Source organism: Pongo abelii, chromosome 12 (assembly GCF_028885655.2).
Source record: "Pongo abelii isolate AG06213 chromosome 12, NHGRI_mPonAbe1-v2.0_pri, whole genome shotgun sequence".
In the NCBI taxonomy this organism is placed as follows: domain Eukaryota; kingdom Metazoa; phylum Chordata; class Mammalia; order Primates; family Hominidae; genus Pongo; species Pongo abelii.
In genome coordinates this window covers 107,073,728-107,612,463 of record NC_071997.2, presented here as the reverse complement: position 1 = coordinate 107,612,463, position 538,736 = coordinate 107,073,728, and the positions used below count along the sequence as shown (strand labels likewise).

General features: G+C 45.5%; 3 protein-coding genes and 1 long non-coding RNA gene across 44 annotated transcripts; 2 read left to right on the top strand and 2 right to left on the bottom strand.

Annotated features, from left to right (window-relative positions):
• Positions 1–23,219: 23,219 nt before the first annotated feature.
• LOC129056774 (uncharacterized) lies at positions 23,220–36,699 on the top strand. Its single transcript, XM_054546857.1, has 3 exons — positions 23,220–23,281; positions 31,805–32,056; positions 36,471–36,699. Exons 1-3 carry the CDS (start codon positions 23,220–23,222, stop codon positions 36,487–36,489), a joined length of 333 nt encoding a protein of 110 aa, XP_054402832.1. The 3' UTR covers positions 36,490–36,699.
• Positions 36,700–58,844: 22,145 nt separating this feature from the next.
• Positions 58,845–168,669, bottom strand: DNMT3A (DNA methyltransferase 3 alpha). Of its 9 annotated transcripts, none has more exons than XM_024242369.3 (23): positions 168,509–168,669; positions 140,070–140,318; positions 126,372–126,476; positions 108,479–108,749; positions 101,543–101,586; positions 100,981–101,127; positions 74,009–74,224; positions 73,566–73,724; positions 73,025–73,132; positions 72,591–72,747; positions 72,131–72,280; positions 71,991–72,035; positions 71,223–71,302; positions 70,504–70,616; positions 70,118–70,301; positions 69,861–69,945; positions 67,493–67,638; positions 66,571–66,661; positions 66,233–66,381; positions 65,061–65,146; positions 62,811–62,880; positions 61,577–61,695; positions 58,845–60,293 (listed from the first exon to the last, which is right to left on the bottom strand). In XM_024242369.3, the coding sequence occupies exons 2-23, from the start codon at positions 140,130–140,132 to the stop codon at positions 60,152–60,154; spliced, it is 2,730 nt and encodes a 909-aa protein (XP_024098137.1). In that variant the 5' UTR covers positions 140,133–140,318; positions 168,509–168,669; the 3' UTR covers positions 58,845–60,151. The 9 variants fall into 9 exon arrangements, 8 of the variants coding, with proteins under 8 accessions (XP_024098137.1, XP_024098136.1, XP_054404258.1 ...); XM_024242368.3 differs by lacking the exon at positions 168,509–168,669 and adding an exon at positions 167,905–168,029; XR_010136322.1 differs by lacking the exons at positions 58,845–60,293; positions 61,577–61,695; positions 168,509–168,669 and adding exons at positions 65,246–65,444; positions 167,905–168,022 and having other exon boundaries at positions 62,805–62,880.
• A 22,610-nt stretch (positions 168,670–191,279) lies between these two features.
• On the top strand, positions 191,280–215,385 carry LOC129057733 (uncharacterized). Of its 2 annotated transcripts, XR_008522472.1 has the most exons (8): positions 191,280–191,446; positions 195,384–195,684; positions 197,193–197,368; positions 203,340–203,631; positions 207,964–208,085; positions 210,935–211,185; positions 213,183–213,688; positions 214,115–215,385. It is a non-coding gene; the product is annotated as an uncharacterized LOC129057733 (long non-coding RNA). The 2 variants fall into 2 exon arrangements; XR_010136321.1 differs by lacking the exons at positions 207,964–208,085; positions 210,935–211,185; positions 213,183–213,688; positions 214,115–215,385 and having other exon boundaries at positions 203,340–203,829.
• On the bottom strand, positions 203,431–501,774 carry DTNB (dystrobrevin beta). Of its 32 annotated transcripts, none has more exons than XM_024242395.2 (21): positions 501,585–501,774; positions 480,829–480,896; positions 467,188–467,268; positions 458,306–458,519; positions 434,069–434,154; positions 423,048–423,202; positions 407,732–407,837; positions 403,844–404,010; positions 361,232–361,356; positions 312,060–312,137; positions 283,817–283,906; positions 279,939–280,026; positions 261,161–261,246; positions 260,142–260,255; positions 254,801–254,897; positions 246,811–246,831; positions 214,727–214,886; positions 213,814–213,903; positions 210,374–210,427; positions 205,353–205,384; positions 203,431–203,611 (listed from the first exon to the last, which is right to left on the bottom strand). In XM_024242395.2, the coding sequence occupies exons 2-20, from the start codon at positions 480,893–480,895 to the stop codon at positions 205,380–205,382; spliced, it is 1,884 nt and encodes a 627-aa protein (XP_024098163.1). In that variant the 5' UTR covers position 480,896; positions 501,585–501,774; the 3' UTR covers positions 203,431–203,611; positions 205,353–205,379. The 32 variants fall into 32 exon arrangements, 27 of the variants coding, with proteins under 27 accessions (XP_024098163.1, XP_054404235.1, XP_054404233.1 ...); XM_054548260.2 differs by having other exon boundaries at positions 501,518–501,772; XM_054548258.1 differs by lacking the exon at positions 501,585–501,774 and adding an exon at positions 501,187–501,322.
• Positions 501,775–538,736: the final 36,962 nt, after the last annotated feature.

Below are 538,736 nucleotides of genomic sequence, written 5' to 3'. Positions count from 1 at the left end.
TCCTCCCACTTCAGTCTCTTTAGTAACTGGGACTATAGATGCATGCCACTGTGCCCAGCTCCTTTATTCTTTTTTTACATATGTATTTATGGCTATATTTTCTTTCTAAGTACAGCTTTATATGCATCCCACAACTTTTGATATGTCATATTTCGATTACCATTTGTTCAAAATATCTTTTTATTTTCATTGAGATGTCTTCTTTGACCTATAGGTTATTCAAACATATTCTGCTTAACTTCTAACCCTTCCAATTCATATTACCAACTTAGAAAAAAAAGAAAAAACTTCTAAACCTTGGGGATTTTCCAGTCATGTTTTTAAACTAATTTTTTGCTTAATTCCCTTGTAATCAGAGAACATGATCTGTTTGATTTCAGACCTTCGAAATTTTTTGAGGCATGCTTAACAGATAAACACAGGGCTCATTTTGATTAGGGCTTTGTGTGCACTCCAAAAGAAATGTCTCACTGCACTGTATTCTGCGACTCTGTATATTCTCAAATATTCTATATCCTTTCTCTACCTATATCCTTGCTATTTGTCATCTTATTCTGTTAGTTACTGAGAAAAGTATGCTTTTTAAATCTCCTATTTTTGTGGATTTCTCCATTTGGTCCAGGCATAAAAACAGCACAACTCAGCCGGGCACAGTGGCTCCCACCTATAATCCCAGCACTTTGGGAGGCCAAGGCAGGCGGATCATCTGAGGTCAGGAGTTCCAGACCACTCTGGCCAACATGGTGAAATCCCGTCTCTACTAAAAATACAAAGATTACCAGGCATGGTGGCGCATGTCTGTAGTCCTAGCTACTCAGGAAGCTGAGGCAGGAGAATTGCTTGAACCTGGAAGGCAGAGATTACAGTGAGCTGAGATCGTGCCACTGCACTCCAGCCTGGGCGACAAGAGCGAGACTCCATTTCAAAAAACAAAACAAAACAAAACAAAATTCTATGAACTGAATGGTGAATGTGGGTGGAGGGTAATGTAGGATCAAGGATAAAGATGGCAGAAAGGGCCAGGTGCGGTGGCTCACGCCTGTAATCCCAGCACTTTGGGAGGCCAAGGCAGGCAGATCGCAAGGTCAGGAGTTCGAGACCAGCTTGACCAACATGGTGAAACCTCATCTCTACTAAAAATACAAAAATTAGCCAGACGTGGTGGCTTGCACCTGTAATCCCAGCGATTTGGGAGGCTGAGGAAGGAGAATCGCTTGAGCCTGGGAGGCAGAGGTTGCAGTGAGACAAGATTGCGCCATTGCACTCCAGCCTGGGCAACAGAGCAAGCCTCTGTCTCAAAAAAAAAAAAGAAAGAAGAAAGAAAGAAAGAAATTGAGAGAAATAAAGAAAAGAAGAGAGAAAGAAAGAAAGAAAGAGAAAGAAAGAAGAAAGAAAGGAAGAGAGAAAAGAGAAAAAACAAAATTCTGAAATCTGGCCTGGCACATGTGACCACGTGACCAGTTCCTTCAGGAGGCAGTTCCACTGCCCGGAATGATTCTCCGTAGCTCTTGGTTCCATCCTCTGGGCTCTTGATTCCATCCTCTGGGCTCTTAGTTCCATCCTTTGGGCTCTTGGTCTAGTCTCTGTGTTAGCTTTCCTTTTCCATAATAGCCAAGATTTGCACCTGAATAATTTTCTTGCTTGCTTCCTGCCTATGGTATTTCAGGGATTCAAAAGCTTCTTTTTGTTTGTATACTCCAGCTTGACCACTACCTGTCATATGGATTAAAGGAGGTAATTCATGTAAAGCTCTTAGAGCAGGGCCTGGCCCCTAGTTAGTCCTGTACAACTGCTAGCCCTTAACCTTAATATTATGGGAGTGCTGTTGAGAAGGGAGGAGGAAGAGAAAGGAAGGAAGGAAGGGAGGGAGGAAGGGAAGGAGGAAGGGAGGGAGGAAGGAGGAGGGAGGGAGTGAAGGAAAGAAGGCAAGGTTGGAAGGAGGGAGAAAGAAAGGGAGGAAGGAGCAAGGAAGGGAGGGAAGGAAGACATAAAAGAAGGGAGGAGGGAAGGAATGAAGGAAAGAAGGAAGGAAGATAAGAAGGAAGGAGGGAGGGAAGGAAGAAAAGAGGGAAATAATAAATGAAAGAAGAAAGGAGGGAAGGAGGTAAGACAGGAGCAGACACAGGGTCTTTTGGACAGGGTAGCTGATGGGTTCGTTGGGAGACCCTGCTTGTGAGGACTCCTGGGGCCGGGGTGATGCACCTGCACCTGGCTGCGGGCATGCCAGGTGGCTGTAGACGTAGGGCTGGGGCTGCTCTCATCATCCCAGCTTTTCACCTTTGAGGTTTTAATTGGAAAAGAGATGTCACCAGGGTGTGAGTGCGTTACAAGGGCAGGTGCAGGGGAGGTTGGTGACTGAGAGGACAGCAACAAGGACAGAGTGGCAGAGAGCCCAACATGGGGCAGGAGGTGAGGAGGTACAAGGAGAGTGGCCTTGCTGTCAGCCTCCAGGCATTGGGACTGGCAATGGGGGACATTACACTGGGAGAAGAGAAGACTTAGGGATGAAGCTGTCTCATGTCTGTGGGGGACTTTGCTGGAAGAAGCTCCAATGCATGCCTTAAGGGTCTGAACGAGGAGCCCCAGCTCCACCCTGGCACGCCCTTCTTCATTCTCTCTCCATAGTCTCCGTGGACAAGCTGGGGGCAGCTGCCATCCCTGCCTCATGGAATAACAATTGTCCCTTCTCGGAACTCCTTAGGCTCAGCCAGGGCCTCTTCTTTCCCGCTGTTGTTTGGTCCAGAGGGATCCGTGGGCTGCTCAGCTGGTGCTGGTTGCTACAAGGGCACAGCTCCCATAATCAGTGCCTGGTAGAGAGCTGGTGCTTGAAAAATATTTGTAGAGCAAGGGTAGGAGGGGGTGAATGAGGAAGGGAGACCCTCTCCCTCTTAACCCTTGTTTGCAGAAACTCATGATTCTCCAAAACCCTCTTTGTCAGAGGCGTTTGAACCAGAGCAACTCCATCTTGAATAGGGGCTGGGTAAAATGAGGCTGAGACCTACTGGGCTGCATTCCCAGACGGTTAGGCATTCTAAGTCACAGGATGAGATAGGAGGTTGGCACAAGATACAGGTTATAAAGAACTTGCTGATAAAACAGGTTGCAGTAAAGAAGCCAGCCAAAACCCACCAAAACAAAGATGGCCACTGAGAGTGACCTTTGGTCCTCACTGCTACACTCCCACCAGTGCCATAACAGTTTACAGATGCCATGGCAATGTCAGGAAGTTACCCTATATGGTCTAAAGGGGGAAACATAAATAATCCACCCCTTGTTTAGCATACCATCAAGAAATAACAATAAAAATAGTTAACCAGGCCAGGTGTGGTGGCTCAAGCCTGGAATCCCAGCACTTTGGGAGGTCGTGGCAGGTGGATCACGAGGTCAGGAGTTCAAGACCAGCCTGGCCAAGATGGTGAAACTCTGTCTCTACTAAAAATACAAAAATTAGCCGGGCATGGTGGCAGATGCCTGTAATCCCAGCTACTCGGGAGGCTGAGGCAGAGAATTGCTTGAGCCTGGGAGGCGGAGGTTGCAGTGAGCCGAGATCACACCACTGCACTCCAGCCTGGGCGACAGAGTGAGACTCTCAAAAAAAAAAAAAGTTAACCAGCAGTCCTCCAGGCTGCTCTGCCTATGGAGTAGCCATTCTTTCATTCCCTTACTTTCCTAATAAATAAACTTGCTTTCACTTTACTCTATGGACTTGCCCAGAACTTTTTTTTTGCGTGAAATCCAAGGACCCTCTCTTGAGGTCCAGTAACATCTCCATACTCCCTCTGTAAGACACATGAACCTGAAACAGGGAAGTGTCTCCTCTTCATTGTGTCTGAATGAGAAGTAGCCCAGTATCTTCCCCTTTATGTGCGCATTCAAGACCCATGAGCACTTTCAAGAAATCCTAACTACTGCTAAAATTGCACTGGGGCTCAGAAATGATACCCCAAAATATGGAACTAAAGAAGCAGCTTCAGTTCCTTTGAAAAACCTTCAAAATCTCACCCTGACCTTCCCCTCACTGTCTCTCTGATTTTTTCCAAAACACCAGAAGGTACTCTCTTTGGCATTTCCATATCTGACTAAGGAAACTTCTTTCCAAAAGAAATACAATTGCCTGAAGCCTCCCTTCATAGGAATCTCATCAAATAACCAGGAAAGAAAGATTAACCACCTGAGAAGAGACTGGCAGTCATCACCACCTCCAGACAGAATTTCATCCATTTTTCTGAGGGCAACTCCAAGAGATAGCCTGGGGGGGTTACCTGCATAAGAAGACAGCCTGCGTTCGCAGTGACTTTCTGCTTCTCAACTTCACATCACCTACCCAAAGAACAGAGAGGAACTTTGTCCCAGGCCATTGTTCCTCGAGCACATTCACTTTCCCAGAAAATCATTTACTCCTACGCCCCTCATTTTCCCTTCCCCTATCAAGAAATATATGCAGGCATCTGGACCTCATTGAGTTACTGGGTAATCATTCTCCCACCATTCTGCTGTGCTATACACATGAAATTAATTTGTATGTCTTGTTCCCCTATTAATCTGTCTGTTAGCAGTTCATTTTCAACAAAACTTCAGAGGGCAGAATAAAGGGAGGAAATTTTCTCTTGGCACCCACAATTGTCAATAGAAACCGTAATTAAGAATCCCTCTGAGGGGAGCCTGATGGGGTTTGCAGGGCAGACAGGGAGCTGCCTCCAGAAAAGGGCCTGAAGCCTGAAGCACAGCAGAGGAGAGGGTTACCGGTGCCCCAGATGGCCCGACAATTCAGGTGGATCCCACTGCCCCGCTTCACCCCTGCAACATGCCCTCCCCAGTCTCAGCCTTTCCATTGAGCTTCTCTCATTCAGCGCTGCAGCTGGGCCACTTCACCAGCCTTCGGTTTGACCTCAAGGGCAAAGAGGAATCAATTTGTGCAGAGAACTGGAATGAAAGAGATTTCAACTGACCTTTGAATGGGGTTTTAATTTGCTTTATTCCAGCCAAAGGGGCCTCGTGAAGAGACCCTTGAGACTGCTTTTATCCACTAATGCGCGCATTAGTGCAGCAGCCTGGGCCAAGGTCTGCGTGGTCTGGGTGCCGCAGAGCACAATGGGGAGGGCCAGAGTCCATGCGCCTCCCTAGAGCAGGTTTTCAGCACCCTCAGGGCCCAAAGCAGAGTCAAGAGTGGAGGAAGGGCCTAGATAATTTGGTGGAACCCCATTTCCACAAATATATATATCTACACATATATACACACACATACAAAAATTAGCCAGGCATGGTAGCACATGCCTGTAGTCCCAGCTCCTTGGGAGGCTGAGGTGGGAGGATCCCTTGAACCCGGGAGGTGGAGGCTGCAGTGAGCCATGATCATGTCACTGCACTTCAGCCTGGGCAACAGAGCCAAACCCTGCCTAAAAAAAAAAAAAAAAAATAGAGTGGAGGAAGAAGCAGTGGGATGGGGTGAGGTGACCTGGGTTCTAGCCCCAGCTCTGTGGCCAGCAGACTCAGGGACCTGGGCCAGTCACTCCCCCCCACCCCCACCCCACCTCCAGGCTTCAGCCTCCTCATTTGAACAATGGGGGCGGGGAGGGAGGATGTGGTCCGTTTCAGGCCTGTCATTCTATGATTTTAGGCTCAGATCTAGAGTCAAGCTCTGTGATTAAAAAACAAACAAACAAACAATAGTCTTACAGAACGTGGCCCCTAATGGGCACAGCAGAGTCCTCTGGGCCGAGGAGGTAAGCTCTGTCCTTTTGTCTCTCGGGCTTTCTCGTGTCCTGTTTCTCTCTGAGAATCTGCTCCAGTCTGCACACATAGGCGGGCCAGTTCTCTGCTCTATTCACTCTGAATCTCAGAGGAAAGCAATGAGGCCACTAATTACCAGCACTCCTGCTGCAGGCAGCCACCCATGGGATCCAAGTGTCCTGTGGAAAGCCAGCCTGGTCAAAGAGCCCTCTGTAGCCGCTCCTCACACAGGGCAGGTTCCATGGGACACCCCAGTAGAGAGCCTGTAAGTGTGTGTGCACAGCCCTGCATCAGCAATGGCAGGTTCTCTCTTAACCTGAGCTTATTACACCTGGGTATATTGGCATGTGGAGCCACATGTATTCTTTTAGAACCACTCCCTCATCCCAAGCCCTTTTCTCACAATGAAGGCTTGCGCCTCTGCAATCCAAGTAGACTTCCTGGAAGTGGTGTCTTTGCTGAAGATGTTGCGGACATAACAGACACATCAGGCTCTGCTAGATGACGTCCCTGCTGCCGCTCTTTCCAGACAGAGCTCAGGTGCCAGCGGCCACCATTCGGACTCAGTGGTGGTCATAATGGTCCTTTTGTGGGGGACAGGCCTTTGTTAGGGGCTCGAGCATGACTGCTACTTTTCCAGAAGAATGCAGAGTTCTCCAGCCAGCAGTCGAGGTAGGGAGAGTGACGTGGTGGCCAGGAAGGATGCCACTAATGCACATCCATTAGTGAGTGCATCACAGGGCGGCATTCAGAAGCTTCCAAGCGGTCCTCCTTCCTCCAAACCCAACAATGGCTGCGTGGAGGGGGCTTGAAGTGGCCTTTTTACAGGCACTCAGCTCAGTCTCCCTCTCCAGCCCCCGTTAGGTACCCATCTTCCATTTCCATGCCTGCTGCTCAAAGGAACGGAACAGCCAGGACAGCGAATCCAAGCAGCCCACCTGCGGCCCGGAGAGCCCTCACTGTGCCTTCAGTCCCATTGCCCCAGGAGAGGGACACCAGGCTGGGCAGAGCCGGTGCACAGTGACCTGCTATGCAGCAGCTCAAAGAGCCCATGACTCTGCATCTGTCTGTGCGTGTGCACGCACGTGTATGTGTGTGTGCGTGTGTGTGTGTGATGGGAAGGGTGCAAGGACCCCTGAAATGGGTTTGAAAGGTAGTTTGGTTTGGTTTTTAACACACTGTCCAAAACCTTTATATCCAGTTGAAAATGATTCCTTTCCCAGCATCCCCCTAGGCAGCTGTTCTCGGTGCCATTGAGGGGCTGGGGCTGGAGCCTTTGGCAGACCCCTTGGGGGAAATGCTTCTAGACCAGGTCTAATCTGCCTGAGAAGGCCAGTCTCTGACTTCAACATCTCATTTCAAAAAATATGTATTGGCTGGGAATGGTGGCTCACACCTATAATCCCAAAACTTTGGGATGCCAAGGTGGGTGGATCGCTTGAGGTCAGGAGTTTGAGACCAGCCTGTCCAACATGGCAAAACTTCATCTCTACTAAAAATACAAAAAATTAGCAGAGTGTGGTGGTGTGTGCCTGTAATCCCAGCTGCTCAGGAGGCTGAGGCAGGAGAATCTCTTGAACCCAGGAGGCGGAAGTTGCAGTGAGCCAAGATTGTGCCCCTGCACTCCAGCCTGGGTGACAGAGTGAGTGAGACTCTGTCTCAAAAAATAAAAACATGTATAAATTATGTTCTTTTAATTTATCCTTTATATTATAGCTCAACCTTTAGGTTGAAGTTATTTTTCTATGTATTATGAACACAAGAAGGTTATATTATCAATGAATTTCATTTCAAGATAATAAATAAGATCTCACTAATTATTTATTTACTCTTGAAAGGGTATTTGGCTGCTGATGGGAATGTAAAATAATGCCACTTTGTCAAAGAGTTTGGCAGTTCCTCAAAATGTTAAACATAGAGTTACCACATGACTCAGAAATTCCTTTCATAGGTATATACTCACACATTTTTTTCACACATTTTGATAAAATTTGTATGCTCACAGATGCATTATTCATAAGCGCCAAAAAGTGGTAGCAACCCAAATGTCTACCTACTGATGAATGGATAAGTAAAAAGTGATATATCCATAAAATGGAATATTATTTGAGAACAAAAAAAAAATGAAATGCTGGTGGGGTATGGTGGCTCACATCTGTAATCCCAGCACCTTGGGAGGCTGAGGTGGGTGGATGACCTGAGGTCGGGAATTTGAGACCAGCCGGACCAACATGGAGAAACCCCATCTCTACTAAAAATACAAAATTAGCTGGGCTTGGTGGCGCATGCCTGTAATCCCAGCTACTTGGGAGGCTGAGGCAGGAGATCGCTTGAACCCGGGAGGCAGAGGTTGCAGTGAGCCAAGATCATGCCATTGCACTCCAGCCTGGGCAACAAGAACAAAACTCCATCTCAAAAGAAAGAAAAAGAAATGAAATACTGATATGTACTACAACATGGATGCATATTTAAAACACGATGCTAATTGGAAGAAGTCAGACACTAAAGGTAACATATTCTATGATTCCACTTATATGAAATACCCAGAATAGGCAAATCCATAGAGCCAGGAAGCAGATTAGTGGTTGCTAGGGGTTGGGAGTGTCAATGGGAAATGAAGAGTGGCTGCAAATGGATACAGGTTTCTTTTTTTGTTTGTTTCAATAGTTTTTGCTTTGTTTGTTTGTTTGTTTGTTCGTTTGTTTTTTGAGATGGAGTCTCACTTTGTCGCCCAGGTTGGAGTGCAGTGGCATGATCTCGGCTCACTGTAATCTATGCCTCCCAGGTTCAAGCAATTCTCCAGCTTCAGCCTCCCAAGCAGCTGTGATTACAGGCATGTGCCACCAAACCAGCAATATTTTGTATTTTTAGTAGAGACGGGGTTTCACCACGTTGCCAGGCTGGTCTCGAACTCCTGACCGCAAGTGATCCTCCCGCCTAAGCCTCCCAAAATGCTGGGATTATAGTCATGAGCCACTGCCCCCAACCTATTTTAATAGTTTTTGAAGTACATATGGTTTTGGTTACATGGATGAGTTCTTTAGTGGTGAAATCTGAGTTTTTAGTGTACCCGTCACTTAAGCAGTGCACACGGGTACACGGTTTCTTTCTTGTAGTGATGACAATGTTCGAAAATTGATGATAGTTACACAGCTTGGTAAATATACTAAAAGCCATTTTATTGTATACTTTATATAGGTCAATTGTATGGGTATGAATTAAATCTCAAAACTGTTATTATTATTATTATTATTTTTGAGATGAAGTTTTGCTCTTGTCATCCCAGGCTGGAGTGCAATGGCGTGATCTCGGCTCACTGCAACCTCCGCCTCCCGGGATTCAAGCAATTCTCCTACCTCGGCCTCCTGAGTAGCTGGGATTACAGGCATGTGCCACCACGCTTGGCTGATTTTTGTATTATTAGTAGAGACGGGGATTTCACCATGTTGCCCAGGCTGGTTTCGAACTCCTGACCTCAGGTGATCTGCCCGCCTCAGCCTCCCAAAGTGCTGGGATCACAGGCATGAGCCACTGCGCCTGGCCTCAAAACTGTTATTTTAAAAGGGATGATTTTGAAGGAAAATGGATAAACAAATTGTGGTATATTCATAGGCTGGAATACTACTCAGCAATAGAAGGAAGCTACTGATACGTGCGACACCATGAATGAATCTCAAACCATCATGTTGCATAAAAGAATCCAGACACAAAAGACAACATATCTTGTGATTCCATTTTCATGAAGTGTGAGAACAGGCAAAAGGAAGCTATTCAAACGGGAAGTGACTAGAAAAGGTCCCAGGTACTTTCTGGGGTGATGGAAATGTTCTGTATCTTGCTTGGTGGATCGACTCTCGCTGAACTGTGAACTTAGTTCACACAATGCACACTGTGCGTTATAATGTGTGTTATTACACACTGATTACCAAGCAAGATACTATAATTGCCAAATGGGTTCATCTTGCCTGTTTCCTAGAAAAAGCAATGCACGGAGAATAGCACGTTTTTGCAACAGATAAATAATTTAATAATCACAGGAAGGAAGCAGAAGGAAAAGAGTTTGTTATTACTCACACCAGCCTCCCCCAAAATTTGGAGACTAGGGTTTTTTTGTTTTTGTTTTGAGACAGAGTTTTGCTCTTCTTGCCCAGGCTGGAGTGCAATGGTGCAATCTCGGCTGATTGCAACCTCTACCTCCTGGGTTCAAGCGATTCTCCTGCCTCAGCCTCCCAAGTAGCTGGGACTACAGGCGCCTGCCACCATGCCTGGCAAATTTTTTGTATTTAGTAGAGATGGGGTTTCACCATGTGGGTCAGGTTGGTCTCGAACTCATGACCTCAGGTGATCTGCTCACCTCGGCCTCCCAAAGTGCTGGGATTACAGGTGTGAGCCACCACACCCAGCCGTGGAGACTAGGGTTTTTAAGGATAATTTTGTGGGCAGGCAGCTAGGGAATGAGGAATGTAGATTGGTTGGGTCTGCATTCCCAGACCCAAGCAATAAACTCATAAGGGATTGAAGCTGTGGGCGGGATCGCAAAAGTAGTTGAGCCAGTTTACCAGTCTGTGTGGTATCAACTGTTTCATCAGAATGCAGGATCTGAAAATATCTTGAACACCAATCTTAGGTTTTACAACAGTGGTGTTATCTACAGGAGCATTTGGGGAGGTTAGGAATCTTGTGGCCTCTGGCTGCATGACCCCTGAGCCATCATTTTTAATCTTGTGACTAATTTGTTAGTTTTCCAAAGGCAGTTTCAGTCCCCAAGCAATGAGGGGGTACTTTTGGGAAGGGCTATTATCATCCTTGCTTTAAGGTTAAAATACAAATTAAATTCTTCCCAGAGTTAGCTTGGCTTATATCCAGGAATGAACAAGGACAGCTTGGAGGTTAGATGAAAGATAGAGTCAGTTAGGTCAGATTTCTTTTACTGTCATAATTTTCCTATGTCAGATTTTTCTCACTGTCATAATTTTTGCACGGTTTCATTACCCCTAAGGGGCCACCACTCTGTGGGCCAGTAGCTCTGTATCCAAACATAAATGCACCATTTTGGGGACTTTCAGTGTGGGCTATGCGAATCTGAGGGGACTGGCCTGGGTGAGACTGGGGAGACCTCTGACCTGAGAATGAAACTGGTCTCAGTAAGTGGAAGATGCATTATGTTAAGATTCTCTCCCAATCATTCAAGTATCCATTCAACAAATATTTACAGGACAGGTGCGATGGCTCACACCTGTAATCCCAGCACTTTGGAAGGCCAAGGCGGGCAGATCACCTGAGGTCAGGAGTTCGAGACCAGCCTGGCCAACATGGTGAAACTTCGTCTCTACTAAAAATACAAAACATTAGCCAGGTGTGGTGGTGCACACCTATAATCCCAGATGCTTGGGAGGCTGAGCTACAAGAATCACTTCAACCTGAAAGGTGGAGGTTGCAGTGAGCCGAGATTGTGCCAGTGCACTCCAGCCTGGGCAACAGAGTGATACTCGGTCTCCAAAAAAAAAAAAAACTTACAAATCTTCGACTATGTGCCAGGCACAGACTAGGAGGCAGCATTCAGCAGAGAACAAGACACAGGCCCTGTCCTCCTGGGGCTTCCATTCTGGCAAGGGGAGAGAGGGAATAAGCACAGGTGAACATCTGCTAAGTCTGATGGTGATCCACATTTTGGAGACCCATAAAGCATTGGTAGGGATGAGTGGAGCGTGGGGTGGTTAGGGAAGGCCTCTGTGATAAGGTGACACCAGAACAGAGACCTGGATGGAGGAAGTGAGGAAGAAAATCATTCCAATTCTGGAGCAAAGGCACTCCAGGCAGGAGAGACAGCAAGCACAAAGCTCGGAGGTGGTTGCAACTTTTGCATGTTTGGGCAACATCAAGCGTGTGGCTGCTGGGCCCAAGGGTGCCAGAGATGGAGCAGCAGGGGTGCAGAGCTCTGTGGTGCCTCTGAAGGGCCTGGACTTTTACTCTGAGCAAGATAAGAACAGGCCCTGTCCTCTTGTGGCTTCTATTCAGGCAAGAGGAGAGAGGGAATAAACACAATGCTTGTGCTGTGCTGGACAGAGGAGTGACCCAATCTGATCATCTTCTCAGGGTCATGTGGCTGTGGAGTTGAGGACAGACTGAGGGAGGGAACACAGCTGGGAGACCACTGCAGACACCCAGGGAGCAGGTGATGGTGACACGGACCAGGGTGGATGCAGAGGAGGAAGGAGTGGCTAGAGTCAGACACACTGTGAAGGTACAGCCAGCAGAATTTGTTAAGGGATTGGATGACAAGTGTGAAAGAAAGTCTAGAATGAATCCACGTTTTGGACCTGAGTAACTGGAAAGACAAGTTTCCATTTACTGCTGTGAGAAAGACTGAGAGAAGAGCACGTGTGGGAGCAAGATTAGGAGCTCTGTTTTGGACGTGTTGATTTAAGTTAGACAACCAGTGAAGCTCAAGTAGGTAGTGAGATTTCTAAGTCCGGAGTGCAGGAAAGAAAGAGTCTCAAACTGGAGATGTGAGTGTGGAAATCATCAGTGTATAGATAATATCGGAAGCCAAAAGATGGGAATTCAATGAGGTCTTAAGAAAAATTCCCAAAGGATTTTTTTTTCTTTTTCTTTGTGTGTGTGGTTTTTTTGTTTTAGACAGAGTTTCAGTCTTGTTGCCCAGGCTGGAGTGCAATGGTGCTATCTTGGCTCACCGCAACCTCCGCCTCCCAGATTCAAGCTATTCTCCTGCCTCAGCCTTCTGAGTAGCTGGGATTACAGACATGTGCATCACACCCAGCTAATTTTTGTATTTTTAGTACAGACAGGGTTTCACCATGTTGGCCAGGCTGGTCTCGAATTCCTGACCTCAGGTGATCTACCTGCCTTGGCCTCCCAGAGTACTGGGATTATAGGCGTGAGCCACTGCGCCCGGCCTCAAAGGATTTTTTTAATTGACAAGTTGATTCTAAGATTCATCCAGAATAATACATTTTTTTAAGCCAAAAAAACTCTGAAAAAGTGACATCTGACGTCGCACTAGATTCCTTGCCTTGAGGAGTTGGGCTTGATGTTCTGTCTCTGGCTTTGCAGTAATGGTCAAAAGAGAAGCCTGGAGTTTCCAGGATCCAGCCGACACCCTCCCACTGGGGCAAGCTGGTTCAGGGCTCACACACCTATTAATACATAGATCCCTGCTCTCACTTGCATCTTGTTCTTCTCAGATTCCTTATTTTCTTGCCAATTTGGCAATGCATTTCCTTTTTTTTTTTTTTTTTGAGATGGAGTCTTGCTCTGTCCCCAGGCTGGAGTGCAGTGATGTGATCTCGGCTCACTGCAACCTCTGCCTCCCGGGTTCAAGCGATTCTCCTGCCTCAGCCTCCTGAGTTACTGGGACTACAGGCACGCACCACCACACCCAGCTAATTTTTTGTATTTTTAGTAGAGATGGGGTTTCACCATGTTGGCCAGGATAGTCTCAATCTCCTGACCCTGTGATCTGCCCGGCTCGGCCTCCCAAAGTGCTGGGATTACAGGTGTGAGCCACCGTGCCCAGCCAAAGCTTTTATACTTCTGGACTCTATGTAAAAACTACTCGCTTATGGCTGGGCATGATGGCTCACGCCTGTAATCCCAGCACTTTGGGAGGCTGAGGTGGGTGGATCATGAGGTCAGGAGATCAAGACCATCCTGGCCAACATGGTGAAACCCCGTCTCTACTAAAAATACAAAAAATTACCCAGGTGTGGTGGTGCGTGCCTGTAGTCCCAGCTACTCGGGAGGCTGAGGCAGGAGAATCGCTTGAACCTGGGAGGCAGAGGTTGCAGTGAGCCAAGATCGAACTACTACACTCCAGCCTGGGTGAGAGAGTGAGATTCTGTCTCAAAATTAGAAAAAACAAACAAACAAACAAAAAAACAAAAAACAAAACCTACTCATTTACAGTATATTTTGGAGACATCACTGATTCCAACAGCACAGGTCTTTTTCAGCCGGGGCAGATCCTTGTCTATAAAAGCAAAACAATCTGGTCACATGTGCTATTCTGGAACAATCTTTTTTATTTTTTTTCCCATCAAAGCACACTGTGGATCCTCTACATTCTTCCTTCAGTGCCATGTCAATTGGGTGCTTACATCTGAGGGGGATTCTGTGTGCAGGGAAGAATCTCATTTTGGTTTTGATCAATATTCAGTAAATTACAATCTAGGTTTCTTCAAGCCTTTATAGACATAAGTTTAAAATCTTAAATTTACCTGTAACTCAAGTTATCATTCATTTTTACTTAACCTTGAATGAAGACTCAACTAGCATATAAATATAGTAAATGAAGTCTCTCAGACATGAACTCAATTTGTGCTTGATTCCATTTTCTTAGACACTTTAAGCTACATTTACAAATGTAGCACATATGATTCTCTTAAACACTCCACACATGAAGCCTCAGCTAGCAAGCAAAATCCTTCTAAACCCTTAAGCAACTCTGAAAAATTAATAAATCAATCATATTAAATTCAACTTCCTTAAGGGTTAGAAACATCTTTTAAAAACAAAAACATAGGATACATGAAGAAACACACTTGTATAAATAGAACTTTTAAAGAGTATCAATATCATATGTTCCAGTTATCTGGAATTCCTGGCCTCCAGAGATCTTCCCTTCTCAGTCTCCCAAAGCACTGGGATTCCAGCCACGTTCCAATTGTCTACAGCTGCTTAACAAACCATCCCAAACTTTTTTTTTTTTTTTTTTTGAGATGAGTCTTGCTCTGTCGCCCAGGCTGGAGTGCAGTGGCACAATCTCAGCTCACTGCAACCTCCACCTCCTGGGTTCAAGTGATTCTCCTGTCTCAGCCTCCTGAGTAGCAGGGATTACAGGCACATGCCACCATGCCCAGCTAATTTTTGTATTTTTAGTAGAGACGGGGTTTCACCATGTTGGTCAGGCTGGCTCATCCCAAACTTAACGGCATCAAACAATAACCAAGGTATGCTGCTCGTGAATTTTCTGGAGATCAGGAATTTAGACAGAACACAGCAGGGATGGTGTGTATTTGCTCCACAACATCTTGGGCCTTGGCTGAGAGTTCTTGAATGACTGGAAATAATTCAAATATCTGAGAATTGGGGCTGGGCACAGTGGCTCATACCTATAATCCCAGCACTTTGGGAGGCTGAGGCGGGAGGATCACTTGAAGCCAGGAGTTTGAGACCAGCCTGGGCAACATGGTGAAACCTCATCTTTACGGAAAATACAAAAATTAGCTGGGTATGGTGGTGTGTGCCTATAATCCCAGCTACTTGGGAGGCTGAGGCAGGAGAATCACTTGAACCAAGGAGACAGAGATTGCAGTGAACCGAGACCGTGCCACTGCCCTCCAGCCTGGGCAACAGAGAGAGACTCAGTTTCAAAAAAGAAAAGCAAAGCAAAGAAAAACACTTTAAATGAATAATAAATAAACAAAAAGCTCCCTCCCTTACATTCTGCCACAGTATCTGAAACTCCCATATCCCAAAACAACCCTTTAGATTAAGGCCTTGTCCTAAAGAGCGCAGGAGCAGGCTTTGAGGGGACCGTGCACATGCAGCCGAATGTCCCATCTGTTCATGCTTTTGACTTTGCCACGAAGGCCATTCTCCACCAAAGGTACCTCTGTGAACATGTGCCACCACATGAGAAGCTTGTGCGGTCACTTACAGGCAACAGGCATGATAGAAAGATCAAAGGTCTTGGTGGAGAAGGGCGTGTCTCCTTAAGAATCCTGAACAGTGGGGCCTCTGCAATTACTGGTCCTTGAAACGCTTTTATCTGTGACCTTGAAGAGAGGCTGCCAAGTGATGTTAGCTTTCAAGGTTGCAGGTGACACTAAGCCCTGCAGGAGAGAGAGATTCCACGTTGCCACGGACAGACGGCCAAGTGGGGAGGCTGGTGCGGCAGGGGGAAAGTCTGAAAGGAACACCGAGGCAAAGCGCAAGACCACGTGTTTCCCACAAACCAGGCTCTCTGCTAAGCCCCAGCTAGAAAGAATCAGAAAGATAGTCTGTTCCCTAACGGGTCGGGTGGTTAATCTGCCCAGGGAGACCAGAGCACAATAAGGGTATCAGAACAAAGAGCAGAGCCAGGCACACCCAGCCTCAGGAGCCCTGGCCGTTGCATTCCACATAAGACAAAATGGGAAAACAAGCCCACCACTAGATAATCATTTCCCACCGCTCAGATCCACACTGGTCGTTAATTGTGCTCATATGCAGGGTTCGGCAAGATGCAAAGAAACTGACGCTCCCGTTCATGGCTCAGGGAATGTAAATTGAAACTATTTACTGGAGAGCAATCTGGATTTATGTATCCATATTTTCTTTCTTTTCTTTTCTTTTTCTTTCTTTCTTTCTTTCTTTCTTCCTTTCTTTCTTCCTTTCTTTCTTTTTCTTTCTTCCTTCCTTCCCTCCCTCCCTCCTTCTTTCTTTCTTTTTCTTTCTTTCTTTCTTTCTTTCTTCCTTCCTTCCTTTCTTTCTCTTTCTTTCTTTCTTTTCTTTCTTTCTTTCTTCTTCCTTTTCCTTCCTTCCCTCCCTTCCTTCCTTCCTTTCTTTTCTTTTTTTTTTTTTCAGATGGAGTCTTACTCTGTTGCCCAGGATGGAGTAGAGTGGCATATCGGCTCACTGCAGCCTCTGCCTCCTGGGTTCAAACGATTTTCCTGCCTGAGCCTCCCGAGTAGCTGCGACTACAGGCACCCACCACCAAGCCTGGCTAATTTTTGTATTTTTAGTAGAGGCAGGGTTTCATCATGTTGACCAGGCTGGTCTCAAACTCCTGACCTCAAGTGATCTGCCTGCCTCAACATCCCAAAGTGCTCGGATTACAGGCGTGAGGCACTACACCCAGCCATGTATCCATATTTTCAATGGCCCAGTACCACACGTATCCCAGTTTTAGAACCTAATCTTAAGAAAATAAAGATATATGTAGAAGGGTTTTTGTATTTATAAAAGAAAAATTGGGCTAGGTGCAATGGCTTATGCCTATAACCCCAACACTTTGGGAGGCTAAGGTGAGAGGATCACTTGAGGCCAGGAGTTTGAGACCAGCCTGGGCAGCACAGGGAGACCCCGTCTCTACAAAAAATAAAAATAAAAAAATTAGGCAGGCGTGGTAGCACACACCTGCGGTCCCAGGTACTTGGGAGGCTGAGGTGGGAGGATCGCTTGAGCCCCAGATTCAAAGCCACAGTGCACCATGATCATTCCACTGCACTCCAACCTGGGTGACAGAGCAAGACCTCATCTCTAAAAACAATAATAATAATAATAATAGTAATAATAATAACTAATTAAAAAGAAAAAATGGAAACAAAATATCTACCACCTGGGGATTGGTTTAATAAATCATGATACTTACACTTGCCTGCCTATAAGCCCTAGGAAAGCAGGCAGCGAGTCTGTTTCACCAGCGCTATACACCTAACACATAAGACAGTGTCCAGCACACAGTGGGTATTTGTTCAAAGAAAGAAGGCAGGACCAAGTGAACACAGAGGAAAGCAATGTTCCGTAACATTTTAAAGGAACGACACTGAGCTCTAGTACTAATGTGGAAAGTTACCTACAGTATATTGTTGAATAGAAAATATAGGTCACAACAGAGCATGATGCATTTATACATGCATTTGTTTAAGCCTGGAAGAATTTACATGAAAATCAAACTCAAAGGGTTTGGAAAGGATACTTTGGAGGTATTAACAGTGCTTATTGCCAGGTGAGTTAGATTGTGGGGTCTTTTCTATTTATTCTTTTTGTCTACGTTTTCTGACCATTCTGTGATAAGCACATTTTGATCTTATAAGAAAAACAAGGCTGGGCACGGTGGCTCACACCTGTAATCCCAGCACTTTGGGAGGCCGAGGCGGGCAGATCACTTGAGCCCAGGAGTTCAAAACCAGCCTGGGCAATATGGTGAAACCCCGTCTCTACTAAAAATACAAAAATTAGCTGGGCATGGTGGTGTGCGCCTATAGTCCCAGCTACTTGGGAGGTTGAGGTGGGAAGATCTCCTGAGCCCTGGGAGGTCGAGGCTGCAGTGAGTTGTGATCACACCACTGCACTCCAGCCTGGGTGACTAAGCGAGTCCCTGTTTCAAGAAGTAAAAGGAGAAAAAAGAAAAACAAAGCTATGTGAATTTGTAAAAACAATAATGTGGATGTAACTTCCTGACCCACAGAATCCTTGAGCATAATACAATGATTATTCTGAAGCTGCTAAATTTATGGGTATTATCAGTAACAGTCACCAAAACAATGGTATCTGACAGAGTATTCAGCCTTTATAGCTCCTTGTTTCTAAATGCTGGATACTTTTCCACTCTAGAGCTATGCTACAATTTGTGCAACCAACAATTCACCTATGCTCATACATGTACGTTTCCGGATTTTATTCTTCACTGATTCAATAAATGTGTGTTAAGGATCCGCTATGTGCCAGGCAGGAGAGAAGGGCCAGGTGCTGGGAATCTCCGGTAAACAAAGCAGGCTTTGTTCTAAAACCCTATGTTCCAATGAAAGAGACAGACACTTAAGAAAGTAAACAACCAAATAACTATATAATTACAAATTGTGATAAGTACCATGGAGGGAAACAAAACTCCTAAGAATCTCTAATATGTTGCCACATTGGAAAATTATCAGGATTATGATAATAATAATAAGCATTGCAGGGAATGAAACAGGCAATTAGAAGCTCTAGGGAGAGAAAAATGCTGTATGAGGAAGGAAATATAATCAGAATACAAATTTATCTTTGCAGTGAACAATATTTACATAGTCCTAATGATTTAACTAAATGCAAAATCGCAGTTTTGGGATAATGGAAAGGAAGTGGTAAGATCAGAGAAAGACAGTAGATGTTTAAAATGGATAAATCAAAAACAGAAACAGTAACATGTTATTTAGAGAAACTGAGTTAAATACCCGGAGAAACAATGAAAAGTGGTTACTTCTGAGGACAAGGACTGGAGGTTGGGAAATAACTGAATGGTGAAACTGATGTTTCTCATTCATTCATTCAACACGTATTTACTGATCTCCTTTGGTGCCAGGTCCTGTTCTAAGCACTAGGGACACAGAAGTAAATAAAACAGCCAAAAAATGGAGTTTATATTCTAGAAGGGGAAATGAAAAATAAAATAAGTAAAATCCATACTGTGCTACATAGTGGTTGGGATGAAGCAAGAGAGAAGGTTGGGATGAAGGGGAGGGGTTTAGATAGATGGGCCAGAGATGGCATCACTGAGTAAGTGTCATTTGAGTGAAGACACGAAAGAGGCAAAGAAGAGAGCTACGTGGATGTCTGGGAGAAGAGCATTCAGATACAAGGAGCAGCAAGCGCAAAGGCCTCTAGGTAGGAGTGGTCCTGCTGGGTTGGAGGAACAGTGAGGAGGCCTAGCTACACTGCAGTGGGCCAAGGGAGAGAGGCAGGAGATGAGGTTAGGGAAGTGACTGGCAGTCAGATCAGGGTAGGCCCTGTGGCCCATGCATCTTCTGGGAATAGTTGACTCTTTTCCCTGTATTTGCATTATACATGCATACATATCTATAAATATGTGTGTGTGTGTATACACACACACACACACATACATATAGATTACATATATATATAGATTACTTTGACTTAAATTTTAAAATATTATTTTTTTATTTTATTTTTATTTTTTATTTTTTTGAGACAGAGTCTCGCTCTGTCGCCCAGGCTGGAGTGCAGTGGCCTGATCTCGGCTCACTGTACCCTCCACCTTCCAGGTTGAAGCGATTCTCCTGTCTCAGCCTCCCGAGTAGCTGGGATTACAGGCATGCGCTACCACACCTAGCTAATTTTTTTGTATTTTTAGTAGAGGCGGGGTTTCGCCACGTTGGCCAGTCTGTTTTCGAACTCCTGGCCTCAGGTGATCCGCCCACCTCGGCCTCCCAAAGTGCTGGGATTACAGGTGTGAGGCACTGCAATCGACATTAAAAATGTATTTTAAAGAAATAACTCTGCCATGGAGTAGATTAGCAGGAACGAGTCTGAAAGTGGAGACCCCCAGCAGAAGACTATGATGCAGTTCAAGTGAGTAATGCTGGCGGCTTGGATAGGGTGTTGGCAGTGGAGATGGAAAAATTAACAGGTTTGAGATTTATTTGGGAGGTAGGATTGAGAGGTCTTATTGACAGCTGGAGGGGTCAGAAATGTTGTTGGTTTGAAGAATGGCCCCCAAGTGTCTGGCTTGAACAGCGTGTGCCATTTACCAATACGAAGGAAAGAAAGTGTTCAGACATTGACATGTGAAGTGTGACAATCCCCTGGGACCCCTCAGGGAAAACTTCAAGAGGCCTGGCTGGAACCTCATACAACGCTGATAGGAATGCAAATGGTGCAGCTGCAGTGAAACAGTCTGGCGGCTCCTCCGAAGTGAACCATATGGGCCAGCAACTGCATTCCTGGGTGTGTACGCAGGAGAATCCAAAGCATGTTCACAAGAAAACTGGTGTATGCAGGCCAGGCGCAGTGGCTCACACCTGTAATCCCAGCACTTTGGGAGGCTGAGGCAAGCAGATCATTTGAGGTCAGGGGTTCGAGATCAGCCTGGCCAACATGGTGAAACGCTGTCTCTACTAAAAACACAAAAATTAGCTGGGTGTGGGGGCACAGGCCTCTAATCCCAGCTACTCAGGAGGCTGAGGTAGGAGAATCGCTTGAACCCGGGAGACAGATGGTTGCAGTGAGCCGAGATCACACCACTGTACCCCAGCCTGGGAGACAGAGCGAGACTCTGTCTCAAACCTATATATATATGTGTGTGTGTGTGTGTGTGTGTGTATATATATATGTATGTGTATATATGTGTATATATGTGTGTATATATGTGTATATATGTGTATATATGTATATGTGTATATATATATGAATGAATAAATAAACTGATGCATGAATGTTCATAGCAACATTATTCATAATAGCCCAAAAGTGGAAACAGCCCAGTGTTCATCCACTGATGAATGAATGGATGGACAAAACATGGTATCCAACGAAATTGTTTTTAAACATAAAGAATGAAGTACTGATACATCCTACAACATGAATGCACTTCAAAAGCGTTATGCTAAATGAAATAACATGCACAAAGGGCTACATATTGTATGATTCCACTTATAGAAAATGTCCAGAATAGGCAGATCTATAGAGGCAGAAAACAGAGTCCTGATTGCCAGGGGCTGGGAATGGGGAATGGGGAGCGACCGCTCATGGGTTTCTTTTTTGGGTGGTGAAAATGTTCTGGAATTATCTAGTGGTGATGGTTGCACAGCCTTGGGAACATACAAAAAACCACCAAATTATGCACATTATTTATTTGTTTATTTTTGAGATGGAGTCTCACTCTGTTGCCCAGGCTGGAGTGCAGTGGTGTGATCTTGGCTCACTGCAATCTCCACCTCCCAGGTTCAAGTGATTCTCCTGCCTCAGCCTCCCCAGTAGCTGGGACTACAGGCACCCACCACTGTGCCCGGCTAATTTTTGCATTTTTAGTAGAGACAGGGTTTCACCATGTTGGCCAGGCTGGTTTCGAACTCCTGACTTCAGCTGATCCACCCGCCTTGGCCTCCCAAAGTGCTGGGATTACAGGCGTGAGCCACCATGCCCAGCCCTAAATTATGCACTTTAAAATGATGAATTTTATGGTAAAGTGGATAAGGCAGTTGGCTGTGAGAAGCTGGACCATTGACAGGTCAGGCCTGGAGACCTGACCATGGGAGAGTCAGCGTGGAGGTGGCTTAAAACCAAGGGAGTGGAGAGTTGCACCAAGACAGCAGCATAAGGTGAGAACTGGGAAAGCATAGTGCCCAGGGAGACACTCACATTTGGAGTGTGGTGACAGAGGAGGAGCCAGGAAGAGACGAGAAATCAGGAGAGTGTGGAGGGCTGGGCGTGGGGGCTCATGCCTGTAATCCCAGCACTTTGGGAGGCTGAGGCGGTGGATCACCTGAGGTCAGGAGTTCGAGACCAGCCTGACCAACACTGTGAAACCCCATCTCTACTAAAAAAACAAAAAGTAGCTGGGTGTGGTGACACGCGCCTGTAATCCCAGCTATTCGAGAGGCTGAGGCAGGAGAATCACTTCAACCCAGGAGGCGGAGGTTGCAGTGAGCCGAGACTGTGCCACTGTACTACAGCCTGGGCAACAGAGTGAGACTCTATCTCAAAAAAAAAAAAAAAAAGAGTGTGCAGCCACAGGCTGCAGGAGTTTCTACAGGCAAGGCTGTTCCAAAACATGTTGCACTGAACAGTGATCCTTGTGCATGAACCTTCATGCATTGCTAATAGGATCAATCCTAGAGGTGGAACTCCTGGGTCAAAGGGCATGGGCACTTTGGATAGATCCTGCAAAGTTTCACTCATCTACATTGCAACTGTTCTGGACTGTGAGTGAGAGGGCCAAGATGCCTGCCATGTGGAGAGAGGACTAGAGCCAGCTCAGCGTCCTCGGAAAACAAGGCAAGGTGTGGATGCCAGGCATGACCTGGCAGAGCTGATCAGCTGATGGGCACAGCATGTGGCCAGAGTAACTGGGAGACTTCAGCAGAACCCGAGAAGACAGGGGATTCGTACTGTGGGAACAGAGCAGACTCCTCCGTGGGCCTGGGAAATGTTTGCTGAATTAACAAAGCAGCAAGAGAAACACAATTGCAGGGAAAGAGTCTTCATTCCAGAATCCCAGGCGGCCATGATGCTGCTGTGTGACCTCAGATGAGTCACCTCGCCAACCTTCAGATAGCTCGTCTGTCAAACTGAAGGTCCAGACAAGCATTTCTGGCCAGGATCCTTTCCACTTTAGAACTCCATGGTTCCTGCTTGAAAATAGGAATGAAACTTCCTTTTAACACCAACTACCAAAATCAGGACAGTTTCTTTTTTGAAGTTTTGTTCCTATGGTGGTTTCTCCATTCTCTGCAAGGGGCCAAGAGGTCATGATTTTAAGCAAGCGTTGACCAAAACAGCTCAGTTCAATTTAGCAAGCGTTTACAGAGTGTCCCAGGTGAAAGCCGCCACCATCACCATCACCTCTTGCTGATTAGAACAGCTTCCTAGCCGGTTTCCCAGCCACTACTTTGCACCACTGCAGTTTATTCTCAACACAGCAAGCCACAGCCAGGCATGGTGGCTCATACCTGTAGTCCCAGCACTTTGGGAGTTCAAGGTGGGCAGATCACTTGAGGCCAGAAGTTCGAGAACAGCCTGGCCAACATGGCAAAACCCTGTCTCTACTAAAAATACAAAAATTAGTCATGTGTGGTGGTGGGCACCTGTAGTCCCAGCTACTCAGGAGGCTGAGGCATGAGAATCACTTGAATCTGGGAGGCAGAGGTTGCAGTGAGCCGAGATCATGCCACTGCACTCCAGCCTGGGCAACAGAATGAGGCTCTGTCTCAAAACCACAAAAACAAAAAAACACAGCAAATCACCCCAAGCAAAAGGCAAAGTCTACAATGGCCTACAAGGATCTGCGGGATCTTGCACCTCAGCAGGGTCTGCATTCTACCGTGCGCGCGTGGGCACACACACACACACACACACACACACTCCCACCCTCCTGCCTCTGGGCCTTTGCACATCCTGACCCCTTGCTCCCTTGCCTCATTAAGGTCTCTGTTCAAAAGAAACCTCATCAGAGATTTCCCAGACTTCCTTATACAAAATAGCACCCCCAGCTCATCACTCTCAATGTGCCTATCCTGCTTGGTTTTCTTCATAGCATTTATCACCAGCTTTACGTTATATATTTATGTGTTTATGGCCTGTTCCCCACCACTACCACACTGTGAGCTTCCTGAGAATAGAAACTGTTGCCTCCGCTAGTCCTGGAGCAGCACCCGTAGAGAACAAGCATTCCAGACATCTTTGGGGAGAATGAATGAACCCTCACACAAGCCCCAGCCATAGGAGTCAGTACCAGGTGCCTGCTGAGTGGATACAGCAATGAATAAATCTAGGTTCCTAAGTTAAGCTCTTGGCTTTTTTGCAGGGTTTGGCATCTCTCCAAACCTGAGCTTTCCTGTGTGAATCTGAGGGTTAGCAAGCCTGGGACATGCTCCAGGAGGGTAGGAACTGCTTCCTATTCACTGCTGATCCCAGAGAGAGCACTCAGAAGGGCTCAGTACTTCAGAACGAAAGTGTGGGCCCAGTGAGACAGACTATTCTTCACACAAGAGCAAGAGAGAGAGGCTTCTGCCTCAGTCTAGGAAGCCGAGATTCGGTGAGGGAGAAATGGGGATTGAGTCTTGTCACCGTGAAGGTCCCCAGGTGGGAGGCTCTGTGACCTGTACCTAAAGCCCTGCATTAAGACTTTAGAAGACTTGGTCTGGTGGTTACAATCCCTGACAGTAGGTCAGCCCTGCCCTCTGGTGGCCATCTGGTGCAGTACCATCACGGGAAACAAGGGAATTTTTTTTTCATTTTACAAGTTCCTTAATTCCCTTAAAGACATCCTGGGAGACACATAATACAAGAATACAAAGTAATCCTGTTACCTTGATACCCTTGCTGCCACGGGAGCTTTCCCTCTTATGCCTATTTTAAACCTAGTTCACTGATTCAATGAAGTGTTTACCGAGCATGTACTGTCTCAGGCAATGGCTGTGAACAAAACAATTAAAAATCACTGGTTTGCGGGGCGTGGTGGCTCACGCCTGTAATCCCAGCACTTTGGGAGGCTGAGGCGGGAGGATCACCTGAGGTCTGGAGTTTGAGACCAGCCTGGCCAACATGGCGAAACCCCGTCTCTTCTAAAAATACAAAAATTAGCCGGATGTGGTGGCACGCACCTGTAATCCCAGCTACTTGGGAGGCTGAGGCAGGAGAATCATTTGAACCTGGGAGGCAGAGGTTGCAGTGAGCCGAGATCGTGCCATTGCACTCCAGCCTGGGCAACAAGAGCGAAACTCCATCTCAAAAAAAAAAAAAAAACAAAAAAGAAGAAGAAGAAGAAGCTTTCAGTTTGCTTGTAATCCCAGCACTTTGGGAGGCCGAGGCGGGTGGATCACCTGAGGTCAGGAGTTCGAGACCAGCCTGACCAATCTGGTGAAACCCCATCTCTACTAAAAATACAAAAATTTGCCACTGCACTCCAGCCTGGGCAACACAGCAAGACTCCATCTCAAAAAAACAAAAAACAAAACAAAACAAAAAACAATGAAGCTTTCAGCTTTCAGTCTCTTTATTGGCAGGAGTGAGGGAAGCTGGCTGAGAGGTCTGCCAGCCAGATGAGTTTTCACTGTCCCCAAGTCCAGGATGCCAGGAAGCCCCCACGCCAGAAAACAGGGCATGTGACTTCCATTCCCAATACTGTGAATTTACTCAACAGCTGGGGAGACAGTGAAGAAGACAGGCAGGCCAGGTGCAGTGGGGCATATCTGTAATCCCCAGCCCTTTGGGAGTGCCGAGGCAGGAGGATTACTTGAGACTAGCCTGGGCAACATAGTGAGACTCCCATCTCTACAAAAATGTTTTAAAAAATTAGTCAGGCATGTTGGCGCATGCCTGCTACCAGCTACTCAGGAGGCTGGGGCAGGAGATTGCTTGCGCCCAGGAGGTCAAGGCTGCAGGGAACCATGATTGTGCCACTGCACTGCAGTCTGGGCTACAAAGCGAGACCCTGTCAAAGAAGAAAAAAGAAAGAAGAAGGAAGAAAGAGGAAAGAAGAAGAAGAGGAGGAAGAAGGAGAGGAAGAGAAAGAAGGAAGGAGACAGGCAGAGTCCTGTGCCCTCTTGGAGTACAGGCTGTGGAGCGGCAGCATGGAACACATGACCACAGGAATGAGTCTCCTCACATTGTTGTACAGGAGCATTCACAGGAGCCCCAGCTCAATCCCGGATCCACTTCCCTGAGGAAGTCTTCTTTATGCTAAGAACTCAGGGGTACAGAGGAGCCATCTGGCCCAGCAGTGAGAGAGCACCGTGTGAGCACCTGGAGCACACAGAACAGAGGAGGAAGGAGAGAAGGAGAGCGGGCCAGACCTCACAGGACTTTGTCAGCCGGTTAGGAAGTGTGGGAGATCCTTGCAGGAACAGGAAGCCACTGAAGGGGCAGAGTGCTTTTGAGCGCGAGCGACTGGCCTTTTAGAAAAGTCCCCTCTAACGACACTACCAGTTAGAAAATACACTAACTGGAAGAAAAGAGTCCATTCATAAGAGCAACACAAAGAACAAACTGTTTAGAAGTTGATTTGTCAAGGAGTATGTAAAACATCTCTAAAGAAAAGTTGTAAACTTTACTGGGGGACATAAAAGAAGACTTGAATAAATGGAAAGACACATTTTGTTTTAAACAAAAGTCAGTATTGTGGAAATGTTAAGCCTCCTTAAATTTACCTATATATTTGCCAGATACATAAAACCCAAATCTTAGGGCCCGTGCTGTCTCCTTTCCCAATTCCCAGGACTTTCCCTCTGCAGCACTTAAGACAATATGATTAAATGACTTTTATAATGATGTGTTTCATGCTGCCTTCCCACTAGACCCATAAAATAACACAAAAATTCATCTGGAAAATATATTAAGTGCAGATAGCCAGTAAATCTCTAAAAAGTAACCCTACCGCATAGTAAAAATACATTAGAAACCTGGAAGAAATAAAGCAATTTGGTACACGTACAAGAACAGGCAGTAAGATCAACAGAACACAACAGAGACACTGAAAGAGACCCAAGTATATGTGGAAATTTAGAATATGATAAAGGCAAAACAACACCAGTTGAGAAAATGGATTATTTGGTAAATAGTATTGGGGAAATGGCTGGCCACCTAGAAAACAATTAAATGTGGATCCACACCTTTCTCCTTGACATCAAAATAAATTGCAAGTAGACCAAAAACGTAAATGTACAAGTGGAATCATCAGCGCATGAGAACAAAACATGACTCTATTCTTAATTTGAGTCTAAATAATGTAAAACTCCTTATGACAAAAATACATAAAGATTAGTTGGGGGAAACATTTGCAACAATATGAGAGTCCATGTGCCAATTTCCTCAACTACAAAGAATGCTTAGAAATCAATAAACCAGGCCGGGCGCGGTGGCTTATGCCTGTAATCCCAGCTACTTAGGAGGCTGAGGCAGGAAAATCGCTTGAACCTGCGAGGCAGAGGTTGCAGCGAGCTGAGATCCCACCATTGCACTCCAGCCCGGGCAACAAGACAGGGACTCCGTCTAAAAAAAAAAAAAAAAAAGAAGAAATCAATAAACCGCCCAAGCGTGGTGGCTCACGCCTCTAATCCCAGAACTTAGGGAGGCCAAGGCAGGAGGATCACTTGAGGTCAGGAGTTGGAGACCAGCCTGGCCAATATGGCAAAACCCCATCTCTACTAAGAATACAAAAATTAGCCAGGCATGGTGGCGGGCGCCTGTAACCCCAGCTACTCAGAAGGCTGAGGCAGGAGAATTACTTGAACTCAGGAGGTGGAGATTACACTGAACCGAGATCATCGCGCCACTGCACTCCAGCCTGGGTGACAGAGCAAAACTCCATCTAAGAAAAGAAAAGAAAAGAAATCAATAAACCACAGACAAAGAACCCAGTAGAAAGAAGAAGCAAGAGAACACACAGCAAAAAAAGATTCACGCGTATAAGCGATATGTTAAATGCTCCACTTCACTCATAATTTTTGTTTGTTTGTTTGTTGGTTTGTTTTTGGAGTTTCACTCTGTCACCCAGGCTGGAGTGCAGTGGCCCAATCTCGGCTCACTGCAACCTCCACCTCCCGGGTTCAAGCGATTCTCCTGCCTCAGCCTCCTGAGTAGCTGGGACTACAGGCACCCACCACCATGCCTGGCTAATTTTTTTTTTTTGTATTTTTAGTAGAGACAGTGTTTCATCATGTTGGCCAGGCTGGTCTCGAACTCCTGATCTCAAGTGATTCACCCGCCTTGGCCTCCCAAAGTGCTGGGATTATAGGCATGAGCCACTGCACCTGGCCTCATAATTTTTAAAAGACAAATGAAGGTAAGATACCATTTTCACCTATTGGATGGGGAAGCGTTTTTAAGAGTGAGGAGAAAGATTGGATTATTTATGGAAATGGAAATCAGTAGAGCCACTGTGAAAGGCAATTTGCACTAGCTATCAACATTTTAAGTGCGCATCCCCGGAAGCCAGCAATTCCACATCTAAGGATTGATGTCACTGCAGCATTATCTGTAAGAGCAAAACACTGGGAAATAAGGACGGCAGTCCTCAGGCGTGTTGACACGAACAGAGCCCCAGCAGGCACTTTCAAGGGAAAAATACACGGTGCCGAAGTCTCATCATTTGATTTTTAAGGTTACATATATACATACCTATATAAAGATATACACGCAATTACATATACACACATGTAGAAAATCATTTATATACTTTGAAAAAAATTGGAAAGGTTACAGAAGAAACAAGTTGCTCTGAGAAGCAGGCCTGGAGGCTGGAGATGAGGGAAAAGGGGAGTCTGTCTTTGACTTTCACCTAAAATCCTCCTTTAGTATTTGAGTTATTGCCACAAGAACGTATTGCTTTTGAGGCCAGGTGCGTAGCTCACACCTGTATTCCCAGAACTTTGGGAGGCTGAGGCGGGTGGATCATGAGGTTAGAAGTTCAAGACCAACGTGGCCAACATGGCGAAACCCTGTCTCTACTAAAAATACAAAAATTAGCCAGGTGTGGTGATGCGCACCTGTAATACCAGCTACTCGGGAAGCTGAGGCAGGAGAATCGCTTGAACCTGGGAGTTGGAGGTTGCAGTGAGATGAGATTGCACCACTGCACTCCAGCCTGGGCGGCAGAGTGAGACTCTGCTTCAAAAAAAGAAGGTATTGCTTTCGAGGTTTTTTATTTTATATATATTTTTAATCATTGTTTGTTTGTTTGCTTTTTGAGACAGGGTCTTACTCTTTTGCGCAGGCTGGAGTACCATGGTGCGATTATAGCTCACTGCAGCCTGCACCTCCCAGTCTCAAGCGATTCTCCCACCTCAGCCTCCTGGGTAACTGGGACTACAGGCCCGTGCCACCACACCTGGCTAATTGGTTTTTGTTTGTTTGTTTGTTTGTTTGTTTTTCAGTAAAGATAAGGTCTCGCGATGTTGCCCAGGCTGGTCTCAGGCTCCTGAGCTCAAGGGATCCTCCTGCCTTGGCCTCCCAAAGTGCTGGGATTACAGACCTGAGCCACCGCACCCCACCTACTTTTTGTAATAGTATCAAAAGTCTCCGCCGCTGCCGCTGCTGCTGCTTTCAGATCACACAGACTGCAGTGGCCTGAACTGACCACAGGGGCCTAAGTGAGTTGTGGAGAGATCTGTGGCCATTCAGGTACGAAATAATGCGGCTGGAATGGTGGCACTCTCAGCTGAAAAGAAACAAATGGATTCCAGATTTACTTAAAAGGCAAAACTGACAGGAGGGATAGCGAGAACAGAACTATTCTCTGTTTCCACTGCCACTCTCCCATCCCACCTTTCTGCCCCATGACAAATGACATCCCACAAGACCTCAGTCTCAGAATCAAGGCTCCCATGGGGCTAACGCAGGGCAAAGCACAGAGCCAGAGTCTGGGGAAGCCTCAGAGATGACAGCGGGGTTTGGGCCAATTCTGCCCACCAACCGCCACTACCCACCCTCCTGGGCACAGGGCTAGCACAGTCAGGAGCCTGCGTGGCACTTGCTGAATAAGGACTTGAATGGTGCCTTCTAACTCCTTGGTTCATGTGACATTGGGAAGATCTACAGGTGGGGCCCCTTCCCATCAGGCTCACCACCCGCTGTGCACACCTTCACTCTCCCCCTGTCCTGGTCCCTCTCCAGTGGGGAGCACCAACAGATTCTCCTGGCTGGGCAGACAGGCCCAGAAGGAAGGCTGCTCGGACCCCCGCCTGTACCCTGAGCCCTGGTCCCCAGCCTCCTGGGCTGGCCCTGAACCTCCACATCCTGCCCTGCCATTCGCATCTCCTGTTACAGGACACGATCCTCCCCCAGCCCACCCCACGGCCCTTCCCACTGGGTACCCCCTTTTTAAGATGCTGCCTCCCTCTAGCCCGCAGCACCTGCAGGCCCCAAGCCCAATGAGCAGGAACCACAAATCTGTCCCAGAATCACCAGGAAAATCGGTGTGGCTTCTCAGAGGAGGCAGCATCTGAGTTAGGCCTTGAAACATGGAGAGGAATGAGCCTCTGCCAGATAAAAGAGGAAAGAGAATGTGGCTTTGCACGGGTATTCCAGACCCAGCAAGGGTGGGACTGAAGGCTTGATGTGGCTGCATTAGAGGCGGCCAGACTAAATGCTCTATCTAGGGCGTTACAGCCAGAAGAGTGGCCTCATACCTCGCTGGCCCCCGTGTTCCTTCCTCAGCTGCTGCTCACACAGGTGTGTAGTGGTCAAGTACACGTGGTCTGCTTCTCCACCTCAAAGAATTCCTCAAAGAAGGGCTATGGCCTTCAACTCTTCAACATATATATTTATATATGTATATATACGCAATTGCGGTGGCCACACAACTGTAAACATCAGTCAAAATGCATTGAGTTAATACTTAAAATTGGGGAATGACACTGTTTGTGAATTGTGCCTCAGTAAAGCTGACAAAAAAAAGCATGCTTTAGAGTCTCTGGGTGTCCAGGTTCACCAGGCACTTTCATGTAGATTATCTCCAGCAGCCCAAACAACAGCCCCATTTCACAGATGGAGAAACTGAGGCCAGTGACTTGCCCACATCCCATAGTGGCAGACCTGGGCCCCTCCTTCAGAGCTTGTTGCTCACAGGATATGGGCCTGAGGGATTTTTTTTTTTTTGAGACAGAGTCTCGCTCTGTTGCCCAGGCTGGAGTGCAGTGGCACGATCTTGGTTCACTGCAACCTCCACCTTCCAGGTTCAAGCTATTCTTGTGCCTCAGCCTCCCAAGTAGGTGGGATTACAGGTGTGTGCCACCACGCCTGGCTAATTTTTTGATTAGCCAGGGTTTTGCCATGTTGGGCAGGCTGGTCTTGAACTCCTGGCCTCAAGTGAGGCCTCTCAAAGTGCTGGAAGTACAGGCGTGAGCCACTGTGCCCAGCCCGTGAGGGACTTTTGAGAGGACAGGAGCCAGCCATGGCTGGAATAATCCAATGTACACAGCCTACCTGGTGCGGCTGTTGCTGTCTTGCCCTTGGGGAGTTCAGCCCCTGTAAGAGAGGTTCAGTGGTTCAGTTCTGCTCAGGGAGTTCCTCAGGCCAGTTTGGGAGACACTGGGTGACACTCACATTCCTGCACCCCCTAGTCCTGGCCCCAGTTCACACAGACCACCTGCTGTCATTGGGTAGGTATTAGGGTTCTGAGTCAGATGTCCTCCAAAGAAGGGGTTCTACCGCAAATTGGGTTGCCAGATTTAGCAAATAAAAATACAGGCCAGGCCAGGAGTGGTGGCTCATGTCTGGAATCCCAGCACTTTGGGAGACCAAGGCAGGAGAATCACTTGGGACCAGGAGTTCGAGACCAGCTTGGGCAACATAGCGAGACGCTCCCCCCCCTCCCCGCATCTCTACAAAAAATACAAACATTAGCTGAGTGTAGTGGTGTGCATCTATTCTGGAGGCTGAGGCAGGAAGATCCCTTGAGTCCAGGAGTTGGAGGCTGCAGTGAACTATGATTGTGCCACTGCACTCCAGCCTGGGCAACAAAGCAAGGCCTTGTCTCAAAAAACAAACAAACAAAAAAAACCAGGACAAAACGTTGGAGACATTCTGATACTAAATAGGACATCCTAAACAGGATAGATTTATACTAAAAATGTATCTGTTGCTTATCTGAAATTTGAATTTAACTGGACGTCCTGCATTTAACCTGGCAATCCAAACTGAAAAAAAAAAACCACCTAAAATTAAAATTAAATTAATAAAATTTAAATTTAATTAAATTAATAAAATTTAAAACAAAACTAAAATGAAAGAAAAAGTAAAATAAAAATTTTTTTAAATGAGTTAAATGAAACAAGAGAATAAAATCCCAAAAGAGGTGAACACTGCACAGGCGCGCGGCCCAGCAAGATGGCGAGGCCGCGCCTTCCCCACCCAGGCGTGGGGTCCTCGGGCTTCTGCGCGGCGCTCGCCCGGGACTGGGACGCAGAGCCGCGGACGGCTTTGGGGACGGCGGGGCTCCGGACTTCTCCGGCGGCGCCTCACGGGCGGCGATCGCCCGGGAGCCTTGGGGCTCGGCACCCAAGGCCTCCCCACCGGGCTCCGAGGGACGCAGCGGTCTCGCCACCGCTTTAGGCCGAATCCGGTGCCTTCTGGAAATGGCCTCCCGCAGCTCCAGAGCGCCTGCAGGGTGAGCAGAGGCTACTCTGTTTTCAAGAAAGCCGCGCGCCCTCATGGCCCCGCAGGGCCGCTCACGGCCTCTGCTGCTCTGGGGAGAAGGTCGCCGGCGCCACCGAGTCCCAGGAGGTCCCCGGACGCCCGCCCGGGCCCGTGGGAGGGTGACGCCCGTCACAGCTCCTCCAGCTGCACTCTGCTGCCTCTGTCATTCTGCCACTCAAATCTCTGGCCTGACACTATGCAGGCAGAAACAAGTGGGGGGCCCTAGGTTTTCCCCCACAAATCTGAATGCTGAAAGGCGCGCCAGAGAACTTTTGCTCACTTGGGGAAAAGCCGATCTGTACCTTAGAAAGGGCAATAATACAGATATAATAATATTAAATTAATAATACCTAATACAGTCATAAAGGTCCAGAACCTTATGCCCAGGCACCCCACTCCCTGGGAATGTATCCTAATGAAATAATTCAAAAGAATAACCGTGCCCTAGGCATAATCATGTTCATTGTGGCATTATTAGTGCGAGCTAAAAATTGAAAACAACCTCCCCACCTAGCAAGGGAGAATGGTTAAGGGGACGGTTTTACACCCACTAGATGGAATGCCCTGTAGCCAGTAAGTGATTATTGCAAGGTCTGTAGAAACACGGGGAAATGTTTATAATGTAATCTTAATGAAAAAATGGTTTAACATGAAATGGTAAATTCTCATGGATCTCAACTCCTTCAGAATTGCTTTTTCTTTTAATTGAAAATGTTATATAGATACTTGCAGATTAACATGCAGTTATAAGAAAATATAGGCCGGGCGTGGTGGCTCACGCCTGTAATCCCAGCACTTTGGGAGGCCGAGGCGGGCAGATCATGAGGTCAAGAGATTGAGACCATCCTGGCCAACATGGTGAAACTCCGTCTTTACTAAAAATACAAAAATTAGCCGGGCATGGTGGCATGTGCCTGTAGTCCCAGCTACTCAAGAGGCTGAGGCAGGAGAATCGCTTGAACCCGGGAGGCAGAAGTTACAGTGAGCCAAGATCGGGCCACGGCACTCCAGCCTGGTGACAGAGCGAGACTCCGTCTCAAAAAAAAAAAAAAAAAGAAATGATACAGAGATCCCACCTCTACCCAGTTTTCCCCAGTGGTAACATCTTGCAGAACTATAGTACAATATCACAACCAGCATATTGACGGGGATGTAACCTGCTGATCTAATGCAGATTTCCCAAATGTTACTTATACTTGTGTGTCTTGTTCTATACAGTGTTATTACAATTGTAAATTACAATTTTACTAGAGCTGGGTTTTTTTCTTTTTTTTTTTTTTCCTTTGAGACAGAGTTTCTCTCGTGTTGCCCAGGCTGGAGTGCAATGGTGCGATCTCGGCTCACTGCAACCCCCACCTCCCGGGTTCAAGCAATTCTCCTGCTTCAGCCTCCTAAGTAGCTGGGATTATAGGCGTGTGCCACCACACCTGGCTAATTTTGTATTTTTAGTAGAGACAGGGTTTCACCATGTTGGCCAGGCTGGCCTCAAACTCCTGACCTCAGATGATCTACCCGCCTCGGCCTCCCAAAGTGTTGGGATTACAGGTGTGAGCCACCACTCCCGGCCTAGAGCTGTTTTTTAAAGCACGTGTGTGCATATATAGAAATGTGTTATATAAACGGTGGTATTTGAAAGATTTTCTTTTCTTTTTTTTTTTTTTTTTTTTTTGAGACACAGTCTCGCTCTGTCGCCCAGGCTGGAGTGCAGTGGCACAATCTCAGCTTACTGCAAGCTCCGCCTCCTGGGTTCATGCCATTCTCCTGCCTCAGCCTCCCAAGTAGCTGGGACTACAGGCACCCGCCACCACGCCCGGCTAATTTTTTTTAATTTTTTTAGTAGCAATAGGGTTGCACCGTGTTAGCCAGGATGGTCTCGATCTCCTGACCTCATGATCCACCTGCCTCGGCCTCCTAAAGTGCTGGGATTACAGGTGTGAGCCACTGCGCCCAGCCCAGAGATTTTAGTTTAAATGTTTATCTTTAATGCTGCTATGTCATCTTATCAATTAAAAGAGGGGAAGGCCAGGTGCGGTGGCTCAGGCCTGTAATCCCAACACTTTGGGAGGCTGAGACAGGAATTTGAGACCAGCCTGACCAACATGGTGAAACCCCATCTCTACTAAAAATATACAAAAATTCTCTGGGCATGCTGGCGCGTGCCTGTAATCCCAGCTACTCAGGAGGCTGAAGCAGGATAATCGCTTGAACCCGGGAGGCAGAGGTTGCAGTGAGCCAAGATCGCGCCATTGCACTCCAGCGTGAGCAACAGAGTGGGACTCCGTCTCAAAAAATAAATAAATAAATAAATAAATAAATAGAAAGAGGGGATAAGCTGAGCTAGAAGAGGCAGGTGGAAGAAAGGAGGGAATGGCGGGCCAGGATGGCAGAAGGCAGAGATGCCGCCTAGCCTTGCCAGGACTAGCCATACCGTCTTGAGCAAATCAACGAACATTCTTTGAACTGCAGTTTCTCAACAGTCAAGTGGGGATAATTTCCCCTGCCGTATCTACCTAGCAAGGTTATTATGAGGTCCTTTTTGCTAAACTCAGGTAACATCCTCCAGGCCCTCCCTGAGCACAGTCAACTGACAAACACTGAAAAAGGGAATCCTCCGGGGGGTCCCTTGATCTTTTGTGGTCTCACCACTCACAGACCAGCTACTATCAAAAAGGGAAGTCTCTCCACCAGGCAGGCAGGAGACGTCACAAGGGGCTTCCCAAACATTTCCCGCTGCAAGAGGCCTGGTCTTTGGAAGTGGACGGACCATCAGGCTCAGAAACAGGTTCCCTGGGGCAACTGGAGGAAAATGCAACCAGACAGGAAAGGAGCAAATAACGCAGTGCCCCGGGGTTCCCTTGGCTCTCCCAGAGAAAAACAGTCAGCCTGACTTGGGTTTCCCTCCAGTGGACCGGCTGAGGTCACTCCACAGACATCCTGGGCTCCTCCCAGGCCTCTTCTCCTTCCAGATACGCCCTGGGCTGCTTGTGTGAAAGGGTTCCAGTTCCCATATTGTCCTCTCCCCCAGGGAGAAAAGCTGAAGGCATGATTCTGAGGGTGTTCAACTCAAGATGCTTTCTATTTTAACTCGAGCTCATGAGATGCCTTGTTTTCCAGAGCTCCAGGACCACCATCCACCAGCTGCACTGCTGACCTTCGCTGTGGTTGGCCTTGCTGTCCTCTCAGCCTAAGATGCCCTTGGCCCGCTCTGTCCTGTGAACTCTCACCCCATCCTTTAAGGCAGGGAATGGTACACTTTTTCTGTAAAGGCCTAGATAGTAAATATATTAAGCTTTGTGTATAGTCTCTGTCACAGCTATCCATAGAATGAGCATGGCTGTATTCCCACTACATTTTATTTATGGACATTTTAGTCTTTTTCTTTTTTTTGAGATGGGGGTCTCACTATGTTGCCCAGGCTGGTCTCAAACTCCTGGGTTCAAACGATCCTCCAGCCTTGGCCTCCTACATAGCTGGACTATATGTACACACCACCATATCCAGCGTGGACACTTATAACCGGGTCCAGTTGTATCTCCCTAAGATATAGATTGAAGTCCTGTAGCTGTGAATGTGACTTTATTTGGAAATAGGGTCTTTGCAGATGTAATCAGGTTAAGATGAGGTCACTGAGGTGGGCCGTAATCCAATAGAACTGGTGTCTACATAAGAGGGAAATGGGCCGAGCATAGTGGCTCACTTCTGTAGTCCCAGCTATTGGGAGGCTGATGGGGGAGGAGCCTGGGAGATGGAGGCTGCAGTGAGCCGTGATTGCACCACTGCACATCAGCCTGGGCAACAGAGCGGGAACTTGTCTCCAAAAAAAAAAAAAAAAAAAAATAGGCTGGGGCGCGGTGGCTCACGCCTGTAATCCCAGCACTTTGGGAGGCCGAGGCGGGTGGATCACGAGGTCAGGAGATCGAGACCATCCTGGCTAACATGGTGAAACCCCGTCTCCACTAAAAAAAAAATACAAAAAATTAGCCGGGCTTGGTGGTGGGCGCCTGTAGTACCAGCTACTCGGGAGGCTGAGGCAGGAGAATGGCGTGAATCCGGGAGGTGGAGGTTGCAGTGAGCTGAGATCGCACCACTGCACTCCAGCCTGGGCGACAGAGCAAGACTCCGTCTCTAAATAAATAAATAAATAAAATAAATAACAGCAGGAAATGTGGATACACATAAAAAGGAGAATGCCATAGAAGGACACAGACACAGAGGGAAAGTGGCCATGACCTTGATTTTGTACTTCTAAGCCTCCGGAACTGTGGGACAATAAGTTTCTGTGTTTTAAGCCACCTGGTTTCTGGTACTTTGTTATAGCAGCCCTAGGAAACTAACACCAAAATTTCTATTTCAAAGTGTTCACACATCTTCTTCTTCTTCTCCAGATATTATCAGCCAAGCTAGAACACAAGGCAGCCCACCAACCCAGCACAGATTTGAACAGGCAGCTGAGGAGAGAGCCTGGGATGCCAGCTCTGAAGTGTTCACCGCTAGAAGTGTTCCCTTGTCAAAGAAAGAAGCCATCCCTTGTCAGTAGATGGTCAGGAGTTCAAGACCAGCCTGGGCAACATGGTGAAACCCCGTCTTTACAAAAAAATACAAAAATTAGCCAGGCGTGGTGGCCTGTGCCTGTGGTCCCAGCTGCTTGGGAGGCTGAGGTGGGAGGATCACTTGAGCCTGGGAGGTCGAGGCTGCAGTGCCACAGTGCGCTTCTACCATTACTTGTCGCAGCTCATTGAACCCAAGTGACCCTGACCGAAGCCAGGCAACCACAGTCTCTGTCCCAGAAACTTGGTGCCAAGTCAGAGACAGAGTCAGTCGGTGCCAGTATAAGGATTGGAAGGTTATGAAGGCTAGGACATGAGACCTTTGGGGTCAGCCGTGAGGGTGCCAGCTGGAAATCAGTGACGGAGGGCAAGGGAAGGAACCCGATCCACAGAAGGGCAAAAGCACAGCATACACAGTCCCTGACGGAAGGATGGACAGAGAGAGCAGCCACCTGGGAAACCCTGCTTATGCTGATGCCCATCCTGCCTCCTACAACTGAATTCCATGAAATGCTGTGATGGTTATTCTAAGTCCCCCTTGACTTCAGCAGCTTTAGTGGGCTTCTGGGCCTTGCAGCCAAACCAGCTGCCAGGGATCCAGCCCAAAGTAAGTCCTCAAAGTATCCTGCCCATCTGCCCTTTATGGCTGGGATTCCTTACTTCTGCCCAGGAAAGGCATCTTGGGGTGACATCTGGGAAGCAAGGATCACTCAGAAAAGAGGGAGGGAGCTGGGGCTTGGATTCCAACAATTTCACTGTGGCAGCATGTAGGGTCCAGCCCTATGGGGCCTTGTGGGTTTTCTCTTCGTGTGCGGAGATGAGAGATTGTAGAAAAATAAGACACAAGACTAAGAGAGAGTATGAAAGACAGCTGGGCCCAGGGTGCCACTACCACCAATGTGCAGAGTCCGGTAGTGGCCCCGTATGTCTGGATGCACTGCTATTTATTGTATACAAGGCAAGGGGGCAGGGTAAGGAGAGTGAGTCATCTCAAATGATTGATAAGGTCAAGCAAGTCACGTGTCCACCAGACCAGAGGCCCTTCCCTTTGTGGTAGCTGAAGCAGAGAGGGAGGACATCATGTGTCAGCATTTTTTCTATGCGCTTATCAGAGATCAAAGACTTTAATACTTTCACTATTTCTGCTACTGCTATCTTCTAAGGACTTAAGAGGGGAATCAGGTGTATAGGCAGAACATGAAAGTGAACAAGGAGTGTGACCACTGAAACACAGCACCACAGGGAGACGTTTAAGCCTCTGGATGTCTATGGGTAGGACTGGCTGATGTCCAACCTCCCACAAGAGGCTGGTGGAGCAGGTGTTCTCTAACGCCTCCAAGGAAAGGGAAACCCCCTTTTACGGTCCGCTAAGTAACAGGTGCCCTCCCAGGCACACAAGCCCACAAGCGGCCCTTATCCGGGCGTGACAGAGGGCTCGCACTCTTTTTGAGACGAAGTCTTACTCTGTCACCCAGGCTGGAGTGCAGTGGTGTGATCTCGGCTCACTGCAAGCTCCGCCTCCCGGGTTCACGCCATTCTCCTGCCTCAGCCGCCCGAGTAGCTGGGACTACAGGTGCCCGCCACCATGCCTGGCTAATTTTTTGTATTTTTAGTAGAGACGGGGTTTCACCGTGTTAGCCAGGATGGTCTCGATCTCCTGACCTCGTGATCCGCCACCTTGGCCTCCCAAAGTGTTGGGATTACAGGCGTGAGCCACCGTGCCCAGCCTGACAGAGGGCTCACACTCTTATCTTCTGGTCACTTCTCACAATGTTCCTTCAGCTCCTGACTCTGTACTGGCTGGTTATTCCTCAGTTATAATAGTAAAGCAGAGATTAATACTAAAACTAATGATTGATAATATCCATATATAATCATCTCTATAACCTATTTCTAGTATAACTTTTCTTATTCTATTTTCTTTATTATACTGGAACAGTTTGTGCCTTCAATCTCTTGCTTTGGCACCTGGGTGGCTTTCTACCCACAGCAGCAAGGGTCATTGTTAGTAATAGGTCTTAATACTGTACCATAAGGTTGCATCTTGTTTATTTTTTTGAGACAGAGTCTCACTCTGTCTCCCAGGCTGGGGTGCGGTGGCGTGATCTTGGCTCGCTGCAGCCTCAACCTCCCAAGCTCAAGCGATCCTCCCACCTCAGCCTCCCAAGTAGCTTGGGACCACAGGCGTGAGCCACAACACTCAGCTAATTTTTGTATTTTTTGTAGAGACGGGGTTTCACCACGTAGCCTAGGCTGATCTCAAACTCCTGAGCTCAGTTGAGCCACTTGCCTCAGCCTCCCAGAGTGCTGGGATTACAGGTGTGAGCCACCGCACCTGGCTACATCTCATTTATTGAGTACTCGTTTATATCCTCTAGTGAACACCTAATATACATATCTTAATCCTCACAACAGCCTAGGAAGGAGGCTACTAATTGTGTCAACTTTATTTGCTGAATCTTTAAAAAGGTTGAGTTGATTATCACAGCTGGTAGAGGGCTAGGATTTGAACTCGATTTGTCTGCGTTTTCTGCTTTGCCACACTGCACTCCTGCCATAATTAGGATCCATCTTCCTAGGGTCGATGCCTCCAGCTGCTGCGGCCTAAAAAATGTGAGTTAATTGGTTACAGAGTAGGGATACCACGTTTGTACTCTAATTTTTTCAAGAGCTGAGTGGTCTCAAAGTGGTCTGAGGACAGCCAGCCAGTAGCACTTTCTGTTGCCCTCTGTTGTTCCAAGTTCATCTCCCTAACTAGACGGCGTGCTCTTTGATGGAGGGCCTCTGCTATCTTGATTTTTTTTTTTTTTAGACGGAGTCTCACTCTGTTGCCAGGCTGGAGTGCAGTGACACAATCTCAGCTCACTGCAACCTCTGCCTCCCGGGTTCAAGCGATTCTCCTGCCTCAGCCTCCCAAGTAGCTGGGACTACAGGTGCGCATCACCATGCGCAGCTAATTTTTGTATTTTTAGTAGAGACGGGGTTTCACCATGTTGGCCAGGATGGTCTTGATCTCTTGACCTCATGATCCACCCACCTCAGCCTCCCAAAATGCTGGGATTATAGGATTGAGCCACCGTGCCTGGCTGATTTTTTTTACTTTATCCTGAAAACCATGTGTAATGGCCTCTGGTTGCTATTCTTTTAGTGCTGACCAGCCCCTTTCCATCCCATTTCCTTCTGGAAACAGGCTGCCCTCAGTCCTTCAGCCATAGCCCTCCAGCCTGGGCAATCAGAGTACCCAATAATGAGATGGTGCCAGACTGAGCAGGACCAGTCAGAATTCTTCTCTGGAGTTGATAGAAGGCTCTGGGAAGAATTCCACTGAGGCTGTAAGCTAGGAGCATGTAAATTCAGGGATGTCAGGGGGCAACTTTCCCCCACCTGGAGTCAGACTGTTTACAGAGGAGGCCAAGCAGAGCCAAATAAAAACAAGACAGACTTGAAGAGAGCACGAGAGAGCAAGAGCAAGAGAGGAGAGAGAGACAGTGCGAGAAGAGAGGAGAGAGAATCAAGTATTAGTTCCAGTTCCTAAGGTCTGTTCAATTCTGCGAACAATCCAGGCACCCTTCTGGACTCTCTCAGAGTCCATTTCCTTTCTGTTAAGCACTTGGTTCCGTAACATGTCACCATGACAAACACAGTATGATTCGACTGCTGGGGTTCAAGGGGTGGAGGACGAGCTGATCAGAAAGTTTCTGTCATGGTGACAGCAGCCCAATTTCATGCTGGAAATGAAGGCAGCTCCTGCTACTCCATCCAGCATTTGAGGGGCCCCTCTCTCTGCCCTTTGGATGTAGATAGCCCACTCTACGCAGCCAGACATTTGCATATGGCCTTCAGCTATACAGAAATCCAGATGGCAGTTCTTGGGACCCTTTTCCTCTCATCAACCCCACCTCAAGCATCTTCCGCCTCGCAGCTCTTAACCCTCCCTATCTATTCCAAGCTCTGCCAAGCCCCCTTTTATCAGCCAGACAGGATTCTGTGTTCCGCCTGACACACCTCCTGACCCTATAACCCACGCCACCGCCCTCCCTCTCCTCCTCCAACTGGGCCTTCCTCCTACCCAGGCCATCTGCACGTTTCTGGACGTTCTCACTTCGAAATTGCTCCTTTATTGGCTTCTTTCCCAGGCTCGTCCACAGACCTAGAGCGTCCTCTGCATGGGATCCCCAGGGCCTGAGAGGCCCTTCCAGAGGGGCTGACTAGAGAGGCTTGGCTGAGTCCAGGGGGTGCTGCTTTTGTGGGGCAGGCTGCCTCCCCACCCCGAGTGACTCCATTTCGAGAAGCACCGTGGCATGGCTGGGGGTCCAGTGGGCCCAGCCCAGCTCCATAGTGAGGAGTGCGTAAGGCCTCCTGAAGGTGGAGATGCCAGCCAGCCACATCTACAGAAGCCTCAGCTCACAAAGAACGGCACATCTTGATCCATTTTTATTTACAAAACAAACCCTAAATGTGTTTGTGTGTGTATGCATATGTGTATATATACACACAGACTTACATATGTATGTTTACATACATCTACATTTACATGTATATATACATCTACATTGTATATACATTTACCTTCTATATAAATATATTACATTTATAGACATATACATTTATATGTATATACACATATATATTTACGCATGTATCTATAATATAATGTATGCTATATATAAGAAATCAAGAAGTAGGCCGGGCGCGGTGGCTCACGCCTGTAATCCCAGCACTTTGGGAGGCCAAGGCAGGCAGATCACCTCAGGTCAGGAGTAGTTTGAGACCAGTCTGACCAACATGGTGAAACTCCCATCTCTACTAAAAATACAAAAAGTTAGCCAGGTGTGGTAGCGTGCGCCTGTAATCCCAGCTACTCAGGAGGCTGAGGCAGGAGAACTGCTTGAACCTGCAAGGTGGAGGTTGCAGTGAGCCAAGATCGTGCCACTACATTCCAGCCTGGGCGACAGAGGGAGACTCCATCCCCCCCCCCAAAAAAAAACAAAATTGAGAAGTAAATATTCCAAAATGTCAGCAGTGGTGGGATTTTAAAAATAAACTTTTAAAATAAAAACTTCATTGAGCTATACTTTGCATACAATAATCTGTACCTATATTAGTTGTTTTGATAACATACTCATGTAACCACCAGGTGGTTCAGTATTTTTATTTTCTTCTTTATGCCTTTAATTTCTAATCTTTTAAATTCAGTGGACAAGTGTGATGAGTAATTAGGTAAGAACATGTACAGAGGGAGACAGAGAGAAATCATTTCTAAGTCTCTGGCCTCGCAGTCAGAATCTAGGGGAGGCCAGTCCCTGAGAGGACAGATTGGCCACTGGAGTAGGCTCTCAGCTACCAGCGGCTTCTTTTTTTTTTTTTAGACAGAGCCTTACTCTGTCGCCTAGGCTGGAGTGCAGTGGTGCGACCTCGGCTCACTGCAACCTCTGCCTCCCAGGTTCAAGCGATTCTCCTGTCTCAGCCTCCTGAGTAAATGGGATTACAGTTGTGCGCCACTATGTCCTGCTAATTTTTTGTATTTTTAGCAGAGACAGGGTTTCACCATGTTGGCCAGGCTGGTCTCGAACTCCTGACCTCAAGTGACCCACGTGCCCTGGCCTCCAAAAGTGTTTGGATTACACTGCGCCCGGCCCCACCAGGGCCTTCTATAAGCACTGCCTTATGTGCCTTCCCACAGCGACTCTTTGAGAAGTTGGTTAAGGCAGAATGTTCACCCACTGCAGGTGAATAAACCACAGCTCAGGGAGGTCAAGTGACTGGCCCATTAAGGGGGAATCACAGAGCCAGTTAAGTGCAAGTTAGCCCGGGGCTCTCTTCATTCGCCATCCTTCATGGGTGCAAGGAGCCCAAATGAACTTCATCCAGGTCCGCAGGTGTCCCTGGCTCCTCAGAACTGCAGGGAATGAGGCCAACCCCCCGTCTGGACGCAGCAGCCTCACAGCCCTGTCCGCAAGGACAGCAGCCCACCCTGCTTCCCACCCAGGCTGGCCACGGATTTGATTCAGGAGGTGAACGGTGGAATCTGGCTCAGAGCAGGAGGCCTGCTTCTTCTGGGGACCTATTAACGCCTTGAGCACACTCAAAAAGGGTGACCCACCGCCCGCCCTCCTCCCCAGCACAGCCAAAAATGACCTTGATCTTTGCCAAGCCTACCCAAGAAGAGAAGGAAATGCCCCTCCTCGGCAGCAAGGCAAGGTGTGCAATCCCTCCTATTCTCATATCCGCTTCTCCACCTCCAGCGAGGGATCCTACCATAGCCCCTTGAGGGTGCAAACCCAGGGGAGGCTCCTCCAGGCCCCTCTGACTCAGTGAAGCTAGAGATGCAGGGCTGAGAACTTACATGGAGAAAAATGCACAAATAATAGGCCCTTGCAGCTTCAGTCTACCCTGGGAGAAGGCTGTGGGCCAGGATGACCCTGTATACATCCCAACCCAGCACCACCACCAACACCAGCATATACAGCATTGATTATGCTCCTACTACAGTAGTTCAACAACAACAAAAACTTTCTAGCGCCAAAGGTTACCGGAGGTTGCCACCTAAACCTTCTGGGACCCCTCATCACTAGACTCCTGCCCCTGGCGACCACCCGAGTCCCATCCCCATCAACACACGCGACTTCATCCAAAAGTTCTTCCTCTGAGAACTCCGAGAGACACCCAAGGGACTCCAGGTAAAGGTGAGCCCTTCCATCAGTCGCCCTCTGGCTCGGCGCGGAGGGGAGCGCTCAGCCTTTCTGGGACAAATTTACTAATATGGGACCCGAGCCCCTCGATCCGAAATACGCCCGAGGCATTTATCCTAAAAAACGACAAGGTCCGGGCGCCCAGCAGAACGGCCCGGCTCGACCGCGCGCAGCTTGCAGGCAAGGGTGTGTGCAGGTCACCGCGCCATCCCCGGCAAGCAGAGCCGCGGAGGGCGCCACGTCGGTGCGCTGGCCCCGCCCGGGCAGGGCGGGACCTTCCTGTGCCCCCGGAAGCCCCCGCGGGCAGCTGGGGAGGAAACCGCGGCCACGCGCCCGGGGGACCCGGCTCGGGAAGGGCGGTGCGTGCGCATGCGTTGGGGCGGGATGCCGGCCCAACGCGCCGCCAGCCCGGAGTGCCCGGCGCCCGTGGAAAGGCCCCTGCGCTGGTTCAGGACCCGCACCCAGCTACGCTGCGGAGCCCCAGCTCGCCACACCCTCCCACCCACCGCTCCCGGCTGCTTTTCTCCTAAGTCCGCGGGGCGGGGTCGTTTTTGTTTTTTACAAAAATACATGTAAAGGTATTTCGATGAGTGAAGGAACACGCTATAATGCTCACTCTATGCAGCATCGGTGATAACTGCGCCGGCCGGCGCGGTGGCTCGCGCCTGTAATCCCAGCACTTTTGGAGGACGAGGCGGAAGGATGGCTTGAGCCCGGGAGTTCAAGACCAGCCTGACCAACATGGAGCCCTCCATCTCTTAAAATAAATTTTTATATTTATTTATTTTTATTTTGTATTTTTTTGAGACGGAGTTTCAATCTTGTTGCCCAGGCTGCAGTGCAATGGCGCGATCTCGGCTCACCACAACCTCCGCCTCCCAGGTTCAAGCGATTCTCCTGCCTCAGCCTCCTGAGTAGCTGGGATTACAGGCATGCGGCACAATGCCCAGCTAATTTTGTATTTTTAGTAGAGACGGGGTTTCTCCATGTTGGTCAGGCTCGTCTCGAACTCCCGACCTCAGGTAATCCGCCGGCCTCGGCCTCCCAAAAGTGATGGGATTACAGGCGTGAGCCACCGCGCCCGGCCTATTTAAAAAAATTTTTTTAATTACCTGGGCGTGGTGACGCGCATCTGTGGTCCCAGCTACTAAGGAGGCTTAGGCGGGAGGATCGCCTGAGCCTGGGAGGTGGAGACTGCAATGAGCCGAGATCGCGCCACTGCACTCCAGCCTGGGCGACAGAGAAAGACCGTTTCTAAATAAGTAAATAAATAATAAATAGAAAAAAAAAAGATAATTGCACCTTCCAAGGAAAAGGTAATACTGGAACTGTCCAGGATAAGGAAATTGATTAAATAAATCATGGAATATTTCTGGGCGAAGTAGTATGCAGTCATTAAAAAACGGTGTTTTCGGCCGGGCATGGTGGCTCACGCCTGTAATCCTAGCACTTTGGGAGGCCAAGGTGAGTGGATCACTTGAGGTCAGGAGTTCGAGACCAGCCTGGCTAACATGGTGAAACTCTGTCTCTACTAAAAATACAAAAATTAATTGGGCATGGTGGCCAACGCCTGTAATCCCAGCTACTCAGGAGGCTGAGGTAGGAGAATCGCTTGAACCTGGGAGGCGGAGGTTGCAGTGAGCCAAGATCGAGCCATTGCACTCCAGCCTGGGCGACAAGAGTGAAATTCCTACTCAAAAAAAAAAAAAAAAAAAACAAGAACAACAACAACAAAACCAAACAAAAAAACAAATGCTGCTTCCCTTCTTGCCCTTGGACGCTGTGGACGTAACCTAGGTGTTTCGGCAGCTGAGTTGGGACTAACTCAAGAGGTCCCAGACATTGTCAAAAACTCCCTAAACCATGGTCTGCCCAGTAAAAGAGGCTTCTAAGACAGTGAGAGCCTCTGTTCTGGAGATCTCGGCAGGTGCGATTACTGATTCACTCAACAAACAGATAGTGAGCTTCTAGGGGTACAATGGAGGACAACATAGTCAGTTTCTGCCCTCTTGGATTTCCGTTCTAGTGAGGGAGACACAATAAATAAGTAAACAAAATGATTAGCAGTTGTGATAAGAGCCACAAAAGACACAAAGAGCTGCAACAGAAAACTGAAGTGAAGGGGTTCAAATGTGAGGCAGGGATGGGCCTCTCGGGAACTTGGACCAGCACAAGGGTCTGGGGCACCATAGCTGAGGTTACCCCAAAGCCCAACCTTCCTGTGCCACTGCCTGGTTCTCCTGGAAGCCCCTAGACCGGGCACCAGAGCAATGCAGTGGACCTGCTGGGCCAAGCCCCTGGGTGGTCAAAGCCTCCAGAGAAAACAGGTGGCCCTTCTCTCCTTTACTCTGTCCCATGCCCTTCCCCATTCTCTACTTTGTCAAATCCTCAGCACAACCTGTGAGGCAGACAGGGCCCAATTCTTTCCCGTCTAAGCAGAGCGTAGGACTGGTGAAGAGACTCACTTGAGGTCACATAGCCAGTGGGGAAAGTGACTTGGCCCTGGCCTCCAGCTCCTGCCTGTGCTTCCCCTCCCCTCTGCAGAGCCAGCCCCCTGGGGTGGTAGGTGGAGAAGGACCCAGGGCTAAGGCAGGGGAAGGCTGAGGGGCCGCATATCCAAACCCTCAAGGAGAGAGTGAGGAGCTACCACTCCCTGGGGGACCAGCCGAGGCCTGTGAGAGGTGGAGTGGGAGCAGGTAAACTGCAGTGGACAGACAGGGTTTGAAATGTGGGTGTTACCACTGTGCACCTGTGACCATGAGTAGAGTATGTATCCATCTGTAAAATGAGACAATAGTACCAGGCACAAGGGTTGTGAAGTTAATACAGAACCATTTCTGGTACATACTGAGCACTCAACGCACAGTAGTTGTAACAATGATTATAATTACCACATACAATTATGTATGAGACCTGGTCTGGGCCCTGGGGATGCTGGAGAAACAAAGAAGAGTCTGCCCTTGCAGAACTTTTATCTTAGTGGAGAAGACAGACAACAAATAGTAAGCAAAATCATAAGTAAGGATGTCAGAGACTGACAGCTCTGAAGATAGTACATAAAAAATAAAAAGGAGTGGGCATAAGGCTACTTGAGGGCTGGGCACGGTGGCTCAGGCCTGTAATGCTAGCACTTTGGGAGGCCAAGGCAGGAGGATTGCTTGAGCCCAAGAGTTCAAGACCAGCCTGGGCAACATAAGAAGACCTCTACCCCTGTCTCTACAAAAAAAATTTTTTTAATTAGCCAGGAGGTCGAGGCTGCAGTGAGCTCTGATTACACCACTGCAATCCAGCCTGAGTGACAGAGCAAGACTGTCTCAGGAGAAAAAAAAAAAAAAAAAAAAAAAAGACTACTTGAGCTAGAGCAGTCAAGGAGGATTTCTCTGAGCTGAGACCTGAATGATGGGAAGCAGGCGGAGGAGGGAGATGAGAGCTTTCCAGGCAGAGCCTGGAGCACGTGCAAAGGACCTGTGATGGTGGAGAGCTTGACACGGTCATGGAGAAGAAGGCCAGGCCGCTGAAGTGTTGCTTGAGGAAGGTGGGGCTTTGCAGGCCAGGGTAGGAGAGTTTATTCTCACTGCCACAGCAACAAGATGGGTTTTTTTAAAAAAAGGGTTTTTTTGTTTTTGTTTTGTTTTGCTACAGGGTCTTGCTCTGTAGGCCAGGCTGGAGTGCATCGGCACAATTTTGGCTCACTGCAGCCTTGACTTCCCAGGCTCAGATGATTCTCCCACCTCAGCCTCCCGAGTAGCTGGGATTACAGGCATGTGCCACCATGCCCAGCTAATTTTTGTATTTTTTGTAGAGACGCGGTTTCGACAAGTTGCCCAGGCTGGTCTCGAACTCCTGACCTCAAGAAATTCACCTGCCTTGGCCTCCCAAAGTGCTGGGATTACAGGCGTGAGCCACCTTGTCCAGCCTAAAAAAGGGTTTGATTTTATCCATTTATGCCTAGCGTTCCAATAATGGAACGCTAGGCATGTGGGAGTTATTTATATCCTACTGCTCAAGATCATCACCAAGGTCTGATGGCAAAAATTCAAAAAATTGCAACCGCAGGCATGAATGGGTTAATGAGATTATTCTGTGTGTCGAAAGGGCTGGAAGGGACAGGAACAGAAGCAGAGAGACCTATTGTGGTATGAAGGGGACAGAGACCAGCTAGAGGACAGATGATGGGGACTTGGGCTATACAGCTGCAGCAGGGACAAGGTGAAAATGGCCGAGTTGGGGATACATTGAAAGGTGAGTGCTGTCAGAATAAGCTGGTGGTGGCTGGGTGCGGTGGCTAACGCCTGTAATCCCAGCACTTTGGGAGGCCGAGGCTGGCGGATTACTTGAGGTCAGGAGTTTGAGACCAGCCTGGGAAACATGGAGAAATCCCCGTCTCTACTAAAAATACAAATATTAGCCAGGTACGGTGGTACACTCTTGTAATCCCAGCTACTTGGGAGGCTGAGGCACGAGAATCGCTTGAACCTGGGAGGTGGAGGTTGCAGTGAGCTGAGATCATGCCACTGCACTCTAGTCTGGGTGATAGAGCAAGACTCAGTCTCAACAGAAAAAAAAAAGAAGAACAAGCTGGTAGACTGGCTGTGGTATGTGACAGAAAGAGGATCAAGCCAGAGTTTGACACCAGTTAAGCACCAGTTACTTTAAGATCAGAAGATTGGGAGCAGGTTGGGAGGAGACCAAAGATTCTGTTTTTGGCAGGTCACATCTGAGATGCCTGTTGAACACCCAGGCGGAGAGGCCCAGCTGAAATTTGGTTATAGGAACCTGGGCCTCCAGAAGTCAGGGAGTGGAAACAGATCTCGGAGGCCTGGGCCCTCCACTTTCTAGAGGAGAGGAAAGGGAAAAGTAGGAAGCCTAGGGAAAAAGGGGTTTCAGGGAGGCGGGAAGTCTCCTGGGTCGCAGTTCCTGAGGGCTCATGTGAGAGTGGAGGGTCCCAGGCCCCTGGGATGGATGGAGGAGAGGCCCGAGGTGAGGACAGCACAGTCGTCAAATACAGAGGGGGCTTTCAATCTGTGCTGTCAAGTGGAGCAGAGAAATAGAGCGGGGCTTCAGAGGGTGGTAAAGGGCAGTGTGTGTGTGTGTGTGTGTGTATGTGTGTGTATGTGTGTATGTGCATAAAACAGATGGGTGCCATGAGGCGTGTTTGTGTGCTCTGGGAGAAACAGCAAAACTGATGATGCCAGACAGAGCCACGTCTGAGAAGTATGGTGGGATTCAGAGCTACACGGGGAGGCTGCAGAGAGGCTGGAGAGACAGGCAGGGAGGGGTGGGTTATGGGGGGAAGGACAAGGGAGATAACAAAGTTCTCACACTTGGCCAAGCAGGACTGAGGTGACCAATAAGCGTTGCCTATCGCTGTCACCTCAGCTGATGCAGGGCTGGGCAAGGGATGGCCATTCAGTGGGGTGTGGGGGGAATATTTTATCCACCTCTGTGTTTAGGTGCAGTGGGGCCTTGTGATTCCATCAGGACCAAAGCTTCCCTGGAGGCTCCAAATTCCTTCTCATGATCTGAGAAACACCCTGACTTTGGCTAAAGCCCTTGGTTCTGAGGGCAGGGCCCCTTGCAGTCTATCGCCTCCCAGCACATGGCAACTAACTCCCCACACCCACTGCTGGGGGTGGAGCCACCAGAGGCCACATGCAGGGAGAGAGAAGACAAAACCCAAGTTGCCAAGGAGAAGACCCAGGCCCGAGGTCACACAGGATGCAAATCGGGGGTTCCAAATACCATGGACTTTCTTTTTTTTTGAGATGGAGTCTCACTCTGTTGCCCAGGCTGGAGTGCAGTGTCTCCATCTTGGCTCACTGCAACCTCCACCTCCTGGGTTCAAGCAATTCTCCCACCTCAGCCTCCCAAGTAGCTGGGTCTATAGGCATGTGCCACCATGCCTGGTTAATTTTGGTTTTTTGTTGTTAAGATGGAGTCTCACTCTGTTGCCCAGGCTGGAGTGCAGTGGCACTATCTCTGCTCACTGCAACCTCCACCTCCCGGGCTCAAGCAATTCTCCTGCCTCAGCCTCCCAGGTAGCTGGGATTACAAGCGCCTGCCACCACGCCCGGATAAGTTTTGTATTTTTAGTAGAGATGGGGCTTCACTGTGTTGGCCAGGCTGGTCTCGAACCCCTGACCTCAGGTGATCCACCCGCCTCGGCCTCCCAAACTACTGGGATCACAGGCGTGAGCCACCGCGCCCAGCCTTGATAGACTTTCTTCTAACCAGGACACAGTTCAGGGCAGCTGGGGCTTAGGGATGAAAAATTAGGCGCTGGCCGGCTTGATCCCTGAGGTTTGAATCTATCTCTCAACATTTCTGTGTCAGTTGTCCATCCCTTGGAGGCCTAGGCCTCCACTCATAATCCCCAAAGCAACAGATACTTTACTCCTACAACTGCACCGCCTCATAGGGTCCCAGGTGAAACGAGGAAACTGCTGCTGAGGGACTAAACCCTTTTAAAGTGTATTAGAGGCCAGGCGCAGTGGCTCACGCCTGTAATCCCAGCACTTTGGGAGGCCGAGGCCGGCGGATCACCTGAAGTCAGGAGTTCGAGATCAGCCTGACCAACATGAGAAACCCCATCTCTACTAAATTAGCCGGGCGTGGTGGTGCATGCCTGTAATCCCAGCTACTTGGGAGGCTGAGGCAGGAGAATCGCTTCAACCTGGGAGGCAGAGGTTGTGGTGAGCCGAGATCGCACTATTGCACTCCAGCTTGGACAACAAGAACAAAACTCTGTCTCAAAAAAAAAGAAAAAAGAAAATGTGTATTAGAGCCAAGGAGAAAGGGAGCTTTGGGAGTAACTCTAGAAGACAGTCCCAGGGGTCCCCTGTCCCCCTTGGATGTGATTTTGTGCCCCCACCTACAACTAAACTTGTTGTTAGCCTCATAGCAGCCCTGTGCCCACACCTACACCCCTCAGAATTACATCCACTCCCCATGCTGGCAGCTCTGGCTCTACTATATGCACACTACTATATGCACACTTGGCCTCCTCACCAGCCAGCTCCCAGGCAGCCTCTTGTCTCCCTCTCTCCCCCATTCCACTCGAGACCCACTGTGCTGACCCCGCAAGCCTGGGCCTGGTGCGCAGCATCTCCACCACACCCAGGCAGACACAGGGTTGGAGCTACCCATTGAGGCAGTCTCAGGGGCTGCGGACCTGTCACTTCACAACTACCTTGACTCAGCCCAGCCCTGACCCTTCTCCTGTCTCTCCTTACCCCTCTGCCATCAAATGACGTCTTGCTTAAACCCAGGACTGTCACAGGATCATTATTATTATTATTATTTATTTTTTTGAGACAGTTTTTCTCTGTGGTCCAGGCTGGAGTGCAGTGGCGCCATCTTGGTTCACTGCAAACTCCCCCTCCCAGGTTCAAGTGATTCTCTGCCTCAGCCTCCCAAATAGCTGGGATTACAGGCACACACCACCACGCCCAGCTAATTTTTTGTAATTTTAGTAGAGATGGGGTTTTGCCATGTTGCCCAGGCTGGTCTCAAACTCCTGAGCTCAGGCAATCTGCTTGCCTCGGCCTCCCAAAGTGCTGGGATTACAGGTGTGAGCCACTGCACTTGGCCTGTCACAGGATGGTATTTATTAACCAAATGGCTCCAGTAGCTCCCTCTGTCCCGTAAGTTCTTGCCAGACCTCCCACTCCCAGCTCTGATGACACTGGGACAATCAGGCATGGCTTCCAGAGCTAAAGGGCAACAATGCCCATGTCTCCCAGCCCTCCCATCTCTCCTTGGAGCTAAGTCTTGAAGATTCAGTCCGAGTTCCATCTCCTACCAGGATTCCTCCAGATAAGCTAATTTTCAAAATTCAGTGGCCAGATGAAGTTGCTTATACCTCTTGCTTCTTGCTAATTTCTAGACTCTCAAAAAAAAAAAAAAAAAAAAAAAAAAAAAACTTGGGTCTCGACTTCCCCACTGAGATGAACACATTTCTGAATTGGTCAAACTAAGAACCAGGTTTGCTTCTTTCTGAACTGAGAGCCTGAGAGCTGAAGAACCAGGCAAGTGTGTGAGGAGCCAACCAAAATGTGCAGCTACTTTGCTCCAATAAGTTTTCTTTCTGGGAATCCATTTTAAGGAAAAAATACAAAATATGGACAGAAAAAAGCCAAAACATAAAGATGGTTTACAGAAGCTCTATTTGTGGCTAAAATAAAAAAATAGAAACAAATATCCAACAAGAAAGTGCCACGAAGCCATTAAAAAAAAAAAAATCCGGCTGGGCGCAGTGGCTCGCACCTGTAATCCCAGCACTTTGGGAGGCCGAGGCAGGTGGATCACGAGGTCAGGAGATCGAGACCATCCTGGCTAACACGGTGAAACCCCATCTCTACTAAAAATACAAAAAAAAATTAGCTGGGCGTGGTGGCAGGCGCCTGTAGTCCCAGCTACTCGGGAGGCTGAGGCAGGAGAATGGCGTGAACCCGGGAGGTGGAGCTTGCAGTGAGCTGAGATTGTGCCACTGCACTCCAGCCTGGGCAACAGAGCGAGACTCTGTCTCAAGGAAAAAAAAAAAAATCCACTACTAAAGAACTCATCCATGTAACCAAACCACCTGTACCCCAAAAACTATTGAAATAAAAATAATTCTACATCAACACTGAAAAATACTAAGAAAAAGTACGATACAAGTTAAATGTATAGTTACAACTTTGTGAAAAAAGAAAGACGTGCCCATGAGGAAAAAGCCTGTTAGTTTAGTAGGGTTGTCCCCTTTTCCTCAAACGTTCCCTTTATACTTTCTTTCAATACTGCCAGTGAAGTGGTACAGTCCTAAACCTCCCTGAAACCTAATGTAAGAGAGAAACCTTGAGTAACCCTTCCTCTTTTTTTTATTTTTATTTTTTATTTTGAGACAGAGTCTCACTCTGTCACGCAGGCTGCAGTGCAGTGGCACAATCTCAGCTCACTGCAATCTCCACCTCCCGGGTTCAAGCAATTCTCCTGCCTCAGCCTCCGGAGTAGCTGGGATTACAGGTGCCCACGATCATGCCTGGATAAGTTTTGTATTTTTAGTAGAGAGAGGGTTTCACCATGTTGGCCAGGCTGGTCTCGAACTCCTGACCTCAAGTGATTCACCTGCCTAGGCCTCCTGGTGTGTTGGCATTACAGGCGTGAGCCACCATGCCCAGCCAAGTAACCCTTCTTTAAGAGAAGCAAGCACTGGCTAGACCTACTAGGCACTTAGAAGATGAAACTGAAACACAGATGCTTGAGGTCTTAGAGTTGAGATATAGTATGAGTCATCCCAGTTCTTGCATTTATTCAGATGGTCACATTTATTTATTTATTTATTTGATACAGTCTCACTCTGTTGCCCAGGCTGGAGTGCACTGGTGCAATGAGAGCTCATTGCAACCTCCACCTCCCAGGTTCAAGCGAATCTCCTACCTCAACTTCCCAAGCAGCTGGGATTACAAGCGTGCACCACCACACCTGGCTAATCTTTGTATTTTTAGTAGAGATGCGGTTTCAGCATGTTGGCCAGGCTGATCTTGAACCCCCAACCTCAGATGATCCATCCACCTCAGCCTCCCAAAGTGCTGGGAATACAGGCATGAGCCACTGCGCCCAGCCACATGGTCACTTTAGATAGGTGGGGACAGAGAACTAGTGATTATTGAGTCATGCAGACAAAGGGAACACTGGGTGAAGGGCTCTGCAGACCATGAGGCACTGTCCACTTTCAAGACAGCTCTGGGGAGGGCCATACAGTGAGAGGAACTGACTTGGGGTCTGAAGGAAAACTGGGGGTATCCCCGAGTGGCTGTCACTGCACTCAAGGTGGCCCTTGCATTGTTGGCTGGAGCAGGGAAAGGGACCTCCCTCCCCTTATGCTGAGCTGACACTGGCTTCCCCCACACCATTCCACCTGCCTGTGGAACACCTGGAAAGACCCTGGCCCTTTGGGCTTGCCCTGTCAGTGTTTACAAACATTGTCCTACCAATTCCTGCTTTTTCTAGGACAAATGCCCCGATTTATTCTGAGGCCCCTTGACATTCCCGAACATCTACCACTCTGGATGCTCACTTGTTGCCAAAACCCTGTTTAGAGTTTGAGTACCCAGGTTCAAAAATCCTCCTCCCGCCGTGTCTGACCAAGGCATTGGCGTAAAGCGCGCTCCTCTCCCTGCTCTGGTGTTAAAACTTCCGTTGCTCAGCCCGGAGCTGAATTTGCTTTCCCAGCAACCCTGTCTCACCATAACTTATTTTTCAGCTTCCAGTCAACCAAACTCTTTCCTGCACCCAGGGGACAGCTCCCATTTACTAATTTGATGCTTACACAGGTGACGTTTTTTAGGGAGGCCCTGCATCTCCTGGGCCCGACGCTAGCACCTCCCCGCTTAGGTACTTGAGCCCCCTGGAGGAGGCTGTGAACAGTCACGGCAGGGAAAGGAGACGCAAGACAAAAGGACATTATTACGGTGCTTTTCTGTTTTTCTTTTTGCACAAAAACAGTCCATTTATTCAAGTGTTCTCCAGCACAAGTACATTAGAAAGGAGCTTTATTATATTCTTCTGGGCACAAAAAAAAAATGTGATGAAGGCGGAACTGACAGACTTTCTACATCTGTTGTACGCATTGACCTCTTTAATTATTTCATAAACAGCTATGTCACGAGCATCACTTACACAGAGATACAACAGGACACCAGGCGGGTGGGGCAGGGACCCCTCGGGCCCCCACTCGCCCTTCCCTGAATGTCCTAGAACCAGACTGTGAAATGTACATTATTATTGTCAATAAATAGAGAAGCAACCCTAAAAAAAAAAAAAAAAAAAAAAAAAAATACAGTGGTGAAAGGATGCTGGAACCAGGAAAAAAAAAATAAAGGAAAAAAGAAGAACTTAAGAGAAAGGAAAGAGGGCTGGGGAGGGAAGAGTCTGGGAAGTCCTGCATTTAGCTGCGTGGAATGTGGAGTAAAAGTGCTCTGCCACCGGGGTCAAAGCGAAATCGTCTGTAACAGTAAAAGTTATTACCAAATCAGCTACGGAGTTTATTCTTCAGTATGAATACATGATTTCCCACAAATAAGTAAGCACCCGCTACTTCAATGCCTCAGCTAAAACACATGAAATCGCTCATTTAGTTTTCAAGTACAAAGTTAAAATGCCTTTTTAATAATAATATATCAGAGTAAAATAATAGTCTCTTTTAAACTCCACTACAAGAAAACAAAACAAACAGTCATTGTCCAGACAGCAGACTTAATTTAACAATATATATTTTTAATAAAATGTTTTAGCACCTTGTTGAGTCACCTCCTCCCTCTGCGTATTCTAAGGAATTTCAGCATTTTTGTTGTCTGTTGAATTCTAGGGCTGTGCAACCAAATCGGTCTGTGAAGTGAAATGGGACTAGGGGACGCTTTAGACCGCTGCTCATATTCTCAGGCACAAGGTTGGAGGCCGCTAGGCTGGGGCTGAGGGAGCCGCCCTCCTCACCCCTCAGTGGAGCTGAGCCAGGGAGCTTTCCAGTTACGGGAGTTTCGGGAGTCCCAGGCCCTCTGGTGGGGGAAGTGAGTAAGTCCCCACCAGCAAAGGGATCTGTGTCCTTGTCCTCCCTGCTCCTTGCTTGTTTCTCCCTCCCCCAAAACTCTGCTGCCTCGGGTCAGAGACAGGTCACCCACCAAAGGCCCACCTTAGCTGGGTCTCGGAAACACAGAGGCAAGGTTCCCCAACTTGATCCTCAAAGACCCTGGCCTGCCTTTACCAAAACGTAAAGATTCCAGAGCTCACACTACAACAGCAGAGTCTATCCTCTCACCCCTTCCCTCTCCTCCCGGTCCTCCTGACCCCAGCACAGGGCCTGGTGAGGAGGCGGCTGACACTTTCCTTAATCCCGGCTCAGCAGGGCATGGCCAGAAGGGCCATCCTAGCTCCAGACCATTCCTCCACTACACCTTTTCCACCCCCGGGACTGGGAGCGGGGAGGTTTCAGCTGTTCCCTGGCAAACAGGCAGGACTCCCAGAGGACAACTCCAGGGTCGCTCTCTAGTCTCCAGCACTGGGAGCAGGCAGCATGGAGAATGCGCAATGACAAACAGATTACTCACCTCCCGGGACCAAAACAGGGGCCTGGCTAGAAACTCGGTTCCCACCAGAATCTTGGCTCTGCCGTGCTCCCGACCAAAGGAAGCAAGCAGCCCTCTTCAGGGCACAGTGCCAGGCAGCAACCCCTCCCTGCCCTGGCCCTGGCCCTAACCCACAGCTTGAGGGGGCTCCTAAAAGCAACAGCTCTGAAAGACACTTGGGGCCACTGCAACTCTGCACCAAGCAGAGTAGCAACAGGAATTCAAAACTGCCTCCCAAATGTACTCTATTTATATAAGCAAAACTATGAAATGAATGACTGCAGTTTTCCTATAAGAACATCTCCCAGATGGCTCTGCTGAAATATTCCTTCTGCTGGAGACGGTGGGTGTTCCCATCTAGGCTTCCCCAGAGTCGCCATGGCCTGGTGGCCAATTATCGGGAAGCAAGCGGAGCTGGGCCCTGTGAGACCCCTTTGGTGTCAGCCTTCCTTCCTGCTGGGGTGCCTGTCCCAATCCACACTCCTGCAACGCGCCAAAAATCACACAGGCACCTCTACCAGCCAATCACACCCAGGCCCGTTTCAAAAGCTAACAGGTCCCAGATGCTCTCTTGGAAAGTTTGCTTTCCAATAGGATGTTCAATAGCAAGAAGTCTCTGGGGCCTAGAGAGAAAAGGACAGCAACAGATTCATGTCATCATCTGTGGACTACAGACCCCTGCTAGTGCCCGCCTGCGGCCCCCCAGTCTGCCGGTGCACCGGCCTGTCGCTCCCGTGGGGCGGGGGGTTAGTACCAGCTGCCTGCTGGAAACTAGCTTCCTGCTTAGGCAGGAGGCCAAGGACTGTGTCCCCAGCACGAGCACCTGGCTACCTCCCCCAGGCAAGAGCCACGGATCTCTTTGGCATCATGCTCCACCTGGCACCTGCGGGGGCAGCTGTCATCCTCAGCCCCCAGAACCCTTGTTTCTAAGGGGGAAATGGGCCTACTCTTCGGAAAGAAAATTCCACAGGGAATATGCCTGGCAATTTTCCCTAGGCCTTCTTGGTTCCCCCACTCCACTGCCTCTAACCTCTGCCTTATCTACAGCCTGCTGAAGTTCAGCGCCCCTTGGAAGGTGACCCAATACCTGTCCCCAGAGGCCCCAGCGTCGAGGTGGATTAAGCATATCTCAGTTTGGCCAAGTTGGCACAATCCCGAAGCCCCATACTCTCCCAAGTTCTATTGTGAGACCAAGCCCACAGGCTGGGCCGGAAGAAAAGCTGGTGATTGTTAACTCTCGTCCCTGCAAGCGGGGGGGCATGACCCCTGGGGCATCTGGTCCATTCTAGGGCCTGGTCAAGTGGCTAGACCTGGAGGAACAAGTGCTCTCAAGCTGTCAGCCATAAGGGCTCCTCTGTGCCCAGCACTCCCTCCTGGAGCAAGCCAGCCCACAGGAATCCCCCAGGCTTGCCATGCCCTTGGCTACCAAGTCTCTTCCCAAGTCCCCACACCAACCGCTTGGTTGGAGCACCAGGCCCAGTTCCGGTGGAGCTTGGGCCGCTGGGAAAGGCTAACTGTCACTAAGCAGTGGCTTGGGAGAGCCTGAGCGTTAGAAGACTCTGTCCTGACCCTGGGAGCCGGGAAGACCTTAGCATTGGCCAGCGGGGGAGGGAGCACCTTGGACTGCCTGAGGCAGCCCCTCCTCCCCCAGCCCTCCTGGAGTGGCGCTGGTGGACTCCAGCCGAAGGACAGAGCCCCGCGGGAGCAAGGAGGAGCTGGGTGAGCACCACAGTTAGCACAGGGACTCCACTGAGGGGGCAGAGGCTCCCTTCCTCGCTGCTCCAGCCCCACAGCGGCCCAGTCACCACCTGTCAGAGGTGACAGGAAGCAACTGGGCGTGATCTTAAACACCAATCTGTCGAGGAGACAGTAGATTGGGGTCCAGGACCAAGCACCCCAAAAAGGGGTGAGACCGGCCACCAGCTGTGTGAATTTACTCCTGAGTAATGAGCAGGGGGTCCAAGCCTTGGTTTGGTTTTGTCACTAATTACTAATTTGGTTTATTCAATAGGTGAGGTTCACTGTCCCATTTTTTTTTCCCCAATGGAAGCCCCCTGGCCAAGACAGACCTGGATGTCAATTTGATTTCAGTTGGGGGAGAATAGGTAGGGGGAGTTGAGGGCTGACTTGACTGGTGCCTAGAGTTGCAGGTCAGTATCACAGGTTGCTAACAGAAGAATCTTTTGACATCACCAGGGGCAAAAGAGATAGAACACTACCTGCTAGAGGAGAGCACCTGCTAAAAGAAACCTCCTCCTTTTCCTGCCTCAGCACCTAGCAACTTCTGGGATTGACAGTCTACCTGCAATCAGGGCAACAGAGGTAAATAGCTGCACGGGCTGACTCCACAAAGTCCTGAACCCTGGGAGAAGAGTGCTGGGAGCCCCCTGGTGTGTGTGTGTGAGAGTGCATTCATTATGCATCAGTACAGAAATATGCTCCTGTGTATGCGTGTGAGATTGACTGATTGGTGTGGGGTTTATGTCTGCAGTGGGGACCGAGGCTCAGCACACTGAGCCTGCTTCCCCCACTCCCCACCCCATAATATTTCTTAAACATGACCCTATCTATGTATTTATAGAGCGCCTATCACCGTAGGCCCCATCTTTCTAGGGACGTGGACTTGGGGCCATGTGCTTGCCGACACACCTCCCAGCTCTACCAGTCCCAGGAGGTGCCATCCCCCCTCCCATTATAAAATATATATCTCTATATGCCACATATCTACACCCCATCTACCCAGGCAAGCACCTGCCCGTCGGGCCCTCACCCTGGAGCCAACAATGCCATCCCTTCCTACTACTGACGCCAGGCCGCCTGCCTTGTAGGAAGTGGAACAAAGTGTCGAGCACTTGGGGCTCCAGGTGCTGCTGACTCGAGGTAAGAGCACAGCTATCATCAGACCAAGTACTAGAAAAGAAATACACACCACTCCAATCACACACACAAGGAGAGAGACAGCCGGTCCTCCCTCCAGCCCTGACACACCCGACTCAAGAGGAGGGGAAGTAGAAGAGAAGAGTGACAAGCCCAGAAGGCAGACCTTGGGGACTCCCTGGCCGCCCAGCTGTCACCATGCCCAGTGGCCCACCTGGCCCGAGGGGTGGGAGCCAGGGCACCAGAGCCACCGCTAACTCAGAAGCACCCTGCTCCCGCACCTTGGTTTGAAACCTAAAGGGAAGGGTGTTGGGTTTTTGTTTTCTTAAAGAAAATCTTAAAACAAACATAATTATAACCAGAACCATAAGAATAATTATAATAAAAGGTGTCATCAGCCTCCCAGTATAAAACTGCAGCCTTTGGAGATGACCAAAAACATCACATTCCAGGGGCCGGCAGCCGCCTTGCGCACAGAGGGGTGGATGGTGGGGGCCTCATAAAAGAACACACAAAAGGCGACTTAGACAGGAAAGCACCAGTACGTTTTGTATGTTTTTTTATTTGCTCCAGGTGGGGTTTTGACTGTCACTTTCCCACACTCTGGATTAGTTCTGATCCCACCACAAGGAGCCCTCGAATTGGCTAAAGTGAGAAACTGGGCCTGAAGACTCCGTGCCCTCTGCCATCTTGCCGAGGGAGTCTCCTTTTAGAAAACAATCAAAGGGTTATTGCATGAGTCTGGATGAATCCCACTCTCAGCTGTCCACGGGCCCGACCACCTCATCTAGCCCCCTTTTTGGCAGGGAGAACCTGGCTCCCAAGTTCTCCTCCTTCACTTCGTTACAAACCAAGGGGAAGAGCCCACCGTGAGAACGCGCCATCTGCGAGCTGTCTCCCTTTCTCCATCCTTGGTGAAACCCTTTGCGCAGAAGGCAACGTGGAAGCTGATGTTTTTACTCATCTCGCTGTTTGAAAGCACCATTATGAAGTCGGGTTGTACAGTAGTTAACAGTACCTTTTATATATATATCTCATATCTATCATATATATATAAACTGTAAACAAGAGGTAACAGCGGCTTCTAGAAACTGATTTTCTTCAAGGTTTCCTGTGTGGTAGGCACCTGAAATACTGTAGAAAAATGTCTTGTGTGGTGTTCTCGTCTCCCTGCTGCTAACTGGGTTCTGTTTTGCGTGACCAGGAATGGTGCTGGCACGACAGCTCAGTGGCTGGGAGGGAATGCTGCCGCCTGAGTGTCTCTCTCTTTCCGTCCCCTGCTTGTGCTCCTATCTGATCAGGCTAGAGACAACAAAAAAAAGATATATAGTAAAAAAAAAAACCAAAAAAAAAAAAAAAAAAAAACCAAAACAAAAAAAAAACCCAATATATAGATTTCTATAGAATTTCCTTTTTTCCTCTCTCCCACCTTTCCTCTGCAAGGTATTGTTATTATTTTTTGTTACTGATTTTTGCTGCAATAACCTTCTTGTTTCAGTCACAGCAAGAAACAAAACCCAAACAAACAGAAAACCCCTCTGAAAAGAGTAGAAAATAAAAGGTCTGACCGAAAAAAAAAGGGGAGGGGGAGGAAGGGGAGGGAGCTTGGTTTTGTTTTTAAATAGGACTGAAGAATAACATTGAAAAATCAGGAGATGATGTCCAACCCTTTTCGCAAGGCAAAGCCCTCCGGTATTTCCGCCTCTGTGGTTTTTGTTTTAAATTCCTTTTTCTCTTCTGGGTGCTGATACTTCTCTCCATCCTCACGTTCTTGGTGTTTTATTATGTTTTGTGTTTTTTGTTTGTTTGTTTAACTTTGTGTCGCTACCTCAGTTTGCCCCCATGTCCCTTACACACACGCAAAATACTCCTTCAGCGGAGCGAAGAGGTGGCGGATGACTGGCACGCTCCATGACCGGCCCAGCAGTCTCTGCCTCGCCAAGCGGCTCATGTTGGAGACGTCAGTATAGTGGACTGGGAAACCAAATACCCTGGGGGAGAAAAGGCAGAGAGGGCAGGGTGAGCGCTGGCCCGACCAGGCTGCCCGGAAGCCGTCTAACCACACAGCAGGACCCGGAGGACCAGCAGCCACCCGAAGTGCAGGGACAGGGGCACTCGCACCCACCAACTCCCCTGATGCCTGCTTAGTTCTGCCGAATCTTCTGTCCTTTATAAACAACCCAGCACTCAGATTACCAACCATGTGCCAGGCACTGTGCTGGTTTCTGTGGCCTTAAAGGTAGTAAGGTCATCACTGCCTAGTTTCACAACCCAGCAGAAATAAGAGTAATTTTGAACAATCCCTCAGAAATACCTCCAGGACACACTCTCTAGTTCTCCTCTCCTGCAGGGTTAGCTCGGCAACGTACACCTCGAGTCTGCATGTAATGAACACACAGCCCTAGCATCCTCCCCACCAAGAGCAGGGAAGGCGAAAAAGGAGCCAAACTCCTGCCTGACTTCAGAAGCTGAAGGATTTCCTGTTTGCTCTGGTTGTTTGTGTAAATGGTCTCTTTGTCTGGCTAAATCCTAGTTATACTCAGAGAACAAGAAGGTCATCCAGCCCCGAAAGTCCCGTTTGCATCAAATCAGGGTGTTGAGGCTGTGAGGTCTGCCTGGCCCTATGCTGGCTTGGTTTACAAAAGACCTATAAAATTGGCACAAGTTAAGGAAGGTCCTGTCACTGCAGCGGTTCCCTGGGGATCAGCAGGGTCTCTGGGAGACAAGGCAGCAGGGGATTTCCTAGACTCCTCTTTTTTTTTTTTCCTTTGAGATGGAGTCTCTCTGTTGCCCAGGCTGGAGCACAGTGGCACAATCTCGGCTCACTGCAACCTCCACCTCCCAGGTTCAAGTGATTCTCCTGTCTCAGCCTCCCGAGTAGCTGGGACTACAGGCACCCGCCACCACACCCGGCTAATTTTTGTATTTTTAGTAGAGACGGGGTTTCGCCACGTTGGCCAGGCTGGTCTCGAACTCCTGACCTCAGGTGACCCACCCGCTTCGGCCTCCCAAAGTGCTGGGATTATAGGCATGAGCCACCGCTCCTGGACCCTAGACTCCTCTTACTTGGGACCAGCCTTAAAATACACAGGAGCCTAGGCGGCCTGTCAGGAGTCCACCCCAGAGTCTGCCATGTTGGGAAATGCTTGATAAAACCCACTGTTCCCAGGACGTTTGTGGAAAACAAGCCAGGTGGGAAAGGCAGAGGACCCCCCAGCAAGCACAGCAATCAGAACAGCCACACCGCAGCCGGATGCCAGCACAACCCGGGTACCTTTCCATTTCAGTGCACCATAAGATGTCCTCTTTCTCATTCATGAAGACAGGAAAATGCTGGTCTTTGCCCTGCTTTATGGAGTTTGACCTCGTAGTAATGGTCCTCACTTTGCTGAACTAGATGAAGAGGAGAAAAGAGGAATAAGCACGAATTCATTCACCAGCCAACACTGGTCATGCGTCTACCAAGTATGCCAGGTACTCGCCAAACCCTGACAGGGCCTGGTCCACCCAGGGGGCTGGGTATGGCTCTGAGTGAGCAGAGTTCGCAGGGCAGGAGCCTCCACAGACCCCACAGCCCCACTTTTCTTCCTACTTGGAGGTCACCTGGCCAATCTTAGATCCATCTAGCCACAGACTTTTTTTTTTTTTTTGAGATGGAGTCTCGCTCTGTCACCTAGGCTGGACTGCAGTGGTGCGATCTCAGCTCACTGTAACCTCCACCTCCCGGGTTCAAGCGATTCTCATGCCTCAGACTCCCGAGTAGCTGGGACTATAGGCGCCCGCCACCATGCCCGGCTAGTTTTTGTATTTTTACTCAGACAGGGTTTCATCGTGTCGGCCAGGCTGGTCTCAAACTCCTGACCTCAGGTGATCCGCCTGCCTCGGCCTCCCAAAGTATTGGGATTACAGGCGTGAGCCACTGCACCCGGCCTAGCCACAGACTTTAGAAGTAGAAGCTGTAGCCACTATACTTTCCAAGTCTTCCAAAGAATTAGTTCTTTCAGAGATGGAGTAACTTGTAGGCTAAAGGATGCCAAGTTACTGAGGGACTCAAAGATGCCCTCAGAGCTGCCAGTGGTTCTGAATGCTGGAACCTGCTGACACAGAACCCAGTGCCCCAGGAAGTCACTCAGCGAGATTCCAGCTCCAGAGAGAAATGGAGCTTCCACATCACAGGAGGCTGCTTTGCTTTGAAGGCTTTTGTAATAGGTTTTGGCCAAAAAATTTAAAAATGAAAAAAAAGCCACAGCACAACCAGGTCTTGGTAAAGACTCCTCAGTGTTTACCAGGGGGTGGTGGGCGACACTCACCAGGGAGGAAGGGCTGAAGGCCAGCAGCCCTGGGCCCTCCTCTGGCTGCCCTGCTGCATGACCCTGCACCGTCTCCTAAATTGCATTCTCCACACTAGCTGGAGAAGCAGGCGGGACAAGGCCCTGGCCACCGCTCCACCTCATCCTGCCCTTCCTTCTCCCTGCCCCCCAGCAGAGGTTCTAGATGCTGGAGCTGACCTTGGCTATCCTGCCATGCTCCAGACACTCCTGCAGCTCCAGCTTATCATTCACAGTGGATGCCAACGGCCTAGGAGGCAGAAGAGAGACTGTAACAACAGAAACCTGGATAACAGCGGGAAGGGCCCCAGCTGCACGACTCCCCTCCCTCCCCCAGCAGCCACTTATTCACAGGGTAAGAGCCCCCTTCCCCAAATTACGCACACATGTCATAACCCTCTTCAAACTCCCTGCAAACACACGAACACACACTGCAGCCATGCAAAGACACAAATCCACCAAGCATTAATCCTTAAAGGTAAATTCAAAAGTGGTCTCAAATGAACAGGCAGATAACACCTAGCAGAAAAAGAAAAAAAAGCACAGCTATCTTTACATCAGTTAGTCTAAAATACACTGAGCTTTAAGCGTCCCACTGCAAAGCAAGCTTTGGGGGTGACAATGTTCTGTATCTTGATTTGTGGTAATTGTTACATGGGTGTGTCCACTGGATGAAATTAATCAAACTGCAAGCCTTAAATGTACTGTTTTAAAAGACTAAATTCTGGGCCAGGTGCAGTGGCTCATGCCTGTAATCCCAGCCCTTTGGAAGGCCGAGGCAGGCGGGTCACCTGAGGTCAGGAGTCTGAGTCTGTCCTGATCAACACGGTGAAACTCCGCCTCTACTAATAATATAAAAATTAGCCAGGCGTGGTGGCAGGTGCCTGTAATCCCAGCTACTCGGGAGGCTGAGGCAGGAGAATCGCTTGAACCTGGGAGGCGGAGGCTGCAGTGAGCCAGGATAGCGCCACTGCACTCCAGCCTGGGCGACAGAGCAAGACTCTGTCTCCAAAAAAAAAAAAAAAAAAAGACTTAAATTCTTCAGTTCCCTGAAGACCAAAAATTCTGTGACATTAAATATGTCACTTCTCAGGGTGCAGGCCACATAACTGACTGGCTGTCCCCTTCAACGGTGACCTTTTCTGACATGTAAGGATATTTAAGGAAGGCTTCCCTGAGCACTGGCTCCAGGATCTCAGTGTGGGAACCACGGGGCCTGCAGTCAAATCAGGTGCTCGACAGATGTCTCCGACTCTTTATGCGTGCACTGCCCACTCGGCCCTGCATGCAGGACCTCTGCTCCTCCTAGAAGCTCAGAGTTCAGTATTTTAGAGTTGAAAGAAGCAGGCGAGAAATCCCACGGGACCAAGGTCTGTCAGGAGACACTGAGTGGTTCCATGAAAATAATGGACCTCATCAGCCCATCCATTTCCCAATACACACATGTATCTTGGGAACTCTTGGGGGACAGTTTCAGGCCAGCTGCCCCAATGCCCCATCTCCTTCCCCTCAACAAGCCCTCGATAGCAACTCTACCAAACACGTATGAGATGGGGAAGGTCCTACAACCTCATGGGAATAGCAAGGAGGGAGACTATTTGACCAAGGCCAGATGAAATGATGTCTCCTAGTTATACCAAGTATACCAAGCAGCACACCATGGAGGTTTAACACCCATGACTCAGAACACTCTGGAAAACGCTTCCCTCCACAATGGACAGGGACTAAGCGGCTCTCAGCGTGCTTTTGAATTGCCAACTCTGGACAATTTATTTTGCCTAAAAAGCCTTTTTATAATGCCAGTTTTATACCTGATGAAATGAATTTTCTTCATTCCTAGATATTAAAATCTTTATCTGTGTAACCTAACTGAAGAAAATCTCTCCAAAAAAGGACCTGAAGCCAACAAAGTGTGTGATTAGTGAAATTAAGTTAAGCAGAACCCTGAACTTGCATGCAGCCGCCGCAAGATTCCCTCTCCTGGAACAGGCTGTGGCCACGACTCCCCTTCCCAGCCCCAAAGCCATGCCCCATGGCTTTGCCTCAGGGCTCGGGACACATCATCAATGTCAGAAAACCAACTACCTAACTTGGCAGCACATGACTCTTCTTTGGTATAAAGAGAGTACTTTTAAAGGTCCTGCTTTAAGACCACTAGTTGTTGGTTTCAGAGGAGTATTTTCTATACCCTGACTCCTCTTCCTCCTCAAGGACTGATTTTAAGACCACTAGTTGTTGGTTTCAGACAAGTATTTTCTATACCCTGACTCCTCTTCCTCCTCGAGGAAAAGGAAATAAGGAACACGGCAGAGCAGCTAGTCATTCAGCAGAGGCCGGCCAGAGAGGGCCTGGCTCAGACGCTTCCCCACCGTGGGCCATCCCACTGCAGTCCCAGCCCACAGCCCCCCAGGCCCAGGAGCTTTCACCAACCTGTTCATACCGGGAAGGTTACCCCAGAAGTAGCGGGCCCTGTGTGCAGCTGACACTTCTTTGGCATCAATCATCACAGGGTTGGACTACAAAACAGGAGACGGTTTGAAGATAAGCCAAGGAGGAGCATGAAACAGCGCCGGCATGCTGCTGGGGTCGAGCCTTAAAGCCTCAAAGCCTCTTACTTCTCTCTCAGGAGCCACACACTGGGCTAGCCTGCAGCCTCCAGGAGAAGCTGGAATTACACCTAGCCACATTCCACAAGCTGTCACTGGAACGTTCTAGATCAGCATTGTCCAAATGAACTTCTGCGATGGTGGGATGTCCTCTACACTGTTCAATTCAGTGGCCACTAGCCCACTAGTACAGGTGGCTATTTTGTACCTAAAATGAGGCCAATGTGATTGAGGAGCTGAATGGTTAATGTTAATGTAAACAGCCGCATGTGGCTGGTGGCTACCATATTGCACAGTGCTGCTCTAGACTACCCAGAGGCTGGGAGAGCCCAGGCTCCAGCGAGTATGGGTGTGTTTACCATGAGCCCTGATGAGAACTCAAATAGACACCTGCTCACACTTACAGTCAGAACACCAGCTCACAGTGTGACCCACCCCAAGACTCAGGAGCACGGGTGGGCTCGAGCTCCCAGAAGGGCCACTCCAAGCACACCTCTGGCAGCAGAAGCCCTCTGCACGCAGCTCAGACTTGGCTCAGGGTTAAACGGGGACTCACATGATAAGGAATGAAAACTGAGCTAAGTTCTGTTTTCTTCTCAGGTGCCTGTCATGGTACCAGGGAGTGAGGATAGGCCCTTCTTGCTCAGGGAAAACTGATTTTGTCCTCTCAAAGGTCCCGGTGTGTAACAAACACCACACAGAATGCCCAACCCCAGGAGTCTGGCACCCCACCCGATTGAGTGACAGGTCCTTCAACCCCGGAGGTCCACACCCACAATGCCACCTCTTAAAGCGAGACCACTGGTTCTTTCCGAGGTAGGCCTCTAACCCTGCTTCCTCCCTTTCTATCCAGGAAGCCTGGGGCTTCCCAAACAGGCCCCTTGCAAAGCAGAAGTCACCAGTCCCCAGCTCCACAATGCAGATGAGACAGGATGAAGCAGCAGTCCAAGGTAGAAGCCATTAGTGAGCTGGCCAAACCAAGGTTGCTGGCTATACCTCGAGAAATCGCGAGATGTCCCTCTTGTCACTAACGCCCATGGCCACCACATTCTCAAAGAGCCAGAAGAAGGGGCGATCATCTCCCTCCTTGGGCCGCGCATCATGCAGGAGGCGGTAGAACTCAAAGAAGAGCCGGCCAGTGCCCTCTGAGAGGTCGGAAGAGAAAGCCATCAGCTGGGGCTGTCTGCATAGGACAGTGGTGTGGCTCGGGCACGGGGAGGGCACGGGAAGACAGGGTCATCGGGAATAGCTGTCCCAGGGCAGAAATATCCAAGGAGGAAGCCTACGTGCGGAAGCACCAGCTGAGAAGGTGGAGGGGACAGGATGGTACCTACCGTAGAGGCCCTTGCGAGCAGGGTTGACGATGGAGAGGTCATTGCAGGGACTGCCCCCAATCACCAGATCGAATGGGCCCCACTCCTGGATCTGGGAGGATAAAGGCAACGTGATGGGCCTGCTGTCCAGGGACAGAGGCAGACAGGAAGAAAGAGAAATTATCTGTGAACTTGGCAAAGAAGTCCTTTGACACGAAAGACAGGAGACCCAGCTGCTCTGCAGGCTCACGACCCTAGCTGCAACCATGGACAAGTCCTAAACAAGAAGGGGACCAAGTTGGATCATTTCTCAGGCCAGTGGGGAAACTAGTATCACCCAGGCAGGCAACACAGCCGCCCAATGGGAAGGTGACCCAAGTGGATGGCTGAGTCTGAAGGCACCTGGCATGCTGAGTGTCTTAGGCAGGGTGTCTGGGCCATGTGAATGTCCTCCAATTGCCCTTCAGAACTCCAGAAGGCCTGTAGTCATGCTTAAGGAAAGACCCTGCCCGAGCCTCCCAGATATGGAAGCTGATAAAGCTATTTGCCAAAAATACTGGGAGGACAGGAATCTCTCTCTCATCCAAAGAGCTCTACTAGAAACGGCCCAGAAACCAGCCCAGGGAGTAGCCAGAGCTCAAGTAGGCACTATGTTGCCCAAGCTAGCCTTAAACCCCTGGCCTCAAGGGATTCTCCTACCTTGGCCTCCCAAAGTGCTGGCATTATAGGCATGAGCCACCATGCCTAGCCCAAATTCCCATTTCAATTTGCCCTTTACCCTCTCAAGACAGAGGACAAATGGAAGATAAGGAGAAAAAGAGGCTGGGGCAAAGGGTGAAGAGAAAGAGGGCAAATGAACAAAATGAAAGGAGGCAAGGGCTGCCTCCAGGTGCTGAGTGTGCAGGGAGGCGAAGACGGGCTGCGCCCCACAGCATGGACATACATGCTTCTGTGTGACGCTGCGGACGTCCCCGACGTACATGATCTTCCCCTGGTGCCGCACCATGCCCACCGTGATGGAGTCCTCACACACCTCCGAGGCAATGTAGCGGTCCACCTGAATGCCCAAGTCCTTCAGCACCAGGAGCCCTGCACCAGCCAGCAGACAGCACCGTTACTTGGAGCCATCTCCCTGGCACCCTGGTCTTGGCAGGTGAGCCTGCTGGCCAACAGGACCCATGGGGTCAGCTGTAGGCCCAAGTCCTATCTTTTCCCTGAAGATGCCTTAAATCCTTTCTGGATCCAACTGGAGTATCCATAGTAAGGACATCGAGGCTCTGTCTCATGCCTCGTTTGGCCTATCTGGAAGGCAGTCAAAGCTGCAGAAAACTGACCAGAGAGTTCATGGTTCCAGGATCCAGGAAGAATCGCAGCTGACTTTTTGGGGGCCTTTTCTTTGTCGTCGTCCGTCTACAGCTTGGTCCTTCCATACCCTCTTATCACCTCCTGCTACAATTCTACCCCACCCTTTGACTCAACCTGAATGTTCCCTGCTCCACAAAGGTTTCATAAATGCCCTGCCCCACCCAGTAGCCCCCTGGAATCACCGCCCCCTCTGCTGTGAGTCCCCAGCTCTGTGCATCCCTTGCCTCCCCATCAGAGCAGTTTCCATTCCTCACTCAGCCCTCTCGTGGATTGCAAAGGCTCTTCCAGACAGAGGAGGCCTCCTTCATTGTGCTTCCCCCGAGCTAACCACACTGATTTCCTTACCACGATCCCTCCCCCTCCAGAAATGCTAGCCGAACTGAGGCAAGGAAACAATCAGAGCAGATCCCGAGAGGGTCTCGGGAGAAACAGGGTACGACACTGTTTCTGCTGCTCCCAACATGTCCCCCAGCCAAGGAGCTTTTACAGCCTCCTGGGGTGTGACATGATTTAAGAAGGCCTCAAGGTTCCAGTCTGGGATACAAAAAGCTGTAAATGAACTTCTCTAGGTTTACAGAAGAGCAGCATGGAGCTGAGAACAGAAGACAAACATCTGGCCGGGGAAGCCATCCCCTCCGCCTCACCCTCTAACCAGGGTCCCTGGGTTGAGACTGCCTATCTCCCTCTGACCAAAGATATGAATTCTAAGAAGAGCTATTCCTTTCTTAAAAGCCGGGAAGCCCTTGGCTGGGGGCGGGCAGGGCAGAGGGGTGGATGTGTCTTCACAATCTCCTAGGATGCTTTCTGCAGTGTCCAGAGTCACATGAAGCAAACAATGCCTGCAGGGTGACCCAGCATCTCCTAAAGGTTTTCCTAAGGAGGGAATGGTTCAAGTATATAAAGATATTCTATCAGGATGCTTGTCACAGCACTACTTATAATAATAAAAAAAAATAGTAAATGACCTAATAGGGGTTCATTAAATTACGGCACTTTGACTCAATGGAACCTTATGCAACACTTACAAATAAAGAATGTAGCTTTGGCCAGGTGCGGTGGCTCATGCCTGTAATCCCATCACTTTGGGAGGCCAAGGTGGGCGGATCACAAGGTCAAGAGATCGAGACCAGCCTGGCCAACATGGTGAAACCCCGTCTCTACTAAAAATACAAAAATTAGCTGGGCGTGGTGGTGGGTGCCTGTAGTCCCAGCTACTCGGGAGGCTGAGGCAGGAGAACTGCTTGAACCCGGGAGGCAGAGGTTGCAGTGGGCCAAGATGGCACCACTGCACTCCAGCGTGGGCCAAGATGGCACCACTGCACTCCAGCGTGGGCAACAGACTCCATCTCAAAAAAAAAAAAAAAGGTAGCTTTATATCGCTTAACATGAAAAAGCAATCATAATATAATAAATGCAAGGCAAGTTACAAAACCGTGTGCATTCACTACCCACTTAATTTATCTATCTATGGATGTATGGTTATATAAACACAAATGCACAGAAAAAAGCCTGAAAAGGATATATGCCAAAATATTAATAAAAGGATAATGGGTGATTTAAATAAGTCTTCTTTAGACTACCTTGTGTATAATCAAAACACAACAGAAGTGTGTATGTTTCTGTCTTGCTGAGTCTGTCCTTTGAGGCTCTGTGAAATCTCTGTGAATCTGACTAATGATCACTCGACCTCTGCGGCTGAATCTTCTTCACTAAGGAAGTGCCCAGCAGACAGGCTGCTTTACCACCTATTTTACTTTTTTATTTTTGGTCAAATCTAAGTCCACGGACTGCATACATTTTCACTTCACACACAAGCTTCCCCTTTGGGATAATATTTTAACAGCTATGAAGTTAACCATCATTTCGTTTTGCCAGAGTTGCCCACACACCTGGCTCCCCCATCCTGGGACAAGGCGGCCAGCACCTCTTGGGCCTGCACCCCTCACCTGTAGCAATTCCATCAAAGAGAGACAGCACCCGGATGGGCTTCCTCTTCTCAGCTGGGACAGGTGGGTAAACCTTTGGAGGGTCCTAAGCAGTGAGCACAACAGGTCAGATGCAGGCACAGCGGTGTCCCAAGCTCCCACCCAGCGCTGGCCCTCCAGCCAGGCTCCTAGACCCACACACCCTGCACACAGCTCAGGCCCCACAACCAAGGCTCAGCCAAGGGAGCTCGAGACCGCGCCCCAGGCCCAGCACTCACAAATTCCTGGTCGTGGTTATTAGCGAAGAACATCTGGAGCCGGGAGGGCCAGTCCTCTCGCCGCCGCAGCAGCCCGTAGGTACCCTTGTGCCCACACATGTAGCAGTTCCAGGGGTCTTCCTTAATGGCTGCCTGGGCAGCCCCCGGCCCCACCAAGAGGTCCACACACTCCACGCAAAAGCACCTGGAAGGAAACCCAGTGAGCAGAGGGGACTCTCAGCCCTGGTCCAGGGAGGCCAAGGTGTGCTACCTGGAATAGAAAGACCGGGTCTGGAGCATGGCTAGCGGGTGGCGGGTCTGTGGGGAAGGGAGAGGAGGGGAGGCGGGTGGGCGGCGGGAGCCTGGGGCCCAGCTAAGGAGGCCACTGGAGGCCACAACAGCCTCACCTGCAGCAGTTGTTGTTTCCGCACATGAGCACCTCACGGCCCCCGCAGCAGATGGTGCAGTAGGACTGGTAGCCGTCGTCGTCGTACTGGTACGCACACTCCAGAAAGCAGTTCTAGACAGCAGCGGGAAGGGTCAGAAACCACCAGGACGGGTCCCAGGACAGCCAGGACGAAGGGAGGCTCCGCACCCAGCCTCACAGAGCCTGACTCAGCCCTGAAGACATGACCCCATCCACCGCCTTAGCCAGGGTCAGGCCCCAGCTGCAGATCTGGGAAGGGGAAACCTTGTCTGCCCGTGCACCGCCGTGGACAGAACCAAAGAGCAGCCTGAGAGCAAAGCCAGGGAGGGGACTGCACCATCACCTTGGGCCTTCCTGCAGCCCTGGGTTTTTCTCCTGGGCTCCCGAGGGCACGGCAACCCTGCTACACTCTGCCTGAGCCCGTCCCCGCTGCTCTGCTCCCATCCCCACATCTGGAGACTAAAATGGGGCTTGAGAGAGGTAAAGAATCTTTCAGAGGAGAAAAACGAGAGCAAGTCAAAAGCTTGTAAACCCAAGGGCCCATGTCATCAGAACTCTGCTTCCAGAGGAAGCTCTGAAGTCTACGTCGCACGCACACCGGGTGTCACCCCGTATGTGCCCAGAAGCGGTGGACACAGTCAGCCAGACGGCCGAAGGGCCGGCCTCAACGGCACCTCTCCTGGGTGGGTGTGCTCCTACCTTGCAGTTTTGGCACATTCCTCCAACGAAGAGGGGGTGTTCCAGGGTGACATTGAGGCTCCCACAGGAGATGCAGATGTCTGGAAAGCAGAGCGAGGGGATGGGGTGAGTACCACAGAAGGGCCTCTCCCTCCCCGGGCCGGAGCCCAGCACCAGACCAGCCACAAAAAAGGGGTGTGCCAGAGTGGCAGCCAGAAAAGAGTCCAGGGTGCCCCACGGAAAAGGGAGGCACTGTTACCCCAGTCTCAGAACGCCATCATCTCAGAGCACCAATGCCACCATCCACAAACAGGGATGGAGTGACAGGAGGACAGAAACCTGCTCATGAGAAGCAGCCCTGGTTCCAGGTTACTCGGGAGGGATTCCCGGGGTAATCCTCAAGTCCTGACCCCTGCCCCAATCCTCCCAGGCCGAGGGTCCTGAGCCAGATCCACCAGCACCAGGCTAAGGGAGACAGCCCCAGGATGAGAGAGGTGAGCAAAGGTGAAAGGTTGAAAAGGGACCTGTAGGTGGGTTCAGTCACACCCAAGAGGGGCTGCCCTTCTGTGGTCACTGGGGAGTCCCACACCCTGAAGACCAGCCCACACCATTGACAGGAGAGCAGAACCATGGCACCAGAAAGACAGACAGTGCAAGAAGCACAGTGGAGGTGGTGTGACACACAGGACGTGGCCCCTGGTCCCATGTCATTCAAACCTTCCTAAGTGCCTCTGCTACTCTGCCCCATGCCACACTAGGAGTGCCAGAGTTCCCAGGCAACAAACTCACCCTCAATGTTCCGGCACTTCTGCCGCACCTCGTACACTAGCCGCTCTGCAAGGGGAGGAGAGCCGGTGTCAGAGGAGGCCGCGCCTGCTCCTCAGATGCAGGCCTCCTGGTGCCACCCTCTCCAGAAGCAGGCCAACTACCTCTTGTGCGCTCATCAATAATCTCCTTGACCTTGGGCTTCTCCGCTGTGCTCTTCCGGGGCTTTTTGGCTGGTGGAGGTGGTGCGTAGGCAGCTGCTTCAGGTTCCACCCACATGTCCGTGTACACTTCTTTGTAGGGATTCTTCTCTTCTGGAGCAGGAAAGCAGGTGCCAAAGTCAGTTACAGGCTGACAGGAAACCCCAGCCCCCTCCCCGACCCTCCTTACAGTGGGGTGTGGCCTGGTCTCCAACTTGTTCCCACCTCCCAACTCTATGGTTCTGGACAGCCAACACAGAGCAGGTCATTCAAGTCCTGACCCCAGGGCAAGAGAGACCCCAGCCATTCCCACTGGGCCCCTCTGTGGAGGCCTTGGCAGCCCTCCCTAAGCATGGCTTTCCCAGCCCTGGTGTGGATCTGCCTGGCGGGCAGGGGTCCCAGAAGGCTGGGTGCCCTCATTTACCTTCTGGTGGTTCCAGGCCCTTAGGGCCAGAGGGCTGGAAGCCCCCCAGGGCCCATTCAATCATAGGCTTGTTCTGCACCTCCACGGCCTTGGCAGTGTCACTCTCATCGCTGTCGTGGCACACGGGGAACAGCTTCCCTGCGCGGCTGCTGGCCACCTGGAGGGTGACACGCCAGGGTTGGGGTTGTCAGGACAGGCTGGAAGGCAGATGGGTCAGGCTCAAGGCCAGACTCTGAGTAGTTAGGGTGGCACAGGCAAGACGGGGAGGAACCGCTGAGGAGGAGGGGGATGTGCATACAAAGGGCGAGCGAGGTGGAGAGAAAGGAGTCGCTGCCTCCTGGGCCTCCGTTCTGCTCAAGCCCGACCTGCACTCCAACTTCCAGGCCTCCTAGTGCTCTAGGCTCCTCCTTCGAGCTCCCAGCAGGGATACTCACCTGCAGGACCTCGTAGATGGCTTTGCGGTACATGGGCTGCTTGTTGTACGTGGCCTGGTGGAACGCACTGCAAAACGAGCTCAGCGGCATCAGCTTCTCAACACACACCTGGGGGGACAAGCCAGGCCTTGTTTGCCGCAGCTTACACTTGCAAGCACCCACCCCGTGCCTCGCAACTGGCAGGGGCTGGGAGCCTTGAGAGTCAGTCTCAGCCCTGGAGGGGACCAGATGCAGTGATAAATAATTACCCGATGCAAAGAGGAGTCCAGACCAAGAGTAGGGAAGTACCTGAGTGCAGGTGGAAAGGAATTCTAGTGAATAGGTTCCTGGAAGGCTAAAACTGGGCCAGCATCCGAGCTCTCTGAGCCACAGGTGCAACCTAATTAACCCTACGGCTTCTTCCACCCACCACAGGCAGAGTTAGGGGTGAGCAGAACCCACTTCCCTCACCCCAATTTCAGACTGCCCCCAGCCAAAACCACAGGCCCTGGGATCAAGAACCTTCCCCCACCCCAGGCTACTGCCAAACCCCACAACTCACCACTGAGAATTTGCCGTCTCCGAACCACATGACCCAGCGGGTGCCTTCAGCTGCTCGGCTCCGGCCCGTCATCCACCAAGACACAATGCGGCCTGGCCACCAGGAGAAGCCCCGCAGTTTCCCCCACACCAGCTCCCCAATGCCAAAGCCCCGGCCGTCCTGGAGCCCCAAGGAGCAGAAATCATTACACAGTGGTCACGAGGCCCTGCCACCCTGATCCCCCCATGGCAACCCCAGCCCTGGGCATCTGGGGGGCAGGACAGCCAGGAGGGAGCTCCATCTGAATGAGGCAAGACAGAGCAAAATCGGGGAGACGAAGAGGCCCGGGGTCAGGTGGAGAGAGCGAGCGGCCCGTGGGAGATGGAGAGAGAGCAGGACGGGAGGAGCTGGCAGTGGAAGGCCCCCGGAAAGAGCTGGCCACGGCTGGTGAAGAAGCCGCTCACCTCGTACTCTGGCTCGTCATCGCCTGCTTTGGTGGCATTCTTGTCCCCGGCATCGGACCCCACGGGCTCAGGCGTGGTAGCCACAGTGGGGGATGCGGGGTCAGTGGGCTGCTGCACAGCAGGAGGGCTGGCCTCCTCCACCTTCTGAGACTCCCCGGGCCCCTGGTTTTCTTCCACAGCATTCATTCCTGCAATGACCTTGGCTTTCTTCTCAGCCTGGGGAAACAAAAAACAAAAAGTCACCTTGACCTCTCCAGGAATTAGCAAGGCCACCTGACACTCAAGGGGACCATGTTTGTCAAAACCCGGGACAGTGACAGAAGGTCAAGGGCTGGAGAGAGCCAACCAGCTGCCTTGCCGTGAAAAATGGAAAGACTTGAAGTAGAGAGGTGAACTCAAGTCACACAATTCCAGCCTTCTTTTCTGCCTTTTAGGAAACCTTCCTCCCAGATCTAATCTTCCTCAATCTCATCAGCATATCAATTGCCTACCCTATGATACGGAAATGTTAATTTTTTTTTTTTTTTTTTTTTTTGAGACAGTCACTCTTTCACCCAGGCTGGAGTGCAGTGGCGCAATCTCGGCTCACTGCAACCTCTGCCTCCCGGGTTCAAGCGATTCTCCTGTCTCAGCCTCCCGAGTAGCTGGGATTACAGGCATGTACCACCACACCCGGCTAATTTTCGTATTTTTAGTAGAGATGGGGTTTCACCATATTGACCAGGCTGGTCTCTAACTCCTGACCTCAAGTAATCCGCCCACCTCGGACTCCCAAAGTGCTGGGATTACAGGCATGAGCCACTGTGTCTAGCCTATGGAAATGTTTTTTTTTTTTTTAATTTTATTATTATACTTTAAGTTTTAGGGTACATGTGCACAACGTGCAGGTTTGTTACATATGTATACATGTGCCATGTTGGTGTGCTGCACCCATTAACTCGTCATTTAGCATTATACCGTATATCTCCTAATGCTATCCCTCCCCCCTCCCCTTACCTATGGAAATGTTAATTCTATCCAAATATTAATCAGGCACTATTGTTTAGACACAGATATTGGTTCCACCCTCTCCTATCTTCTTAATCAAGACTAGGATCTTCAGCCAGGCATGTGCCTGTAATCACTTGAGCCCAGGAGTTCAAGACCAGCCTGGGCAACATAGCAAGACCCTGTCACCAAAAATTTAAAAAGCAAGGGGGACCCTCTCTTCTTCTCCACAATTTCCCTGGGCAATCAATCCTTCCTATTCCTGGTTTCCAGGCCACAATTCTAGTTTTGTGATGTCTGCTGATGATGAAATCACTGCTCTGGGTTTAAAGAGCCCATCTCCCCCCAGCACATGCTCAAACACCATAGGAAGCTCCCCAAGAGCCTGTCTGTTCCCATGCTCAGATGCCATGCTGGAGTTCTTATGGATCACACCCAGTGTGTATTGTTACCAGATTCGACCCCTTCTATGTGCACCCTTCAGATCCATAAATACATGTATTCATTCAGTTATTTACTGAGCAGGCACTATAGACCAGGCGTGCTCTCTGCCATCCCACCAACAAATTAATAAGCCAAACCCCAGTTATTCTCCCATTGCACAGCCTCCATCCTTTCACCGTATCACACTCGTCTTTCAGGCTACGATCCACGCGCCCATTCCTTCTCACAACCCGCTCCAGGATCCCTACAAAGGAGAATGAAATCCTTGATACTTAGCTCTGAGAACCATTAGCCTTTTACTGAATCTAGGAAACACGGCCCTCTGACTTCAAGGCTCTGCACCCATTTCCACCATACCAGATTTAGAGGGGAGAAAACCCCATTTTCTACATGCCTTTCAAAAGAGCTCCCCCATGGGCCTAGAGCTGCGAATGCAAACCCATCCTCAAGGGTAAAGAGGATGAGCAAGCAACCTGGAGTATGAAGAAGAGGTCTAATCTGAAGTTGCAGCCTCTACATTCCCTTTCGGAGCCTCACAACCAGCAGCTGACTTTGGAGCAGTCCTTTCTAGAAGGAGTTGCTCCAACATAAAAAGGCACTTGAACGGAAGGATTTCTGGAAAGCTTTTCTGACCTGTTTAAAAATCTGGTGTATATATGGACCAATGATTCCCAGGACTCTCCCAAAGCCTGTCAGTGGACCCCCCAGATCCAAGGGTCCCAGGTTAAGAACCTTTGTTTGAAGCTCAGTGGTCCAATGTATTGTCTTATAGATTCATTTAATTTCACTGAGTCTTCAAGTCTTTGCCTCCAAGCCACAGACCAATCTGTTTCTTATGGCGATTCCGAAAACACTGAAGATGTTAAGTCCTAGTTCTTCCTCTGACTCAACAAATTCTAAAACAGGATAATGCATCCTTTGCCCCCAACCCCCAAACAGCTGGGAAAATGAGCTCATGGATGGTGGAATGAGCTCACGGATTGGACTGCGGGGGTGGAAGAATGTGGAGTAATTGCTCATCGCTCCCTAGTCCCACTCTCACCTGGCCAGAACTCTGCCCTCCCCTTCCTACTATCAATTAGCCATCGCCTCTTCCCCTACGAGAAGGTGCACTGAAGTGTGGACCCCGCTATGGGGGAGGGTGCCTCCCTTCCTGGGATCCTCAGCTGCGTCAGTTACCCTCGCAGAGGAGCCCACACCTCGCCGCTGCTCCTCGCCCACCACGCCTTCTCAAGCTTCAGGCATGGGTGGCTGACCTAGGGTGACGCCTTGGATGATCCAAAGACCTTGTTTCCAGGCGTGGCGAGGCCCCTGAGCCAGTACAAGGTGTGCATGTAGCAGTGGGCGGGAAGGGGAAAGGACCCGCTATCAGTTCCTGGCAGCGGCGGCAGCAGGTGGGCTGGGCTCCTCCCCTGGCTCCCCAGGTCTAGGAGTCGTGCCTGACACCACCCTCAGCACTCCCCCACGGCCCCTTTGTCTCTCTTCTCAGCCCCTTCACAGCGAGTTCCTGAACATTCTTCTTCCCCCACAACTTCCCCCAGCTTGTCAGATGCCGCGCTGCGAGCTGTTCAGCATCCCCAGCCCACTTGGTGCAGAACACGCACCCGGCCCGGTAAGGGCTGGCGGAGGAGGAAGGGGCCTCCATCAGGACTGGGGCAGTGGGGTGGGGGAAGGAAGAAGGGGGTGGGTTAGCAGCGGGAGGCCTGACGAAAGGGGAAGGGGCAGCCGGAGCTGGGTGGGGGAGGGGCCTCACTAGAATAGGCCTGTCTGGGGCGTAGGGAAAGCACCCCTTTCCCCCTGCACTCCTGCCTTCCTCCCCAGGCAAACAATAAGAGAAACAGGGGTGAACTCGAGGCTCTCGCATTTGGGCTGCGGGCTGCTCACCCCCGGGGGGCGGAGAAACCAGGCGGCATTCAAGAGACACCACACCATTCCCTACTCCCTGCTGGCTCACGGAAGCCCCTGGGCCTGGAGTCCGTCCAGCCTGGGAAAGCCACCGGGAACTCCGGTGACTACTGCCTCCTGTCCAGTCCCATCTCCTCAGTCAGTTGTCCCGCCTCCACCTCCCCCTGCGACTGCAGCGCTTCCCATTCCAAAGGTCAGAGGTCTGAGCGCCACCGCCCCCAAGCCCATGCGGCCTTGGGCTACCCCGGTGTCACAGGCCGGCCCCCTGTCAGGGTCGCACCGTGCCCTCCCGCCCCCCACCACTTCTTTCTGGCGGCCTGCCCGGAGGCTTCCAGGAACTCGCAGGAGAGGAAGCTGTCCCTCTTAAGAGGCCGCAAGCTGGCAGAGCCCTGAGGACCGCGTGGTCCCCCAGCCAGAAACGTAGGTCACCAGGGAAGTGCCAGGCACCCATCTGCCAGCTCAGCTGAAGCTGCCTCCAACCCAACTCCTGGGCCACCAGCTCCGCGTGCCCCAGCCTGCAGTTACCACTGCCCGGGCTCCCGGCCGGCTGCTCTTCCTGTCCCCCGAGGGCGCCAGGTGCCACTGGAGCCCTCGAGGAGTGGGGCCTTGGGGCTCGTGGGCAGGAAGGCGGCGGGCCAGCACTAAGTCAGCATCTCCAGAACTCGGGCCAGGCCGGGACGCCGCGGCTGCTGCGGGCCGGGGAGGCATACTTCACTCTTTTCAAACCCGGAGGGCTGCGAAGATCCTCCCACCGGCTCTGCCGCCTCCCCGCCCCCGGTCTCCCCGGGGCTCCGTCCAGGAACCTACCCATAAGGCCAGGTGCAGCCCCTCTGCAGTCGCGCTCAGGTGTGAGCCGCGGCCCTGAAGCTCTGGAAGTAGCTGCCCGTCTGGGGGGAGGGGAAGGGGGCGATGGGGCTGGGGGCGGAGGGGGCCACTGGGAGGGGAGGGGGGCGGCGGGGGGGAGGGAGGGAACATTTTCTTTGTCTAGGACTCCAGGTCACGTGGGCCCCGCTGGAGGGCCTGGTTGGCTGCGAGCGGCCCGGGGAGGGGGCCGGCGCTCCGACGCTGGCGCTGGGCCAGCCCCTCTCCTCCGGTCCGAGGGGCGCGGGGCCGGGGGGCGAGGCCGTTCCCCGCCCGTTCCCAGGGCCCGCCCAGGCCGGGCTGCAGGGAGCGCCCCGCCTCCGGGAAGACCGCCCGGGCCCCTCCCCCAGCTCTGGAAGAGATTAGCGCGGGGCCGGGGGGCCGGGACGGGAGGGAAGGGGTTGCTCCCGAGCTGCCTGCCCGGAGGGAGCCGGGGGTCCGGGCGAAAGCAAGCCGGAGCTTTCGGACGGCCTGGGAGAGCCAGGAGAAAGTTGTGAAAAGTGAGTTTCTCTGAAGCACAACCAAAAAAAAAAAGAAAAAGCTTACAGATAGGAGGCCCAGGAAGCTGTAGGAAAACTCAGCACACAGACGGAGAGTGACAGCAGGCGCGCGCAGACATTGGGAGCGCTCCAGATCGGGGATTGTTTGGGGGGTCTCCCGCCTCCATATTACAGGTGAATAGAGAAGCCGGGGGGCCTCAAAAAGCGCGGCGTGAGGAGGTCAGGCTTCGAGTCCCAGGGCCCCTACGTCACTCTGGGCCTTCCCTGGATTTCTCATTTTCCTGTTTGCAAGGATGGTCGCGGCGAGGGCGCTCCTTCAGAAAGCTCAGCAATTCCTTCATTCCCAGGCTCAAACATCTGCAGATCGAGAAGACCTGACTCCTCTCCTGGGGCCTCCAGGTGCGGCCTCCAGGTGCAGCCTCCGCCATTTCAATCTTCCTCCTCCTGAACAAAGGCACCTACCCCCAAGGCAGACGCAGTCCCCACCCACAGCCCTCCATTACGTTGGCTGTAGGATCAGATAAAGAAATAGACCCTGTTGGCTCTGCCCTCGAGGGGTTGAAGATTCCACTAGACTTGGGGAAATATGAAAGGATCACTGTAAAACAAACATATGTAAAGGTAACTATGCCACAAATACCAAGTAGAAAAAAATGGGCGGCATGGATGACAAAAGAGGTTACAGGTCAGTTCCATGTGAGCTGACTGGGCCTGGAGGCTGGATTGGAGATGGGTAGGATGAGCAAGAGCTGCCAGGCTGGGGAGGGGGGAGACCCTCGCCCACCTCCAACCTCCCAGTACACGACAGGGCAAGGTAATGGCAAGCCTTCAGGTGCGTCCTTGGGTATATTCTGTAGCAAGGAAGAATAACCGCAGGTTTTCTGACAAGATGAATGAGTATTTTGGAAGGATCAGCCTGGTTTCCGTTGGCAAGATGAATTAGAAGGAAGAACCGAGGAAAGGGAGGAAAATGCACCCCACAGCAGAGGGCTATTTGGGCAGCGGCACTTGTTAGAAGATCTGGACTTGGCCGAGCGCGGTGGCTCACGCCTATAATCCCAGCACTTTGGGAGGCTGAGGCAGGTGGATCATGAGGTCAGGAGTTTGAGACCGGCCTGACCAACATGGTGAAACCTTGTCTCTACTAAAAATACAAAAATTAGCCGGGCGTGGTGGCGTGCAGCTGTAATCCCAGCTACTTGGGAGGCTGAGGCAGGAGAATCGCTTCAACCTAGGAGGCGGAGGTTGCAGTGAGCCGAGATCCTGCCGCTGCACTCCAGCCTGGGCAACAGAGCGAGACTCCGTCTCAAAAAAAAAAAAAAGATCTGGACTTCAGTTCTGTTTCCACCACCATGACCTTAAACAAGTCACTTAACCCCCAAGAAATCTGTTTTCTCATCTGCAAAACAGGAGTGATGACATCAGCCCTCTTGGGCCATGGAATGCCAGCATCTCCTAATGACAATGAGACAATTCCCTAGGTGCCTGGCTCCCAGCCACAGTCACCTGGGACATACAGGTGCTGGTATAATGAAGTCACGAGATGTGCAGTGAGGGAGCCCCCCCTTCCCCCGAGGGCCATCAGAGCAAGCAAACCCTGAAGAGCAAGGACCCCAAACCAGAGAGCCTTCTACCTAGAAGACTTGGGTACAGACTCCCCTCAACCCTGAGACCCAGAATCCATACAGCTAGGAAAAGAAGCTATTCGAAAAAAAAGCAAACAAACAAAAACACAGGCCCTCTTCTGTTCCAACCCATCTTTCAACCCAACTAAGGTATTTGCCTGGTACACATTTCCAGGGGCTCCCCAAGCAGAAGTGAGAAGCCCAGAATTTGTCCCTCTTGCCTGCTCCCAGCCTTTAGGGAATGCAGTATGACTTGCTTTGCTGCTTTTCTCACTGATACTTCTTCTGCATCCATGCCGGTCAACAGGCCTGAGAACTTACTTCAGGCCTCCTCTCAAAAGAAGTTTCTGATTCTGGCTTGGTGGCCTTTTTCAGACACTGTCTCATGTACGATACCCGCTCTTCCATTATAACGTGGCTAAACACCTTAGACTCCACATTCTGTGGCCTTGGGACATCAGACTGCAATGATGCCGTGCATGCAGCAAGGACTCAGAGTGTCAGAACTGGCCAGAACTGTTCACTTTCTCTTGGCCACATATTAAGTAGCTGTTCCCTCTGGCCGTCAAACTTCCTTATTCTCATCCTTTAACATTAAAGTCAAATCTTACCTCTTCCATGCAACTTCCCAACAAGCAAAAGGAAGCCTAGGCTCAAAGGTGTCCCCTTAACAACCCAGAGCATCTTTCTTCCCTCTCCTGTAACTATGCAGACAGGAAACACTGCCTTTTCTAGACTGAGTCACTTAAACAGAGATGTGTCTTCTTTGTGATCAATGTACAGTCAGACCCCAAAGCAGAAGAGACCCCAAGATCTACAGCAGGGGTGATTTTAGTAAAAGGAAAAATCCCCTTACTAAAATGGGGCAATCTTCAAGGATCCTCAGGTCACACATGCTCTTGAGCTTCCAAAGTAAACCTCCCTGGTAGTTTACCAGATAAGTCTTTTGTTTGAGTTAAAGATAGCCAAACTCAAATAGCAGCACCATGTAAAATAAGCCATGTTCTTGGATTTGTTATAAAAGTATGTTAAAAGGAGGAACTCCTGGATGAAAAGAAAATATGCTGGATGTCAAGAGCCTAAAAGAGGTGCTGGAAAGGAAGTATCCAGTGTGGTCCAACGGAGAGAATGACCTGAGAATGAGAGCACAGTTCCTGTTTGGTGGGCAGACAACAGTGATCCCACAGGTCTCCTAAACCTGATAAAAATACCTCTGAAGGACACCTCTCTGCCCTGATCCCATATTCATCAAGCAAACTTCCAATTTTAATTACATTTTCCAATGACTCTGATACCAGTAAGTTGCCAGAAAATAGCAGGACAAGGATTATGATCTGTGTGGTGAGGACATGTCCTGTTATCAATTGGTAAATCTAACATTCTGGGGTGCATCACTCTCCTGGGTCTTTGAAGAGTCATGATCATAAGTATGTTAATGTGACTTTCCAGCCTCAAAGAACTGAGAGGAGACACTAGCCCATCATGATACCTCTCCAAAGAGCAGCAACGCCTGGAGCTCATGCCTGACGTTTTACTCAAAGTTCAGTGCTCTGTTGCATGCTCTGTCATAAAATCCAGTTCCGGCAGGATGAGGGTAGATGATGTTGCTGTCATCCCACAGGACATTTACCATGTGAGTCTCTCTACTCTGAATCAGAGAAGCCATGGCCCCTATAAAGCCATCTGCAAAGCAACACATATGAAGTCACTGCACACGTATTTCCACCCCACACGAATTCCCACCAACCCCAAGACCAGGGAGACCTTATCCAGACAAAAAGAGAGGTCAGGATGGATGTCTGTTCTGAACCCGTCCTCCTCCCACCTACAGCTCAAAAGCCTCAATGCCAATCAGTCAACACTCTGCGTGACATTCTAGGCCCCCACGAATCTGGAGGCCTCCGTGTGATATCATGAAGCCTACGCTTTGCCCGCCCACTTGCTATTCCTCATGCTGTTCCTTCTTCCTGGAAGGTTCCTCCCCTTCAACTTTCACCACCTAAACCCTGCATATCCTTCTACACCAGTCTGCCAGTGACCTCCACCATGAAAGTTCCTCTAGCCCTTGCACTGTCCAGGATGGCAGTTACTGGCTGCATGTGTCTATTTGAATTAAATACAAATTAAAATTTAGTTCCTCAGTCACACTGGCCACATTCCAAGTGTCCAAGAGGCACATGTGGCTGGGGGCTACTGAATTCGATGGCACTGATTTTAAAACATTGCCATCATCCCAGAAAGTTCTTTTGACAGTGCTGCCCTGGCCCCTAACCCTTATCCTCCCCTTCTGTCCCTTATCTTCCCCTTCTGTCCCTTATCTTCTACCCCATCCCCGCCACCCTCCCCTAGTACTTTGTAAGCCTCTGTTAGGACCTGCTAGTCTTTGCCTTGTGCGAAGGTGATTGTGTACTCATCTTTCTCCTTTACAAGATTAAATATTCCTAGAGGGCAGGGACTGGACCTCATTCACCTTCGTATGGAAGCAGTGTGGGCTAGAGCATCTTGCCCATAGTAGAGGATTAAAAATGAACTGAATGCAATGTCATCTCAGGAACCTTATCCCAAATCCACTGCCCAAGTTCCAAGTTGGGGAACGGATCCACTTCATAGCAGGAATTCTAATCGTTGCTACGAGGTCCCAGTCTAGGGCTCCCAAAAGAGGCTGGGAATCTTTGTTTTCCTATTCCCTTGCAATCCATATGGAGGTTGCAAGCAAATGACCAGGACTGGGCTGCTGGCAGTGAAGCTAAAAATAGCCATGAAGCCAACAGCGTGGAGTTAGCAGGACTTGTTGCTAAGGAGACCAGTCACAGAGAGAGCAACTAAGCAGGGGGAAGGTGTCAGATGTGCACCCGGAGAGCAGAGGAGTCCAAAGGCTCGCACCTAGCGGTGTTCTGCCTTCTGGCAGCTCCTGGCTGATGCTCTAAGTGGGGCAAATATTCCCCCTGTCCCTCAGTAACCCATCTCCATGGAAACCACCAGGACTGGGGTGAAGTACCAGCCCCTGGAAGGGAGGCCTCTGCTTGGAGCTTGTTGTTATGGCAACATCCCCCCTTCCTGTCATTCTCTCTCTCCTGGCTTCTCTGGAGGGAGAGAGGTGGGGGTCTGGTCTTGGCTTAGCCGGCATGACCAGGAAACACCCGCTTCCTGACAAGACTAGCCTGTAAGGGGCTCTCCAGAAGCTCCTGGAAGCCTGGAGAGGCCAGTCAATCCTTAGCACAGGCAGAGCTTCCTTTCTTTTCATGAGGGCCTTGCTAATCATCTCGCCAGGAGAACCCCAGACTCACTTTGGTTTAATTCCATCTGGATCACCCAAGGAGGGCTTTAAAAATACAGATTCTTGGGCTCTACCTACATAGATCAGCGGGCTTAAGGTGAGGCCCAGGAATCTATTAAAACCTCCCTGGGTAATTCTAATACTAGCCAGGTGTGGAAACACGGAGACCCCCCCCTGGCTGTCTCTGTTACAAATGAGAACACTGAGGCCTAGAGAGGCCCGAGCCCACCTGAAAGGTCAGAGCAATTCACTGGAGAGAAGTGGTCTGGAGAGAGGAGGGGAAGCAGGAGGAGATGGAGGTCAGCTCCCTCAGGGCATGCGTCCCAGGTGAGCCCTCCTCTGGGCCTTTCCCGCCTGCTCCCTGATCAAGCACAACCTGTTGCTGTCTGATGCTGGACTGTGATTTCAAACCAAAGCCCCTGACAAGCTGCCCCCTGTGGTAGAATGCGGAAGGTAGGGGGCTAGGAGTCTGGTTCTCAGAGTAGCCCAGGCAGATGATTTGGGCTGAAAGAGAAATCCATCCTCCTGAAGAAAAGCAAAAGGATCACCATGGCAACTGCAGTGTGCTGCCTGGTTGGGCTCTATGCCATCACCCCAAACCTGGGCCCTGCAGCAGAACCTCCTCCCTGAGTCTGGGGAGAGAAGCGGCATTTGGGCAAATGCTGTCGGGCAGGGGCACCCGCCTAACCCCTGCACTGACCAGTCTAGTTTTAGAACCTGTAAGGGAATTGTGCTTTATCCTGGGAGACTGCCTGAAGCTCACCTAAACACGGGATCAGGTCGGTCAGTCCTTAGCACCTGCAATAGGTAGGCTGGGGGGAAGGGAAGCAAAGAGGTACAAGAGCTAGTAGACGCGATGGGGCTCTAGGCTTCTGTTACTCACAGCCTAATTGTGTACCCAAGACCCACCACACATGAAACCACAGCCCTCATTCAAGACAGCATGCAATTAGATGGTAAATTATGTGGTAGGGATGCTTTCTACATGTGCCGAAGGAACTCAGAGGCAGCTGGGATCGGTGAAGGCAGGAAGGCTCAAGGGAAGATGAAAGAGCGGAAACTAGGAATGGGCACAACCTCCCAGGTTTTTCAGACAGGAATGGCCAGATCTAGGGGGCATCTGTAACTGCATGAGCCTCCTGGCAGATGAAGGGCAGGAATGAAAAGCACAAGCACAGCCTTAGGGTATCTGTTAAGGAGGGGGAGTGGTAACGGGCTTTTTGCACTGACACTGTAGATGAATTCTTCTAAATCAAGAGAGGAAGATGCAGGATGGGGGAGCCCAACTGCTGGAAAGGAAAGCCCAACTTCCCTCTTGCCGATACCCTCACCTCCCCTTCTCTCCCCACCTCTATCCCAGAGCCCCTGGCTCCCTCGTTCTCTCCCAGCCAACCCTACACTTCCCTAATGGTGTATGCTGGGAAGTCCCAGCCCACTAGATGCGCCATCAGGCTCTGGAGCTTTGGTGGCTGCCTTCCCTTTCCCTATAGTTCCGGGTCTGCCCCATAAGGGGAAGGCTTCTCCACAAACCCAACTCTTCCTTCCTGCTCACTTTCACCCCCTATCCTGGAACTGCTGGGTCTGCACAGCTCTACCAGTGACTGAGTCTGGGGCCAGGGAGCAGAGATGCCAGGGCAGGGGTGGGAGGGTGGCAGTACCCCACTGACACCGGATCTCAGGTGCCCCTTACCAGGAAATTCAACTGGGAGGGGATGCCAGGTCTTTCACTGAGCAGGGCGCTGAGCAGGGTGTTTTACAGCTGATGACGAGACCTTAAGTAACCCCTAGCTTCTTTGGGCCTTGGTTTCCTAACTAGCCTAATGGAATCACATGTATCTGCTAAATATTACAGATAAAATCAAAGGAAGCCAGGAGGGACTCACATTTGAGAGGTGAGGGACTTCATGACAAGTTTGCTTTAGGGAGGTGTCGATGCTGTCACTTTGCTTTAGAAACTGGACCCTGGAGAGAAGTGTTAAGTTTATACTAAGGGGGGTGTGGGCCAAAAGAAACCTGGTAAACCTTAACAGCCAGGCCTGTTTTCCCCACCCTTCCCCCACCCCTTCTCCAGGCTCCAGGGGTCAAAGGGAGGGGTCTAAAGGAGCCGCATTCAGATTCAGGCATGCAGACCCTCTCAAGTTTCAGGGTCCAAAGAGAAGACTCCAGAGGAGCCCAGCAGACAGGCATTGCGGTAACTATTGCTGAAAACAGCGGGACCCCTGCCATCTCCATCCGAAAGGAAACATTTAAATTCCTGTACCAAGTCCTTTCCGGTCTTTCCCCCCCAACCCTGTTTGGAAACTGTTCCCTAGGTCTGCCAGCCTTACAGTCCCTACTTCTTCCTTTGCTTGTTATCACAATCAGACTGGCAACCCAGGCCATATCAATCACCCGGAGAGCTCGGGAAACCACCCTTGCTGGGCACATCACTAAATTCCCAACGTGATTAACCCTGGCCCAGGTAGTCATGTTTAAACAAAATGTGCAGAGAGACCCCCGCCGCCAATGCAGGCGATACAATAAATGCATCTACCGATACATCTGTGTGGGAATCTCATCTGTGCCAGAATTGGTTTACTTCTAATCATCTGAAGCTTGGTGGTTTTCAAGCTGTAGTAAGCCCCAGAATCATCTGGGGGCTGGCTAGAAAATCAAACCTACAAGTACTGTCCCAGAGCTTCTGCTCCAGGAGTGTGCCTTTTTAATGCACTGCCCAGGTGGTTCCGGTGAGGTAACACACAATCCCACCCTTTGAGAAACATTGAAGTCTAAGAGCATCTTTGGTATATATAAGCAAGCTCACTCAGTTTTTGTTTTTTTGCCCCACAAAGCTGCCTTTCCAACAGCATCTAGCATCAAATATACAGGAGGCTGAGCTGTTATTCCTGTTTTTGTTCAATCCATCTGAGTTGCAAGTGAAAATAATATTTATACTGCCCACCATTCATGGACTAAAGAGAAACGGGGAAGAGCTGTGGCATCTGTAGAGTTGCTACTGAAGAATGGCAAGTCAGAAAAATGGTAACATTCACACGCACACTTGCACACACACACACTCACCATGCAGTTGGCCTGGGAGGGAGTGCGGACTGAGAGGTGAAGGATGCGGGGTGGCCGCAGGGAGTTGATGGAAGTCAGAAAGGGCTCCACACAGGGCATGGTGGCACGTGCCTGTAATCCCAGCTACTTGGGAAGCTGAGGTGGAAGGATCACTTGAGCCCAAGAGTCCGAGGCTGCAGTGAGCTACAATAAGAGCGTGCCACTGCACTCCAGCCTGGGCAACAGAGCAAGACTCTGTCTCAAAAATTAACGTAGGTCCGGCATGATGGCTCACGCCTGTAATTCCAGCACTTTGGGAGGCCGAGGTGGGCAGATCACTTGAGGTCAGGAGTTCGAGACCAGCCTGGCCAACATGGTGAAAACCCGTCTCTACTAAAAATACAAAAATTAGCCAGAGGTGGCCGGGTGTGGTGGCTCATGCCTGTAATCCCAGCACTTTGGGAGGCCAAGGCGGGTGGATCACCTGAGCTCAGGAGTTTGAGACTAGCCTGGCCAACATGGTGAAACCCCGTCTCTACTAAAATTACAAAAATTAGCCAGGCATGGTGGCATGTGCCTATGGTCCCAGCTACTCAGAAGGCTGAGGCAGGAGAATCACTTGAACCCAGGAGGCGGAGGTTGCAGTGAGCCAAGATCATGCCACTGCACTCCAGCCTGGGCGACAGAGTGAGACTCTGTCTCAAAAAAAAAAAAAAAAAAAAAGCCAGAGGTGGGGGCGGACACCTATAATCCCAACTACTTGGGAGGCTGAGGTGGGAGGACTGCTTGAACCCGGGAGGCGGAGGTTGAAGTGAGCCGAGATCACACCTCTGCACTCCAGCCTGGGTGACAGAGTGAGACTCCGTCTCAAAAAAAAAAAAAAAAAAAAACAAAAAAAAAAAAAACCCTTAAATAAATAAAATAAATAGAAATGTATATATTGTAAAAGTAAAGGGCTGCACAGATAGGTGAAAGGGGGGTTCAGTAGTCCTCTAATTGGTTCAGGAAATCCTCCTGGACGCTGACCCCCGGCCACCTGCTCCCAGAAGTCCCGTGTCCTTGTCCCTGCCCCTCCCTATCCTGGTCTTCTCCTAGCAGGTCTGCTTTCTGTGCTTTCTCTCCCTGCCCTCCTGCCTGTGCGTCCCCTCCATGACGACCACCCTCGAATCTGACTAAACCTGTCCCCTGGGGTCGGGCGCGGTGGCTCGCACCTGTAATCCCAGCACTTTGGGAGGCCGAGGTGGGCAGATCATGAGGTCAGGAGATCGAGACCATCCTGGCCAACATAGTGAAACTCCATCTCTACTAAAAATACAAAAATTAGCTGGGCGTGGCAGCACGTGCCTGTAATCCCAGCTACTCGGGAGGCTGAGGCAGGAGAATCACTTGAACCAAGGAGTCACGGGTTACAGTGAGCTGAGATTGTGCCACTGCACTCCAGCCTGGTGACAGAGCAAGACTCCGTCTCAAAAAAAAAACAACCTGTCCCCATTGACACCAATCTGCTGGCTTCTCAAAAGCAGCTTATCTAAACCCTAGCTCAAAAATCCACCCCCTCCTAAGAGAAAATATCTTAATGACCTTGGGGTAGACAGAGAATTATTGGAGATAACACACACGAACACTAACCAATACAGGAAAAAAATGGGTAAGTTGGACTTTATTAAAAACTTCTGCTCATCAGAATACATAAGAAAATGAAAAGTTCACCGTATCATCCTGCCTCAAACCTGCTCTTCCTCCAAGATTCTCTACCTCAGATAATGAACCCTGTCCCCAGCCCAGCTCCCAATACCAGGCAAATTTTTCCCTCCCCTCCAACCAGGACCAGTTCTAGCAATTCCTTCAAGTTTGCCTCTCATTACCTCAACCCTCAGTCAAGGCCAAATGTAATGTTTTCCTACCTGGTCCTGCTTCTAAACTTCCTCTCTCTGGGGAATACTTACTGTCCTGCCAGGTTATCTTCCTAAACTACGTGTCCAATTCTCTTCCACCCCTGCTCTCCACTGGACAACGAAGCCTAAATTTCTCACTATGCAGGAAGACCACTGAGGATGTGACCATCTTGCTTTCTAGTTCTATCTCTTCTTGCCCATCCTCTCTAACCCCTGCACCCTAGTTACCAGATCTCTTACTATTCCCTAAACAACCCAGAAGTCATGCCTCCTCCTCTTTGCCCTCAGTAGTTCCTTTTCCTGAAATGCCTTCCTCCTCTTTTACACTTTTTTATTTATTTGTTTATTATTTATTGAGACAGTATCTCACTCTGCCACCCAGGCTGGAGTCCAGTGGCATGATCATGGCTCACTGCAGCCTCGACCTCAGCCTCCTGAGTAGCTGGGACCATTGGTGCACAACACCATGCTCAGCTAATTCAATATTTTTTTGTAGAGAGGGGGTCTGGCCATGTTGCCCAGGCTGCTCTTGAACTCCTGGGCTCAAGCGATCCTCCTACTTTGGTCTCCCAAAGTGCTGGGATTACACTGTACCCAGCTCTTTTGCACTTACTGAAATTCTCAAAGGATGCCTACCTCCTCCAGGAAGCTTTCCTGGAGTCCTCCAGAAGCTGCTCTCATGCTCCTTTACACTTCATGTTGGGCTCTTATTATACAGGAGCACAGAGCAAGCCCCACGCTCTGACTGCCACTGAGGCTTGTTGGGAACATTCCTGCCTTCTCCACTTGACAATGTGTGCCTCTTGGACAGGGACTGTATCCAATTGGTCTCCCCCTACCCCACCACTAGCATAGTATCATGTTTATTTACCAAGTACTGAATTACTAAGCAATCAGTAGTAAGTACTGAGGTCCATTAACTCCTTTAACTAGTGTACTGGCCTCTTAATAAAGTGACAGAGGGCTCTGGCAGACCACCCCATACTTGAACATCCCATGGCCTCCCTGACAAGCAGTCTGGTTTTTAAAGCAGAGAGAACATTGGCTATTATATTTTCTGCTTTGTCAGTCCCATAGACAGTGCTACGGGAAAGTTAAAGTTGGCCTAAATATGGGAGAAACCTTGAGGCACTCTAGACTCTAAACTCCTAGAGGATTTCTTTGACCACCTCCCTTAGGACCCCACTCCATGCCCTTCCCCCACTGTCCCTGCCAAGCAGTCCTGTTCAGGTCAATGGCGGTACACTGCCTCTCCCTAGGCACCGCCTTCCCTGAGGTCCTTAGGCAGGGCTAGGGAGTTGCTTGCATAGTCCTTCCCTTAGTATTTCTAAAACAACCCTGCCCTGGCTACAGCACAATTCATTCATTTATCTACCAACCTCTCACAGGGGAGGGTAGGATTCTGACTTGCCTTTAAATTTGCTTCCTTAGTGTCTAGAAAATGTTGGAACATAGTAGACACCCAGACACACAAGGTGGTATCTTAAAGACTGAGCACACAGTATCTGCTCAGTAAAGGCTGGACAACCCTTTGGTTGTTGTTGTTGTTGTTGTTGTTGTTGTTTTTTTTTGAGACAAGGTCTCGCTCTGTCACCCAGGCTGGAGTGCAGTGGCGCAATCTTGACTCACTGCAACCTCCACCACCCTGGCTCAAACGATTCTTGTGCCTCAGCCTTCCAAGTAGCTGGGATTACAGGCATGTGCCACCACGCCCAGCTAATTTTTGTATTTTCAGTAGAGACAGGGTTTTACCATGTTAGCCAGACTGGTCTCGAATTCCTGGCCTCAAGAGATCCACCCGCCTTGGCCTCCCACAGTGTTGGGATTACAGGCATGAGCCACTGTGCTGGGCCAAAGATTTTTTTTTAAAAAGAATTTTTTTTTTTTTTCTGAGACGGAGTCTGGCTCTGTCGCCCAGGCTGGAGTGCAGTGGCGCGATCTCGGCTCACTGCAAGCTCTGCCTCCTGGGTTCACGCCATTCTCCTGCCTCAGCCTCCCAAGTAGCTGGGACTACAGGTGCCTGCCACCACGCCCAGCTAATTTTTTGTATTTTTAGTAGAGACGGGGTTTCACCATGTTAGCCAGTATGGTCTCGATCTGCTGACCTCGTGATCCGCCTGCCTTCGCCTCCCAAAGTGCTGGGATTACAGGCATGAGCCACCGCATCCGGCCAAAAAGAGTTTTTATAAGGATGCTTCATGTATGTGCCTTTAGAAGAGACATATATGCGAGGTCTGAGAATTCACTCAAATATTTAATTTAGAATTTATGTACAAGGTAATCTAGGTAATAAAGAGAGTGCAGATCATGATTCTAGTCTCACCCCCCAACCTGCCATGATGGAATTTTAGAATCTCTGGGGTCATCTCATCTATTTCTGTCACATTATAAACCAGGAAACTAAAATGCCGAAAGCAGAAAGACCTCCTCACATCCATAGCTAAGGAGGGGCAGAAGCTGAGACGAGAAACCAGGCCTCCCAAATCTCATTCCAACATTTTCTTAATCCAGTTTCACAACATCATCCATATGGTCATGAAAAAACAGCAATTCAAGGGCAAGGGTTCAGGACCACATGAGTAGAGCAGGGAGGGGTGGTTGGGGAGGCTGAAAGGGACCTGAGCCTCCTGGCAAAGAGGCATGGGGAGCAGCCCCAACAACTGCAGGCTGGGGGCGGGAAGAGCATGCGGCAGGCTGGAAAGCTGGGCCAGCTCTCTCCCTCTCTTCTAAATGCATTCTTCAATTTCATGACAATTTCCAAGCCAGGAAACCAGGAAAACTGGGAGTGTAGGTGAGTCATTTGGGTACACAACAGAAGCAACATGAGATTTGGAGTCTAGTTTTGCCCATTGGGCCACTCCATCAGGATACCCATGTGGCCGCAACCTACTTACCTAGATAAATCTTAATTTTCTAATAGCAAAATAGAGGTTAAAAAAATACTTCTGGCTGGGGGCGGTGGCTCATGCCTGTAATCCCAGCACTTTGGAGACTGAGGCAGGTGGATCACCTGAGGTCAGGAGTTCAAGACCAGCCTGGCCAACATGGTGAAACCCCATCTCTACTAAAAATACAAAAAATTAGCCGGGTGTGGTGGCAGGTGCCTGTAATCCTAGCTACTTGGGAGGCTGAGGCAGGAGAATTGCTTGAACCCAAGAGGCAGAGGTTGCAGTGAGCTGAGATCATGCCACTGCACTTCAGACTGGGTGACAGAGTGAGACTCCATCTCAAAAAAAAAAAAAAAAAAAAGACAAAAAAAGACATTAAATGCAGATAATATGTTTCAGGATTGTGGTGAAAGCTAATGCTCCTGGCATAGTGCCTGATGTAAAGTAGGTGCTCAGTGAAGTTCAACACCCTTTCCCTGGTTCAGGCTTTGCTGTGGCCAGGAGTTGGCCCTGGGCCAGCTACTAGTCGCCTACCCCACCCTGCCTCTTTTTTTCTCACCACTAAAAAGTAGGGGTTGTTCTAAGAGCTGTTCTCTCTGTGCCCCAGAAGTGAAGACTCCGGTGCGCAACCAACCCATCTACTTAAAGGACAATGGGGAGTCTGTCTGTGGCAACTTTAGTAGCATATGGTAAAGGCCAGCCCTCGAAGTCACTACTGGTTACAGGCTGTCATGGGAGCCTCTAGAACTTGTTCAGCCTTTGGGTAAAGTATACTTGCTGTGCCTAATCCAAACATCATCATCTCCTTCAAGGGTGATGTTATTTTTGAGGCCACCCTGCAAAAAGTCAGGTATGGCAAATAAGTGAGGAATGTCTTCCAGTCCAAATACCCTTTAAAACTGCTTCCCATACAGTTGGCTAATACTTTGGTTTGAGCCTTTACTGGTCTACTTTGCACTTCCATTTCTCCTGAACTAGACTAAAGCCCAGGAGACCACACCTTATTCATCTCCTCCTTCCCATAGCCCCTAGCACAAGGCCCCTTTACTTAGTAGGTGCTGAGTGACTGCTTATTAAATGGAATATGGCACAGCAGGGGGGACCTTCTGGACATTCATGGCCTGCTCTCCTCAGGGCGGACAGGAAGCACAGTCTGTTGAGACTGCAGGGTTGTAAAGTCAGAGGAGGCAACATTTGCTAAGCTCACAGAAGCAGCAGCACAAATGGCCAATAAACATAGGAAAAGATGTTCAACCTTATTATCTGGGAAATGCCAATTAAAAGTATAGCAAGATACTATTTTCCCACCCATTTGACTAGCAAAATATTGATGTTGGCAAAGATCTTCTCATACCCTGTTCACAGAAGCATAAATTGGCAGTGCCCTTTTTAGAGGGCAGTTTGGCAGATGTCATAAAATGTAAAATGCACATCCCCTTCAACTAGGCCTTTTTCTTTCTAGGTATCTATCTTAGAGAAACAGATGCACAAAGAGGTATGACTAAGGATGTTCACCGCTGCAATGCTAAACAGTAAAATATCATAAACAACATGAATGGCCACCAATAACAGAATGGCTAAATAAAACCATGGGAATCCACATGGTGGAATATAATAGTAATTACGTGGCTAGATTGCACAGACTTATTGGAAGTCAAAAACCAAGCTGTAAAATGAAACTACAGTGTGGTTCCATTTGTGTAAAAAGGAAAGGAAAAAAAGAACCCCCGAAGCAAAATTATATATTTACACGCGTACACACGGATAGAAAAAAATCATGACATTACACCAAACTGATAGCATCAAGTATTTCTGGTGAAGGAATTAAATTTTCAGGCCAGATGTGGTGACTCATGCCTGTAATCCCAGCACTTTGGGAGGCTGAGGCAGAAGGACTGCTTGAGCCCAGGAGTTCAAGACCAGCCTGGTCAACATAAGGAGACCCCCATCTCTACAAAAAATTTAAAAATTAGCCAAGTGTGGTGGCACATGCCTGTGGTCCCAGCTACTCAGGAGGCTTAGGTGGGAGGATCACCTGAGCCAAGAAGTTGACGCTACAGTGAGCCATGATCATGTCATTGCACTCCAGCCTGGCCAATGGAGCAGGACCCTGTCTCAAAATAAAATTTTGGGGTGGCAAGTTTGGGCAGACTTTTTCACAAGAATGTATTTGTGTAATGCTTATGTAATTTAAAATACTTTCTAAAAAATTATAAAGTTCCTATTATATGCTAGCTCTGTGCTAGGAGCTTTAAATGTTGTGTGTTATCCATACAACTCTGAGATGAGAATTGTTCATTCATTCAGCACACTTTCACCCTGCACCTCCCACATGCCAGCCCTCGGGGCAGGGGGTGCCCAGAATGCCTGTATTGAACAAGCTTAAATGCAGAAATGGGTAGAGGCAGAAAACAAGCTGGCGAGTGCTACTGTCATGGAGATGCAGAGTACAGCCAAGTCTACCAACAGAGGAGGAACCTCAGCTGGGGTACAGGGTAAGTGATGCCTAAGGTCCCACACCCAGTAAGTGGGACCTTACTTAAGGCAGTATTTGAACTTGCCTCCAAAGGTCGCAGTAAACAGCAGCCGACCCTTAAGGTACATGAAGGCTCTGCTATCTGCTGGGCAGCCCTGGGCGGACGGAGTGGGTTGTATCTGAGTGTCGCGAGGGAAGGGAGGAGAGACTATAACATTCCAGCCACAGATGTTTCATTATCACTATTCAATATTATTAAGCATCTAATAAGTATAAGGATGCATGAGTCAAGGGTCCCTACCTTCAGGTTGGAAGCAGGAAAGAGACCAGATCCTAGAACAGTAGTACATGGTACCCACTACCTAGACGGTATTTAGAATCCGGCTGGGGTGAAGAGATTAATGAGTGAGTCACGCCATCGATGTACTGTAACTGAGTCCTAAAACCACCAGCAGCGACACAAACTGGAGTGAGCGGCTTCCCAGGTGAGGTGAGCGGCTTCCCTGGCGAGATGACCGCCCAGCTACTAACCCTGGGTCTCTGTGCTCATCTGCCTTGCAGAGCTACAGAGAGGGCTAATGAAGCGAGAGGCCCTTCCTAACCCTCAAGCCCTCCATCAGAGTGCATTTTGCTCTGAGAATTAGAAGGAAGAGGAGCTAAGGGATTGCCTTCCTTTGGGAGGAGGAACTGCCCCACCCCTGCCCTCCCCACAGCCCTGGCCAGCTCTGCCAGGCCAAGGAAGGTTCTCCTCAGCTCAGAAGCCTGGTGAGAATGGCAGGAACACAGGATGGAGGAGACTCTGGCCCCCCTTTACCCATGGAGCCTGTCCATACCAGTCCCCATGCCATCCTCCAGGTATACCTATCAGCACCCCTGGAAAAACCACCTCGAAATCAAGTGTGTGGGCCCTTGTCATGGTGGAAATCCAAGATCTCATGCTCCTAGAGAAGTGGTCCCACATTCACCTACCTCCCAACTGCTTAGCCAACCGGCAGGTATTCACTGGGCCTGTTCTCCCTGCCCATTGCATTAGGCCAGACAGAGGAAGACGTAATCAACACATAAGAAACAGTGAAAAATACCCTGATGAAATATGATTGAGTGCTAAGTAATATTAACAGTAAGGACAGTCTGAGTGCAGTGGCTCATGCCTGTAATTCCAGTACTTTGGGAGGCCAAAGCAGGCGGATCACTTGGGGTCAGGAGTTCGAGGCTAGCCAGGTCAACACAGTGAAACCCCATCTCTACTTAAAATATAAAAATTAGCTGGGTGTGGTGGTGCGTGCCTGTAATTCCAGCTACTGGGAAAGCTGAGGCGAGGCACGAGAATCGCTTGAACCCGGGAGGCGGAGGTTACAGTGAGCCAAGAGACTGCACCACTGCACCCCAGCCTGGGAGACAGAGTGAAACTGTCTCAAAAAAACAAACAAACCCCAGTAAGGGTTACAGGGATTCGGGGAAGGGAAGAGGTCATTGTGGACTGGAGAAATCTTAGAAACCTTCCTGGAGGAGGCAGCAGCTCTTGGCCTCAGCCCTGAAGAATGGACTGGGGAAATCACAGCAGGAACGATGACAGGAAGGAAGGAAGGAGCATGGCAAGGTCCCCTCCTAGGGGACACCCTTCTATTAGAGGACTGTAGTGAAAGTGGGGTGGGTTGATTGTGGAGGTCGAAGGGTTGAAGACTTGAGAAATAGCCAGAGGGTATCTGACATGATGGGGGAGACAATGGGGAGCCATTGGAGGTTCTATGGCAGGGTGTGATCATGATTAAAACAGAGCTTAGTCCTTACAGGACTAGTAAGCAGGTGAAGGAACAGCAACAGGAGATGGAACAGACAGAAGACAACAACTTCCTTCCCAGCTCCAGCAGGAATTCTCACTTCAGCCTCAGGGACTGCGGAAATGTCTCATTTTCCCCATTCACTTATTTTCCATTTCTTTCATTTTGTGGCATTCTGAGTCGTCTTAAATCTTGGGGGAGGGAAAGCCTGGAGGGGGTAATCTGGGGTAGGCTCACTCAGTAACTGTGGTCTGACAAGGGTGGGCAAGGAGAAGGAAGTTAAGCTGGGGAGTGCGTTCCGAGGGAAGAAGCCCCCCAGGTAGGGCACACAGCATAGGGGAAGGGCTGGTGCAGCCTGGGGTCTGGTGGCAGCTCCTCCTTCTGGCCCCGCCCCACCTTCCAGCCACATTTCCTAGCTGCTTTCTGCCCACACTGGCCGTGCACCACCACAACAAACTTCCATTCCTGAAAAGCCCAAGTGTCTTGTGCCTCGGGAGGTATGTGCCTGCTGTATTCCTCCCTCTGAAATGCCTTCCTCACCCCTCCCCTAAATTCCAGTTCAACCGTCAAAAGCCAGAAGCCACCTCCTGCTGATGCGTAGATGACCCCAGGCAGCATTCGTCTATGCCCCGTTCAGGGCAGCTCTTTCTGCAGGTGCTATGAGCCCTCATCCTATCATGGGAAAACTAGGAATCCTCTATGCCTCTGGTAGTCCCAGTATCTTACGTGTCACTCAGCTGTGGAGGCTTCTGGAAATCGGCTCAGTAAAGGTGCCCTGAACGAAAGGTTGCAGGCGTTGCATCCTGAGATTAGGAAGTGCTGGCTGGCCCTTCAAGTGATATTGCCTGGGGAACAGCTGGAGCTGGGTCCTGAAGGCTGGGTGGTTTGTCAGGAGGGGAGGTGCCTTTTTTGGGAGGAGGAGGGTACTTGGATCTAGGAGGGTGGGTAAGGGGTTAGTGGATCAACACTGGCAGAGGGTGGGGGGTGGAGATCTGGGGATGCCATTAACAGAGGTTGCCGCTTGAGATCAGCTGAAGGAGGTGGGGAGGAACCTGCAGGGGCCTTGGGAAGGCCCAGGGAGGCAATTTCAGAAGGGCTCAAATGTCAGAGAGCAAAATGAGACTGAGAAAAGAGGAGAAATGTCTGTGCTGTTGTTACACCACTTAGAAAACATTACAAAAAATTAGCCAGGTGTGGTGGTGCACACCTGTAATCCCAGCTACTCAGGAGGCTGAGGCAGGAGAATTGCTTGAACCTGGGAGATGGAGGTTGCAGTGAGCTGAGATCATGTCATTGCACTCCAGCTTGGGCAACAAGTGCGAAACTCCGTCTCAAAAAAACAAAAAACAAAAAACAAAAACAGGCCTGATAGGCCAGGTGCAGTGATTCACGCCTGTAATCCCAGCACTTCAGGAGGCCAAGGCGGGCAGATCACCTGAGGTCAGGAGTTCAAGACCAGCCTGACCAACATGGTGAAACCCCCGTCTCTACTAAAAATACAAGAAGTTAGCCGGGTGTGTTGGCTGGTGCCTGTAATCCCAGCTACTCGGGAGGTTGAGGCAGGAGAATCGCTTCAACCCAGGAGGCGGAGGCTGCAATGAGCCGAGATCCAGCCATTGCACTCCAGCCTGGACAACAAGAGCGAAACTCCATCTCAAAAACAAACAAACAAACAAAGAAAACAGGCCTGATAGCAACAGCTACTACTCTTGAGTCTGAGGGTGACTTGGGAATCTTGAAAGCTACCTGTGTTTTCCCCATTCTTGATACCTGCATCTAGCCCTTCCCTAACCCCAGGCATAGCCTAGGAGGAGACTGTGTGACAGTCAGGGGCTGGGCCCCACATTGGAATAGGAAATGTAAATTCTAATTTCATTCTAGTCCTGTTCCCAATTCTTCATTGTGAGCTTGTGGCCAGTCATAAAACTCGGTAGCCCCAAGTCCCCTAGCCTGAAAATGAGATCAGTAGTTCTAAAACTTGCACTGGAATTCATGGAATTCTTTAATTACAGCATAGGAATAAGGAATAATGTTATTAGCAGAAAATATATTTTGTTTGGAGATCTCCACATCGCAAGTCAAGTGTACTGAAGTCTTTTAAATTAAATCAACATTTTGGTTTTTCTGTTAATGCCCACTGTTACTTTCATTGGTTGGGAGTGGGGATGCAAATGCCAAGGGTTGAAGACTTACTAGAAAATCTTTTGATAATTGCTGGAGCCAGGTGATGGCAATGGGAGGTCGTTACACTACTCTCTGCCTCTGCATATGTTAGAAAATGTTCATGAGTTTTACAAAGTCTGTTTTGTTTTTTTGAGATGGAGTCTCATTCTGTCACCCAGGCTGGAGTGCAGTGGCACAATCTCGGCTCACTGCAACCTCCGCCTCCCGGGTTCCAGTGATTCTCCTGCCTCAGCCTCCCAAGTAGCTGGGATTACAGGTGCCCGCCACTATGCCCAGCTAATTTTTGTATTTGTAGTAGAGATGGGGTTTCAACATGTTGGCCAGGCTGGTCTCAAACTCCTGACCTCAGGTGATCCACCCGCCTCGGCCTCCTGAAGTGCTGGGGTTACAGGTGTGAGCCACTGCGTCCAGCCCAAAAAAGTATTTTTAAATTTTAGTAGAGACCTAAAATTGAGAAAATGTATCTATGATCTAATTTTTCCTGGGAGTTGAGGAAAGAATCCTTTTTTCACTGTAACTGAGGGCAGGCCTCCATATTGCTTCTTCAAGGGAGCAGAGTTTGAGAATCACGGAATTTCTGAAAGTTCTTCCAGGTCCTAAAAGTCATAGTCTAAGCTTCTTGCCCCAGGGCTAAATGAGAACAGAAACACTTCGCTCACCGAACCAGGAGCTAAAAAGCAAAGCCCCTGTTTCCGGGTTGCAGGGAACCCAGGAGTGCAGCAACTGACTTGGAGAGAAGAGCCCCATTCCTGAATTTCCACCCCAAACACAACATTCCACACACAGGGGTAAGTGCGTCTCCTCCCAGACCTCAGACAGGCTGCCCTTTCTCCGGGCTCTTCCGGGAAAGTAATTTCTGCCTTCCTGGATCCCAGAGGAAAAGAAAACAATCAAGCAGCCAGAACCCCCACCCTGTTCTGCACTTTCTCTTTTTTTTTTTTTTTTCGAGACGGAATTTCGCTCTGTTGCCCAGGCTGGAGTACAGTGGCGCAATCTCGCCTCACCGCAACCTCCACCTGCCGGGTTCAGCAATTCTCCTGCCTCAGCCTCTTGAGTAGCCCGGACTATAGGCACACACCACCACACCTGGCTAATTTTTTGTATATATATATATATATATATATATATATATATATATATATTTTTTTTTTTTTTTTTTTTTTGAGACAGAGTTTTGCTCTTCTTGTCCAGGCTGGAGTGCAGTGGTGTGATCTCAGCTCACTGCAACCTCCACCTCCCGGGTTCAAGTGATTCTCCTGCCTCAGTCTCCTGAGTAGCTGGGATTACAGGCGCCTGCCACCACGCCCGGCTAATTTTTTGTCTTTTTAGTAGAGACGGGGTTTTGCCATGTTGGGCAGACTGGTCTCGAACTCCTGACCTTAGGTGATCCACCCGCCTCAGCCTCCCAAAGTGCTGGGATTACAGGCATGAGCCACCACGCCTGGCTAATTTTTTGTATTTTTGGTAGAGACAGGGTTTCACCAAGCTAGCCAAGCTGGTCTCAAACTCCTGACCTCCTTTCAGCTTCCCAAAGTGCTGAGATTACAGGTGTGAGCCACCGCGCCTCGCCTCTGTTCTGCACTTTCTCTAGAGAAAGCTCTCACACAAAGGTGAACAGACGAACAGGGCCGCCTTCCCCTGGAGGCCTGGGGTAAAGACAAAATGAGAGCTGAGTTCACGTGAAGTGCCCCACGTGGTGGCAGTTTCCTCTCTTTTCCTGTGCAGCTAGGTCACCACCCACTTCTCTTTGTACCCGGTCCTCTACTAATCAAACATACAAGACAGCTCAAAAATTGCGCGTGGCGAGTTGATTTCCCTCCTCAGTCTTTCAGCCTCCATTTTCTCACCTCTCTGCATGGCTGAAGCCCTCCACGGGCTGTTCCCACCTCCCCGACCCCCACAGAAGCTTCTCTAAAAAGTCACCAGCTCCTTTCCAGGTTGTCCAACGCCATGGGCATGTCTCAGTGAATTCAGCTTTCCCTAGGGCTGGGCAGCCACCCTCTGGGAAAACCCCGTGCTTCCCCAGACACTGCTCTGTCCTGCTTTCTCCCTCAGTCCCCACTGCCTGCCACTCCTCCTCTCCATGTGGCCCAGAAATGTCGGGGTTTTCATGGACATGTTCTGAGACTTCGTCTCTCCTCCCTCTCCCCTTGCTGAGCCCTTAAGTTCCCATGGATTTAAATGCCAGGGTTCTGCTCTCAACGCCCACCTCTGTCGCCCGTACTTCCCTACAGCCCAGACTCCAGGCACCTGGCATCTCACACGGAGCCCTCAATTCCCACCTGTCCCAAACTCATCCTCCCCTGGGTCTTCCCATCTGAGCAAATGGCACAACCATCACCAGGTGTTCAGGCCAGACCCCTGGGAATCCTCCTTGAGTCCACCAGTTCCCCTCCCCTCCGGTCCATCAGCAAGCCCTAGCTATTCTAGCTCCAAAATACACCCCAAAGCTCTTCTCTGTCTCCACTGCTGCCTCTCAAATCCACATCACATCCTTCCTGTGCACAGAAACCTTCTATGGCTGCCTGGTATTGTCAGAAGTAAGCCAGCTTTTGGGCAGACCTGCAGGGCGCCCTGATGTGTGGAGCCCCGCCTGCCTCTCCGGCTGCATCTGGCCCTTTCTCCTTTGCCATTTCACCCTGGCATACAGTTTGCCAAACAAGTCAAGGCCTTGCTGGTGCTGTTTCCTCTGCCTAGAACACTCTCCCTGACCCCACTCCTCACAGAGCCGGCTCTTCAGTTCCTTCAGACCTTAACTGAAATGCCACCTCCTCCAAGAAGCCTGTCTTGACCATTCCAACTAAAGCAGGACTCTGCTAACTTCTATTTCAGCCCCTTGTTTCTTTATGTTCTGCCTGTCTCCCCCATCGGAATGTCAACTCCATGAGGTCAGGAACCGTATACGCCCAGGGTCTAGTACACAGCCAGGTATACGGTAAGTGTTCAATAAGCATCTGCTGAAGGAACAGATGAACCAGTCATCACTGCCTAGAGATTAAGCGGCTCCCAGTAAGTTCTAAGGGTTAGCCTGAAGGGGAAACTGAGGCCCATCACTTCTGGTTTTCCAGTTCTGCAGGACAGGCTGGGGCCCAGGCCAGAAGGCGCCTCACCTCCCTTTTCCAGCGTGCCAGCCACTCGTCCCGCTTGCGCTTGCTGATGTAGTAGGGGTCCCCCGCCTGGAAGGTGTGCCTCGGCATGGGCCGCTGACGGAGGCTGGACTCCCAGCCCAAGCCACCCCGCAGCCGGCCCCGGGAGCCCTAGGACAGAGAGACAGACATCAGGGCATTAGGGTGGGCACTGACGGACCCACCAAGGAGGCACTCGCCTCAAACACAATGTCGACACTGGCTCCTGGCCAGAGAGGGCGCTCCTGGGAGTGCTGGGCAGGCCCCGTGTGGGCTGGAGGAGCGAGGGGCATGTGTGGTGGTGGTGGGGGGGGCGCACCTGGACACAGCCACAGGCCACGAAGGCAGGCGTCTGGCCTCTGGAGGGGGATGAGCCGGCTGCCTTGTTGGGGGACTTCCAACCTCCACACCCACTTCCTCTCCTTCCCACAGAGGGATGTGTAAAGAAGGAGGAGGGACCCATCCTCCGCCCCCTCACACACACTCGCCACCCGTGTCCTTCTTCTAGAATCAGGATCCACAGAGCCCCTGGGGGTGGAACACTTGCCTCCATTTTCATGGATTCGATGCTGGTCTCCTTCTGTTCTTTGCCTGTGGAGAGGGAAGAACAAAGGGACCAGTTCGTTGGTCGGCAGAATTACTGGAGTGGCTCACAGGCCCCACCTTGTGCCTGGGGTCCCTGTCACAGGGGATGGGGGTCCTCTGGCCGTTTAGCTGTTCATGTGTTAAATATGATGGCCCACCACATGCCAGGCACAGTGCTGACCCTGAGGACCCAGCAGGGCCTAGGGCAGAGAAAGAACTCGGGCAGGGGCAGGCCTTGAGGCCCAGGCAAGAGGGAACACGAGGAAATTCAGAGCTGGGTTTCTGGCCTGTCAACTCTGTCTCAGTTACACAGAAGGGGACTAAAAATACCCCCATTCTGCTGCTCCCAGGCAAGAGACCTCCTTCCCCAGAGGAGGATCAGGAAGGCAGAGGGGGTGCGGAAGGCAGAGGGGGTGCAGGAAGGCCTGGGCCAGAGGGCCAGCCTGAGCAGCCTCCCTGGCCCTGCAAGGGAGTGTTTGCAAAGAGGCCTTCTGGGCATAAGGGCATGTACTGGGGGGCGGTGGGTACCGGGCCAACTGGAACAAGACCCCGGTGAAGCAACTTCCTCTCTACGAGACTCAGTTTCCTCATCTGGAAAATAAGGATGCTGGATGCGATTTCCAAGGTCCGCCTGCAGGTCCAAATATTATGATTCTATTACTAATCTCATTCTCCGGCCCTCCACTCCCTGCCCCACACTCAGGCCCCTGAGCTCAGCCTTTAATCCAGAAGACTTGAGTTTGGATTCCAGTGTGACCTCTGTAACCTCTCCTGCCTGTTTTCCCACTGAATCAAGGTAGATAAATGTTCTAAAATCATTAGGTTATGGTATTAAGTGCCTACTGTGGGGCCTGGCATACTGTAGGTGCTCAGTACATGTTGGTGTGGTTCTCCTTCCCTATGGATTCATTTCCTCTACTGGGCCCTGATTCCAGGTCCAGGCAGGGAAGTCTCAACTTCCCTATTAAGACCTTGCCCTCTCCCTGTGCTTGTCCAGGCCCCCAGCATGAGGGGAGCTGCGCTCCTCCCAGGCATCCCCCTGCACTCCCCACCGGGTCCTCACCACCCTTTCCAGGCACCCCTTCCAGGCCCAGCGCCCCGGAGGCTCTGGGGCTGGCTGATTCTGCCTCCCGTAGCTTCTTGCTGGAGGTGGGGAAGTGAGCCCTCCTTCCACCTTGGGTCCCTGAGCTTCTTTGTCGGGAGCCGACAGCGTATCGGGTCTGGGCCCACTGCAGGAAGGTCACTAAGGCTGGCTCATGGTAGCTTGGGGTGGGGGGAGACAAAGAGCCTGAAACGGAAAAAACAGCCCCGACTTCATCTCCTGGCTGTGAAGCGGAAGCCAGCCACAGTGTTCACGCCGCGGGTCCTCAGCCCGGGAGGCCACTCCCTTCCCTCGTGACAGGGGGGTCCTGGGCTGGTTTTGGGCTGGCCCGGGCGCCCAGGACAGCGCTGTCCTCGGTGGTTCTGTCCCGGGTGACAGCGACTCCTGCTAGCTAGGCCCGGGAGCACCGGGGGAGGGAGGCAGGAGGGCCGCCGTGGGTGCGGGCCTGGCGCCGGGCTCAGCCCGCGGGGGCCGCGTGGGCGGGGACGGGGCGTCTGTCGCGGGCACCTGTGCGCGTGGGCGGGCGCGCACTCGCCAGCGCTTTGTTCGTGACCGGCCTTTTAAGGGCTGTCTCACCCATCTTGTCTGGCTCTGCCTCCCTGTTTCCTTTCCGTCCTCTCTCCCACCACAGCCAGCTCCCCACCTTTTTCGCGGGGGCCCCCTCCAGCCTGTCCGGGGCCTCCCCGCTCCCAGGCCAGGGCTTCCCCCTCCTCTCAGACCTCGTCGCTCTGCCCGGCGAGGCCCCGGGCTCCCAGCAGGGGGCGCCTGCCCGCGATCAGGTGGCGGCCTGGGGGCGGCCTGGCGGTCCCGGCGGACCCTGACGGCGGGGCTCCGGGGCTCGCGGTGGCGCTGGGAACCACTGTGACAGCCCTGCGGCTAGGGCGGGGAGTGGAGGACCCCTGGGCTGACTCTCGGACCTGGACTTGGGCCTCCCGACTGCATTTTCTCCCCAGTCGGCTTTAGAACCTCAAACGTTTCCTACTTGGGACCCTCCATGGCATTTAATTACTGTTACGGATAATTATTTATTCATTAGAATATTAGAAAATCAGGGTTGAAAGGCTTTGCAGAGATCATTGAGTACTTGTTCAGCACTTAAATTTTGCAGAAAGCTGAGACCTGGGGGGGTGGAGTGACTTAAGGCCAGAGCTGAGATGAGCTTTTCAGGGGTCCGGATGCCCCGGCAAGCTCCCTCTCCGCTACACCACTACTGTTATTTCTCGATGTGACCGCCTTCCTAATTTCCCAGCCCCCCAGGCTCCCCAAAACAGAACGATTTTTCCTTATGCAGTTTCCAACTGGCTTCTTTCTGGAATTTTCTCCCTGACAGACTCTGCGCATGCCCACTTAAGTGATCACACACACACACACGCACGCACGCACGCACGCATGCATGCACGCTTTCCAGCCTGGCCGGGCCGCCTCGGAATGCGGCACTTGTCATGAGTCAGGGAGGGTCAGCTGCTCTCTCAGTACTGCCTATGCAGCCCAACTACTCCTGGCCCAGGCCCAGGGTCACCGCCAGGGCCAGGTGGTTGTGTCCTTCCAGTGTGGCCCTGACGGGCCCGAACATGACCCTAGTGCATCTCAGGACCTGGGGGCAGGGGAGGCCAGGGTGCTTCTAACACTCGTCTCTTATTCTGAGCTATACTCAGCCAGAGGCCACCCAAGTTCTCTTTAAAATGAACTCAAATCTCCACGACCAGGCTGTAGCCAGGTTTACCTCAGAGGGCAGTCACTGGCCTGAAAAGGGGCCCTATGCTCAGAGTAGAGAGGGGTTTTCTGCTGACCCTAATCCGGTCTCTCACCAGTTGCATAATCTTGGGTAAGTAATTTAACCTTTCTGAAGCTTCAGTCTCCCCATCTGAAAAATGGGGATAATAAGAGTCTTCCAGGCTGGGTGCAGTGGCTCATGCCTGTAATCCCAGCACTTTGGAAGGCCAAGGTGGGCGGATCACCTGAGATCAGGAGTCCGAGACCAGCCTGGCCAACATGGCGAAACCCTGTCTCTACTAAAATTACAAAAATTAACCGGGCATGGTGGTGGGCGCCTGTAATCCCAGCTACTCGGGAGGCTGAGGCAGGAGAATCGTTTGAACCTGGGAGGTGGAGGTTGCAGTAAGCCAAGATCGTGCCACTGCACTCCAGCCTGGGCGACAGAGTGAATGAGACGCTGTCTCAAAAAAAAAAAGTCTTCCTCCCATGATCACACATGGGGCATAATACACAGCAGAGCTTCTGAAACTTTCATATACATGGGAAGCATGAGGCCCTCTTTAAAATGCAGATTCTGATCCAGCAGGTCTTCAGTGGAGGCTGGAATTCTGCATTTCTAAATTCCTGGGTGCTGCCAACGCTGCTGGTCTATGGAACACTGTGAGTAGCGAGGAGAGAGAATGCCCAATACAGTCAATACTCAGTAAGGGAAAGCTACATCGCCACTGCCACCTGAATCATCATCATTATGGCATTAATGCTGGTGGGGGCAGAAGCAGACCCAAGACAAGCACAGGCCTGTCGGGTGTTGGCTCCTGTCCCTATCACTCATCTCATCATCTCCCGTCTTCCTGATTCTTTCTCCTGGCTGTACTTTCAGCACATGCTCAGGCTACAAGAAACGCTGCCTTAAAAAGTCTGTTTTTGCTGTACAGGAGCTAATGAAAGGGGTTCCAGGAGAGCATCCCCTGAAAAGAGATCTGGAATAAGGGGAACTGAAAGGAGACCACGGCCGAGCCACATCCTCTCCGGGACCTTAGTCTCCTTCCTTATCTGAATCAACCAGCTGAGCATGTGTTCTATGTCAGCTGACTGCTGGAACCGTGACCAAGCCTCCACACCCTGATTAAGCCACTGCCCATTGCACATTGGCAGAACCTAGGCCACTGCCCACCCCGCAAGGTAACATCTCACCAATTTCAGCTTCCAGGCAGTGCAGTGGCCTTCAGGGATCATACCAGCTCTGATCCCTGCCAGAATCTATACTTCCTGGATAGCTGGGGCCACACAGGAGTGTACCAAGGCCAAAGTTTGGCTTTTTTTTTTTTGGTTTTTTCGAGATGGAGTCTCACTCTATTGCCCAGGCTGGAGTGCAGTGGCGCAATCTTGGCTTACTGCAACCTCCATCTCCTGGGTTTAAGTGATTCTCCTGTCTCAGACTCCCGAGTAGCTGGAACTACAGGCATGCGCCACTAAGCTCAGCTAATTTTTTTTTGTATTTTTAGTAGAGACAAGGTTTCACTGTGTTGGCCTGGCTGGTCTCGAACTCCTGATCTCAAGTCATCTGCCCGCCTGGGCCTCCCAAAGTGCTAGGATTACGAGTATGAGCCACTGCACCCAGCCTCAAGGCCAAATTTTGGAGGTCAAGGAGACTTAAAGAGTTTTTGCCCACCATACTCAGCACTAAGATTCTAAGGAAGATCCACCTGTCTGAAAGTCCCAGACCCAGGAATCATCCTTGACAGCATCTCTCCCTCACCTCTCATGTTCCTGGCATTTGTCCCCTCCCTTCATCTCTGCTGCCATCCTGCTCATCAGCCCCTCCGATGCCATCCTGCTTCCCAGCTCCTCCATTCCATCCCAGGATCCAGATGACATAGTGAGCTTTTCAAATTGCAAAGCTGATTACATCACACACACTGCCCACCCCCCGCCTCCCCACCCCCTGCCTCCCTGCATCCCGCCCCCCCACCCCCACCCCAGCAGCCACCTTGAAGGCCTGGCCTGTCTGCCCCAGCACTTTCCACACCCTTCTTTGCTCTCTGCACTCTAGCCTTGTGACATCTATCAGTTCCCTGGGTGCCCTGCTCCCTCCCACCTGGGAGCCTTCTTCCCTGTTCTCACTCTCTCCCTCTACCCCTCACCCAGTGGACTCCCTCGCCCTTCAGCTCGGGCTGGACAGCCCAGGCCAACTCAGGTTCTTCGTTGCAGTTCCCCTGGACATGTCTCACTTCCCTTAGAGCGCTTATCTCCATGTGTAATCTCATCTTTTTAAGCGTGGATTTCTCATTAATGTCTGTCTCTCCAGCTGACTGTGAGGTCCTTGAGGGCAAGAACCAGGTTTTTGTTCATAACAGTTTCCCCAGTCCCTGGTATGGATCCTAACACACCCTGAATGGGTGTTTTAAGAAACACCTGTTGATTGATCGATGCAGGAGCCCTTGAGAACAGCTAGAAATGGAAGTAGGGAAATCCCAAAGTGAAAACAAACCCTCAAGGCCAGAGAACAGCTTTGGGGCTATGGCTCCATGCTGCAGGGCAGGAAGGAATGCCATGACCCTGGGTAGCAGCTCGGCAGGAGTCATGGTGGGGTCCTGGGAAGCGAAGTCAACTGCAGTCAGCCCATGGGAAGCACCACATTTGGAAGGGCAGGGCTGATGGGTTCTCTCACACACCTGGCATTGTTAATGGGAAGGATGGTGTCTTCTCCCTTTCCTCATCTGTTTCACTCCTCTCAGGCCCTTCCCACTCCCGGGACGTATCAGAATATGTGCAAGAGGCCCAGACAGTTCAGGACCCGTCTCCGCACCAAGCCCCATTCCAGGACGGCAGAAAATAGTAGAAAGGCACAAGACCAGGATTGAATGAGCCCTGGATCTGCCGCTTAAGGTTTGGGCTCCATGAACAAGTCACATCATTGCTTTAAGCCTCAATATTTTTCTTCTGAAAATGAGGATAATCATATATCTTGAATGAGATTGTTAGAGGAGTAAATAAAACAACTAATACAGATTCCCTCTGTAGTGTTCTGCACATAGTGGGAGCATCGTGCATATTTGTTGAATAAAAAATGAATAAAAGCTTCTTAGTAAGTTTGGAAATTTGTATTCTGGAAATGTTCTCTATCCTGCATGAACATTAGGTTGGATCCATGCAAAATAAGTTATGCCAATTAATCAATTTACTCATTCCATCATACACGCTTGGAAGGAAGACTTTTTGAAATTAAAATGCACATATGCAAAACAACCTGGCAGGGCCCTGGGAGGATCAAATGTGATAATGTATGAGAAAGCGCTTTGTAAACTGTGAAGCCCTGTACAAATGCTAGTTGTCCTCATTACTAACATGTTTACAGCTCGGTTGGCCCTGAAATTGCTGGCTTAACCTGAAAGAGAAAAGTGGGCAACTTTCCAGGCTTCCAGGGTTAGGCCAAAAAGTCCCCAGATGAAGAGGCCTGGGCTGGGCAGTACGCAGAATACAATCACCCAGCCCTCTCCCCATGCCACTGTCACAACCAAATTTCCAGTCAAGGCAGCCCAACTAGGGTGGGCTCAGGACCAATGCACTCAGGGAGGCAAACAGGGTATCTGCTGCCCTTGAGTGCCCAGGCCAGAGGCTACAAATACAGCAATCCCCAGGAGCTGCAGGGCACGTGGGAGAGTAAGCAGGTCAGGTAGAGCTGCAGAAAACTAAGGCCCATAACCAGCCACAGAAGGCGATGGAGGGACCGCCATTATCTCAGTCTAGCAATCGTTGGCGTTATGAAAGCCTGCTGTTGCCAGATCTAGCTTTTTTTTTTTTTTCATGAGAAGCCAAAACTCCAGATTTTTATGTGAAATTTTTTGATTTTTAAATACTGGCAACTAATTTTTTAAATGTTTAAAACACTCTATGGGCCAAATAAAACATATGTGCAGGCTGCATCCAGCCAGTAGCCTCCAGGCCATAGCCTTGGCAAGCAGACCTTTAGCCACAACCCAGACCATCCTTCCTGGGACCTGCTGGAGACCCAAGTCCCTGACTCTCAGGGTATGCTGGTGGGCCCAGAAGAGGCTGCCCCTGGTGCTGAGGACTCACCCGCTTCTGCAGGGGCTCCTCGGCCCTCCTTGGGGGTGCAGCAGCCATTTTCCACTGCTCTTGAGGCTTCGGGCAGGGTCTCAGCTGCACCCTCTCCCTCTGCTGGGGCCCCGCCCTTCTGCCCCCCAGCAGGGCTCCCCTCCTCTGGCTGGGGCTCACTCCGCTTCTCCAAGTCCCCATTGGGTAATAGCTCTGAGGAGCCTGAGTCCTGGGCCATGGATGGGGACTTGGAGATCACCGCAGGGTCCTTTGGCGTGTCACTGCTTTCCACCTGCAAATGTAAGAAAGATACACAAGAGGAGGGTTAGATCAGTGGGCTTAGCCTGTTTTGGATCATTGACTGCTCTGAAATTCTAGAGAAGGTTATGCACTTTCTGTCCAGAAACTGTGTTCATATAAACCTTCATGCAAACAGATACATTCACAATTTTGCTTCCAACATCAAAGGATTCCTGGGCTTGACCCCTTGAAATCACGAGTCTGTGGACTCCAGCTTAAGAAACAGGAAAAGAATCCAAGCAGGTTTGCCAGCCTGGTTGCACTTCTCAAGGGATCTGCTCCCCCACCCCACCACCACTCACTGAGGTTACATAGGACGTCCAAGCCTTCTCTGCAGCCCCTGTTAAAAAAGAAATGCTCCGGCCAGGCGTGGTGACTCACACCTGTAATCCCAGCACTTTGGGAGGCTGAGGCAGGAGGATCACCTGAGGTCAGGAGTTTAAGACCAGCCTGACCAACATGGAGAAACCCTATCTGTACTAAAAATACAAAGTTAGTTGGGGATGGTGGTGCATGCCTGTAATCCCAGGTACTCGGGAGGCTGAGGCAGAAGAACCGCTTGAACCTGGGAGGCAGAGGTTGCAGTGAGCCGAGATCACGCCATTGCATTCCAGCCTTGCGACAGAGCAAGACTTTGTCTCAAAAAAAAAAAAAAAATGCTCCTTGTGCTACCCATAATCCAATAAGAACCCCCCCTCCCTCAGAAGATTCCAGTGCCACCAGATCAAGTCTGGGACTCAGGCTGGTCTGACTTTTGTGGTCAGTGCCCTCCCAGCTTTCCTCTTGGTCTCTTGAGGCATGAGAGTCTAAGGAGGACCCCCAAAAAAGCATTCTGTGGGCTCATAGCCTAGCATAGCCTTCTCCCCTGGCCTGGGCCACCCCAGATTCTTTCAGGCACTCAGACCCAGAAGAGCCAAGGCTCTGGCAAACAGTTTTCAGGCTCTGCAACAACTCTTCCTGAGCACCGGGGTCTCTCATTCTCCCTTCAAGGGAAATCATTTCTTTATCCCCTAGAGTCTAAGAACTGAACTTGCTAAGGTTCCAGGTAATAAAAATCAAATAAAGAATAATCCTGGCTGTCTGTGTGTGTCACTGCGCAGTGGACAAATCTCCTCACTTACTACCTTCTCAGAGTTTCTCAGCCTCCCTGGGAAGCAGGTGAGGAACCTGAGGCTCTCTGGAATTTTGTGATTTGCTCCAGGTCACAGGCTTTGCAAGGACAAAGCAAGAGCAGGAGAGCCGGGTGCCTGCTGTGTGCTCTGCTGTGTATATATATTCAGTCCTCAGCCATCCAGAGGCAAGTGGGCCAGGACACCTCAAGAAGAATGGAGGTGTCCAGCGTGGGACAGGAACAGGCAGGGGTCCCCACGGCTCGGCACTCTGCCACACCCACAGGCACCAGGCTGCACTCAGCAACTCTGCCTATTTGGCTCCGTATGCAGAACACCTACCCAGTAGAAAGGCAGGGACAGCATCAGCTCAGCAAGCCTCAGATAAGGAAGGCACTGCTCTCAGCACCTCAGTTTCCCCACCTGTCAGGTGGAGATGACTGGTCTAGACCAATGGAGATTTTGTCTTTCTTGTCTTTTTTTTTCTACTTATAAAAGTCAGACATATATATCATAAAAAAATCAAACTATAGCCAGGTGTGGTGGCTCACGCCTATAATCCTAGCACTTTGGGAGGCTGAGGCGGGCTCCCTCACATATCACCTGAGGTCAGGAGTTTGAGACCAGCCTGGCCAACATGGCAAAACCCTGTCTCTACTAAAAATTAGCTGGGCGTGGTGGCACATGCCTGTAATGTCAGCTATTTGGGAGGCTAAGGCAGGAGAATCACTTGAACCCAGGAGGCAGAGGTTGCAATGAGTTGAAACTGCGCCACTGCACTCCAGCCTGGGCAACAGAGCGAGAGTCCATCTCAAAAAAAAAAAAAAATCAAACTATACAAAAAAAAATGAATAATGCTAAAAGGTTAAAGCTCCTATTTCAGCTCCCTACCCCCAAAATCTCTCCCCTAAGGTACCCATTATTAACAGTTCAGTGAGCATCCTTTCCAGACTTTTTCCTATGCATCGACAATCATGTGTAAGTTACATGTTTATACATATGTATTCATATACACATTCAGATCCAGAAATGTTTTTTTCCAAAAGGGTATCATACTAGTCGTAATGTTCTGCAACTTGCTTTTTCACTTAACAAGCAGAGTGGGCATCCCTCCATCCCAGTGCAGATGGATCTGGATGCTCCAAAATGTATGCATGCCGTTCCCCGATGGTGGGCATTTGGGCTGATTTGCTTTTCGCTGCAGTGAACACCCTTGCACTTACAGCTCTGTACAGCTGCGTGTTTCCATGGGACGGAGTTCCAGAAGTGGTCAGGCCAAGTGAAAGGGCCTGTCCAGCTAAATGTGCAGAGATACTGCCAAATTCCCTCCAGAGTTTCCCACCACTCAAGTGCACAGCCTGAGATAGCACTGGGTCCCCAGCCCCTCCCCTGCAAAGCCCTGTTTCCAAGGCTGCTTTTGCTCTAATGGTCTAGGACTTGAACTCTGAACCCACTGTTATTTGGCCAGGAACCCCCAGAGGTGGCAATTAGGGACAAGAGCCTTGGGAAAACAAAAACAAAAACAAAACCAGAGTCTTCTCAGGTATGCTTTCCTCCCTGGACGGGGACCTGGGCACAGGGAGCAGCCGGAGAGGGAGCAGAAGGAACTGCAGGGCCTGCCAAGCTCCTTTCCTGCTGCGCAGGGCAGCTGGGCAGGCCTGCTTCCAGGAGGGAAGCACCCACAGAAAGCTGCATGTGTGTACTCCTCAGCAGTTGGAGGCAGGGGGCTGCAACGAGAGGAAGAGGAGGTGACTGGTAAAAGCGAGAAGTCCTCCGCTGCACTTGGGGGCTTGGGCTGATGCCAGCAGAGCCAGGAAGGCCAAATCCAGGAAGGAAAGTGGAACGGCAGACCCCTGCCTATCGCCCCTGCCTCCATCCTGTGTGTCAGGACCCTCCCCAGAACTCAGAACACCTCTCCTCCCTCCCTGCTTAAGCAAAGAGGGCATTTCCAGCCTAGAATGGTCCTCCCTGGTGTAAACCCTGTCTGTCACCCTTCAAGGCTCAGTCATGAGCCTCAGCAGCCTGAAGAGTGGAGTGTACCTCTGCACTGCAGCCACCTTCTGGGGTCCAGCTGTTCCAGGTACCCCAAAGCCCCCAACATGGCACTACCACGGAGGTGTGCGTGGGGTCCTGCCTGGCCAACTTGAGCTCAGAGCCAGACTTATTCATGGCTGCGTCTTCCTTTCTTCTCATCATTTGCTGCCCTGCAGACACCTCAGATTGGGGCAGGCTCTGAGCCCCGCAAAGCTGCTGGAGGCAACTCCACTGTCACTCACTTCCTGCCTGGGACCACATGGCCTCCTCTCATGCTGGGACTCACTTCCTGTTGACTGCTGGCTCCGTAGCATAGAGACCTATGAGGGCCGGCTCTGAGGCCCAACACAGTCCCAGGCTCCCGACCAACCCAGTCATTCATGCACATGAATAAGCCCTGCCCTGGCCTTGCCCACAGACCCCAGTCTGCGACAGCACCAGATGCGCCATTCTCCCAGAGATGCCCCCAAAGCCAGGTGGGAGCCGGGCATGCTGGGCAGATGATGGGCGAGTGGGGCACGTTGCACATTTCCAGCCCTGGGTTAGCTCACCCGCTGAAATCCCCACTCCCGCATCTGGTCCACACCGTCCTCTGCCCAACCATCCCCTCCTGCTCACCTGCTCTCTCAGGTTCTGGATGAAACGATTCAGCCAAAGTTCTGGGATTGGGGTGGGGGCAATGACTTCTGCCATGCTCAACCCTTGATTCAGCCTACCAATCAAGAACTCCCTCAAGCTAAGTGTGGCCCCTCAATGGGGCTCTCTGGGGCTCAGGGTAACCAGCAGGACAAAACCATCCAGAGGAAGGAACAAGGTCCCAGTCAAATGGCCTGAAGCAACTGTCCAAGTCTCTGGGGAAGAGCTGGGTGCTCACTGAAGGAGCCATCCCTGGTGAGAAGGGCAGAAACCTCAGCCTGGAAGCCCAGGAGGGAGGGGTACCCCAGCCAGGCCTGGCCTCTTCTGCCCCCAACTCCATGTCCTCCTCCCAGCCACTCTCCTCCCCTCCTTCCCCCTGTCTCCACAGCTTGTTGACCTCTGGAGGGCAGAGACTTTGCTCGATCCGGCTAGACTTAGCAGGGAGTGGGGCACCTGACAGGTGCTCAGACAGTATTCACAATTGATTTGTAAATGGCAAAGACAAGGCTAAAAGTGAGAACCTCCTGCACTCAAGCTAGAGGGAGTTTCAGCTTTGCTGCCATGTCTGTTAAACAATCTGCTTTTGTTTGCTTTTATTTTGACAGTCGTCTTGAAAGAGACACAGCACACCCCCGAGACACTCATGTTGCCCATTATCTGGGAGAGGGCTGGGTTGGGGGTGCCGACCATCCTAGAAGGCACCACCAGCAGGTGCAGCTGCAGGTGACAATTTCAGAATGGGAAAAGCCGCAGTAAGTACCCATCACTTCTCCTCCTGTGGGGGGCCAGATGGGGGCCACAGGAGGGTCATGAATCTAGTATCATTCTAGATTTCAGTACAGCTTGGTCCTATCACCTACTGTCCACCTACCCCCACCCGGTATGTCTCACTTTGGGTCTTCAAATCCTGCCCACCACTTCCTGGGGTCCCTCCGAGTTTGCCAACCTTCGCTTTCCTTCTGGGCAGAACCCCCACCCTGCCTCCGGCTTTTCCTCAGTCGTCTCCTGTGAGCAGCTTTTTGAGGCAGGTTAAGACCGTAGTTCTCAACTGGGGCGATTTTGCTACCTCCCCACCAGGACATTTTGGCATGTGTGTGACGACGTTTTTGGCTGCCACATGGTTAGGGTGAGGTGCTGGCATCTAGTGAGTAGAGGCTAGGGAAGCTGCTAAACATCCCACCAGACAGAGGACAGCCCCCCAACAGAGATTTAGTCCAGACAAAATGGCAATAATGTCTTTGAAAAACCCTGGGCTGAGGGTAGGGGCAAGGACAGGGACTGTCTTTATCTAAGGAACGCTTTTTTTTTTTGAGATGGAGTTTCGCTCTTGTTGCCCAGGCTGGAGCGCAGTGGCGCAATCTCGGCTCACTACAACCTCCGCCTCCTGGGTTCAAGCGATTCTCCTGCCTCAGCCTCCCAAGTAGCTGGGATTACAGGTGTCCGCTATTACACTTGGCTAACTTTTTGTATTTTTGGTAAAGATGGGGTTTCACCATGTTGTCCAGGCTGGATTCAAACTCCTGACCTCAGGTGATCCACCCACCTCAGCCTCCCAAAGTGCTGAGATTACAGGCATGAGCCACCATGCCTGGCTTAAGAAACACTTTTTTTGGCCAGGCGTGATGGCTCACGCCTGTAATCCCAGCACTTTGGGAGGCTGAGGCAGGTGGATCACGAGGTCAGCAGATTGAGACCATCCTGGCTAACATGGTGAAACCCCGTCTCTACTACAAATACAAAAAATTCGCCAGGCATGGTGGCAGGCACCTGTAGTCCCAGCTGCTGGGGAGGCTGAGGCAGGAGAATGGTGTGAACCCGGGAAGCAGAACTTGCGGTGAGCCAAGATTGCACCACTGCACTCCAGCCTGGGCGACAGAGGGAGACTCCTTCTCAAAAAAAAAAAAAAAAAAGAAAAAGAAGCTTTTTTTTTTTTTTTTTTTTTTTGAGATGGAGTCTCGCTCTGTCATCCAGGCTGGAGTGCAGTGGCGTTATCTCGGCTCACTGCCACCATGCCTGGCTAACTTTTGTATTTTTAGTAGAGACGGGATTTCACCATCTTGGCCAGGCTGGTCTTGAACTTCTGACTTCGTGATCCACCCACCTTAGCCTCCCAAAGTGCTGGGATTACAGGCGTGAGCCACTGTGCCCGGCCTAGAAACACTTTTTTAAACTTTTAAAAAACTGGGGTAAAACATACATAACATTTACCATTTTAACCATTTTCAAGCGTACTTTAAGTACACTCTCATGGTTATACAACCTTTACCCCCATTCATCTCCCGAACTTTTCCACGATCCCAAACAGAAACTCTGTCTCCATTCAACACTAACTTCCCAGTCGCTTCTCCCCTAGTCACCACTCTTCTACTTTCTGTCTTCTAAGGAGCATTTTAAAGTCTGTGTGTGGAAGGATCTGGACCCCTCAGCCCCCTGTAGTTGGCAGGTGTGGACAGCTGCTGGCCCAGCCTTGCCCTGAAGGGTGGGGGTGAACCCATCGCAGCTGTCACTCCTGTCCCAGCCAATTCAAGCCACGTTTGTTTACAAATCGCTTTCTCACCCAATCTCCTTACACCTCATACCTCTGAATCTAATTATCTGTTTACTGTAGCCTCCCTCCTCAGCTGTGAGCCTTGCCTTATTTAACTGTCTTTTTTTTTGAGACAGAGTCTCGCTCTGTTGCCCAGGCGAGTACAGTGGCGCGATCTCAGCTCACTGCAACCTCCACCTCCCGGATTCAAGCGACTCTCCTGCCTCAGCCTCCCGAGTAGCTGGGATTACAGGTGCCTGCCACCACGCCTGGCTAATTTTTGTATTTTTAGAGATGGGGTTTCTCCCATGTTGGCCAGGCTGGTCTCAAACTCCTGATCCCAGGTGATCCATCCGCCTCAGCCTCCCAAAGTGCTGGGATTACAGGCGTGAGCCACTGCACCCGGCCAATCTTATTTAACTTTGTAGGCCTCTCCACCTATGGCTCTCTAGCATCCCACACAGGACTGGGCATACGTATGCTTATAAAATTAATAAATGTAATTTTCACAGGGATCCTAGGGGAGCTGGAGTGATACTCGCTTTTCTGAGGCCCGCCTTGGGTCACATGCCTCTGAGCAGTAAAGCTTCCAGAATGGCCCAGGTACAGGCGAGGCATTTGAAGGCCGACTCCCGCTCTGGGTTGAGTCTCAGAAAAGCGCAAGCTCACAAACACCCCCAGGGTTCGGAGAAGGCAGAGGCGGCAGTGCAGTGCCCAAGAAAGGCCGGGCAGAGGCTGCTGGCCCTCCCCTGAGCAGCGCTCAACTCAAGCAAAAGCCAGAGGCAAGGCAAGGAGGAGCCCTCTGCTGTGGCCTGCCCAGCCGGAACCAATTCCCCAGCCCTGCCGCCGCCTCCTCTTCCCCCTTTGCCCAAAGTCTGGGCCAGACCCAGACCTCCTGGCCCTCCTTCACTCCAGGCAAAGCCTTGCGTCCCAGGGTGGGGCAATGTCTGAAACTCCCAATATGGTGAGGTGATTTTTTTTTCTTTTTTTTAAGAGACAGGATATCACTTTGTCACTCAGGTTGGAGTGCGGTGGCACGATCACGGCTCACTGTGGCCCTGAATTCCTGGGCTCAAGCAATCTTCCCACCTCAGTTTTACCAGGGACTACAGGTGCCTGCCACCACACCTCACTTTTTATTTTTACAGAAGTAATTAAAAAATTTTTTTTTTCGAGACAAGGTCTCACTCTGCTGCCCAGGCTGGAGTGCAGGGGTGTGACCATAGCTCTCTGCAGCCTCAAATTCAACAATTTTCCTATCTCAGCCTCCCAAGGAGCTGGGACCACTGGCGTGTGCCACCACATCCAGCTAATTTTATGGAAGTGATTTTTTTTTTTTTTTTTTTTTTGAGACGCAATCTCACTCTGTTCTCCAAGCTGGAGTGCAATGGTGTGATCTCGTTTCATTACAACCTCCGCCTCCCGGGTTCAAGCCATTCTCCTGCCTCAGACCCAACTAGTAGCTGGGATTACAGGCGTGTGCCACCACATCCGGCTAATTTTTGTATTTTTAGTAGAGATGGGGTTTCGCCATGTTGGCCATGCTGGTCTCGAACTCCCGACCTCAGGTAATCCACCCACCTTGGCCTCCCAAAGTACTGAGATTACAGGCGTGAGCCACCACGCCCGGCCAGAAGTGATTTTTAAGTGTTGCTTTACTATAGTTATTTACACAGAAAAACTAAAACCCAGGAGGAGGAGAGGTGAGGGTCATGGCACAGGGGAGATGAGGCCCTGGCACCTGGGGCAAGGAGCCCTGTCCCCAGGCTGCAGCCCACATGCAGTGCTCACCGGGGAAGGGGGGTCCTGTGGGGGTGGGGGGTGGGTAGATACCATTCTCCCTCCTCCCCTGCCTCTTCCTTTCCCATCGGGAGCTCCTCTTGCCTTCTCCCCCAGAGTCCAGCAGATGCAGGGGCGACCTCACCTTGGTCACCCAGAGGGCCGGGCCTGCCATGGTGCTTTTAAGGCCTCCGTGAGATCCATTCCATGCCACCCAGGAACTCTGGCATCAGGCCAGCCACGGACTCTTCACCGTCACATGCACAGACTTGAGAAGGAGGCACCGCCACGCCTGCAGACACCCACTGCCAGCCACAGGACAGAGGGGTGCAAGGAAGCTGCGCGATGCCAACACAAACACGCCAGTGAGCCCCTCCACTCGCACTGCAACTCCTCGCTCCTTCCAGTTCCTCGGCTCTGCAAGCCCATCACCCCTCAACCAGCCTGAATTTTTCCAGGTTGACTCTAGTTTCAGGAAACAGCTGCATGTCCACATAAGCAGGGCAGCTCTGCCCCCGAAGCATTGGCACGGGGCCACGACTGCCCGCCCCCGCCCTTCCTGCAGCCCCCTTCCCCGTGGCAGCCCTCACCAGAGATCTGATAGCAGCTGGAAGTGGCCTGTGGCAGGGAGAGCCAGACAGGCCTGCCCCATGCCCACTCCAGGAGGGGCCAGGGGTCCCCAGATGCCCCCTTGCTCAGCATTCCTGGGGTGGATGGAGCAAGCTCCAACGCTATGGAGCTAGGACCCTGACTCCTCCAATTTCCCTTTTCCCTGTGGGGTGGCTAAAAGCGCAGCCAGTGGGGTCAGGGATGGAGTGACACTCGCTTTTCTGAGGCCCGCCTTGGGTCACACGCCTCTGAGCAGTAAAGCTTCCAGAATGGCCCAGGTACAGGCGAGTCATTTGAAGGCTGACTCCTGCTCTGGATTGAGTCTCAGAAAAGCGCAAGCTCACAAACGCCCCCAGGGTTCAGAGAAGGCAGAGGCGGCAGTGCAGTGCCCAAGAAAGGCCGGGCAGAGGCCACAGAGGGCCGACTCTGGAAACTCTGGTTCCAGCCTGGGCACCCCCTCCAGGTCCTACCATTCCCCTTACCACATCTGCTGGGAGCTGCCTGTCTCCCTCCTCCCCAGAGATCTCTCCACCCATGTGTCTGAGGAGAGAACTCTGGGCTCAGCAAAGCCTTAGAGGTCACTCAGTCCGTGGCCTGGCTAGGCCGTCACAAGCCACGGCAAATGGATGTCAGAATGACCATGCGCGGTGAGTGGTCGGCCCACTCAGGGTTCTGTTTCCAGCGGGGACACTGGTCCACCTGGAAAAGGGCCTGGCTGTGCTCTTTGAAGTCAACCTCAAAGGATTTCAGAGTGAGCTGGAGGCTCCCTTTAAAAAGCCATTATGCTGGCCGGGTTCAGTGGCTCACGCCTGTAATCCCAGAACTTTGGGAGGCCGAGGCGGGCGGATCATCTGAGGTTGGGAGTTCGAGACCAGCCTGGCCAACATGGTGAAACCCCATCTCTACTAAAAAAAAAAAAAAATGGCCTTTGAGCCCCCTGTGCTCAGGCCTGCTCTCACATTCTGGAGTGTACTTTCATTTTCAATAAATCCCTTCGACCCTTAACAAAAAAAAAAAATTAGCCAGGCATGGTGGTGCACGCCTGTAATCCCAGCTACTCAGAAAACTGAGACAGGAGAATTGCTTGAACCCGGCAGGCAAAGGTTGCAGTGAGCCAAGATTGCGCCACTGCACTCTGGCCTGGGCAACAATAACAAAAACAACAAAAAAGCCATTACATATGAGAGATCCCATACGTTAAGTAAATCTCTTTTGAAGTTGCTTCTGTTTTCAATTTCTGCCATCCCTAGGGTGACAGGTTTGGTAAGAAGGGAACCCACCATGGAAAATGGTGCTGTCTTTTCTGTGCTTCATTTACCTTTCTGAAATTTCTAATGGGTGTCCTCCCTCTGCCCCCCAGCTGTGCTGTGCTCAGCCCGCTGCACCCGACATGATTTCATAGCCTTAATCACGTCCTCTGCCCTTGTCTCTGAAGACTGGGGAGTCCTAATCTCTTTAGTCTGTCCTCTCTTGGCCTCTCTTGGCAGCCTTGCCTTCCCCTTGATCAATTTAGTGCCCTTCTCTGGAGCTTTTCCAACTCACTTATGTCTTTCTTGAGGTAGGAGAACCAAAATGTACAAAATTCTCTAGGTGGGGATGATGAAAGAAAACCCATGTCAACAGCTCTCCTCCGATGCGTGTGCTGGCGCGTACCTGCAACAGGAGGAACGATGCAGGTGCAGCCTGGGCCCTACAAAAGCTCATGGGGCCCCAGGAAGGCCACCAAGGCCAGGACCTGTGGGAATGAATGACTCGCTGAAGGTGGCCCTGGGATGTGGAGAGATGAAAATAAACAGAGGGATTATTTTTGGAAAAAAAAAAAAAAAAAAGGAGATTCTGAGATTCTACTTAAATGCTCCCCAAATAAGACCAGCTATGTAAGGTGGCCTTGACAGGGGCCGCTTCCCCATCTGCTCCCTTCCAGAAGCCTCGTCTCTGACAACAACGCTGATGCTGTCCCTGTTGTGCCATTGCTAGGGCCTCCTTTCACCCCTTCCTCTCCAGCGTTCCCAGGGCCAGCAGCATAGGCTTGGCCAATTCTGCCCCGCCACTGCCACCCCCCACAGGCCCTGGGACTTCGCTGGCGCCCCCGCCCCCTCCCCTCTCCCAGCATGTGCTCATGCTCAGGGATGAACGCCATGCTCATGGGTGCCAGAGCCAATTTCTCAAACACGACTCCCATCACGTCATATCCGCCTCCTCACAACCTTCCAGATAACACATTTTTCAGAGAGGATAAAGAGTAAAAGCCCCTGAGGCTGCCTGCAAACTACCTTTCCAATCAAGATTGAGAATATTTTTCTTCTTTCTTTGAGACAGGGTTTTGCTCTGTCACCCAGCTGGAGTGCAGTGACACAATTATGGCTCACTGCAGCCTCAACCTCCCGGGGTCAAGAGATCCTCCTGCCTTAGCCTCCCAGGTAGCTGCGACCACAGGTGTACCACCATACCCAGCTACTATTTATTATATATGTATACAAAATTTATTCTTTTGAGACAGAGTCTCCCTCTGTAGCCCAGGCTGGAGTGCAGTGGCACAATCTCGGCTCACTGCAACCTCTGCCTGCCCAGGTTCAAGCGATTCTCATGCCTCAGCCTCCCGGGTAGCTGGGACCACAGGTATGTGCCACCATGTTCGGCTTTTTTGTATTTTTAGTAAAGACGGGTTTTGCCAAGTTGGCCAGGCTGGTCTCGAATTCCTGGCCTCAAGTGATCCACCCGCCTCGGCCTCTCAAAGTGGTGGGATTACAGGCGTGAGCCATTGCACCCAGCCCCGTATACATTTTTCAATGAATCCCTAGTCCCCTCAGCCAGGCCTGTGCCTGTGTGCTCACGGCCCCTGCCTTTGGGCCTCCCCACACTCGCCCCGCCCTGCATGCCTTCCTTCCTTCACACCCAGCTCAGCTGGGGTCGGGGGTGCCTCTCACTTTCCCCTTGACTTCTCCAAATGTCACCTCCCTTCTAAGGCCCAGGTCAAGCCCCACCTCCTCCATCTTCCCTGGCTTCCCCAGCATCCTTAGGAGTCCCACTGCACTTAAGTCCCCACCACGGGCTAGGCCCTTCCATGTGGCACTCCAGTAGCGGGCGTTGATTTCACCGCTCAGGTTGGGGAGTGGGTGGGTGGAGCTGCAAGGTTCATAACCATAGGCTCTACCTCACAAGCAGTGTGTTGGCCTGTCTTCCTCACACCTTCCAAAACGTGAGGAGACAGAGTGGGTAGCAGCGTGTACTGATGCAGGCTCGCAGGAATAAAAGCCACCTCCAGGGGTGGGCCAAGGGCTGCAGCCCAGGAGTGGGAGACACGATGTCAGGAAGTTGTGTGCATAAAAGCTAGGGGCACCATGTCACACAGCCGAGGTCCGGAGGGTTAGCCCAGGAGCGGCTCTGATCTGAAAACAAGCAGGGCTGCTGAGCTCTGTCTTAACTTGGAGAAGAATCAAAGGTCCTATTAGGCTGGAAAGCTAGCCAGTGCTGCAAACCTCCAACAGCTGCCATAAGCTGTACCTCGCTGACTTTTGCCTGCAGCAGAATGATTCCCTGACTTCCCCATTTAGGTTACCCCAAGTCATCTGCTCTGAAGTGGGGCAGTTTGCCCTCTTGGACTGGCTCACTCCTGCGGTGTTGGAGGGTCAGCCCTAACACCAGCTTGGGCTCAGTTGAGCTCAGCACCAGTGCCCGGCCCCCTCATCCTCCTCCCTCCCATTCTGGGTTATTCTTAGCAGGAGGTGACCTCAGAGTGCTCCCTCTGAGCAAAAATAACCCTGGAGGAAGTTGGTGGGTATAAATCGTCAATGAATAAATACACATCGCTAGTAAATAGGGGATGGAGCACCACAGGGCCACTCACCCCCCAGGGCCTGGTGGGCAAAGGCAGAAACTCGCCCTTCAGGGCTCCAACCGGAACCACCCACGAAGGACAAAGGCCTCTGCAGGACTGTCTGGGCTGGCGACCAGGCAGGAACCAGCCTCAGACACCCACACTTGTCACCCTGCAACATCCTTAGAAGCTGCCCCTTCCTCTCCACCTCACACCCACACACGGGCTCAGCTCCACGCACCGGCCCCCGCCTCCCTATCATGGGCACCGGCCAGCCCGCAGGCCCTGGCCCAGGTGCCAGCTCCCTTCCTAAGCCCCGCCCTGCCCTGCAGCTGACTTCCTGTTTCCTGTTGCCGGCTCTGACTGCAGCATCCTGGCTCTCTGGCCAGTGCTGCAGACAACTAGGCCGTTGCTGGTTTTAAGCAGGCCCACCTCTTTGCCCTCAGCCCCTTGCAGCCTTCGGCACTTACACACAGGCTCCCTGGTATTTGTGTCAATAACTCTCTTCAGTTACATTTTCTTTGTATGCTTTTTGGACCAGTTCCACACACTTTTTCCAGCAGCCCTGAATTCACATATTAACTGAAAGAGAACCCCTGGGTAGGTACCCAGTAGCCAAACTGCATGGCTGCAGTGATAAGGAGGAAAGAGCACCACAGGCTTTGCAGCTGGGAGGTGTGAAGTCCAAGTCCTGATCATCTTCTCTGAACCTCAGTCTCTTCTTCTGAATGTGGGGATAATGAAAGTGGTCCCCAACTACCTCACACAGGTTTGTCAGCATCAAATAAGGTAACCCCTGTAAAAGGCCTTTGTAGGCAGTAACATGCTGCATAACCATGAGCCTTTACTGCTGGTCTCTGTCCTCAGTGAGGCAGGCAAACTCAGTGTGGCACAGCTCAGTGACTATGCAATGGCGGTGCATTTTCAAACTGTCAGGGATGAAAGCTCAAGCTTTGGTTTCAGATTTTTAAATTCTCAATGCACCAAGAAATGATACGGTTGTAAAATATAAAATCACAGCACGTGGATGTGGCAACATTGTCACACACACATAAAAGCTTCTGAACAGTTATACTCAGTTCTGTACCGACAGGTAACAACCAATGTTTCTCAAAGTGAGGTCTGCAGACCACTGCAGTCCCATGTGTGTGATTGGTGGGCTTGGAACTTGTCTTTATCAGTTCATTTTTATTAACTTTAGAGACAGTTCGAGAAGGGAGAGGCCAGTGTGGGTCACAGTGGCTGAACTGGGCTTCATTTTCAGGCTAGGTTCTGCCGGGCTGTGGTGCTGGGGCAGGCGGAGAGAAGGCAGGCTGTGGAACTGTGTAAGGGGCGGGCAGGACGAATGGCTGGCTGGTGTGTTTGGGGAGCAGTGAGAAGGTGAGGTTTCTGTGGCCAAAGGGGTGGCATCAGGCATAGCAGGGGAACGAGTGGTCAGATGGTGAGGGGCTGGAATTCAGATCTTGTCCCCTAAAAAATGGAGTCCCGGAGGGTTCCTGAAGAAGGACGTGCCAATGCTACATTTACTATGATTATGTGTGGCCTCCTCTCTCCAGCACACTTGACTGAAATAGAAGGCATCTTCCCCTGGTGGCTTCCCGCACATGGTCAGTGCTCAGGAAGTGGAAAGTGTTTGTCGTGAAGGGAGCACACTGGCCTGGGCATGCGGGGGGGCAGGTGGAGTCTGGTTTGGGTGAGGGCAATGCCAGGGGGCAGAAGGCACCCAGGGACAGATGCCTGTTGAAGGCCCAGACAGATAGTCCTTGGGGGCAAAAGGAGGAGAGAGCCCAGGATTTCTTGGGCTTGGGGGTGGGACCTGGTGAGGGCACTAGTGGGTATATCTGGACCCTCCCTGTCCAGCACCGGCTGTGGAAGCTCACAGCCTCCAGCCAGGGTTTCATCTCTTACTTCCCAGTCCCCATCCCCCGTCACACCTGTCAGGACCTGAGCCAAGCTCCTTCCCCAGGCTTAGCTGGATGACACACTCAGCTGCTTTAAAGCTCCCTGGCAAATCTATTCCCAGGGCCACAGCTGCAACAGGTCCTCAGAAGCCATCTCTCCTGTGCTCCTGCATGGGAGGGGAAGAGGCCAGGACCAGCACCTGCAACCACAAGGGCTGAGCCTTGGCTGCAGCAGGAATCCCCCAACATGGGCTCCCAGGAAGGGCCATGCTGGCTGCTGTCCTCGGGGTCAGTCTCTCTCGGTTCCTCCAATGTGCAAGGAGTCGCTTTCCCAACAGCTGACTTCTCAATCAGCTTCACCTTTCCCATGCTCCTCCTCACCCTGGGCCTCTCCTGAGAGGCCAGGCGACGGCAGGTGTAACCTAGGACTTGGGCTAGAACACATCCAGACCACGAGGGGCACGGGATGCGCCCCGCCTCCCAGGGCTGCTGAGAGGCCGATGCTGGGCCCCCACCCCACAGGCCTGCACCCCAGCCTGGTGGACACTGGGCTCTGCAGTGGAACAGATTTTTTACACAGCCAGCTCTGCACTTTTTTTTTTTTTTTTTTTTTTAACGGAGTCTCGCTCTGTTGCCCAGGCTGGAGTGCAGTGGCACAATCTTGGCTCACTGCAACCTTCCCCTTTCGGGTTCAAGCGATTCTCTTGCCTCAGCCTCCAGAGTAACTGGGATTACAGGCACCTGCCATCATGCCCGGCTAATTTTTGTATTTTTGTAGAGACAAGGTTTCACCATGTTGGCCAGGCTGGTCTCAAACTCCTGACCTCAGGTGATCCGCCCGCCTCGGCCTCCTAAATTGCTGGGATTACAGGCATGAGCCACTGCGCCTGGCCCAGCCTGCACATTTGGACTCTGTTTTGCTGTTTGACAAGTGCCCCAGGAGATGGACAGGGCAGGTTTTACTGGCAGCCATATTTTCCCAATGAGGAAGCAGCCCAGAGAGGTTTAGTGACTTGCTCAAGGACACATGCTGGGAAGCATTAAATCAAGGTGCTGCTCTTCTGTCAAACTACGGTTGCCGTGGCCTCCTGAAGAGGAAAGGTTTGGCCAGGCAGGGGCAGGCCCGACCTTTGCTGAGGCTCCTTGGTGCTTGCACCATTTCATTCTCACAGGGGCAAGGAGGAATGCATCCTTTTCTCCTCTATTTTTAGAAGGAGAACCTGAGGTTCAGGCAGCAGCAGTTCAAGGTTACACAGGTGGTCAGTGGTGGAGCCAGAATTTGAACTCAGGTCTCTTGGACCCCAAAGACAGTGTTTTCCCTTCTGCACTGGAGCGTGCTTCAGGCCAGGGGATGTAGGACCGCCAGCCCCTCTCCCCTCACTCGGCCGTGCCCCTCTTCTCTGTCATTGTCTAGGTGATGTCCCCACACTCCTGCCCCTGACTTCCTTGTACCTTTTCACCCTAGTGCTTCACTCCACCTCTCAGCGATGTGGCTACCCTCTGATTCCAGAGACTCACAAAGATGAGTCAAAGGGTTGATGGGTCTTTATTTGCTACAGGTGGTGGCTCTTGTCCTCAGAAACTGGACGGGGACAAGGGGAGTTTGCTTAGCAGATTGCACGTTGCCAAGCCTCAGGAGAGAGGCAGGGCACACTGCAAATGTGGAGTCACCAGTGTGCTCTGACTCCAGCCTGGCTCTCTTCCCACACCTTCTCCATTAAGGTGCCCTGTGGGTAGAGGAGGGTGCAGGGGCCCTGGGAATCTGGAGTCTGCTGCCAGCCAGAAAGTCCTCTCTGAAGCCCCGTGTTATCTTTCAACGTCACGTGAATTTTTCATTCCAGGCCATTACATATCCACGTTTGCTTTAATATTAAAAGGTTTAAAATTACTTACCAGTAAAATGACTTCACTCCGGCCCCACCCCCCCCATCAAATCTTCAGGCAGAATTGGCAGGGGTGCATCTCAGTACACAGCAGGTTCCCACACCTCCCACCTCCAGGAACTCACCCCCCGCCTCTACTGTCCCATTTCACTTCAGTCACCTTCAACCCAGCTCTCTACCCCAAGGGAGCAAGTCCTGGGCTCCATGCCTGCTGAGAACATTTCTTTGAAGGGCTGAGTAACAAATCCAGAGCCTCTGACTCCCCCTTACCTTCTTGCTCCAAGTTTACCATTCTCAGCTGGAAGGGGGTAAAAGAAAGGAACCAGCTGTCTCTGGTGCTGGGAAATAATGACTGCTCCACATCTGAGTTTAAGACATAAGCCAGTTAGGCTCCTACAGCCCAGGGGTCTTGTTCTCCAGAGCTGCCCCCAGGCCTCAGCAGCACTGGTTCCCAGAAGCCTGGCACTGGGGCTGGCCCTGCAGCCTACATGCCTGCAGGACTTCCTTCCCCAGGGCCCTGGTTCTCCTGCTCCCTCACAGAGACTCCTCAGCCTGCATCTCCCCCTTCCCATTTGATCAGACTCCCAGGCCTCAGTTCCCCTCCAGATGGGGGCTGAGACCCAGGGTGAGAGTGTGGTAGGGAGGGGCCTGCATAGACAGTCCAGGGAGATCTTAGTCCAGCCTGGGATTCTGGCAGGCCCTCTTGCTTCCCTTCCAGAGGGAGGCCAGGAGTCAGGGGCCTGGTCCAAGCCTTAGGCCCAAGACCAAACAGCCAAGTCCCCTGGCTTCTCAGGGCCTCCAGTTCTCTATGCAGAAAACAGGGAAATGTGGCCAGGCGTGGTGGCTCACGCCTGTAATCCCAGCACTTTGGGAGGCCAAGGTGGGCGGATCACTTGAGGTCAGGAGTTCGACACCAGCCTGGCCAACATGGCGAAATCCCGCCTCTACTAAAAATATAAAAATTAGCCGGGAATGGTGGCGCGTGCCTGTAATCACAGCTACTTGGGAGGCTGAGGCGGGAGAACTGTTTGAATCCAGGAGGTGGAGGTTGCAGTGAGCTGAGATCACGCCACTGCACTCCAGCCTGGGCAACAGAGTGAGACTCCGTTTCAGTAAAAAAGTAAATAAATAAATAAGAAAACAGGGAAATGTGAGGGTGGGATGTGAAGAATGGGGTATCTGCAGCTGGAGGGGTACACCCCATCACCTGGTCTTAAATGTCTCCAGGTCCCTGCAGGACACACATCACTGCCATCGACAGCCCAGGCACGTATGTGTTGTGTGTGTGCACAGGAGGGTACATAGGATGCGACACTCACCGGGGGGTGCTTGCGCTTCCTCCCAGGCCGCCCCACCTTCCGTGCCGTGGTGCTGGGCTCTTGGCGCTCCTCCTTGCCACGCGGCTCCTCCTGCTCCTCTCCGTCCTGCAGGCACAGACACAGCCTGTGAGGCCAGAGGTGGATCCAAGCAGTGTAGCATTCCAGGCCTGTCTGGGGCTGGCCCTGGCCTCCCTTCCAGCCCCAGCCTCCTCCTGTCCCACGAGCCACACTTCCAGGGCTGTGTAATATGCCCCCACCAACTCCCCTCCTGCCTGGTGAGGCTTGAGTCACCCCTCAGAGCCCCACTTAAAATATATCCTTGGCCAGGCACCGTGGCTCACGCCTATAATCCCAGCACTTTGAGAAGCCAAGGCAGGAGGATCCCTTGAGCCAGGAGTTTGAGACCAGCCTGGGCAACATAGTGAGACTCCATCTCTACAAAAAAAACCCACACCCATATATATATCTAAATAACATATTATTTAGATATATAAATTATATATTATTTAGATACATAAATAATATATATTTATGTATCTAAATAATATATAATTTATACATATATAAAAATAATACATCCTTGGGGGAACTTCAGGGCAGACGCTGCTGCCCCAGCAGAAGGCATCTCTCTCTCTTTATGACCACATTTTCCGAACCATAAAATCATAACACAAGCTCTGATAAAGGATTTGAGTTAAAAGTTTATTTATACGAGAAAGCTTTCACAGATACACAATTACATTTGTGATCTACTTAATGAATCACCTTTATTGAAAATAAAATCGCTGGGCGTGGTGGCTCACACCTATAATCCTAGCACTTTGGGAGGCTGAGGCAGGTGGATCATGAGGTCAGGAGATTGAGACCATCCTGGCTAACACGATGAAACCCCGTCTCTACTAAAAATACAAAAAATTAGCCGGGCATGGTGGCTGGCGCCTGTAGTCCCAGCTACTAGGGAAGCTGAGGCAGGAGAATTGTTTGAACCTGAGAGGCAGAGGTTGCAATGAGCCAAGATCATGCCACTGCCCTCTAGCCTGGGAGACAGAGCGAGACTCTGTCTCAAAAAAAAAAGAAAAGAAAAAAAAGAAAATAAAGTGAAAAGAAATATTAAATTTAGCAATATCCATTTGAAGTCCAGGCAACACTCGAAATGGACAACTATGGAAAGTGGAGAACTTCTAAAGCTGTGAACACCCCTGCCATGTGGAGCTGGCACCGCGCATGCCTGTCAGCCTGCAGGAGGATCTCAGGGACCAAATCTCAGCTCCTCTCCATCTCTTGCATTCACCGAGTTTGGAACAGAAGTTTGTTTTACTCCCCACCCCTCACATAACACCTGTGCACGGCTGGGCCCTGACATGCTTGTCTCCTGGGGCACAGAGACATAAACCTAGAAAGTCCTGCCTCACTACTCCAGCCTGGCCACAAACCACCCACAAGTCCCTTCTGACTCAGCCGGGCTCTGGCATGACTAATCCCCAGCAGAAATGATGCTGGGGAAGCGGGGAGAAAGACGCCCTGACCCTGCAGACGGACCACAGGCTGCTCTTCATACCCTGCACGATGTCAGGAGCCAAAGATGGCTTTTGGGCCCTCCCCAAGGAGGGGCCAACCCAGGGCAGTGCTGGCAGCACAGAGGGAGAAGACGGTCCACAGCTCTCCTGGAGACCTGAGTAAGATGGCCCTCAACATCCTACTCAACTTTCATTTTTTGTGATTGCAAAATACCTTGTGGTTTGCCACATTAATTTTTAGGTGACAGTGGGACACACAAATGGAAACCTACTGTGCCAGCTGTAGATATAAGACCAGCGGGAAGAGCATCCCTGGCCCCTCCATCCATCCTCCAGCTGAGGCATGTCTGCGGGGCAGACCATCACGGCTCAAGTTCTGGGAGGCCTCCAAAGACATGCACATGGAGGGTGAACAGAGGTGCCCGGTCTTAGCATAGATGGTGGCCACAGTCAAGCTGGAGAGAGGCAGAGCTCACACAGGAGATAGAGAGAGAATGCTCGGAGGTGCAGAAGAGGACCCTGGTGTGTTGTGGGAGCAAGGAAGGGGAGGGCTGCCAACGCCGGAGACCAAAGCTGTCTGAGAAAGATACTGAGGATGAGGAGCCTTGGCTAGGGGTCAGAACGGCTGACCTTCAAGAGCACTGTCACTAAGCTGTGCAGAGTGACACGGCAGTGAGGGCTGGAGAAGGGCCAAAGACGGCAACTTAAGGAGCTCAGCAGAGCAACTGGAAAGGATGCCAGGGGACTGGGGAGCCCCGTGCCATCGTGGAGGGAGAGGCCAGCCCCGAGGCCAGAGATCCTTCAGGGGCTCTTTTCAGGAAAGCACAGCAGAGGGGCGGTGAGGGCAGAAATGCTGTAGGAGGAGGAGCGAACTCGCAGGAGCCTTCATGAGGGCTCAGGGTGCCCAAGGGCACACGCCCCATGGGAGGGGAGGCCTGCTGCTTCTGAACCATCTTCTGAAGACCCCAGACCCCCCAGTGTAAGAAAGAATCACACAGAGAGGACGCATTGCCAGTGCAGCTTAGTATTTGTGAAGGTTCTGATTGGATCTACACAACTGTTAAGAATTTCAGGCTGAGGTGGGGCTTCTAATCCGATTCTACCGGTGCCAAATGGGCACCGTCTTGATCAGCACTTGTAAAATCATTAGGGGTCATGTGAGGTCATGGAAAGAGCAAAGTGGGCATGAGCCCAGCTTGTCCATTTCCTAGTTACAGGAGCAGCCTCTCGGAGCCTCAGTTTCCTCATCCATAAAATGGGGGTAGGGAGGTGTCCATCCTGTCTGCTTCTCAGGTTTTGAGAAGACAGCTTCACAAAGGGTCTGCCCCTTTGTCTGTGTCTGTTTTGTTTACTGCTGAATCCCCAGCGCCTAGGGCAGATGCTGGAAAAACTCCTACTGCCCATAAATTCTGTTCTTTAAACTATTTCTTTAACAAGCTGCATTTGTGACAGTGGGAGTCATTTGACTTTCTTTTATTCTGAACTAATCAGAGATGTGAAAGCCAACCAGAGCTTCTGATCAGTGAAAGGGAACCACAGTTACCACACAGCAATGACCTAAAAATAAAGACGCTTGACATTTCACGATGGGCACCAGCTTCCATTGGGCATGCGGAGAAAGCCTTTGGGGGCCCCGACAGGCCACCCCTCTGCCATATGCAGTCCTGCTGGCATCTCTCACCTACACCACGTGTGCCGGGCCTGTAGGTGTTCGGCACATTTTTTTCCCTGTTGGATTCAATTCCGTGCAACCCAGCCCAGGAGGAAGGGGTGGACCCCCCGGTGCCAGGCCACCTCTCCAGGTCCTGACAGGTCCAGAGAGGGCGGGGAGTGCCAGGCAGGGGTTCTGTGTGTACCCCACACCTGGTGCAAGGAGCTTTACGGCTGGCCCAGCATTCAGGCCCCGCATGCCTCTGGGTCGTGCTTGGAGTCTCCACGAGAACCAGGTCTGAACAACTCCTCGCCCTTCCCCTTGACATTTGGCCCTAAGCGCAGCGTTGTGAAAAGCACGTTCTCTTCTGCCAACTCTTCTGCGATGGAGTCAGGGCAAAGCGGGAAGCGATGCTTCTGCTCTGGGCCTGCCTGAGGTTCCCCCTGCGGAGGGAGGGGGCTAACACGCCGAGAAGGGTGAGCAGATGGCTCGGGCTGTGCCCCTCAACGGCTCCAAGGAAGCGTAGCAAGTGGTTCATTCTCGCATCTGTCACGGGGTCTGTTTTATTCCATATCTTTGCTGATGGGTTGAGCAAAGGAATGTAAAATATGCTTATCAAATCTGCAAGTAGCCCTGAATTAGGAGGCATTGCTAATACTCTGAAAGAAAAGAATCTGATCCGTGGTGAGGTGGGACAGCTGAAAAACAGGAACATAGTTTGCGGGAACAGATTTGAGCCCAGGTTGGTCTCCTCATCTGTCAAGCCAGGGGACTGAATTCGTCCACACTTCCAGTGCAGAGGGAGCGGGTGGAAATTCCAGATTCGTCCACACTTCCAGTGCAGGGGGAGCGGGTGGAAATTCCAGACACGTAGGCTTTGGAGAGGGCAGAGCCGGGCTGGGAGTTTCGCTCTGCTCTTTGCTTAGGAATAACCTCAAGCTCTTTAACCTCCCTGAGTCTTGCTTTCCTCATCTATAAAATGGGATGATATCTACTTCACAGTGATGTTATAAGAATTAAATGAGGTGATGTAGCAAAAGCTGACACGTGATAGTCACTCAAGAACTGCTACCTTCCCCCGCTCCACACATCCTGATTCGTACTTCACTCCCACTCCATCCTCCCCATCCCCCTTCCTGCCTTGTGCAAATCCCAGCGCGCCGCCCACCATATGCAGTGATCCCTCACTATCACACAGAGCCCAACATCTGGCGGGCGCTCCTGCTGCAAGATATGTGGCAATACTGGGGCTCTGGGAGCTTTCCAAAATGCAAAGCTGATTATGCCACTCTGCAGAGCTTAAGCCCTTGCCACGGGGGTTCCCGGGGACCAGGAGGATCCAGCCAAGCTCCTCAGCTCATGTGCAGGACGGTCCCCAGGATTTGGCTGGATCGCCTCGGTCTCTTCTCCACACTGTGGTCCCAACAGACAGCACCAAGTGCGAAAGCAAATTGCTTCCGGCCTCATCCCCTAGGCATAGACTGTTCTCCTGACCGCACCACCTTCCCGTCAGGTTTATCCACAAACTGTTACTCGCTTTTCCAGCCTTGTATCCTGAATTCCCTGACCCTAGGCCCCCTCCTCCCATCCCCTGCCTAGACTGAGCTGAAAGACCCTTCCTCTCCTATATTTCCCCTACCCAGCATGGCAACGGTCAGCTCCTTGAGGGAAGTGTGGGTGTCTGATTCATGCTGGCATCCAGAATGCCTAGACTGATGCATTTAGTCCAAGGCAGGCACTTGATGAATGACTGTCACAGAGTAGGTGCCTGACATGAGTCCACAGACGCAAACAGAGGCACACGTACAAATCTACAAACCCGTACAAATACAACTGTGTACGAGGTTCCAGTGCCTCTCGGATCTTTACGATTCCACATTAGGAAACAAGAGGACTAAAACGTCCCTTCTAGACTTAAACATAATTGTCACTTTGCATTTATGTCATTCTTTGCAGCTTTCAAAGCACCTTCACATTTGGTGGCCTGTGAGATTAGGTGGTTCCTCTCTCTAAACTTCTGAGGCTACGATCTGACCTACATTTCAACACTGCTCACTGGATGGATTATTTTAAGCCATATACAACGTCTCATTCTGATGCGCTGGGCTATGACGATAATAATCTCTCACATTTGCACTGTACATGGTAATTAACAAAGCATCTTCACATGTGTTATTTCATTGTATTCTTACACTTTACAGAAAGCAGAGCTGGTATTATTTTTTTCTATTACACAGATGAAACACCTGAAGCTCAGAGAGATTATCTGACTTGCAGGGATCAGAGAGCCAGGAAAGGAAGCCTTTAGAACCAAAATTTACATCTTTTGTTTACCAGTCCATCGGTCTTTCTACTACAACATGCCGCTATACCCTACCATGTCAACAGACACACACACAGTGACACCATAAAGATACAGGCAATCCAAGGTCAAGGCACACTGGCATTCACAGGCACAGACACTCTGGGCTGGCTGTGCCCAGACACAGGACCCCTCCCCACAAGAGATTTATGTCTCTTGAGGCCCTCGCCTAGAGACAGCCAGCCTGATATACGTGTGTTCCCTTCAGTACTTAAACCGGATGCTACTGACCCAGCATCCACTGAGCAGATGTCTCAAGTTGGTGCTTGAGTCGAGGGGATGAACTTGCCGGATCTAGCCAGCTACTTGCCCAGGCCCCCTGGGACAAGAAGCATGCCCAGCCTTTGCCAGCTGGCTGGCTGGCCTCCCAGGGACTGTCTGTGGTCGTGGAATTCAGTGAAATGAATTGGCTTCTGCAAGAGGCAGAGCCCTGTCCCGGGACCAGGCTCTGCAGAGCTACAGCCACATGCTTGCGTACCCCAATGCTGCACAGACACACACATATGTTTGCACACACACCCGTGCCCAGGCCAACCTGCAGAGGCCGATCCCAGCGTGAGGGGCCAGGCAGTGGGCTGGGAATCACTGTAGATGCGCATGGGCCCAGAGCCCTCCAAAGCCCCCTACTTTTTCTGATGTCAGTCACCTTCCAAGGCTCATCAGCCCTTTATTTCAATTATTCAGCAACATCCAACAAATAACCATTGACTGCTTAGGTGGTGTCACAATTACTGAGGAAAGCCTTCCATCCTCCTGAAAGGCCACTCTCCTGGAGGGGAGGGGCCATGTCTCATTGGCGCCTCTGAGTCCCCCACAGCTCCTGGGTACTTGCACACAGAGGTGTTCCAGAAATGCTAAATAGCTGACAACGGTGGTGCCCGTCTGGTTCCCAGGCCCTCCTGCCAGGGCTGCAGCCCCTTGTCCACAGCCTGTCCACCTGGCTGGGGCCTCACTGTCTTCTGGAGGTGCAGGGTGGGCCAGACCTCACACACACAAGCAGCACACCTCAGCCCTGTCCACCTCTGAGGTCTCTATGTCATAAGGCCAGACACAGGGGTGCACTCAAAAAATCTATTGAGCGCCTACTGTGTACTGGATACAAAGATAAACAAATAGGAAACTCGGTTTAGAGGGAGACAACAACATGTAAACAAGTACCTGATGCCATGCTGAGCCCAGAGTGGAGTCTGCTACTGCTCTGCCTGTGGCCACTTCCATGGCACCAAGCCCACACATGTCTGCTCCTTCAGTAGCACACTCGGCTCTGCCAGCCCTTGCTTAATAGAGGGGAAGATCCAGATAAAACTACTTTGTAGCCATGTGGCCTCTCTAAGCCCCAGTTCCATGGGGATGAGGAACCTCTGATCATCATCCTGCTCTGGGCGCCTCCTAACTAATCGTGATGACGGAGTGAGTCAATTACCGTGCAGAGAACACTCCTTTACATGCCCTTCCACGCAGCACAAACATTACGTGGGATGATTACAAGGAATATCCCTAATGCCCTGTGGCTCTCTGCAGAGGCAGCTGCAGGGCATGACTGGGACTCCTGTGCCAAGCCCAGGTACCAGAGAGGAAATGCTCATTTCCCAATTATCCTGGGACACTGCTCCACCGCTCAGCTCTACTCTTCTTTTTTTTTTTTTCCCAGCCAGGGTTTCGCCATGTTGGCCTTGAACTCCTGACCTCAGGTGACCTGCCCACCTCAGCCTCCCAAAGGGCTAGGATCACAGGCATGAGCCACCGCACACCGCAGCTTTTTTTTTTTTTTTTTTTTTGAGATGGAGTTTTGCTCTTGTCACCCAGGCTGGAGTGCAATGGCGAGATCTTGGCTCACTGCAACCTCCACCTCCCAGGTTCAAGTAATTCTCCCACCTCAGCCTCCCAAGTAGCTGTGATTACAGGCACACACCACCACGCTGGGCTAATTTTTGTATTTTTAGTAGAGACGAGGTTTTGCCACGTTGGCCAGGCTGGTCTCGAACTCCTGACCTCAAGTGATCCATCCGCCTCGGCCTCCCACAGTGCTGGGATTCAGGCGTGAGCCACTGTGCCCGGCCCATTCTTCTATTCTGCACAGCTGAGCCTGGCCTTTCCTGCCCTGGCCCTGGGCGACTCACCTTCTCGGCAGGGCTGGGCTCCATCCCTAACCCGGCCATTAAGAGCAGGAGGGACCCAAGCGACTATGGCCTCTCACCTAGGCCCCTGAAGGGATCTACAGCCCCTGCCATCAGGAGTTAGGTCTCATCACCATTTGCCTTGTTTTACTTTGTTCAAAGGATAAAGGGAACTCAGGCCTTTAGCGACGGATGACCCAAAGAGAGACAACATTCCCTTCACGTGCTAGGCTCTCAGTGGACTCTAAGCCCACACTCTGTCCCCACCCATGGTTTCCTACTCTTCTCCCGCGCCCCTGCAATTCATGGGACGGCAGTGGGTCTAAACCACAAAGGTGTAGGTAGGTAGGCAGGTAGGTGGGTGGGTGAATGGGTAGGTAGATATCCAAAATAAATTATAAAGCTAACTTAACATATGCTATGTCCTGGTGTTAACCACTTGCACACACCATCTCGTCTGAACCTCTCAAGCCAACTAGGAGCTGTTTTCCTGCTCACAGCCATGTTGCCAAGTCACGTGACAGAGTCCAGATTCAACACAGGCCCTTCTGCAGGGGCCAAACAATCCCCACCCAAGACTCTACTGACCAAGGTTAACTAAATTTGACATGTAATAATGTCCAATTTAAGAGAATTTTAGAGAACCTGAAGCCCAAAATGTAGGTCCTGCTCAGCTCAGGGATGGGCACCGTTTACATCACAAACATGCTAAGCACACCCAACCCTCTCCTAACTCCCCCAAGATCAGAGTGAGCGCATTATTGCTCGCTGGGTCTCTGAAGAGGTGAGGGTGCAGCGGCTTTTTCTATAGCTATTTAAACATACTAAGAAGGATGCTCTTTGAAATGACCTTACCGCAACCACTGTCAAGCAAAGAGCCAGCCCTAAGTGACCATGTGGGGGCATCTGAGTGCAAGAAAGGCAGAACATGCCCAGGAGCAGGCGACAGACCACGGGCAGCAAGAATGACTGCCACTGGAACTGGCAGGGACCCCACCCAAGGATGGAGGCCCTTGCACTTGCAGACCAGAGTGGAGAGAGCCCACGAGAAATCAGTGGCTGCCAGGCCTCTGGGCTGGACTTTGATGGGGAGGGGAAAGGAGGAACCACAGCTCCAATGCTGCCCACAGACGCATACACACACACACACACACGTGAAAACACATAAGTGCTGTGTTTCCCCAGGACAAAGATGCACCCCAGGTGCAGCTTCTACTACAGGCAGGAGAAGGCTTGATCAGAGGAGCTGCCCAGCAGGCCCCACCCACCCCTGGGGGGCACGCATGGCTGACCCACCTCGATGTCTTCCTACCCCTCTACTAGGCCCTCCAAGTACAGTCACTCAGTTCATCCAACAGCCTTGAAGAGCCCTGCTACATGCTAACTACCTGGAAAGGTACCTATGTCTGAAGAAAGGGAGGCAGGAAGAGAAGAGGAGCGGTATGTCCAGGGAGGGAGAGGCAGGGAAGGAAGGAGGGCAGGAGGCAGGAAGAAATGGCAAGAAGCTGCGTGTCTGCAGCAGTGCCTCCATCTGGTGTGTGTGCCTGTACACGCAGGTGGTGTGTGCAGTTCTTGCTGGAGATGAAGTGCCCCCAACTTCTCCCCAAGGGCAAGAGCGCTATTATGCAGTGAAAGGCTTTCTCCTGCAGCAAAAGTCCAGGGGAGGACTACGAATTCTCATCGCATTACCGCCGGGCGGCACTGTTCACCCCATCACCCTTCACGCAGGAGGCAGCCTAAGGAGCACAGAAGCCAGCCTCATTCCAGCCTTAGCACTACCACTTAACAAGCTGTGTGACTCTAGGCAAGTGACTTGACCTCTCTGAGCTTCAGTTTAGCCCTTAATAAGATAGAATGATGAAAATAATAGTGTCTACCTTATGCGGCAATTATAAGAATTAAATAAGATAGGCCGGGCGCAGTGGCTCACGCCTGTAATCCCAGCACTTTGGGAGGCCGAGGCAGGTGGATCATGAGGTCAGGAGATCAAGACCATCCTGGCTAACACGGTGAAACCCCGTCTCTACTAAAAAAAAAAAAAAAATACAAAAAATTAGCTGGGTATGGTGGGCACCTGTAGTCCCAGCTACTCAGGAGGCTGAGGCAGGAGAGTGGCGTGAACTTGGGAGGCGGAGCTTGCAGTGAGCCGAGATCACACCACTGCACTCCAGACTGGGCAACAGAGCAAGACTCTGTCTCAAAAAAAAAAAAGAATGGAATAAGATAATACGTGCACATAGCGCCCGGCAGTCAGTGTTCAATGCATCTTAGCCATTGTGTTTCTGAGGCCAGAGGAAAGGGGGCGGCACTGAGACCAGGAGCCTGGCCTGGGGCTGTGGACTCCCCTCTGATTCATATTTGGGGATCTGAGGTGGCCCTTGGACTGTTCTTGGTCCCCTGTCCTGCTCCCTCTGCCCCCCACCCCCCGCCCTCTGCTCCATACTCCCCTCTAAGCTCTCAGCCTCCCCACTGCTTGCCTCCCCACCCACCCTCCACGAGGCCAGCCCCCTCCCTCTGCTGCGGCAACATTTACCAGCTGACTCGCCCTGACCACAGCCCCAGAGCTCGGCCTGCCTCCTCCCCATCTCCCCAAGCAGCCCCGTTCTGCCCACCATATGGATGGCGGGTAGGACAGGCGGCAGGTGCCAGGGGGACACACACAGGCCACTCTGTACACTCCCAGCCACAGCATGGCTGCCTCAGCCCAGCACCCACAGCTCTGCACTCCGCCTCCCCGATCCTGGGCTCTGGGATTATTCTCCTGTGGGAGGGTCTTGGCTACTCTCATTTTTCTTTCCGTTCTATCCGTAAAATATTTCCCGAGCACCCACTCTGTGCTATTCCAGATCCTGGGGATTCACATGGAAGAAAAGGGCCACGACCCTGCGCTCCAGGCTAGCAGTGGGCAGAAGTTATCTACACCAATAGTTCTCAACATCTGTGCGCAACAGTATCCCCTGGAGGGATGGTTAAAGGTGCCCGGCTGGGTCCCATTCCCCGAGTTCTGGCTCAGCAGGTCTGGAGTGGGGCCTGAGCTTCGCCTTCCCAGGTGATGCTGAAGTTGCTTGTTTGGGGATCCCACTTCGAGAACCACTGGTCCCCTGCAAACTATAATACAAGGCCGACTACAGCCTGGGCTTTGAGGCTTTGACCAGGGAGGAGAAGAGATTAGGGAAAGGGCCCACACGGCAGAGGGAGCAGCATAAACAAAGACCTGGAGACTCCAGGAAGTATGGGAGTGGGGCTGGAGTGAAAGGTGCATGGAGGTGTGGCTGTGGGCGGCGGCGGGCAGAGGCTAGAGAGACACATGGGGCCAGGCAGTGGAAGGGCCATTGTTTGGCCACACCCCTTCCATCTGGCTTGCCAAACAGTTCCTTTGTGCACAGTGCCCCTGGCACCTGTGCCAGGCTCCCTGGGCTGCAGACCAAGCCTGTGTCTTCCTCTCTGCAGCTACCAGCACCCCTGCCGCAGGCCTGGCTTTCATGGGCTGCTGTGGTGGCTGTCAGTGTCTCTCCCCACCCTCCCTGGGCGGCTCCCTGGAGGTGCTGGAGCCAGCCCAGAGGTGCCGGGGAAGTGTGCCAGGTGAGCCAACATGCGTGGTGTAGGTGTGGGCGGCTGGGGAGGAGGCCTGGCTATGGCCTGGCCCTTGTCTATCCAGATCGCTGCCATCTTTTGGCATGACCCCCTGCCTGCTGGTGTGTGAGTGTGCACACTCTATCAGCACCGGGATCTAGGGCTGGGTGTGTGTTTGTTGCCGCTTGAGCCAGAGCAGTTACTATGGGTAGATAATAATAGCAATCGTAATCCCTCATAATTGGACCAGACTTTGCTGTCTGCAGGTCACTTCTATGCCCATGACCTCATCTGACTTCCACAACCACCCTGTAAAACAGGCAAGGCTGGAGTCACTATCCCCATTTTCCAGCTGAGCAAACACAAGCCCAGATGGCCTGAAGTCACATCTCCAGTAAGTGGCATACTCAGGACTAGGACCTAGGATTTCTGACTCCTGGTCCAGCGTTGCTTCTCAATCCTGAACTATTATAACGCAGATCCTGACCTGCTCCCGTCCATCAGTGACGGCCTGGGGCTCTGCAGCTCAGAGCAGCAGCAGCGGCATGGGAATACAGTCCAGTAACAGGAGGAGTTTGTTCCAGCTGTCCCCACCCTCCCCACCTGTGGGGAGCAGCTGACCAGTGACTGCCAGTGCATCGATGGGGAGCTGCGTCAGCAACTGTCAGGACATCGGACCCGGAGTGGGGCGAGGCTCAGGGTCACCTTATCCGACAGAGAAAGCAAGCCAGGCCCAAGAAGGGGAGGGAGTCAGCCATGGCCACAGTTGCCACTCCAGAGCACAGGCGGCTGCAGGTGTCCCCAACTCTACGGCCAAAGGGCCTGGGTCTTCATGCTGCTTGAGTCCTGAGCAGGAGCAGCCTAGGGGCCCGCAGGTATCCAGGACTATCAATTATTTTCCCATGGATTCAGAAGGGAGGAGCCTGATCGGTCTCCCTGGGCGTCCTGCCCAGTGGGCCGCAGCGCATGCTGGCTTTCTGGCCTGCTCTGCATGACTGGGTGCACACACCCCCACGGTGCTCTACAGGGTGCTGGGCTGGGAAGGCAGGTCCCCGGGCGTCATGTGCACTCCTGGGATGTGTACATGTGTCCCTAGCAGGACCTATGCAGGTAGGGCTGTGGGAAGGGCTCGGACCTGGGAGACAGGAGAACAGGCTGTCATCTGGACCTGCCACTGCTCAGCGGGGCTCAGCTTCCTCATCTGTAAGCTGGGGCCATCTGTCCCTGCCCCATTTGTCTCAAGAGTTGTCCCCAAGGACCAAATAGAACCATTGATGGAAAACTAGGAAACAGAAACACACTCTGAAGAACGAGTAAACCCAGGAAGGAGCTGAGCACGCGAGAGGGAGGTCTCAGAGCTGACACCCTTCAGGTAGGGTGCTGGCTGCCTTTAGCCCCAGAGTACCCAGGGCCCCCACAGCTGGTGCCAGGTGTCCACCTTTGTTCCAAAAGAACCAACTGCTGCCCCCATGAGCATGCCGGGCTACTCCCAGACACCACCAAGCAGCACAACCCTCAGCGCTACTCAGGGGAAGGGGAGCAGGTAGGGGGAGCTGTGGACAGAGGCACAGCAGACAGACATGCCAGGAAGGCCTGTGGCCATCATAAGATCCCCTGGAGGGTGGCAGTGAGTTCACCATTCCACTGACAGAGGGCAACACAGTCCAGTGCTGGGGGTTAAGGGGTAGCTTTTCCTATCATGGGGACACAGCTTGGTAAGGTCCCAAGGCAGCCTGTGGGGACCCAGCAGGGACTCCCATCAGTCTGATGTAATCTCCTCTGACTGATTTAGGCACAACCTGGAGTTCAGCAGAAGGATGGAGAGGCCACCCCCAACTAGATTCTGAAAACACGGAGGTCACCAGCTCCGTGGCCAAAAGCCATACCAAAGATCACCCAGCAACATTCACTTGGGAGTCTGGGGTGGGGGGCGGGGACAGGAAATCAACATCTCCAAAGTGTGCTGGCGCCACACTGAGCCTAGCCTGTGCCTCCGTCTGTGTGGGAGGGTGGGCCCCTGCGGCCTCGTGTCTACTGTGCCCCAGCGCAGAACTTGTCTTTGGTCCCCTAGAAGCTGCTGAACACCTTAAGGAAACAGAGGCAGCTGAGAGAAAAAGTGATTCACGTGAAGGCCCACGGCTAGTAAGAGGCGGGTCAGAGAAGGAATCCAGGTTCTGGGACTCTCTGTGAGGCCGAACCCTCACAATGGCACAGACCTGGGCTTTGAGCCACTGTGCGAACGCCATGGGGGTTAAAAGCCTGGGTCCTGGAACCAAATGCCTGCTCCATCACCAGAATTGAACCTCTGCAAGCCTCTGTTTCCTCATCACCCAAACAGGGATGTGATGGTCCCACACCCTGTCGTGAGCACTGAGTGATGTGGTCACGCGCTTAGTATGACAAGCCGGCTGTCATCACATAGGGACAGGGCTCTCCCTCTCCCAGGCCAGAGGGTCCCCAGCAGAGCCCGCTGCTCACCTTTCGGTCCTCCTCCCGCTCCGCAGCAGAGCTGCTGGTGTCCCCGGGGCCGCTGGAGGGCATGGCGGGCAGCTGGGCGCCGGGAGGCAGGCTGGGGCTGCGCGGGGCTGGGGGGCTGCTGGGCTTTGGGGAAGGAATTATCGTGGTCTTTGGAGGCGAGAGTTAAAACTTAAACATAGATCCCGGTGTTGAGCCCTCTGGTGAACGGTGCCTCTGTCAGCCTGTGGGTGGGGGCTTCGATGGCTCCACCTGTGGGGGAGAGAAGAGGATCAGTGGGGTGGAGCACCCCACCCTCCCTGGGTCAGGCCCTCAGCCCAAGGTCACACCTGGCCTGTGAGGCCTGGGGTCTTGCTCCTCCTCCTGGCCTCACCAGCACCCCAGAGAGCAGGGAAACCGAGGCAGGCTCCTCTCAGGGCCACCTCCTACCCCAGCAGCCTCTGAGAGCCTTGGAGTGGCAGCAGTCTCCCCTCCGTGTCGCTGCGGCCAATGGGTGCCACTTCTGGGACCTCCAGCTGCCTCCACCTCCTCCCTTCTCTTCATTCACAGCTTCTCTCTCCTTTGAAAGCTTCCCGCATCCTCCCTCCCACCCCAACCAGCCCCTGGGAAATCCCAGCCTCCCCCAGAGGCCCCTAGCCCGGCTACATTTTCCTTCTAATCTGTCCTCACCCCCACCCCCACACCTCCCGCCACGTGGAGGAAGTGAGTGCAGTCACAGGATGTAGTGAAATGAATGTCACCTCACTTCAGGACCAGCGCCTGGGCCCGGAGAAAGCTGAGGTCTGAGCTCAGGCTGCAGGCCTGGTTGGCTCTGGCCTAGGAAGGAGAGGCCACGGCCACGGCCACGGCCACACTGAGGCAGGAGTGAGTCTGCTCTCTCCCCCACCCCATGAAGCAGCCTCATTTGCCTGCAGAGTTGGTGGGCTTGAGGGGTCCTCTGAACCCACACGGCTGAGTTTTAGGGGCTTTTCTTCCCTCTGCTCCAGGTGTAGGCCTCAAGCCAGAGAAATAACAAAGCCTGCAGCTCAGGCCACAGCTGGGGTGGGGGTGTTGCTGCCTCAGCCCCCTCACTCAGAGACACACAAGAGCTCCCCTGCTCCCCACCCCCGGAGGAGGCGGCCGCCAAGCCCCTGCCTCGAGTGTGCCAGGGCCCAGGAGGGGATTGGCAGGCGAGGGAGAGCGGGAGGCAGGCTGGATCTGGGCCCACCCACACCCTTCCCCTTCCAGTTCCTGGTTCTGCTTCCCCAGCTCCCCCTCCCTCCTGGGCTTCTCCTCCCATCCCCCTCCAGCCAGGGCTCCCTGGAAAACCAGGACCGGGAGAAAGCGCAGGCTTGGCTCTCCCACAGGCCCAGCCCCTTTCTCCAGGGGTGCATCGTTGCCTGGGAGTGGGTGCCCCAGCCCTGGCTCTGCCCCAGGGGGTAGTGGGAGGAAGGAGCTGGCAGGAGGAGCTTCTTAGGGCCAGGACAGGAAGAGTTCCATCAGGTCAACCCAGAAAGGCTGGAAGTGGACCTGCCCCACAGCTGAGCCCTGAGGCAGCCCAGGTGCACTGCGTCCATTCCCCATACCCCCAAGCACAGCGCAGTGCTGGGCTCAAGGAAGGTTTGCTGCACAGGTCCCAAGAGGGTGGACGGCAGCGGAGAGCAGCTCCATGGGCCACATGTCACTCAGGGCCTGGCTGGTGCTCTGCATCTGGGCAGCTGCTGTGCTGTGCCCAGTTTACAGGTGACGCTAAGATCAACAAGGCCAGGACCCGTCAGAGGCATGAACCCAGATCTCTCTGACACTAAAGCTCTGAGGGGTTGGGGTCACGTCCCCCAACACACACCACAGAAGCAACTCTGAAGATCCCAACAGAGAACTGGTCCAACCCAGAAGCACTCGGCTCCCAGCCCTTAGCAGCCAGTGATTCCCTGTCAAGCCCCACTCCCCACTTGTTACCACAGACATCTCCAGCCACCCCAAAACCAAAACCTTCAAAAGGGTCAGGGCAGAGTCTGATAGGAAAGAACGTTGAGCCCGAAGTCTGTAGGGGTGGGATCTACTCCTGACGGAGGCTTCCCCGGCCCTCAGTTTCCCCACCAATGAAATGGGAGAGCAGGACCCCTTCTATTAATAGCTCTGACCGGCCAAGGAAGCTGTTGCGGCCCCACAGGCACAGTGGACACGCAAGGGGCTGACAAGGACAGGGCACCCCAAATGGAGTTGGGGGAGACCCAGGCATAAAGGAAGCGGGGCGGGAGGGTTGTCTTGATGCTGCCCTAGGCTTAGGGACACCCAGAGGGCATCTGTGCCGCCACGGGTGCGGCGAGGTTCAGAGAAGCTCTGGAGAGGAAGGAAGCTGGAGGGAAAAGCAGAACTTCACAGGGCATTGGCCCCAAGGGCAGACACCCCAGACAGGAAAGGAAAGGAAGATTCTCTTCCTCCTCCCCTTCCTCCACCCAAGACTCTGACATCTGAGCTGCGGAAACTGTCCTCACAGAAAACGCAGCTGACCTGGGTCAACCCTTTCGTGTTGCTCAATGGACCAGCCCTGTCAGCAGCAGTCCCTCAAAATCATGTCCATCACCTAAAATCCTCCAGTATGTGTCTGGGCAGGCCATGTACTACACAACTCTAGGGGTCCCCAGTTGGTGGCCAAGGTCCCAGACCTTGACATAGCATTGCCCACCTACCCGTAGAGGCTTCATTCTTCCTTCAGGCAGCCCAGTTATGGGGAGTGGGCTCTCCTGGGCCCACAGTCCCAACACAGCAGTGGGTGTCCACCACACCGGTCCTTCCACCGCACAGCCCTGGCTGCTTCCAATACCAGAGCGTTCTCCTCACCTGGGCCAAGGACTGCACTGCAACCACCACCGCCACTAAAAAACCCTTGCCAAGAACCCTACCACCATGCAAAGCAGCTTTTATTTCCTCCTTTTAGAGTCCACAGTGACCATGAATAATGTTTGTAACAGCCACTTAAAAAATTTCAAGGAATCCCACCATGAAAACAACTTCGTATCACAGCTGATATGATCACCATCTCCACTGCTTCAACTATAAAACTGTTGTGGAAAAAGAATTGAAAGCTTTGAATATGCATACCAAGCCTCACTACCTTCTAAATTCAATGCAGTAGAAACATTTTTTGTTAGTTTGTTTAGAGCAGTTTCTTGCTCTGTCACCCAGGCTGGATGCAGTGGCAGTATCATAGCTCAATGCAGACTCAAACTCCTGGGCTCAAGTGCAAGTTTTCCTCCCGCCTCAGCCTCCCGAGTAGCTGGGACTACAGCCGTGTACCACCACACCTGGCTTTTTTTTTTTTTTTTTTTTTTGTAGAAACAGGGTCTCCCTATGTTGCCCAGGCTGGTCTTGAACACATGGCTTCAAAGGATCCTCCCACCTCAGCCTCCCAAAGTGTTGGGATTCCAAGCATGAGCCACCACACCTGGCCAAAAGATTTTTTAAGACATAAAATCACAAGATTAGGCTGAACAAGAGAAGGAATACCACCAACAAAATTGTGGAATCTGGAAAGCAGACTTGTGACAGCCAAATTTCAGACAGGCGTGTGAACGCTGATATATAACACAGTCTTCAACAGATGCTTATATGATAGCACCAGGTACTCTGGCACTAGGGCTGAAGAGGATGCGTGTGTGAGAAACGAGAGGCTGAGCGAGAGTAGTGCATTCCTAGACCTTCCTCTACAAGTTTGAAGGTTTATCTGTAGTCACTGGAGGGCATAAAATAGGGGGTCTTTGCACAGAGTCACTTGGCACAGATGAAAACAAAGATGATATATCAAACCAAGGAGAGGAAGGTTATTTATTTATTTATTTTTTGAGACAGAGTTTCACTCCTGTTGCCCAGGCTGGAGTGCAATGCGGCGATCTCAGCTCACCGCAACCTCTGCCTCCAGGGTTCAAGTGATTCTCCTGCCTCAGCCTCCCGAGTAGCTGGGATTACAGGTGTGCACCACCAAGCCCGGCTAATTTTGTACTTTTAGTAGAGATGGGGTTTCTCCATGTTGGTCAGGCTGGTCTCGAACTCCCAATCTCAGGTGATCTGCCCACCTCAGCCTCCCAAAGTGCTGGGATTACAGGCGTGAGCCACCGCACCGGCCAGGAAGGTTATTTGAAATGCTGATGTCCAGTCTCTCAGGCTATTCCCCCACTGGGCTCTAAGAATACTGGCAGCCAGATAACTCTTTCCTTTTCTGGAGAATCGAATGAGCCTAAGAGGAAAGGTTTAAGGATGCCAATACCAACATCAGTAACAAAATGGGGTCAAAATGGCTTATTCAGGTCAGCCTATGTAGACCTGAAAACCAATAAGCCCGTCATTCTCAGAGCTTCCGATCAGTTGGGTTTGTTTGTTTGTTTGTTTTTGTTTTCCGAGACGGAGTCTTTCTCTGTTGCCCAGGCTGGAGTGAAGTGGCATGATCTCCACTCACTGCAACCTCCGCCTCCTGGGTTCAAGCGATTCTCATTTCTCAGCCTCCTGAGTAGCTGGGACCACAGGCGCCCGTCATCACTCTCGGCTAATTTTTGTATTTTTAGTAGAGACAGGTTTCGCCATGTTGGCCAGGCTGGTCTTGAATTCCTGACTTCAAGTGATCCACCCACCTTGGCCTCCCAAAGTGCTGGAATTACAGGCGTGAGCCACCGTGCCCAGCCAAAATTCTTAAAGAATAAACCAAATCTTAAATAATCTTCCAATTAGAATTATTTTCAGCCAAATTATAATTTAAGTGTGAGAGTAAAATAAAGACATTTTCTTTTCTTTCTTTCTTTTTTTTTTTTTTTTTTTTTGAGATGGAGTCTCACTCTGTCGCCCAGGCTGGAGTGCAGTGGTGCAATCTCGGCTCACTGCAAGCTCTGCCTCAGAGGTTCATGCCATTCTCCTGCCTCAGCCTCCCAAGTAGCTGGGACTACAGGCACCCACCACCATGCCTGGCTAATTTTTTTCTATTTTTAGTAGAGACAGGGTTTCACCGTGTTAGCCAGGATGGTCTCAATCTCCTGACCTCGTGATCTGCCTGCCTTGGCCTCCCAAAGTGCTGGGATTATAGGTGTGAGCCACAATGCCGGGCCCTTTTCTTTTCTTTTCTTTTGAGACGGAGTCTCGCTCTGTTGCCCAGGCTGGAGTACAGTGGTGGGATCTCGGCTCACTGCAACCTCCGCCTCCCGGGTTCATGCCATTCCCCTGCCTCAGCCTCCCAAGTAGCTGGGACTACAGGCGCCCACCACCACATCCGGCTAATTTTTTGTATTTCTAGTAGAGACGGGGTTTCACCATGTTAGCCAGGATGGTCTCGAGCTCCTGACCTCGTGATCCGCCCGCCTCAGCCTCCCAAAGTGCTGGGATTACAGGTGTGAGCCACCGCGCCCAGGGTCTTTTTTTTATTCCTTAAATAGAGATGGGGTCTCACTATGTTGCCCAGGCTGATCTTGAACTCCTGGGCTCAAGTGATCCTCCCACCTCAGCATCCCAAAGTGCTGGGATTACAGGCGTGAGCCACCATGCTGGGCCCTAGTAAAGACATCTTCAGACATAGGAGGCCTCACGCTCCTTTCCCAGGAAGGACAGGAAGATGTCCTCTAATACGCATAAGATCCAGCGCAGGAGAGATGGGACGGGAGGCTCCAGGATGAAGGGGAAAAGAGGCCACACGCCAGTCACCTGGCATGAGCCAGAGGAGGGCCAGCCTTCCCACAGAGACTGGGGCACGAGTGCCATCATCACCATGCCCTCTGCTGTCGAACTGTCTTTTTACCTGACAAAACTACACAGGTATCGCTTGTGGCCATACTCTGCTATCTAAACCCAGGAACTGAATAGATATTTTCTTTTTTTTTTTGAGATGGACCCTTGCTCTCTAGCCCAGGCTGGAGCGCAGTGGCACAATCTCGGCTCACCACAACCTCTGCCTCGTGGGTTCAAGCAATTCTCTTGCCTCAGCCTCACGAGTAGCTGGGATTACAGGCGCCACCGCCATGCCTGGCTAATTTTTGCATTTTTAGTAGAGACGGGATTTTGCCATGTTGGCCAGGCTGGTCTCAAACTCCTAACCTCAGGTGATCCACTCGCCTTGGCCTCCCAAAGTCCTGGGATTAGAGGCATGAGCCACTGTGCCCAGCCATGAATGGATTTTGATATGGACAGATGTGTGTCCTGGAAGATATGCTCTAATGAGGGGAGTGAGCCAAGCAAGAGGAGGACACGAAAGCCAGAAAACAGAGATTCCAACCGGAAAGTAATGGGAATTCCAAAGATGACCACAAAAGGAAGTCACAGAACATCAGCTACAATGTGCCTAGAAAGCAACTAGCCCAGAGTGAAAGAGGACAGATAACTTAAAAAATGGAACTGAAACATCTTTTACCTGCTGTGACTGCCCGTGTGGAAAGCAATACTGATGGCTATTGGAAAGTGTGGTAGGCCCACCACAAAGAAGTGATAAATGCTGGAGGTGATGGATATACCAACTACCCTGTTTTGATCATTACACAATGTATGCATGTATTGAAACATCACATTGTACCCCATAGATATGCATAATTATTATGTGTCAGTTAAAAAGAAAAAAAGAAAAAGAAGACCTAAGGTAACAGTATTGTTATGGAAAAATAAAATTATATTAGAAGTTGTGGTAGGAATTAGCAACAGGTACAAAAAAATAAGGCAGACGAGAAACAAGGTAATTATTAACTTCAGGGAAAAAAAATGAAAAGAAACTATTATAGTGCACCACAAGGCTCAGCTGCGAATAATAGTTTTATCGAAATAATAAAATAAACACTGTATGTAGGTTTAACAAATATATGTGTGTGTATATATATATGTATATATGCATGTATGTACACACAAATTACTTTTGTATGTACCACAAAATTAATGCCTTAAAACAACACATTATCGGCCGGGCACAGTGGCTCACACCTGTAATCCCAGCACTTTGGGAGGCCGAGGAGGGTGGATCACCTGAGGTCGGAAGTTCAAGACCAGCCTGACCAACATGGAGAAACTCCATTTCTACTAAAAATACAAAAATTAGCCAGGCATGATGGCGCATTCCTGTAATCCCAGCTACTCGGGAAGGTTGAGGCAGGAGAATCACTTGAACCTGGGAGGTGGAGGTTGCGGTGAGCGGAAATCATGCCATTGTACTCCACCCTGGGCAACAAGAGCAAAACTCCGTCTTAAAAACACACACACACACACACACACACACACATTATCTTGCAATTCTGCAAGTCAGTAGTAAAAAAAAAAAAAAAAAAAGAAAAAAAGATTCTCCTTACTAGGCTAAACTCAAGATGTTGGCAGGGCTGCATTCTTTTCTGGAAACTCTGGAAACTCTAAGGAGAATCCATTTCCTTGACATTTTCAACATCTAGAGGCTGCCCTCATTCCTTGCCACATGGTCCCCTCCAACTCCAAAGCCAGCGATGGCCAGTCTTTTTCCCATCACAGTACTCTCTGCCTCATCAACATCTCCTGCTCTGACTACTCTTCTGCTTCCATCTTTCACTTCTAATGACCCCTCTGATTACATTGGGCCCACCCAGATAATCCAGGATAATCCCCTCATCTCTAGGTCATTAATTTAATCACACCTGCAAAGTCCCTTTTGCCATGTAAGGTGACATATTCACAGGTCCAGGGGATTAGGACCTGTCCATCTTAGGGGGGCCATTATTCTGGCTACCAAATGCACAAAACATTTTTGAGGCTGGACATGATGGCTCATGCCTGTAATCCCAGCACTCTTGAGAGGCCAAGACAGGAGTATCACTTGGGACCAGTCTGATGACACAGGGAGATCCTGTCTCTATAAAAATTTACAAAATTAGCAGGGTGTGGTGGCACGTGCCTGTAGTCCCAGCTACTCCAGAGGCTGATGTGGGAGGATCGCTTGAGCCCAGGAGGTCGAGGCTGCAGGGAGCTGTGATTGTGCCACCACACTCCAGCCTGGGCAAAGATCGAGATCCTGTCTCAAAACAACCAACAACAAACAATTTTTTGAAAAAATATAAGAAGAGTACTGTCAATATTTAAGGAGGATAGCTGAAGAGTAGAAAGGTTGGACATGTAAGAGGATCTACTAAATAGGAAATCAATGGAAAATGTCTAAATAGATGAATCAAAAATATGCACTTTACTCAGAAATATGAGATGAAAATTGCTGGAAGAAACAGCCAAGAGAATCGAAAGCAGTTGCCTCTGAGAAGAGGATAAGGGTAGGAGTAGGCAAGGAATCACTGCATTTTGTTAGGAGGTTTTAGTACTATTCGACTTCTTAAATTATATGCATGTACTACTGTGAGTAAATAAAAATGAATTTTTAAACAGAGAGAGTGGGGATGGGAGAAAGGGCTTACATCCCAACTGCAGCCATCGGTTGCGTTTGGCCTCCATTTCCTCCTCTATAAATAAGAGTGTAGCTGAGGCCTTTCCACCTCTGTTGTTCTATGAAATCATCACGTCCCACAGAATAACCATCATCAGCTCCTCACACCCACACAGAGTTCCATCACCAGCTACAACACCGGTACCTCCCTCTCCACCCCCCACCCTCATGAAATGTTTAATCCTCCAAACACATCATTCCCACTGCGTCCAGCCCATGGGCAGCACAAGTCAGTGCTGCCTGCATCCGTAACCACAACCCCCGCTCACTCAGCCCCTTCTCAGACCAAAGAGCTACATCTCCACCATCTCCTGAAGCGTCAGGACTGCTCCCCTGCACCACACTGTCCCCACTGCCGTCCCCACCTCGTCACCAACCCCAGCCACATCAGCAACCCCTAGATGACCATTCAAGCCTCCTCTCCATCTTCAGATTGAGAGACTGCTGGCCCCCCTGCCACCCCACAGTCTCTCCTCAACAAGGGCTTGCACATAATTATCCTCTTCCAAAACCAAAACTGTCACGGCCCACAAACCTAAATCCTCACTCCACCAAACACGATCCCAATATTCTCACCCCAAGGGCCCCTTCTTCTCCGTCTCAAGTTCTCTGTCTGAATGGCTGAAAAATATCTGACCATTTCTGTAGCAGGTCCTTCTCCCTCCCTCTGCTTGCATTCTCCTTTTCCTCTAGTGGACTCTGGTTGTTCTGCTCTACCTAGATGCCTTCCCCTCCTTCCCGGTGGGAAACGCTTGTCAAAGGGTTTTGGTTGTGCCTGTGCTGACCTCAACCCTCACCCCAGGCAAGGGGTGAGCATGTGCCCAGGCAGAGCCAATCAGAGGCCTCCCTGGAACCTTTTAATCGATGCGAAGGAAGGATGCTAACATGGTCGATGTGAGTCAGGGGCTGCCAGCTGCTGTCTTCCCGCCATGTGGGTGAGCCTGCCTGAGAACGAAGAACTCAGAGATAAAGACAGAGGGATAAAGCATTGCAGTCACTGTCTGGACCCCTGGTCTTGCTGTTCCTGGAGGCAGGGACATCTCTGAACTTCCGGGGACTGTGAGCTTTCACTGCTTTGGTATGAGTCTACGACTTGTGGCTGACACCCTCCTGACTTAAGGGCTAATCTCAGTCCCCTCCAGGGCTCCCTGGGAGGCCAACTGTGGGGCTTCCAACACTGGCCTTATTTCTTACCAGCTGTGTGGCCTGAGGCGAAAACTGTGCCTCAGTTTTCTCAGCTGTAGAGTGGGGGAAAGAATTCTCCACCTCACAGCGCTGCTGTGAAAATTAAAATGGAATGTCCTAAAAATGCTTCCAAGAGCGCCTGGCACAGAGAAAGTACTCAATAAATCTTAACGATGATTACTCTCAGATTCAACCAGCCCGCAGATTTCTCTCCTTTCTTGAAATCCCTGGAGTTCCTCTAAGTGGCCTTCGCTCAGGCAGGAGCTTGTACTTAAGCTCCTCTGACATGCCAGGCCCCGTGAGCAGAGCTTTACAATGTCAACATCTCATTAATCCTCACACCTCACCCCAACCCTTTGAAGTGGGTACTATTTTTATCCCCATTTTCCAGATGAGAATAATGAGGTATGGAGAGATTAATAAAACTGCCCAAGGTCACACAGTGGGTAACGGGTGCAGCCAGACACAGTCCAGGTCCATCCCACTCAGAAGCTCACAGCTCTCCACTCCCTCTCTCACAGTCAGCATGTGACTGCTGCAGATCTACATTAACTTTGGGCACGGACTGGCCAGAAAGCAAAGTTTCCAGTCAGTCTCTCTCTCCTGGTCAGGCTTGTCTGCAGTGGGAGTGGGGAAGGAGGGCACTGGAGCCTTCTAATCACAGTATTCAATGCCCTGCCAATGCAGCGGTCATTCACTCATTCATTCATGCAGCTATTTCCTTAGCACCTACCATGTGCCAGGCACTGTGCTAAGGAACATGCACTGTCAATCCTCAAAACGATCCTATGAAGCAGGTCCTATTGTTATCCCCATTTTATAGAAGACATGGAGGCTTAAAGAGGCTTAGTACCTCTCTAGGGTAGCACAGCTAGAAAGCCCCAGGGCAGGATTATGAATCCAGGTCCGTGTAACTCAGAACCCTTTGCAAAAGTGGCAGTTCTTGGTTATGAATGAGCACGCTAAACACAGATCTCAGAGCCAGCGCCATGATCAATGTTTGTGCCTCTGGGGTGACCCTGGCCCACAGATAACAGTCCCATGGCTAAATTTCCTATTTGAGCTTAGGAGGAGGTGCAAATGAGTCCTGTGGGTGACAGAAAGCAGCAGAGTATCTTATGCCCCACCCCCACCCCCTGCCCAATCAATGTCTATCTGTCGACTCTTCCCCCTCCTGTCACAACCTCTCTTGGTCATAAGACTGGGGATGGATAAGGAGGAGGGAGAGGGAGGGGGGTCTTGGTGCCATTTTCCAGTGAGATGGCCATCACCATTCCATCGCCCTGACTTTCAGAAACATTACTTGCACCCAAACCACCAGCTGTCCCTAGAATACCAAAAGCCACTGGTGACAGGCCAGCAGTCCTGCCCTCTGCAAAGCCCATTTATCTGGCTCTAGAGTCACAGTAAGACGGCTTGTGGCTCTCACACCACTCTCGAGGCCATGGCACCACCAGCACTGGCACCACCAGCACTGGCAACACCAGCAGGAGCACTTATGATCACACCAAACCTGCTGCCACTACGGCGGCCACATGGGAGTCTGAGTCAGACTCCTTTGCTCACACTAATGGTTGCCATGACACAGCCCCAAAAGTGAGCGGGGGGGGGGGGGGAGATTTATGCCTAAAATAGATGCTGTTAAGGAGCTGAAGTTGTTCTCAGGAGCCAAAATGAGCCAACACAGACTTCCGTAAGGCAGCACCGATTTCCAAGTGCTGCAAGCCAGGAGAAGCCCTGTCTAGGGGTCACACGTGCTGTGGGTCAGATGGGCTTCCCACGGCCTGGGAGTCAGGGGCACAGGGTGGCCAGGCTGAGAGTCCATGTGAGAATCAGACACATGGTCCTGGACGGGGTCCGGCAGCGACCAGCATGGGTCTGATTTTATCATCCCCAGCGGAAGCGGCCCACGGTCATCTACACGTTTCTCTACTTTTCCAACCTTCTCTACAGAATGGTCCACAGCTGCCAGCTCCAGAGCCTCTATCACTTAGCCCCCTACGCGTGGCCCTGTTCCCCCACCCCACAACTCTGAAACCCTCTGGGGATGCTGACTGTCTTCATCCTCGGGGGAGAGTGCTCCCACCAGGGACATATCATAATGCTTTCCCTGGGAGAGAAGACACCTATACCCGCTTGGCTTTCTCGAACTCCTTATGCTACTGAACTGACAGTGGAAAAAAGGAGTTATGCCACTGTCTGGAGTGATTGATCCTAGTTACCAAGGAGAAAACTGGATTGCTGATCAGCCACAGAGCCAAGCAAGACTATGTCTGGAACCCAGCGAATTCTCTCAGGCACCTCTTAAGAACTTCCACGCCCAAAGGAAGGCTGAATGTAAAGTTATGGTAACAACAAAACAAAAGCGGGATAACTAAGGATTCAGGTCCTTTGTGAATGAGGGTTTGGGCTACTCCACCAACTAAAAGAAGCATGACCAGCTAAGGCTCTGGCTGAGTGTGGAGGAAACACAGAATGGGATAAGAAGACAAGGAAGCCAGGTAGCAAGTGTAGCCTTTTGAACAAATGCAGAAACCAGGCCTCTAGTGGTTTTGCACATTTTCTATTAACTTGGGGTGTGTGTGTGTGTGTGTGTGTGTGTGTGTGTGTTTGCAATATGGTAACCATTTTCTTCTTTCTTTCTCCTTCCCATTGTTTTCTACACAAGTTGTTGACAGCTTTATAATGTAGTCCTTAGGTAACAGAATATTCGGTGGGACTGTGACTGACTTTGAGAAGTTATTGTAGCCAGGGATTGGTAGCATGATGGTTGGGGCTCTCTGGGCAAAAGGGTGAGAATTTCATAAGAAGGATAACTGTCTTGATAGGTAGACATCCAGTTGTTTGTTTTTGTATGGGAGTTCAGATGTTGTAGAAAGGTGCAAATGGAAGCTGTGTAGACAAAGGGGTAAACTGTGCCAGTTATCAATTTATTCGCCCATCATTGCCTGTGCTGTGAAGATGGAGCTGGGCCCTTTAACTACTCTTCCTTTGTCAGCTGGCACAACTGTGGAGGGCACTGAAGAGGCATCGAAGGAGGAGGTGGGTTTCCTTTCTAGACCCAGTGTGCTCTTGTTGGGTTCCTGCATTGTATACAACTTCTCTAGCAGCCAGATCTTGCTGCATGGGCGCTTTCCAGCATCAGGGTCTTGCCACATATGAAGCTTCCCAGCACCCAGCTCCTGTGCTGCTGCAGCTTCTCCAGCATGCAGTTTTCCAGTGCCCAGCTCCTGCAGGAGTGCCAGGCTTTTGCAATGCAGACAGCTTCTCCAGCACCTGGCTCCAGCAACACATGTCAGTCAGGAGTACCCAATGGCCAGGAGCTTCTCCCAGCACTCCCCTGGGAAAACGTAGCAGCGGTGTGCTTCCAGCAAGATACCTCCCACAAACAACTTTCCTTGGGACCCAAAAAGATGGATTTCCAGTAAATTCCAGAGGGTAGATTTCCAGCAAGTTCTGCCAACATGGCATTACAGAGACGTTGCCATCCAGGGAGCCATGGCCACACCCTCTCCATCAAGGTGTGGATCTCAACCCTGCGGGGCCTCTTCCTTAGGCACTCTGTGGCAACCCTAGAGGTAGGGGCTGTTCTCATATCTATTATTTTTGTATTCTTTGGAGTTATTTTTACTTCTTACTAGCCAATTCCTCATTATTCCAATCCAATTAGAGTTAATAATTCATTATGTGAAACTTTCCTTGTTCCAATCACCATGTGGTTTCTGTCTTCTGAATGGACCCTGACTGATAAAGTCACCCGCGGCCCCAAAGGGCCTTTTTCCATCCTCATGGCCCTTGAGCTCAATTCAACATCCTGGCCAGCTAATCACTCCCTGCTTCAAGCACTCACTCAACAGCCATTTCTTGAGTGCCATTGTGGAGCCGGGCCCTGGAGTGAAAGGAGACCCCTGCTTCTGGAGCTCACCAGCAACTGCCTTCTGTGCGTTCTCTCCCAGCCATGACTCCATCTGGCTCCTTGCTTCTGGGTCTCCAGCCTCAGATTCTGCAGCTCTGTCTCTGGGGCTGGCGGGAGTCTTGATCCCACTTCTGCATGGTGGGCGCTCCTCACAGGTCATGTTCTACCTTCAGCTCTTCTCTAAATGCTCTTCCTCTCAGACACCTGGGCATAAGTTAACATAGGCCTCCTACTGCAAGGGGCTCCAGCTCTATTTATTTTCATCCCAACTGGATGACTTGCAGTCACCTAAAATCCTACTCTTCCAGAACATGCTTCTTTCAGAGCCGGCTCTATTTTCTGGTTTTTCCCTCTATGTGGAAGAAACACTCCCCTCCCTTCAGCTGCCTAAGCCCCAAACCCTGGAGAAAACTCAGGTCCCACCTTTCCCCTGGGTCCTCACATCCAGCAGGTACCTGGTCCTTGGGCTTCTCTCGTCCCCCTATTCCCTCCAGGCCCTTTGTACCTCTTGTGTCTGTGGCACAATAACCTAGTAGATGCCCTGTAGCGGGTCCACCTGCCTCTGGCATCTCTACCTCCCACCTCACCCTCTCAGCAAAGATTGCCCACACATGGCCCCCTCTATGAAAACCTATGACACCTGATGAAAATTTTAAAAAATTGATTGTGAATGTACTAAACCCATCGAACTGTACACTTATATGGGTGAATCGTATGGAATGTGAATTATATCTTAAAGCTATTATTTTAAAAAAATCCTATGATGCCAAAGATTTGCACACATGGTAAAATATACGCTCTGGCCTGGTCTCACCAGGGCTGGCTACAATGCAGCCTCCGCCCACTGCTCTGGCCATGCCCCCACCTCTCCCAGCTGCATCATTCCAGGCCCGGCTGCTGTCCCGGAATGACACCCCTGGCTCCCACCCTCTCCCACAGGGCCCACTCAGCTCCTCTCTCCCAGTCCTTCAACCCAACATCTCTCCTCCCCCACACACTGTCCCCTTCTCCTCGACCACCCACCCAGGGGTCATTGAGTGTTCCATGCGTATATAGATGTGTCTGATTTCTCAAAGAGACGAGGTCAGAGTTCATGTGATGCATCTTGCTACCCGTCCCCCCCGCCCACAGCTTGTCCCCCGCAACCCCGTTCCGGGTGACCCTGGAGGCAGAGAGGACTGTGTGAAGTCACTCCCAGGCAGCTGCAACATCCCCAGCACAGTGCTGCGGTGCCTAGAGCGACCCCCCACAATCCCCATTCTAGGGGTCGCTTGGCAGAGCCCCCAAGGCACTGCGTCAGTGGAAAGGCTGTTTGCAGGAGCTCCGAGGGTAGAACATACACCTGCCGTGGGTCTGCAGGCTCACCTGCCCCAGATCCCCAAGGTGAAGGGGGTGGTGAGGGCCTAGGCTATTCAGTGAACCACAGGAATCAGGGGGGCTGAGTCCTTGTCTGGCCTGTGACCACCCTCTCCCGACACTGCCCATGGCCACGCTCCCCCAACCCCACTTCCTAGACCAGCTCCCTCTTGGGTCAAACCAGGAGGTCCCCCAAAGGGTCTTCAGGGCTTGGGAGCAGCTGTTGGAGCTCATCCCCCACCGCCCCCCCCCACCCACCCACTTCAGCAGGAAGGGAGCTCACTGCTCTCAGATTTCCCACAGGGCCGCCTTTCTCCTCATCGTCTGTCCCAACAAAAACAAACCATTTGTGGAGGGGGCCAAGGGAGGGAGAAGAGCCCAGGGTTCCAAGCAGCACATCTCAGAACCATGGGCCCTGCCTCCAGCAGTCCCCGCCTCAAACCCTGGCTCTGTCACTCAGAGATTCGGGCCTCAGTTTCCCAAGTTGTAAAGCGGGGTGAGAAAAAGTCCCTATTTCATAAGTCTGTTTTAAGATAGGAGGGAATCTGAGTCGAGTGTTTAACATAGGGCCTGGCACGTGGCAGGCACTCAATAAATGCTCATTTAAAAATTATTATGTGCTTGATCAGAAAGAAAGGCAAGCCATATGTTCTTAGGAAACCTAGACTCTGGCTTCAGACCACACCTCGGAGTGGCTTGTGCTCACTCCTAGGAACGGCTGCTGTGCCAGGGTCCCCCTCCCAGCTAATTCCCCTAAGTCTCCAGCCCAGGTCCCTTGCCACTGGAATGGGGAATGTATTTACCAGAGAATTTCGACCTGCCACTGTGGCCTCAGGAGTCTCTCACAGTCAGGCAGACCACACACACACACACACACACACACACACACGGACAGACACACAGATACAAACACACAGACATAGATGCACACACAGAGATACACCTAGACAAATGCAGAGATGACCCAGGCGCACAGGTGCACACATGCGCACAGCCCCCCTCATGCTGCACACGCCGGGGCACCTGGAGCCGGAGGATCCTGGGCGGGCCTTCTGACACAGGAACACGTGTTGCACATTTCACCTACTGTATGGGCCAAAGAGGCATTTAGAAACCAGCTTGGGAACCTCATAACCATTCATAACATTGTTCTGAGCGAAAACACAAAACATTGCCCTATAAACAAACATTTGCAATAGAATTCCTCCAAAAGCTTGGAAATGCCTGTACTAGAAAACTAACAGAGCAAGAAGAGAAAAACCACATAAACTTGGTTTGCCTCTGCAAAATTAATACCAATTACAAAAACATTTATGTGAACTGCTTACCATTTACACCTAATTACCATGCAGCACAATTATGCATATCATTAAGGGTATGCCAGATTAATTATGCTGTACATTTCATTTGATTACACCGCCACACCCTGAGTTCATGTATGCCCCACTTCCAGGGGGCCAGTCCTGCAGCATGGCTGCTTGCACAGGTCTGCACAAACCAGAGAAACGTGGGTTTCCACACTCAGATGGACCGCAGCCCCCACCCCACTCCCAGCCAGAGACAGCCCGACTCCCGCTCGGCCTTCTTGGCAACATCAACAAGAGCCCCGCTGTGAAGCCATCTTCCCACCAGATCCTCCAGAATGCAGAGATGCTTCAAAGATTTCCCCAGGGGTGTGGCTGCATGTCACAAGGCCACCATACAGCCCAAGGGCCATCATGTATGGCCCTCACAGAGGAAGCAGCCCTCTCTGCCATCTCCTGAGGTCTGGCTCTGAAAGCAGGGCAGCCTAGCCCATGTCCAGGCCAAGTCCTTCCCAAGCTCATCTCCCAGACCCACCAGGGCTCTGTGCCCCTATCCCCTGGCACACTGAGCCAGCTACAAGGCAAGGTCCCAGCTGTGGTCCCACTGGGTCCTGCAACATCCCCCCTGTCCCCCATGCCCTCTGCTCTCCTGGACAGCTCTACACAGACCCTCCCTCCCCTTATTAAAAACAAAACAGGAACTGACCCCCAATAACTCCCATTTAGCTCAGTAGATGCTCTTCAAATACACTGGGTGAACCAGTTTTGCAGGGAATAATTGGGAACAAGAGAGTCAATAGAACATAATGAATGGAGCTTCCCAGGAAGGGGGAACTCAAAACTGATGGAGGGGACAGGAGGAAACAGGCTTCTTGGGAGGCAAAGAACCAGAGGAAGTGCAGAAGCGAGGGAGGGAAGGAAAAAATATCCAGGTTTAGTCCAAGAAGCAATGCTCAAAACAAACAACACCAGCCTGTGAAGTTATGTCCATTTTACAGATGGTAAAACTGAGCCTAAGAAAAGTTGAGTGATCTTCCAATGACACGCAGCAAGGAGGTGGCAGAGGTGAGGTGAAACCACCATCTGTCCAGTCCCCAGCCTGGTGGCCCCAGCACGATGCCACACTGCTCCTGGCCTCTATCTAAATTCAATGATGCTGACATGGCTCACGTCATTTTTCGAGAAATTCTTTGGAAATAGCCTTCCACATTATCCTTCACATAACACACATAAGCCTCCTTTCTATTTTAGAGGAACAGTTCTTGCTTCTTTTCTGTTTGCTTTCCAAAAATGCTGTCCCCAGCTTGTCTCTCCTATCTCTCTCCGCAGACCTGCCTCTGAATGGAGAGTGACAGGAAGGCTGGACAGCTTGACATCAACTTCCAGCCCACCCAAAGATTCTCCGACGGTGATGAGACTCGCCGCAGGTCCTGGGTGGAGGGCCAGGGTCTAGGCCTTGCAGCTCATCTTTTGGGGAAATCACTGTGAAGTAGAGGCGCTAACTCATCAGCATTCCCAATGAATGCATGGGTGCGAGCACCTTCCTCAAAATCTTCCTTCAAAAATCTGCAGGGGTCCTACCAGTCACAGACCGAAATGCACCTGCCTTTCTCATCCATCGCACAAGGCACCCCGCCTCCAGGCCTTATGACTCAGGCTCCAGCCTCCTTCTGCAAGCCTGGCCTGGCTCAGGCTCCCCCTGGGGAAATCCCACCCGCCCTCAAGCCCCAGCTACAACCCAGTTCCATGTGGGAGGCACCTCCTGCTCTCTCCGACTCCCCCCAACCCATGCCCCCTCCATGAAGGGCATCCCCACCCACACAGCTGGCTGAGCTAGAAACCAGACGGCCACCCCAACTCCCCTCATTCCTTTTATCCTGACTGTTCCTACTGACTGCACTTCCTAGATGTCACACCGCGCACACCCTGTTCAGGCCCACATTGCTGCCCTGGACTTCTGTGCCAGCCTTCCACCTGGGCTCCCTGCCCCTAAACCCTATTGCCTGAGCTCTCCTCCTGGATGCCCTAGAATGATCCTTCTCAAAAATAAATCCCAAGCCCAATGTCCGTTCATAACATCCCACCTTCCATGGTCCCCCGGCCCAGGCCCCTGGCTTCGTATCCCATCATTCCCTACACTGCAGCCACATGGGGCCAAAAAGTGCCGTTGTCCACCTAGCTAACTGCTCCCTCCACTTCAAGACTCAGCTCAAGCGTCACCTCCTTTAGAAAGCCCTTCCAGATCTTCTCTCCCCCTGAATCCGACTTCCTTCTCTGAGCCCTGCTAATGCCTGGACATGGTGTGCCAGGGGTCCTTCCGCCCTGCCAGACCCTACCTAAGCTGCAGGGTCCTTGAGATGAGTGTGACACCTTTCATCTATGCAGCCTGTGTCTGGCACACAGTAGGTCTCTTAGATGAATGGATGAACATCATTTGTGGATCTGAGGCAGGGACCTCCGGAGAGAAAACTCAAGTGCTGCCAGGCCTGCCAACTCAGGGGCCAGTATCTCGCCATGCCGTGCCCTGGCTCCCTCTGATTCCAGCCTGCTGGCAGGGTGTTGACAGAAGAAAACGCAGAGGCGACTGACTGCCCAGCCCCACTGGGCTTCCCAGCTGAGCTTCCAGTACCAGGCAGGGCCCTCAGGCCACCACCAGTTGGGCTGGGAACCACCAGCCTGTGCGTGGATGGCAACAAGCACCACATTGTTGCTGGTAATAAAACCATTAGGAGCTCTTGCTGCGTGCCAGCTGCCAGGCCGGGCTGTGGTCTAGACCCTCCCATGCCTCCAGGCCGTGGGGCAGAGCCAGAACCCAGCAGAGGCCACTCTCTGCTTAGCTCCAAATAGACCAGTGGGCAGGGAGGGAAAGAGGGCCCAGGTCTTGAGCAGGCTATTGCGTCCCTACATGGACAGGGGACTCTGAAGAGATCAAAAAAGGTACAGGCAAATCCTGGCTTCACAGGAAGAAGTGGAGGTGCAGAAAGGCTAAGAGAAAAAGGGACAACTTATTGGCAGCTGGAAAAAGGGACCTGGGTCAGATAACCGAAGCTAAGGAGGACAGAGACATCTTTCTCTGTCCCTGCCACTCCCCCGTGGCCCCTGACTCCCAGCCCAGAGTCCACCATGGGCTTGGGGGTCATTCTCAACTTGATTATCTCTTCCCCTCACCGTGAGGGGCCATGGGGAGGACAGGCAACACTTGCAGGTCTTTTTTTTTTTTTTTTTTCTTTTGAGACGCAGTCTCACTCTGTCACCCAGGCTGGAGTGCAGCGGCACGATCTCGGCTCACTGCAACCTCCACCTCCCGGGTTGAAGTGATTCTCCTGCCTCAGCCTCCGGAGTAGCTGTGATTACAGGTGTGCACCATCACACCTGGCTAATTTTTGTATTTTTAGTAGAGAGGCGGTTTCACCATGTTGGCCAGGCTGGTCTTGAACTCCTCACCTCAGGTGATCCGCCCGCCTCGGCCTCCCAAAGCGCTGGGATTACAGGCATGAGCCACTGCACCTGGCCACTTGCAGGGTCTTACAGAGTAGCAGGGCTTTGTGGGGGTCATCCTAACCAGGCAGCCCTGGAACGACCCCCATGTAAAGAAAAGCAGCTCATGCCTCCTGAGCACCTTCTCTGTGCCAGGCATAGTGCTAGCTGTTTCATAAAATATTGCATGTCATTCAGGCAACCCCTTAAGATGAGGCTGCTATTCTTATCCCCGATTTACAGATGAAAAACCTGCAGCTCCAGGTGGGTTGGGGCCAGCAGCAACTGAGCACGAATGGGGCTGAGACAGTCCTCCAGGTTGGCCTGACTCCTGAACACCTTTCTTGCCCTGCACATCTGTCCCCTACCAGCCTTGGATTAATTGGCTGGTTTGTAGAGGGGCCAGTTCTGTGCTCACCTCCAAGTCATAGGTCCTTTTATGTCTGTTCCTGCCTTATTCCAGGGGCAGGGCCAAAAAAGTGCACAGACCCTTCTCATGTCCTATTGAACAGGGGCAGCCTTGGGGGAAGGGAAGCCCCAAGAGGCACCCATGGGTGGGGTGGGGGAGGGGAAGGTGGAAGAGGGTGGTAAGTGCTGTTGCTAAGCAACCAGCCCTGAGCTTCCTGGGGTAGCAAGATGACTGCAGACAGAGGAATTTGTATTTGCCCCCACCTTACCTCTCCACCCCATCGTCTGGGTCATCACCACCTGCTCAGGGACCCCTAGATCAGAGTTGAACCCACATGCCAAGCAAGTTCCTAGACACCCCTTCTACCCCTTCGTGGGGCCTCCTGAAGCCCCACTTTGTCTCCCTTGGGTGTGGCCTCCCAAGAGGCTCTCACTATGCCAGGGCTGGGTCACCTGAGCTCCATACCCGGGCTGGGCCCCAGTTATACCTCCAGTTCCCCAGGAACCATTTGGGCCACAACAGCCCATCAGACTGATGCTTTTGGGGGAAGATCGTCAGTGATTTGTCTCCACCTTGGGTCAGAAATGAGTTTCAAGTCGCCATCCTATAAAGCTAACTTTGTCCCCTGTCCCTGGCGTGGGCCAGGGTGCATGCAGTCAGCCGCCTATTTTCTGCTCTCCCCTAATCCCTACCAGCCTAGGCCTTTGCTCAGAGGCCTTAATATCTGCGATATTTCTCCCTGCAACCTTTCCGGAAAAGACATGTACCTGAGTAAGCTTACCCCTTGCTGTCAGTCTCTAAATCAGTTTCTTATCCATTATAAAAAAGAGTCCATCCCTCAGCCTTAGGTGACTTAATTCTTTTTTCTACATTCCCATCCACAGGCTTTTAAAAAGTGTAGTTTTATTTTTGTTGTTGTCATTAAGAAAGTAACTCAAGTTCATTTACATTTTTTCAAAGAAAACGAAAGTGTATAAAGTTAAAAAGCAAAAACTTGTTGACAGGTTTGTGTCTATCTTTCCAGAACAACTTTTCCATGCATGTGCAAACCTAAACATGTGTATATTTGTATAGATTTTAAAGAATTTCACAAAACTGAGATTACGCTATGAACATTTTTTTTTTTAACCACAACACTACTGCATGGGGATCTAACACATCAGAACAGACACGCTTACCACCTTGTTTCAAAGGCTTTTAGGGAATCTAAGTGGATTCCCCTTTCCCCATGCATTTATTTATCACTTCGGGAACCTATACAAGTAATCGTGCAGGCCTTCCAGAAGCCTCTTTCCAAACAGGTTCTGCTCACTGGGGTGCTGGGGGATCCCACTGGCTTGGCAGGGGCAGGGGCGAACTTGCCTGTGTCTCCCGGGGTCCTCCAGGGAGTGGCGGGGGAGGGACACTCCGAAGGCCTCCTGCCCCCAGGCCATGGCCGTTCCCAAGTATTCCCCAGGACACAGCCCACACTCAACAGCTTAGTGAGCCGGAAATCTAACCCACACCCCATAATCTCCTCTCTAAGCATCTTTTTACCTTTTCAAGGAAGGATCACTGGAACCCATGACCTAGCTGATCTATCAGATCCCGAACATCTGCACCGAGCCCCCCTCCCCTTTCATTATAGTAAGAAGAGCATTAGACTAGGAGTCAGGAGACCCAAGTTCCAGCTCTCCGGTTACTGGCTGTAAGAGATGGTCCTCCGTCCCCTCTGTGCACTCAGACGGGGCAGCTAATAACTGGCTCAGAATTAAAAATGACCTTGACATTTGAAACAGACGCAGAGGGGAAAGATCAATAGGGATGGTGGTGAGCAGGGCCGCGACCACAGGAAAGAGAAAATAGGAACCTGGTCATATATCTAAATAAGGCTGGGCAGCCTTTAAGGGTCAGAGAGGACCACAGCAGGACAGGAGGAGGCAACACAGAGCTACTGCTGAAAAAAAAAAATACACTCCATACTGGAATTTAGCTAGGAAAGCCCCAGGCGTCTGCGCCTCCCTTACCCCCACCCCCACTGCCCACCAAGCACCCTTGCTGTCCTCCAGACAGGTTGGTGGCCTATGATGTGATCAGCAAGGGAGATTTGGCCCAGAAGGCCCTGCCCACCAGCTGTTCTTGCAGGGGGCTGCCAGGCACCTGCACTCATGCCTGGGGGCCTGGGCCGTCTGCAGGGCACCTCCCTTCTGGGTTGGTGGCTGGGTTCTGCCCAGTGTGTGTGTGTTGGGGGACAGGGTCAGGCTGCAGAGACAGGAACCTGACGTCTTCACCCCCATTTCCCTGGCACTGGCAGCCCCTTGCCGGAATGTTCTGGATGCTGGGGCGCCTCAGCCTGGTGGAGTGGGCAAGGGGGGACACGGAGACCTCTGGGAGGCCAGAAAAGGGACCCTTCTCCTCCTGCCACATCCTCACCATGACTGCTATCACTCGCTCGCAGACCAGACCTGACCCTGGCCTCCCCCTTAATCGTCACAACCCCCTGGGGTCAGTGTAATTTAAACCCTGTTCTGTTGCTCTCCAAGTCTGAGCTCTTAAGCTCTGGTCTATGGAATAGAAAGAATCAGGATCCGACACCAAATGAGCTCATTTGGCCCCTTCCCCTCCCTCCCTGCTGTCCTCTCTCCACCCCCACCCCTACTGGCTGCCACGCTGAGGCAGTTCAGAGCGATCCTCCGTGGGCCACAGAGGAGTTCCGGAGTGCAGGGATCTCCTCCCCAAACCAAGGCAGGGCCTCAGCCTGGCCTCCAGCACAACCCAGGCTCCAGTCCACCTCCCGGGCACTACAGCCACCCACAATGATGCCCTGCCCCTGAAGCCCCACTTCTGTGCTCTGAGGCGCTTCTGAGATGCCACTTCCTTCAAGAAGCCTTCCCTGATGGCCTTAGTTGGTTGTGACCTCACTCTCCTTTGAGCATTTTATTTCTCCCTCTCCAGTAACCCCGGTCCCACTCTGCAGTTCTTCGTTAACTGGGCATATCCTAAACACACCGTGTCCCCTCAAAGCCAGCACAGGGCATGGCTTACAGGAAATGCTCAGCACATCTCTGGAAAATGGAAGCAAATACGGTGGGAAAGTGCTGCTGCACTCAAGACAGGATGAGAATAACGAGCTGAAACTACAGCGGGAGGGATTTCAGGTGGAAGCAAAACAACCTGTTGACATGCGATTTGTTCAACTCAACAGATTGCTAAGTGGCGCTGAGGAGCCTCCCACCTCCCAGGATTTTTAATCAGAATCGGCACTTTCCTCATCTGACCAAGATTCTGCAAAAGACACAGGAAGGTGGACGAGGCTTCTTAGAGCACTTCCTGCAGTGCTAGTCCACGTGAGCCGCCCAAATGATGAAAACAGACACAGCTAACAGGAGGGCTCCTGCTCCGCTAAGGCTGTAACGCACATCATCTCACTCCATCCTCACAACCACCTGTAAGCAGAATCCATGCACACTCCCATGTTACAGGTGAGGAAACTGAGGCCCAGGGAATCAAGTTGTCGCCCAAGTTCCTGCCGCTGGGAGGTGTCAGAGTGCAGCTCCCTGTGACTCGAGGGCCTCATGCTGCCTTGACACTGGCTCATGTGGAAGCAAGTCCTACCCATCCACAGGCGGCGGCACACCGTGTACACACACATCATGCACAGACACACGTGCACTGAACCTCGTCTTGCCCACACATTTAGCCAAGTGGAGGCAGGCTCGGACACAGACATAAATCTCAGGCTGACACTTCATGGATCTCAGATTTGGTCATGTTCTCAGGGAAAAATCGTCAGAGAGAAATGACTGAAAATGAGCCCTCAAAATTAAAGTGGAAAGGGATCTGGCACCTTTAGTAGACCATTAAAGCCCTGCTCAGGAACAGCAAAGCCCCTGCAGAAACCCAGCCTCAGGCCAGGTGGGCTTCTGACGGGCTCTCTGCTCATATACTAATATTCAAACAAAAGTAGAAGCTATTCCCGAGGGCTGCAGCATGGGGAATAGCGTTGGGGTAGACGCTCTGGCCCTACCTGCTGGAGGCCAGAGACACACTCAACTCCCAGTGGGGCATGGGGTGGGGAGGATACAAGCACCAAGTCCAGGACCCCAGGCCAGCAAGTTGGAGGCAGCAGGAAGTACCCAGGGAGAGGCATGTGACTGGCACGTGAATGGCCCTCCAGGCCTCAGGCTCTGGGTAGCATGGACAACCCTGGGAAGAACTGGGCACCACCTCCCACAAACAGTCCCATAGCCAGCACTAAGAGCTCTCAGAGCTTAAACTCCTCTTTCAGCCTGCAATTCTAAGGTTTGGGTTCTAATGCTGACATTTCAGGCCCAAAGATGGGGAGAGGGTGGTCTGTTTTAACTCACCCTTTGGAGTCCTCTTTCTACCTGGATCCCAAAAAGAGAAGCCTTGGGGGAGTCTGGCTCTTGCTGGGAAAGAACTTGGGTCTTTCAGGGAGGTGTGACCCTGAGGAGCTGGCCTGTAAGTAGGCAGTGGCCGCTGGGCAGTGGCGCACAGCAGCAGGGAGAAGGGAGCCCAGCACTAACCTGCCTCGCTGCCTCGGGGAGAGGACAGGAGGGCAGTGTACTCCCCTCGCTCAGCAGACACCCTCGGAGGCCTCACCGCTTGTCCAATGGGGACCCAGGGAGGCAAGGCCCCTGTTCCCTGGAGATCACAAACTGAGAGGGGGGACGGACACATGCAGCAGCCCAGGTAAGAGATGTAGTGTGGGGCGTCTTCCCCCGAGTGCAGGCCTGGCTCCACTTCTTCCTGCCGGTGACCCTGGACGAGGATTTTACCGTTTGTCCTGTCTTCCTAGCTTTTTGAGAACCACTGGCAGAGGTGGGTGTGAAAGCGATAGTAAAACATCCATAAGGGACTGAGGAGCTTACTGTGAATTGGACTTGAAAAGGAAACCTCAGAAATTATCCACACACAGGGATTTATACACAAACCTACAGGATACACACGTGCCGAGGCTTAAAGGAGGCTGTACTTTTTACACCCTCTGCAGAGTCGGACGTGATCAACCCGTCTCTTTCAGGGACCCTCCTCACACCGCCTCTCCTTCCCAAGGCCCAACTCGCTGGGGACCCTGATCTCTCTCATATGTCCTTCTCCTTGGAAAACTTCCCCTATTACTGCCATGTGCCGAAAAACAGACCACCCTGTCCCCATTTCTGGGCCTGAAATTCCACCACTAGAATCAGAGCCACAGAATATCAAAGCTGGAATGGACCTTCCGGCTCTAGTCCAACCCCCACCCCACAGAGGAATCCTGTCCGCAGACACCCTGACAGATGGCCGCTGGCGTCCTCTCCTAGGCTTCTCCAGGAAGGACTCAGAGGGCAGCCCTGTGGACCAGTCCACTCCTCGAGTCTAGAAGGAATTCACCTTTCTTAGGGTCAGTCTCCTATGGAAGGCACTGGTGCCTGGGTGGGGTAACGAGGGAAGTTTGGTCGGCCTGAATCCGCAGCTGCTTATCTGGGGAGGAGCTGCACAGAGGAGGGGGACCCACCAGGGAGGCAGGCAGGTGCCAGAGCTGCTGCACAGGCCAGCCTGGTCCCTCGCCGGAGCCAGCACATGTGCACACACAGACTCCCACCTTGACATTGCCACCTGTCACAGCCTAAGCAGGGCCTCGGTGGAACCTGGAAGCAGAGGGGGACCATTGGGTCCCAGAAACCCAGCAGGAATTCCCCACAACCCAACTCTCCAAAGGCAGGCAGCTCAGAAAACTACCTGGAGATGGCCCCTGCCAGCCAACCAAAGAAGGTCCCCGGGATGCCTGGCCCCCCAAATCCCACAGGCCAGTCCTAACACCCAGGAAACAGCAAGGCGAATAGCTCCCCTGGCTGCAGCTGTCACATCTGCCCGCGAGGGAGGAGGCGACACTGGAGCAGCACCTGATCCCAGGATCCCTTCGTAGCCGCCCGCCCAGGAGGCGGTTCAGCCGCTGGCAGCCTAGGGTGAAACATGAAGACTGAGCAGGCCCCCAGGGATGCTGATGGCAGTCTCTGGGCACGGCAGTGAGGGGCAAGTTGGGTCACAGGGCGGACAGCGCTTCTCCCCAAGGCTTCTGTCCCCGCTGGTTTGGAGGGGGGGTAGCTGTGCGGCCCTGGGGCCCGGCCCTGCCCACCCTCCCGCCTGCCGCAGGCCAGAGCTGCCCTGCTGGGTGCCAGACGCCATGTTGGGTCAAGGTGCAGCCACAGGGGGCTCCCCTCAGGAACCGGGGGAGGCAGCCCCTGGGAACCAGAGGGCACCGCTCCCCACCCAGGGCGCCAACACCTCCTCAACTGGCCGTGCAGCGGAGAGAGGGTGCCAGGACGGAGGGGATGAGGAGAGGGGGAGAAATGGCAGAGGGGCGCTGGGGCGGGAGAGGGTGCCCCCAAGAAGGGAGGCTCCAGGAAAGCAAAACGCAGTTTGGCAGCCCCAGGGCCGCGGGCCCCAGCGATGAGGGGCTGGGGGAGGCCAGGGGCGGGCCCTGGACCCGCGCCAGCCCGGTCCGCGCCGAAGGGGAGGGAAGGCAGGGCGGCCTGGGGGAGGGGAACTGGGGTGAGGGCGGGACACGGACAGCCGCCGCCTGCGGCTCCGAAGCTCGGGGTCTCCCGGGGTGCGGGGACGTGGGGCCGAAGACCCCGCTCCGCAGCCGCGGCGAGGCCTCGTCCTTCACTGCAGATGCGAAGCTTTCAAGGACACGTCTGCACCGGCCCGGCGGGGTGCGTGTGCGTGAGTGTGTCCGCGTGCGTGGGAGTGTGCGCGGGGGTGCTGGAGGGGCGACCCCGGGCGTACCCCCCTCGCGCCGCTCCCGGTCCCGGCCCCGCTACTTCCACCCCCGCGTTTTCCGGCCCCCGCGGCCCGGGCCCGGGATCCTCGCCCGCCCCCGCCCCGCCCCCACATTGCGGCGCCGCCACCGCGGCCGCCCCGGCACCCACGGCCCGCGGTGGGGACAGAGAGGAGCCGGGCACGACCATCCCTCTCCGTGCCGCCGGCACTCCGCGGGAAGGTGTGCCCCCCAGGCGGGCGCTCTCCCCGGCCCCGCCGCCCCTCCCGGACCCTCTGGCGCCCCGCACCCCCAGCCACAGGTGGCCGGAGGAGGATCGCGGCGCGGCGCTCCCCGGCCCGGCCCCGCCATCAACCCCTTGGCCCGCCCCCGGGGGCCTCCCGGGTCCCCCGCCCCGCGAGGCCGAGGAGGGCCGGGCGCCGGGGGGAGGGGCGGGGGGCCGGGTCGTGCCAGGCTGCCATTTTCTGCCGCCGCCGCGGAGCCTGCGCGGGGCCCGGCCCCCGCCCCCTCCCCCGCTCCCCCGGGCCGCCGCGGGGGCCGATCCTTCTGGGTCGGGGTCCGCGCCCTCCGGCGCCCTGGCCGCGGGCTCCAGGCGGGGCCGCGGGGCGGGGGCAGAGCCCGGAAGGCGGGGGCGGCCCGGCCGGGGCCCCTGCGGCAGCGCCGAGCCGGGCACCGCGGCGGAGGCCGGCGGTGGAGGGGCCCCCCGCGGCATTGTATAGACTTGAACTTGAGCCCGGAGCCGGGCGGGGGCGGGGAGGGGGGTCCGCGCCGGGAGCGGGCGGGACGGGAGGGGGCGCCTGCCGAGCCCGCGGGGACATAAACAAACCCTCGAATCCCCCGCGCCGCCCCGGCCAGCCCGGCCCGCCGTCCCCGCCTGCAGTCCCGGCCCCACGGGCGCCCGGCGCCGAGTTGCAGGGGTCCGGGAGCGTGCCCCGAGCCAGGCACTGCCCGCCGCGGCGCCCCCCGCCCGGCTCCCCGGCTCCCCGCCGCCTCCGGGCCGGCCTTCCGGGCCGCCAGCAGCGGCGCTCATTACCGTATGGCCGGTGGGGTCGGGCCGGCCCGGCTGCGCGCCCTGGTGCCGCGGCGCCGCGTCCCGGCTCGTCCTCTGCTCTCGCCGCCGCCGCCGCCCGCGCGCCCTCCCTCCCTCCCGGCCCGCCTGCCTGCCTCGCTCGCTCGCTCCCTCCCTCCGCTCGCTGTCGCGCTCCCTCTCTCCGCCTCCTCCGCCGGGTCCCCCCCTCCCACCCCTTCTCTCCGCCTTCCTCCTTCCCTCCCTCCGGCCGCCCGCGGGCCCAGGCCTCCGCCCGCCGCTCGCCCCCCGCGGCCGCGCTGGCCCCGGCCCCGGCGCTGCGGAGCCGGCCCGGGAGGCAGCGCCGACTGGGGGGCCCCGGGGCGCCTCGGCGGGAGCGGCCTGGGCGCGCGGCCGGTCCTAGCGCCCTCGGCGCGACTTCCCGGCCTCTGCGGCCCCGCCGGGGTCCCCGCACGCCGCTTGGCGGAGGTTTGGACCCCGCACCGCCCCGACCGGGGGCCGGGCCCCGGGCGCCCCGCCTCGGCCGCGCTCCCGGCCACTCAGAGCCCCTCGAGTCGTAGCCGAGCTCCGGGCCTCGCCGCAGCCCTCCCCACGCTGGGCGCCCCGCTACCTGGCGCTGCTTCTGCGCTGGGTCCCCGCATCCAGCACTGGCCGCAGGGACAGCGGCCCCTCCTCTCCCCGGGCCGGTGTCAAGTGCCTCCCCCCGCAGCCCGCGGAGCCCCCGGCGGCCTTCGCCCTGCAGTTCTCCCGACCTCCGCCAGAGCCCACTGCGCTCTGCCTGCCTCAGCACTGGGGCTGGGGACAGCAGCGCCGGCCCATCCGCGCCGCAACCCCCAGCCAGGTGCCGCCGCGGAGTAGAGGCCACTCTGCTCAACAGGGCCAAGGTCGGAGCGCCAGACTCCTTCTGGCTGACCCGCAGGCTCCAGAGCCTCTCTGAGATGAGCTGCCTTGAAGGGAGTGAGTTCCCCGTACCTTGAGGTGTCCAAGTAGAGTTGGGTGCCCTCAGTTGGGCACTGGAAGACTGAAAGATTTCATGAGGTGGGAGGTTGAATGAAATGACATTGAAGGTCTCTTCCAGCTGGAAGATTCTGTGCGTGCCTACACACCGCCCTCACCCCTTCACCGTGGGGGCTGTTCTCCTTCCCCATGGAGCGCTCAGGGCTCCAGGTTCCTGACTTGGGACATCTCTGTCTAATCCCACTAGCACAGCCACTGTGTGCTCATCTCACTCCTCCAGCAGCAGCTCTAGGACTTGGGGCTGGGCACCCCCCCCCCGCCTCCAGCCTCCTTGCGCGCCCCAGCACCCCACCAGCCACGCGCAGCTCTGCACCCTGAATTCTACTCAGCACTTCAGCTATATCACAGTGCCCTGAGCTCCCTGACTGGCACAGGACATGGCGTGCTCCCTTCCCAGGGACCCGCCATCCTACTTGTGGGCAGGGATTGCTGGAGTTGGTGGTGGGACTCACTTCACAGTGAAGCGGATCCTACTTTTCCCTTCTCCCCATGCAGCTCAGCACCCCCCGCCCCCCCCCCCCAACGCCACCCTTTTAGCGTCACAGAACCGAGCTGCCAAGTTCTCTGGGACCGGGAGCTGACCTTTCATACAGACGGGAAGGTTTTCCTTCGGGAGGTCCTCCAATGCTTCCAGGTCCCTCTGTCTCCCCAACCCCCACCCTGAGCCTCAATATCTGAGACCATCTTCTAGGCCATAGTTCTGGCCGTTTTCAGTGTCACCCTCACTCAAGTGGCCACCCCGTCCTACTGATGATAGGCCCTGCTGTCCGTGGTCCCCACCGGCCCAGAGACTCCCAGTGCTCTGTGAGGACAGGGGCCGCGTCTGTCATCCCCGTAGCCCAGCACTTGGTGCTAGGAGATTCTCAGTAAACCTTGGTGGAATTAACATGTGACCCTCCTGGGCTGTTCGCTTTCTACATCAGGAGGGGCATCCGTGAACACTCTAAATGGTGCACCCAGCTTGGCAAAGGAGAAGACCGTTTATAGAAGGGTGACTGAGTTACCTCTGCCTTCATCAAGGGCTTACATAACACTGCCCCAAACAGCAGCGACTGTTTACTGAGTGTCTACTATGTGCCAGGCACCAGACATGGCATTTTCTCTAGTCTTCACTAGCCCTGTGATATGGCTTGTACTCTCCTCCCGCTACAGATGAAGAAACTGAGGCTTAGTCTTAGTCAAAGCCATACAGTTGGGAAGTGGCAGAGACAGGATTCAAAGCTGGGTTCATCCAGCTCTGAAATCACCCCACACCACTTTTTTTTTTTCTTTTATTGAGACACAGTCTTGCTCTGTTGCCCAGACTGGAGTGCAGTGGAGTGATCATGGCTCACTGTAGCCTCGACATTCTGGGCTCAACCAATCCTCCTGCCTCAGCCTTCTGAGTATCTGGGACTACAGATGCACACCACCATGCCTGGCTAATTTATTATTATTATTTGTAGAGATAGGGGTCTCTCTATGTTGCTCAGGCTGGTCTTGAACTCCTGGGCTCAGGTGATGCTCCCACCTCAGGCTCCCAAGGTGTTGGGATGACAGGCATGAGCCATCGTGCCCAGTCCACACCACACTTTTGAAACATAGTTGCTCTTAAGAAGCTGAAATTCAGTGAGTGCGGCAGCTCACGCCTGTAACCCCAGCACTTTGGGAGGCCGAGGCGGGAGGATCACTTGAGGTCAGGAGTTCAAGACCAGCCTGGCTAACATGGTGAAACCCCGTCTCTACTTAAAATACAAAATTAGCTGGGTGTCATGGCACATTCTTGTAAACCCAGTTACTCGGGAGGCTGAGGCAGGAGAATCGCTTGAACCTGGGTGGCGGAGGTTGCAGTGAGCTGATATCGTGCTACTGCACTCCAGCCTGGGTAACGCAGTGAGACTTTGTCTCAAAAAAAAAAAAAGAAGCTGAAATTCTCAGGGCCATGATGAGCAAATATAAATTTCTATTCAATAGCGCTATTTATGATGACATTATTAGGAGCCACCAAAGTCACTTAGTATGGTAAAGTATGTAACGTTGGATGTATGGGTTGCTGGGGTCAAGAGGCCTAAGGTGACTGTGTTAGGGGGTTTATGTCTGTTAAGAAACAACCATTTGACTACAGGGTCGGTTCCAGACCCTGACCTTAATGTCTTTGGTCCCAAGAGGAGGCATATCTGTGCTAGCTAACCCTCGTCACTGCACCTCATACTGGGTTAACTCAGGTTGGTTTAGCCTTTCGGCTTCTACCCCCTCACTTGTGTCTGCCGCACTGTGGCCTCATCAGAATCCTGGCTGATCCTAGATTATCTGGGGTATGGGGCAGTATCAGGACAGGCTAGGTTGTCCTGCAGTAACAAACAACTCCAAATCTCAGTGACTCAAAACCACAAAGTTTCTATGGAAAACAGTATGGTAGTACCTCAAAAAAAATTAAACATAGAATTACTATATGGTAATTCTATGTGGAACTGCGCCAGCAGTTCCACTTACAGTGTACAGTCAAAATAATTGAAAGCAGAAATTTTTTTGTTTGTTTTTTGTTGTGTTGTTTTGTTTTGTTTTGCTTTTGAGATGGAGTTTCCCTCTTATTGTCCAGGCTAGAGTGCAGTGGCGTGATTTCGGCTCACTGCAACCTCTGCCTCCTGAATTCAAGTGATTCTCCTGTGTCAGCCTCCCAAATAGCTGGGATTACAGGTGCCCACCACCATGCCTGGCTAATTTTTAAATTTTTAGTGGAGACGGGGTTTCACCATGGTGGCCAGGCTGGTCTTGAACTCCTGACCTCAGGTGATCCACCTGCCTCAGCCTCCCAAAGTGCTGGGATTACAGGCGTGAGCCACCGTGCCCGGCCAAAAGCAGAGATTTGAGTAGATATTTGTACACCAGTGTTTATAGCAACATTATTCACAGTAGCCAAAAGTGGAGGCAACCTGATGTTCATCAGCTGATGAATGAATAAGCAAAATGCAGTCTATCCACACAATAGAAGATGATCCAGCCTTAAAAAGGAGGGAGTCCTGACACCTGTTACAATATGCATGAACCTTGAGGATACTATGCTAAATGAAATGAGGCAGACACAAATGCATAAATCCTGTAGGATTCCACTCATATGAGGGCCCTGGAGTAGTCAGACTCATGGAGACAGAAGTGGAATGGTGGGTGCCAGGGGCTGCGGGGAGGGAGAATGGGGACTTGGTATTTAACGGGGATAGAGTTTCAGTTTGGGAAGATGAAAAAGTTCTGGAGATGGATGGCAGTGGTGGTTGTACTTATGCCACTGAACTATACACTTAAAAATGATTAGGCCGGGCGCAGTGGCTCATGCCTGTAATCCTAACACTTTGGGAGGCCAAGGCAGATGGATCATGAGGTCAGGAAATCGAGACCATCCTGGCTAACACGGTGAAACCCCGTCTCTACTAAAAATACAAAAAATAAGCTGGGCATGGTGGCGGGCGCCTGTAGTCCCAGCTACTTGGGAGGCTGAGGCAGGAGAATGGCGTGAACCCGGGAGGCGGAGCTTGCAGTGAGCCAAGATCGCACCACTGCACTCCAGCCTGGGCGACAGAGCAAGACTCTGTCTCAAAAAAAAAAAAAAAAAAGATTAAAAGGTCTGGGTGTGATGGCTCACACCTTTAATTCCAGCACTTTGGGAGGCTGAGGCGGGTGGATCACCTGAGGTCAGGAGTTGGAGACCAGCCTGGCCAACATGGTGAAACCCCGTCTCTACTAAAAATACAAAAATTAGCCAGGTGTGATGGCAGGCCCCTGTAATCCTAGCTACTCAGGAGGCTGAGCCAGGAGAATGGCTTGAACCCAGGAGGCAAAGGTTTTAGTGAGCCAAGATCATGCCACTGCATGGCAGCCTGGGCAACAAGAGTGAAACTCCATTTCAAACAAACAACAACAAAAAAAAGGCTGGGCGCGGTGGCTCACACCTGTTAATCCCAGCACTTTGGGAGGCCAAGGCAGGTGGATCACGAAGTCAAGAGATCGAGACGATCCTGACCAACATGGTGAAACCCCGTCTCTACTAAAAATACAAAAATTAACTGGGCGTGGTGGTGGGCGCCTGTAGTCCCAGCTACTTGGGAGGCTGAGGCAGGAGAATCACTTGAACCCGGGAGGTGGAGCTTGCAGTGAGCCGAGATCGCGCCACTGCACTCCAGCCTGGGCAACAGAGTGAGACTCCGTCTCAAAAAAAAAAAAGGTTAAAATGATAAATTTCATGTTATGTCTATTTTACCACAATAAAAAAATAGAGTATAGTCCAACTGTACATTACATTTCTTCAGTAGATTAACAACGAACCGCCAAAGTTCCTTCTCTTGCCCATGTCACATGTCTATCGCAGGTTTGCAGAGGGGTAGAGGTAGGGGGCTCTGCTCGTTGAATACTCAGGGACCCTGGTCGACAAAAAAGCCACTATCTTAAGGAGAGTACCAGAGGGTGTCCCATTGACAAAAGGCACTTGTCACTCTAGGCAGTCACACAGCTCCATTCACTTACAAGGACCAGGAAGTAAATGCTACCATGGGCCTCAAAGTGGCGAGAACTAGATAGAGTTAGCACCAGTGACTACCACAGGGGCCCTCCCAGCCCCCTCACAGGTCACATGTTCCTCTAACATCCTCTACCCAGGGTCTCCGCAGAAGGCTTAGCTCCTACACTCCTGACTCAAAAGAGAAAAGTGGCAGTAGGTCTACCCTTGCCCCCAAACATCCTGACAGAGACGTGTCTTCTCCATCCATGCTCTTCTCAAACCATCCCGTCTGCCTTTGGCACAGTGGGTGACTTTCCATCCTCCTTCCTGACTTCCAGACCTGGCTAACCTACCAGCTGCTCAGCGACTTCCACCCCCACAGTGACTCACCCCTGCAGTCATCTTAATATCCCCTCCATGTGACACCTACGAGGAGAACTATGTCCTGGACCTCATCACCGTAGGTTCTTCATCTGTAACACATGGGGATCCTTCCACCCGCCTTCCAGGTAGGGCTGTCACATTAGTCAAGATTCTCTCTGTTACAGTAACAGAATGCCAGCCTGAATTAGTCTGAACAGAGGGATTCTGTTGTTTAGAATTGAGACAATTGGGAAGCCCAGAGTTGGGGATTTAGGACTAGGAAAACCTAGTTCAAATGCCAGCTCCAGAGTGCACTCTCTCCCTGCTCTCTCTCTTTCTTCCCCTGTTTCCATCGCTCACGACTGCTTCCCACTATTTTGGCATCTTTCCCTCCTACTTTAAACAAACTCCACACAGCCTTGGAAGATGGCGACCAGCAGCCTCAGGCTCACATGCTCCCAGCTTAGAATCCCAGTGGAAGAATATCATTTTCTTTTCCTTCAAGAAAGGAAGGAGGACTTCAGGAAGTCCCCTAATGCCTCCACGGCATAAAGCTCTGGGTCTTTTATCAACCCCTCACTCCCAACCCTGATCCTCAAGGTCTGAGACACACAATTGCCCTGGTTTTTGTTTCTGTTTTTGTTTTTCTTCAATGTCACCCTCTCTCAAGGGGCCATCCCTAGCAGAAAAGTTCCAGGGACTACTTCAGTTGTTCTGGCGTTGGTCACAAGTCCAACCTGAACCAGGTTCTGTGGCCAGTGGGATAGCACAGATTACATGCCCACTCCTGTAAGTGGGTTCAAGAGGTGGCACTGGGATGAACAGATCCTGCCAGCACCCTGTGAAGCAGGGTAAAGCTGTTCACCAAAGCAAGGGTGCTGGGCAAACACACCACACGCCACCCAATGGCCACGCAGCATCCATGCGTACCTTTCCCCACCATGGATGCACTTTCTTTCTTTTTCTTTTTTTTTTTGGGGGGCGGGGGGAAGGAGTCTCACTCTGTCGCCAGGCTGGAGTGCAGTGGCATGATCTCGGCTCACTGCAACCTCTGCCTCCCAGGTTCAGGCGATTCTCCTGCCTCAGCCTCCTGAGTAGCTGGGACTACAGACGTGAGCCACCACGCCCAGTTAATTTTTGTATTTTTAGTAGAGACGGGGTTTCACCATGTTGGCCAGGCTGGTCTTGATCTTTTGACCTTGTGATCTGCCCGCCTTGGCTTCCCAAAGTGCTGGGATTACAGGCGTGAGCCCCGGCGCCCTGCCCGTGGGTGAACTTTCACAAGTGCTCCTGCACTTGACAGAGCTGGTGACTGCACAGCACTGTGAATGCACTAAATGCCGTGGAATTGTACACTTTAAAGTGGTTAATTTAATGTTATATGAATTTCATCTCAATAGAAAATATATTGTTAAAAATGCTCCTGCTCATGTAAAGAACCCACCCCATCCACAACTAAAAATGCATTTACTCTCTTTCTGCAAAAAAGATAATCCAAGTCGTGGCCAGCTCTAAGACCAAGATCTCTGAGTAATGTGCATGCCTGTCCATGGGGTCTCAGAGTGGCTTCTCCTTATCCTGTACCCTGTGGTTGAATTGTAAACTCAACCACCCCAAAGCACCATACATACAATGGTGGAGAGAAAATAGATGATCCACAATGAAGACTGGCTTTAGAAGAAGCTAGAAGGAAAAGAGTTTGCAGGGGCTACCCGTCTGTGGCCTACCTGACACCCAGCCAGGGCTCACATCTTGGCAGTGGAGCCAGGTCCTGGCCTGACTCCCTGGGAGAATCTCCCTGGTTCATTGTGGTCCGTGGCTGCTCCTGAGGGCTGAGGGGAAGAAGTCCTTTTTGGGGAGGACAAGCTTCCTCTTGGCCTGATCACATTTTCCTGGGGATTCCTTCAGAGTTTGGGCAATCCCTGGGTTCGGGGAATGCAATGTCACTTCCTTACAACCTCAGGCAGCTGCCAGCCAGCTCACTTCCTGGGAATGCTGTGATCAAGCAGCCAGCCCCCCAAAGACCCAAAGCTGCTGAGCAGATCACTGTGCATGCACCCCGCAGACATTGCGAACATCAAAACAGAGTGGATACTAAAGTGCTTTGTAAACCCATAAAATGCCGTTATCCTCATTCACTGAGAAAATCCTAGATACGAGTTCACTCTGTATGGTTTTATATGTGCCCGTTCACTGTATTTTATTCAACTATGTTTACTCTCTTATCGGATTTCTCACGGCAACTTCCACTAATGTCCCTCAACTTCTAGATGCTAACTTAACCCCTTCCCCCAGGAGACACCTCAGAAATATATACACTCACTTGTTCTGTCACCTGAGAGCACCTAGACAATAAAACCTCAATAGCCATAAATAAAACTAGTGTCCAGAACTTGGTTTCTAAATACCAGTCTTTACTGGAAGGCACTCGACCTGCCTGGAGAAATAGCAGATTCCAGAATTGGGTCGAGCAAGGGACAAGCAGACTTGTCCCTTGTCCCAAAAGGGGCTGCCACTGGTGGAATATGGGACAATTTGAGCACCAAAATAAATAATGATATTCATATAGTTTGGCTATTTTTCCCCTCCCAATCTCATGTTGAGCTCTGATCCCCAGTGTTGGAGGCACGGCCTAGTGGGAGGTGCTTGGGTCATGGGGACAGATCCCTCATGAACAGCTTGATGCCCCCCTCAAGGTAATGAGTGAGTTCCTACTCTGTTACTTCCCTTGAGAGCTGATTATTAAAGAGAGCCTGGCACTTCCTCGTCTCTGTTTTCCTTCCTGTCTCATCATGTGACATGCCTGCTTTTCTTCCCCTTCCGCCACGAATGGAAGTTTCCTGAGGGCCTCACCAGAAGCAGATGCCAGTGCCATTCTTCTTCTTCTTTCTTCTTCCTTCTTCTTCTTCTTCCTTCTTCTTCCTTCTTCTTGCTTCTTCTTCTTCTTCCTTCTTCTTCCGTCTTCTTCTTCTTCCTTCTTCTTCTTCTTCTTTTTTTAATGGAGTCTCTCTGTGTTGCCCAGGCTGGAGTGCAGTAGTGCGATCTCAGCTCACTGCAACCTCCACCTCCTGGGTTCAAGCGATTCTCCCACCTCAGCCTCCTGAGTAGCCGGGATTATAGACATGTGCCATTATGCCTGGCTAATTTTTGTATTTTTAGTAGAGATAGGGTTTCACCATGTTGCCTAGGCTGGTCTTGAACTCCTGGCCTCCGGTGATCCACCCACCTTGGCCTCCCAAAGTGCTGGGATTACAGGCATGAGACACCACGCCTAGCTGCATGCTTCTTGTACAGCCTGCAGAACCGTGAGCAAAATCAGCTTCTTTATAAATTACTCAGTCTCGGGTATTCTTTTCTAGCAATGCAAATGGACTAAGACAGATATTAATAGATTATAACCCATAGTCCACACTGACAGAAATAACTAGAGAATGAATAAATAGCAAGTTTATTGAGGAATGGGATGTTTACATGGTCTCAAAGTACTTCCCCACAAAATACTTATTAATTACAAAGCGACAAAGAGTAACTTTACAATGGAAAAGGCTGGAACACATCACTTTAATCAAGTGATTGAAAGAAAAGTTAATGTTGTCAGTAATTGGGCAAATCCAAATGGTGCACCACCTACCAAGATGCAGTCAGAAGGACACGGCATCATTTCTGTGATGTTCCTGCCAAAGGTGCATGCCTGAATCTGACCTTGAGGAGACACCAGACGAACCCAAAATGACAGCTGTTTTACAAATTAACTGGCTTGCATTTTTCGAAAGTGTCAAGATCATGAAAGTCAAAGAAAGATTGAGGAACCGTTACGTATTGATGGAAACTAAAGACACAGGAAAACTAAATGTGCAATTCTGAACTGGATTTTATTTGCTATAAAGGACATTATTGGAACAACCGGAGAAAACTGAATGGGGTCTGAGGATGTATCACTGTTTCTTTCCTGATTTTGATGTCTCTATCCTGTGGTTCTGAAAACCAACATCCTGAGGCTGGGCGCAGTGGCTCATGCCTGTAATCCCAGCACTTTGGGAGTCCGAGACGGGTGGATCACCTGAGTTCAGGAGTTTGAGACCAGGCTGGCCACCATGGTGAAACCCCATCTCTACTAAAAATATAAAAATTAGCTGTGCATGGTGGTGCATTTCTGTAATCCCAGGTACTCCGGAGGCTGAGGCAGGAGAATCGCTTGAACCTGGTAGGCGGATATTGCAGTGAGCCAAGATCACGCCACTGCACTCCAGTCTGGGCAACAGAGTGAGACCCTGTCTCAAAAACAAAAAAAAAACAACAAAAAAAAGGAAAACAACATCCTTATCTGTTAGAAATATATACTAAAATCTGGGCACGGTGGCTCACGCCTGTAATCCCAGCACTTTGGGAGGCCAAGGCAGGTGGATCACAAGGTCAGGAGATCAAGACCATCCTGGTCAACATGGTGAAACCCCTCTCTATTAAAATACAAAAAATTATTCAGGCATGGTGGCAGGCACCTGTAGTCTCAGCTACTCAGGAGGCTGAGGCAGGGGAATCACTTGATCCCAGGAGGCAGAGGTTGCAGTGATCCAAGATTGCACCACTGCACTCTAGCCTGGCAACAGAGTGAGACTCCGTCTCAAAAAAAAAAAAAAAAAAAGAAAGAAATATATACTAAAGTTGTCAGGGAGGGGGCAACGGGGTATCCTGTTGGCAATTTATTCACAAATGGTTCCCCCTCAAAATAAGTACTTTGTACCATATTGGCAAATTTTCTGTAAGTTTGAGATTGTTTCAAAATTAAAAATTACCCCCAGGAAGATAGCATTTTGCCTTCCCACCAGAAATATATGTGACAGAGCCTTGTTCATTGAGGTCGTCGTCAAACTCTTTGATTTTTGCCCATGTAATAGGTGAGCATTGGGTTCTTGCTGTATGTTTTGTTTTGCATTTCTCTGATTATGAGGGGGTTGAGCATCTTTCCATGCGTCTAAGGACCATTAGCATGTTGACTGTTAATCTATCAGGCTGTGGTCTTTCTCCTCTTCATTTTTATGACCTCTTTATACATTTTATGACCACTTTATACATATACACCCCTAACTCTGCACCCTCCCTTCATCTCTCTAAGTTCTCCCCCATTTCTGCTGCTCCTCCAGAGGGAAGAGGGAAGGAGCTGCCATCTCTGGAACCCAATCTCACTTCATCTGCACCGAGCATGGTCTCAGGGAGCATAGCGAGACATCTCACCATCCACCCAGCTTTCCGTGGGGTGCGTTAGTTTCAAGATGAAAGATGAGAAACCTGTGGTCATGTACTTTCAGATACAAACGTTTTAGTGAGTATAAAGCAGTGGTGGTTTTTTTTCATTCATATTCTTTTATTAGGTAATTTACCCCCTAATTTATAAGTTGAGTTCCATATAACTCAATAAAGGGGGTGTCATTTTTAAAGTTAAACATTTTCTGGAGATAATTTTAGATTCTCATGCAGTTGTGAGAAACACTAAAGAGAGATTCCATGTACCCTTACTCAGTTTCCCCTGACGATACCATCTCACAGTGAAGCGGGCTGTCACAACCAAGATACTGACAGTGACGTGAACATTTCCATTACCACTGGATTCCTCATGCCACCCTCCAGCTGGCCACCCCTTAACCCTGAACAATGACTAATCTATTCTCTTTTTCTATAATTTTATCATTTCAATAGTGTTACAGAAATGAACTCATTTGGCCGGGCGCAGTGGCTCATGCTTGTAATCCCAGCACTTTGGGAGGCTGAGGTGGGCGGATCATGAGGTCAGGAAATCGAGACCATCCTGGCTAACACGGTGAAACCCCGTCTCTACTAAAAATACAAAAAAAAAAAAAAAAAAGTAGCCAGGTGTGGTGGCGGGTGCCTGTAGTCCCAGCTACTTGGGAGGCTGAGGCAGGAGAATGGCGTGAACCCGGTAGGCGGAGCTTGCAGTGAGCCGAGATCATGCCACTGCACTCCAGCCTGGGTGACAGAGTGAGACTCTGTCTCAGAAAAAAAAAAAAAAAGAACTCATTCAAGGCCGGGCACAGTGCCTCATGCCTGGAATCCCTGTGCTTTGGGAGACCGAGGCAGGTGGATCATTTGAGGTGAGGAGTTCGAGACCAGCCTGGCCAACATGGTGAAGCCCCATCTCTACTAAAAACTAAAAACATTAGCCAGGTGTGGTGGCAGGCGCCTGTAACCCCAGCTACTCAGGAGGCTGAGGCAGGAGAATCGCTTGAACCTGGGAGGCGGTGGTTGCAGTGAGCCAAGATCGTGCCATTGCACTCTAGCATGGGAAACAGAGCGAGACTCCATCTCAAAAAAAAAAAAAAAAAGAAAGAAAGAAATGAACTCATTCAGCATATAGCCTCTTGAAACTGGCTCTTTTCACCAAGCATAACCCTCTGGAGATTCATCTAGATTGTTGCATGTGTCTCTAGTTCACCCCTCTGTATTGCTGGGTAACAGTTCATGGTATGGTTATGCCAGCATGTAAACACTCACCTGTTGAAGGACATCTGCAGGATTTCTAGTTTCCAACTACAGCTTAGAAAACTGAGGCCAGAGAGTGAAGCAACTGCACAGGCATAATACGGCACAGCTGGCATTTCAGCTCCAGTCCATTTGCCAGAGTCACACGGGATGACAGGTGAGAAACAGACCAGGCAGGTTCAATGGGATAGATGGAGACGTGGCGTCACTGATAAGCTGATGTCTTGAAAGTCGTGTGTAAGAAGCTGAGTCTGAATTGGAGGAAGGCCAGGAGATTTGCACCCAGCTCTGGCGATGGGTTTGGGGAAGCTATAAGCCACCTTTCAAAGGGAACACCTGGTCGGACGCAGTGGCTCATGCCTGTAATCCCAGTACTTTGGGAGGCCAAGGTGGGTGGATCACCTAAAGTCAGGAGTTCGAGACCAGCCTGGCCAACATGGTGAAACCCTGTCTCTACTAAAAAAAAAAAAAAAAAAAAATTAGCCGGGCATGGTGGCAGGCGCCTGCAGTCCCAGCTACTCGGGAGGCTGAGACAGGAGAATCGCTTGAACCTGGGAGGCAGAGGTTGCAGTGAGCCAAGATTGCACCACTGCACTCAAGCCTGGGTGACAGAGCAAGACTTTATCTCAAAACAAACAAACAAACAAAAAACCACGAAGGGAACATCTATTGCTGACTGAAAACAGATGAGGAGGGACGTAGCAAACAGTTTGCATTGTTCTAGGAGCATCCAGATCAAACGTATATTCAGGGGCCAGAGGAGAAGTGTAACTGAATTTAGAGGAGCGGGTGGAGTGGAGAATAACTTGAGGAACAGTGCCATTGGTGTGACACTGTTTACACCGAAGCCATGAAGGGATGGGCTCTCCCGGGAGTGTGGAGACCAGAGGTTCCGGGGTAGGCTACAACCTGGGGCTGGAAGAGATGACAACACAGGAGAGAGAAGGGGGCTCAGGGAGGCAAGGGGAGCCAGATGAATGAATGAAGGCCAAAGACAAAGGAACTTAGTATTTCCGAGGCAAGAGGTCAGGGAGGAAGGAGTGCATTTGTTATCTACAGCGTGTAACAAGTTAGCCCATATCTTAGCGGCTGAAACAACACGTATTGTCTCTCTGTTTCCATGGGTCAGGAATCTGTGAGTGGCTTGCTGGGGTCCTCAGGCTCAGGCTGTCTCACAGACTGCAATCAAGGTGTCCGGCTGCTGTCATCTCAAGGCTTGATGAGGAAGGATCCACTTCCAGCCTCACTTACATGCTTGTTGTTGACAGAATCTAGTTCCTCACAGATTGGTGGACTGAGGAGTTCAATTCAATGCTGGCTATTGGCCAGAGGCTGCCCTCAGCTCCTTGCCACGTGGGCCTCTCCACAGGACGGCTCCCAAGATGGCAGCTGGCCTCACCAGAGATGAAGGAGGAGAGAGTGAGAGAGAGTGTGTGGCAAGCGAAGAGACGAACTTTCATAGCCAAATCTTGGAGGCATTTGCGCTGTTCTCTCCGTTAATAGCCAGTCACTAGAACCAGCTCACACTCAAGTGGAGGGGATTACAAGGATCCAGATACCAGGAAGCCATTTTAGAAGCTGCCCACCACAGGAGCAAAGGCAAGGGGGCTGGACTCAACCTAAGACTACCCCAGGCAGCCCAGAGCAGACTGTCCGAGAGTGTGAGGGCAGAATCCCAGCCCAAATCCCAGCTGTCCCAGCACCACAGGGAGACATGGACACACTCAGGGCCTCCTGCTGGTTCCCAGAAGAGCCTGGCTCAGTCATTTGCCTGAGTTCACTCCCACCGCCCCCAGCCGGGAATAAAACAATAATACGCAGCGGCAAAATGCCCCTCCAGCAGCGCATGTACACAGCCTGGCTCACCTTCCCCATCTCACCAGCCAGCACTGCCATCGAGACACAGAAACCTCTTCAAGACGTGGGAGGAGGGGAAGCAATTCCACAGACATTTCTGGGCCCCCCTCAGCTGCCCCCGCCAGCAGCCAGCAGCCCCCTGGACCCATCTGGGAAAGGAGACTCCCCTTTCCCTGAGGGCCTCCCTTCTGAGCCTGGCCAGCACCCTGGGCCTGTTCTCCTGTCCCCCTGCAGCTGCAGGGCCATAGGTCCCCTTGTGGGAGGGACAGAAAGAGAGGCACCGGGAAGGTGGGCACCAGGGCCTTCCCACCAGGAGCCGACACTCCCCAGGGAACATTTCCGGGGCATGCTCAGGAGGCAGGAAGTGGGATGCAGGGGAAATCCTCAAAGGCTGAGGCTGCGGCTGGACAGAGACTTGAGGGAGGAACACAGGAGGATGGCAGGTACAAATCTCAACCCACGGCAGGTAAAAGACATGCAACTTTTTAGAAGTCCCCTGATGTCAGTTTTTAGAAGTCCCCTGATATTTGTCTCTGCCCAAATCTCATGTTGAACTGTAATCCTTTGTATGGGAGGTGCTTGGATCATGGGGGTGGATTTCTTGTGAATGGTTTAACACCATCCCCTTGGTGCTGTTCATGTGATAGTGAGTTCTTGTGAGATTTGGTCATTTAAAAGTGACACATAGCATCTCTCCCAAAGTGTGGGAGCACACTCTCACTCTCTTGTTCCTGCTTTTGCTACGTGCCTGCTCTTCCTTTGCCTTCCATCATGATTGGAAACTTCCTGAGGCCTCCCCAGAAGCCGAGCAGATGCCATCATCATGCTTCCTGTAAAGCCTGCAGAACCATGAGCCCATCAAAACTCTTTTCTTTAGAAATTACCCAGTCTCAAGTTTTTTGTTTTTGAGATGGAGTTTCACTCTGTCGCCCAGGCTGGAGTGCAATGGCGCGATCTCGGCTCACTGCAACCTCTGCCTCCTGGCTTCAAGCAATCCTTCTGCCTCAGCCCCCTGAGTAGCTGGGATTACAGGTGCCTGCCATCACACCTGGCTAATTTTTGTATTTTTAGTAGAGACGGGGTTTCACCATGTTGACCAGGCTGGTCTCGAACTCCTGACCTCAAGTGATCTGCCTGCCTCAGCTTCCCAAAGTGCTGGGATTACAGGCATGAGCCACCGTGCCTGGCCAAGTATTTCTTTCTTTCTTTCTTCCTTTCTTTCTTTCTTTTTTTTTTTTTAGACAGAGTCTCACTCTGTTGCCCAGGCCGGAGTGCAGTGGCGTGATCTCTGCTCACTGCAAGCTCTACCCCCCAGGTTCATGCCATTATCCTGCCTCAGCCTCCCGAGTAGCTGGAACTACAGGCGCCTGCCACCATGCCTGGCTAATTTTTCTGTATTTTTAGTAGAGACGGGGTTTCACAGGGTTCGCCAGGATGGTCTCTAACTCCTGACCTGGTGATCTGCCCGCCTTGGCCTCCCAAAGCGCTGGGATTACAGGCGTGAGCCACTGCACCCGGCCCTGGCCAAGTATTTCTTTATAGCAATGTCAGAATAACCTAATATATCCCCTTTGGGATGAGGGGCATATGGTACACAGAATAGTGGCACCTGAAAGATGTCCATGTCCAAATTGCTGGAACTTGTGAATATGTCAGGTCACATGGCAAGGGGAATTAAGGTTGCAGATGGAATTAAGGTTGCTAATAGCTGACCTAGAGTTGGGGGGATTATTCTGGATTATCATGGTGTGTCCAATGTCATCACAAGCATCCTTAGAAGTGGGAGAGGGAGGGCCAGGCGCAGTGGCTCATGGCTGTAATCCCAGCACTTTGGAGGCCGAGGCAAGTGGATCACATGAGGTCAGGAGTTTGAGACCAGCTTGGTCAACATGGCAAAACCCCGTCTCTACTAAAAATACAAAAATTAGCCAAGTATGGTGGTGCATACCTGTAATCCCAGCTACTTGGGAGGCTGGGGCATGAGAATCACTTGAACCAGGGAGGTGGAGGTTGCAGTGAGCCAAGATCACACCACTGCACTCCAGCCTGGGCAACAGAGCAAGTCTCCATCTCAGAAAAAAAAAGAAAAAAAAAAAAGTGGGAGAGGGAGATGAAAGAGTCAGTGTCAGGGCAATGCAACATGAGAAGGCCTCAATGCATTGTGTCTGGCTTTGAAGATGGAGGAGGGAGCCACAAGCCAAGGAATGTGGGTGCTTCTAGAAGCTAGCAAAGGCAAGGACATTGGTCCTCCCCTGGAGCTTTCAGAGAGGGCCACAGCCTTGTTGCAACTCCCTTTTCCTGTTCTTCCTCCTCTGTTCCAAGCTGGGGCCTGAGCCAGGGAGCTGGGCTAAGAGCTGGAAGACCTGGATTCCAACCCTGGCTCTGCCTCTAATTTGCTCTTGGATCCTGAGAAGTCATGTTTCTTCACTTGACCTTGGTTTTCTGACACATGGGCTTGTAACAGGCTCCTGCCTCTCTCCTGGGGTGGCTAGGCCCAGGCTACATGTAGGGATGCTCAAAAGCAGGGCAATAGTCCTGAGGCCCATGCCAGGGCCCTGGCCCCTGGCTCCAGGTCTAACGCCCATTTGCATTTTCATTCCTTTTTTCTAACCCAACAAAGGATCAGGGCTGGGATCATAAAAGTGACTCCCAGAGAGTAAACCTCCTCTTAGACAAAGGACGGCATGGAGGGCAGAGGCATTAAGTCAGTTCCCTAAGTCCACTCAGCCAGCTGGGGCCGAGCACTAAACTTCCGGCTTCCAGTGAGGGCATTTTCCCCACCCCAGAGGGTGTCCTTCAGGGGAACGTCTGTCCCAGAGTGGCACTGGGTAAAGGGCAGGGGCTTCGCATTGGGAGTTGTGGATTCTCCTGCCAGGTTGCCCACTCGCCAGATGTTGTGCTCTTGAGTGTGTTAATACTGGGAGTGATAATCATGCCTGGCTTGCAGGGTTGTTGGGAGAATTAAATGAGAAGGTGCTGAGTGCCTGGTGCTGAGCCCGCACATAGCGAGTACTCCACAGCCTTGGTACTGAGCCTACACATAATGAGTACTTCACAGCCTTAGCTGACACGACCCTTGTGAACTGCCTGCCTTCCCTGCTTCTCTCCATTCCTTGTTTCACAGAAGAGAGGGGAAATTTCCCTTTCAGACAGAGCTCTTATGAGATCCTAATCACAAACCCGGAGGCAGACAGGCCAGCCCTTGTTTTTTTTTTTTTTTTTTTTTTTTAGATGGAGTCTCATGCTGTTGCCCAGGCTGGAGTGCAATAGTGCAATCTCAGCTCACTAAAACGTCCACCTCCTGGGTTCAAGCGATTCTCATGCCTCAGCCTCCCGAGTAGCTGGGATTACAGGCACGCTCCATCATGCCCGGCTGATCTTTTGTATTTTTAGTAGAGATGGGGTTTCATCATGTTGATGAGGCTGGTCTGGAACTCCTGACCTCATGATCCGCCGGCCTCGGCCTCCCAAAGTGCTGGGATTATAGGCGTGAGCAACTGCACCCGGCCCCAGCCCTTGTTTTGTCCATTTTAAGGATGAGGCTGCTGAGGTCCCGAGGGGGTTTCTGAGCAAGTCAGGGGCAGAGCCAGGGCCAGACCTGGACTCTCATCTCACCCTCTGTCCACACAGAATTTCCCAGGGGGCCCGGGGCTCTCTTGTGCTAGAGACTGGCTGAGGCCAAGGGCTTTCACCCAGCCCACCTGCTGCCAGGCTGGGTGCTGGCTCACAGCTGTCCCTGAGCAGATCTAACCCAGCCCTCCCCTTGCTATCCCCTCCCTCTCACTGGGTCCCAAGCACCCAGCATCCAGGGGCATTTGGAAAACCTGCCTGTCCCCAGACATCTTGAAATCTCTTGAGTGGAGACCTTTCCTTGCCACACTTAATGAATTTCAGGAGCCGAATGTGGGCCCTGGGAGGTGGGGGGCCATGAACAGTGGGGAGAGGAGTAGACAGGGACAAAGAAGTTCAGGACAGGAGGGTGCAAGAACCTGGGCTGTGGGGGCTGATTTTCCTGAGCAGAACTGGGGCTAGCATGTTCGTGGGGACAAGGGAACAACGGGGGAGATGGAGGCCGAGTGTTTTGCTATGCCAGGGCAGGAAAGGCTGACCTTCCACACTGCTCAGGGGCCCAGCAGTGCCCTCCGCACAGACCCTGGAGATATGGGCTTGGGGCTTTTGCCCAGAGAGTGGCAGGAAGGGCCCATCTTAGGTCCTAGGGTGTCTGCTGGTTCTGCCAGGTCTAACTCTGGTGCCCAAGAAGCAAGTCCTCTGAGGGCCCCAAGACCACCCATAGTGGCCCTAGAAAAGGTGGCTCCCCCATCCCCCTTGAGCCTTAACTTGGCAGATTTCCTGGATTCCATGATTGACACAGACTCTCCTTTCCCAGCAGCCAGCCCTGAGCAGGGCCCGTTGACTAGCCCTGTCCATTCCCCTCCTTGACCAGGCAAACCATCTTGAAGTTGCTAGAGCACGATTCTTCCTCATCCACTGGGAGAGGCCAGGGTCTGTCCTTCTCTCAGACCACCTCCCCACCCCCAGCCCCACTTCTCTTCTCAGGTGATTTTGGTGGCATACCTCTTCCTTTCTGTCCTAAGCCCATCAACCCCCCTCCCACCATTTTTTTTTTTTTTTTTTTGGCCACAGAAAAGAAAGAAAAAGGAAAAGAGCCTAAAGGCATATTCTCCTTTGTGTAAAATTAATATATGCTATTCAAGGGTATGTAAATGTAATTTTGAAGCCAGGTTTCTTGGGCCTTCGTAAGGAGGCCGCTGTCATGGTCAAAAATCTAAATAGCATATGGCATATAGTAGGTGGTCAATAAAAGAAAACTCATCCTGCCCTCCTCTCTCCCCCCATCTTTCCTTTCTCAAGGGTCCCAAGGGCACCTGGGCTTCCCAAAGCAGAGAGGCCTGTTGGGGGCAGATGCTCACCTGCCCTCCTGCCACCCGTGCCTGTTTTGGCTTCTCCCAGAGCAAACCTCTCCTGCAGGGGAAGGCAGGTGGCACCTGAGGGACTGTCCTGAGGGCTACTGAGGGACTCAAGGAAAAAACCCACTTTGAGCCAAGCAAGTCTTCCATGTCTCACTCAGAGGGGATCCTTCCCAGGCCTTCTTTTTTTTTTTTTTTTTGAGACGGAGTCTCAGAGTCTTGCTGTGTCACCCAGGCTGGAGTGCAGTGGTGTGATCTCAGCTTACTGTAACCTCCACCTCCCAGGTTCAAGCGATTCTCCTGCCTCAGTCTCCCGAGTATCTGAGATTACAGACTGCACCATCACACCCAGCTAATTTTTTTTTTTTTTTTTTTTTTTTTTGAGACAGAGTCTCACTCTGTTGCCTAGGCTGGAGTGCAGTGGCATGATCTTGGCTTACTGCAACCTCTGCCTCCCGGGTTCAAGCGATTCTCCTGCCTCAGCCTGCCAAGTAGCTGGGACTACAGGCACGCACCACCACACCCAGGTGATTTTTGTATTTTTAGTAGAGACGGGGTCTCATCATGTTGGCCAGGCTGGTCTCAAACTCCTTATCTCAGGTGATCCGCCCGCCTCGGCCCCCAAAGTGCTGGAGTTACAGATGGGAGCCACCGCGTCCAGCCAGGCCGCCTTTTAAATTAGGAGCCAGGAGCATGGCCTGAAAAAATGATTGTTTTAGTGCCCCGACCCCACGAGGGAGTGCGGGACTGAGACCCCCATCAGGCCACTGAGCAGGGGAGCCAGGACAGCTTGGCGGTCACACCCCGGAGGTCTGGGTGCAGCGCGGGAAGGCTGGGTCCCTTCTAGGATCTCTGGGCCACTAGTCCGGCTGTGGGGACAGTGCCTGAAGCCCCTGCCCCACTGACTGGGGATCCAGAAAAAGGCTGCCACCTCCCCAACACAGGCATCTACTTTGCTTAATGGAGGTTGAGCCCAAAGAGATGCTATTGAGCACCTAACACCACTATTGTCACTTTCCTGGCCACTTTTCCACATCAAACTCATTCTTTTGGTCAAGTGGGAATAGAAATCAGGGAAAGTTGTGGGGAAAGTCATTTTAAGTAAACAGATTCAAAAGCGCTCGACAGCCCCTCGGCGGCTCCGCTCCGAATAACCCCGCCGCGGTCGGCAGGTTTCGGAGCGGAGTCCGGATCTCCATCGGCTGCAAAAACCAGCGGAGTGGGCGGCTCCGCCAGGCCGAGGACCCAGTGCAGGCGCCGCATTTCGCTCTTCAACCTCCAGGTGGCGCTAGCGGGGGCGGAGCGCGTATTTGTATTAGGAGGCGGAGCTTCAGAAATGCTGACTGTTGATTGGCTGGGCTCAGTCTCGCTTTCTTTTCGCCTTCCTGGCAGGGCTAGGGAGGGCACCCAGTCCCGGTGCCTGAGCGGCGCAAGAGGAAACGTGTGTGTGGGAGGGGGACAGAGGGGACGGGGTTGGCTCACTTGACACAGAAAGAACATTTGGGGCATGGCTCCTGGGTGTGTTCACTCCTCAAGGACAATCCCGATTTCCTGGTTTTTGTTTCTTTTTAAATAAAGGCAATTTGTTAAGTGTATAATTAACTGTGTTTTCCATTTGTCATCCCTTTATAAGACACTTCATAAATTTACACACCAGGAAAAATCCTTAGTGGGACCTGTTGATAATAAAGACGTCGTTTATTTACAAAAGAACGAAGGTGAGGACCTTCTAGACCTCCCTTTTTCATTTTCTTGGTCTCTGAATGTTGTGTGTGTGTTACCAATATAACTATCTGTGGCTGTATTTTATTTGCACATCTAACAACTGATTGTTAAGCTTCCGCTATCTGGCAGGCATTGGGTGGGGTTTCTCTGAGTCAAGAGTGAGGAAAAAAAGAGGGGGAGCTCGTGGACAGGTAGCACAGGCGGCAGACAGGATCCAGGCTGTGCACAGGGAACACTTAAGAACTCTGCCATGGGCACCGAAGAAGAAGCGGAGCCACAGGGAGAGGAAAGGGCAATTTAGAGGAAGTGGGGCCCGAGGGCAGCGGAGCAGAGCCGCTAGCTCAAAAAGCGCAGTGCTGAAGTTACACTGATGTCATTGCAGAAGCCCAGAGGAGCTAAGGAGAGGTGAGATGTTGGGGGATTCCCTAGGGCCGCTGGAGTGGGCCCCTGGCCTTTTGTCCGGTTGGTGGGGAGGAAAGCATTGGAGAGTGTAACTTCCAGAATATTTCCTTCTTGCTCCGGTTAGAAAGCCATCTCTGGGGCCAGGTGCGGTGGCTCACGACTGTAATTTTAGCATTTTGGGAGGCTGAGGCAGATGGATCACGAGGTCAGGAGTTCAAGACCAGCCTGGCCAACATGCTGAAACCCCGTCTCTACTCAAAATATAAAAATTAGCCGGGCATGGTGGCAGGCGCCTATAATCCCAGCTACTCGGGAGGCTGAGGCAGGAGAATGGCTTGAATCTGGGAGGCAGAGGTTGTGGTGAGCCGATCACACTACTGTACTCCAGCCTGGGCAACAGAGTGAGACTCTGTCGCAAAAAAAAAAAAAAAAAAAAAAAAAAATATTTGCTAAGTGAATAAGGGAAGCAGATGCTTCTTAATTGGTCGAGTAAGCTCCCTCTAGGAGCCTGTACAGAGCCCAGTATCTCTGGCAAAGGACAAATTGTTCGGAGAGGGCTCTCTTTAGTGTAGGGGAAAGTAGCCCCTTTGCCCCGGGAGAAAATTGTGACAAGACCTTGGTGTTTCAAGGGCTTGAAAAAACTGCCCACCCACTAAGGGGGGCAAGCAAGTCGCAAGTGTGTGTATACCTGGTGGTGAGAGTGAGGTCTGCGAGGTGGTCCTCCCCATCCTGTCCTGGTCTTACCTGCCATTCCAAGACCAGCCTCCACCCCAGAAGCAGATTTTCCCATGACTTGAGGGCGACAGTCTGGGCAGAGATTTGGCTCAGGGCCCTGGACTCCACCCCTCGACCTCTTTAAGTGGCCCTTTACGTGTCTGGGCAGGGGAGACAAATCAGTGCCCCAAGCCTGAGCACCCGTGCCAGGCCTGGGGAGATCCTCAGCCACCTGGCACCGGGTGTGGGGCTTGGGCCCTGGCAGCACCAGGTTCCCTCGTCCCCATCACTGTAGCCTCTCGCCTGTGAGTCCAGGTAGGGTCTGGCCAGTGTGGCTCAGTGTGGCTTGACCCACAGTGCCCAGTGGATGGTGCAGACACTAGTGTCAGAGGAAGAAAGGAAAGCAACCATTATTACTCATTTGCTATGTGTGCAGCCCTCCTCCAGGTGTCTTACAGGTTTTAATATAATCTGTAGAACAACTAAATAGGTTGGAATTATCTTCATTTTATAGATGCAGAGAATAAGGCAGTGACCTGAGGTCACTCTAGAAAGGAGCAGCGTCAGGATTCAAATGAAGGTGTGCCTGCCCTCCAGAACCCATGCTTTTCCATTGAACCCTATGGCTGTCCAGGAAGGCATGGTCCCCAGGGATCCCAGGAACCCTCAGGGACCTCCCTGAGAAGCAGGGCCCCAGACAGGCCTCCAAGAAACAGGGAGGATGAGACAACTCCAGAGAAGAAGGCAGAGCCCTCGCTGGTGAGGACCCTTGGGAGCAAAGACGGGGACAGAAGGAGGAGACTTAGCAAGGGGCCAGCAGGGTGCAGACTCGCAGGAGGAGGAAAGGGAGAAGATTCAAAGGGCAAATTGAGGCAGGAGGTGACAGATGTAGACCAGGTCTAGGGAGATCATGGAGGAAGCCCGGGGCAGCTGGAGCACCCCAGCAGGACTGGATGACTTAGGGACCAAGGTTGGAGCAGAGGGCAGGAGTCACACATGTAAATGCTCCCAGGAGCTGGGCAGGTCACATCAATGGGCAGGTGAGCTGAGGGTGGAGCACAGACAGAGCTGAGCAGGAGACAAGCAGGACGTGGGAGTTGGAGCAGGGTTGGGAGCCCTCAGACAATGACCAGAGGCTGGGACACAGGCGCCCAGTCTTTCCCAGGCAGCTAGGTGGGCAGCGGGCACACCAGACAATCATGGGTCCTGGACCCACACCTCAGCTCCCATCTTAGTGACTGTGCAAGCTTTCCCATCCTCGTTAGCCTCTCCAAGTTTTCTCTACAGATGGACACCCTCGGCATCGCCTTAAAACACATATTCATTAACCACACTAAAAAGCAGTCTTTTCCCCATTCCAGGGCCAGTCTGCACAATCATTAGGTTCTAACATAAGCTTCATTTCCAAGCCAGCACACCCTCCGGGTCACAATACATTAGTCATTTGCCATTCAGAATTGGCCCCCATTGTGTGCCGGCACTGTCTTTTAGCTCCTTCTCCCATGTTTCAGGCTGGTGGGAACTGGCACCCACCGTGTGCCCAGCACCCTGTCTTCTAGCTCCTGCTCCCATGTTTCAGGTTGGTGAGAAGTTTCCAAGTTTCAAGTGTCTGGGGGAAAGTTTATACCTCATTTGGGTGTTCCCGAGTGGGAATACCCTCAGCGGTAACTGGCACAGAGTGAGCTGTTGCTTCCTGTGGGCCATGGTGATTGGACTGTCTCCCACCTAGCCAGGAAGTGCCTCCAGGCAGGAGCCGACTCTTCTAGAGGCCTGAGACAGGCCCGCTCCTTTTCATAAGAACTTGTCCAGGATGCTTTAGCTTTGGGCTGGGGTGGGGTGGGTGGTGCGTCATTCAGGAAGACAGGTGGATTTTTTTAAAGCAATAAAATAGTACTATTATTTGTAAACTTTGTTCAGACACTATCCTAGCATTTCATGCGTGTTGGTTAACAGGCAGAAATTTAATTACCTGCATTCTCTCTCTATATATTTAGTAAATCATTTGCGTGTTAGGTATTTGTCCACAAGCACTCATTTTGGTTACCAGGGATCTTGGAGAACATAGTATTCGCACATTTTGAGAGACCCAAAGGTGTATATCACTATCTCTGACTTCAGGGACCTTACAGTTGGTTCAGGAAGACAAGAGCACGTTAAAAAGCTCAGAGGAACCAGGTGTAGAGGCTCAACTGTAATCTCAGCACTTTGGGAGGCCAAGGTGGGCCCGAGTTTGAGACAAGCCCCTTGCTTGAGCTCAGCCTGGGCAATATGGCAAAACCCTGTCTCTACTTAAAAAGAAAAAAAAAAAAGGCTGGGTGCGGTCGCTAAGGCCTGTAATCCTAGCACTTTGGGAGGCTGAGGCAGGTAGATCACAAGGTCAGGAGTTCAAGACCAGCCTGGCCAATATGGTGAAACCCCATCTCTACTAAAAATACAAAAATTAGCTGGGCATGGTGACGCACACCTGTAGTCTCAGCTACTTGGGAGGCTGAGGCAGAAGAATCGCTAAAACCCAGGAGGCAGAGGTTGCAGTGAGCCAAGATCATGCCACTGCACTCCAGCCTGGGCTGGATCTCAAAAAAATCCAGCTGTTAGAGTCCTGATTTTGGACTCCATCTCGAAAAAAAAAAAAAAAGAAAAAAAAGCTAGTCAGGCATGGTGGCATTTGCTTACAGTCCCAGCTATTAATACTTGGGAGGCTGAGATGGGAAGATTGCTTGAGTCCAGGAAGTCAAGGCTGCAGTGAGCCATGATCATGCCACTGCACTTGAGCCTGGGTGACAGAGCAAGATGCTGTCTCAAAAAACAAAACAAAACAAAACAAAACAAAAAAACAACTCTTGGGTTCAAGGCCCTGTGTGACTGGGTGGGGTGGGTACTAATTTCATGACTCTGCCTATGTTGAAGGGGCTTCTCTCTACTCTGCCTCAGTTCCTTGTTTCTCTAAAACTTCTCCTTTCCTACTTATGGCCCCGGGCCATCCTGGACAGTCATTGGCAGGCCCACCATCACTATGGGGTGGCCCAGTGTCACATCTGCCAGGAATACCAGCACTTGAGAATTACCTTTGCAAATTTTGCACTGACCAGTGATGAGCAAAATAATGTAACCCACATGTAGATTGGAGGTGTGGGGCTTTTGCCACTGGAGTTCCCCCAGCCTTGAATGATGGGAGCAGAGGCACAGTGACAGCAGACATTGGAAGCAGCTGGCCGGGGCCTAGGGGACCGTCTCTGACTCAGCAGTGAGGTCCCTCTCTGGATCTTCTGTCCTAAAACTGTGGCTTTGCACAGAAGCCACAAGGTAAAAGGGGATGGAATAATTGTAAGTGTGGACATTTTTCCATAAATCTGTGCTCCCCAGAAACTCAGTTGTCTTTTTTTTTTTTTTTTTTTTTTGAGATGGCGGCGTCTCGCTCTGTAGTCCAGGCTAGAGTGCAATGGCGCGATCTCGGCTCACCGCAACCTCTGCCTCCTGGGTTCAAGTGATTCTCCTGCCTCAGCCTCCCAAGTAGCTGGGATTACAGGCGCCCGCCACCTCACCTGGCTAATTTTCATATTTTTAGTAGAGATGGGGTTTTGCCATGCTGGCCAGGCTGGTCTCGAACTCCTGACCTCAGGTGATCCACCTGCCTCAGCCTCTCAAAGTGCTAGGATTACAGGCATGAGCCATCATGCCTGGCCAGTTGTCTCAGTTCTTAATTCTTCTCTAGAGTCAGAGGGAGGCCGCCTGCTGCCTGAGAATGGCCCAGGAAGGCTTTCTCTGGCCAGGGCTTCAGAGGATGTAACGATGGCCACACAGAGCTGGGAAAGTGCCAGTTCCATGGCCGCCCTGGAGCAGCTGCCTGACACAGGCATGGCCAGCGATTGCAGGCGGTGGGGGGAGCCTGAGGGTCTCAGCAGACATGTTGCCATGGGGGAACTGTGGGACCAGTAGAGCCAGGTAGTCTAACTTTTCCAGAGATACTGTAAATCTGGGTTTTTCTGTTAAATCTTCTGATATTTCACCATTTGCAACCCATTAAATTGTTTTAAAAACGCCTCCTGGGCTGAACAAAATAAGACTTTGGGCCACCCTCTGTTCTGCCCTCCAATTTAGACCCAAAACGTCCACCTCTTAGTCTAAACCATCCTGGCCTGGCCCCTCGGGTAGGGTTCCCCTCAGAGCACCCCTTCCCAGAGAGCAAAGCTGGCAAATGAAACAGGGCAGGAGCAAGTGCCAGAGTCAGTGTAGGGACTCCCGCACTTAGAAGGGAGCGGGGATTTCAGCCTGGTGCAGGGATGAGACGTATCACCCTTCTAGCCTCCGCAGCTGACTTCCTTTAGGGACAGGCACCTACCAAGCCAGGGGATGTGGTGGGCCAGGCCAAGGAGACAGGTGGCAGCAGGTGAAGTGATGCTTCCTCCTCAACTGGCCTAGTCCTGGGCCCGAGGTGGGCAGGAGGCAGGCAGAAGCAGTCTTAGCCATGCCGAGGCCAGGACACGGGGCTATGCTGTCATTTCTTTGCCTCCTTCTCTGAGGACACTGAAATCAAAGCTCCCTCCTTCTCACCCCAGGGGAGCTGTGGGGCTGGGACTGGAGAGGCCCTGGCATCTTGCTTTGCCCTTGTAATTTTTTTTTTTTAAGACAGAGTCTTATTCTGTCATCCAGGCTGGAATGTAGTGGCGCGGTCTTGGCTTACTGCAACCTCCACTTCCCAGGTTCAAGCAATTCTCCCTGCCTCAGCCTCCCAAGTAGCTGGGATTACAGGAGCCCGCCACCACGCCCGGCTAATTTTTGTATTTTTTAGTAGAGACGGAGTTTCACCATGTTGGCCAGGCTGGTCTCGAACTCCTGACCTTAGGTGATCCACCGGCCCCAGCCTCCCAAAGTGCTGGGATTACAGGCGTGAGCCACCGTGCCCAGCCTGCCCTTGTAATTTTTAAGGTAAATCTGTGAAGAGATGTATTTATTTGCACTGTATGTGTTTCAGGTTGAATTGATTTTGTTTTGACACATTGGTTCAAAATAAGGTGGACCCTTTGGAAAATCAGCTTGCTGAAGCCATTTATTCAGCTCAACTCGAGGGGTTTAACTGAAAACAGCTGAGGCACACTGACATCACCACAGGCCTCCAGACTGAAAGGGACCTCAGAGGAGGCGCGCTGGCTCAGAGGAGGGAAAGCCTGGCTTCAAAAGCCAGAGCCAGTGAAGCGAAGTTTTATCCGAGGAGGAAGGTTTTGCTGCAAAAATAGTTCCTTTAGTATGTTTTTAAAAAACAAAGAAGCAAGAGGAGCTGACCAGGCATATTTAAGAGCTTACAAGAGTAGCGAACAGTGAAGAACTCACTGAAACTCTGAAAGCAGCCTTGGATAGGCTGTGATGAGCAAGTGAATGGACGTCATGAGACAGTTTGGTTTCTGTTATTTCCTAATTTGCTGCCATTTTATTTATTTATGGTTGGAGTCTTCTCTTAGCACTCTTCTGTCCCCCATATTTGGTGCTGAACAATTGCTTTGTGCAATTGCGTTTCTCAGGTACATCCTGCAGCCTCCTACCTTGTGCTGCAGAGACAACATCTAATGCACAGCTGGGCTCCGGAACCTGGCACTCCTGGTGTGGATGGCAAATGAAGAACTGTATCTCATTTTCATGCAACTTGTACCTATTTGTCCCACTAATTTTGCAAAGAAAAGAAGCAGAGAGAGGAGGAGGATGCCCTCTGTTTGGCCACATTAGTGCAGATCAGTCACTGGAGGACCTGCTTCTGGGAGGATGAATACAGGAAAGCTTGGTAACCAGGCCAAAAGCATCATCGTCAGTGCCAGAGGATGCTTGGTGAGGTGACTTAGGCAGGGAAGGTGGGGTGAAGGCTCAGTTGGCCTAAGGCCAGGATATAAAGTGAGTGATGTAGCACTTTTCCAGGGGAAAGTGTCCTTACACACCCCTTCCAAAGGTTTAATATGACTCTAAGCAGCAGGACCAGCTCCTCTGGTGACAGAGGAGGCCTGGAAGGGGCAGCACTCCCCGCAGGGACCCCTCCACTCCTTCCCTGTGTGGCCCTGGGCCATCTGATTTGCTTGGTTTTGGCTTCTTGAGCTGTCCTGATGGTTCCTTCACACTTTAACGTTCTATGATTCTCTGACTAGCCCTAACCCTTAAGTGGCAGTGGGAATGTTACAGCCTCTCTGTGGGGCTAAAGATTCCATTTCTGTTAATTCCCCCCTACAGAGTCTGGAGTGGGTATTGGTGGAGCCCGGCGAGTCTCTTTAGTGTGAGGCCTGGCCAGGGAGGAATGTGACAGGTGGGGCAGGTGATCCTTCAGAGGAGCGGGGCCCCCCAAAGACCTTCCAATCCTGCCCTGCAGGGCCAGGGTGCAAGATGATGGGCCCCAGGATGTTTTAAGATGAAAAAATAGCAGATCTGGGTGATCTGCTATTCTCCATTGTGGTTTTCAAAATGGGCAAACCAGGTTCCCATTAAGCCAACTGACTCAACACTCCACTTCTTTCCCTGAGCCACTCCCTGCTCTCTCCCCCAAAATCTTCCTTGAAATCTTGCTGCCATTCCATCATATTAGCAAGTTGACACTGTGGTGAGGACTAAACTCTGATTTTTTTTTTATCTTGCTCAAATTCCTATCTAAGGGGTCTGGAGAGTCGTGCCCTACAAATCATAAGTTCTCATCAGATAGGTTTTATTTAACCCTATATATTGTGACTTACTTTCCAGCCTGACTCTGGCTGGCATAACGTTATGAGACAAGGAAGAAAATAAAAATATTTTACCCCAAAACATGTTTCTTTGCCATATTTTGAAATGGCCCTGCACAAAGCTGGTTTTTTTAAGTAAATAAAGAATCTCTATCATTGTAGCTAGATCTTTTTCTCCCTCACCCTCCCAATCCTAAAGAGATGAACTAAGATCTGAATAGGAAACTTTTGTCATCTATTGTCTCTAAGGGCAGCCACTATTAGACTTCAAAAGAACTTTTTCCACAATCTTTACCTTAACCTGAACATTCCCTTTCTATGAATCCCAGATCTTTAGACAAACTCAACCAACTGTCAACCAGAAAATGTTTAAATTCACCTATAGCCTGGAACCACTGCCCCCCAACCACCACCTCCCCCCTCCCCCACCTTTGAGTTGTCCCGCCTTTCTGGACCAAACCAATGTATTTCTTAAATGTATTTGATTGATGTCTCGTGCCTCTCTAAAATGTATAAAACCAAGCTGCGCCTCGACCACCTTGGGCACATGTTCTCAGGACTTCCTAAGGGCTGTGTCATGGGTCCGGGTCACTCATATTTGGCTCAGAATAAATCTCTTCAAATATTTCACAGGGTTCAACTCTTTTCATCGACAGTGGGAAGTGATGGAGCATCAGAGCCCAACAGACAGATGGGGTTTCTCCTTTCTAACTACGTGAGGATGCCTGACCTCTTCAGGCCCTGTTCCCCTGGGAATCGATAACATCACATCACAGTTTTGCTGAGCAGATGACACTAAGATCACATAGGTAAGCATACCTGGCACACAGTAAGCACTTCACATGCACTTGTTCCCTTCCCTTTAGAGCCAAGCCCTCTTGAAGAAACCCACCTGGATCTGGTCACCAGTGACTCAGAAGCCCAACGTGCGTGCAGCTTACAGAACGGCCACACGCGATCCTGTGTGTCATGATCTCGCTGTTCTTTCGGTTCTAGTGTTTTCCTTTATTCACCCCCTCCTAGGTGTCTTTAAGCAGCTCTGCTCTCTGGTTTCCCCAAGCAGAGTTCCATTTTCTCGGTACCTCTCCACATGCCTGGATGGTGCTCTCTAGCTGTGGTTGGGGCTGGCTGTGGTTTCTGAGCTTCTAAGATCCCCCAGACCCCTGCTGGAAGTGAGTTCCTGCCTTGGGTGTGCCTGAGTGTGCTGAGTCCAAAGGCATTTCTTTTTTTTTTTTTTTTGCGGGGAACTGTGTGTGCACAACACAGCGAGGGAGTGACCTAGTCCAGGGAGCCTAGTCTCCCCTTAACACAGCATGCGGAGGAATAAAGACCCAGGCTCTATCATAAAATGGGGGCAGGTAAAGAGCAGTTAGGCGAGGGGGCGTGGGCCGTCAGGGTAGGGGCCTCAGTAAACAGAGTTGAACAAGGGCCTCTCCCAGCTCCACCCTGGCTTTAAACCCCGTGGTTTGCAGTTCGGCTCCAGAGGCCTCCCAATGACCCCAATCTCATTCCTCTCGACTCAACAGTGATGGCGGAAGGCAGGAAGATAAGCTGGACTCCTTGAAGCCGACACCCCCCAGGGAAATTCCATCACCCACCTTGAGCACTGTAGACTGGGCTGGGGTAAGGGTGAGATGTGGGGAGAAGGGCGGGGCTGGGGAGATAAGAGCCTTCTGGGGTAGAGGAGGCAGCCAGTGAGGTCAGGGCCTGCGCGTGGGGCAGGGGCTGGGCTAAGGGGCAGGATCCCAGCAGAAGGTCATCTGCAGCCCTGGCCCTGGCTAATGGGATATCCCTGTGGAAAGCAAGTGGGGATCTAATTAGGGTAAAATCCAGGGCTAATGAGCTGTGGCAACAACGGGACAAAGGAACGATTCCCACAAGCCCAGGATGCGGCTCGGAGAGTCCACCTCAAATCGGCCTCCTTCTCAGCTTTTCTCCCCCAGGGCCCTTCCTGGCTTCCTTCCTCCACCTTCCCTGGCCTGACCTGCCGTGCGGCCACCGTATCCCAGTGTCCATGGCTCCCCGTCAGCTCCAGCTCTGCCTCTCTTCTCATCCCTTTCGTTCTCTTTCCCTCTCCTTGCCCCTGGTTCTTCAGCCCACGTGTCCCTGGCGTCACCCTGCTGTTCTCGGTATGCCTCGTTTCTTTGTTCTCCTCCTCCGGGAGTGGGAAGAGCTGGGCTCTGGGCTCCCGGGGTAGGCTGGGTGGCAAAGGGTGAACCCGGAATGGTTGCCTAGGCAATGAGGAAAGTAGGACAAACACCAACCAGCAGTCAGGAGAAAAGAGGAGCCCATGGAGGAGGGGACTGCGTCCCAGCCCAGCCTGGAGACCTCCTTGCTAACCCTCAGCCCCACTGTCCCCAGCCTGGCTCATCCCCAGGAGCTGGTCCAGAAGGAAGCTCGAACATCTCTGCAGGACCTCCTGCCTGGCTCCCTCACAGCCGACATTTGCGCCAGGCCCTTGGGCCAGAGCGATTCCTGGGCCGCCTGCCTCCTCGCTGCGTGGCCTCCTTCTCAGCAGGCCCAGGGCATATTCCTTTTACCAAAACACCAGTCCATCAGGGCAGCCCTAAGAGGGCACACGAGCAAGGCCAAGGAGGGCAGGGTCCTCACCAGGGCAGCTCCCTGCTGTTTCTGGCTGGGAAGCAGAGGACTGCTTCTTGTCGGCACCCATGGCCAATAGGTTTTGTGGAGGAGGAAGGAGGAGCCACGGGGCCTCGTCTGAAGGAAAGGAAGAGGGATTGGGAGGAGCTGTGGGGAGGACTTCCAGACGCTTCAGACGTGGAGCCCAGGCTGAATCTCCTCAGTAAGGGCCATGGGTGCCTGGCACAGGAGGCCTTTCCAGGCAGGGAAGGAAAGAGACAAAGTGACTAAGGTCTTGGGACCACGCCATGGTGGTGGAGACAGTGTGGCTCACGCGTTGAGGCCTGAACAAAAAGCCTGTGGGTACAGGTGCCCTTCAGGCCGGAAGGCGGGGGGCGGGGCGGACAGCTGCCTCAGTCCCGAGTCAGGCGCTGAGCCAGAGGCCTTGCTTTCCTGGGCTCCAGCACAGGCTGCTCTCCTGGGGAGAACGGCAGCACCTGCGGCCTGTACCATTCAAGCCAGGGGCCCCACCAGGGTGTGCCTACGGCCACGCTTGTGCTCTGAGGACTCTCTGTGCCCCTTGCCAAAATGGGGTGAGATTATCTGCCTGTGCCACTACCCCTGGCTTCAGGCCTATGAACTCTGCCTGGGAGTGTGGCCATGGCTGTAGGCCAAGCTCCGGACAGGTGTTTCTGCCACCTGGTTGAGGACTTGCTGGGGCTGACTGAGGCCATCACTGACTGCATGGTAACAGACTCGTTTTGAGCCAGCAGTGAGCTGGGTCCCAGGGGGCTGTAAGGTCTCTGTATGTTTGCCGTGACTCTTGAACTCAAGGACACATCCCTGGGTTCCTTGGGTCCCACTCCTCCCAGTCTCCCATCCCACCCCTGAGCCCAAGGACCCATCCTTCTCAGCACCTAGAACAGACACTGAGTAGGGACCACAGCCTTTTCCTCTCCAGGGTGGCCTCACTTTGCACCCACTGTCCTGAGTCTGATGTGTTCATAGGGCAGCCCGTTCCTCCAAGCCCACCCTTCACTGTACAGTTGCAAACCCAGACCAGATTCCAACCTTAAGCTCTAAGACCCTGGAGCCAGTGAGGCCTGAAGGCCTGAGGAAGGGGCTTCGTGCCCAGCATGCAAGTTGGTGCCCGTGAAGCATCTTCCTGAATAAACAACAGTCCCACCTCTAGCCTGTGAGTCCCTTCTGAATCTCCACCTTTAGCAATGACAGGCTCCATTTACTTCAGAAATACAAGGATGGCTACCTGGTGTTTTTGTCTTCAACATCTGCCTCCCACCTCCATTCCCAGCAAGTTCTAGTCCTCATGACCTCCCTTAAGGATTTTAAATTTTCAACATGAAAGCATGCACAACCCATTCAAACTGTCACAGAACTAGTAGACTCATATTGCTTTTTGGAACTGGTGAAAGGATTTGATGCCTGTTTCTTTTATGCCATGGTCCTACCCTAGCTGTCCCCCCTTGGAAGTAGGAAGCAGAGGGAAGGCGGAGCCAGTGTCCTCCACCTGTTTGCAGACGCCCCTGTGCAGGAGGCAGGAGAGACTCCAAAGCCCACTACCTACAGAGTCCTGGCTTCTCAAGTGAGGTTAAGTGCAGAGAAGGCACCAGAGTCCCTGGGATCTGCTACTTTAACTGGGGAGGCCTGTAACATCGAATTACTAGGTTCTCTAGTAATCATTTTCCCTCTGAAAAGAATTCATCGCCCATGGGAGATGGAGCTTCCGGTAGGCTGAAGCAGCCCATCTGGGCCTGGATGTGGTTTCGTGTGGAAGATGGTATTTGCATCCTGGGGAAAGCATCTCGGTGTTGAGGCTCTGGCTGTGGGGGTTAGGTGCCTGCAACACCCCCTCTCCCCTGTCATCCCTCCTGAGCCAGGCAGGCCTTCAGCACCCCCTACCACTGAGACTGTAGACTGAGAAGTAACCCCCTGTCACTGGGCCTCCATGATGTTGGTCTTCTGTAACTTACAGGCCTTGCCTTAATGCTGCCCACCTTCATGTCTGGGAGAGTCTTCATTGATTGCTGGGGACCAAAACCAACTTAGACTAGGGATCCCAGTTCCAGCACACATGCCCAGGGCCCTTTCTTCCTTTAAAATAGACGGCTGACTCTGGCCCTTCTTCACTGACGGGCGATGGCTTCCTGCACTGCTTTGTTTTCTTCTTCATCCAAGTGTTGTCCTGTGAATCTCAGAGTGTGGTCTTTGGACTAACGGCACCACCATCACCTGTGAGCTTGTTGACTGCAAATTCTCTGGTTCTACCCAAGATCTGCTGAATCTGAGACTCTGGAGACATGGCCATGCTATCTGTATTTTAACAAGCCCTCCAGGGGATTCACAGGCATGCTTAAGTCTGAGAACCACTGGTGCAGTATATTACCTAGGAGCCCTGAGTAGGACACCTCATTTAGTTTTCTGATCCACACAAGGAGAACCCGTCCGTGTGCACAAGGCTTGTGGGTACAGAGAGTGTCTTCCCAAGGAAAGCAGGCTACCTACCTCCCATGTGTCCAGCATGTAACCCATCAGCTGACTCCTGACAGTGCAGAGGCCAGAGGCCAGACTGGGAATCCACCGAATGCCTCTTCATGAGCTCTTTTCTTCCAGAAGGTGCAGCAGGAATTCAGATGGCTGTAGGCATTGCCATAGCAACTGCACCCCTCCGAAGCGCTTATGGGCTGCAGGAGCACAGTAAGCAGCCCAAAGAGGAGCACGTCTGCCAGTGGATGAAGCCTCACCAGCAGATGAGAGGGGCTGTGAAGGGAAGAGGAAGCTCAGGGTGGCTGGGACTTATGGACAAGAACTCGGTGGAGCTGTTGCTTCCTCAGGACCCACGATGCATTTGGTAGCCCTCCCGGGGTCCTCCAGCACTGCAAAACAGCGCCAGCCCAGGCTGTGGTGCTGCACGGCAGCCTGGCTCACCCAGGAGTCAGTGATGCTGCAGTCTCTCAGAAGACCGTCTACCTGGGTTAAATTAGGCTGCTCAGTGGTCACAGAGCAATTAAGATGGAAGTGTCCATCTTTCTTCTGTGATGACCACCTGTGTTCCTCACCGGGATTGAGGAAAGGGACCCAGTTCCAAACGTCTGACAGGGATGTGGGTCCTAAAGCAGATGCCAACAGTCATGAGGGAGCTCAGGGCTTAGGTAATGGCGGGTTTTCTAGCTCTACAAGAAATCAACCTTAGCAAGAACCGGTATCACCAGAGTGCACCCGGTACCTGAGTGCTGGCCTCAGAGTTGAGGACACAGAGAGTCAGCAGGGGCTCGGGCAGAGAAGAGGGCCCCACGCCCTTGGAAACAGGGAGCCCTGCTTGCCTGAAGGGCCAGAGAGGGGCCACGGTGAGCGGAACCCCGTGGAAAGCTCGTGGGGACACAGTGCCAACCAATGGGAAGATGAGCTATGGAGGAGAAGAGACAGAGAGGAAAGGATGGAAGGAGTGAACACTCACCCCTTCTATTTTACCCTGACTGGGCTTTGGCAGGCTTCCCTGGGACTCCATCCGTGTGCGGCCAGAAGTTGATCCCACCGTCTCTGCACAGACCTCCTCAAGGGGTCTGCAGAGGTGGGTGGGGGATGCTGGGGAGCCAGCTGTGGGGCTTCTCGCTTCGTTACAGTCACTGCCCTTTATAAATATTTATAGCAGTTCTTCTGCTAAAAATAACATCCTGAAGCCCAGGGAGGAGGAAAAAATAAATGAAAATCACCGGGAACCGGACTTGATCACGTGTGCCCGAGCCCAATCGACCCCTAAGGCGAGAGGCTGCGAGCAGCGCCCCCGGCGGCGCGCCCCCTGGCGGCCACGGAGTCCGCGGCGCAGAGTCCCTCCCGCCTTCTCCGAGGAGGCTCAGCCCGGCTGCGGCGCGCGCCTGGGTCTCCGCCCCTCCCTCCCGGGCTGCAGGCGGCGGCATCACACGGGGCGGGCGGAAGCCTAACCAGTGTGAGACTATTTTTAGCACCGTGGCCAGGGTGTGAATGTCTACAGGGCCGAGCAAGGCCTGACGCTTTCTTTGCACGCTGGAAGAAACCTGTTGGTTTTTAAAGGTCAAAGATAAGGAAACTTGTGCCCCCACGTTCGGGAGCACCCCACGTGCTGGCCAGACGCCAGGAAGAGTTTCATCAGGTCACAAACACACAAGAGCTTAGTGCTTTTTCTTTTCTCTTTTCAACCTCCAGGTGAATTCCTGATGCGGAGACCACGCCCTGAGGGGAGTGATGAAGGTGCTAGTACATGCAGGGCTGTGCAGGGGGAGGCCCACCAGCTGTGCCACGCAGCCCCTCCCCGCTTCCCACCGGCTCTGGCTCCCCTCTCCCTGGCGGGTGGAGTGACGTCTGGCAGCCTGCAAGCCTGGTCCAGGTGTGCGGTGGAAAGATGGAGAGGAATGTGCCTCTGGGGGAAGACCTTGCCTTCGCCATGTCGGCGCCAGCTTGCTCCTCGTCCTCTGTGCCTGCGCAAGACACACTCACCGTTAGTCACGGGCACTGTTGAGGGTTCAGGACAAAAGCTGCTAACATCTACTGTGAACAGGAGGCCCTGCAGGGAGGGGCTGCTAGGATGCTGGGCGCCTTTCAAGCGTTGGGCTGAAGGGTGGTACCTAGGGTCCTCTGCCATCATTCCTAAGGGTCAGGAAGTGTTTCCGTGGAAGAAAGAACTGGGTTCACAATGCAAGGTTTGGAATGGGGTGATTTCTTGGGGAGAATTGTGGCCCAGGAGAAGGGCAGGGAGGACTGAGGTGTGCCGATGAATACTAAGAGGAAAGGGAGGAAGCCTCAGCCCCAGGCCAGCAGAGCGCAGGCCTGGGCATCCACAAAACCGCGGCACCCAAGTTTTATGCTTTAACTCTCGGCTGTTGGTGTTTCTCATCACCCCTGATGTGGGTCAGAGAGGGCAGGATTAGGAGGCAGAAGACCCGGCTCCAATTCTGCTTCTGGCATGGAGCTTCTGGTGTGGGGCTTTGGTTTCTTCCATGTGCAACAAGGCGGTGGGGGCACATGGCTCTGCCACGTTCCCTTGCACCCCAGTTCCTTCTGCCCCGGGGAGAGAGGGGCTCTGGCAGGCTCCTGCAGGGCGAGTCAGTTCCTGATTTCCCTCCTCGGCTGCCACGGCCTAGGCTTGCTTGGGAAAGGGCCTTGCCTGAATGTGCACAGTGAGTTTAGGGAGAAGCCTCTCTCCAAGCCCCTGGGGCGCTGTGATTTCCAGGGCAGCGAGAGAATGTGCGTGGCCCAGGTGCTGCCCACTCCTCAGCTCGCACAATCCAGAGTCAGCGTCGGCCAAGGCTGCAGGGGCCTCGGGGGAGCGGGCAGAGCCCTTCAATGGCCTGGCGCGGTTGGACAGAGAGGGCTGAGAGAGGGCCAGAGGCTATTCCAGGATGACACGACTTGGGAGGGTCTGAAAAAGCCCCTTTTCTGGATTGTGGGGCTAGGGCCCGGGCTTTTTTATCCGAGGAAGATGCCTAATTTTTAAATATAAGAAGTGGGGGGGTGGGGGGGGAGGGAAGACAAGATTTTAAAATGGAGAAAAGTCTGATATCTTGGCGCTGGGACTAGAAAGAGTTAAGGTGTTGAGCTAGAAAATGGGAATGACTAATTCCTAAAGGCAATGAGCATCTGCCACTGGAGCAGTCCGTACTTTTCTGCATTGCTTCCTCAGGAAGTGAGAAGGTGCAGCTTGGCTGGGCACCATGGGAAGTGGCTTGGTCAGCCCTGTAGTCAGTGTGATCCTGCATGAATCACATGTCTGTGGGTCAGGGACTGTGATTCGGTGCAGTGCTGGGTGACACAATCCAGGGATGCACTGGCTGTGGTTTGGATCCCAGGAAGGAAGTGGGCAGTGGCTGTGGGAAAGGAGCATGGGAGGCAGTGCTCCCCAGGGAGGTGGCCTTGCTCAGCACGCCCTGTTTCAGCCAGCAGTGTTGGGTCTGCCAATGCCATCCCAACACAGAGGACACCAGGCCATGCCCAAGGACCAGGCCTGCAGACAGTGCCATGCAAGACAGGACATGGCCCAGAAAAAGGGCAAGGAGGGCACATGGCTGGGGTGGGCAAAGGGAAGGGACAGTTGGGCTCTTGCATCTTCACCTGTTAGGACTGCCCTGGCTAGGGACCTGTGACTGCAGAAAGGGAGGGGAAGGGAAGATGCTGAGGAAGGAGGGAGGGGCCGTGGGGAGGCAGAGGACTCTTTGTACTCACCTGAGCTTCCTCTGTCTGGCTCCTCTGCTAACCTGTGGCAGCACGGGCAGAAACAACACACTGAGGTCATGGCCAGGTCTTCTCATGCCCCAGACTATCTCAAAGGGGCTTCCCTGACCCACCCACCCCAGGGGCTTCCTTGCTTCTCCCGTTACTCGTTTGTTGACTTTTCCCACCCAGGTATGACAGCAGGGTAGAGTCATACTTTCTACTACTGTAGCCAACCCGAGGCAGCCATGGAGACAGATACTTCTCAGGAGAAGGAAAGTCATTAAAAAATGGAATTAAAGCTCCTTAAATCCAGGGAGCAGTTACATGAGGGGGGCAAAGCCCACTCAGCTCTCAAAGTTCCCCAAGGGAACATGACTGCGCCTTGGGTGAGGGTGGTCCCCCTCCTGCAGATGGTCTGCTTTGAAAAGCCATGCGCTTGCTCACCCGAGGCTCGAGCACTGCCTGGCCCTTCCCGAGCCTGTTCTGTTCTCTGAGGGCCATTGCTGTCCAGCCTTGCACCAGGGCTCTTTATGGATGCAAACTGGATTTACAACCCCCACACCGGGATGGCAGGGTATGGGAGGGGAAGATTGTGAAGGACACAGGAGCATAACATGAGGCTCTGGAGGGTGGAGATGATGTACTATGGGGGAAGGTGTGTTAGTCTGTGCTTTCTTCTGTGTCTTGGTTACACTTCTCTGAGGAGATGCAGAGGAGGAAGGGTACCCCGATGGAGCAGAAGCATTCCCCAGGATGCAGCCAGCCAGCCAGGGGCAAACAGGGAGAGGCATGAGGCAGGGGTGAATATGGCAGGGAAGTTCAGCTTGGTCTAGATTCTTCAAAAGTTCCATTTGACTCTCAGTTTCCTTATCGAGCAGACTATGTTTGCCTGACGGTGCTGACCAAATTCTGTTTACATTACGTCAGCATGGTTTCAACCCCAAAGGAGCAAATATACTCTCTCTCTTTACGGTTGAGTTACAGATCTCTGGTGTCCAGGTGACTTCAGTTAGTCCTAGGTCTGTAAAATTTCAGGCTTAGTTCATGACAGAGAATCAGGAGGTCCACCCATAAAAACACTTAGTCTTATAAAAATGCCCATGTATGCGCTACATTGTAGTTTCAGGGACATATCCTAGGACCTATATAATGTGGAGAGCCAAACATAAAAAACTCTACCATCTCTCACCCCAACTCTTAACACTCTTGGCCTTAGGGATGACACCAGAAAGTCACATAAGTAAAAATTCAGGCATTCCCACAAAAAGATTTCACATAGACATACAGACATTCTGGTATATGCATTGAAAGACAGACAAGGAGCTCTAAGGGCAAGAGGCACAGAAAGACAGAAGAGATGCAGACAGGGCAGCGTGGGTGTAGACAGTGCCCTGTGACCTGGAGTGCCGGGAAAGGGAAACCCAGTCTGATGCGGACAGGGCAGTGCAGGTGCAGAGACAGTGCCCTGGGGCCTGGAGGCCCGGGCGAGGGAAGCCCAGTCTGATGCGGACAGGGGAGTGCAGGTGCAAAGACAGCGCCTTGGGGCCTGGAGGCCTGGGCAAGGGAAATCCAGTTTGATGTGGACAGGGCAGTGAAGGTGCAGAGACAGCACCCTGGGGCCTGGAGGGCTGCGCAAGGGAAACCCAGTTTGATGTGGACAGGGCAGTGCAGGTGCAGAGACAGCGCCCTGGGGCCTGGAGGCCTGGGCAAGGGAAACCCAGTTTGATGTGGACAGGGGAGTGCAGGTGCAAAGACAGCGCCTTGGGGCCTGGAGGCCTGGGCAAGGGAAACCCAGTTTGATGTGGACAGGGCAGTGAAGGTGCAGAGACAGCACCCTGGGGCCTGGAGGGCCGGGCAAGGGAAACCCAGTCTGATGTGGACAGGGCAGTGAAGGTGCAGAGACAGCACCCTGGGGCCTGGAGGGCCGGGCAAGGGAAATCCAGTCTGATGTGGACAGGGCAGTGAAGGTGCAGAGACAGCACCCTGGGGCCTGGAGGGCTGGGCAAGGGAAATCCAGTCTGATGTGGACAGGGCAGTGAAGGTGCAGAGACAGCACCCTGGGGCCTGGAGGCCTGGGCAAGGGAAATCCAGTTTGATGTGGACAGCGGAGTGAAGGTGCAGAGACAGCACCCTGGGGCCTGGAGGGCTGCGCAAGGGAAACCCAGTCCGATTCCCATGTGAGGCATGGCCCACACTCAGACTCGAAGCAGGATAAGGGCTGAGTTCGTGGCCAGGGCGAGGCCTCAGTGGCCGGGGCAGAGTCCTAGGTTTGCTTTGGGGGAGTGAAAAGGACTAAGGGGCCATGGGAAAAAGCTACTGGGGAAGGGAGGGGCAGGTGAGGGGAGGCCAGAGATGCAGCTGTTACGTCTTCAGCCAGGAACATTCCACATGAATGCTAGGATTTGGTTGGCATGTGCGTGTGTGTGTGTATGCGAGCGCGTGTGTTTGGAGCATGTGTTTACACCAGTGTAAATTTATCTCTGTGTATCTCTTCACCTTTTGCCCTCCTGCCTTCTTTCTTGTCTGTGTGGGGAAGTCAATTGTTTCTACATTTCTATGAAGCATTCCTGGATGTCTGAAACACTACTGCTCTCTAATGTGACCTTTTATTTTTTTTTAGATAGGGCTTTGCTCTGTTACCCAGGCGGGAATGCAGTGGCGTGACTATGGCTCACTGCAGCCTTAAACTCCTGGGCTCAAGCAATCCTCCTGCCTCTGCCTCCAAAGCAGCTGGGACTACAGGTGTGCACTACCACATCCGGCTAATTTATTTTTTGTAGAGATGGGGTCTTGCTATGTTGCCTACGCTGGTCTCAAACTCCTGGCATCAAGTGATCCCCCTGCCTCAGCCTCCTAAAGTGCTGGGATTACAGGCGTGAACCACCATGCCCAGCCTAGTCTGACCTTTTGGCGTCCATGCCACATATGTCATTCTCATCAACTCACTGGCGCTGCTGTCCACTTCTTCCCAGGCCTAGCTCAGACTCACCAGATGATTTCAGAATCTGCAGAATCTTCTTTCTCCCAGTTTCTTCCTCAGCAACTTCAGGGTCCTTGCTGACAAATTCCTTGCCCCCTGAGACTCCAAAGACCACCCTGTCTTAGCCACTCCAGCCCCTATGGGCCAAGAACACTCCAGACCCGCTGTCTGGTAGGTTTCCCTTTCTTGTCACAGCTTCCTTACCTGTATCTCCCACTTGACTTCTACTCTTCCTTAAGTAAGATCACTCCACTTCCCTTAGTCTACCAGTTTGGCTCAGACTAAACCATGGGCATTGGAGTTGAACTCAGGCTGTGCCATTTATCACCTGGCAAGTTCTTTCACTCCCCCGAGCCTTGTTCAGAATTCCTCCCTGGGAGGGCTGCTGCTGGCTCCTCCTCATCCTTCCTGCTCTACCTACCTTCACCTCCTTGGGGTGACCAGCCATTGCATTTCTCTCCCCGATATGGTACTCTCTATCTCATCACCCCATTTATTTCCTTTGATTTGTTCATATTGACCTCCTACTAAGCACCAGGCACTGGAACACAACATGAACAAAACAGACTAAAATCTCTGCCTTGAGGAGCTGATGTTTAGGAAGAATCCAGCAACTAACACATTAATGCACGACAGAAAGAACAGCTCACCCTCAAATGTCCAAAGAAAATTTTGTTTTCTGTTCAGTATAACATAGAAGGATGAAGATTAAGAGCATGAAGTTTAGAGTCAGAAAGACCCAGTTCTCTGCCCTTTTTATTTTTTTGGGACAGAGTCTCTCTTTGTTGCCCAGGCTGGAGTGCAGTTGCGTGATCTTGGCTCACTGCAACCTCTGCCTCCTGAGTTCAAGGGATTCTCCTGCTTCAGCCTCCCGAGTAGCTGCGATTACAGGCATGCACCACCACACCTGGCTAATTTTTGTATTTTTAGTAGAGACAGGGTTTCACCATGTTGGCCAGGCTGGTCTCGAATTCCTGGCCTCAAGTGATCCGCCCGCCTCGGCCTCCCAAAGTGCTGGGATTACAGGCGTGAGCCACTGCGCCTGGCCTAATCTCTGCCATTTAACAGCTACATGAACAACATCTCTCTGAGCCTATTTCCTCATGGGTAAAATGGGGATATTCGAATCTGTCTCACAGTGTTAAGGATTAGATGAGATCATCATACGTGAAAATCATTCCGTGCAGCTCTTCCCAGATGTCATGTGTTAAGCAGGTTCGATATATAATGAAACTAGGAAGGCACTACTGTCCTTTGCTGACAACTTCCCTTCTTGCTTTTATTCTTCCACGAAGCCACAAAACCATTTGGCTATTCTAGTCCACAATAATCTCTTCCTTTTCAGAAACCCTTATTATACTTATATGCTGAAAGTTTCATGATTAGCTTTTTCTGCCACTTCATTTGATCTCCTATTTATTTTGCATTTTTGGTCTTGCTTTTTTTTTTTTTTTTGAGAGATGGAGTTTCACTCTTGTTGCCCGGGACGGAGTGCAGTGGCGCGATCTCGGCTCACCGCAATCTCCACCTCCCAGGTTCAAGTGATTCTCCTGCCTCATTCTCCCCAAGTAGCTGGGACTACAGGCGCCTGCCACTAATTTTTTATATTTTTAGTAGAGATGAGGTTTCACTATGTTGGCCAGCCTGCTGGTCTTGAACTCCTGACCTTGTGATCCACCCGCCTCAGCCTCCCAAAGTGCTGGAATTACAGGCGTGAGCCAACGCACCTGGCCTGGTCTTGCTTTCTTAACTAGATCATAAACTTCTCCAGTCAAAGGGTCATCTTTTGTGTTCTACTTGTATCTACTTCCTGTATCCCAACTACCTATCCCAGGATCAGGAAATGAGGAAGCTCTTGGTGATCGACTGACCTTGCCACCTGGAAGGTAAAACCTGACTGTCAGATGGGAAAAGTAGGTACAGGGAACTCAGGTCCAAAAGCTTTGGGAAAGGTGGTGGCAGGGAGGAATGCAGAAACAAAGTGGGGGGCGGTTGATCCATGAGCTCTGGCTCCCCATTTAAACTAGCAGTCCTGTTGAGCTGCCTTTACCTCTGTCTTTCCCATTCTGCATCTTCTCTTCTTCTTCCTCTGCACCTTCCTCTGCTGTGAAAACAAGTCCAAGGAGGCCAGTGACCCTTCAGCACAGGACAAGTACAGGAGGAGGGTGAACAAAGCAACTGCTGAGGCTTGGGAGGAAACTCTAGCTAACAGCTCCTGGCCTCTGAGGGTGCTTCAGCTCACCAGTCTGCACTTGTGCGGCTCACACCCCAGCACTGCTGAATAGGAGCCCGTAAGCCCACAGCCCAAAAGGGGCAGTGCAGTCACATCACTCACTTTCCTGACCAGGGCTGGGGGCGTGCAGTGTGGGGTTGTGTGCGTCTGTTCTATGCCTGTCTGCCCTCAGGTGGTGACGACCAGGGAGATATCTAATGTCTTGCATTCAGGTTTAAGAAAGTGACCATACAATATATGGTGGGGGAATACCTAGATTAACACGGCGTTCTGTTAAAAAAAAATATATATGTTTTAGCTGATGATAAACTTAAAAGGATCGCACAGTGCAAAGTGGCTATGTGGGAAGCACTAATGCTGTCTAACGTGCTTTTCCAGGGGCCACTCAAGAGGGTCACAGATGCCTTGTGCTCTTCAGGGACAAGATCCCCTGTGATGGAGAGCAGGGTGCTGGGCCCTGGGCGTGTACTTCGAATAGGAGCCTTGGAAAATGGCCACATCCTGGTATGGTCAAGCAGGCTGGTAAAAGAAAACCAAGTCACGTTTGGAAAGGTTGAAGGAATTGGGTGTAGCAGTCTACAGAGGAGAAAACTAGGAAGGGTTGTCATTTGCCATCCAACCCGTGAAAGGTGAGCCTGCAGAGGAGGCACTGAGCTTATCCTGGGTAGCTTTAGAGGACAGGGATAAATCAGTTACAGAAAGTTAGATTTTGGCTCCCCACTGAGGAAGAAGTTTCCAGTGATTAGAGTTGATCATGAATGAGCTCGCGGAAATATTCAGAGGACTGTTTTATTGGGTGGCAAGTTGGATTAAATGACTTCTAACATCTTTTACAATTTTTTTCTTTTTTCTTTTTTTTTTTTTTTTGAGATGGAGTTTTGCTCTTGTTGCCCAGGCTGGACTACAGCGGCGCAATCTTGGCTCACTGCAACCTCTGCATCCCAGGTTCAAGCGATTCTCCTGCTTCAGCCTCCCGAGTAGCTGGGATTACAGGCATGCACCACCATGCCAAGCTAATTTTGTATTTTTAGTAGAGATGGGGTTTCACCATGTTGGTCAGGCTGGTCTCGAACTCCTGACCTTAGGTGATCCACCTGCCTCAGCCTCCCAAAGTGCTGGGATTACAGGTGTGAGCCACTGTGCCTGGCCTTGATCCTTTCCAATTCTAGGATTTGATTATCTGTGAAAAAACTTTATAAAGACGAGGAGTACAAGCTATGTATATACAATATGTATACACTGTATAGAATATATGTAAAGATAATCTGAGTATGTCCTCTCATTGGAACAAAAACCTGTCAAGTCACTGTCAAGGAGACAGTAAAAACGTGTTGGTGATGGGCGAAGCTATTCTATTCATTGAGAAATTGGCACCCTCCCATGTAAAGGGAGTTTATGTCTGCATGTTAGAGGGATACCGTGCCATGTGTGGCTTTAGTCCACGTCTACCTACAGGCTTCAGTGACTGAGAGGACAGCATCAGGGAAAGGGGCCTCTGGGACTCTGGGTTTGATATTTTGTCCTGGAGGGGAGTAAGATCTCTGGCTTAATGCTCTGAAGACCCAAGTTGTAGGACCAGCTTTCCCCCTTCAAGCTGCACGACCTTAGGCAGACCACTTTTCTGATAAGCACAGGCTACATTTCTAAAGTAAGGGACTGGACAATGTGCTCTCTAAGGCACCTTCCAAATTACACTACATAATTTTGTTGAAACCATCCTTTCCTACTATGAGACACTGCTGAGGATTCTTATAAACTTTACATTTTTGTGAAGCTATTTGGTCTCTATGTGCTTTCTGCTTAATGGTATTTAATGACCTGTCACCCTAGCACGATGAACGCAGAAGCCACTTATTTTGCGTAAGCTCTAAGAAGTGGCCATGAAGTACAAGTGTAGTTAATTCCCATGGCCTGAAATTCCCTGAGAAATTTCCTCTAAAAGTGGGATTTCTGACATCTGTGGGGAGCTGTATTAGGGAAAGCGCCTTCTAATCACCTGTGAGGTCATCCTGAAGGCTGTCGCCTCTTCTGTTTATGTGTACAGAGCGGGGCCATGCTTCTGATGGGGGTTGAGAAACGGTGCTAGAATGGAGAGGGTGGCACCATCAAACAAGAGAGGCAGCGTCTGACCTTAACGACTGGAAAGACCAGTCTGGGCTATACACTCACTTTGGTCTGTATGAAAACAGGCAGACTTGAGAGCAGAGCTGGGGGCTCTGTCCAGTCCCATGACAACCCTAAACATGTGAGCTTTCTCCTATGAAGGGCTGAAAAATACCCGAGGCTTGCCTTCTCTAAGAGTATTTGAATAAGTGTATGTGTTTGAATGGTCCGTGGAAAAACCGCTTTATCTTTTTATTTAATAATCCTGTTAAGCTACTTCAAGGTATTTAAAAGCACTACATTAGGTGGAAAGAAACAAAAGAGAGCCAATCAGTGTGAGTGAACTACAGCGCTTAGGAAGGGAAACCATTGGTTTAACACAAAACATGGAGACCCCAACGCTGTGAAATCGTTAGTGACTCTCTGGCCCCTATGTAACTGGCAGAGTCATGGGGATTCCTGGAGATAGGAGGATACGTGAATGGCCTTTTATTTTCTCTCTCTTTCCTGGGTTTTATGTAAGGTGAAATGCCACGAGGTAAAGGTCTTTGGGAGTCACTGAAGTGGTGAAGCGATGGAGAGACTGAGAAAGAAGCCACAGATGAGCTGAACACAAGGAGCGGAAGAGGCGACAGACTCAGGTCATGAACTTCAGGTGAAATCAGAGCCTGGTCACGGACAAAAGGAGGGAATAGGTTTCAAAACCAAATCAAACAGGAGAGAGCAGTAAGGCAGCAGGGGAAGGTCCAGAGCTTTCCTGGCTGATTCGGCTCCAGACCTCCAGGGAAGTTTCAGAATGAGGTGGTCGGTCAGGCCTAGGGAGAGAACGGCTGTGGACGAAGTATAGACGGAAGACGAGGTAAGTGAGGAAGGGGCCTGCCTGCACTGAAAGGTCTGAATTTCTCTACATTCAGCTTGCTCCACAAGATGTACTCCTGAGATACGCCTGAATGTGAAACTGCCCCTACGCGATCCTGTGTGACAGAGGCTCTCTGGGTGGAGACATCCAGTGTGTTCCTAGAAGGCAAAGTTAGGTGATGAAATGGGGTGGTGTGAGCTGGGTGGTGAGGTTCTGCCGGCGCTGGCGAGGAAGTGAGAAGGGTGCGGGCAAGGCAGGGGAGGCCGGGAAGCTGGCTGGGAGCTCTGGGTTTCACCTGAATGGAGCTCCTTCACCAGGGATGACATGGTGTTGGTGATGGAGTCAGCTGCCACCAGCAGGTCATTGCGGAGGTTTCTCCTCGTACCTGAGGAGAGGCAGAGCAGATGGGGATGCCAGGGTGGGTGAGCACGGAGAAGAGACAGCTGAGCAAATGCCTCAGTTCTGCCAGGCCCGAGGACACAGGTGTGGAATACCTAAGGGGAGATAGGGCCACAGCAGCTCCACCCATTCCCAGGCACACCGGGGGCAGGAGGCACCAGCCCACTGGTCCCTCTCCCTCTGCCCTCTCTACCTAGGGAGCAGCATCCTGTCAATTCCACGCTTTGCCGCCACCACACGATCCAGAGTTGGGTTCCAGAATAAGCATTCCACCGAGGTCTTCCTCAGCCTTGTGGGGGTGGGGCTGTACGCTCCACAACCACCACCACCACCTCCCCTTCTCACCTCCAGCCCCAGCAGGACTTCCCTCTGAATCCCCACCCAACTACTTAATACTGCTGGTCACCAGCTCCTCCGATGACTGTGGCAATGGCGTGCGCACCGTGCTTTCAGCACGGTCCCAGTTACAGTGCTTGTTACAGTCCCTTCTAGGCCAGGGAATTATTCCATCCAATTCCTCTGGAGGAGACAAAGCCCGAAGGACAAAGCACTTCCAATAATCCAGAAAAAAGGGCAGAGAACCCCAGGAGGCCTGTTCTTGGCACACATAGGAAGCCTGCAGCCCTCCCGCTGGAGACCAGCCCGTCTCATGAGAAGGGGCCAGCACCTGACTTATTTACACTGTCTGTCAAAATCTGATCATTCCAAGCAAAGAGCACAAAACAGAAATGGAAAAAACCTCAGCAGGAATCTTGTCCGTGTTTGCAGATCCCTTCAGCTCCCCGCCGAACTCTGCTCCAGAAACTCACCTTGTGCGAAGGCCTCCTGCACGTCTCCCCCGACTCCGCTCAGGGAGTCCTGTGGACAGTGGGTGGGGGTGGAGCCGGCAGACGTAGAGCGCACTGGCATGGGCATCGGCCGGCCGCCTCCATGGGTGGGCGATGTATGTGGTGACCCTGTGGCCTGAGCCTGGAGATTCAAAGACAGAAAATACGTTATCTCAAGTACCTGACCTCTTTGAGGAAGGAAGAAAGTACTTTTTCTCCGTCAACCAGAGCCAGCCAGCGGGCCTCAGTTCAGAGGTACAAGATCATGCTTGAAAGGAAGGAGTCAGGCTGCTTCCAAGACTGGAGAGAGGAAGAAAAGGAAAAAAGGAAGGGGGCGTGCAGGGCAGACAGAGAGAACATCATAAGAACAAGACCAAGAATGGGAGGGAAAGAAGAGGCTGGCACAGAGTGGTGGAGGACTCTCAGGAAGACAGAGTAAGCTGTGTAGCTGGGCCAGGGCTCTAGAAGGGCTTGGCTGGCAGGGCAGGAAGTAACATGCAAACAGCTTTCATTTTGTTTGCAAACACATTCATGTACATGTTCTCATTTGGACCCCTCCCCCCGCCGCTGCCGGCAACCTGTGAGTGGAAAGGACATATGTGTGTGTGTGTGTGTATGTATGGATATATTTATATATGTATATATCTTTTTTGGAGACAGAGTCTTGCTTTGTTGCCCAGGTGGAGTGCAGTGGTGCGATCTCAGCTCACAGTAACCTCCGCCTCCCAGGTTCAAGAGATTCTCCTGCTTCAGCCTCCCGAGTAGCTGGGACTACAGGCGTGCGCCACCACGCTGGGCTATTTTTTTGTATTTTTAGTAGACATGGGGTTTCAACATGTTGCCCAGGTTGGTCTTTAACTCCTGAGCTCAGGCAATCTGCTCGCCTTCGCCTCCCAAGGTGCTAGGATTACAGGTGTGAGCCACCATACTAAGCCAGGGTATATATTTTTATATCCATTTTATAGAAGAAGAAGAATGGAAAGAGACGTTGTGTCAGGCCACACAGCTTGCCAGTGGGAGGCACGGGAACAACCCCTTGACTCCAAGGGTGGCAGTGTGCACTCTACAGGCTGTGACCCCACTCCCCCCAGGGCATGCTCTGAGCATGTGGAGAGCTCGGCTGCAGGCTGCAAGCGGGGCCATGGGGCCAGTCACGCCACATGCACTGCACATACACAGCAAGGCTGGCCGGGGCCACCCTGCGGGGATGAGGTGAGAAAGGACACATGGTAAACAGAAACCAAGCTTTCCTTGGGAGGCCCTGGTATAGTTGTGGAGAAAGTTTGGAGCAATGAGATAAAATAAATAAAAGGAGAAAACTAATCAAGGGCCGCTCACTGAGATGTGGGTTCTGTAGCTCCTCAGCACAACAGGAACTGAGTGTGGCAGGTGGACTAGGGTTTTCTGTGGAAGCAAAACTGGAAAAAATATAAGCCAAAGTGTGACAGTGAATTCAAATGAAGATAGTTATCCTTCTTCTAGCTTTCTGAGCTAGAAACCCCATATACAAACAGAATTGGCCCTGAACAGGTGGACAGGCTGGACGCACGACACCCCACTGCAGTGCTTCAACGGTGTGGCCACCAAACTCAACAGAAATGGATTGTTTTCTGTGGTTCTTACTTTGAATCATTTGTGTGTGTGTGTGTGTGTGTGTGTGTGTGTGTGTATGTGTGTGTATTTTGAGAAGTTAAAAAAAAATACAGAAAACTAAAAAGTACAACATAATTAACCACCCCAAATTGGTAACTTCATATTGTGTCAAATGTATTTCAACCTAAAAATATTGCAGAAAAATATGAAGACTGCTTTGACCACCAGTTCTTTCTTGTTCCAGTTCTTTCCTGTCCTCCCTTCAGAGGCAACCCCTATCAAAATTTTGCTGTGAAACTTTTAACCTATATGTGCATATATAGCTATGAATAATAAATGGTATTTCATGCTTTTAAATTTTGCATGAATGGTACTGTACTGCTCATATCACTTTGCAATTTGCTTTAATCACTTAGCATGCTTTCTGAGATCTTTCCATGATACAAATAAATATGAACTAAATCAAAATGGATCATAGTAACTATAAGAGCTAAAACTAAAATGGATCATAGTAACTATAAGGGCTAAAACTATAAAATTTCTCTAAGAAAACACCCAAACCTTGATATGTAAAAACAAAACAAAACAGATAAAGTGGCTTTCATTGAAATTTTAAACTTTTTCTTTTCTTTTTCTTCTTTTTTTTTTTTGAGATGGAGTTTCACTCTTTCACCCAGGCTGGAGTGAAGTGGTGCGATTTTGGCTCAGTGCAACCTCCGTCCCCTGGATTCAACCAATTCTCCTGCCTCAGCCTCCAAAGTAGATGGGATTACAGGTGCGTGTGTGCCACCATGCCTGGCTTTTCTTGTATTTTTAGTAGAGATGGGGTTTCGCCATCTTGGCCAGGCTGGCGTTAAACTCCTGACCTCAAGTTATCCACCTGCCTCGGCCTCCCAGAGTGCTAGGATTACAGGTGTGAGCCACTGAGTCCGACCAAACTTCTGCTTTTCAAAAGATATCATTAAAAAACATATGGACAAATCAATTCAGAATTAATCAATAACTTAAACATAGGAGCTGAAATTATAACATTCTTAGAGAAAACATAGGGGGAAGGCTTTATAATCTTGGATTAGGTAATGACTTTTTTTTTTTTTTTTTGAGACGGAGTCTTGCTCTGTTGCCCAGGCTGGAGTGCAGTGGTGCAATCTCGGCTCACCGCAAGCTCTGCCTCCCAGATTATTCAAGCCATTCTCCTGCCTCAGCCTCTTGAGTAGCTGGGACTACAGGTGCCTGCCACCACTCCCGGCTAATTTTTTGTATTTTTTGTAGAGATAGGGTTTCATCATGTTAGCCAGGATGGTCTCGATCTCCTGACCTCATGATCCATCTGCCTCGGCCTCCCAAAGTGCTGGGATTACAGGTGTGAGCCACCGTGCCCGGCCTAGGCAATGACTTTTTAGATATGACATCAAAAGCCTAAGCTATGAAAGAAAAACTAGATACATTGAATATTATCAAAAGTAAAACTTTTGTGCTTTGAAGAATACCATCAAGAAAGTGAAAGTCAACCCCCAGAAAGGGAGAAAATGTTTGCAAATTATATATGATACATGATCTATATATAAAATATATAAAGAACTCTTACAACTCAATAATAAAAGGACAAATAATATTTTAAAATAGGCAAAGGATCTGAACAGACATTCCTCCAAAGATATATAAATGTCCAGTAAGTACATGGAAAGATGCTCAGCATTATTAAGGAAATGCAAATCAAAACTACAATGAGACACCACTGCACACCCACAAGGGTGACTATAATAAAAAACACAGGCAATAACAAGTGTTGGCAAGGATGTGGAGAAATTAGAACCCTAATATACTGCTGATAGAAATGTAAAATGGCCATAGGATAGGCCACAAAACAAGTCTCAGTAAATTTAAGAAAACCAAAATCATATCGAGTACTCTATCAGACGACATTAGAATAAAATTGGAAAGCAACTCTAAAAGGAACCCTCAAAACCATGCAAATACATGGAAATTAAATAATCTGCTCCTGAATGATGGTTGGATCAACAATGAAATCAAGATGGAAATTTAAAAATTCTTTGAACTGAATAATAGTGACAGAATCTATCAAAACCTTTGGGATATGGAAAAAGTGATGCTAAGAGGAAAGTTCATAGCATTAAATGCCTACATCAAAAAGTCTGAAAGAGCACAGACAATCTAAGGTCACACCTCACAGAACCGGAGAAACAAGAACAATCCAAGCCCAAACTCAGCAGAAGAGAAATAACGAAGACCAGAGCAGAACTAAATGAAACTGAAACACATACACACAAAACAATACAAAAGATAAATGAAACAGGCCAGGCACGGTGGCACACGCCTGTAATCCCGGCACTTTGGGAGGCCAAGGTAGGTGGATCACTTGAGGTCAGGAGTTCGAGACCAGCCTGGGCAACATGGTGAAACCCCATCTCCACTGAAAAAAACAAAAATTAGCAGGGTGTGGTGGCACGCACCTGTAATCCCAGCTACTCGGGAGGCTGAGGCAGGAGAATCTCTTGAACCTGGGAGGTGGAGGCTGCAGTGAGCTGAGATCACACCACTGTACACCAGCCTGGGCAACAGAGCGAGACTCCGACTCAAAAATGAATGAATGAATGAAACCAAAAGCTGGTTCTTTGAAAAGATAAATAAAATTGATAGACCATTAGCAAGATTAACCAAGAAAAGAAGAGAGAAGATCCAAATAAGTTCAAATAGAAACGAAACGAGAGATACTACTACTGATATCACAGAAATACAAAAGATTTAAAGCTACCATGAACACTTTTACATGCATAAACTAGAAAACCTAGAGGAAATGGATAAATTCCTGGAAATATACAATCCTCCTAGATTAAACCAGGAAGATACAGAATATCTGAAAAGACCAATAACAAGCAGTGAGATTGAAATGGTAATTAAAAAAAATTGCCAACAAAAAACAGTCCAGGACCAGATGGATTCACAGCTGAACTCCATCAGACATTCAAAGAATTGGTACCAATCCTACTGACACTATTGCAAAAGATAGAAAAAGAGGGAATCCTGCGTAAATCATTCTACGAAGCCAGTATAACCCTAATACCAAAACCAGGGAAGGACATAACAAAACAAGAAAGCTACAGACCAATATCCCTGATGCACAAATCCTCAAAAAAATACTAGTGAACCAAATCCAACAGCATATCAAAAAGATAATCCACCGTGATCAAGTGGGTTTCATACCAGGGACACGGGGATGGTTTAACATATGTAAGTCAATAAATGTGATATACCACATAAACAGAATTAAAAACAAAAATCACATGATCCAATAAATGCAGAAAAAACATTAGACAAAATCCAGCATTGCTTTATGACTAAAACCCTCAGCAAAACTGGCATAGAAGGGACATACCTTAATGTAATAAAAGCCATCTATGACAAACCCAGAGCCAATATTATACTGAACAGGGAAAAGTTGAGAGCATTCCCCCTGAGAACTGGAACAAGACAAGGATGCTCACTTTCACCACTTCTATTCAACATAGTACTGGAAGTCCTAGCCAGAGCAATCAGACAAGAGAAAGAAAGAAAGGGCATCCAAATCGGTAAAGAGGAAGTCAAACTGTCACTGTTTGCTGATTATATGATTGTATACCTAGAAAATTCTAAAGACTCATCCAAAAAGCTCCCAGAACTGGTAAATGAATTCAGCAAAGTTTCAGCATACAAAATTGTTGTACACAAATCAGTAGCTCTGCTATATATCAACAGCGACCAAGCTGAGAATCAAATCAAGAACTCAACTCCTTTCAGAATACCTGCAAAAGATAAAATAAAATAAAATACTTAGGAATACACCTAACCAAGGATATGAAAGACCTCTATAAGGAAAACTATAAAACACTGCTGAAAGAAATCATAGATGACACGAACAAATGGAAACACATCCCATGCTCATGGATGGGTAGAGTCAATATTGTGAAAATAATCATACTGCCAAAAGCAATCTACAAATTCAATGCAATTCCCATGAAAATACCACCATCATTCCTCACAGAACTAGAAAAAAACAATCCTTAAATTCATATGGAACCAAAAAAGAGGCCATATAGCCACAGCAAGACTAAGCAAAAATAATAAATCTGGAGGCATCACATTACTCAACTTCAAACTATGCTGTAAGGCCTCAGTCACCAAAACAGCATGGTACTGCTGTAAAAATAGGCACATACACCAATGGGACACAATAGAGAACCCAGTAATAAAGCCAAATACTTACACCCAACTGATCTTTGACAAAGCAAACAAAAACAAAAAATGGGGAAAGGACACCCTACTTAACAAATGATGCTGAGATAATTGGCAAGACACATAGAAGAATGAAACTGGATCCTCATCTCTCACCTTATACAAAAATCAACTCAGGATGGATCAAAGACTTAAATCTAAGACCTGAAACCATAAAGATTCTAGAAGATAACATTGGAAAAACCCTTCTAGACATTGGCTTAGGCAAAGACTCCATGACCAAGAACCCAAAAGCAAATGCAACAAACAAAGATAAATAAATGGGACTTAATTAAACTAAATAGCTTCTGCACAGCAAAAGAATCAGCAGAGTTAACAAACAACCCACAGAGTGGAAGAAAATCTTCACAAACTATACACCTGACACAGGACTAATATCCAGAATCTACAAAGAAAACAAATCGGCAAGAAAAAAATAATCCCATAAAAAAGTGGGCTAAGGACATGAATAGAAAATTCTCAAAAGATGGTATACAAATGGCCAACAAGTATATGGAAAAATGCTCAAATTACTAATTATCAGGGAAATGCAAATCAAAATTACAATGCGATACCACCTTACTCTTACAAGAATGGCAATAAAAAACTGAAAAAATAACAGATGTTGGTGTGGATGCAGTGAAAAAGGAACACTTTTACGCTGTTGGTGGGAATGTACACTAGTACAACTACTATGAAAAACAGTGTGGTGATTCCTTAAAGAACTAAAAGTAGATCTACCGTTTGATCCAGCAATCCCATTACTAGGTATCTACCCACAGGGAAGTAAGTCATTATACAAAAAAGGTACTTGCATACCCATGTTTATGGCAGCACAATTTGCAATTGTAAAAATATGGAACCAGCCCAAATGCCCATCAATCAATGAGTGGGTAAAAAAAATGGGATAGATACACCATGGAATACTACTCAGCCATAAAAAGGAATGAAATAATGGCATTCACAGCAACCTGGATGGAATTGGAGACTATTTTTCTAAGTGAAGTAACTCAGGAATGGAAAACCAAACATTGTACATTCTCACTTATATGTGGGAGCTAAGCTACGAGGACACAAAGGCCTAAGAATGATATATTGGACTTTGGGGACTCGGGGAAAGGGTGGGGTGTGGAAAGGGATAAAAGACTACACATTGGGTACAGTGTACACTGCTTGGATGATGAGTACACCAAAATCTCAGAAATCACCACTAACAAACTTCCTGTTTGTTACTACCTGTTCCCCAAAATACTACCTGTTCCCCAAAAACCTATTGAAATAAAAAAATTAAAAAATTTAAAAAAGTTTATGTATCACATAATATATATACATAAATATATAAATCACATTATACATACTTATAAATACATAAATACACATAAATATACCAATTACATAATATACATGTATATTAATGTACATAAATATATAAATCACGATATATACATAAATATAAATATACATAAATATATATTTATGTATATTTAAATATTTACATACATCTCTCTAACCACATCAGCATCAGAGTTTCTGGCAATAGCAAATATTCAAAATCTATGTGACAAAATCATGATTAAACAATTTAATACATGAATAAATCATTGCAACTGATTTGTAGTTATTTCTCATGTAATTGATAAAGGTACTTCCATGAGCAAGGAAGCTAGATAAAAATTTACGTTGTGAAGAAAGCACTAGAGATGGAATTTGCATTCTTATTTCAGCATTTTCTTTGAGTAAATAAATTAATCCTACTGAATCTTAGTTTTCTCTTACATAATATGGAATATTATAAAAGGATTAATAGACAAGTTAAAAAATGTAGCCCAGAATTACATATAAGAAGCCGTAATTAAATATTCCCTCCCTCCCTCTTGAAGACTGGTGCTAGGACAATTCACAATTGCAAAAATATGGAACCAGCCCAAATGCCCATCAATCAACAAGTGGATAAAGAAAATGTGGTAAATGCATACCATGGAATACTATTCAGTCATAAAAAGGAACAAAACAATGGCATTCATAGCAACCTGGATGGAACTGGAGACCATTATTCTAAGTGAAGTGACTCAGGAATGGAAAACCAAACATCGTTGTTCTTATCCATAAGTGGGAGCTAAGCTATGAGAATGCAAAGGCGTAAGAATGATACACTGGTCTGCAGTCCCAGCACTTTGGGAGGCCGAGATGGGCGGATCACTTGAGGATAGGAGTTCCAGACCAGCCTGGCCAGCATGGTGAAACCCCATCTCTACTAAAAATACAAAAATTAGCCAGATGTGGTGGTTCATGTCTACAATCTCAGATACTTGGGAGGCTGAGGCAGGAGAATCCCTTGAACCCAGGAGGCGGAGGGTGCAGTGAACTGAGATTGTGTCACTGCACTCCAGCCTAGGCGACAGAGCAAGACCCTGTCTCAGGAGAAAAAAAAAGAATGATACACTGGACTTTTGGGACTTGAGGGAAAGGGTGGGAGGGGGATGAGGGATAAAAGACTACACACTGGGTACAGTGTACACTGCTTGGGTGACGGGTGTACCAAAATCTCAGAAATCACTGAAGAACTTATCCATGTAACCAAATCCACCCCCCCCCACCATGTTCCCCCAAAATCTATTGAAATTAATAAAAGTAACTCAAAAAAAAAAAAAAAGACTGGTGCTAGGGATAGCTCTTGTGACCATTCTGCAGTATCATTAATGTTCTTTTTTCCTAACATTAAAACCTCAATCTGGGCACTGTTTTGTCTCCCCAGCTACTTTTCCTATTACCACCTTCTGATCCTTCACTGTCATGTATTTGCAGACTGTGATTCTAGGAAAATCTCAACAATTTCTGAATTGAATATAAGATAAAAGGGATAAATTTGTCCTGAGATTTTAGATAACTGAATTTCTTTAAGCCATCTATGGAATAAAGACCAAATACCACCCCCCCATCCCTCCCCCCAAAAAAAAGTAAAATGGTGCAGCTGCTTTGGACAGACTGGCAGCAATTCCATTCCAAGGTATATATCCATGAGACATGAAAACATAGCAGCGTTATTCGACATAGCCAAAAAGTAAAAACAATTCAAATGTCCATCAATTCGGGAGGCCAAGGGAGAAGAATTGCTTGAATCTGGGAGGCAGAGGTTGCAGTGAGCTGCGATCGCGCCACTACACTCCAGCCTGGATGACAAAAAGAGACTCCGTCAAAAAAAAAAAGAAAACATTATGCTACGTCCAAGAAGCCAGTCACAGAAGACCACATATTGTATGATTCCATTTATATAAAATGTCCAGAATAGGCAAATCTCGGGGCACAGGAAGCAGGATAAGAATCTCTGAGGGCTGGTTTTGAGTTTGCCTGGAAATGCCTAGATTAAGTGACCAGTTCAGACAGAGTGGGAACTCAAGATGGAAATTAAATCCACTTAAAGAACAAAAATGGGCCGGGCCCGCTGGCTCATGCCTGTAATCCCAGCACTTTGGAAGGCCAAGTAATCCCAGCACTTTGGAAGGCCGAGGCGGGTGCATCACCTAAGGTGAGAAGTTTGAGACCAGCCTGGCCAACATGGCAAAACCCTGTCTCTACTAAAAATACAAAAATTAGCTGGGCATGATGGCGCATGCCTATAATCCCAGCTACTCGGAAGGCTGATGCAGGAGAATCGCTTGAACCCAGGAGGTGGAGCTTGCAGTGAGCCGAAATCCTGCCGCTGCCCTCTAGCCTGGGTGACAGAGCAAGACTCTGTCCCAAAAAAAAAAAAAAAAGAATGACCTCTGAAATGCTAACACACTTCACTGTAAGACAGATGGCCCAGCCAGCATTAAACATATGGCAAGGACTCAGGAATCTCCCTCTGCATGATCTGGGCCAGGCACCATGGCCTGAGGACCACACGTCAGAGTCATAGGACCCAGGTGAACATCCAGGCTGCTTCATAACAGCATGACACTGAACTTTTGCAAATACTTTGATATTGAAATGATGATGGGGGATGAGACAAGAGGGGTAGGCAGGGTGGCCAGCCACATGTGTCTAAAGCTCTAGTATCTGAAAGTGAAACCTCCTGCCTACCATCAGCCTGGAAATAATCAGATCCTCTTCCTGGGATCATCACCTAGGGCATGCCTTCTGAGGAAGATAAAAACTAGATTCTAGAAGTTGTGTTTGTTCAGAGCAGTTGAAAGAGAAAAGCTACGACTCCTGGGCAGGTGTTATTTCTCTATGGGTCTTATGCCCCAGCCCTTGGCGTTAGGATCATACTGGATGAAAATGAAGCCAGGACAGAGTTGTCAGGGCCCTCCGTGAATTCTGGTTTGCGTAGGGTAATACCAGTTTGCAATCCTGGGTGGGTCAGAGGCACAAGTGATAGCTCACCAATATGCATGGGCTTTCGCCAGGCCTGAGGCTAAGGGTTCAGAAACCTGGAGACTGGAGCTGATCTTGGATGAGATATACATCATGCAAGGGATGTCAACCAACTCTGTTCCTTGGTGGTTTTGACAAAAAAGCAAAAGTGTGGGCCTATCCACACTTGACTGTTGATGGGACTCTGCCCTCTCTTGCCATTCCCTCTGCTGGGAGCGCTACTCTCCCCCATGCTGTCTGACTGGCTCCTGCTGGTCCCCTGGGCATCAGTCTCACTACCATCTCCTCTAGGATGAGACAATGTCTTTCTGAGATACTCCCACGGAACCTTGTGTGTCTCCATCACAGCACTATCTCACATCTTAAATTCCATCCTCTGAATCCCTGTGCTTAGCATAGGTAAATTCTTAATAAATACTTGTTAAATGACAATGAAGTGCATCACATTTTTGGCCCTTTTTCTTCTGTAATGAAAAGTGGAAAAGTGCTAGAGCAGGTAGTAATCTCCAGGGAGTAATACATCTATCAGTCGTCAGTGAATCTTTTCTTTTTTGAGACGGAATCTCACTCTGTCACCAGGCTGGAGTGCAGTGGCGCAATCTCAGCTCACTGCAACCTCTGCCTCCTGGGTTCAAATGATTCTCCTGCCTCAGCCTCCTGAGTAGCTGGGACTACAGGCATGCACCACCATGCCCAGCTAATTTTTGTATTTTTAGTAGAGATGGGGTTTCACCATGTTGGCCAGGATAGTCTCAATCTCTTGGCCTCATGATCCACCTGCCTTGGCCTCCCAAAGTGCTGGGATTACAGGCGTGAGCCATCGCCCCTGATCTTTTTTTTTTTTGAGATAGGATCTTGCTCTGTTTCCCAAGCTAGAGTGCAGTGGTGTGATCTCGGCTCACTGCAACCTCCACCTCCTGGATTCAAGTGATTCTCATGCCTCAGCCTCCTGAGTAGCTGGGATTACAGACATGCACCACCACATCTGGCTAATTTTTGTATTTTTAGTAGAGACGGAGTTTTGCCATGTTGGCCAGGCTGGTCTTGAACTCCTGTCCTCATGTGATCTGCCCACCTCGGCCTCCCAAAATGCTGGGATTACATGAGTGCTGGGCCCAGCCAACCAGTGAGTCTTTATGTGAGACACTTTAACTAGATAAGCAAATGTGGCCACTAGACCTCTGAGATGGTCCCAAGGGACCCTCCCCTGCATTCATATCCGGGTGGAGTCTCCTCCCCTTCAATGTGGGCTAGGCCTACTGACTCAATGCTAATGAATCAGACAAGTGGGATATCACTTCCAAGGAGGGGTTATAGAAGACTCTGACTCTCTTCCTGGCTCTCACTCTCTCCTGCTTCCTTGTCCTGGTGAAGCCAGCTGCCATTCTGTGAGCTGCCCTGGGGATGGGCCCTGTGGCAGGGACCAACGGTGGCTTTCAGCCATCAGCCAGCACCAAACTGAGGCCCTGAGTCCAAGGAACCATGAGGATCTGAGTCCTGCCAAGAGCCACGTGCTGCTGGGCCTTGAGGTGACAATGCCTTAATGGCAGCCTTGTGCGAGACACTGAACTGAGGGGTCCGGGAAGACAGCAACTGGGTTGCTGCGAGGTAATCCATACTTGTTATTTATTAGTAAACATGTGTTCTCCCAAGCAGCTACGTTTTGGGTTATGTTGTTGTGCAGCAACAGCTAACTCATATGCTAAGGTTAATTTTTAAAAATACATTATTAGATCAATCCCATATGATGACATTTGATGAAAAGAGAGAGGGTGGATGAATTCTGACATATGCGAGACCAGGACCAGAGGCTCTCAGAGGAACAGGCCAAAGAGCCCAGGAAAGAGGCCTCCAGATGAGACAAGAGGCAGGGATATACGATCGAGAAAAAAACTTCTCTGATTTGGGAATGTGCAGAGGGCCCTAAGTACATCAGCCTGTCCTGACACCAAAAGACTCAACCTCTTCACTTTGTCAATCATGACCAGGGCCTAGAGGCATTTCTCAGCTGCAAATTCAATGACCCTGAAGAATAGGGAAAGCTGCAGGCTTTCTGGCTCTTACCACATCCCAGGTGAGCACTGAGGAGGCAGCGTGCTTCAGTGAAAAGGGCACAGAGTGAGATGTCGGGAGACCTGGGCTCTTCTTTTGATTCTGTAGCACATGCATTTTAAGTTTTCTGGGGCTCAGTCTTATTTGTCAACTGAGGGAACTCAACTGGATAAAAACTGTATTTTTCAGATATAAAATTCTGTGACCTGTGATCTTCGCTAAGTTAACCTCGTCTCAGACATGGCAAGAACCAACACTTTGCTTCAGTTCTGACCATTCTGTCAGTGAGGAATGCTCTTCTGGGGTCCCAGCAGCATCTCGGTCACGTCATGGCATATTCTGCTTCTAACTTTCCTTTCTCACAAGTGGAGTCAGTACCATAGCTGCTGGCCACTTAGGCCTTGTGCAGATGATGCTGATGAGGAGGTGTAGGGAGCAGGATACTCTGTATAAGATGGAACTATCTCAGGAAAGAGTTTGAAATAAGGTCCTTCTAACTAAATAAGTACAAACTGGAGTGTGTGGCGCACATGCAGTCTGAGAAGCCTTCTGTGCACAGCAACATTCCTGACATGCTGACAATCACCTCTGCATCTGGCTGGAGTTTGTTCATTCTGTTTACTTGATAGGCACAGGCCAGACAGAACACGCTAAAAATCAAGATGGAGCACCGCACTGTGCAAATGCACCTCATCTCAAAAGCACAGATGGGCTTTATGTTCAGAGAGGCAGGCCCTTCTCCATGGAGACTGCTGAACACTCCGCTCAATGCGAACCAGTCTAGAATATGCGGCACAGTGGGAGACTTGGGGATGGGGAGGCATCACAGTTGGCACCCTGAGATTAAGGGAAACCTGAGAAACACCTAGAAATCTGCAAAGGTAGAGGAACTAGTCAGGTGGCTCCAAGGATGGGGATATGCTGTCCAACGATGGGCACAAAAGACTCTTGTGCCTCTGGGTTTCAGCTGCCAGGAGAGGGCAATTTGCCTGGAGAAGCAAGGGAAGCTCTGCAATGTGCTACTCTGTGTTTTAAGGTTTCCTGATATAAGGACAGTGGAATCTTGTTGTAGTACAAGCTGTAACAAAGGCTTGAGTCCAGCACAGGCCAATCATGGGTCTAACCAATAACTAAACACAATAAATGTCCTGTGACTCAGGTTCTCTCAATACAGAGGTCCCTTGTATAACAGTTGGAAACAACTCTGTTGCAAATGTAGAGCCAGTGAAACATTACAATCTGATAAGCTCTCTAAACTGCTGGCTCTTCATTTTCAAATCAGCAAAGACCCTGAGAACCCGAGAAAGCTCTGCATCACGTTCCAAGAAAAGTGTTCAGAAATTACAAAGTCAGAGGGTTCATGACCCCAGCAAACTAGCTTGTTTTAGCCCAACATTCATTTTTCATTTGAGGAGGCTGAGGTCACGAGAGGTCACAAGGTCACACACAAAATCAGTAGATAGGCTAGGACTGGTCCCTGGGTCTGCTAATTGCCTCAAACTGCTAGGAGAAAACTAAGCATATTGGGATCACAGCACAATGTTTCTGAGACTAAAAGGAACATGGATCAGTCTAGACTTCTGACGACTGACACTAACCATGATTTTCCAATAGACAGTCAATTTCATTCCCAGTAAGGAAATGTGAGAAAGGAGAATACAGGGATTATGAAAATCTCTTATCTATAAAACCAATCTCATGTTGGAGCCAAAACAGGTACAGAAAATGCCAGAGAAGGTGCCCTGAGGACACGGGATCCTTCACCAGCTCTGCATCTGAGCACAGAGGCAGGGACTCACACGCTGTGGCAGAGAGAACTGGCCAGGAGACCAGCTGCACAGAGAGAAAGGCAGTGTCTTTAGTAGGAAAATGATACTGCACTGTTCTTGGCCATGCTTGGGTGGCCCCAGCATGATGCCTGGCACTTAGTAGGGGCTCCAAAAATAGGACTTCCCTTCTTTCTTTTTCCTCATGGAACAGGAAAGAATTTTTAATCCTCCTGGCACACATTATAGTCAGGTAAACAAGGCCAGACAGACTTAAGGCAAAAAGCCTGACTTTAAGAGTTAATGCCCTCTGCAGAGCATTCATAACTGCATCCCCCTCCACACGCACATGCAACTAAAACTTGGAGCTAAGCTGTTATCATGGTAACAGAATGGAAGACACTTCAGTCTCATTTCTATCTCCCTGACTCATGGACACCTGCCAGGTAGCAGATGGCCTGTGTGGACAATTACCTTCATTTTGCTGCAGTGTATTTAAATTAAACAAAGTGGCCTCTTTGCTGCCGATTTTCAGAGGCCCTCTCAGAGAAACAAAAAACAATGGGAGAGAGTTGCTGCAAGTCTGAAATTTAGGCAACCATGAATGTATAGAGAACTGGGATATGTAGAGAACAGCCTTTGTCCATTTTTTTCTTCAAGAAAAAGTTAAAAACCCCACATAACTATTTTGAGCTGGTGCTGGTGGTGACTGTGCTAGGAAGATGCAGCTGTCTCGTCAAAGTGGAAGTGAAATGAGGGAGAGGTGATGGGGCTATCTGATGCTGCACTGTCGGTCCTGCTGTGAGAACTGGAAATAATTGCCTCACACGACAAGAGTTAAGACTATTGGGAGTTAGGACTGGCAATGGAAGCGCTCAGAGAATGGAGAATGAGGGTGAAGGAGAGAGGCAACCAAATGGCCGTGAGCAAGGAAGCAGGCAATGAATGTGCCTGGACACCTTTCCTGCTTAGCAGAGGCGCGCACCTGCAAGCTTAAGTGCTGCGGAGTCTTTTATTTATTTTTATTTTCTATTTTTTTCAACGCCCCCGGTCAGCATGAAAGTGGAGTCTTTTAAAGATGAACTTGGCTTCTAGACACTGGGGAGAGGGGCTAAAGAGTTTTATGAAGTCTCTCTTACCACCATTAACACACATTTACCTATCATGTGTCTGTTGGAAGGATGAGGCCACCACAAAGTCTGCCATGGGGTCTCTCTGCAGAGGGGTGACACCTGTTTGTTTCCATATCATGTCAGGAACCTCAGGGCTCACGCATAACCTGTCACTCACTGTGATGGCTGGTGAGGCAAGCTGCGATAAGACAGGAAGCAGCTATTCTAGGACTGCTGGATGATTTGTGATCACGGTGTTGCCAATGGCAGAAAGTTACGGTTCTCGATCTTCATGATTCTGTCCCTATTCAAGTTACACTAAATTATATAGAAGACAAAGCTTATGCTAAGAATTAAAGAGTGAGGGCAAGGTGTACAATTATCTTTCTTAGTAGAAGGAAGAAGGTGTATTAAATTTCTGGGACAAAGAACAACGTATTAAAACTCAAGATAAACCTGTAGATAAAAAGAAAGTTGGAATGTAAACTTTTAGATAGAGAAACTCATAAATTCCAAGACTAGAATTACCTCCTTTCTGTTTGTTTCTCCCAGTTTGCCTAGCCCTATTTGAAAATGGTATCCCACTAGTCTTTTTTTTTTGAGACAGAGTCTTGCTCTGTCACCCAGGCTGGAGTGCAGTGTGCAATCTCCGCTCACTGCAACCTCCACCTCCTGGGTTCAAGCGATTCTTGTGCCTCAGCCTCCAGAATAGCTGGGATTATGGGCGCCCGCTACCACACCCGGCTAATTTTTGTATTTTTAGTAGAGACGGAGTTTCGCCATGTTGGCCAGGGTGGCCTCGAACTCCTGACCTCAAGCGATCCACCTGCCTCGGCCTCCTAAAGTGCTGGGATTACAGGCATGAGCCACTGTGCCTGGCCCGTATCCCACTAGTCTTCACTGCAAGATTTCAAAGCCAGTTCTCTGCAAAATGATGAGAGACCTCACAACCAAGAGAAAAATACCTATACAATGAATGCCGAACACTCAGATTGCATACTAGAAACAAAAACTAGGCTAGGTTCTCAGGAGGATGTGGTCCTTATTCAGACAGCTAAATCTATTAGCAGGAAGGCAGCTGGGACCTATCAGTGGGGTTTTAAAATTCAATGAGTCTAATTTAAATGTTACTTATGCGTAAGCCAAATTTGTGTGGTGAGGTATGGCACCCTTATTCAACAATGACACTCTGCACTTTGTTAAGTCCCTGTTATATGTAACGTAGTGGTTAGAGTCCAGGCTTTGCAGTTGGATAAACCTATTTTTTTTTTTTTTTTTTTTTGAGATGAGTTCTTGCTATGTTGCCCAGGTTGGTCTTAAACTCCTGGCCTCAAGCAATCCTCCCATATCAGCCTCCCTTGTAGCTGGGATTACAGGCGTGTGCCACTGTGCCCAGCCTAGATGAACCTAGTTTGGATTCCGGCTGCCATTTACTAGCTGTGTGATCTTGGGCAACTTACCTAACCTCTCTGCACCTAAGGTTCTTTATATGTACAGTGGTGATAACAATATCTACCTCACAGGTTGGTGAGGATGAACATGAAACACCCCACACACTTGGCTCCATAGAGTGACACCTGTTGTTCTTCTACTTTGAAAGGTGCTAGGGGTAGGGGGCTATGCAGCTGAGGCAATGTCTCCACTCTCAGCAGGCCTATCCTGAGGGAGTCAGGTACATATGCAACCAGCACACCAAACGGGATGTAACAGGTGCCACAGCAGAGGAACAGAGGAAAAGCAGCCTGGCCTGACGTTATGGAACAGGGTTAAGTTTGGTAGAAGAGGTGGCAGCTGAGAGTATCTCGAGGGGTACAACTGCAATGGGCAGAAGAGGCTTGGGAAGGGCAAACCAGGCGGGGGAAAGTGCATGACCGAGGCACTGGGCTTGAGAGGAGGCTGTATTGGGGGTGAGACGGGAGTGTGGGGAGCAGGGAAGACCTGTAGCAGGAAAGGAGAAGTGTTGGTGGTGAGCAGCCAGAGCTGTAAATGAGCAGCTGCAGAGTTTATTTAATAGGCCACAGATAAGGGCTGGGCACGGTGGGTCACATCTGTAATCATAACACTTTGGGAGGCTGAGGTGGGTGGATCACCTGCAGTCAGGAGTTCAAGACCAGCCTGGCCAACACGGTGAAACCCCATCTCTCCTAAAAATACAAAAATTAGCCAGGCATGGTGGCATGCAACTGTAATCTCAGCTACTCGGGAGGTTGAGGTAGGACAATCGCTTGAACCTGGGAGACAGAGGTTGCAGTGAGCTGAGATTGTGCCATTGCACTCCAGCCTGGGTGACAAGAGTGAAACTCTGTCACAAAAACTAAAAAATAATAGGCCACAGATAGGAAAACTACACAACCCGTGGAAAATCCAACTCGCCACCATTATTATTTTTTTTGTTTCTTATTTTTTGAGACAAGAGTTTTGCTCTGTCTGGAGTGCACTGAGGCTGGAGTGCAGTGGCAAGATCATGGCTCACCACAGCCTTGACCTCTTGGGCTCAAGTGATCCTCCCACCTCAGCCTCCCGGGTAGCTGACACCATGCCTGGCTAATTACTGTATTTTTTGTAGAGGTGAAATTTTGCCATGTTGCCCAGGCTGATTTCAAATGCCTGGGCTCAAGTGACCCATCTGCCTCGGCTTCTCAAAGTGCTGGGATTATAGGCGTGAGCTACCATGCCTGGCCCAACTAACCACCATTAAAAATAAAATGTTCTGGCCGGGTGTGGTGGCTCATGCCTGTAATTCCGGCACTTTGGGAGGCTGAGGTGGGCAGATCACTTGAGGTCAGGAGTTCAAGACCAGCCTGACCAACATGGTGAAACCCCATCTCTACTAAAAATACAAAAATTAGCTGGGTGTGGCTGCGGGCGCCTGTAATCCCAGCTACTTGGGAGGCTGAGGCAGGAGAATCACTTGAACTGGGAAACAGAGGTTGCAGAAAGCCAAGATTACGCCACTGCACTCCAGCCTGGGCGACAGAGCAAGACTCTATCTCTAAATAAATAAATAAATAAAATGTTCTATTTTTTTTCCACCACCAGTTTTGCTTTTTGTTTTGTTGTTGTTTTTTTTTTTTAACAGACCATGAGCCAAGAATGATTTTTACATTTTTTAATGGTTACATTTTAAATGGTTATATAGTACCTACATAATATCTGGTTTGGCCTGGAAAGCCTGAAATATTTACTGTCTAATCTTTTAAGAAAATGCCTGCTGACTCCTGCTACAGGCAAAGGCAAGAGGAGCTGGTGAAGGTTTCTAAGGAGGGGAGGGATGTGGCCAGTCTGGTCTGTGCTCAGGAATCAAGGTCTGGGCAATGGCATGGAGGGACTGAGAAACGAGAGACAGGAGACAGGAGTTCTATCAATAAAGTGGCTTTTCCAAAACCAGGTGACAGATAATGGAGGCTGGAATGAGGTATAGGAATAAAAGAGGGAGAGCAACTTTTGGGAGAAAAAATGGACTTGAAGTTGGCAACTGAGAGGGAAGAGCAGGAGGCTGGCGATGGCTGGCAGGGATATGGTGGGTGCTGATAACCGCATCAACAGAAGCAGGAAATACGTGCAGAGGAGGGATCTGTGGGGTCCCACCCTTCCCATAGCCAAACCTCAGAATAAGGGGTTCTGAGAACGCTGTGGAGGAACATATTTGTATCACAGGAAAAGGTTCTCTGGACTCAGAGCAGGGCTTCCAATTAACAAGGGGGCAATTTTACCTGCTAGGGACCTGAGAGTAGAGGCTACTACTGGTGCTTAGTGGGTAAAGTTAAGGATGCTGCTAAACATCCTTAATAGCCTGACCAACATGAAAAAACCCTATCTCTACTAAAAATACAAAAAAAATTAGCCAGGTGTGGTGGTGCATGCCTGTAATTCCAGCTGCTTGGGAGGCTGAGGCAGGAAAATCGCTTGAACCTGGGAGGCGGAGGTTGCAGTGAGCTGAGATCGTGCCATTGCACTCCAGACTGAGCAACAAGAGTGAAACTCTCAAAAAAAAAAGAGAGTTCGAGACCAGCTTGGCCAACATTGGCCAACATAATGAAATCCCATCTCTACCAAAAAAACACGTATGTTTTTCTATAATACATATAACAACTACTTGCAAAAAGAGAGTTATCTGGCTCCGAATGTCACTAATGCTGAGAATGAGAAGGATGGCTGAGGGTGACTTAGTCATGAGGTCCTACAGAGGATGGTCTGCCCAGGGCTATTTTCCTGGGCAGTGAGCTGCTGTGGAAAGAAGGGTAGGCAGCCAGCATCCTCAGGTTAGTTAGACCTTCAAGGGGCCCAAGAATAGACTGCCGTATCTTCTGCACAGTTGGGATGTCCTGGGATGGCTACAGATCTGAGAGTCTCCTAGAATCTCTCTTGACTTTCTGAGGTCTGAGCAGGTTAAAAATTGGAGTTGAAATTTCCAATGTGAAAGCAATTAATAGAGAATTGTATATACATTTAAATTAATAATACATAATAATAAAAGTACTGAAGGGTTTATGGTTAGCCATCTGTGCAGAGCAGTGGTGAGCTGGCATGGATCCTTATTATAATAAAAGTACCACTTTAGCAAATGACATGACATTTCTCAAAAGAAGATATACAAATGGCCAACAAACATGAAAAAATGCTCAACATCACTAACCACCAGGGAAATGCAAATCAAAACCACAATGAGATACCACCTTACCCCTGCAAGAATTGTCATTATTGAAATATCCAAAAACAATATACTTTGGCATGGATGTGGTGAAAAGGGAATGCTTACACACTGCTGGTGGGAAAGTAAATTAGTACAACCACTATGGAAAATAGGATGGAGATTCTTTGAAGAACCAAAAGTAGACCTACCATTTGATCCAGCAATCCCACTACCTGGTATCTACCCAAAGGAAAAGAAGTCATTATATGAAAAAGACACATGCACACATATGTTTATTGCAGCCCAATTCACAACTGCAAAGATAAAGAACCAACCTAAGTGCCCATCGACCAATGAGTGGATAAAGAAAACGTGGTAGTATATATACAACATGGAATACTACTCAGCCATAAAAAGGAATGGAATATCTTTTGCAGCAACCTGAAAGGACCTGGAGGCTACTTTTCTAAGTGGTGTATCTCAGGAATGGAAAACCAAATGCTGTGTGTTCTCACTTATAAGTGGGAGCTAAGCTATGAGTATGCAAAAACACACAGAGTGATATAATGGACTATGGAGACTCAGAAGGGAGAGGCTGGGAGGGGGGGTGAAGGATAAAAAACTACATATTGGGTGCAATGTACACTAGTTGGGTGATGAGTGCACCAAAATGTCAGAATTCACCACTAAATCACTCATCCATGTAACCAAAAACCACTTGTACCCCAAAAGCTGTTGTAATAAAAAAAATATTTAACAAAGTACCACTTGGCTGGGCATGGTAGCAACACTTTGGGAGGCTGAGGCAGGTGGATCACTTGAAGTCAAGAGTTTGAGACTGGGCAGGTGCTGTGGCTCACACCTGTAATCCCAGCACTTGGGGAGGCTGAGGTGGGTGGATCACCTGAGGTCAGGAGTTCGAGACCAGCCTGGCCAACATAGAGAAACCCCGTCTCTACTAAAAATACAAAAAAATTAGCTGGGTGTGGTGGTGCATGCCTGTAATTCCAGTTACTTGGGAGGCTGAGGCAGGAGAATCACTTAAACCTGGGAGGTGGAGGCTGTGGTGAGCCAAGATCGTGCCATTGCACTCCAGCCTGGGCAACAAGAGCGAGACTCTGTTTCCAAAAAAAAAAAAAAAAAAAAAAAAAAGAGTTCAAGACCAGCTTGGCCAACATAATGAAATCCCAGCTCTATCTCCCCCAAAAAACCAACAAAAATTAGTTGGGTGTGGTGACATGCACCTGTAGTCCCAGCTACTCAGGAGGCTGAGGCAGGAGAATCGCTGGAACCCAGGAGGTGGAGGTTGCAGTGAGCCAAGATCACACCATTGCACTCCAGCCTGGACACCAGAGTGAGACTCCGTCTCAAAAAAAAAAAAAAAAAAAAAAAAAAAAGCACCACTTTAGCTTCAGTTAACTGCATTGCCTGTAATTTTATAAAATAGCCTTCTACTTTTCTTTTTTTAAACATCAGGGCATCTATATTGCAGCTCCAAATGCATACTGCCAAACTATGATTAGGAGTAAATGGAGAAGAGTGTAAGAGTCTACAGAACTTGTTATAACACGCATCTTTTAGCTGAAACTAAGCAGATGTTCTTTTCCATGAAGGACGCTCCAAATCTTAGCATTATCGTTACTATGGAATATCAGAACCAACCTGAGGGTCAGTTATAAAACCTGTTACCCTAGAGATTGGTACAGCTTCATGATTTGACAAAACGCCTCCAGATGCTCTCAGAGTGAAGTTATGGAGACAATCCCATGCTGAGAGAAGATGCCGGGGTGAGGCACAACAGAGAGGAAGAATGCCAGGGAAACCTGTCCTGCTGGGGACATGGCCAAGAATCACGCAGGTGAGCCACAGAAGGGCATCAGGGATGCAGCTGATGTTTTCTTAGGATATTTTCTTGTGTCTGGAAAAGTGGCAGGTGGGAGGCTGGCATGAATAAACCCTGGGGAAGAAGTTATTGAAAGAAAACCTAGACACTGAAGTAAGGGCCACAGGATTTCCAAGTCAGGAAGGGAGAAATCAGTGAAATAAACCCAGCTGGAATTCATTCATTCATTCATTCACTCATTCCTCTATAGGCGAGGACCCAAATAGATCTCTATAGACCCTTCTAGGTTTACAGCCTTTCTCCAGAGTACCAACTGGTACAATGATGAAAGGATCCAAGAATTGTGGAGCTGGAAGTTTACTGATGAGGAAAATGAGGTTTGTAAAGGTTACATGCTTGTTTAGATGAAAAAGAAATGGGATTTAGCCGGCAAGACTCAATTAGTGAGAAGGGCAGTCCATTCACGTGTAATTCACAGATTTAAGATTTGCATCTTTGTTCAGTAGAGTGACATTATTTGACAGGAGGTGGTGCTGAGGGGGTTGGACAGGACAAAGCCCACTTTTCAGAGTTGGGTGGACTTTACTACTGTATTGAACATTTTCTTTCCCAAGTTGCTGATAACTTCCTTATTGTCAAATTCACGGGCTTCCTTGTCTTACTGTCTTACTAACTTCCTCCTTCTTGCAACTATCTGGGCTTCCAAGAGAACCGACGGTCCTTCTCCTGCCTCCTTTTTCTTCTTTTTGTCTACTATGGGTTTTCCCTAAGGCTCACGTTTATGGTTTCAATCCTCATTTTGTGTTTAAGAGTTCCAAGTCTACATTGCTAGCCCTGTTTTCCCATTGAAATTTCAGTTGCGCATATCCAAATATCTAGCAGATCTTTTTGCTTGACTGCCTGGCTATGGGACGTAATAGCATGTCCAAAATCAGATCAAAGTCCCCTCCTAACCCAGATCATGTCTCTATTTTCACTTGTTCAGTAAATGACACCCATCATTTTCCTAGATTCTTAGGCTCCAAGCCTACAAATCATTTTTCCTTCATCCTTTTCTGTTAATGCTTTGCTGAGATTCAGTCTGTAGTATTCTGGGGGAGGCAGTGTGTCCTAGGAATTCAATATTCTTCCAGTGGAAGAATTTCTCCAGTTGGCTGAGGAGATAATTTTTTTGGAGGCCCTGAAGGATGGTTTTCATATGCTGTGTGCATTCTGGTCAGGAGAGGAAAAGACAGAAATATAGCACAGGAGGGAAGTTTAGGAAGTAGGTAAGGAAATCTCTCAGCCTGACATTGATGAGTGATGAAAAATATTGGGGGATGTGGCATACACCCCAAAGCTACCTTTCCCTTGTATCCTCGGACCCTTGTTAGGTGCTCAGGGAGTTTTGGGGGAGTGAAATACAAACACCCATCCCCCATCCCGATCACGCAAGACAGGACCATCTGGAAATGAACCTTCTGGTTATGCAAGACTAAGTTCCTGAACATAAAAGAAACCAAAACCATTTTTGTTCATCTATGATGCTTTCCTAGAAACATCTTGATGAAAAGAGGGGAAATGACAACAAAAATAACTCGGGGAAGTCTGAATTATATGAGGTATTCAAACTTTATCAGGTCCCGAGAGACACAGGTATAGGGCTTCAGTCACGCCACCCTGCCATGACGGGGGGGCAATGGTTTAAAGGCATTTTGTTACTGACTAGCTGCTTCACTCATTAGTTTCATGATCCTGGAATGTGCCATAAAAAGAACAATGTAAAGATAATCAATAGCTTATGTTATTATTTTTTAAAAACTTATCTGGCCTGTGATGCAACCCTCAGGAGATCCTGAGAACACATGCCCTGCTTATGTTACTTTAATGTAAGTTCTTGGTAAACAACTTAGGAACTGCCTTTTCATTTTTTTTTTAAACCCACTGTAACTGCTGCTAATCAGAATGTATATTCAGGGCAATTTGAATCTTTGCTCCTGGGGGGCCATCCTCAAGCTTTCGGCTCAAATAGACTTATACTTAATCATAAAGAAAAGCCATAGCTGGACGTGGTGGCTCATGGCTGTAATCCCAGCACTTTGGGAGGTCGAGGCAGGCAGATCACCTGAGGTCAGGAGTTTGAGACTAGCCTGGCCAACATGGCGAAACCCCATCTCTACTATAAATACAAAGATTAGCCGGGCATGGTGGCATGCGCCAGTAATCCCAGCTACTTGGTAGGCTGAGGCAGGAGAATCACTTGAACCCAGGAGGCAGAGGTTGCAGTGAGCTGAGATCATGCCATTGTACTCCAGACTAGGCAAGAAGAGTGAAACTCCATTTCCAAAAAAAAAAAAGAAAAAGAAAAACCAAACCTATTTTTAGTATTGTAGTGATATTTCCTCTTTTTGGAAAAAAAATAACAACAAACTGCCAGCTCCCTACGGTGAGTACAGGTGACAAGACCAATGGATGAATACACCCTGCTGACTCTTGCGAGGCCATGCGTGGGAGGGAGCTAGCAGTAGCAGACAGTCTATGCACATATCCTGGGACTGCGACCCAGGATAAAGGTTTGTGGGAGAGTCCTACGTATAGCACAGCGATCCTCATTTACCAACAGACATCTGTATAGTTTGCCAACTTAGGAGGGCTGCAGTGGTGCCTGAGGCCCAGGATACCACTGACCCAGCTTGTGTTTCTGCATTTAAGGTATCATGTCAACCATGAAATAACCTTCAGACTATTTGATGGTGGTATTTGTGTACGATTTCTCTTTTTATCCTCCAAAAGGCCAGGCTCACTGTCTTGAACATATATAGTAAAACACTGCTAAATAAATAAATGAATGGCAATCGTTTGCCTTTTGGGAAGTAGACTCAGGCTTCTATTTCGGAGGATTAAGAGCCAGGGAGCCCAGAAGATTGCAGAAGCATGTGAATCTGAATCGCTTCCCAGTGAGACTATATCCAAAGTCTAAGAAGGGAACATGACCCATGAGGCATGCTAACATCAAGGGGTTCACTAACAATCTTTTTAATGGCCAAAGAGGTTTCTTTTTCTTGTTGCGTAGGTTTGTTTTTTTGAAAGTACTTTCTCTTAAACTTACAAAGTTAGTATTCATGAGGTTTATGTGAGCCCTTGTGGGTCGACCATTGCTAACTAAACATTAAGTGCCCTTCCTTTGAGGTATATTTGGTATAGCTGTTATCAGAAATGGGGGCTTCCTGGAGCCAGGCCAAACCATGCTCTCTTTGGTATAGCTGTAGGTGGATATTTGTCTGGGTCTTGGAAATCAGATAGGGCATGATGGCAAGATCCCACGTGACAGCCAAACTCACTGAAGTAAAAGGAAAGGTCCCAAGTCTGGCAAAGTTCTCTTAGCTAATTCCCCAAGATTCCACTAATTACATTATTTTCAGAGTGCCAGGTATATTATCCTTTGGACCACTGCCCCATTACCTAAGCTGGGCCAAGGCCACCCTGAAGGAGCTTCCTATCCTTACATAACTTTTACTGTCTAAAGTTAAAGACTGATCATCAGTCTTTAAGCCTGATGATCATTATATAAAATGTTCTATGAAACGTATATAAAGTTTTTTTAAGTCTTTAAGCTGGATGATCATTATTAGATAATTAACTTCTAATAGGAGAGATCAGATAAATGTTGGAGGAAACATATCCTTCATGAATAAACAGAACCCCTTTCCTTGGATAGCTCAGTGAATGTGGTATTAGAGATCCAGCAGTGAAATTTTACGGTGCACTGAGTCACTGGGAAAAATGGAACCCTAAAATGTTCCTAGAATGAACTTGTACATCTGAACTCTTTCCAGACTAGGATTGGGATATTGTTTGATCGAGACCAGAGTGGCCCATAGCTCAAGTGTGCCAATGGTCATAAACACCATTGCCAGTAGGGACCTAATCAGTCTGTGGTGACCCTAGTGTCCCTCTGTAACATGCTGATGAATCCTACAACAATATTTCTGACTGCAAGTGCTGCGTTTTTACTGAGCAATATTTAAAATATTTTCAAATGATGCAAATAACTATAGATACCCTGCATTTTATAGATTATTATCTTTAAAAGATAAGGTGATTTTTATGCTATGTGTCAGTGTATTTTCTTTAGACAGAAATAACAATATTAATAATTAATAATAATACTAATCAGCTTGGTGTTTGTATTTTTTTGGTAACAAAATTTTTTCAGATTCCTTTTTTAAAAAATTATTTTCATTATTTGCTTTCTTGGGAAATCAGACTCCTTTTTTTTATATACTTTAAGTTCTAGGGTACATGTGCACAACGTGCAGGTTTGTTACATATGTATACATGTGCCATGCTGGTGTGCTGCACCCATTAACTCGTCATTTACATTAGGTATATCTCCTAATGCTATCCCTCCCCCCTCCCCCCACGACAGGCCCCAGTGTGTGATGTTCCCCTTCTTGTGTCCAAGTGTTCTCATTGTTCAATTCCCACCTATGAGTGAGAACATGCAGTGTTTGGTTTTTTGTCCTTGTGATAGTTTGCTGAGAATGATGGTTTCCAGCTTCATCCATGTCCCTACAAAGGACACAAACTCATCCTTTTTTATGGCTGCATAGTATTCCATGGTGTATATGTACCACATTTTCTTAATCCAGTCTATCATTGTTGGACATCTGGGTTGGTTCCAAGTCTTTGCTATTGTGAATAGTGCTGCAATAAACATACGTGTGCATGTGTCTTTATAGCAGCATGATTTATAATCCTTTGGGTATATACCCAGTAATGGGATGGCTGGGTCAAATGGTATTTCTAGTTCTAGATCCTTGAGGAATCGCCACACTGTCTTCCACAATGGTTGAACCAGTTTACAGTCCCACCAACAGTGTAGAAGTGTTCCTCTCCAGCACCTGTTGTTTCCTGACTTTTTAATGATCGCCATTCTAACTGGTGTGAGATGGTATCTCATTGTGGTTTTGATTTGCATTTGTCTGATGGCCAGTGATGATGCGCATTCTTTCATGTGTCTGTTGGCTGCATAAATGTCTTCTTTAGAGAAGTGTCTGTTCAGATCCTTCGCCCACTTTTTGATGGGGTTGTTTTTTTCTTGTAAATTTGTTTGAGATCTTTGTAGATTCTGGATATTAGTAGCCCTTTGTAAGATGAGTAGATTGCAAAAATTTTCTCCCATTCTGTAGGTTGCCTGTTCACTCTGATGGTAGTTTTTTTTTTCTGAGACGGAGTCTCGCTCTGTCGGCTGGAGTGTAGAGTGCAGTGGCGCGATCTCGGCTCACTGTAAGCTCCGCCTCCTGGGTTCATGCCATTCTCCTGCCTCAGCCTCCCGAGTAGCTGGGAATGCAGGCGCGTCACCACGCCCAGCTAATTTTTTCTATTTTTAGTAGAGACAGGGTTTCACAGTGTTAGCCAGGATGGTCTTGATCTCCTGACCTTGTGATTCACCTGCCTGGGCCTCCCAAAGTGCTGGGATTACAGGCATGAGCCACCATGCCCGGCCCAGATTCCTTTTGATAAAGGATATTTCTGAGCTATAATTTAGTCTCCTGAATGGATCTATCTGGGAGTGCCTTGAGCAAAATCACTGCTATAGGTACGTGAACTAGTTATGTCCCTTATAATTAATACAATTATTAATTCATACAGAGTATAAGTCAAAATCTTATAAAATTGGTTAATATTGGTTATCATTCAACAAATATTTATTGAGTATCTACTGTATGGCAGGCTGGGCTAGAGGCGGGGGATATAATAGTGAAAAAGGCAGACATGGTCCTTTAATCGCCATCTGACGATGATCATAGGCCTAACTGACCCGCACTTAACTGACGCGACCTAATTCCTGAGCCTGTTAAACTGCAGGGTAAATCATGGGCTGAACAGTCACTCAGTGAAGTCTTATCTGAAATAGCCAGGCAGTTTGCCCCTCATTATAACCCTTAGATCTGAGAAAAGAGAAGGGAAAGAGGGGGGAAGAGAGAGAGGAAAGACAGAAGAATGTCAGTGGAGGTACTGACGCCACTCAAAGCACCACAAAAGTGGCTGAAGCTGAAGGCAGAATCACGGCACCCAAGCTTTTAAAGTAACAGTTATTGTCCATTTCTCTCGTTTCCCAAATGCCAAAGTAACCCTGTGATACTATGATATAACCAATACATATTTGGTCTCCATCCCAGGTTCCTGGCATAAGAGCTTCTTTTTTTTTTTTTTGAGACAGAGTCTCGCTCCATTGCTCAGACTGGAGTGCAGTGGTGTGATCTTGGCTCACTGCAACATCCGCCTCCCAGGTTCAAGCGATTCTCCTGCCTCAGCCTCCCGAGTAGCTGGGACTATGGGTGCATGCTACCATGCCCGGCTAATTTTTGTATTTTTAATAGAGATGGGGTTTCACTATGTTGGCCAGGCTAGACCAGAGCTTCTAAAACCCGTGGAATGTCCAGAGTGATATGCGTGTATTTTGCATGCTAATGAGATGACCGGGCTTCGGGAATCTTAGATAGCTTCAGGATGGGGACTGGTTGCCAGAAAGACCACGGCATTATTAGAGGGTTGAAACTTTCAGCCCCTTCCACCAGGCCTTGGGGCGGGGAGAGGGGCTGAAGATTGAGTTAATCACCAATGGCCAATGAATGAATCAATCATGCATACATAATGGAACCTCCATAAAAACCCTAACAGAGGGGTTCAGAGAGCTTCCGGTTGGTGAGCATGTCTGTATGCCAGGAGGTGGTATACACCCCAACTCCATGGGGACTGAAGCTCCTGGACCCTTCTGGAACTTGCCCTATGTAGATCGTCACCTTAGATGGTCACCTGTGCCCTTATAATAACCTTTAAAATCACTAGTAATAGTGAGTAAAGTGCTTCTCAGAGTTTCATGAACCATTACAGCAAATTATTGAACCTGAGGAAGGGGCTGTGGGAGCCCTGATTTGTAGCCAAGTTGGACAGAAGTGTGGGTAATCTGGAGAACCACTACTTGTGATTGGTGTCTGAAGTGTGAGGCACTCCTGTGGGACAGAGCCCTTAACCTGTGGGCTCTGCCCTAACTCCAGGTAGTGTCAGAATTGAATTAAATCGTAGGACACCCAGCTGGTGTCTGCAGAGAACTGAATTTTTTGCGTAAGAAACCTACACATTTGGTGTCAGAGTGTTATCTGGGTAGAAAGCGATCCTGGTCGTAGTAAGTAGTAAATCCCTAAAGGGGAATGAAGCAAGAAGGTGGACGCTATCAAAAGTTCTCTATAATGGATTTACAGAGCCCGTTTTGGGAAGCACATCTAATAAACTCTTCATTTTAAAAGTCTTTTACAATTCTTTTCTTTTTAAAATTTTGGCCGGGCGTGATGGCTCATGTCTGTAATCCCAGCACTTTGGGAGGCCAAGGCGAGCGGATCACCTGAGGTCAGGAGTTCAAGACCAGTTTGGACAACATGGCAAAACCCCATCTCTACTAAAAATACAAAAATTAGCCCGGTGTGGTGGTGGGCGCCTGTAATACCAGCTACTCGGGAGGCTAAGGCAAGAGAATCACCTGAACCCAGGAGGCGGAGGTTGCAGTGAGCCAAGGTCGCACCACTGTACTCCAGCCTGGGTGACAGAGCAAGACTCTGTCTCAGAAAAAAGAAAAAAATTTTCCCTTCTTGCAAGCTAACAAGTCATACAATTATTTTCTTACCCATTTAGGGTAAGACATTCTGATAGGAAAGAAATTAAACTACACCAGCCAGAACCTGGAAGGAAAGAAGGAAGGAAGGAAGGAAGAAAAGAAGGAAGGAAGGAAGGAAGGGTGGGTGGGTTAGGGTTACTTCATAGTTCTGTGTTAAATACTCCTACGTTTTTGCCTGTCACTCAATAATGGTGGGGATTAAACAGAAGCTAGTTCTAAAGCTTTATAGTCTCTTCAGTTGTACATCTGAAAAACATTGAATTACGTAAAGTCATTCAGTCCAAATTTGAGCCTCAGAGCTGAACTTAGATGGGTCTAGTTTAAACCTGTGAAGTGGACAGAAGGATATTTCTATCTAAGTCAACAGAGCAGCACTTCTTACCTCATACCATGGTGGGGAAAGCTGAGGAAAAAACAATTGTACCAATTCACGCTATGGACAGTCCTATGAGACTGTAAGGACGTGGACATGAGCTCAGGCCCCTGGCCATGGAGAACTCCCAAGATACACCTACAGTGGCTCATTAGAGGCAGGCTTCAGCAGTCTAGGTTCTCATTTTGCCAACTTCAAGGGGATGGTGATCTCACACAGAATGAAAGGTCACTGAAACGGACACGTTATTTAATCCCGTCTGCTCAAGGCTAGCTTTAAATTGACCTGAGAACTAATATCACAGCAGTGGCAATTCCTGTTTCTTGGATTACATGGTAATCCATAAAAATTTTAAAAATTAAATGTCTACTGGAAGCTCTACTGCTACCACTAAGACCAATATCCACAATGCCTGCCCTCTTCTGAAAGAGTTTTCAGGTGAGGTGTAGGGCGTTTCCAGTCTGTGCTCACTTGGAGCAGGCACACGCAGAGAGAGATCAGAAGATGCTGTGCTAGTCTGGGCAGACTGTTGGAAGTAGGTTTCCAGCAAGTAGCTACAACTGCAAAGTGCATCTCTGGGGTATGGAGGGCTGAAGAGAAGGAGGGGACGCTAGTGGTCAGCAACAACAGGTGAAGTGACACCCTGGATCATCAGGAAGGGAATACTTCATAACAAGGGGATGAGACCATCAGGAGCTGGAAGGATAAGTAGTCTCCTTCCTCTCCCTCCAACAGTCTCACTCATTTGTCTACTTGGGGGAGGTATTTCCAACATCTGCTTCTCTGGGACTTCCGGACAAACTGGAGGATTAGACTTCCCAGCCCCCTTGAGGTGAAATGGGGTCATGTGACTTGCTCTGGCCAATGAAATGGAGAGGAAGTGATGCGTGTCTCTTCCTGGAAGAAGCATGTAATGGCTGGGCTTGATTTCCATCCTGTTCGGCTTTGCCCATGTAAATGTACCTACTGATGCAGAAGCACCAGAGATGGAAACAATAAACTCTGTGTGAATGAAGAAAAAAGCAAAACCAAACCTAGCAAAAACCAAAACAAGTGCACTTTGGTTCCACGAAAGCCATCAGATTTCTGGGTTGTTGGCCACTCTTGATGCCATGCGCCATCTTCTTTCCCCCTGACAGTCTGTCTCCTCCATACCCTCTTCTCACCTCCTCCCCTCACTACCGATCTCTTCTTTCCTTTCCTCTCGCCTTTACTCTATGGTCCCATTGCTCTCCTAGCTAGAAATTATAATGTTTTATATTCCTAACCTAAAACATATATACATTTGTATTTTTTTAAAAAATGGGTAGGCCGGGCGTGGTGGCTCACGCCTGTAATCCCAGCACTTTGGGAGGCAGAGGCAGGCGGATCATGAGGTCAGGAGTTCGAGACCAGCCTGGCCAATATGGTGAAACCCTGTCTCTACTAAAAATACAAAAATTAGCTGGGCGTGGTGGTGCATCCCTGTAGTCCCAGCTACTCAAGAGGCTGAGGCAGGAGAATCACTTGAACTTGGGAGGCGGAGGTTGCAGTAAGCCGAGATCATGCCACTGCACTCTGGCCTGGGAGACAGAGCAAGACTCTGTCTCAAAAAAAAAAAAAAAAAAGCAAATTTTTAAAATTAAACGTTTTATATTTCTCTCCCAAAGGATAAAAAAACTCCAAGGTAAACGAAAACTCAGCTTCAGCTTAAAAAATGTATGCTTTGAAACCTTACTATGTTATATAAACATATGGTGCTAATATTGTAGATAAGCCTGCAATTGACTTTCTTGTGTGGGTCAGTGGCTATCTCAAAAAACAGAAATAAACATAAACCTCCCCCAAACACCATGCAATAGCCACACAGCTCAGAAAAACCCGAGCTCCGTCTGGAGTAGGTTCTGAACAGGAAATCACTGCAAGTGGAGTCAGTGTCTCAGTCGTCGTCAGTAATTTTGTTAAGAAGGCTGGCACAGCCCCAGCATCCAGAAGCCTAGTCGAGACTGCAGGACATCTATAGTTAGCAAAAGAAGTCCTCATTTTCATGCACATTCATTCATGACATGAGGTCACCCCAGCACCCTGAAAGTTGTTTCAAGCAATTAAAATCACTCCAGACACACAACAGCAGAGAATGAAAGAGCAGGAAAATGCAATGGTAGCCTGGCTAATCATGCACACTTCAATGCGCACAACAGATGGGTACTTACAAGCTCTGGTTTTAAGTAAGAACATGCTCTACTGGGTAAACATGCCTTGAACTTTTAGGCCATTTTACAACACCATGGGGAGAACCACTGGGGATTTTACACATAAAACCCTCTTCAGAGATGATGTGCAGGGAGAAGAGGAGAAACATTTATATGAAGAAAGGAAGAACGTGCAAAAGGAGCAAGAGTCCGACGGGAAATTCCGAAGTTCACTTACTGCCTGCTTTTGCTCTTCCTCCTGAGGTGTTGAAGATGAAAAAAAAGGCAGAGGAAAAAAGGAGAGAAATTAATGCCCATCACCACAAACATTGGGAAGAAATGATAGAAAAATCAGGCAAACCAGGCCAGGCCCACGGGTGCTGAGATCAAAGGCCCCGTCCCCCACAGGAGCATCAGAGGACGAAGCAAGCAGCAGGCCTCGGCCCGGTGAGTGATTCAATGCTAACTCCTAGAGCTAGAAGGAAAGAACCTTAGAAACCACCTCGCCAACGTTCTTACTACAGATCAAACAGGCCTAGAGGGCCTGACCTGCCTAAGGTTCACATAGCTATTTAGGGGAATCTGAAAGAGGAAGTGCAACCATAACTTGAAATTCTAATAATAATTCTATATTCATCACTCATGATATTCACATGTGTTTAGGTACATTTATCGAGGCAAGTGGTTTTCGATGCATGGAACACAGACCAGCAGCATCGGCATCACCTGGGAACCTGTCAGAGATGTAAACTTTGTGCCTCACCCTATCCCCACCAAACCGAAGCTCTAGGGGTGGGGCACAGCAATGCGTTCAATCTTGTCTCTGATTCTGGTGCATACAAGTCTGAGACCCACTGCTCTCATCACTTCCCAACTAGCAATTCTGCCCATGACAGGTTCTTTTCTTATTTGGTCCCCTCTCCACACTAAACATGTTGGAACTGTACCCCCGTCTACTTGCTTTCAGGCACAGTCTTTTTTTTTTTTTTTTTCAGTGAGTCCCATACACACCCACTTCCCCCAGTAAACTGGAAACTGTTTGGAGACCCTGAAAGGTCATTCAAAAAAGAATTCTTGACCTCAGTTTTTCATTAATTCAATACAGGTTTATTTAGTACCTCTTATGCAGAAAGCACTGGAAACATAAAGAAATGGTCTCTGTCATCTAAATCTATCTATCTATCTATCTATCTATCTATCTATCTATCTATCTATCTATCTATTGAGACAGAGTTTCACTCTTGTTGCCCAGGATGGAGTGCAATGGTGCGATATGGGCTCACTGCAACCTCCACCTCCGAGTTCAAACGATTCTCCTGCCTCAGCCTCCAGAGTAGCTGGGATTACAGGTATGTGTCACCATGCCCGGCTAATTTTGTATTTTTAGTAGAGATGCGGTTTCACCATGTTGGTCAGGCTGGTCTCTAACTCCTGACCTCAGGTAATCCGCCTACCTTGGCCTCCCAAAGTGCTGGGATTACAGGTGTGAGCCACTGCACCTGGCCAATCTCTGTCTTTTAGAACCTTATGGTGATGGAACATAGAGCAGGCACTTGCTGGCTATTAGCTGACTGCCCAAATGAATGCACTATCAGACACTGTAGGAAAAAGGATAAAGAGAACACTTTCGAGTTTCTCTTTCTTCAGTTCTTTGCTACTCAACTACTCTGTCTTTTAATGGGTCTCTTCCACTTCCTCCTTCTATGCCTCACCATGGGTCACTGTAGTCAGGGAGACTCAGCTCTTTGGCTTAGTATGTAAATCTAAAAGCTGTGCAATGGTTCTATTTAAATTGGACCAATCCGTGCAGCCAGTCTTTACTGAACATGTACGTGCCTAGGAAGTCTTAGGAATGGGTAAGTGCTCCTGCTCCCACACAGTCTACAGACCTGGGTGCAATGGTGAGAAAGACCTCAGTAAAGCAAAGGAATTACGAAAGGGAGAGGGTGAGTAAACACTTGGAGAACATAATTTTTATTACTGCAAGGGACAGACAGGGACTAGAAATAAATGGGCACCGAGAAATCTCTTAAGGAGACTCCCAACTCAGCACAGGAAGGTGCTCTTCACAATCAAAGCCAGATGCTGGATGCCTGACCAAAGCCAAACTCACAGAAGCCCAGGCACAGAGTGCTGAACACTGGCTCTGGCAGCGGGAAGGAATCAGAGCACTTCTGCTTTTGCACCTGCTTTGCAGTTAGGAAGCAAGCACTCTTCCTTGCCAGACTTCCCTTTGGGGCAGGACACTTTTCTTATATTCATGAGGCAAGGCAAACAGTCATAGGACAGTTATTAAACAATTATAAAATGTGTTTTCATTGCTGGCACTGTGTTGAAGTGGAAAGTGTGATGGTTGGGGAGCGATGGGGCAATCCTAACAGGCTGAAATTGTATCCGAGGTCAGAAGACCAGTATGTAATTTCTTAGAACTGTTTCTAAGACAACTCCCTACTTTCACAGTTTTCTCCAGGTTTGGTATTAAAGAGAACACTGCTGTGGCTCAACAGAATAGGGAAATTTCAGAAAGCAATGTTTCATACTTGGACATCTGGTGATTGCAATTTAAGTTTGTCAGAAGAGAAACCGTAATTTGCAGTAGGTATATATCAGGTTAGGCTGGGGACAGTGGGCAGGGCAGCGCTTCCAGGACTTACAGGCCTTCCATGTGGCCTGGTATTGGGGAGAGAGTGGACTTTGGCAAAGTGTTATTTAGGATAGTGTTGTATAATTTAAACTCACAAAATTTATTCAGATAAAGCCTTTAAGGCTCTGTCAACACAGTAAACAGATCAGATCCCAGGTCTGAGAACCTCTGTGTTATCAACTAGTCAGGTGGGGTCACTAAATATTGACTGATGACAAGGGATAGAGCCAACGTGATTTAAAAGGGGGTAACACCTTAATTATAAAGTGAAAACTTAGAACTGCTTATGTCACCTAAAAACATGTGAGTCTCTTCCACATGAATGAGGTCTGGCAAGGTGGCCAAAGCAATGGCATAGCCACTGTAGTCATTTACATAAAAATGTACACTCAAACTAGATAAGCATTTGCAAATGAGGTTGAAATTCGAAACTGCAGAATTCATCTGGTAAATGTAAATGAGTTTCTTTTTCTCTTCTTTTTTTTTTTTTTTTTTTTTTTTTGAGATGAAGTCTCACTGTGTCGCCCAGGCTGGAGTGCAATGGCGCGATCTCGGCTCACTGTGACCTCCGCCTCCTGGGTTCAAGTGATTCCCCTGCCTCAGCCTCCTGAGTACCTGGGATTATAGGCGTGCACCACCACATCTGGCTAATTTTTGTATTTTTACTAGAGGTGGGATTTCACCATGTTGGCCAGGCTGGTCTTGACCTCAGGTGATCCACCTGCCTCGGCCTCCCAAAGTGTTGGGATTACAGGCATGAGCCACCACGCCTGGCCTGGTAAAATGAGTTTCAAAAGCAATATCAGACAAATGGAAAATGAAGTAGAACATGGATTAGAAACACCAACATATAAACACTTCTAGATTAAACAGGAAGTTTTGTTGAGGTCAGTAATTAATACTCATTAATCAGGTAAAAAGTATAAGGGAAAGATATGTAGAGAAACATGAATGCCTGTCAGTCTACATTATGTCATTAAAAAGAATAAAGAGTGGCTCACGCCTGTAATCCCAGCACTTTGGGAGGCCAAGGTGGGTGGATCACCTGAGCTCAGGAGTTAGAGACCAGCCTGGCCAACATGGTGAAACCTGTCTACTAAAAATACAAAAATCAGCCGGTTGTGGTGGCGGGTGCCTGTAATCCCAACTACTCGGGAGACTGAGGCAGGAGGCAGGAGACTCACTTGAATCCGGGAGGTGGAGGTTGCAGGGAGCCAAGATTGCGCCACTGCACCCCAGCCTGGGCAACAGAGTGAGACTCCATCTCAGACAAAAAACAAAAAACAAAGAAGGAGGGTCCTTGATACTCCTTGATTGATCAGGGATTGAGTCTAGTCACCATGATATGCCAAATACCTAATGTGACACTTAGGAACTCAATAGATTTTGTTAAAGAAACAAAAAAAATTAATTTTAACCCTGCTTTATTCCAAAAAAGGATTAAGATTTTTGTTGAATGAATTAACAGTGATGTCACTTCTTATGTATGCTTCTTTAAATTATCATTTCAGATAGAAGATAAAGTACGTAATAGTTTCCTGAAGCAGTAGAATGAAAGAACTCTCTGTGGCATGAAAATTTACTGTGTGATGTATTTTAATTTATAAGCATCCCAGACCATGTGGCTTGATTGTCCATTTGACTAACTGCTTCCAGCTATTTTATAAGAGAATTAAATGCTAGCATACTGAACATCAATTAAAGCAGACAACCCTTTTAAATTAAAATTAGGATTTTCTTTTTTTTTTTTTCTTGCTCTGTTGCCCAGGCTGGGGTGCAGTGGTGTGATCTTGGCTCACTGCAACCTCTGCCTCCTGGGTTCAAGCGATTCTCCTGTCTCAGCCTCCCAAGTAGCTGGGATTACAAGCGCGCACCACCATGCTCGGGTAATTTTTGTATTTTTGGTAGAGATGGGGCTTCACCACTTTGGCCAGGCTGGTCTCAAACTCCTGACCTCAGGTGATCCACCCACCTTGGCCTTCCAAAGTGCTGGGATTGCAGGTGTTAGCCACTGCACCTGGCCTAAAATTAGGATTCTAAAGGGTACTTTTATGGGTTGATGAATATATATTTCTAATAGTAGGAAAACACTGAAATTTTAATAGAAGTCAATAATTCCTGTGTATGACCTTTTAGGTATGCATATAATACAAAAATTAAGATTACGTGGTGATTCTTTTAGAAAGCTGGACACTAAAGGCATGAGATTTTCGACTGTGAATTCTAGCCACTGGATAGAAAGACAACATTCCTGGATTTGTGTTTGCAAATTCTTCCTCCTAGTCTGAATAGCCTTAGCCTGCCAGATGGGTAAATGATATTTAAGAACCTGGCAGGGGATCCTACAGGGGCAGCAGTGTCCTGCTTATTTTACTGAAATTACAGCTGCAAATATAAAGAAACTTGAGGTTTGGGAGTAGAGTTGCAGGCATTAGCTCGTTCTGCTTAGCCCTTGAATACAAGCATCAGCGGTACCCTAGAAGGCCACAGTGGCATGCATGGGGCTTGGGGTCAGTAGTTCTGGGGATGGCTAAGACAATCCAACTGAAAGGCAATGGTACAAGGTTACTTAGGGGAGATGCCCTCTGGCTTCCCTTCAGTTTACATAAACCTTTTGCCTTTTACAAAAATCACACTGGGGCACCGGGACTTTCCCATCTATGCTTGGGTAATATTTGAGAACATCTTTCTGAAAAGGGAGATGTGACACAGGGAAGAGGTGCGTGGATCCCCTATTTTTTTTTTTTTTTTTTTTTTTTGAGACTGCGTCTTACTCTGTGACCCAGGCCGGAGTGCAGTGGTGCAATCTCTGCTCACTGCAGCCTCCACCTCCTGGGTTTAAGCGATTCTCCCACCTCAGCCTCCTGAGTAGCTGAGATTACAGGCATGTGCCACCACACCCGGCTAATTTTTGTATTTTTAGTAGAGATGGGGTTTTGCCATGTCAGCCAGGCTGAACTCCTGGCCTCAAGTGATCCACCCACCTTGGCCTCCCAAAGTGCTGGTATTACAGGTGTTAGCCACTGCCCCTGACTGGATACCCTATTAGCTCCCATCCCACAGGTGTACTAACTCCCTGGCAGCAGGGCTTTTAAAGCCCCATGAGGCTGCAGATGTTACACAGGCCATGTATGTTTAAGTACATCCTTGCTGTTTAGATGAGGGGCTAGGTTGCTTAGCTGGGTATCTGATAACTATTAGAGGGATTTAGGCCACATTTTTACATAAGATTTTCTTTAAATAAGACCCATTTAGACATAAAATATTTCTGAGGAAAAATCCTGCTAACAGGGTTAATGTAGAAACATATCTATGCAAAACAACCCAAATACTCAGGGCCAAAGCTAGGAGGAAAAAACAACAATAACAATAACAACCACCACCACCAACAACAACTCAGCTCATGACAAAACAGTAATTGTCTTGAGCAAGTCAAAATTCAGTTTAAAACACAAATGCTACATTTATCCAAGTTGCTAATGCCCACTAGCTTCATTACTAAGAGACTGACTTAGAATGCAGAAGTTGGAGAAAGTCTCTAAACTGATATTCTCCTGGGCTACCACTCCTGGGGTTAAGATCCTTGTCACTTCGGGCCTGGAGGATTAAATTAGTCTCCTATTATCCTTTAGTTTCTCCCCGTCCTAACTTGTCCTGCGTATTTTCCTAAATTGTTATTTTTAAAACCTCCAATGACTCCTCTTTATCACAAGATTAAATTCACTCCTGTCATCTGGCTTTGGGGGCACTCTACACTTTGTGATTTTCTCTGTTAACTCAGTATCATACTACAAAATGCAGTGGGTTCTCAGCATCACTGGGCAGGATCTGAGAAAGTAATAGCAGGAGCAAGTATCCTGGTATTGCTGCTATGTAACCAGGTAGATATTTCTGTTTGATGCCAATAAAATTGTCCAGGGGGAGGGCATTCAAATGCCAAGCACGCCTTTCTTTGCTCAGGGGTACAGGGGTTGTAATATAGCTTTCAACAAGAATAGACAGACTTCATGTGCCTATAGTCCTAGCCACTCAGGAGGCTGAGGAAGGAGGATCCCTTGGACTCAGCTCAAGCAAGGTTACAGTGAGCTATGATCACGCCACAAGATAGACGTGACTTATTATGCATGTATTTAGTTCCCCAGTATCCCAAACCTACAGCTAATATGCTATCTTACTCCTAATATAGTAAAGTTACTGATTAGAATAGTTTAATTAGGTTGGTTTGTGTGATGGTTATTTTTATGTGTCAACTTTACCAGATTAAAGGATAGTCAGATAGCTGGTAAAACATAATTTCTGGGTGTGTCTGTGAGGTGTTTCCAAAAGAGATTGGCATTTGACTCACTAGACTGAAAAAAGATCTGCCTTCACCAACATGGGCAGCATCATCCAATCCACTGAGGACTTGGATAGAAGAAATCTCTTGGGTGTAGCTCTAGTTTGTACACTTAAATTATTATACAATTTCATGGTATAAATAGGCTATAACTTCATAATCCATTCTACTGCTGATGATCATTTGGATTAGTTCCAATGTTTGACTATTGTGAATAGTCAATGCCCTCAGACATGTGAGCTCCCCAGGTTCTTGGGCCTTTGAACTCTGGGACTTAAACCAGCAACCCAACACCACCCATCTCCCAACCCACCTCCCAGATTGAGAGTCACACCATCAATTCCCCTGGTTCTCAGCCCTTCAGAGACAGACTGAATTACACCACCGGCTTTCTTGGTTCTCCAGGATGCAGATGGCATTAACATGAGACTCCTTTACCTCCATGACTGTGTGAGCCAATTCCCATAATAAATCCCCTCTTAGATATCTTTATATATATTCTACTGGTCCAATTTTTCTGCAGAACCCTAATACAGTTGTCTCTGTACTACTTATTGAAATAGGACACTTAATATTTGTTAAGTATTTAAGTGGAATATTTGAAAACTTGTCTTAACAGAAACTTTAAGGCCACGAGCAATGGCTCACGCCTGTAATCCCAGCACTTTGGGAGGCTGAAGTGGGTGGATCACCTGAGGTCAGGAGTTTGAGACCAGCCTGGCCAACATGGCAAAACCCCATCTCTACCAAAAATACAAAAAAATTAGCCAGGCGTAGTGGTGGGCGCCTGTAATCCCAGCTACTTGGGAGGCCGAGGCAGGAGAATCACTTGAACCTGGGAGACGGAAGTTCCAGTGAGCCAACATTGTGCCACTGCACTCCAGCCTGGGCGACACGGCGAGACTCCATCTCAAAACAAACAAACAAACAAAACATACTACTTTAAGTAGTTGAGAAATATTATTCATTTTTACATAGCTAATATCCTATTTATAAACATTCTTATTTATTCATAAAAGCAACTGCTCGAGACGTTATCCTATTTCCAGTTACTAATTTTTTAATGATCTGGCTTTGCACTAATTTAGATGACTTTTATACCCAATTAGGCTAAATTTATCTGAAAACTGATTCTAGGCTAAAGTCAAGCCTTTAGCCTCATCCTATTCTGACATCACAGGGAGGCAGCAGCTGAGGCTGTGGTGGGAGAAGAATGACAAGAACTGAGCGTGGGCCACGGGCTCTTACCTTCAGCAACTTCATCAGCTCTTCTAGTTGGACCATCAGCTCCCGCCTGCTCTCCTGCAGGGCCGACATCCTCTGCTCCAGTTCATCCTTCCTTTGCCTATCCAAGAGGAGAAGCCCATCAGATAAAGAGACCCTCAAAGATGGATCTAAGGCCAGGTGAAATGGATTTCAGACCTGATCCTGCTACTTACCAGTTATGAGATGCTGAGCAAGTCATTTGGCATCCAATACCTCATAAAATGGTGATAATGTCTGTTTTGCCTACTTTCCTGGACTGTTCTAATAGGTAAAAGTGCTTTGGAAAGTTTACATGACTATATAAAGGTATTATTCATATTACCAGAGTGAATTAATGATTAAAAAACTCTTTAGAAAGTCAATGCCTTTTGAAAAATATATAAAATTAGCCCAAATTTAGATTAATAGTAGAGAAACCATATTAAACTGCTCAGAGAAAACAGGGTTCAGTAGTAAGTACTTTCGGCACTAGACAAATTCAAGAAGGGTGACAGATCAGGACGACTCCCTGTGTCCAAGAACAGTCACTTTTCCTTGAGGATAGATTTTATGCCATCTACTCTAGCTCAATATGTCCAAAACCAGACTTAAGACTTTTCTCCCTAAATGGTTTTCTTGTCTCTCTTTTTTTTCCCTTGTCTCTGTCTCTTTTCCCTGTCTCTGCTATTTTTCCTTCCAGTTGTCATGGCTGAAAAACTCAGTCCTCTTTGTTAGTTTCTTCTTTATATCCTATATTCAATCAGTAACTCAATTCAGATCATTCTTTCTTGGAAAATTTATGTGCCTATCTTTCTATTACCATTTCTCTCACTTTATCTAAGCACTCCTTACCTCAAGCATGAAACAGTCTCCTTGTGTGATTAATCTTGCTTTTTTTTTTTTTTGTGGTGGAGTCTCACTCTGTCGCCCAGGCTGGAGTGCAGTGGTGCGATCTTGGCTCAACTGCAAACTCTGCCTCCCCGGTTCAAGTGATTCTCCTGCCTCAGCCTCCTAAATAGCTGGGATTACAGGCATCACCACCATGCTCAACTAATTTTTGTATTTTTAGTAGAGATGGCGTTTCACCATGTTGGCCAGGCTGATCTCGAACTCCTGACCTCAAGTGATCCACCCGCCTCAGCCTCCCAAAGTGCTGGGATTACAGGTGTGAGCCACCACACCTGGCTCTTCCATCTTTTATGGTGAGGAAAAAGCAGTGGAATAGAAGTCAACAGCCTCAAAGGTGAGTATCAGCCCCAGTATTTACCAAATATGCAACCTCAGACAAGTCACTTAGCCTCCGTTTTCTCTCCTCTAAAAGGGGACTAGTAACAGCAACAATATTCTGAGGATCATATAAGGTAATAAATATTAGAGTGTTCTATGAACTTTAAACTGCTGCTCAAAGCAAAGCTATGTTCATCATCCCATAATGATCTCAACAGAATTTCTAGCATCACTGACCCTTGCCCGCACAATCTAGACCTACGCTGTCTATCACAGTAGCCACTAGCCACGCATGACTACTGAGCCCCTGAAACATGGCTAGGCTGAATTGAGATGCACAGCAATTGTAACATACACACTGGAATTCAAAGACTTAGTGCAGAAAACAGCAAAATATCTTGATCATATTTTAATACTGATTACATGTTCAAAGGATAATATTTTGAAAATATCAGGTTAAGTAAAATATAGTATTAAAATTAATGACACCTATTACTTTTTGGTTTTTCAATGAGGCTGTTAGAAAATTTTTAATTACATATGTGGCCTGCATTTCCATTGGAGAGTGCGGCTCTAGATCCCATCTACATTCCTATCCTCAGCACCCCACCTCCTATTTTATGCCCTTTGTGTCTGGACCTCCAGCTTATGGTTCATTTTTCCTAAGTGGGATCCATCATTTTATAACTCACCTGTCTTCCAAATCTTATTCATTCCTTAATGTCTGACCCAACATCACTGTCAGGAAGCTGCTCCTGATCACTTCAGCAGGGACTGCTTGATTAAGCACTACAGTAATTAGTGCTCCTCAGTGGTACTTAATTTACTTTACTGCTGCCATTCCTACCATGATGCAAAATCCTTGAGGTCAGGGGATGGGCCTTACTCATCTTTGCATGTATTGAAGGATTAAGAAAATATCATGCATCCAGTATCGCCTAATTAACATCTACTGAACTTACCAAAATCATGATTTGAAACTCTCCAAGGGTTTCCAATGACCTAACAATTAAGACTTTCTAGAATCTGATCTCAATTGCCTGGCTAATTGTATCTCCTATCACTGGCACTCTAAAGACTGACGTAATGAATGATTGAAAAGAAATTCTTAGTTCCAAGACTCTTTCCCGTTTCTGAAATGTGCCATAATTATTTGGGGGGAATCATGCTGAACCCCAAGTGCACTTCCAATCTGAAATGTTTTGTCCTACACTCCATCCAAATCATTATCTACTTTTCATGGTCTAGCTCAACTTCTACCACCTCCATGGGTCCAAATGCTTCCAGAGGAAAATTAGACACACAAAGGTGGTAGAGAATAAATATAGATATAATACCTATATTATACAGATATTATGTATGTAAAATATCTTGTGTGTATATATACATTATATTATATATATTTCCCTACACAGATTTCTTATCCATACTGTTTACTGACATTGCACAATATTATTTGACGACCAAATTATTTTATGTTTTGTTCCAAAACCAGATTATAAGTTTTTAGGAAGGACTCAGTGTCTTCTCGTCTTCATACTCCCTAAATTTCCAGTGCAGTAGACCCTTGAGAAGAAGGATCTACTCATTCAATGTTCTAGGAAGACTTCCTCCCCTGAACTCCTGAGCCTGGATGTGATATTCTTTATCTGTACTGTGTGTGACCAAACAATTATGGTATAAGCTGAACATGAATGAGTTACAGCTACATCCAACCACAGAGAACGATCCTAAAGGCTAATATGGTAGGGGTAGGGGGTGGAGAGGGAAGTCCTCCGGGACTATCCCCACCATATTAGTATAATATTTCTATTAAGCTTGGAAAACAAAAAGCAAAACTAAACAGTTTATTACATAAGATAGTGATAATGCGATAATATTGTTTTAAACACAAGGCAATGATAAACCAAATTCTGGATAGGCGTTCACCCAGTGGGGAAGGTGGAGGCAAGGAAATGGGGTTAAGGGAGAGGCACTTCTATGGATGACATTGTTTTAGTTATATATGAGTTCTCAAATAGATGTGGGTTCATAAGTATTCATTTGACTATTATGCTTCATATACGTCTGTCACACATACATTTGCCATACATTTTATTGTAAGCAATATACAATTAAAAATAATAATAAAGGAAGAAAAGGCAACCCTGGTGGTCAAGGCTCATAGCCACTCACCCTATGGGTGAAGTTGTCTACCTTGTTTTATTATACTAGCTGGGTGCTGGCAGTCCCTGGCCTCATATATACTGATCAAAACCAGACAGATGTCAGATAGCTACAAGTGAATCCAGCCCTTTATGTGTCTTTTGATAAGCAAAAGTTCTTAATATTAACGTAAATGGATTTACCAACTTCTTCTTCCATGGTAATTCTGAGATATTACTTTCTATTCCAAAATCCTGAAGACATTCTCCTACTTTTCTTCTAGAATTTTTTTTTTTTTTTTTTTTGAGACAGAGTTTCGCTCTTGTTGCCCAGGCTGGAGTGCAATGACACGATCTTGGCTCACTGTAACCTCCGCCTCCCAGGTTCAAGCAATTCCCTTGCCTCAGCCTCCCGAGTCTTTTAGAAGTTTTAAAGTTCTGTATTCACGTCGAATCCATCTGGTGTCAGTTTTTGTAATTAGTGTGAGGTAGAAGACTAATATGTTTTGTACATAGGCATAAAAAACTGTCCCAGCACACTTTAAAATAGTCCCTCCTTTCTTCAGTGACAGAAGAACTGCTTTTGAGGTTAAATACTTTCCGATTTCTCCACCTTCAGACCCTCGTTGGTCTCAGATTACATTTCTCCTTCTTGCTATCCTATGTGACATTCCTGGACTCAGCCCTGCTACTACATCTAACATATTTTTCAGATCCTTCCGGCTTAACTGAGCACTTTCAGCAATCCCAGTTTCAGCAACAGTTAGACTCAGGATGACAGGCCTTTTTGCTTTTCTAGATATAAAACCAGGCACTAGACAACAGGTGCATCTTATGCCAACAGCCTAGACTTACACTCTGCCCAAGTCAGCAGCATTTGTGTTCCCATCCTCCCTAGTACGACACCAGCTGTACTAACACCCCAGACGTGCAGCAGTGAACCACAGAGCCACCCAAATCTCTGCCTAACTACACTGAGAAACTAAAATAAATTTTTAGGAGAACGAAAATCTCTATACATCTAATGACTTTTTTTCACCTGCACAGTTTAAATTCTTTATGACTCTACTGTGACAACTTTTATTGATGATATAAATCTAAATAGTAGAATATCTACAGAAAACAATAATCTCCATTCTCTGGGAAAAGAAACAAGAGGCTACACAGAATCCTAGATGATAGCAAATTAAAAATCAACCCAAACAGAAAGAACCCACTATTTGAAAATCTAGAAATCTGGTGAGAAGTCACTAAATGTAGTTTCCATAATGTCTTAACTTACAGAAGAGTGAGTATACACACACACACACACACACACACACACACACACACCCCTTTCTAAGGCTCATAGGCAGTAAGACTCTAATAACGGATCAGATCACTTCTGTGAAGACTTCCCCATTCCCTCCAAAACAGCATCAAACATGGTGGTGACACTGCTCTCTATTCCCATTCTCATCCTATGTCCTTAGTTTCCTGATTCTTGAGACACTTTGTTTAGAAGCCATGGTGCAAGGGTTTCAAGTCTCAGAGATGTGCACAGGAAGCATCCTTCTCCTTCGGCAGAGCCCTGCATTGACTGTAAAGCGCCAGGAGAACATACTCACAGGGAAGGCAAAGGATTCTTCCCGCCAAGCATCTCTAAAGTCAGACAAATTAGCAAGATAAGAGAGGCACTGCAGCACAGTGGTCTTCTTAAAGCAATCACAGAAGTATAAACAGTGCCCTGCTGGTCCTGGAGCTGGGAGACTGGTATTTACCAAGTTCTGTGATAATGGCTGACATTCTTAGAGTGATTTCTAATGGAACCCAGACATCTGAAGCAGTAACAGAATGGGTGAACTCTTCAGTGGTTTGCTCTCACAGGATTGTTTATACTGAACAACAGATTCTACTCCACTCCTTTGGTTTCCTCAGATAAGTTCCATCCGTAGTAGATTACATGTGGCAAGTGGCAGCGTGTCCCTACTCACCTCAGCAGCCGCAGCTCTGCCAGCAGTGTGGGGTTCTGCTGTGCCTTCTCAGGGGTGGGCTGGGAGGCCTGCTCATGTTCCAGGCGGAGACGCTGAATCTCCTGCAGGATCTCTCTAGAGAGGATGGGTGAACAGAAAGGGGCTGCACAGTGCTTCTCACTCACGCTCCCTCTTTCCCTATTACAAGTTTTCAACTCTAGCAGTGCCTCCTCTACCAATCTTGTTCTGATTGCTTCCAAATGGCCAAGAGGTGAAATGGACACCTTCTCAATACTGCTTCACCTGACATTTCCTCAACAAAGCCATCCTTTGTAGTGGAAAAAGTCATAAAAATACTCCTCTCAAGGACCTGAAAAATCTCCAAGAAAGGAAAATTACAGCCAGAATACTTCATTTACTCTGTTCCACTCAGGGAGGAGGAAAAGGGAACTCCTTGCAACCTCCTAATGCAGGTCCTGTGCTGACTTCCCTTAATCCTTCCCTGCCCCTTCCTTCCCCGTCCCCATGCCCCAGTAGACAGCTGTGTTGCCTCGTCTATGCCTGCTACCTTAGGTCGGGTCTCCATGTCCTGGCTTCTACCTTTCAGTACATAATGGTGTGCTGTCTGCTCTCTTGCCGTTAAATTGCATTTTTTTTTTTTTTTAAGGAGAGACCAGACAGTCCTACATAGCATAATGGGTCAGGACAAGATGACTAGATACAGCAAAATACTGCTGGGAAGCAGAGTGGAAAACGCAATTGTGAGGGGGGGGGGGTCACACGGATGGGTGGGAGGAGGCCCTGCTAAAAGGAATCCCCCGAGGGCAGGTGAGCAGAGCTGTGGACTACCAGAATCAACAGCATGCAGACAGACACAAATCACTGCCCAGGGCATTCCCTGGACTTGGGCTAGCCTAGGTTCACTGAGGCAAGGTCTTCCTTGGCAGTCAAAAGCCACCTAGTATCCAAGGAAAATGAGAATCAGATACGCACGCGATAATCCTGGACTCTGGAAGTGGGCTCAGCCTCTGCGTTCTTACCTGTTTTTGTTTTCCAGTTCTGCAATAAGCTGTCTTTGTTGTTTGTTGGCATCAAAGTTAAAGCTCAAGTCAGTGGGAGGACGAGTCTAAAGTGGGGAAGTGGGGAGAAAGTTTTTTTTTCTGATCCAAATATACCCAGAGTTCTGGATTGACTGATTTTTAAAAAACGGATTTTTGACATATAATTTACATATCATAAATCCACCCGTTTTAAGTATACAATTCAACGAGTCTTAGTAAATTTAAACAGTTGTGCAACGAATCACCACAGTCCAGTTTTAGAACATTTTTCATCACCCCAGAAAATTCCCTCATGCCAGCTTGTCACCAGTTGCCACTCCCACCCCCAACCTCAGGCAGCCATGAGTCTACTTTCTGTCTATAGTTCTGCCTTTTCTAGAAACTTCAAATAAACACACAGTCTTTGGTTTCTGGCTTCCACTTAGCATAATGTTTTTGGGGTTAATTCATGTTTTTCCATGAACTAGCTTTTTTTTTTTTTTGAGATAAGGTCTTGCTCTATCCATACAGGCTGGTATGCAGGATGCAGTGGCATGATCACAGCTCACTGCAGTCTTGAACTCCTGGGCTGTCACCTTGGCCTTTGAGTAGATGGGACTAAAGGCACACGCCACCGTGCCTGGCCTAGTAGTCCCTTCTTTTTTATTGCTGTATAGTATTCTATTGTTTCCAGCTTTTGGTTATTATCTATTGTTTCCAGCTTTTGGTTATTACAAATGAAGATGCTATGAACTTTCATTCACAAGTATTTGTCTATGTATGTTTTCATTTCTTTCGGGTAAACACCTAGGAGTAAAATTGCTGAATTATATGATAACTATAATTAACATCTGAGGAACTCCCAAACTGCTTTCTAAAGTGGCTGTACCGTTTTACAATTGCACTAATAATAAATGAGATTTCCAATTTCTCTACATCTTCACCAATACCTGTTGTTTTATTTACTTTTTATTTTTATTTACTTATTACTTATAACCATCCTAGTAGGTATCAAGTTCTGAATAGTAAGTTTTTTAAAAATTAAGATATAATTTTCCTACCATAAAATCCACTTTTTAAAAGCATATAATTCAGTAATTTTTTTTTCTTTTTGAGACAGAGTCTCACTCTGTCACCAGGCTGCAGTGTAATGGCATGATCTTAATTCACTGCAACCTCTGCCTCCCGAGTTCAAGCAATTCTCCTGCCTCAGTCTCCCGGGTAGCTGGGACTACAGGTGTGCACCACCATGCTCAGCTCATTTTTTGTATTTTTAGTAGAGACAGAGTTTCACCATATTGGCCAGGCTGGTCTCAAACTCCTGACCTCAAATAATCCACCCACCTTGGACTCCCAAAGTCCTGGGATTACAGGTGTGAGCCACCAGGCTTGGCCGAATTCTGTAGTTTTAATGTATTTATGAGGTTGTGAAGCCATCACCCCTATCAAATTCCAGAATATTTTCACCACCCCAAAAAGAAACAGCATACCCATAAGTAGTCATTCCCCATCCCCCTTCCCTCGCCCCTGACCTCCATTATCTGTCTCTATGGATTTGCCTATTCTGGATATTTCATATAAATGGAGCCATACAATATTGACCTTTTATGTCTATCTTCTTTCACTTAGCAAAATGTTTTTAAGGTTCACCCATGTTGTACCACGTATCAGTACTTCATTCCCTTTTATAGCTGAATAATATTCCATTATATGGATATACCACTTTTTGTTTACCCATTCATCAGTTGGTGAACATTTGGGTTGTTATACTTTTCAGCTGTTTTGAATAGTGCTGCTTTGAGCATGTATGTTGAGATATGTTATTATTTCTCTTGGGTACGTACCTAGGAATGGAATTACTGGGTCACATGGTAACTGCCTTTTGAGAAACTGCCAAACTGTTTTCCAAAGTGGCTGCATTATTTTACATTCCTGCCAGCAATGTATCAAGGTTCTATTTTTTCCACATCATCCTAATGGGTGTGAAGTGGTATCTCATTGTAAGGCAATCTGTATTTCCCCAATGACTAGTATGTTGAGCGTACTTTCATGTGCTTCCTGGCCATTTGCATTTGTTTTCTGGAGAAATTATGTGGTTGTGATTTGCATATCCACTGATATTTCTGGCCCTTGTTAACTCCTTTAAGAATATGGTAGCCAGGCCGGGTGCAGTGGCTCACGCTTGTAATCCAGCACTTCGGGAAGCCGAGGTGGGAGGATCACGAGGTCAGGAGTTCAAGATCAGCCTGGCCAACATGGTGAAACCTCGTCTCTACTAAAAATACAAAAATTAGCCGGGTGTGGTGGCAGGCGCCTGTAATCTCAGCTACTTGGGAGGCTGAGGCAGAAGAATTGCTTGAACCTGGGAGGTGGTGGTTGCAGTGAGCTGAGATTGTGCCACTGCACTCCAGCCTGGGTGACAGAGTGAGACTCCATCTGGGGAAAAAAGAAAAAAAAAAGAATATGGTAGCCAATGAACATGACTAGGTGGTAGCTCCCTTTTATTGATTAACCAGAAAGGCAGCTCTCACTGAGGGCTCCATGATGACCCTGCTTCACTCTGTACACTCTTGGCTCTGCCTGAAACATGTTCTACCGTGAAGACCTTGTTTCCTGTCTAGAGCTTGAAGATTCAGTAAGTCTTTTCATGTGGCAGTTTCTAAATAAACAAGGGCAAAACAGCATAGCAAATCTGGGTAAGAGGCTTTTTACCAAATTATCAAGTATTTTTCTTTTTTAAAAGAAAAAAAAAAACAAGATGATTTTTCTTCCTCCAGAGAAGCATGGACTGACAGCCTACTGAGTAAATTTTCTATATTGTAGTCAGTCTTGTGAGAGCCTGAGTTGAGTCTCAGAAGAGTAGCTTGCTTGAGACTGAGGCTGGCTGTGAAGAACAGGTTTGTAATTCCTGAAAACTGGAGCTAAAAGTAACAGCTGCTTAATAAAGTGAGACTAGGGAAAATTATGGGTCAGGAGGTAAGCTCTGAAAGAAATTTGCTTCATATGATGATGAAAAGAAGCCCTGTGGCACTTCTCTGGAAGTATCTAGAGAAGCTTTCTGGTTTTGAGTAACTGCAAAGCCAAGAGATCTTCCATAGAGGAGGTTAATACAGGAATCAAGTCATTATCAATAGAGATTCCTAATCAGGTAAGACTGGTTGGCTCCAAGAAGCGCTGTAATGCAAATATAAAGAAGTAGGGGTGGAGGAAGGTTCCAATCCTGAGGCAGCAGTTCCCCTAGGGGCAGCTGGTGTCCCGGTAGGACTCCTCAGTGGTGAGTGTCCAGTGATGGCTTATCTCACTCAATCAAACTTTAAATACAGTCAAGTATACATCAAATAACAGAAACTTAGAACTTTTTATCCATGTACTTTTTTTTTTTTTTTTTTTTTTTGAGACAGAATCTCACTGTGTCACCCAAGCTGGAGTGCAGTGGCATGATCTCGGTTCACTGCAGCCTCCGCCTCCTGGGTTCAAGTGATTTTCCTGCCTCAGCCTCCTAAATAGCTGGGATTACCAGCACGTGCCACCATGCCCAGCTAATTTTTGTGTTTTAAGTAGGGACAGGGTTTCACCATGTTGGCCAGGCTGGTCTCGAACTCCTGACCTCAAGTGATCTGCTCACCTCGGCCTTCCTGAGTGCTGGGGTTACAGGCGTGAGCCACTGCACTCAGCTTTTATTTACAATCTTAAACACCATAGTGCTCATTAAGAAGAAGAAGAAAAAAAAAGCCAAGTCTCTTCCTAAAACACCTTCAGGACATTGAAGGGAAAAAGATGGGAATTATTTCATAACAACATAGGAGACTTTATTGATCCAGTTCATGAAGACATAGGATGCTTTGGCCAAAGAGACATGAAGATGATTTCTTTCAAAAAATAAGTAGTTCATACATTTATTCAACAGATACTTCCTGAGCTCCTACTATGTGCCAGGCACTGCTCTACCAGTTAGGGATGTTCTGGTGAATAGCCCCACCCCCATGGAGCTCAGATTACACTGGGAGAAAAATAAGAAACCCAAAAAATAAATATAGACATCAGGAGGGATAATGCAATAAAGAAATGCAGGGTAAGGAAACAGTGAACCGGGACAGAAAATTCTTTTTAAATGAGGTGGTGATGAAAGTGCTCTCAGAGACTCAATGAAATGAGGAAGCCAACCAGGTGAAGGTCTGAGGGAAGGCCTGCTGGGCAGAAAGAAGGGTAAATGCAAGGCCCTGCAGCTGCTTGGGCTTGGGGTGTTCAGATCAGTGCTGACGGAGGGAAGGAAGCTGTGGTAAGAGCGAGGCACTGGGAGATGAAGGGTCTAGACCAGGGGTATCCAATCTTTTGGCTTCCCTGGGCCACACTGGAAGAACTGTGACTTGGGCCACACGCAAAAAAACTAATGATAGCTGATGAGCTAAAAATAAATAAATAAATAAATACATAAATCACAAAAAAATCTCATAATGTTTTAAGAAAATGTACGAATTTTTGTTGGGCCACATTCAAAGCCATCCTGGGCTGCATGCAGCCCACAGGCCACGGGTTGGACAAGCTTGGTCTAGACCATACAGGGCCTCTGAGCCATGGAGAGGAGTTTCCATTTCATTCTGAATGTGGTGTGAAGCCACTGTAGGATTCTGGGCAGGGGAATATGAAATTTGATTATATGTGTTAAAAACACTGTTCTACATTTACGTGGCTGAGTAATTTAATACATGGGGAAGAACAGACAAATTTCCCATACAGAAGAATTCCAAATAAGGTATGGACATACTCTGCCCTCAAGGAGGTGAAGCCTAACTCCCCATTCCTTAAGAGAAGCCTGTGCATAGTGACTTCCTTCCGAAGAGTCTGTGTGGAAAGGAAAAGGAATAACTTTATGTTGGAGAAACCTGACGAACACTGCCACGGCCAGGTGATCAAGGTCAGCATCAACAGTGACGACTTATGTTGATAGTAGGTACCTCTTGATACGCCATAATGAAAATGGCACTTTAACTTTTCCTTCCCCAAATCCATAACCCCAGTTCTAATCAACAGATAAACATCGGACAAATTACAGTTATTAGACAGTCTACATCTGATTAGTACTCCTAAAAATTGTCACGGTCATCAAAAACAAGAAAGGCAGAGAAACTGTCACAGCTAAGAGGAGCCTAAGATGACATGACAACTAAATGTAATGTATCCTGGATGGAACAGAAGAAGGACATTAGGTAAAAACTTAGAAAATATGAATAAAGCATGGACTTTAGTTAATAATGTATCAATATTGCTTTATTAATTGCAATGAATGTACCATACTAATTTAAGATGTTAATAACAGGGGAAACTTGGCTGGGTTGCTCACTCCTGTAATCCCAGCACTCTGGGAGACAGAGGTGGGAGGTCATTTGAGGCCAGGAGTTCGAGACCAGCCTGGGCAACACAGCAAAACCCCTACTCTATAAAAAATACAAAAAAAATTAACCAGGCTTGGTGATACGTGCCTGTAGTCCCAGCTACTAGGGGGCTGAGGTGGGAGGATTGCCTAAGCCTGGGAGGTTGAGGCTGCAGTGAGCTGAGATCATACCACTGCACTCCAGCCTGGGTGATAGAACGAGACCGTCTCAAAATAATAATAATAGGGGAAACTGGGTGTAGATTATAGGGAACTCTCTGCATTATCTTTGAAATTTTTCTGTAAATCTAAAACTTTTAAAATAAAGTTTAAAAAATAAACACTGCTTTGGCTACTCGGTGCAGAATTTAGTGTAGTAGGAGAGGAATGAAAGTAGGGAGACGAATTAGTAATCCTAGCTTTGCTACTTTCTGGCTGTGCAACATTGAGTTATTTTATTTTCTTGTCTATAAAATGGGAATATTTAGTGAAAGTGATGTGGAGAGGATTTAATGATATAATGTAGGAGGCAGCACAATGTTCTACAAATGCTGATAATAATAACTCAAAATAAAATTGTATCTAATAAACTTATTATACACCTCTTATGTGTAAATCCAGCAAATAGCAAAGGCAGAACTCTTAAGTAACTGAAGATAAACACTGCAAAGCTTACTCATAAGGACACATGGTTCTGGGGTTTAATAAAATTCTAGAATCTTGGTAGTCAAAGCATTATGTTCACACCACTAAAACTCAAGGAAGTTCCCAGGTCCAGTGAGCAACTCGGGGGTTGTAACATCTAGAGCAAAAGATGCCCAGAAAAAAAACTAAAGCTGAAGGCCTCTTAACTGATCTCTACTTAGTGAGCATAGCAGGTATACTGGAAGGGTCTCGACTTCCTGTGGAAAACACAGCTTGCGTGCTTAACAAGACTCATCTGTTCCTCACTGGAACAAATGCACTTGCAATTATGTCATCTAATTAAATAACAAATAAACCAGTGAGATATGAGGATGAAAAGAGGGTTTCTATTTCTAGGAAAACCAAGTTGAATGAGTTGGAGACTCCATAGAGATGAGCTTCTAGAATAAAATGGCACTGACTTAGCTGAAGGTAAGACAGCTGTAAAGATTTGGAAAAATTATAAAGAGAAATTTCATACTCTTGCATTATTATTAAGTTCTCATTTCATTGTAAAGGACTGAAAAAGGAAGCTGAACTTGCAACATGTGAGAACATTTTGTGCAAAGGAGACAACCTGGAGCTCCAGAGGACCTACACTCAATGAATGGGCTTGGTCCTACATCCAAATATACATGAGGACATGCAGAGAAATGTTAAAGTATATAGGTATCATTTTTATGGTTCCCTATTTTAACTTATTTAAAAATGTAGTAACAGTATTTTTAACATAGGCAAAAGGAGAGAAAATAATGTATTTCCATATACTCAAACTAGGTTAAACAGTTACAAAGATTTTTGACACATTTGCTTCATCTATCCCATATTTTATTTCTCTCTCAAGTATTTTAATGCAAATTCTTGAAAACAACCACCCCTACAGACGTCAGCAGATATCTGCAGAAATATTTTAAGCCAGCTTTTGATTGCTGACCAACCTGTGGTACAGGTAACAGGACTCCTACTGGGTACCAAGTCATGCACCTACAGGCCTACCTTTGCCCTCTCTTTGCTTCAACCCAGAAGACCTCAAGGCAAATAAACTGATTCCTGGATCCTGAGTGGTTCCTGGTTCACGTGGAAGGACATTTCTGAAGCTTCAACTCAGTGATTTACCTCCCCAAACCTATTCCTTTCATCCTTACAATGAAACCACCTGTGTAACAACCCGATTCTTTGAACGTTTTCTGGGAGTCCAGGGCAAGCCTAAACTTTCAGTGAACATCCTGAGGCAATCTGTATTGAACCAGGTTCACTCCAAAAACCCAGTTGGGGCCATTTCCCAAGGAGCTCAGAACAACCCGAGGAATGGATTCATGGGCTGTCCTAAAGTAGCCTTACTCACAGGTATCAGAGAGAATTCACTTGCTTCTAGGCCCTTGGATTGCTTTAATTCTTTCAATTTTCTTTTGTTCAACAACATAAAAAATATATTTTACTTATTGCAATTTTTACATGTCACATTCTGAATATTACCCTGTACCAGTGGCTTCTTGGTTGTTATATAACTTGTTTGGTAAAGTTATGCTGACAGCTTTAATGAGGCGATGTCATGTGATGCATGAATTTCCCCTGGTGCTGAATGTGGGCATTAGCAACCCAGTATCGTGTGTTAGGGCAGTGGAGAATCAGGGTGTATCTAATAAATTCCTTCATGGAGGTCTCATGTCATTAAGTAGAATTTGCTCTTTCAAGAAGTTTCTTGATCACCTCTGAAGTAATAAACAAAACACTTAACAGGGTCTTAACAAAAACTTACAAACTGAAAAGTTCCAAACCTGTATCAAATTCAAAGCCAGGGTTGTTTTCAATCAGGGAAACCTGAATCCTAAGGAAGAACCAGAAATATTTTTTTCAAAGACACTCAGGCATCATAGGCATTCCTAAGTTGTGAAATGAAAATAAGGTTTCCTGGAAAGTTAGGATAGAGATGGTATTTAATCTGCATTCTGGCTAGGAAGATGATGATATGCACCTTTTCAACTTTTCCCTAAACAGATTTTGTTTTTCCTCTTAACTTATTCCAGACCAAACAGGTTTCAAAAATCAAGAAAACTTCAGGGTTCAGATTTTTGAACTTTTAATAAGCCCAGAGATTTGGCTCATATTTGGCAAGCTCGCCTAAAGTCTCAACAACATCTAGTCTTTTCTAGTTCAAGGTGAGCTAATGAGGGCCTAATAAAGTGCAGAACATGGCCTGAAAGAGTAAAGTACTGGTCCTTTGCCAAGAGGCAGATTACAGGGAGGAATCTGATAGATTAACAGAGAAACTAAAATTATTGCCTTGTGCACTCTATCTAAAACTAATGGTTTTCAACTAAGGGTCACATCTAACATGGCAGGTGACTCTGGCTTATCCCTAGTCCAGAAACGTTTCTCTTGGTCAGTGGTTATCAAACTTGGCCATTGGATTTAAAAATCCAATCACCTAGAGGGATTTTTAAACCCCCAGTGCTCAGGTTGTATCATCCAAGACCAATTAAATCGATTTCTGGAATTGGGCTTAGGCAGCAGTAGTTTCAAAAACTTCTCAGGTGATTTCAATGTGCATCCAAGGTCGATGCGCTGCTCTAAGAATCAGAGTTCTTGTCAAAACAGACAGAACTGGGTCATTGTAGAACATCTCCTGCACATTTTTGTTGTTTTAAGAAAAAAGCCAATTTACTTAGCACCAAATACCAAAAACATTGGTTATGTAAGTCAAAAACATTGGTAGTGTATATCTGACTGGAAGTATGGAAAGTGATCCCAGAAGGGTATTTAAAGGGTACCACATTCACAACTAAAGTCACATAACCCTGTGTTTGAATCTCAAGTCTAGCTGAGGAACCTTGGGCAAGACGATTTAACCTTGCTCTGCCTCGGTTTCCTTTTTTGTAAAGTCACATTGGGAATCAACTATCCTTCAGAGTTGCTGTTAGAACCAGAGGTAATAGTTCTACAATATCCGGCACAAGGTTATAAATACAGACGGCTCTCAAAATAGTAGCTGTTATTTCTCATTCTGTTATTAGGTCAAAGCAGTCAGGCAGGGTAACATCTGGAGGAAAAAGACTTCTCAAATGCCACAGACATATAAGCTGAATGAGTTTAGGAGACAAAAGGTGAGAGATCATCTAAAAATTAAACAATAATCAAAGACCTAACAATGAATGCAACTGTTAGGTTGAGTGGATGGAGGCGTTAAGGCCAGAGCAATGAAAGGCAAAAAAGTTAGGGATCAGAGAACCATATTATAAAAGTTAAAGCTCTGTATTTAAGAATGAAGGCTCCAGAGTGGGATCCATTTACTATTACATGCGAACAAGGTGTTGAGGTCCCTTTAGTCCTTGGAAGGACAAGGTGCCTCTAACTTCCTGTCACAGGAGCATTCTCTCAGGTTCAGGTGGACTCACAGAGCTCCATCATCTTAATGAGATGAGACACATCTGAAAAATACAGGATAATAAATAAGACCCCTTTGAGTCAAACTGGGCAAATGTTATAAAACCAAGGAATGCTGACACAGTCAGCAAACGGTAATCCAGTAGCATGCATTTCTGGAGCCTCCTAAAAAGAGCCTGGAGACTCCTATCTGTATGAATGTGGCAAGATGAGTTCCAAAGAGACGCACCTGGTATCAGCTAGGCTTTCTTTATATTCCAGGGGCAGCCTGCCCATCACCTAAGCTGCCCTAGACTACTCAGAGGGTTGTGGATTGTCACCCTCTCTCAAAAATCCAATCTGCTGTTGAAGGCAGTGATTCCTAAGCTCACCGTAAATCAAAAGGCTGGGAGTTTTCTTTTTTCCAATAAAAATGGATGGGCCCTAAATCCAGAGATTCTGATTCAGAAGGTCTGAGGCAAAGCCAAGGATCTATATATATTTTTAAAATACTTCATACATGATTACAACATGTAGGGAGGTTTGGAGCCATTAAATGTGTGCGAAACATCATAGGAGACTGTCGATCTTTAATTATAATGGATCATGAGGGTATTTCTGAATGCTGCATGCCTGGAGCAGCTGACAAGGTGACGGGGGCTGTGCAGCCTGGGATCTGAAAGAAAGCTGCTCAGAAATGTTTAAGTGTGAGGTAGCATGACAATGGGTGATGGTTTCCCCTTTCTTTCACCTTTCTTCCAAGTTTTCCATAATGAGTTTTAAATTTTTTTATAAGGGAAAAAAAAACCCTTAAAGGTAAACAAAACATCTGATTACATCTTGGTGACGTTTGTGATGACACTTTAAGAATTTGCTATTACGACTACAATTTACCACACATTATAGTTGTGTTTTTAAAAAAGGAATTTAGGACCGGGCGCGGTGGCTCATGCCTGTAATCCCAGCACTTTGGGAGGCTGAGGCAGGTGGATCACCTGAGGTCAGGAGTTCAAGACCAGCCTGGCCAACATGGTGAAACCTTGTCTCTATTAAAAAAATATAAAAAATTAGCCGGGTGTGGTGGCAGGCGCCTGTAAAATCCCAGCTACTCGGGAGGCTGAGGCAGGAGAATTTCTTGAACCTGGGAGGCGGAGGTTGCAGTGAGCCAAGATTGCGCCACTGCACTCCAGCCTGGGTGACAGAGTGAGAATCCATCTCAAAAAAAGAAAAAAAAAAAAGAAAGAAAGAAAAAAAGAAATGTAGGCACTTCAGGAAAACAAATTCTCTCTCCTGGCTCATATAAGCAATGTGAAATGTCTTTCTTCGAAGGTCAGCCCACAGAGGTTTCTGCAGCCCCGCTCCCCATCCAGGGAGAAGGTAGGCATGGACGCTGAAGCACGCTACAGGGCGCACTGCTGGCTGCTCAAATTATTTAACAATGTGGAAGAAGGTCTTTGAAAAAAATCAATACAAAGCCTATCTGGCAGGTTATAAATAAATTCTTTCGAGCACTACACCCACTTTATGCAAAGCACTATCAGTGTGAGATTAGAGGATTAGGAGTTTCTGTGTAACAGAACTCTAGTCAAGAAGAATCCTTCCTAAGTGGCTCAAGAGTTATAAGATAACTACACTCTGCAAAATAAACCCAAGATCAAAGGGCCCAAACATATCAGTATTCATTCTAACAACGATCATTTCCAGAAGAATTAAAGAATTGGCATCAGAAACTATCAGATGTAAAGAGACTTATCTTGTTTGCAGTAAGGGAGTACTGAAATCTTTTCAAGGTCAAATGGCTTTGGAGCTTTTATTGACAACATTTTAAAAGTACTATGTAAACTCAGTAAGACTATATAACAGCATAAAATATACTTAATTTTTAAAATCCAACCATAGCACGGCCCATCTCAACAAGTTTATTTATACATTTTAATTTCTAAAATACCTAGAGCAGTTGTAACTGACTGAGGGCATGTCTGAGGTTTAACTAATCAAATAGCACTTTTCTGTTTCTTTCTCAGGCTTTTTCTTCTATTCTGTTCCATTTCATTAACTAACCCTTGGAGTTGTAATGTTAGAGTGAGATACGTGAGCTGACATTAGATTTTCAAGGAAAGGATTTTGAAATCTAAACAAACCCAAAGGGATAAGTTACTTTTTGGGGGAGAAACAAAGCAAGAATTCCCATTTGCAGGTTTCGTAACTCTATTTCCCTATGAAGAAGTAAAGATAAATTGGTACACATTTCCAAAATGGATGTACTGGTTTGTTTAATATGGTCCTGCATGAGCTGGCCTGTCTGACTTCATTCCAGCATTGTTCTCTGCATTCTAGCCACAATGTCAACTTTCAGGTCATGCGACCTCCAGCCTCAGGGCCTTTACATATGCTGAAATACCCCGCTGGGCATACACTTCATTCTCTTTACCTGCTTAATGCTTGGACACTCTGTTGTTTTGGCTTCAGCTCATTCCTCCTTCCATCTCACTCTTCGAATCTAGGTTTAATTCCTTATCTCCCAAATTATAACCTCCGGTAGTTAAATCTCAGTAGTTAGGAGACAGGACAGTATCCCTGTCCCAGCTTGGCCACTTAGCACACCATGTGACCCTGGGTAGTTTTTTTTTTTTAATCTCTCTGAAGCTTAGTTTCCTCAACAAGAATGTTTTGAATAATAAACTAGCTAATACATGCAAAGCACTTAGAATAACGACTGGCACAAAGGAAATATTCGATAAATACTAGCTATTAGTATTACTCTTTTAGGATGAATCTTACTGTGACCGTTCTCTGTCCTTGTGAGAAAGGGTCTTTATTTCTCCTTTTGACAGTTCATCTAGTTCCTTTTGGTATATTATTCAACCGTCTTTTTTTAATAAGGAAAATTCTTAAGGTTTTTTCACAAACATTGGTAACACTGGATGTAATCAGCTGTTTTATTTAATTTTTGAGACAGGGTCTTGCTGTGTTGCCCATCCTGGAGTGTAGTGGCATGATAACAGTTCACTGCAAACTTGAACTTCTGGGCTCAAGCAGTTCTCCCACGTCAGCCTCCCAAGTAGCTGTGACTACAGGCACATGCCACCACACCTGGCTATTTTTGTTTTTTTTTAACTTTTCATCTTTTAGTAGAGATGAGGTCTCACTATGTTGCTGAGACTGGTCTTGAACTCCTGGGCTCAAGCAATCCACCCACCTTGGCCTCCCAAAGTGTTGGGATTACAGGTGTGAGCCACTGTATCTGGCTTTGTTTTTAAAGGGATTTTTTTTTTCCTTTATAAAGAAATTGTTGTATTGTTTCTGGGGAGAAATCTAGTAGCGAATCCTTTGTAGATAAAGTAACATTTCATGTGGTTGCTTTCTGAGGATTCTATCTTTGTATTCTGTAGTTTCACTATGATATGTCTAGTTGTAGAATTATTTTTATTTATCTATCTGGGGACTCATTGCGATATATTCATCTGAGAATGAATGTCTTGAATACATTTTGGAAACTTAGCCATTAATTCTTCAAACATTTTTTAACCCTAATTCTATTTTCTTCTTTGGAATTCCAGTTACATGACTGTTGGTTCTCTATCTCCCATGTCTGAAGACCTTGTTTCAGATTTTTCATCTTTCTGTGTTGTGTTTTGGAAAATTTTCTTAAATATATTTTCTAGTTCACTAATTCTCTATTCATGTGTCTAATCTGACATTTAACCCATCCACCAAGTTTTAAATTTCAATAACTTTTGTTTTAAAAATCTGTAATTTCTATGTGATTTGTTTTCAACTTTGTTCTTTTAAGACAGTATTTTGTCAGGTTTTTAATTCCTTCTTTTAGGTCTTTAGAAATCTTAAACATAGCTATTTTATAGCCAATAACTCTAATATCTAAAGCCATTGAGGGTCTCATTTTGCAAAGTCAGCACAGGGGTTCAAGTTTAGTTGGACTCTTTCAGTGGGAGCACTGTTAGGTCTCAATTGAGAATGTAAGCAGAAATTTATACTTTGCTTCTACCAGGTGCCTTGGGGTTAGTTTTAATGTTAAAATTTCACCTTGGTGATTCTCAAACTATAATAATGTAATGTAATGTACCCAACGTAAGTATAGACAGGCCTAAGGTTTTGAATTTCCAGGGGAGACGACTTCTTCCACTGCAACAGGAGACCTATAAGCTTTCTTTTTCTGTGTGCTGGCAGCTAGTTATCTTTTTTTTTTTTTTTTTTGAGGCAGAGTCTTGCTCTGTTACCCAGGCTGGAGTACAGTGGTGCGATCTCAGCTCACTGCAACCTCCGCCTCCTGGGTTTGATTCTCCTGCCTCAGTTTCCCAAGAAGCTGGGATTACAGGCGTGTGCCACCACACCTGGCTAATTTTTTTTTGTATTTTTAGTAGAGACGGGGTTTCACCATGTTGGCCAGGCTGGTCTTGAACTCCTTACCTCAGGTGATCCACCTGCCTCGGCCTCCCAAAGTGCTGGGATTACAGGAGCGAGCCACCATGCCCGGCCTAGTTATCTTTTATACAACATATTCACCAAGGGTATAATGCTTCAAGGGCCTACTTTAATGTGAGAACCTCATTTCCAACTCTTCACTTTGCACGTAACCGACGTTTTGCCCACATGAGTTCCTGACAATTGACATCCAAGCACAGGGCAGGGGTGGCAGTAGTAGTGACAGCAACAGTAGCTCTTGGCCTGCTTTGGTTTTCAGTTACTTTTCAATTTCCAGGAAATTGAATTCTCTTCTACTTATTTTCAGATCCCAACTCAAGTAACACCTTCTCACAGAAGCCATCCCTTACTCTCCAGAATAGATCAGGCACCTGCTCTACACTTCCACAGCTCCCTGCATTTTTCCTCCACTGCACATAATAATTTGTAGTTATGTTTAGTAGTGTGATTATTTGTTTAATGTTTGTCTCTGTCACTACACTGTTAGTTCCATGAGGGCAGGAATCATTTGTCCACCATAGTATCCAATCTGGCACAGTACAGCAACAAAAGAAGTATTTGCTGAATGAATAAAATGAGTGTGTGTGGCTGGTTGGGGGTGGGTGAATATTAATGTGAACATAACTCCTCAAAGAAAGTAAAGAATTGAAAAAGGAGAAGGAAAAGAGAAAACATTTTATTATGAATATTTCAAAATTGCAGGAAACACACTGCAAATCCCTGGGGAGCCACTTCCTATTTCAATCAAACCCTTATTCAACATTCTTGGTTCCTTTTTGTTTTAACTGAGATATAATACTTAGATCTTAAGTATTCCATTGATGGGCGCAGTGGCTCATGCCTGTAATCCCAGCACTTTGGGAGGCCGAGGCTGGCAGATCACGAGGTCAGGAGATCGAGACCATCCTGGCTAACACGGTGAAACCCCGTCTCTACTAAAAATACAAAAAATTAGCCGGGCGTGGTGGCGGGTGCCTGTAGTCCCAGCTACTCAGGAGGCTGAGGCAGGAGAATGGCGTGAACCCAGGAGGCAAAGCTTGCAGTGAGCTGAGATCGCGCCACTGCACTCCAGCCTGGGTGACAGAGCAAGATTCCGTCTCCAAAAAAAAAAAAAAAAGTTTTTCATTTAATCCGTTTTGACAAATGTACACTCCTGCAACCCACACCCCTATTGAAATGTGGAATATTTCTATCAAGTCAGAAAGTTTCCTCGTCTCTCTTCAATATTTCCATTTCTAGAAACAACCCCTTATCTGATTATGATTAGGAGTTGATGATTAACTTATGGTAAAGGATAAGTTAGTTTGCCTATTCTAGAATTTCACATAGAAAAAAACAGTACGTACTTTTTTTGTGTCTGGCTTCTTTTACTACTCATAATATTTTTGATATTCACCCATGTCATTGCATGTATCAATGTTATTCCTTTTTGTGTTGAGACAATTCCATTGTTTGAATATAACACATTTTGTTTATCTATTCTGTTGACAACTACGTGGGCTATTCCAGCTATTATGAATTGAACTGCTACGAACATTCTTGTACAAAGCTTTTTGTGAACATGTTTTCATTTCTCTTGGATAAATATCTAAGAGTAGAATTGCTGGGTCATAGTATAAATTTTGCTTCTTTGAGAAACTGCCAAATAGTTTTCCAAAGTAGCTGTATCATTTTATAGGCCCGCCAACAACAGGGTGAGATTTCTGGTTGCTCCACATCCTCTCCAACATTTGGTATCATCCAACTTTTTCACTGTAGCCATTCTGGTGGGTATACAGTGGTATCATTGGCATTTTCCTGATGATTAATGATATCAAGCACATTTTCATATGCTTATTGGCCATTGGTATATTTTCTTTGTGGAATATCTGTTCAAGTCTTTTGCTCATTTTTAAAAAAAGGGTTGCCTTTTTATTGCTGAGGTGCAGGAATTCTTTATATATTCTGTCCTTTGTCAGACATATTTTGCAAATATTTTCTTTCAGATAGTGGTTTGTCTGTTTCTTTTTCTTTTTTTTCTGACAAAGTCTCGCTCTGTCGCCCAGGCTGGAGTACAGTGGCGTGATCTCGGCTCACTGCAAGCTCCACCTCCCAGGTTCACGCCATCCTCCTGTCTTAGCCTCCCGAGTAGCTGGGACTACAGGCGCACACTGCCACGCCCGGCTAATTTTTTGTATTTTTAGTACAGACAGGGTTTCACCGTGTTAGCCAGGATAGTCTCGATCTCCTGACCTTGTGATCCGCCTGCCTTGAATAGTATCTTCTAATGAGCAAAAGATTTTACATTTGATAGGGTCTAATTTATCAATTTTTAAAATGGTTTGTGATTCCTATAAACTCTAATAAATTTTTATTCTTCCTAAGAGAATGAAGAATTATTCTCCTATACTTTTAGTAGCTTTATGGTTTTAGCTTTTATGTTTAAGTTTATGATACATTTCAAATTGATTTATTTGTATGGTATGAGGTAGGGGTTGAGATTCTTTTCTTCCCTATGTAGATATCCAGTTGTTCCAACAGCATTTGTTAAAAATAGAAAAAGTTTCCTTTTCTGACTGATTTGCTTCTTACCTTTGTTGAAAGTCATTTGACCTTACACATGAGTGTCTTTTATGGATACTCTATTCTGTTCCTTTGATTTATTTGTTCATCCTTTTGCCAATATCTTACTTTCTTGATTACTATAGCTTTATAGTAAGTCTTAATGTCAAGTAGGATTAAGTCTGCCAAATTTGTTTTTCTTTTTCAAGACCGTTATGGTTATTCTAGGTCCTTTGGTTCTCCAAATACATTTTAAAAACAGTTTGCTAATTTCTATAAAAAAGCCTGTTGAGATTTGAATTGGTATTAAATCTATAGATCAATTTAGGAAAATCTGCCATCCTAACAATATTAAATCTTTTAATCCATCAATATGGCATACCTCTTCATTTATTTAGGTTTTCTTTAATTTCTTTTAGCAATGTTTTACAGTTTTCAGACTTGAACATCTTCCATTAAATTTATGCATAAGTATTTGGTATTTTTAATGCTACAGTAAATAGTATTTTTCTTTTTGTGAGACAGGGTCTTGCTCTGTTGCCCAGGCTGGAGTGCAGTGGAACAATCATGGCTCACTGCAGCCTTGACCTCCCCGGGCTCAACTGATCTTCCCACCTCAGCCTTCCCAGCATCTGGGACTACAGGCGCGTGCCACCACGCCTGGATAATTTTTGTATTTTTTATAGAGACAGGGTTTCGCTATGCTGCCAGAGGGTGGTCTCAAACTCCTGAGCCCAAGTGATCTGCCCACCTCAGCCTTCCAAGGTGCTGGGATATACACTTTATATCTTGTAGCAATACTATAAAATTTACTTATCTGTTCTACTAGTGTTGTTTTAGATTGCTTAGGACTTCATATGCACAATCATGTCATCTTCAAATAAAGACCGCTTTGTCTTTCCAATATGTATACCCCTTTTTTCTTGTCATGTTGCATTAATTAGGTCCTCCAGTATAATTTAGAATAGAGGTGGTAAAAGTGGATATCTCTGAATTGTTCCCAATATTAGAGGGAAATATTTCAAAATTTAAACTGTAGGTGTGATCTTAACTGCAGGTTTTTGTAGGTGTTCTTTAACAGGGTGAGGAAGTTTCCTTCTACTCTTAGCATGTGGAAAAGTGTTATCATAAATGAGTGCTGTATTTTGTCAAACGCTTTTTCTACATCTATTGAATGATCTCATAATTTTTATTTTTTAACTGTTAATGTGGTGAATTACATTGATTTTTATATACTAAATATATTTGCATTTCTAAGATAAATCTCACTTGATCATGGCGTATCATTCTTTTTATATATCGCTAGATTCAATTTGCTAATATTTTGTTAAGGATTTTTGCATCTAGTTCATGAGAGAATTTGGCCAGCAATTTTCTTTGCCTGTAATGCCCCTGTATTGTTTTGTATCAGGTTATAGTGGCTTCATAAAATGACTTGTAGAGTGTTCCTTCTTGCTCTATTTTCTGAAAGAGTTTGCATCAAATTGACATTATTTCTTCTTTAAGTATATGATAGTACTCCACAGTTAAACCATCTGAGCTTGGGGCTTTTTTTTTTTTTTTTGAGACTGAGTCTTGCTCTATCCAAGTACAGTGGCGCAATTTTGGCTCACTGTAACCTCCACCTCCCAGGTTCAAGTGATTCTCGTGCCTCAGCCACCTGAGTAGCTGGGATTGCAGGAGCCTGCCACCACGCCCAGCTAATTTTTGTATTTTTAGTAGAGATGGGGTTTCACCATGTTGGCCAGGCTGGTCTTGAACTCCTGACCTCATGATCCACCCACCACGACCTCCTAAAGTGCTGGGATTACAGGCGTGAGCCACTGTTCCAGGCCAACCTTGGGGTTTTCTTTGTGGGAAGTTAATTATGAATTCAACTTCTTTAACTGACATAGGAATATTTGATATTTTTATTTGTTCCTGTGTCAGTTTTATTAATTTGCGTCTTTCAAGGAATTTATCTATTTTATCTAGGTTGTCAAACTTACTGGGAAAAAGTTGTTCATAATATTCCCTTATCATTCTTCTAATGTCTGTGGGATCTATAGCGATGTCTCTTTTTCCATTCCTGTTATTAGTAATTAGTGTTTTCTCCTGTTTACTTCATGAGTATTGCTGGGTTTATTAATTTTATTGCTCTCTTAAAAGAATAAAATTCTGGCTCTTTGATTTTATCTTCTTGATTCATTTTTTAAATAAAGAGAACATTTAGATAAAATTAAGGGCCCTTTCAATCTCCTCCCTAAAGACACTCCCCCTTCCTTCTGTCCCCGAGGTACCTGTTCTCCTAAATTTCATGCCCACTATTCCCTTTCCATTTGTATATTAAAGTAATGCTAATTTCTGCTACTCTCCTGGGATCCTCCATTAACTTACCACGTTTCCTGCTTCTGCAGCCAGCCGGGCAGCATAGCGAGCTATAAGACGGTGTTCCTCATCCAGTCGGCTAGGACTGTCCAGAACACTGCCAAGGAAATAAAAATGCAACAAGTGTCTATTAAATATCCCTTATTCTTGTTCCATTCTTAGAAAGAACAGATGGAAGAAAAGCTCATAAAAGAATGGTAATAAAAGAACTAGAGGCCTGGGTCATAGATACTAATGGTCTTCTGAAAAAAAGGGGATTTAGAGAAATGAGGAGGCCACATTTGTCATTCCTCATTGGCAGCACATCCCCGCTGCTCCCCCACCATCAAAGGGGCACTTCATTTTGAATGCAAGGGCTAAGAAAACACAGGGCACCCACAAAGTCTGAGGCAGGGATTTCTAACCAAATGTTTAAAACTGGTGACTTTTTAGACCTTGATCTCAAATTCAAAAAGACCAAGAGAAAACTAAAGCATCATGAAAAACAGAGGGCTGAAAAAAAATATACTTAACACTGGCTAAGCAAAAGTTTGGCTTTGCCAGGGCAGGCCAAACACACTGTAAAGCTGGAAAGATTCCATGACATCAAATATTCCCTTTTTCATGCCCCTTTCTCTTCCTTTACTATGCTCATTCTACATCTATAGCCCCATCTTGGAGTTAATTAGTTTAATGCATTACTCTTCAACAAGAGTACCAACACTCTAAAAATCTAAGGACCCATTCAGACAGGCTATCAGACAACGTGGTATCTGGATGAGGGAAGGGTTCTTGAGTAATAGGCTGGCTCTGCATATGGGATGCTGATATGGAACTTCCGATTCTGAAATACATGACTTCTTTAATTTAGTATAACAAATGCTATTTATCCTTATCAAGACAGTCCTAGATTAATAGGGGCTGTGGCTATATAATTCTCTGTTTAGGACTGGCAGATGCTTTAAGACGACAGTGATGATGTTGACTAAATGACCAGAGGTGGCTGTTGTGGCTTACCTCCACTTTGGCCGTATGTTCTTGGGTTTCCAAAAACCCTTGATCAGAATTTGGCAGTATGACAAGTCATATAGAAAAACTTAAAGACATGACTTCAATACTCATCGAAGTTTGTTATAATTACTGAGGGGAATCTGGGAAGGGTGTGGCTAAATCAATAAAGATCTGTCTGAACTTTTCATGTGTAGAATCAACTATATTTTTTCCAGTTTTTTTTTTTTTTTAATCTTTCTATCTCTTTGGCTAAGTCTTTAAGCTTAACTTAGTCTTTCTTCTGGGATTTTTTTTTTTTAAGTGCTTCGAGTCTTCGCCTATGACATTTGTCAGCACTTTATAATTTTAAGCATGCAAATATCCATCTTCAGGATAATCATCCTCTCAAAAATGATCTTGTAATAAGAACAGACTACTATGAGGCGGCTTTAATATTTAGGGTCAAGGCCCCAAGGTGAGAGATAAACTATAATATTTGTGCTTTAAAGGTATTTGTCTGAAATAAGAGAACTATCTTTTAAATAAAAAAAAACAATAAAAATGAATGCTTAACGATACAAGTGGATCATATTATGGAGGGATTGGTAGCCTAAGAAGTGGGGCCTAAAGCGGCTGACCTCTGTTTTCTGGCAAGGGATACAATAGGTTCTTCTGTGCAAAAGAGCTCCTTTTTCTCAATCACATTCTATCTCCTTAGGAAGGTTGATCCTATTTGTCATTTACACATGAGTGTGGATGACAGACTGCTTTAATTGGCTATGTTTTCTAGCCAGAAACTAGAAGCTTGTGTTGATGAGAAGTTTTAAGGTCAATGATTAGAAAGGATCCTTATTCTTCTATTTGAATTGACTTTCATTTTCAGAATTAGTTAGCCAGAAAAGTTCTGACTTCTCGGAAGAAGTATGAAGCTCAGCTTCTTAGATTACTAATCAAGAAGTCATGTAGTACTCACTCACTCACTCATCACGTTCTCCCAGGGCTACCAGCCACCAATTTTTGCTCAGGGAGCCAAGGTGAGACTTGAGGGCCTTAGCTAAACCTACCATAAATCTTACTGGGCTAAATTACTAGGTAACAGTCTCTTGTCAAACATTCTGCTGCTATTTTTACCATGGAAACTTTTGCTCACTCTGGACAACTGCCTTTACTGATAATAAAGAATTTGTCATGCCTAGGGTGAAACAACTCTATTCCTAGAGACCAAGAGGCTGGGACAGTGTGCAAAGAAATCATCTGTTGGATGAGGAGACACTCTGTGACGCAGTGCACACAATTATCAGGCCCTTCCTTCCCTCCTAGAGGGTAAGCCTATTAAACATATTTAGAAGGTGAGAAAACCCTACTTCTCAGCCGGGCGTGGTGGCTCACGCCTGTAATCCCAGCACTTTAGGAGGCTGAGGCCGGCGGATCACGAGGTCAGGAGATCGGGACCATCCTGGCTAACACAGTGAGACCCCGTCTCTACTAAAAATATACAAAAAAATTAGCTGGGTGTGGTGACGAGCGCCTGTGGTCCCAGCTACAAGGGAGGTTGAGGCAGGAGAATGGCATGAAGCCGAGAGGCGGAGCTTGCAGTGAGCTGAGATGGCACCATTGCGCTCCAGCCTGGATGACACAGCGAGACTCTGTCTCAAAAAAAAAAAAAAAAAAAAAAAAAAAAAAAGAAAACTCTACTTCTCCAAGCTTTAGAGATATATAAATACCCCAGAATAATGATGCTATTTAGTCATATCAGGAAAACTATGGAAAATGGTATAAAGTATAATATTTAAAAGTCTTTTTCATATGTATATTTCCCAACTGACTATTAATTTATTCTTCTTTTATTAGGGGAAGTAGCAGCAAGGTCAGATGACCCTCCCAAGGAGCCATGGCATGCTATAAGCAAAACTAAGATCAAAATTTAAAGCTTCAGCCTCTGTTATGTGTATAGCTTATAAATTATGGTTTTCTCTCTAAGAACAAGAATCTCAAAGCATGGTTTTCCAAGTTGTTTGGCATTGTGATTCTTCTTTGCTGTTATGTAGGGGAAGGATGGCTTTAGATTGCTTAAACTTTACCTGTCATCCTACTTGAAGAATGGTGGTGGGTGTGGGGATGGAGTGGGCAGGAGACTTTGGACCTAACTGAAAGTAATACCATTTTCTTCGGTATTAAATCTTTTTAAAAAAGGATTAACTTTGCTATAGTTAGCAGTTATCAAATGTTTTTCCATCCCAAACCACTGAAGAATCAGACACATTCTCTTATTAACAGTGAGTCACTACCGTAGTAGTTTTCAGGGTAAGGGGAATGTGGAGCTATTATAATACATGTAAGTATTATAATATGAGAGGGTCTACATAATTTGGAAAAAGACCCTCAGGTGACAGTTACCCAATACCATTGTTGGGAATCACCGGTTTAAATAATCAACAATGACAGATTCCTGCTAACAGATAAAGGGTGGTAAAGATGTAACAGGGTGACAGTATCAAAGTCCCCAGATAAGACAAAGTGGGATATCTGTGGATTGATCAACTCTAAACTTTGAATGTCAATAGAAAGATTTCATTATTTAGGTAAGAATGAACAGGAAGAGGTTGCATCAGATGCCTCTGTGAGTACTGCGATCCCTCATAGGTTTATATATTTTTTGAGTGTAAGCTGAAGGAAGTGAACCCCACTTTAAAGGAGAATGTCTGACTCCATGTTTAGGTCAGCGCCCAGGCTTAGCAAGCCTCCCTCTCTTGTAGAAGCTAATGCTTAGCAACTATTTTAACTCTGCCAAACATAGCTGGTAGCTGCTCAAGAAAACCCGACATGCAGTTTTTTTTCCAGCTGACAACCCCAGGTAGCAAAGCTCTCCCTCCCCCTGATCACCCCTGGCTGCCCACTGCTGCTGCACCACCACTGACCGTGCACAGTGCTGCAGACGGGCCACATAGGAGGCTATCAGCGCATGCTCATCGGCCAAGTGACTGGGTATATCCTGGCTATACTGTAACCTAGGAACAATGGAGGCAAAGACAGCAAGCATGACACAAACACATACAGAGGGAGAAATGAACATGGATTAAAATGAGCAAACTTCAAAGAAAAATTTAAAAAATAATAAGTCATGATAAGGAAAACAATAAAAAACCCACAATGCATAATGGAATATGGTGTTAGATCCTCAGGAATCCATCTCTCAAATCCTTTAAACAAAAGCAGTCCTTCAGGAGTGGCGCTGGCCCACTGACATGACAGCCCTTGGGAAGGACTTGTTGAGTTGGCAGAGGAGCCGCATGTACCACTTTTGTTTGGGTGCTGTGCTCTGTGATGATGCACTTTTTAGAGGATGCCTTCTGGCAAGACAACTGAGGCACAGCCAATCTACTAAATATTACTACATGACCCCCTAGTGCTATGCTTTTATAAGCTTTTGTGTACATCTAAGAATTTTCAGTGTTACTTCATGTTGCCAGTTAAACATTTTTATTTCTATAAGGATACCGCCTTTAGCATCAGTCTATTTCTCCCATAAAACTGGTACCCGTCCCAAACTCATTAGAACTGTGCCTAATTATAAGGCAACACTATATATTCTGAGTGAGGCTCTCTCTTATAGATATATGAAAGGTCCTTAAGCACATGGTTTTCTAACTTTTTACTACAGAAATATTAAAACTTGCATAAAATAGAGTAACCTAATGACTACCCCTCAGGTACCCATAGCAAAACTTGAATGAATGTCAACATTTTGTCAATGTTATCTAATCGAATTTTCATTCCTCCAACATTTTGTGCAGGGACGAGTGGCTAAAAGCAAACCCCAGGCAATTATTTCACCTGGGAATACTTGAGCCTGTACATCTATCAGACAGTAAAAACATTTCACACAACCTAACACCATTATCACACCTAAAAACACAGACAAAAATATTTTAGTTATCCCAGTCCATCTGCCAATTTCCTCAAATCTTAAAAAATGTCCATTTACAATTAAAGTCAAGATCCAAACAAAGCCCCCACTTTGCAATTGGCTGGTAGGTTTCTTTTATGTTTGTATGTGACTGATACATTTCTGGGTTTTTTTTTGTTTTTTTTTTCCTTGAGACAGAGTCTCCCTTTGTCTCCCAGGCTAGAGTGCAATGGCATGATCTCAGGTTACTGCAACCTCTGCCTCCTGGGTTCAAGCCATTCTCCTGTCTCAGCCTCCCAAGTAGCTGGGATTACAGGAGTGCACCACCAGCTAATTTTTGTATTTTTAGTAGAGATGGGTTTTTGCCATGTTGGCCAGGTTGGTCTTGAACTCCTCCTGACCTCAAGTGATCTCCCTGCCTCAGCTTCTCAAAGTGCTGGGATTACAGGTGTGAGCCACTGCGCCCGGCCCCAGTCATCTTTCTGAAGCTCAAACTCTCCTACCTTTGGCCAGTGGGAGCTCCTGTTATAGGCTCTTGTGTTCTTTTGATATAACCATTAGACCTTATTAGCTTTCCTGCTTTCTAGCACAATAAAATGCTCTAGTTTTTTTTTCTTTTTTTTTTTTGAGACGGAGTATCACTCTGTCACCCAGGCTGGAGTGCAGTGGTGCAATCTCAGCTCACTGAAACCTCTGCCTCCCGAGTTCAAGTGATTCTCCTGCCTCAGCCTCCTATGTAGCTGGGATTATAGGCGTGCGCCACCTCGCCCAGCTAATTTTTGTATTTTTAGTAGAGACGGGGTTTCACCATGTTGGCCAGGCTGGTCTCGAACTCCTGACCTCAGGTGATCCACCCACCTTGGCCTCCCAGTGTGCTGAGAATACAGGTGTGAGCCACTGTGCCTGGCCCTCTAGTTTTGTTTGTCATATATCCTGTCCCAGATTTGGAATGAACCATCCTTCTAAGGATCCCTCGTTCCGTTTACTGGCAAAGAGTATTTAGAGACTGCAGTTAGGACGCTAGGGTGCCCACTGTTCTAGGCTCACCGATTCTAGGCCTTCTCAGTGGAAAAAGCTAGAAAATCTGTATATTTTAGAATGAAGAAAAATAAGTCCTCTCAGTGCTTTCAAGATACCATTCCATTTTCTTCTGGCTTGCATTGCTTTTAACCCTTTTCCCATTTGTCCCAAGAATACTCACCGGCAGCACTTGCAGATACAGCATTTACACTGAGATAACTTTCCCATGAAATATCTCGCTTTTATTATTATTCTCTCATCACTCTAGTATACAGACTTTGGAAAGAAAAGACATCATTCTATTTATAGCATTCTATTCTTAGTAGTGGCATTTCCATTTACAAAATACAGTAATTCTTGATTGCTGAAAATGCCAAAGCTTAGAAAGCATAGCATTCCTGTGCATGATGTTAATTATTATTATTATTTTTTGAGACAGAGTCTCACTCTGTTGCCAGGCTAGAGTGCAGTGGCGCGATGTCAGCTCACTGCAACCTCTGCCTCCTGGGTTTAAGCCATCCCCCTGCCTCAGCCTCCCAAGTAGCTAGGACTACAGGTGCACGCCACCATGCTCAGCTAATTTTTTGTATTTTTAGTAGAGATGAGGTTTCACCATGTTGGCCAGGATGGTCTCGATCTCTTGACCTTGTGATCCACCCACCTCTGCCTCCCAAAGTGCTGGGATTACAAGTGTGAGCCACCATGCCCGGCTGATGTTAATTATTAACATCGTTCTCAAACAGTTGGCTGAAGATTCATTTAATGAATCAATTTTTTCCAAAATAGATGATTCTGATGACTCAGATGATTCTGATGTTAGTTCTGTTTAGAAATAACTCCAAAAACAGTTTGTGTATTTTATTTGCACATTGAAAATTAGTCAGCTTCGCTTCAGCCTTAAAGAGCGTGTTTATGTAAAATTAAAGGAGCACTGGCAGTGAGCTGTACTTTTTTTCTAAATGGGAAAAGGGTTAATGAAATATCAACAGTTGTTCTTATCTTTGTTTCCTTGTATGTGACATGTCTTTTTTTAAGGCAGGGTCTTGCTCTGTCACCCAGGCTGGAGTGCCATGGTGCAATCACGGATCAATGCAGCCTCAACCTCCTAGGCTGAAGCAATCCTCCTGCTTCAGTCTCCAGAGTAGCTGCGGCTACAGGTGTGCACCCCCACACCCGGCTAATTTTTATTTATTTATTTATTTATTTTTGAGATGGAGTCTTGCTCTGTCGCCCAGGCTGGAGTGCAGTGGCGCAATCTCTGTTCACTGCAAGCTCCACCTCCTGGGTTCACGCCATTCTTCTGCCTCAGCCTCCTGAGTAGCTGGGACTACAGGTGCCCGCCACCAAGCCTGGCCAATTTTTTTGTATTTTTAGTAGAGACGGGGTTTCACCGTGTTAGCCAGGATGGTCTCGATTTTCCGACCTCATGATCCGCCTGCCTCGGCCTCCCAAAGTGCTGGGATTACAGGCATGAGCCACCATGCCCAGCTCTAATTTTTAAGTCTTTTGTAGAGACAGGGTCTCACTTTGTTGCCCAGGCTGTTCTTGAACTCCTGGGTTCAGGTATGTAATATGTCTTTTTTTTTTTTTTCTCTAGCTGCTTTTTAAATGTTTTATTCATCACTGATTTTCAGCAATTTGATTCTGATGTGCCTTGGTATAGTTTTCTCTTTGTTTATCCTGGTGTACAGTTTGTTGTGCTTATAAGTATTTGTAGGTTTATAGTTTTTAATGAATTTGTAAAAATTTCTTTGAAAAGTTGGGAAAAAATGTTTCTTAAATATTTTTTCTCCCTCTCCTCTGTTAGACTGCCTGACATTAACCCACAGGTCCCAGAGGCTCAGTTCATTTTCAGTCATTTTCCTCTCTGTGCTCCACTCTGGGTAATTTGTACTGCCGTGTCTTTAAGTTCAGTGTAAGTCCATCCATTGAATTTTTCATTTCAGACATTATCCCTTTCAACTCTCTTGTAGGCCATTATAAGTATTTTAGCTTTTACTCTGATATGAGAAGCTACTGAGAGGTGACATATGATTTTATTTTATTTATTTCTTGAGATGGAGTCTCGCTCTGTTGCCCAGGCTGGAGTGCAGTGGCGTGACCTCGGCTCACCGAAACCTCTGCTTCCTGGGTTCAAGTGATTCTCCTGCCTCAGCCTCCTGAGTAACTGGGATTACAGGCATGCACCACCATGCCCAGCTAATTTTTGTATTTTTAATAGAGACAGGGTTTTGCCATGGTGGCCAGGATGGTCTTGAACTCCTGACTTCAAGTGATCCACCCACCTAGGCCTCTCAAAGTGCTGGGATTACAGGTGTGAATCACCACACCCGGCCCTGATATTATTTATATTTTAATAAGATCATTAGGCCGGGTGTGGTGGCTCATGCCTGTAATCCCAGCATGTTGGGAGGACAAGTTGGGAGGATCACTTGAGCCCAAGAGTTAAGAGACCAGCTTGGGCAACATAGCAAGACCCTCATTTCTAAAAAAAATTAAAAGATATTTCCTCTCTAGAAAGTAAACTGCTAGAGAACAGGGGAAGATGCAGTCAATTAGAAAACGACTGCAATCTTCCAGGTTGAGAGACAAGAGTGGGCTAGGAAAACAGCATTTAACAGAGGTCATAAGAAATAACAGAATCTTGAACAAATTTCCGTGGTGTTTTTGTATACAGTTGATCTCATAGTCAGGAAGTGGAGATGGATGTAAGGGAATGAGAGGGATCAAGGGTTCTGAATGAGCAACTGGGAAAATGGGATTGTCATGAACTGATGGGGAAGGCTAAGGGAGAAGTAGGTCTGGTGGGGGACGATAGAGAACTCAGTTTGGAACATGCTAATTATGAGATATGTATTAAATATCCAAGTGAAGGTACTGATTAGGAGGTAGATATACGAGGTAAGGGCTCAGGGAAAAGCTGTGGCCAAAAAAATACATTTAGAAGTCGCCATTATCGGTGTTATAAAAAGTATGAGTCTGGCTACAACTGCCTACTACCAGTGAGTGACGACAGAAAACAGAAGTGGTCCCTGTCACACACTACCATACGGATTTCAAAGGAGTGTGGAAAAACTTGCAAAGGAGGCCAAGAAGAAATGAGAAAGACTAGGAGAGCATGATATCCGGAGGCCACATGCAACAAGCGTTTCAAGTAGAAGGAGAGATCATCTATGTCAAACGCTACCTACAGATCAAGTAAGGTTAAGTACTGAAAACTGAGCACTGGATTCTGTGGTTTAGAAGTCACCAGTGTCCTTGACATAAATAGTTTTGGCAAAATAACAGGAGGTGAAAGTCTGACTGGGTGTGTTTGAAAGGAAATGGCAGAACAGAAATTGAAGTTTCTTTCTACAGATAACCCTTTAAAGAAGTTTTTCTGAAATGGGAAGGAGAAATATAGAGGGTACCTAGAAAGGGAACTGAGGCCAAGAAAGGTTTTTTTTTTTTTTAGACAGAGTCTCGCTCTGTCACCCAGGCTGCATTGCAGTGGTGTGATCACTGCAGAGGCTCACTACAACTTCTGCCTCCCAGCCTCAAGCAATTCTCCTGACTCAGCCTCCCGAGTAGCTGGGACTACAGGTGTGTGCCACCATGCCCAGCTAATTTCTGTATTTTTAGTAGAGATGGGGTTTTGCCATGTTGGCCAGGCTGGTCTTGTACTCCTGACCTTAGGTGATCTGCCCACCTTGGTCTCCCAAAGTGTTAGGATTACAGGCGTGAGCCACCAGGCCTGGCCTATAGGAGGACTTCTATTCAGAACCAGTATTGTTTGTCATATAATTAGAGATCTAGAACACAATGAAAAGCATTCTTAGTAGTTAGATAAGGAAGTTAAACGACCATGAATTTTCTGATAATTTTGTTTGGGGTGTGGGGTGTAATGTTCTTCCCCCATTCAAAGTTGTACCTAGTTTACCAGATTAAGAAAATTTAAACTCTTTCCTTTTTGATAAAATATAAATATACGTATATACATAAATATGCAACATATATATAACCCCCAACTAACAAACAAGGTTTATTTTAGAAATTTGTTTTTCCAAAGCAGAGTCAATAGTTTACAATTCAGATTTTCTTCCTATAAAAACAAGAATTCCTAAACTGTCAAATGTCAATTCAATCCATAAAAGGAGGTGATGCCTAAATATCCAATAGTTCTAACAGCATTACTGATGGAAATTGAGCACCTGAAACAATGTACGGAGCACCTACTAGGTATCCAGTGATGAAGACACCACAGTAAACAAAATCCAGACACAGCTGCTGCTAACAACACTCTAGTAGGAAAAGAAATGACCACACCAATAAATGTAAACTTGCAAATGTAGTAAGTGTTTTGATGAGCAGGGACACTGTCCTCCTCTGAGAGGACACAATACGATTTTATCCAGTCAGGGAGATCAGCAAAAGCAAAGGTCAGTACAACGACCACAGAGCTAAAATGAGGAGTGACAATAAGATGAACACTCTGTAAAGCTCCCTGATCGGCACATTCCCAAGGCATCCCCTAGCTCTAAGCCAATGCTAATAATGACCAGAGCTGAGGACAGAGGGTCTTGAATGGGACTGGTAGAGTCTAAAGCAGCATTTCTAAAAATATGTTTCCCCTGACTACTTCCTTTAGAACTCCCAGGCTTCTGCTGAATCAATCTGGGAATGCAGCCTGGGACTCTGCATTTAGAACAAGTTTGCAGGTGTGCTAGCTGCATTCCAGTGTGAGAACTGCTCTCTAAGAGATGGTGATAATATCTCGTGATGTCAGCAGAATTTCCAGTGGTAGCAGACAGTAGTCAGGAGGCACATCTGTAGGGACAGGGAGCAAGGGGATGGGACTGAAATGGGGGAAGTGGGGATCAAGGGTGAGCAATAGCTGGATGAGGTCAGAGGCAGGACAAGCCCCTGACCTTGTCCTGAGGCTGGGTGTAGAGAAGCAGCCTGGAGCCAATGGTAACAATTATGTACCAAGCAGGAGGCAGTGGAATACAGCAATTGAGAGCATGGGCTTTGATTTTTAATCCAGTTGGACAATAACTTCTCTATGCTTAGTCTCCTCACCTGTAAAATAGTAATAATATAAAATCTACCTCATAAGATATTTATTTTGTAGACTGTTGGGAAGACTGGACAAAATAATGTCAAAAAGCATCTGGCACATATGTTGTCATAGTCATTAGCAACAAGGTACCTGTGAGCTATCAGATACTCTTATATATCTTCTCTTGTTTATACTCAGAACAATCTTACAAGAAAGGGATTATGGTAACCCTCATGATTTTACATTTCCAGCCCTGACCTCTCCCTCAAGCTCCAGAATCATGTACTTGATGGTCTACTCAACACCTCCCCTTGGGTGCCCAATGGGCATTTCAAACCTAATATGCTCAAAATAGAACTCTTGATTTTTTCCACCCCACCTCCTCACCTGCTCTTCCCCAGACTGACCAGCTTAAATAAATGGCGTCACTATACCCAGCCATCAGGCCAAAACCAGAGGGGTCTTTTTAATTTCTCTCTTTTCCTTGAACACACATCCAGTCCACTGCAAGTCCTGGTGGCTCTTATTTTCTCATCACCTCCACTGCCACCATGACTTCTCCTGAGCGACTCTTAGGAGTTCTTGCTTAGACTGCTCCAACAGCCTCTTGACTGTGCTCTCTTCTGCTCATATACTCAACAGTTGATTCTCCACACTGCAATGAGTGTTCTTGTCAGTTTTGGGGTGATGAAAATGTTCTAAAACTGATTTCAGTAGTGGCTACACAACTCAGTGCATACACTAAAAACCACCGAATTGTACATCTTGAATGGATGAATTGTACAGTGTATGAGTTATATCTCAATAAATCTATTTTAAAAACAAATCAAGGGTCCTAACTAATAATTCTGAAACTGCTACACATGCTGCTGGCACGGGATGAATAAGTCAATGGATGGTAGATGATGGGAGCCAGGTGTCTCACCCCTGGAGAGGGAAGTTACAGACAACGAAGGTGGGGACAGCTAGAGGAAACCCTGCGGTACTGGATTAGAGTCAGATACTTCAGCATAACTCACAAATACCTTAATGCAGATACAGATGGATAGAGAAATAATTACAGGCATGTGCACATACGCATACTGATTTCTTTTATTTTGTCCTCCTCAACAGAGCTTGGGCTCTGTTGCGCAGGCTGGACTAGAGGGCAGTGGCGCGATCTTGGCTCACTGCAACCTCTGCCTCCTTGGTTAAAACGATTCTCGTGCCTCAGCCTCCTGAGTAGCTGGGACTACAGGTGTGCACCATGCCCAGCTAATTTTTAAATATTTTTAGTAGAGTTGGGGTTTCGCCATGTTGGCCAGGCTGGTCTCGAACTCCTGACCTCAGGTGATCTGCCCGCCTTGGCCTCCCAAAGTGTTGGGATTACAGGCATGAGCTATCGTGCCCAGCCTATACACACTGATTTCTAATACCATTCTCTAATAAAGGAGCCAGGGCTCCCTAGAAAAACGCCTAATTCTAGGGCTGGGGCACAGAATAGAAGATGAGCCTGGAGCATGTTGTAACGCCACAACCTAAGTAAGTGCTTAAAAAACAAAAGGCAGCATGTCAAAGGGACACAGAACCCAACCAGAAAGAGCTCCCACTAGCCAGAGTTGGAACAATTTGAGCAACAGAATAAATAATGTATTAAACAGTATTGGGTTATAACCCAAAGCGTAAAATAAACATCCATGACTCCACACTGATATAAATAAATGATTAAATCAACAAATGGGAGATATACAGAGGGTGTAGATACTTCCCTCTCCAGGCGAGTAGAGCTTAATTCCTTAACCCTGCCCTTGAGTATGAACCATGCTTAGGTACTTCCAAAGAATAGAGTAGGAAAAGAGTGAGAAACCTTGTCAATGATGCTTTGGACAGGAGACCAAGGTTCCCATCAGCAGCAAGAAATCATGCTAGCAGCAGGTTCTCTATGATGCAGTGAGAAGGGCACTTGCCTCTGTGGTGTTCTTCCCCTAAACCCATATTCACAGTCTAATCATGAGAAAACCATGAAGGACATTCTGCAAAATATCTGACCAGTACTCCTCAAAACTGCCAAAGTCATGAAAACCAAGGAAAGACTAAGAAACCCACAGAACAAAAGGAGCCAGGGACACAGGATGACTAAATGAGATGTGGCATCCCAGAACAGAGAAAGGGCATTAGTGGATAAACGAGTGAAACAGGAATAAAGTCTGGAACTCAGTTCACAGTAGTGTATGGGTGTTATTTCTTAGTTGTGACACATGCACCCAGGCAACATAAGTTAGCAATATTAGAAGAAACAGGGCCGGGTGCGGTGGCTCATGCCTGTAATCCCAGCACTTTGGGAGACCGAGGCGGGTGGATCATGAGGTCAGGAGTTTGAGGCCATCCTGGCTAACACAGTGAAACCCCATCTCTACTAAAAATACAAAAAATTAGCCAGGCATGGTGGCAGGTGCCTGTAGTCCCAGCTACTCAGGAGGCTGAGGCAGGAGAATGGCATGAACCTGGGAGGTGGAGCTTGCAGTGAGCCGAGATCGAGCCACTGCACTCCAGCCTGGGCGGCAGAGCGAGACTCCGTCTCAAAAAAAAAAAAAAAAGAAAGAAAAGAAACAGAAACAGAGGGAGGGGTGTGTATATGGGAACTTAATGTACTACTTTTGCAACTTTTCTTTAAGCCTAAAACTATTCTACAATAAATCTTATTAAAAATGCTTTTTAAAAATCAAATCCCATCTCCCCTGCGTGATCTGGCCCCTTGCTGCCTCCCCAGCTGGTTTTCTACGCTCGTCCCTCTGCTCACCATGCTTCAGCAGTGCTGACCTTTCCACTATTCCAGAAAACACCCAGTACCTTCCCACCATGGGACCTTTATCCTCCCCATTCCCTCTGCCTGGAACAATCTTCCCTGAGATGCTGGCATGGCTCTCTTTCCTCCTCACATCATTCAGATTCCTGATCAAAGTCATCTCTCTGGAGGGTCCTTCCCTGATAATCCAGTCTAAAACGTGAAACTCGCTGCCCCATTCACTCTCTATTTTTCTGCACAGCATTTACCACTATTCTTTATTATATTATAAAACAATATTTTTCTGTCTTCTTTGCTAGAACAGCAGCTACATAAAAGCAGAGACCTATTTTTACACAGCTAAATCACCAGGCACCTCCTAAAATAGTGCCTCGCACATATCAGGTGCTCAGCAAATATTTGCTGAACTAATGAATTAGCCTAAAGATGAAGTAATCAGTTACTTCTAAAGAAGTACTTAAGGCCGGGTGTGGCGGCTCACGCTTTTAATCCCAGCACTTTGGGAGGCTAAGGAGTAGACTACCTGAGATCAGGAGTTCGAGATCAGCCCGGCCAACACATAGTGAAACCCTGTCTCTACTAAAAAATACAAAAATTAGCTGGGCATGGTGGTGCGTGCCTGTAATCCCAGCTACTTGAGAAGCTGAGGCAGAGAAATGCTTGAACCCGGGAGGCAGAGTTTGCACGGAGGCAAGATTGTGCCACTGTACCCCAGCCTGGGCAACAGAGCAAGACTACATCTCAAACAAACAAACAAAAAGAGAGAAGTACTTAAGTGTACAGAGTTAACTCAACAATTCTGTCAACAGGTAAGTGACAAAGCTTGACTCTGAACCCAGGCCTAGGTGACTCCAGAGCTCATACTCTCTCTGCCACACCACGCTTAAAGCGAAATGGAGTTGACAGCAGCAAAGGGCAGGAGTAAACACCAACTGCCATGTTAGAGAAGGCAGGGGAGCTCCTGCGGCTGAGTCACTCACCCAGGCGAGTGCTGCGCTGAGGTGGCTGTCAGTGCAAGAGCACAGTTACAGTGTGTTTGTGACCAGGGAATTGATCCACATTTGGGAAATACACAATTTGGGGCAGAAGTTTAGATTGAATTTCTGTTCTTGAATTGACAGGCAGAGTTCAGTGAGATTTTCTTATGGCATCTCCATTTTTATATACGTAACGTAGGTGAAAATACAGACTTTGGGGAATATTACAAAGAGTTGTTATAATGGATTTTAAGAAAATTTTTTCCCAACACTGTCGTTTCTCCTCAAACAATGAGAGTAATTCTGGTGACCACTGTTTCAAAGTGTTAGACCTTTAAGGAAGTCATCTCTGAAGAAGGTTAAAAGTGCGAAAGAGTTCCGTCAAAGCGATCTCTAATGTACTGGTTGACTGTTGGTAGGACAATTATTTACTAATATTATCTTCCTTGATGGAGATAGTCCTTCTACCAGTTACTAATTACCAGCTCCTCTCTGAATAAGTATATTATACTCTTTTAATTTCATGGGAACTCAAACACTAAGCCACATTCATCTTCCCAATAACCAAGCCCTTGGGCAAGCTGAAGTGAGAGAATAGAGATTCACCTCCATATTTGTTATTCTAAATATCAAAGGGGCCAACATTTGTACCTTTGACTACTGCTACTATACTACTAATGAATAAGATGTAAAGGCCTACTAAATTTGATGTGATCTGTTTTTTTTTTTTTGGAGACAGAGTCTCACTCTGTCACCTAAGCTGGAGTGCAGTGGTGTGATCATAACTCACTGCAGCCTCAAACTCCTGGGCTCAAGCAATCCTTGCACCTCAGCCTCTAGAGTAGCTGGGACTACAGGCGGGTAACATCAGGCCCAGATATTTAAAGAAAAAAATTTTTTGTAAAGCTGTGTTGCCCATACTGGTCTTGAACTCCCAGCCTCAAGTGATCCTCCCACCCTGGCCTCCCAAAGTGCTGGGATTAGAGGTGTGAGCCACTAGCACCCAGCCTTGTAATCATATTTCATTATCTATGTTGAGTCCAGTGATGGACCACAACATGCTGACTTATAAAGTACCTTTTATCAGCTCTGAAATTCTGAGTCTAAGTAATAAAAAAAAATTGCATATAGAGCTGCATCTCTTCTTTTTAACATCCTTATTCTAAATCCAAGACAAGGTGAAATGCTTATTGTTCTCAAAGGGCCCGATGGTAAATATTTTAGGCTTTGTAGGCCATAAGGTTTCTGTTGCAGCTACTCAGTCTGCCATGGTAGGGGAAGCAGCTATAGCCAATATATAAACAAGTATGTCCCAATAAAACTTTATTTACAAAACAAGTATACACATGGTACACACAAGGGCAGGAGTTGGCACAAGCTGTAGTTTGCCAGCCCCTGCCCTTGTGTATACCATGTGGTGGCTGGGAAGTGTTCTGAGGTCAATTATATACCTCTGCACCATGCCAATATCTGAGAGGAGTTCAGGAGTCTTTGTCTTATATTCTTGAGTTTAGGTGGATGTTAGGAACTAAAATGGCTTACAACCATAAGTCTGCTTTGATTCCAAAGTGGCTCTCGAACCCTACTATGCCTTAGGTAAGTTTTAGGTAGCCTAGGGATTCATTACGATGAAGATGAGAAACTAAGGAAGATAGCTGCACCCTTCCAAGTTGTCATAACAGGATGAAGCTCCCAGGAAAAGCAACTCTGGAACAAACATACTTTGCTTTCTGGCAAACCTTCCAGCCCAGGATCAACTCCAGGGTGCTCCTAATCTAACAGGACCATTCCAGGCTGCAATACGCTTTTCTGGATTGTCCATGTTGGAACAGTGGCCACATGGATTTCAGCTGCTCCTCCACTGGGTCTAAGTTTGAAGGTAGTATGTAAGTCTACAAAACGACCGAGGGCCAAGGCGCAAGGACAGGAGTCCAAAGGGAACCACAGCAAGAAACTGGCCTTTAGAGTCTGACAAGGGGTCAACACGAGGTTATAAAGCCAAGTTTAAGAAATAAGCCAGGAGTAACAAGTTAAATCAGGGTCAAGGGTAAAACAAAGAAGCTGCTAGACATGAACACTAGAAATCTGTTTCAGAACAATGCTCTTGCCTTGCCTTCTGTCTTCGGGGCTCATGAAAGCACTTTTTGTGTGTTCTTGGTCAATGACAGGGTCCCTAATATGTGGTTATTTTAGAAAACAGATATAAACTCTAAACGGTTTACCTGTAAGGTCAGAAAATAGGATAATAACTTATCCTACAAAGATAAGCTATAAATGCATCAAGTTCAATGTAGTCGCAGTTGGAATTCTGATTGGGGGCAAAACTGAATTGCGTGACACAGAACGGCCAAATAGTAAATATTTAGTTGTACTGAGTTTTCAATATATTTATCGAGTATCTATGTGCCAGATACTACATCAGTACTGGAACTATGGTGATAAACAAATGTAGCTCCATTCTTGGGAAGTGCCCAGTCTTGAGAGGAATACTGAAATACTGACATTAATCAAGTATTTATAAGGGTAGGGAATGTTATAAAAGGATGTTTGGGGAGATCTTCATAAATAGAAGATTTGACCTAGTCCAGGAGATCAGAAAAGTCCTCCCTCAGAAAGTGACATCAAAGTTGAAACTTGGGTGACAAACAGGGTTGGCTAGGTGAAGATGTTGGATGAAGAGGGTTCTGGGCAGAGGGAAGGGTATGTGCAAAAGTGCAGGTGAGAGAATTTATAGCATACTCCAGGTACTGAAGAGTCCCAGCTTGAAGAGTAGGGGAGAGCATTGGAAAACGAGGCTGGGGAGACAGGCTGGGCACCATGAAGGGTTGCCCAAGCCTATTCATTCATTCATTCATTTACTTATTTGAGATGGAGTTTCACTCTTGTCACACAGGCTGGAGTGCAGTGATGTGATCTCGGCTCACTGCAACCTCCGCCTCCTGGGTTCAAGTGATTCTCGTGCCTCAGCATCCTGAGGAGCTGGGACCACAGGCACGCACCACCACACCCAGCTAATTTTTCCTATTTTTAGTACAGATGGGCTTTCATCATGTTGGCCAGGCTGGTCTCAAACTCCTGACCTCAAGTGATCTGTCCGCCTGGCCTCCCAAAGTGCTGGGATTACAGGTGTGAGCCACTGTGCCCGGTCCCAAGCCATGTTAAAGAACTGGTGTTTCTCTAAGGCACAGTGAGATGCTCCTGAGTTTTAAGCAGGGGACTGTCATGATTAGACAGTGCTTTGGAGAAATGACTACCTGCAGTGTAAAAAGCAGACCAGAGTGAGGCAAAAGAGAAGGCAAGAAACTCAGTGAGGAGGCCGTGCAGTAATAGAGGTGAGAGGGGATTCTGGGTGGCCTGGACTAGAGCACAGAAAGAAGCTCTATTTGTATACATTTGCATAAAAATTGAGTACATTTGTCAAAATTCATCAAATTGTACACTTAATTAATGATTTTTTTTTCTTTTTTTTGGAAACAGAGTTTTGCTCTTGTTGCCTAGGCTGGAGTGCAATGGCATGATCTCGGCTCACTGCAACCTCCACCTCCTGGGTTCAAGCGATTCTCCTCCCTCAGTCTGCAGAGTAGCTGGGATTACAGGCGCCCGCCACCACACCCAGCTAATTTTTTGTATTTTTACTAGAGATGGGGGTTTCATCATGTTGGCCAGGTTGGTCTCGAACTCCTGACCTCAGGTGATCCACCTGCCTCGGCCTCCTGAAGTGCTGGGATTACAAGTGTAAGCCACTGCGCCTGGCCGATGAATTTCATTGTATATAAATTGTAACTCAATAAAGCTGAAAAAATAGTGACTTAGTGACTGGCTGGCTGGAGTGAAAGAGGAAGAGAGAGAGAGGATGGAGTAAAAAAGATTCCCAGGTTTCTGGCTTCAGCAAGAAGTGGTTGGTGCTGCCACTTACTGAGCTGAAGCTGTGGAGGAGGAAGAAGGGTGAAAACAGGTGAAAAAGGGTGATGAGGGGCGAAAAGAGAGGAGAAAGTCTAGGTTTAGATATATTGGCTTTAAAATGTCTGTGAAACATCTTAGTGGAAATGCCAGGTGGGCAGTGAGATAAACGGTTCTGGAACTCAGAGGATTGATTTGGGTAGAAGGTTAGATGTAGGATCACTAAAATGGGAATGTAGGCCCAAGGCAGGGTCCTGACGAGCATCAGCATATAAGAAATGAGTGCGGCTAGAGGAATTTGTCATAGAGGCCGAGGAAGGAAACCAAGGATGGAAGGAGCCAAAAATTAGCCACACACCGAAATGTGGGTCACTTCAGTCACTTTCAATTCAGTCATTTTCAATCTGAAATTCAATCTATCTTGGCACTTCAGAAGGCCAAGGTGGGAGGTCACTTGAGGACAGGAGTTTGAGACCAGCCTGGGCAACACGGCGAGACCCTGTCTCTGTAAAAAAATGAAAAATTCAGCCTGGTGTGGTAGCAACATGCCTATGGTCCTAGCTACCTGGTAGGCTGAGAAGTGCCTGAGCCCAAGAGTCTGAGGCTGCAGTGAGCCGTGACTGCATCTCTGAACTCCAGCCTGGGCAGCAGAGCAAGATCCTGTCTCTTAAAAATAAAAATAAATCAATCTAGCTGTTGTTTCCCTCTATCATCCACTAAAATTTAAGGCTAGGCGAAGAAAAGACCACTGTCACCTTTCACATAGCCTGGCCTCCACAACTTCAAACAGACCAGATTGCCCCAAGAAAGATCCCACATGGAAGCTCTATGAGAAATGCTGAGTGAGAAGCTCAGAAAAGCATTTCTGTGTCCTCTACAATAAATGCACAAGGCCAGCTGATTCTAACAGTAAATTATAAGATAATTCTCTGACTCTGGAAAGTCCTGAAGTTTGAAGAAATATCAGTATTTCTGTCACGGTGGGAGAAATCTGTAGGAACCACCAAAGCAGGAGGAAGACATACAAAAAAATATTCCAGCGAAAACCCGAACACCCAGAATAATCAGTGACTTTAGTAAGGAAACCCTAGGTAAGTGGATGCAGGCTAGGGATTAGCACTGAAAGTAGCACATTTCAGAGTAGATTTTTACACAAGACAACTTTTTTTTTTTTTTTTTTTGAGACAGAGTTTTGCTCTGTTGTGCTCAGGCTGGAGTGCAGTGGTGTGTTCTCAGCTCACTGCAACCTCCACCTCCCAGGTTCAGGCAATTCTCCTGCCTCGGTCTCCCAAGTAGCTGGGATTACAGGCACCCACCACCACACCCGGCTAATTTTTTGTACTTTTAGTAGAGATGGGGTTTCACCATTTTGGGCAGGCTGGTCTTGAACTCCTGACCTCAGGTGATCCACCCACCTTGGCCTCCCAAAGTGCTGGGATTACAGGTGTGAGCCACTGCACCCGGCCTCAAGACAACAACTTTGGATCACAGTATGTAAAGCTGTGTCCTGTTATAGCAATGTAAACACATACCTGCTGTTATATCAGTATAACAGTATTCTAAATGCCTGAGACTCTCAGATCCATGGGGCAAGCAATGTTACTCTTCTCTAACGTGATCCTTCAGCACACCATAAATAATTCTCAGCAAATTAAGTTCCTTTTCTCCTCTGTCACTAAAAAAAAATACACAATGTCAAGGCACTAGTGTGGAAGAGATGGATTTATAGAATGTAAGGACACTCCCCATCTGGATTATCTCTCCTCAAAGGACTTTAGCCACAAAGGGCAAGGAAGTACAACATCCTTCCAGCAGCTCACTGTCTCATAGGTTGTGGCTTGACGCAATCAACTCTGTTTAGGGGAAAGAAAATAGTGTGTGCCTTCACTGTATTACAGCTAATGAGAAAAAATAGTGCTGTCCCATGAGGGCCTGTGAGAGAGACAAACAAGCCCAATGACATGCCAGGCTCTATAGGTTCTCCGGCACAGCCAGGTTATGGACAGAATGACGGAGCTGGAGTGACATGGGGCTCTCTAAGAACTGTTCACCACCACTCACCTTTCCTGGGCATATCTACCCAGCGGGGTCTCATCTTGATGAAGTAGTGGTGGTGATGCTATCTAAATTTGTCAAATGATCTCTTTCCCAACACGAAGTGCATGAAAAATCTTTTTTTTTTTTTTTTTTTTTTCCGAGACGGAGTCTCACTCACTCTGTTGCTCAGGCTGGAGTGCAGTGGCCCAATCTCAGCTCACTGAAACCTCCATCTCCCAGGTTCAAGCAATTCTCCTGCCTTAGCCTCCTGAGTAGCTGGGATTACAGGTGTGCACCACAAAGCCCGGCTAATTTTTGTATTTTTAGTTGAGACAGGGTTTCGCCATGTTGGCCAGGTTGGTCTCAAACTTCTGGCCTCAAGCAATCCAGATCCACCTGCCTCGACCTCCCAAAGTGCTGAGATTACAGGTGTGAGCCACTGCACCCGGCCTGCATCAAAAATCTTTACCAAATAAATATCATATTGAACAAGAAAACATATCTAGTCCTTCTACTTTCTTCCCTCCCCACCCCCCCATTTATGTTTTCTCCTGAGTAAATAAGCTCAATGAGGTTACGCTATCAATCAATGCTTGGGTTTAATGTACATAAAATTCTAGTAATCGGTTAACCTTCCTACTAGTTAGTCATGTGAAACGTAATGTAATATTATATTTACACATAATATGTATAAAATAGAGGAATAATACCTTTCTTTTTAATTTCCCTGCTCTGAATGGAATAAGCAGGCAGTACTATGTGATTTATTTGAAATAACTGAAAAAGAAAATCCCTTTCCTAGCAGAGGAAGTACTAATTAAGAGGGAAGCAGCAGCAAGAAGATCTTGAGAGATGGAATTTGTTTTTGGCTCAAGCCTGGGGAGTCTACACCCTCAAATAGCTTGTAGTCTAGAAAGGCATCGAACAAACAGCTACTACGATACTATGATATGTACCAGACGCTGCGGCTCACAGAAGATCACATAATATAGTTTTAGGGTGTTAGGGAAGGCTTCTTGGAGGAGTCAAAGCTAAGATGAGAAGGAAGAATTAGATGACAAAGAAGAGAGAAGAAAGGTGAAAAGGATGGGGAGGTCCTTCGGGGAGAAGTGGCATATGCAGCCACCTGCCTGGGGCACTGTGAGTGGTCCAAGTGCTTCTGAGTATGGATGCTGAGAAGAGAGAGTGGGATGAGGTAGGGCTGGAAGGGCTGGCAAGGGTCAGCTCAGAAACAAGGGCCTTGTAAGCCACACTGAAGAATGGGGGCTTTAGCTTGTAGAACTGTGTGGCCATCAGCTACCTATGGCGATTTAAATTCCAATTCACTCCAATTAAATAAAATGAGGCCGGGCACAGTGGCTCATGCCTGTAATCCCAGCATTTTTGGAGGCCGAGGTAGGTATATCACCTGAGGTCAGGAGTTCAAGACCACCCTGGCCAACATGGTAAAACCCCATCTCTACTAAAAATAGAAAAATTAGCCGGGTGTGGTGGCACACGCCTGTAGTCACAGCCACTCATGAGGATGAGGCAGAAGAATTGCTTGAACCCAGGAAGCAGAGGTTGCAGTGAGCCGAGATTGTGCCACTGCACCCTAGTGCCTGGGTGACAAGAGTGAAACTCCATCTCTAAATAAATAAATAATTAATTAAAAATTCATTTTCTCTGTCACATCGCAAGTACTCAACAGGCACATGTGGCTAGTTGGCTCCCATACTGGTTAGCACAGAACACTTCCATGCTACTAGACGGTGCTACAGCAAAGAAGATCCACTGGAAAGTTTTAATTGGAAGAATAACATAATCAGATTTGCATTTCAGAAAAATCCCTGCAGTTGCAAAGAAAAGACTAAATTGGGGGTAAAGTGGGGAGTAGACTGGAGATTCCCCAATAAGATCCATGAAAAAAGTTGAGAACTGTACCACAGCACTGATTTGCTTTAAGTGTTTGCTTTACTAGCTGAAGTGAGCTGAAATATTTTACTAGTCTGATATTAAGAGGAGTGAAAAAAATCTCTGGTTAAACATAGTAGGTCTAGGCTGGACCAGCACGGGAATTTCAGCATTTGGAAATGTTTGTTCTATGTGCCAGGCTATGGCCCATCACCATCACTTGACCAAGCAACTACAGTGAATCAGCTTCTTAGGAGTTAAGGTCAAAAGGTATTTCAGTGAAAAGCCCCAAAGCATGTGTGTGTAAAAATGTGTTTTTAAAAAGCATGTGTGTGTTCATGTGTGTATCAGAAAGAGAGAGAGACAGAGACATTATATAGTGAGAGAGGAAGAGAGTATGTGTGGGGGCTGCTAGAGAGAAAAGGGGTGTGCACACATGTATGCATGTCAGGTTCCAGTGGTCATTTGTTGGCTGTATTTGTATCCCCTTTGCTGGTATGAGATTCGCTGGAAGAATCTGGATGACAAAAACGATGGTCTGGTTCCCAACCTTCTTCTTCTGGCACAAATCTTCCTCCGGTGTTTTGACCAAAGGGACCTTAACTCAAGCCAGGGAGAAATCTGAAAACGATTGGCACTTTTCCTCACCCCACCCACATCCAGAATTTACAAAGCTTGTCTTCACTCCCAGCATCCCACAAGCATCTCAATCTGAACACGACAACATTGCACTCGAGATCTTTTTCCCCAAACTTGCTCCTGCCAATGGTCTATGATGGATGTGATGCTTGGTCACACTCAGGACCTCAAGCCTCAGTCCAATGCGAAGAAGAAACAAACTATTAGTTACTATGCTTCTGTCAGCTTCTATTTTTCAAACTAAGGTATTTAAGTATGGACTTGGAAATACTCAAACTTTGTTTGTACTAATCTGAGTTAGAACTGGTGAAAGGCTTACCTTAAATGCTTGAGTGGAAATGGAATCTAATCCCAACCCAGAAGCAGCTGAAAACTGGCGATCTGCCCAGGCTGTCAGACAGGCTCTGGACACCTGCCAACACCAAGGACCCTGCAGTTCTCTAAGATTATGTGTTAATTTTCAATTACTCTGCTTTTCTGTCTTTAAAAAAAAAAACGCTGGAGAAAAAACTATTCTTGTGTTGACTTGGTGAAATTCTCACAAAGACTTCATACATGCTAGTTATTTCCTGAAACCATCATTAATTCTTGCTTTTCAAACAAACTCTATTTTTCTCCTTTCACAGGTAGGAAGAGAATCTGTGCACTGAGTCCACATATGGATAGTTTCTGACTTGATCACTTTTGTTTTATTCCTTTTCTTAGTTTCTCCCAACATCTCTGTTGTCCTTGGTCTTAAAAAAACAAAACAGTGATTTTTGTCATTCTGCTATATTCTATAGATAATAAGATAAACTCTTTACCTTGTCACCCAGTCAGAAAACCATTTTAATACAGGCACACATTGTTTTATCGTTCTTCACAGATACTGCGCTTTTTACAAATTGAAGGTTTGTGGCAACCCTGAGTTGAGCAAGGCCACTGGTGTCATTTTTTCCAACAGCATGTGCTCACTTGGTGTCTCTGTGCCACATTTTGGTAATTCTGGCAATGCTTCAAACTTCTCCATTATTATCATCATATCTGTTATGGTGATCTGTGATCAGTCATCTTTGGTGTTACTATTGTAATTGTTTTGGAGTGCCACAAACCATGCCTACATAAGATAGCCAACTTAATCAATCAATATGTGTTCTGACTGTTTCACTGACCATCTCTCTCTCTTTCTTCTTAGGCCTCCCTATTCCCTAAGACATAACAATATTGAAATTAGGCCAGTTCATAACCCTACTATGATGTCTAAGTGTTCAAGTGAAAGGAAGAGTTGCCATGTCTCTCATTTTAAATCAAAAGCTAGAAATGATTAAGCTTAGAGAGGAAAGCATGTCGAAAGCCAACACAGGCTGACAGCGAGGCCTCTTGTGCCAAACAGTCAAGCTATGAATGCAAAGGAAAGCTCTTGAAGGAAATTAAAAGTGGTACTCCACTGTACACAGAAATGATAAGAAAGCAAAACAGCCTCATTGCTGATGTAGTTTTAGTGGTCTGGATAGAAGATCAAATCAGCCACAACATTCTCTTAAGCCAAAGTCTCATCCAGGAAGGCCCTAACTCTCTTTAATTCTATGAAGGCTGAGAGAGGTGAGCAAGTTGCAGAAGAAGAGCTGGAAGCTAACAGAGGTTGCTTCATGAGGTTTAAGGAAAGAACCATCTCCATAACATGCAGGTGCAAGGTGAAGCGGCAAGTGCTGATGGAGAAGCTGCAGCAAGTTGTCCAGAAGATCTAGCTCAGATCACTGATGAAAGCAGCTACACAAAAACTGCAGATTTTTGATGAGATGAAACTGGCTTCTATCGGAAGAAGATGCCATCTAGGGCTTTCATAGCTAGAGAGAAGAAGTCAATGCCTGGCTTTAAAGCTTCAAAAGGACAGGCTGACTCTCTTGCTGGGGCTAATGCAGCTGGTGACTTTAACTTGAAGCCAATGCTCATTTACCATTCTGAAAATTTTAGGGCCTTTCAGAATTATGCTAAATTTACCTTGCCTGTACTCCATAAAAGGAAGAATAAAGCCCGGATGACAGCACATCTGTTTACAGCATGGTTTACTGAATATTTTAAGCCTACTGTTGAGACCTACTGTTCAGAAAAAAAGACTGCTTTCAAAACAGTACTGCTCATTCATTGACAATGCATGTGGTTCCTAAGAGCTCTGAAGAAGATGTACAAGGAGATGAATGTTGCTTTTACACCTGCTAACACAACATCCATCCTGCAGCCCCTGGATCAAGAAGTAATTTTTTTTTTTTTTTTTTTTTTGAGAAGTAGTTTCACTCTTGTCACCTAGGCTGGAGTGCAATGGCACAATCTCGGCTCACTGCAACCTCCACCTCCTGGGTTCAAGTAATTCTCCTGCCTCAGCCTCCCAAAGTGGCTGGGATTACAGGCATGTGCCACCATGCCAAGCTAATTTTTGTAGTTTTAGTAGAGACAGGGTTTCACCATGTTGGCCAGGCTGGTCTGAAACTCCTGACCTCAGGTGATCCACCTGCCTCAGCCTCCCAAAGTGCTGGGGTTATAGGCCACCACACCCAGCCAAGAAGTAATTTTGACTTTCAAGTCTTATTATGTAAGAAATATATTTTGTCTTAAGACTATAGCTGCCATAGATAGAGTGGTTCCTCTGATGGAATCTGGGTAAAGTAAATTGAAAACCTCTGTAATGGATTCACCATTCTAGATGCTATTAAAAACATTTGTGATTCATGGGAGGAGGTTAAAACAAACATTAGTAGGAGTTTGGAAGAAGCTGATTCCAACCCTCATGGAATTCTAGGGGTTCAAGACTTCAGTAGAGGAAGTAACTGAAGATGTGGTAGAAAAAAACAAGATAACTAGAATTAGGTGTGAAGCCTGAAGATGTGACTGAATTGCCGCAATCTCATAATAAAACTTGAAAAGGTAAGGAGCTGCTTCTTATGGATAAGCAAAGAAAGGGGTTTCTTGAGATGGAATCTACTGGTTAAGATGCTGTGAAGATCACTGAAATGACAAGGATTTAGAATATTATACAAACTTAGTTGACAAAGCAGTGGCAGGGTGTGACAGAACTGACTACAATTTTGAAAGAAGCTCTACTGTGGGTAAAATGCTATCAAACAGCATCACATGCTACAGAGAAATCTTCCACAAATGGGAGAGTCCATTAAGGGGGCAAACTTCATTATTGTCTTGTTTTAAGAATTTGCTACAGCTATCCCAATCTTCAGCAACCACCATCCTGCTTAGTCAGCAGCCATCAGCATTGAGGCAAGACTCTCTACCAGCAAAAAGATTACAACTTGCTGAAGGCTCAGATGATCATTAGCATTTTTTAGCAATTAAATATTTTTAAAATTAAGGTACATACTTTTAAAATATATACTGCTATTGCACACTTATGAGGCTATAGTATAGTGTAAGCAAAACTTTTATATGTACTGGGAAATTCAAAAGTTTGTATAAGTTACTTGATTGCAATATTCACTTTATTGTGGTGGTCTGGGACCAAACCTGCTGTGTCTCTGAGGTACGTGTGTACTATTAACTATTAACTCATCTCTTAATTTGGCCATGTTTTTACAGTTCAGAAATAATATTTATGCTGTGGCATCTTCTGATCTTCAAAAACTACTTTTTTTTATGAAGTATAAATTAAAGTAAATATGCTATGATAAAATCTTGCCCTTACCTAAAAGTGCTAGCAATTAGGACTACTCAGAATTATAGGCTCTAATATTTACCAGTTCCCCATCCAAAGATGGTATTATGTCCCAAGTCAATACATCATCAACAACTGAACAAAACAGAATAGAAAGAATTATTTCTATTTTTGAGAGAATATTATTTGTTGAGAGAAATAAAAGTGAAGTGTCAGGGAAAAAACACCTCTTCTAAAACACATCTATGCAAAGGGAGGTGTGATATAATACATAAAATAGTTTTTTTTGGAAGCTACCCAAAAGAGAAGCCCGTAGCTGTAATTCCTGAGTACCTCTACCTTTTCCAGGGACTATGTGCCAATCATTCTGAATCTGTGTTTCCAGAGCGTTCTAATTCCTAGGGTTGGCTTTCTTCTGGGCTTGTCTTACTGTCAGCCTATGTTTTAGTTTTTCTCTGTTAAGTTCATTACCACTCATCCATTTGCTTGGCTGCTACCAAAATTTTGTTGCTATTGTTTCTCTTCTTTTTCTTTGTTCTTGTGAGTTTTTACTTTAAAAAAAAGAAAGAAACCTCTTGGCTGTCATTTTAGTAGTGTTTCAGGACGAAACAGGCAAATGTGACTTAATATGCCATGCTATCTGTTACTTTCCTTTTCCCTAAGTCTTTAAATTGCAATTATCCTATTTGGAGATCTTTACTTTTGTACACTGTGTGTGTGAGTGTTTAAAATGCATCATTTGGTTCATCGTTTAATGGGTTAATGAATCACAAAAGGAGATACCTAGGCCTGGTCCAGATGACTGGGTATAAATTGGATACCCTGGACCTCGTCCCTTTCACAGGAGGTGGCTAAGACTCCTGGGAAAAGTGTGAGAGCATCGGCAGTTGTACATGGATGGCTGCCTTATGTGAAGAAAGAAAATTCTGGACGTGGAAATGTGTATGGGAACGCTTGTGTGTGTGCATGTGTGCACACAGCTACGTGCTAGGTAGGAAAACCATGGTCTGCTAACAATCTCTGTTATTTTTCTTTCCCAGGATCTGTCTCTCTTCTTCTTCTTCTTTTTTTTTAGAGACAGGGTCTCGCTATGTTGCTGAGGCTGGAGCGCAGTGGCTATTCACGGCATGATCATAGCTCACTGCAGCCTCAAATTCCTAGGGTCAAGCGATCCTCCTACCTCAGCCTTCTCTCTCTCTTCTTTTCTTGGCAGTATACTCTTCTTTGGGGGAAATGCTTCTCCCTCTGCTCTGATGCCATAGGTCTAATGGGCATGGCCCCTCACATACACACAAGGATGGACAGTAATGCAATCCAGGACACAAGAATCCTTCCTTGCGTTTTTCTAATCCAAAGGAGGAAAAGCACAACCCCTGGAGAGGCAAGGCTGTAGGGAGGTGTGTGTCTGGAACCATCGGCAGCTTGGGAGCAGCTGTTCTGCAGTGGCAGGGAGCAAAGATGGCACACGGAGAGAGGCAGCTCGGAGAAGGAGGGCCGCCTGGGGGCATTCCAGCTGCTTTCATGATCTGTGTACTCTTCTGCCCTTCCCTTTCTGCTTTTTGCCTTTGCTTTGTGGGTTTTGCCTTTTAAGGTTCAATTTTAATACTTGAAACTAAAGGAGATACAATATTAATATACCAACTGAACGCACAAAGCACAAAGTTGCATATTGAAGGCTTTTGTTACTTCCATAGTTCTATGAAATTCCCACAGAATTGTTAAGCTTTAAGTATCCATAAACACAGCTAAAGCTCTAGAAGACATTTAAAAATAAAAAAAATTAGCATCATTTTCCATATTTGTCTGAATATAAGTTGACTTAAAATAATAGAACAGTACACAGCATAAGAACACAATTCACATTCTGAACCTTGGGGAAAAAGAGGTCTAGATGCAGGCCTCCTAGGAAATTGGATAGCGGAGGGGTATTTTAAGCCTATGTTTTAAAGCTTTGAAAAGTTTTTTCTTGTTTGCTTTTAAATGTACTATGTGGATGCTTTTAAAAGAAAGTAAATTTCAAGAAAGTATTTACCCTAAGGCAAAGACAAAATTTTTTTTCAGTTATAAGATATCAATTTAGGGATATTAAAAGATTATTAGGGAGGGAAAATCCCTACAGTAGAACCTCTCAGGAACATAATTTATGGTATCTCACATGACAGTCATCATCTCTGCCATTTATAAGGTCTTCTGTGAAAAGTAAAGCTTATATTCAGATCATCTTTTATTTGGACTAACAGCATTACTTTTGGCCACTGTGATTATCACTATTTTTATATGCACTGCCTATTAAAAAGGTAGGAACTAGAGCACTTAAAATTTTTCCTGCATTTTTATCACTGTGCATGTTGTTGTCTCATTCAGTGACTGACATCTTAGGATGAGTTCTAAAAGAAACCTCTTATTCTGAAGAGTAGCTGCTCTATCTCCGTGAGCATTCCTGTCTGGGCAGAGTAAGGCTCTATGGCTGGCAAGACGTACTGGGCTCCTGGCTTCCATTAGACTCTGACCACACAGGTCTGTCCACATTCAGAGGAGGGAAGAAAAGCTGAGGAGTCCTTAAGGAAGCAAGTAGAATACTACCTGGAAATTTATACTATTTGATTACTGGGGCCATGAAAAGCCATGTCTATGAATTAGGTAATTAGTATCCACATGGTATATCACAATTTCATACTGAATATAAATGGAATCCCCTAAAATCCTGGGGGCTGTAATGGTAGGGTAGGAGTATTTTGTTCCTATGGAGCCTCTACTCAAGTAATTGTGCTTCTTAATCAATCGGAGCTCAGCCTTCTTCTCTGGTCTGCCCTATGGCTGCCTTTGGTCTGCTGGTCAGCCCTTGGAAAGTTTACGATAACCACCTCTAGGGCGGGCTAATTCCACCAGAAAGAGTGGCTAAACACTGACTTTAAGATGAAACCTTAATCCAGGCTATAGATTATCTGAAGCAGCTTTCAAAAATGACAGGTATCATTTTGTGACTGGCAATCACAGCCGGCTACTTACAATAAAGCCTGAGGGTGTAACACAGCAAGCCTGAGGGGTAGTTCTCTACAGAGGTGGCTATGATTATTACTGCTCCCTTCTTTTAGTTTCCTCAAGCAATAAAACATTGTCCAGAAAGCCATGCTCCTTCTAATAGCCTCTAGCAGCCACATTCAGCTGTGGTCACCCTCATGTACTCGGGTGACTTAGCGTGACAGAACTAGTAAATGATGAAAAGAATTCAGATGGGAAATGCTACTGAATGAGATGGTATTCTTATAATTAACAGGAAAACCATGACCTGAATTCTTTGAATAGGCCACCTTATCTGCCTGGTTTTGAAATGGAAACATCTTTGATCTGGAGTCTGGGTTTGAATGCTATGGGTGTTTAACATAAAAAACTGAAGTCCAAGGATAGCAAGGGTTATCGTAATATCTAGGTAGGTAGGACAGGCTTAATTGCTTTGTATTTGTCCATAAAAATTCCTTTTCTGCTTGAGAGGGCATTGCTGGTAAATCATTCGGTCTCTTCCTCACTTATTCTCACATTCCAGTTTACTTCCTAAGTCATAAAAATAATACATTAAATCCTCACATAAACCCCAAAAGGTAGATATTATTTTTGTCCCCATTTTAGAGATAAAAAATTGAAAACAAGGCCAGGTACGGTAGCTTGTGCCCATAATCCAGCACTTTGGGAGTCTGAGGCAGTTGGATCACTTGAGATCAGGAGTTTGAGACCAGCCTGGCCAACATAGTGAAACCCCATCTCTACTGAAAAAAAAAACAAAAAACAAAAATTAGCTTGGTACGGTGGCAGGTGCCTGTAATTCCAGCTACTCGGGAGGCTGAGGCAGGAGAATCGCTTGAACCTGGGAGGTGGAGGTTGCAGTGAGCTTAGATTGGGCCACTGCACTCCAGCCTCGGCGACAGAGAGAGACCGTGTCTCCAAATAAAAAAAAAAAAATGAAGACAAGAACATTTCAACGTAAGCAAAGAGCCAGATTCCAACTCAGAAAGAGTGTGGCTCAAGAGTCCATGCTCTGGTGCCCTATACCACTCAGCTCTGCCCAGAAGCAGTGGCCTGACTCCCTCGCTGCTGGAAAGTGCCCTAGCAAGGCTAAAGGCAGGTACTCTTACCTGGTCAGGTCCTGAGTCTCCATGTGGGTAATGTGTTATCAGGCCACTCTGATTTATTAAGTCCCTAACTTCTCTCTTCAGGGTAGTCCTACACTTTACTCATTAGCTTCCTTGTCAGGCTATTGCCCAAACTTGCTTGATGATAAGAATCAGCTGGAATAAAAATGTAGCTTCTCAAGATCCTATCTTTAGAAATTCCAATTCACTGGGTCTGATGTTGTCCCAGAAATCTGTTTTCAACAAGTGACCCAGGTGATTCTTCTCATCAGTCAGGTTTGATAAACACTGCCCTAGGAGCTGTAGCCAATGGGAACAAACATCATTGTCTTAAGCACTATGTATTATATAGTCAAAATTTCTATAGCATTTCTATAGCTGAATTAATCCAAAGCAATCGGTACATATGGCACAAAATGGTTTTTTTTTCCAGGAAGGACTAGGGGGTGGGCTGGAATGTCTTTGTGGTTTTCTTGTTTCCAAGTGATGACTGTTAGAAAGAATTCTTTAATGGCCGTGCCCTTGAGGGAGTTTTTGCATCGCTCTGGTCATGGAACAGCTTATACCAAATAGAAAGCCATTTTATATAGTTCTTTTAAGTCCTGCCTGAGAGAATTTTTGGAGAAGAGCATATTAAATAAAGAGGAGAAAGAAGTACACAGTTCTCATTACTTCAAGGCCCCTAAAGCAAACTCCTTGCATAACCAAAAGAGAGAGACTCAGGCTTTTCAACTTAAATGTTTATAAATCATATACAGAATGATTCAGGAGAAAATTTTATAAGGGATTAATTCAATTTACACAGTCTAATCAAAGAGCAAAAATGATCTTTGACAAAGAATTCAAAGGCAAAACTGTTGAAACTCACGACTATCAAAATATTGTTTAAGGTTAAAAAAACGGATCTGAAACATGCCTAATCTGCTCTGACACTGTCACCACTGCTTGTCACAAATGAAGTTTCCACCTGAGGCACCGCTGAAAGCCAAACTTCAGTTGCTATATTTGTGAGTTAGTGGGGGAAAAAAGGAAAATAAAAAGTAGAAATTAAGACTAAAAGATGGTCAAAGGAAGAGAAAGCAAACCAGTCCTTTCTGCCCTGTGGAACAACCTGCTTTTCAGGCCTCATTTCTGGCAGGGGCATCGCAAATCAGTAGCAGAGGCCAACACCCAAGTCGAAGGCACAAGACATACGTACCTCTTGGTGGGAGTGGGCACTCCAGAGGACATGTGGCTAACCACGGTGTCATTCATATTAGTCAGAGGGCGAGGAGGACTGAAAGAAAAGACATTTACCTTATATTAATAATGACCAACTAGGGGAAACAAGGGAAATGACGATAAGCATGATAAGAGCAAAGGGACCAATCATCATTCGTGGTAAGCACAGCAGGACCCATGAGGAGGAGGGGACCCATGGGGGGGGGGGACCCATGGGGAGGGGGGAACCCATGGGGAGGGGGGGATCCATGGAGGGGGACCCATGGGGATGGGGGGACCCATGGGGAGTGGGGTAGAAATCGATACTTCAAGCCTAAGTAAATTCAGCAAGAGGTTCTCCCTCACAAAGCCACAGGGCCACTGAGCTGTGCGTACCAGAGAAGCAACTGATTATAAGCACACTACTAAAGGACGTAACTTCGGTGGCTTTTGCTTTGTAGTTTTAGTACATAAGAATTTAAATTCTGCCCCTTAGTGAATTTCTCTACATTTTAGGTACAAGATTACTAGGTGTCTGGCATTCATTGTATATTACAAAGGTCACAACATCGAGGTGCATGCTGTTCCTGAGATTTGGTTAGAGCTCATTGGTTTCCCTCAGACTTAGTTTGTAAACCTTTAACCAGAACAGACTGTTAAATACCACGTTCAAAAATAAGACTCTGGAACAAACTTTGATTAATTCTCTACTAGAATCTGAACAACAAATCCAAATTTTACACCTATACCCTAATTAGAATGTTGTCTTTTATAACCCCTAATCCAAATTTAAACTTGAAGGTTAGCATTTTTGGTAACTTGTCTTTAGCTGCAGGTTTTCTGGACTCCAGTCCATTTCTCCTTCTTTTGAAAGTCCTGAAGGAATGAATTCAAGCTTCTCAAAAAGGTGCCAGGTATCTTGCCTTCCAGCCATTCTTCAACCCCTCTCCCTCCCTACCAGGTTCAGCTACAAAAGGGTTCTGTCTTGCATCTGGAACCACATGACCATTGCTAAATACTTAAACTGGAAAATTTGTCACTTCCTCTTTTAAACTGGAAGAAGTACAGTCATGTGCCACACAATGATGTTTGGTCAATGACAAACCACATACATTATAACAGATTATAATACTGTATTTTTACTTTACCTTTTCTATGTTTAGATACATAAATACCCTTGTGTAACAGTTGCCTCCAGTATTTAGTACAGTCCCATGTTGTACAGGTTTGTAGCCTAGGAGGCTACATACATACATAGAGTGTACTTACACATACCTGGATGGTTTTGCCTGCTGCAAACCTAGGCTACACCATACAGCCTAGGCTACACCATACGGCCTAGGCTACACCATATGGCTTAGGTATGAAGCAGGTGAAACCACCTAGGTTTGTGTAAGTATACTCTCTGATGTTAACACAACACAAAATTGTCTAACAAAGCATTTCTCAGAATGCATCCCCCATTGTTAAGTTATGTATGATTATACTTCTCAGATTTGTCTATCAAAAGCATAAAACTGAAGCTGAAAGTCCTTCTCTCATATTTAGGTGCTTGGGAACTAACTACCTTCTGGTTTCTCCTTCCATTTAAGGACAGAGTTAATTATGTAAAATGTTTTTGGAGAGGTTATACTTAGCAATACTTGGTGAATATTAAGGGATCACAGGCTTTATTGTTTTGCAGGTTTCATAGTACACTCAAATAAAAGCTCAAGGGGAAATATTTCAGGGAGGGCCAAGGAACCCAGACGTTAAAGAAGGATCTCTTCCTCTCTCCATCTATCTATGCACTTTTTTTTCTTCTTAAACCAACTGCATTTCTGTATAGGGATTTTTTAAAATGATGTTTCCATTTAATGGAGAGTATCCAAGAGGGAAAGTAATTTGCAGGGAACTGATTTTGGTCTCTTGATTTTTAAACCATAGTACTATGCTTATTGTTCTACATTCCTCCCTTCGTGTGACATGTCTCTAAGTAAGACATTCAGAATTGAAATACGCCTCTCTAGGCTAGAAGTCAATTTCAAGTTATTTATCTGACTACCTGTCTTCAGACAGATATCCAATTATGTCCCAAACTTTCAAGACTATTAATGCTAGTGGCTGTGCTGAGTTATAGTCAATTAATCAGTTGTTTTAGGTTGACTAATGATGGAAGTGAACACAGAGATTAGCTTACATTTAGTCCTAAATTTATATTTTTGCCTCTGGTTCTTTTATATCAATTGTCCAAATGAAACAAGGAGACAATCCCTATGAAAGAACCAAATCCAGCACAACAGCTTTCTGGTCCTGGAAATAGAATGGGCTTTTCTTTAATGTATTATTATTAGCAATCTATTTCCAAAAGAAGATAAAGACATTTTCACATTGCTTTCAGAACTAATACAGTTACCTGCTATATATATTTTTTTAATTTTTAATAAATAATAGAGACAAGGTCTCACCATGTTGCCCAGGCTGGTCTTGAACTCCTGAGTTCAGGTATCCTCCCACCTCAACCTCCCAAAGTGCTAGGATTACAGGTGTGAGCCACCATTCCCAGCCACCTGCTATATTTCAATATTAAAGATATCACTGCATTCTATTTCCTTTTTGGTATTCTCAGAGGAAAAATGAGAAAAATTCTAATTCCTAGAACATAAATCCATGCAATAAAATTTCATGATTTGTAACAATTTGGTCTGATACCACAAACATCTTTATAATCATCAATATCTCTTGGTATATATCATGTTCAACCATTATAGCACAAATATCAAAGCTTCTCTAATATTCAAAACCAGACAGTAATGGTTATATTATAAACTATAAACTAATCGTAACTGACCCCCAAATGTCATAGCCTTTCTGAACTCCTAACATGCTTTGTTAGAAAGACAGGTATATGTCTGCAGTTTAAAATGTAAGAAGCACTTGCAAACTTAAAGGAGGTCTTTACTACCGAACCTCCACTAGAGCCACAATTCACCATGAAAGCCAACAGCTCAGATGCATTCTTAGAAGGTGTAACATGGCCTGGGGAACACAGTCAGACTCTGTCTCCACAAAAATTAAAAAAATAAAATTAGCCTGCTGGCCAGGCACAGTGGCTCATGCCTGTAATCCCAGCACTTTGGGAAGCTGAGGCGGGCGGATCACAAGGTCAGGAGTTCAAGACCAGCCTGGCCAAGATGTTGAAACCCCGTCTCTATTAAAAATGTAAAAATTAGCTGGGTGTGGTGGCAGGTGCCTGTAATCCCAGCTACTTGGGAGGTTGAGGAAGGAGAATCGCTTGAACCCAGGAGGCGGAGGTTGCAGTGAGCCGAGATTGCGCCACTGACTCTAGCCTGGGTGACAGAGCAAGACTCCATCTCAAAATAAAATAAAATAAAATAAAATAATAAAAAAGATTAGCCTGCTGGCTGGGCGCAGTGGCTCACATCTGTAAAACTAGCACTTTGGGAGGCCACGGCAGGCGGATGGCTTGAGCCCGGGAGTTCGAGACCAGCCTGGGCAACATAGCGAAACCCTGTCTCTACAAAAAAATAGAAAAATTAGCTGGATGTGGTGGTGCACACTTGCAGTCCCAGCTACTCAGAAGGCTGAGGTGGGAGGATCACCTGAGCCCAGGGAGGTTGAGGTTTCGGTGAAACTGACATTGTGCCACTGCACTTCAGGCTGGCTGACAGAGTGAGATCCTGTCTCAAAAAAATAAAAAATAAAAATCAGTCTGGCATGGTGGCACGTGCTGTAGTCCTAGCTACTCAGGAGGCAGAGGTGGGAGGATCATTTGAGCCTGGGAGGTTAAGGCTGCAGTGAGCTGTCATTGCACCACTGCACTCCAGCTTGGGTGACAGAGCAAGACCTTGTCTCAAAAAAAAAAAAGTAACACACTAAAAATGACTTCTGGCTCAAACAAACATACAAAACCTTCATGGTTCTTGTAAGACATAACTGAAAAGAGTATTTCCAGGTGTAAAGCAGACATTAATGCTACAAATTATAGAAACTTAAAAAAACAGAATTGGCACATTAGATTGGTTTTGTTGATCTTTAACATTTAAAACCAGTTGAATACCCTGAGCACCAGATGTTCTGTATTTTCCTTTGATACAGCTCTCAGCAAGGTATAGGCACTATTGAGTTTCATGATACCAAAATGGCCACCATCTATTGCTTAGTCCAGAAATTTGGGAGGTTCCTTCTTTGTTAATAAGATACACCATTTTTTTGATGGGATAGAATACGATGATGATATAGGTAGAAAGTATCTGGTAGTCAGTAGAGGTGGTTTTTAAAAGACGTGGCAAGAATTTGGTACTTCTTAATTAAAGGGAAAGCATCACTGTTACTGGGTACCTACTGATAAAAGATTACCTTTATTTCAATGACCTAACTGTATATAGATGGAGACAAATATGCAAGCAAATCATCACAATGCCATGTAATGAGTGCAGCAATGAAGTATGGTCGGTCCTCCATGTCTGTGGGTTCAACCAACTGCAGATGGAAACTATTCAGAGAAAAAGTTCCACAAAGTTCCAAAAAGTAAAACTTGAATTCACCATGTGCTGAGTAATACACTGAATCCTTGCAAAGGACGTGATGTGTAGGCATTGTGTTAGGTATTACAAGTACTCTAGAGATGACTTAAAGTATACGGGAGGATGTGCATAGGTTATATGCAAATACTATTCCATTTTATTTCAGGGACTTGAGCATCCTTGGGTTTCCGTATCTGTGGGGGCTCCTGGAACCAACCTCCATGGATACTGAGGGACGACTGACAGACCAAGTGCTGAGAGTCACAGATGAAGATCAGGTACTTCTGCCTGGAGGAACAAGGGGCAAGAATCGTCACAGAAGGCCTCAGAGAGGAGGCACCATTGAGAAGAGTTTTCCAGATACAGAAAAAGAATTAAGAGAACCCTAGATAGAAACAGTATGTAAAATGGCATAGAAATCCAAAAATACATGAGAAACTGGGTCTAACTTATTTGTTTGACCAAAGGCATCTGAAAGGGAGTAGCTGGAAATGCATGTGGAAAGGTAGAGGAGAGGGAGGATGTGAAAGGAGCTTGTCCTATCACAAGGTGAGAGATCTGAACTTTATATTGCAGGAAGCAGGGGAAGCACTGAATGTAAGACAAAAACCGATGTGACCATCACGTCATTTTAAAAGCTCACTCCAGAATCTTGCAGATGCCGGTCTTTTATCAAAAGTGTGCATGGGAATCACCTGAAAAGCTTTCTGTAAGATAAGATACCCAAGCCCTACCCTCAGTTCAGTGACTCTGAACTTCTAGGGGTGAGGGGAATCTTTCCCCCATATAATATATAAACATATCATGTAGGATATATTTGGAAGCAGGGGAATGGAAGCTGGGAGGTCAGGTAAGAGGTTATGGCAGTTGCCCAGATCAGTGACTATGAAGATGGACAGCGGTAGTGAAGATAGGGGTGACAGAAAAGGAAAGCTATTGTGAAGACAAAACCAGTAAGAGAGGGTGACTGATAAAGTACACAGGGTTAGGAAATAAAGAATAAGAGATTTTTACCTTGGCTACTGGGTGGTAAAATATCCAAACTAGAAAACACAGAGTAGGAAACAAGATCTGAGGTTGGAAAGGAGGAGGGATGGGTAGACAGAATGAGCAGGAAGATAAGAGTAAATAGGATTTCAATTTTGAAATTGTTGGGTTTGAAGTACCATTGATAATAAGTACAGGTAAGTGGATGTCTAGAAAGCAGTTGAAAATAGGAGAATAGAACTCAGATGAAATGTCAAGTTTGAAAATTCATGAGTGTCATTAAACAGTACTTGTTCATTTCAGTATTCTGAACACTAAAAACGTGCATTTGCTTATTTATTTATTGTTTTGAGATGGAGTCTCTCACTCTGTTGCCCAGGCTGAAGTGCAATTGCGCAATCTCAGCTCACTGTAACCTCCACCTCCCAGGTTCAAGCGATTCCCCCCTCTCACCCTCCCGAGTAGCTGAGATTACAGGCATCCACCATCATGCCCGGCTAATTTTTGTATTTTTTGTAGAGACAGGGTTTCACCATGTTGGCCAGGCTGGTCTTGAACTCCTGACCTCAGGTGATCCATCTGCCACGGCCTCCCAAAGTGCTGGGGTTACAGGCATGAGCCACCAAGTCTGGCCAAAAACGTACATTTATATTTATTGTTTTTAGGCAGGATAGGAGAGGTTTGGGGACCTATGCAGTAAGAGAGTGGCTTAGATAACAGGAACAGAGGTTCTGGTTATTGGGGAGACACACCTCCTATTACAAAGCACAAATTGAGCTTACTGGTAGAAATAATTTTCATGCAGTTCCCTTGTGGCCAGACCACTCCAATTCATTCTGGTGATGCTCTGAAATACAGACTAACTAAAAATTAAAATTCCTACAAAATCTCTCTTAAGGATTTTAAAATCATCTGTAGGAATAGATAAATAACTTGTACCTTTAAAAATGTTTCAGGACAGATTATATACAACTGTATATTTCTTTCATTTATCAGATATTTGCCTATAATGTGACAGGCACTGTGCTAGCTTCTGGGAATAAAAAAAAGATGAAAACTGAAGTCTCACAAAGAAGAAAAATTTAGAAAAAATAATTATAATATAATGTAGCAAACACTTAATAGAAGTAAGAAAAACTGCTATATGCATGGGAAAATACTGAGATTATCTCATCCCATAAAGAAAAACATATTTCTAGGGTGTTAAAGAGTTAAATATAAGCCAGGCATGATGGAACACACCTACAGTCCCAGTTATGCAGGAGGCTGAGGTGGGAGGATCATTCAAGCCCAGTATTTTGAGGCCAGCCTGGGTAACACAGCAAGACTCCGTCTCTTAAAGAAAAAAGAAGAGTTAAATATAAATGTTTATATAAATAAAGAGAAAAGATATAGGTCTATGAATAGAGAGGATTTTCTTAGCTCAAAAGCAATGGAAAAATTAGAAAAACACCAGTTAATTTGAATTGTTAAAACCATTAAAAAAGAACTAAAAAAAATTTGGGGAACTACCTGAACAAATGTGACACAGCAAAAATTAAATGCCTTAATACATAAAGGATTCACACAAACTTACAAGAAAACTACAGGGATTCCAATTAGATAAATGGGTAAAGTAAAAATATGTGTTTAAAAAGAAGAAATACAAATGACTCAAAAGAAATTTAATTAAAAATTACAGGCTATGCACAGTGACTCATGCCTGTAATCCCAGCACTCTGGGAAGCCAAGGCAGGAGGATCGCTTGAGCCCAGGAGTTCAAGACCAGCCTGAGCAACATGGCAAGACCCCATCTCTACAAAAAATTAAAAAATTAGCTAGGTGTAGTGGCATATGCCTATGGTCTCAGCTACTCAGGAGGCTGAGGTGAGAGGACTGCTTGAGCCTAGGAGTTAAAGGTTGTAGTCAGCCATGATCAAACCACTGCACTTCAGCCTGGGTGACAGAGTGAGATCCTGTCTTGGTGGGGGGTGGCGGGGGTGGCGGGGGGGGCGGAAATTATAGACCACTTTCTCTGGGAAAAATAATGATCTTTTTAAAAAGGCAATCCTTAAGAGTGGAGAGGGTTTTCTGACATAGGTCCTTAATTTACTACTAGTCAAGAGTGAAAGTAAAAAGTTAAGCCAAATTTCTAGAAAGTGATTTGGCAATATGTCCATCAAAGATCTTAGAGAACATTCAAACACTTTGGCTCAGTAGTTCTCCTTCTAGGAATCAATTCCAAAGACTAATTAGAAATGCACAGAGAGATTTATATTAACAAATATTCAGGAAGTGTTATTTATGGTAGGATAATTTTGAAATTATCCTAAGTGTTCAAATATAAGGAAAGGAAAAGTAAACCATGGTATATCCATAATTATAGGATATTATGCTGTCATTAAATAATAATGCTTATGAAGACTTTTTGATTACTTGGAAAAATGCTCAGCATATAGAAGATAACAAAGAAGGGCAAGATGATGATGATAGCTAACAATTACTGAATGTTTGATATCTATCAGACATTTTAGAGCTTTAAATACATTATTTATGCTATCTTCACAACAATCATATACAATTATTTATACATACACACAGCACACTCAACTACATAATAAGCATAAAATGAAACATCTGGAGGCAATATGGTCAAATGTTAAGATAAGTGGAATTATGGGCAGTTTTTCCTGCTTGTTTATACTTTCCAACACTTCTTCAACCTTTTCGGTTTAATTTTTCCTGATTCTAAGAGAAAAAGATGCTTAACATAAAAAAAAAAGTCAAATTTCTAAAGTGAGCCTATATTATTTTTGTTATTAAGAAAGCAAACTGAGAAGGAAAGTGTTATATGAGCACACACACACACACACACACACACACACACACACACACACACACACACACAGGGAGAGAGAGAGGGAGGAAGAGGGAGGGGGAGGGAACGAGGGGGAGAAACTATGGTGTAGAAGTTTGAGACTTTTAGTAGAAAACCTGTAAAATGGTTTGAGTAGATCCGAAGTTCCACAACTTCCCAGCATCATTACCACCACCACTCCTCAAAAATGAGAGTAAAGAAAACATCTTAGACCAGTCTAGATGATCACCTCTACTACATTGTAAGAAATCTGTGATATTTTTAATATTGTATTTCAAGTATCTGGCATAGTATCAGGCACAGAGTAGGTACTCCGTAAATATTTGTTGCCCATGAGTCAGCACCATGTTGCGGAATATAACAGGAATGGTGAGTGGGTAAGAAGTAATCTATTATATTTAGGTATGGTGAGACTATTCTCCAAAAATGGGATGACATTATTTGCTGTTATATTTGGTGGATGTATTTGTAGCGTCTGCAGCAATAGCAGACTCTTTTTCCCCTTCACTGGGAACAGTGGTATATTCTTTTCTACTTAACTCTATTAACGTCTACTGCTTGGTCTGTTATTTTTTTTTCTTCTACCATCTATGACTTAGGAATAGAATCAGCAGAGTGGAGAGTGTCTTCACTAATAATAGCAATATTTATTGAGTGCTTACTATACGGCAGACTAAGTTTGAACATTTTCCATGGATTCACTCATTTAACCTTACACCAAGCCAATGAAGTAGATACCATTATCTTTATTTTACAGATGGAAAAGAAAACCAAAACTGAGGCATGGAGAAAAGTAATGTTTTTGAGGCTACAGAGCCAAATCGTGGGAGCAAGAGGATTTGAACCGAGGCAGTGTGGCTCTGAGTGCGTGTGCTCAGTCATTCGAGTGTACTGTCTACTATCGTTCACGACTGCACTTTCAGGAAAACACTTAAGGATATTTACTCTATAAAAAAAAAGCCAACAGCATGACATTAGATCATAGTTCCTGTTGTTTCTATAGGAAGATAAGACAGTAATAGTTGCAAAGTATAGTTTTTGAGTGATTTACCCTTTCCCATCATATTATTAGAACTCCGTGTCCTAAATGGCTCTCTGAACATAAACCATCTGGCTTGAGAGCTTAACAGGATTAACTTTAAAATCTAATCTTCATTTCAAAGATCTTCTAGGTTCCTAATCTCAGCCTAGCAAAATACATACATTTAATGAGCAAATTATCTATTATATAAACCAGACTGTTAACTAAAAAAAGTTTAACAATGGGCTTAAAATCAACATTGAGTGTTATGACTCATTTTGGCTTTCTGAATTGACTTAGATCCAGGGGTAAACAATGTCTGGATAGGAGTCTCTAACCAAGGATGTGAAAGTACAGTACTGATGTTGTGTAGACAAAATTTCTACTTAAAATTGCAAAGTTTTAAAGATGAAGGAGTAGGCTGGGTGCAGTGGCTCACATCTGTAATCCCAGCACTTTGGGAGGCCGAGTCAGGAGGATTGCTTGCATCCAGGAATTTGAGACCAGCCTGACTCCATCACTACTAAAATCAAACATTAGCTGGTTTTGGTGGTGCACACCTGTAGTCCCAGGTACTCAGGAGGCTGCTCAGGGGAGGACTGCTTGAGCCTGGGAGATTGAGGCTGCAGTGAGCCGAGATCACATCACTGCACTCCAGAGTGGGTGACAGAGTGAGACCCTGTCTCAAAAAAAAAAAAAAACCAAAAAAGGAGGAAATGAACAAAGTCAGCTGAAGCCTGGAGGACCAGTGAGATTTGGGGTACCTGTCAGAGCTGTCCCTTTTCCCCAGGCCCTTTGACAGAGCTTCTTCTGTAGGAAGTCATGCAGACAGCCATGTACTTACCCCTGCCCTTCACTTTTAAATTTATTGGTGCATTAGCTCTTTCCACAGAACATTTCTTTTAGCTGTGGAGGTTAAGATCAGTGTCCTGCAATTCTCTTTTACATAGACAGCTGTCTGCTAGCCATGCATCTGGGGATCTTTAGCAGATTTTTTGGGGGTCTGTTTATTACTACTGGTGTGAAAGAGGGAAAGAGTTTATTATGCCCTAATGCTTTCATTTGCTTGACTTCTTTTTTTGTATTCCCCATAATAATGCTTTACAAAGGAGGTAACCATTTTAAATACATTTAATCTCTTATTAATATTTTGTAGCCAGCGATTTTGCCCTCAATCCCAGATACCTATGTTACTTCTGAGATTATCTTCCCCTACTCACTTGAATTAGACCTTTTTCTTCTTTTAGATGATGCAGCAGATTTCACCATACTTTAAAACAAATGCAAAACTCACCCTATAGACTACCTCATTCTTTTCTCTATCAAACCACTTCACTCTCCTATCTCTCCCCAGCAAGTTGTTCTTCTTTTGCTTCTTCGAAGCCCCTGCTTTCACCTCTTCTCCCACCTACTTATCCTGGAATGTCCTTCATAGATTGGCCAAAGTTACACAATTTCTCACTTCTCTTAGCAGAAAAACAGCTCCTGAAATTTCAGTAGCTCTAGAAAACCTTTCTAGTTAGAAGCTCCATTTAAATAAACATGGGCCATAGTATGCAAACAAACAAAAATCCACGGCCTATTCATGCCTAGCACTGTTAAGGGTTTCGGGACAAAACAAAACAAGTTGAAGACTGTCCCTGCCCACAAGAAGTTTATAATCGGTCCTCATAATCATTAGTCATAGCAACAACAGATACTTAAGCTTTAGCTTAACACATTACAATATTTAGATCAAATCCTATATGACGATAATTTATAACCAAATACATGTAAGACTATTTGTAACAAAGACTACAACTTAATTATTTCATTTGATATAAACAAAAACCAGTACAACAAAATAATATGAAAAAATCCTATGAAGTTAACAGTTACAGGATTAGTTGTGTATTTTGCATACATTTCTTTACTTTTGCAGCATTGGGGAGATTTGTGGGGGAAGACAGTGCCTAAGCATTTGCTGAGTGTGAAATGCATCAGCACTGAGCCAGGCCCCTCAGAAACATTACATGAATTCTCACTACCACTCATGGTGGTATTTCTGTTTTGCAAATAAAGAAATAAAAGTCAAGGAAGATAATGGGTTCAAGGTGACATGGTACAATCAGTATTGGACACTACTTTTATCTGCTTCTAAAGACACTGAATATATCAAATCCACAAATACTCTTTTATTTCAGGCATCTCTGTATTATCCAAATTAATTTTTCAGATTAGAGTTCTCAGGGAACAATAAGTTTTCAAGTTTGAGAAACACTGCCCCAATTCAGGGCTACTAACTTCAAATCTAACTTGAAGTAGTTTAAGCGGTAAGGGGGATAGGGGGAGGAGGGGGAGTGCAGTGGTGGTTGGGAGAGGAACTTATTGGACACCATAACTAAATGCTAACTAAATTCACAACCATCCTCACGAAGGTAGGGGTGCAGCTGGCTTCCAGGATATTGGAATGTCATTAGGACGTTTACTGTTACCTTTGCTTAGATCTCATTTTGAGTCAGGCTTTACACATGGCCCACAGCTTTTTATGCTTAAGAAGAAAGAGTTTCTGCCCAGCATCTCACAGCTTTACCACTGGAGAATAAAACCTCTTCCTTTATCCCAATTTGAAAATCCCCAGCAAAGCCTCTGGCCTACCCTGAGTCACTTGCCTACTCTGGCATTCAGCAGGCCCCATGCTATGACTGGTATTCCTCCCAGAACATCACAGTTAGCGCTGGGAGGGGAATAGATCCCTAAGGAGAGAGCACTGTTGCCAGAAAAAAAAAAAGGGAGGCTGCAGAACAAATCGAGAACAAAAAATGTTCACTTACTTAAAGATTAACTTTCTTCCAAAGAAAAGTGTCAAATGACAGTGCTCAGGGTGCAGCCACTTCAGCATCTCTGCTGCACAATGCGTTCTCAGAATGAAGGTGGTATTTCTCTTTTTTTTTTGAGTCAGGGTCTCATTCTGTCACCCAGGCTGGAGTGCAGTGGTGCAATCTTGGCCCACTGCAACCTCCACCTCCCAGGCTCAAGTGATTCTCTTGCGTCAGCCTCCCAAGTAGCTGTGACTACAGGCGCATGCCACCACACCAGCTAATTTCTGTATTTTTTATACAGATGGGGGTTGTGTCATGCTGCCCAGGCTGGTCTCGAACTCCTGGGCTCAAGTGATCCATCTGCTTTGGCCTCCCAAAGTGCTAGGATCACAGGCATGAGCCATTGTGCCCGGCCTTCTCTCTCTCTTTTTAGTTACTACTACTCTTCAAAAATTTGTGGTTAGAGACCTATTTGTGGACCCTTAAGTGAAAACAATATATTGTCTAGAAAGAAAACCAGTTTTCTTATTATTCCATTATGATGAAGAGGACATAAGGGATTACACTGATCTATAATGCTGATAAGCTGCAGCTCTGGTGAAATATTAAGGAGCCCAGGTTCTAAAAGCCCTTTCATTGCGATGATTCTCGCGTGGATAGTGTGGATCATTCTTGATCTCCTTGAGTAGCATGCTCTTTGTCTATCTCTATGTAACAGACCAACCATTTCTTGTTACTTCACTGGGTTCTATGGTTATCTGCCAAAGTAAAGAAGTTAAACAAGCAAAAACACCTTTTGGAAAACCACGATGTTAAAAAAATAAGCATCTGGTACTGTAAGTGTAGCATAAATATCATGTTACATACCTACAATGAGGTTTCTGACTTCTAGGAAGTGCATTTAAGTTTACTGATCATTTACAATTAATTAACCAACTTGTTAATATAAAAAACTCCCCTATCAACAGACATATATGCCTCAATTTATATCCGTAGCAATTTAGCACAGCCATTGGTGGTATCAGACTTGTTTAATGAACTATTTCTCAGGAAGGAAAAATTTACCACAAATCCATTCTTACACTTTCACCACTAGATAGTGTCTAGAGACATGGAGAGGAAGTCAGATATCTCTCTCTAGCTCTAGAAAGGGACAGAACTGTAAAATGAGACAATAGTTATTAACTATAACAAATTAACTATTTAACAGTATTGCTCAATTTATCATCATTATGTTGAAAAAGCAGTCAAGAGTCTTATAAACCGGATCATCAAATCAACAGAAATGTATTTTTTAATTTTTAAAAACCTTTCCATGATGAATCCCTCCTTCCTTGTTCTCCTTATTCATTAAACTTAGGAAGTTGTTCCTACTTTATGTAGATGCTAAGTCCTGTATTTAAGAAAAATGAGAAAGGATGGCATCTTAAATGCTTTCACAAGTTACTGCTCATTGAGGGGTCAATGAAATGCGTGATGCAAAGTCATTTCCCGACCTGTTCACATGGTCATCAACTGAAATCTGTTTTCAAAAATGGAAATAAATTCACTGCTATAGATGACAGGCTGACTCTCACATATTTTTACCAAACAAGAAGAGATATAGTGGGGCTGGGTGCAGTGGCTCACGCCTGTAATCTCAGCACTTTGGGAGGCTGAGGCAGGCGGATCACCTGAGATCAAAAGTTCAAGACTAGCGTGGCCAACATGGTAAAGCCCTATCTCTACTAAAAATACAGAAATTAGGCAGGCGTGGTGGTGGGTGCCTGTAATCCCAGTTACTTGGGAGGCTGAGGCAGGAGAATCGCTTGAACCCGGGAGGCCGATGTTGCAATGAGCTGAGACTGCACCACTGCACTCCAGCCTAGGTGACAGAGTGAGACTCTGTCTCAAAAAAAAAAAAAAAAAAAAAGATAATAGTGGGCTGCCCCTTTAATAGAAACTCCCTGGGAAGTTCTAGGGGCTCTAGCATCTTGCCAAAAATAAACACAATCATCATTAGCCCAGTGCTTAAGGTGGCAAAAATATAAAGGCAAAGAATAACTATTAAACCTTTACACTCTCTTTACACTCTGTAGCAAAGGCTTCTTCTTTCTCTACAGATCTGGCTTCTAATGCATTATGCTGCTGTTGTCTCCAAGGAAACAGAACAATCACATGACGAAGGGTCTTCTCTACAAGGTAGTCTTCCCCACAGAGCATTTTAGGAAAGAGGAGGCTCAAGAGGACAACTCATTAGAAGGCAAACACACATCTGCCCTCCACCAGCAAGTACACAAAGCAGTCAAATGACAGGACAGGAAGACAGAGGTAGCACACAGTGTAGGTACTGCTCCTTGGAAGCTTGAAAATGAAACACACCTACTTGCAATAGAATCCAAGTCTTGCTGCAAATCCGTAGCCTAATGAACTCGGTCAGCAATTCCATTCCGATGAGGACTTTAAGGAGCACTCCCACCTCCTCTCCAAGGGCCTCTTCTAATTGCCAACTCTTGATAAGAAAGTAGCCTGCAGAACTGCGTCTGCCAAGCAGTCTAGGTAGGTAGCTATCAGGAGGTAGGGAGAACCAGTAAGGCTTGATTTTTTTGTTTTGCTAAAGAGGAGTTAATGGGAATGCAAGCAGGGTGAAAAAATAGGACGACGGTGTCTGTCTACCGCTTTGATGCAGACAGCTCCTTAATTCATAAAGGCAGCTTATCCGAGGGCAGTTGAAACAAAAGGGCTATTCCGTGTGAGCTGCTGAGCAGGCTCTGATGGATGTCTCTGGCAGGGTAGTCCCATCATGAGATTTTCTCTGCCAGTCAGAGTCACTCTGTGGCCTCTTATTTATTTCATGTAGTCAATAGCTCCTAAAACTGTGTTCCTGGTTTCTATCCCCACTGCCACCATCACATTTCAGCCCTCATTTGGCTGATGTTACTTAAATATTCTAAGTTTTCTACTGGTTCACGGGTGTCCAGGGAACCTTTCTATTGTTACTTATCTGATTTCTCGCAGCTAAAATTACTTTCCTAAGCACAGCTCTCATCATGTCACCATTCTACCCCAAATCATCAATTCTCTACTAGTCTCCCAAATTAGAACAAAACTCTTTGTCTGTGCAGGCACTGCCCAGACAGCACAGCCTCAGTCTCCCAGGGCCTCCTCATTCTCACCACTTCCCCCCTTCCTACACTGTTCAAACACAGGTCTGGAAATTTTCTGGCACAATAAAACAAAAACAAAAACAAAACAAAATGACAAAAACTACACAAGTATTTACACTAAAAGTAGAGGTAGTCAAAATGAAGCCCTTACTAAATACCTCAGTGCCTGGGAAATTCTATTATTTACTTAGATAAATGAAGAAGTGAGAAAAGCCAAGCCAACAAATCAGACAAACCAACTAGTGTGATTGTTACTACACACACTCGGATATCCAAACTAAGAGCCTAAAATAAAATGGGCGCATGTGTTAAGACTACTGAGCAGAAAATGAAAGAGTTGATTCATATCAGAAATATAATAAAAACAAAACAACAGTGGGATATCATCTTTCAAGGCTACAAACTCTAAGGATATAGATGAGGGACATAGTGCAGAATGTGAAGGGCAGTGTGAACAATAGTGGGTAAAATTAATTACAGGAAAAAAACTACAGACTGGGTGCAGTGGCTCACTGGGAGCACTCTGGGAGGCTGAGGCGGGTGGACTGCTTGAGCCCAAGAGTTTGAGACCAGCCTGGGCAACATGGTGAAACCTCATCTCTACAAAAGAAATACAAAACTTAGCCAGGTGTGGTGGTGCATTCTTGTGGTTCCAGCTATTCAGGAGGATGAGGTGGGAGGACTGCTTGAGCCTGGGAGGTTGAGGCTGCAGGGAGCCATGATCGTGCCATCACACTCCAGTCTGTGCAACAGAATGAGACCCTGTCTCAAAAAAAAAAAAAAAAAGATCTATAGAATGTTTGAGATTATGAGATTAAATACCATAATTTTATAATGAAAACATATCAGGGTCAGGCATGGTGGCTCACTCCTGTAATCCCAGCACTTTAGGAGGCCAAGGCGGGTGGACCACCTGAGGTCAGGAGTTTGAGACCAGCCTAGCCAACATGGTGAAACCCTGTCTCTACTAAAAATAGGAAAATTAGCTGGGCATGGTGGCAGGGTGCCTGTAATCCCAGCTACTCGGGAGGCTGAGGCAGCATGAACCGGGGAGGCGGAGGATGCACTCAGTCAAGATTGTGCCATTGTAAAAACAAAAACAAAAACAAAAAAAACATATCAGGAAGGAAAGGGGGGCAGTGGAGAGTGGGAGAAAGTTTGGGAAAATTGGGTTCTGGCTCCAACTCTGATACTAAGTGGATTATGTGACCTGCATGACTTTGGACAATGAAGCCCTGTGTGTCTCAGCTAAATGGTCTGTGAAATGACAGGGGCTGGTTCTAGAGCACTGATTTTCACATGCTGTGCTCTGGGGATCTGAGGATGCCACACGGTGCTTCAGTGACCATGATGGACAGCAAGGGGAACAGACGAGGGATGTTAGGCCCCAATCTTGTTCCAATAAGGGTAGCTCCACTTCTATTCCACATAACATTTCATAGGAATAAAATGTTCTACTGCTTTTTTAATAAGTTTGAAAACCACTTTCCTGACTACAAAATTTAAATTAGAAGTCCCTGCTATATTCTCACATAGTATCCTCTTCTTCTTTAATAATACTTATCATAATTTGCTATTATATGTAATTAGTTTTTATTTGTTGGTTGGTTTCACTTATGAGCTTGTAAACTTTGCGAGAGCAGGGACCCTAGTACTTGTTTCATCTCTGTCTTCATTGTATTCACAATGTGTACTGAAAACCACAATTGGAACATAGTGGTTGCTCAACAAATATTAGTTCAATTACGAATGACTCTCTTATAACTGAGCTTTTATAATTCTACTTACCATTCTTTTTTTTGGTTTTGTTTTGAGACAGGGTCTTGCTCTTTCACCCAGGCTGGAGTATGCTGGCATGATTATAGCTCACTACAACCTCAAACTCCTGAGCTGAAGGGATCCTCTTGCCTCAGCCTCCCATGTAACTTGGATTACAGGTGTACCACCATATCCAGTTAATTTTTTTATTTTTGCATTTCTGTAGAGATGGGATCTCACTCCGTGGCCAGGGCTGGTCTTGAACTTCTGGCCTCAGCAATCCTCCTGCCTCAGCCTCCCAAAGTGCCGAGGAATGACCTACCGTGCCAGGAGTGAGCCACCGTGCCAGGCCATCTACTTACCATTCTAATCTACCTTAAGCAATTTATTGGCTGAAACCCAAAAGTGTCAATTGGTCGGGGGCTCACCTGACATGAATTTTAAATGGAAAAGATATCCAGACAAGGAATTCAAAGGCAGCTGGTAGACAGGCCATTTGGGATAGCAAAAATCTGTGAGTGGGAGGAGTAATGAGGCTTAAACAGGCGCACACCCAACCAAGGCAGCAGCGCTCCTCATGTGTACTAAACACATCAGGCCAACTACGCTGTTCAATCATTCTTAGCATCTCATTTCTGGACCAAAAGAACCTAAAAGAAATTTAAAATGCCCCAAGACATTAGAGAATTTGCCAAGGGAAAGAAAAACCACATACCATTTCATTAAAATGTGTATCTAAGTCTCTGCTGAAAAGACCACACAGAGACCTTGGGAGACAGTGCTTTGCCAGTGAACTATAAATCAGCTGCAGAAGTAGTCCAGGGACTTCCAGTACAAGGTAGTAGAGTGAGCACATGTGGAGAGCTCACCCTCCTGTGCCAAAAAAAAATGACTTAAAGATATAAACATAAATTAATGCATGTATAGCTAGGACCAAAACAAAAAAGGAAACTCTCTTTATGCCTAAACAAAATGAAAAAGTATCCTCTAAGGAAGAAAACGAAGAATCATAGTGGTGAGCAAGGGCTGCTTCTCAGTGGCCATGAGCCACACACGCAAGGACTGCAGGCCACTTTTGAGGAGACTGGAAGAACCTAGGTTCTGACCCCCATGCGGCCCCCTCAAAAGCAGAGAAGATCCTCAGGCCCCTAAAGGATAAAACAGCATCCATCAAATGTTCTGAAAAATAACCAATTAGAGACGTTAAAAATGAAAACCATAGTTATTGAGACAAAAGAAAAAAACTGAATACAGCTAAAGACTGACGAACATAAAAAAAAGTTAAATGTAAAAGCTAGATCTAGAAGTTTTTTTTTTTCTCTTTTGAAACAGGGTCTCACTCTGTCACCTAGGCTTGAGTGCAGTGGTGGGATCATAGCTGCCACTGCAACCTCGAACTCCTCAGCTCAAGGGATCCTCCTGCCTCTCAGCCTTCCAACTAGCCGGGGCTACAGACACATGCCACCATACCCAGCTAATTTTTTGTTTGTTTGAGATGGAGACTCACTCTGTCACCCAGGCTAGGGTGCAGTAGTGAGATCTCAGCTCACTGTAATCTCCACCTCCCAGGCTTAAACGATTCTCCTGCCTTAGCCTCCTGAGTAGCTGGGATTACAGGTGTGAGCCACCACGCCTAGCTAATTTTTGTATTTTTAGTAGAGATGGAGTTTTACCATGTTGGCCAGGCTGCTCTTGAACTCCTGACCTCAAGAGATCAGCCTTGGCCTCCCAAAGTGCTGGGATTACAGGCATGAGCCACTGTGCCCAGCAATCCAAAAGTTTTAAAGTCAATATTTTAGGGTTCAGACAAACTAAAGAGAATGAAGGAGAGGCGACAGTATCTAAACAGACAATGGCTGAAAATTTTTCAGATTTAAGGCATGAGTCTTCAGAAACTAAGAATCCTGAGTATTAAATTAAATAGAAACTCAAAAAGCTTATATACACAGACAGGTTATAGTAAAACTTCAGATTTATTAAAGAATTAAAAAAAATCCTGGCCAAATACAGAGGCTCATGCATGTAATCCCAGCACTTTGAGAGACCAAGGCAGGAGGATCACTTGAGCTCAGGAGTTCAAGACAAGCCTGGATAATATAGTGAGATGCTGTCTCTACAAAAATAAAAAATTAGCTGGGCATGGTGGTACACACCTGTGGTCTCAGCTATTTGTGGGGCTGAGGTGGGAGGACTGCTTGAGCCCAGGGAGGTGGAGTCTGCAGTGAGCCGTGACCGCACCACTGCACTCCAGCCTGAGCGACAGAGTGAGAACCTGTCTCAAAACAAAATAACAACAACAACAACAAAACAAAAAAACAAAAAAAATCCTAAAAGTTTACCAACAAAATGAGACATTCAACAAAAAGGAAGCAGAATCAGATTGACATCAGCAAAACTGATTATAATAGAGGAGCGATACCTTCAAGTAATGAAGAGAAAACAACTTTGGCTGGACTCTAAACCCAGTAAAACCATCATTTAAGACTGAGTGGGTGCACCACAACCATTAGACAAGAAAAAGAAATAAAAGATGTCCAGACTGCGGCTTGGCACAGTGACTCACTCCTGTAATCCTAACACTTTGGTAGGCTAAGGCAGGAAGATCGCGAGGATCACTTGAGCCCAGTAGGTGAAGACCAGCCTGGGCAACGTGGCGAAACCCCATCTCTAAAAAAGTATAAAAAACAGCAGAGCAGCCAGGCACGGTGGCTCATGTCTGTAATCCCAGCACTTTGGGCAGCCAAGGTGGGTGGATCACAAGGTCAGGAGATGGAGACCATCCTGGCTAACACGGTGAAACCCTGTCTCTACTAAAAAAAAAACACAAAAACTTAGCCGGACATGGTGGCAGGCGCCTGTAGTCCCAGCTACTCGGGAAGCTGAGGCAGTAGAATGGCGTGAACCCGGGATGTGGAGTTTGCAGTGAGCCGAGATCGCACCACTGCACTCCAGCCTGGTTGACAGAGCGACTGTCTAAAAAAAAAAAAAAAATCAAAAAATCAGCAGGGTGTGGTGGCATGAGCCTATGGTCCCAGCTACTTGGGAGGCTGAAGTGGGAGGATCACCTGAGCCTGGGAGGGCAAGGCTGCAGTGAGCCATGACTGTGCCTCTGCATTCCAGCCAGAGTGACAGAGCAAGACCCTATCTCAAAAAAAAAAAAAAAAAAAAGGTCCAGACTGTGAAGCTATGAAGGAAGAAGTCAAGAAATCAAATTATCTCTATTTGCCGATGACATGATCTCATACATAGAAAACCCTAAAGAGTCCACACAAAGGAAGCTATTAGAGTCAGGTGCAGTGGCTCATGCCTGTAATCCCAACACTTTGGTAGGTTGAGACAGGAGGATCACTTGAAGCCAGAGTTTGAGACCAGACTGGACAACATAGAGAGACTCTCTCTCTCCAAAAAAAAATTTTAAAAATTAGCCAGGTGTGGTGGTGAGTGCCTGTGGTCCTACTACTCAGGAGGCTGAGGTGGGAGGATCACTTGAGCCCAGGAGTTTAATGCTGCAGTGAGCTATGATTGTGTCACTGCACTCCAGCCAAAGTGACAGAGCAAGACCCTGTCTCTAAACAAAACAACCAACCAAGCAAAACTATTAGAGCTAATAGACAAGTTCAGCAAAGCTGCAGGACACAAGATCAATATTACAAAATTCAATTGTATTTCTATATATATTAACAGTGATCTGAAAATGAAATTAAGAAAAGAGGCCGGGCACAGTGGCTTACACCTGTAATCCCAGCACTTTGGGAGGCTGAGGCGGGCGGATCACGAGGTCAGGAGATCGAGACCATCCTGGCTAACACGGTGAAACCCCGTCTCTACTAAAAACAATACAAAAAATTAGCTGGGCGTGGTGGTGGGTGGCTGTAGTCCCAGCTACTGGGGAGGCTGAGGCAGGAGAATGACGTGAACCCTGGAGGTGGAGCTTGCAGTGAGCTGAGACGGCACCACTGTGCTCCAGCCTGGGCGACACAGAGAGACTCCGTCTCAAAAAAAAGAAAAAAAAAGAAAAGTTTTATTTACAATAGCATAAAAAATATGTAGAAATAAATTTAGCCTGGTTGGGCGCAGTGGCTCACGCCTGTAATCCCAGCACTCTGGGAGGCCGAAATGGGTGGATCACTTGAGGTCGGGAATTCGAGACCAGTCTGGCCAACATGGTGAAACCCTGTCTCTACTAAAAATACAAAAATTAGCTGGGCGCAGTGGCATATGCCTGTAATCCTAGCTACCTGGGAGGCTGAGGCATGAGAATTGCTTGAACGGGGCAGGCAGAGTTTGCATTGAGCCAAGATCGCACCACTACACTCCAGCCTGGGTGACAGAGAGAAAGGAAGGATGGACGGACAGACAGATGGAAGGAAGGAAGGAAAGAAAGAAGGGAAGAAAGAAGGAAGGAAGGAAGGAAGGAGCGAGGGAGGGAAGGAAAGAAGGAAAAGGAAGGAAGGAAGGAAAGAAAGAAGGAAAGAAAGAAAGGAAAGAAAGAGAGAAGGAAAGAAAGAAAGGAAGGAAGGAAGGAAAGGAGAAAGGCAAGAAAGAAGGAAAGAAGGAAACGTAAGAAAGAAGGAAAGAAGGAAAGGCAAGAAAGAAGGAAAGGCAAGAAAGAAGGAAAGGCAGAAAGAAAGAAAAGAAAGACAAAGAAGGAAAGGAAGGAAGGAAGGAAGGAAAAGATGGAAGGAAGAAAAGAAGGAAAAGAAAGAAAGAAATTTAACCAAAGTGTGAGGTTTGTATACTGAAAATTATAAAACATCACTGAAAGAAAGTAAAGAACACCTAAATAAATGGAAAGATTTCACATGTTCATAGATTTCATATTGCTAAGATAGCAATATTCCCCAAATAGATCTATTGATTCAGTACAATTCCTAACAAAATCACAAAATACCTTTTTGCAAAACTTGATGAGCTGACTCTAAGTGCACATGGAAATGCAAGAGACATAGCCCAAAAAGCGTCTTCCAAAAGAAGAACAAATTTAGAGGACATACACTTTCCAATTTCAAACTTACTACTAACTTTCAAAGTGGGTTAGAGTTTGCTTCAGGTCCAAAGGTTCAGAGATATTCATAAATTGCCCATTACTCTCTCCAGTGACAAAGAAATTCATAATTGATATCTGAAATGATTGGCTTTGAAAAAGTTTCTAAGCCTAAACACTGTATAATGATTGACTGACAGATCATGGATCCTCTCTAAGTAACTATCCAAACTGGCATCCACGTCACTGCTATGAGCTCACTCCACACCCCACCTGTCTGCATTGGAGGACCCCAGGTGGAAGTACAGCTGACAATGACACTCTTCCAGCCTCTCCACTCAAGGCCTCCTCTGTCACGATTTCTCTCACATGTCCATACAAAGGTTGGGGACAATGATAAATGGATGCATTCACAGGAAGCTGAAGAATGCCGCTGTAGACAGAGCTGAAAGTGAACTTGATGACGTGTTAGAAGGAGTCTAGGGTATTTTTCATTTTGAAGGTGGCAAACTTTTGCATCCAGCAGCATTTTAGTACTTTTTCATTTGTACCCACATCAACAAGATATATGTCTTGATTTATTTAGAATTCTAAAGGTTTACATGGTCGAGTTAGTTTTTAGAGATCCTTTCTTGGGAAAGATCAACTTATATTTGGGGTTTGCTTGCTCCATTAAAAAAAAAAATATCAAAAGCTTGCTGTCACTTGTACTTCTCCTACTAAACCTTATTTCTCTCTTTCCTCCTACAGCTACTGATGAAATTTAAAAGCACAAAAATTTAGAAATACAGCTTTATTTCAGTTTCATGACTCAATTTCATCCAAAGTCTTTAAATGCATCTTTGACGTCAATGTCTTCATCATCGCTAAAGGTTCTCAGTCAAAGGTTCTGAGTCAGCACACAGTTCTCCACAGGACATCATCTTTACTTCTATATCAATTATTTAGAAACAATTTCTCTGTATGCCCTCAATGGAAAGACAATGTGGTATACTACTTGGTGGTAAAAAGAATGAAATCCTGGCATTTGAAGCAACATGGATGGAACTGAAGATTATATGTTAACTGAAATAAGCCAGACACAGACAAATATCCCATATTCTCAGTCATAGGTGGGAGCTAAAAATGTTGATCTCACAGAGGTAGAGGGTAGAATGATGGTCACCCAGAGGCTGAGAAGGGTGTGTGAGGGTGGGGAAGGATGAAGAGAAGTTGGTTAACGGGTACAAACACACAGTTAGATGGGAGGAACAAGTTCCAATGTTCAACAGCAGAGCAGGGGGGTGACTATAGTTAACAATAATGTATTGTATATTTCAAAATAGAACAGAGAACTTGAAATGTTCTCAACACACAGCAATGATAAATATTCAAGGTGATGGATACCCTAAATACCGAGTTGTTTTTTTTTAACTTTTAAGTTCATGAGTACACGTGCAGGATGTGCGAGTTTGTTATATAGGTAAACGTGTTTCATGGGGGTTTGTTGTACAGATGATTTCATCACCCAGGTATTAAGCTTAGTATCCATTAGTTATTTTTCCTGATCCTCTCCTTCCTCCCACCCTCCACTCTCCAATAGACACTGGTGTGTGTTGTTCCCCTCTATGTGTCCATGTGTTCTCAGCATTCAGCTCCCAGTTATAAGTGAGAACATGAGGAAATACCCTGACTTGATCACTGCACATTTTATGCACTTAGCAAAATATCACATGTATTCCACAAAAATGTACAAATATTATGTATCAATAAGAATTGTTAAAAATTAAATTTAATGTTTTCTGCATACATAATAAGCTTGATATAATGAGAATATGGGGAAACCTGCACCCAACAATTTGAGGAATTTTTTAAGCACAATTTTTTAGGAAAATTGTTTAGATGCTAGGCCCTAAAAGAAATCTCAACTCTACCAAAGAATCATTATCATACAGAATACCATCTCACACCAAAATTCAATAATTCACACAAAGCATCAAAGAACACAAAAAAGTCTCATGTGTTTAGAAATTTTAAAAATTGCCTTAACTTTAGAATTGGATCCAGGCATATTAGAAAAAGAGAATTTTAAAAAATGAATTAACTGAATAACCATCTTAAGAAATAAGAAATTAGAGACATGGTTTGATCTTTACATGTTTTCTCTTGTCTAAATATTATCTGTAAGTTGACAATTCCCAAATTTGTATTTCCAAAGCACACATATCCCTGAAAGTGCACTTGATGTGTTAGAAGCAGTCTACGATGCTTTTCATTTTGAAAATCGTAAACTTTTGGATCCAGCAGTACTTTAGTACCTTTTCATTTGTAACTTACTCCAGCATACTCACATCAATAAGACATGTGGCTTGATGTATTTAGAATCCTAAAGGTTTACGTGGTCAAGTTACACATCCCCACTCCAGACATATAAACTCCCTATCTGACACCTCCATTTGGATGTCAAAAAGGACTCAACACGTCCAAAATGGAGCTCTTACCCTACCCAAGCTTGTTCTACCTATAGTAATCCTCATTGCCATCCTTCCAGCTGTGCAGGCCAAACTGACCTCTCCTTCTCATTCTCCAGTATTTGTCAGCAAATACTGTTGCCCTAAGTACATCCAATGTTCATGTATCTGATCACCTCTCATTACCTCTACTGTTATCCACCTCGTCCACCTAAGTCTTCCTCTCACCTTTTTCAAAAGCTGACTCTTTCCTTCCATCCTGACTCTCCTTTAGTCTATTCTCTACAGCAGCCAGAAAGAACATCCTTTTAAAATGGAAATCAGATCAGTCAAAGCAATCCAAACACATCCTCATGTCACTTAGTCCTTACAATAGCATATAAGACCCTCTACCATCTAGCCCTCATAATATATTTGATTTTATCTCCCTTTTGCTAATTTAACTCCCCCTCTACCAGCTTTTTGATGTTCCTTAAACATGCTAGGTATGCTTTGGCTGCAGGGCCTTTCCCCAGCCTGTTCCTTTGGCAAGGAATGCTCTTCCTCCAGATACCCAAAAGGGTAACTCCATCACCTCCTTCAAGCCAATGTTCAAATGTCACTTTTCATTAAGGCCTAAAGCAATTATTAAAAATGGCAACCCACTAGACCTCCAATACTACCCATCCCTCTTTCCCTATTTTGCTGTTCTATATAGCACTTATTACCTTCTAATATATAATTTATTTATTTATTATGATTTTTGCCTGTTTCCCACCAATAAAAAACAAGCTCCATGAGAGCAAAGATTTTTTTGTCTGTTTTTCTTTAAGTGAGGCCCGGAACATATTAAGTGCCCAATAAATATTTGCTGAATGACTGAATGATAAACAGAGAAAATCTGAAGATAACGAAGGAAATAGTAAAGACAAAAGCAGGAATCAGTAATTATCTGTTTCATTTCATGATAATTACTAACAATAATTTTGACATATAGAGGAAAGGGCTGTTAAATATGATCCATTCTGAATGTCAAATATGCTAGGTATACCACTGGCCTTCCAATTTATAAATATGGTATATCTCTTCATTTATTTAGGGCTTTTAACATTTCTTTTTTTTTTTTTTTTTTTTGAGATGGAGTTTCACTCTTGTTGTCCACACTGGAGTGCAATGTCATGACCTTGGCTCACCACAACCTCCGCCTCCTGGGTTCAAGCGATTCTCCTGCCTCAACCTGCCGAGTAACTAGGATTACAGGCGTGCACCACCACGCCGGGCTAATTTTGTATTTTTAGTAGAGATGGGGTTTCTCCATGTTGGTCAGGCTGGTCTCAAACTCCCAACTTCAGGTGATCCGCCCGCCTCGGCCTCCCAAAGTGCTGGGATTACAGGCGTGAGCCACCGCGCCCGGCCCTAAAATTTCTTTCAGCAATACTTTGTAGTATTTAGTTTACACATCTTGCACATATTTCATTGTATTTATTCCTACATTATGTTTCTCAATGCTCTTATAAATGGTATTGCTTTTTAAAATTTCATTTTCTAATTGCTGCTAATATATAGAAATGCCACTGATTTTTTTAAAGTGACTTATGTCCTGCAATACTGCTAATTTTGTTAGTTCTAGTATTTTGCTTTGTAGATTCCTTAGCATTTTCTATGTATACAATCACGTCATCTATGAATAAAGAAAATTTTAATATTTCCTTTTCAATCCAAATGCCTTTAATTTCTTTTTCTTGTCTTACTGCACTAGCTAGGATCACTAGTAAAATGCTGAATAGATGCACTAAGAGTGACATTCTTGCCTTGTTCCCAATATTAAGGTAAAATGTTCAGTCTTTTAACATTAAGTATGATGGTAGCTAGGTAGGTTTTTCATAGATGTGCATTTTCAGATTGAGAAGGTACCCTCTACTCCTAACTTTCTGAGAGTTTTTAAAAATGTGAATTGAGGGTTGAATTTTGTCAAACGCCTAAGATCATTTTCCTTCTCCTTGAAACATACCCTTTACAAATTCCTTCAGCGAGGTTCCTTTAGTAGTAAGCATTTTTATTCATCTGCAAATGTTTTTGTCTTTGCCTTTCTTGACAGGTATTTTCTCACTGGGTATACAATTTTAGGATTATAATTATTTTCCTCTCAGTTCTTGAAAGATCGTATTCCACTCTCCTTTGGTTTCTAATGTTGCTCTTCAGAAGTCAACTCTCTGTGAAATTGTCAATTCTTTGTAAATAATCTTCTGTTTGTTTTTAGTATCTTTTCTTTGTCTCTGGGGTCCTCTAGCTTTACTATGATGTGTGTGGGTATGAATTTTCTTTTAGATTCTTTTTTTTTTTTTTTTTCTTGAGACAGAGTGTTGCTCTGTCGCCTAGGCTGGAGTGCAGTGGTGCGATCTCAGCTCAATGCAACCTCCATCTCTTGGGTTCAAGTGATTCTTGTGCCTCAGTCTCCCAAGTAGCTGGGACTACAGGCACGCATCACCACACCCGGCTAATTTTTGTATTTTTAGTAGAGATGGGGTTTCACCATGTTGGCCAGGCTGGTCTTGAACGCCTGACCTCAAGTGATCTGCCCACCTTGACCTCCCAAAGTGCTGGGATTACAACAGGCATGAGCCACCATGCCCAGCCTAGATTCTTAATTAAGATTTGTTGACCACTGCTATAAACTTGGGACAATTTTCATTCATTATCTTTTGGCCTTACCAAGAATTTTTTTTATTTTGTCCTTCCGGAATTCCAATTATCTGTAGGTTTATAATCTCTAAATCTAATCTGATATTTACCTTATCTAATTGAGGTTTCTAATTTTTTTTCAATTCCTAGTTTTATTTGATTCCTTTTCAGATTTTCTGGTAATTTTTATATTCTTTTGTTTCTTCATACTTTATACTTTTAACATACTCCTTTTTTAAAAAAAATTTACTTTATATTCTGTATTTGATAGTTCACACTCTTTGTAGGACTTTAATGTATTGTTCCTGTTAATTCTTACACAGGCCAGCTTATTTTTTACTTACGTGAGTTCAAGTTCTTTGGAACTTATCTGTGGAGATTACTCAAGGCTAAAGTTTTTAAGTGCCTTTCTTCTTCTTTTTTTTTTTGAGATGGAGTCTCGCTCTATTGCCTAGAATGGAGTACAGTGGTGCGATCTCAGCTCACTGCAACCTCCACCTCCCAGATTCAAGCGATTCTCCTGCCTCAGCCTCCCATGTAGCTGGGATTACAGGCACCCGCCACCACACCCAGCTAATTTTTGTATTTTTAGTAAAGACAGGGTTTCACCATGTTGGCCAGGCTGGTCTCAAACTCCTGACCTCAAGTGATCTGCCCGCCTTGGCCTCCCAAAATGCTGGGATTACAGGTGTGAGCCACCATGCCCAGCTTAAGTGCCTTTCTACAAAGAGAATTTATGTTTGCTTTTGACAGGTTTCTGGGAGCACCACCCAAATAGAGAAGCTTTAAATTTAATTAAATTCCTGAGTTGGGATTTGGGGGCTAAAAATATGGTATAAATTCTGGTTTCAAACCCACGTGAAAGTGGGCCTGTGGTTAGGAATTTCTCTTTTAGGCCTTTGTTCTTTGTAATTATAAATTATAACATGCTCCAACTGCTGATTTTCTCAAAGGGGCAGGAATAAAATGTTTATGTTTCCTACCTGACAACTTGATAAATGTGAGAGGGAATTTGAGGTGATCAGCTTATAAATTAGAGTGCCCACACAACCAGATGAACAATACATATTAATGTCCTAAACCTATATGGAAACACAAAAGATTTTCTTAAAAGGTATTCTTTTGTTCAGCATCATACCATTTATTTGTATTTATTCACTTCATTTATGTGAGAAAAGCACAGATTATGTCAATATAAATCAGTTTCATACCCTAAATTCACGTTGGTTCAAATTTAAGATTACTTTTTTTTTTTTGAGATGGAGTTTTGTTCTTATTGGCCAGGCTGGAGAGCAACACGTGATCTTGACTCACTGCAACCTCCACCTCCTGGGTTAAAACGATTCTGCTGTATCAGCCTCCCAAGTAGCTGGGATTACAGGTGCCTGCCACCACGCCCAGCTAATTTTTCTATTTTTAGTAGACACGGGGTTTCATCATATTGGTCAGGCTGGTCTCGAACTCCTGACCTCAGGTGATCCACCTGCCTCAGCCTCCCAAAGTGCTGGGATTAGAGGCGTGAGCCACCGCGCCCAGTCAGGTTACTTTTTTAATGCTTCCATATGGAACTAATACTTCCATACAGTATCAGTTTTAGATTTTAAGCTTTCAATAGGGCTGAGCTCACCCAGATAACATCAGTAGCAGTTTAATCAATTTCTCAAAATGAAGACGTTAAAAATTCATCTCAATAAACTCTACGGAGAAGCGCTTCACAAAAATGTTTTCCTTGTGATAAACTGGACACAGGAAATGAGTGAAAAATAACAGCTGGATTTATATAGAATTAAACATGAGGTGGTCACAGCTTAGAATAACTAAAGGGAAAAAAGAAGTTCCTTAAATTCCAAAACAATTCTATTTAAAAAAGTGAAAAACCAAGGATGTAGATTATTCAATACAATTTAACTGAACATGCTTGGAGCCAATGTCTCCAGTTTTACCCTTAGGATTATTCCATTAACACAATCCAAAGGGGGAAAAGCAAGACAAAAGAAAAGGGCCACTTTACACCAAAGGAGATGCCTTATTCCAACCTCATCCTGACCTCCAGGATTATTTCTGGTAGTAAAAGACAAACTTCTCTCCAAAAGCTCATAAAAAATACAGATTTTTACAGTATGAGTAACTTCTCTTTGGTTGCCTTCCAAAGCGTCAGTAGGACCAGCAAAAGCATACCAAACCAACAAGCAAGATCCTATGATGTGACCTTGAACACAGAGACTACAAGAAAGTTGCCGAATTTAACCTAATTCAACTAGAATTTACAATTGTGCTCCATCCTCTAGAAACACAAATCAGTATAAAGTTCAGTCCCACAAACGCATGGAATCTGCCAGGCACTAAAGATGTACAATCCCAGCCCTTAAGAAGTTGAAGGTGCAAAGAAAGTGCTTACAATCTTCAAGAAGTCCTGGTTTAATACATACTCAAGAAATCCTTAAAGAAAGAGATAGCATTTTACTGGATGCTCAAATGACTGATAAAACAATAAGAGCTCAAGGAATTTAGGAATGCAAAGAAGAGATCCATATGAGTTGGCTACTTGGAGGGTTTTAAGCAAGGTTGCATGGACATACCAGGATTTAAACTGGACTCCAGGATATAGAAAACCTGTAAATCTGAAAGAGACAAGCAGGACATTCAGGAAAGCGGGTAGCCGGGCTGGGACATCATGAGCTAGCTCGGTGGAAAGGGCAATAAAGTTTTAAAGGGTAGGAAGGCAGCAGGTCTGGCAGAGCAGAGGCTTTGTCCTCCATAAATTAGTACTAGAAGATAAGATTCCAAAAGTAAGGTGGGTCCCGATTACACAGGCCTTGAATTCCAGCACGAGGAGTGCCTCCTTCATTCTACAGGCAGTGAGGTTTTGTAGATTTTTAAATAAGGGAAGTAATATGACAAAAGCAGTGACTCAAGAAGATTAATTTGTTAGAAATATGTAGACAGATTAGAGTTTTGAGAAGAATGAAAGAGAGCTAACACAGCAGGTTCTAAACTCAGGCACCAGTCAAAAGCAGGCAATATGAAGACTTGCAAAGGTGCCGAGAAATATTCAAATTATTTTAAATTGCAATCAGTATATAAATCCTATTAAGAAATTCCATTCAAATGAAATATAATCCTGAGGCTCAATGTCTGCATGAAATTATATTACAGGTATAACTTAGGTTTAGATAGGGAAGAAATAAATGTCAAAGAAAAGCAAATTTCTCCAATATTATGAATGATTACTTTTTAAGGATTTTTAAAACAATCATAATGAACTGGAGAACCATTGCTTTCAACTTCAATTTTTGAATTATTGGTCTAGCACTGTAAAAACACAGGAAATAGGTCAGGCGTGGTGGCTCACACCTGTAATCCTAGCACTTTGGGAGGCCAAGGCAGGCCGATCACTTGAGGTCGGCAGTTTGAAACTAGCCGGCCAACACGGTGAAACCCCGTCTCTACTAAAAATACAAAAAAATTAGCTGGGCATGGCGGCGGGTGTCTGTAGTCCTAACTACTTGGAAGGCTGAGGCAGGAGAATTGCTTGAACCCAGGAGGTGGAGGTTGCAGTAACCCGAGATTGCACCACTGCACTTCATCCAGCCTGGGTGACAGAGCAAAACTCCATCTCAAAGAAAAAACAAAACAAAATAACAAAAAAAAAAAACCCCGCAAGAAATAAAGCCTGCCTCATTCTGACACACTGATATAATTTAATAATCTGAATGCCTCATGAATATCACTACTATTAGTAAGTCATGAACACACATAGATACACATGCATTTATGCATTCTGTAAGTACTTAAGATCTACTGTCTGCCAGACCCACGCCAGATATGGAGATACAGCAGGAAGTAAAATAAAGTCCTTGTCTCTGGCAGTAAAATGAGTTTGGTGGGGAAAAAAAAAAAAGCTTTGTTTTCAAAGAACTTACAGTCTAATAGGGTAGAGATTATAAACAAATACAAAAATGAATTTTTAAAATGTCATATAATGGCAAGTGTCATGAAGAAACTGAAACAAGGTAAGAGGAAACAGAGTGACTGATGGTGCTATTTTAGATAAAAGAGTTACAGAAAGTATCTCTGAGAAGCTAACATTTAAGGAGAGATCTGAATAACGTAAACAAATTAGCCATGTGAATATGAGGATGAGGGCACATCAGGCAAATGAACCAGTAGTTGCAAAGGCCCTGAGGTGGACGCACACTTGGCATTTGCAAGGAACAAAATCAGAATAACAAAGAATAGAGCAATGGGAAAGTGGCAGGAAATAAAGTTAGACAGGTTGCCAGGAACCAGATTTTATGGGGCCTTGTAGACCATTGTATAGACTTCGGCTTTTAAGTGTAAGGGGAAGTCACTGAAGGGATAAGAGCCCCCCCATCCCCCACACACACACAAAAAAGACATGCGCTGGGTTATGTCATAGGACAAATATATTGTAGTGCTAAACGAATTTACTAGATCTGAATTTTCATCTCTGAATTTTCTTTGCATACATCTAACACCCTTTTAGAAACAGATGATTTGTATTGTAAGTTCATATGAAAAGAAACATCTTTGAAAAAATCTTTTTTTTTTTTTTTTTGGTGGGGACAAGAGTCTTGCTCTGTCACCCACACTGGAGTGCAGTGGCTCTCAGCTCACTGAAACCTCCACCTCCCGAATTCAAGCGATTCTTGTGCCTCAGCCTCCTGAGTAGCTGGGATTACAGGCCATCTCCGCGCCTGGCTAATTTTTGTATTTTTAGTAGAGATGAGGTTTCACCGTGTTGGCTGGTCCCCAACTCCTGACCTCAACTGATCTGCCTGCCTTGGCCTCCCAAAGTGCTGGGATTACAGGCGTGAGTCAACATGCCCAGCTGAAAAATCTTAAAAGGATTTTTCATTGACAGTATTATCATTAAGCAGGATATAAAAGTGGATTGAATCAAAGGGAATATATCCACGGTTGTGGCTACTGCTAAGTATTTGTTACACATAGAAGATGACTGTGCCCTATACAGGACTCAATGCAAGCACAGAAGGCAAGAAAAACAAAAAGCAGAACAAATACACCGACAAAAAACAAGGGAGAAGAAAGGTAGAGTATGAGAAGGAAGAAGAGGAGAATTGATCAACAGATTTAACAGAATCCCTGTCAAAATCTTTTGTTAAAATTGACAGGTATAGACTAAAATGTGTGTGGAAATGCAAAGGATTAAAATACCCAAAACAATTTTGAAAAAGAAGAGAATTTACACTACCCAATTTCAAAACTTACTATTAAGTTATAGTAACCAAGATCATATGGTACAGCTATAAGGACAGATACACACATAGGTCAATGGGACAGAATTGAGAAATAAACTCATATTCATAGTCGGTTGATTTTGACAAAGATGGCAAGACAACTAAATGGCGCAAGGAATGGTCTTTTCAACAACTGGTGCTTGGACAAGTGGATATCCATGCATGCATTTATTTATTTATTTATTTATTTATTTAAGACTGAGTCTTGTTCTTCTTGCTCAGGCCAGAGTGCAATGGCGTGATCTCGGCTCACTGCAACCTCCCAAGCAATTCTCCTGCCTAAGCCTCCTGAGCAGCTGGGATTACAGGAGCCCAACACCACGCCCGGCTGATTTTTTGTATTTTTAGTAGAGATGGGGTTTCACCATGTTGGCCAGGCTGGTCTCGAACTCCTGACCTCAGCTGATCCACCTGCCTCGGCCTCCCAAAGTGCTGGGATTACAGGCGTGAGCCACTGTGCCCGGCTGCTTCATTTCTAAGACGTTAACAACAGGGGAAACTGAGTGCAGGGTATACAGAAACTCTGTCCTATTTATGAAACTTATCTGTAAATCTAAAACTATTCTAAAATAAAAAGTTTATGTAAATATTTTTAAGTGGGCAAAATATCTAAATAGACAATTGTACCAAAGAAGATATGTAGATGTTTACTATGTACATGAAAAGGTACTCAATATCATTAGTCATTAGGGAAATACGAATTAAAACTACAATAAGATCCTACCACTCACTAACTAGGATGGCTATAGTCCAAAGAATGACAATATACCAAGTGCTGATGAGAATGTGGAGAGACTGGAACTCTTAAGTATTGCTGGTGGGACTGTAACATAGTCCTGTCACTTTCTTTCTTTCGTTTTTGAGACAGGGTTTCACTCTGTCATCCAGGCTGGAGTGCAGTGGTATAATCCTGGCTCACTACAGCCTCAACCTCCCAGGCTCAAGTCATCCTCCTACCTCAGCCACCTGAGTAGCTGGGACTACAGGCATGCACCACCCCACCCCGCTAATTTTTCTGTATCTTTTTTAAGTAGAGATGGAGTTTTGCCATGTTGCCCATGCTGGTCTCGAACTCCTGGCCTCAAGCAATCCTCCCACCCCAGACTCCCAAAGTGCTGGGATTACAGGTGTTAGCCACCGTGCCCGGCCTCCCGTCACTTTAGAAAACAGTTTGGCAGTTTCTTAAAATATTCAACATACCCTTGGCTGGGCATGGTGGCTCACGCCTGTAATCCCAGCACTTTGGGAGGCCGAGGCAAGCAGATCACCTGAGGTCAGGAGTTCGAGACCAGCATGGCCAACATGGTGAAACCCCGTCTCTACTAAAAATACAAAAATTAGCTGGGCATGGTGGTGGGCGCCTGTAATCCCAGCTACCTGGGAGGCTGAGGAAGGAGAATCACTTGAACCCAGGAAACAGAAGTTGCAATGAGCCAAAGACCGTGCCATTGCACTCCAGCCTGGGCAACAACAGCAAAACTCTGTATCCAAAAAAAAAAAAAAAAGTTAAACATATGCTTGCACTCTATGACTCAGCAGTTCTACTCCCAGATATGTACTAAAGACAAATGAAAACATATGTCTACAGAAAGACATGAATGTTCATAGCAGCGTTATTCATAAGAGTCAAAAACTAAAAATGAGCCAAATATTCATCAACTGGTGAATGGATAACAAAATGTGATCTATTCATGCAAAGGGTATTTTCAACATTAAAAAGAATGACCTATTTATTCTTGAAACAAACGGATAAACCCCAAAAAAATTATGCTAAATGAAAGAAGTCAGAAACAAAAGACTACATATTGTATGATTCTGTTTATGTGTAATTTCTAGAAAAGGCAGGAAGTAGTTTGGTGATTGCCTTAGGGCTGGAAGTGGGAGCTGGGATTGACTACAAATGGATAGGAGGGAACTTTTTGGATGATGGAAATATTCTTAAACTAGATGGTGGTAATGGTTGCAAAACTGTATAAATTAACTGAAAATAATTTAACTGTCACAGTGGGTGAATTTTACAGAACATAAATTAGACCTCAAAAAAAAAAGACAAATCAAAATCACAATGAGATATTACTTCATACCCATTACAATGGCTACTATAAAAACAAATCAACATAAAATAACAAGTGTTGGCAAGGATGTGCAAAGTTGGAACTCTTTTGCAGTACTAGTGAGATTATAAAATGGTGTAATCTCTGTAAAAAACAGTATGAGGGTTCCTCGAATCCTCAAACAATTAAAAATTGAACATATGATCCAGCAATCCCACTACCAGGAATACACACAAAAGAACTGAAAGCAGGGTTTTCAGGAGATCCATGTTCATAACAGCATTATTCACAATAGCCCAGAGGTGAAAGCCACCCAGAATAATACTCCATTGTATGTAGGTACCACATCTTACCAACGGTGGATGAATGGATGAGCAAAATATGGTATCTACATACAATGAATATCATTCAGCCTTAGAAAGGAAGGAAATCCTGTCACACACTGCAACACAGATACCTCAACATAGAACCTTGAGGGCATTATACTAAGTGAAATAAGCCAGTCACAAAAAGACAAATACCGTGTGATTCCACTCACATGAGGTATGTAAAGCAGTCAAATTAATAGAAACATAAAGTAGAATGGTGGTTACAGGGGGTGGAGGGGAAAGGGCATTGCTGTTTAACGGGTATGGAAAAAGTTCTGAAGATCTGTTTAACAACAATATGATTACACTTGCCATTACTGAAATGTACGCTTAAAAACTGTACACTTAAAAGAATTAAGATAGTTAATTTTATATATTTTTTTTTACCACAATTAAAAAAAAAGGATACCAAGGGATGATGATTTGTCAGGTTTTGTGAGAATTTGAGTTTAAAAGCAGAGAGCTTTATAGTAGGATAATGGCAAACAGGGTGAGAAAATCTCAAGAGCAGAGTGAAACTCAGCAGAACAAAGTCACAGCCACTTGTAAATAATCACCCTCCTTGGACTAAAGCTTGACGGTTCTGAGTTTTGTTGTATTACATAATGCTGTTTCTCCTCACTGCACCATACTCATCACATTTACTGTTCACATGAGCATCCCTCTCTCTCTCTCACACACACACAGAGGTACCACACATATATATGCACATGTGTGGGTTCGTGAGTGCAAGTTCCCCTCTCCCCCACCCCAACACACACACATTCACACTCATGTACACACACACATGCACACACACATACATACTGAGGTTCAGGCAAAAACGTTATCCTATTTCTAGGACTGTCTTAGATGACGCGTAGCCCTCTTTGCTCTTTCTTTCCTTTTTGGAGAGGTATACTTCCAGGGCTAGCAAGCAACCTTAAGCTCAGAAGAATGATTCTGGGACTTTCAGCCTGAAACGGAGCAAAACAGATAACATCCATACCAGGACATAGTGAAGCTCAAGGCTCTAAGACAACCCTGTATTCCTCAGCTTCTAGGTTTTCAAATTCATCCCAGCAAAATGCAAGACAGAACGAGTATCAGATGAGCTGTGACCTAATGGCCTTCACATGCTAGGCTATATATACAGGAGAACAAAAAGCAACTCTTATTTTCCCAAAAAGACAAATTGAATAGACCCCAAGTTTTAGGTGCCTAATGGCCCACTGGTAAGCAAAATCATATCACCAACGGTAAGTTTTTCAAAATCATTACAGCAGGCCAGGCACAGTGGCTCATGTCTATAATCCAGTGCTATGGGAGGCTGAGGTGGGAGGACTTATTGAGGCCAGGAGTTCAAGACTAGCGTGGGCAACATAGCAAGACCCCATCACTTCAAAAACATATAAAAATTAGCCAGGCGTGGTGACATGTGCCTGTAGTCCTGGCTACTTGAGAGGCTGAGACAGGAGGATCTCTTGAGCCCAGGAGTTTTGAGGTTACAATGAGCTGTGATCACGTCACTGCACTTTAGCCTGGATGACAGATCAAGACCCTGTTTCTATTTTTTTTTTTTTTTTACTTTTGTTTTCTCACTCTGTCTTATGGTGATGACCTTGTCTCTAAAAAACAAACAACCCAAAAAATCATTACAGCAAAATGCAAGACAATTAATATCAGATGAACTATGATCTAGGAATCAAAGTACAAGTTGAGAATCCCTTATCCAAAATGCTTGGGACCAGAGTGTTTCATATTTTGGATTTTGGAATATTTGCATTCTATTTACCCTGGTTGACCATGAGAATTCCAAAAATCTACAGTCTGAGATGCACCAATGAGCATTTCCTTGGAGTGTCATGTCGGCACTCAAAAAGTTTCGGGTTTTGGAGCATTCCAGATTTTGAATTTTCAGATTTGAGATGTTCAACCTGCATATTTACCTGTCAGAAATGGTTCAAGATTACAATCTTCCAAACAGGTTCAGTCTCAGGAGATCAAGATACCTAGAATGAATCTGATACTCCTTTCAAGCAACTGGAACATCAGATTCACCTAGAGGTCTAAGAAAAGAGTATCATCTTGTCAGTTTCCTCAAATAAGACTCTAGTCTCCCATCAAAAGAAGAGAGCCCAACTCACAATACACATTCAATAAATACTGTGGAAGACAGTGTTTCAACCTAGACTAACTTAACAATATTATGAATTCTGTAACAACCGATAATTGGAGAATACCATAAAACCAATTAATAACTCTCTTCAGAAAAAAAAAAAAAATTGGCTTATTAAAGGCTGGGGGCAGTGGCTCTCGCCTGTAATCCCAGCACTTTGGGAGTCCGAGGCAGGTGGATCACGAGGTCAGGAGTTTGAGACCAGCCTGGCCAACATGGTGAAACCCTGTCTCTACTAAACATACAAAAATTAGCTAGACGTGGTGTGTGACCCAGCTACTCGGGTGACTGAGGCAGGAGAACTGTTTGAATCCGGGAGGGGGAAGTTGCAGTGAGCCGAGATTGTGCTACTGTACTCCAGCCTGGGTGACAGAGCGAGACTCCGTCTCGAACAAACAAACAAACAAAACAATTAAAAATGGCTGTAAACAGCAAGGCAATTCACCATAAGTGCCCTTGTCACAAAAGCCATTTTTAACTCCAGACTCATCCATCATTTTAAAAGAAGTGTCACAAAAACGTGCTTTAATAATTAAACAACATAAACAAGAAGTTAGACTTGTTCTTTCACAGGGTTACAAATGGTCTTATATTATTCCTGGTCTGGTGAATTCTGCTGATATATTTAAAGTTGTTATGAATAAGTAGAAAACAAGCATATTTGTGTTTTACCAAAAAGTTCATAAGCACTGATAGCACTGATACTTAAAGCATAGTTGTCTAAAGTTCAAAAAGAAGATTTATGAGGTATAGGAAAAAAACAACAAAGAGAACAGATTTTTTAAGTTCATATCAAAGTAATGTATACACAGAGTCTAAGTCAGTATTAAACAGAAGAGCAGTTAAAATAGAACAAATTAGAGCCACATTAAAGTATTACTGTAATTACAGTTTTATAATTACAGTATAATTTAAATAACAGTATAACAGTATTTTTTAATTATCTAGGTTAATTCTGTTTTGATGCAATGTGTGGAGAAAATTGGTTGGCTTAGCTGTTCAAACATGCTATATATTTATGTACGCAAAGGATGCAAGAAACAAATAAAAGACTTTCTGTCAGTAAGAGGCAGTCTGGTTTCTAGGTAACAAATTTTATCTGAGTCCTTCAGCAAAAGGTGTTATCTTCACCGCTGGGTGAAAAAACAACTTGGGCCATCAAACCAAAGATGATGATCGTTCAGAAAAAAGAGTCTAAAGAAGCACAAAGTGCCCTAAATTTGCAGTTTTTAGACACCCTTCTTTGAGAGCAGTGGTTGGCAAACTTTTTCAGGGCCAGATAATAAATAATATAGGCTCTAAGGGCCACTTGGTCTCAGTCGTTAATGACTCAATTCTGCCACTGTAGCTCGAAAGCATCCATAAACAACATAAAAATGAGTAAGTATGGCTGTGTCCCAATAATTTTTTTTTTTTTTTAAGACAGAGTCTTGCTATGTCACCCAGGCTGGAATGGCACAATCTCGGCTTACTGCAACCTCCGCCTCCCAGGCTCAAGCAATCCTCATGCCTCAGCCTCCGGAGTAGCTGAGATTACAGGCGCATGCAACTGTACCCGCCTAATTTTTATATTTTTTTAGTAGAGACGGGGTTTCGCTATGTTGGCCATGGTGGTCTTGAACTCCTGGTCTCAAGTGATCCAACTCGCCTTGGCCTCCCAAAGTGCTGGGTGAGCCACTGTGGCCGGTCCCAATAAAACTTTACTTATGGACACTGACGTGATTTTCATTTAAGTTTCACTTTACAAAATATTCTTATTTCTCTTCAAACATTTAAAAATATAAAAGTCTTGTTAGATCATGGGGGACAGGTTGGCCTTAGCCTGCAGGCTATAGTTTGCCCACCCCTATTAAGATGAATCCCAGGTGTGTGCAGTGGAAGATACTGGGCTCTTTCTCGCTAGAATTCGGGGTAATAGACACACCAAGCCAACATGTGGAAGTTTTGCTTCCGCTCAGAAATAAATCTACACAAACTGAAATGCAATGGTGACTAACCACTAATTAAAGAGATTAGGCTTAAGAACTCTGTGGTTAGAAAATTAGCAAGAGCAAATTGCTTGAATTTGGATCACAGGAAGCCTGTTAGAGGCATCCAGAGGTAGACGTGGTATACATTTGTTTTTGCCAAAAGGAGCAACTCATTTCTCTCAGAGACTTGGAAGTAAGAAAAGTTGCTAGAGTGCTGATACGTGAATTGGCTTTGTTTTGAATACACGTCTTGCGATTTATTTGAAAAACCTTGTTTACTCAATATTCTCACCACCCACCAGAAAGGAACACAAAGAAATATACCTGACATCTAGTGGCGGCTTTAGGAAACTGTAGGTACATGACTTGTATTACTTTCTGAAAGAAAACCCAAACCAAAACAAAACGCAAAAACATAAATGGTGGGGAGGAGTCAGATGCCTGTGTATATAAATTGTGTTGGGTATAATTCATTCACTCAATACACTTTAGGTGCCTACCATGCACCAAGCAGTATTTTAGGTAATAGGAATTTGGCGGAGAACAAGATAAAGTCTGACCTTTGTGGAGTTTACATTTTTGTGACATGATTAACTTTCTTTGAAGGAAAAGACTTTAAAAGTTTATAGCCTTCTAACCACTTAAAAGCACTTTCTCATATATTATCTTTAAAAAAAATACCCTGAGACAATTAAGACAGGTTTTATTAACACCATTTTACACAGAAAGGCAAACTGAGGTCTTTTTTTTTTTTTTTTTTTTTTTTTTTTTTGAGATGGAGTCTTGCTCTGTCACCCAAGCTGGAGTGCAGTGGTGCAATCTTGGCTCACTGCAACCTCTACCTCCCGGGTTCAAGCAATTCTCCTGCCTAAGCCTCCCAAGTAGCTGGGATTAAAGGCGCCTACCACAACGCCCAGCTAATTTTTGTATTTTTAGTAGAGATGGGGTTTCACGATATTGGTTAAGTTAGTCTTGAACTCCTGACCTCAGGTGATCCACCCACCTTGGCCTCCCAAAGTGCTGGGATTACAGACATGAGCCACCGCACCAGGCCTGGAGTCCACACATTTTCTAAAGAGTCAGACTTCGATTTGTACTAATTTATTATTTTGCTGGCTACACACAAAAGGAAATATTGGTGAGCCTATCAGAAAAGTCTATCAACAGCATTAACCTTCAATTAAAAGGATCTCATGAACTAAATTCTGGTTAGCCTACTGCCACTATATAAAACTGGCTTCTTCACTCTCACTCAAACCTATTTGCAAATGCACAAAGTACTATGTGAACACTGTTAGCACCTTGCAGAGTAGCTAGAAGGTCCTCAGTAAGTATTTGCTGAATTAATAATGAATAATTAAGAATCTTAGCAAGCATTAAGAATTGCTATTCATGGCTGGGTGCAGTGGCTCACACCTGTTATCTCAGCACTTTGGGTGGCCAAGGCAGGCAGATTGCTTGAGGTCAGGAGTTCGAGACCAGCCAGGCCAACATGGCGAAACCCCATCTCTACAAAAAATACAAAAAGTTAGCCAGGCATGGTGGCATGCACCTGTAGTCCTAGCTACTCAGGAGGCTGAGGCATAAGAATTGCATGAGCCTGGGAGGCAGAGGTTGCAGTGAGCTGAGATCATACCAATGCACTCCAGCCTGGGCGACAGAGCAAGACTCTGTCTCCAAAAACAAAAAAAGAACTGCTACTCATATGTTTGTATTTGTACTCTGCATTGCACGCTGAACATTTCTTAATACTTAGTGTTGAATTTTTAGTTTGCTTTCATATAGCTAAAACTCTTTATGTCCTCCTAATGCAGTGGTTCTGTAAACTGATCAGATGTATTAGGGAACTTTTTCAAAAGGTGGATTCTTAGGCCACTTCCAGAATTATAATTAAGTTGACCTAGAATGGAAGTAACTTGGTCATCTGTACTTTCTTTTTTTTTTTTTGAGACAGAGTTTCCCTCTTGTTGCCCAGGCTGGAGTACAATGGCGTGCTCTTGGCTCACCGCAACCCCCACCTTCCAGGTTCAAGCAATTCTCCTGCCTCAGCCTCCAGAATAGCTGGGATTACAGGCATGCACCACCACACCCAGCTAATTTTGTATTTTTAGTAGAGATGAGGTTTCTCCATGTTGGCCAGGCTGGTCTTGAACTCCGGACCTCAGGTGATCCACCTGCCTCAGCCTCCCAAAGTGCTGGGATCACAGGCACGAGCCACTGTGCCCAGCCCTTCTGTACTTTTTAAGGTTTTCTGATTGATCCTGGTATCAGTCAAGTTTGGGAACCATTAACATGTATTGAATACAGAAAAAAAAATCTGTAAGACATAGAAACTCAAAGTTGAAAGGGTCCTCAAAAGTCATCTAGTCAAACTAAATAGAATTAACTGCTGAACATCTCAACTGAATCTGAAAGAGAATCTACCAGAGCTTTTTTTTTTTTTTTTTTTTGTTGGGGGGTGGTCTGCTGACTATATTCTTGGCTTGGGAGTGATTTGGACAAATAAATAGTTAAACTATAAAATCTGAATTCTAGGTAGTATCTTGTAGAGTTGAAGACATTTGTAGAACAAGTTACTAGAGCTGACCAGTATCTGGTTCTCCTCTCCTCCCTAGGTACACAGAAGGCTATTCAGGCTTGAAATTAGGTGGGGCTGTGAGGCAGGTGGTATGTGTCATTTCTGAACCAAAGCACAGAAGAATGGCTCTGAGGTGTCCCTACGCTTTCTTCCCCTGCTGCAGCAATGAGGAGGGCTCATGTGAAGATGGTGGAGCCAGAAGAGTAAAGCAGCCTACACCATCGAACCACTGCCCAGGTTGGCTGCTCCAGTCATTCCAATCCACAATGGACTGGGTGTGAGTAACAGATAAACATTTATGAGCTGAACCACTGAGATTTGGTGGTTAATCTGCTACTATATTATTACTCGCGCTATCCTGAATATGTAATATTCATATCCCAGGACCCAGCAGTTAGCCTCCTACTTTACAGAATTTCTCCATACAAGAATGCTCAAAGCAGCACTGTAGGCTGTAGTGAAAAATTGGAAATAATGTCCAGCAATGAAGAATGAATTACTTGTGGTAAAGTCATTCAATGGAATACCATTGGAGATTCTGGATAAATTTCAAAAACATATTACTTATTAAAGTAATAAACTTACCAAATGATATGTAGAGCATGACCATTTATATACAGTTTTAACATATCTGATCTTTATAGATGTATAAATATCTAATAAAAGTATTTTAAAAAGTATAAAATCATGAATACCAAACAAATGTTAGTGGCTACACTTTGGGAGAAGGAAAGGGTGATTAGATGAGGAAGAGGGACACAGGAGACCACAGTTTTACCTACAATGTTTTATTCATTTTTAAAAAAAGATCCAGGCTGGGCGCGGTGGCTCACACCTGTAATCCTAGGAGGCTGAGGCAGGTGGATCACCTGAGGTCGGGAGTTCAAGACCAGCCTGACCAACATGGTGAAACCCCACCTCTACTAAAAATACAAAATTAGCTGCGGGTGGTGGCACATGCCTGTAATCCCACCTACTCGAGAGGCTGAGGTAGGAGAATTGCTTGAACCCGGGAGGTGGAAGTTGCAGTGAGCCGAGATCACTCCATTGCACTCCAGCCTGGGAAACAAGAGCGAAATTCCGTCTCAAAAAAAAAAAAAAAAAAAAAAAAAAAAAAAAAAAAATCCAAGGCAAATATAACAAAATAAGAATTAATAAGGAAAAAATCCAAGTTCTAATTCTTAGCTCTCAACCCCAGCTGCATTTCTACTTAAATTTCTAACAGAAAACTCGATATGGGGAGGGATTTTTAAATAGAAGAAACCTGAAGTCAGGTTCACCCAAAGACAGGGAAAGTGGAGCCACAGAAAGGCCTGGAACCTCTGAAGGAGGGGTTAGAGGTTGCATTAAGATAAGAGGACTGGTTGAAAGAACGGATAAGAAGCAGCAAATTCCCATCCAATCCCCACCACCTCCAGCCCCACTCCCAACACCACATAGCCAGATGACTACTCCTTTCTAGGCCCACCAGAAAACCAGAAATTACTCTCAAGTAAAACTGAGCAGAAAGCCCCTGAGCTCAGGAGCCCCAGGTGGAGGCAGGAGTATGGAGCCTGAATGAAAACGAAGAGATTAAGTGAAATTCTACGCTAAAACTACTGGATTCTCCAACATACTTCTCCTGGTCAGGATTCACAGAACTTTTGACCCCAGAACTGTATCCTAGATATTAATATATAGACACTCTCATGCAGCTCCATGGGGGAAACATGCCATACACTGTGGCATTATATGTGGAGGCAGAGGTCTGAAAGCAACCAACGTGTCCACCTCAGGGAGAACGGACAGGTAAAATGCTGTTCAAAACAGCACTTATAAATATATATATAATATGTATTATATATATTATATATATAAAATGTATTATATATATTATATATATAAAATGTATATTATATATATATATTTTAAATTGAGACAGAGTTTCACCCTTGTCACCCAGGCTGGAGCGCAATGGTGCGATCTCAGCTCACTGCAACCTCTGCCTCTAAATTCAAGTGAGTCTTCTGCCTCAGCCTCCTGAGTAGCCGGGATTACAGGCACTGGCCGCCATGCCTGGCTAATTTTTGTATTTTCAGTAGAGACAGGATTTCACCATGTTGGCTAGGCTGGTCTCGAACTCCTGACCTCAGATAATCCACCCGCCTTGGCCTCCCAAAGTGCTGGGATTACAGGTGTAAGCCACCATGCCCAGCTATAAATAAATATCTTAAAGGGACATACAGAACAATACTTTTTAAGAACATATGCTAACAAAAAGATACACAACAAGCACATTAGAATGGTTATCTATAGGGGAAAAGGTGACTCGAGTGGGACATTTCCATAAAGGGGAATTTTAAAAAATATGATAAATAGCACAAATAAAATGGTGGAAAAAGTCCATATATCATAGTAATGATGTTAATAATAAATGTCTTAACCAATTTTAAAAAACTGAAAAATACAGACCATTTTCCAGACTAAAAGTTATAAATTAATAACAAAAAGGCAACTAGAAAACCTCTATATGTTTGGAAACTAAGAAAGTATACTTCTCAAAGAAGAATCCTAACATAACTTAGGAAATATTTAGAAGTAAACAACAAAAAATATTACATAGTAAAACTTGGGTAATACCCAGATAGGGTTCAGATAAATTCATAGCCTTAAGTGCTTCTACTGGGGGAAAAAAATAAAAAAATAAAAAAACCTGAAATGAGTAAGCTAACCATGCCTTTAAAGAAATTAGAAAAGGAGTCTGGGCACGGTGGCTCATGCCTGTAATCCCAGCACTTTGGGAGGCTGAGGTGGGCAGACCACCTGAGGTCGGGAGTTGGAGACCAGCCTGGTTAATTAGCATGATGAAAACCTGTCTCTACCAAAAATACAAAAATTAAGCTGGGCATGGTGGCGCATGCCTGTAATCCCAGCACTTTGGGAGGCCAAGGCGGGCAGATCACGAGATCAAGAGATCGAAACCATCTTGGCCAACAGGGTGAAACCTCGTCTCTATTAAAAAAGCCAGGCGTGGTGGCGGGTGCCTGTAATCCCAGCTACTCGGAAGGCTGAGGCAAGAGAATCGCTTGAACCTGGGAGGCGGAGGTTGCAGTGAGCTGAGATCACGCCACTGCGCTCCAGCCTGGGCAACAATCCATCTCAAAAAAAAGTTAGAAAAGGAGTAACAAAATAGACCCAAAGAAACTTAACAAAAGGAAAAACAAAGGGCATAAATAAATAAAATTTAAAAAGTACAGTATGTACAATAAGTGATTATAAAAATTAAAAGTTGGTCCTTTGAAAAGCCCAATAGATTGGAACAAACCTAAGTCAAGATTTGTCAGCTTAAAAAAAAAAGAGAAAGGACCAGGCGCAGTGGCTCATGCCTGTAATCGCAGCACTTTGGGAGGCCAAATGGGGTGGATCACGAGGTCAAGAGATCAAGACCATCCTGGCAAACATGGTGAAACCCTGTCTCTACCGAAATTACAAAAATTAGCTGGGCATGGTAGCACACGCCTGTAGTCCCAGCTACTCAGGAGGTTGAGGCAGGAGAATCACTTGAACCTGGGAGTGGGAGGTTGCAGTGAGCTGAGATTGCCACTGCACTCCAGCCTGGTGACAGAGTGAGACTCTGTCTCAAAAAAAAAAAAAAGAAAGAAAAAATGCCATAAATACATGAGGGTGGAAATAAAAAAGGCTCATTAGCACACATACTGTGGACTTCTAAAGACAATAAAATATTATAAACGTTGTGTCAATAACCTTTAAAATTGAGGGAAAATTAATAAATTCCTACCAATACAAAATGCTCCAAGGTAACTTCAAAAATAAACAATAAAAATAGTCTAACTGTTTTTTAAAAATGGAATTACCAGTTAAAAATCTTCCCACAAAGAAATCTTCAGGCTTAGATGGCTCCATTAGTGAGTTTCATAAAAAACTTAACAAAGAAAATAACTCCAGTCTTGAACAAGGTCTTCCAAAAATATAAACAGAGGATGCTCCCCCATTTTGTAAGAATCGCACGCTGGGTGATAAAAACAACAAAATAAAAATAACCCCCAAATCAAGGGAAGTTACAGGCCAGTTTCACTCAAAAACATAGCCAAAATCTAAACAAAATATTAGCAAACAAAACCTAGCAGTGTATTCAAACAATGGCCAACTCAGATTTATTCCGGAAAGGTAAAGATGATGTTAAAAAACAATTAATGTAATTCACTACAATAACAGAATAAAGAAAAAGTCTTTGATCATCAATAGAGAAAATCATATAATCATCTCAATACAGAAAAAGTCTTTGATAAAATTCAGCATCCATTCATGACAAAAAGAAAGCATTTTTATTTCTAGCAAACTAGAAATAAAAGGGAACCTCTTAAACCTGATAAATAGTTTCTACAAAACCTACATCAAATAACATACTAAATGAATGCTGAAAGCATTCTCTGTGAGATTAGTAATAACACAAAAATGCCTTCTAAACCACTTTTATTCAGTATTGCACCGGAGGGGCTAGCCAGCATAGTAAGACACCCCCCGCCCTGCAAAAAGTATGATTAATTTTCAAAAGTATAAGGTATGGAAGGGAAGACACAAAGCGGTCATTATTTGCCAATTATATAATTATTTATAGAAAATTCAAAAGAACCTGAGTATAAGGTACCAGAATTAATGTACAATTTAAGCAAGATGACTACACAGATAGTGGACTAAAATACAAAAACTATTTGCATTTCCATACACTAGTAACAAACTGTTAAGAAATATAATTCAGAAAATATTCCATTTGCATAACAGCATAAGCTTACCAAAACACATCGAATTGTACACTTAAAGTAGGTATATTTTATTGCATGTAAAGTATATCTTAAATAGCTGTAGGAAAAAGGACACTACTGATACTTTTTGTAACAGCAATTACAAATGTCAAGTGACATGAGAGTTAACCTAATATATAAAGACTTTTCTGGGGAACAATTATAAAACTTTACTTAAAGGTATAAAAAGTTATTTAAATAAATGCAAAGACACATTCATGGAATGAAAGCTTTAATACCAGAAGGATATCAATTCTCCCCAATTTGATCTTTAGATTCAGTGAATCTCTGATCAAAAATCTCAACAAAATGTTATGAGGAACTCAATAAGATGAGTCTAAACTTTATATGAAAGAGCAAAGAGCTAACAATAGACAAGACACTCCAGAAAAAGTAGATTACTTAGTTCCTTATGGTAATTAAGACAGTGAGATATTGGCATAGGGATGGACAATTCGACCAAAGGAGCAGAATAAAGAAACCAGAAGCCAGCCTGTGCGTATTTGGAAGCTTCATTTTTGACAATGGTGGCATTGTAGTCAGTGGGGAAATGATGAATTATCTAATGAATGACCCTGAGACAAGTTATTATTCAAATGCAGAAAGCAAGGGGCTGGGGAAGAGAACTGGATATTCTACATCACATCACACACAAAAATCCATTCCAAATGAATTAAAGACATATGTGAAAGGGCCATCTTTAAAACCTAAAGAAAAAAGTAAGGAGAAAACCACTATAATGTTGAGAGGCAGGCAAGGAAAAACACCAACCAAAAAGGAAAAAGGTTAACAGATTTAACAAAAAAAATTCCATTATAGGCAACAGATAAACTGTGCTATGGAACACTATGCAGGGGTGGGGGACATCTTTTTTCCCAACAAGAAGAAAGCAATGAGAAACCACAGGAAAAACAACAACTGTATAAGAAAATCAATCCAGTTAAAAATTCAATAGGAATGATTTTCAGTAATCAACGGTAGGTAAGAAAGAAGAGCCCAGTGAACTCCAATGAGAGAGTAACTGCACAAAAGGATCCACAGAATCGCAGCACACTATGTGACTGTGTAATGAAGGATACTAACTGTAAATGCCATTATTTGGTTTTATCAGATTTAACCCTTGATCAATCTCAGAAGACTTAGTTATGGTTATCGAAGAGAATAGAAATATTATCAGCTTTGACAATGTAAAAATAAGGGCATAGATGGCAGACGTTAGGAGGCAAAGGAAAAGTAGACAGAAGGTGCTAATTTTCTGTTTACAAAGTGGAAGTCAAAAGGAAGTTATAAGAAATAGAGTTTTTAAAATATTATTTAAAATTAAAAAGGTAACCAACTTAAAAATGGTGATATAATTATGAAAAACAGGGATGGGTTGGTATGTAGAGTCAGAAATGAGGTTGATTCCTTACACCACAAAAGTCAGTCAATAATGTCTAAAACTGGCTGGGTGCAGTGGCTCATGCCTGTAATCTCAGCACTTTGGGAGGCTGAGGCAGGTGGATCACTTGAACCCAGAGTTCAAGACCATCCTAGGCAACATGGCGAAACACCGTCTCTACTAAAAATTAAAAAAAAAAATTAGCTGAGCATGGTGACCTGCACCTATAGTCCCAGCTACTTGTGAGGCTGAAGTGGGAGGATCACTTGAACCTCGGAGGCGGAGGCTGCAGTGAGCCAAGATCACACCACTGCACTCCAGACTGGGTGAAAAAGCAAGACCCTGTCTCAAAAAATAATAATGATAATAATGTCCAAAACTGATAAGTCAAGAAATGGTGCTCCAAACATATTATTTAGAAATACAGAGATAACTATTAGTAGATTTAAAACCCAAAGGACAGTGAAGTGTGGGAGGGTATGTTGCATTCATTATAAGCTCTTCTGGATGACTGAATTTTTAATTCACATGCATGGATTATTTTAATAAATATAAACAGGTATCTAAATAATTGAAAGAAAAAGGAAAAAAGATCAAGATTCTCTAGAGCTCATTTAGTCAAACTACCTTCCATCAGGGAGGTCAAAAAAAATGAATGCCCACTCCAACAGAAAAACTTCTGAACACCTGATAAAGATTCGTGATCCAAAACTCTACCAAATTTATTCATCAGGGAAGCATAGTATCATCATTTAATTCAGAGTGAAGAAAGCAGTTTACAGGCTGAATCTTACCCTTCACTGTTTCTCTTCCTCCCTACTTTACTCTTTCTCTGTTTCTCAACTTTATTGCTCTCCTCTAGCTTTGCTTTACTTAGCATGAATATTCAACTAAATACATATAAATAAATACATACAAAATACCAGTTTTATTTGTAGAATATAGTCTTATGTTTCCTAATTTTCCCTCAATACAAAAAACAGCAAATCAAGTTGATTTTCATTTCCATGTTGTCTACATTAATTTAAGTCCCTAAGGGCATTACTGCTGTAGAGAAAAAGATCTCTACCACTGATTTAAGGAATGAACCCTAAACCACAAAAGGCAGCCCAGCTAAAACCAGAACAATAATTGCTCTTCAATGGGCTCATGTTTCTGGAGGCTGCCATATGACACAGGCTTCAGTAATCAGGAGCTAGGTTTCCATGTGGACACTTAACGGTGATTTACAGAGACTAAAGCTTGAAGTCTTAAGTTCCCCCAAAAGAAAGTAAAAACCCGAGAAGTTGAATGTTCATGTTAAGTGATCCCTGGTTTTGATCCACAGGAATTTCACAAGGCCCCCATTTCAGTGTGATCCACATGCACACCCAGGGGTGTACTTACACTATATGTGCAAGGTCAAGTGGTTTCTCTGGTTGCTCAGGAAAAACAGGATGCGGGGGTTCTCTCGTGGGTACACACCCCAAAGATTTACTAATTGCATGGCTCAGCTTCTTTGCAGGAGATTTCTGTGTCAAAGCAGAAAATAGTAAGGAATTAACCCTTCAAAAGAATGAAAGGAACTTCAAAAACAAAAAACTTTGTGACAAGAGTGTAAAAACATCTTTTCAAATACAAATCAAGTTTCATTACAGTCAGTATCATTGGGCCTTTCAGAAAGGAACCTCCAGTTGTTCCAAGGTCATCTGTGGTCCTTCATTTCTGCAGTTCCTCCTTCATGTTTACCATAAAGTCACACTATCAAGTAATGTCAACTTTCCTTCTGGACATCTCTATGTACTCTTGGCAAGAACTCTCTCCTTTGATGCTTCTGGATCCTTTTTGCTAAGATGTTAACATTAATTTCCTGATCAGAGTCGGAACTTTTTGATGGAGGCCGGGTACACTGGCTCACACCTGTAATCCCAGCACTTTGGAAGGCCGAGGTAGGTGGATCACCTCAGGTCAGGAGTTTGAGACTAGCCCGACCAACATGTTGAAACCATGTCTCTACTAAAAATACAAAATTAACCAGGCATGGTGGTGTGTGCCTGTAATCCCAGCTACATGGGAGCTGAGGCAGGAGAATTGCTTGGACCTGGGAGGTGGAGGTTGCAGTGAGCCAAGATCATGCCATTGCACTTCAGCCTGGGCAACAAAAGCAAAACTCTGTCTCAAAAAAAAAAAAAAAAAAAACTTTTTGATGATGGGGCTACAATACTAAAAGGCTAAGAGCACATAGCTTACGGATGTTAGCAAATTAGCTAAGTCAGTCACATCCCCAAGATGTTAGGATATTCCCAAATAAACATGAGGCAGAACATTTGATATTAGGGATCTGGTTATGCAGTCAGATAGAGTACATTCACAATACACAGGCAGCACCAGACCCAGGACTCTATGTTATAAAAATAAGTTGGCATACCAATACATTCTTCTGGAAGGTAGAATAATATCCACCAAAGACTACCAAGTCTTAAGATTTAATCATAAATATGCACAAAAGTAAACAACATGCCACAATTAGGTTACAAAGAACATTCACTTCTAAAACTCATATTTAAAGGAGGCTCCTTTTATACAGATTATACCGTCCACCCAGTTCCCCTAAAATAACACTGTTATCTGAGATTTTCTTGGCAGGATATTAACCGTAAAAAAGTTTAAATATTTCATTCTGCTGCCTCTGCAGTTTATTATCATATGTGCCACTTTAATTGGAAAATAAAACATGGCTGCAGCTGTCTGCCTCATCAATGCCACGTCCCCAATAGACTTCTATATGCTGCTTGTTGTAGTATTTTAACACAAAATAAACAAAAATCTGTTTGCCTGTAAGACCATATAGGCACAGTTGATGAATACTTTATAATAAAGACTGAATAATACAATTTCTTCAGAAACTTTGTATATTGGCTCCAAATCATCATCTACTATTCCCTTCAACTCATTAAATTCTGGGAAAACTTGGTCAGGCACAGTGGCTCACTCCTGTAATCCCAGCACTTTGGGAGGCAGAGGCGGGTGCATCGCTTGAGCCCAGGAGTTTGAGATCAGCCTAAGCAACATGGCAAAACCCGGTCTCTACAAAAAGTATCAAAAAAATTAGCCAGTGTGGTGGCATGTGCCTGTAATCCCAGTGACTCGGGAAGCTGAGGTGGGAGGATCGCTTCAGCCCGGGCCGACGAGGCTGCAGTGAGCTGAGATTGTGCCAACTGCACCCCACCCTGGGCGACAGAGTGAGACCCCGTCTCAAAAAAAGAAAAGAAAAACATTTTGGGAGAAGTCTAGATGTAACCTAATTTCCTGAAAGTATATAAAGCGAAACATAGCAGAAATTCTCAACTTCTCCCCTAACTTCTTTCCATTTTCCTTTTGCCCAACAAGTCGTGATGTGACGCTGATTCTTCCCCCACTAAAACAGTTTCTGCACTGCCCCCAGAGATCATGTCACTCTTCTGCTTAACATCCTTCAAAGGCTGATAGTCACTTACAGAGTGAGATCTAAATAAATGCCTTCATTTTTCATACAAAAGCTTTCACACCTGACTCCTGCCTCTCTCTCTTTCCACTTCCCACTCACGTAAGTGATGAGCTGCTCACAGTTGACTCAAAATACAGTGAGCTCTTTTAGGTCTCTGTATCTTGGCATGTGCCTTTCCCAGGTCTCCCTTCCCCAATCTATCTTTCTGTACATTTTTTGCTCATCTCTCAAGCCTGCTGGTCAGCATCCTTTCCTCCGTGAAGACTTTCCTCACTGCTCCATACGACAGCAAGTGCCTTTCCAGGCTACCCATTTAACTGTACCTGTTTCCACTGTTGCACTTACCATGCTATACTGCTGCTACACTGCAATTTTTATTTTTATTTTTATTTATTTATTTGAGACGGAGTCTCGATCTGTCACCAGGCTGGAGTGCAGTGGCGTGATCTCGGCTCACTGCAACCACCGCCTCCTGTGTTCAAGCAATTCTCCTGCCTCAGCCTCCCAAGTCGCTGGGACTACAGGCACGTGCCACCACGCCTGGCTAATTTTTGTATTTTTAGTAGATATGGGGTTTCACCATGTTGGCCAGGATGGTCTCAATCTCCTGACCTCGTGAACCACCCACCTCAGCCTCCCAAAGTGCTGGGATTACAGGCGTGAGCCACCGTGCCCGGCCCCATACTGCAATTTTTAATTTGTTTGTCCATCTCTGTTATACTGCTGCTTCTGAGGGGTAGGATCTACATTTTATTCATCTTTGTATTTGAACAAATTATTTACCTAGATGAATTTTCCAGATTGCTTTTACCTACCTAGTAAAAGCACATAAATCTTTTTTTTTTTTTTTGAGGATTACAAGTAGATACAATCAGAGGACATCAAAGAGAACACCTTACTTTTACCTTTATAATGAAACACTACATCTGTCATCCATGTATTAATTTCATGAGTTTTTGCTATATCTGCCATTAATTCATACAATGTATGTGAAATGTATTATCACACAGACTACTTTAGCTCCATCCTAAAAATAATAGCCATGAAATAGAAAGGTAAAATCAATACATCAAGATGACTTCCAAATAATTAAAGCACATCAAGGGAAGCTTGGTATGTATGGGAAGGAAAAAAGACTGAAATAAAGACATGTAATTAGAGTATTAACTAAGGCCTAGGAGAAACCAAAAAAGAGATTCCCCTAAAAATTTTAAAACTATGTATCCAATTAGGTTGTCTAAACACATCAATAAGGGATTTCCTTAAAAGATCTCAGAGTGATTATGACTTGGACCTGAAGTCAATTTTGAAAATGAGTTAGTTTAGGGGGCTACTAAAACAAAGTCTCTAAGCAAGAGTTTGAAAAATGCTGTGTCATGACAGGGGCATTAGCTCTTCTGTCCAGTCAGCCCCTAGGACGAGGCCCCAGACTTGAGAGTCGACGACTAAAAATTTAAGGAAGCAAAGAGGAAGCGAGGACAGAAGAAGAACACTACATGTGCAGGACTCAAGAGTCTCCTCCACTTCATTTAAGCTCCCATTATCAGAGATGCTCTTTGAGGTCTCTGTACTTTCTCCCAACTTGCACTCTTAATGGAGAGGTCTTAACGTAGAAAGTGAAATCTTCTCCAAATACTCTTAGGCAATGATTTTAAATACCGTAATCCCCTTTACCTAATTTCAAAACATTTCCTATCCTCTCTTAAAAATACTACAGGTTATATTTTTAAAATATACCAGGCTGGGCATGGTGGCTCACGCCTATAATGCCAGCACTTTGGGAGATCAAGGTGGGAGGATCACTTGAGGCCAGGAGTTCGTGATCAGCCTGTGCAACACAGCAAGACTCCATCTCAAAAAAAAAAAAAAAAAAATATATATATATATATATATATATATATATATATATATATATATATCTCCAAACATTAGCCAGGTGTGATGGCACATGCCTGTAGTCCTAGCCACTCAGGAGGCTGAGGCGAGAGGATCGCTTGAGTCCAGGAGTTTGAGGTTGCAGTGAACTACAATAGTGCCACTGTATTCCAGCCTAGGTGACAGAATGAGACCCTGTCTCTAAATCTACAGATATATACACACACCAAAGAGTATAAAATGTGTTTGTACAGTTTTTTTTTTTTTTTTTTAGACAGAGTTTCGCTCTTGTTGCCCAGTCTGGAGTGCAATGGCATGATCTCGGCTCACTGCATCCTCTGCCTCCTGGGTTCAAGTGATTCCCCTGCCTCACCCTCCCTAGTAGCTGGGACTACAGGCATATGCCACCACACCCAGCTAATTTTTGTATTTTTAGTAGAGACGGGGTTTCACCATGTTGGTCAGGCTGGTCTCAAACTCCTGACCTCAGGTGAACCACCCACCTCAGCCTCCCAAAAGTGCTGGGATTACAGGCATGAGCCACCACACCCGACTGTACAGTACAATTTTAGAAGTTATAAAACAAATACCTACCTACCCACTATTCTACCTGTGAAAAAGAACATTAGTCACTCTGAAGACTCCTTATGGACCCTCATCCTAATACTATACCCCACTCCCACTCTGCCTCCTCCTCTCCTGATAATCACTATCCTGGATTTTGTATTAATCATTTCTTTGACTTTATTATCTTAGCAATTATGTATAACACATTGTTTAGATATGTACAAAACCTGTATAGTTCTCTATATAGTCTTCTGCGACTTGCTTCTTTCACTCGGTTATGTTACAATTTATCCATTCTGATGGATGTAATTGCAATTTATTCATTTTTTTCACTGCTTGATGGTATTTCATTGGTTAATTACACTGTAATTTATATATCCATTCCACTGCTGACAAACATTTGGGGTGTTTCCATGTTTTCCATTCATTCGCAATGCTGGTGTAACTTTCCTGTCCATGTCTCTTAGTGGCCATGTATAAGAATTTTATAAGAGTGGAATTACTGGCTCATAGTGTTACACACATTCAATTTTAATAAGCACTGCCAATTTGTTTTTACAAAGTGGTAACATTAATTTCCACTCCCATCAGCTGTGTGAGAGTTCCTTAAACTTCACATTCTGGCCAACTTTGTTATTGCCAGACATTTTAACATTTGCCAAGCTGGTGGGTGATGAATGGTACTGTGGTTTTAATTTGCAATTCCCTGGTTATTAAAAAGATTGAACCTCTTTTCCTATGTTTATGGGCCATTTGTGTTTCTTCTTCTGTGAAATGCCTGTTCCTGTCTTTGTCATAGGGTTGCACTGGATTGCCTTTTTTTTTTTTTAACTCATTTGTAATAGCAAAGTCTTGGAACCAACCCAAATGTCCAACAATGATAGACTGGATTAAGAAAATGTGGCACATATACACCATGGAATACTATGCAGCCATAAAAAATGATGAGTTCATGTCCTTTGTAGGGACATGGATGAAATTGGAAATCATCATTCTCAGTAAACTATCGCAAGGACAAAAAACCAAACATCGCATGTTCTCATTCGTAGATGGGAATTGAACAATGAGAACACATGGACACAGGAAGGGGAACATCACACTCTGGGGACTGTTGTGGGGTTGGGGGATGGGGGAGGGATAGCATTAGGAGATATACCTAATGCTAAATAACGAGTTAATGGGTGCAGCACACCAGCATGGCACATGTATACATGTGTAACTAACCTGCACATTGTGCACATGTACCCTAAAACTTAAAGTATAATAATAATTAAAAAAAAAAGAAATAAGAAAACTAATAATTAAACATGCTGTTTTAAAAGTGCCAAGTTATAAGTATAGACAGCAATGGTATATGAATTCAAAGTTGGCAAATCATAATTTTCAAATGATTAAACATTAACTTCTTTTCAAAAAAAAAAAAAAAGGAGTTCTTTATACTTTTTGTATTTTAACCCTAGGAAAGTTGTATCTTACAAACAACTCCTATTATGAGGCTTGCTTCTCACTCTACTATGTTTTTGATGAACATCTTTAAATATCAGTGGTCCCAATTTAGTAATTTTTTCCTTTATATTCTGTCCTTTTTGTACCTTAAGAAATATTTCCCTTCCTGAGGCCATAAGGTATACATTACCGTCTAAAACGTTTTATAGTCTTCACTTTTCATATTTAAGTCTTAATCTACTTAGAAATAATGTCTTGATAGGCATCAGGAAATAATCCAATTTTGTCCTACATTTACTACTTACATTTATCATTTAATAGTCCATTATTTAATAAATGGACTATTATTACGTATATTCCTGCTGGATATATATTCTATTTTTGCCCCTATAACAACACCAGTGATTTTATGACTACAGCTTCCTCCTGTCTTTTCAGGAAGTGCCCCAGACCTACGTTCTTCTTTAGGGGTGTGTTCATTATCTTCGGCCCTTTGCACTTTCCTCTTAAGTTTTAGAATCAGTTTGCCATTTACCACCCAAAAAATCCTGTTGGGATTTCCATGGAAACTGATCAAATCTATAGATAATTCTGGAGAGAAGTGACATCTTTGCATACTGACCATTCCTTTCCATAACTGCATTCATTTCCCCATGTATTTAAATCTTCTTTAATGTCTTTTGATAAAGTTTCAAATTCTTCTCCATAAAGGATTTATATGTCTGTTCTTATTCCTAGTTATTTTATAAACAGATTTTGTATATAGCAGCCCTGCTCTTTTTTTATAAGTTGTGATAAAACATACATAGCATAAAATTCACCATCACAATCATTTTTTCATTATTATTATTTTAGAGACAGGGTCTCGCTGTTGCCCAGGCTGGAGTGCAATGCTCAATTATTTAAAAATGTACAGTTCAGGCCGGGCGTGGTGGCTCACGCCTGTAACCCCAGCACTTTGGGAGGCTGAGGTGGGTGGATCACTTGAGGTCAGGAGTCCAAGACCAGCCTGGTCAACATGGTGAAACCCTGTCTCTACTAAAAATACAAAAAATTAGCTGGGCGTGGTGGTGGGCGCACCTGTGATCCCAGCTACTTGGGAGGCTGAGGCAGGAGAATCACTTGAACCTGGGAGATGGAGGTTGCAGTGAGCTGAGATCACACCACCGCACTCCAGCCTGGGTGACGGCAAGACTCCGTCTCAAAAAAATAAATAAATACATAAATAAAAATATATAAATAAATAAGTACAGTTCAGTAGGGTGAAGTATATTCACATATATTCACGTTGTTGTGCGACCAATCTCAGGAATGCTTCATCTCGTAGAGCCGAAAGTATTTGAAAAATGCCCTTTGCCCCCTCCCTCCAGCCCCTGAAAACTGCCAATGGACATGTAGGATGCTTCCGTCGCTTGGTTATCATGAATAGCGTTGCTATGAACATGAGTGTACAAACATCTCTTTGAGACCCTGCTTTCAATTCTTTTGGTTATATACCCATAAGTGGAATTGTTGGATTATTTGGTAGTTTTGCTTTTAACTTTTTGAGGAACCACCATACTACTTTCCACAAAAGTTGCACCATTTTGAATTCCATCAATAGTTCACAATGGTTACGATTTCTTAGGGTCACCAATAAAATGTTGAATAAAAGTGGAGATAACAAGCCTTCTCGTTTAGTTTCTATCTTAAACCTTTTCAACACTTTGCCAGTAAATGTAAGAGATGAAGTGGAATTGTCGGATTATTTGGTAGTTTTGCTTTTAACTTTTTGAGGAACCACCATACTACTTTCCACAAAAGTTGCACCATTTTGAATTCCATCAATAGTTCACAATGGTTACGATTTCTTAGGGTCACCAATAAAATGTTGAATAAAAGTGGAGATAACAAGCCTTCTCGTTTAGTTTCGATCTTAAACCTTTTCAACACTTTGCCAGTAAATGTAAGAGATGCTATCAGATTTTACAAATACTTTACATTAGGTTAAGGGAGTTTCTCCTACCCATGGATTACTAAGGTTTTTGTTGTTGTTCTGTGTGTGTTTAAATTGTCAATAGATGTTGGGTTTTTTGGTTTTTGTTTTGAGACTGAGTCTCACTCTGTCACCCAGGCTGGAGTGCAGTGGCGCAATCTTGGCTCGTTGCAACCTCCACCTCCTGGGTTCAACCAATTCTTCTGCCTCAGCCTCACCGTGCCCAGCTTAGATGTTGGGTTTAGTAAATATTTTATATGAGTCTTTTGAGATAATTATAAGGATTTAATCCATCAATCTATGAATGTGGTAAACTATAAGAATACACCCTTAATTGCTGAATAAAACCAATGTGGTCATGATATATTATTTTTCCTAAGCACTGCTGAATTGAGTTTTCTACTATATTCTTCATGTTTTCATTTATATTTGTAAGAAGAGAATGGCTTGTAATTTTCCTTTTCTTGCTGACTTTGAAGACTTTGGTACCAAGGTTATTCTAGCCTCAAAAATGAAACTGGGAATGCTCATTACTTCCTACAGAATCTGGGAAATTTTGTATAATACTGCAATTATTCTTTTATTTGAATGTTTGCTGAAATTCACAAAAAGTCACTCAGGCCTAGTTGTTTCCTTTGTGTAAATATATTGAGCAAATTCAATTTCTTTAATAATTATGTTATTATTTGGGTTTTCTATTCCATCTTGAATCAGTTTTGGTAAGCAACGCTGTTTTAGAAATTTGTTAATTTCAACTTAGCTTTTAATAACCAAATGTACAGTTCTTGTCTTATCTTTTTGCCCTTGATTTCCCAGAGAATACAGTCTATATGATATTATACTAATTCTTTTTGGAGGCTTCCTTTATGTGGTCAATTTTTGTGTATTTGAAAAAAAAAGTGCAATCATTCATTGCTGGATATGTTAAAATTATCCAGTTTGAAAATGTATTTCTCAATCTCACTGTGTTCCTATTAACTTATAATTTATATATCTGTAGAATTGTTAATTTTGTCTTTGATAAACCATCTCTGGTAAAGACTTTATAAATATGATAAAAATATACGAAGTTTAAAGTTTACCATTCTAACCTCTCTGGTAAAGATTTTTGCCTTAAAATCCTTTTTCTAAGACTAATATACTTTCAACAAATTTGTTTTGATTAGTACTTGGCCTGGTACGTCTGTTTTATTCTTAACTTACAAGTTCTCTGTGTCCTTATTTTTTGGCTGTCTCTTGTAAACAGCATAGAGACAGTTTTTGTTTTTGTTTTTGTTTTTGAGACACAGTCTTGCTCTGTCGCCCAGGCTGGAGTGCAGTGGCATGATCTCAGCTCACTGCAACCTCTGCCTCCCGGATTCAAGTGATTCTCTGCCTCAGCCTCCCAAGTAACTGGGATTAGAGCTGCACGCCACCACGTCCAGCTAATTTTTGTATTTTTAATAGAGACAAGTTTCACCATGTTGGCCAGGCTGGTCACGAACTCCTGACCTCAAGTGATCTGCCCACCTCGGCCACCTAAAGTGCTGGGATTATAGGCATGAGCCACTGCGCCTGGCTGAGACAGATTCTTAAAAATATTTGACAACTGTTGCTTTTTATCTAGAAAATTTAATGAATTTACTGATTAGTAATATATTTTTATTCATTTTTATGGCTTATTATGTCATTACTTGTTTCGTCTTTTTCCTATTTGTCCTTTTCAAGTTTTATTTTTCTTATTTTATTTTCCTCTTTTGGAAATTTGCTCTTTGAGTTTACTCTTCTAGCAGCTACTTTTGTTGTTGTTGTTGTTAAAGTAACATTTATTGAGAACTTAGTATCAGGGACTTAATGGGTGCTTTTCACTCTCAAAATAGTTTTATGAATTAGATGTTAACATATAGGCAGAGAAATTAAAACTCAGTGTAAAAATTAAGGCTCATATAACTAGGTCTGTCACTCTTTTCGTGGTATAAACAGCCCCTCAACAGGTAAAATTACTCAGAGAAAGAACAGCTGGCGACTGGGAGGGACAGCCAGGGCAGTGAGGCATTCTATTTCTTAGAAAGAAACAGGCACCCGCAGCCCAACGTGGGGGATGTGGAGTACCACCCTCAGGGCTCGGGGGTTGGGTCATGAAGGTGAGTCAGGGGTGGGGACATGGTGTCCAACTGAGGGACAGATTCCAAAGTGGGCAGCAGGAGGCGACTCACTGCAATGGTTTCATGTGTGTTCCTGTGCCAGGGCTGAGACTTGTTTTCCTCAGATAACCATGAACCAGGCACTGAGATACTCTGAAAGACTTTTTCTTGAGCTCAGATGACTGTGTTTTCAATCAGCCTCAAGCTAATTCCTTGCACAGCACAATCTTCAGCTCAGGGTATACGCTGACAGGCCCTGACATTGGGAGCATAACAGCCTAATGGAAAAAGCTCAGGATTGGTGTCTTTGAGGCCATTCCTGTCATTTTCACTTCCAATTACTCTGTCTTTCTGAGTACATCATCCTGAACTCCAAGCCACACCGTCTGGGGGGATCCAAGCAGAAAAATATCCCCCGGTGGCAGACTCTTGGTACAAAGCCTGCTAAAGCCTCAGACAAGTCAACAACTTTCTCTATTTTAACATGAACATGTACCACAATCTTAATCAACATCTGTAACCTCACCTAGTAACTTAAGTCCTTTAAATTTAATCATGCCTCAACCAGTTTCATGCCATAGTTTAGTACTTCAGCTGCACCTTATGATAAGCTTACCAAAATTAGTAATTATTATTTATACCTGGTGCTTAAAGTGATCCACATTTATCAATTCCACTTTGCACTGTTTCTTCCTTCTTGCCTCAAATTATTTTTTGCTCAAAGTATATCCTTTATTAATTCTTTCAGCAATGTTTTGTTGGTGATAAACTCCTTGAGACTTTTTTGAAAAATACCTTTATTTCTTCTTTGCTCTTGAATAGATTAGCTGGGTACAGAAATCTGGATTGTTCTTTTTGTTCCACCCTTTATATCCTTTACTCGCCTTTCACACTTTCCATCTCCTTTTATCTGTGTTCAGCACTCTGTATTCTGATTAATCTCATCAGATCTAATTCCCATACCCTAATTTTCACTTGAACAGTCTCTAACTTTCTATTTAACCCCTCCATTGAGCTTAACTTTAATATTTTTGATTTCTGAAAGTTAAATTTGGCCTTTTTTCATTCAACTTGTCCCTTTTAACAATGTCACTATTCCCAATTTCATTTCTTTAACTTTTTGAATGTGCCATTTCTAAAGTTCTTGGCATGCTAAACCTACCTGTTGTGTTTGTTTGCTGATTTTCCCTCACAGTAGATTGTTTTGTGATTGGGTTTGCAATTTTTGATAATAAGCTCACCTTTAGCAGGAGTTGTTTTCTGCACAGGAGTCCCATTTGAACTGAGTTGTGGAAGTGTATGGCTACAGAGGGATTTTTTTTTTTTTTTTGTCTGCTTCTGGCAGGTACTTCAGAGCAGTGCTATTATCCAACAGAACTTTAAGGGATGATGAAGACATGCTATACCTGCATCATCCAATATGGAAGCCACTAGCCCCATGAGGTTACTGAACACTAGAAATGCTGCTACTGTGCCTGAGGAACTTTATTATTTATTTTTGAGATAGAGTCACCCAGGCTGGAGTGCAGTGGTACGATCTTGGCTCACTGCAGCCTCCACCTCCTGGGTTCAAGCAATTCTCCTGCCTCAGCCTCCTGAGTAGCTGGGACTACAGGCGTGTGCCACCATGCCTGGCTAATTTCTGTATTTTTAGTAGAGATGGGGTTTCACCATGCTGTCCAGGCTGGTCTCAAACTACTGATCCCAAGTGATGGGCCTGCCTTGGCCCCCTAGAGTGCTGGGATTACAGGCGTGAGACACCGTGCCCGGCTTAGAAACTTAATTTTTAACTTGTGAACCCTGAAAGAGTCAATCCTTCCAGATGAATCCTGAGTGGCAAATGGCCTAAATTCAAATACAGCCAAGCAGCCATTTGCTGGCTAGAGGTCACACACATACTCTGCCTTCCCAGCAAACCCTATGTTTATTTAACATTGGGACTTTCATAACTGTCTGTTCCTACCTCAGGCAATAGACTGTGACTTGCATCAACCAATCAGAACTCAGCAAACATCAACCAATCAGAACTAGGCAAGTCTGCAACCGTCCTTTGCATAAGCGGACCAGGGTGGGAACCTGGACAGGACCTTTCTCTATAATAGATAACCCCTCTCTTGGTTCTCTCAGAAGGTTTTGTGCCAAAGGCTTCATTTTATGCCGAAGGCTGCATCTCCTCAGTGTGCAAACTGTTCACTAGAATAAAATCTCTTTCCTCTAAACTTTTCAGAAAACTTTCATTCACAAATTTAATTTTAACTAATTTAAACTTGTACTTAACGCTTTGGCTTGACAAAGATTATTACTTCAGTTTTTCAAGGTAGATTTTGTAAGTTTTCTTTTTTCCCAGAGCCTAGCTGCTGGATATTTTTTGTACCTTCTCTGGGCCACTGGAGTTTTTCTAGCCCCTCTTTGTTTTAAGGAGGCAGCTCTTCTAAAGTCCTAGCCTTTACAGAAATATTAGTTCTACTTACCTTGTTTCGTGAACCCAAGACAGATTTCCTACTTCATGGGGGCACTAAACCCTAACCTCTGGGGCTAAATCCAGCATCCAATCTGATAGACCACTGGAACACCACAGTGTTAGGTTTAGTTCTGATAGCCAGGGCTTTCTCTGACTTTTAATCAAGCTAAATTCTGCATTTCAATTGTTGTTACATTTAATCCAGCGTGCATGTCTCTGTCATTGGAGAAAGGAGATTACAATTAGCTTAGTTTGCCATGTTGCTGGAGTCAGAAATTAGGTTGGTGCAACAAGATAGGATAGATCTTCTATTCTTTTTTTTCTTTTTGGAGACAGAATCCTGCTCTGTTGCCCATGCTGGAGTGCAGGTGGTGCAATCCAGGCTCACCATAGCCTTGACCTCTTGGCCTCAAGTAATCCTCCCACCTCAGCCTTATGAGTAGCTAGGACGAAAGGCATACACCACTGTGCCAAGTTAATTCTTTTGTTGTTGTTGTAGAGACAGGGTCTTGCTACATTGCCCAGGCTGGTCTTAAACTTCTGACCTCAAGTGATCCTCCCGCCTTGACCTGCCAGAGTGCTGGGATTATAGCAATGAGCCATCACACCTGGCCAGACTTTCAATTATTTTAAATGCAAGTTGAATTATTCTTGCATTTCCAGGATAAGTGCTACTTGATAATGCTCAAATTAATTTACTAATTTTTTAACGTAGAAATTTTACACCTGTATACTTTTTTTTTTTTTTTCTTAATCTACCACTAAGAGTCATACACCTGTATTCTTTCTTTCCTTTTTTTTTTTTTTTTTTGAGATGGAGTTTCACTCTTGTTGCCCAGGCTGGAGTGCAATGGCACAATCTCGGCTCACTGCAACCTCAGCCTCCCAGATTCAAGGAATTCTCCTGCCTCAGCCTCCGGAGTAGCTGGGATTACAGGCACCCACCACCATGTCCAGCCCATTTTTGTGTTTTAGTGGAGATGAGGTTTCACCACGTTGGGTCAAGCTGGTCTTGAACTCCTGACGTCAGCTGATCCACCCGCCTTGGCCTCCCAAAGATGCACCTGTATTCTTATGGGAAGACAGCTTATAGTTTTCTTTTTTGGTGCCGTCCTTGCCTGTTTGGGGATGAAAGTTATGCTGGCCTAGTAAAATTGGTTGGATACATTCCAATTTTGTACTCTGGAATGGTATATATCAAATGAAAATTGTCTGTTTCGTGAAGTTTTGAGAGAACTCACCTGTTAAATAGTCGAGGCTTGATGCTTTCTTTGGAATGTAGATCTTTGATTCTCATTCTAATATTTTTAACTTGCTTATTGACTATTAAAGATTTTCTACTTCTTTTACCAAATTTGGTAATACCTATTTTCTTAGAAAATCGTATATTGCATTTAGGTCTTCCAATTTATCAGCATAAAGTTGTTCGTAGTATTTTCCTATAATTACAAAAAGCAAAACTGTCTGTACCCCATATCACTGTTTTCATTTCTGAAATTATGTTTGTACTTTAAAGAAATTAGTCAATAAATTAGATCTATTTTACTAATTTTTTCAAATAACCATCTTTTTGTTATCCTGATCAAGTTTCTTATTTCAATAATCTTTACGTTCATTTTTATTACTCTCTTCTACTTCAGATTTATCAGTACTTCTTTCAGTTTCAGAGTAATGAAATCTAGGTTCCTTTATTTTCAATCTTTTCTTTCCTAGAAAGTACATGTAAGGTTATAACTTTTCATCAAGTATCATTTGAGATGTAAGGCATAGGTTTAGGTACATTGTGCTTTTCCAGTCATTTAATTTTGTTAATTTTGATTATGAATTCTTGTCATTCCATAAAGTTAGAAGTTTATATTCTTTTTAAATTCAAGATGTGTGTTAAGGTTTTTTTTTTTTCCTTTCTGTTGTTAATTTCCAATTTTACTGCATTGTGGTCAGGGAGGCTTCTTCCTAAGAACAGAAGGAGGTGAGGGAGGGAGGCACATGGACATCTGAGGAATGGGCTCTCCAGGCAAAAGGAAGAGCAAGCGCGAGGCCCTAAAATGCAAGTTTGCCTGGTGTGTTGAAGGAATGTCAAGATGTGAGCGCAGTCAGCCTGGAGTGGTGTAAGCAGGAGTAGGGCAGAAGATGAGCTGAGAGGTAAGGGGGTCAGGTGGGCTAGTGTCTTCTATGCCACTGTAAGGACTGTGGCTTTTACCCTGAATGAGGTGACAAGCTCTTGGAGTGCATCCAGCAGATAAGGATCTGATGTTTTTAGCAGAACCATTCTGGCTGCTATATTTAGAACAGACTGAAGGGAAAAGGGCAGAACCGGGGACATCACTCAGAAAGCCTCTGTAATAATTACTTATATATATGTTTACATACACATAAATACATACATACACCCACAAACATGCAATGTTACTAAGAGCAGGATAAACAGGCTTGTGCTGATACCAATTCTTGACAAATTTCACTTTCTAGCATTTGAACTCTCCCTTGGTCCATCCCAATGTTGCCTGCTTTGAGTTGTTTTGTCTCATGTTAGTATTTTGTAAAGTTATAATATTTGTAATAATATTTATTGTTAACTGTATCCTCTAACATAGCACCTAAGTTGTTTTTGTTGCTTTCTTAAATCTGAGTTTTTATCTTGTAAGGAGATGAGTTTAGTTTTTTCCATTTATTTTGATTACTGATATATATCAGTAATATGTATTTGATTACGGATATACATATATCAATATATACATTTAAATTTAATCACAGGCTTTATTTTGCATCTTCTATTTTCCATGGCTTTCTTTTCTCCTACTTTCCTGTCTTCTCTTGGATTGGTCAAGGTTGTTTTTGCTACACTGTTATCTTATAATAGGTTTAAAGTTTATATTTTATATCTAACTTGTCTAGTAGTCACCCTTAAATTTTTAATGCATACTTAAAATTATATTTTCTTACAAGTTGGAGTTACATTTTATATATTCCTCTTGAATTCTTTGGCATGTTTTTATTTCCCTTTTTGCTCCACCTACCCATAAAATTCCTTCTTTCTAACTTTGTTGACCTAAATTGCAACTATTAAAAATCATCTTATATTTTACAACCAATATTTGCTTAGATGGACCATTGTTGTTTTCCTGGTTTATTTGCTTCCTTCTTTTTTCTTGGATGCCATTATTACCTTCTGGGTTCATGTTTTTTCTTACTGCAGTGGAGTGATCATGGCTCACTGCAGCCTCGACCTCCTGAGCTCAAGCAAACCTCCCACCACAGCCTGCCAAGTAGCTGGGACCACAGGCAAGCACAACCACACCCGGCTAATTTTTCTATTTTTTGTAGAGATGGGGTTTCACCATATTGCCCAGGCTGGTCGCGAACTCCTGAGCTCAAGTGATCCTCCTGCCTCACCCTCCCAAAGTGCTGGGATTACAGGTGTGAGCCACTGTGCCCAGCCAGTGTATCTTTAAACAGTTTTTCCAGCAAAGTCCTTAAAGTCTGAGAATGCTACTGTGGTACACTTGCTGCTGAAAGCTAGTATGGATGGGATAGAATTTTAGTTCAGAGTTAATTCTCTCAGCAGCTTAAAGACATTATGCTATTGTTGGCCGGGCACGGTGGCTCACGCCTGTAATCCCAGCACTTTGGGAGGCCAAGGCGGGCGGATCACGAGGTCAGGAGATCAAGACCATCCTGGCTAACACGGTGAAACCCCGTCTCTACTAAAAATACAAAAAATTAGCCAGGCGTGGTGGCGGGCGCCTGTAGTCCCAGCTACTCGGGAGGCTGAGGCAAGAGAATGGTGTGAACCCAGGAAGCGGAGCTTGCAGTGAGCCGAGATCGCGCCACTGCACTCCAGCCTGGGTGAAAGAGCGAGACTCTGTCTCAAAAACAAAAACAAAAACAAAACAAACAAAAAAACACGGTGCTATTGTTTTCTTAAAACCAGTGATGACATCTAGCACTTGAATTTCGATTCTTTTGAAGACCATCAGTCTTTTCTCTCCAGTGTTTCCTAAGAATTTCTCTTCATCATTATCACAATGATGCCTATTCTATTTAATATTTGAGGGCTTATACCTTTTCAGTACTGGAAATTCTAGAATATTTTCAGATGTTCTGAAATAATTTTCAGACATTCTAGAATATTTTCAGACCTCAATTTTTCTTTTTTTTTTTTTTTTTTGAGATGGAGTCTTGCTCTGTCACTCAGGCTGGAGTGCAATGGCGTGATCTCTGCTCACTGCAACCTCCACCTCCTGTATTCAAGCAATTCCCCTGCCTCAGCCTCCTGAGTAGCTGGAACCACAGGCACGCGCCATCACACCCGGCTAATCTTTGTATTTTTAGTAGAGATGGGGTTTCACCATTTTGCCCACACTGGTCTCAAACTCCTGACTTCAAGCAATCTGTCCACCTCAGCCTCCCATAGTGCTGGGATTACAGGCGTGAGCCACAGCACCCAACCGAGACCTCAATTTTTCAAACATTGTCTCTGGTCAATTTTCTTCACTGACAGCTCCTACTAGATAAATAATGGAACTTCCACACTGTCCTAAATGCCTCAACTTTTCCTTCATACTCTATTTCTTATCTCTTGATGCTGAGTTTTGGAAGAACTTCTTCTCACCCTGATCTTTTAGTTAACTCATTTGTTCTTTAGTCACATCCAATTTGCCATGTAGCCCATCCAATGAGTTTACTTTAACAACTATATTTTTCATTTTCACTACTGCCTGTTTATGATTTCTGCTTGTTTTAATGCGCATGAAAGTCTATCCTTGGTCTTCTAAGGAAATTATATTTACCTATATTTAAAGTTTCCTGATTGCTCTGCTTCCTAGGGTATAATTCTGCTGTTGATATTTCATATGTTCATATTTTATATTGTTGTGCTAGGCTTCCCCTGGATTTTGAGGGTTGTTGGCCATGCAAACATCCTCCAGGACTGTCCACTTGCAATGTGAGTCAACAGTGGCCTCCTGGCTGGGGATCCTTGGCTGAATCTGTTCTGAAGGAGTTGGCTGAGCAGTTCAGGGTCCCAGCAGTACTGAAAACTTCCTCCAGGCAGTGTTAGCGGCTCCCTTCTGCAACTTCTCATTTTAACACATACCACCTTCACTTAAAGATGTCTTACGGCTTTGGGTATGGAACATTTCTTATTTTTAATCTGGAAAGGGAATTTATTAATCTAACTTAACGTCTTACCATTTCTGTGGATTTGGTGTAGAAACGGGACAAGGTCAGGATGTGCTTGGTCAACTATCTTGAAACTGGATCTATTGCTTAAGTATCATCTCTCTGCATTTTCTTTAGCCTCTATCTGGAAATATTATTAGATGGAGCTCCTCAATCCATCCTCTACACTTTGTTTTCTTTTACTTTATAATAATAGTAATGTACTAAGGAATACTTCTCTGTTCTAGCTTCCAGCTCACAAATTTGTTCTTCAGCTATAAACCCTGTTAATCAGCTCATCTATTTAATTTCTTATTTTAACAATCAAACATTTAATTTCCAGGATCACTACTTAATTATTTTTGGTAGAAAACATAACTGCTCATATCTCTCTGAGGAATTAACTATAGTTGCTGTAAAATCTAGTTCTTATTCTATTAATTCTATTTCTAAGATAAATTCTTCTGTTACCTCCTCAGTTATCTTCTCCAGTTGTGTTCCTCTCATTTGGGGTGATTTTTAACTAAGTGCTCAGCTCTGTAGTCAAGACTCCTGTTCAGACATCTACTCTGTGTGTGCTGCCTGCCTGGAGGGCAGGAATGGGAGTTGTTTTCAGTAAGAGTGAAAGAGGGATGGAAGGTGCCACCTCATGGAAAAGCTTTATAGCTAGTCTTCTTAGCAAGGTAGCTTCCTGTTTTCCTAGAATCCATCCAGCACCTGGAACCCTACCTTGTCTCTGCAATCCAAGCTCCTATATACTCTGCACCTGCCTGAGACACCTCCATCACCATGCTACACTTCCAGCATTGCCCTGTCACTTGCCCTGGGCCCCTCACAGCTCCCCGTAGCAACTACTTCCAAGCGAGAACACTGACTGATGACACTATCCCCATCATTAGCAGCAATGCTCGCCTGCCCTGGTTCTGGACTAAGGTTTCCTTTTGCAAACAGATCTCATCTACTTTTCACAGAGATTCTTCATAGCCTGAGGCCTACTAAGGGTTTCCTTTCCTTCCGCCTGCCCTGCCCATTGTACTTACAGATTACTTTAAAAATTCTAATCTAGCTAAGCCTCAGAAGTAAGGTGCCCTCCGTCTACCACCTTGAAATTCCCATTTCTTTTTATACAATTAAAGTTCATAAAAATTTATTTTGAAAATTATATAATTTCTCATTTTGATATTTTTTTAAGAGATGGGATCTCACTATGTTGCCCAGGCTGGTCTCAAACTTCTGGGCTCTAGCAATCCTCCCACCTTAGCCTCCCGAGTAGCTGGGACTATAGGCATGTGACACATCACTCAGCTACTATGTTATTTATAAAAGGCTTCAAAATAACTACAATAAAAAGTGAAAAACTAGAATTGCTAAGCTCCAGTTTAACTGGTAAGCTATAATTTTGATTAATATATGAGAGAAATATAATCCATGTAATTTTTGTTAATCTTCCAAGACTTAGGAGTTTTAGCTCACAGTAATAAAAATATGGCTAGGTAGGGCTGGGCGCGGTGGCTCATGCTTGTAATCCCAGCACTTAGGGAGGCTGAGGCAGGTAGATCACCTGAGGTCAGGAGTTCGAGACCAGCCTGGCCAACATGGTGAAACCCCATCTCTACAAAAAATACAAAAAAATTAGCCGGGTGTGGCGGTAGGCGCCTGTAATCCCAGCTACTCAGGAGGCTGAGGCAGGAGAATCACTTGAACCTGGGAGGCGGAGGTTGCAGTGAGCTGAGATGGCACCACTGCACTCCAGCCTGGGCAACAAGAGCGAAAACTCCGTCTTAAAAAAAAAAAAAAAAAAAAGGCTAGGTAGAATAAAATGTAATTTGTTCACATATCTGAAACATGCTTATAAATTACAAAAACCCCTTAACCCACAAAAAAGAAGCCACTGTTATTCCAACTGGTTCAACAACAGCCAAGGAGGGAGCTACATAAGGACAGCAGCATCTTGTGCTCAGCAACAAATAGCTTTGGCTTCTCTTTCGAGAAAAAAAAGAATACAAAGATTTGCTAGAATTCAACATCAGTAGACTGACACATTCCTAGATCTGTCATGATAGCCAATATAAATTTATGGTTCCATACACACCAACCCTGGGGCTAAGAAGGGTATCCTTGAAATACGAATAACTGCTACATGAAATGCTAATACTTTTAAAACTGAAAAAGCCGTGAATGTGTATAGGGAAAAACAAAGCTTTTGGCCGAAGTTCAAGGCCAAGCTTTGCTCCTAATTGGGCTGTCATCAATTTAGCCTGGGTGGGAAGCATTCAAATGGGGACAGGGGGATGAGGTGAGTACACACAACAGGGAAAAATGTTGCACTGAGTATTGGCTTTTCTATTAAACATTAGTTTAATATCATGGACAGAATTTCTTTTCTCTATATAGTTTTAACCAGTAGTTCATAGTCTCATTTTTTTTTTCAAAAAATTTATTGAGAATTTTACTGCTTTACAAGAGAATTAAAGGTAATATATTACCCATAAGTAAAGCTCATATATTGCTGGTAGGAGTGCAAAATAGTAAAGCCAGCTTGGAGAGTAATTTAGCAATATCAAATAAAACTGAAAATGCACATTCCTCTCGTCCCAAGGATTCCACTCCTAAAAACAAGAGAAACTCTCCACGCTGCACCAGAAGACCTGTACCAGAAAATCCACTGAAGCTGTGTTTGGAAAAGTAGAAAATTAGAAACAAGCTAAATGTCAATCAATACGAGGATAACAGGTGTGGATTCTATATGGCACTGAAAATAACTACATCAACATGGAGATCATTTGAAAAAGAATGCAGGTGAAAAAAGGAAACTGTTGTAGGGTACATGCACCATGATGCTATTTTGATAAAGTTTAAAAACATGAGATACAACACCATAAATTATGAATGGTCACATACATATGAGTAACAAAAAACAAAAATATAAATGAAAATGCTAAACACCAAATTTAAAATAGAGGTTATCTCTGAGGAAGGAGGAAAATGGGTTTGGAGGATATGGAGAGCTTCAAATTTCTCTGTAACATTTTCTTTCTTTTTTTTAAAAAAAGATCTTGGTGAGATGCAGTGGCTCATGCCTGTAATCCCAGCACTTTGGGAGGCCAAGGTGGGCGGATCACGAAGTCAGGAGATCGAGACCATCCTGGCTAACACGATGAAACCCTGTCTCTACTAAAAATAAATTAGCCAGGCGTGGTGGCGGGTACCTATAGTCCCAGGTACCTGGGAGGCTGAGGCAGGAGAATGACATGAACCCAGGAGGCGGAGCTTGCAGTGAACGAAGATCGGGCCACTGCACTCCAGCCTGGGCGACAGAGCAAGACTCTGTCTCCAAAAAAAAAAAAAGATCTGAAGCAAATCCAGCAAAATGTTAAAAACCCAACAAAGTCTTTTCTATATGCTTGACATATTTCATAATAAGAAATTATATATTACTTGCTAGTTCAAAAAAGGATAACTCAGACATTCCAGAGGAAGACAAATTAAATGAATACTGAAGATTACACATCATTGAAAAAAATCAAGTAATTTAAATAGCATAACTTGATAAACAGGGCTTTTTTCCTTTGCATACTATTCTAGACAATTTCCTATGCATAAATAAGAAAAATAATAAACACACACAAAATCAAATCTATTCTTACAAAACTGAGATCATTATATATACTGCTATGTAACTTGCTTTTCTCATTCAATATGAACTTCTTTCCACATCTATTCCACTTATTATGACTACCTATTTAATATGAAATAGATCTTTCCTGGCTGGGTACGGTGGCTCACTCCTGTAATCCCAGCCCTTTGGGAGGCCGAGGCAGGCAGATCACCCGAGATCAGGAATTCAAGACCAGCCTGGCCAACATGGTGAAACCCCATCTCTACTAAAAATATAAAAAAGAATTAGCAGGGCATGGTGGCGTGTGCCTGTAATCCCAGCTACTTGGGAGGCTGAGGCAGGAGAATCACTTGAACCCAGGAGGCGGAGGTTCCAGTGAGCTCAGATTGTGCCACTGCACTCCAGCTTGGGCAACAGAGTGAGATTAAGTCCCAAAAAAATAAAAATAAATAAAATAAAATAGATCTTTCCAGATCTATTTCACTTATTATGACTACCACACAGAATCCCATAGTAAGTACATACCATAATAAACTTAATCATTTCACTAGTAATGGATGTTTTGGTGTTTTGGCCATCTCTTTTTTTTTTTTTTTTTTTTGCCATCACAAATAATGCTGTCATGATACTCTATGATACTCTCCTACAAACATCCTAGTATACTTGGTACAAGTGTTTTTTCTGGGAGAATTCCTATATGAGGAACTGTTGGGTCAAAGGTTACATGCATTTAAATTCTGTCACCTGCATTTATCTATTCATTCTCCTACCAAGAATCTTCAAGAGTTCTCTTCTGTACACCCTTGCCAAAACTGAATATTATCAATCTCTTACATTTTTTTGCAAGTTGGCTGGGCATAAAATGAACATTTCCAAAATCGAAAGTAATTTAAAACTGGAACAAGTGGAAAATGCCAACTTTCATAAAGTTCTTCAATAAATGCTGATTATGTGTACCAGGTAATTGGGATACAAAGGCTGAAAATTAACTAAGGACTTACAATCTAATGAAATATATAGACAAATAAGCAGATGCTATGAAGATGATTATAATAGTGTGAAAAGTGCTTTAAAAGAGGTATTCAGTGTGATATAGTGGACCATGAAGAGACACATCAATCCACTTGGAGAATCAGAAAAAGAAGTGATACCTGAGCTAATGAAAGGATATACAGAGGTTGGTAAGGGAAAGCTGGGAGGATGGGGAGAAGAGGAGATAAAGGCAACTAGAATCGCAGATTCAAAGACATAAAACTAAGAAAATATAGTGTATTAGGCAACTGCAAATAGTTTAACACTGTCATAGTGCTGCCTGTGAGTGGAAGACATAAATAAGAGTCTCAGACCAAAGACATAACTGTAAAAGCTTTCAAAACACTACTCTGTAAGAAAAAACTTTCATGTGTTATAAGTCATCTTTGTATTAGAAGTTGCTTCTCGAATACAGACAGCAGACAGTTCTCTGGCACTCAAATGCAGTAATGGGTTCCATGGCAGAACTGAAGTAGGAAGGAGTGTGACCAATATTTCAGGTTTAGGTAAACAGAAGTTCTAGTCAGCTAAAACCAAAAAGAGCAGAGCACACAAATACTATGGAAGTAGATCCACAGGCAGCCAGGATCCCAAGAAAGGCAGACTGGAGTTAGAGGGAGTATGAGAGTTGGAAGACTAAGGTCTTCCCATGTGCTTCTGTGTATGGTGGCACTCTCCAGGGCCTGGAACTGAGATGTCACTGAATGAATACCAGGACAGAAAGCTCGCTGCCCTGTTTAGATAGCCCATTGTATCGCTACACCGGACACACCACAGTTCCAAAGCTGTCACAAATGCTACCACAGGTCAAAATAGGAGGACAGCCAGCAGTCCACTGACATCACACATGGTACAGACACACTAAAAGCAGCAACAAAAGACTATCACAACTATTATTTAGCAGTGCTCTGAAACAGTGTTTTCCAAACTTTTCTCAAGATAAAAAATGTCCAGGGCCTTTGTTTAAAAAATAAAACAAAGCAGACTCCTCAGCCTCAACCCAGACCTACTAATATTCCCAAGGGTGAAGGCCTGGGACTTTGTATATTTAACAAGCAGCACAGGTGATTCTTTCCAGGAAATTCCGGGAAGCACTGCTTCCCCCCAAATTAGAAGTTCTTACCAACACAAAGAGGTAAAAAATTGAGACGGGGTAGAACTATCAGAAAGTGATTCAGTTGCTGCTTCCTACAGATGATGTAATTATCTACTTGGAAGTCCAAGGAAAGGAACTGAAAAATTATTAGAACCACATATTGACAGAAGAACCAGTGAGACTTCAAGATGGAAATGTCCATGAGATCTCTGAATGTAGGAGTCTTAACCTAAACAAGAAGAACGAGCTGGAATTAAGAACTGTAGAAATTTGTTAGCGTCTGGGGTGGAGTGAGGGGCATGTAAAAGCTGGAACTGTGAGAAAACATTCAGAAAGAAGGTGTGCAAGAGAATGCCGGGGAGCACAGGATCTGGCTTATCAAAGGTGATCCAAAGGCTTAATGAGTAATTAACATGCACATTTCACAGCTAGACATTTTGTAGTCACTAAATGAAGATATACAACATATAACACACATGGATTAAATTTATTTAGAGAAAGAGTTCAACCCTAGATCTGTACCTGTAGATCTCAGAAAGCATGAGGTATTCAGGCAATAATCACTGATAGATTTGAGTTAATGCAGAAATAGATAAGCAATTCACACTACTGAGTCACAGAGAACACACTGATCTTCCCCACACATGGAAGCAGAAGATGCACTCTCCAGTGCAGCTCTGGTGGCCATCTGCAAGAACAAAAAAAAGATCTAAAGTTGACAAAAGGGCTGTGGCTAAGTGATGACTGCCACAGGAAATTGCTCATTTGAAGAACTGCTTGGTTTAAGTTAAGTCATACACTTCTTTGTAATGGAAAAACCTCCTTGTCATCTCTCTAAGAATAATCAGGCTACAGTTGAAAAAATGCCTTATTGTTTCATAAACTACACACCAATTCTTATTTGATCGCATCCATCTTTTTAAACAGCTGGGTCCATTTTGAATGTTCTCGTTTTAAACAGCATTTTTGCAGCTGTAAGTGGTTTTATGAATAAATCGTGCATGCAAACAACACAGTAGAATTGGGCAATGTTCGGATGATTGAAAGGAGCAATATTTAAAACATCCCAAGCAACCTACTGAAAATACGGATAAAGGGTGTCACAATATCCCAGACTATTCCCCCTAACCCTTGGAGGGCTCTAGAAAGTCCAGAATTTCAAAGGGAGGCCTTTGGTCAACGAAGCAGTCACTTTAGCTCTAAGTCAGCTGTCGACTGGGAGAGTTTCAGAGCACTTCTCCCCAGGCCTCCATAACACCATCAACACGAGTAAAAAGATGAACCCAGAGCCTGCATGTTCCTGGCAACCAACACCCTCTCAACTAACACATTGCCACAGTGCCATGATCTGCCTATCTGGGGTTAATTCCAGCACGATCTTTATATCAGGTTATACTTTTTAAAAATAAGAAATCAGACTCTCACCTGGATTTTTATTCCTGTGAGGCTCAGTACATCCCCTCAGGCGACCCTAATCCTCAACTCTCAAAACCCTTCTCTTTGTCTTCATAGTCCAGCATGAGCAAAATCCCTCCTCTGTCCGAGGCTTACGCATCAACCTCTTCTCTGAATGTTGCTTTCACCTACGGCTCTAGGAGGAAACCTGGCATTCCCTGAAGGCTCGGCTTCCCTGCAGCCATTTCAAGCAGCAGCTGCTTTCTTTCTCACACCCCTCAAACAACTAGACCTCCAGGTGGAGAAGAAGTCCTCCTAGAACCACAGTGCCACTCTCAGATCATTTTCCCTTTTCCTTAAAACTCCAATTTTGAATGTCATATCATCAGACCAAAACCCAAATTGTTCCTCCTTCGCGGAGTCCAACATTACTACTGTCATAATTCTTGTTGATTTCAACATTTACAGCTGATCTTTCCAATGCACTGATCGTAATGGGATGAATGACAGCCCCCCAAAAGATATGTCCACATCCTAATCTCTGGAACCTGCATTACCTTATATGGCAGAAGAGTGAATATTACCTTCTATGACAAAATTAACTTAAGAATCTAGATGGGAGAGGAAGCATTTATCCTGGATTACCTGGTTGGGCCCAAAATGCAATCAAATGTATTTTCATATAAGACAGATACACAGAGGAAAAGAGATAGACGAGAAGGAGGCAATGTGACCAAGGAGGCAGAGACTGAAGTGACACAGCCACAAGTCAAAGAACGCCAACTGCCGCTAGAAGCTGGAAGAGGGAAGAACAGTGTGATGTTAAATGTATGTGTCAAGGGGCTGGGCGCGGTGGGTGGCTCACGCCTGTAATCCCAGCACTTTGAGAGGCCAAGGCGGGTGGATCACCTGAGGCCAGGAGTTCAAGACCAGCCTGGCCAACACCGCGAAACCCCATCTCTACTAAAAATACAAAAATTAGCTGGGCATGTTGGCGCACGCCTGTAATCCCAGCTACTCGGGAGGCTGAGGCAGGAGAATAGCTTGAACCTGGGAGGTTGCAGTGAACTGAGATCGTGCCTCTGCCCTCCAGCCTGGGTGACAAAGTGAGACTCCATCTCAAAGAAATAATAAAATAAAATAAATTTTATGTGTCAATTTGACTTGGCTATGAGAAGCTCAGATATTTGGTCAAATGCTCTTCTGGGTGTTCCTTTTAGGAATGTTAAATGAGATTAACATTTATATTGGTAGACTGTGTAAAAGAGATGGCCTTCCCTAGTGTGGATGAGCCTCACCCAATCATTTGAAGGCCTGAATACAATAAAAAGGCTGACCCAGCCCTGAATAAGAAAAAAGTCCTCTTGTCTTCAAACTGTCTGCCTTTGGACCCAAACTGAAAAATCAACTCTTCCTAGGTCTGGAGCCTGCTGGCACTACCCACCATTGGTTCTCCTGGTTCTCAGGCCTTCAGACCAGGATTGGACCTATATCATCAGTTCTCCTGGGTCTCCAACTTGTCAACTCACCCCGCAGATCTTGGGACTTGTCATCCTCCATAACTGCATGAGCCATTTCCTTACAATAAATCTCACAGACATGCGCGTGCCCACGCTATTGAGTCTGTTTCTCTAGAGAATCCTAATACAAAGAGATACTTTCCTAGAGCCTGCAGAGAGAGTGTGGCTCTGCTGACACTTTGATTTCAAACTTGTGTCCAGCACAGTAAGAGGATAAATTTCTGTTCGTTTAGGACCCCAGGCTGGTGGTAATTTGTTATGGCATCCACAGGAAGCTCATATATCTGTTAATACATATGTCCTCTCTGAACTCCTCTTCTTCAGCAACAGTTCTCCCACCCTATGTTGGCTGCCATTTCTAGTCACCTCCTACCTACAACATTTTATTGCCAGTTACTGTACATTACCTGAAATCTCAGTTTCAAGCACCTACTCTCACCAACTTCTGTCTTTCTAGCACCTTCCTTCTAGTAGTCTGCCTCGAACAACACTTCAACCCACTGAACCTATACTACATTGAGCCTACCATCTTTATCTTGTCTTCCTCATGGCCTAATTTCTCTCTTGAACCAAGCTCCACGCCTACATTTGATATTATATTTTCTTTGCACACACTCAAACCCCCCCCCCTTGCCACTTGTCTTCGTCATACTTTTCTATCAAAACCCAACCCTATCCACTCTCTGCCTTCACCCACACAATGTGTGGTGGGAGTGAAATACACAGCTATGCTGACTGGTCTGACGCTGAATTCACAACTACCAACCTCAAGTTAGTCATTCCAATGTCAGTTTAAATGTCGCTATCTCAAAAAGGCTTTCCCTAGCCATCCAATTTAAAATACAAAATCATAGCTTTATTGAGTGACATGGTTTGGATGTGGGTCCCCTCCAAATCTCATGTTGAAATGTGATTCCCAGTGTTAGAGGTGGGGCGTGGTGGGAGGTGACTGCATTATGGGGGCGGATCCCTCAAGAATGGTTTAGTGCCATTCCCTTGGTGATGAGTGAGTTCTCAGTCCACGGGAGAGCTGGCTGTTTAAAGGAGCTGGCTTCTCCTCCTCTCCCCCTCTTGCCCCTGCTCTCGTCCTGTGATCTGCCTGCTTCTGCTATGCCTTCCACCATGATTGTAAACTTCCTGAGGCCCTCACCAGATGCTGAGCAGACACTGGTGCCATGCTTGCACAGCCTGCAGAACCATGAGCCAATTAAATTTGTTTTCTTTATAAATTACCCAGTCTCAGGTATTCCTTTATAGTAATGCAAAAAACGAATACATTGAGATACTATTCATATGCCATAAAATTCACCCACTGTAAAATTCAGTGGTTTTTAGTATATTCAAAGAGTTGTACAACCATAACTAATATCTAATTTCAGCACATTTTCATCACTCTAAAAAAGAAACCCAATACTCAGCAGCCACTTCCCATTCCTCCCTCTCCCCAGCCCCCGGCAACTACTAATGTATGTTCTGTTCATTTGCCTATTCTGTATATTTCATTGTGTCTCTATGCATTTGCCCACTCTGTACATATCACATAAATGGAGTAACACAATATGTGACATTTTGTGTCTGACTTTTTCACTTAGCATGTTTTCAATGTTCACCTATGTTTTAGTGTGTATCGGTACCTCATTTCTTTTGCTTACCTAATAGTACTCCATTGTATTGGTAAACTACACTTTGTCCAGTCACCAGTTGATGGACATTTGGGTTGTTTCCACTTTTTAGCTCTTTGGAATAATGTTGCCATGACCATTCACATACAAGTTTTTGTGGAGACATGTACTTTCAGTTCTCAAGGGTGTATACCTAGGAGCAGAATTGTTGGATCACATGGTAAGTCTATGTTTAACATTCTAAGAAACTGTTAAACTGTTTTCCAATGTGGCTATACCATTTTATATTCCCACCAACAAAGTATAAGGGTTCTGATTTTTCTACATCATTGTCAACACTGTTATGGTCAGTCTTTTTTATTTAGCTGTCCTACTGGGTATGAAATAGCACCTTGCTGTGTTTTTGATTTGTGTTTCCCTCATGATTATGTTAAACATTTTTTCATGTGCTTATCAACCATTGGTATATCTTCTTTGGAGAAACATCCATTCAGATCCTTTCCCCATTTTTTCTCCCAATTTACTTTTTTTTTTTTTTTTTTTTTTTTTGAGATGGAGTCTCACTCTGTCACCCACGCTGCAGTCCAGTGGCACAATCTCAGCTCACTGCAACCTCCGCCTCCCGGGCTCAAGTGATCCTCCTGCAGCCTCCAGAGTAGCTGGAATTACAGGCACCCACCACCACACCTGGCTAATTTTTGTATTTTGTGTAGAGATGGGGTTTCACTATGTTGGTCAGGCTGGTCTCAAACTCCTGGAGTCAAGCAATCCATCTGCCTCAGCCTCCCAAAGTGCTGGGATTACAGGCATGAGCCACCACGCCCGGCCTAATCTACATATTTTATTGTGGTAAAATCATACAACATAAAACTTACCACCTTAACCATTTTTAAGTGTACAGTACAGTAGTAGTGTTAAGTATGTTCACGTTGCCAGAACTTTTTCATCGTGCAAATCTGAAACTCTACACTGATGAAACAATAATTTCCCATTTTCTCCTCCCAACTGATAACGACCATTCTATTTTTCCCTTTACCCATTTTAAAACTGGGTTAGTTGGGGTTTTGTTTTTGTTGTTGCTGAGTTTTAAGAGTTCTTTATAATTCTGGATACAAGTCCCTTATCAGATACTTGATTTGTAAATATTTTCTACTCAGCGGGTTCTTTTTACTTTCCTGATGGCACCCTTTGAAGCACCAAAGTCTTTAATTTTGTTGAAGTCCAATTTGTCTATTTTTCTTTTGTTGCTTGAGCTTTTGGTATTATATTTAAGAAGGCACTAACTCAAGGTCATAAAGACTTACACCTAATCTAAGAGTTTTACAGTTGTAGCTCTTACATTAAGGGGTCTATAATCCATTTTGAATTCATGTTTTATATGGTATAAGGCAGGGATCCAAATTCATTCTTTTGCCTGTGAATATCCAGTTGTTGTCTCAGCACCATATTTTGAAAAGACTATTCTTTCCTCCACTGGATGGTCATCACCCTCATTGAAAATTTGACAATAACAAATATAAGGGTTTATTTCTGGAGTCTCAATTCTATCTTCCTGCAGTATCACCGTCTTGATTACTATTGCTTTGAAGTAAGTCTTCAAATCAGGAAGTGTGAGTCTTCCAAATTTGCTATTCTTTTTTTTCTTTTTTTCTTTTTTTTTGAGACAGAGTCTCACTCTGTCACTCAGGCTGCAGGCTGGAGTGCAGTGGTGCGATCTCAGCTCACTGCAAGCTCCGCCTCCCAGGTTCACGCCATTCTCCTACCTCAGCCTCCTGAGTAGCTGGGACGACAGGCACCCGCCCCCATGCCCAGCTAATTTTTTGTATTTTTAGTGGAGATGGGGTTTCACCGTGTTAGCCAGGATGGTCTCGACCTCCTGACCTTGTGATCCACCTGCCTCGGCCTCCAAATTTGCTTCTTTTTTTGAAGACTGCTTTGACCATTTTGGATCTCTTGTATTTCTATATGAATTTTAGGATCAGTTTATGGGGTTATGCAGAAAAGCAGTTGAGATTTTCATAGAGACTGCACTGAATCTGTAGATGAATTGGGGAGTATTGTCATTTTAAATGTTAAGTCTTCTAACCCATGAACACAGTATGTCTATTTCCTTAGGTCTTAATTTCTTCTTTTTTTTTTTTTTTTTTTTTTGAGACGGAGTCTCTCTCTGTCACCCAGGATGGAGTGCAGTGGTGCGATCTTGCCTAACTGCAACCTCCGCCTTCCAGGTTCAAGCAGTTCTCCTGCCTCAGCCTCCCAAGTAGCTGGGACTACAGGCACGTGCCACCACACCCAGCTAATTTTTTTTTTTTTTTGCATTTTTAATAGAGATGGGGTTTCACCATGTTGGCCAGGCTGGTTTCAAACTCCTGACCTCAAGTGACCCACCCACCTGAGCCTCCCAAAGTGCTGGGATTATGGGCACGAGCCACCACACTTGGCCTATTTCTTTCAGCCATGTTTTCCACTTTTTAGTGCACAAGTTTAGTACTTCTTTGATTAAATGTAATCCTATTTTGTTCTTTTCGATGCTACTGTGAATGAAACTGTTTTCTTAATTTCATTTTCAGGTTGTTCATTGTTAATATAGAGAAATATAACTAATTTTTGCATTTTTTGTAGTAGGTTGGTATAAAAGTAATTGCAGTTTTTGCCATTAAAAATAACGGGGAAACCACAATTACTTTTGCACCAATCTAATATTTTTGTATTGATTTTGTATCTTATAAACTTGGTAAATTTATTATCTATAATGGTTTTTTGTGTGTATTAGTTAGGATTTTCTATATATGAGATCATGTCATCTGTGAAGAGAGGCAGTTTTACTTCTTCCTTTTCAATATGGATGCATTTTGCTTGCTTTCTTGCTTAAGTACTCTGGCTAGGACCTCCAGTACAATGTTGAATAAAAATGGCAGGAGTGGATATCCTTGTCTTTTTCCTGGTTTTAGGGGAAAAGCTTTCAGTCTTTCACTATTAAGTATGTTAACTGTGGGTTTTTCTTTCTTAAGAGACAGGGTCTCTCTCACTCTGTCACCCAGGCTGGAGTGCCAGTGATGCAATCATAACTTACTGCAGCCTCAACCTCCCGGGCTCAAGTGATCCTCCCACCTCAGCCTCCTGAGTAGGTAGGACTACAAGTGTATACCACCAAGCCCAGCTAATTTTTTTTCATTATTGTTATAATTTTGGTAGAGATAGGGTCTCACTATGTTGCTCAGGCTGGTCTTGAATTCCTGGCTTCAAGTGATTCTCCCTCCTGAGTCTCTCGAAGGGATTAAAGGTGTGAGCCACTCTGGCCACTGTGGGTTTTTCATAGATGTCCTTTTTCGGGTTGAGAAAGTTCTCCTCTATTCCCAGTTTATTGCATTTTTTTTTTAATCGTGAAAGAGTGTTGGGTTTTGTCAAATTCCTTTTTCATATTTATTGAGAAGATCTTATTTTTCATCCTTTAGTCTGTTAACACGGTATATTATACCGATTTTTGCATGCAAACCAACTTTTGCATTTCAGGTGGTAATTCTCACTTGCTCATGTTGTATAATCCTTTGTATGTTCTTCCAAATTTGGTTTGCTAATATTACTTTTTAAAAAAAACTAAGAGATTCAAGATGTAATAGTCTAGAAGTAGCAAATTGGAAAACAGGTAGAAAAATAATCAGCGTGACTAGTGTAGGCAGAATTCTGTTTACCTTCAGCGAACCCTGTCCTTGTATGATCTCTTCCCCTTTGAGTGTGGGTGGAACCTATAAATATGATAAGCTATCATTCCTTTGATTACATTATGTTACAAGGCAAAAGGGAGATTACACTGGGTGGGCCTGGTCTAATCATGTGAGCCCCTTAAAAGCCGTATTTCTCTGGCTGGTTGCAGGAAAGGAAATCAGAGAGATGAATTCTAGCTGGCCTAGAAGAAAGCAAATGTTCATGTTGCAAACTGCCTATGGGGGCCACATGAAAAGAAACTGCAGCCTCTGGGAGCTGAGACTCATCCTCAGCTGGCTGCCAGCAAGAAAATGGGGACCTCAGCATCACAGTTGCAACTAAACAAACTGTGCGAACAGGGAGCTAGCAGGAGGCCCTCTAAGCCCTAGGTGATAACTACAGCCTCAGCTGACACTTTGATTTCAGCTCAGTGACACCTGGAGCAGAGAGTCTGGACTTCTGACTTACAAAAATGGAGACAATAAGTTTCCACTATTTTAAGCAGTTAAATTTGTAGTAATGTTTTAATGCAAAAACAGAAAGTTAAAACAGTGAGCACAAGTCCTGGTTTGTCCAAGATAATCACAGTTTATGCATGTTGTCCCTGCATAATTAATAGTGCCTCCTTTCACACTCAAGTGGGTCTGGTTTTGATGATAAATTATATGGTCACCCTAAAGTCAATCCCTAAATATGCACGGGATGTGAGAGAATAAATAACCACCTGAAAGGGTTGCAGGGAAGTGGAGTTCTTCTAGGACAGCCAAATTTCAATGGAGACAGGGGGTGAAAGAAATGTACAGAGAAGCAGCTGAAAGTGAGGGCAGCTTGCTGGCCAAGGACCAGCGGTGCTAAAGGGAGCTGAGCTGTGGAGGACTGACTTATGAGAAAGCTGGGCTGGGGCAGGAAGTACTGACCATGACAAAATGCTGGTGTCACCCAAGACAAGAGGCCAGACAGCTTAAACGAGGACACTGACTGATAAAAGCAGAGACAGGGGGCATGGCAGACCCAGTCTCAGCAGTTTCTTTGAGAAGAGTTGGCCATTGGGTTAAAGGACTTGATTTTGTATATTCTGTTTTTAATTTCTTCATGTGTATGTCTTAGCTCTTGCTTGCCACAAGTGGGGATATTCTCTTATAAGTTAAAAAAAATTGTCTAGTTTTGTACTTTGCACAAAGTAATTGTTTAATTATGACACGTGGCTATTTAAAACTGGACAGGAGCATGCTCAGTAAGCACACCTTTTTCCCATGAATACATATTATCTTTCATAATTCAAGAGGTGTGAGGAGAGGGACACTAGTCATATGGAAATTGAACACTGCTTCTGACCAAGATAAGTCAACAATCTCAACTGATCCAGGTCTGTCACAAGAAAATTTGCTCTGACTCCCTAAATGGCTTACTTTTGCTATCACTAATGCCCAAACAATTATACTGCACATATATAAGCTGTCCATTAACCTTTTTTTAAATATTTAAATATTTATTTAACAGAGATTGTTAAAGAAATCCAAAATACTTCCTCATTTATAGAAGATTTTGAAGAACACAATAAGTAACTTTGTTCAGAGGTGGACTCTGCCATCTGCTGGGAAGAAAGGTGAAATTTCCATACTATCAACCAGTCAGTTACATAACTACCCTCCATGAAGGCCCTCTACTAACTGTATCTGTGGTACAGGTGTATTTTGTATAAATGGACATACAGAGTGGGAGACTTCCTGCCAAGGCGTAACTAGATGGGAATCAGTCAGATCTGTCTTGGTAAAGTGAAACCAAGGAAGCAGAGATCTGAATGGAAGGCAGAGAAGGAGGCATGTTTGCTATGAGCCTTCCTTGCATATCAAGAAAGGCTGAAGGCCGGGCGTGATGGCTCACACCTGTAATCCCAGCACTTTGGGAGGCCAAGGCGGGCAGATCATGAGGTCAAGAGATCGAGACCATCCTGGCCAACATGGTGAAACCTCATCTCTACTAAAAACACAAAAATTAGCTGGCATGGTGGTACGCGCCTGTAGTCCCAGCTACTTGGGAGGCTGAGGCAGGAGAATCGCTTGAACCCGGAAGTGGAGGTTGCAGTGAGCCGAGATCACACCACTGCACTCCAGCCTGGCGACACAGGGAGACTCCATCTCAAAAAAAAAAAAGAAAGGTTGAAGAGTTTCAGTTGGGAAAAATGAAAAAGGTCTGGAGATGGATGCTGGTGATGGCTGCACAACAATGTGAATGTCCTTAATGCCACTGAACTGTACTCTTAAAAATGGTTAAGATGGTAAATGTTATATTACATATATTTTACCACACAATTAATAGGAGCTTGGGAGGGAGGGAGGTATGCAGGCACGGAGGGAGTTTGGTTTAAAGTGAATCAGAAAAGCACGTATGCCCAGATCAAGGAAAAGGAAGGTTAAGGTTAAAGATGATTTAATAGTGATTTAAAAAAAAAACCACACAATTATATATCCAAAATACTTTACTTAAAAAAAACTAACCTATTTAAATATGGCAATAAAAGTCCTAGTAAATATTATAGTTAGTTGTTTTAATAAAGTCTTCCTTTAAAAAGTATAATTTAGTAGGAAAACATAAAAATCACTATGGCTAAATTAACCACTTATGTGGGAACCCTTGTTCTGATTACAAGGCTTTATCCCATGTGGGACAGACTGTAATTTCCAAACAGATACTGGGTAGAAGATCACTGCGACAATGTCTCCATCACACAGGCTCCTTTGCAATGTGACCTTCCCACGACCATCACCAGCACCATGAGTGGAGTCCCGTTGTCCTCCCCTTCATTCTGGGCTGGCCTCAGTGACTCCTCACATAATGCAGAACACAGCAGAAGTGAGGCTGCACACCTCCCACAGCCAGGGGTGAAGGCCTGTGCCTCGGCCCTGCTCTCCTGGACAACTGCTGTCTGGATGCCTCCTCTAGGGATGCTGTCTCTTAAGACACAGCGGCCAAGCGGTGAGAAGCACAAACCACATTAAGAGACCACACATAGGTGGCCCCAGTGTCTGTTCCAGCAGATCCCAGCCTTCCCCATCCCAGGGCAGTCAGACATGGGAGGGAAGAACCCTCCAGTCACTCAAGCCATATCCCCCAACCCTGGTACTTCAATCACCCCAGCGAAGCCCCCAGACGGCATGGAGCAGAGAAAAGCCAACCCTCTACCCCATCCAAATCTGCAGGTGTAATCAAATGATTGGTGTTTAATGTCACTAACTTTTAGGGTGGCTTATTATGCAGCAAGAGTCACTGGAACACCACAGTACTGATGGCAAGGTTACTCAAATATTTATCAACTGTCTCAAAGAAGAAGACTGATATAACCTTGCATATTTGAATACAAAAATTAATATTTAGTTACTGTCCACTCTCTTATTTCCAGGTAGAGGGACTCTCTAACCCTCACTCACTCCTCTCCTAATCAGACTGGTTGGTTTTCAAGAAGGAAATGAACATGCCTACATCAACCCCTTCCTCTCCCTTTTTTCTTGGGATCTGCACACTCCTCAGAGAGCACGCATTCTCCTCTCCACCCAGATCCATAAATGTTCAGGATCTGCTCCCTGCTGGAAATGCCAGCAGTTGGGTGGGGTATATTTGATTTGGGGGCTACTGGCAAGTTCACAGTTTCCCCACAATTAAAACCACTTTCTCAAACAGACTGCCATTTGCCTAACTCCTGGCTGTCATCTTGTGGGGAGGAAAAGTGAAGTGCAATTAATGAGTCTTCTAAAATTCTAATAGGAACTACTATTAGAAATGGTGGCCGGGTGCGGTGGCTCAGACTGTAAGCCCAGCACTTTGGAAGGCCGAGGCGGGCAGATCAGCTGAGGTCAGGAGTTCGAGAGCAGCCTGGCCAACATGGTGAAACCCTGTCTCTACTAAAAATACAAAAATCAGCCGAGCGTGGTGGCGGGCACCTGTAATCCCAGCTACTGAGGAGGCTGAGGCAGGAGAATCGCTTGAACCTGGGAGGGGGAGGTTGCAGTGAGCCGAGATCGTGCCCCTGCACTCCAGCCTAGGCGACAAAGCAGGACTGCATCCCCCAAAAAAAAAAAAAAAAAAAAAAGGAAATGGTGTTGGAGGGCTGGGTTCCATGGCTTATGCCTGTAATCCCAGCACAGGAAGGTGGAGGTGGGCAGATCGTTTGTGCTCAGCTCAGGAGTTTGAGACCAGTCTGGGCAAAACTGGCAAAACACTGTCTCTACAAAAATTATCTGGGAATGGTGGCACACGACTGTAGTCCCAGCTACTCAGGAGGCTGAGGTGGGAGGACTGCTTGAGCCCAGGAGGTCAAGGCTGTAGTGATCCATGATCATGCCACTGCACTCCAGATGGGCAACAGAGTGGTTTCCCGTCTCAAAAAAAAAAAAGAAGAAGAAAAAATGGGTCAGAAATAGATATTCATTTATTCATTAGGAGACTTAGCTATCCTAGCTGTCTCCATCTTTCTTAAACCTACTTTCCCTCTTAAACCTACTTTAATCGGTTTTTGCCCCTACCACTCCACAGAAACTGTTCTCCAGACAATCTCCACATTGTTAGACAAAGGGTCAGTTCTTATTCCTTACTTGACTGTTGGCAGCATTCGACACAGTTGATCACTTCCTCCTCCTCAAAACACATTCTTCACTTGTTTTCCAGAACACACACTCTCCTGGCTTTCATCCCACCTCACTGGAGGCAGGATCTTCCACTTCTCCCAGATGTCCTCATATTGAAGAGCTTCAGGGGTCAGTTCTTACTCCTCTTTTTCCTGCTCTATCTCCACTCATTCTCTTCATGGTATAAGTGGTATCACCCAGTCTCATGGCTATTTTATATATACGCCATTGACTCCCAGATTTATACTTCTATCTCAGACTTCTCTCTCAAACTCTAGACTCATAATATACAATGACCTCAACAACTCCATATGGACGGATATCTAATAAGCAACTTAAGTTCAACATGTCCAGAACAAACGGTGAATCAAGGTTCATCCTTGATCCTAACATCTAAACACTCTCCATCCACAGCCTTCCCCATCTCAGTCTATGGCAATTCCATCCTTCTATGCTCAGGACAAAATCTTAGACTTTCCCTTGACTCCTCCGCTCTCACAAGCCACATCCAACCCATTAGGCTGATTTATACAACATATCATAATTCAATCCTTTTTACAACCTCTACTACTGTCCGACCATATCTTGTTTTAATTATCATTAGAATTTCTCCTAAATGGTCTCTCTGTTCCTCTCTTTCTTTTCTACTATCTACTCTTTACATGGCATCTAGACTGACCATTTAAAAATATAAATCATATCATGTTATTCTTCTGTTCAAAACCCTATAAAGACTCCTCATTTCACTCAGAGTAAAAGTCCTTACAATGGTCAATGGGCCTACATTAATGTTTTCACCTTGTCTCTTACAATCCTCCCCTGCTCATTGCATTCTGGCCATGCTGGCTTCTTTCCCTGGATTTACAGGTATACCCCTACCCTGAACACTACCTCTTCTCTTCCCCAGATCCCTGCTGGTAAACTTCTAAGCATGCTCAAATCTCATTTTCTCAACAAGGCCTATATGACTTCCATATTCAACCTCCAATCTCCCCAGCCCTACGTTCCTGATTCCACTTGCTAATCTGTTCATGTTAGAGTCCCATGCAGGTTGGCAGAAGGGCTGTGCTCCATCGATGCAGGTGCCCAGCCTCCTCCATCTGAGGACTTCTGCCTCAGCCAGTTCTTTTGGAGACCATTCTATTTGGTCAATGTATATCGGCAGTGGGGGGTAAAGATAGAGGCACACCTGCTTCAAACTGCCTTGGCTGAGAAGTGATATATATATAATATACAACATACCCTCCTTGTGGCCAGATGGGATTATATGACTAGTTCTCTCCAGTGGAATTTAAGCAAAGGAAACCGTGGATATTAGTGAAACTTCAATCACCAGGTACCTTTTTGTTCCCTTTTCTTATGCACAGAGCACCCTTACCTCCTCCCACCATGCCACACATGCCCAGGCAGAACACGTGCAGTCCAGTTCAGTCGGTGCATCCAGGATCTCTGGATATGGCATAGTCTTCTTCATAAGGATCATGCAGAACTCCTTAAGATCCAATGTATGAACTAAAAAGGCAAACTATCTGCACCAGGCTGGGTGCGGCGGCTCACGCCTGTAATCCCAGCACTTTGGGAGGCTGAGGCAGGCGGATCACGAGGTCAGGAGATCGAGACCATCCTAGCTAACACGGTGAAACCCTGTCTCTACTAAAAATACAAAAAATTAGCCAGGCATGGTGGTGGGCACCTGTAGTCCTAGCAACTCAGGAGGCTGAGGCAGGAGAATGGCATGAACCCAGGAGGTGCAGCTTAAAGTGAGCCGAGATCGCGCCACTGCACTCCAGCCTGGGCGACAGAGCAAGACTCCATCGCCAAAACAAACAAACAAACAAAAAAAACTATCTGCACCTTCCCTTCCTGCTCCCAATATACAACAGTGGAGCCGGAGCAGGAGTTTCTTCCTTATCCAATATCCTTCTGGGCCAGATGGGCTCTGGCATACCCTCCAGAGGGGCTGCACAACCTTCACAACCCATCAACCTACCCTGCCAGACCAAGTTCTCAGAGGTTTTTGTTTTGTTTTTTTTTTAATAGTAGTTTTATAGCTCAAATATTTAAGGGCTTGTTCAGTTCAAGCTCATAATTTCTTTGCCAATGTAATTCCCTCAGAAACTTAGTAGGCCTTTGATCTATTTGTTTCTAGTTGATTCCATGTGCCAGTAACCACACACAAAAAGTTCTTTCCTAAGACTAGTAGTTCTTTGCCGCTTGCTTTCAACTAACAGAAGCCACCTGGAGGCCATATGAACAAGGTCAGTTGCTTCTGGCTTTGGCTGTATGATAGAATCACTTGGGGAACTTTTTTTTTTTTTTTTTTTGAGATGGAGTTTCACTCTTTTTGCCCAGGCTAGAGTGCAATGGCGCAATCTCGGCTCACTGCAACCTCAACCTCTGCCTCCCAGGTTCACGCGATTCTCCTGCCTCAGCCTCCAAGTAGCAGGGATTACAGGCACCCACCACCACACCCAGCTAATTTTTTGTATTTTTAGTGGAGACAGGGTTTTACCATGTTCGCCAGGCTGGTCTCAAACTCCTGACCTCAGATATCTGCCCATCTTGGCCTCCCAAAGTGCTGGGATTAGAGGAGTGAGCCACCATGCCCAGACCACTTGGGGAACTTTTAAAAACTGTTTATGACCAGGGTTTCATGTACCTCAGACCAATAAATCAGAATCTCTGCAGGCAGAACCAAGGGGATTCTGATAAGCAGCCAAGGAAAAGAGACCATACCCTTCATCTGATCTTTGCCACAGGACTGGGTCACCTTTTTCAACTGAGAAGGTCTACTAGGACTTTGTGGCTTAAAGCCTTACTTTGAGGTCTTAAAGCCTCAACTCTTAACGCTTTCTCTGTAGGGTCTGGAAGCAGTCTGTTTTTCCTTTCACTGCCCCAAGAGTCAGAGCTTTCTCTGTTCCCTTTCATTTATTGCTTGTGCACTAGCCAATTCTTTCTAAGCTCATCTCTATCCTATGTCACCTTACCATTAGCAGTTTCACATTCTGATCTTTTCCAACACCTGACCTAGAGCCGGGTGAGTATGAGGCGTGCCTTCCAAATTATCACAGATGACACATTTACCAAATTGGTTACCACTATATAACATGGGTTTCTGACTTTCCCTCCCCAAAGTCAGTTTCCTCATCAAGTGTGCCATGTGACTGCTAAGACAGTAACACACATTTTACGAGTTTAACAGAACTCTACTTCTAGTACTAAAACTTCAGTGACTTAACACAAAGTTCTTATCATGCCTCCATCACAGTCAAGTGGGTTGCTGGATATTCTTCTCCACCCATCATTCAAGGACCCAGTTACCTTTCGCTTAATGGTTTCACCCTCCACTGAGTCCTAATGACGTTCTTTCCACCAAGATAGCAGAGAGGGTAGAGAAGGCACCCTGCTATTTATTAACTGTCTTCTTCTGGAAAGATACCTATCATTCTGTTCGCATTCTACTGCCAAGAACTACTCACGTGGTTCCACTTAGTTACACGAAGGCTGAAAAGTGTAGTCTAGACATGTGCCAACAAGAATAGGAAAAAAGTAATGCTGACAAGCTCCAGCAGTCTCTTTCACACTCATTAAAACTTAAGCTCCACAGGGCAGGAGTCTTTGTCTGATTTGTTCATAGATGTATCCCAAATACCTCTTACAGGACCTGGCACACAGTAGGTGTTTAAAAAATAAATTTTGAATGAAAGACAGGATGAATCTCAGATATGGTACCATATGGCATTTTCTTTGTAATAAAGGCAAACAAAATGGACCAAGGACTAAAAGAATGAATTATACTGCATAGTTACTGAGATAAAACATTCAACAGAAATTTTTGGAAAAATCAAAATAAACTTCCAGGTACTACTTAAAACTCATATATCACATCTACAATGAAAATTCATATACTAGCTGGTTAAACACACACTTAAACTCACGTGTGAGCATATAGAAATATTTGTTCAAAATATTAGTATAAACACAGCCGACAATCTCAAAGAAATTACTATTAAATTGATAGCACATCTTTTTGTTAGCTGGAAACCTCTTTACTCAGCCTCAAAATTCAACCACATCTTCCTCAAAGAGCAAGAGCTTTGCATGTACAGAATCTTAACTTTGAAAACAAGTTACATACAGACACCTACACATACTGCTAAAAGGCCTTACCAGTATGCATCTACCATACACAAGGCATACATCCATCAAAATTCAGAACTGATACGTTTATCACACTAGCTTCAAAATTATGCAGGATAACAATACTTATTTTTTAAAAAAATTAAGTCTCTTTAACAAAAATAAAGGAATTTATAAAACAAGCTGAAATAAGAATAACAACACATGCAAATAAGACCTAGTACACAAGAGTGCTGTGAGGGTCAAACAGCAATGTAAGAATTCATTTGTGATTTGTATACTTTTCTGTATGTATCTTATAACTCAATGAAAAAATTCAAGAGTAGATGAAAACATGCAAATCATAAAGCAGTATCAGTCACTTGTCTCTAAACAAATACAAAACCCCCATTTTTAAAAGGGTTATAGGTTAGCCAAATGAGGAAGTTCAAACCAGGCGGAATAAGAAGTTCCCCATTCTCTTAGCCCCAACATCCACAATGAGAATTTTCAGTAGAAACATACCAGCAAACTCAATCACCATGAAAGGTAAAACAGCAAAAACTATCCCAGTGTAAAAAATTAGACTCTACACACACACACACACACACAAAACCAGTGGAAAAAACATTAACAATTAACACAGTGAAGTACTTGTACTTTAAGAAAGCAAAAAGAAACAATTTGAAAATCTGTAAATTTTCTTTATTCAATGAAAAAGAAAAGAAACTACTGTGTTTTTTTCCTTTTTTGGGATTTTAAAAGTGGCTCTTCAACAACAACCACCACCAAAAAAAAAATGGAATTCACAACAGAACAAGACCCAGGATAGGATATTCAGTTTAACAAAATTTTATCATTAATTATAACAGAAACCTATCTAGGGAAAAAAAAAGGATCTTTAACAGATTTTCAGAGATGAAGGAACTAGAGTTAAGTGTACATGCGGGTTGAAGTTTGTTCTGCTTTTTTCTTTAATTCCTGATGTGAGTTTATCTGCTTTTTCTTGGTTGAGTTTTAAGACAACCAAAGGGAAAATTAAAACTGGTTATTAAAGCTTTCTAATACTTGAAGGCCAATAGGATAACCAGGCTAAAGAACCTAGATCCTGAATTATACTTCTGACCTTATATGTTTTTCTACTGTTTAGCAAACCAACCAACCAACAAACAAAAACTAGAGGAAAGATTTTAAAACAAAGGCTGTAGCAACCTTTTGGAAGGAAAATATGGAATTTTTAAGACTTTGGAAATAAATTGAGAGAAAGGAAGGAAAATAATTGATGATAACCATGTTACATAATTTATAAGAACCATAGAAAAATGAGATACTGACTTCCGCCAAGATATTATTATTTTAAAAACTACTTTTGAAGGTAAAGACACCAATGTGGCAATGGTTATAAAATACAATGTTTTTTCCAACTTTACAAGCATAAATAATTAACTCCTTTATTTTCTGCAACTTTCCTTGCAACATTTAAACCCTACAAATGTGACGAAATTTTGCTTGCAAAAAGAACTTTAAGTCTTACTTAAAGCTCAAAAGAATAAGCATTAGGGGGGGCGGATTCCCCTTGCACAGTTTTTTGTTTTTGTTTTTGAGACGGAGTCTTGCTCTGTCTCCCAGGCTGGAGTGCAGCGGCGCAAACTCGGCTCACTGCAAGCTCCGCCTCCCAAGTTCACGCCATTCTCCTGCCTCAGCCTCCCGAGTAGCTGGGACTACAGGTGCCTGCCACCACACCCGGCTAATTTTTTTTTTTGTATTTTTAGTAGAGACGGGGTTTCACTGTGTCAGCCAGGATGGTCTCGATCTCCTGACCTCGTGATCCGCCCACCTCAGCCTCCCAAAGTGCTGGGATTATAGGCATGAGCCACCGCGCCTGGCCTGTACAGTTTTAAAATAAGAAGAAACTCACTTTTCCCTTTGGAAAGAGAGCATTGCAACATTCCATTTTACTGAATAAAAGAGACCATTTCAAATGTAGTATCTTTATTTCCTGGAATTTTTTAAAATTCTGCTTTTAAAATCAAGTGAGGAAGCACATTTTTGCAATTCTGGCATAAATGTTAGTGTTAAGATTTTACTATACCACATCCTTATTTGGGAGGCATCCATGAGGAAACTGGTCCAGGTGCTGTTACTGATCAAACAGATTAACACTCAGGGACACAGATGAAACACAAAGCAGTTACCCAAGAGGAATGCTCCTTCATCTGGTGCTGGTTGCTGTGAGGGCCACCGGCATGGCCACGCCAAAAGCAATTCTGGCAGAGCTGATAGTTGTGGCACTGCTGGCATCGGTACCGGAAACCCATCATACTCTCACATCGGCAGTAGGAGCACTCCACGGGATGGAAGACTTGTGGACAGGAGAGAAAAGGGGAGAAAAAAGGGCAGGAGAGAAGGGATGGAATAAAAGAAGAAAGAATAAATTTTCACTTGGAGAATAAAGTCAATACAGACGAATACCAAAACTAATATAAAAACAAAGGTAAAAACAAAAGTAGAGCCGGATGCGGTGGCTTGCCCTTGTAATCCCAGCACTATGGGAGGCTGAGGTGGGCAGATCACTCGAGACCAGGAGTTCAAGACCAGCCTGGACAACATGGCAAAACCCTGTCTCTACTAAAATTACAAAAAAATTGGCTGCGCATGATGGCGCATGCCTGTAATCTCAGTTACTCAGGAGGCTGAGGCACAAGAATCATTTGAAACCAGGAAGCAGAGGCTGCAGTGAGTGGAGATCATGCCACTGCATTCCAGCCTGGGCGACAGAGCAAGACTCTGTCTCAAAAACAAAACAAAACAAAACAAAATTAGAACTAAAGAATCTAAATTCTCTGCTAGTCTAACTAGCCATTTACTAGAAAAAAAAGAAAAGATTTAATACATCAGAAAAAAATTCAACACAGACTAATGATTCTAATCTAATCATTCCAATGTACTATCAAGGGCAATATACAACTGTATGTTACAGATCACTATTTATACTTATAAATGTTGGCAGCACAATTGTTTCCTCTGACAATTCAACTCTGAACACAAGAAAAGGAAGTTAATAGAAAAGAGGGATAGGCCGGGCGTGGTGGCTCACGCCTGTAATCCCAGCACTTTGGGAGGCCGAGGCAGGCAGATCACGAGGTCAGGAGTTCGAGACCAGCCTGACCAACATGGAGAAACCCTGTTCTCTACTAAAAATATAAAATTAGCCAAGCGTGGTGGCGCATGCCTGTAATCCCAGCTACTCGGGAGGCTGAGGCTGAAGAATTGCTTGAACCTGGGAGGCGGGGGTTGCAGCGAGCCAAGATCGCACCATTGCACTCCAGCCTGGGCAACAAGGGCAAAACTCCGTCTCAAAAACAAACAAAAAAAAGAAGACGAAAAGAGGGATAGAATATTCAAACCTTCATTGAACAACTCTTTCTAGCATTATATATATAAAACTACAATCTTACTTCAATTATAGGGACTTCTAGACTTGCTTCCAAAAATATGTATTAACTAGTGAATCAAGACTCAAAAAATATTGAGTATGAGGTGAGAAAAACAATGTAACAAGATTATATAACACGATCACTAGGGACTAAAAGAAAACTAAACTCAGTAATGAGAAATCCAAAGGATATTACTTCTTCTAAGAAATTCAGTTTTTTGCCATCAAGGTATTTCTACGGAATGCTGGAAATGCTAATTAAGAGCATGTGCTCCAAATTAACTATACAACCTAGGATAGTTCCTCCAGAGAACAGGACTCCTTCTGTCTCAGCAAATGTCAATGAGGTCAACATATGTGCAGCCAGTATTTATAATTCTAAGTAATTTAGGTTAATATTAAAAGATATATGTATGTTAGTATTAAATTATCAAATACATTCTGATAATTTTGGTTGAACATATATGTCTATGTGATTCTCCTGTGTTCTCTTCCAAACCACTCAAGAGCCAATCCTTAGTCAGTGGAATAGGTGATACGTGGAAAAGCAGAGAACCAGAATGATGAAAAAATTAACAAGTGTGTTGGGTCAATTATAAACAAGAAAAAGAAGGACTGTTCAGGTTCTGGTAAAAGTATTATTTTGGTAAAGTGCATCACTTAGTAGTTACCTTCTTATATACTTGGATTAGTAAATCAATTTAAAAAGTGCAACTTTGCTTAAGTGAATAAACATTTCTCCTTATGCATAGTAATGTCAATATAATTCATGACAAACTTCATAGAGCCCAAACCAAAAAAAACCATAAATACCATAATTTTATAATTTGTTTCTCACCATTAAAATTAAGACATACAGAAAAATATTAGTGATAGGTAACATATTTTATTTCTAGATATTTTAATGATTTTACAACATTTCTGTGTCTCTGATAAAAATATTACAAACCACATACATTAAGAATGTAATCAATAAACTATACACTTTATAAAAGTCACAATAAAATGTTCATATGCATATGGATAATAATACATCTTGACAAGTGAGGCTCTTTCTACTTGGTATAGCAAATACAAAATGATTTTATGAAAATCAATTGGACATAAAACTACTAAAACACTTAAGGCTATAAAAGCATTGCTCTCCAAAATTTAAATCTATCCAATAATCCTGTTTTAAAAATTTTGCTGTTTTAGTCTAGAGAGATTCTGGTCCTTTAAGAAACGAATCCTTAATCTGCAGTACTTGTGAACTAAAGCTATAGTTGGGTAAAAGGCTGAGAAAATTTTATTTTGAAGTATGGATAGGAGAGCGAGAAAATAAAAACAGTATGGATGTTTATTTTATTCTTCTAGGGGGGATAAAAGCGGACTCTTGGCTCTTCCTCTTTCTCTTTTGAGGAATGAAGAAAGGCAAGAGCCTGGAGAGACGGAAGGTTACTAGAAATACAATGGCCTTCCCTTTAACAAACTCCAACAACCTAAAGGAGGAGATAAACTGATGGCACAAACAGGAAAAATTAAGAAGTCACTAAGAGATAAGTACCATTTTAACTCAAAGCAAAACAAAGATTTATGTCAAATTACTGCGAGTGACACCAAGAATAGTTTCAAGGCAAAATGGTGAAGGGGAAAAAAAAATGGGAAAAAAAAAAGAAAGGGAACCCACTGTTAAATTGTATCTAGGCTATTTTTCTTTAAATTATTCCAAAATAATTATAGTTTTAGCAGTTGATATAGCATACATACAGTTTTTTATAGCTATGAGTGTGATAAATCAAAGAGGAAACAGGAAGTCATGGCTAAAAATCAGTTGGGCTCAAACAGAAAACAATCATCTGAAATCTTAGGGAGGAAAAGCCTATAGTTGAAGTTGTATGATCTGATATGACTACTTCTTGGTATCCTTTCTTGTGTTTTTTTTTTTTGAGACAGAGTCTCACTCTGTCACCCAGGCCAGAGTGCAGTGGCGCGATCTCAACTCATTGCAGCCTCCACCTCCCAGGTTCAAGTGATTCTCCTGCCTCAGCCTCCCAAGTAGCTGGGATTACAGGCACTCACAACCACGCCCAGCTAATTTTTGTATTTTTAGTAGAAACAGGGTTTCGCCATGTCGGCCAGGCGGGCTGGAACTCCTGATCACAAGTGATCCACCCGCTTCACTCCCAAAGTGCTGGAATTACAGGTGTCAGCCACCAGGCCCAGCCTACTTCTTGGTATCCTTTTTAAAGTAATAAGTCTCTTCGAGATCAGCCTGGCCAGCATGGTGAAACCCCATCTCTACTAAAAAGATAAAAATTAGCCAGGCGTAGTGGCCGGCGCCTGTAATCCCAGCTACTCGGGAGGCTGAGGCAGGAGAATTGCTCGAACCCGGGAGGCAGAGGTTGCAGTGAGCCAGGACTGCCCCACAGCACTCCAGCCTGGGCGACAGAGTGAGACTCTGTTTCAAAAAAAAAAAAAAAGTAATAAGTATCCTCCCTTTTTTAAAAAAAATTCTTCTGAAAGCCAAAACCACAAAATCAAATGACAGAGTGACAGCAAATGTCAACTCTAATTTTCAATGATATTAACAGCTAAGGACATTGCAAATAATCAGTTCCTATACTTTCTATAGCATGAGGAATTGAACAATAAAAGTTCTGCTTACCATTCTCAACATGGGCAAGCCTGTGCATGAGAGGTAGCCAGACAAGGCACTGGGGAGGAGGGTCAGCCATCATCATGTCTAAAAACATATTTAGCATTATCTTTCTCTGTAAAGAGAAGAAAAACAAATATACTTTAAATTTTTTAGGAATCTCCAAACTCCCAAGTTTAAGTTAATTTAGGATTTTTCCCATCCAAGCTTTAGTGAATTACATGGTAAATTTCATAGCAAAATAAAATATTTTACATTACTAAAGACACTACTACATGCTGTACTTTACACTACTACTATTAGTATATTCAAATGTATTCCCATATACATTATTTTATTTTAGTCAACTGTATAAGGTAAACTAGGTTAGACATTACTATCTTCACTTTAAAGATAAGAAAACAAAGCATTTAAAGGTTTTGTAGTGGACTGGCCCAAATCAGACATAAACCCAAGACTCTCCTTCAAGTTATGATTTCTGCTATCCAGTGGGGAAGAGAAGACATCCTACACCCAAGTGTAAGAGCAGGGACTGTGGCTGGTTGTCTACCATATTTCCAGCTCTCCTAACAGTGCCTGGCACAAAAGATGCACTTAAGTAACTATTGAAATAATAATAATAATAATTTGAAGGGCAAACACCTAGACATCATTTAATAACTTTCTCATTTAGAGAAAACAGAAGTTTAAGTAGTTTAAATAATTTGACAACATCACAGAGATAGTTACGATAAGGATGAGATTGGAACCTACATGTCCAAATGCCCATCACAATGTTCCTGTTATACCATCTCCCTAGCTAGACTCCATTTTTCTGTTCTATCTTTATTTCTCTTTTTAACAAATATATAGTAAGCTTCCACTGTATATGAAACACTGAAAGAGTATGTCCCACGTAGACACCAAATTAGAAAGCAGTCTAGAAAGATGATAAAAATAGAGTTATATGACATAGAACGAATTCTCCACAATATTTCAAATTAATTAATTTTCTTTTTATTTTCTCCAGCCCACATGACACCTTTCCAGCTCCAAAGAAAAGGAAAAAGGAGCTGAAAGTCCAGGTCACACAACTCAACAAGAGAGTTCCGTGATTGTAACCTGGACATGAAAACCTGACTTCAAATTGTTCCAAAAGAAGAGCCCAGACAACAGGGCACACACTCAGGAGGTGCACGGCCATCGGCTGCCTCCTCCATGTCCTGATCCCACCACTCAGAGGCAGGGTGGTGACTGGGGCGAAGCCAAAAGCACACCCAGAATTTCACCTTGGTCTTTCCCAAGTAACTGTTCTCAGTCCCACCACTTTCTTAACGTGAACAACAGGATATAAAAAACATAGGTGTCTCCCCATAAAATGTTTAAATCATTTATTTCGGGGGGGGAAGGTAGAAAAGATAAAACTGGTTAGGGCTGACCTAAAGATATTGCTGGCTGATTACAAAATAACTCTGATTTTTACCACTAAAAAATATACATTTAACACAAACTGGAAGCGAGGAGTGAAGAGACTGTGATGCTCGGCCTGAAGGACGGAGGCCCCCCGGGCTGCCATTGGACCCACCACCGGACCCTCCCAACAAGAGTTCCTGTCTCGCAAGGCTTGAGACTAGACAGACTTATTCCTCTGCATCTTTCTAGCGACTGGGAGAATCTTGATTCCAGTATACGTAAATTGGAGTTCATTTTTATTGAGAATAATATTTAATATAAGAAACTGGCAAATGGGGAATAGAAAAGGGAGGTAGAGTAGAAGGCACAGCAGGAAAGAGGCTGTGCAATAAAAATCTGGAAAAGATGAAGAAAGCCGAGGGACAGTCTCATCTCCAGAAAGCCTGCAGGCCGGCAGGAAGTAGTTAAGTAATTGGACAGTTCCTCAATTTAACTTCTAATATGGAACTACTCTGGGGGCAGGAGGAGCTGAGAGCTACACTAAAGGGCTGACAGAATGATTGGCGGTATGGAGCTGTCATTCAAAGGGCCTCTACACATCACTGAGCACTGATGGTGAAGCATGAGAAGTACTTACTCAAATAGGCTAAATAAAGGTTACCCTAAGTGTTTTCCATCTCAGGATCCAAGAATACTATTGAGACCTTGGTGGGATCTGGGAGGAACCAGTGAATAACATTAAAAACCATAAAGCCACCTAATATTTGAATGGAGGAACCGATATGGAAAATGCCTCTATGGACATGCAAATAACCAACAAACCAAGATAAAGTCAAAAGTGTCTATTTAAAATTATTGAGATTGGCTGGGCGTGGCAGCTCACACCTGTAATCCCAGCACTTTGGGAGGCCAAGGCGGGCAGATGGTTCGAGACCAGCCTGGCCAACACAGTGAAACCCCATCTCTACTAAAAATATGAAAATTAGCTGGGTGTGGTGGCGGGTGCCTGTAATCCCAGCTACTTGAGAGGCTGAGACAGGATAATGGCTTGAACCCAGGAGGCAAAGGTTGCAGTGAGCCAAGATATCACCACTGCACTCCAGCCTGGGTGACGCAGTGAGATTCCATCTCAAAAAAAAAAAATATATATATATATATATATATACACACACACACACATACACACATGTATATAAAATAAAATTATTGAGATAGAAGATGCTAGAAAATTTTTAGCTAGTAAAAAGTGGCAAGCAAAATTAAATGTATCATATACTTTGTCATAAAAGTTTAGTATTTCTATAGCTTATATGTGTTAAAAATTACATTTTTATAATCCACTTATAATTCTAATACTACTTTCTCTAAAAAGTTTTGATTTGCCTACCATGGAGTTTTTGTGTTTTTTTGTTGTTTTTTGAGACGGAGTCTCGCTCTGTCGCCAGGCTGGAGTGCAGTGCAGTGGCGCGATCTTGGCTCACTGCAACCTCTGACTCCCTGGTTCAAGCAATTCTCCTGCCTCAGCTCCCTGAGTTGCTGGGATTACAGGCACACGCCACCACGCCCAGCTAATTTTTGTATTTTTAGTAAGATGGGATTTCACCATGTTGGCCAGGATGGTCTCAATCTCCTAACCTCAAGATCCGCCCACCTCAGCCTCCCAAAGTGCTGGGATTACAGGCGTGAACCACTGCACCCGACCATGGAGTTTTTTTTAAATCTTCAAGATGACAAGGTAGAATTAGATTTTGATACCTCTGAAGACCCTCATAAATAAATTCAGGATCAATCTCCAAAAATTGTCCTAAAGTCACACCATATATGACATTTTCCATAAACATGAGGAATGAAACTAGCAGAGCCATGTCCAAGCACTCTGTCTTCCACCAACCATGTGATTTGGAGAAAATCACTGAACATCTCTGAGTTTCAGTTTTCTCATCTTTCAAGGGCTAAAATAGCAGTTCTCAGTGTGATCAGGGAACCCCTGGAAGGTATTTAAACATTTTCATGGAGTTTCATGGAGTTTTGGAGTATTTCATAATAATACTAAGACATTATTGGTCTTTTTCAATCTAATTCTCTCAAGAGTATACAGTGGGGTTTTCCAGAGACAATGTGATGAAGCCACAATTATCTGAAAAGGCTATTAAAAGACTCTCCCTTTCCCAACTATATAGCTGTCTGGGGCCAAATTTTCTTCCAAATTTTAACCAAAACAGCATATCACAACAGATTGAATGGATAAGCAAACATGGGAATCCATGTGTCTTCTATAGAGGCAAATATTAAAGATATGCAAAAATACAAAACTATGGCACTCTTCTCATTAAATTTTTGTTTTGAAATAGTTATTTTTCATAAAAATGTTATTTATGTTAACATATAATAGGTTCATCGTTATTTTTAAGTGACTTAATTTTCTTTTATTTCTCAACTTTTATTTTTATTTTTTTTGAGACAGAGTGTTGCTCTGTTGCCCAGTCTGGAGTGCAGTGGCTCGATTTTGACTCACTGCAACCTCCACCTTCCAGGTTCAAGCAATTCTCCTGCCTCAGCCTCCCAAGGACCTAGGACTACAGGCATGCGCCACCACGCCCAGCTAATTTTTCTATTTTTAGTAGAGACGGGGTTTCACCATGTTGGCCAGGTTGGTCTTGAACTCTTGACCTCAAGTGATCCACCCGCCTCGGCCTCCCAGAGTGCTGGGATTACAGGCGTGAGCTACCATGCCCAGCCTCAATTTTAACTTCTAATATGGAAATACTGACAGAATTAACCCATATAAATAAAAGCTCTCTGGGGTCCTCAATAATTTTTACAGTATAATGAGGTCCTGAGACCAAAAATTTTGAGACCTGTTAGGAGAGGCTTCCCATCTCTAAAATTCCATGACTCAATAAATAATTTTATGAAATGTAGGTTGGCTCTTTTTGTCCCCTATCTTTTTATTTTGTTTTTGATCTTGAGTTGAACACATTCTTTGCATTTCTCCTTAACAGCTTAATATTAATACAAACTATAACAAAATGCAAATCATGCATTCCCACAATTCTCATTTTTCTCTATTTCCCTCCAGATGTATATATATTTCTACATACTTATGAACAGAATAGATATAAATATGTCATCTGTTTTTTCACTTAACATTCTATTAAACATTTTGTGTTGTACAAATTCTTCATTTCTAATCATTTTAACAGCTGCCTGATCCACTGAGCGAAACCACCATGATTTATTTATGCCTCCCTCTATAAAACACTGAGATGGCTTTTATATTGTATGCAGTCTCATATTTTTTCTTAGAAACAAGTGTTTCTGTTTGTTGCTCTTTGTTATTCTAATCTAGACTGACAACTATTACCCTATATGCCATTCTCACTTCCCTTCCTCCACCCTTGACTATCTCTTCCCATTTTTAAAAGGGGAGAGGAGTAACCCCTTAAAAATGAAAAATCCAGTATCAATAAAATAACATGAGAAAGTAAAATAATTTAGCAACAGATCATCATTGCTACAGTCTCCAACTTCATCATTTCCAACAAAAACTCCTATTATGTGCAACATATAAATATTTACCCATTGCCTTATCATTTAAATAATGTATGACATTTAGTTAACTGTCTTGAAAGGGACACTTCTAAAGTTTTCAGGTTAAAACATTTTTATGCAAACTTCTGAGTATAGTTACAGAGATATGTTATCTGCAAGGGCAAACATACATTAATCAGAGTTACAGAGTTGTAACTGAAAGGGGCAGCCTTTCAATTATTTTCACACTGAATTTCCCCACATCACAGATTTATTTTGGAGTTTGAAAATAAGAGTAATTTATAATGACAAAATAATATAATGTTACTCTGCTTTTTATTAGAGATATTTTTATTTGTTATGGATAAAGATTAGAAAAACTTCAAATATTCTGAAATATTGTTTCTCTCATTGCAAAGATTATTTCCTTTGAGAAAAACATGGAATAATATTGATGAAAACAAGGAGGATGCAAGTACATTATGAAGTTTAAGCTTTCAATTAGAATTCAAACCAAAATTACTAATTTTCTCATGTCATACTTAACTTAAAATACTTCAGTTAAGCATAGGCAGCCGGGTGCGGTGGCTCACACCTATAATCCCAACACTGTGGGAGGCTGAGGCAGGCGGATCACTTGAGGTCAGGAGTTTGAAACCAGCTTGGCCAACATGGCGAAACTCCATCTCACTAAAAATACAAAAATTCGCCAGGTGCAGTGGTGGGCGCCTGTAATCCCAGCTACTCTGGAGGCTGAGGCAAGAGAATTGCTTGAACTCAGGAGGGGAAGGTTGCAGTGAGTCGAGACTGCGCCACTGCACCCCAGCCTGGGCGACAGAGCATGACTCCGTCTCAAAAAAAAAAATGTTTAAAAAATCATTCAATTAATCCAGGAAATAGTAAGTATTGATAGTTTTCCAGACACTGTCAGTCACTGGGGATGGAAAGCTGAAGGACAGCAAGGTCCCTCCCTTCAGGGCATAACTGAGCTGTAGGTAACATGTCATGGAAGTAGAGAAGAGGACACAATCCTAAGATGAAAGATTAAAAACATCAAAGAAGGAGGCACATTTTTGCTGGGATGTGGAATCTGAAGCCTTTTTTGGAGGAGAGACAGCAAGTCAGGGGTTACTGGCATTTCAGTGAGAACTAAGAATATAAACAAAGACAAAAAGTTTGACTGCTTTGACTCACTCAAAACAGGTTACTCAAAACAAGAGAAATGCAAATCAAAACTACACTGAGATAACATTTCTCACCCATCAGATTGGCAAAAATTCAAGTGTGGGAACACGTGCTGTTGGCAAGGCTGTGGAGAGACAGATGCTCTCACACAACACTGAGGGGGATGTAAACAGTGCAACCCCATGGCCCTGTGGCAATAGCTAAAAAGATCCCATGGTATGCTAAGGGTAGGAACAGGAGAGGGATTGGGTAGAGCGGGAGCAATCAGGAATGGCGGTGAAAAGACAGACTGTGGTTCGACTGCTGAGAGCCACGACGTCATGCTAAGAAGCTTATCCAGCAGGCAATGAGGAGTGAATCGAGTTTTTTATGAAAAATAAGGACATCAACAGAGCTGTATTGCAAAATGATGATTTAAACTCAAATTTGCTTATGATTAAAAGGAATAATAAAACCAATATCTGAGAAAGCACACTCCTCTTCCTTAAGCTGCCATTGAGCCACTGAATAAAGTGACGAGGAGACCAGGGTCCTTCGTTTTTTGGGTGATGAATTTTTCTGCTTTACTTGAATACTAGTTAGTCATACATAAAGCAGTAAGGCAGAGGGAACACTGGAAGTCCAGAATGGGACTGCACACTGGACTGTGCCACCAATGAACACCAAGAAGGACCTGGACCAACAGCCCCACACCCCACAGGCTGGGGAACTTCTTTCAGCTCATGAATCAACAGTGGGGAAGTCGGGGCGGGGGGGTGTTTTCCTAGAGCATGTGGACAGCAAGTACTGCTAACAAAAATTCTTTTCTAAAAAGCAAACAATCTTGAAGCCACTTGTCGTTTCTATGTAAGGATTCATTTAGTAAGACACTCTCTCCTTCACAGGCCCAACTAGAAGAAAATCTCACTTCTAGGTCTCTACAATTTTGTTCAATCTAATTATGCTAGTGAGACAGGCCTCATTACTATGGAGACCTGATCATAATAAAACCCATTCTACACCCTGTATTTCATCCCATCTAAGATGCACTTATAAGATCACTTGTAAGATACACCATTATTTTTTTTCTACCCCTAAGAAAGAAAAGCACTCAGCCAATTTAACTAACTCAATGACTTAATTAACCATAATCCTTCGTGACATGTGAATTGGTCACACCAGCCTCTTGATGAACTGAAATTCCTTTCATCTATTCAGGGGAACTTGGCAGTTTGGTCTACCTTCAGATGCAATGCTTTAGTGTGACAAGAAATTATTTTGGTTATATCTCAGTAATAAAAAAATACAGCTTCATCTATTTGGGGATATCCTCTTTTTTAAATGAGGCTCTATAAAGCCTCATTTAAAAAAAAAAAAAAAGGCTCTAAAAAGCACCTGGTTGTTGCTTTGCAAAATAATATGGACTTCCTCCAATGCTGAATATTTGTTTGACTAACATCCAGTATATTCCCCTCTATTCTATCCACACCTTTCTGCATTTATAACAACATTGTGTTTAATGCCAAATCACAGTATACTCTTCCGAGAACTTTTTTTTTTTTTTTGAGACGGAGTCTCCCTCTATTGCCAGGCTGGAGTGCAGTGGCATGATCTCGGCTCACTGCAACCTCTGACTGTCGGGTTCAAGCGATTCTCTGGCCTCAGCCTCCCAAGTAGCTGCGATTACAGGTGCACGCCACCATGCGCAGCTAATTTTTGTATTTTTAGTAGTGACGGGGGTTTCACCATGTTGGCCAGGATAGTCTCGATCTCTTGACCCTGTAATCCACCTGCCTCGGCCTCCCAAACTGCTGGGAATACAGGCGTGAGCCACTGTGCCTGGCCTCTGAGAACATTTTAAATGACAACACATGTAGTGCCAAAAGTGGATACAACTCAGTTGAAGTGACAACAAATGATCACCTATGATCAAGTTCACACGTGTGCAGGAAATGACAGCCCATCATAACCACTGCCTAACCAACTGCAATTGTGAGGTATCATTGGCTATATATCTCAACATCAGAAATATTAAGATATGAAAAAGTTTCTTCAAATCAATGAAACACTACTAATCCACACCAAAGTACACAGTAGCAAAGGGTTGCTAACGGAGATTATAAAATCTCCTTAATTAGAATACCTATGAAATAACAAATATAGATACACCTGCCAGGCAATGCTTGCCAAACTCTATTCAGTGTCCAGGAAAACAAAGTCAGAACATTCAAAAGACGTCTCACTTCGAAGTGAGGAGAAAAATCATTTCGCTACATAGCTGGAGAGAATATTTTGTCAAATGTAATCAGAGGACACCTCCAGGCATGAAATATTGTTGCTATTCTTAAAATTAACCAGCAATAGTATAATCCCATTTTTATACAATTGCCACTGCCTCCCTGAATCAAGGGAAATGTGGCATGGTGTCCAATAAAGTGTTATCAACAGTATCTCCTGCATACATTGATTGTAAGAATGTGTCTACTTTCCTATCTGCTCACGTCTCCTCCCTTTCTCTCCATTCTTTGCTTATTCAGATTTCTTTTTCTTTTCTCTTTTTTCTTTTTTTTTTTTTGAGATGGAGTCTCACTCTGTCGCCCAGGCTGGAGTGCTGTGGTGCCATCTCGGCTCACTGCGACCTCTGCCTCCTGGGTTCAAGCAATTCTCCTATCTCAGCCTCCTGAGTAGCTGGGACTACAGGCGCCCGCCACCACGCCTGGCTAATTTTTGTATTTTTAGTAGAGACGAGGTTTCACCACGTTGGCCAGGCTGTCTTGAACTCCTGACCTCAGGTGATCCACCCACCTCGGCCTGCTGGGATTACAGGCGTGAGCCACCATGCCCAGCCTCAGGTTTCCTTTTCATAAAGATAGGCATCAAATTAAAAATTCCCTGCAAGGTGGGTTGAACTATTCAAACTAAAGTCAATATTGTTACAGGATTCCTGGGGTGATGCTTTTCCTTTGTGGCCAGTGGCACCTTTGCCCGAGTTTTGCTTGGGCCCACTGGACTCGTTCCCCCCACTCGGCCTGGCAGGCTGTACTCGGCTCACGCTACCAGCCTGGATCCCACGCCTACCAAGGGCGAGCCAGGTGCAGAGCAGTGAAGGGAGTGTGAAGGAGTGTGGGGTCTGGCCACTATGCACAGCCAGGCATGCCAGCTGCAGTGGGGCAGGCAGCTCCAGGCACCAGCACGGGCACTGGCTCTCTGTGAGGCTGCACTGGACCAGGCATATTGCAAGCTGCTTCCACAGCTGGCACCAGCGAACACGGTGGCACCCAGAACTTGGAAACGCCAGGAACCGCAGAGCCCCAAGGAGGGTATTACAGCCCTGGCTTGGGGAGCTCCTATGTCTGGGCTCCCCAGAGGGTACAGCTCTTTTCTCCTTCTTTTTTCTTCTTGTTGCCCACAACGTGGCAAGCAAGGGGCATATTTCAGCCCTGTTTGCGTTACAGCTCTTTTAGATCTGCCATTTTGTGGGTCCCAAGTTCTTGTCCCGTACCCAGGAAGATTGAGGTATGTGGACAAGTGGAGGGTAAGCAAGGCAAAGAGGAACTTTATTGAGCAATAGAACAATTCGGAGGAGACTCGCAGTGGGTAGCTCCTCTCCACAGCCAGGGTGTCCTGACAAGCGTTCAGCTCTCAGCATAGAGGAGACTCTGGAGTGGGTAGCTCCTCTCTGCAGCTGGTTGTCCTGACGTCTCTTCAGCTCTCAGCAGAGAGGAGACCCTGACAGGGTAGCTCCTCTCTGCAGCTGGTTGTCCCATTATCTCTTCAGCTCTCAGCAGAAAGGAGACTCTGGGGTGGGTAGCTCCTCTCCACAGCTGGTAGTCATTTGTTCAAGTCTGGCTAAGTTCAGGGCTTTTATGGGTCTTAAAGGGGAGGAAGTACATGCTGACTGGTCCATGGGTGGCCATGGGTGGGCTTGGAAAAAGCACCACAAGTTCCCACTCCAGTCCATGGGACTAGCAGCCTGACCCCCAGGCTTCAGGCCCTCCCTGGCTTGAAGGTGGGGCTTCACCAGGGACCCACACCCTTCCAACCAGGAGCCTGTCTGCCTCCTACTGCTGTTCATAGCACCCAGGTGTTCGTGCCAAGGGGCACCTGCAGGCCAGTGCCAAGCTGCCCTCAGGCCCCCGTGGCCTTCCTCCCATGCTCATCAGTGCCCAAAGTCCGGGGGTGCTGAGGTGGCAGGGGGCTGGCATGTCAGTGCTGTCCCGAGCGTGTGCACACCTGGCCAGGCTGCAACAGTGCCCGAGCTCGGCCTCAGCCTCGCTCTGACACTGGAGCAGGTGTTGGGAGCAGGGAGATGCCAGGCAGCGGGAGCAGACACCTCCAAGCCTGCAGGGGCAAGGGCAGCCTTACCAGGCACCTGACAGTGCAGAGATGCCTGGTCTGCAGCCATGGCTTGACCAGCTGCAGCTGAGCCCGGGGAAGGCAAAGCTCCCACCCTGCCAACTGAGAATAGGGTGGAGCTTCTGCCTGTTCCTGGCTCCCACCAGCTCTATGGAGCATGCAGCCCCAGCCATGCCTCCCCCAGTGCAGCCAGCATCGTGGCAGTGGCTGTCCTAGATGGGCCGCAGATGCCATTAATATGAAGACCTAATAAATAACAAATAGTGTCTCCTTTCTAAGGAGAAATATTGCACTTTCCAAAACTCAAAAGTCTGGAAATTTTGGGGAGAACTTTAAATACATTTACTGCTTATTTTAAACAACTTTTAAGCGTCGAAAGTCAGTTAGTTTGTAAACCCTGAAGAATGTTAATATATCCGGGCTACTCACCAAAGTATTAGTCTTGGGGTGCTATAACAATACTGTACTATGTTCAGACAATAATCACAATCACAAATTTGCAATGACAATTTTTCTATTATTAAAATTCTTTAAAATATATCAAAGTAGAGAGAATAGTATAATATGACCATCCTGGCCAGGTGCACTGGCTCACACCTATAATCCCAGCACTTTGGGTGGCTGAGGCAGGAGGATCACCTGAGATCAGGACGTCAAAATCAGCCTGGCCAACATGGTGAAACCCCATCTCTACTAAAAATACAAAAATTAGCCAGGCATGGTGGCAGACACCTGTAATCCCAGCTACTTGGGAGGCTGAGGCAGGAGAATCGCTTGAACTTGGGAGGCAGAGGTTGCAGTGAGCCGAGATTGAGCCAATGTACTCCAGCCTGGGTGACAGAGTGAGACTCCGTCTCAAAAAAAAAAAAAAATGCCTACCCAGCTTCAACAGTTCTTAACATATGACTAATTTGGTTTCATTTTTGCTTTTACTTTCCCTCCAACCTTCATTATTTTGGGGCAAACTCCAGACATACTATCTCTTAAATTAACTTTTCCCCAATTTTTTTTAATAAGGGACATCCAGGATGCTTCTGGTTTGGGGCTAGTATGAATATAGTTGATAACAGCACTCCTGAAAAGTCTTAAAACCTAGGATTAGGTTTTAATTTAATTGCTAGGTCATGCGGAGCTGTCAGATTAGTTTTATTAAGAAACCACCAGGGCTTCTTGCAGTTTGTTGAGAGTACTGGATGCTCCAAATATCTTTACCAATACTCGAAGTCAGTATTTAATTTTAGCTATCCTAATACATGGGTTCTGCTGAATTAGCTTATAAATGTATCTAATTTCTCTTGTGTTTTAAAAACCACTAAACTACATAATCCACAGACCTTATTTTGGGTTAGTTTCCCAGGCAAAAAAAAAAAAAAATGTGTTTTAAAAAAGAATTAAAACTATATTAAAATAAACCAATGTGTAATTCTCTTCATATCATTAAAAAAAGCATTTCTGCTGTAATGTGTTACATTAAGAAAGAAGCTGAAATTTCTTTACATCAAAATCCTATAATGGAAAGGTATATAGAGTACAACACTGTGGACTTAAAAATCAAAAGGTATATGAGGAAAACAGAGTTGGAACAACCACTAAAAATCTACATGGCTTTGTAAATAGAGGACAAACAAAATAATCAGCCAAACTAAATTCCCCCAGGCCCGTGCACTGGAATAACTGTCAGATGGTGTCTTTCAGCCTTCAATCCTGAGCCACTGATTTCCTTCTTCATGAGACGAGCATACAACTTCCAAAATAGATCGGTTGCATCAAAACTAGATATCGGATCCAGGGGAAAGCTTAATTCTGTCCATCGATCATGTGAGCACAGGAGGCAAAACGTCTTCACAGCCTCTTCACTCAGCTGCAGCTTCATCACAGCACTGCAGAAAGCGAAGCAGCTCATGGGTCCTTGAAACCAGTCACTTCTCTCCCTAAAGGAAGGTACTGCAGGATTTTCAGCTTCTTTCTTAAAATAGTCATACTTTCTCTTTAATTGTGATCGCTTTTTTGTTCAGCCCAGAACACCAAAATGCTGGGGAAAAGTGCATATGGAAAAACAATGCAATTTCTAATTTGCATCAACATTGTTTTCTATCTGATGACGTAAGAGCTGATTCTCATTAAGGAAACACATACTGAAGCAAAACAAACTGTATAAGAGAAGCCCATTTTCAAAAAGAAATGCAAAACTCATTGAATTTAACTCTTGCAGCATGAAACTTTGTCCAAGCTGTCTCACTTCTTGGTCAATATATCAGTATATTCTATGAGTGATTTCTATTTCCCCTGAGGGTTTTTTTTTTTTTAACATTTTCATGGACTGAGATAAACTTCTCTTTTCCAAATTCGACATATACAAAAATGCAGATTGATTTTTTTTACAGGAATATGAATGAAGCAGGTAAAAAGTAATGATCAGGTTGTGAGTTCAAAGGCCTCACAATTATGTATGTCATAAGGTTAATTTGCAGAATCCTAGATAGCATTCTTAGAATTAACAACTGCACTTTTTAAAATTTCTTCAACATTTTAAACTGTTATTCCAACACCAGATTCTCATTGGAATACTCACATTGCAATTAAATTAAAGATCAGGTTTATACCCCACATAACTGTCATCCATTTCTCAATGTTCATCACTGATAGTTCTTTGTATAAATTCCCTTCCCTGTTCCAATACCATTTTGCTTAAGAGTCCCATTCCAGAACTTGATCCATTTTTAGCCTTACCTCCAGGAAGCATCTTGTGTGAAAAGCCATGTGTACACCACACACAAGATTACTCCAGAGTATTGTGTAGGCCACCACGGAAGGTGACGATACCTCCAAGGCAGCAGCAGGAGCAGCAGTGAGACGGGCTCCAGATAAAAAATGCAGGAGAGCTGTGACTTCATCATACTCATCTTCACTTACGTCCCCGAAGGGCACGTTAACACCTGAAGGATACTCTTGTACCAGGATTATGTTCAGACAACCTCACATCATTTGAAAATGCATATTCGAGGGGGAAAATGTGAACTATGTTTCATTAGAATAAATTGAAGCATGGAAATATTTTTAATATGCTAAAAGCTGATGCTGATTGCCATTTATGCTGAAAGAAAAAATAAATAGTGCATAGACGCAAATCTGCACAAAACCAATCAGGCAAAGTGTGCACAAATTTGGGAAGAATATCTCCTCAGATGTTACTAAAAATAATTCTCCATTATCAAGGGTGCCACCTTCAGTGCTAAAAAGGTGAATAACCTCTAAACAAACTAAATACTATTTGAAAGTCTGAATTCAAATAACCATGAATTCTTAACTTTAAATGTAAAAAAGTATGTATGTGGGGAGGGGCCATGTGTGTATGCATTTTTCATTCTTTTTTGAATCAGAGTACCACAGGTCACGAGGATCTAGCTTACAACATCCTTTCAGTTCTCAAACCTTTAGATGTGTTCCTTTTATAGTTCAGCTTTTTATCTTTAAATAATTTTCAGACTTACAAAAAGGTTCTAAGATTACCAAAAAATTCCCATTTTCCCTTAACCAAGATTCCTCAAATGTTAACACTGCAGAAAGATGCTCCTTTATCCTTAAATAGTTCAAATTTTTTACAAAACAGGACATGCTCTTAAATAATTACGTACAAATACCAAAATCAGGAAGTTAACATTCATTGACATAATACTATGATCCAGTCTATAAACTTTATTCAGATTTTTCCAATTGTCCCAATAACGTCCGTTATAGCAATAGAAAATCCTGGCTTGTGAGTTCATTCAGCTTTTCATGTCTCTTTAAACTCTTTTAACCTAGAACATTTCATCTTTTTTAATCTTTCATATTACTGACACTTTTAAAGCGTAAAGGTCAGTTAGGTTGTAGAAATTCCTTCGTTGGTGTTTGTCTGATGTTTCCTTGGGATGAGATTCAGGTTATGCTTTCTTGGCAGGAGTTACCATAGAAGTGATATTGAGTACTTCTCAATGCGTCCTATCAGGAGGCAGGCGATATCAGTTTATCCCTTTAGTGGTGATAGGGATTTTGACCACTTGGTAAAGTGATATCTGATCAGTTTCTCCACTGTAAAGTTACTATGTTCTTTTTGTAATTAATAAATATCTTATGGGGAGATACTTTTAGAATATGTCAATATCCTGTTTCCATTAATTTTTTACCTATTAGTTTTAGCAAAGCGTTTTTAAATTCCTTTACAGAACTTTCTAGGTAAGTTTAACATTAAGCTTCTTTTATCTAATCTCTACATTAACAAACGGACGCTGCAGCCAGTGTCTATCCTCTGGCTGAGGCATGGACACTGGCTGTAGCAACCATTTGTTAGGTGTAGACAGTTCTCTGAAGCATGGTTAAGATCTCAGAAACACACTCATTCCAGCCTCTCTGTCAAGACCACCAGAAGGAAATCAAATCCATCTTTTTCTAATATGAAAATGGTAGTGTACCCTTGAGGGATTTTATACTGGTGAGTGAGAGCTATACAGCATTCCCTGTCTCCAGCACTCAGGAAACAATGCAGTATTGTTACAGAGTTTTATATCAAAATTCCCTCATCTCATGGTTTCAAGAACTCATGTGAAAAAGTAACATATGTCCTGTAGCAGAAATGTACACACTTGTTCTTAAACATTTTTCTTTAAAATATTTCATTTTTTTCCGAAGACACCACCCCCCACCCTCAGTTCCCCCATAAGCGTTTTCAGGTGAATTTTTACCCCCCGTTTTTATTCATCCACTCCCCACCACCACCTTTAAAGCTTTTCTCCTCCCCTACTCAAGACCTTACTAGACTGGAAGCAATCTGGCAAAATCTGTTAGAAGGTGAAGGGAGGGAAGAGCGCTCTTCTAGCCCTAGATTCTATAAAACTGTCCTTACCTGCTGTGGAAAACAGGTGCGGACTGAGTGCTCTGTGTAACCAAAAGATGGCCCTTCAAAGACAGCTGTTGGGAGCTTCAGAACTTCCTTCAGAAACTGGTCAAACTTGCTAAATATCATTAAGCCATTGGAATCTGACATCTGGGAGAAAACATCTATGAGAACAAAACCAAATAAAGTCAAGCTATAAGGAAATATCAGCTTTTTATAAATGGCTCTATGTCATTTGTATACCAAACAAAAAGTATCATTAAAAAAGTATCATAAAATTTTTGTGACTTTTAGTTAATACTAAAACTATTCTCATCCTTATTAACACTGTGTGGCTACCCTGCAGATGAGGCCCCTCTCTTCCACTCACTTAATATTCTACCTAAACATCAAATAACCATTCATGTATGACTATCCTACTGTTTTTGAGTGTTTAAAACTAGATGATATATAACTTTTATTTATTTATACCTCACTTTGTTCCAAGAAGAATATGCAGCAGTATATCTTTATCTCTTAGTATCTCCACATGTGTTTATATAAGACATATGCATGATTGAGTATATAAATACATTAGCATCTTGGTGATAGGGTATGAAAGAAATTGTATTATACTTGTATATTCTATACTGATGATGTAATGCATGCCTGTGAAAGAACACATCTGAAGGAGCCATAGAGCATATTTAAAATATTTATCTAATGAGTTCCAAAGCAGAATCAAAGTAACTCATCTAAACTTTTCTATTCCAAGACACTTTGATACTGTAAGACCCTATTTTTATATTAAGTTAGGTCAAGCAGATGAGAAAGAAGCTTCCAGTAATACTACTACAACTTTATCTGCTTGCAGGGAGTTCCCGTCTCCAATCATTCCTCTCTTCTCATCCACAGTTGGGGAGTAAAAGAAAACCAGAAGTCAAAAGCATTTGACGAAGAAATGTGACCTAGGCAGTTTTTCAATCTGTTGAACTTCCTTACAAACATTAGTAAGTCAAATATGTACAGAAAAATCATTTCCTGAGGAATTTTCAAACATAGCATTTTGAAGATTCATCCAGCCTGGGCAACATACTGAGACCTCATCCCTACAAAAGAAATTTAAAAATTAGCCAGGCATAGTGGTGTGCACCTGTAGTCCCAGCTACTTGGGAGGCTGGGGTGGGAGGATTGCTTGAGCCCAGGAGGTCAAAACTACAGTGAGCCGTGATGCCGTGATCACAACACTGCACTCCAGCCTGGGTGACAGAGTGAGACCTTGTCTCAAAAAAAAAAAAAAAGAAAATTCATATTCTATATATTCACAGTGAAGAGGTATAGTAGAGATCTATACCTATTTAACAGACATATGTAATATACATATATGCATTACTTTTTGGGTTTAATTTTGGGGAATTTATACTGAAGCATCAGGAGAAAAAAAAATTTTAAATACACTAATTAAAGAAAGATAAAATGTTAGGTTATTGATCCACAGAGTAATTTTTAAGGCATTAGAAAAGATGAAATTACCAAAGGAACGTAAATCTTCAGTGTGTCCTCTCATGATAGCTGCTAGTTTACAGTTGATGGAAAAATATTAAATACCCATATGGGGGGAAAAAATCCAGCAAGAGACTAAAAGATGGCCCTAGTAGAAAGTAAAATAAATTAATTAACAAATACATATTAAGTTTCTATTATGTGGTCCAAATGCAAGCACTCTGTTAGGTGTTTAGAAGCACAACAAAGACATACGACAAATGGTCCTTATCCCCCAAGAAACTTTCAATGTACCTGGAAAAATAAGATACACATGAAACAAAGAAGAATTTGAGCTGACAACAGAAAAAACAGAGGCAAAAAGATACATGTTAAGCCCCACCATGTGCTAGGCACCACTTCAGTTAACTATGCTGAGTCTGCCAGTAGCCACATTATCCTCTTCTTCCTTAGTAACAGAACACTAATTTTATTTCATGCAGGAATGTACCAACTAACAAGTTGCAAGTTCCCAGCAAGTAGTGGTCATGTGACTAAGTTCTAGCTAAAATGAGCTTGTAAGCAAAGGGTTGTAGGGGACTTCCAGAAGGCTAGGTAAACAAACCTAACTGAGCCAAAAAAGCAGGCCACTTTTTCCTTATTCCCTTCCTCCTTCTTCTATCTGGAGTGCAGCTACGATAGCTGGAGCTCCAGCTGCCATCTTGGACCATGTGGTAATCTCAATCTTGATATAGAAATCACTCTAGAATGGTAGAGAAAAAAAAAAGATAAAGTGTGAATCCCAGATGAACATGAAGTTACCATACTGGCCCTGGACTACCCAACTCTGGACTTCTTTTATGTGAGAGAAAATTAAACTTCAACTTTGTTTACGATACTATTATTCCGGGTTTTTGCTCTCATGCAACAAACTCTAATACTAAGCATTACTCTACTATTACAGCTTAGAAAGGTTAACTTGCTTAAGGTCAAAAAGTTAAGAGGCCAAATCAAGTTTAAAACTACACCTATCTGACTCCAAAATAAATACCATTACACCACACTCCTTCAAAATACAATTTAGAATAGATACAAAAACACATAAGCAGGAATTGTCAAGTTCTAAAAAAAGACATTTGGAAGCTAGGCCTTGAAAGAGAGGATCTGGAATGATGGGGTCAAAACAGGTTGAGGATAGGGACTGGGGGGCACTAAAGAAGAGGAGGATAAAAGTCTCTATGACAGGAGCGTGCAGCGTCTATCTCTTACTGGTGATAAGCAGGAAATAAGGCATTGAAGAAAAAATTCTGTGACAGCCAATTTACAGCGAGAAAAAAAGAAATATAAAGACTGAATAGGAACAGTATTTCTGTTATAAAAGAAAACGATGAAAGAGGGAAGTAATCTGGATTTAGCTTAAAAACTTTTAAGTAGAGATCAAATTTTTAGAAAGCTAGGTTTCAAGGCGATTAGACTGTTAATGACCGGCACACAATGAATAAAACAAAAAGAATGGAATTGGAGACACCAGCTAGGAAACCTTGTAAACAATGCACAAAGGAGGTGGGGGGAGCCTGGATTACAGCAGTGACAGTGTGTGCGGGGACAGGCGAGGCCAAGTCCAAGTCATTTCAATGCAAGGAACTGCAGTTGATGGCAAACTAGATTACAGAATAAAGGAAGTTTAAAAGTTAGGATTATTTTAAGTTTCTAGTTTGGGGAAATGCTGACAAATCCTGATTGACATAAGCAAATCGAAGATATTACACTTAGCTTTGAACATAACTGTTTGAACTAACTAGCAATTTTTTTTTTTTGAGACAGGGTCTCGCTCTGTTGCCCAGGCTGGAGTGCAGTGGTGTGATCTTGGCTCACTGCAAGCTCCACCTCCTGGGTTCACGCCATTCTCCTGCCTCAGCCTCCTGAGTAGCTGGGACTACAGGCACCTGCCACCACGCCCAGCTAATTTTTTGTATTTTTAGTAGAGACGGGGTTTCACCGTGTTAGCCAGGATGGTCGCAATCTCCTGACCTCGTGATCCGCCCGCCTCGGCCTCCCAAAGTGCTGGGATTACAAGTGTGAGCCACAGTGTCTGGCCCAAACTAGCAAATTTTTAAGTGGAACTACCCTGCAGACAGTTAGAAACAATATTTGACCACAGTTCTAGACTGCAGATAGAGAACTTTGAAAATGTTACCAATGATATGAATAAATGATGCTCTTCAAAGGAGGGAAGAACATAAATGATTTAACCTTTAAATAGCTGGCTGCTGGTCAGGCGTGGTGGCTCACACCTGTAATCCCAGAACTTTGGGAGGCCCAGGCAGAGGAGAATTGCTTGAGCCCAGGAGTTCAAGGCCAGCCTGGGCAAGATAACAGGACGTTGTCTCTACAAAAAATAAAAAAATTAGCTAGGCATGGTGGCAGGTGCCTGTACTCCCAACTACTCGGGAGACTGAAGGGGGAGGACCGCTTGAGTGCAGAAGTTGGAGGCTGCAGTGAGCTCTGATCATACCACTACACTCCAGCCTGGGTAACAGAGCAAGACCCTATCTCAAAAATAAATAAATAGCTGGCTGCTAGTCTTACAAGGAGGAAAATAATCATTCACTGAATCTGAATGAAAACAAAGGGTCAACATGGGAGGTGGCAGATACTGCCAGGTGCCTCAATACCTTCTTCCCCTTCTCGCTCACTAGCTGAGCCCGACTGCTGGGAATGACTATGTGCCACTTAACAAATGACTTCTCACCCTCCTTTGCACATTGCAGTGCTGGAGTAGATTTCTGGAAAACCCTTTGCTTTCCTAATAGAGGCACCTCTTTCTTCCTTCTGCCTGGAGTAAGTACAGAGGCCTGGGATACGGCAAACATCTTTCGATCCTAAGGATGAAGGCCATATGGCAGAAGAAAGACGGGAAGAAGTGAAGTCTGTGATGACAGCCATAAGTCAGGGTACCAACTTTGAACTTATCAGCGTTTGGACTTATTTTTACATGAGAAAAATAAATCCCAATCTGCTTAAGCCACTGTCAGTCAAGTTTTCTATCACCAGTCTGTGTATTCATAACTAATTAACTAATGAGTAATTAACCTGTGGCCACTAGTGGCAGAAATATTCAGGACCAGTGACTTTAGCTTTCAAGTACATGAATATATATATATGCATAGCTTCACAATCACAAAAATGTGTATGTATACACCCACACCAACGAATCTATACCTAACCCATTCAGAGTAATAAAAAGGAGTGACTGGATAGTAAAATGACTAACCACTCCCACAAAAAAGTATTATTTCAGTTATACTTAGTTACTATGTCATATGAATAGATTCAAAGTAATAAAAAATTTGTTATTCATAAGAAACTATAACAGGCCTATATTACAATAAGAGAAGTGGAAACATGTCTATTTGTTTTAATGAGACATACTGCTAGACCCCAAAACTGAAGGCACAGTGAAGTAATTCATTACTTCTTGAGTTATTGGTTTAAAACAATTTTTTAATGAATAGGCTTTTATCTGTAAGAAAAACAATTTAAAAATGATTGCTAATTCTTAAATCTTAAATGAAGTTTAACAATCAACCTAAGTTACTGTTATTTACCTATGTACATATAAACAGATCTTATCAAAGAAGTGAATAAAATAATAAAATTTAATGAAAATATTTAAAAAATTAAACTAGTACTCTAATTAAATAAAGCCCTAAACCCTCCTGGTATTAAGGGACTAAATTACTTCCCACATCCCCAGTTAATTTCTCGAGTAATTCTCTATTTTTACACCTCTGAAAGTATGCTAATTCCCTAACAGTTATTTCCAGCTAAAAAGGAAGCTTTCTCCCTTGTGAAAAACCCACAATCAAGCCCTTAAACGTACATGGGTATGCAATTTTTAAAATATTCTATAATATCTTTTGTGTAATAAGCAAAAAAAATGCTACTGAGCCACCATCATCACGTATGTTTTGATTTTTTCCTGGTGATAATGACCCTGGTTTTACTGGCTGGATCTATCCATCTATTTCAACTCCCCTTTCAACCCCACACGACTAGCCACCTATTTTTTTTTTTTTTTGCAGATGATAGGGCTGTTTAGACTGAAGAAATGAGTCTATAAACAGAAAGCCATTCTCTTTTACATGTTTGCTTTCCCTGGCAAATGACTCTCATCGCCTGTCATCTTTCTACCAGCTCAGCAACCTAACCCACAAAACCATGCACACACATCTGTATGTTGATAAATACCTAAACACAACTAGGCCCGAGTGCATACTGTAGTTCGAACCTCATTAATATGCCACTGGCCGGGTGCGGTAGCTCATGCCTGTAATTCCAACACTTTGGGAGGCCAAGGCAGGCGGATCACCTGAGGTCAGGAGTTCAAGACCAGCCTGTCCAACATGGGGAAACCCAGTCTCTACTAAAAATACAAAAATTAGTCGGGCATCGTGGCACACGCCTGTAGTCCCAGCTACTTGGGAAGCTGAGGCAGAAGAATCACTTGAACCCGGGAGGTGGAAGCTGCAGTGAGCCAAGATCACACCACTGCACTCCAGCCTGGGCAACAGAGCAAGACTCCATCTCAAAAACAAACAAAAAAGAAACTCATTAACATGCCACATCATTAAGCTGCAATGAGGCTGGAGGGTGGGAGTCTGCATGCCTTGGGCTTCTGGTGTTGACTCAGCCAGGAACTACCTGAGACAAGGCTCCAGACCTCCTTGGTTTTTGTTTTCCTTTTTCTTCTTTTTTTCCCCTTATTCATAAAATACACATTTAAGGCTTATCTCTTACTTCCTTCCATTTCTAAAACATTTTGGTTATTTGAAAAATGTAAATCTAGCCATCACTCATTCAGATTAAACAGTCACTTCCATCTACTGAGGAGAAGGGATGGTTAACAGAAACCAGTGAGGATAATTATGCAGCCATGGGTGGTTAAAAAACTACAGCAGAGGAGTCTAAAATCTGAACAGGTGAAACTGTTTAACTGTAACTTCAAAGGGAGGGCCTTCTACAGTCTGCTAATGAAACATGAAGGAAGCAAACAGTTGAAACATCAGTAGGAATAGTCAATTCTGACCAAAACAGAATCTCAGGTCATCTTTTCTCTGACTGTTGATAGTGTGGTCTATCAAAAACATGCAAAAAGATAAATAATATAAATTATTATTATAAAACCATTGTGTTAGAACCCAGAGAAAAACCCCTGTTACTATTTTGGTATATTTCTTATTTTCTATGTGCATAGCAAATTTTTGTTTAAAACTACATTACACTTATGCATTTTGATCTAAAACCTATTTCTAAAGGCATTATATTCAATCATGTGGGTGTCCCAAAACTTAACTGAGTTCTCACTTTTGGACACTAAAGATGTTTCAAGTTTTCATATAAGTGTTGCAATATACAAAAAACTTGGGGTACACTTCTGATTAATTCCTTAGGATAAACTCAAGAAGTAGACTGAGTGAATGAATATGAATCTTTTTAAAGCCTTCCTGATACATACTGTTAAACTGCCCTTCAAAACAGTAGCACCAGCTTTTTAATGAATTTTAAAATAAATTTATGAATCTTTTGCTCCTTTTAGTGCAACCAGAGGCAATTTGAATAAGCAGACTAAATTTCTTCGAAAACAAATAACAGAATTAAAGTAAATAAATTGCACAGTCAAATTAATTGATAATTAAGCATGTTTTAATACATAATGGGCTTTACAGTCTACAAATTTTGTTTCCTTGAGTTATATTTTGGGTTTCTGACATTACTGAATTTTGATTGTGCTTTCAATTAAAGTCCATATTCCGATTATAAATCATTGGTATTTAGAATCCTGATAAAAGTTACCTCTGAATCTAGGACATAGTCTCTAATGGCCACAACAGTGAACCATCTCTGTAAATGAATGCTACCTAGAGACAGAAACTCTCTTAAGACAAATCTGAAAAACCTACGAAACGTTTTAAACTAAAAGTACAAATACTTGTTCAGTCATTCAAATGCTATCTTGATACTAAAACCAAAAACCCCATGTCAAATAAAAAAGGTAGAGAGGAGAAAATCATAGGGAAAATTCTAAGAAAGTAAAAAGCAGGAAGATCAAAGCGGAAAAAAAAAAGTAGAAATGCCAGAACATTCCATAAATGAGAAAACTTAATATAACAGGAGCATTAATAGAGGTAACAACAGAAAGTCCAGTCAGTAGGAGGTTCGAGCAAACAAGAAGAACCAAAACAATGGAATAATTAGGTATGAGAAAGTGAATAAGCAATCAAAGATCATTTGCTGTTACAATACAGTGTTATTTCTCCCTTTCGGCTGCACAATTATCCAGCCACCTCAACTAAGTAGGACATTGCTGAGAACTAGAAAACAAGGAGGGAAAGGTTCTGAAAATAGCCAAAGCTAACAATCATACTACACAAGCTCAAGTGCTTCTCTCATAACAATCACTTTAAATCCTTATTTTAAATAGAATGCTAAGAGGTTTGGTTATGACTTCTCTGTCCGTAGCATATTAAAAGTAGTAAGTCAGAAGCAAGGAGAGATTTCCAGAAGGTGGAGCACCGAAAATACATACCACCATATTTGCCAGTGATAAAGGACATACACAAACCACTACCGCCACCACCACCACCACCACCAACAAAAAACTCAAGAACTGAAAAAGCACAATAGCCTCAAAATAGGAGGAGGAGGAGGAATAGACAAACCAAGCTTTACAATTAGCCCTAAATCCTAAATGCATCAGAAAATGGCATCCTTAAGAGATGAAAATGTTAAAAGTATAATCAGTGAGTTCTGGTTTCTTTCTTTTCTTTTCTCTCTCCCCCTTCTTTCTGTCTCTCTCTCTCTTTCTTTCTTTCTTGAGACAGAGTCTCACTCCATCACCCAGGCTGCAGTGCAGTGGCATGACCATAGCTCACTGCAGCCACGAACTTCTAGGCTCAAGTGATCCTCCTGGCTCAGCCTCCCAAGGAGCTGGGACCTCAGGTATGTACCGCCATGCCAAAGTAACTTTTTAAATTACCTTTATTTTTATTTATTTATTTATTTATTTATTTTGAGACAGAGTCTCCCTCCGTCAGCCAGGCTAGAGTGCAGTGGCATGATCTTGGCTCACTACAACCTCCATCTCCTGGGCTCGAGCAATTCTCCTGCCTCAGCCTCCCGAGTAGCTGGGATTACAGGCATGTGCCATCATGCCCGGCTTATTTTTGTATTTTTAGTAGAGACAAGGTTTCACCATGTTGGCCAGGCTGGTCTCAAACTCCTGACCTCAGGTGATCCGCCCCAACCTCCCAAAGTGCTGGGATTACAGGAATGAGCCACTGCACCCAGCCAAGTTCTGTTTAAAAAGGAAGGGGCAGGCCACATTTTAAAGTGTTTTCCACCTTGGAAGATTAAAAAGTAGAGACAGGCTTCCCTACCCAAGTATTTTACTTACGTTGAACATCTCAAGCCCAAGCCAAGATAATTACAGTACAACAAAAATAATGAAACAGACCTACAAATGGCAGAGAAACTATAATTTTTAGAAAGGAAAAGATAAACCACACTTGAAATCTACTTGAATCAGATAAACACAGTGATTGGTAACTCAGCACAGTCTGTATCACAGCCATCCAAACACTATTGCAATGACTTGGGGTCCTGAGCATGCTGACATTGTCACCTTTGGCTTGGCCCGTGGGCTTTTGCACCACTTCAATCTTGGTCACTTTGTGTTCCTCCAAAAAGTTCAGAAGCCACATCAAAAAAACTGCTATCACCTGGATCCCTTCCAAACCGAGAACTAGAATTTGCGCCTTTTCACTAACAGTTATAACACAGAACTGGAGTAATTTTAGTATTCAATCAACAATTTACATTTGACAAAATTTTAAGTATTTACCATGTGCCAGGTGAGCTGGCTCTATGTAAGTATAGTAGACTTTAAAGAAACTTGAAGATTCCAGAGTCATCTAGAATACAGTTAATTTTCTGCTAATGTATTTTTCTACTACTGTATTTTTCAACCTGTCTCCCCAATATTAATAAAGATGGTATATATATTCTTTATCTGGTATCAGCATCATTAAAAATTAGACAAGATTACAAATTTTCTTTGTGTTTGAATGAAATATACTTTCATACATATTATATTATCTTCCTCAGAAAAACATCATTTTTATATTTTACAAAAATATAAAAGGAATGTCAGCCCAAAGAATATTTTGGGATATACCATGTGAAAAACCTCAGAAGAATATTTAAATAAAACCATAATTTTTATTACCAAAAACATGTTCTACATTGCAGCTAATTTTGAAATGAAGATAAACTGGGTAACAGTTGACCAAATACATTAAGATCTTTCTTTGGAATATCTAAATCTGTATCTAATGGGCCATCTAGCTTTCCAACTTTCAGTGTCATGGTAAAGTAAGAAAAAGCACAAAAAACAAATACACCTATGAAGTAATCTTGCCGAAAAACTTGTATTAATACTTGAATCTGATCAAGCCTCTGTACCTTTCAACTAAAAAAAAAAAAAAAAAAGTAGGGCACGGAGGAACATCGCAAGGACGCAGTCATCCAAATCCGGGCTCACAGGGTACCACACTACCACACTACCTCATTAAGACTTCCCCTGAAAGCTGACATCCAGTTTCCTACTCTGTGGCTACTGCTTTATGGCACTCTGAACACTGTACTGAAATTACACGTGTGTCTCCTGCTACAGCACTAGCACAGGGGAGCACGATCACATAGCTCAGAACAGGGCTCTGATGTCTGAGTTAAAACTCCAGCTTTGCCCCCTTGGTTAACTCATTGATAAAATGAAGAAAATAGCACCTGCTGCTCAAAGGAATTTTAAGGATTCCATGAGAAAATACATGTAAAGCACCTAGCACAATTCTTGGCATATCTTAGGGAGTTAGTAACTAATAACTGAATATATAAAAACCATAAGCAGCAAAATTAAACAGTTGTGAATTTCATCTCTTGATTTCATCTAATCACCTTCTTATAGTATCTAATGAATGGTAAAATGCCAAAATGACTAATGGTTAAAAAAAAATTAGCAAAGATAACAGGAATTTTTTTAAAAAACAGGTCATCAGCTTCTAAATAACTGCGGCTGACTCTAGAGTAGTAAGGAATAATATAATCACAGCAAACATCACCTGATGAAGAATGGAGTTATTAAGAGCTAAACCAGACCAAACTTGGTAAAAGTAATCAAATTTACTTTAACTAAAAGTTCTCAATGTAATCATTTTCAAGCATAATTTTAATAATGTGGAAAACATTTCTAAAATAAGTTTTTAAATGTCAGCATTATGATTCTGAGTCTTTTCAGTTTTCTCACTAAAAAGCACCAACAATAAATTAACCAACTTTTCCATCTGAACAGTAGGTGGCATAACTCACCTACTGTGAGCCAGCTGCTGCAGAGTGAGTGATACGGTAATTTTTTTAAAAGCTCAATATAACATCATTCAAAATTCTGACAATATTCATTTAAAAGTCCTAATTTGAAAATAGCATTTTTCAAATAATATGAAAATACTTACATCTCAATTTGTCCAGCATTTTTCCACCACACATGGTTGCTAACATAGCTTTAACTGAAAATACCGTCAACTTGCCTCGGCCCTCACTGCAAAATAAATTATATTAAAAATAATTGCTATCTGAAACCACAAAAGGAGTCAAATGTATCACTAAATACTGAGCAACCAGTATGTTGATTTCTGACCTCGTCTGTTACAATTTTACCACATTTAGAAACCCTGGATTTTTTTTTTTTTTTCATTGGTAGAATTAAGACTTCACCTATGCTAGGTGAAGAATGCTAAAGCTAGCCCGAATTTTCTGGAAGTTTCAGAAACATTCTATGTAATTTCTATTGGCTATGTAGCAGAGGTCAAATGGATGAACCTGAAGTGAATTTCCTATTAATTAAACCCATTAAATCCACAGCTGCAGTTCTTAAGTATTCAAAACTGAGGGGCCACCTGGTTTGAATATAATTCAGAAACATAACCTTACATCAGGATATTACAACAATGGTTTCTTGTTATGTACGAAACAACAGGGTGCATCTTGCTATGAAGATTTTATAGTACATTCGTCTTTGTTTTTACTATAACAACCTTTATGTTACCACGTGTTTATTCTAAGAAGCTCAGTCACACCTGTCTCAGATCTTCTAATACACCACTGTAAGAAAAGTGAAGAGGAAGGGATAGTAACATTAATTCTTCTTTAGGAACTGGAAAGATGAAATGTAGAAGAACATAAATGAATCACCTAAGGTAATGCTGTATACCACCAGCAGAACCAAGACAATATCACCAAGGCCCCTGACCCAAAGTGTCCATGGCTTCATTCACTCAACTATGCCCTGGTTTCACAGCAGATAAAAACTTCACTAGTTGGTTGTTAAAGTTATCACAGGTAAGCCAAGAATGTGCTTTTTGTGTTAATTTTTAAAAGCTTATGTTCACAATGTTTCATTGTAACTTAGAGTAAAACACTTTTGCAATAATGAGAGCTATACCATCTTTGTTTTGAAAAAGCATGTATCATCCTATTTATATCCACAATGGTTCTAATACAGTGTTTCCCATTTTCCACACTGTCTTTATATACAGAAAGATCACACCTGAAAAAAGGCAAATAGCCTATAAGCTAGAAAATTATCAGTGAAAACACCACCAGGAAATATCAATATTTGTTATAGTTGAGCTTTTAACTATAACATCTCCTTGAGTTTATTCACAAAACAAAATAGGAATGACTGCAACTAGCCAAAATTAGAATGGGGTTTTTAAAATACATTGTTCTTCAGAAATAAAGATACAGCTCCATGTACAAAGCAATATGGCACCCATAAATAAGGCATATTCCTGCATCAAATATCTACTGCATTATGTAAGAAAAGCTAGTGGTTATAAGATAGATCATTAGGTTAAAAGGAATGGGTTTCTAAGACTGATAAAGAGCTTTTACAGTGGACTTTCTTTTTTTACACCAAGCACTTGAAAGCTGAGTCTACATTTAAGCACACCCTACCTTATGGGACAAGTAGACTTTCCACTACTAAAGTACAAAGAAGGAAAAAAAAAACATATATTTGCTTTCTCATCTTTCTTTGAAACTAGGATAGGGGCATGTAACAGAGCTCCACCAATAAAATGCACTATGCTAGATTTCATAGGGAGGAAATATTAACTTGGAGAAGCAGGAACTCCAGAAGAATCCACCTAGTGGGGATGGCAGCAGTAGGAGCAGCTACATTCAGTGTTCTGGGGCAGCAGAGATAATGATTCTTGGGGCAGCACGCAGAGCCCAGCATCAGTGGTGTTTGGAGCACAAGCAGCAAGGTCTGTGGCCAGAGAGGGGTCTTCATGAGAGTTCTGTGCAATGATTTTGCACTATGTTCCTAGCAGTGTAGTTTTCAAGCCTACTTTCCCAACCTACTTACAGAATCTGTGGGTCACCCTTTTAATTAATTAGCCAGAGATGGTTATCTATTACTTACAACTAAGAAGTCTGATGGATACAGCTTCTAACCTGAAGTAAAGTGGCCCACAAAGATGAAGCAACAAAAGAAACTATCGCTGAAGTCTAGAGTGGGATTAAGAATGCCTGATGGGCCGGGTACAGTGGCTCATGCCTGTAATCTCAGCACTTTGGGAGGCCGAGGCAGGCAGATCACCTGAGGTCAGGAGTTCAAGACCAGCCTGACCAACATGAAGAAACTCCATCTCTACTAAAAATACAAAATTAGCCAGGTGTGGTGGCGCACGCCTGTAATCCCAGCTACTCAGAAGGCTGAGGCAGGAAAATTGCTTGAACCCAGGAGGCGGAGGTTGCAGTGAGCTGAGATAGCACCACTGCACTCCAGCCTGGGCAACAAGAGCGAAACTCTTTCAAAAAACAAAAAAAACAAAAAACAACTTGTTATGTATGTTGCTATGCATAAAAATTTCCATAATAGAATGTATACACACACACACACACACACACACACATTAAAAAAAAAAAAAATTAAAAATACCAAGGCTTAGGCCCAACCCTTAGAGATCCTAATTATTTGGCCTAGGGTGGGGTGTTGGCACTGGTAATTCTTAGGAGTTCCCCAGGTGATTCAAAACACAGCCAGAATTGAGAACCACTGACCCAAAACAAATCAACTTTATAAAAAAAAAAAAGAAAAAAAGGCACAAGAGAAAAAGGGAAGGTGCATTCACATACACAAAATAGACATGGAAGAAATACAAATGACTAGTAAGTGCATGAAAAGACATTGACCTTAATTAATAATAAAAGGTAAAGAAATCTAAAAAATAATGAGATAAATTTTGTAGACGTCATAAGTTACTGTTTCCAAAGACTGTCCTCAGTCTAAGTAGTGTGAAGTCTGACTTAGGTGAAATATTTTTTTTGTTGTTGTCTTGTTTTGTTTTGAGACAGGCTGAAATACAGTGGCGTGATCACAGCACACTGCAGCCTCAACCTCCTGGGCTCAAGCGATCCTCCCACCTTCGCCTCCTGAGTAGCTGGGACCACAGGCACATGCCACCACACCTGGCTTGAAAGATTTTTAAAGAAATAGTTTAGCTACACTTCCTTTTATTTTGTAATGTAATATTTATCGCTTTCATAATTGATTACTTTTTAAATGATCACTTTAAAGAGAGAGAAAGTATATGTGCCAGGAAAAAGTAAGTAATCTCTCTGGTTTTATATAATTTTAAGCTCTAACCATGATCAACGATTATGCCTTTAGTTAATTCTATATGGTATCCTTTTTAACTTTTCATTAAAGTATAATGAACATATAGAAAAGTGCATAATTCATGAATTAACTTTCACAAAATGTTCCCTCATGAACATTTAAAGTTCACTGAATGAACTTTCACAAAATAAATACCCAGGTAACTAACCAGCACTCAGGTCAAAAGACAGAACACAACTAGCACCCAGAAGCACCTCTTTCCTAAACCCACTTTCCACGGTGGTAACTTCTATCCTTTTTTTTTGAGACAGAATCTCTCTCTGTTGCCCAGGCTGGAGTGCAGTGGTGTGATCTCAGTTCACTGTAACTTCCACCTCTTGGGTTCAAGTGATTCTCATGCCTTAGCCTCCCGAGTAGCTGGGATTACAGGTGCGCACCACCATGCCCAGATAACTTTTTTATTTTTAGTAGATACACGGTTTCATGATATTGGCTAGGCTGGTTTAGAACTCCTGACTTCAGGTGATCCACCCACCTCAGCCTCCCAAAGTGCTGGGATTGCAGGCGTGAGCCACTGCACCCGGCCCAGTAACATCTATCCTGACTTCTAGTATCATAGGTCAGATTTGGCAGCAATTGAACTTCATATAAATGGAATCTTACAGTATGCACTCTTTTGTGTCTGGCTTCTTTCACTCAACAAAATATCTGCAAGATTTATTATATTGTTACATATATTAGTTCATCCTGCTATGCAGCATTCTGTTGTATGAATATACTACATTTTATCCATTCTCTTATTAAGGGATATTTTCAAACTCTATATTTTAAACTATTCAATAAGCAGGACAAACAAAACATGAGTCACTGCCTATACTATAGGTGCAAATAAATACTTGTTGACATTGATATTCCTTACTAAAAGAAAGAAAAAAAAGCTGCTTGTGGGTAAAAGTGAAACCAGTGGCACAAGAACTGATAATATTCTAAAGATTATATACAATCAGCCCTCAGTATTCATGGGCGATTGGTTCCAGGACCCCTGCAGATACCAAAATCCACGGATATTCAAGTCCCCTCTAGAGCTGGCCCTCCATATCCGCGGGTGTCTGAATCCACACATGGGAACCTGAAGATACAGAGAGCCAAGGGTACTGGCAATGCTGAGGAGTTTGAAAATAATCTAGAGGGAAAAGCACAGCACCCTGGAAATGCCTTCAGGAAGAATGCCGTCCTTAGGATCCTATCGACTTCTAAAGTGATTATATCTGGGAACTGTGGCACATGCCTGTAGTACCAGCTACTCAGGAGGCTGAAGCAGGAGGATCACTTAAGTTCAGGGGTTTGGGACCAGCCTGGGCAATACAGTGAGACCTCATCTCTAAATAGAAAAATAATAATACACTAAAATAAAGTGATTATTGTTGGTCTAATACTTAATAAAGGAATTATTAAGAAAATAAGTCTGAATATCTCTGGAGTTATTTGGATAGACCAAGCAGAAGAATTAATGTAATTCTTTCTCTCTATACCAAGTAGGCCCTTTATCAAAAGAGACAGCACATTATCTAAACACAGAAAAAGGGGAGAAACAAAGGGGGTAGAAAACTGTTCCATTCTTTTCACATGGAATTTACACACTCGAGAAGCCTAAAATGATGTTTTTGAATGTGCATATTCATAGTCATTTTTTGCAGCATGTTTCTAATGGCAAAAGACTGGAAATAACCAAAATGTCCATTAATAGTAAGACTGCTATCACAAAAAGAATAAGAAATTATATATGAAAGACAGAATCATATGCAAGGCAGACTAAGGGGAAAAAAGCAAGGTACAGAACAAAATAATTGTTAGAAGGTTATCTAACAACTATGTTAAAAAAGAGGGAGAAAAATAATATATTTGTTTGCATATGTATAAACTATATGTGAGAGGATATTGAGAAAATAACAAGACTGGTTGCCACCAGGGTGGGAAGTAGACAGCCTAGAGAGAGGGATGAAATGGTGGGTAATTTCACTTTCTAAGTATTCAAAATGCTTATACTAGAAAAGAAGAAGGTTCTCAAGTCAATAATCTAACCCTCCAACTTAAGACACTAGAAAAAGAACAGAAAATTAAACTCAAAACAAGAAAAAGGTAAAAAATACTATAAGAGCAGAAATTAATGATGCTGAAAACAGAAAAATAGAGAAAAATATCAATAAAACCAAAAGCTGCTTCTTTGAATGGATCAATAACAATAGAAATCTCTTGCCAGACTGACTAAGGAAAAAAAGAAGACACAAATTCCCAATATTAAGAAAGAGGGGATATGACCACAGCTTCTACAGACATTGCAGAAATAATAAAGATTATTTAAAAACCTTTATGTCCATGAATTCAACAACTTGGATGAGCTAGACACATACAGACTACTCCTTGAAAAACACAAACCACCAAAGCTCACTCAGGAGAAACAGATAAACTGAATAGACCCATATCCATTACAAATTAAATCTACATTTTAAAGTCTTCCAAAAAAGAAAGCTCCTCATTCTGAGGGCTGTACTGGAGATCTCTAAACATTTAAAGAAGAAAAACTGCATTTCTACTCACTCTTCCAGGTAATAAAAAAAGGGAGGAAACACTTCCCAACTCTTTTTATAAGGTCAGTATTATTCTTTTTTTTAATAATTTCAACTTTTATTTTATTCATTTATTTATTTATTTGTAGAGACAGGGTCCCACAGTGTTGCCCAGGCCGGTCTCGAACTCCTAGACTCAAGTGATCCTCCTGCTCTAGCCTCCCAAAGTGCTTGGATTACAGGCATGAGCCACTGTGCCCAGCCCAATTTTTATTTTAGATTGAGGGGATACACGTACAGATTTGTTACATGCGTATATTGCGTGATGCCGAGGTGCGGGGTATGAATAATCCTATCACCCAGTTAGTGAGCACAGTACTCAACAGTTAGTTTTTCAACTCTTACCCCCTCCCTCTGTCCCCACTCTAGCAGTCCCCCGTGTCTACTGTTCCCATGTTTATGTCCATGAGTACCCTATGTTTAGCTCCCACTTATAAATGAGAACGTGTCGGTATTTGGTTTTCTGTTCCTGCATTAATTTGTTTAGGATAAGGGTAAGGCCAGCATTATTCTGATACTAAAAACAAAGACATTACAATAAAAGACAACAAGTCAGTATCTCTCATGAACATGGTTACAAAAATCTCGAACAAAATGAGGAAATCAAATGTAGGAAAAAAAAAAAAAGGGACAGGCCAGGTGCAGTGGCTCACGCCTGTAATCCCAACACGTTGGGAGGCCAAGGTGGGCGGATCATGAGGTTAGGCGTTTGAGACTATCCTGGCCAACATGGTGAAACCTTGTCTCTACTAAAAATACAAAAATTAGCCGGGCGGGGTGGCACTCACCAGTAATCCCAGCTACTCAGGAGGCTGAGGCAGGAGAATCGCTTGAACCCAGGAAGTGGAGGTTGCAGTGAGCCGAGATCGCGCCACTGCACTCCAGCCTGGGCGACAGAGCAAGACTCCGTCTCTAAATAAATAAATACATAAGGACAAAAATCACAACCCAGGGAGCTTTATCCCAAGAATATAAGGCTATTTTGACATATGAAAACCAATCAATATAATTCACTATCTCAACAGACCAAAAAGAGAGAAAGGCTATACGACCATTTGAATAGATGCAGGTGACAAAATTCAACATCAATTCCTGACACTCTCAGAAAACTTGGGAAAAAAAGAGAATTTCTTCCATGTGACAATGGGCATCTTTAAAAATAATCACGGTGACCATCATACTCAGTGAAGAAAGACTGAGTGCTTGTCCCCTAAGATCAAGAACAAATCAAGAGGACTGCCCCCACCACTCCTTGTCAACATCACACTGCAGGACCCAGCTGGTGAAATAAGACAAGAAAAATAAACAAAAAACACATTAGAAGTAAAGAAATAAAACTGTGTCCATTCCAGGCAATATGATCATGTGTAGAAAGCTACAGAACTACTAACAACACTATAATAAGTGAGTTTAATAACACTGCAGAATGTAAGGTCAATATAAAAAATTCAATTTTATTTCTCTAAACTAGCAGACTATTGGAAATACAACAGCAACAATATTTTTAAAAGCATGTTCAAGATCTGTATGCTGAAAACTACAAAATACAAATGAAAGAAATCAAAAAAGATTTAGAGAGATAAACTATGTTCATAAAACAGAAGGTTCAGTGTAATTTAAATGCCAATTTTCTCTAAACTGCTCAGAATCCCGTTGCGATTCAATGCAATCCTCTAAGGAGATGGAAGTGGGGAAAAACAAAACAAAACAAAACTGTTTTTCCTACTCTCTTACACAGCAATTCACTTCTGACACCAGATGCCTAGGGAGTTATTTCCCCACACACCAAGCAAGCAATTCTCCAGCAGATACCAGCTGGATGTCTATAATCTGATTCAAGTCTGACACCATTTACCTGGAGATAGCATCAGATCCCACAGGCTGAGGCCTCATTCCTGCAAGACTGCTCCCCACTTCAGATATCAGTAGCAAGTAGTAGGCTGTCACCTATACTTCTGACCAACGAACTATAAAATTGGGGTTCCCATGACCCTTCCTTGGACTGATTAGTCTGCTAGACTGGCTCACAGAACTCAGGAAAACACCTATATTTAACCACTTATTTATGAAGGATATTATAAAAGATACAGATGAACAGTCAGATGGAGGAGATGCACAGGGTGTGTTTTGCGGGAAGGGGCACACAGCTTCCATGCCCTCCCGAGATGTGCTACGCTCCAGGAACTTCTACCTGCTCAGCTATCTGGAAGTTCACCAAACCTAGTCCTTTTGGGTTTTTAATAGAGGCTTCATTACCTAGGGGTGACTGATTATATCTTTGGCCACTGGTGATCTGCCTTCAGCCCCTCTTCCATCTTGGAGGTTAAGGGGTGGGGCTTAAAGTCCCAACTCTCTAATCAGTCACATGGTTAGCTCCCCTGGCAAACAGTCTATATCCTAAGAGTGGCCTCCTTAGGACAAAAGATGCTCCTATCACTCAGGAAATTACAAAGGTATTAGGAGTTCAGTGTAAAGAACTGGGGTCAAAGTCCAAATACCAGAACAAAAGATTCTGCCACCTATCTACAAGGGGGTATCAGGAGCTCTGTCTCAGGAACCCGGGCAGTGATCAAATGTTAGAACAAAACATTCTCCTACAACCCCTATCACTCAGGAAATTACAAGGGTCTCAGGGGCTCTGTGCCAGGGACTGAGGGCAGAGACCAACATGTGTATTTCTTATTATTTCATAAATCCCAATTGAATTCACAATAGGGTACTTCCGTAGATATCAACAAGATCATTTCTTGTGTATTTTTAGAGTTCTAAACCCATACAAATCCTCAATAAGGTATGAGAATAAAGATACTATTCAGATGCCTAAACCCCATCCTGTTCTTGTTATGTCGAAAAAGTCCCTTGTGCTATTTTCATATGCATCCAGAGCTGAGAACCACCAACATAGAGCTTTGAATGCAAGAGTAAGACTTTAGCTTTTATTTTCTTGGCAATGATAAATCAAAGGACATAATAAAAGATTACAGAAAATTAATCACACTGCAGTTGTGTAAATCTTTCTGGCTCCAAATCTCTCCTCCTTCAAAGAGACAAAACTGTATCTATTCCTTGCTGCAGAAAAGAAACTGTTGCTATCTATGCAGACAGACAGCAAAGTGTGGCAGAGTCCAGCATACTAGCAAGAGAGCCAGGTCACACTTCCAGCTCTTCCTGAGAAGAGACTTACCTCATTAATACCCATCCATAAACATTACACAATGGATCTTCATGGGTACTATGATATCTTTACTTCTATATATTATAATAATTAGCACTTGTACAACATTTTCTTAATCTTCAAAATGTTTTTAGAAACACTAATATTTTACAACACTTTGCATCCTTATTCAAAATATCCTTTGACTCAACCCTGTTGTAAATATTAGTCCTAGATTCAGAGATTCTCATATTCGAATACAGAATAACAGATATAATTCTCAATTAACCTGGGTCAGCACTAAAACACTTGTATTCTTTTCCATTCATTAAGATTATTATTAGTCTCAATGGCTGGTCTCTGAAGAAAGAATCTGTTAATTTACAGAATAATCTAGATCAGGCTACTTATTAAAAAAAAAAAAAAGACTCGGCTGGGCGCAGTGGCTCAGCCTGTAATCCCAGCACTTTGGGAGGCCAAGGCAGGTGGATCATGAGGTCAGGAGATCGAGACCATCCTGGCTAACATGGTGAAACCCCGTCTCTACTAAAAATACAAAAAATTAGCCAGGCGTGGTGGCAGGGGCCTGTAGTCCCAGCTACTCGGGAGGCTGAGGCAGGAGAATGGTGTGAACCCAGGATGCGGAGCTTGCAGTGAGCCAAGATCGTGCCACTGCACTCCAGCCTGGGCGACAGAGCAAGGCTCCGTCACAAAAAAAAAAAAAAAAAAAAAAAAAAAAGACTCATTAACCCCTCAACCAAGTATCTAAGTATTGCCAGTAATGTGTAGTCCCTTAACATATCATCTCTGAGATCCACTGTTTAACCATTTTTCTTATTCACAACAGCCACGTAGAAATCTCCACACATAATCTCCCACCCAACAAACCACAAATCTTCTCTTCCCTCCACCTGTATGCACTTTAAGGTGGACAAATGTATGTGTGCTTAACATAACAGGCTTTATTAAGGGTCAGGGGATATGCATCAAAGTGTCAGTCTGTAACTCAATGGATTAAACAGACTATATAAGCAGAGTGGAAGGAGTTTTAAGTTCAGGTAAAAGTAGAGGAATCTGAGATTAAGGATCATAGTAAATGTGAGCGGGATGAATTTACAGACAGGAGAGATTTGGGGAAAATACTTAGTGAATCTTCATGTTTAAGAATACACTCATAAGTTAAGTATGCATCCTGATAACGGGGCAGTGGGCTCAGGTCTTAATTATTAACCCGTCTTCCCCATTCAAATCACTTTTCATTTACCACTTTAGGTTCACAGTTTGTGCTATCAAAAGGTTTATACACTCTTCAAAAGGAAATATTAATATAAACAAAAATATACACAAAAGTTATCATTGTATATTTAAATACAGTTACAGAAACTTATTAAAGAAACCAGGCGTGGTGGCTTACGCCTGGAATCCCAGCACTTTGGGAGGCTAATGCAGGCGGATCACTTGAGACCAGGAGTTTGAGACCAGCCTCAAACTGTATTAATAAAAATACAAAAATTAGCAGGGTGTGGTGATACGCGTCTGTAGTTCCACCTACATGGGAGGCTGAGGTAGGAGAATTGCCTGAACCCAGAAGGTGGAGGTTGCAGTGAGCCAAGATCACGCCACTGCTCTTTGGCATGGGCGACAGAGCAAGACCCTGTCTCAATAAAAAATTTAAAAAGAAACTTATTAAAGATACCTACTTTAAAATTCCAGTATAACGTGGCATAAAGAAATAGTTATCCGATAAAATTAATGAAGCGGTAGTCTCAACATCCTTACTTCCACAAATCATGTTACTTATATTTTTCCCTTCAAAAAGAAAAAAAACTTAGCTCTTTTCTCTCAACTGTTTGCTTTGCAGGCCAAACGTCAGCAGTGACTCCTCTGCACAGAATGCTTTTCTTGGCACTGAAACCCCTCAGTCTACTTTAAGCCTAACTTCCTACAACTGCCTCCAAACAAGGCCAAGAGGAAGCATTACCTTTGCTTTTCTAATGTTTCTTTAGAGCCCCAGCATTCTTCCTCTACAACTAGAGGCAAGCAGAGAGAAAACTACAGCTACTCAGCACCCTGATACCGCCTGACTTTGTTCTTTATCTAACTGATTCCTTCTTGGAAGAACTCATTCTTGATCCTTCCCACGAGACATCTGAAATTATTCTGTATACACTGGTCAAGTTAAAACTGAATAATTAGCTGCCCGTGGCCACAGCACATGTCCTCACCAATGTCCATGTTTTCACTACTTCCAACGTAAAGTCCAAGTTTATACCTGAATCAATTCTCTTCAAACAAAATTTGGAAATGATATTTAACCTGGTTTCATCACAAATAATGCTACTCACTTCAAATCTGGCCTATGATAGCTACAGAGTTGATTGGTAGGTCAACATTTGAAATATAACGCAATTAACAGTGAATACAAACCCCTCTATCAAGACACTAAGATGAAAAGATAAACAGGTAATATTTGTTGAGATGATAAGACAGAAGAAACTTGTTATTTTAACCCCACTCAAATAGAAGCCTTCCAGGGAATGTCCTTCAGTAAGGGACATGATGATCCTCTTTCTCAGCCTTCTCTGCATGATTCATTTCCATAGCCCTATCATTTTACAGTCTGACAATAAACTATGCATATGACTTCTAAAAAGAGTTATTATCCAACACTGAGAAAACACCATTATTAGCTCTGTGCCAAGCTAAGCAGACAATGAGTCACCCTGAATAAACGCTGCTATGTTTTAACATGCAGGTACCTTCTGAAGCCTCTAAAGTCCCCACCTGTTCCCTGTGGATGGGAAATCATTCGTTTCAGTTCAATAAGGTCTCAAATTCTGCCTTTCAATATTTAAAACTAACCAAATCTGGATGACGTTTCTAGCTTTACACTATCTAGTAGGAGTTTGCTATTCAAATTAATACTTTTGAAAACAAGACTAAGGGTAATATTTTGTACTTAACACAAGCTGTTTCTATCTCTTTAGCAAATGATTGTGGATGCTGCCAACCATAAACTGCTCACACGGAAACAAACTTCAACTTCAGAAACACTATTACCAGTCCGATTATCATATGTAGCTAAAAGTAATAAGAGCATCTCTCTTTGATTTTCAAAAACTCACATTCTGCCAATTAATCTTAATTTACAAAACTTCACAGTGAACGGATGTTGCAATAATCAACTGCAAATCAAGAATCCATTTGGCAAATGTCAAACAGCTTTAATCAAGTAAAATCAACTTAGAATATTATTCAATTTTATCACAATCAGAATGCCTGCTGCTTTTCATTTCAGTCTTATAAACATTTATAAATAATCTAGCATTATACTAATTGAGGAATGAAAGAAATATAAAGCAGAATCTCTGCTCTCAAGGACATTCATTCCATTTTGAACACTTATGAAGCAGTTTACAACATTATGTAATTAAAGGCCAAAATAGTAACATAAACAAGAACTGTAAGTCATCAAAAGGATGAAAATGGGATTGGTGATAATAAGGCAGGCTACACAGTAGGTAAAAACTTGGGTTGAGGCCGGGCGCAGTGGCTCACGCCTGTAATCCTAGCACTTTTAGAGGCCGAGGTGGGCAGATCAGAAGGTCAGGAGTTTGAGACCAGCCTGACCAACATGGTGAAACCGCATCTCTACTAAAAATACAAAAATTAGCCGGGCGTGGTGGTACGCACCTGTAATCCCAGCGACTCAGGAGGATGAGGCAGAAGAATCACCTGAACCTGGGAGGCGGAGGTTGCAGTGAGCTGAGATCGCGCCACTGCACTCCAGCCTGGGCGACAGAGTGAGACTCCGTCTCAAAAAAAAAATTAAATTAAATTAAAACCCGGGTTGAATTCTCAGAAATAGAAAAGATTTGGACAGAACAAAAGGAGACTGGGAAATCCCAGACAGATGTGGGAGCTGAGGGGGAACAAAACGCATGGCATCTGTCTGGGGAAAATGAGCATGTCATATTAGAAAAGAAGAGCGTCTCCAGGAGCGTAATTAGAGGTTGGTGCGGGCAGGGAGGTAAGCAGTGTTATCATTAAACCAAACGGAGGAGTGTGAGCTTAATTCAAAACCACAGGGATTCTTTGAAGGTTTCTGAAGTGGGAAGTTACATGATGAAACAGTGTCTTGATCAGATTAATTTTGAAGTGAGGTGCTGAATGGACAGGAGAAGTCTCTCTAGACTTGTTACTACTTCTCTCCTCTGTTTCAGAAGAAAACAAAGGCAAGGAAAAAGAAACACACTCAGAATAAAGTATTCCTCCTGCCCTTTCTTTTAAAAAAATAAACAAAAAGAAAAGAAGCACAAAAGAATAAATAAAAAAAAATTTTCTGAAATATTAGCTAATGGTAAAACCCTTTGCAAGTCTGCATATTCTGAATTCAGAAGATTCTTGTTTGTAAATTAGCACAAACTCATGACTTCTCTCGGAAGAAAAGCTACAAGATAAAGAGTAAGTAAGTGATGGATGGCCAGGTGTGGTGGCTCATGCTTGTAATCCCAAGACTCTGGAGGGCCGAGGCAGGAGGATCCCTTGAAGCCAAGAGTTCAAGACCACTCTGGACAACAAAGCAAAACCCTCCCTCTACAAAAAATAAAAAATAAAATAATTAGCCTGCTGACACTGAGAAACAGCTCTGAAATTTTAAAAAGCAAAAGAAAATAGCCAGGCATGATGGCACGCACCCAATAGTCCCAGCCACTCCAGAGGCTGAAGCAGGAGAATCGCTTGAGCCCAGGAGTTCAAAGTTGCAGTGAGCTATGATCATGCCACTGCACTCCAGCCTGGGCAACAGAGCAAGACCTTGTCTCTTAAAAAAAAGAAAATTTAAATGTGCTACAATGGTGGAAAATCTTCCCACTCAGCATAGGACTCTGATCTTACTTGGCTGGCTTTTTTCTTGTGATTCTGAATCCTTCTAAAAACAAGCAGGGATGTAAATAAATATTGTACACCAACACATGAAATGTCTGTGCCTCCCAGGAAATTACAGTTTTGTTTAAAAATCACTAATGAAGAAGACTGTAACCTAATATTATCTTTTATCAGCAACATCCATTCCATAATATGCTAGGCTGGGCAGATTAAGAATTTATGGAGGACATTTGCTTTTATTTGAAATGGACTGGTTTGTTCCTGCTTTGTTTTGTATTGTTTTGTTTTAAACATTCAGTATTAAGGGGGAACAATATAACTTTTTAAATGGATTCAAATTAAACTGCTAAACCAACTTTTTTTTTTTTGAGATGGAGTTTTGCTCTTATTGCCCAGGCTGAAGTGCAGTGGTGTGATCTCGGCTCACCGCAACTTCCGCCTCCCGGGTTCAAGTGATTCTCCTGCCTCAGCCTCCCTAGGATTACAGGCATGTACCATCACCACGCCTGGCTAATTTTTGTATTTTTTTTTTTTTTTAGTAGAGTTGGGGTTTCTCCATGTTGGTCAGGCTGGTCTCGAACTCCCGACCTCAGGTGATCCGCCTGTCTCGGCCTCCCAAAGTGCTGGGATTACAGGCATGAGCCACCGCACCCAGCCTAAACCAACATTTTTAAATGGTTGTTAGCCACATTTGCCAACTACACAGGAATTTTTTCATATAACTCCATCATAAATTATATAAGTACATTTGTACCAAAGGAATCTTTCAATTGTTCAAATTAGCAAGTGTTTTCTACTGAGTGTTATTGTAAACGGTAAACAATAACCCTAGGCCTTTAAATGATGTGTTCAATACCGTATTTTGTATTTTTTAAGATTTAGATGTATTTTACAGACTTTGTCCAAACTAGTTTCATTAGATATATCATTTTTTTTACCAGTTTATTCCATTTTTAAGGTGAAATTTCATTCTATTTCTGAACCAACACTTTCGGTAAAGGCCACAGACTCATTTGTAAAACAGAAATGGATGAAATATATCAGAGGAAAAAATAAGATTCAATAGTCAGAAATAAAGTATAAGAGCAACCTGGCTGGGTGCAGTGGCTCACGGCTATATACAATCCCAGCACTTTGGGAGGCCAAGTCGGGTGGATCACTTGAGGCCAGGAGTTTGAGATCAGCCTAGCCAACATGGCAAAACCCCGTCTCTACTGAACATACAAAAATTAGCCAGGCGTGGTGGCGTGTGCCTGTAGTCCCAGCTACTCAGGAGGCTGAGGCATGAAAATCGCTTGAACCCAGGAGGTGGAGGTTGCAGTGAGCCAAGATTGTGCCACTGCACTAGAGCCTGGACGACAGAAAAATAAATAAATATATATATATTTCCATCTTTGTACCTTGACTAACATACCTTTATAATGGCCAGGAATGTCATGTTCAAATTTAGAACTGTAAGGCACCCCATACTCCTACGTGGGAAGAACCTGATCCCCTCTTCTTCCCACCTCCAGCACACCCCATGCTTGAAAGGACTATGCATGCATGTGGATACTCTAGCCCACATGTCCAAGTTCTGCCCACATTCTCAGCAAACATCCACTCCTCAGCTAGTCCTTAGACACAGGGATACAACTACTTAGAAAAACAAAACAAAACAGAACAACATACACCAGGTCTGGAAGCATAAGTACTAGAACAAATGGACCAGGAATTTAAAACTAAGAATAAACATGTTTAAAAAGACAACATGAAACAAGAACCACAAATCCCAAAAAAGAAAAATCAGATATACGACATACAGAAAATACAATAGCTAAAGAAATAACAGATGGAGTAAACAGTAGGACGGCTCCAGACGAAGAACAAATTAATGAGCAGAAAGGCAGATCAATAAACTCTTCTAAAAGGAAACAAAGCTAAAGAAATTAAATCATATGTGAGGAACACTAACAGATAAAGAGGAAAGAAATAGAAATGCCAACAGTCAGAAAAAGAGAAAACAAAAACAGAGGAAATATTTGAAGAAATAATGAGCTTCTGGTAATAGCACCCTAGGTGATTCTGATCAACTTTTCCTCTGAGCAAAAAAGAAAAGATGGGGAAAGTTTTAAAAAATCTCCTTGAATATAAATTGTTGACAACTAACAATTGAAGTTACCAAATGCAGGAGAGGCTGGATGCCCAGGGAGGTGAGTGCAATGGATGAAATCACTTTTTCCATGTAAGTGATTTGATTCCAGGGGGGGAAGCAAAATTGCTGAAGTATAGAGTAACTTTTTGATGGTACTGGGGACAAGGAGAAAGACATGGAGGCTTGGACTTGCCAAGGCAGAATGGGTCCCTTGGCAGGACACATGGTCCTGCTTACCCTACTCTCCTATTACTTTGGGCTCAGAGCCCAAAGGCTTCACCTAAAGGTAATTGTGTCCAGAAGTAAACAGGTCCTCACAGGTACTGAGTAAGAAACTGAATTGACGTGATCCTGGATTGTTAAGGTCTCCAGGCACCTGGCAGAAGCAAACATACATTCTTTCTGGAAGAAAACATCATCCTAGGCTTCAAATTATCCCTGCAAATAATTCTGCAATATAATGTTTGGTATATAATAAAAATAATCTTGCTATATAATGTTCAGCCTATAATAAAAAATAACAAAACAAATAGGAAATAAAACATCATTAATGAAAACCAGAAACAAAAAATAGTACAAAAAGAACCACAGGAAATCTAGGTATTAGATTGTAAGTGTAAACCAAAAATAAAATTCAAAGGCCCCCTGCAACCATCTGAGTAGACTCCCTTCTGGGCCAGGGTACTCTGAAATTTAACCGGAAAGGCTGGTTAAGGCCATGATGGGAAGCTGGGGATGGACATGCCTCATGATACCCTCCAGCGTTAACATCAACACAGACCTTAAGTCTGAGAAGAAACATCTACAGTCTATTCTCTCTAGAGCCTGCTACTTGCAGGCTTTATCTGTGGGATAAAACCTAGCTCTCCACAACTCTTTACCATAACTCTTTCAACCAACTGCCAATCAGAATATGTTTAAATCTACCTATGACCTGGAAGCTCCCTGTTCCTCTTCAAGTTGTCCCACCCTTCCAGATCAAACCAATGTAAATCTTAAGTGTATCTGATTGATGTCTCATGTCTTCTTAAAATGTATAAAAGCAAGCTGTGCTCTGACCACCTTGGGCACACGCTGTCAGGACCTCCTGAGGCTGTGTCATGGGTGTCTAAAAGATGGGTACTTTTACTCGGTGTTCAAAGAAGCCAACTCTTCCTTAACCTCAACTTCAAAGAGGAGGCATTTAATAGAAGCTGCTCACAGGGATTTTGTGAAGTCAGCCTAAGGATGGAGCTGATACAAGAAGGGGGCAAAGCCGCTCAAAGAAATAAAGCCAGAGCTCTGATGCAACCAAGATGAGGGGCTAGCCTGCCTCTGGACCCCTCAGTTTGTCAGCCTATACACATGTTGTTATAGAAAGGCCATGTGGGTAGGCTTTTTACAGCTAAAGACACTGGACTAATAAAAAGGTTGGAAATAGAAAGGGGATTTTTAAGTAACAAACCTTAAAGTGTGAAATTGGCTCAGCTATAGAAGAGTAAGGAAGACCTCCTCTCCCTCATGCTGGCAATTTGGATATCCTTATTATATTGGTTAAAGCACTTTTGTTGTACCTTTGCACCAGACTGTATGACTACCAATAATATTGTACCAGAGAAACTGAGAGGGAAAAAATGCAGCTATCAGTGTTTTCACAACTCCTTGCAGCTTTCACTAAGATTCTATACCCAGGTGTTTTGTGAATATTGGTCTCTGTGCTTTTCAATGTTTTTAATTATCAAAATATAACATATTCAGAACTCTCAGTATTAAAAAAAATTAGGTCTTAAGAAAATACTTACTTAAGGAAAAGTCTTAGAGCCTATTTGTTCCTGACCGTTGTTCTAGGGTCTTATACTCTATTATTATAATAATCAGAAATCATCTGGCCAAAACACAGGGACTATAAATTTGGAGGTGAGAGAAGATTAAATAATTTTTGCTTTCAAACTTTAACCTTATGGAATTATGAAATACAAAGGCTGGAAGGCTCAATTAAAATAAATAACTAGGTTGTCTATGTATAAAAGGAACTCTCCAGCCTAAGTAATAAAGCGGCCAATCAATAAAAAGACTAACATTTGAAGTATTTAATGACAAAATGCCCTGGTTTTCAAAATTAACATTCTGATAACCAGATTCTTTCTTTTTTTTTTTTTTTTTTTTTTTAGGTTGTTTCCAATTTATTTTTTCTTTTTTTTTTTTTTTTGGATTCTTTTTTTTTTTTTTTTTTTTTTAAATTTCTGAAGTATTTATTGATCATTCTTGGGTGTTTCTCAGAGAGGGGGATATGGCAGGGTCATAGGATAATAGTGGAGAGAAGGTCAGGAGATAAACACATGAACAAAGGTCTCTGGTTTTCCTAGGCAGAGGACCCTGCGGCCTTCTGCAGTGTTTGTGCCCCTGAGTACTTGAGATTAGGGAGTGGTGATGACTCTTAAAGAGCATGCTGCCTTCAAGCATCTGTTTAACAAAGCACATCTTGCACCACCCTTAATCCATTTAACCCTGAGTTGACACAGCACATGTTTCAGAGAGCAGGGGGCTGGGGGAAAGGCCATAGATCAACAGCATCCCAAGGCAGAAGAATTTCTCCTAGTCAGAACAAAATGGAGTCTCCTATGCCCACCCCTTTCTACACAGACACAGCAACAATCTGATCTCTCCTTCCTTTCCCCACACTTCCTCCCCTTCTCTTCAACAAAACCGCCATCGTCCTCATGGCCCGCTCCCGATGGTCGCTGTCTCTTCGGAGCTGTTGGGTACACCTCCCAGACAGGGCAGCCGGGCAGAGGCGCTCCTCACCTCCCAGACAGGGCGGCTGGGCAGAGGCGCCCCTCGCTTCCCAGACGGGGCCGCCCGGGCAGAGGCGCTCCTCTCCTCCCAGACGGGGCGGCCGGGCAGAGGCGCTCCTCACTTCCCCGACGGGGCCGCCCGGGCAGAGGCGCTCCTCGCTTCCCAGACGGGGCCGCCCGGGCAGAGGCGCTCCTCAGTTCCTCCCAGACCGGGTGGCAGCCGGGCAGAGGCGCTCCTCACCTCCCAGACGGGGCGGCCGGGCAGAGGCTCTCCTCACTTCCCCGACGGGGCGGCCGAGCAGAGGCGCTCCTCACTTCCCGGAGGGGGCGGCCGAGCAGAGGCGCTCCTCACTTCCCAGAGGGGGCGGCCGGGCAGAGGCGCTCCTCACTTCCCAGACGGGGCGGCCGGGCAGAGACGCTCCTCACTTCCTCCCAGATGGGGTGGCGGCCAGGCAGAGGCGCTCCTCACCTTCCAGACAGGGCGGCCGGGCAGAGGCGCTCCTCACTTCCCAGACTGGGCGGCCGGGCAGAGGCGCTCCTCACCTCCTAGACGGGGCGACCAGGCAGAGGCGCTCCTCACTTCCCAGACGGTGTGGCGGCTGGGCAGAGGTGCTCCTCCCTTCCCAGATGGGGCAGCCAGGCAGAGGCGCTCCTCACTTCCCAGACGGTGTGGCGGCCGGGCAGAGGTGCTCCTCCCTTCCCAGACGGGGCAGCCAGGCAGAGGCGCTCCTCACTTCCCAGACGGTGTGGCGGCCGGGCAGAGGTGCTCCTCCCTTCCCAGATGGGGCAGCCAGGCAGAGGCGCTCCTCACTTCCTCCCAGACGGGGTGGCGGCCAGGCAGAGGCGCTCCTCACTTCCCAGAGGGGGCGGCCGGGCAGAGGTGCTCCTCACTTCCTCCCAGACGGGGTGGCAGCCGGGCAGAGGCACTCCTCACCTCCCAGACGGGGCGGCCGGGCAGAGGTGCTCCTCATCTCCCAGACGGGGCGGCCGGGCAGAGGTGCTCCTCATCTCCCAGACGGGGCAGCCAGGCAGAGGTGCTCCTCACTTCCTCCCAGACGGGGTGACGGCCGGGCAGAGGCACTCCTCACCTCCCAGACGGGGCGGCCGGGCAGAGGCGCTCCTCACCTCCCAGACGGAGTGGTCAGGCAGAGGCGCTCCTCACTTCCCATATGGGGTGGCGGCCGGGCAGAGGCGCTCCTCACTTCCCAGATGGGGCAGCCGGGCAGAGGTGCTCCTCACTTCCTCCCAGACGGGGTGGCAGCCGGGCAGAGGCGCTCCTCACCTCCCAGACGGGGTGGCCGGGCAGAGGCGCTCCTCCCTTCCCAGACGGAGTGGCCAGGCAGAGGCGCTCCTCACCTCCCAGAGTGGGCGGCCGGGCAGAGGTGCTCCTCACTTCCTCCCAGACGGGGTGGCGGCCAGGCAGAGGCGCTCCTCACCTCCCAGACGGGGCGGCCGGGCAGAGGCACTCCTCACCTCCCAGAGTGGGCGGCCGGGCAGAGGCGCTCCTCACTTCCCAGAGTGGGCGGCCGGGCAGAGGCGCTCCTCACTTCCCAGAGTGGGCGGCCGGGCAGAGGCGCTCCTCACTTCCCATAGGGGGTGGCAGCCGGGCAGAGGCGCTCCTCACTTCCCAGATGGGGCAGCTGGGCAGAGGTGCTCCTCACTTCCTCCCAGACGGGGTGGCGGCCAGGCAGAGGCGCTCCTCACCTCCCAGACGGGGCGGCCGGGCAGAGGCACTCCTCACCTCCCAGACGGGGCGGCTGGGCAGAGGCGCTCCTCACCTCCCAGAAGGGGCGGCTGGGCAGAGGCGCTCCTCACTTCCCATATGGGGTGGCAGCCGGGCAGAGGCGCTCCTCACTTCCCAGACGGGGTGGCGGCCAGGCAGAGGCGCTCCTCACTTCCCAGATAGGGCAACAGGGCAGAGGCGCTCCTCACTTCCTCCCAGACGGGGCGGCCGGGCAGAGGTGCTCCTCATCTCCCAGACGGGGCAGCCGGGCAGAGGCGCTCCTCACTTCCTCCCAGACGGGGTGGCAGCCGGGCAGAGGCGCTCCTCACATCCCAGACGATGGGCGGCCGGGCAGAGGCGCTCCTCACTTCCCAGATAGGGCGGCCGGGCAGAGGGGCTCCTCACATCCCAGACGATGGGCGGCCAGGCAGAGACGCTCCTCACTTCCTAGACGGGGTGGCGGTGGGGCAGAGGCTGTAATCTTAGCACTTTAAGAGGCCAAGGCAGGAGGCTGGTAGGTGGAGGTTGCAGAGAGCCGAGATCACACCACTGCACTCCAGCCTGAGCACCATTGAGCATTGAGTTAGCGAGACTCCGTCTGCAATCCCAGCACCTCGGGAGGCCGAGGCAGGCAGATCACTCGAGGCCAGGAGCTGGAGACCAGCCCGGTCAACACGGCGAAACCCCGTCTCCACCAAAAATACAAAAACCATTCAGGCGTGGCGGCGCGCGCCTGCAATCCCAGGCACTCGGCAGGCCAAGGCAGGAGAGTCACAGGAGCCCGAGGCAGGGAGGTTGCAGCAAGCCGAGATCCCGGCAGTACAGTCCAGCTTCGGCAACAGAGGGAGACCGAAAAAAGAAGGAGAGGGAGACCGAAAAAAGAGGGGAGAGAGAGGGAGAGGGAGAGGGAGAGGGAGAGGGAGAGGGAGAGGGAGAGGGAGAGGGAGAGGGAGAGGGAGAGGGAGAGCGATTCTTTCTTTTTTTCCAACACAAGAAGGTCAATTTTAAGCCTCTAGATAGCCAAATAAGCTCTATCATATAAAGGTTTCAAAGTTAGTAAAGATGTGATCATTTATTCTGATACCATGGTCTATGTTTTAAACATATCGAAGTGAAAATTACCCAACTCACTAATAACATACTATACCCCTTACTCTTCTTAACTCACTCATTTTTTTTTTTTTTTTGCTAGTTATTTTTGGTGTGCGTTTCTATACATCTGCCTTCATCTGATTCACTGTCCACTTATTCTCGTTGTCTCTCTGTATGTGTCTAGCTTTCTCTGAATATGGCCCAGGATATCCTTGTACCTTCTGCTTCTAAGTTTGGTCTTCCCATTCTCCCTTTTGCCATCTCTGCCCTCTTCCTTCCTCTCCCTTCTTTAGCCATATGCTATAACCTGAATGCTTGTGTTCCCCAAAATTCACATGTTGAAATCCTAACCCCCTAGGTATGGTATTAGAAGGTGGGACCTTCTGAAGATGATTAGGTCACGAGGGGGTCCTCATGAATGGGATTAGTGCCCTTATAAAAGAGGTTCCAGAGAACTCCTTTGCCCCTTTGTCATGTGAGGATACCACAAAAAGGTGCTGTCTAGGAGCCAGAAAGCAGGCCCTTCCCACACACAGAATCTACCTTGATCTTGAACTTCCCAGCCTCCAGAACTGTAAGAAATAAATCTGTGTTGTTTATAGAGAGCCCAGTTCATGGCATTTTGTTAGAGCAGCCCAGTAGACTAAAGCACCATAGTATTTAACTTACTTGACATGATTATGGAATCCAAGATTTTAATCTCTGCTTGACCATTTTTAGACAGTAAGATGGTTTTAATTTCTGACTTCAAAAAATATTGTTTCTTGAGTTAATTTGTGTTGTGTGACCTGTGAACTGATTTACTGAGTGAGTCAGTGTCATGATAAGGTGCTGCTTACTTATCACGGAATAACAATTTTTACTAAGGGTTTTGAAACAAAAAGCCAGTTCTTGGGCAGGAAAAAATTAACCTATGGAGTCACTAACTAAAATTACTAAAAAATGGCATTAGAATTCTGGGACTTATGTCACTTATACACTCTTATTTTTAAAATTCAGATTTCTGCCGGGCACAGTGGTGCACACCTGTAATGCCAGCTACTAGAGAGGCTGGGGAGGGAAGACTGTTTGAGCCCAGTAGTAGACCAGCCTGGGAAACATAGCAAGACCTCATCTCAAAAAAATAAGTAAATTTCTTTAATAATTTTCTATTAAATGGATACAATGTCTAATTTGATAACGGCTTATAAAAAGGGTGTGAATTTAGTGAGTGCTTAAATTATGACTTGGCTTTGACATTTCTATAGTTTTACCACTAATTCACAGACTCCTCCCTATTATAAGATATAACTAATAGCATTTTACAAATGTATGAACTCAAAGAAGGTCTATAGACAGCAAAAAATGAAGCAGAGACAATCCATTCAAATCAGATGGCCAAGAGTATAGCAGAAACTGGAACTCTTGGTTCACAGAACATCACCATTTAACCTCTGTACTTAAACAATCATAAATCTGTGCTTTACAATTTTGTTGTTTCATTCTTTACAATATCAATTCTCTATGAATATAAGTAGAGCAAATCATTTCCGTTTTAATTGGAGTACATTAAATAGTTTTCTTCTTTTGTTTCAAGATCTACTAAACTATGTTCTGCAATGAAAAAATTTAAAATAGGTTCCTAGACATAAAGAGAAAATCTGTTTGGCTGCGTGTGGTGGCTCACACCTGTAATCCCAGCACTTTGGGAGGCCAAGGTGGGCAGATCACCTGAGGTCAGGAGTTCGAGACCAGCCTGACCAACATAGAGAAACCCCATCTCTACTAAAAATACAAAATTAGCTGGGCATGGCAGCGCATGTCTGTAATCCCAGCTACTTGGAAGGCTGAGGCAGGAGAATCGCTTGAACCCGGGAGGTAGAGGTCGTGGTGAGCTGAGCTCGCACACCATTGCACTCCAGCCTGGGCAACAAGAGAGAAACTCCATCTCAAAAAAAAAAAGAGAGAAAATCAGTTACTATAGTCCAACATTTGACGTTACAGAGTAAAGATTAGCCTTCTGAACAAACTAGGCATAGAAGAAAAAAGAAAGAGGAGCCTTAGAAGTCAAATAGAAAGCCCCATAATCAAATTCAAAACTTAGTGTTCTTCATGAGCTGGAGAACAGCTGTATCAAGGTATCTATAATTTTCCCAAACAATACATCTCAAATGTTGTGATTCTCCACAATATTCCACAGTTTAACATATGACATACTCTAGGACAGTAAGTCACTGTGAACCAGTTTCTAGAGGGGCTTACACTGAATAATTTTCCTTTTTTTTTTTTTTTAAGATAAAGTCTCGCTCTGTCGCCCACGCTGGAGTGCAGTGGTGCAATCTCTGCTCACTGCAACCTCTGCCTCCCGGGTTCAAGCAATTCTCCTGCCTCAGCCTCCTAAGTAGCTCAGACTACAGGCACCCGCCACCACGCCCGGCTAATTTTTTGTATTTTTAGTAGAGACGGGGTTTCACCGTGTTAGCCAGGATGGTCTCCATCTCCTGACCTTGTGATCTGCCCTCCTTGGCCTCCCAAAGTGCTGGGATTACAGGTGTGAGCTACCGCGCCCAGCCAATAATTTCCCTTTTAATCATGATTCTAAGTTGCCAGCCCTTAGCAAGGCAGTATGGAAGAAGAATGATTCAGAGACAGGTGTTCTTAAAATGAAGTAAGCATGTAAGGTAAGGTACTAGCCTGTCATATGCAGCAATCATAAAGTTGAGGAGGAGGCTGATAGATTGTTCCACACTAATTTGGTGAGTAGAAGGAAGGCGCTTGTTCAACTGATAGTAGATGGAGGAGATGACAGTTTCGAGGCGGGACACACTGATCTCGGTGGTATGGTCCAGTGTATTAAGGCCATTGTCTCGGAAGGCTTCAATCATGTTCCAGATATCAACAAGATGAACTAAAAGACAAAGAAAATAAGCTGTCAACAATTTTAAAGTGTGGTACTACCCTTCACAATAGGAATCTAAAATTTATCAACTAGTCCTTAAGTTTAAAGAGAAGAAACTCTTTAGCCAACAATGAGGAAAACATTCTGTGGTCAAATAAAGAACATCAGTCCCAGACAACATCAAGGAGCCACCACAGCGGTACGGGAAGCCTTCACATTTAAATAGCGAGTATTTCACGTCTCTGCAAATAGTGACCCATGCAATTCCTAACAATGGATAATTTGATAAAAAGATCAAGAACTACTCCTAAGAACTTCTAGTCTTTTTGAAAATTTGCATTATCACCTTGAGTCAACTTTACTGTATTACTTTAGCCGAGCAACTAAAGCAACATTTTACAACTGAAACTTTACTGTATGACCCTAAAGAGAGAGACAAATACAACTGCATTAAGTAAAATATTAATATGCTTTAGAGGCTACTCAGAGCTCTGAACAACTCATAGCTCAGCCAAAAATAAATTTATCTACTGCATATTTCCTCCATTACTTAAGAGGCTGACTTTCTTTTAAATTCCATTTCCAGTAATAAAGTAGGCGCGGTAGCTGGGTCTACACTCCTCTTGAAAACGACAAAAATTCCTGGATGGAACATAAAAACTTCTTAAGTGCACAAAAAAAGTAAACAATACTCAACTACACAGAAAAGAGACATTTCCTTGAAAGAAAAATAATTAAGAATGATGCCTGACTTCAAGCAACAAAGGAAGCAGAAGACTGCAAAATAATTTTAATGTGTTGAAAGGAAATCAAAACCACCAACAAAATTCTAAAGCTAGTATAAAAAAACTTTCAAGAAAACAATAAAGACATTTTCAAGTAAAGGAAATCTGAAAGTATACTTTCCAACGCTGAAAAACTAGGGGAAGAACTGAAATTAGGAAAACACAACTATTCAATCCAAAAGGAGGCAAGAAACACAGAACAAGCAGCAAAAATAGCACAAGAAAAGATGGCTGGTGCAGACCCAAATATGTCAGTTAACTGCAGTGACTATAAACACACTAATGTACCACTTACAAGACAAAGACTGACAAATTCGCAATTTTTTAAATAATCAAATTATACGCTGTTTGCAACGGATATGTCTAAAACATAAGGACATAAAAAAGGTTTAAATATAAGTGGATGACAATTTCTAACCAAAACAAAAGTGATGTAACTTTATTTGTAACAGGAAAAAAAGGTGGGGGGGGGAGGCGGAGCTTGGAAAACCATATGATCAACTCAATAGACATAGAAGTAGCATTTGGAAAAATCAAATACCCTTTCATAATAAAAACTCAACAAACTAAAAACAGAAGAAAACTTCCTCAACCTGATAAAGGGCATCTACAACAAATCCCAATGCCAACATAATCGGGGAAGACTGAAAGCTCTCCCCTCAAGATCAGGAACAAGACACTTCAAGTATAGGCAGCAAAAAAGAGATACGCTGCATTTTATTTAAATTTTAAAAGTCTGTGTTTCAAAGGATACTATCAAGAAAGTGAAAAGGCAACCCAAAGAATGGAAAAAAATATTTGTAAACCATGCATCCATTAAGGGTCTAGGATCCAGACATATAAAAACTCTTACAATTCAACAATTAAAAAAAGATAACCCAATTTAAAAATCGGCAAATAGTTTAAATAGACATTTATCCAAAGAAGATATACAAATGGGCAACAAGCACATAAAAAGATGCTCAACAGCATTAGTCACTAGGGAAATGCAAAAGAAAACTGCGATAACATACCACTTTACACCGGCTAGAATAGTTAGACTTTTTATTTAAATGGAAAACAAGGGTCAGCGAGGATGTAGAGAAGTTGAAATTCTCATAAACTGCTGGTGCAAATGTAAAATCATGCAGCTGCTTTGGAAAACAATGTAGGAGTTCCTTAAGAAGTTACACACAGTTCCCATATGACCCAGCAATTCTACTCCTACAGAATTGAAAACATATGTCTACACAAAATCTTGTACAAATGTTCATAGATGCATTATTCATAAAAGCCAAAAGTGAAAACAACCCAAATGTCCACCAATAGATACATGGATAAATAAAATGTGGCATATGCATACAATGGAATATTATTTGACCAAAAAAAGGGATGAAGTGGCCAGGCACGGTAGCTCACGCCTGTAATCCCAGCACTTTGGGAGGCCGAGGTGGGTGGATCATTTGAGGTTGGGAGTTCGAGACAGGCTGGCCAACATGGAGAAACCCCGTCTCTACTAAAAATACAAAATTAGCCAGGTGTGGTGGCACACGCCTGTAATCCCAGCTACTCAGGAGGCTGAGGCAGGAAAATCACTTAAACCTGGGAGGCGGAGCTTGCAGTGAGCTGAGATTACGCCACTGCACTCCAGCCTGGGCAACAAGGTAAAATTCCGTCTCAAAAAAAAAAAAAGGGATGAAGTACTGATGCATTCTGCAATATGGATAAACACTTAAAACATGATTCTAAGTAAAAGATACCAGACAGTTAAAAATAAAAGATACCACATATTCTAAGGTTCTATTTATATGAAATGTCCACATAGGCAAATCCATTAAAAAAAAGTATCTTAGTAGTTGCCAGAGCTGGGAGATGAAGGGAATGTGGAGTAACTGTTAATGGGTATGTGGTTTGTTTCTGGGGTGATGAAAATGTTCTAGAATTAGATAATGATGATGGTTGTACAACTTTGTGGATATACTAAAAATCAGTGAAAAGACTGTATGCTCTAAAAGGGTGAATTTTATAGTATATGAATTTTATGTAATTTTTAATGGTGGGACAAAACATATTGGTTAAAGAGGGTCACCGAATAATGACAAAAGTTTTAATTCATAAGAAAGATATCAGAGGCTTGGTGCAGCAGCTCATGTCTGTAATCCTACTCCTGGCTTAGCTTGAAGCCAGGAGTTCATGACCAGCCTGGAGAATATAGTGGAATCCCATCTCCACAAAAAAAATTTTTTTAATTAGCCAGGCATAGTGACACATGCCTGTAGTCTTAGCTACTGGAGAGGCTACAGCAGGAGGACTGCCTAAGCCCAGGAGTTCAAGGCTGCATTTAGCTATGACTGTGTCACTGCACTTCAACCTGAGTGACAAAGTGAGACCCTGTGGTCAAAAAAAAAAAAAAAGAAAAAAGAAAATAAAGAGAGATACAGGAACTTTACATTTATTTACATCTAACAGAATAGTCTCAAAACATATAAAACAAAAATAAACATAACCTCAAAGGGACACAAAGGAATTCAGAAGCTTAGTGGGGGATATTAACTCACCTCTCTTAATAAGTGATAGTGCAAATACACACTCAAAAAGTACAGATACAGACAATTAAACTTCACAACTAACAAAGTAGGCATAATGAGCACTATATAAAGTACAGCCTCCACTGATGAGAGAATATGCTTTATTTTCAACTACGCAAAGATACATATAAAAATTGACCACATCCTTGGCCGGGCACAGTGGCTCAAGCCTGTAATCCCAGCACTTTGGGAGGCCGAGGTGGGCGGATCACTTGAGGTCAGGAGTTCAAGACCAGCCTGGCCAACATGGTGAAACCCCATCTCTACTAAAAATACAAAAATTAGCCAGGTGTGGTGGCTCATGCCTGTAATCCCAGCTACTCGGGAGGCTGAGGCAGGAGAATCGCTTGAACCTGGGAGGCGAAGTGCAGTAAGCTGAGATCTCGGCCCTGCACTCCAGCCTGGGCCACAGAACCCGACTCCGTCTCAAAAAAAAGAAAAAAAAAAAAATTGACCATATCCTGAGCCATAAAGCAAATCTCAATGAATGTTAAAGGATTAAAATCATATGAACCATGCTCTCTGATCAAAATGAAATTATGAAATTAAGTTAGAAATCATAATCAAAAGACAACTTTTAAAGGAAACCTTATTTTTAGAAATGAAGAAATGCACTATCAGGAAACTTTCTTAATCTGATTAAGGTTGTCATGGTTTGAATATTTGTCCTCTGCAAAAATGATGTTGAAATGTAATCTAATCCTCAGTGTGGCAGTACTGAGAGGTGGGCTTTAAGAAGTGATTGAGTCATGAGGGCTCCGCCTTCATCCACCCATGGACTAATTAATTAATGAGTTATCATGGGAGTAGGACTGGTGGCTTAATAAAAAGAGGAAGAGAGACCTGCACTAGCACACTCAGCCTCCTCACCATGGGATGGTGTGTATGGCCTCCAGACTCTGCAGAGAGTCCCCAGCAGCAAGATGGTTTTCAACATATATGGCCCCTCAATCTTAGACTTCCCAGCCTCCCTAACTGTACAAAATAAATTCCTTTCTTTATAAATCACCCAGTTTCAGGTACTCTATTATAAGCAACAGAAAACAGGCTAAGACAAATGTTATCTACAAAGGACTTGCCACAAACATATTACTTAACAGTAAAATGAAAGGTTTTGCTCTGATAATGGGAATGAGATAAAAAATGCTCACTATCATCATTTCTATTGTACCGGAGGCCAAACCAATATAAATATTCAGATAAAGAAATAATCAGTGTATTGGAAATGAGTAACTGAAACTGTCATTATTCAGAAATAACAAAACTACATACACAGAAATCAAAGATTCTACAGATAAATTAACATGAGTCGAGAACAATTGCTAGAAATAAGATCAAGATCAAGATCACTGTATTTCTATACATCAGTAACGTAACAATGACATTTTAAAATAATAGTATCATGTCACTGAAGACCTAGGAATAAATCCAATGAAGAGGCTGGGAGTGGTAGCTCACATCTGTAATCCCAGCACTTTGGGAGGCCAAGACAGGTGGATCACTTGAGGCCAGGAGTTCGAGACCAGCCTGGAAAACATGGCGAAATTGTCTCTACTAAAAATACAAAAATTAGCTGGGTATGGTGGCAGGCGCCTGTAGTCCCAGCTACTGGGGAAGCTGGGGCAGGAGAATCTCTTGAACCTAGGAGGCGGAGGTTGCAGTGAGCCAAGATCGCACCACTGCACTCCAGCCTGAGCGATAGAGCGACTCTGATTCAAAAAATAAATAAATAAAAATTTAAAAAATAAAAAACAAATCCAATGAAGGATGTGCAACATCTCTACAAAGAAATTAAAGACCTAAATAGTTCTAGGGATGAACATATACCACGTTCACAGGAGGAAATCTCAACATTGGCAATACGTCAATTCTCCCCAACTTGATTTACAGATTCAATAGAATCCCAATCAAAATCTCTGCAGGACTGTACAGTAAAAGAGGAATTTTACTGTGTGTAAATTATACTTGAAAAAAGAAATGAATTTAAAAAAACACAGGACAGTTGTTTTATTTTGTTGGTTTTAGTAGAAATTGGCAAGCAGATTCTAAAGTTTATATGAAAATAAATGTTAAAAAGACAAGACTGTCCCAGAGAATCTTAGAAAGAAAAACACAGCAAAGTAGGAAGACTTGCCTTGCCTGACATCTAGATTTACTAAATTCTAATAGTGGTTACCGCTACAAGAAAGTGTGGTATTAGAACAGTCTGGTATTGGCAGAAGGATAGACAAACAGACCAGGGGAACACAAGAGGGTCAAAAAAGCAGACCTTCTCATATATGGACACCGTCATGAACATTCTTGTACAGATTCATGAATATGTTCATATTCAATGAATGAATATGGGAAGACTCTTTAGCAGTAAAGAAAATTGTTTATTTTCTTCTGTTTATTGACTGTTTAGTGACCCTTTCAATAAAAAGTGAAGGAACAATTGAAAATACATACGGAAAAACTTGTACAGATTCATGAATATATTCATATTCAATGAATGAGCATGAGAAGACTCCTCAGCATTGAAGAAAATTGTTTATTTTCTTCTGTTTATTGACTGTTTATTGACCCTTTCAACAAAAAGTAAAGGAACAACTGAACATACATATGGAAAAACTTGAAAACTGACTACTACTTATCCTGTATATTCTCAAAATTTTTTTCAGATCAACTCTAGAATCCTACGTGAAAGGTAACAAAATAAAACCTTTAGAACAATGCATCTTTTATTTTATATTACTAATGCCACTAGCCTAGTCAGGCTCTCAACACTCCACACGAAGACTACTGTTTCCCAAGAATAATTATGGGAGGAATTATAAAAACAAGAGTTGCTCTAAGGCAGTGGTTTTCGAACTTTTTGACCACAAGCACAGAAATATATTTAAATCATCACATACACACATATACACACAAACACATACATACATCTAGATATATAAATATATTTAAATCATCACAGAAATATATTTAAATCATCACATACACACACAAACACACAGATACATCTAGATATCAGAACACATTTAGCCTTACCACATAAGCTGCATTCTAATATTTTATTTTTCTTCTTTTTTTCCTATTATATGTTTTTAATTCTGGCTACAGCCCATCAAAATGATTTCACGTAGCATTAATGGGCAACAACCCATAATGTAAAAAATAATGCTTTGAGAAACCACTGGAGAAAGAAATATCACTTCGATCTAGGATGGCATGATAAACTCTTCGGAGAGAATTTTAAGTTAAGATTTGTGAGTAAGACTTAAAGTAGGGTAGAATTTATCAGATGTAACGTGATTTGCCCAAGATTATTTGTTTACAATAAATGGCAAAACCAGGTCTAACAGAGCCCTCAGAAATAATATCACACATCTACAACCATCTGATCTTTGACAAACCTGACAAAAACAAGAAATGGGGAAAGGATTCCCTATTTAATAAATGGTGCTGGGAAAACTGGTTAGCCATATGTAGAAAGCTGAAACTGAATCCCTTCCTTACACCTTATACAAAAATTAATCCAAGATGGATTAAAGACTTAAATGTTAGACCTAAAACCATAAAAACCCTAGAAGAAAACCTAGGCATTACCATTCAGGACATAGGCATGGACAAGGACTTCATGTCTAAAACACCAAAAGCAATGGCAACAAAAGCCAAAATTGACAAATGGGATCTAATTAAACGAAAGAGCTTCTGCACAGCTAAAGAAACTACCATCAGAGTGAACAGGCAACCTACAGAATGGGAGAAAATTTTTGCCATCTACCCATCTGACAAAGGGCTAATATCCAGAATCTATAAAGAACTTAAACAAATTTACAAGAAAAAATCAAACAACCCCATCAAAAAGCGGGTGAAGGATATGAACAGACACTTCGCAAAAGAAGACATTTATGCAGCCAACAGACACATGAAAAAATGCTCACCATCACTGGCCATCAGAGAAATGCAAATCAAAACCACAATGAGATACTATCTCATGCCAGTTAGAATGGCAATTATTAAAAAGTCAGGAAACAACAGGTGCTGGAGAGGATGTGGAGAAATAGGAACACTTTTACACTGCTGGTGGGACTGTAAACTAGTTCAACCATTGTGGAAGACAGTGTGGCGATTCCTCAAGGATCTAGAACTAGAAATACCATTTGATCCAGCAATCCCATTACTGGGTATATACCCAAAGGATTATAAATCATGCTGCTATAAAGACACATGCACACATATGTTTATTGCAGCACTATTCACAATAGCAAAGACTTGGAACCAACCCAAATGCCCAACAACGATAGACTGGATAAAGAAAATGTGGCACATATACACCAAGGAATACTATGCAGCCATAAAAAAGGATGAGTTCATGTCCTTTGTAGGGACCTGGATGAAGCTGGAAGCCATCATTCTCAGCCAACTATCGCAAGGACAGAAAAGCGAACACCACATGTTCTCACTCATAGGTGGGAATTGAACAATGAGAACACTTGGACACAGGAAGGGGAATATCACACACCAGGGCCTGTCGTGGGATGGGGGGAGGGGGGAGGGACAGCATTAGGAGATATACCTAATGTAAATGACGAGTTAATGGGTGCAGCACACCAACATGGCACATGCAAACATATGTAACAAACCTGCACGTTGTGCACATGTACCCTAGAACTTAAAGTAGAATAATAAATAAATAAATAAATAAAAACTAAAACCAAGGTTTTTCAATTCTAAGGTTAAAGTTCTTTCCATTGTATAAAACACTTTTTCCACTGATACACACAAACACGAGAAAAGTACAATAATTCTGTCACGAGCTAGTTCATCTTCATGGAAATAAAGAGGAGAAAGATTAAGTATATATACACACAGACATACGTATACATATATACAGACACACACACACTTTATTTTATAATTCACACGGTAGCAATTATTTATAGAAAAGGTTGATTCATGTTACATTAAGCTTAATCAAGAAAATCAATTCCAATTATACCTTTATCAAAAACATTGTTTTTCTTTTCCTCCAGCAGCTGATAAATTGCATTAATTTTGCATAAAGCATTTCCTTAATAAAAGTGACAGAGAAATCAATTCTCCCATTTAAAGAATATTAATACTACAACAGCCTAAAAACTAGTTACACGACTTTGTTAAACATTTTGAAGGACAAAGGAGTAAAATGACAAGTTCTTCCATTACAAAGCTTACATACTAATAAATACTTAAGACAAAAATAATTCAATTAACATTACAATACAGCTAAAAGATGTTAAAGTCTTTTCTAATATTGAGAACTCTATCCAGCTATCACAGAAATGAGTAGAAATGACTCACGGTTGCATCGTTTTTGTACAAATCGTAATTTGCAGGCTGTTCTGTAAGTTGACAGTCGTATGACATCAAAATTCTGAGCACCTGAAAAAAGGCAAACAGAAATGCTCAACTAGATTTACCATTTAGTTTCCAAACGCTAGGAAGTGACTCCATTCTACTGTATTGCCATAGTATACCAGTCAGCTAGGACTTCTTCTGTTTAAAAACGGAGGGTCAATTAAAACAACAACGGAGGGAGAAAAGGATAGGAAACACGCGCATCCCCAGTACATGCAGGAATTCTGCTAGTCTTGCTCCTGATATCCTGTCTGCTCATTGGAGAAAACTCCAGGGGGAGGAACACTTATGAGGTGAGTGAGTGAACTATATGATTAGGAAAGGGGAGTAGGGTGGCATCGTGAGAAAGACCCAAGCCTAGAGTCAGAAAAGCTGCATTCCTGTCCCAGCCTGACCAACCACAGAATACGACTGTGGCCATGCCCCGTGACTGTGGCCATGAGGCGTGCCTCTGCACATAAGTGTCCTCATTTGGGAAATGAGGGAACAGACCGGCTGCCTGAAAGGTCCCCTTCCAGGTCTGTGGCAACCTGTATTTTCAAAAAAAAAAAAAAGCCACAACAATATTTCCAGAACAGTATTTTATGTGCTTCTAGTATGTTGTCCCTCTCCATCAAGGTCTAGAGATTCTTTCCTTCCATGTGAATCTGACCAGGACACCGTGACTGCCTCGCTGCACAGAATGCGGCAGAAGTACAGTGCGGGACTTCTGGAGACAGATGATAACAGACGGCATAGCTTGCTCTGCTCTTGCTCTTCCAGGATGCCTGTGCTGGGAGCCCAGATGCCATACCGTGAGAAAGCCCAGACTGATGTGGAGAGGCCACAGTGAGAGGATCGTACGAAGAAGAACTGAGTCCACCAACCAAACCAGCATCGACTGCCAAACGCGCAGGCGAGGGAGCCTTCAAATGATTCAAGCCCTGAGCCTTTGAGTCTTCTGCTGAGACCTCAAGCATCATGAAGCAAAGTCAAGATATCAGCACTGAACGCTGTTCTGAGTCTAGACTCACAAAATGCATAAATAAAATAAATGATTGTTTGAGGGGTAAGCGATATATGGCCAGAGTAACTAGAACAAAGCCTAAAATTATACATGAGTCTATAAATCACGTTTTGTTCTCATTTTAATTGCTGCAAATGAAGTCTCCTTGAATTTTAAGGCCATTTTAAATAGGGTTGGCCCCCAATGTGAGATTTATTTCACCTATCCTGCCTTTATAAAATCTGGCAGCAAGTTTCGACTCAATAAGGGGACAAAGAACTGGCACAAATTATCTTGTACCAGTATTTATAGGCATCTCTCATTTGTCTTCATTACATGGTATGGGGGCGGGGGGCGGGGGGGGTTAAAGGAAGGATTTTTCCAGGTTTTTGGTTTTTGTATACTGACCAAAAAGTGAAGGTTTATCTTAGTCTCACTTCAATCAACTTCCTCTTGATGTCATGATTAAAATTATTTCCTCAGGTGATACCCAGTTCTCACAAAATATTTATCCCTCTCTCTATATATATTATACAGTCCCACTTTCTCTTTTTAAATATAAAAGCTTTATTAAAATATAATTCAAAGTCCAGATGCAGTAGCTCACGCCTGTAATCTCAGTACTTTGTGGGGCTGAGGTAGGAGGATCAGTTGAGCCCAGCAGTTTAAAACCAGCCTTTTTTTGGCCGGGCACGGTGGCTCACACCTGTAATCCCAGCACTTTGGGAGGCTGAGGCAGGCGCATCACAAGGTCAGGAGATCAAGACCATCCTGGCTAACATGGTGAAACCCCGTCTCTACTAAAAATACAAAAAATTAGCTGGGCGAGGTGGCAGGCACCTGTAGTCCCAGCTACTCGGGAGGCTGAGGCAGCAGAATGGCATGAACCCCAGGAAGCGGAGCTTGCAGTGAGCCGAGATTTGGGTACCACAAAAGATGAAATAGAGCAAGTATCACAAAAGTCCAAAGATAACTATAATACTTGCAGAAAATGATAAGCTCCATACGCTCCAGCCAAGTTCGCCAGAGATCTCTACACTGAAGTTTCAGGTACAGTCAAGAATCAAGGGTCACTCAGCTTTCCTTTGCCATTGTTCCTTATGCACATGCATCACCCTAAAGCCCAGTGGAAAAAGGGTACAGAGATTAGTAGGATGGCACACAATTCAGAAACTCTAGGGAGCTGTGCCACAACAGCATTTTAGAAATCTAATAACACTCCAAATCCCAAAATAATTTGTAAAGAGTTAGATGCAAACAATAGCCTTAGAATCTTATTAAAATCATATTGTGCCAACATTCTACTAATCAGATTCTAAAACCTCCCATATGTCTGCCTTTTTCTGGAGCAATCATCTTCCCTGGTTTCTTAGAAGGAAAGTCCTCATCCATTGCCTCAAAGGATATTTTATTTTATTTTATTTTATTTTATTTTATTTTTTGCCCATGCTGGTCTCAAACTCCTGAGCTCAAGTGACCCTCCCACTTCAGCATCCTGAGTAGCTGGGATTACAGGCATAAGCCCACCATGCCTGGCAACTACTCCTTGCAAAACTCCACAACTACTTCTAAATATTTCTTATTTGAGATATTGGCCCAAAGCTGATTCCCACTGACAGCTTCCTATACTTCGTGTAATTGTGCTTTCGTGAAAAAGGATACAGTTCTACTCTGTTAACATGTTGAAGAAAAATGCAACCTCAGATGAGATTTTAGTGCACTGCAAACACCTTTGATTTCCAGACAAGGGAAGAGTTTTAGAAAAATGACAAATGTAGAAGCCAGATCAACTTCAAAGTCTTTTTTGTTTGTTTGTTTGGACGGAGTCTCGCTCTGTCACCCAGGCTGGAGTGCAGTAGCACGATCTCGGCTCACTGCAAGCTCTGCCTCCCAGGTTCACGCCATTCTCCTGCCTCAGCCTCCCGAGTAGCTGGGACAACAGGCACCCACCACCACGCCCAGCTAATTTTTTGTATTTTTAGTAGAGACAGGGTTTCACCATGTTAGCCAGGATGGTCTCGATCTCCTGACCTCATGATCCACCCGCCTCGGCCTCCCAAAGTGCTGGGATTACAGGCGTGAGCCACCACACCCAGCCCAAGGTCTTTTTATGAGTAAAAAGATATAAATAATAAAAGTGAGATAAGTAACAGCCAATTTGGCATGCCTGTGCACGTGTGTGTGTATATGTGTATGTGTGTGTGTTGATAGGAGAAGGCAGGATATGAAGCTAAATCTGCTAACTCCAGTCACAGTGAAGATCATATGATTCCAGGGGTTAATTAGTATCATCTGATCATAAGCATTGCCTGGCACTATGCTCAATGTATAAAATTCCAGGTCCCACTGCAGATCAACTTCCTGAAACAAAATCTCCAGTGAGAAACCCTGGGACACTACTTTTTTTTTTTTTTTAGACAGGGTCTCACTGTGTTGCCCAGGCTGGAGTGCAGTGGTGCAATCTCGGTTCACTGCAGCCTTGACCTCTCGGGCTCAGGTGATTCACCTCAGCCTCCCAAGTAGCTGGGACCACAGGTGTGTGCCACCACACCCAGCTAATTTTTTGTATTTTTTACAGAGTTGGGGTTTCACTATGTTGCCCAGGCTGGTCTTGAACTCCTGAGCTCAATGGATTTGCCTCCCTTGCCCTTCCAAAGTGCTGAGATTATAGGCATGAGCCACCATGCCTGGCCTGGAATCTTCATTTTTAACAAGTGCCCCAATAGAGTGTTTTTGGGTTTCGTTTTTGTTTTGAGATAGAGTCTCGCTCTGTCACCCAGGGTGGAGTGCAGTGGCGCGATCTCGGCTCACTGCAACCTCTGCCTCCCAAGTTCAAGCGATTCTCCTGCCTCAGCCTCCTGAGTAGCTGGGACTACAGGCGTGTGCCACCACGCCTGACTAATTTTGTATTTTTAGTAGAGACAGGGTTTCACACCATGTTGGTCAGGCTGGTCTCAAACTCCTGATCTCAAGCAATTGCGCCCACCTCAGCCTCCCAAAGTGCTGGGATTACAGGTGTGAGCCACCGTGCCCGGCCCCAATAGAGTTTTATAATCAAGTTAGGTTCAAGAAACACAACACAGTACTACCCAGCTCAACTAAAAGGTATGGCTCAGGCACACTCTTCAAATTTCACCTCACACTCAACTCCAATCAGTCTGGACTGCACGGAATCACCCAATTGCACCCAGTCCTCTCATCTCAGGGCCTTCACAAGTGCTACCGCCCCAGCCCTTCCTTCACCTCCTCAGACCAACTCATCCTGGGCCTGGCTTCTCCCAGATCTCTCCTGAACCCCAGTGCTTCCCCCACGTGGCTCCTACTGCACTGTCATTTCCAGGAAATGAAGTTACATGAAGGCAAAGACCATTTGTTGTTGTTTCTGTTCACTGTTCAATGCTAACTAGAACACAACAAAACCAGCACCTGAAATAGTTATTGAGTGAATAAACATGTTAAAATTGGGAAGTTGTGTTGCTAAAAACTCTAATCTACTTTCTCCTAAAAATATACAAAATCAAAAAGTTAGACGAACTGTAGATACAATTTTGGACATTAGCAAAGAAGAGCTGACAGAGGAGAACAATCAAAGTAGAGGGGAAGCCACCTCCTTTTAGTATTTATTCTGTGTATTACACGCCCATGCTTTTAGTATTATTCAGGTAGGGCAGAGGACTCCACACTGTGTTCCAGGAAGCCATGAGTTTTGAGGGAGGTGCTCAGCCAATCTGTCAGAGGCATTTGAACCAGAACAACCCCACCCTACCTAGGGGCTTGGTAAAATGAGGCCGAGACGAACTGGGCTGCATTCCTAGACAGTTAAGGCATTGTAAGTCACAGGATGAGATAGGAGGTCGGCCCAAGACATGGGTCATAAAGGCCTTGCTGATAAAACAGGTTGCAGTAAAGAAGCCGGCTAAAACCCACCAAAACCAAGATGGTGACAAGAGTGACCTCTGGTCGTCCTCACTGCTATACTCCCACCAGGGCCATGACAGTTTACAGATGCCATGACAACGTCAGGAAGTTACCCTAGATGGTCTAAAAAGGGGAGGCATGAATAATCCACCTCTTGTTTAGCATATCATTAAGAAGTAACCATAAAAATGGGCAACCAGCAGCCCTTGGGGCTACTCTGTCTATGGAGTAGCCATTCTTTTATTCCTCTACTTTCTTAATAAACTTGCTTTCACTTTACAGACGCGCCAAGAATTCTTTCTTGCGCGAGATCCAAGAACCCTCTCTTGGGATCTGGATCGGGACCCCTTTCCTATAACAAACCCATGGAAGATACAGGAAGTAACTGTATTTTGTTTAAAATGCAATGCAAATGGGGAGAGGAGGAAAAAAGGAAGAAGGGAGAAGAGATTATAGAGCCAGAAGATGTAAGCGTAATATAATGCTAAATTGTCTGAAATTTTTCACAACCATTTACGATTGAAAAAATTCTTGGCTGGGTGTGGTGGTTCATGCCTGTAATCCCAGCACTTTGGGAGCCCAAGGCGGCCGAATCACCTGATCAGGAGTTTGAGACAGCCTGGCCAACATGGTGAAACCCTATCCCACTAAAAATACAAAAATTAGCTGGGCGTGGTGGTGAGCACCTGAAACCCCAGCTACTTGAGAGGCTGAGACAGGATAATCACTTGAACCCTAGAGGCGAAGGCGGAGGCTTCAGTGGGCCGAGATCGTGCCACTGCACTCCAGCCTGGGCAACAAAGCGAGATTCTGCATCAAAAATTAAAAAATGAGAAATAAGAAATTTTTCAACAGATTATTGGTCCAAATAACTACCACAAATGACTTCCTTATCTTTTTCTTTGCAATAAGAATAAAAACCCTGGGGGACAGAGATGAGGCCAGAGGTCCCACCAGAGAGGAAGATACAAATACAACCAAGACCACTGAACACTGTAAGGATGACTCTCTCAGTGGGTGAACTAGGAAAAAAAGAGAAAGCATCCCACAGAGGGAAATGCTGGGGACACAAGCCTTTCTCCACCTTGATTTAGACTTACATTTATCTGAATTTAACAAAAATAAGAATAATAGCAAGCAAAGAAAGTGGTAACTAAATGGCTGGGAGCGGTGGCTCATGCCTGTAATCCCAGCACGTTGCGAGGCTGAGGCAGGCAGATCACTTGAGGTCACGAGTTTGAGATCTGGCTGGCCAACTGGGCAAGATCCCGTCTCTACTAGAAATACAAAAATTAGCTGGGTGTGGTGGTGCACGCCTGTAATCCCAGCTACCTGAGAGTGAGACATGAGAACTGCTTGAGCTGGGATTGAGCCATTGCACTCCAGCCTGGGTGACAGATCAAGACTCCATCTCAAAAAAAAAAAAAAGAAAGTAATAACTAAATGGATTGGATTACAAAAAATAATAACAAAATCTAATCTGTGGGGTAAAAAAGAGATTTTTTTTTTTAACAGGGTCTCACTCACCTAGGCATTGGAGTGCAGTTTCACAATCTCAGCTCACTGTAACGTTGACTTCCCAGGCTCAAGCAATCCTTCTATCTCTCAGCCTCCTTAGTAGCTGCGACTATAAAAACATGCCACCACACCCGGCTAATTTTTGTATTTTTCTAGAGACAAGGTTTCGCCATGTTGCCCAGGCTGGTCTCAAACTCCTAGGCTCAAGCAATCCACCTGCCTCAGCCTCCCAAAGCGCTGGAATTACAGGCATGAGCCACTGCACCTGGCTCTTAAAAAAGATAATACTAAAAATGGTATAAATTTCATTAAGGAGGTACCCTAAAATATTCCAATACCTTCATATTTGAAAAAAGTTACAAATATTGATAAGCTATATTTTAATTGATGTTAATATTTCTAGGGTAAAGAAAAGAAAAATATACAACTCACAACCAAGTAGAGGGACACAATGGGATGGAAGGAAGAAAGCAAGCTCCGTTCCTCTAAGAAGGGGAAAGAAAGGACAAAATTGAAGCACACAATATGATGGAAATGTAAACCAAAAATAAAACTCTAAGGCCCCCCAACCATCTGAGTGGACTTCCTCCTCAGCCAGGGCTCTTTTAAAATTTAACCTGAGAGACTGTTTCAGGCCATGGTAGGAAGTTGGGATCAAACATGCCTCACTGTACCTCTCGGGCATTAATAACAACACAGACTTTAAGCCTAATAAGAAACATATTGGCCAGGCACGGTGGCTCACGTCTGTAATCCCAGCACTTTGGGAGGTCGAGGTGGGCGGATCACCTGAGGTCAGGAGTTTGAGACCAGCCTGACCAACATGGTGAAACCCCATTCTACTAAAAATAGAAAAATTAGCCAGGCGTAGTGGCAGGCACCTGTAATCCCAGCTACTTGGGAGGCTGAGACAGGAGAATCGCTTGAACCCGGGAGGCGGAGATTGCAGTGAGCCGAGATCATGCCATTGCACTCCAGCCTGGGCGACAGACTGAGACTCCATCTCAAAAAAAAAAAAGATACAAGAAACTTATTACAACCTATTCTCTCTGCAGCCTGCTACCTGGAGGCTTCATCTGTATGAGAAAACGCTGGTCTCCACAACCTCTTATTGCAACCCAGACATTCCTTTCTATTGATCCCAGGTCTTTGGATAAACTCAACCAATTTTTAACCAGAAAACTTTTAAATCTACCTATAAGCCAGAAGGCCACCCACCTCATCCCTTCAAGTTGTTCTGCCTTTCTGGACCAAACCAATATGTTTCTTAAATGTATTTGATTTTAGTCTGATGCTTCCTTAAAATGTATAAAACCAAGCTGCATCCCAACCACCTTGGGCGCATGTTCTCAGGACCTCCTGAGGCCTGGTGTCACGGGCCATGGTCACTCATATTTAGCTTCGAATGAATCTCTTCAAATATTTTACAGAATTTGACTCTTTTTGTCAACAGAAAATATGAAATATATGAGCATTCATTTAAAAGGCTACACAAAATAAACTCTTCAGTGACAAGGCAAAGACTGTCATATTAGTTTTTTTTTAAATATTCTAGCTTATGCTACTTACAAGAGACAAAAACATAAGAATTAAGAAATTTAAGTAAAAGAATGAAAAGATACATACTGTACTAAGTATGCTAACTGAAAGAAAGCCAGCATTAGCTCTATCAATATGCTCCAAAATAGACTTCAAAGCATCAAAAGCATTACTAGAAAAAGAGGGTAACTATATAATGACAAAGGATTCACTTTCCTAGATAGACATAACATTTTAAAGGTACATGCATCCAAGAATTAAAGTTTTAAAAGCTAACAGAAGTACAGGGAAAAAATTAACACTCTTGATCAAAGTAGAAATATTTAACATCTTTCAGTGATTAAGATCAAGCAATCAAATCACCAAGGACAAAAAAGATTTTAATGAAATATGCAAAAAGCTTGATCTAAATAATGCAGAAATCACACACATTATTTTCAAGTACTCATGGAATATTTGGAAAAACACAAAACATAAATTAACAAATTCAAAGATTCTAGATCTTCTCTCATTTCCTGACCCAAAACCCAATTAAGCTATACAGGTTTTTTTAACTAAAACATTTACTTTCAAATCTAAAAAGATACTCCAGCCGGGTGCGGTGGCCCACGCTTGTAATCCCGGCACTTTGGGAAGCCGAAGTGGGAGGATCACTGGAGCCTTGGAGTTCAAGACCAGCCTGGGCAACAGAGCAATACCCTGTCTCTATCAATCAGCCAATCAACCAACCAGCCGATCAATAAAAAGATATTTCTAAGTAATTAATAATAAAAATTAGAGGAAATGGAGAACTGATTATGAAAAACAGTAAATATCAGAACACTTGGGATGCAAAAAAAAATCACAGGAAAGTTTATTCTTAAATGCTTACATAAGAAAAAAAGGCTGAAAACAAATGGCCTTAGTAACCCAACATAAGTTGTTAGAAAAATAACTGAAAACAAATGGCCTTAGTAACCCAACATAAGTTGTTAGAAAAATAACAGAATTGCCTAAATAGGAAGAGGAAAATAAACAGCACAAATGAGGCAGAGAACAAAGATACACAAAGAGGACCAATAAAGCTAAAAGTCAGTCCAATAAAATTGGCAAACTTTAGAAAAGACAAAATAAAATCAGAATCTCTGAGCATGGAGGCCTGGTATCAAGTATTTTGTACAATCAACTGGAGAGCTTTCATTTTGGCACCAGAGTTGAGGATTACTCTTCTCACCTGTCACCTTTCATTTTTCTTGGTGATTTTATATCATGTAAGAATCATAAACTACCCATTTATTTCTATGTAATATATTCCATTCTTCTTTTAATAAATATTTATCGAGGCACCACCATGATAAACAGATGTGATACTTATTCTCATATTGCTTAGAGTCTAAAAGAGAAAATATTAAGCAAAGAAAGAATAAACTAATTTCATCGTTGTTCATAACAGAAAATGTAAAACTACTGTCTAAAAATATAAAGGCTTAAGGATATTATATAAAATAATAGTAAAGGTAACACAAGGTTGAAAAATACAAACTATGTAACAAACCTGCACATGTACCCCCTGAATCTAAAAGTTACAATTATTTTTTTAAAAAGAGCTCCAAAAGGAAATATTCTGAAAACTAAGGTTAAAAAAAAAACTATTTAAATTATTAAATTATTATGACTGCTTTTATGCTACAATGGCAGAGTTGAGTAGTGTGACAAAGACCTCATCATACAGCCTGCAAATCCTAAAATATTTACTTTCTGGCACTTTAAGAAAAAGATGGCTGGCCCCAGCACTATATTAACAGAGTAAAGAGGAAATACATTCATCTTAAGGGAAGCAGAAAACATCTGATAAAATTCAATATTCAGTTATGACTTAAGAAAATAATGATAATGATTCCTGGCAAATTAGGACATATTAGTTCTTTCACCTTTATCTGGTTAACCTGTAGCAATCATCAATCTTAACAGTGAAATATTAGAAATATAGAAAGAATAGAAATACTAGAAACATTCCCATGAAAATCAAAAACAAGACAAGGATGCCTGCTATCCTTCCCACCTTTCTTTTTTTTTTTTTTTTGAGACGGAGTCTCGCTCTGTCGCCCAGGCTGGAGTGCAGTGGCGTGATCTTGGCTCACTGCAAGCTCCACCTCCCGGGTTCACGCCATTCTCCTGCCTCAGCCTCCCAAGTAGCTGGGACTACAGGTGCCTGCCAGCACGCCCAGCTAATTTTTTTGTATTTTTAGTAGGACGGGGTTTCACCATGTTAGCCAGGATGGTCTCAATCTCCTGATCTCACGACCCGCCCGCCTTGGCCTCCGAAAGTGCTGGCATTACAGGCGTGAGCCACCACACCCGGCCATCCTTCCTACTTTTCAATATAACCTCTGCAGCCCTAACCAGTACACTAGGTCAAGAAAAAGGTATAAGGATTGCAATTACAAAAGGAAGAGTCAAAATTGTCTTTCTTTAAAAATGGTATAGTTACTGGCCAGGCACAGTAGTTCATACCTGTAATCCCAGCGCTTTGGGAGGTCGAGGTGGGAGGATCACTTGAGCCCAGGAGTTCGAGACCAGCCAGCCTGGGCACCATAGTGTGAACCCATCACTACGAAAAACAAGAAAATTAGCCAGGCCTGCTGGCACACGCCTGTAGTCCCAGATACTCAGAAGGCTGAGGTGGGAGGATCAATTGAGCCCTGGAGGTCGAGCCTGCAGTGAGCCGTGATCATACCACTGCACTCCAGCCTGAGCGACAGAGCAAGACACAGTCTCAAAGAAAAAGAAAAAAATTGTATAGTTACCTACCTAAGTAGAAATCTATAACTATTAAGACTAATAAGAGTTGACAAAGAGTACTGGATTCAAAACTGACATACTAAAATCAACATACTAAATGATACAACTGAATAATGGTTGGAAAAAGGTGATTCTGGCATCCATAGAAAGTAGTTATGTTGGAGTTTCTGGTTGACATTGCTGGAAATGAGGGGGTGGGGCTTCCAGCAGCAGACACTATAGTCACCCATGCAATTCTTCCTGTGAAGAAATATAGGAGACTCAAGAAGTCATACTTACCAAACGTCTCCCAGACTGACTGTTATCCTTAAGTCAGAGGATGATAATTCATATGAGGTTTCTGTGTAAGAGTAGTAACATTCACAAAGAAGTAAACCCAGTTCTTGGCAGGACTACTTCAGATCTCTACCCCATCAGGCCTGCATGCCCACGTGTATTTACTTAAGGCACCCAAGCCTCTTCTTAGTATCAGGAATTACTGTGTTTGTGTATTTGGTTTCCCATTTTGTCTGCTTCCCTTTACTAACATGGAAGTTTCATGAAGTGAAGTCAGGGACTGTGTTTTGTTCTCCTCTGTAGCCCTAGCACCGAGAATAGTGCCTGGAGCATAGCAGATCCTCAATAAATGCACTAAAAGTTGAAAGGAAAAGATGACCCCTATGCTGAGTTTTGAAGGGTAGGCAGGAGCAGTGTGCCGGGTGGTGGGCAACAGTATTGTGCAAAGGCGGAAAGGCATGAAACCACATATCTGCAGGAAAGCCAATTCAGTATTGCCGGGAAGTAACATGCAAGGCATGTGATGGAAAAATTGGGAACTAGTGGGCAGAGCAAAAAAGGGGCCAGAAGGGCCTTGTTTGGCATTCTTAGGAGTGGGGTCTTTCCCAGTAAAGTGATGAGAAGCAAGTAAAGGAATGTAAGCAAAGAAGTAGCACAGATTTAGGCCAGGCACAGTGGCTCACGCCTGTAATCCCAGCACTTTGGGAGGCCAAGACAGGCAGATCACTTGAGGTCAGGAGTTTGAGACCAGCCCGGCCAACATGGTGAAACCCCATCTCTACTAAAAATACAAAAATTAGCTAGGCGCGGTGGCAGGCACCTGTAATCCCAGCTACTCACGAGGCTGAAGCATGACAATCACCCAGGAGGCGGAGGTTGCAGTGAGCCGAGATGGCGCCACAGCACTCCCGCCTGGGCGGCTGAGTGAGACTCCCTCTCAAAAAAAAATAATAATAATAATAAGTAGCACAGATTTAAATAGTTCAATCTCGTAGCTGATCATAGACAGCAGATTTGAGAGGGTCAAGACTGGAAGAAGGGATCAGGAAATTATTACTTTGGTTCAGAAAAGTACCAATGATTTAAAAAAATTAGTAATAAACACAACCATCCATATTAAGTATGTACTACTTACTTCATACTTAAGTATGTGAGTGTCAGGCATTGTGCCAAGTGCTTTATTCACATTATCTCATTTAATCTTCACAACAGTTCTATGAAGTCAATGCCATTCCTGCTTTATGCATGAGGAAACAGAGGCCCAGAGAGATTAAGTTAACTTGCCTAAGGTTATTCAGTCAGGAAGTGAGGCAGCCAAGATCCAAACTAAGCAGTCTAACTGCAAAGCTGGACTCAGAGCTGCTGTGGTGTGACGAACAGATTCAGACTCATGTACATAGTAAAACTCAGATGCCTTCTGATTTCTTTGGAGGTAGAAGGTGAGGTGGAGGGAAGTGACTCCAAGGTGTCTGGCTTGGATTACTAGCCATTAGAAGCTCCAAACTATAAAAGTCCTTAATGATCACCCAGTTGGGCTGCCTATCCAATGCCAAAATATCTTCTTCATCACCCCTAACAAATAGTTATCCAGCCTATGACTGACAGGACAACACACGGCTTAGCTGAGTCAAACTCTGCCTACCATTACCGAGACCCTAAAGATGTCAAATATGTTGAGAGTTGGGTCTTCTGAGACTTTTACCTACTGATTTTCATATTGCGATATGCAGAATTCTGGAATTCTGCAAGGACCTCAGAGGCTATCCCAGGCTGGCTCCCCTCTCCTGCTTCAACCAAGCACTACCAATCTTATAATACTCTTATGTTAAGGGTCCTTGTAAGATTTCACTGGGGGGAAAAAAAGAGTACAGTACTTTTGAAAGGTTTCATAATCACTGGTCCAGACCAATTACCCGTATTTCATGACAAAGGAATTTGAGGTCCAGCAAATGCAACCTTGAGTTGGTCAAGGTCACATGGTGATGGTCACATAGACAAGTAGTCACAGAGCAAAACAATCCTGCAAGGATTGGGAACCACCCCACTTCTCTCAGCCATCTTCTTCTCTCTGTTTGAACTGTATACAACGATGTAAATTTTAACAGAATATTTAAAGTTAAAAATACATCAAAATACACATTCACTCTTTTTATTTTCCAATAGCTCTAGGTGTTGCCCTAACACTCAGTCCTCTCTGTCTCAGAACTGGTATCTAGTGGAAGGTAATTTATATAATGTATTAATCATTAATCACCACCTGCAAAGTTCATGGTAACAATGGAGTTACAGCAAGAGATCTAAATTGACTGGCATGGTACAAAATCACAGACATTCTAGGTAACATTTCTCCCTTATTATTTATGGCCTTGTCTAAGAAAGCAAGTCAATTCTATTAAAATATATGTTTTGGCTTGGGGTCCTTCAACTCCGTGATTCTTTAACTCCCATTCTTCCCTCTGTAAAGCTTACAACATAAAAGTTGTAACTGATTGAAGCTATGACTTGACCAGAAAAAAAAAAAACCACACAAACATTCCCGCACATATGAACAAGGACTCAAGACTCACGCATTTCTATGAACAGCTGCCTCTTCTCTGCCATGGTCTTCCGCTTGTTCCCACTTTCCTCAATCATCCTAGAGACAAAGAAAGATATAATAAACCACTGTATAATTCGACAATTCAATCAAGTGCTAATCATTCTATTGTGAAGAGGGACCGGAAACCAAGTTGCAAATGCACATTTTAAGACAGTATCAGTAAAAATAAACTGGAAGCCTGATTCAGAAAAAGATAAACCACCGTCCTTTTATTTGATAGCTTCTAAAATATTAGTAAATCAATACTTATATGAGCTCATACACTTGCTTACTGTGCTAAAAATATGGGGCTGTCTTACTTCTAACTTTGATTATTTTCTCTGCAGAGTCCTGGATTAGTTGAGGTAACTTCCCATATCTCTACTGTTTTATATGGATAAACATGTTACAATTTAATTTGGAAAATAAATGTAATGAAAGGCTGTAATAAAGGACATAAGAACAGTTCGCTTATACATAAAATATACATGAATATTCAATTTCATATTAAAGAAATCAGGTATTAATCCCTGATATGGTTTGGCTGTGTCCCCATCCAATTCTCAACTTGAATTGTATCTCCCAGAATGTCCATGTGTTGTGGGAGAGAGGTAATTGAATCATGGGGGCCGGTCTTTCCCGTGCTATTCTCGTGACAGTTAATAAGTCTCATGAGATCTGATGGGTTTATCAGGGGTTTCCGCTTTTGCTTTTTCTACATTTTCTCTTGCTGCTGCCATGTAAAAAGTGCCTTTCACCTCCCACCATGATTCTGAGGCCTCCCCAGCCATGTGGCACTGTAAGTCCAATTAAAACTTTTTTTTAAAAAAAAAAAAAAAGAAAGAAAGAAAAGAAAAGAAAAGAAAACTGTTCAGAGCTTTCTTTCTTTCCTTTCTTTTTTCTTTTTTTTTTTTTTTGAGACAGAGTCTCACTCTGTAGTCCAGGCTGGAGTGCAGTAGTGCAATCTCAGCTTGCTGCAACCTCCGACTCCTGGGTTTAAGCAATTCTTGTGCCTCAGCCTCCTGAGTAGCTGGGATTACAGGCACGCGCCACCACGCCTGGCTAATTTTTGTATTTTTAGTAGAGATGGGGTTTCACCAGGTTAGCCAGGCTGGTCTCGAACTCCCAGTCTCAAGTGATCCACCTGCCTCAGCCTCCCAAAGTGCTGAGATTACAGGCATGAGCCACCACGCCCAGCCCTGTTCAGAGCTTTCTTCCAGACTCAGTGACCTGGGACCGGAGTGTGGGAAGAGGGCAGATGCGGTTCGTTCACCTGCTGTCTTAGACCTTCTCAATGTGCCTTTTACTCCTACTCTTGACAACTGCCTTCTGTATCTTTCCTTCACTTTCTTCTACTACAGATCATTTTTCTCCTTTTTTCCCCTCATCCTTCCACGTGTATCATCCTCCAGCTTAATCACCAAAACCCTACCAGGTAGATATAATGCCCATTTTACAAATGAGGAAACAAAAGTTCAGAAAAGACAAATTACTTAATCAAGGCTACAGGGACTGATAAGCGGCAGGGCCGAGAGATTCCAAAGCTCATGTTCTTTCCACCACACTGTGCTCCTTCCACTTTAAAGCAATGTAACTCCCTGCTCACAAAACAAACTTCTGAATTACTCTAGGTGAGCTCTGTCATAACACAACCACCTTTAGAGATTGGCCTAGTTCTCAACCAGGGACAATTTTGTCCCCATGGGACATTTAGCAATATCTACAGTCAGTTTTGGTTGTCACAACTGAGAAGGTGCTACTGGCATCTAGTAGACAGAGGTCAGGGACACTGCTAAACATTCTACAATGCACAGGAGAGTATTCACAACAAAGAATCATCCAGTCCAAAACAGCAATAGTGCTGAGGCTGAGAAACCCTGAGACAGACCACGTAACAGAATTTTAAAAATGGTAAACATTCGAAAACAGCCAGTATTAAATTTAGCCACTTGTTCAATATGATATTCAACAGCAAAAGAGTTGACATCCTGAATTCTAACAATAGTTTTCTTTAACTAGCCTTGAAACTCAACTTGTCACTCAATTTCTGCATCTTAAGTTCATTATTTGTCAAATGGACATAATGGGGATACGTTTTGGGAAGCAATGTGGAATAACAAAAGAATGAGTGTTTTAGTCAATTAAACTAAATTTCAAATACTAGCTCCAACACGTGGACCCTGGAAAAATTACTTAATCCTTCTGAATCTTGGATTCATCATGTGTAAAACTGTGATGCTCACAAGTACCTTCCTCATGGATTGTTGTGAAGACTCACAGCAAATGCCTAAAACAATTCCCAGCACACAGTCAGTGTTCCCTAAGTGTTAGAATGGACCAGCACACCAAACTGATGCTAAGAAAAGTCTGTTACTCAACAGGAGCCATAACACTGACATCATCTGTTGACTGAACAGGTGCAGCAGACCCTGCCTTCATTCTACCACCAGGCTATGCTAAGGTCTAACTGTCCAGTTTCTAGTTGCCAGCATCTGCATTTCTTTGCCTGAAGACAGACTGTGCTAAAAATTAGACCCAAGTTCCGACTGTGAAAGCAGGCAAATTACAAAGACTGAATTCACAGTCCTGACAAGATTCTTCTGAACCTTCCAGGCCAGAAGCGGCTTTCTTCCTCTTACTACAAGAGGGCGGTCTCCGCTGACTAAAAACTATGCAGAGGTCTCAGCTGGGATGCATGCCTCCAAAAATGCCTACCCTCCTGGAGATATGTGCCTACCTCCCTCACTGCTTCTAGGCTAACAACCAGGCATTGTCAGAATAGGGAGGTACTGGCCCTCCTTTTGATGAAAGCACTGATTCACCAACACAGTATGATATGATGAGATGTACTGGCAAGAAATGGAAGAACATACCTGGATCTTGAGAGTACTGAACTTGGTGGTCAAGGATAAGGCTGGCAAGGAAACGTCTGTTGATATGGGCCACTCTTCCATGACTCACAATTTAACGTTCCAAAAAGGGCATCTGGAGCCAGTACTAACATGCTACTAGAATGGCTCATTTAAGGTGGAAATAAATGTTTCCAATGATGTCTTAAAGGAAATAAATTGAAAATCCCGGAACTGCATGGCAAGGTATTAAGGAAGGAGTCAAGAGTGTCCGTATATCCCCTATCCCCTACCAGGTACACTGGCCTGACAGCACCTGAGGGCCTTCTCTAACCCCGATTCCATTTTGTTCCCTGCATGGCACGCCTGACATGTTGTAGATCTACCACCTCCTGAAAACAATCTTAACCAATAACTGAAAGAGATGGTATATAAATACTCCAACTACCTTTCCCCTGAAGGAGTATAACTCTAAGACACCAGTTTTACATTCGCTCCTGGAGTTTCTCAGTGGGAATACTGTGAAAAAAATCAGTACCTGGCTTGAAAACAAATCTTGTATTTGCAATCTTTGCTATCTTCCCTCTCCTATCTCACTTCCCACTCCCCCACTGGCTTTTCCAAGGATAACCTCCAAAATAAAATACTTGCATTTAAATCCTTGTCTACAAGTCAGCTACTGGGGGAATTAAGGCATTAAGTAGTTTCATTTCAAGCAATCTTATAATTCAGGGTACATAAAATCCAAATTAATGGGATACACAAAAACTGAGATTACTATAAACCATTTCCCTAGGCCCAGTCAAAGGTGACTCCATGCCAGTGCTTTAAGTATACTAATGCCTGTATCTTTGTAACTATGCTTTCAACAGTTCCATATCTAAGAAGGGCATATCTACTCCAATACCACAGCTGATGAGATACCCTTGCCATTCTGACATAATCTGGAAGACCAGTGCCACCGTGAATGTAAGGACATCTCACTACTTCCTTCCACTTGAACTCCTAGCATTCTGCCTATTCTTAGCCACACAATCTAGAGATAACCAGTATCATTACCTTCACACTAACTCTAATTTCAAACCCTGCCATTTACTTCCTCATAATCACGCTCATATCCACCCTCTTTTCCCATTTCCACTGCCAAAATCTTTGTCCACACTAATGCACAAATAAAATTCTATGACCTTGTGATCTCAGAACTCTCCACCCCTGTCTTCCTATAGTTCATCCTGTGGGCATACAGAGAAATCCAGTAGGCACGTTTACTGAAACATGTCTGATCTTCAGTGGGTCCGAATCACTGCTTCATTTCACCCAATTTAAAGAACCAGAACACAGCTTCAGTCTATAAAGACCAGGGTCCTAGCTATGCAAATGTAAGAAAAGTTTCTTAAATCTAAAAGGGTTGAAACTTGGCCAGGTGCAGTGGCTCACGCCTGTAATCCCAGCACTTTGGGAGGCCGAGGCAGGCGGATCACTTGAGGTCAAGAGTTCAAGACCAGCCTGGCCAACACGGTGAAACCCAGTCTCTACTAAAATACAAAAAAAATTAACTCGGTGAGGTGGTGCATGCCTGTAATGCCAGCTAATTGGGAGGCTGAGGCAGGTGAATCTTTTAAACTCAGGAGCCAGAGGTTGCACTGAGCCGAGATCATGCCACTGCACTCCAGCCTGGGCAACAGAGTGAGACTCCATCTCAAAAATAAATAAATGAAAGGGTTGAAACTGAAAGTTCCTAGAAAAGGCTGTTTAATATCCTCAGCCCAAAGCAAAACCAAATGAATGGGTTTGGAAAGCACAACCCATGAAATAAAAAAACAACAGATTGGATTTTATCAAAATTAACTGCCCCGCAAAAGATACTATTAAGTGAATGAAAAGACAGGCAACTGAGTGACAGAAAATATTTTCAAAACACATATCTGACGAAGTACTTGTATACAAATTATACAAAGAACACTGGGCACGGTGACTCACACCTGTAATCCCTACAGGATTTGGAAGGCTGAGGTGGGCAGATCACTTCAGCCCAGTAGTTCAAGACCAGCCTGGGCAACACGGCAAAAGCTCATCTCTACAAGAAAAATACAAAAACTGCCAGGCAGGCTGGTGCACACCTGTATTCCTGGCTACTCAGGAGGCTGAGGTGGGAAGGATCGCTTGTGCCCAGGAGTTCAAGGCTGCAGTGAACTGTGATCACACTACTGCACTCCAGCCCGGGTGACGGAGCGAAACCCTGTCTCAAACAAACAAACAAACAAACAAAACTCATAAAACTCAGTAACAAAACAAGACAACAGCTTAATCAAAAACAATCAAAAGATCTGAACAGAAATCTTACCAAAGAAGATACACAGATGGTAAATAAGCATATGAAAAGGTATTCAACAACATTTATTATTTGGAAATTACAAATTAAAACAACAAAATAACACTACATACCTACCAGAATGGTTAAAATAAAAAACAACTGACAATATCAAATGCTGACAAGGGCCGGGTACAGTGGCTCACACCTGTAATCCCAGCACTTTGGGAGGCCGAGGTGGGTGGATCACTTGAGGTCAGGAGTTCGAGACCAGCCTGGCTAACATGGCGAAACCCTGTCTCTACTAAAAGTACAAAAATGATCTGGGTGTGGTGGCACACACCTGTAGTCCCAGGTACTCAGGAGGCTGAGGCAGGAGAATTGGTTGAACCTGGGAGGCAGAGGTTGCAGTGTGCTGAAATCGCACCATTGCACTCCAGCCTGGGCAACAGAGTGAGACTCCATCTCAAAAAAAAAAGAAAAAAATGCTGACAAGGATGCAGAGGCAGCAGGAACTCTCATCATTGCTGATGGGAATGCACAAGCAGTCACGATGTGAGAAACCTGGCAGTTTCTTATAAAGCTAATCACAGTCTTACCATACGATCCAATAATTGCACTGCTATGTATTTGCTCAATTGAGCTGAAAATTTATGTCCACACACGACCTGCACCCAAATGTTTACAGCTTTATTCTTGATTGCCAAAAGCTGGAAGCAATGATGATGCCCTTCAATAGGTGAATGCATAAATAAACTGCAATACTTCATAAATGGAATATTGTCCAGCGATAAAAAGAACAAAGTATCAAGCCATCAAAAGACATGGGGGAACCTTAAATGCATAATGCTAAGTGAAAAAAGCCAGTGTGAAAAGGCTACATACTGTATGACTCCAATTTTATGACCTTCTACATAAAACAGAACTATAGAAACAGGAAAATGATCAGTGGTTGCCAGTTTGGGGGAAGCAGGTGGTGAACTGAGTAGGTGAAGCACAGGGCAATTTTTAGGGCAGAGAAACTATTCTGTATGATTCTGTAATGGTGGAAACATGACAGTATGTGTTTGTCAACACCGACAGAACTTTACTACACAAAGACTGAATCTTTATTTTTTAATCTTTTAACTTTTTATTTATGTATTTTGTACAGACAGGGTCTCATTATTGTTGTCTAGGCTGGTCTCGAACTCCTGGGCTCAAGCGATCATCCCACCCCTGCTCCTCTAAGTTTCGGGACTACAGGAGTGAGCCCCCACACCAGCCACAAAGAGTGAACCTTAACGCATGCAATTAAAAAAAAATCAGAGGATCCCAGAAAGAAATGCAGAATGTGATAAAGCAATCCAACAGTATTATATATGTATGAAATGACCTCACTGAAGAGGGTGGGGGAAAAGGTAGTGACAAGGTAGTGGAAGGACTGAGCACCACTATCAACCAACCAGAGCTAACTGACATCTACAGAACACTCTACCAACAATAATGAAATGTACATTCTTTTTAGGTGCACATCAAACATGTACCAAGAAAGACCAGATCTTGGGCCATAAAACAAACAGCAACAAATTCAAAAGAATTAAAAGATATCATACAGAGTATGTTATCTGACCATAATAGATTGAAACTAGAATTCACTAAAAGAAAGAGAAGTCAATGAAACTAAAAGCTAGTTCTTTGAAAAGATCAATAAAATTGATAAACCTCTAGCAAAACAGAGCAACAAAAAAAAGAGGGCATAAATTATCAATATTACTAATGAAAGAGGGGAAGTTATCACTATAGAACACATGAACATTAAAAGAAACACCATAGAAATACTACGAACAATTCTAATCTATACATATAACAACTCAGATAAAACTGACGAATTCCTCAAAATCTACAAATTGCCAGAACTCGCCCAGGGTGAAATAGATAACCAGAATAACCCTATAATTACTAAAGACATTGAATTTGTAGTTTTAAAAAAAACCTTCTGTGAAAGGAATCTGCAAGCCCAATTCTACAAGATCCCTTCCAGAAAACAAAAGACAAGGAAACACTTACCTACTCATTTTGTAGCCAGCATTACCTAGATAACAAAACCCAACAAAGGCAGAAAAAAAGGAAAACTACCAACCAATGTTCACGAACATTGTTCATTCATTTTCACTGCAAAAGTCTTCAATGAAATATTAGCAAATGAAGTCCACGAACGTATGAAAACTTACTACAAAACCACAGTAATAAAAAAAACAGTGTAGTACTGGCACAAGGATAGCAATAGGCATCAATGGAACAGACTGAGAGTCCAGAAATATATCCTTACACTTATGGTCATCTGATTTTCAACACAGGTACCAAGACAATTCAATAGAGAAAGGATAGTCTTTTCAACAAGTGGTGCTGGAATGAAACTGCAGTATATTCATACTAATCGTGGCATATACATACAATGGAATATTGTTCAGCCATAAAAAGGAATGAAGTACTGAAGCATGCTACAACACGGATGAACCTTGAAAACACTATGCTAAATGAAAGAAGCCAGTCATAGAAGACCATGTATTATATGATTCCAGTTCTATGAAATGTCCGGAATAGGTCAATCCATAGCAACAGAAAATTAATCATTGGTTTCCAGGGGTTTGTGGAGGGTTGACAGGGGGAAGGTGAATAGGGAGTAACTGCTAATGAGTACAGGGTTCTTTTTAGGGATGATGCAAATGTTCTGAAATTAATAGTGATGGTTGCACAACTCTAGAAATATACTAAAAACCACTGAATTGTCGGTTGAATTATATGGTATGTGAATTATATCTCAAATAAGTTAAACAGAAAAAAGGTATCTTACTATACATAACCCTTGGATAATCGTTTTCACTAAATATTATATTGCTAAGATTCACCCTGTTGTTCATTCTTTTTTTTAACGCTGTATAATTCCAAAACTGCATTTTAATCTACTCTCCTGCTGATGGAAATCTGAGTTGTTTCTAGTTTTGTTTTTTTCTATCATGGACAGTGTTGCTACAAACATTTTTGTACCTGTCTCTTGCAGCACAAGGTCAAGAGTTTATCTTGGGTGTGTATCTAAAAAAGGAATTGCCAAAATGTTTTTTAAAGTGCACCAAAGTACATTCCTGTCAGTGATATATCAGAGATCCTGTGAATTCACAATCTCTCCAACACTTGGTCCACCAGCTTTTCAAATTTTGCCAACAGCATGGATATATGACATCATCTCATTGTGGTCTTGATTGGTATTTCTTTGATCACTAATGAAGGTGCCCATCTCTAATACGTTTACTGGTCATATGCGTTTCCTTTTCTGTGAGGTGCCTGTTTATGTCTTCTGCAATTAAGCTTTTGTTACAGTAGTCTCAAAGTATCTTTTAATCTCCACATAAGGAAGGACTTTCTAAGCAAAAGTTTGCCTAAGTTAAACTACACTTAAATCTAAGTATCAAAACTCATGAGAAAGATGAAAAGACGAGTCACTAACTGGGAAAAGAGATCGGCAATACATATAACCAACAACTGGTATCCATGATATGCACAGAACTTAGGTCAAATTTTCTTACCGGTTTGTGTAAGATTAAGCAGGCGATTCACAGAAGAGGCAACAGAAATGGAAAACAAATACATAAAAAGTTGCACATAATAACTCAGGACTAAACTATAATACCTAAGGATCCACAGTTGGGGTAGAAAACCATAAAGGAATCCAAGGAAGGGATTACTATACAAATCAGGACAGTGACTGCTTTGGGAGGAAAGGAAGGGGCTATGACTGGGATGAGGTACATGGAGGAGCTTCTTTTTAAAAGGGTTGGCAGAATTCTATTTCTTCACCTGAGTGAAGATGACAGAAGCGTTTGCTCTACGATAATTCACTAAGCTATGATTTTTTTAGTATCTGTTTAATTCTGCAATACAAAATTTACAAAAATATAATTTACCCATCACACACGTCAAAGGAAAAAAATGAGTCTGAAAATACCATTTATATTGGCAAAAATGTGAGGTGACATGAATTCTCATATATTGCTGGTGAAAGCATAAATATAACAGCAAAAGCAGTATCTAGTAATATTAAAAATGGATATAGGCTGGGCACAGTGGCTCACACCTGTAATCCCAACATTTTGGGAGGCTGAGGCAGGTGGATTACCTAAGGTCAGGAGTTCGAGACCAGCCTGCCCTACACGGTGAAACCCTGTCTCTACTAAAAATACAAAAAATTAGCTGGGCATGGTGGCGGGCGCCTGTAGTCCCAGCTACTCGGGAGGCTGAGGCAGGAGAACTGCTTGAACCCAGGAGGTGGAGGTTGCAATGAGCTGAGATTGTGCCACTGCACTCCAGCCTGGGCGACAGAGCGAGACTCCGTCTCAAAAAAAAAAAAAAAAAAAAAAACACAAATGGATGTATCTAATTACCCAGAAATTCTCTTTTTACAACTATGTCCTAAGGAGACACATACAAGAATGCTTATGATGACATTGTTTCTAAACACAAAATCAGAAACAACCTAAATGTCCATCAACAGAAGAATGGGAAAATAAAATTATAGTATAGTCAATCACACAACAGAATAAAGCAGGGCTATATTTATCGAGATGGATCAATTTCACAATATTAAGTGAAAAAAGTTACAAGAGAATACATAAAAAATAAAATTATTTCCATAAAGCTTAATAACATGCATATTAACAGAAGCAGGACTGGGATTATGGTGAGGTGAACGAGGTACCTGGGGCACAAAATTTAAGGAAGCATCACTCTGGGGGTCATGCAAGCCCATGACTGAGGGGCTCCTTACATTGGGGACCTAGGTCCCTCCTCATCTCACCCTGGCCCTGGCCCTGGCCCTGGCCCTGAATATAACATACAAATATACAAATACATACACACACACACAGCAAAAGTATAAAGAAGTATATGGAAACGGTAATCATCAAATTCAGAAAAGAGAGTATCTCTGGGGATGGAAACAGAATCATGACTGCAGAGGTATACCAACTCCACTGGCTATATTTTCTTTCTTAGGCTGGGTTTTAGGTACAATATAGTCTTCTTTTTTTGTGCTCCATTTATTTAAGTGGAAATTTTTTTTAATTTTACTTTAAGTTCTGGGATACATGAGCAGAACGTGCAGGCTTGTTACATGGGTATACATGTGCCATGGTAGTTTGCTGCACCTATTGACCCGCCATCTAAGTTTTAAGCCCTGCATGCATGAGGTATTTGTCCTAATGTTCTCCCTCCCCCTGCCCCCCAACCCCCAACAGGCCCCTGTGTGTGTTGTTCCCTTCCCTGTATCCATGTGTTCTCACTGTTCAACTCCCACTTATGAGTGAGAACATGCGGTATTCTGTTTTCTGTTCCTGTGTTAGTTTGCTGAGAATGACGGCTTCCAGTTTCATCCATGTCCCTGCAAGGACATGAACTCATTCTTTTTTTATGGCTGCACAGTATTCGATGGTGTGTATGTGCCACATTTTCTTTATCCGTTCTATCATTAATGGGCATTTGGGTTGGTTCCAAGTCTTTGCTATTGTAAACAGTGCTGCAATAAACACAATGTGCATGTGTCTTTATAGTAGAATGATTTATAATCCTTTGGGTATATACCCAGTAATGGGATTGCTGGGTCAAATGTCACTTCTGGTTCTAGATCCTCGAGGAATCCCCACACTGTCTTCCACAATGGTGGAACAATATATTCTTTATGCTTTATATGTACTATTTTAGATCATCTACTTTTAGTAAATTCTCTGGTAAGTTTTATCCCGAGTGTTTTAGCGGGGGCGGGGGGAAGCAGGGAGCGCAGTTCTCCATATATTTTATTATTGAAACAGAGTATACCAAATACCATAAGCTCTGTATTTTTATCCAAATATACATGAACTCTCATGAACTCTATAATTTGGTACAATAGCCATCATTTCAAATCTTCAGCAACATGTTCTATATACTTGCTAATAAAGGATACATTTCAGCTTTACATCAAACTCAAATTATTTATCTATATATCATTTCAGCCACTGTTATCAAACAGGAAGAACAAGAGTTTATGACTTTTTGTCTTTTACTCCTAAACCTCAAAAGGAACTTCTAAAAATGTATTATTAACCTTAATAAAATTTTAAGGTACTGGATTATGACTGACAATCACTGAAAAACATCAATAAGTCTGTCTTTATATTCTGAATGCTTAGTTTTTAAATATCTCAATTTATAACATTAGCCCATAATATCATTAGTAAATACCTTCAGGTACAATGTACTCAACAGTGTATATAAATCCATATTTTAGATAGTATTTTTAGTAATTCTAAGCTATTTTTTATTACTGCTTCTTCGTCAATCTGATGAGATCACCATTGTTTTTATATTTTGCATTTGACTGACAAGTTCATAATATAAATAGAAGTATCCACTCTGTTTCTTTCTGGCTGTTCACGTGTATTTGCATTATTACTTCAATCTTCAGCGGACTCTGAAACTTCAATCTGCATTTTCTTTGCAGGAATCTTTGTGAGCCATCTGTCTATTTAGCAAGGTTCATTTTATTCAAATCAGGTAATATGATCTGGAAGACCACTAAACCCAGCAGAGGTGAACTAAAATATGTGCTAAAACAATATAAGCAAGTAAATAAGGAGGATCACAGTATCAGCCCCTCCAGGCGGTGGGGTTCCCTAGCTTACCGTACCTGACAGACATCATCAGACACACAGATGAAGTAAAGTGTCAACCTATGGGTCAAATACTGGTGAAACTTGATTGCTCATATTGTCTTGTAACACCCTGCCTAGAGGATCATTTTATATACCTCCCACTTTGGAGACTATTGTTCTTTTTAAAAGTAGGTGAGAGACAAGACTGTGCTGAGCTTGAGGAGATTTTCAGGATTAGGGGTGTTAGAAGTAGAAAGGAAACTAAGAGTCTAAGTGGTCAGGTAACTTGGCCTGAAGTTGCAAAGCTAGGAATCTGGAGTTTTGACGATGACGATGCTAAAGCGCTAGAGCTCATTTTCTTTCTACTGTGTCACATCGCCCCCTCCAGGGCAACATGAGGCCTCAAGGAATAAGGAAAGAATACAGGTCCCAAAACTGTGGTGCTGGATCAGACCTTAAATCATGGAGTTAAACAGGATCTGGAAGAGAGTGCAGCAAAATGTTTGGATCCTTGTTAGTTCTTACACTCTGTTCTATTCATAGAAAATAGAGTGTTTCACACCTGGACTACATCTACACACAGAAGTTATGTAACTCCCACAGTAAAGACTAAAGGAAAAGGAGAGAAGGCTTTGGAAGTGTCTCCAGGATGTCTCTGTACATGCCTCGGCATTAAATAGCCTTTATTTCCTTTGAATCTTTTTGTTAATTTCTTAACCCTTCCAGCTCTCAGCTACGTCAAAGCATCCAAGTATTGAAATTTCTTATGTAAGTTCACCACCTCCCACCATCTCCCTGTCAGTTTTTCTTTGGATGTCCATTTAATTAAGAAGTCAGTGAGGGGCCGGGCGCAGTGGCTCACGCCTGTAATCCCAGCACTTTGGGAGGCTGAGGTGGGCAGATCACGAGGTCAGGAGATGGAGACCATCCTGGCTAACACAATGAAACTTGGTCTCTAATAAAAATACAAAAAATTAGCCAGATATGGTGACATGCGCCTATAGTCCCAGCTACTTGGGAGGCTGAGGCAAGAGAATCCCTTGAACCCAGGAGGTGGAGGTTACAATGAGCTGAGATCGCGCCACTGCACTCCAGCCTGGATGACAGAGCGAGACTCCGTCTCAAAAAAAAAAAAAAAGAAGTTAGTGATGACTAAGACTTTCATTAACACTTAGTTATAACAAGCCAAACTTTATTGAAAGAGAACTTCCTTGCTTATTTCAGAAAAATTCTCAAATATCCTTCCTCTAATACTTTCTTTTCTCTTCTCTTTCAGATTAAAAAAAAAAAAAAAAAGGCCAGGGAAAATAAATGTTCATAAAACCTTAAAGATTTGCTTTTTACAAATCTGAGAGAGTTCTCTAGGTTCCAATAAAAAAATTCAGTAACTGCACTCCACTACAACAAAGAGTTCTGAGTAGCTGAATATAACCTCATAGGGCTGTGGTAACTCTTAAATAAATATCATGTAAAACATTTAGCACAATGGCCTCAAGTAAGAGCCCAATAAATGTTAACTACTATTATTGATATTATTATGTACTATTCAAATATAGTGAAGTTACAATGATATTTAGTCCAAACCTGATTACTACAGCATTTCAGTCCTATTTTAACTTATATATAATGTTAGTATACAAAAATTCAAGTTTAAAATGTGTTTTCTTTAAAGGTTGTGAGGTTTTTTGTTAAAAGTTAATTAACAAGTAAATCATATACATCTGTTTCTCTCAGTTACCTACAACTCAGAGAGGTCTGTCCTATTCTTGACATGTTAAAGAAGGGAAAAAATAATTTCAAGAAACGCCCCAAAAAAAGGCCTCCATAAAATTCAACACCCAATTAAAAACACTTACCAAGAACAGAAGAAAACTTCCTTAAATTGACAAAAGACATCTTCCAAAAACCAACAGTAAACATCATATCTAACAGTGAAACACTGGAAACATTACCACTCAGGAAAAAGATTAAAATGCCCATTATCATACTTATTCTTGTACTGGAAGGCTTAGGCAATGCCATAACAAAGAAAAAAGTCTTCGTATAAAGTTGAGAAAGGAGTTTGGTTAATTAAATCTTCCAGAAAGTGGCCAGTAAGTACACTCTTTGATGCATCCTCTCTGCTCTAAATACACAATAATGGATAAAATATTTTTTAACAGTTTTTTTTTAATTAGGCTCAAAAACAAGATAAACCTCTATTTGGAGAAACAGAATAGATACACAAAGTTGCAAGCAGGACTGAAGCTCTAGGCTTGCTGGATCCTGAGTCTAGAACCAGGTGTGCACTTCCTGCAGGTAGTAATAACAGAAAGCAAAGGAGGATGAAGAAACGGAGACACCTGGGCCAGATCCACTGCTCAAGGCCAGCAATGATGCTGGAGCTGAAAGGAAGCTAAAAAATACTGCTGCCAATCTCTGCCTAGAACTACAGTTTATCTAATACTCTAGGCTTAGGTAAGTGGGAAGATATAAACAGCCTCAGGACCATACTCTTATGAGAGGCTCGAAAATAGCCCAATTAACTCAAAGGGCAGGACCCTTGACCCACAATTATCATATCTGATTCTAGACTGAGGTCCAGTGGGTCAGCTGAAGCACCTGAAATATCACACCACACAGACGACAGTGGGCACAGAAGATAAGAAAACAAAATCAAAAGCACTCACTCTGAAAATGGGTCTGTAATTTGGCTGGGTGTGGTGGCTCATGCCTTTAATCCCAACACTTTGGGAGGCTGCGGCAGACGAATCACTTGAGGTCAGGAGTTCGAGACCAGCCTAGCCAACGTGGTGAAACCCTGTCTCTACTAAAAATACAAAAATTAGCCAGGCGTGGTGGCGGGCGCCTATAATCCCAGCTACTCGGGAGGCTGAGGCAGGAGAATCGCTTGAACCTGGGAGGCAGAGGTAGAGGCTGCAGTGAGCTGAGATTATGCCACTGTGCTCCACCCTAGGAGACAGAGCCAGACTCCACCTCAAAAAAAAAAAGAGTCTGTAATTCAAAACTTCACAACACATGAAGAGATACACTGCAAGAAAGACAGCCAACAAAACCAATGACTGAATATTATTCCAGGTGAAGTTTAACTTTACAGAACAGTCTGACAGACTTATTATATAAGTACATTTAGGGTACTTGGACATAAATTTTAAAAATTATTGGGAATGCAAATGGTACAGTCACTTTGAAAGATAATTTAATAGTTTCCTACAAAGCTTAATATATTCTTACCATTCGACCCAGCAATCACTCTCCTAGGTATTTTCCCAAGTGAGTTACAAATTTAATGTCTACACAAAAACCTGCACACGGATGTTTATAGCAGTTTTATTCAAAAATTGCCAAAAACTAGAAGCAACCAAGATGTCCTTCAGTACGTGAACAAATAAACAAACTGTGGTGCTTCCATAAAAAGGAATGTTATTATTCGGCACTAAAAAGAAATGAGCTGGCCGGATGCGGTGGCTCACACCTGTAATCCCAGCACTTTGGGAGGCCAAGGCAGGCGGATCATGAGGTCAGGAGATCGAGACCATCCTGGTTAACATGGTGAAACCCCATCTCTACTAAAAATACAAAAAATTAGCCGGGCATGGTGGCAGACGCCTGTAGTCCCAGCTACTCGGGAGGCTGAGGCAGGAGAATGGCGTGAATCCAGGAGGCAGAGCTTGCAGTGAGCCGAGATCGCGCCACTGCTCTCCAGCCTGGGCCACAGAGCGAGACTCAGTCTCAAAAAATAAAAATAAAAAAAAGAAATGAGCTATCAAGTCACAAAAAAGACTTAGAGGAAACTTAAATGCATATTGCTAAGCAAAAGAAGCCAATCTGAGTAGGCTCCATACTATATGATTCCAAATCTATGACATTTCCAACTCTGGAAAAGGTAAAACTATAGCCATGTAATGACATTTATTCTGTCTGTACTGTTGAGTATTTTACAAGTGAGCCACTTGCAGAGTTGTAGCATGCAGTCATGCCATGTAATGGCATTACATGTCATGCCATGTTAATGCTACATGACATTGTGCATTTGTCAAAACCCATAGAACTATACAATACAAAGAGTGAACTCTAAATCATGAACTTTAACAACAATGTATCAATATTAGTTTATCAATTATAATAAATGTAGCATACTAATGCAAGATGTTAATAATAGGAGAAACCATATGGGAAAGAGTGGGTATATGGAAACTCCATACTATTCAGCCACATTGGTCAAAATTGTGTTAATCTATTTTTATTCCATTATGTATATTGTTTTAAAAACTGTATTACTGACAATTGCACTTGAGTACATACACAAAAGAAATGGAAACAGAGACTTAGACATACAGATACCAATGTTCATAGCAGCACTCCTTGTAATGGCCAAAATGGGGAAACAACCCCAAATGTCCATCAATGAATGAATAAACAAAATGTGGTGTATTCATACCACGGAATATTATTCAGCCTTAAAAAGGAAATTTTGACACATGCTACAATATGAATAAACTTTAAGGACATTATACTAAGTGAAATCAGCCAGATACAAAAGGGCAAATATTGTAATGTTTCCATTCATATGAGGTACCTAGAGTAGTCGAATTCATAGAGACAGAAAATAGAATGGTGGCTGCCAGGGGCTGAGGTAAGAATGGGGAGGGGAGCTGGTGTTTAAGGGGTACAGAGTTTCAGTTGGGGATGATGAAAAAGCTCTGGAGACAGTGGTGATGTCTGTGCAACAATGTGAATGTATTTCATACTACAGAACTGTACACTTAAAAATGGTTAAAATTGTCATTTTTATGTTATGTGTATTTTACTATAATAAAAAAAGTTAAAGAGCGCTGAAAAACTGGTCATCCAAATTGAAAAAAAAAATTGTATCTCTTCATTATACCATACATAGAAATAAATTCCATATGGAAAGCAAAACTTTTTTAAACTTTTGGAAGAAAATATAAGAATATATAATTAACACCATCAGAGACAGAAAATTTTCTTAAACCAGATACACACCCAAAAAAAGACAAGCCATTTAAGGGAAATTTTTCATAAATATGACATTAAACTTAAATGGTATATACAACCAAATACATTGTTAACAAAGGGAAAGAAAAGCCTAGGGCTGGCAGGATGCATTTGCAACACACAGACCCATTGAAGAATCAGCATCTAAAGGAACTCAACTGTTCCTCAGCGAGTAAAAGGATACGTGCGCTGTGATGTAAGTCCACAACCAGGCCAGGTGCAGGGGCTCATGCCTGTAATCCCAACACTTTGGGAGGATCACTTGCTAGCCTGAGCAACATGGCGAGACTGCATCTCTACAAAAAATTTTAAAATTAGCCAGGCGTGGTGTAGTCCCAGCTACTTGGGAAAATCACTTGAGCCCTGGAGTGCCACTGCACTCCAGTCTGGGCAACAGAGGAAGACCCTATCGCAAAAAAAAAAAAAAAAAAAAAAAAAAAAAAGCCTACAACTGAATACACTAAGCAGTTAAAAATAAACGGATTAAATCCACAAGCAGCAACATGGTTATAGCCCCATCAATTATGAAATAAAATGCATACCTCTGACCCAGCAATTGTAGTTTTTCATTCACTGCAGCAACGGCCCTTAATGAGAATACTAAATAAACTACAATACATACTACATAAGAGATTGTGTAGTAGTTAAGAAGACTCAGGTTGATTCCTGTGTTCCAACATGAAAAGATCTCAAAATCATTCTGTTAGGGGAAAAAACTGCAGAACAATGTGTATGGTATGATGTCATTAATGCAGAGGAGAAAAAACTCTGCTCCTTTTTTATTCTGTATTACTTATATATACATGAAAATACATAGAGAATAGTCTGGAAAGACCAAAAAAAACTGATAACTTCTGTTTCTGTGACTAGGTCAAGGGGGCCTTTATTCTGTCTATACTGTTTGAGTATCAGACGAGTGTGTGTTCCCTATATATACATGAAAATACATAGAGAATAGTCTGGAAAGACCACAAAAACTGATAACTTGTAGTAGGTCAAGGGGGCCTTTATTCTGTCTGTACTGTTTGAGTATCTGAGAAGTGAGTGTGTGTTCTGAGCCACCTGCAGAGTTGCAGCACACAGTCACACAGAGTGTGCACTACACAACTCTAGCAGCTGACAGGCACAGGGACTCCAATGTGAATGGTGCTCCCTAAAGCTGGGCAGTATACAATCTACACAACTAGATGCCACAGCTCTGATGCTCGTGTAATTCGAAATCAATAAAAGGGAGTAGGGAAGATAGAGAATGGACTGCAAACCAGCATAAGGGAACATTCTGGGGCGATGGAAATTTCTTGATTGGAATGGTGGTTACAAAGCATACAGCAGTCCCCCCTCAGAAACAAACAATTTGTAAGTTTTAAGTTGTGTACCATTCTGAATAGCGTGATGAAATTTTGTGCCATCCCACTCTGTCCCATCTGGGATATGAACCATCCCTTTGTCCAGCATATCCACACTGCATAAGCCACCCTCTGGTTACTCACTTAGTAGCTGTCTCAATGATCAGATTGACTGTCATGGTATCACAGTGCTTGTGTTCAAGTGACCATTGTTTTACTTAATAATAAACCCTAAGTGCAAGAGTAGTGATGCTGGCAACTGGGATATGCCACAGAGAAGCCAAACATATGACTAAGAGAAGTCATTAATCTCTCATGGCACCTAATTTATAAGTTAAAACTTTATCCTAGGTACTTAAGTATAGGGAAAAAACAGTCTATATAGGGTTTGGAATTAGCTGTGGCTTCAGGCATCCACTGGTGCTCTTGGAACATACCCCTGAGGCTAATGGGGGGACTATTGTACACATTTTTCCCAAACTCATCTAATCGCACATGTGAAATCTGTGCATTTTATTGTGTCAACTATACGTCAAAAAGTTGGTTTTAAAATAAATATATAAACAAAATATCATTGAGAGAGCCTGGGATAAGGCACCCAATATTGTAGAACCTAGGCACCTCTCAACAAGAGACCTGCTGGCTGTACAGTCCTGAAACAGGAGAAATAAATTTACTTCTTCAAGGCTTCCTATACAATGCCAGATTTTTATTATTACTTATTTTTCACACGAAGAAACTAAGGCCCTGAGAGATTAATATAAAGACATAAAATAAACAATAAGTTGAAATTCTCTTGGTTCTGAGTCTAATTTTCTAACCATAGGTAGAAATTTGTCTCTCGGGCATAGTGGACATCCAAAAACTCTGCCAGCACTACCTTGACTGCACAACCCCTTTCAAAGGCAATTCCACTTATGCATGATAAAAATCCTCAGAGAACTCATAAAAGGTCAAGTTTTAATTTGGCAGACAAAGTAACCCAACAGGCACTGCAACCCAGGTTACTGAAACAGCAGCCTGGAGCTCCGGAGTTCAGAGATTCAACCAAGGCAGAGAACAGGTAGAATTCCAGCCCTTACAGAAAAGCAGAGGCACCAACAGCCTCGCACTACAGGTCTAAGACCCAAGAACCAGGACGAAAATGAAAAAGTGTTCTCTAGACAACACTACCCTCTTCCTTCTCAAGTGAGAGAAAAAGCCAATGGGAGAAGGAACAAAATGGGATGATCTCAAGCAACAGCCCAAGGAGCAAGCTCTTGACGGCCAACATGTAAGACACATGGGAAAGTGGTAGCATGGCCACAGAAACCAAGACCTCGCCGCCTTAGCCATCGCTTTAACGTGCCCAGACCTTAGAACCGGGGTTGCCTCGCATGGCAAAAGAAAAAAAAAAAAAAAAAAGAGGCAGAGAGAGAGAACTTGTGGAACGGGGGAAATCCAGCAACCTTCCCTAACACTACAGTGACTGACACTGCTCCATGGCAAATGTGGCCAAAACTTGCTTGTCCATTCATTCACGCAATAGACACTTATGGCTCAACCGCTGTGAGCCAGGCAACATTCTGAAGATTTAGCAGTCAATAGTCATGGAGCTTATTTCTAGTTGGGAAGGAAGGAAACTTCCTTTCTTTCCAAACGTCTTTTTTCCCCATCTAAGAGCTCCCTTTAAATGTTACCCGTAGGAGCCTTCAAAACTCTCCCAAATTTCTCCCATAGGCTTCTTCGACCTTTCTGCTTTATCCCCAAAACCACGCAATTTATGGCTCCAATTTCCCAATACTGGGAAAAGACAAAAGAGACCGAAAGTAAATAGGGCATGAGACATAAAATTCGACGCTCCTTTGTATTTTATGTGCATATCTTCACAGCCACACTGTTAGCACCTCAATAACATGACGGTGTTCCATACTATTTCGTGGCCCCAGTGCTGACTACGGGTCTCTACCCACGGTAGCTGGAAGGTCTTCCTAATCCCAAGGCCTGGCACGGGAATTTAAGGGCAAGTATTCGTTACCGGCATCCTCCTCTCGGGACACTTCTTTCCTGTCCAGGGTGACCTCCTGGACAGCTTCGCTATTAGGCGCCTCCGGAAACAGTGATTTGGGGTGATCTGAAATAAATACCCTTCCCTCTGCCAGGGCCTGCCCGCCTCACCTGCCCTCTGCCAGGACCTGCCTCACTCGCCCCTTCAGCACCTAACGCAGAGCCGCCTCCAGGCGAGCCGGGCTCGGGCAGCATCAGCCCGGCGCCGCGCCCCCGCTCGCGCCCGTGCCCCGGCGCGTTCCGGACCCCGAGACCCCTCCCGGCCCGGAATCCGCCGCATCCCCTCCGCCTGTCCCTCCGGGGCCAGCCGCGCCGTCCCACCTCGCAGCCGCGCGCGGTGCAGCGGCCCCGGCTCCCCGCGCCCTCCCCGCCTCCCGCAGCGCCGCACCCGCAGGCTCCCCGGGTCCCCAGTCCCGGCGCAGCGCGAGCTGCCGTCCCGCACCTCGCGGACGCGAGGCTCCAGCTCCGCTCGGCTCCCCACAGCCCGGGCGGCGGCCGCAGACCCCCACCTTGCTCACTTCCCCGCCGGAGCAGGGGTCGTCGGGAAGGTCTCCTGCGGCCTCACTCCTCCGCACGCTCCGGCCCGGCCCCCTGGGCTGAGGCAGCGGCGGCGCCCCAGGCCCCGGAGCCGCCCCCGCGGCGAACGTTCGCAGCGCCCGGCTCGCGCCGATTCCCCGCCCGGCACGCGCAGCGCCCGCCCCCGGCGCGAGGGCGGAGGGCGGAGGGCGGATGGGCGGGCGCGCGCCCAGCGCGAGCGCGCGGCCGGGGGCGTGGCTTCCGCGCGCGGGGAAGGGGCGGGAGCGGCCGAGCATCCCCCCCCTCCACCCCGCCCCCGCCGCCGCGCCCCGCCCCCCGGTCGTCGGCGGGTTCCGGGCAGGCGGGAAGCTGGCTCCCTCCAGGCTTCTCCCGCCCGCTGGCGCCGGGCCGGGTGCATTTCCATCCGCAGGTATCCTCCGGCGGGGTGCCCGGCCCGACGTGACTACCGGGCAAAGAATGCAAAGAGCCACCCCGTGAATCATTCTCCGCGCCTGGGGCACAAGCCTCTGCCCGAGTGACCCCCGTGAACTCTGCGAGCTAGCCCAGCCGCGGCGTGCGCCCCGCGCTGCACCAGGTGCCTGTCGGCGCACGATCACGGTCACGGCGCCTGGGCTCGAGGCGCCCCAAACTTAGCGGGGAAAACAGCCGTGTACACAACCAAGTCCGATGACCCGTGCAGAGCCAAGCCACGGTGCGATGCTGGCACAGAAGCTAGAGATGACTTCTGCTTGGACGCCGCAGAGGGCTTCCTGGAAGAGGCGGCATTTATGGTCAACCTCAAAGGAAGAAAAAGAAGTCCTAGGAGGAAAAAGGGAGGACATTAGGGCTGGGAAAACAGTTTGGGCAAAGGAGCCAGGGGCAGCCAGGTTTACCATCTCAGCACCAACTTTTTTGTGTTTTACTGTTATCTATCTTTTATAGAATTCTTTCCAAACTGTGAAATACAGGAGATGGTGCCAAATTAGAATATAGGAAGGACTTTTTGAGTGGTTCAAATGGTCTTTTTCTCAACGTTACTTAAGACTCAAAACAGCAACGTCCTTTGAGGCTATTGGTCAGCGATGAAGGCTGTAAGCTCCAGAACTAAGCGACCCCAGGCCTGCATGCTGGGAGTATGGTTTTCACTGCTTTTTGGCACCTTATGGTAAGGCAGATCGTGCCACCTCCTGCTGCTGCCTGCCTGCCTGCCTTTAGAACACCCTCTTCCTCCTCCTCTCCTCTTTTTTATTTTTAAACTCCTATGGTGAAGGAAATGCTGATAACCAACTTTGTTAAATGGGAACAAATAGGTTCCTCAAAAGATGAGCATTTTCCGGCCGGCTGCGGAGGCTCTCGCCTGTAATCCTAGCACTTTGGGAGGATGAGGCAGGTGGATCACTTGAGGTCAGGGTTCCGAGACCAGCCTGGCCAACATGGCGAAACTCTGTCTCTACTAAAAATACAAAAATTAGCCGGGCATGGTGGTGTACGCCGTAATCCCAGCTACTTGGGAGGCTGAGGCAGGAGAATCGCTTGAACCTAGGAGGCAGAGGTTGCAGTGAGCCGAGATCACGCCACTGTACTCCAAGTCTGGGCAAGAGAGTGAGACTCCATCTCAAATAAATAAATAAATAAATAAAGATGGACATTTTACCTATTACCTTACATATATGAAGTGTGTGAATATTTTCATGCTTGAGGAGACTTATCTCTTGTAGGCACGGTCTTGGCTATGTTTTGTACATATTGAGATACTCAGAATGCAGGTAAGAGACTAGCTTCTTTATTTGCCCTTTTTGAGCACTCCCTATGTGGAAGGCATTGTGAGGGGTAAAACATTGATTCTATTCTTCGGAGAAAAGGTGTGTAAATAATATAAAATAAATGTGTAAATATTGCTTGATATGTTTGTTTTGTTGATTGAAACCAAGGTAATTTCAATACGTGGACTAGACAATCATAAACCGTAAGGGAATTAAATATTTCAAGGACACTGTATTGGCATCTCTCCATCTCCATTCTCTATTTCCTCACCTCCCACATCCTCAGAAAACTTTTCAAACACCTTTCAATCATTCTCCCCCTCTCACTCCAAAATTACCAACTTCTCTTTACTTGTCTCTTTCTTTCATCATCTATTCATGTTTAAGCTTTTCCTGTCCTCAAGAAAAAGGAAGAAACCCTTTCACTGTCCCTCTAGATTCTGCTTCAGTTACTAGTCCCTCTCTGAGTTTTCCTTCATAAATATCTTGAAAGTCATCTACCCTCATCTCTACCTCCTCAGCAGCTCCTCAGCTCCTCAAACCTATGTAGTTTCTTTCCACACCACATCACTGCATTGCTCTCAGTCATGAATGGCTTGTTTGATCCTAAATACCATAAGCCATCTCTGAGTCCTCATATTATTAGAACTCTCAGTGACATTTAACAGAGTACCCCAGTCTTTCTGAAACTCCCTTGGTGTCATGGCATGACTCCTGTCCTAACCCCTGTGACCACTTCTCAGTTTCACAGATTCTCTCCTCAGCTGGTCTCATGCCACACATTCTCCCTGGAGCATTCCATCCACTCCGTGTCTTTATCTGCCGCATATCAGCAACTCCCAAGTGCACTATCTCTAGCTCAGGCCACTCATCTGGGTTCCTTATTCACAAAAGCCTGCCAGACTTCTCCACCCGGGTGACCTAGAGATACCCCACGTTCTACATGTCTAAACTACTATCCACCCAGTTGACCAATTCAGAAACTGGGGGGCCATTCTTGATTCCTTCTTCTCCCACCACCTTTCTGCCCTGACTCCACACCCAACAACCACTAAGTCCCATTGATGCTTCCTCATAAATAAATAAATAGAATCTTTCCCTCCTAGCCCACCTCCCCTAAACTAATGCAGCAGCTTTGTTTGTTTGTTTTGAGACGGAGTCTCGCTCTGTCACCCAGGCTGGAGTGCAGTGGCACGATCTTGGCTCACTGCAACCTCCGCCTCCCAGGTTCATGCGATTCTCCTGCCTCAGCCTCCTGAGTAGCTGGGATTACAGATGCCGGTCACCACGCCTGGCTAATTTTTATATTTTTAGTTAGAGACAGGGTTTCACCATGTGGACCAGCCTGGTCTCAAACTCCTGGCCTCAAGTGATCCACCTGCCTTCGCCTCCCAAAGTGCTGGGATTACAGGCGTGAGCCACTGCACCTGGCCATGCAGCAGCTTTTTATGTGGTCTCCCTGCCAGTCTTGCTGCTTCCAATCCATCTTCCATGCTGCAGATTAGAGAAAACTTTCAAAAATTGACCACCCCTGGTGTCACTGTCTAGCACTTCCCTTAATCTAGCCCTTGCCCATTCTCTCCAATCCATCTTCTATTGCTTCCTCCACACACACCATATGAACTCCTGGAATGTTTCCACTTCCCCTTGGCTCCACACCTTTGTGCTTGTTTCTGTCTCTTTTTGGAATGTCATTTGAATACAAGCAAAGAATATCCAACATATGTGTCACTGGGATTCTACATATGTTGAAGCTATAATCTAAGAATCTTTCTGAAAATAAGATATAAACCTATAAGGCCTACATTTAGCTGGGAAAATTGCCAGAGGCTGAACTCTGAGAGCTATGCTATTTACACTATTAAACTGATAATAATCTTCAAGGTCTGCAGGTACAAAGTTCAAATTGTTTAAAAGGGTAAGAAAATTGGACTGCAGGCCAGGTGCGGTGGCTCAAACCTGTAATCCCAGCACTTTGGGAGGCTGAGGTGGGCGGATCACCTGAGGTCAGGAGTTGGAGACCAGCCTGGCTAACATGGTGAAACCCTGTTTCTCCTAAAAATGCAAAAAATTAGCCGGGCGTGGTGGTGCACGCCTGTGATCCCAGCTACTCGGGAGGCTGAGGCAGGAGAATCGCTTGAACCTGGGAGGCGGAGGTTGCAGTGAGCCGATATCGCGCCATTGCACTCCAGCTTGGGCAACAAGAGTGAAAATCTGCGTCAAAAAAAAAAAAAAAAGAAAGAAAGAAAAGAAAAGAAAATTGGGCTGCAAGACTTTAAAGGTGGCTGCCAATTTTTTTTTATCATTCCTCTCCATCCAGGCTGGCCTTACTGAATTGCTCGGCCAATAGAACATGCGATATTCTGGGATTTCCAATCCCAGGTCACAAAAAGTCTTTAAATGTCCACTTGAGTTTGGGTCTTTGGTCTTTGGGAACACTTTTTTTTTTTTTTTTTTTTTTTTAGATGGAGTTTCACTCTTTCACCTAGGCTGGAGTGCAGTGGCACGATCTCTGCTCACTGCAACCTCTGCCTTCTGGTTTCAAGCGATTCTCCTGCCTCTGCCTCCCGAGTAGCTAGAACTACAGGCACCCGCCACCACGCCTGGCTAATTTTTGTATTTTTAGTAGAGACGAGGTTTCACCATATTGGCCAGGCTGGTCTCGAACTCCTGACCTCGTGCCACCCGCCTCAGCCTCCAAAAGAGCTGGGATTACAGGCGTGAGCCACCGCACCTGGCCAGAACACTTATTCTTAAAGCCCCGAGCTGCTATGTAAAATACGTAACTCCCCAGAAAGGTCCTACATGGAGAAGGAGAGGACCTAGCTGATTCTTGCTGGTATGAGTGAAATCGTCATGAAAGCCCTACATCAGCAGAATACCACTGAGTGACCTCAGTTGAAGCCACAGGGAACAGAAGAATCATCCAGCCAAGCCCTACCCAAATTCCTAACTCCAAAGACTGTGAAATTATAATTAAAATGGTTCTTACTTTAAGCCATTCTTTTTAGGGTAGGTGGTTTATTATGGAGTCTGGTAGCCAAAATAGTTGGCATCAGCCTTCTCAAGAGCAACATACAAAGCAAGGCAGTAGTGATACAGCATTTTCAGCATTTTCTAGAAACTTAAGGAACAAAGATGCAAGCCAAGGATTTTATATCCATCCATTCATGCTGTTTTTAAAACATCTAGTCAATAAAAAAGAACTGTTTACAAAATGCACAACTCAAAGAATACTGTACATGCAACCCCATCTTAAGCATCTAGTAGAGCAGAGTCAGCAAATTTTTCTAAAGCATCTGATAGTAAACATTTTAGGTTTGGTAGTCTAACTACACCAGCCTGCTACTGTAGCACAAAAGCAACCACATATGATATGTCAATAAGTGGGCGTGACTATGTTCCAATAAAATTATATTTACAAAAACAGACTTGGAGCTAGATTTGGCCCATGAGCTATCGTTTGCCACCCCTATACTAGAGGAAAAAGAATAAATTTATCAAGTAAGCACATCACAAAACACAAGGCCCATAGGATTTAAGAAAATAGTATACCATGATCCAAGTGGGGTTTATGTATTAGTCTGCCAGAGCTGCCATCACAAAGTATTCAGATTGGTTGGCTTAAAGAACAGAAATTTATCTTCTCATAGTTCTGGAGGCTACAAGTCCTAGATCAAGATGTTGGAAAGGGTGGGGCATGGTGGCTCATGCTTGTAATGTCAACGCTTTGGGAAGCGGAGGAGGAAAGATTGCCTGAGCCTATGAGTTCAAGACCAGCCTGGGCAACATAGTAAGACCCCACTTCTAAAAAAAAAAAAATTTTTTTTTCTTTTTTTGAGACAGTCTTGCTCTGTCACCCAGGCTGGAGTGCAGTGGTAGGATCTCGGCTCACTGCAACCTCTGCCTCCCAGGTTCAAGCGATTCTCCTGCCTCGCTTTCCAAGTGACTGGGATTACAGGTGCATGCCACCTCACCCAGCTAATTTTTGTTTTATTTTTAGTAGAGACGGAGTTGGTCTCAAACTCCTGACCTCGGGTGATTGATCCGCCTCAGCCTCACAAAGTGCTGGGATTACAGGAGTGAGCCACCATGCCTGGCCACTGCAAAAACAAAATTGTTTTTTTTTTTTTGAGATGGAGTCTCGCCCTGTCACCCAGGCTGGAGTGCAGTGGCATGATCTCGGCTCACTGCAAGCTCCACCTCCCAGGTTCACACCATGTTAGCCAGGATGGTCTCGATCTCCTGACCTAGTGATCCGCCCATGTCGGCCTCCCAAAGTGCTGGGATTACAGGTGTGAGCCACCGCGCCTGGCCTACCTCCTCTTCTTATAAGGACACTAGTCCTATTGAAGTAGGACCCACCTCTAATAACCTCATGTAACTTAATTACCTCTTTAAAGATCCTGTCTCCAAATATAGTTACATTCTGGGGTACCGGGGATTAGGACCTTCAACAACCTAAATGTAAAAGCTAAGACTGTGAAACTCTTAGAAGAAAACATAGCTGTAAATCTTCATTACCCTGGGGCTGGTAAAGGCAAATGACAAAAGAAAATATAGATACGTTAGATGTTATCAAAATTTAAAACTTTTGAACGTCAAAATATACCATCAAGAAGATGAAAAGACAGCCAACAGAATAGGCAAAAATATTTCCAGATAATATATGTAATAAGGAATTTATATCCAAAATATATAAGGAATAGACACAACAATTATAAAACAAATCACCCAATTGCAAAATGGGCAAAATATTTGATCAGACATTTCCCCAAAGAAGATATACAGAAGAACAATAAGCACACAGAAAGATGCTTGACTTGATTAACTATTAGGGATGTGCAAATCAAAAACACAATGAGATACCACTTCATCCCACCAGATGACTGTTACTGGACAATAAAAAAAAGAATGGAGTGCTGATACATGCTGCCACATAGATAAACCCTGAAAACATTATATGCTAAGTGAAAGAAGTCAGTCACTGAAGACTACATATCGTATGATTCCATTGTATTTTATTTTATTTATTTATTTTTTGAGATGTAGTCTCACTCTGTCGCCCATAATGGAGTGCAGTGGCGCGATCTTGGCTCACTGCAACCTCTGCCTCCCGGGTTCACACGATTCTCCCGCCTCAGCCTCCTGAGCAGCTGGGATTACAGGCGCCCACCACCATGCCCAGCTAATTTTTGTATTTTTTTAATAGAGACGGGGTTTCCACTATGTTGGTCAGACTGGTCTGGAACTCCTGACCTCGTGATCCACCCGCCTTGGCTTCCCAAAGTTCTGGGATTACAGGCGTGAGCCACCACACCTGGCCTGATTCCATTTTATGAAATGTCTAGAATAGGCAAATCCGTAGAGACAGAAAGGAGATTAGTGGATGCATGGGGCTGGAGAGGTTGGAGGGATTGAAGAGTAGCTGCCAGTGGGTATGGGATTGCTTTTGGAAGTGATGAGGATGTTCTTAAGTTGATCGTGGTGATGGTTGCACAACTCTTGTTAATATACTAAAAACCATTTAACTGTAAACTTTACATGGGTGAATTATAAGGTTTGTAAATTTCATCTAATAAAGTTGTTTTTTTTTTCTTTGTTGTTGTTGCTGTTGTTGTTTCAGACAGGGTCTTACTCTGTTGCCCAGGCTGGAGTACAGTGTCACCCAGCTCACTGCAGCCTCGACCTCCCAGGTTGAAGCAATCCTCCCACTTTAGCCTCTCTCCCAAGTAGCTGGGACCACAGGTGTTCACCACTGCACCCAGCTAATTTTTTACTTTTTTTGTAGGGACAAGATCTCACAATGTTGTCTAAGCTGGTCTTGAACTGCTGGGCTCAAGTCATCTTCCCGCCTTGGCCTCCCAAAGTGCTGGAATTACAGGTATGTGCCACTGCACCCAGCCAGCTGTTTTTTGTTTGTTTGTTTGTTTGTTGTTTTTTTGAGATGGAGTCTCACCCCGTCTCCCAGGCTGGAGTGCAGTGGCCCGATCTCGGCTGACTGCAAGCTCTGCCTCCCTGGTTCACGCCATTCTCCGCCTCAGCCTCCCCAGTTGCTGGGACTACAGGCGCCCGCCACCACGCCCGGCTAATTTTTTTTGTATTTTTAGTAGAGACGGGGTTTCACCATGTTAGCCAGGATGGTCTCGATCTCCTGACCTCGTGATCCGCCTGCCTCGGCCTCCCAAAGTGCTGGGATTACAGGCGTGAGCCACAGCGCCCGGCCACCAGCTGTTTTTATCAAAAAATAAAACGATAAAACCCTCCTCAAAGATGTATGTGTATGCTTGAACAAGACATCACTTGTTTTGTTTAAAATATCCTAACATTATTAAGATAACAATCTTATGTTAATTTATAAATTTAATATGATTCTCCAAAAAATATAAACAAATTTTTTTCTGTAGCTATACAAGTTGATATCAAAGTTTATGTGGAAAAATAAACACTCAAGGATAACTAGTAAGACAGAGAAAAGAAAGAGGTATGAGAGGAGACTAGCCCTAGCAAATATTAAAACATGCTATAGAGCTTTTTGAATGAAAACAGTGTGGTTCTGGCACATGAATAGGCAGACCAATGAAATCAAATAGAAAGTTCAGAAATTAACTTACTGCTTATGAAAATCCAGTAGACAATAAACAGTCAAATGGCTGAGGCAAAGATGGGCTTTTTAATAAATGACGTTGGGAGTCTGGGTGCAGTGGCTCATGCCTGTAATCCCAGCACTTTGGGAGGCCAAGGCAGGCGGATCACTTCAGGTCAGGGAGTTCAAGACCAGCCTGGCCAACATGGTGAAACCCTGTCTCTACTAAAAAATACAAAAATTAGCTAGGCATGGTGGTGGGCGCCCATAATCCCAGCTACTCGGGAGGCTGAAGCAGGAGAATCGCTTGAACCCAGGAGGCGGAGGTTGCAGTAAGCCGAGATCACCGCCATTGTACTCCAGCCTGGGAAACAGAGCGAGACTCCTCAAAGAAAACAAAAAATGGTGTTGGAGCAATTGAATATTTGTACTCTGTCAGTGAGATTATGGAAAAACACATTGCTGTAAGAAATGAAAAATAGTATAGCCCTTATGGAGAAGCATTTGGTAAGATTTAATGAAACGATTTGTACATTTACATTTCAACCTAGCACTCCCACTTCTAGGAATTTATGCTAAAGATACCTCCGAAATACATAGGCATCCTTACATATGTAAGTTTCTTCATTGTACCATAATTTGGAAAAATATTTGTATTTGCATAGGAAACTACTTAAATACCCAAACATAAAAGATTAGTTGAATACACTATGGTACTTAAATACAATGGGATACTAGGAAGCCATCAAAAGGAATGTAGAAGATCTTTACTGACTGATATGTAGTCATTTCCAAGATATATTATTGGGTTTTTTGGTTTTGTTTTGTTTTGTTTTGAGACAGGATCTTGCTCTGTCTTCAAGGCTGGAGTGCAGTGGTGCAATCATATCTCACTGCAGCCTGGACCTCCCCAGGCTCCGATAGTCCTCCCACCTCAGCCTCCCAAGTAGCTGAGACTACAGGTACATGCCACTCTGCCCAGCTAATTTTTGCATTTTCTTGTAGAGACAGGGTTTCACCATGTTGCCCAGGCTCAGAAATCTCAATTCTTAGAACTTATTGTATTAAAACATTCAGTGATGTGTAATTAAATTTACGCAATATAATATCTTACAAGAGTTATTTCTAAAAACCAAAATTAAAAAAATACTTACAGGGCTCTGATTAAATTATGAGATAGGAGAGTCCCAAATCATTAAAATAACACTGTAAAAGAATGTTTTAGATGATGTAAAATGGTATGTGTAGTACGACTCAAATTTCATTTAAAAATATATGTGAGGGCCGGGAGAAGTGGCTAACATCTGTAATCCCAGCATTTTGGGAGGCCGAGGCGGGTGGATCACCTGAGGTCAGGAGTTCCAGAGCAGCCTGGCAACATGGTAAAACCCTGTCTCTACTAAAAATACAAAAAAAAAAAAAAAAAAAAAATTAGCCGGGCATGGTGGCACATGGCCTGTAGTCCCAGCTACTCAGGAGTCTGAGGCAGGAGAATCGCTTGAACCCCGGAGGTGGAGGTTGCTGTGAGCCAAGATCGCACCATTGCACTCCAGCCTGGGTGACAGAGTGAGACCCTGTCTTTAAAAAAAAAAAAAAGTGTGAGACAACACAATAGAAAGAGGGGCAAGCATATAAATAGATATTTTATGGAAGAGAAAACACATGGCCAATAAACATAGAAAAAGATCCTCAATTCATTAGTATTCAGGAAAATGCAAATTAATACTACAAAGTTGTACACCTACTAGAATGGCAAGATTTAAAGTTTCACAATTCCAAATGCTGGAACAAAGCCTAATCAATTGGAAACTCTTGTACAGTAATGCTGAGAGTATAAATCAGTACAACCATTTTGGCAATGCTTAACAAAGTTGAAATTCTATATACCTTATATCCAGCTATTCAACCCCAAAGACACTCTTCATGCATGCACCAAGAGGAATACACAATCACTGCACTGTTCTTGGTACTTATTTATCTATTTATTTTTATTTTTTGGAGACAGAGTCTTGCTCTGTCACCCAGGCTGGAGTGAAGTGGCGCAGTTTGGGCTCAGTGCAACCTCCGCCTCCCAGGTTCAAGCAATTCTTATGCCTCAGCATCCAGGGTAGCTGGGATCACAAGTGTGCACCACCATGCCTGACTAATTTTTGTATTTTTCATAGAGACAGGGTTTTGCCATGTTGCCCAGGCTGGTCTTGAACTCCTGAGCTCAGGCAATCTGCCCACCTTGGCCTCCGGAAGTGCTGGGATTACAGGCGTGAGCCACCATGCCCAGCCTGTTCTTAGTACTTATAAAAACAATCCAAATGGCCAGCAAGAGAAGAAAGAATGCATAAATGTGTATATCTCCACAGTGGAAATATTAAACAGCAGCAAAAATAAAAGAGCATTTGCATAACACAACATGGATAAATTGAACCAACAGTTTTCTTAGTGAAGAAAGCAAGAAACATATGACTCATCGCATGTTACCATTTTTACAAGGCTTAAAATCAAATAAACACAAACAATTTTTAAAATTCCTTTAATAAGGCAAGAGAATGATACTCCCACTCCATGAGAGGAAGTGGTAGACCAAGGGGTGCACATAGGTAAATGACAAATATTGCCATGATTTATAATGTTTTGATTCTTGGGGCAGGGGGTGTAATGTTACATATATTCTTTGTATGTATCAAATATCATATTTTTCAAAGATAAAGGGAAAGAGTGTGTGTTTGTTGTGTTCCTTGAATAAGACTGGGTGAATATAAACCAAAATATTAGAAGAAGTTATCTCTAGGTAATAGGATTAAGAATTATTTTAATTTTCTTTGCATTTGTTTGTATTTTCAAAATTGTCTTAAATGAACATGTACTTTTTTGGAGGCAGGAAGAAAAATATTTTTAAAAATCTGTGCTAGAACCTGTTCTATTTTCATTCCACAGTCTGAACATCTAAGTCTTAATTACCATAGTGATAAATGATCTGGGGGAAGAGGTGCGCAGTGGAATCTCCAAGGTCATGTGCCAGGTAGTGAGCTGAGAGTGGCAGAAAGGAGGCTGCATGGGATGTGACCGAGCTGTGTGGGAGGGCAGACACCTGCCCGCCGAGTGTCAGTGTGGGCAAGAGGAAGGTAATAACAGCCAAAGGAAAACAATTTAATGAACTGAAAACCATTCCTTAAAGTTGTAAATCCACCATCCAGCCTGCCCTGGCTTCCAGCCTCCTCCTCCCAACCCCACCCCCACTCCGCCAAAAAAATCAAGAACATGCAGATAGCAATACTAAAAACAAAACATCATCATCGCATCTTGGTATCAAATTATTATAAATTGACACCATAATGTGTGTCGTTCTGTTCTCTGCCATTTACAGATGGTGTGACAGGACTGGAAGGGCTCCAGGAGAGAGTAATTAAAATGATTAGCAGAAAGCGGGTACTTCACAGGAGGCAAACAAAAACCAAACTCCATCCTTCAGCGGAAGGTGAGAGCTTGGCCGTAACACGCCAAAGGTGTGCACAGTCAGAACACAGACAATGGAGCCGAATCTCACAGTACCAGCAGTACAGGGTAGCACACCATCAGTGGTTGACAGAGGCAGATTTGGAAGAAATGAATAGGAACTGCTATTTTGCATGGCAGATAACAACGTGGATATCCTTACCCCCAGAGGCTGATGCATGAGTCCTCCGTCTTGTCCAAACGTGGAATGAAGATGGCACAGAAGACCAGCTCGTGGGCCTCTGGGTGGGATTCGGAGGGCTGGGAAGAGAGGCAGTGCTGGACGGTGGTGTTGGTCTTTACTCTCTGTATTATCCTGTGGATTATGAGAGCCTGTGACAAATTGCATGGAAAACCTTTCAAGACAAAACTTTCTAAGATTTATCTTGTGAACAGCAGTTGTGTTCTTCAATAAAACCGTCCTTAGGTGTCAAGCTGAAGTTTGGACTGGAATGGATAGCTAGCAAGACTTCTATTGTAGTATTTTCTGGGTGCTAGGATCACAGGTGTGAGTAGCTATCATTCTGCCATACCGTGCAAAGCTCATGAGGCCAGAGGCTAGATGGCACCCCAAAATATCCCCAAGAATTACTCCAAGAAGGCAATCCAGAGGCCAGAGTATCCAAGGAAGAGTGTATTACAGGTTTTGTCAGTTTACCAAGGCTATTTATTTATGTAGTGTTGTCAGACACCTGAAAATGTCAACAAATTCTATGTTGACAAAACTTTCTAAACTGGCTCAAGGGTCATTCAAGGTGTTCTCACATACCTAGCACCTGGTGTGCTTTTGAGAAAATACATCTGGGCCCCACAGTTCATCTAGACGAGCTAAATTTTTTTTTTTTTTTTTTTTTAAGAGACACAGTCTTGCTCTGTCGCCCAGGCTTTGGAGTGCAGTGGCACAACCATAGCTCATTGCAACCTCAAACTCTTAGGCTCAAGAAATCCTCTGGCCTCAGCCTCCCAAAGCACTAGGATCACAGGCATGAGCCACTGTGCCTGGCCTGAATTTTTTTAAGTGACCCCAAGTGGTATAATGTGCAGCCAGAGTAGAGAAGCACTGAGCATCTCCATTTGATAAAGTTAATTATTTGAAGGGGTTCTGGCTGTAGGAAGAGGGCAAAGGGCACTGGAGACAAGCTGGGATAGAAGCAAAGACCATTTCGCCGGCTCAGCGCACAAGGTCTGAAATACGTCCAGGCTGCCCCTGCGTGGTGGTGGGGGAGGGAGGGGAGGCTCAGCTGGTTTATTTTTTATTTATTTATTTTTAAGACAGAGTCTCGCTCTGTCACCCAAGCTGGAGTGCAGTGGCGCAATCTTTACTCACTGCAACCTCCGCCTCCTGGGTTCAAGCGATTCTCCTGCCTCAGCCTCCCGAGCAGCTGGGATTACAGGCGGGCACCACCATGCTCAGCTAATTTTTGTATTTTTAGTAAAGATCAGGTTTCACCATGTTGGCCCAGCTGGTCTCAAACTCCTGGTCTCAGGTGATCCACCCACCTCGGCCTCCCAAAGTGCTGGGATTACAGACGTGAGCCACCGCGCCCAAATCATTACCTTTTTAAGGCAAACTCCACAAGGACAGCTCCTGGGGAAAGGAGTGCTTCCCTAGGTCTACTCAGGGGCCTCTGTGGCTTCATTGCATGTCATAGGAAAGGTCTTCCAATATGCATCAGAGACATTGTTTGTCTAGAAAACCTCCTCCTTTCTCTCCCATTGAAATGTTCCTGTCTTTTGCAAAGATGTAGGATCAAAAAGCCCAGACTGCAAAAAGGAAAAGTGCCACCAGTTCCTGTCCGGATTCCCAGTCGGCACACAGGGAGACCTATGTCCTGTAGCTTTGGGCCAACTTTCTGACACCACATCCATTCTGGGTTTCTTTTGGGGAATATGGCTCCCTTATACAACACTAGCTCTTCAGCTGCTTAGAAAGCAGAATTACTTTGCTGTAATGTGAGGAACTCTCCAGAAAGAAACTTCAGGCCAGGCACGGTGGCTCACACCTGGAATCCCAACACTTTGGGAGGCCAACTGGGGGAGGATCCTTTGAGCCCAGGAGTTTGAAACCAGCCTGGACAACATAGTGAGACTCCATCACTACAAAAAATACAAAAATTAGCCAGATGTGGTGGCATGCACCTATAGTCCCAGCTACTCAGGAGGCTGAGGCAGGAGGATTGCCTGAAGCTAGGAGCTCGAGGCTGCAGTGAGCTATGATCATATCCCTGCACTCTGGCCAGGGTGACAGAGAGAGGCCCAGTCTCTTTTTTTAAAAAAAAAAAGAAAGAAAGCAACTTCATGTAGAAAGGCCATTTCAGGTCCCCAGATACCCGCTGGGTGCAGTTCGATTTAGTCCACCAAGACTTTTCCAGGCATTCTGTTTCCTCTGTCGCCTTGCCTATGGCCCCACCCGCTTCATCCCTTCTTGTTGTTTACCTCTAGGATGTGCTTTGCCCTCTTCCACACATCAAGTGTTGATCTCCTGCCGCACCCACTTGGCTTCATACTTCCATAGACACCATTTCCACCTAGAGCATCTATGGTCTCCTTCAATATCTGTCCGTAACCCATCTTAAGACCCAACTCAAACATCACTTCTCAGAGAAGACAGCTTTCTTAGTGTTAACTTCACTCTATTCTGATCACATCTATGTTTTATCCTGTTTGTGTGTAGACATAGCTGAGATGTACTGATGTTTGCATTTGTTGTCATGTTGCTTCATAAGCAGTTTGGTGTTGTTTCACATATGCCCGTTCTGTTTCCTGACCTAGATTTCAAGTTCTCTTTTTTTTTCTTTTTTTGAGATGGAGTTTTGCTCTTGTTGCCCAGGCTGGAGTGCAATGGTGTCATCTTGGCTCACTCCAACCTCCGCCTCCCTGTTCAAGTGATTCTCCTGCCTCAGCCCCCTCAAGTAGCTGGGATTACAGGCATGTGCCACCACACCTGGCTAATTTTGTATTTTTAGTAGAGATGGGGTTTCACCATGTTGGTCAGGCTGGTCTCGAACTCTGGACCTCAGGTCATCCTCCCAGCTTGGCCTCCCAAAGTCCTGGGATTACAGGCATAAGCCACCATGCCTGGACAATTTCAAGTTCTTCAAAACCCAGGAATCATGGTCAGAAGACATAAATAAGTCGAAGAGCTGTGGCTGTGAGTGATGAGAGGCAGGTGTGGGCTTTCTTGATTGGGCCTTACAGGGTCTGCACCTGGCTGCAGTGCAGGTGTTAGTTGTGATTATGATGAACCAGCCTTTTTCTGCTTGTAGACTAACATAGCTGAAACCATATTTCTGCCAGCCAACAGCCTTTCACGACTTTTTTTTTTTTTTTTTTTTTTTGAGACGGAGTCTCGCTGTCGCCCAGGCTGGAGTGCAGTGGCGCGATCTCCGCTCACTGCAGGCTCCTCCCCCTGGGGTTCACGCCATTCTTTTGCCTCAGCCTCCTGAGTAGCTGGGTGTACAGGCGCCTGCCACTTCACCCGGCTAATTTTTTTTATCTTTAGTAGAGATGGGGTTTCACCGTGTTAGCCAGGATGGTCTTGATCTCCTGACCTCGTGATCCGCCCTCCTCGGCCTCCCAAAGTGCTGGGATTACAGGCGTGAGCCACCGCGCCCGGCCAGCCTTTCACGACTTTTCAGAAAGCTAGGACAGTCATAGAGCCAAGGAGATTCAGAACCTGTGCAGTACTTTGAATATCTGGTGAGAAACACCAAGAAGGAAACCCTTGCAAACCCTACACAAACACCAATGCCCTGCACTGTGTTGCTAGTACTCTTTCGCTAGCAGTTGATAATTGAATGAATATGCCGAGCGTGGTGGCTCACACCTGTAATCCCAGCACTTTGGGACACCGAGATGGGTGGATCACGAGGTCAGGAGTTCCAGACCAGCCTGGCCAACATGGTGAAACCCTATCTCCACTAAAAATACAAAAAAAAAAAAAAATTAGCTGGGTGTGGTAGCGCGTGCCTGTAATCCCAGCTACTTGGGAGGCTGAGGCAGGAAAATCACTTGAACCAAGGAGTCGGAGGTTGCAGTAAGCTGAGATCACGCCACTGCACTCACAGTCTGGTGACAGAGCGAGACTCTGTCTAAAAAAAAAAAAAAAAAAAAAAAAAATTGAATGAATATCTGCCCCATACTAGGCTATGAAATAGAAGATAGGATAAAAAATAGACCTGGACATTTCTGCTTAAAGATGCTTAAAGGCCAGGCATGGTGGCTCACACCTGCAATCCCAGCACTTTGGGAGGCTCAGGTGGGAAGATCACTTGAGGCCAGGAGTTTGAGACCAGCATGGGCAACATGATGAAACCCTGTCTCTACAAAATAAATATAAAAATAAATTAGCCAGGTGTGGTTGCATGCACCTGTAGTCCCAGCCACTTGGGAGGATGAGGCAGGAGGATCACATGAGCCAGGAGTTTGAAGTTGCAATGAGCCATGATTGTGCCACTGTACTCCAGCCTGGGTGACAGAGCAAGACCTTGTCTCAAAAAAAAAAAAAAAAAAGCAGCAGCAGCTTAAACATGGCAAGTGAGTTACATGGAATTGATGATTTTCAAGAGACTATGTAAAGTTTTTTTTTTTTTTTTTTTTTTTTTGAGACAGGGTCTCACTCTTCACCCAGGCTGGAGTGCAGTGGAGCGAACACAGCTCACTGCAGCCTCGACCTCCTGAGCTCAAGCAATTGTGTCACCTCAGCCTCCCACGTAGCTGGGACCACAGGTGTGCACCACCATGTCTGGATAATTGTTAAATATTTTTTGTAGAGACAGGGTCTCACCGTTTTGCCCAGGCTTGAACTCCTGGGCTCAAGCAATCCTCCTGCCTCTACCTCCCAGAGTGCGGGATTACAGGTGTGAGCCACCCATGCCTGACTGTTAAGTGCTTTTTAATAGAGCTTCAGAGAGTTATGGGAGCCCCAAGGAAGAAAAGACCCATCCTGGTATGGTAGACTGTCACAGTGATGGTCCCCAATTAGTCACACCTCTTGGTATGCATGCTCTTCTGTGTTCCCCTCCCACAGGGACTCTGACTCTGCCATGTGACTTAAAGCAATGCACACACGACACAAGCAAAGACGGGATAAATATTTACCCATTAAGCCTTGCTCTCTTGGCACATTGCCCTGGGACTGCCTTGTAAGGAAGCCAGTCTAGCTTAATGGAATATGAAAGGCCTTGTGGAGGGAAACTGAGGCACTCCTGCTGCTAGGCAGCACCTACTGTCAGGCATGGGAATGAGACCATCTTGGGTGTTCCAGGCCAGCTGACCTTATCGTTAATTGCAGCCACTTCTCTGGGCCCTGGTGATGCCAGCAGAGGAGCTTCCAGCTGACCTATGGAATTGAGAGAAACAATACATTGATATTATTTTAAGACTAAAAGTTTTGGGGTGATTTGTTATGCAGCAATAGATTACAGACAGCAATTGGTACCCAGGAGAAGAGAGTGCTGTAATAAAACAAAGCATGCAGATTTGGCTTTGGACTACATGGCAAACGGAGGCTGGAAGGGTGGCAAGGAGGTTGTTGGTGCAGTCCAGGGGTCCAGGAGGCAACGGCTGCCGGAGGCTGGAGAGACAGTGGCTTGTGCGTCGCAGCGTTGTGTGTCGCAGCACTGAAACAATGAGTGGAGGGGAGAATTGGAGTAGCGGAAGTAGTGCTGCAAAACTGTCATCTGTAGTCACCGATTGGAAACATACCTAATGGGCCTGGCACCGTGGCTCAAGCCTGTAATCCCAGCACTTGGGGAGGCTGAGGTGAGCGGATCACTTGAGGTCAGGAGTTCGAGACCAGCCTGTGAAACCCCGTCTCTACTAAAAATACAAAAATTAGCTGGGCGAGGTGGTGCATGTCATAATCTCAGCTGCTCAGGAGGCAGGGGAATTGCTTGAACCTGGGAAGTGGAGGTTGCAGTGAAGTGAGATTGTGCCACTGCACTCCAGCCTGGGCGATAGAGAGAGACTCTGTCTCAAAAAAATAAATAAATAAATAAGCAAACATACCTAATGAACTTGTTAATCCAGCTAAAGAAATTTCCAGGTAGAATGGTAAAAGTGTAAATTGTCTTTTTTTTTTTTCAGAAGCTTTAACCATAAGCTTCCAAAGGGAGGAACTATTCAGTTTGCAAACAGAATTTAAAAGAAACACACAGAGGGGCTGGGATGTGCTGGGTTGTAAAATAAAATGTCAGATTTCTAGTCTCTCTAATACACAAAACAGTTGCAAAGACATAGCTTTAGGGTAAAGATCAAATTAAGTTTGAGACTGTAAGACTCTTTAAGACCTCAAAGAGATTTAAGATGGTGCCAAATAACCCCATCAGCTAGAAAAAGGTGTTTCTAAGAATCTTAAAGTCATTGTCCCACAGCTCTCTGACATGCTGCCCAAAGTAGAGGGAGGACCAGCTCTAAAATAATTGTGGCTATGGCTTTTGTCTAATTGAGTGGACTATTTTCTTTCTTTTCTATTTTATTTATTTATTTATTTATTTATTTATTTATTTATTTACTGAGACAGAGTCTCACTCCATCGCCCAGGCTGGAGTGTGGTAGTGCTATCTTGGCTCACTGCAACTTCTGCCTCCCAGGTTCAAACAATTCTCCTGCCTTGCCTCCCGAGCAGCTGTGATTACAGGCACCCACCACCACACCCGGCTACTTTCGTATTTTTTTTTAGTAGAGATGGGGTTTCACCATGTTGGCCAGGCTGATCTCGAACTCCTGAACTGAAGTGATCCAGTCGCCGCGGTCTCCCAAAGTGTTGGGATTACAGGCGTGAGCCACCATGTCTGGCCGAGTGGACTATTTTCTGATACATAAAAAGCTGACAAAGTGTTAAGGGAGTTGTGGGACAGAGACAGTCCAAAATGAAAAAAGACATCTGGGTCCCAAATTTTCTAAGGGCAAAAGAAAACAGGTTGAGAAAGCTGCTACTGACACAAGCCAATTCTTATAGAAAAGGAAGTACATCTCAGCAGATGGAGCCAAAAGCCCAGAGGGCAAAGCTAAGGGCCAAAGACAACAATGGACTAAGAAATCATTTCCCAGGAGCTAACAGGGCGGTCACTCAAGAGCAGTCCTCAGCTCCAAGGCGGAAGGCCTTGACAATGAGTCCTGTTCATTTCAGATTTGCAGAATTCCTATGCATCCCCCATTCCTCCCTGTTGTGAATATTGAGTATTTACTGAGGTTTTCCCATGCCTGTCTCACCATTGTGTGCTGAGTGCATGAGGGAGGGGATACTTTCTCTTTTTTTTTTTTTTTTTTTTTTTTGAGATGCACTCTCTCTGTCACTCTGTCTGTCATCAGGCTGGAGTGCAGTGGTGCCATCTTAGCTGACTGTAATCTCGGATCCCCGGGTTCAAGCGATTCTCCTGCCTCAGCCTTGCAAGCAGCTGGGATTACAGGCACGCGCCACCACACCCAGCTAATTTTTGTATTTTTAGTAGAGACGGAGTTTTACCATGTTGGCCAGGATGGTCTCGATCTCCTGACCTTGTGATCCGCCTGCCTCGGCCTCCTGAAGCGCTGGGATTACATGCACGAACCACCGCGTCCGGCCGGTAGTCTTTTTTTTCTGACAGGCTTTTGCTCTATCACCCAGGCTTTGTCTTTTAGATCAAGCGGAGCCATCTGAGGAACTGCACCTGAGCACCAGGGCCACGCCTGGGCCTGGTACAGATCATGAGACCCTACACTTTGAATCTGGGGCCATGATTGGATGAGATTACAAGCGATCTGGAAACAGTGAGTGTGTTTAGCATGTGAGAGGGATGTGAGCCATTTGTGACCCAGGGAGAACTGCAGTTCATCGTTCGAGTAATGGTCCAATGAATCATGGATAAGCCTCTCCTGTGGATCTGACCTCGGCCTTGTGATTCGCTTTGGCTGAGGGAGAATGGCACACATCACACAACCAGACTCTTGCAAGCACTTGCACAGTGGGTCTTGTCCTCTTGGAACATTGTCCTGAGACTGCCATGTAAGTAAGCCAGTCTGGTCCACTGGAGGAGAGGCCACATTTAGGAGAACCGAGGTGCCCCTGGTGGCAGCCAGCAACAACTGCTAGATAGATATCTTGGACCATTAGATGGGGCTACCCTATGCTGAATGACTGTTTTCAGGCACATTCAGCCAATCCACAGAATCATATCAAATTATAAATCATTATAGATCCTTGTTAGTGAGGTAAAAAGTTTCAGGATGGTTTTGTTAGACAGCAATAGATAACCACTATACAGGAAGACTGAAAAAGCCTTCTTGGCTGGGCGCGGTGGCTCACGCCTGTAATCCCAGCACTTTGGGAGGCCGAGGTAGGTGGATTGCTTGAGCCCAGGAGTTTGATACCAGCCTGGACAATATGGCAAATTCTACAAAGAATACAAAAATTAGCCAAGCATGGTGGCATATTCCTGTAGTCTCAGCTACTAGGGAGGCTGAGGTGGGAGGATCACCTGAGCTTGGGAAGCTGAGGCTGCAGTGAGCCATGATTATATGCTGCTCTCCAACCTGGGCAACAGAGTGAGACCCCGTTTAAAAAAAATAAAGAGAAGAAAAGACAAAAAAAAGCCTTCTTGGTGGAGCTAATGCTTAAGGATCAGAGAGGGTTAGCACACGGGGAGGTAGAGAAAGGGTATTCCTGGCATCGCAAGAGAAGGTAGAGACATAAGAAAAGGCATGGGGGGGCCGGGCATGGTGGCTCACGCCTGTAATCCCAGCACTTTGGGAGGCCGAGGTGGGCGGATCACGAGGTCAGGAGATCGAGACCATCCTGGCTAACACGGTAAAACCCCATCTCTACTAAAAATACAAAAAATTAGCCGGGCGTGGTGGTGGGCACCTATAGTCCCAGCTACTGGGAAGGCTGAGACAGGAGAATGGTGTGAACGTGGGAGATGGAGCTTGCAGTGAGCTGAGATTGCGCCACCACACTCTAGCCTGGGTGACAGAGCGAGACTCTGTCTCAAAAAAAAAAAAAAAGAAAAGGCATGGGGGACAGACGGCATTGAGGCCACTTCACACTTACGACAGTCTGCAGGGACTATGTCAAGGAGGAACAGCGATGGCCCCTTTTAGAAGGCAGTACCATTCAGTCTTCCCCTTTTTTTTTTTTTTTTTTTGAGACACAGTCTCACTCTTGTCACCCAGGCTCGAGTGCAATGGCGTGATCTTGGCTCACTGCAACCTCCACCTCCTGGGTTCAAGCGATTCTCCTGCTCCAGCCTCCTGAGTAGCTGGGATTACAAGTACCCACCAGCATGCCAAGCTAATTTTTGTATTTTTAGTAGAGGCGGGGTTTTGCCATGTTGGTCAGGCTCGTCTCGAACTCCTGATCTCAGGTGAGCCACCTGCCTCAGCCTCCTAAAGTGCTGGGATTATAGGCTTGAGCCACAGCGCCTGGCCGAGTCTTTCATTATTTAATAGAGGTCTTAGCTTAACTGTGGGGTCTTAAAGATCCAAAGCAGGCCAGGCACAGTGGCTCATACCTGGAATTCCAGCACTTTGGGAGGTCGAGACAGGCAGATCACCTGAAGCCAGAAGTTCAGGACCAGCCTGGCCAACATGGTGAAACCCCGCCTCTACTAAAAATACAAAAATTATCTGGGCGTGGTGGCCCACACCTGTAATCCCAGCTACTTGGGAGGCTGAGGCAGGAGAATCACTTGAACCTGGGAGGTGCAGGCTGCGGTGAGCTGAGATCGCACCACTGCACTCCAACCTGGGTGACACAGTGAGACTCTGTCTCAAAAAAAAAGATCCAGAGCAATTCCACCTCTACTGCCCAAACATATACCATGGAGGAGACTCTCAGAGGGGTGCTGGCCAGAGGCCAAACACGTGCTGTCATTCTCAGCTGCACATATTACAGAATATAAAGAAACACCAAAACTGCAACAGCTGAGCATGGTAGCAAGTGCAAGGCTCAAGGTCCAGAAATTTACATTTACTATATATGTGCTATTGTTTTCAAACAATGAATAAAGTACATAATTTATCTGGGTCTCACCTTATTTGTAAAATAAGCAGATGTCCTTCAATTCTGACAGTCTAAAGTTCTATTTTTTTTTTTTTTTTTTTTTTTTTGAGGCAGAGTCTCGCTCTTGTCACCCAGGCTGGAGTGCAGTGGTGTGATCTCAGCTCACTGCAACCTCTGCCTCTCAGGTTCAAGCAATTCTCCTGCCTCAGGCTCCCGACTAGCTGGAATTAAGGTGCTTGCCACCATGCCCGGATAATTTTTGTATTTTTGGTAGAGGTGGGATTTCACCATGTTGGCCAGGCTGGTCTCGAACTCCTGACCTCAAGTGATCCACCAGCCTCAGCCTTCCAAAGTGCTGGGATTGCAGGTGTGAGACACTGTGCCTGGCCTAAGATTCTATTTTTGTTTGGTTGTTTGAGACAGAGTGTCACGCTCTCACCCAGGCTGGAGTGCAGTGGCACAATCATGGCTCACTGCAGCCTCAGCCTCCTGGGCTCAAGCAATCCTCCCACCTCAGCCTCCTGAGTAGCTGGGACTACAGGAGAGCACCATGCCCAGATAATTTTTAAATATTTTTTGTAGAGACAGGATCTCACCATGTTGCCTAGGCTGGTCTGGAATTCGTAGGCACTAGCGATCCTTCTGCCTTAACCTCCCAAAGTGCTGGGAGTACAGGTGTAAGCCACCATGCCCAGCTGGGTTCTAGAACAAGACTTTAATGCACAATTAAATATGAAAGTGACTTCCACATAATAAGCAATCAAATATTTGTTGAATCTGAATAGGCATTAGCAATACAATGGACGATGGGAGCACTGAAATACTATTATCTATAAATCAGTACAACCCTATAAAAAGCATGTAGGGATAAGAATCAAGAGTCATAAAAACATTCATCCTGTGACTTTGTAATCCTAAGGAAGTAATAAAACATAAGATAAAAGTTACCTGCATCACCTCTAAGATAAAAAAAATTAGAAACAATCTAAATGTCTAATGAAAAGAATAAATTATCACCTGTGCAATATTATACAGCCATTAAGGATTATTATGAAAGCTGTAAAATCATGGGTGTTTGTGATTTCATAATCAATGAAGAAAGCAAAATATTATCCTATACTATTTCTAGACCTATATGAAAATAGAAAATGCATAGGGGCAAAGGTTAGAAGGCAACATGCAAATATGAAAATAGCTGAATAAAAGAGCTGAGGCCAGGCGCGGTGGCTCACGCCTGTAATCCCAGCACTTTGGAAGGCCGGAGTGGGCGGATCACCTGAGGTCAGGAGTTTGAGACCAGCCTGACCAACATGGTGAAATCTTGTCTCTACTAAAATACAAAAAAAAAATTAGCCGGACGTGGTGGTGCACACCTGCAGTCCCAGCTACTCGGGAGGCTGAGGCAAGAGAACTGCTTGAAAATCTGGGAGGTGGAGGTTGCAGTGAGCTGATATTGTGCCACTGCACTCCAGCCTGGGTGACAGAGTAAGACTCTGTCTTAAAAAAAAAAAAAAAAAAAAAGAGATGAGATTATATTGAAGGGTTTTTAAAAACACATTATTTTCCTTAAGGTTCTTATTAGGTTATCCTTATAATAAGGCTTTTTAAAATTTATTGTTTTAAGAGACAGGGTCTCTGTCATTGAGACTGGAATGCAGTGAAGTGATCATAGCTCACTACAGCCTAAAACACGTAGGCTTAAGAGATCCTCCCACCTCAGCCTCCCAAGTAGCTGGGACTATAGGTGCATGCCACCACACCTGGCTAGTGTGTTTTTTTTTGTTTTTTTTTTAGATAGGGTCTTGCCATGTTGCTGAGGCTGGTATCCAACTCCTGACTTCAAGCGATCCTCCCACTTCAGCTTCCAAAGTCCTGGGATTACAGGGATGAGCCACCACACCCAACCAGGCTTATTATTATTTTTAGACTGGTCAAGTACAGTAATGAGAAGGAGGGAAAGAGTTCAACAAAGACTTCGATCTGTGACTGACCGTGAACAATCAGCTGAGATAACTAGCTGCCTTTGGACCAGCCTATAATAAGTCTTTTTAAAAGACCCTCTAACGTCTCTGTGTCTTCCGCTGTAGTGACTGACCAGGTGTTCCTGTGGGAGAATAAGAAAGCCCTTGCCCATAGCCCCAGCACCACTGCACAGCAGGTCTGGGCATGGCCTGGAGCCCAAGCTGGCAGGATCCCCAACACGGACATGAGCCTCTCTGGTAGCATCCAAGAGCCCCACTGCCCAGTGAGGGTCATTAATGCCACCCAGAGCCACATCACAGATGGGAGCCAGGGAGTCAGTGACAAGGCAATTCAGAGGGGCCCTCAGGCGCCCACCTTTTACCCACAATGGTTCTGGCAGGAGATCTGACAAAATGGAACCTGCGCTGACCAGATAAGACCTGACCAAAGTGTTTTTGTTGCTGGAAACCAGAGAGAGGCACCAAGAAAAGAGACATCACCTCATCCTCCCATCAACAGTGAAGATCATTTCCATTCAAATCGGTTGACATTAATGAGCAACCGCTTTGTATAAGACCCTGAAGAGGACAACGAAAATGAGTAAGATGCGGTTGTTGCGGCAAGGAGCTTGCAACTCGGTGGGAGGGGAGGGACAGAGAGGACTATGCTACAAGCCAGGACATTTAAGGTGGGAAACCAGTGCTACCAAAGGCAGGAAGAGATCGTGTCCAGCTGGGTCACTTGGAATGGGTCTTGAAGGGTTTTGTCAGACAGAGATGCTGCCTGGGGAAGGCAGTTCAAGCTGAGTAGCCAGTGTAAGCCAAAAAGCAAAGGTGGGAGAGCCACGGTGCACTTGGGCAGAGGTGAGCGGTCCAGCTGAGCTGAGCCAGAGAGCACAGTAAGAGACGCAGGAGGAGAAGGAGGTTGGGGCTGGGAGGGCCCGCACTGTGAATGGTCTGCCTGGCTGTGCTTTAGAATAATGCACAGTGCCAGGAGCAGGAGGAAGAATCAGAGCAAGGAAGACATGAGGCCAGGAAGCAAGGCACAGGAGAAGCGATGACAGTTTGACTGGGCTCGGATTTCAGCAGCTGAACGGAAAGGAAAAGACAGGTGTGAGCAGCACCACAGGGGCAGGATCGGTAGGATTCACTAACTCGCTTTTCCTGGGCTTAAAGCCTGGGAGACAGAGCACTAGTGATGCTGACAATGGGAACAGAAAATCCAGAAGGAAGGGGCTTGGGATGCAGTGAGTTAAATGCAAGCGACCATGTCCTACAAGCAGCTGAAGTTCAGGTGTGAGCTTGGGAGAGCAGTCAGGGTTAGATTTGGGAGCTATTCACTGAACAGGCTGCAGCTGAAAAGGTAGACGTGTCTAAGAATACTGAAGGCAGAAACTTCGAGAAGGATGTTCAGGTGTTAGAAGGAGAACAAATGTTGGCAAAACCGGTGATGGTGACAGGGGTCAGAGGAGATCAGTGCCCTGAAGCCTGGGACAAAGAGAATGTCGGCTGTGGGGGGTGCAGGGAGTGCAGCTGGGTAGGGCAGCTGGAGTGGGGACGGGTCCTCAGAAGAAAGGTTTGGGGTGGGGCAGAAGCCAGGGCATAAGGAGTTGAGAGCACAGCCACAAAGTGGGGACACTTTTTTATTAAGTTTGATGATAAGGAGAGGAGAGCTGGGCTGGCAAGCTAAATGCCTTAGCAAGATCAAGGGAAGCGTTTTTTAGGGTTTTTTAGGGTGTGCGCCTCTGAGCATGTTTGCAGGTAAGAGGTTGGTGGATAAAGATTATGTCAGCATCACATAATCAGTGTGTGCAGGAAGGGACTGGGGCATTGGTGAGTCAGCTTCCTCAGGAGACACGCACTTGAGCCTCCAAGGCAATACCATGAAAAAAATGTTTTTAAGCAGCAGAAACTTTCAGACAAACTGTATTCAGAATCCCAATATATAACATCACTGATGCCGAGTTGAAATAGGGAATGGAGGGGGTTGTAGAAGGCCGTTGTCACCCTGGGCATCAGCTCAAAGAAAAACAAAAACGGTGGATGGAGACAAGATGGATAAGAACATGATGAGGTAAGAGAAATAGGAAAGGAGATATTTTGCTGTGGGCATGATGGGGATATTGAAAAGTGAAAGCTTAAAGTAGAAAACTCTGGAAGAGTCACAGTGAAAAATGAGCTACTGATTCAACCTGAGCTGGGAAAAATGGGATCGCCAAGCAACAGAGAGGTCCCTGCTGGGTGCGATAGCAGAGGCCGCAGCAGAGCCAGCTGGCGCGTTGCTTCTCCCCATCAATGCTGGCGGTGTCAGGCTGAGGCAGCATACGATGGTGATTATCCAGGCTGGAGACCCACACGGTGACTGTAATGGAAGGTTGGGACATGAGGGCTCTTAGGAGTTTTCAAGGACATGCTGGAGACAGCTAGCCTTTTCTGAGGTCTCCTGCTTGCCAAGCCAGACAGCAGGGCTGTCCCTATGCCCGGGAGTGGGCTCCTTGGGCGGGTATCAGTGAGCAGACAGCTGTTTTAAAAGACAAGATGTTAACAACCCGGAGCTGAGATTTTCAGCGATAAATATGCTTTAATTTTTAAAAATTGTGGTAAAATGTATACACATAAAATTTACCATTGTAACCATTTTTATGTGTGCCGTTCAGTGGCATGAATTAGATTCACATTGCTGTGCAGCCATCAGCACCATCCATCCCCAGAACTTTTCCATCATCCGCAGATGAAATGTTGTACCCCTTGAATAATAACCGCCCATTTCTTTGCCTCCCATGCCCTTTCAGACTCCAGGAACCTGGGACCCCTCTGCTCACTGGCGCATTAGCTTTAAGCTACCCAGAAAAAGAAAAAGGCAGAAACACAGCACCTTTGCCTTCTAGTGGTGAAACAGGCCCACTGCGGGTACATACAATAAATTACAAGTTCATATTTTATTGGTTTATGAATCAGAGGTCAGGGCTAATTTACAAATAAGTATCTGAGTCACCAGCAATATATCACTGTAACTAGAGCTTATTAAATACCATATAGCAGAATGATAAGAAGACATCATTAAATGGCTGGTATTCATTTGCTTTGCCTGACTGTAACACTAACTGTATATTTAGCCTAGTGTTCATCTGTTTGTAAATGTTGAAGGGTGGATGACTGAAGACAGCAAGAGACCGCTGGGTAGTGTGGCCTGAATGTCTTTAGCCCAGAGATATCCTAATACCCTGGGCAGGAACACAAACAAGAGCACCAGGAGGCCGAGGCACGAGTTTGAGACTATCCTGGGCAACATAGTGAGACTCTGTCTAAAAAAAAAAAAATTTTTTTTTTTTTGGAGGCAGAATCTTGCTCTGTCACCCAGGCTGGAATGCAGTGGCACGATCTTGGCTCACTGCAACCTCTGTCTCCCAGGTTCAAGAGATCCTCCTGCCTCAGCCTCCCGAGAAGCTGGGAGTATAGGCACGCACCACAACACCCAGCTAATTTCTGTATTTTCAGTAGAGACGGCGTTTCACTATGTTGGCCAGGCTGGTGTTGAAGTCCTGAGCTCAGGTGATCCACCCACCTCTCTGCCTCCCAAAGTGCTGGGATTATAGGCATGAGCCACCACACCCAGCCAAAAAAAATTGTTTTTTAATTAGCTGATTTGGTGGTTCATCTGTAGTCTTAGCTACTCAGGAGGCTGGGGGCAAGGATCGCTTGAGTCCTGGAGTTTGAGACTTCAGTGAGCTATAGTTGCACCACTGCACTCCAGCCTGGGTGACAGAGTGAGACCCTGATTCTTTAAAAAAAAAAAAAAAAGCACAGGCTGGGCACGGTAGCTCATGCCTGTAATCCCAAGACTTTGGGAGGCTGAGGCAGGCAGGTCGCTTGACTCCAGGAGTTTGAGACCAGCCTGGGCAACATGGTGAAACACACTCACCAAACAAAAAAAGCAACTCGCTGGACATGGTAGCGAGCACCGGTAGTCCCAGCTACTCGGGAGGCTGAAGTGGGAGGATCACTTGAGCCAGGATGCAGAGGCTGCAGTGAGCCGAGATCATGCCACCGCACTTCAGTCTGCGCAACAGAGTGAGACTCTGTCTCAAAAAAAAAAAAAAAAAAAAAAAAAAGCACAGATCTGGAAAGGTGTAATTTTGGAGGTGATCCATGAAGGCCCCACTTCTGTTCCTTAGAAAGGCTGACAAAACAGGAGCTGGAAGTAGACCCAGCAGCTGCCAAACAGGGCCCTCACTATAGCTCCAGCCTGGCTGTTTTGGGTTTTCACTTGAGAGCAGCTCTCTCAGAGGCAGAGTGGGCCCAGCTGAGAGGAATTGGCATGCAGAGGTAAGACAAGCACGGGGGCAGCATGGAGGAGGCAGCGCGAGTGCATCCAGCAGGGGCGAGAAGGTCCCCCACAGGACTCAGGGTGTGTGGGGTGGGGGTGGGAAGAGGGGCTTAGAAGATAGAAGAGGAGGCAGATGGGTGACTGTCACCTGGTGGGCTCCCCAATGGCCCAGCAGAATAATGACGGCTTCTGTGCCAAGGCTGTGTCCCACATTCGAGCAGATGGTATCATGGAGGTCTCTGAACCGGCAGTTGGGCCCAGATGGGATTTGGGAGGGCAGAGGGAGTTAAGCAGATCCTCATTTCTTGGGAACTAGGCAGAGTCCACTGGTAGAAACCCAGCTGTAACCTCAGGAGCTGCTTCCAGCCTGAAAATAGTCTTGTTACAAGTCCCTGAGCTAGGTCCCAAGGCAGCGTGTCTCACATCTGCTTGATCATTGTATCAGGAAAATTGGTGTATTTGTCCTGGCTCCATCCCAGACCTACCCATCCAAGGGCCAGGACTGAGAATCTATACTTTCAGCGCCCCTCCCCAAGGAAGCTCCTACCACATGGAGTTTGAGAATCGCAGACTGAAGGCTCACAAACTTCCCCGTGATCAGCAGTAGGGGGATGCCAGGGCCATGTGGCTGCAGCTATGACATGAAGAACTGGGGGAGCAGGAGGTCATCACACGACCCAGGTCAGTCCCCAGCACAGTCCACTCCCCAGGCCCCTCTCAGAAATGCCTGCCACAGCCATGCTCTTCCTGGGTCCCAATAGAAGTTTCATCATTTGGCGACCAGTGGGCTCTGGCTCTTGGACCCTGGGAGGGCACCATTTGATTCATCCAATACTACAGATGACACAAGCCTCAACATTTTTTTCTTTCCATGAGTTTTTTTTGTTTTTTTTTTTTAAGGATGAAGCGTGAGTTGATGTACATAGAACCAGGGTAGGTCTCTGATAAGGCAGGTGAGTGGCTTGTGTGGAGCATCATACTCCAGCCCTCACCTGGCAGTGGGCACCAGCAGCCTGCACTGTGGCACCCTGACCATCCCCCTTTGGAGCACTGTGTTTGTTGGCACCCTCTCTACCCTAATGATTTTGCCAGCAAAAACTTAACATGCAGCAAGTAAGGAAATGGTGTGTCATCTGTTATACATGCTGACTCAATGAACGAGGCAGTCATTTCTTTAAATGAAGAAATCTTTAAATTTCTTATACAGATTGTATAGAAACTTAGGGAAATATTTATAATATTAAATATATATTTTCAACTATATCAGCATGCAGGAAGGAGTGTAAAAATATATATTTTTCAAGAATAGAAAATATCTACAAATATGGCAAAGCAATATGCAAAAAAATAATGTTTGTAAGAATTGTGTCAAGTAATCTTTGTTCCTTAAAAACTTTTAGGCTGGTCGCGGTGGCTCACGCCTGTAATCCCAGCACTTTGGGAGGCTGAGGCAGGTGGATCACTTGAGGTCAGGAGTTCGAGACCAGCCTGGCCAACATGGTGAAACCTCGTCTCTACTAAAAATACAAAAAATAGCTGGGCATGGTGGCAGGCGCCTGTAGTCCCAGCTACTTGGGAAGCTGAGGCAAGAGAATCGCTTAACCCCAGGAGGCGGAGGTTGCAGTGAGTTCAGATCCTGCCACCGCACTCCAGCCTGGGTGACAAGAGTGAAACTCCATCTCAAAAAAAAAAAAAAAAACTTAAAAAAATGTGTTAGTGTTACAGTTATTGATCTTTCTACTGTGTCTTTTCTTCCCTGAATTACAGGATAACCCATACTCAGGACTGAAACCTATAATAACAGAACTGTATATAGTTATAGCCCATTTTATAGCACTTTGCTTTATTGTCCTTCAAAGATACTGCATTTTTAAGAAATTGAAGGTTTGTGGCAACCCTGTTAGTCTGGCAAGTCTATTGGTGCCATTTTTCCAACAGCATGGGCCCACTTCAAGTCTCTGTGTCACATTTTGGTAATTCTTGCACTATTTCCAACTTTTTCGTTATCATTATATCTGTTTTAGTGATCTGTGCTCAGTAATCTTTGATGTTACTATTATAATTGTTTGCAGGTGTCACGAGCATAAAAGCCCACAAAAAACAGGGAACGATAAATGCTGTGTGTTCTGACTGCTCCACCAACTGACAGTTCCCCCATCTCTTCCCCCCTCCTTGGGCCTCCCTATTCCCTGAGATACAACAATATTGAAATTAGGCCAATTAATAACCATACAACAGCTTCTAAGTGTTCAAGTGAAATAAGTCACAGGTCTCTCACTTTAAATCAAAAGCTAGAAGTGATTAAGCTTAGTGAGGAAGGCATGGTGAAAGCCAAGACAGGCCAAAAGCTAGGCCTCTTGTGCCAAACAGTTAGCCAAGTGAATGCAAAGGAAAAGTTTTTTTTGTTGTTGTTGTTGTTGTTTTTTTGAGACGGAGTCTCGTTCTGTCACCAGGCTGGAGTGCAGTGGTGCAATCTTGGCTCACTGCAAACTCTGCCTTCTGGGTTCAAGCGATTCGCCCACCTCAGCCTCCCAAGTAGCTGGGACTACAAGGGCCCGCCACCATGCCCAGCTAATTTTTGTATTTTTAGTAGAGACAGGGTTTCACCATGTTGGCCAGGATGATTTCGATCTCGACCTTGTGATCTGCCTGCCTCGGCCTCCCAAAGTGCTGGGATTACAGGTGTGAGCCACCACGCCCGGCCTTTTTTTTTTTTTTTTAAAGACAGAGTCTTGCTCTGTTGCCCAGGCTGGAGTGCACTGGCGTGATCTCGGCTCACTGCAACCTCCGCCTCTGGGGTTCAAGTGATTCTCCTGCTTTAGCCTCCCAAGTAGCTGGGACTACAGGCACCCGCTCCCACATCCAGCTAATTTTTGTATTTTTAGTAGAGACAGGGTTTCACCATATTGGCCAGGATGGTCTCGAACTCCTGACCTTGTGATCCGCCCGCCTCGGCCTCCCAAAGTGCTAGGATTACAGGTGTGAGCCATCGCGCCCGGCCAGGAAAAGTTCTTGAAGGACATTTAAAGTGCTGCTCCAGTGAACACAGAATGATAAGAGAGCAAAACAGCCTTATTGCTGATATGGAGAAAGTTTCGGTGGTCTGGATAGAAGATCAAACCAGCCACAGCATTCCCTTTAGCCAAAGCCTAATCCAGACCAAGGCCCTAACCCTGTTCAATTCTTTGAAGGCTAAGAGAGGTAAGGAAGCTCCAGAAGAAAAGCTAGAAACTAACAGAGGTTGGTTCATGAGGTTTAAGGAGAGAACCGTCTCTGTAACATAAAAGTGCAAGGCGAAGCAGCAAGTGCTGATGGAGAAGCTGTAGCAACTGATTCAGATCTAGCTCAGACAACTGATGAAGGTGGCTACCCTAAACAACACATTGCTAATATAGAGGAAACAGGCTTCTATTGGAAGAAGATGCCATCTAGGTATCTTCATGGCCAGAGAGGAGAAGTCAATGCTTGGCTTCAAAATTTCAAAGGACAGGCTGACTTTCTTGTTAGGAACTAATGCAGCTGGTGACTTAAAGTTGAAGCCAACGCTCATTTACTGTACTGTTCTGAAAGTCCTAGGGTTTTTTTTTTTTTCTTTGAGACAGAGTCTCGCTCTGTCGCCCAGGCTGGAGTGCAGTGGCACGATCTCAGCTCACTGCAAGCTCCGCCTCCCGGGTTCTCACCATTCTCCTGCCTCAGCCTCCCGAGTAGCTGGGACTACAGGCACCCACCACCACGCCCAGCTAATGTTTTGTATTTTTAGTAGAGACAGGGTTTCACTGTGCTAGCCAGGATGGTCTCGATATCCTGACCTCGTGTTCCACCCGACTCGGCCTCCCAAAGTGCTGGGATTACAGGCGTGAGCCAGTGCACCTGGCCAATAAAACATTTTTTTGAGACAAAGTCTCACTATGTTGCCCAGGCTGGGAGTACAGTAGCTATTCACAGGTATAGTCAAGTACACTATGGCCTTGAACTCCTGGGCTCAAGTGATCCTCCTGCCTCAGCCTCCTAAGTAGCTGGAACTACAGGTGCATGCCACTGTGCCCAGCTTTTTGTATGTGTGGGCGAACATAACTTTTTTTTTTTTTGCAATGGAGTCTTGCTCTGTTGCCCAGGCTGGAGTGCAGTGGCATGATCTTGGCTCACTGCAACCTCCGACTCCCAGGTTCAAGCGATTCTCAGGCCTCAGCCTCTCAAGTAGCTGGGATTACAGGTGCACACCACCACACCTGGCTAATTTTTGTATTTTTAGTAGAGGTGGGGTTTTACCGTGTTGGCCAGGCTGATCTCAAACTCCTGACGTCTGGTGATCTGCCCGCCTCGGACTCCCAAAGTGCTGGGATTACAGGCGTGAACCACCATGTCCAGCCCATAACTTTTTTATTTTTTTTGTGAGATAGAGTCTTGCTGTGTCGCCTAGGCTGGAGTGTAGTGGCGTGATCTCGGCTCACTGCAACCTCTGCCTCCCGGGTTCAAGCGATTCTCCTGCCTCAGCCTCCCCAGCAGCTGGGACTACAGGTGTGCGCCACCACACCCAGCTAATTTTTGTATTTTCAGTAGAGACGGGGTTTTACCATATTGGCCAGGCTGGTCTCGAACTCCTGACCTCGTGATCCACCCACCTCGGCCTCCCAAAGTGCTGGGATTACAGGCGTGAGCCACTGCGCCTTGCTGCATAACTGTTATATGCACTGGGAAACCAAAAAATTTGTGTGACTCACTTTACTGCAATATTTGCTTTATTGCAGTGGTCTAGAACCAAACCTGCAATCTCTTCAAGGCGTGACTAACTTTGAAAGGTCAAAAAATGTTCCCCAATTAAGTCTACAATAGATACACTGGCTGGCAGCTCAAAATTGGCCTGTTGTCAGCAGCCAGGGCCTGAAGCAGCTCACTAATGGCCTGAAGCAGACACGGGAGAGGAGGAGCAGCCCCTTTGCAGCTGTGCAAGCAGCAGGCTGGGTGAAGCTCTGCCGACAGGATGAGGGGGTGGCTCTAGGGCTAAGGGGTGTGAATAGCTCAAACTCCAGCTTGGTGTGTGGACAGTTTCTGGTTGAGCTGTACTTTGAATCGATTGGTGTCTTGTCCCATGCTTTGCTCTAGAGTGGCAGATTCCAGCCTCTGCCTGTACATGGATGGAGGGAGAAGCGAGTCTGAAAGGTGCCCAACTCCCTTCACAGCCTGTGAACCAGGGGAGCTGTGATAACAGCCTCTAAATACCCCAGGGTGGAGATGCCAGGGCTGGCTACTCCTGGGCAGAAGTGTGTAAGTAAGCAGTGTTGCTATGCAAGGAAACACACTCAGAGAAATATTAGCCTGACTGTCAAGTTTTCCTACAGTGAATTCAATGAGACAGTGAAGTCAGCTTCCCTTGGGGGAAGAGGGCAGTAGGAGGGAGTGCCAGCTCCCAAGACATAAGGAGAAATTTGGAGGATTTTGTTGGAAAGAGGAGACCAACATGGAACGCAGGGGAATGCTTGGGTACTGAGAGAAGGTTAGTACCACAATGATGTTGGGTACGGTAAGGGAAGGAATTGGGAGGTGAAGAAAAGTATCTTTTTCAGAGGGAAACATAGGAGGTACAGGCTCACTGTAGTGCTTCCCTTTTTAGCCTTTGGTTTTTCCAATCCCTAGGACATGTAAGGACATACTTTATCATTGAGCTAATCCCACCCATGGGTCTTAAAAATGGTTCTGTAAAAATAGAAGTGACACTGGGCACGGTGGTTCATGCCTAGCACTTTGGGAGGCTGAGGCAAGAAGATCACCTGAGGTCAGGAGTTCGAGACCGGCCTGGCCAACATGGCAAAACCTTGTCTCTACTAAAAATAAAAAATTAGCCAGGCGTGGTGGCACACACCTGTATTTGCAGCTACTTGGGAGGCTGAGGCAGGAGAATGGCTTGAACCTGGGAGGTGGAGTTTGCAGTGAGCCGAGATCACGCCACTGTACTCCAGCCTGGGCAACAGAGTGAGATGGTGTCTCAAACAAACAAACAAAAAAAATAGAAGTGACTAAACGAAAAGTTGCTGGTTTCCTGATAAAACTTGAAACAGGCCCGGTACGGTGGTTCATGCCTGTAATCCCAGCACTTTGGGAGGCTGAAGCAGGTGGATCACCCGAGGTCAGGGGTTTGAGACCAGCCTGGCCAACATGGTGAAAACTTGTCTCTACTAAAAATACAAAAATTATCTGGGTGGTGGTGGGCACCTGTAATCCCAGCTACTCAGGAGGCTGAGGCAGGAGAGTCGCTTGAACCTGGGAGGTAGAGGTTGCAGTGAGCCGAGATCGTGCCATTGCACTCTGGCCTGGGCGACAGAACGAGACTCTGTCTCAAAAAAACAAAAACAGCAACAACAAAAAAAAACTTGAAGCAGTGATGCACTGAAGTGAAAGATGCAAATTTCACACAGTAGGTCTTCAGCTTATAAGGGCTATCAAGGCTGTTTCCTCCTAAGCACAATGTCTGTAATTCGGGTAACTTACAGGAAACGTAATGGGGTCAAGATTTGGCCCTGCTGCCTCCATGGTAAGACATACCTAGTTATGAATAACTACAAGGAAAAAAAAAGAGAAGGAAATTAATACATAATACCTTTATACTCTATACACGCTATAATTCTTAATCCATAGCTACTATTTCATTAAATTATTCAGTAAGTTACTCTCCTTCCTTAAAGGTGAGTAACACATTTTATACATTTTTATCTTCAAAATTTCAGTCACTAGTACCTACATAAATGCAAGTCAGTAACTTAACATACAATAGTTTATTTAAAAATTTAGCACAACATACCAAAATATGAGATGCAGCTAGTGCGGTGCTTAGATGGAAATTTATAGCTATAAATGCCTCCATTAAAAAAGAACAAGCTCAAACCAATAACTTAATCTTCCGCCTTAAAACAGAGAAAAAAGAAGAGTGAAGTAAACCTAAAACAAGCAGCAGAAGAAAAAATAAAGATTAGAATGGAGATTAATGCAATCAAACATAGAAAAAGGGGCTGGGCGCAGTGGCTCATGCCTCTAATCCCAGCACTTTGGGAGGCCGAGGCGGGTGAATCACGAGGTCAGGAGATGGAGACCATCCTGGCTAACATGGTGAAACTCCATCTCTACTAAAAATACAAAAAAATTAGCCGGGCGTGGTGGCGGGCACCTGTAGTCCCAGCTACTCGGGAGGCTGAGGCAGGAGAATCATTTGAACTTGGGAGGTGGAGCTTGCAGTGAGCTGAGATTGTGCCACTGCACTCCAGCCTGGGCGACAGAGCGAGACTCCATCTCAAAAACAAACAAACCAAAAAAAGTAGAAAAAAGCCAGGCACAGTAGCTCATTCCTGTAATTGCAACACTTTGGGACGCCAAGGTGGGAGGATCACTTGAGTCCGGGTATTAGAGACCAGCCTGGGCAACATGGTGAGACCGTGTTTCTACAAAAAAAATTAAAAATTAGCTAGGTGTGGTCCGGTGCAGTGGCTCATGCCTGTAATCCCAGCACTTTGGGAGGCTGAGACAGGCAGATCGCTTGAGGCCAGGAGTTGGAGACCAGCCTGGCCAACATAGTGAAACCTTGTCTCTACTAAAAATACAAAAAATTAGCTGGGCGTGGTGGCATACACCTGTAATCTCAGCTGCTCAGGAGGCTGAAAATTGCTTGAACCTGGAAGGCTGAGGTTGCAGTGAGCCAAGATTGTGCCACTGTACTCCAGCCTGGGCAACAGTGTGAGACTCTGTCTCAAAAACAAACCAACCAACAAACAAAAAACCACAAAACAGCCAAGTGTTGTGATGTGCGCCTGTAGTCCCAGCTACTTGGGAGGCTGAGCAGGGAGGATCACTCTAGCATAGGAGCTCGAGACTGCAGTGAGCCATGATTGCACCACTGCACTCCAGCCTGGACAACAGAGTGAGAGCCTGTCTTCAACAAACAAACAAACAAACAACAAAGAAAACAGAAAAAAATAGAGAAAAGAAAATAACAGAGAACATCAATGAAACCAAAAGCTGCTTTTTTTAAAAGATGAACAAAATTAACAAACTTTCAGCTAGAATAACCAAGAAAAAGATAAGACTCAAATTACTAAATTCAGAAATGAAAGAGGGGTCATGACTACTGAACTTGCTGAAGTAGAAAGGATCATAGGGAACACTATGAATAACCGTACACCAACACATTCGATCACCGAGAGGAAAGGAACAGATTCCTAGAAAGACAACTATCAAAACTACCAAAATGGACTCAAAAGACATAAAAATCGAAAGAGACCTAGAACAAGTAATTATATATACATATATTGAGACAGGGTCTCACTCTCACCCAGGCTGGAGTGCAGTGGTGTGATCAGAGCTCACTGCAACCTGAAACTCCTGGGCTCAAATGACCCTCCTACCTTAGCCTCCTGAGTAGCTGAGACTACAGGTGGGCACTACTATATCTGGCCAATTTTTAATTATTTCTGTAGAGACGGGGGTCTCCCTATGTTGCCCAGGCTGGTCTCTAATGCCTGGCCTCAAGTGATCCTTCTGCCTCACCCTCTCAAAATGTTGGGAATACAGGCGTGAGCCACTGTACCTGGCTCTGAGATTTAATTAATAATCAAAAAACACCCCACAGGCCAGGTGCACTTTGGGAGACTGGGGTGGGTGGATCACCTGAGGTCAGGAGTTGGAGACCAGCCTGGCCAACATGGTGAAACCCCGTCTCTACTAAAAATACCAAATTAGCCAAGGGTGGTGGTGGGCACCTGTAATCCCACCTACTTGGGAGGCTGAGGCAGGAGAATCGCTTGAACCTGGGAGGTGGAGGTTGCAGTGAGCCAAGATTTTACCACTGCACTCCAGCCTGGATGACAAAGCCAGACTCCGTCTCGGAAAAAACAAAAAAACAAAACAAAAAAACACCCCACAAAGAAAAGCTAAAGCCCAGCTAGCTTTACTGGTGAGTCCTACCAAACAATAGCAAACAGTCCAGTAGTGCCTTGATACTGAAACCAGACAAAGGTATCACAAGAAAGGAAGTACAGATCAATATCTCTCA

Coding starts and splice junctions, on each gene's coding strand:
- LOC129056774 (XM_054546857.1), top strand. CDS start 23,220: ATGGCCTACAAGGATCTGCGGGATCTTGCACCTCAGCAGGGTCTGCAT. Junction 23,282..31,804: donor CTGCATTCTACCGTGCGCGC/GTGGGCACACAC, acceptor TTCCCCACCCAG/GCGTGGGGTCCTCGGGCTTC.
- DNMT3A (XM_024242369.3), bottom strand. CDS start 140,132: ATGCCCTCCAGCGGCCCCGGGGACACCAGCAGCTCTGCTGCGGAGCGG. Junction 126,477..140,069: donor AGCGGGAGGAGGACCGAAAG/GTGAGCAGCGGG, acceptor CTGTGCCTGCAG/GACGGAGAGGAGCAGGAGGA. Junction 73,725..74,008: donor ATGACGAGCCAGAGTACGAG/GTGAGCGGCTTC, acceptor TTGGGGCTCCAG/GACGGCCGGGGCTTTGGCAT.
- DTNB (XM_024242395.2), bottom strand. CDS start 480,895: ATGATTGAGGAAAGTGGGAACAAGCGGAAGACCATGGCAGAGAAGAGG. Junction 407,838..423,047: donor GCACCTGTTTTCCACAGCAG/GTAAGGACAGTT, acceptor TTCTCTTTACAG/AGAAAGATAATGCTAAATAT. Junction 283,907..312,059: donor GTGCCCACTCCCACCAAGAG/GTACGTATGTCT, acceptor CATTGTTCCTAG/GTTACAGTATAGCCAGGATA.